This window comes from Saimiri boliviensis, chromosome 19 (assembly GCF_048565385.1).
Source record: "Saimiri boliviensis isolate mSaiBol1 chromosome 19, mSaiBol1.pri, whole genome shotgun sequence".
In the NCBI taxonomy this organism is placed as follows: Eukaryota; Metazoa; Chordata; class Mammalia; order Primates; family Cebidae; genus Saimiri; species Saimiri boliviensis.
Window position 1 is genome coordinate 13,943,813 of NC_133467.1, and position 465,251 is coordinate 14,409,063.

At 43.4% G+C, this 465,251-nt stretch overlaps 3 protein-coding genes, 3 long non-coding RNA genes and 2 pseudogenes across 11 annotated transcripts; 5 read left to right on the forward strand and 3 right to left on the reverse strand.

The window, feature by feature from the left end:
• Positions 1-33,672: 33,672 nt before the first annotated feature.
• On the forward strand, positions 33,673-34,260 carry LOC101046399 (large ribosomal subunit protein eL19-like; annotated as a pseudogene).
• A 54,386-nt stretch (positions 34,261-88,646) lies between these two features.
• On the forward strand, positions 88,647-94,139 carry LOC141582126 (uncharacterized). The gene is made up of 2 exons (XR_012514965.1): positions 88,647-89,011; positions 93,785-94,139. It is a non-coding gene; the product is annotated as an uncharacterized LOC141582126 (long non-coding RNA).
• A 31,651-nt stretch (positions 94,140-125,790) lies between these two features.
• ACBD6 (acyl-CoA binding domain containing 6) lies at positions 125,791-332,780 on the forward strand. 5 transcript variants are annotated; one of them, XR_012514971.1, is made up of 11 exons: positions 125,791-126,633; positions 131,943-132,007; positions 135,073-135,169; positions 156,060-156,113; positions 190,272-190,354; positions 204,782-204,887; positions 217,750-217,839; positions 290,924-290,954; positions 316,352-324,212; positions 332,035-332,138; positions 332,723-332,780. XR_012514971.1 is itself a non-coding variant. In XM_074389563.1 (9 exons), exons 1-9 carry the CDS (start codon positions 126,412-126,414, stop codon positions 316,504-316,506), a joined length of 903 nt encoding a protein of 300 aa, XP_074245664.1. In that variant the 5' UTR covers positions 125,791-126,411; the 3' UTR covers positions 316,507-332,780. The 5 variants fall into 5 exon arrangements, 2 of the variants coding, with proteins under 2 accessions (XP_074245664.1, XP_074245665.1); XR_012514970.1 differs by having other exon boundaries at positions 316,352-332,138; XM_074389563.1 differs by having other exon boundaries at positions 316,352-332,780.
• LOC120360233 (U6 spliceosomal RNA) lies at positions 261,866-261,964 on the forward strand (annotated as a pseudogene).
• LHX4 (LIM homeobox 4) lies at positions 331,569-374,880 on the reverse strand. The gene is made up of 6 exons (XM_003925319.4): positions 374,805-374,880; positions 357,329-357,500; positions 338,775-338,977; positions 334,573-334,727; positions 334,091-334,262; positions 331,569-331,963 (listed from the first exon to the last, which is right to left on the reverse strand). The coding sequence occupies exons 1-6, from the start codon at positions 374,878-374,880 to the stop codon at positions 331,569-331,571; spliced, it is 1,173 nt and encodes a 390-aa protein (XP_003925368.1).
• A 30,017-nt stretch (positions 374,881-404,897) lies between these two features.
• On the reverse strand, positions 404,898-448,429 carry QSOX1 (quiescin sulfhydryl oxidase 1). 2 transcript variants are annotated; one of them, XM_039460266.2, is made up of 13 exons: positions 448,064-448,398; positions 436,234-436,334; positions 427,627-427,672; positions 426,948-427,050; positions 423,572-423,662; positions 420,457-420,602; positions 418,740-418,874; positions 416,588-416,717; positions 413,141-413,263; positions 412,183-412,330; positions 408,673-408,852; positions 406,320-406,657; positions 404,898-405,589 (listed from the first exon to the last, which is right to left on the reverse strand). In XM_039460266.2, exons 1-13 carry the CDS (start codon positions 448,329-448,331, stop codon positions 405,581-405,583), a joined length of 1,818 nt encoding a protein of 605 aa, XP_039316200.1. In that variant the 5' UTR covers positions 448,332-448,398; the 3' UTR covers positions 404,898-405,580. The 2 variants fall into 2 exon arrangements, with proteins under 2 accessions (XP_039316200.1, XP_003925477.2); XM_003925428.4 differs by having other exon boundaries at positions 404,898-406,657; positions 448,064-448,429.
• LOC141582246 (uncharacterized) lies at positions 428,397-430,943 on the forward strand. The gene is made up of 3 exons (XR_012515061.1): positions 428,397-428,960; positions 429,617-429,731; positions 430,415-430,943. It is a non-coding gene; the product is annotated as an uncharacterized LOC141582246 (long non-coding RNA).
• An 8,037-nt stretch (positions 448,430-456,466) lies between the features above and the next one.
• Positions 456,467-461,536, reverse strand: LOC141582245 (uncharacterized). The gene is made up of 3 exons (XR_012515060.1): positions 460,567-461,536; positions 460,222-460,398; positions 456,467-458,426 (listed from the first exon to the last, which is right to left on the reverse strand). It is a non-coding gene; the product is annotated as an uncharacterized LOC141582245 (long non-coding RNA).
• Between the last annotated feature and the right edge of the window lie 3,715 nt (positions 461,537-465,251).

Consider the following 465,251-nt stretch of genomic DNA (forward strand, 5'->3'; position numbering starts at 1 on the left):
TAAAAAGGATATTCAGATAACATATAGCCAAGGACAAAGATTTTAAAAGGGTATTGTTGTTTCCATTGCACAGATGAGAAAACTGAGGATTAGAGGGTATGGTGCACATCTGTCAGGTTTTGCCTATCTGAATTCTTCCTAGATGGAAGGATTTCCCCCAACTCTATGCCTAAAATGAGCATAGATCCCTATCCCAATTCCTTGATAAGAAGCATGTGGCCCAGATGTGGCCAAACAGATGCTCCTGTCAGGGATTTTCCCTCATGTGTAAGTACTCAATGACAGCAATAGGCAGAGAACGTTCTCAGAGGTTACAGCAGATTTAAGAGTCCAGCAGTCGCCAGGTGCGGTGGTTCACGCAGGTAATCCCAGCGCTTTGGGAGGCCAAGGCAGGTGAATCACTTGAAGTCAGGATTTCAAGACCAGCCTGGCCAACACGATGAAACCCTGTGTCTACTAAAAATACAAAAATAGCTGGGCATGGTGGCACACACCTGTAATCCCAGCTACTCGGGAGGCTGAGGCAGGAGAATCGCTTGAACTTGGGAGGTGGAGGTTGCGGTGAGCCAAGCTTGCACCACTGCACTCTAGCCTGGGCAACAGAGTGAGACTCCGTCTCAGAAAAAAAGAATTCAGCAATGAAAATGGCAGTACTGTCCCAAGTTGGACTGTCGAAAGTCAAGGGCCTGACCTGAGTTCCTCTGGCATGTCCTCTGTTCTGTTCTTAACTATAAAACTTCCTCGGGCTTGCCTTTCCCTAGAGTCATTTACCTACCTTCACATTCATACTGAGAGCTACCCAAAGCCATCCAATCGAATCTACTTCTGCTTAAATTAACAGGAGTCACATTTTCCTATTTGTAGCTGAAAACCCTGAATGGGTCTTAGGGACTAAGAATTTTGCCCACAGCTGTTGCCAAAGAGATACCCAATAATCAGATACACAAAATTATTGTCTATAGATGTCAGTTAGCCTCTTACCCCAGCCACCCTGGGGCTTAGTCATGGTTATTGTAGCCATAGTAACAGAGATGGAGGATAAGCAAGGGCTCAAAACTAGTGCCTTCCTTCACCAAGGCTGTGTGGCAACTGCTGATTGTTTAACCTGATGGCGACAAAAACTAACGTTGAGCCCCTAATACAATACCATATTCGAAGTAGAAACACATCAGTCAAATATATGGTGGCAGGTTAATTACATCCATTTCTTTCCATCATGGGGGTGAAGGAAAGAGACAGTAATTTATCGTCACTGGAATAGATACTCATTATAGATGTATATTTGACTTTTCTGCTAGCTCTATTTCTGCCAGCAATACTGACTGTGAACACCTTTATTCACCACCACAGAAACAGCGTCCCATTCAGCATTGCTTCTACCGAAGAAGTGAGAGAAAGAGATGTCTATGGATTTCGCTGGGCTCACCATGTGTCCTATCACCTACAAGCACATGCCCTTACCAAATGGGAGAATAACCTACTGGAGACTCAGTGATGGGTACCAGCTAGTCAACACCAGCCTGATAAATTGGAGTGCTGTGCTATAGAAGAGATAATGCTCTAACCAATAGCCAACACGTAGTGTTGCTTCTCCCAGTAAAACGGCAGGAGTCTAGAAACCAAGGACTGGTAGTATCACCTTCCATTGTTTCATAGAGGGACCCAGCCACAAAGGTTTTGTACCTGTTTCTTGTGGCTCTTGGCTCTCTGCTGACTAAGAAGGCTTAATAATGAGAAAAAGATGGCTTTCACCTAGAGACTCAACAGGCAGGATCAGCAAGGGTTCAGATCCCTTCAAAGTTTGAGTTTCTGCATCAGGTAAAGTGGCATGACTAGCTGAGGTGCTGGCTGAGGGTGAAAAAGGAACATGAGCTGGAAGTAGAAGGAAGTCAAAAATATCAACTATGGTCTTAGGACCAGATGCAGAAATATGGTCTGTCCTAGCTACCCCAGTTTTCCTCCTTGTTTTCTCATGAATATAGTAACGAATTTCCTTTGTTTCGTTTTTCCTCTTTCTCTAGCATTTTATATTACTGTGTTGGAAGTAGTGAACTTTTTAAGTTACACCTCAGGTTACAGGATATAAGAGTGGCATTGTGAGCAAATTGGAATAGGAATGAACATCCCCTGGGATCCAGGAATTTCTCTAGGGTCTTTCTGATTTCTCAGACAGCAGCCCACTCCTCCAGCCCTTCTAACGAATTTGTAAGCACCTCATTCCCCATATTTAGCCCTTCCTGCTTAAAACTGCTAGAGTGGTTTTCTGTTATCTGCACCTAAGCGGCTGACCAAAAAGCAAAATAAACAAAACAATCAAATAATGAAAAGGCATAAGGCATGGCTATTTTGTTATTGAATCAAAATGATTAGGGAATAGTGGTTTAGATTATTTGTTTAAGTTACTTCAAAGAGCTTTTTGCTTTTTATTCAGGCTATAAAAATTGCTGTAGGCCATTATGTAGCTCTGTTTGACATGGCTTTGTCTTTTATGAGTCTCACAGATGTTTTGATCAAAGAAGAGGAATCACGGTTTTCTGCCAACACTTAAATCTTTAAAGTTGGAGAAATAACCTTTCCCAAATTGCAGCTAGCTCCTGAGGGATAGGAATCATGCCTATGTTATTCACTCTTAACAGCACTTAACACAGTAGGATCCACATAGCAACATGAATGGATTCTTTAATATATGCCTTTATTTTTTTCCAGGAGTGATAAGCATGGCGATTTGAGTGTCTATGGCCTCCTAGATTTCTGGGTCTGTGATCTGGGGGTTCCTGAGAGATCTCTGAAATGCCTTTGGGGTCTTTCTCCCATTGTCTTATGAGTAGCCTCTGGCTCCCTTCTAACTGAATCAATTTTTTAGCAAAGGGTCAAGAACACGTTTTTTCACTCTTCACATGGCCGGTCTGCACATTTTCCAAATCTTCCCATTCTCTTTCTCTTTTAATTATAAATTAGGTCTTTAAGTCATATGTTTGGACTCACATCTCACTGTATGCAATTCAAAGCAGCCACACAGCAGCCTGAATGCTTTGCTGCATAGGTATTTCTTCTGCCATATATCTCAGCTCATTGCTTTTCAATTCTGCATTCCATAAAGTCCTGGGTAACGCATACAATTCAGCCAAGGTCACCGCTGCTCCAAAGCAAGGACGGCCTGTACTCCAGCTCCTCATCTCCAACCGAGACCTCATCAGATCATTTCCACCAGAGACCTCATCAGAATGGCTTTTACTGTCCATTTTTCTGCCAACATTCTGGTCACAACCACTTACGTAATCTCTAAGAAGTTCCATACTTTCACTAGTCTTCTTTCTTTTCTTTCTTTTTTTCTTTTTCTTTTTTTTTTTTTTTTTTTTTTTTTGTGGCTTCGTTGTAGGACCTACTCTTCTCTTCTGAGCCCTCACCTGGAACATGCTTAATGCTCTCTGTTCATGACAATCTAGTCTTTTTCTATTCTGCCTCTCTAAAGTCTTCCAGCTTCTACCCATTATCCAGCTTCAAAGCCCTTTCCACATTTTCGGGTGTCCATTGCAGCAGCAACTCCACTCACGGTACCCATTTTCTGTCTTAGTCCATTTTGTGCTGCTATAATGGAATATCACAGTCTGGGTCATGTATAAAGAACAGAAGTTTATCTGGATCATGGTTTTGGAGGCTTGGAAGTCCAAGATCATGCTGCTGGCATCTGGAGAGAGTAACCCCAACGGCAGAAGGTGGCGGTGAGCACATATGAAAGAGAAAGGCAGCAGGAGCGGGACTCATTTTGTAACAACCCATTCTTGTGATAACTAACCTGCTCTGACGATAGTGACATTAATCCATTCATGAAGGCTCTGACCTGATGTCCCAATTACCTCTTTTTAGGTCTCACCTCTCAACACTGTTGCATTGGGGATTAAGTGTTCAACACATGAACTTTTGGGAGACATATTCAAGGCACAGCACTTACCATGGCCACAGAGAATCTGGCTCTTGTTCTCGGTCTCTGTCATCTTTTTTCACCCAACTCCCGTGTTTCCACTGTGCTCCAGTTTCACGGGTCTTTTTTTGAGGCATTAAGCTCTTTTTCATTTTATTGTATTTTATAGAGACAGGGTTCTACTCTGTCATTGGCTGGAGTGCAATGCACGATCATAGCTCACTGTAAGCTCAAACTACTGGGCTCAAGTAATCCTTCTGCCTAAGCCTCCCAAGCAGTTGGGACTATAGGTGCATGCTATCACACTCAGCTAATTTAAATATATATATATATATATATATATATATATATATATATATATATATATTTTTTTTTTTTTTTGGTAGAGACAAGGTCTCACTATGTTGCCCAGGCCGGTCCCAAACTCCTGACTACAAGTGATCCTCCTGCTTCAGCCTCTCAACACACAGGGATTACAGTCACGAGCCACCATGCCCAACTACCAAGCTCTTACCTCTGTCAGGTCTTTTGCAGGTGTTACTGTTCTGCATGAGATGTTCTCCTTCCTTTCTCTTGCACAACCTTCAAACTTCAACTTACCTATTACTGACTATCCATGCCCATTCTAACTCAGGGTCTCCCTATTGTACATAGGACCCTACGCATTTCTTTTCCCGTTCTTACTACAGTTTGTGGATATATATTATTTGTAAGATTGTTAAGGTCCGGGTCCTCCACCTGGATAACAGATTCTTAGAAGGTAGAGATTTTGTTTGTTTTGCTTCTGTTGGCTTCTATTCTACCCCTTAGATGCAGAGCAGGTACTCACTGTTTCTAGAACGGATGACTTAGTAAAGGATTTGAAGAGGTTAAAATAATAATTACCAAAAAGGTAATTTCCTTCGTCTGTTTTCTGCTAATGCAGAACACATAAAAAACACCTAATAAAAATTTGTTGGTTAATTAATTGGTTAATAACTTTAGGTTGATATTTTGAGTGAGAAGAAAGGTATCATACCTAGAGGTAGGTTAGGATCAAAGATACCCAGATATAATGACAGTCGACCCTTTTCTTATTGTGGTGAAAGTGTAAATTATCGTAGTGAGGATTAGGTACAAACATTTATAATTACTTTAATGATAGGAGCTGTCATAAGAAAAAGAGAGCAAGGTGTGCTACAGCTGAATATTACCAAGCATGGTTGTATTACATGCAATGAGAGGCTATCATTGACTAGAAGAGGCTGTGGACTGAAATCAAACATCTCAGTTTATTCAGCAGGCTTGGAAAGAGAAGGAGAGTAGATATTAAATGTGAGGGGCATAGAGAAAGCCCTTTCTACTTGGGCAGAAGATAATCTTTTATATCTTCAGCAACTGTCCCAGTAGATAGCCCAACCCAACAGTTATTGATAATAAGCCTCAGGCTGTGGATAAATATTTTGTGATGTAATTAATTTAAATATAACATAGGAAGCCACAGTCTTGGCTTGAGAAGCTAAGCTGCAGAATTCCCCCTAGGGTTCCTGTTAATATTTCCGGACATGTCTGGGTACAGCAGAAGTTTATTTGTACCAAGAGGCCCCATAATAACCATCAGACCAGGGGAAAGAGAGGTGAGGCTCACGAGTTTGATTCAAGGTCAGTATCAGCAGGAGGGATAATTAAGCCCCAGACAGCATCTGTCATTCTGATTGTCCCCTAGTCCAGTGGGGCTTAGGGACAATCAGAGGAGTGGATGAAAACAAAGCATAATGTAGAGCACTACTCTACAATATATAAAATGACTGGGGACTACAAGAAGGAGGGCAGGCTGGGGTGCGGAGCATGTGAGAACTCAGAACTGACACAGCAGAAAGCTTGGACCACAGAGGGCAAAGGACAGGAGACCAGGCTGCAACAGCATCAAGGAGACCCTGGTACCTTCGGTGGAGGTCGTCCCTCTGATGCTTCTTTGCAGCTTTGGAAGCATTTGCAGTGGTACATTGACCTTGACAGCAGCATGAGAGACAGCGCTGTGACAAACCAAAACAGGAGAGGAGAAGTGCATGCTGAAACAAAGAATACCAGCTCATGACACCCAGGAGCACTCCTGCGCACTTTCAGAACTAACTGGAAGGAATTTATTATGGGTTGAAGTGTGCGCCCTGGAAAGATAGAGGCCTAACTGCTAGTACCTCAGAATGTGACTGTCTTTGAAAATAAGGTCCTTGCAGGTGTAATCAAGTTAAGATGAGGCCATTAAGTTGGGCCCTAGTTCAATACTACTGGTGTCCTTATAAGAAGATGAAAATGGGCTGGGCGCGGTGGCTCACGCCTGTAATCCCAGCACTTTGGGAGGCCAAGGCAGGTGGATCATGAGGTCAAGAGATGGAGACTATCCTGGCCAACATGGTGAAACTCTGTCTCTACTAAAAATACAAAAATTAGCCGGGCGTTTGGCACGTGCCTGTAGTCCAAGCTACTTGGGAGGCTGAGGCGGAAGAAACACTTGAACCCAGGAGGCGGAGGTTGCAGTGAGCCGAGATTGTGCCACTGTACTCCAGCCTGGCAACAGAGCAAGACTCCGTCTCAAAGAAAAAAAGAAGATGAAAATAAAAGGCTGGGCGTGGGGGTGGGTGCCTGTAGTCCCAGCTACTCGGGAGGCTGAGGCAGGAGAATGGCTCAAACCTGGGAGGCGGAGGTTGCAGTGAGCTGAGATCGTGCCACTGCGCTCCAACCTGGGTGACAGAGTGAAACTCCGGCTCAAAGGGAAAAAAAAAAAAGATGATGAAAATGCCATATGAAGACAGAGATGCACAGACAATGCCGCGTGACTACAGAGGCAGAGACTGGAGTGAGGAAGCTTTAAGCCAAGGCGCGCCAAGGATTGGCGACCACCACCAGATGCTAGGAAGACGCAAGGATGGGCCTCCTCTGCAGGTTCCAGAGGGAACGTGGCCCTGCCGACATGTGGATTTCAGACTAGCCTCCAGAACTGTGAGACAATCACTTCCTGTGGGTTTAAGCCACCCGGTTTGTGGTGCTTTGCTCCAGAGGCCCTGGGGAACTAACAGAATTTCAGGAGGAGAGTTTTTCAGAGTGAATAGGACAGAGCCAGGGAGATGTTGTTTCACTCCTGTCATTTTGACCCTAATTTTCCCCCACAGATTTGTGAAGCCACAGAAACACAATTTACATATAAAACCATAAAAATAAACAGGCCAAAGGGCTAAGCTTTTATTTGCTGACTTGAATTTGGTCAATGTGCCACTAACTAGTACATTTCATGTAACTTTTTTTTTTTTTTTTTTTGAGACAGTCTTGCTCTGTTGCCCAGGCTGGAGTACAATGGCGCAATCTCAGCTCACTGTAACCTCTGTCTCCTGGGTTCAAGCGATTATCCTGCCTCAGCCTCCCAAGTAGCTGGGACTGCAGGCACATGCCACCATGCGAGGATAATTTTTTCTATTTTTAGTAGAGACATGGTTTCACCATGTTAGCCAGATGGTCTCAATCTCCTGACCTTGTGATCTACCCACCTTGGCCTCCCGAAGTGCTAGGATTACAGGCATGAGCCACAGCACCTGACCTTCATGCAACTTTAAGACCGGCCTACAACTAATTAAATGAGATATTGTATGTAAAGCTCTTAACAGTAACTGGCACCTAGTAAAGCTTCAATATATGTTGGATAATGTCAGTAATATTATCATCTGATTATCCTGATCCTTGAGCTCTCAGCTGCTCATCTCCTCTGCATCTAAGATCTGCCGAAAACTGCTGAGAAAATCTCACACCTAGGCAGTCTGGTGCCACTAAAAAGTAAATATCGTCAACCCCATCAGAGTTCTTTTTTTTTTTTTTTGTATTTTTAGTAGAGACGGGGTTTCACTATGTTGACCAGGATGGTCTCGATCTCTTGACCTCGTGATCCACCCGCCTCGGCCTCCCAAAGTGCTGGGATTACAGGCTTGAGCCACCGCGCCCGGCTCATCAGAGTTCTTTACCCTGCCCTGGTTTCCCTTGTAAATGCCCTCTCCTGTTCACTAGGATGTATTCCAAATGGTGGTTCCTCAAACCTCCCCCATCCCCATTTCTCAGCTCACCTCCAGCAGGGCATTCCTAGCACTGAACAAAGACAAGACCTTAGAAAAAATATCCCTCAACTCTCACCACTAAACCTGTCAACCCGCGTGTACCCACAGCTCTCCTGGATTTCCCTCTGTTATTTGGACACAGAAGCACTCCGGCCCTTTTCTAGTCCAGGTAGTCATCATTCTTCCTCGTTCACACTTTCAATCCATAAGCAGATTTTGAGTCTACCTCCCAGACAGCTTGCCAAGCCATACACTTTGGCTCCTCTCCATGGCCACCAGCTTGGCCCATACAAGCCTCATTGTGCCACCCACCTGCTTCGATTGTTTCAATGATTTTTTACTGCTGTACCAATCAAGAAAATCCTTCACATGTTTACAAGACCTCTCTCCAGGCTGGGTCCCTCATAGTCCAAGCTCTATGAGCTTTTCTAGCCTCACCTCTTACTCGGCTTTGTGCTTCTGACATGCTACAATCTAGGCTACAGAATAACTCAAAATACTGTCACTTCCTTGTTAAAATAATAACTTTCACGTAATGCTTCCTGTGAACTGGGCATATAACCACTGATTTATCAGGACAATAATGAGATTAGTACTGTTGCTATCCCCATTTGACGATAAGGAAATGGAGGCACAGAAGTTAAGTGATTTACCCAAAGTACAAGGAAAGTAGTGGCAAGCCAGGGTTTGAACCAAGAGTGCTGGCCGTGCAGTCCAGCCCCTGTTCTGTTCTCTAGTCTTGCCTGCATACCTCTAAACTCTTCCCTCAGGCCCAGCATTCACCACCATCCTTTCTATTTGGCTGATTCCTATAATTCCTTCCTGACCAGTGTAAACATCCCTTCCTCAGGGTCAGACCTCCTTGCTCTGTCTCATATCTTCCCATCCTCTGTATTATGATATGATTAAATATCTATCTCCTCTGCTACACTGTCAGTTCCATGAGGACAGGAAACATGTCTGCTCTATTCGTAGCCACACCCTCACTTCTTAGTACACACCTGATAGATAGTAGGTGCTCATTACACATTTTTTGATTGAATAAAAGAATGAATAATAACTAATTGCATTGAAGAACTTTGGTGTATATAGAATGCATAATATCATACCTGGCACATAACATGGACTTGATAAGTATTTATTTGATATTGTGTTCCAGAAATGGCAAGGAATCCAGTTTGACTAGCGTCAAGGGTGTGAAAAGAGATTTTGGCAAATGGTTCGAGTTTGTATTGTGAGCCAAAAGAGGAGGGAGTTACATGATATCAGCAATATATAACTGAGGGGTTATCAGCAGTATATAATCTTGCAAAGGCAAATATTAACATTTCAAAATCCCTCCTTCCCAGCCCAAGATGTTTCTAAAGTTTTCTTTTAAACACACCATCCCACCGTGTTACAGCAGACTTCCGCAAAGTGTAATTGGTATGCTTACAGGGACCTTGGCGTAAGAGAATCACGCACTAATGACCCAGGTGAAAACAAAGGCCTACTTGGATGTATTTCTATAACACAAACAGCTACCTCCTCCCTACTCGAAAGGGTCTGATTATCAAAAAAATCTAACCTCTATAAGCACAATGAAAGATTTCCTATTCCTATCTCCTTCGGAGAAAGTGCATCTATTATCCGCAAAAGGCTTCCTGGAACACTGGGTTAATCCCTTTAAAAAGATACATCTGGATACCGTAACTACATTACAATTCTAGACTTGAATGCTACCAGGTATATTTTTTTCTTCCCCAAACTGAGTGGTGCCAGGGAGTCTAGAGACAGCAGTCAGCAAACCAGGTTCAAATCATTGTCTCTCTGAGGCTGTGTTTTGGCAGCCATAGCGACAGCAGGCTCAGGCTTCGAGGAGGAGTACAATTCTTACCACCCTTGAGTGACCCTCTACGGAAAAACTGGAAACAGAAGAGGATAACTTTCAGGGAAAACAGCTGATTTACCGCCTGTGAAACATGCATCTAACTGGCCTGCCGTGAGAGTCCCTGGGGAAGGGCTTTGGTAAAAGGGCAATTGCCAACGTGTGGAGTCAAGCCGCCGCGCTCTATGCGGGCCAGAACCACAAGAGATTGTGCTATGTGTCAGAAACCACCACCGTTACAAAGCTGCTTTATTCCAAACCATTTCGTTAAATCAAATCCCCACCAGCTAAAGGGTGATGATTGTATAGGACTCTTGTCATAGGATCAGCGTCTTTGGTCCTATTTTCACACCACAGGAGATATTTATCCCTTTACAACATTCTGATCTATGGCTAGTTCTTAATTATATTTGCTGCCAAGAACCCGTTAATGAAGGGATATTTCATGGCCTTTGGCGAAAACCTCAGACTCAGCAACTAAGGAGCTGAAAGCCCTGACCTCAAGGCAATCTCCACACCAGCCTCCTGCCTGATGCATATTTCAAAGGTTTCCAGGTTTTAAAGCATGGATTACCTTTGCAAATGAAAAATTGAATGAGCAGAAGCATTTAGTGACGCGTTATTACAGTTCCGATGATTTTGAAAAGGCTGCTCAGTTTAACCAGAGGTAGAATTTCAAATGAACATAGAAATAATTATCCACTGCTTCTTTCATCATTTTCTGTTTATTCTACTAGGATTTAAAATCTAGTATATATCGATCCCTACCTAAGGTTTCTTGCCATTATGACATGCATATATCAATCTACTGAAAAAATCACACATATTGATAAAATATTTAATGCTTCAGGAGCATTCAGTATTCACCCACCTGACAAATAGGTTGTTTGCTTGTTTTATCTAAATAGGATCTTGCATGGTAATGCAATTTTAAATTCCAGTCAAAAGGTAGAGTTTTATTCTTTCAAATATTTCAAACTTTTCATTTATGAGAAAAATGATTACAACGGAAAGTTTAAAAAGCAGTGTTGTCTTCACCAGTAGATAGCATGCAATCGTTACCTGTCAGGTACATGGCATTTTACTAGACGCCATTTATCAAAATACATTCATTGTGCACCTATGTTCTACCAGAGACTTCCTCAGAGGAAAAGATTATAGACCCATAGTCTCTGTTCCATACAGTTCGAATCTAGAAGGAGAAACAAATAGTTACAACATAATATGGTAAGTATAATGGAAGTACAATACATGCTTGCTGTGTTAGATGTATAGATGTATAAATGAAGAAAGGAATGAATGAATGAGCATGGAAAATTTCAGAGCATAATAAAATCAACATGAAAGGCAGACAATAAATTCATAGTATTCTGGCAGGGCTGGTGGCTTATGCCTGTAATCCCAGCATTTTGGGAGGCCAAGGCAAGCAGATCACCTGCCGTCAGGAGTTCAAAACCAGCCTGGCCAATGTGGTGAAACCCCATTTCTACTAAAAATACAAAAAATTAGCCAGGTGTGGTGGTGGGTGTCTGTAATCCCGGCTACTCCAGAGGCTGGAGCAGGAGAATTGCTTGAACCCGGGAGGCGGAGGTTGTAGTGAACTGGGCACTCCAGCCTGGGTGACAGAAGCAGACTCCGTCCAAAAAAAAAGCCTGTAATTCCAAGCACTTTGGGAGGCTGAGGCAGGCAGGCAGATCACCTGAGGTCAGGAGTTCAAGACCAGCCTGTCCAACATGGTGAAATCCCATCTCTACTAAAAATACAAAATTAGCCAGACATGGTGGTGCAGGCCTGTAATCCCAGCTACTTGGGAGGCTGAGGCTGGAGAATCACCTGGACCCAGGTTACAGTGAGCCGAGATCATGCCACTGAACTCCAGCCTGGGTGACAAGGTGAAACTCCATCTCAAAAAATAAATAATAATAATACAGTATTATAAATACTATACTACTAAAATAAATAGTAACTACAGCAGTAATAGAGGATGAACTATTTTATTTATTTATTTTTTAGATTTTAGCTCCTACTTAGATGAGAGAGCATGAACTATTTCTCCATTTTAGATGGGGAAAGTTTCAAGAGGAGTCTAAAGACTAAAATCTTTTAGATGTAGGATCACAAAAGAAATGAGAAGTCCTACATTCAACTTACTTATGATGTGTTGGTAAAACCACATAAACATGAAACACATATGATAGTAAAGAACTAAACTGGATGATGTAGGAAAAATAAGAGGGATGGAAATCAGATTGTCACACAATGGTATTATTACTCAAGCTCTTATTTTGAAATTATGTATTCAATTATAGATTCAATTATTATGACATTCCCATGTTAATTTCTTCATTGTAACTGCAATTAACCACAGTGTAAGTCATTCCAAGTGAAGGTACTGGAAAGTGATATAAGGCAAAATTGGGCCAATTCACTCCTTTTGCACCTTCAAAGTGCAATATAATATCAATTTTCACCAGAAAGGGAACAAAACCCTCATTTGTCACTCCTTCAGAAGAAAGATTTTAAAAATTATACATCAAACAAAACTTTTCAAAGACTAATGCACTTAAACTCAGTGCCAGGGAAAAGAAAGAAAATGATGATGAGTTTGTGCCTAAAACTATGGTTAATTTTTGGTCTAAAGAAGTGTATTCCAATTTCATTGTTGCTTCGCTATGTGACCTGCATCTTCACTGCCCCCTTAATAAAACAGGAATGATAACCACACGTGCCTACCTGATGATAATGCATGCTTTTCAAGTAAAATTACAGCTTCGAAATGTTTGAAAACATGGTAAAAATATTAAAATCCTATATAAGATTTGCTGTACATTTGAATGATAAAGTTCAAATGGGGGGTATTTTTCATCTATAAAGGATGGGATGCCTTTGTTAGAGGAAAAGGAAAAGCATATTATAATGTTCAAAAAGCTCTAACAATCTGTGCACTAATAGAAATGAAGTAATAAAAATATTCCAATGTTTTCTCTAATAGATGCATCTATGTCTAGTTCCAGGGTACAGTTAGTTTCACATGACTCTTTTTTTTCCTTGCTAACCCTTGCATCATATTTTCATAAACACTGTCAGGGCTATTTCTTGACTTTTCCTTTAAAATATTATTTTGATTATCAAATCTTATGTGAAAACCTGAAGGAAAAAAACCATAAACCTGTTCTTTCCTCTAACAAAACCTGGCCTGGGTTCTGCCAAGAACATCTAGAAGTCATTAAAAATAGCACAGGTCTTTATTTGGACTCAATTGACTTGTACTTTTGTAGACCTGTCAAAACGTTAAATAATAAATTGTTGTCTCTGAATAGATTCATCTTTGCCCAAGATACAGTCGAAAAACATGTTTTAGATGAGTCAGTTAACTGGAATAATCTTCCTTCGGATTACTAGAGTCATTGGGGAAAAAACCACAAAATCATGTGAGTAATTTTCCATTTATCTGGGGTGCGATATCTCAAATGTTTCACAGGCCTCCTGCATCACAAGGCAGTTTATTTAAAAATACAGGCACATCCTCCTTTCTGCTTCTCCATGTCACTTCCTCTTTAGCAGCTGAAGGCAGGCCTATCATCAATGAACAGTGTCAGCCAATGCCCCTTGTGCTTCTGTGTCATCATTCTGAGATAGGAATGAGCATGTTTGAAAGGCTCAAGGCAGAGAGTGCTTTTCCTCTTCTCCATCACCATTTTAACACCACCACCACACCACCAACAACAAACAAGTTATTAACAACAATCAAAACAGCATGGGTGCAATGCAGACAACATCTATAGCCACATAGAGCTGCAGCCAAACAGCCACCCACATATTTGCTGCTGTTGCTGGGGATAAAAGGAAATGTTGCTTTGCTTCAAAGAAGAGGGGAGGGGCTGGGCGTGATGGCTCACGCTTGTAATCCCAGCACTTTGGGAGGCTGAGGCAGGCGGATCGCTTGAGCTCAGGAGTTGGAAACCAGCCTGGGCAACGTGGTGAAAGCCCGTCTCTACAAAGAAAAAAAAAATTTCTAATTAGTTGGGCATGATGGCACCACCTGTAATCCCAGCTACATGAGAGGCAGAGGTGGGAGGATGGCTTGAGCCCGGGAGGTCAAGGCTGCAGTGAGCCATCATCATGCCACTGCATTCCAGCCTGGGTGACACAGTGAAACCATCTAAATAAAAATAAAAATCAAAATGAACTGGGGAGGAACAGGTGGAGGCAAACGAGAGAAAGGGCAGAACACTGTGTTTGACAGGAGTGTTCCAACTGAGAAAATCATTTCTCACCCTCAGTGAGGAGCAGGTGAACCACAGAAACAGACAGGAGAGCATGTTGTTCGTGACCTCTGTCAGAAGTTGCAAGGAAATTAAGACACTCATCAGGAGGGCCAGTGCCCTGCATGGAGATCTCAAGCTTTGTTTTTGTTTGTTTGTTTGTTTCTGTTTTGGGTGAAGGAACTATTTCAGATGAGATCAGGTGCGTTCAGGGTGGTATGGCCGTAGACAAAGGAACTATTTCAAAAGAAATGCATGGCCAACATTCCTACCGTTAGCCTGCCTTGCTATTGTATATTGCATGGTTGTTCTGCTAGGGAAATTTGATCAATATATTAGATTCCTGGCAGAAAGATGCTATCAGACAATGCACATATGCCCTGACATAGCTCAATTTCCACCTATCCAAAGAGGTATTGATTTTTCTCTCCCCGAAGCACACACACACATACTAAGAGTGCCTACAGAGGATGGGGGTTGGGTAGGCACTTAGTCAAGAACAGACAGCTCTGCCATTTCCCAAATGCGTTCAAAATACCCTCTGGCTTGGTGACTTAATATTTGGATGATCTGTATAAACTCCTCACATCAGGATTAAATCAATGGCTGATGAGCAAAAACAACCTTTGCTCACTCTTTAAATGTTAAGAACTCTATCAGCTTCAGAAACATTTCAGAAAATATGGCCCTTGTTGGATTCCTCTTCCAGAGTTACTTCCTATGAATTGCCATCCTGAAGCCACATCTAACACAACTGAAATTAATTCTCTATTACTGATCACAGCCTTCTTGCCTAATATTTGGAGGTAAGTCAACACTTCCGTTACACTCCACCATTTCTTCTCTTGTTTCCATCTGTCTCAAACTGTCCACAGAACATTTCCAGTTTTTCACCTTCTAGGCTCAGGCTAGGATTATACTTCCTGATCCCTGTGTGGTTGGGCGGGGCCGGGTGACCAGTTCTAACCTATGAGTTGTGAGCCGAAGTAATCGGTATCATTTCTAGGTTGAGCTTTTAATGGCCAATAAGAGACCTTCCAGAAGTCTCTTCCTTCCAGAAAGGCAACCAGAAATTCTCAAAATAGCAGTTGCTCCATCAGCCTGAGAGCTTGAGTGACTATGAGAACAAAGTTCATGTCACTGTGATGAACTGTTTCTAAGGGAAAAAGTTAAAAGGTAAGAACCAAACTGTGAGAAAATGGTATCGAAATATATAACAAAAAGTTAGTAACTACATATAGAGCCTACACATCAGTAGAAAAGTGTGCCTGAGATATAAATAGGTATTTCACAGTAGGAGAAATATAAGTAGTCAATAAATATATTAAAACATACTTAACCTCGGTTGTAATTTAGAGAAATGAAAATCATAGGAACAAGATGCCATTCTTACCTATGAGACAGACAAAATTTAAAACTTAAAAAGCTTAATATGGGTAGTCCCAGCTATTCATGAGGCTGAGGCAGGAGGATTGCTTGAATACAAGACTCTGAGCTATTATTGTGCCACTGCAGTCAAGCCTGGAAAATAAAGCAAGCCCTCGTTTCTGAAAAATAACAACAAAAAAAATAAGCTTAATAATTTCCAAAATTGGCCAAGGTGTGGGAAAATTGACATTTTCATTCCTGCTGGTATAACCTTACTGGAGGGCAATTAGCATATGTGTGTATGTGTGTGTGTGTGTTTCGAGACAGAGTCTCACTCTGTCACCCAGGCTGGAGTGTGGTGGCATGATCTCAGCTCACTCATTCTCCCGTCTCAGCCTCCCGAGTAGCTGGAACTACAGGCATGTGCCACCATGCCCGCCTAACTTTGTGTTTTTAATAGTGACAGGGTTTCACCACGTTTGTCAGGCTGGTCTCGAACTCCTGACCTTGTGATCTGCCTGCCTCCACCTCCCAAAGTTCCGGGATTACAGGGGTGAGTCACCACACCCGGCCCAGCAATATTTTTTAAATGTAAATACCTTGTCCTAAACATCTGTTTTAGTGATCTATAGAAACATTTACATATAATATTAACAATATTTACTGAACACATGCCATGTGTCAATACCCCTCCAACTACTTTATTTATATTAATCATTTTCCCTGAGAGTTAAGTTCTATTTCTTTCTCATTTTATAGATGAGGAAACAGAGGGGATAAGCAACTTGCTTAAGTTAACTAGAAAGTTCCTGTGCGGGGATTCAGATAAAGTGTTCTCTTTACACTATAGTGTCTCTCAGAAAACTATGCATGGGGGTTGTCATTGCACCATCATTTATTATTGATAAAAATGAATAAAATGCACGTTTATCCACCGGAGAAATGGTTACAAATGGTAAATTCAGATGATAGAATATTATGCAGTAATTCAAAAGAATGACCCCAAAAGAATTGAAAACATACAGCCACACAAAAACATGTAGAATGTTCATAGTAGCATTATTCATGATAATCAAAAAGTAGAAACAACCCAAAGTCCATCAACTGATGAATTAACAACACAACATGGTATATACATGCAATGGAGATTATTGAGGTATCAAAAGAAATGAAGTACTGTTCAGTGCTATAATAGGGATGAACCCTGAAAATGTTATGTTTAATAAAAGAAGTTGGATACAAAAGTCCACATATTGCATGATTCCATTTATATGAAATGTCCAGAACAGGCAAATCTAGACAGACAGAAAGTAGATTAGTGGTTGCCATGGGATTGAATAGGTGAGGGGAATTGGGAGTGGGGTTCAGGGGTTCAGAGTGCCCTCAGCTCCCCTGAGAGGATGCTTCTCCAGGTTCTTGGTCTCCTGCCCTCTCAAGAATGAGAGAGGGGACCACGGCGCAGTGCGCAGTAAATGCCGGACTCAAAAGTGTTTGTAGAAAGTGATTTATTTAGACAGAGAAACAGGAGAAGGAGAGGGAAAGAATCAGCTAACTCTCACACTGAGTGGGAGAATCCAGAAAGATGGAGTCCAGGAGAGGAAAGCAGCTCCCACCTTGAGTGGAAGGGAGCAGAGAGAGCTGGAGTTTAGGACGGAAGATGGGCTTCCACGGGAGAGTGTGGAAGGGGACTCCAGAGGGGAAATCCAGGAGAAAGAAAGACGGCTTCCCTGAGAGAGTGCTGCAGAAAGGGACCCAAACATGGAGTCGGAAGGGGTGTGGAAGAAGGGGAATTCTAACCTGGGAGGAACCCCCACCTTCTCCGGGACCCCGGGCCAATGAGAGGTGTGCCTTAGAACTTCCGCTGGAGTGATCGACTCCTAGTTTCTTCCCGTGCCCACGAAATTTAAACATATACGTTAAATCTCCCAGATGGGGAGAGATGGAAGGTGGGCATGTCACTAGGAAGTTCTTGCCCTTAAGACTACGCCCCCTTGTGGACCTGGAAAGAGAACACATTCCCTCCCTAATAGGTACAGGATGTGATGGTTAACTTTATTGGCAACTTGACTAAGTTAAGTGATGCCAAGTTCTCTGGTAGTGTGTTATTTTGGGGTGTGTTTGCGAGGGCATTTCCAGAAGAGAGTAGCATTTGGATCAGGAGACTGAGGGAAGAGGATCTGTATTCATCAATGCAGGTGGGCAACATCCAATCCATTGAGAGCCCAGATAGACCAAAAAGACAGAGTAAGAGTGAATTCTCTCTCCACCTCTGAGTTGGGACATCTATCTTTTCCCGTCCTCAGACACTGGTGCTCCTGGTTCTTGGACCTTTAATCTTTAGACTCTGCAACTTACACTAGCAACACCTCTCCAACCCTTCCCTGGTTCTCAAGCGTTTGGCCTCACACTAAATTATGTTACTGGTCTTCCTGGTTCTCTAACTTTCAGATGACATATTATAGGACTTCTTGGCCTCTATGATTCCATGAGCCAACTCTCATTATAAATTTCCTTTTATGCCTATCTATGTATATTTACGCACATCTGCATATATCGACATATCTGTGAATCTGTAGCTACATCTAGATCTATCTTATTGGTTTTGTTTCTCAGAAGAAGCATAACTAATACCAGGGCTTCTTCTGGGCGACGGAAATGTTCTAGAATTAAGGTCATGGTGATGGTTGCAAAACATAGCGAGTATACTAAAAACCGTTGAATTGTACTCTTTAAAATGATTAATTTTATATTATGTAAATTATAGCTCAATTTTTAAAAAGAATGGGATTGGTATCTTTGCAGTGATACAGTAGAATGTAAAATGAAAAAAGCAAGCCTCAACAATGTGAATAATATATTTCCACCTATGAAAAGGAAAACAATATATGTGCTTATAAGTGAATGCAGAAAGTCAGGAGGAATACACACTAGTATATTAACAGAGGTTTCCACTAGAGAGAAAAGGTATCTGCTGAAAGAGAGGAGTTAAAGGGAGACTTATTCTTCTGTTGTACATTTTTTTGCAATAAAAGCAACAAAAATGAAAACAAAAGCATTTAAATATAAATAAGCAAGTAAACGAATATGACCTCTGAAAAGAAACCACAGGTAAAATAGGATGCATTGGAAAAGCCCTGGAAGTACAGCAGTAATGAGCTGGGTGTCTATGGAAAATTTATCCAGCATCTCTGGTCCTCAGTTTCCTTGTCTTTCAAACAAGGGGACTGGACTAAATGACCACCATGCACTGTTAAGCTGTAAAATCTTGGATTCCACAATGCGTCATTCTCCTTACTAGCTCTGTTGCCAAGGTTACTTGCATCGCCAGCATTTCAGGCCACGTTTTAGACAAGGCATCAACTACAGTCATGAATTTACACACATTCCAAGGATCAGCAACCCCAATGCCCAGCTCCTGCTTAATTATGACCCTTTTTGTTTTATCTGATCACAGTTAGTTACATGGACCTTGTGGCTGAATTGAGTAATAAAATAATACTTGGACAAAGAAGATAATTTGCCAGACAGGTCATTTGTTTGTTTGTTTGTTTAATACACTGTAATCTAATTTCAGAAAGCATGCTATCCTGAAATAATTTATTTTCCTTTCATCATGTACATAACCTCTCAGTTGTCTTTTCATTAAATTCCACTGACCCTAGACAAAGAGGAAGTTAAAAGAAAGACAGACAGAATCACAATAGCCCTGGGAAATCAGGAATGCAAGCGAGGAAGTCTCAAGTAAGTAATGTGCATGAATGAACAAATGAATGTACGAGAGAATGAGAGACACTTCTCTTCCCTTCTCCCCTGGCATTTCAGTTCCTCTGCTTAGCAGTCAGGCCACCATGGGGAATAGCGGAGATTAGGAGCATATCTAAGGAGCCTAGAGAGAATCCCCCAGAAACAGAAGCTCACTCTCAAACAGCTGGACCAACTCCATCAAGCACAACGCTGGTACCAGGAGATGCTCTAAAACTGTCCGCATCCTACCCTTTCCCATCTTCCCTGGGGAGAAGATGAAGTCTGGTACAAAGAACCCAGACTTTAGAACCTGTAACACCTGAGCCTGTATCCTGTCTCTACCACTTACCATCTACGTGACCTTGTAGATTCTACTGTAGAAACAACCAGGGTTGTCCTGAGGATCAAACAAGACAGCACGTGTAAAATGCCTCCCACAATGCCCGGCACACAGTAGGCAATTAATGAAAAACATGCTTGCTTTTCATCTCTGAATTCCTGAGGGACTGGGCCTTGCGTTTTGCCCAGGGCCTGCTTCATCAGGATTTGTTTTCAAGAGGAATAGCATGATATTTTTCCTTTCAAATAATGCGGTGTTATTAAGGTCATTTTTTTCCTACTTTCTGAAAAAGGGGCCCCCACATTTGCATTTTGTACTGGGTCTCACAAATTAGTTAGCCAGTCATGACGATGTGTCAGATTAGCCAACTATTTCCTTGACGCCTCTTCCCCTGGGTCTGAGATGAAGAGGGACCCAACTCCATCTCTCAGAGACGAGGCGGGATCCACATCATCCCATCTGCTGTCTCCCAGTCAGTTTCTTTCCCTCCACTCTTACAGAGACAGGTGACCGCTAGGCCGGCAAGGTACTGCATAGGTGGGCTGGCACCTTGTTTTGGAATGTGTGGGTACTTGGCGCTTACTTTTTTTTTTTTTTTTTGTCCTTTACATTTGGAACTTTGAGTCTGTGTCTAAAAGAATACCATTTTATCTTTATTTTGAGACAGGGACTCACTCTCTCACCCAGGCTGGAGTGCAGTGGCATGATTGTAGCTCACTGCAGTCTGGAACTCCTGGGCTCAACTGATCCTCCAGCCTCAGCCTCCTGAGTAGCTAGGACTATAGACACACACCATGACACCTGGCTAATTTTTTTTTTTTTTTTTTTTGAGAGGCAGAGTCTCACTATGTTGTCCAGACTGGTCTCGATCTCTTGGCCTCTAGTGATCCCCGACCTCAACCTCCCAAGGATCCCATTTTAATATCATGTTACTCATCGATGTAGAGAAAGTGCTGGGTGTGTAAGGTCCTGCAGGACTTCAGCTCATTTATGTGTGCCGGAAGTTTTAGGATGCTCCATCTCTATCTCACTCTGTGTGTGTGTGTGTGTGTGTGTGTGTGTGTGTGTGTGTGTGTGTTGTGTACAGGTATATACAAGAATGTGCAGATGAAACCGAGTTCTTTCTGCATATAAAAAGCTAAGTTCCACAGAGTTTCTTATTTCTTCATGTTCTCAATGTACAGTGCAGGCACAAACGTGATTTTTTTCACCTCTACACAATCCTTCTCCTTCCCTGTTACACTTCTAGATTAGATTTTATTCTAAGACGGGTTAATTTTTATACCAAATGGTTAAATAGGTGACACAGGAGATCTGTGTATGTGGCGAGATGAACTTAGTATATCCACGTGGCAGAGTTGTGTGTGTGTCCAGCCCACTTTTAGCTAAGTTTCCTTGGCCTTTTGAGCATAACAGTGCTGTGTTGGCCACTGACTCTGAACCTCATGTGCTTGGAGAATTCATGCAATGCGCAGCTGCCCACCTGGGATGCGGGTTATGGTGAGGTCTTACACTGGTAGGCATGCCAGGCCCTGCATCAGCAAGAATCAGAAGGGACACATTATTAAAAATGTGATCATTACTTTGCAATACCCTGCCCTGACTAGCAGAGGCCGATTTGGGGCATTCAATCATCCGAAGAAGGAAATGATAAACTCTGGTAGACAGGTAGCTGTGTATCCAGATCAGAATACAATAACTAGCAAAGTGAAGCTGACGCACTCACAAGGCCCAGGCTCTAAGGGACCTTTGGCCCCATGCAACCACAAGAGTGTCAGAACATTTCAAGGAAGGTAGATGGACAGGTAAGGAAGGAGGTGGGATCCCTTCAGTCCCGGCTGGCTTCCTTCTCTGCTGAGAGAACATGATATTTCTTCATGGTGGAAGCGGGGTTCCCCAAGCAAGGCACCCTTGTACAGAGTGGTACTTCATTCTGGAGAACCATGGCAGCTGTGCCCTCAGTCCCTGCATAGTCTCAGGCAGCTCATCATGGAGTGTCCAGCCAGGTTGTTAGAAATGAAACTCAGAGCAGCACTTCTCCAGGCAGGTCGCGGGCCAGGATCCAGAGCCCTGTCGCAGAGTGGACGGTAAGGTCTTAACCCTGCTGGAGCTTGTGACTGGCTCAGCCAATACTCTTCACTGGGATCAAACTTCCATACATGAAGCACAGCCTGCGTAAGAATGTGTCACGTTCTGTATGGCAGAGAGACCAGAAAAGCCACATGCTCAGTCCCCACCGGAAAATGGGCAGCCTGGGTCATAAGGGTCATGATAATTTCTAGTTGTAGCAGGAAGCCCAGCAAGCAGACTGGGTCTCCATCAGGCTCAGTCAGGACAGAGCTGGTGTGCAGCAAGTGGGAAGATTGGTCTTGATCACATAAAATAGTAATTCCTTCATACGGTCCCCTATTCTCCTGTCAAATTCATGTATGCTCAGAGAGTGAACAGATGAGTTGAAGAGGTGTTAAGATTCTTCCATTCTGCCAGGCACAGTGGCTTACTGTGATCCCAGCACTTTGGGAGGCCGAGGAAAGCAGATCACTTGAGGTCAGGGGTTTGAGACCAGTCTGGCCGCCATGGTGACCCTATCTCTAATAAAAACAGAAAAATTAACCAGGTGTGGTGGTGCGCACCTGTAATCCTGGCTACTCAGGAGACTGAGATAGGAGACTCGCTTGAATCCGAGAGGCAGAAGTTGCAGTGAGGTGAGATCACACCACTGCACTTCAGCCTGGGGGACAGAGCCAGACTCCACCTCAAAAAAAAGAAACAATTCTTCCATTCCGACTGCTCCAGTGTCCTAAGGACAGTGCATCTGACTCCTGGCCTGGAACCAAGGCAGGTCCTGGGAATGCTGGTCTTAACCACCAGGATTGATGGTCAGCCTGGATAATAAGGGATAGTCCTTACTGGCTGAAGCACTGCTGGAGAAAATCGTACCCTGGTGCAGGAGGTGCTGGTACAAGTGCTGAGTCTTTAGCTTCTATGGGTCTTGCAGTGCTACTCCATGATCCTGTTCCTTGCTTAATTCACTTTACCTTTCCCCTGAGGGGCCACCAAACCTTCGCAAGTCTTCGAGCCTCTTGCCCAACCTCCGTACTCCTAACTCTCAGGGGAATCCTTACCTCCTACAAGCTTAGTATTACTCATCCTTATTTTCATCTCTGTTCCTCTTGCCTTCCAGGGGGACGCCCCTTCCCATGGTCAAGGCCTCCATCTGTCCTTAACCGTTTTCCACTCCGCCCGTGGGAAATGTGTCCCAGCAGTCTTTCCTCCCCTCTTCTACCTTTAACATACGCTACTGGGTTTTCTTCCCCCTCTAACTGGTTTCTCTTAGAGTGAAACTGCTTCTTTGGCTCTATCCTTCTCTATCACTGCCCTGTATCTCTCCTTATCAACCAACTCTGTTCCAAACTTCAGTAAAATGGGAGGCTCAGGGAGGCCAGGAGCCAGGGTCTGGGGGCTCAGATGGGAAGGGAGTAATGAAACAAAAAGGCAACTGAAGATAGCGTTCCAGGTGAGAAAGAGTCAGAACCAAAGAGACAGCCACACACTGTATCCACCTAAAATGAGCTGGGCAAAGAGGGAAAAAATGGATTGGAGTTAGAGGATCGGTAAGTAGGGACAGAAGAAGAGAGCCGAAAGTTTTAGAAAGCTGGATGACAGCCAGAGCAGAAAGATTTCTCGAAATGTGAACAGCTAGAGTCAAACCCGCACTTACAGGATGCCTGCAGCCTTGCCCATGGGTGGAGAGGGAGCATTTAAGGATGCCAAGCCTTCCTGGACATGTCCTCCTCTGCTAATCTCTTTAAAAGGGTTAGCAGCAATCACGGCTCCACTTCCTTAGCTCAGCTTCATTTCAAAACACAACTGCAATCTCAAGTCTCTCTCTACCTCCCCACTGAAACCTCTGGGGAAAGGATTACCAGTTCTCGATACTGGTCTCTTCTCTGAATGTGCCTCCACGAGTTCCTCCTCCTCCTCCTCTGTTGCCCAGTGTTGAAGCATTTATATCTGCAGAATTTGTTCTAGGTTCTTCTAACCACCCTCACAATCACTGGGCAACTTCCTCTACTTCAGCAGTTTTGTTAATTTCCAAAGCCAGATCTCTGGCCCCTACCTCTCTACTGGCCATCAGACTCACCCCTGAATTGTTTGGCTCTGAAGTCCTTCAGATGTTACTGGTGTCTAGATTGCTGTACAGGCATGTTAGGTGGCAAACAGGAGAGGGGGAAGAACTGTAGATTAAGGAAAGGAAAGTAATGGGTGATTAGCTAAAAGCAAGCTGATAGTTCGGCTTATTTCGAAAAGAACAGGGCTTTTAGACTTCTCTGTGAGGTGCTTACACACTCCTAAACCACCTGTGTTGGGTAACTAAGTTAAGAGATCCTTGAGTATATGCTCGGCTTTACGTATTTCCTAACTATGAGACGAAGAGTAGACTTGGGTCACAGAATTGTCGTTCTGGGGCACTCTGAAAGTGGGCTTCTCCCTCCAACTAGCAAATTCTTTTGATTCTGTTAGTTTCAATTACTCTGAAACTAATTACTAATTACTCTGAAAATCTGATGGCCCAGCTCATCTTTTTATGCTAGGATCTCATTCGATGGGCCACCTTGGGTGAGGCACCTATCCCCCAAGTCCAATCCAAAGTTACCTGGATGCTAAGAACATCCCAGCATTAATTCCCTGGTAAGGGGCTGTGAGCAATGCACTTTACGATGAAAGGCAAAGTTGCTCGTGGCTGACACTTCTAGCGCCCAGCTGTGGAGCATGTAAAGGAAGCTCCTACCACTGCCTGGGAAATCAGGAAAGGCCTCATCATGGCAGTGACATTTGAGATGGCCTTAAAGGTTAGTAGGTATTATGTGTGATTTGTGTGGCAATTTCGGAATTTTGCAGCATTATTCCAAACCTAGAACCTTCATTCAATTATTGTTCATTCACTTTTTTCCGTTTCTAAATCCTGAGTCACTTTCATTCTGGGGAAACTCCACACCTGAAAGAACAGGAATTTTCTCCTCTGCTCTCTTCTCTCTATCTTCTCTCTCTCTCTCTCTCTTCACTCTCTCTGTCTCTGTTTTTCTCTCTTTCTCTTGTGTGGACATTAAACAAAGTCTAGAATAATATTCCCCAATTCATTCATCCATTCACTCCATATTCAGTGCCTACTGTATGCTAGAGCATTTTATAGTTTATAAAATGCATTTTATAGATTATTTTGTTCAAGACTTATAACAAGCCTAGTAAGTAGTTATTATTATAAAATACATTTAATTCAGACACCTGAGGCTTAAGGGGGTTAAGTAATTGATCCAAAATCAAATTGGAAGTATAGTAGCAAAGGGGAGATTTGAACCTAAGTGGAATTTCTAAAACCTATGTACTTTTCACTATACCACACTGGAATGACCCACAAATCACAGAAAAATAGGATGTTAGATGTGATATGATTAATTGAACTGTATCAGCAATTTGCCATTAAATGCTACGGATTAACATCGGCCATACTCCTGCTGAACATTTTCTGAAACTGAGGGTTCAGGTTACATAACTAAAACAAGTAGTCTTCCAAAATAAGTCTGTGAGTGTGAAAAAGTTCTCCAAGCAGAGAGCCGGGCACGGTGGCTCAAGCCTGTAATCCCAGCACTTTGGGAGGCTGAGGCGGGTGGATCACGAGGTCAAGAGATCGAGACCATCCTGGTCAACATGGTGAAACCCCGTCTCTACTAAAAATACAAAAAGTTAGCTGGGCATGGTGGTGCGTGCCTGTAAACCCAGCTACTCAGGAGGCTGAGGCAGGAGAATTGCCTGAACCCAGGAGGCGGAGGTTGCGGTGAGGCAGAGGTTGCGGTGAGCCGAGATCGCAGCATTGCACTCCAGCCTGGGTAACAAGAGCGAAACTCCATCACAAAAAAAAAAAAAAAAAAAAAAAAAAAAAAAAAGTTCTCCAAGCAGATTAAATAAGTTTATATTTTAACAAGTTAAATTTTTTTTTTTTTGAGACGGAATTTCACTCTTGTTACCCAGGCTGGAGTGCAATGGCGTGATCTCGGCTCACCGCAACCTCCGCCTCCTGGGTTCAGGCAATTCTCCTGCCTCAGCCTCCTGAGTAGCTGGGATTACAGGCACGTGCCACCATGCCCAGATACTTTTTTGTATTTTTAGTAGAGATGGGGTTTCACCATGTTGACCAGGATGGTCTCGATCTCTTGACCTCGTGATCCACCCGCCTCAGCCTCCCAAAGTGCTGGGATTATAGGCTTGAGCCACTGCGCCCAGCCAACAAGTTAAATTTTAATGAGAAATACCTATAGAAAATTCTTTCTCTCTGGCACTTGTTCTCTGCCTCTGCCCCGAGAAGCCTATACTCTATATGTAATGTTTATTAATATATAACAATGCTGCCTTTACAATATGCACTGTCCACTCCGCATTGGTAGGCTTCTTATGTTTGCATTTGGATAACTCAGCTAGTTTGATTGTAGAACTAAGAAATCAGGTGAATGTTTCGGAGTCCCTTTATTTTTGCGCCCCATTCCCTTTCAGATTGGAAAGTAACAGATGCTTATTGTATAAAAGGCAAAGCATACAGATGTCTTAAAAAGTAAAGAGCCCTGGCAATTCCACCCCCAGACATCACAGCTATTAATAATGTGGTGCATAGTGTTTCAAATTCCTTCTACTCAAATACTAACACATACTATATTTACACATATTTTTACATAAATGGGATCTGCCATACGTACAATTTGGCAATTTCTGTTTGTTTGTTTTTGACTTAACATCTTCACTATCTTTGTCAGTACCTATAGATTGATCTCAGCTCTCAGATGGCCTCTGGCAAAGGAAAACATCCATTTCACAGAAAGAGAATGCATTTCAAATGTTTTGCCAATGCACGCCTTAATTAAAGCAAAGTCAAGGTGAGAAAGTGAGGATACTCCTATGTATTATACCCATTGTCACTCCCCCCAAAAGAGTAGGTTAATAGTTGCTACTATGAAACAGTACATTGCTGTAACTAACTCAGCCCTTGAAAAAGAAAAAAAAACACAAAACTGGACAATTACATCCACTTTTTGAATTGGCAGCCAATGGGCAAGAGGTGAAATGAGGGATGTTTTGGAAAATACCCTCTCATGGAGTTGGCTTCAGGTAGTGAATTGTAAGGCTCTGAGGCATTTTCATCAGCTTGCCGTTTGTTAGAAACACACATCCCAACACCTCAGCGCTGATCTGTTAAAGCCTCTCATTTAGTGAGAAACACAAGACAGATGATTCAGTGTGCTGGGCAATTCATTAACCCATCAAGGGCTTTTTTTTCCCGAGCCTGGGATAACCAGCAGAAAAAGAATATAATCCTTAATAAGCGACAAAGGGCACAGCTGGAGGGAAGGGAACACACACACACACACACACACACAAGACACGAGACGGGCTCTCCTTTTCCATCTGGAACAACCCGTTGTCTCTGAACTCACACAGATTTTTACCATAGATTGATCCTGCCTGGCAACAAAATACGTTTTTTTTCCCCAGCTGTCTTGGAAATGAGAAGTGACATATTTGGTAGACCACACTCACAGAAGGCCATATGTCTGGCATCCCAGGGCTTGGACTGTCCATAAAGAACCCAGGAAGCAGGCCAAGCCCTGAGATTTGGTATTTCACAGGACACCAAAGAGAATATATGTTCTCAAGCTGAGCCACAGAAATCAACATTAGTCCAGGGACTCCCTGAAATTTGGCCTGCTGGAACCCAAGTCATAGACCTCAGAAAAGTGACTCTGTATCTTCTTTTCCATTGCTTTTATGTAACTTCTGGGCTTATCAGAGAATGTTGAGCCTAGATTTACTGAAAACAAATGTTTTGTGATCATGTTCTATACTATTTTTAACACTTTTTTCCTCTCTTCATATTATTTCTTTATTCTATGAGATATTTTGATATCCAACCATGATTCCTGGTTTGGGAATCTCCCCTTTTTCAACTGAAAAGTTGAATAGTGTTAAATATTTTAAAAGCAGATTCTCCCCCTTTCCCTCAAGTTTTGTGTTTGTTATCATTAATACAAGATCCAACAAGCAGACTGCTGGAAGATTCATATATTCTTTCAAGGTGATACTGTGGGAGTAATAAAGTAGGCTTTGGAAGGATGAAAGGAGGATAATTGAAAGTTCTTAGGTTATTTGCAGAACTGTCAACTCTTCAGTGATCTTATTCTCACTAATGATGTTTATATTAATGATTATTAGGGTGACCAATGTTCCAGTTTGCCCAGGACAGTCCTGGTTTATGCCCGTGTTTTCAGCATAATTAATAGCATCCACTTTCTCTCTCAAAAGTGTTCTGGTTTGGCTGCTAAATTATATGGTCACTCTATTAATCATAAAAGACAGCATTCTGCCATCACAGTGGCAGCAGAGTCATATAACAACTGTATATTAAATAATGACAGTTTTCTGTCAAAATTTTAAGTGTACATATAATTCATCCTAGAAATCTCCCTTCTGTGAATCTATTCTACAGAAGTTCTCATGTTATAAACAGAAGACACACAGACAGACACACACACACAGAGAAAGGGGAAAGGAAGGAGAGAGAAAGAGAGAGGAATGCTTAGGGAAAACTGGAAAACATCTAAATGTTTATTAATAGGAGATAAATGCAGTGGAATTCTATATAACTATTATAAAAGAAGGTGGTACATATATATGTATTGGTGACATGGTAAAATGTTCAAGACCCTTTTTTTTTTTTTTTTTTTTTTTTTTGAAACGGAGTTTCGCTCTTGTTACCCAGGCTGGAGTGCAATGGCGCGATCTCGGCTCACCGCAACCTCCGCCTCCTGGGTTCAGGCAATTCTCCTGCCTCAGCCTCCTGAGTAGCTGGGATTACAGGCACGTGCCACCATGCCCAGCTAATTTTTTGTATTTTTAGTAGAGACGGGGTTTCACCGTGTTGACCAGGATGGTCTCGATCTCTTGACCTCGTGATCCACCCGCCTCGGCCTCCCAAAGTGCTGGGATTACGGGCTTGAGCCACCGCGCCCGGCCAACACTTTTAAATTTAAAAAGCAGGTTGTGGAAATTTATGGCAGTGCGTGCCATGGCTGGCTCGGGAAAGCCTTTAGCTCCTCCCATAATTTTCTCCAGCCCCCATCCCAAATCAATTCAATCTAAAATACGAAATGCTTACTATGAAAAGGCAGCTTTAAAAGAAATACACATATAGTCACTTTGCTATATAAAGAATATATTTGACAGGGCGCAGTGGCTCACGCCTGTAATCCCAGCACTTTGGGAGGCTGAGGCGGGTTGATCACCTGAGGTCAGGAGTTTGAGACCAGCCTGACCAACATGGTGAAACTCTGTCTCTACCAAATACAAAAATTAGCCAGGTGTGGTGGTGCATGCCTGTAATCCCAGTTACTCGGGAGGCTGAAGCAAGAGAATCACTTGAAACTCCATCTCAAATATATGTGTGTGTGTGTGTGTGTGTGTGTGTGTGTATATATATATATATTTAGAGAGAGAGAGAGAGAGCGAGAGAGAGAGCATTTGGGCATCTGGAAATGCTTTAGTTAGAGCTAAAGAATAGATAGCCAGACCTCTGGCATTTTTCCTATAAATATGCTTTAGAGTGGATGTGACATGCTCTGTAGTTATCTCCCAATTATCAGGCTAATTGAGGAAAGGAATAGCTTGGGGAAATAAAGTTGAAATGCAGCTTTCGTTTCAAACTTTTTCACAATCGTTTTAACCGGATCCGTTAAACAGATAGATTAATTGTTTCCTCTGAGTCTTTTTTGAAGTAGATTATAAACCATTAACTACTTAAAAATAGTGAATTTCACTTTTTTTCCTTGCATTTCTCTGATCTGTCTTCTAGGACAAATGTAAATCCAAAAGGCTAGGAGCAGAGAACTGAAGATTTGAAGAAGCTTAACTGTGTGAAATGAGCAGGTCATAGTGCACCACTTTCATTTTCAAGGGTTACAAAATGTTGTTTGCACTTAGTTTCGATTTTAGAGTTAAATGAGAAAAGAAAAATAAGCTAATATAAAAAAGTAAAAATCTAGGATTGGAGCTCTCCCAAGCAGAACACATCTCTTTCCTCTGCCGCTGCTCTCCTGTACCTCACTTAGCTACTTGGTTAACTAACTATCTTTGAAGCCTTTCCTCCAGGGTCACCTGCACCTTCCTGCCTCACACCTGCCCTCCTCTCCATCCACCTGATTCCCACCTGTGCCTCAGTCCCCGCAGCAGGACTTCAACACTGAACTTGTCTCTGTTCTCCCATTCTCTCTTACAGGACTTAATTGATTGTATTACTGTTTGTTCCAATATTTGCACCTATCCACTAACTGGATTTTAGCTTTTTTAGAGCAGGGACTGGGCTACATTCATACTAGAAGCCTCAGTGCCTGGCTTAATACTTGGCACATAGTAGGTAATTGTAAATGTTTGTTTAACGCATGAAACCAAGAAACAGAGAGAGAGAAAGAGAGAGAGAGGATGATGAGAATCATATCATCTACTTTATAGAAAGAAAGAAAGCCTCTAAGCCATTTTAAATGTCCCCCAAGGAAGGAATTTCCTTGGACAGGTAAAGCCTTGTTTTGAACTGGCTGGCTGGCTGGAGTTCAGAGCGTTGTCTGCGTTTTTTCCCCTGCTGGGTATTGGTTTGAAGTGTTTTTGTAACTGACACACGTTGCAGTTTCCCTAACCTTTTTACTGGGAAATCAGAGTAGATCTTTAGGACTAATGGGGTGAGATAGTGTGTATTCCATGTACACCTATTGTAAGTTGGCTTAGCTGCCCACAACGTTCTGGATAAGCTGGCTTAGGAGAGGCAGTGACTCATGTCATTTTCTCTGTAACCAGGGGTGACCTAGAGCACTTCAGGCTGGAGGAAATTGGTTTTTTGCGCTCTAGCTTCGTAGCTCCCACTGCAGATGCGCTGAGGCACCAGCCCAGTGTCCATCAACGTGACTGAATTAGTTACTGCTCTATCTGATATTAATGGTGATGGCGCCTGGCTACAGAAACCCTTCCTGCTTGGTTAAAAGAGGTTGCAACCTACTTGCACATAGATTTAATGGGAGTGGGAAAATCTGCATTCGACTATAGTTTTAATAACACCAATTAGAGACACTAACATTAAGTGGGCAACCTCTTTTAAAACTCAGTGAGTATGAAGCTATTAGCTACTCATTCGAATGTTGTGAATGAGTTTAATATTTATTAGCTCTGTTTTAACATCCAACTGAGATCTTCCTGGGAAGTAAGTAGGCATTTCGATGCAGGGTGGGAAATTGGAGAATACAGGAGAGAGAGAAAAGTGATTTGGGAGCACAGATATTGATTGCTAAAGACCACAGCCTTGGCACTGCAGAGAGGACTGGGGAGCTCAGAGAACGAGTTGAGTATTCGAGAAGCGCTCAGGAAAGTATTCTGAAAGGGAGACTCAGAGAGCCCTAAACTGTGTATGAAGTGGTCCCTCACTGCATGGGCAGTCTCCTACTCTAGTAAGACGAGGAGCAGTAAGCTGATCTAAGGTGGAACTGGCAAGAAACACTAGCACTAATATGTAAGAGCCACATGGGTGAAATTGTGAGTGCCTAATACTTCTTAACAGAATGTCGTTTTTTCAAAAATTATTTTCAGAAGTAATCCATCTGCAGAAAATTTGGAAAATGTAAAAAAGCACAAAGGACCCAACACATCAACAAAACCAGAAGTAATTCCAGCCCCCAGAGATAACGAGCCTTACCATTTTTGGCAGCAAGGTCTTTCGTCTGTGTCCATACTTACGCATGTGCAGATCCTCTGTAAAATGCAGCTCTATCTCCAGCACACACTCTCCTGCAGTCTAGGCCTAGCATATCTTGAAACGTGCCGGGAAGCTAGCTGTGAGCAATTTTTTTCTATCTTTCTGTTCTGTACACCCTGTCCTTCTCCCCCTCCTTCACTGCCCTACTGCAGGGAGGTGGATCTCTCAGAGACTGATCACTATAAACTGATCCTGCTCACCCAGGGGCCTCTTTGTTCACTGACAGGGTACAAGGGCTCGGCTTAAAACAATGGCAAGTCTCCGCTTTGTATGTTACTTTGCATATATTTTCTTTCTAAGTATAAGAGGCTTTTAAGTCAGCATGTAAGATAAAATAAAACAGATTAATTAATGTCATCCACAGCCCAACATTCAAGGGATCCCGTTTGTGAAACTAAACCATGTAATCACAGCCTGGGGGAAGAGAGCTGAGTCTGTACACAGAGGAAAAAGCTGAGATATACCAAAGAAGACACAGTAGCAGCACGCACGAGGCCCCTGCTCTGCGCCTTCTTTTCTTAGCCCATCTCTTCTGTTTTGTGCTGTTGATGCTGGCCAGTAGGGCCATAAGCGTTGAGCCTGAATATCTCCCTGTTGGGCTCTGTCTGTCCTTTCCTACTACCACAGCTTAATTCAGCCCCTGTCTCTCATGTGGATTACTGCAAAACCCTCCTACCTCGTCTTTCTGCCTCCAGTCTTGTCCCCTTCAACTCCATCTTCACCATTTGGAGTTCAGTGAACTTTCTAAATAGCTCTGTCTGTTCCTGTTACCTACCACTGTGTAACAAGTCACCCCAAAATTTGGTGGCATAAAACAACCACCATTTCATTATGCCTGCAGATTCTGTGGGTCAGGAATTCAGACTGGGCCTAGCAGGGTTGGTTTTTCTCTGCCTGCCCCATGATATCTAGAGCTGAGATGACGTGAATGGCTGGGAGTGGAACAGCTGGAGTTGGAAGAGGAACTCCTTACATTTTTCTTTATGCTCATGTCCTGCCACGTGGCCTGCAATGCTGAAGGATGGGTTCAGCTGGGACTGACCTATGTGTGGCCTACCCAATATCATGTCCTCGGGATAGTCAGACTTCTTCCATGGTGGCTCGATGCTTCAAATGCTGGTGTCCCCAGGGATCAGGGTAGAAGCTTCATGCCTTTTAGGCCCCTGCTTCATAAGTCACAACCTTCACTTCCACTGTATTCTATTGGTCAAAGCAGTCACAAGCCTGCAGCAATTCAAGGGAAGGAAACATAAACTCCACCTCTTAATCAAAAAAATGTCAGACATTGTATAGCTATGTTTTCTTCATTCATTTATTTTATTTTATTTATACAGGGTTCCTCTCTGTTATCCAGGCTGGAGTGCGGTGGCACAATCACAGCTTACTGCAGCCTTGACCTCCCTGGCTCAAGTGAGCCTCCTTAGTAGCTGGGACTACAGGTGTGTGCCACCACGTCTGGCTAATTTTCAAATTTTTGTAGAGACCGTAGGATCTCTCTATGTTGCCCAAGCTGATCTTGAACTCCTGGGTTTGAGCAATCTTCCTGCCTTGCCCTCCCAAAGTGTTGGGATTACAGGCGTGAGCCACTGCTTCTGGCCATAGCTATGTTTTACAACCACCTATCTATCTTGTGTATTTGTATAAGCATAAAAAATTTTTGAAAGATACACACCAAACTGTTATAGTCGAAAGGTGGAAGAATTTTCTTTCCTTATTCTCTATACTTCCAAAGGAGAAAAGAAAAAAAAAAACCCTAGTGAAATTATGAGTGATTTTTTTTCTTTCTTTCTTTTTCTTTTTCTTTCTTTTTCTTTTTTTTTTTTTTTTTTTTGAGACAGAGTTTCACTCTTGTTGCCTAGGCTGAAGTGCAATGGTAAGATCTCAGCTCACTGCAACCTCTGCCTCCCAGGTTCAAGCGATTCTCCTGCTTCAGCCTCCTGAGTAGCTGGGATTACAGGCATGCGCCACCACGCCTGGCTAACTTTTTTATTTTTAATAGAGATGGGTTTTTCCACATTGGTCAGGCTGGTTTTGAACTCCCGACCTCAGGTGATCTGCCTGGCTTGGCCTTGCAAAGCGCTGGGATTAGAGGCATGAGCCACCATACCTGGCCTGTGATTTTCGTTTTTTAAAGAAAATTGTTTCCTCTATTTTCTCAACCCTTCAAAGACTAAGAATACTATGGTAGGTCCTACCCTGGCGCATTCTAAAAAATTGCTAGACCAGGTGCTCTTCCCTTTCTCTGCTGCGGCCGCAGCCATGAGTATGCTCAGGCTTCAGAAGGGGCTCGCCTCTGGTGTCTTCCGCTGTGGCAAGAAGGTCTGGTTGGACCCGATATGAAATCGCCAATGCTAACTCCCATCAGCAGATCCGGAAACTGATCAAGGATGGGCTGATCATCTACAAGCCTGTGGCGGTCCATTCTCGGGCTGACCGCCAGAAAAACACCTTGGCCCGCCGGCAGGGCAGGCACATGGGCATAGGCAAGCGTAAGGGTACAGCCAATGCCCGAATGCCAGAGAAGGTCACGTGGATGAGGAGGGCGAGGATTCTGCGCCGGCTGCTCAAGTTACCGAGAATCTAAGAAAATTGATCGCCACATGTATCACAGCCTGTACCTGAAGGTGTAGGGGAATGTGTTCAAAAACAAGCCGATTCTCATGCAACACATCCACAAGCGGAAGGCAGACGAGGCCCGCACGCAAGCACCGTGAAGAGCGCCTTCAGGCCAAAAGGGAGGAGATCGTCAAGACTTTGTCCAAGGAGGAAGAGACCAAGAAATAAAAGCTCCCCCTTTGTCTGTACATACTGGCCTCCGTGATTACTTAGATCAGCCATTAAAATGAAGCAAGCCTCTATCTACTTGCCAAAAAATAATAATAATAATAATTGCTAGACCAATTTTTTATTGCTAGACCAATTGCTAGACTCCCTAGCTATATTCAGGGCACACAAAGAGACTGTGAACTGGGTTCTGTCAGTATAAGCGCATTACCACCTTAGGCTATGGAAGAGAGGCTAGAAACCTCCTTTAGGGACTTAAGAAGACCCAGCAAGGGCTTCCTTATAGGCAGTGGTCCCGGTGCACTGTTCCACACCCACCCTACTCCTGCCCCAGGAAACACTGCCTCCCTTTAAGCCAAGTGAGGAGTTGTTACAAGTCATTTAGAGTGAGTCCTTGATCTGTGTGTCCTGGAGTTTGAGAGACACAGGACTGACTTTCACCAGAGGAAGCCTAAAGGTAAAAATCTAAAAGGGCCTTCCCTGCCACAGAATAGAGAGAGAGGGCTCATTGGCAGAGAGCTGTGCTTTGATGGGTGGGCTGTGGAATGAGGGGACTCATTCACTGTCCATGTCAAAGGGGACACTGCCCAAGAAAACCACCTGCAGGCTGAAGCCACCTGGGAGGAGGGCATTCTAGCCAGGGGTCCCTAGTAGAAGGATCTCCAAGGTGCAAATGGCACACCATATGACAACTGTGTAAGTCACATAAATCTGAGTCATTTGCCCAAATCCATCCCCAGAGGCCTAAGGAAAGAGCAGCGAGTGGGTAGAAGAAGAGAGAAAACGCTGACTGTGCACCCCTCCTTCACTTCAAGCTTCCAAGACTAAGCAAGCCTAGCCAGATGGATGAGAAGAGCTTTTCAGTGAATAAAATACTGAAGGTGTAATATTACACTTCACACAACTTTTGCAGTATTCAAACGAGAGCATTTTTGTGACAGAATGGGATCAGAGAAGCAAAGATTTTGTCCTAGAATGGAATTTTCTGAAGCAACAGGAAAAAATAAATTAAAAGGTCATGTCGTGAACGTCTTAGACGTATAATGTGTCCCGGACATTCAAAAACATCTGTTGCACTATTTTTGTGCTTTTCTGATTTTCCAAATTTTGTTTGGAACACATATTGCTTGTTATTATTCAACTGCCCGTCTGATCGTATCACTTCTGTGCTTAAACCTCTCTGATGTCTTTGCATTGCCCTCATGATCAAAGCTAATTTTAAAACCTGGCTTACAAGGCTCTTCGTGATCTAGCCCCTGCCTACCTCTCTGTTTGCCTCTTCCAGCTTCCTGTGAGCCACATACACTCTGTAGTCCAGCTATATGAACGTAAATGTTCTAAATGTGTCATGGTCTCCTGTGTCTCTCCTCAGCTCAGGTTATTCTTTCTTTACCTTCACTTTTTTTTCTTTTTTTTAGAGACAGGATCTCATTCTGTCTCCCAGGCTCAAGTTTAGGGACACCATCATAGCTCACTGCAGCCTCAACCTCCTGGGCACAAGCAGTTCTCCCACTTCAGCCTCCCAAAGTGGTAGGATTACAGGCATGAGCCATGGCACTAAGCCAATACTTTTGGCTTGGAATATCCATCACCCTCATCTCTTACCTGAGGGGCTGGCGTTGATTCACCCTTCAGCTCAAAAACCACCACCTTTGCAGGCCAAACCTCAGTTGGAGCTCCCTTAGCTGAGAGATTGGGCTTTCTAGTTGGCATTTTCAGTGCCTGTAATCAAGTAACACAGCAGGCACTCTGCTTCCAATCCCATAAACAAACCAACACACAAATGATAGGTGGTGCTCAAAGTTCAGTCGCCAAGGAAAGTCAGGAAAGGCCAAGAAGCATTGTCTTCGATCATCTGACCAGAGATGGTCAAAGGTGTTACGTTTTCTGTGTGGAAGCAGGGCTGAGAGCACTAGGGAAGGCTTCAGAGGGAAAAGGATGCCAGAGTGCACCCTGTGCTCAAACAGTGACCACTTTTACTTGAAATCTGAAAGGCTCCATCCTTGGTGTGGATCATTGCTTTGTTCTAATTTGGCCTCAGTAAATCTACTCTTTAGATTTCTGACTTGATCTTTCTTCTGAGCCCTGCGGGGGTTTGATCATATTGAGGTAATAGACATGGCGTGCTGAGGAATCTCCCGGATGTGAGCAAAAGATCCAAAAGTCACGTGTGTTGAGAAAATGGGATTGTACAGAATTTTCATAACTGATAATTTTGTTTAGAAGTTTATGCCACACTTAGATCACAGTCTTCTTTTTTTCGCATTTCAATGTAGTAAAATACATCGGTGTTTCTATGTTTTACTTGTTTTGTTTTACAGCAAGCCATTATTTCCTGATTAAATAGGAGGTTGTTACCTAGTCCACAATCAGATACTGAAGTTGCAGACTTCAGTTTTAACCTAATCTAGACCTGCCTCTTGGAATTTCTTCACTGTTATGATAGGCAGCCATAAGGTTTTCAGATTTTTACATTGAAAGGAGTATAACACTTTATATTTGTGAAATTATAAAAGATTTACAAACATGCTTGAGTTTTAAAGCATATTATATAATCTGAATTTCACAAAAACTTGTAAACTTATTATCATCATTTTAAAGATTTTATATCGGGAGTTCAAGACCAGCCTCACAACATAGCAAGACCACACCTCTACCAAAAAAGAAAAAACAAGAAGAAGAAGATTTTACAGATGAAAGTGAGGTCGGGCTGGTGGCTCATGCCTGTAATCACAGTACTTTAGGAGGTCAAGGCAGGAGAATCACTGCCAGGAGTTCGAGCCTAGTCTGGCCGATATAGTGAGACCACATCTCTTAAAAAAAACAGAAAGAAAAGAAAAAAAAATGAGAGAGGGAATCAGAAAGGTTAGGAAATTTGTCTGAGGTTACAGAGTTAATTAGTGCCAAGTCTAGGACTCTGCTAACTTTGCTAACATCATAGCTTTGTCTATCTTGGTTAGCACATGTCAGTATGATAAGGTCATTAATAACAGACCTCATAATTGCCTGTGGTTGAGAGTTCAGAACAAAATCAACAATAACCATATCTCCTAGATGACTGCTTCAAAACCCTTCTGTAAGGCAGCCAGGCCCATGTGAAGTGTCCGGGAAAGTATAAATTATATCAGTAAGTCACTTAATGTGTTGTTTTTCTTGAAGCCAGCTGACTTATTGGTTCAAATCAGTCAGAAGATAAAGTCAAAAGCATGCCCTCTATCTTTAACAGAGGCACATTCCCTTTCTTTCCCCTGGCAGAAGAACTTCGCTAATGACATATTGGAAAGAGAGTTATATCTTCTTAGAGGGCTTCTTCTAGCCTGTCTCTTAGGGTAAATTTGTAGAGTAAGTTAAGGAGAATTTTCATTATGGAAAATTTGACGTTAATTCATTTACTCTAGCTATGCATTCTTGTACTTATTTAAGGAGAAAAGACATTTCCTCTGAATAAATGGAACAATAAATATGGCTTGTCAAATGTAACTGACAGGATTCCAGCCCCTGCTCTGTCAGTTACCAGCAGGGTACGCCTCCTGAGCTTCAGTTTCCTCCTCTATCAGAGTGGAATGCTAACACTTACAGGGGTTATGACAATATTTTTTGCTTGCTTTGTATCTATTCCCCAGATTTCCATTTTGGGATCCTTCTCCCCTACTCTCTATCCAACTGGTCTAGTTGAGGCTCCTCCACCTCACTCCAGAAATGTAGGCTGGGCACATTACTGGCTCACGCCAGTAATCTCAGCACTGTGGGAAGCTAAGGCAGGAGGACTGCTTGAGCCCGAGAGTTTGAGACCAGCCTGGGAGACCTGACAAAACCCCATCTCTATAATAAATACAAAAATTAGCCAGGCGTGGTGGAGTGCACCTGTAGACCCGCTACCCTGCAGGCTGAGGTGGGTGAATCACTTGATCCCAGGAGGTCAAGCCTGCAGTGAGCTGTGACTGTACCACTGCATTCCAGCCTGGACAACAGAGAAAAAAAAATGCAGGGAAAAAAAAGAATGCAGAACATGACTCAGGACAGACTCTTCAAAGCCCCTGGCCATGAGGCCGATGCAGAGATGAGCATGTGATGCTGTCTAATTAGAGTACATCTGAGCACTCAGGAGGAAGCTGAGTGCTGCTCCTGAGTGCCGCTCTTACTTCCTGCTGAAATAGAGATACTGGAAGACTGTCTGGCTGGAGCAGCTCCAGCCACCTGCCCCCACAGGGAACCTGAGAACAAAGCCAACACATAAAGGAAGGTGGAGCCAAGCCAGGAGATGGAGGGAGTCAAGGTTCTGATAATATTGTTTGAGTCCAGTCATGTATGAAGCCAGCCCTATGCCTGGGCTTCCCAGTTTTGTAAACCAATAAATGCTCTTTGCATTTATACCCACTTGGTTCACATCTATCAAGAGTATCCTAAATGATATTCTACCTAAATTTAATAAAAAGTGCTCAGTAAAGGTTAGCTCAATTGTGCCTGTTGCGGAGTTTAGTTCAGAAAAGAGAGGACTCCATAATTCTTGTGAATATCAAGTGAACTCTTTCAGGCATGGCAAAGAGCTAGTCTTATTGGTAGGTTGAATCCCCCGAGATACGAAATCAGCAATTTCAAGAAGTCTTTCTTATCCTTAACACCTCTCTGCCTCTTTGGCACTGATAGCCCCAGGTGTCAAAAACTATCGTCAATCCCTTTGTTTTCAGACTTTTAAAGAGAAGTTTCTTTCTTTCTTTTTTTTTTTTTTATTGCATTTTAGGTTTTGGGGTACATGTGAAGAACATGCAAGATGGTTGCATAGGTACACACATGGCAGTGTGATGTGCTGCCTTCCTTCCGCTCACCTGTATCTGTCATTTCTCCCCATGCTATCTCTCCCCACCTCCCCACCCCCCCGTCCCTCCCCCATTTCCCCCCAACGGACCCCAGTATTTAGCCATAGCACCTGCATGAATGCGTCCATGAGCTCCACTCCGGAGGGCAGATTTTGAGAGTGGCCTATACTGAGAGCAGAGTCCCCTGGCTGCCCTGAGGAATCAAGAGAGACACAGCTGCTCCCGGAAGAGGTGGCCAATGGAAACTTCTGCCATCTTTCTGTGTAGTTTTGCCCTGGCTGTCCTTGCCAGGCCCAATCAAGAGACTCCAACCTCAGATTTTAAAAGCTGTGTCATTTTTCTGAACTAAAGGAAAAATCTTTGGCTAAAATGGCCCCCCAAAAACCTTTGTTAAACAAGCACAGTATGTAACCCAGTCCTCCTCTTCTGCCCAGGCACCCCCCAGATCCTGCTCTTTGCAGTAGAAACAGCCCAAGGTGGTGGGGCCCGTGACAAGAGGATCAAAACTTTTCTCTTGTCAGGTGTATGTGAAGAGGTACCTTGGTCGTCTGTGATTCTTGCCTGGTCAAGCAGATGGCTGGAGACTAAGAATGGAGAAGCTGCCTGGAGGGAGTACAGGTACATATTTTAAAGTTCTGTTGGAACAAGGTCAGACATACTCCTGGGTAAGGACCTGAGTCATATTTCAAAGAAATGAGGCGGAGCTTCCTGGAAGCCACAGTCTAAACAACTTCAGACATCCAGTTTAACCCAAGAGAGGTTTCAATCCCTTCCTTTCTCTTATCTTTCTTTTTTTCTTTTGTTCAGCTCCAGGCTGGAGTGCAATGGTGCGATCTCAGCTCACTGCAACCTCCGCCTCCCAGGTTCAAGCCATTCTCCTGCCTCATCCTCCCGAGTAGCTGGGATTTCAGGTGCCCGTCACCACACCCAGCTAATTTTTAAATTTTTAGAAGAGACGGGGTTTCACCAGGTTGGCCAGGCTGGTCTTGAACTCCTGACCTTAGGTGATCTGCCCGCCTTGGCCTCCCAAAGTGTTGGGATTACAAGTGTGAGCCACCATTCCCGGCCAGTTTTCTTCTTTTTAATCATGCATTCCACCCCATGCCAAAGTCTCATTCTGTTGATTTGTGTAATTTCCAGCTCAAAGTCCCATTCTGTGGCTACATCGACATTTTTTGTTTCTTTTCATCACTAGCGAATACTGGCAAGGCAGCCAAATGCCAAAGATGTGTGCCACTGGCTTTGCTAAATGGCTCTCAGCCACAGTCAGCTAGGTCAGTCAGCACAGAGCTCCAGAGAAGGCAGAATGCCACTTCCTCAGCCTGATGACTTGCAGAAACGGACCATTTACAGTAATTGAGAAGAATCATAAAGGGAATAAGCTTCTTGTACATTTGTGCTATTTAAGGCTAAATACCTGTACCATCTGAAATTATTTTGAATTCACTTTCCATGCTCTGTGATAAATTATGTTCTCAATATCTTTTCATTTCCTACTTCATATTCTCTCATCCCTTCCCCCTCTGTCTCACTGCTTGTGTTTGAACACATTTTCTGTATGCACCCCCTAAATAGTATTAGCTTCAATACAAATTAGCATTTCTAGATACCTCTATATAGCATGCATAAGATAATTTATCTGACAGCAAGAGAATGTATGCCTGATACACAGCAGTGGAAAAAATTATTCATCACAAATACCATAGAATAAAATACGAGCCTTAACATCAAATTAGGGTATTTTAGCTCCCTCAAAATCACATACTATTAGGCATACATATCAGACCACTTCTTACTTAAGTCGATCAGCAACCCAATCCTACTATTTAGAAATTGTTTTTATATGCTAAGGAATCTGTTAACTGTCTCTATGATGAAAGGAATGATTTTAGCTAAAGTATCAGCAGTGGCAATTCTCAGGGCTCAAAATAGTAGCACATTGGAATGATGAAAAGATTCATTCAACACACATTTATTGTGCAACTACAATGTGCCAGCACTGGCTAGACCAGGAAAGGTTGGGGAGACTGACCCTGCTTTGGAGGATCAGGAAAAGTCTTACAGTTCAGTCAAGCTCTCCAAGAAGAAAGAGAGTTTATAAAATTATCCAGGACAGCAGGATACTCCAGGCAGGGGGAACAGCATATGCAAAGGCACGGAGGACTGCTCTGGGAAATGTGAGCAGTTCCATGCGGCCAGAGCGAAAGGCTGTTTTAAAGGAGAGTGGCAGAGCATGAAGCTGAAGAAGTAGGAAGAGGCCAGCTCACGCAAGCCTTATAGTTTGGGGTGCACACATTACAGGCTGGGCTGTCATCACATTTGCCATTTCGCCTTGCTGCTAACAGCTTTGATTTTGTTCAGGTGGTAGAGTGCCCAGGGACAGAGTATAAACTGCAATCGGCCTGAGCCAATCATCTTAGGTTGTTCTGTGCTGCTGTAACAGAATGTCAGAGATTGAGTAGTTTATAAAGAAAAGAAATTTATTTCTTACAGGTCTGAAGATGGGGAAGTCCAAGATTGAGGGGCCAGCATCTTAAAATGACCTTCTTACTCCATCACCCCTTGGCAGAAGGCTGAAGGGTGAGAGAGAGTGAGAAAAGGGGGCTGCACTCATCTTCTTATAGGGAACCCACTCCCAAGATAACAGCATTAATCTACTCTGGAGACTAATGGTGCCCCCATGACCCAAACACCTTCCATTAGGCCACACCTCCTAGCACCACCACATTAAGGATCAGGTTTTCAACACAAGAACTTTGGAGGGTCCAGTCAAACCACAGCACCAATCATAGCACGCCCCTTTACTTCTGATGATAATGCATGGTTCAGGGCTAGTATGGCATTCAATTCTGGCCTAAAATATAAGAAGTCTGGAGGAAGACATCGAGGAAAGAACTTCCTTTCTAATTAAAAACAGAAGAAAAATTCTGTAACAGAAGCTCTTTGTTCCTTCCCTTCCCTTGTGATTTAGACGCTGTCATATGAGGATGCAATATCCAGAGTTACAGTAGCCGTCTACAACCATAATGAGAATGAGAAGCCTGAGGATGAAAGCCTCACTCTGAGGATGAAAGAGAAAAGACAGGCCAGGCACGGTGGCTCATGCCTGTAATCCTAGCACTTTGGGAGGCCGAGGCAGGCAGATCACTTGAGGTCAGGAGTTCGAGACCAGCCTGGCCAACATGATAAAACCCCGTCTCTACTAAAAATACAAAAATTAGCCAGGCATGGTGGTGCGTGCCTATAATGCCAGCTACTCAGAAGGCTGAGGCAGGAGAATCACTTGAACCCAGAAGGCAGAGGTTGCAGTGAGTGGAGATCACACCACTGTACTCTGGTCTCAGCTAAAGAGCAAGATTCCATCTCAAAAAAAAAAAAAAAAAAAAAAAAAAGAAGAGAAAGGACAGAAAACTATTGGATCTTCAACAATATCACAGAGTTGCTAAAACAATTTTAAGACAGCCTATATTTGAACTTTTAAGTAAGAAAATAATAAATGTCTTCATAGTGAAAGCTGCCATCCGTTGTACAGTCGCATCTGTTGTTGTAACTGCTATCATTCCAAGAATGGAACTTACCATGAAGAGGAATGGGAGCTGTGGAAAGGTTTGGGTAGAAAAATGAGTTGTCAGATCTGTGCTTAGAAATTTTTACACTAAGGCCAGGCACAGTGGCTCATGCCTGTAATCCCAGCACTTTGGGAGGCCAAGCCGGGCGGATCACCTGAGGTTGGGAGTTCGAGACCAGCCTGAACAACATGGAGAAACCCCGTCTCTACTAAAAACATAAAATTAGCCAGGCATAGTGGCACATGCCTGTAACCCCAGCTACTCAGGAGGCTGAGGCAGGAGAATCACTTGAACCCAGGAGGCAGACGTTGCAGTGAGCTGAGATCCTGCCACTGCACTCCAGCCTGGGCAACAAGAGCAAAACTCCATCTCAAAAAAAAGAAAAAGAAATTTTTACACTTGGCTACTGTGTGCACAATGGGCTGGCAATGGAGAAACCAAGGAGAGAGACCAGTTTTGAAGTTACTGCAATTGTCCAAGAGATTAGGTAGAACCTCAGCAAAAACAGAAGAGTGATCATTGGGAAGATGGAGATAAGCCTGAGAGCTATTTTTAAGTCAAAATAACATAACTTAGTGACTCAGTGGATGTGAGAGTGGGAAAGCTAGGATAATCAAGGATTGCTTGGGCTTTCTGGTTTGGCTGAGAGAAGATCTGAGTCTAATTCTGACTTTGCCACAAGCTACTTGAGCAATTCTAGGCTGTTTTCCTCATTTCCAGTGGGTCATATTAAAAGTATGATAGCAGATTGATGATATCTCTCCTGACACTGCCAATGCCCAGGAGCTGTTTTTTTGTTTGTTTGTTTTTTTTTTTTTGTCTGTTTTGTTTTGGTTTTTTTTTTGAGACAGAGTCTAACTGTGTCACCAGGCTGGAGTGCAATGGTGCGATCTTGGCTCACTGCAACCTCCGACTCCCTGGTTCAAGCGATTCTCCTGCCTTGGCCTCCCAAGTAGCTGGCATTACAGGCACTTGCCACCACGTCCAGCTAAATTCTGTATTTTTAGTAGAGACAGGGTTTCACCATGTTGGCCAGGATGGTCTCGATCTCCTGACCTCATGATCTGCCTGCCTCAGCCTCACTATGTTGCCTCAGGCTGGTCTTGAACTTCTGGGTTCAAGCAATCCTCCTGCCTCAGCCTCCAGAATTTCTGGGATTATAGTTGTGAGGCACCGTGCCTGGCCAGGAGCTCTTTTTGGCTGAGAGGACTAAAAGAGGTCAGGAGGGCCACACTGGAGAAGGAAAAACCCCTCTTCTTCTACTGGATTTCTTTGTGCAGAATTGTTTGGTACACAAGGTTGAGCTTTTGTCTGCCTTTCAACTTAGATTGACAATCTGTAATGATTTGAGAAGTGGAGCACAGGGTTCAGTGATGCATGGGTGATGACCAAGTATGTGAATTAAAACCAGCAAGTCATCATTTCCCACATACACTCAAGACTTATTCTTTTTTTTTTTTTTCTGAAGACAAGTCTCACTCTGTTGCCCAGGCCACGTCACAGCTCACTACAGCCCCCAACTCCCAGGCTTAAGCCATCTGCCTGCCTCAGCTTCCTGAGGAGCTAGCGCTACAGGTGTGGACCCAGTTCAAGTTTTTATTTTTATTTTGTAGACATAGGATCTCACTATGTTGCTCAGGCTAGTCTCGACCTTCTGGCCTCAAAGGGTCCTCCTGCCTTGGCCTCTCAAAGTGCTGGGGTTATAAGCATGAGCTACCATAAGAGTTGTTCTTCTTTTTTTTTTTTTTGAGACAGAGTCTCTGTCTCGATTCTCCTGCCTCAGCCTCCTAAGTAACTGGGATTACCATCACCCACCACGAAGCCCAACTAATTTTTGTATTTTTAGTAGAGACGGGGTTTCACCATGTTGGCCAGGCTGGTCTTGAACTCTTCATCTCAGGTGATCCACCCACCTCGGCCTCCCAAAATGCTGGGATTACAGGCATGAGCCACAGGGCCCAGCGAGTTATTCTTTATTAAAGTTATTCTACAAAGCCTCGTCCACATCTCCTTGGATTTGCAACTGAGCATGAGGGTCTTTTCCCTCAACAGTTTCTTTATCACCCAGACCTGCCAGCCTAGAAGGACAGCCATTTACACTCAGTCAAATAGGCATTCCTTTTCTTCTGAGGGTGAGACACAACAGAACAGGTAAAAGTGGTGTGCTCACCGTGGGGGGAGTGAGACAAACCAGGCATAAACCCCAGAGACTGTTGCCAGGATACTGGGTTGCTGGGTGACAGAGGTCACAGAGCCATGGAAAGGGTTTCACAAATGACTAATTCGTTTTGTTTTATTTGTCTTTGTAGAAGGATTGCCTCGCCAAACTCACTACAGTTCAAATAGCTTTTCTCTCTGATTCCTGTACCACATTTTATATTAATTTATCACACGAGCCCCTTCGATGGACAGAGGGAATGAGGGATGCAAGTCCAGACCCTTCCCTCTATTCAGGGCCACTCCGAAGGGACAGCTGAGCTCCAGATCTCCCCATGGGAGCAGCTGAGGCCTCTGCTGCCATAGCGTGGTAATTCATCTTCCTCTTTCAATCCGCTTTCGCCCATACCTTTAAAGGTGTTGTTTCTGGTAGCACCTCCCAACACAATTCCCGAGCAGTAAAGTGGTAAAAACAGGTTTCATTCAGGAACTCTCGTAACAGGGAGAAAGAGGCCTCAGTATGGAACAGGGCTTAGTTTTGAACACGACAAGGACAAGTGGGGAATTTATAGGCCAGGAACAGGGTCAGGGTTCAGTGGGTGGAAAATCACTAAGATGAAAAAAAATCAGGGGTAAGGGAATCTGGCTATACTGACTCAACAAGATTCTTGCTGAAGGCTGACAAGGTGATCAGATACTGCCTGGGAGATGGTGGGGGATGAGGAATCCAATTTGGTGTCAAGGGTGATCAGGTAAGGAGAGTCGTAGATTCTCTCTGAACTGAATTAACAGGATTCTTGCAAAACTGGGTAATGCGACTCTGAAAAGAAAGGACACTGAAGCCCAAGGTCAAAGCCTAGTTGAGGAAAGGGGTTAGAGAAGCCTTACTAAAGTCTAGTCAAAGAGAGAGCATTTGTCACATGTATGTTTCTTGGGGAAACTGACCTATGACACCAACATAGAAACATCGGTCAACTCTGTTTTACTAGGCACAAAAGTGTGTGCATGTACACGCACAAAGAATTCTATCTATTCTTATTGTCATCGTTTGATTATTTTAAAAGATATTTTAAGCCCAATAAAGAATCATAATCTCAAAATAAATTTAAATGCTTTGAATTAAGTAAGCATAGTTTAAAAACAAAATCACTGATTAAAGATTTCTTAGATAGGACACAAAAAGTATGAAGCATAAAAGAAAAATCCGATAAATTGGACTTTATCAAAATTTAAAACTCTACTCATTGAATGTCATTCAAAGACAAGCTAAAGATTAAGAGAAAAATATATGACAAAAATATATCCGATAAAGGACTTGTATCTAGAATATGTAAAGTACTCTCACAAAACAATAATAACACAAACAGCCCAGTTTGTTAAATGAACAAAAGATCCCTTCATTAAAGAAGAGACGTGGGTGGCAAATAAGCCCATAAAAATATGCTAAACATCATTAATTAAGAAAATACAAATTAAAACCACGATAAAATATTGCTACACACCCATTAGAAGGGCAAAACAAACAAACAAACGTTGATAATCTGAGTACTGACACAGATGTGGAATAACTCGGATTGTCCTACATTGCTGATAGGAATACAAAATGGTACAGCAGCTGGAAGAGTTTGGCAGTTTTTTATAAGGTTAAATAGGCATTTACCCTACGACCCAGCAATCCTACTCCTTACTATTCACTCGAGAGAAATAAAAGCATGTGCCCACACAAAGACCTGTACACAAATGTTTATAGCAGCTGTTCTTACATTCTACAAAAGAAATATTTGAGACTGGGTAATTTATAAAGAAAAAAGGTTTCACCAGTTCATGGTTCTGCAGGCTATACAAGCATAGTGCTGGCATCTACTTGGCTCCCAGTGAGGCCTCAGGGAGCTTTTACTCATGGCGGAAGACAAAGGGGCAGCCGGCAGGCAACTCACACGGCAAAAAGGGAAGCAAGATGTGTTGGCTGGTGGGGAGGTGCTATACTTTACAACAACTAGATCTCATGAAAAAACTCACTCACTATCTCAAGGACAGCATCAAGCCAGCAGGGATCTACTCCTGTGACCCAAACACCTCCCCCCATGCCCTACCTCCAACATTGGGGATTACAATTCAACATGAGATTTGGTGGGCTGGCTATGGTGGTTGGCTCACACTTATAATCTCAGCCCTTTGGAAGGCTGAGGACGGAGGATTTGCTTGCAGCCAGGAGTTCAAGACCAGCCCAGGCAACATAGCAAGACTCCTGTCTTTACCAAAAATACATACACACAAAAAAATTAGCTGGGCATGGTGGCGCACATCTGTAGTCCTAACTACTTGGGGGGCTGAGGTGGGAGGATTGCCTGAGGCTAGGAGCTCGGTGCTGCAGTGAGCTAGGATTGTGCCACTGTACTCTAGCCTGGACAACAAAGCAAGACCTTATCTCTAAAAACAAAACAGGCCAAACTCAGTGATTCACGCCTATAATCCAGCACTTTGGGAGGCCGAGGAGGGCTTATCACCTGAGGTCAGGAGTTCAAGACCAGCCTGGTCAACATGGTGAAACCCCATCTCTACTAAAAATACAAAAATTAGCTGGGTGTGGTAGCAGGTGCCTGTAATCTCAGCTCCTCTGGAGGCTGAGGCAGGAGGATGGCTTGAACCTGGGAGGTGGAGGTTGCAGTGAACCGAGATCGTGCCATTGCACTCCAGCCTGGGGAATAAGAGTGAGACTTCATCTCAAAAACAAAAGGAAACAAACAAAAACCACCTCAATGCATTATCCTTATCCTTACTCATTTACTAATTGTATTGATTGTGCCACGGACTAGGGAAAACTTCAACAAATACGGCTCTGGCCTGTAGCTAGGAAGGGAATGAGGGAGAGCAGGGAGAGGTTACAGGACTAAAGGAGGGTTTTCCTAGACAGGCAGAGTCTGGAGCACGTGTTTAGGTGAAGGGAATGAGTCAATTTTGAGCGGAGAGACCAAAGTTACTGGAAAGAGAGGAGAGCTGACTGACAGATAAGAACGCTCATCAGAATTCTTGGTGGCAAACAACAGAAACCCAATTCAAACAACCTTAAGCCCAAAGAGATATTTTTGGCTCACATAACTGAAAACTCCAAGGCTTTAAAAACAATGTTGTCAGTGCTCTAGCTCTGTATTTCTTGGCGTCATTAGCCTCTCCTTGGCTTTGTTCTCAGGCAGGCACACCCTGTATAAGATGGTCAGGCTTATATTGGGCAGAGAGCTGCAATCCCAAAGAAAATAATGCAGCTGGCTCCACCCACCAGGGCCCGTATCCACCCTTGAAACAGACTCTAATTGGCCTTGTTTGGGACATGGGCCAAAGCATGCTATGGAGGCAAAGTCATATTACTGGGAACCCAAAGCACATGGAAAGTGGAAGCGGGAATTAGAAAAAGAAGGAATGCCCTGAAGACAGAAAAGGAAAATGACAGTAGGATAAAATTCAAAGGAAAAATTCAAAGGTCAGATCCTAGGGATCACTTTTATGACAGTAATTTTTTTTTTTTTTTTTTTGAGACAGAGTTTTGTTCTTGTTGCCCAGGCTGAAGTACAATGGCATGATCTCGGCTCACTGCAACCTCTGCATCCCAGGTTCAAGTGATTCTCCTGCCTTAGCCTCCCAAGTAACTGGGATTACAGGCATGTGCCACCACGCCTGGCTAATTTTTTTTGGAAGTTTAGTAGAGACAGGGTTTCTCCATGTTGGTCAGGCTGGTCTTGAACTCCTGACTCTTAGGAGATCCTCCCGGCTCAGTTTCCTAAAGCGCTGGGATTACAGGTGTAAGCCACCTCGCCCAGCTGACAGTGAATTTTTTTTAATTTGACGGAGGTAAGGGTTGGCCAGGTACCTGGTAAAAATGTAATTTCTGGGTGTGTCTGTGAGGACATTTCTGAAATAGGTAAGCATTTCAACTGGTGGACAGAGTGATGAAGACCTTCTCTCCCACTAATGTGTGCAGTCACCATCTGATCCTTTGAGGGTCCAAATAGAACAAAAAGGTGGAGGAAGGGTACATTTACTCTCTCTCTTCTTGAGCTGGGACATCCATGTTCTTCTGCTGTTGGACATCAGTGCTCCTGGTTCTCAGGCCTTTGAAATCTAGCACTTACAGCACTGGCCCCCCGGGGTTCTCCGGCCTTTAGCCTGGGACTGGGAGATGTACCATCGGCTCCCCTGATTCCCAGGCCTTCAGACCCAGAATCAATTAGACTAGACTTGCTTCTCCAGCTTGCAAACAGTGGAAATTCTTGGCCTCCATAATTGTATATATATATATGTATATATATATATATATATATATACACATATATGTGTGTGTGTGTGTGTGTGTGTGTGTGTGTGAATTAGCTCCATAATTGTGTGAGCTAATTCTCATAACAGATATATATATTGGAGGCCAAGATATACAATTGTATATATTGTATATATGTGTATATACAATTGTATATCTTGGCCTCCAACATATATATCTGTTATGAGAATTAGCTCACACAATTATGGAGCTAATTCACACACACACACACACATACACACACACACACAGATATATATAAATTCCAAAAATTATTTTATATATATATCCTATTGGTTCTGTTTCTTTGACAAGTACTAATATACCTTCCCATGATCGCCTTCGAATACAGATAGGAATGAGCTAATGTAACCGTAGTAAATTCATTGCCCACTGTGCACAGCATGTCAGCGCGCTGAGACACCGATTTGCGGCACAGGAAGAGGTTTAATCCTAAGGCCACTGAACAAAGAGAGAGGAGGAAACGTCAACTCCATCTCCCCAGGGAGTTTAGGGCTAGGGTTTTTAAGGGTTTGGGAGTGGACCGAAGTGTGGTCGTTGACTGGTCCAGGAGCGCAGGGTGAAGTCGGGATGTGGAGAGGAAGCAACTCGATTCTCATGTTGAATTGATCCCTCCGTGAGGGCCGTTAAACTCGTTGTTAGCCGGGCGCGGTGGCTCAAGCCTGTAATCCCAGCACTTTGGGAGGCCGAGGCGGGTGGATCACGAGGTCGAGAGATCGAGACCATCCAGGTCAACATGGTGAAACCCCATCTCTACTAAAAATACAAAACATTAGCTGGGCATGGTGGCACGTGCCTGTAATCCCAGCTACTCAGGAGGCTGAGGCAGGAGAATTGCCTGAACCCAGGAGGCGGAGGTTGCGGTGAGCCGAGATCGCGCCATTGCACTCCAGCCTGGGTAACAAGAGCGAAACTCCGTCTCAAAACAAAAAACAAAAAACAAAAAAAACCAAAAAAAAACCTCGTTGTTAGCTGTTCCCCTGGAATTCAGGATCTGCTCAAACAACTCTGAAACGAAAGCCTTATGATTCTAATGTCAGAAATTCTATCTACCAGCCCAATGGAGATATAAACGGTTAGCATCTCGTTATGTGACTTTCAGTTACAAGTAAATGACTCAACGTGCAGCCTGATGAATGCTTAATTATAACTCTATTTCTGTCCAGAGCTCTTGTTAACTCTGGAAGGATGGCTTCAGTAAGGCTGGATGAAATGGAGAAAGGCCAGATGGTTTTACTGGGGAGAGCGAATGTGGTCAGGAAAATGAGGCCATGCAGGGCTCTTAGCCCCTATTTTCTCTACCAAGTAAGAGGTAAGGTCATTTTCTGAGAGTGAATGAGGAAAAGTAGAACGAGGGAACTTGAAAGAGTGGTGAAAGCTTTAGAAGGGGAGGTGCTGGGAAGAGACGCATAGGGGAGAAATAAGATTGCTAGAGGGCACTGAGGTTATCTGTCTATGTAGGAAGATACAAGAAGGCATGAACGTTGGAGTTAACTTCCATGTATACTCTTAGTGCTGTGGTCTTCGACATGTCATGGCATTGAGGTTGGCGATAAAACATTCTACTCACTGCTCAAGGCAAAGGTAAAATATATTCTCCACCAGACTGTACCCCTGCCTCACACACCTCCAAGCTCCGTGGCATTTGGGGCCACTTGAGAGAGCCCTTATCATGTTGACATAGTACTAAACTATCCTACAAGCCACACCAATCAGATTCCTGAATTTGGAGACTGACTTTGTATGGTGAGTCCAAGTACTGATGCCTGGAGCTTCTTTGGAAAGCGAGTAGTAAAAGTTGGGATGGAGATGGATTTATTCTAAAATGTATGTGAATCTATTTAGTTCTTGGGTATGGGCAGCAAAAATTTTAAGATTGAGTTTGATTAGTGAGGACAATATGTGTGTGTGTGTGTGTGTGTGTGTGTGTGTGTGTGTGTGTTCCTATTAACTTGCCTGCAGTATTGTGCTCTCTTGAAGGCAGACTTCTTGTCTGACTAATCATCATGTTTGCACAGGTCCCAACGTGGTGCTTTCCATGTGGTGGGTGCTAAATATTTATTGAATGAATAAATAAAAACTTCCAGGCCAGGCACAGTGGTTCTTTGGGAAGCCAAGGTGGGAGGATCGTTTGAACCCAGGAGTTCCAGAACAGCCTCGGCAACATAGTAACTCCTACTAAAACATACTTTTTAAATTAGTCAGGTGTGGTCGTGCACACCTGTAATCCCAGATACTCAGGAGGCTGAGGCAGGAAGATTGTTTTAGCCTAGGAATTCGAGCTTCAAGTGCTATGATCATGCCATTGCACTCCAACCCGGGTGATAGAGTAAGACCCTGTCTCGAAAGAAAAGAAAAGAAAAGAAAAGAAAAGAAAAGAAAAGAAAGAAAGAAAAAAAGAAAGAAAGAAAGGAGAGAGAAAGAAAAAAGAAAGGAAAGAAAAACTTCCAGGTTTCCTTTTCCCACTTTTCTTTGTTCCTCCTAAACTTTACTGTCCCATTAAGATAATTTAAGGTGAAACCAAAATAATTTTAAAGAACTGCTCTTGTAACTGGGACTGGTTCCAAGTGCAGTTATAATCACGTGCTTTCATTTTCCTTTTCTGCCCCTCCTATCAGAGGAAACCTGAATCAATTTCAAGAGATGAATTCCACTGCTTGTGTAAAACGTTCTGGCTTGCAGTCAAATAGACATTGCTGGAGTATATAAAAATGACTTTGTTTTCCACACACATGAATTCATTTAGGAGTACACAGTTTTCATGTCTTATTACCTTTTGGGAGGGCAGAGGACTAGGGAATTTAAAGGTAGCATTTTTGTATGAAAACTGCTGAATAAGGAATACCTAAGTAGTAAACAACTGGCTGAACCACCTTCGCGCTTCTGAGATAAGGGGCACGTTGTGTATGGTACCTGAAACCTTTTTCCAATACAAGGATTATACCTGCCTTGCTTCAGAAGGAACAATAATAGCATGCAGCCTTGAACATACACGTACAGCTCTGCTCCTTGTCCTTCATTTGTAACTGTATCCTTACATAAGGCTGAACCTCCTCGGCTCTAACAAAAAGACTAAAAGGTTCTGATCATGGCTGAAACATCTTAGTTTCTGCATGTTTATGTGTCCATTAGGCATTAACACTGAGTTGTGTTTAATTAAGATTCATTGAAGGAGTGAAGGAGTAAGGAAACAGACTCCGCTGGTAGAGAACAATAAAACATGTTTTTAGGAGGAAGCAGAGAGACTTTAGACTCTATCCTGCCCAAGCTGGAGTGCACTGGTGCAATCATGGCTCCCTGCAGTCTTGAACTCCTGCATTCAAGCAATCCTCTCTCACAGCTAGGACTACAGGCATTTACCACTAATGTTTGAAAAATTTTTGTAGAGATATTTATGTTGCCCAGGCTGGTCTCAAACTATTGGGAACAGTGATCTTCCCACCTTGGACTCCCAAAGTGCTGGGATTACAAGCATGAGCCACTGTGTCCAACCTAGACTTTTTTATTTTATTTTAATTTTTTTAGATGGAGTTTTTTGCTCTCGTTGCTCGGGCTGGAGTGCTATGGTACAATCTTGGCTCACTGTAACCTCTGCCTTGTGGGTTTAAACAATTCTCCTGCCTCAGCCTCCCAAGTAGCTGGGACTACAGGCATGTGCCACCATGACTAGCTAATTTTGTATTTTTAGTAGAGACGGGGTTTCACCATGATGGTCAGACTGGTCTCGAACTCTCGACCTCAGGTAATAAATCTACCTCGGCTTCCCAGATTGCTGGAATTACAGGCATGAGCCACTGCACCCAGCCAAGACTCTATTGTTTGTAAGTACCCTAGAAATGTGTTCATAGACTCAAGAATTTGGAAGAAGAGAAGAAATACACACCTTCAGTGATAGACTTAGGATGAAGGTTAATCAGCTCCAAAGTGGGTGCATCCACATTTTAATTCAAAACAGCCGTAAGTGTTATCTAAGTAGGAATATACAAGGACGTACGAACATTGGATTTAATTTCAATTTGTACTATTAGTGCTGTGGTCTTTGACATGTCATGCAATTCTCCCGAGCCTGTTTCCCCATATAAATGACATATAAACATGTGTAGGATTGAGCCTGGCATATTTATTTACCCAACAAATATTCATGTGCCAGGCATATGGGATAAAAAAGCAAAAAAAGACAAGATCTCAGCCTTCGAAGAGCTTATAGTATAATGGGAAAGATATAGAAATACTTGAATACTGAGATAATTATGGATGGTGTCCATAATTATCGGGCAGTAAAAGGAAGAATGCCTGAATCAGACTGGGGAACCCAGGAAATCTTCCTTGGGTAGGCAATGCTCACACTGAGAGCTGAAGAAGTAGGAATTAGACAAATATGGGACGGTCATTTCAGACCAAACGGGCAGCTGTGCAGAGGCAGAGTGGCGTACATCAGCTGATTTTTTCAGGAATTGTTACCCATCAGTTCCTGACTTTTTGAGGAACTGATCCAGTTAAGTACCACTGGACTGGGTCAAAGGTTGTGTGGTGGAGAGAGTTAGCTCATGGAGCAGGAGAGGCAGGCAGAGGCCAGAGGCTGACCAGCCTCGGGTGCTATGCTTAAAGACCAGAACTTTACAACCAAAGGTATGGGGAAACCCCTTTACCACCAAAGGTACAGGGAACCCAGGAGTTTGAAGGAGGTATAGGTGAAAATTAGATTTCTCTTCACCAGGAGCACTCTGGGCACAAGGTGGGGAAAAGACTGTAGTGGGAACAGCCCGGAGGTAGGAAGTCCAGTTTAAGGCCCCTAGGATAATCCAGACCAGCAAAAAAAAAAAAAAAAAAATGAGTCTTAGCTGAAGTCATGGGGATGGGGAGGAGGAGATTTGCAGGGGTGGCATTCACAGGGCATGGGGAGAGGACAGGCAGTGAAGGAAGTGAAAGAGTCTAAGATGATTCTCATCCAAGGAGGTAAATGGCATTGCCATTCACAGAGGTGGCGATCACAGGAGGAGGGGCAGGTCTGGGAGGGGAGTGGGTGGGGAAGCACGATGCTTTCCATTCATGGCAGGTGTGGTTTCACTGTGAGTCATCTGTGCAGAGGTGTCCAGGAGACAATCAGCTATATGGGTCTGGACTAGAAGTATGGATAGGAAATAGTAACCAAGACTGCTAGTTGTCTCCCAATATTTGTTTCTTATTTCATGGTAATAGGATTGCTTCCTTCCCTTCCCGTTTTTTTTGTAGGGGGTGCATGACCACCTGGAATTAAAACTACATTTCCCCGCTTCACTTGCAACTGAGTATGGTCCTATGACTAAGGCATGGATGACTAAGACTGAGTACGGTCATATGACTAAGACAATGAGAAGTTCTGGAAACCTTAATTAAGCTTCAGCCCACGTGTACTCTGCGCTCCTTCATCTCCCTCTGTCCCTTCTGCCATTTGCCTTCCCAGAAGAGAAATGCCACCATCTTGGACAATACAGATGAGACCACTGAAAGAAGCTAAGAAGAAGAGTCCTGGGCAGGGTCATCACATTGCTCTACTCCAGAAGGAACCACTCATGCTGTCCATGGGAATCGCGCTTCCTAGAGCTGCTCAGCACTCAGCCCGTGAGGCCGTAAAGGGGAACCCAGAGAGAGGATCTCAGACCTCACAGAGCTTCTGGACCGTTGACACAGACGTTATCTGAGAAAGAAATAACATTCCCAAACTTAGCTTTTGCTTAAGCTTTTCAGCCCCCAGTATTTTAGTTTTCTTTTCTTCCTGCAGCAAAATGTAATCCTAAGGCACACGGAGTCACCAGCCTACGGGAGGAAGTTGAAACCACAGTAAAGGATCAGGCCAGCCGAGGACCCTGCAGAGTGAGAGGGCAAAGGACGACGCCAGAGCGGGGGGGCAGGCACTCGAAGGGGCCTCACACTCCTTTTTTTGGCCATTGGGAAATGTTCCTTTAGCATTTGCTCTTTGCTTTCCCACCCAGCCTCTGGAATGAGAATATCTTCTCTACTCTAAACCATCACCATTAAGTCACAGGCTTCTTTAACCTTAAAGAATCACGGTTGGCTGTGGGGTGAGAAAAGCAGCAGCACTGAGTTTTACGGCTTTCTTGAGATAACATTTACATACTAAATAATTCACCCATTCAAGTGCATGATTCAATGTTTTTGACTATTTTCATGGAGCTATTCAGCCATCACCACAATCTAATTTTAGAGCATTTTTGACTGCAAAAAGAAATGGCATTCAATTATTCACAGCAGCCACTCCCCATTCCACAGCAATGATTTTTAACTATGCTATTGTTGATTCCTTCTAAATCGGAACTAAACCAACTAGTGAAACCAATTGCCTTAGGTGTAGAAAAGCAGAGAATGATAAAGCTGAGGAGACTGAGGTTCAGAGAGGTTAAGTTACCTGCCCAAGGGGACCCACAGAGTGGCAGAACCAGGCACCCTGGCTTTCCCTCCAGTGCCCTTTCACTTTCTGAATGGGAATTCCATAAGTACTTTTTGAATGAAAGTTACAGAATACCATGGTAGAAAAATTATCTTTTTTTCTCTTTAACTTTTCATTTAGAAATAATTTCAGACTTAGAAAAAAATTGCAGTGCTACAAAAAATCTCCCATATGCCCATCACCTAAATTCCTTAATCGTTAACATTTTACCACATTTGTCTTTCAATCTTTCCGCATATTTTTAGGCATTATTGTTCGGAACAATTTGAGGCAGGTGCAGACATAATGTCTCATTATCTCTTAATATTTTAGTGCGCATTTTCTAAAAGCAGGACGTTCTCCTATGTAACTAAGTAGAAACATTGACACAATGTTACCATTTATTCACAAATAACCTTCCAATTTTACTTTCTGTCCTGATAATATCCTTGATGGGTCCAGAGTGCAGTTGAGGGTTGGTTGTTGGAAGCAATTGATTTGGAACAGTTCCTCAGCCTTTCCTTGCCCTGCATGCCTTTGACATTTTCAAAGGGTACAGCCAGTTATCTGTAGAATACTCCCCAGTTCGGGTTTGTCTGATGCTGCCTCATGATTAGCGTTAGGTCACGCATTTTTGGCAGGAACACCATGCACAGTAATGTTTTGTTCTCAGTCTATCGTATCAAGGGTACATGATGTCAATTTGTCCCATTACTGGTGATGTTAAATTAAAAAGGAGTAATAAGAGTTAAGCATTTTGTTGGAAGATAACTGAGATGATGTAAATATCCTGTTTCTCATCAAACTGTCATCCACTAGTTTTTGCATCCATTGATGACTCTTGTCTAAATTAATTTTCATTTTGATGGTTGCCAAATGGTGATATTCTAATTCCATTTCTCTTTCTTTCCTCTCTCTCTCCTTTTTTTTTGAGACAGGATCTTGCTCTGTTGCCCAGGCTGGAGTGCAGTGGCACAATCACAGCTTACTGCAACCTGAACATCTTACGCTCAAGCAATTCTCCAACCTCAGCCTCCTGAATAGCTAGGACTACAGGCACACACTGCCATGCCCAGCTAATTTTGTGGGGTTTTTTTGGATAGAGACAGGGTTTTACCATGTTGGTCAAGTTGAGGTCCAGCTCCTGACTTTGGGTGATCCACCTGCCGTGGCCTCCCAAAGTGCTGGGATTATAGGCACGAGCCACCGCACCCAGCTTTTATTCTTGACATTCCCTTTGCTTCTTTATTGCCCTCACTTTGGCCTGTGGAGGTCCCTTCAAGCTGGTCCCTGTGTCCTCTTCCATCCTGAGCATCACCCACCTTTCTGGCTCAAGAAGATGCTTCAGGCTCATCTTGGACATTCTCTGCCCAACCTGTATATTAGCCTCCTTTGGCTGCCATCTCAAATTACCACAGGTTTGGAAACAACAGAAACTATTCCCTTACAAATTTGGAGGCCAGGAGTTCTGAAACCCAGTGTCGCCGGGCTGAAATTAGGTACTGGAAGGACCACACTCCCTCCAGAGCCTCTGGGGGACGCTCTATCTCCTGCCCCTTCCAGCCTGGGGTAACTGCTAGCAGTCCTAGGTTTGTAACTGAATCCCCGCCTCCATCTTCAAGCTGTCCCCTCTTCTGTCCCTAATCTTCCCTTGTGGCTGTCTTAAAAGGATGCTTGTGATGGCATTTAGGACCCACCTGGCTAATCCAGGATAATCTCCTCATTTAAAAATCTTTAACTTAATTACATCTGCAAAAGTCCTTTTTCCAAATAAGGTGACATTTACAGGTTCCAGGTATTAAGATGGAGATTTCTTCAAGTGGGCCAGTTTTAAGCCTACCACATCCTGGAATCAGCCATTTCTTGATGGACTCCTACTTCCTTTTAATAAAGAAGAATATCTAGAAGCCATGATGTGGATGCTAGGTACACTCATTGCTATTTGAGTGTCTTTACTTTCAGGTACTCTGTGCAGATAGAGCTAGGAAATTAGGTAGGTAGGTAGATAGATATGTCTATGTATATATGTATATGTGTATCTCTATATATGCATATATTTGTATATATACACAGTACACATAAATCTTTGTTATATATTTACATGAAAAACCAGTAGTTCACACCAATACTTTCAGTTCTACCAACACCACAGCTTTTATTCTAGCCTCCTTTCATTCTATATTTGTAACTCAAATATAGATCTCTCCAACAGCGAGAGGCCTGGCCCCCCTCCTTCTCAATATGTTTACTTATTTGTTCAATTCCACTGTAACCAATCTCCTGATCATACCAGCTAAATCTACTCAGCCCTGTTACTGCCAACTGCACCAACTTTAGGGGATGAATCCCATCAGCCCTAGGAAAGGGGGAGGGCAAAGAAACCTTTTAACAGAAAAAGAGGCACAATGTGATTTTATTAGAGAAGTAGAAATGTCAGTGTTGAAGATAAAGCTTTCTTCCACTAAGCTCAAAGCACCTTCATTTGCGATCTCACATTTGTGATGCTCAGAGACATGGCCTTAAGTCCTGGGAATGAGAGAATGACTTTTATAATCCAACATCCTCAATAGCTTCCCTCTTAAAGGCTTCAAGATGACAATGAAAGGTTCAGAAATTCCCCACCACAGCATCCACGCACACATTTCATGCTGCATTTTCTCGTCCTTCAAAAAACGTGCATTGCCAGACATGCTGAATCTCAAATTGCTTATAGACAGATGATTTTTTCATTTGAATGAACACCTTTATGTTTAAAATCCCTGGAAGACTTTGGGGAGAGCAATTTCAATGTCCATGCAGAGACAATCACAGATGATTTTGCCCCTCACTAACTCTCTCTGATGTTATTAATGGGAAGAAGCGTGGAGTTCAGCAATGCCACCTACATTACCCTAGACAAACACCAGATTTCTGTTTCTATTGTGTAGCATCGTTGTCTAACACCTAATGTGGTTTTCCTATGGGAAAGTCGAGGTGAGGCGTGAAGGCTGGGGCGGCAGCAGAGGGCAATCAGCGAATTCAAGGCATTTGGGTGCCTCTTAGGGAACAGAGTTCTCCCTGCTCTCTGGATTTAAGGGCTGCTCTTGGCTCTCTAGTGAGCAACAAAGTTGGGGGTGGGGATCCCTATCTTAGCTCTTGCAATCCCTGGGCTGCTTCACGTTAATAACATTCCAAAAATGCAACAGACTTTGTTTATGCTGCTATCGCGTATGCCAGGCATCTGGGGCGAGAGGAGGAAAATGGAAACCTGAAAGCGTGTGAAACTGTGGAATGATAGAGGTAGCTTTTGGTAACAGGGACTGAGGCTAATTTTTTGGTGTTGATGACAAAGGTTCAGGAATCAAAGGGAAAAAAATTAAAAAGGAAAAAAAAATCTCTGCTTACTACACATTGCTGTTCTAAAAAGACAGATATGTGGACAAAGGAAATGGCGAGGCAGATTTGCAATAATCTTTTACAGGGTCCGTATTTGTGGTGTGACCATAAAACAAAGAGAATTTTAAGCCCTTCAAAGTGGCCACCCAGCCAATCTGTGCACAATTCTAAGGAGAATGTGGTCGTTGAGAACATTTTGGAAACATTTTTTGGAGTGAACTTCAGAGTCACTTAATGAACCACATAAAATTTTAGGATAGTGACAACAGCAACAATTTTTTTCTCACCGAAACTAGAATGGCCAGCCATTTCTTACCGACTTCTCTTCTCTTAATTTGACTATAAAATACGTGAGATTCTAAAAACAAAAAAACAACAAAACAAAAAAACAAAACATCCTAAAAGATCTCTGGGGAAAAGACATATCATTAGTGATAGTTACAATCTTGAAAACTACTTACTCAGCTTTCTGAGATGTGCAGACATTTTGCATTCATTTTTTCATATCTTTTTCCTCCTTTTACCATTGAGGAAACTGAGGCTCAGAAAGAAATTAAACAACTAGGTCAAGGTGGCAAACAGGTGAACTGTGGCAGAACGTGATTTGCATCCCGGTTCACCTGCCTCCAAAGCTTATACTCCTTTCCCTGTGCTCCACTAAATGAGCACCTCCCAATCTTTGGAACCACGATATAAGCCCTAGAAGCACGTGTTGGCCCCTAAAAGTAGCCATTTCAAAGGCACGATGCTCCTTGGCTTGCAAAAATTCTTGTTTGATTTGTTGCAAGTCTATTGTTTAATTGGTCCCATCTCATTTTATTTCACACAGAAAATGTTTACAACTGAAACAATGGAAAGTTATCCATGAACAAACGTGGCAAATGTTAACATTACCATTTAGAACAATGAATCTCAGGAACTGGAGGTGGGAGGGGTGCTTGTGCTCACCCACAAGAATCTCCAGGGCAATGGCTGGGGGCCTGGTCTGCAAACAAAGCAGCACTTTCTTCTCGTGCTTTTGTGTCCCCTGATATTTAATTTATTTTGAATTTCAGAAAATGAAAGAAGGGTGTGAGACGTTTTAAAATTTATTAAAAGGCACAGGTTTTCAAAAGCTTGTAAAATACTCTATAAGAAGACATCCGTTTCAATATTATACATATCTTAGCCTTGGTACAAGAAAACACTGACTGGTAAAAGCTAGAGGTACAGAGGTCAAAGAAAACGGATCTTTCAATGCCCATTGTTTAATAATTCAATGCAAACCGTCCTTATTATGCCTCTAAAAAAAATCACTATTGTTCTGAGAGGAGAGCTGGGAAGAGGTTGCAGCAGCCTCTGGGCACTGAAGACGCAGCTTGTGAAGTTCCAGAAACGGAAGACAGAAGACGTTCAAACCTGTTCTCTGTCCTGACTGCAGCCCTGGTGGTGAGAGAGAGAGAGAGAGACGCTGCTGAGCATCTGCTCGATGGCAGTTGTGGATGGCGGGGGATTCTTTCTGAACAGATTTGTACCTGCTGTGTAAACAGCTGGGTTTAAGAAATAGCTCCATTTGTAGTAGCCTATTGTTTGATTAAAGAATTTGAGCGTGTGGCCTTGCGTCTCAAGGAAGCCAAAGGGGTTGATTATTGGCTGGGTGAAATGCTACTTTTTAAAATGCACTGCAATGTCTTCTCAGCCTTTTGGCTAAGATCAGGAGTAAAGGGTACTATGTGTTCAGGGACTTCAATCTCACCCTCATTCTGCTTGAGTATTTCTGTCCCACTCTTCCTTTGTATTCTTCTTACTTTTTATTACCTGTGGCTAGATGATAAGATTCATAGGCTCCAGGGACCGTGTCTGTTTAATTCACCAGTGTACGCTCTGCACATAGCATAGGACTTGGCACACGGTAGGTACTCAGTGAATGAGCAAAGCAAATTCTCTTGCTGTATTTTGCTCGGGGCTCTGTGCTGGTCGTTGTCCAGAGTTTCTTCGAGTTCATTGGGTCAAATTCCAAACGAAGCAGGAGAGTCTGTTTTTAATGATGCGTGGACAGGGTGCCACTGCCAGGCCCTTCTTTTCACCATTCGGAAAGCAAACCACTGCTACCCCTTTCTGCCGCTGTCAACAGTATCCTCCCCAGCCCGTCAGAAAGAAACTGGCTCTTGGATACATTATTCTTGAGGTCTCCATCAATCCTTCCTATGAAAATGCAAAATCTGGATTATCTCTACGGCTAAACGTCTGGGGCTTGGACTCCTTGGGGTGGAAGCCAGGAAGGGATGAAGCCCTGGCCAGTGGCCAGTATCATCAGTATACAGGCTACAGAGACAGCTCTCCAGAGGGGGTCTTCGGTCCAAGCCAAGAGGACTGCCACTGAATGGGTCTGAAAGGAGACCAGCTGCAAAAGGGAAATGAATGTGTTGCAAGCAGACAAGGAGGGGGCAAGGAAAGCCACAGCTGAAGCGAGGCTGAAGCAGGAGGAGTCGGCACGAGGCAAGGTGGTAGGACAAGGAACCTTTCTGGGCAAATCCCATCCATGCCACCAAACGCAGAACAGGTACTCCAGTCATATTTTCAGGGCTGTAAAATGTCCAGTACTATAAGGAGGGCATTTAAAGGAGAAGATTTAAACAAGAAGAACTGAGGCCACCGAGAACAGAGCGAGGGCATAGGACAACAGTCCTCCTTAGAACCTTAAAATCACCTGGGAACATTTGAGACCCATGGATGCCAGAGCCTACCCCTGGAGATCCTGATTTAATTGGTCTGGAGTGGGGCTGAAACTTCAGTGGGTTTACAAGCTCCCCAGGTGATTCCTTTTTTTTTCTTTCTTTCTTTTTACTACAATCAGAAGAAAATGTATTTTAATTTAATTCAGACTTAAACATTTTTTTTTTTTTTTTGACATGGAGTCTCACTCTGTCACCCAGGCCGGAGTACAGCGGTGGAGTCTTGGCTCACAGCAACCTCCACCTCCTGGGTTCAAGTGATTCTTCTGCCTTAGCCTCCCGAATAGCTGGGATTACAGGTGTCCACCACCACACCCAGCTAATTTTTTGCGTTTTTAGTAGAGACGGGTTTAACCATGTTCACCAGGCTGGTCTCGATCTCCTGACCTTGTGATCCTCCCGCCTTGGCCTCCTAAAGTGCTGGGATTACAGGCGTGAGCCACCTCGCCCGGCCATTCCCCAGGTGATTCTAATATACAGCCAGGTGTGAGAAACACTGGCCTAGGAGATCAAGCAAAGGTGAACATCAAGTGGGGAGAAGATGTTTATCTACTCAGTTCCTTGTGCCACAGCTGAGGATTCTGACCTGCTGGCCTAGCTCACCTCAGACACTGGGACCTACTCCCAGCCTACTCGTAGTTTAGAGACTTTTTTTTTTTTTTTTAGATGGAGTTTCGCTCTTGTTACCCAGGCTGGAGTGCAATGGCACGATCCCAGCTCACTGCAACCTCCGCCTCCTGGGTTCAGGCAATTCCCCTGCCTCAGCCTCCTGAGTAGCTGGGATTACAGGCATGCGCCACCATGCCCAGCTAATTTTTTTGTATTTTTAGTAGAGACGGGGTTTCACCATGTTGACCAGGATGGTCTCGATCTCTTGACCTTGTGATCTGCCCACCTCGGCCTCCCAAAGCGCTGGGATTACAGGCTTGAGCCACCGCGCCTGGCAGAGACATTTTAAAAAGCTGATTTTAGTGGCTCAGGTGACTGGGCCAGTTGGAACAGACGCCTCAGTTTTCTCCTTTTGCTAACCAGACTATGACCTAAATCAACTTGGAGCCTAAAAGCCCTACATGGGTAAGCAGGATGATAGAACTGAATACAACACAGTGGTTTAACTTTAGACTAGTTAAACTAGTCTAGTTAGACTAGGGCTGCCAGCAGCAAATAAGAATACAGACTGCCCGGTTAAATTTTAATTTCAAATAAACCATGATAATTTTTAGTATGTCTTATGAAATATTTAGGACATATTTATACTTAAAAGTATTCATTTATCTGAAATTCAAATTTAACATAGCATCTTGTATTTTATCTGGCAATCCGACTTTAGATTCAAATGCTGTGTTTTAATTTAAGAACATGGCTAGCTTTTTAGAAAAAAATGGAAAGGATTGGGTTACTGTAGATATTGAGTTGGGTGGCTGTAGATATTGATTGTCCAGAGACATCCACATTCACACCTGCTTTGCCAACATAGCTAATAGTACCCCCTTCACTCTCAAAAGTGTCTAGTTATATGGTCATATAATTAAAACAGGACAGAAGAGGGCCCCCACACAGAATGTCATGGGACCATCTGGTGATGGTCAGGCCATTGTTAACTGTCTCTCTACAATAATAACTGGTTGCAGCCAGCTCCAGGAAAAGGCATTCTCCCTCCAGATAGAAGAAGCCTGAAACTGCTGATCATCAGCTTCCTGAAAAGATCCCAGGAGTTGGGCCTTCGGGCTCACACATGCCCACTAAGAGTCAAAATGGCAGAGTTTAACTGGTATGTGATCCTCCAGCGGCATTCCACCAGTAAAGGGAAGAATGCTTCAACTGGGCACAAGTTCAACTCCAGTACACACTCACCTCCCAAGTGCTAGCAGGTCACCACACACACAGACAAACCATCCTCAAGGAAAGAATCAAGGGAGAAGCGATGCAAGACCCCAGAAGTATGCCAGCGTAGAAAACCCTAAGCCAGACCCCACTTGTCCTTCAAGTTGCCCGCTTGGACCTTTTCCAAGTGTCCTTCGTTCCTTTCCATCCTGGTCTAAAGCTTTTTAATAAACTTTCATTCCTGCTCGAAAACGTGCCTGGGTCTCTCCCTCTGCCTGAGGCCCCTCGGTGGAATTCTTTCTTCTGAGGAAACGAGAATTGAGGTTGCTGCCTACCCACGTGGCTTCTCCACTGCTAACGGTTCCACGCGCGGTGACCCAGACAGTGAACATTTGGCTATACTCAGTAAGACAAGGTCATACCTGGTAAGTCCTACATAAGAGATCTCTGGTTTTCTTTCTGGAAGCCTGAGGAAACAGCACGTGACCTCCACCTGCGCTGTTACTGTTAAACCCATTATAACTTGCTGACTCACCATTGCCCTTCTCTGAGTAGACCCCGGCTGCCCTAGGGCCTGCAGGAGGCTGGGACGGCAGCTCCCCTCTCTGCCACCAGCATGCCCTGCACCCTGCTGGGAGTAGCAAGAGCTGTAAACCTTTACCCTCTCTTGGGTTTCAGACTCGTTACTTGCCCACCAGAAGTGAAAACTAAGGGACGTTGCCGTCAAGCTGCTTTCATATTTATCTATAGCTGGTGTCTTTAATCTGCCTGTAAAGGACAACTTGGCTAGAGGAAAAAAACATGTTCTCAGCTTTATCTTTGTGACTGGGAAATAAGTCCAACCAGATGAACACACTCAACACTAAACTGATTTCTGCTGTTGGTTCTATTCTGTCACTCGGTCTGTGTCACTCTAACCACAGTGGCCTGCTCACACATCACGCCTTAGGCATTTCAGAAAATAGCAGCCCTGGGCCATGGCCCTGACTCAGATATTTGCCCAGCCTTCCTCTCTGTGCATACCCCATCCGTTACCGAATAGCGCGTGTCTCTGGACAGCCTCACTGCAGACTCAGTGCCTGGTGGCGTCCTCAGGTTTGTCTCCTTGCTTTGATCACCAGGCTTTCTTCTCTGGGTTATCAGATTTGACCCTTTTTCCACCTGTGCCTCTCCTTGACGTAGGTCTTATAGATCCCTGGGTAACAGCATCCATACAGCTCTAAGAGGCGTGAGAGATACACCTTCTGTTATCTTTGCTTTCATGGGACCCCTCAGGACATTATACCTGAGACCCTCAATACCTTAGTTCCCTGCCTCTCACTTAATTGGGATAATCATGCTGCCTAGGTAACATCATTCACAGCACAGCCATGCTATTCAAGTGTCCCAGACCTCACCATTCTGGGAGGACCACATATAGTCGTAGTTCTTGTTGAGAACAGCAGACTTCTCCTCTTTCTGTACCTCTCCCCAAAAATGCCTGAGTTACTTCCCTTGTCTGCATAGTGGCCTCCACAGAGCTGCCTCCTGAAAAGAAAATAGGAACTCCGATGAGTACTTTCAAGCCAGTCTCCACACCTACTGATGTCTAGACTGACCAGAGAGCCTTGCTGCCACAGCCGAAGTGGATGCTTGGTCTCCTGCTAACACCTGCACAGTCTAGGAAGGCCAAAAAGGAAAAAAGAACTTTTTTTTTTTTTTTTGAGATGGAGTTTCACTCTTGTCACCCAGGTTGGAGTGCCGTCACACAATCTCGGCTCATTGCAGCCTCCATCTCCCCGATTCAAGCAATTCTCCGGCCTCAGCCTCCCGAGTAGCTGGGACTACAGGTGCCTGCCACCACACCCAGCTAATTTTTGTATTATCAGTAGAGATGGAGTTTCACCACGTTGGCCAGGCTGGTCTCCAACTCCTGACCTCAGGTGATCTGCCCACCTTGGTCTCTCAAAGTGCTGGGATTATAGCCATGAGCCACCGTGCCTGGCCAGAACTCTAACTTTTAAAAATTAAATTATTATGACCATATCCACTTGCTGGTCTTTGATTTTTCCAGACCAACTTGTGGTTTTATCTTCCCACTGAGCTGTAGGGACACCTACAGCTTCTCACAGATCAGGATGGACAATGGCAGAGAAAGTTCTCCCAGACAAGCCTTAGCCAGGCTGAGTACCCACCCACTCCAGGCAAAGCAACTGCTCTGAGCTGCCAGATAACCCAGTGTCGAGGGCCGTCAGCACGTCTAGATCTCCATGGATCTCCTGTTCCCCAAATCCCTGCTGTGTACTCCACCCACCTCCTGCAACACCACCTGTTACCCTGGCTGGTTTGTTCCAACAGCAAATGCCATGTCCCTAGTGCCCACTGTATCCTCTGTGGTCATGGAGATTCCCCTCCTTGGCCACTTCTTGCCATATCTGCAGCTGGGGCTGCCACTAAGTATCTGGTCACTACTGTGATTTGGTCTTTCCAAGTACCCTTCAGTCAAATGCTTTCTGAGCACCTTTTCCAACAGTGTGCTGGGGTGAAAAATAGCACAGATGGAAGAGAAGAGCATGCTCTAGCAGGAGCAACCACTGAGAGGTGCCGGGGAGAGCAGAGTAAATATACCAGACAACCCTGGTTCCTGATAACCTTTCTGTGCCCTTTTGTATTATCACTAATTCACTGAGCCTGGAACACAGTGACTCAAGCCCCACGGTGGGACTGAAAATAGAAAGGCCGATTCAGATTTTCCCTACCCTAAAATGACTTACCATACAAAACCTTTTAAAATTGTAAGCATGGGGTTCTTTGATATTCCTAGAACGAGGTGGATTCAGCACATACTTAAAACATAATTTAATTCGCCAAAAACTAGACCGCTTTAAAAGGAGTTTGATTATTAAGTCAGTTGCTAACTATTATTATTTAAAAAGCTGTTAGGTTAGTACTAACCTAATTCGTTGGAGGGCAAAGTTGCCACAGCTTGTAAAATAAGTAAATACTGCTGAACGTTTAGTGAGCTAAACCGAATGTTCCCTCTGCTAACTTAGCCAGTAAAGGTATAGGTTATACCAGGTCATTTTTAATGTGTCAGCTATATAGATCTATAAAACCATTTCAGTAGTTGCTGGGCCAGAGAAGAGACACATCTTTATTTCTTTGGAACTCTGAGGCGTAGACAAAAATCCAAAGGCCAGGTATCTCTAAGTGTAACTTCTAGTGTGTCTTTTCTTTTTCAGACACCCTAGGAGGAACAGCTAAGCAACAGGGCAATGCCACACTGGCCCCTGTGCACTCAAGACTTTGTACGATCCTGGTTCTATGACCTCACGCTCCTGCAGATTCTATCCCTTGCCTGGCACAGTGCCTCCCAGGAACGGCCCCTGCTCTGAAGATATACACGGTTCTTACACTGAGTGCTGTAGGCTTCACCTGACCTCACCCACTTTATCTCTGTACCTCACCCTCATTCTCTTGACCCCTTTCACCACCACCCTGGATGCCCTTACGTTGTTATTTTCTTTTGCTCCTTCAGCTCATATCCTGAGGAGACAAAACAGCGTTTTGATTCCGATTCTGCCGCTTAATAATTCTTGTCAATTTACCCTCTCTCAGCCTCACTTTTTCCCTCTGCAATAATAATAATAATGTGTCTTCTCACATGGTTATTGTGAAGGTGAAAGGGGACAAAGCGAAGCGCCTGGCGTACAGTAGCCACACGGTCGACGTTAGCTAGTGTTGCTCTTAGTTTGCTTTCCTGAGGTGGCTACAGTTTCAGTCATTCTTTCGGTCTCTTTCGTTTAGCTTACATTCACAGATTGCTTTGGTAGACTCTTTCTAGGGAAATGTACAACTGAGTCTTCCTGATCCTGCCTTCCGCACCTTTTCATATCCAGTCTTATCTTTGTAGGTGAGGCCAGACACAGGGCTCCTTACAATAAAGGTAGAAGTCAGAACATGTTCTTGAAATTTCTCATGTACAGATGTGTACTAGTCCATTTTCATGCTGCTGATAAAGACATAGCCGAGATTGGGAAGAAAAAGAGGTTTCACTGGACTTAACAGTCCACATGGCTGGGGAGGCCTCAGAATCACGGCAGCGGGTGAAAGGCACTTCTTACATGGTGGCAGCAAGAGAGAAATGAGGAAGGAGCACAAGTGGAAACCCCTGATAAACCCATCAGATCTCATGAGACTGCTTTGCTATCCCACAAATAGCACGAGAAGACTGGCCCCCATGACTCAGTTACCTCCCCCTGGGTCCCTCCCACAACACGTGGGAATTCTGGGAGATACAATTCAAGTTGAGAGTTAGGTGGAGACACAGCCAAGCATATCATTCCGCCCCTGGCCCCTCCAAATCTCATGTTCTCACATTTCAAAACCAATCCTGCCTTCCCAACAGTCCCCCAAAGTCTGATTTCAGCATTAACCCAAAAGTCCACAGTCCAAAGTCTTATCTGAGACAAGGCAATTCCCTTCCACCTATGAGCCTATAAACCCAAAGGCAAGCTAGTTACTTCCTAGATACAATGAGGGTACAGGCATTCGGTAAATACGGCCATTCCAAATGGGAAAAATTGGCCAAAGCAAAGGGGTTGCAGGGTCCATGCAAGTCCAACATCCACTGGGGCAGCCAAATTTTAAAGCTCCAAAATGACTCCAGGTCTCATATCCAGGTCACGCTGATGCAAGAGGTGGGTTCTCATGGTTTTGGGCAGCTCCGCCCCTGTGGCTTTGCAGGATACACCCTCCCTCCTGGCTGCTTTCACGGGCTGGCACTGAGTGTCTGCAGCTTTGCCAGGTGCACGGTGCAAGCAGTCAGTGGCTCTTACCGTTCCGGGGTCTGGAGGACAGTGGCCCTCTTCTCACAGCTCCATAAGGCAGTGCCCTAGTAGGGACTCTGTGTGCAGGCTCCCACCCCACTTTTCCCTTCTGCACTGCCCTGGCAGAAGTTCTCCATGAGGACCTTGTCCCTGCAGCAAACTTCTGCCTGGGCATCCAGGCATTTCCATACATCTTCTGAAATCTAGATGGAGGTTCCCAATCCTCAGTTCTTGACTTCTTGTATCCACGGGCTCAACACCACATGGAAGTTGCCAAGACTTGGGGCTTCCAGCCTCTGAAGCCACATCCCGAGCTCTGCTTTGACCCCTTTCAGCCGTGGCTGGAATGGCTGGGACACAGGACACCAAGTCCCTAGGCTGCACACAGCGCGGGGACCCCGGGCCCAGCCCATGAAACCACTTTTTCCTTCTGTGCCTCTGGGCCTGTGATGGGAGGGGCTGCCCTGAAGGTCTCTGAAATGGCCTGGAGACACTTTCCCCATGTTCTTGGGGATGAACATTAGGCTCCAGGCTCCTTGCTCCTTATGCAAATTTCTGCAGCCAGTTTGAATTTCTCCTCAGAAAATGGATTTTTCTTTTCTACTGCATAGTCAGGCTGCAAATTTTCTGAAATTTTATGCTGTTTCCCTTTAAAAACAGAATGCTTTTAACAACACCCAAGCCACCTCTTGAATGCTTTGGTGCTTAGAAATTTCTTCCAGCAAATACCTGAAATTGTCTCTCTCAAGTTCAAAGTTCCACAGATGTCTAGGGCAGGGGCAAAATACAGCCAGTCTCTTTGCTCAAACATAACAAGAATCACCTTTGTGCCCGTTCCCAACAAGTTCCTCATCACCATCTGAGGTCACCCCAGCCTTGACCTTATTGTTCATTTTTGTCAGTCACTACCAAGTCTAGGTGGTTCCAAACTTTCCCACATTTTCCCGTCTTCTTCTGAGCCCTCCAAACTGTTCCAACCTCTGCCTGTTACCCAGTTCCAAAGCTGCTTCCACTTTTTGGGGTATCTTTTCAGCAATGCCCCTTTCTACCGGTACCAATTTACTGTATTAGTCCATTTTCACACTGTTGGTAAAGACATACCCGAGACTGGGAAGAAAAAGAAGTTTAATTGGACTTACGAGTCCACATGGCTGGGGAGGCCTCGGAATCACGGCAGCGGGCAGAGGGGGCGAAAGGCACTTCTTATGTGGTAGTGGCAAGAAAAAATGAGGAAAAAGCAATCGTGGAAACCTGTGATAAACCCATCAGATCTCGTGGGACTTATTCATTATCGCGAGAACAGCACAGGAAAGACCAGCCCCCGTGATTCAATTACCTCCCCCTGGGCCCCTCCCACAACACGTGGGAATTCTGGGAGACACAATTCAAGTCGAGATTTAGGTGGGAACACAGCTAAACCACATCGGCATGGAAGGAAGCAGTAGAGATAAATCTTACACAATCACAAATGCCAAATTTTATTAAATCAAGAAACACAGGCCTGGCACAGTAGCTTACAGCTGTAATCCCAGAATTTTGCAAGTCCAAGGTGGGCGAATTACTTGAGCCCAAGTGTTTGAGACTGGCCAGGGTAATATAGTGAAACCCAATCTCTACCAAAAAAAAAAAAAAAAAAAATTAGCCAGGTGTGGTGGCACACATCTGTAGTCCCAGCTATCCTGCTGGAAGCTGAGGTGGATCATCTGAGCCCAGGAGGTCAAGGTTGCAGTGAGCTGTGATTGTGCCACTGCACTCCAGCCTGGGCAACAAAGGGAAACCTTTCTATCTCAAAAACAAAACAAAACAAAAAGCACATTTTAAAAAAAATCATAAATGTCAAATTCAGGATGATCTATGTTGATCTTATCAAGAATAGCACCTAAGAAATTCTCAAAATGGGTACGCTGAAATATTTATTTATTTGCTTGTTTATTTCTTTTTTTGAGATGGAGTCTCATTCTGTCACCCAGGCTGGAGTGCAGTGGCGTGATCTCAGCTGACTGCAACCCGCGCTTCCCAGGTTCAAGGGCTTCACCTGCCTCAGCCTCCCAAGTAGCTGGGATTACAGTTGCACACCAACATGTTGGATAATTTTTTCTATTTTTAGTAGAGGCAGGATTTTGCCATGTTGACCAGGCTGGCCTCGAACTCCTGATCTCAAGTGATCCGCCCACCTCGGCCTCTCCAAGTGCTGGGATTACAGGCGTAAGCCACCATACCCGGCCTGAAATACTTTTATAGGCAGTAATGCTTTCAACTGATTTATGAAAATTTCATAAATTCCATTTATGAAATTTAAATCTAAATAGTAAACCGAAATGCAGAGAAGTATGTGTTCTATAATCCTACAAATTCATCTAATGTTAGTCTAAGTTAAAATGGTAGTTGGGGGAGACTTTACTATGACTTCGGTTTGAGCCACTACAAATTTTTCTGTTTGGAGAATAGCATGGTTTCATTCAGGGCCCATTTGTTCACTTAGAGATAAAATGGAAGCCTCTCTGTATGCCATTTCCAGAAAAATACTGGTATTGGCCACCAAGCATCCGGGTTAAGCATGGGGTCTATGTGACCATTTTAACCTTCTTTGAAATTCCACCTGTTGAGAGGTTGGATCTGTATCCCTTTTACTTGAATCTGGACGGGTATAGACAATAGGGTTTGGTGAAAATATGCAATTTTTTTTTTTTTTGGCAGGATTGGGAGCAGGGTGAATGAAGAGAGGTGCCTAGGGTGTAAAACTGATAGGCACTCACCATTAGGGCCATACAAATGCAGGTAGTAATGTGTAACACAACGGTTTTATGCATGTGCCTATGCGTACATCCAGCCCCACGGCCTTACCCCAGACCTCCTTGTCTTCCGTCATTTAGTCTTTTTTCTGCTTCTAAGCCCCTGATCGGTTCCACCCTCTGGAATCTGTACGTACTCTTACTTTGAATGCCTTCTTCCACACAAACTGGATGAGCAGGTATACTCTTCTCTGGACGACCCATTGGGAAGATTTTCCCTTTTCAACTGTCTTTCAAGGCCACCCCTTAAAACAGCCACAAATAAAACTCACCAGTTTATAAGCTAAACTTGGGCGGGTCTTTTAGCTGGTCCAGTGCGACCTCCCCTATGATCACACATACAACTCATGCAACTGTGGTGGGTGACATGGGGCTCCGGGCTACCTGGTCATGCACTGTCTCATGCCCTCAGGTCCTGCCTGGGCTCCATCCCGAATGTCCCACTGTTGACTTACGACGTTTTGCTGAGACTCTCTGACTTTATGACTTGGCGTATGTTACAAACCCGGCTCATGGTTAACAGTCCCAGAATCATAGTCATGATCTTGATGTTTCATGATCAAGTGCTCTGGCCCTGCTAGTAACACACCAAGAGCTGTTTCTCAAAAGGCCCACCCTTTCTGATGCAGATGGTATGAACTGACTCCAGAATCTTAGAGGTCTGCACTAGGGTGATTCTTTCTGCAGCTTGCCATAAGCTCTTTAGTGCATGTTTCTTTACCTGTGATACCGCCAATAACGTAAGATCTGATGGATGATGTGGCCCAGCTGGCAGGGTTGATTACAGCAAGGCCTGGACTGGCTGCAGAGTCTTTTCCCGCTTTGGGCTCTACTCAAAAAATTGGAAACCTTTGGTGTCACCTTGAATGTCGGCTGGAGCAACATTTCTAGGTGTGAAATGTGTTGCCTCCAAAACCCAAAGTGGGCAGACCAGGAGCTGTGTTTTCTTCCTTTGGGTAGAGAATGCAAAATGAGGCCATTTCTTTTACTTTGGTTTCACTGATTTTCTCTCTTCTTCCTTTGCCTCTCCAGTATTGGAAAGGATTGACTGTAATAAACCCATCACCAGGTGGCTGCTGAGTCCCCCCAGGAACTCTGCATTGGTCCCTGCTATTGGTACATGCGGCACTGAACAATGGCAGTCGCCATATCCACCTTGGTGAGAAGTTTGTGTAGTTGAACGCACAACTACTTTGGGCATGGACCCATTGAATGAGGGCTGGAGTATGTGAGAGCTACAGAATACCTCCCCCACTGCTTTGATTTTTTGATGGCCTTCTCTTGTGTATGCAGTGAGCATACACAAAGGAAACAAATAACCTCATACCCATGCCCGCTTCAAGATGTCTATCCCTACGCCATTTTCCAGTCCTCCAATCGCCAGTCTTCCAATCCTGTTCTTTCCAGTTGTCTGACCATCCATCCGCTCTCTCTGAATGACTGCCTGTTTGCGGTCCTCACAGGGTGGGTACCCAATGTACTTCTTTTTTTTTTGAAACGGAGTTTCACTCTTGTTACCCAGGCTGGAGTGCAATGGCGCGATCTCGGCTCACCGCAACCTCCGCCTCCCGGGTTCAGGCAATTCTCCTGCCTCAGCCTCCTGAGTAGCTGGGATTACAGGCACGTGCCACCATGCCCAGCTAATGTTTTGTATTTTTAGTAGAGACGGGGTTTCACCATGTTGACCAGGATGGTCTCGATCTCTCGACCTCGTGATTCGCCCGCCTCGGCCTCCCAAAGTGCTGGGATTACAGGCTTCAGCCACCGCGCCCGGCCCCAATGTACTTCTTTCAGTTCTGCCCACTGGAAGAATTCATCTTTACCACTCTCACAGGCCCCTGATTTGGGCTGTAATGCTGCAGCAGTCGACTTCTGGAACCATTTGCAAACTAAATATGAGTTTTTCTCCCTCAGTCAGCTGATTAAAAGAAACTCCTGATGACACCATAAGGTTTGTACTGAGGAACCGGAGGCAATGGCCCAGGGCTAGGTGCTGCCTGAGTCTCAGGCACTGCTTATGCAACGTGCTTGTGTCTTTAGGATCTTCCTGAGTCCTATCTCATATATGATTTTCATGTGGTGATGGATTAGTGCTGAGCACACTCGCAACTTAGAACCTGCTGGACCAGATACCGCCAAGTCCATGACAGGCATCTCCGTTTACGTTGTCACCTGTTGCCTCTAGCAGGGCCCAAGAGCAAGTAAGGAATTGTTTCACGGGATGAGAATTGTCATCTGAAGAAGAGAACACAGCTTTGCCCACAAATTCTAGAGTCTGCCCTGTGATTCTCTTGTTGGAAGTTGCCAGAAGTGTCCCCATTTGCCATGGATACTTTGAGTATCACTTGATCTGCCAGGTCATATGACCACAAATTGCTGTAGAACCTTCTCTTGTTTTGACCCCCATTCAAAACTGGCAGCCTTTGGGTTATTCAGTAAACAGCCTGTAGTGGCCCACAAAATTGGGTGCATATTGCCCCTAAGAGCCATAAAAATCCCCTGCATTTTCATGAGGTTTATATCTTGCTACCGCAGAGCACTCGTATGTTTAGCAAATGTCTGTGGTCCTTGCTATCTCCTGCTCCTCGGGCCCAATTAGCAAATTATCAATTAATGGAGCATCATCATGTTACGAGGCATGATAAGATGACTAAGGTATCTTCAGCCTAGATGACTGCAGGAAGCAAAAGAGTTGATATAACCCTGAGGCAAATCCTTGCTAACTGAAAGCAAACCATTGCTGGCGGGTCTTTTAAACTGATTTAGAGAAAAAAACACTCACCAGCTCAATAGCTGTATATTGGGAGCCAAGGTCTGAGATGATTTGCCCCACTGTATATACCAAATTGGGAAAAACAGCTGCAAAAAAAACCCCAATTAATTTATAATAACCAATCGTCATTCTCTAAAATGTATCTACCTCCTCCGCAATCCAAACAGGTGAGTTAAATGGGGAAGTGATAGTGATTACTGCCTTCCTTGGGACCTTTCCAGTTCGGGATGGTATTACTAAAATTGGCAATTGCCTCCAGGGATGCAGTATTGGTTTGGGTTTAGTATTCTGATCAGGAGAGAATTCTCCAAGATGCTCTACTTAGCTGTTCCTACCATGACAGCCACAACTCCATGGGTCAGGAAGCCAACGTGGATATTCTGTCAGTTAACTAGCGTGTCTATTCCAATTATACACTTAGGAACTTGGAAAATGACCATACATGGGCCCATGGACCCGTTGGGCTCACTGTGGGATGGACTTAAGCCGAAATGTCATTTGTTTACTTGATCTCCATATTCCTCCTGGTGGGCTTTGGGGTCCTTGGAGATGAGCATCAAGTTAGAACTTGTATTAATTTCCTAGGGCTGCCATAACAAATTACCACGAATTTGGTGGTTTTTAAACAACAGAAATATATTCTCTCGTAGTTCTGGAGGCCAGAAGTCTAAAATTAAGGTGTTGGCAGGGCTACTCTCGCCACAAATGCTGTAGGGGAGGATCCTTCCGGCTTCTGTTGGCTCCTGGTGGCTCTTGGCAACTCCTGGAAGCTTATGGCTGCATAACTCCAGACTTGGCTCCATGGCCTTCTTCCCTTGCTCTCTATCTCATAAAAGAGTATTTTCATAGATTGGGGTCCTCCTCTAATCTAGTATGATCTCACTTTGATCTCTACTTTACAATAATATCTGTAAAGACTCTATTTCCACACAGGTCACATTCTGAGGCTCCAAGCGGAAATGAATTTGCAGGGACATTATTCAACTATTACAGAGCCAGTATCTTATCATTTCATAAAAGTATGGGTTTTTCCTTTTTCCTGTGTACAAACAGTCTAGTAAATGAATGTAGATCCTTCTTAGAAGGGCTGCAGGAAGACTTAGACTATGTTTTTGTTACAGCACTGTAGTATCCTTCTTCAAAATGGTCCAATCTCCGTTTCACCCAAGGGGCTATGGATAGCTGAATTGGCTTAGACATGGCAACTGACTGAGGAGCACATGAAATTAATTCTGGGGGCAGCAAACCTAAATTACTGCAGCATACATCTAAAAGAACTTCCAAATAATTTGTTTTTTAAAAACTATCTTTAGGTTGCAGAATTTTTCTTTTCTTTTATTTCTTTCTTTTTTTTTTTTTTTTGAGACGGAGTTTCACTCTTGTTGCCCAGGCTGGAGTGCAATGGCGCAATCTCGGCTCACCGCAACCTCCGCCTCCTGGGTTCAGGTAATTCTCCTGCCTCAGCCTCCTGAGTAGCTGGGATTACAGGCACGCACCACCATGCCCAGCTAATTGTTTGTATTTTTGGTAGAGACGGGGCTTCACCATGTTGACCAGGATGGTCTCGATCTCTTGACCTCGTGATTCACCCACCTCGGCCTCCCAAAGTGCTGGGATTACAGGCTTGAGCCACCACGCCCGGCGGAATTTTTCAATATACTTAACAGTGAGCATGGAACTGGCAGCTTTGGTTCAAAAAGGGTATAGTTCCAGCTGGGCGCAGTGGCTCACGCCTGTAATCCCAGCACTTTGGGAGGCTGAGCTGGATGGATCACCTGAGGTCAGAAGTTCGAGAACAGCCTGGCCAACATGGTGAAACTCTGTCTTTACTAAAAATACAAAAATCAGCCAAGCATGGTGGCGAGCTCCTGTAATCCCAGCTACTGGGGAGGCTGAAGCAGGTGAATCACTTGCACCTGCGAGGCAGAGATTGCAGTGAGCCGAGATCACACCATCGCACTCCAGCCTGGGTGACAGAGTGAGACTCCATCTCAAAAAACAAAAATAAATAAAAAATAAAGGGTACAGTTGCAAAACACGTAGCACAGAAGAGTTAAAATAACAAAAAGAATGAAGAAAAAATGAACAGAAACAAAAAACAAGGCAATAGCCCGTAGCCCACCAGGATTTATCATACTCTCTTATCCTGAGCTCCTAATTATTTTTTCCTTTGTCCTGATTAAACTTTGGATTAAGGAGCACACCAGCTGTGCAGATGCCCAGGGCACCTATTAATAAGTAGGCAAGAAAACATCAATAGAATATATTGTCTATATGGTGGCAGTTAGTGCAGGTCTCTACAAAGAATTTTCATACAGCTGGCTAAAATATAATTCAGTCGTGCTCTCATCAAACTAAATAGTAACCTCAAACGGAAATTTAAAAATATTTCTCATGGGCCGGGCACAGTGGCTCAAACCTGTAATCCCAGCACTTTGGGAGGCCTAGGCGGGTGGATCACGAGGTCAAGAGATCGAGACCATCCTGGTCAACATGGTGAAACCCCGTCTCTACTAAAAATACAAAAAATTAGCTGGGCACGGTGGCGCGTGCCTGTAATCCCAGCTACTCAGGAGGCTGAGGCGGGAGAATTGCCTGAACCCAGGAGGCGGAGGTTGCGGTGAGCCGAGATCGCGCCATTGCACTCCAGCCTGGGTAACAAGAGCGAAACTCCGTCTCAAAAAAAAAAAAATAAATAAATAAATAAAAAATATTTCTCTCCCCCTAAATAAATGTTGAATGAACATTCAAAGAGGATTGGCCTGAAAAGGGACTAAATTATCAGCCCTCCTGAGCCGTCTTGGTCTAGTCATGCCTAGCTGTCCTTGCCCACACTATGGCTCTCAACTGGTTTTCTTTATGTCCTAGCTGTTACCAAAATTCCTCTGAGTTAATCTCTTTTCCATTTGCTGTCCTGGTAAATACTCAGGGGGTATTTAAAGTAACGGGCCTTAAAATGTGGAATTTGCTGAACTGAGTTTGCTAGCACCTCCCTCTTTCTCTAGAGGGAAGATGGCAACCCTTTCAGAAGGCAGCAAAGCAACTGGTTAAATTGTTTCCCCTTGTCTTGTGGGATTCATCAATGTGCCTCCTAAGGCTGGAAATTTAGAGCACTTTTTAAAAGGTATCAGGTAGGATTTTGGATATCTTGGCCGCTTCTTAGAGCTTTCAATTATGTCTTCAAAACAAAACAAAACAAAACTTCTATTTTAGCTGACCCATCTGAGAGCAGTAAGAAAACATAGACAGTTTTATTAAAGAGAAGCCCTTTCTGCATGGCCAGAAGAGTCATGTAACTTACAGAATTGTCAAAGCTGAACTTTCTGGTCCAATCTAAAGTTAGTGGGAACAAAGTCAGGCATGCTAGACACAGAGGAATCATAAGACAACGCCCTGGGTAGAGCCAGAGTAACGGGAAGGATGTGGTCCCCAAGCGACTATGGGTAACTATATAACATAGTGCCCAGGCTGTGTTAAAATGTACGGAGCATTGGCACACCAAGGGCAAGGGTGGTTGCAGCAGTTCACCCAGATGCAGACGATAAAAGGATGCATTGTCTGTGGGGAAGATGAAAGTGTAAACATCTACACTAGTACAGTTCATGTCTTCAACCCTGTGGAACACATGTTCCTGTCTTTAAAAAGTAGATTTGAAATTAACTAGGAAAGTATAGCAATTGTAAAAGTAAAAAAAAAAAAAACGAACTGGAGATACTTCAATTCTGTCATTCCATGTGACATTCTGGAACGTTTATGTCTGCTTAAAATTGAAAAATAGTGAACAGAATGAACTGCAAGGTGTCATTTTACTGTTGCTAAATAAAAATTATAGTTCCTACCTGAAACATTTTACCGATTTTGAATATCTTTAAAATAAAAATGTATTTTCCTTTCTTGATTATTATTTTAAAAACTGAAGAATGAATCAAGAAAATAGAATATGACATTTGGGCCAGGCACGATGGCTCACACCTGTAATCCCAGCACTTTGGGAGGCCAAGGCAGGCAGATCACTGGAGCTCAGGAGTTCAAGACCAGCCAGGGAAACATGGCAAAACCCTGTCTCTACCAAAACTACAAAAGTTAGCCAGGCATGACAGTGTGCCTGTAGTCCCAGCTACTTGGGAGGCTGAGGCAGGAGGATCATTTAAGCCAGGGAAGCAGAGGATACTGTGAGCTGAGATTGTACCATTGCACTCCAGCCTGGGTGACAGAGCAAGACTTTGACTCAAAAAAAAACCCATATATATATATATATATATATACACACACACACACACATACATACACATACACATATATACATACACATACACATATATACATACACATATATATATGTCTTATGATTTTGTAGTTGCCTTAGTTGAACCTTTTGTAAACATTGCAGTTTTATTAATATTCACTTATTAGCTAATGGACACTCATGTATATAATATACTATTATATCAGACTGTAGCCAAAGGGTCAAAGTTCAAACTGCTAGGGAAATATAAACATGATTGAATAAATATTGCGCCTTTTCCTTTTTTAGTACTGTATATATATAATTTTAGTGGCATGATTACATCTATGAAGTTGAATAAAATAAAATTTTCACCTGCATTTCTATTCTGATCATTATTCTTGTTTGTTTCATTTCATAAGTATTACCAAAAATAAATTCATCGTATAAAGGAGGGGAGTGTTTAAAATGACCTGCTCTGGGCATCAAATGTGGTTCGGCATCGAGTGAGTTGATGATATGGAGGCTCAGTGATGGGTTCATGGAGGTTTATTATCCTACCTTCTCTACTTCGATATTTTTTTCATAATAAAAAGTTTTCAAAAATTATAGAGATCAAATGCAAGCTATCGAGTGCGTATATCTGGACGCTTCACAAGGTTAGGATTATAAATGTAGCCAACAGTGAGATAAAACAGTAAATAGAGATTGGACCTGAGTGAACTCCTGGATGGACATTATTCAACGTGTCTGCTTGAGTATAGTGAATGCAAAGGTGCAAAGGTAACTACATTCAAAAAAGAATGGAACAGTTTCAGAGAAATTCGTAATTGTTAATATGAGGTTTGAAATTACGAAAGTAGTTCCAAGATTATGACTATTATGCGTACCCTTGGGATTCTAGAGACCCCAGGATGAAAGAATCTAGAATAGATATATAAATTGTTATTTTCCTTTGTGGACTATATCCAAGAAGTTAATTAGGGTAAAGGGAATAGCAATAATTGAGGCCCACCAATAACAGCGGGAACTGAAGAGTTCCAGTGGTAATCTTCCTCTGGAGCCTGCTTTAATTAATTAGATCCTTTATAATCATAGGAGTTATCAAATCCCAGTAAAGTAAAATTCCTGAATGCCTAAAACAAAGAACAAAGGACCAGGGCTGTAGCGTCTATAGTAAAGAAAGGCCAGTCTAGACAACAGTGAAGATTTTGGCTCCTTTGCTTCTTCTCAGTACGGCCATGCCATGTGGAGTAATTTCCAAGAATCTGCATTTGCAGGACTGTTTGCTAAATGCAGGGTCTCCTACTGAGATGTATCGAATTGCAGTTGTTTTGTTTTATGTTCTGAGAAAACAAGCGATTTGTAAACAGATTTCAATTTAGTAGGTTTCTGGGGTGTTTCCTCAGAACTAATTTTTTTTTTTTTTTTTTTTTTTTTTGAGACGGAATTTCGCTCTTGTTACCCAGGCTGGAGTGTAATGGTGCGATCTCGGCTCACCGCAACCTCTGCCTCCTGGGTTCAGGCAATTCTCCCGCCTCAGCCTCCTGAGTAGCTGGGATTACAGGCACCCGCCACCATGCCCAGCTAATTTTTAGTATTTTTAGTAGAGACGGGGTTTCACCATGTTGACCAGGATGGTCTTGATCTCTTGACCTCGTGATCCACCCGCCTAGGCCTCCCAAAGTGCTGGGATTACAGGCTTGAGCCACCGCGCCCGGCCTCCTCAGAACTAATTTTTTACCGTTACCTTTTTTACTTCACGGTAAGCTTTTCTCCATATTGGCCCCAAGGCAGTAGCCCTTTGACCAAACGTTTAGAATGATGGTGGGAAGGGAGTAAAATCACACAAACTCCTTGGAATCCAGTAGCACATACGTCTGTTCTAAACAGCAGTTGGCCAGCCTTCTGACTGCAGATCTTGCCTAGCCCTGGCTTCCGTCTTACTGGGCTTTGTATCTCTCAATCTCTTCCCTCTCTTTCCTATTTTTACTGCCACTTAGCACTGTTACATTGAATCATAGAATTTTAGAGGCTAAAGGTGCTTTAGAGTTAATTTAATCCAAGCCTCTCATTTAATAGACACGGAAACAGAAATCCCGAGAGGTGGGGCAATTTGCCTGAGACAGCTCAGCCAGGCTATGTCGGAGCTGGACCTAAAAATGAGGTTCTGCCTCCTAATCTAGGACTCCTGCACAAAACTGCGCTGTTGCCATGGTTCTGAAACTAGCAAGTCAGACAGATTTGAGGTGCTTATGGATGGATGAATGCGCAGCATCAAACAATAGCTCTGTCAATGAAAAGAAAACCTGGCTGATAATTGAAGCTGCTGAACCACAAGCGGTGAAAGAAGTAAAAGGCTCTGTAGGCTGCTGCCCGACTTGGGGGTGGGGGGAGGGGGGCAGGAGGAGTTGAAAGTGGCTGGACAGAGGCTTGGGTGAGGCCCTGGCTCCACTGTGTCCCAGATGGATCATGTGGGAAGCCCTTTGGTTGCATGACACTGTTGTAGGCACCCTGTGGATTTTACATCACCCAAAGCTATAAATGGTTTGCATGAGGGGGAAAAAAAAAGAATTACAGGTCTCCCACAGCCCACAAAAATATGCTCCATCTAAAAAGAAGCCCATAATTTGGCCGCATCCAGCCGGGTTAAACAAAATTGGAGCCAAGGTTGCCCTGGATTGTCTTGAGAGGTGGCCTAGCATTAGCAGGAATGAAAGAAATGTGAAATTGCTCACAATGAATTAGATTTTCCTCATAGGGAAGGCGCTAACAGTTACACAGCAAGACCTTGGCATCAGCCGGGTTAGGTCTACTAGCTACATTAAAATCACTGCAAGCTATTATTTATAATTTCATACCATCTCACATTCGCAGATTGCCTAGTGACTAATTGAGGCAGTTTCTTATAACAATTTTGAGTGTGAGGTTCAGACTTTAACCCTTCTTTTACTAAGACACAAATAAATTGAGACAAATAATATGCATCAACCATAAAAATACCTGGACAGTCTGTTTATTTTGGCCACGGCCTGAGTTCTGTGACTTGACCTGCTCTAGTGTGACCAAATGTTCCAGTTTGCCTGGGACCAAGGTGTGTCTTGGGATGTGGGACTTACACTGCTAAATCCCAGACAGTACTGGGCAAACTGAGGCAATTGGCCACCTTATACCCTGGGCATGGCACTAATACTTGGCAATTTCTATCTGCATATCTTAAATGAATATGGATCTATTTTTGTAATCATAATCTGTCTTATCTTGCTGTTTTTCAGAAGGCAGAGCCTGAAACTCAGTTTTTTGTTGCCTTAAAATCCCTTGAAAATAGAATTTACTAGTTGATTGCTTGTTGTTGCTGCATTTGAGGGGATTCAGATACCTGCCACTGACCTCTGAAATGCTTTTGGTACTGTGTGTCAAAAAAGTGGCTTAAAGAAAAATGCAAGTCAGAGAATATGTTTCTATTTTTATATTAAGTAATCCAACCTGGATACCATTCTCTGTCTCCCTGGAATACCTTGGCCAAAAGTCACACTTTGTGTCTGAGGTATTTTCTTTGTCAGAAAAATGTTTAAACTTATACAATTCAGATGGCCACCAGGATAGATATAAATAAACAATTTACCTCTGGCCAAGAAACCCCTTGAGTCAAAATCATTTCCAACTGGAATCACAGACTATTTTATCACTAGCCAAGAGGATATGAAAGGGCCATGCATGCCAACATTGTTATCAGTGGGATGCCATCAACTGGATAAAGCTTTCATTAGCATTACACGATTAAAAATCCAAAAGGGTCTCAGTGAGGCAGTCACTGGCGAGGCCTGGTGGCCTGAGGCCTCAGGTCACCGGGCAAGCAGGCTCCAAACACACAGCGGGTTAGGGCGAAAAATACAGATTGGGCTTTATCTGCGGAATCCTGTTCTTAATGCATTCGTTCCATTGCCCTCCGGTGGGAGACAGCATGACCTATTTAAAGAAGGTTGGGGAAGTACAGAGGGTACAAAGCAGCAATGGCGCAGAGGCAGAACTGGGTTGAGGAGCCGGCACGACAGCTGCCTTAGGTGTCAATTTCTAAAGAGCACTTTAAAGAATAAAGTAGATGGACTGGTGTGGTGGCTCGCGCCTGTAATCACAGCACTTTGGGAGGCTGAGGTGGATCACTTGAGGTCAGGAGTTCGAGACTACCCTGGCCAACATGATGAAACCTTGTCTCTACTAAAAATAGAAAAAATTAGCTGAGCATGGTGGTGGCAGCCAGTAATCCCAGCTACATGGGAGGCTGAGGCAGAAGAATCACTTGAACCCGGGAGGTGGAGGTTGCAGTGAGCAGAGATTACGCCACTGCACTCCAGCCTGGGCAACAGAGGGAGATTCTGCCTCAAGAAAAAAAAAAAAAGAATAAAGTAGAAATACATTGCCAGCTAAGTCCAACACAAAACTCCACGTATAACTGGTAAAAATACAAATTGGCCTTACTTCAGTGAAGTTGACCATGTCCTTCAGTGAAAATAAGGCAACAGCTTTCCCCACTGTCACCCCTCAGCAGCACTAAGTCAATTCGAAAGGCACTTAATTCTTAACCCAACTGGGATCCCATATTTCTTGATCTACTCTATAGAAAGGCCTAGAGTATTTCTCATGCCAGGTGCATGCTGGTTAAGAGTGCTCTGCCTCCACCAGGCGTGGTGGCTCAGGCCTGTAATCTCATCACTTTGAGAGGCCGAGGTGAACAGATCACGAAGTTGAGAGATCGAGGCCATCATGGCCAACATGGTGAAACCCCATCTCTACTAAAAATACAAAAATTAACTGGGCGTGGTGGTGCGCACCTGTAGTCCCAGCCACTCAGGAGGCTGAGGCAGGAGAATCACTTGAACCTGGGAGGCGGAGGTTGCAGTGAGCCAAGATTACGCCACTGCGTTCCAGCCGAGTGACAGAGTGAGACTCTGTCTCAAAAAAAAAAAAAAAAAAAAAAGGTGCCTTGCCTCCACTTCTGGGTACCAGGTTGTCAGTCGTGAAACTTGTTCTCTGAAGCATTCAGATGGAAACAGTGTGGTATAACACTGTGGGCCTTGAGAGAGATGCTTAGAAGTTATGACAGCCTATCTGTCATGTGTCTAGAGGTGACTCAGGTCAACCTGCAGCATCTTTTTCTCTCTTGTACAGTCCCCGCCTGGTTAGTCAGCTGTGGCTGTGTACAAGCATCTGTTACCTTGGGGGAAAAGAGCAGTACAGGTCTTTTTATGATCTGCCAAAGCCAAGCAACGATACTTTTCTCAAATATATTTACTTATTTATTTTTGTTTGTTTGGTTTGAAAGAGGGTCTTGCTCAGTCACCCAGGCTGGAGTGCAGCAGTGTGATCACGGTTCACTGCAGCCTCAACCTCCCAGGCTCAAGCCATCCTCCCATCTCATTCTCCCAAGCAGCCGACGCTACAAGCACACACTACCATACTGGGCTAATTTAAAAAATTTTTTGTAGCGATCGGGGTCTCACTATGTTGCCCAGGCTGGTCTCAAACTCCTGCAGTCAAACAATCCTCCTCCCTGGGTCTCCCAAAGCACTGAGATTACAGGCATGAGCCACTGCGGCCCAGCTGAAAAATCTTTAGGTCTTAGCACAAAGCCCAGGTCACCAGTCCCAAATCTTCCTTTTGTCATGGTGAGTCTCCCTTTGGGGGTTATACAGAAAAAATAGACTGCTTTTCTCTATACTCATGCTTACTACAGAGCACTTCTGATGCCGGATGTGTGGGATTCTTTTTCCCAACTCCAATTCCTTATTTCTCAGAAGACACCAACCAGATATCCCACAAGTTAACAATTCTGACACTATCTACCTGAAATTAGCATCTGATCTCACAAACTAAGGGCATGAGTCCATAAAACTGCCTCCTACCCTAGACGTCAACTGCAAGTGGTGAGTCCCTAGTTTACCCACAACTTTGCCTGACTTGGCTCCAGATGGGAGGTTCCCAGGACCCTCTCCACAGGTTGACCATTTGCTAGAGCAGCTCGCAGAACTCAGGAGAACAGTTTCCTTAGTAGATTACCAGTTTATTACCAAGGACCATATTAAAGAACACAAATGAACAGCCACATGAAGAGACACATACGGCAAGGTCTGGAAGAGTCTTGAGCATAGGAAGCTTCTGTCCCCAAGGACAGGTTCTGCCACCTTCTCAGTATGTGAGAACCCCATACTTCAGGGATTTTTATGGAGGCTTCTCATTAGGTAGGCAGGATCGATAATTCACTCAATCTCTAGCTTCTCTCCCCTCCCTGAAGGAGAAGGGATGGGACTGAGAGTTTCCAGTGTCTACTCATGGAGTCCCAGAGGGCAGAGACCAAATATGTATTTCTCTCTCTCTCTCTCTCTCTCTCTCTCTCTGTGTGTGTGTGTGTGTGTGTGTTTTGTTGTGGTTGTTGTTATTGTTTGTTTAGATGGGGTTTTGCTTTGTCACGAGACTGGAGTGCAGTGGCACAATCATGACCCACTGCAACCTCGACCTCCAGGGTTCAATCGATCCTCCCACTTCAGCCTCCTAAGTAGCTGGGACTACAGGTGTGCACCACCACACCCAGCTAGTTTTTGTATTTTTTGTAGAGACAGGTTTTGCCATGTTGCCCAGTCCAGGTCCAGGCATGAACTCCTGGGTTCAAGCAATCCTTCCACCTTAGCTTCCCCAAGTGCTGGGATTACAGGTGTGAGCCACCACGCTCAGCCCAGATATGTATTTCTTATACGTCACAGGAATATTCTTTTTTTTTTTTTTTTTTTTGAGACAGAGTTTTGCTCTTGTTACCCAGGCTGGAGTGCAATGGCATGATCTCGGCTCACTGCAACTTCCATCTCCTGGGTTCAAGCAATTCTCCTGCCTCAGCCTCCCGAGTAGCTGGGACTACAGGCGTGCGCCACCATGCCCAGCTAATTTTTGTATTTTTAGTAGAGACAGGGTTTCACCATGTTGACCGGGATGGTCTCGATCTCTTGACCTCGTGATCCACCCATCTCGGCCTCCCAAAGTGCTGGGATTATAGGCGTGAGCCACCGTGCCCGGCGTCACAGGAATATTCTTTCCTCAGAGGGGCTGGTTCACCCCTCCCACAACAGATCCCAACGTATTGTCCCAGACCTGGCTTTGAGAAACCCAGGCGGTTCCTCTTCCCTGGAACCTTGATCATGCTCCGGTGAACATGTAGCACAGGCAGGAAGCCCCCTCAGCATGCAGCTGTCCTGGCTGGGCATCAGGAGTTCCAACAAACCTCAGAGCCAGGCCTAGAGGCCAGCGCAGCAGGGACCTCAGTTGGCAAGGACGTTGCTGCAGAGTAAACAAGCTCTGTTGGACTGTGCAGTGCCAGCTTTTGACAGCTCTGATTGACCTGCTTGGGTCATTTGCCTGCCCTGAACTAATGACAGCGGTCAGAATGATGGCGTACTCAGATTGGACAGTCTGGGTCAGTATATTTCCCAGTGGAGCCAGAAGAGAGGTGGGGTACTGTGATTGACAACCTCACCAAGGCCTGAGGGGGTGAGGATGGATGCATTCCTAAAGAAAAGAGGGAGGATGTCCTCAAAATAAAAGGTGAACTGCTGGCTGGGCACGGTGGCTCATGCCTGTAATCCCAGCACTCTGGGAGGCTGAGGCGGGCAGATCACCTGAGGATGGGAGTTTCAGACCAGCATGACCAACATGGTGAAACTCCATCTTTACTTAAAATACAAAATTGGCCGGGCGTGGTGGTGCATGCCTGTAATTCCAACGACTTGAGAGGCTGAGGCAGGAGAAGCACTTGAACCCAGGAGGCGGACGTTGCTGTGAACCGAGATCACACCATTGCACTCCAGCTTGGGCTACAGGAGCAAAACTCCATCTCAAAAAAAAGGGCAGGGGGAGGGGACTGCCATTTCTTGGTGAACTATCTTTTCAGTGATCTCTCACTGCCTATGCAAGTCCAGCGTTTCTGCGCGATTCCCGTTTCTTGCAGCAAGTGGAAGGCTGACAAAGGGATGCTGTATTTCTTCGTGCTCCAAGTAAAAGATTAACAGTATCTTACTACAACCCACTTGGAACATTGCTTTGTTGAACTGTTAGTGGGAATACAATCTAGCTCTTCTTTTAAAATACGGTTGAGTCAGAAAATAATACGGTGGACTGAAATAGAAAGGAAATCAAATTCCTTTATGCTTCTCAAAATCAGGTGATTAATAGAAAAGACATGCGAGGAGAATATGGGAAGAAAATGGCATCATTCCCACTGCGCAGAAAGGGGTCTTCTTCCAGGGGCCCAGGTGCACTCACTATTTTATTAATTTTTATAAAATCCCAGAGTAGGGAGGGAAGAGATAAATATAGAAATATGATTCTCCCTCTCCCTTACTCCCTCTCCCCTTCTTTCTCCCCCCTCCTCCTCCCTCCTCCCCTCTCCTTCTCCCTCTCACTTCCTCCCTCTCCCCCGTTATCCCTCCTCCCCTCTTCTTCTCCTCCCCCTCCTCCTCTCCTCTCTCAATCCATTTCAGAAATTCAGGAACTGAGGCCAAGGTGGTACTGAGGAGTGTTCTTGGTTGCTATGGATATGTTCAGCATCTGACATTTTTTCCGAGTGGGGCCTGGGAGAGAAGAGACGTCTCTGGTGCCTGAGTCATTCAGGGAATGTGGGTCCCTTAGTCTTCCTCAGAGTGTCGTCTGGGAACAGGCGTGGCTGCACACTCTTCGTCCACTTCTATTTATCCAGGAGATTCAGGGAAACAGTGCTCAGCCACGTTGTGGGTAATTTAAATTTGTCTTCATCCTCCCTCTGCCCAGGGCCCTCTGCCGTCTCTAGTTTTTGCCAGCAAGGGAAGGAAGAACGTGATCTTACTCCTTTCCACGTTACAGCGAATAAGCTGTAGTCATAGCCCACGAATTTTAACACCGTAAACTGAGCTCTAAATATAAAAAAGAAAGACCTCACCCCTTTGGATAGAATCTTAGGTAAAGAAAGAGGGAGGGGGAATATTTTGGGAGCAGAGACAGCCCTTCCCAAGCCTCCCACAATCACACCATGCCTATTCCTGAAAAGCACTGTTAAGAGAATCTTGTCATTTTAGGGCATGTGAACTCCAGAGAAAACGGTAATTTCTATTTTTTTTTTTTCTCTCTCTCTCTCTCTGTTTCCAGAGGAACTACTAGCCAAAGACTGGCCCTGCTCTGCTGGAGAGAGGCTAGCACATTCCAAGAAGCAGTGGGGGCAGGGGCGGGACCATGCCTGGAAGGATCATAGCGAGCAGAGGTGGAATCCTGCAGCCTGTCTCTGCCGGACTGCTCTCCTCTTCCCCTAGTCCTTGACAGCGCGGGCCTGCCTCACTTCACGTGCCTCTCTCTCTCCCAGTCTCCAGGATACACAATTCGGTTTCACCAAAAACTCTTGCTGTCTCCAGCCCCGGTAATGTTCACCTCTGATCCAGGTTTCAGTGGTCCCTCGCGGCCTCCCGTGCTATCAGTATTCAATCAGTTGCTCATGGACTCCCAACCTTGAGTTTCTACTGCCAAAAACTTTTGGTCAGCAACTTTTTTTTTTGTTTTTGGGTTTTTGGTTTTGGCACGAGAGCTAATTCAGTAGAGAGAAAAACAGGAGAAACTGCCACAGGCCCACCCCCCCCATATCCAATAATTAGCACGTTTTGGTCACATTTATTTGATCTATCCTCCCTTTTTTTGTTCATTTTTATTTGCTGAGCTCCTTTCAAGCAAATTTCGGACACCTTATCATTTCACCTCTGAATCTCTCAAAATACTTTTAAAAAAAGGAGTAACCGCCATGCCATTATCACCCCTAACGAAATTAACCACAGCGGTTTTCTATTACTGCTTCCCGGTCTGTAATTAAGGTTCCCTGATCGTCTCCAAAGTGTCTTCTTACAGTTGTTTGGTTTGACTCCGGACCCAAACAAGGTCCCCACATTAATTTGGCTATCATCTGAGCTTTTAAAATGTATTTTCCCATCCCTGATGTGTTTCATTTGGAACTATATTTTAATTTTTTAAAAAGCAATCTGAAGAGCACCTAGAGGCAGTATTTGATTAGAATGCTTGGTGGGGGTGGGGGGTGGGGGGTGCTGTTGTTATTGCTGTTTGGTTTTCCATGGCTGAGACCTGGTGGGCTGGTGTGGCGGGGATGAAGAGGGTTACTGAGATACCGGCCCTGAGAAGTCAGGAGGCTCTGCGTTCGTCTTCAGACCAGAGGCAAAAATAACAGCTACAGCTAGCACGTAGTCCGTGCTGAATACACGCCAGGCATTGTTCTAAGTGCTTCGTGTGTAACTTTCTCATTTTAAAAAGATAACCTCACTGGGATATTCAGGGGCTGGTGAAAGTGCTGCTTTTTTGGTGAGGGGAGGTTATCTAAATGGGTCAGAGTTTGTGAGTGTGTCAGGCTGGGGAGCATTCGTGGATGCAAAATACTCTATGGGATGGCTGAACTGTCCCCTTGACTCCCAAATGTAAGTCACGTCAATGAAATGTTTTTGCTGTCACCAGGTCTCAGGAGGGGAGTGGAGTCCTGGTGACCTTTGACTTCTTTGCCCTGGATAGATCTGTCTTCTCTTTCTCACCTTCACTCCCATCCTGTGTCTGAAGTCACATGTGCAGAGTCCTAAAATGTCACAGCTCTGGCGGCAGCCTCTGTGATTCATCGCCGGTGGTGGCGGCAGAAGGCGGCCTGGAATTACTTATTCTGGCAAGGTTTTCTCAATGCTCCGGTGAATCAGTGGGGTTATTCTTCGTGGACTATAATAATTTTGGTTTCTTACCCTGAAATGGGATCACAGGGTATATTGCAAAGCTTGGAGGGACATGTGTCACTAAATATTGCATCCTTAAGATACTCTGAGGTTGGACCTTAAAAAAATGAAGAGTAGACAGTGAAGCCAAAACTGCAGCTGAAGGACTCCAGGTAGAGGCACCACAGAAGGTGGGCCTAAGCACAGGGAAACCTCTGAGCACCAGGTGAGTCAGGGGGAGGGGCTCATAGGGGACCCTGACTACTGGGACACTGTCAACGAAAAGTCAGGGCCAGGCCAGGACTGGTGCTGGGAAGGGCTGGGCAGGACACTAGAATCTAGTCCATGAACCTGAAGCAGAGCTGACACAGTCCAAGCTTCGGTACTTGCTTAAATCAGAATCCCAGGTATATGTATAACCTCAGGGCATGTCTGTGAACCAGCAAAATACGTCAGGAAGATAAAGTATAAAATTGGGAGGGCACCAGTCAGCATAGACCAGTTAAAATTCTTTTCTGTCTGGCCCCTGTTGAATACCAGAAGACCTGACGCTGTTAGCAGGCCTATGTCTTTATTTCTTTCTGTCTGTCTCTCTTTCTTTTTTGAGACAGAGTCTTACACTGATACTATTAGCTGGCTTCTTCCCTCCCTCCCTCCGTTCCTCCCTCCCTTCCTTCCTTCCTTTCCTTCATTCCTTCTTTCTTCAGGGTCTTACTCTGTCACCCAGGCTGGAGTGCAGTGGCACGATCTTCGCTCACTGCAACCTCTACCTACTGGGTTCAAGCAATTCTCCTGCCTCAGGCTCCTGAGCGAGTACCTGGGATTGCACCCGGCTGATTTTTGTATTTTTAGTAGAGGCGGGGTCTCACCATGTTGGCCAGGCTGTACGTCTACTTTAAAGACACTGTTCCCCAAGCCCAGTGTCTTCCCATAGCCCTGCCCTGTAGACCCTTTCCTAGCCTGCCTCCTCCTGCTGTGAGTGTCCACGGAGCTGAACATTGCTGCATGGCCAGGTGACTGAGTGTGAGGGAAGAACTGCCTATCCTGGCCAGTCCCTGGTCATTTTTCTTAACTGAGAAATAAAACAAGGAGCCATTGTTCAGGCAAAATATTTGGGTGTAAGCTTCCACCATTTGGTGTAGCCCTAGTTACTTTATCCATTAAAATCGTTGAGAAAAAAAAAATACATTTTAAGATCCATAAATGCCAACATCTTTTCTGCCTTAGGGACACAAATCTATATCGAGACCTACAGCCAAAATAAGTAGGAATTTAAATCGAATGGGCTTGCACACCTAATGACCCCCTTCAAGGGTAGAAATATTTAATGATAGCTTAGTTTATGGAAACCCCAGCGACCAGGTTCCAAACAGTCTCAGCTGGGAAACCCAAGTCTTTCTCGTTTGGAAATTCTCGATGATAGGTTTTCAAAGCAGCTGATAAAACAGTTAATTATAGTGAGGTGTTTGGCTTCTCTGTAACATACACTTTCACCTGGCCTATGATTGGAGCTTCTTGTCATGTACTCTGAGCAAGGCCAGCTAATGCTACCGTACATTTTTTTTTTCCTTTTGGGGAGCGGTTTCTTAAATTACTACGTAAGTAAAACTTGAGATAAAAACTCGATGTCTAGCGTGAGAGCGTTCAATAGAGCCCCCCCGACCTCCTCTACCACTTCTCTTTCTCTGATTCATTGCACTTTAGTTATGCTGGCCTTGTACAAGCCTGGCACAAACCCACTAGATTTTCCTACTGCTCAGTAGCTCTCAAATTTTAGGGAACACCAGAATTCTCCAGTGAAGGACTGCTAGGCCTTCCAGAGTTTCAGAGGGGGCCTGAAAATGTATATTTCCAACAAGGTCCCAGGTTATGTTAATGCTGCTTATATTGATGGGGAATCATATTTTGAGAACTATTACTCTAGCTGTTCCTTCTGCCTGAAGCTCCTTCTCCACACATCTGCTTGACTCACTACTTTACCTCCTTCAAGCCTTTCTTACATGTTACCATCTCAGCGAAGACCAGCTTGACCACCCTATTTTATATTGTCACCTAATATCTCGAACTCCTGGTGCTTTGGATCACCCTACCCTACTGCAGTATTTTTTTTTTCTATTGAACTCATAACCTTCTAACCTTCAATTCTGTATAATTTATTGATTATATTTAGTGGCAGTCTCCCCACTAGCATATAAGCTCTTCAACCTTTTAATTTGTTGAGTGATGCATCCTTAGCACTTAGAGTCGTGCATGCCTGGCACGTAGTAGGTGATCAATGAATATTTTTGCATGCATAATTCAATGCTTAATGTTCCTGTAAATTACAAGGGCAAAAATTCTAATTTCTTCACAGGCTTCAAAGGAGACTTTTTTCTTGCCTGTGTTCCTACTTTCACACCAATTTCTTTATATAAAATGTCTCCTCTCAATTGCTTCACCCTAAATCTAGTTATCCTTTACGTCAGATCATTCTCTTTTAATTCCTTTATTCTTCAACGGTAGTTCAGCTGCTTCTGACCATTCTCATTGGTTCCCTGGGTATCATTTTGGGATCCCTGGTTATAAAGCCTCTGAGCACAGAGGCTTTATATCATGTTCTGAATAAACGGCCAAATAGTAGGATCTGAATAAATGCATGTTGGGTAATTAACATTCTTTTCATAGTAATATCAAGAGAGTTTCATATAAAATAGCTATTATATTCACAAATAAAAATTGATAATTTGCAAGTTCCTTTCACATTAAATTCTTTTCATCTTCATAAAAACTCTTTAGGCGAGGTAGCAAAGGTATTATGTTCATATTATTTCTGGGCTAAGTAAATTTAGGTTAATTTAGATAACAGCCATTCATCAAGATTAAATGACAAAGTCATGGAATTTTCTGGCACAAAGCTGGAACTCAAGATAGGTTAATTTCCCTTCTCTAAGAGATCTTAGAAAAGCCTGTTAGATAAACATGTATGTATTGTGTGTGTTCCTACAATGTCCAAAGAGCTTATGACAAATCTTCAGTTCTGTGTCTCTGAATCTGAAGCTACAATTCTGTGAAGTATTGTTTAGTCTCATTTACTAACAAAGTTAACAGATTTTAAAAAGTTAAGTAACTTGCACAGAGTCACCCAAGCAAGTGATGGAGTCAGAATTTGAACTCAGCTCCAAAATCACGATTTTGTCACTTCTGTAGTGCACAATGCCTCCTTGATGGCATGGAACTCATGTCTTTTGATTCATAGTCTGAGGCTCTTGGGTGTATACCAGCCACTAATTGTTATGCCAACCTTGTGCTAATTGCCTGAAAAATATTAATGTCGATCTCTTGATTCTGCTACAGGGCAGAGAGTCAATAGCTCCTGCCAGATATTTTTTTCTCCTTTGGCTTTTACATACATAGAATCATAAAAAGCTAGAGCTGAAAAGGACATCAGAAGTCATTGGTCCTACCCTTTTGTTTCAAGAATCAGAAAAATAAGGTCCAAAAAGTATAAAAGATTTGCTTAAAATGAAAGCTACAGACAGGGGAAACCAAGGTATGATTTGCTCTCTGTGCAGACTTGATTTTATGGAGTGCCTTTGTGCAGCTTTTGCGTCAAGTCGGACATCAAGGTTGGGGGTTGCATGTAAAGCTGCTGGGCAATGCTGGTGTTGTCAGGTAGCAACCTCCGCCTCCTGGGTTCAGGCAATTCTCCTGTCTCAGCCTCCCGAGTAGCTGGGGATTACAGGCATGAGCCACTGTGCCCAGCCCCCCGCCCCGCTTTTTTTTTTAATCCTGTGAAAGGAAAATAAACTTTGGGACCCCAAAATCGCTAAGCCAAAGGGAAAAGACAAGCTGGGAACTGCTTAGAGCAAACTTGCCTCCCATTCTATTTCTAAAAAAAGATAGCTACTAAGACTTCAAAAAAGCTACATACCTTCCTTACAATTTGTTCACAAGGAAATTCCTTGTAGACAAAGCACAGATAGAACTCAAAGCCATCCCTCTACGCATGTGAGACAAATGCATATCTGATTGTGTTATTTGCCCTACTGTTTCACTAAGCCAGGCTAAGACATAAGTGACTATTCCTGTAAATCACGTATTCCGTGAAATGCTAATCAGAAACTCAAAAAGAATGCAACCATTTGTCTTTTATCTGCCTATGACCTGGAAGCCTCCACCCTGCTTCAAGTTGTCCCGCCTTTCCGGACCAAACCAATATTCATCTGACCTGTGTTGATTGATGTCTCAGGTTCCCTAAAACGTATAAAACCAAGCTGTGTCCCGACCACTTTGGGCACATGTTGTCAGGACCTCCTGAGTCTGTGTCATGGGTGTGTCCTTTTGATTGAGACTTATCTCAGATACTCTCGGCTGACAGTCCTTTACAACTTCATTTCTTGGCTGGGCACAGCCTGTCATCCCAGCACTATGGGAGGCTGAGGCAGGAGTATTGATTGAGCTCAAGAGTTTGAAACCAGCCTGGGGAACATGACAAAACCCTGTCTGTACAAAAGAAATACCAAAATTAGCCAGACATGATGATGCATGCTTATAGTCCCAGCTACTTAGGAGGTTGAGGTGGGAGGGTCACTTGAGCTCAGGAGGTTGAGGCTGCAGTGAGCTGTAGCACTGCACTGTAGCCTGGGCAACAGAGCAAGACTCTGTCTCAAGAAAAAAAAAAAGGTTCGTTTCTTGTGCTCACTTTGCTCAGTGCTGAACATGTAATTGTCAGCACATATTTGATGCCTAAATGAATACATTACAGGAACAGAAGAATTAGGCATGATTTACAGCCCGGTTCTTACGGGTTTGTATTCCCATGCTGTGTTCTCCCTCCCCACCTCAGGAGCTCAAACCACTACACGCATATTCAACACACACCCTCTGCCATCCACCCAGGCCCTGGCACCAGTGAGGGCCACCTGAGTACTTTTTCTGTGTGGATTCACTCAGGAATAGAACTCTGCCAAATAATTACTTTCCAGGAACCATACGACTCTGTTCTGTTTCTGTAATGCAGCCAGCAAGAGTGATGTGCCAGCAAGCTATGTGCAAAGATGGATCTCACTCGTTCATGCCACTGTATCAGAAAAGTCGACCATCGGGGCTGTTTGCCCATTAATTAAATTGCCTGGTGAGCATGGAAGGGTGGAGAAAGGATGGGGGCAAGCTGTTTATTCCCATGTTTAAGTGAATTTTTATTAAACTTTGAAAGGGAATTGTGATTTTTTTTTCTTCCCTGAGTTGAAACCATTTTATGAGCACATACAGGAAAAGAATGTGATTATGTGATTTCCTTTTTCTATTGAATTATTTGTACCGCTATTTGTTGTTTGGTTATCTTCATTAAACAATGACCTTCCTGCAAAATAAAAGCTGGATCCTATTTCAGCATGATTAGAGGAAAGAGTACTGACCAAAGACCCCTTCGGAGCCATCTGAGGTTTAAACGTTGCTTTAACCTTCCCAAGCCAAGGTGTCTGTTCTGAAGCAGGTGATCACCATGGCTGCCCTGCCTGCATCCTTCTGAAACATAGTTCTCCAGAATGCTCCTTGAAAAATGGTATGCGTGCAGTGTAGTATTTTTCAAAATGTTAAGAATGCAACCCTTTGTTTCTTTTTAAAGAAACTGCAGAGATTGGTAATGACCGTTATATTATAAGAGGAAGCAGAAACCAGGTCAACCACCTAAGAGAGAAGGCAGGCGGGAAAAATGGCGATGGGAAGGGACAAAGGCACTAGACTGCCCCCAAGTGGCGACTTGGGCATGATGCCTTGAAAGGAGTGGGAGGGATGACCCCGCTAGGGTGACTGTAATGAACAAAGAAAACAGTCTAAGAAGAGGTCATACTCCTTTCTCCTAAGAGCATTTAAATACCATCGGAAAAAAAAACAGACAATAATAACATATTTCACGCAAATTGTGCTCCAACTCACTGGCTTCCCTTTTAAGGCCTGCCACTTTATATTCAATTCGCTGCTCCAGTGAACACAATGAAGTGTTCAGACTCCATTAAGAAACCTCAAAGAAAACAAACCTTGGGCCTTTCGAGTTAGCAGGACAGCTCTTTAAATGCTTCTCACAAGCTGTCATTTGTGCATTCAGAAAACCATTAGGACCTCCTCCTTTGGAAATACGTGTGATTCTTTAGCTTCCCATTTGAAACGTTAATATTTTCTTACTGTGACCCTTATCCTCCAGAACTAATTTCCTATGCTTCATCAGACAATGCAATGAGTTTCTGAGATGCTGGGATGTGAAGTGGGTTGGTCACAGTGAAGCAGCGTATCTGATGGGAGGAAAATTGGAGTCAGGAGTTGGCAAAGTCGGTAGCATATATATCCTGAATACTTAGAAATGCAGTAGGGTATACCAGGCTTTGGGAGAGCCTTGTGGCTGAGAAGGGTGCTTGCCAATTGTGATGAAGATATCAGGAGACCAGATGGATTCACAGTGGAAAACATCTCCTCTTCCCTCCTAACGCTGTCAAGCAATGGGACTTGGGCAGACCCCTGGAGAGGCATCATGAAGAGGCTGGCAGAATCATGCAAACTCAGTGCAATGTCTTAAGTTTGACCCCCAGTTCTATCTCTAGCTGCATGAGCTGGGGAGCCAGAGAGCGGTGCCTTTAGTAGCCACAAGAACAACATCCCAGGTAATTCCTATCAGATTCCACAATCTCCTATTTAACAAGACGAATATCCCTCTTCTTACTCAACAAACCTGGTTTGACTAAGTTCAGGAATTGGATGTGCCTTCTCAGTTCTCCCTGTAAAGGAAAATGTACGTATGGGTAGCTGTGAAGAGTGTGGGCTTCGGAGCCAGACTGCCAGGGTTCAAATGCCAGCCCCACTACTTAGTAGGTAGCCACTTACTGTCTCAGTTTCTTCATCTGTAAACTGGGAATAACAATAATTTCTAGCCCAGGAGGTTGTTGTGAGGATTAAATGCAATAATACATACATGTATACATACATACATACACACACACACACACACACACATACTTCTTAACACACTACCTGGCACACAGTAATACTGAATAAATTGTAACTATAGTAATAATAATTTTTATTTTTGATATTTGAAACATGATATGATTCCTGGTCAAGTTGAGGAAAATTGGGATGTCAAAGATATCCTTTATATAAATATTTAAGTCAAAAGTTCTTTCATAGAGCATTTGACCTTTGTATCTTCCTTTTAAAAAATGAAATTAGTTGCATTTATTTTTTTAATATCTCCTGGGTTCAAGCAATTCTCTGCCTCAGTCTCCCCAGTGGCTGAGGTTACAGATGCCCGCCACCATGCCCGGCTAAGTTTTTGTATTTTTAGTAGAGATGGGGTTTCATTATCTTAGCCAGGCTGGTCTTGAACTCCTTACCTCATGATCCACCCACCTTGGCCTCCCAAAGTGCTGGGATTACAGGCATGAGCCACCGCAGCTGGCCTCATACTTACAGTTTTACAAGCAGCATTTTTTTCACTCAACAATGTTGTGTGAACATTGTGAAATTCATTCTTTGAAAACATGATGTTGGATTTCTGCACACATTCTACTTATGAATATGTAATCATTTAACCAATGCTGTATTGTTGAACACTTAGATTGTTTCCAGTATTTTCCTATTATAAACTATAATGCATATTTCTTCATCTCAGCAGAGAAAGTTACGAACCTTTTATGACTTTTGGTTCATGTTGCCAGATTTCCCACTAGAGTAATAGTACCAGTTTACATTCCTCTAGTAGTATTTGAGTATTGAGTATCGACATTTTTGAATGTCAATTTCTCTGAATATTATAAAAATGTTTAGCCTGGGCAACACAGAAAGACCCTGTCTCTACAAAATTGTTTTTTAAAATTAGCTGGGCATGGTGATGCACCTGTAGTCCTAGCTACTCAGGGGGCTGAGGGTGGGAGGATTGCTTGAGCCAGAGAGTTTGGGGCTTCAATGAGTCATGATTGCACCACTACACTTCAGCCTGAGTAATAGAAGAAGACCCTCTCTTAAAAAAAAAAAAAAAAAAAGTCGGGCTTGTAACCTCAGCATTTAGGGAGGGTGAGGCGGGCAGCTGGCTTGAGCCCACGAGTTAGAGACCAGCCTGGGCAGCATGGCAAAACCCTGTCTCTACAAAAAATACAAAAATCAGCTAGGCATGGTGGTGTGGGTAGTCCGAGGTAGTTGGAAGGCTGAGGTGGGAGGTTCCATTAAGCACAGGAGGTCAAGGCTGTAATAAGCAGTGATCGTTCCACTACACTCCAGCCTAGACAAAAAAATGGAGACGCTGTTTTGGTTTTTTTTTTTTTTTAAGAATCAAGACTTTAGGTTTCTGGTGGATATGAGATTCCAGAAGCTAAACGTGGGCAATGAGTAGAAAAAGTGGCGTTTTGGTTAAATTTGGCCCTCCTGCTATTGCTACATGGCATTTCCTTACAGTACAGAGTCAGAAGGGAATTTCTGGGATTGCTTTGTCTCTTGGCTTGATAGGAGTGCAGCAAATGGGATCCCACAACTCTGTGAGAAGCAGGCTCCCTGCTAGGGCGTGGTCAGGACTGCCAATCAGGAAACCTGAGTTTCCTGCAAATGGGCAAAGGCATTTATTAAGCAATATTGAAAAGTAGCCAAGAAATAATATTCCATTTAGTCAGATTGAGGTCACAGTTGCCAACGTATTAAGATCAACTATTGTTAATGATTTTGCCTCGAATGAAAATGAGTTAGAAATCCCGCTCTTTGAGGATAAGCTCTAAGTGGGGATTGAGCCATTGGGATTTAGGGTGCCTCACGCTTTAGGTAGCAAAGCCAGTTACTGGGAGATGGTCATATTGACTTTGCCTTGAAGGGTTCTCTCTTTGCCTGAATATCAGAGCATAGCCTTCTTAGAAAAGTGCTCAGTGACGTTTTATTGATCAGCCTTCAAAAAGGAGCGCAGCAGTGGGGAGGAGCCGGGGGGGGCCAGTCTCCCTCCTGTCCTCTGGGCTGGGCTGAAGCGCTGACACCTTCACAGGGTGACGGAGACTTGCCAAAATGCTCCGTTCACCTGGGAGGGCCCTCGTGTACCTGCCTACAATTCCGAACATACTAAGTCTGATTGCCTGAGACTTCTCCTGGTCAACTCCTCTCAGTATTCTTTTCTCCTCCCTCTCTGACACCCTCCCCTCAATACCTCCCCATTCCGCCACCCCCATTTGACTTGCTGAAACACCTATTTCCTTATCTTACATGAAAAAAAAAATTATTATATTGTCAAATAAATCAAACTGTGTTCAGCTGGTGTACTGGAGGGGTAGCAGAAAAAGCCCTTTGTCCCCACACAGAAGGCACTTAGGAAAATCCCACCCCATTATCTTCCAAGTAATTTGTCCTTTAAGTACTTTTCTTTCATGGAGGAAATTCCAAGTGACAGTAAAAAGAGAAATAGATCATTTGGAAGACACAATGTAACAGTATTTTCTTAGGGTATTAAATAGCGATCCTTTAATTGCTGAATTTAAATCACACAGAAATACTAGATACTAAAGTCACCTTTTACTTATGCTTTTTTAAAAAATTTAAAGTCACCTTTTAAAAAGAAACTTTGCACATACCTCATTTTCCCCCAAATAGCCACCCTTATGATTCCTTTGTGTTGGAGAAAAACCTGTTGTTTACAAAGTGCTTTTGTATACATTTTCTCACTTGGTCATGATGTGTTAAGGCAGGCTAGAGTGCAAATCTTGGCTCACTGTAGCCTCAAACTTGTGGGCTCAAGTGATCCTTCCACCTCAGCCTCCCGAGTAGCTGAGACTACAGGTACACACCAGCATGCCCAGCTAATTTTTTATTTTTTGTAGAGACAACGTCTCTCTGTGTTACCCAAGCTGGTCTCAAATGATCCACCTGCCTTGGACTCCCATAGTGCTGGGATTACAGGCATGAGCCCCTCATTTTCGAAGTGAAGATGCTCCGAGAGGTTGGGTGAGTTGCCCAAGGACACCCAGCTTCTGGCAGCTCGGGTCTGCTTGCTCCTAGTTCTGTGCATGTTCACAGCTCCCTGCTACATTTCATTGCTTAAAACAAAACGGAAAACAGCGTATTGCCCTGGGCACTATTTTGCCGCTAGGTTATACTTGGCTTAGCTTTGCACCTAGGCACCCTTTGAAATGTGATTCTGAGCTAGGAAAAAGGCTATTTTAATACATCCAAATGAGGCTTAGTTGAATTTTCCCTCGTATGTGCCTATGACTAAGAGAACATAATGTCTCAAGTAGTTGTTCCTTTAGTACTCTGGTGTTTGTTTTGCTTTTTGTTTTGCTAAAGTCATGAAGTGAGAATTAATTGCCCTTCTAAATGCACTGGAAATGTATAGTAACCATTCAGCAAGGCTAGGTTGGCTAAAAATTATTTTTAAAAGATTAAAAGTATAGAGAACTTCCTGTAGGTTTTGAGTGAGACATAGCTAGTATTCCCCAATATAAAATACCGGAAAACAAAAGTGCATTCCATAGAAAATATCAGAAGAGCAAAAAATTCTTCCTGCTTCTGTCATGGAAGTGAGACTGCCTCAGGGCTGGGGAGCTCCATACAAGCCACTGCCATGAACTCAAACCCAGGAACTCAGAGACAAAGGACCGTGCTCCTCCGAAACAGCACTCTCATCCTCAAGAAGGGCATGTTGCAACACACACCCCACAACAACCGCAGATGTGAAATCACCAAGACATCTGTGTAGCACTCACTAAAGAGGGCAACACTGGACACGGCGGCTCACGCCTGTGGTCCCAGCACTTTAAGAGGCCAAAGTGGGCAGATCACCTGAGGTCAGGAGTTTGAGACCAGCCTGGCCAACATGGCGAAATCCCGTCTCTACTAAAAGTACTAAAATGAGGTGGGCATGGTGGTGCACACCTGTAATCCCAGCTACTCAGGAGGCTGAGGCAGGAGACTCACTTGAACCTGGGAGGCAGAGGTTGCAGTGAGCTGGGATTGCGCCCCTGCACTCCAGCCTCAAAACAACAACAACAACAACAACAACAACAACAACAACAACAAAAACAAAGAAAAGAGGACAATGATGTTTCCCAACAGGATTAGCCTCCTCATATTTCCCATCTCCAAAGAGCTCTGAAGTGTTTTAAAACCGGGGGAAGTTTGTGACCAATTCTGACAAAGTCAAAATCATGAATGATGCCATGCTTACTATTTACGATTTGACCAGGTTATTTGTTAGGTTTTCCAAAGACTAGAGTCCTGAACCATAGCATTAAATCAATGGGGTTTCCAGCAAATGAGGGTGAGAATTTTCTCCAGGTTCGGATTCACTTAGATGTCCTGGGGGTCACTGAGCACTGGGGTCACTGAGCACTAAACTGAGAGTCTGGGTCTCTTGTTTTATTTCTGAGGTCTTTAAAAAAAGGAAAAAAAAAAAAAAAGCAGTTATGTGCCCACTATTATGTGGCAGCTATAAAGAAAGCCAAGTGGATGAGTCACTGTCCCTTGAATACACTGTTGACATTCCTGCCCCCGCACCTTTGCTCATGCCACTCTCCACACCAGACCCTGCGCGCCCTTCCCGCTCTGGCCTACTGAGGAAAGCTACCCACAAGCCTCATCCCTTCTCATTGAAAGTCTCCTCTTCCCTTCCCAGGTCAGCGCTGCCTCCCCTCTCTGAACTCCTGGAGCCCTCGCTGTCTACCTAACACATTTACAACTTGGCACGTCCTCTCCGGAATGGATAATTATTCTTTTATATCCTATCTTTGGAAACAGGCTGTAAATTCCATCAGTGCAGGCATATCTTTCATCCTCTCCTTTTTTTTTTTTTTTTTTAATGTCCCTGATAGCATGCCTCCTATCAAACTAGTTCTCAAAAAAATTCATTAATTGGTTCACGCCTTCATGTAACCAACTGCTGTCATTGTCACCTCTTGGTACCTAGAGGCGGGGCTATGTATTAGTTTGGGTTGTTTCTCGCCATCCTCTGGGTTAAGGTCTGTGTAGGACCGTGGATTTGTGCTGTGACAGTGTAGAGAGCAAGGTCAGGGAGGAGAACCACAGTGTGTACTTTATAACTCCATTTGAGGGTCTGCTCTCTTTTATCTGTGGCTGTTATCCCAACCAGCGGCAAGGACATAGTTAAGAATTATGAGGCTTCAGGAGGGCTGAGAGTCCTGGCTGAATGGAGTGCCAGGCTCAGGAAGAAAATATGGCTTCAGATTGAGGAGGGTCCCGCTTCTCTCCCACGCCACTGGAAAAGGCACCTGAGAAATTCAGGGCAGAGTCCCCTGTCCTGTTGCTTATCTATGGGGCTTGATTCGCCTGCTTCAAGAGGGGAGGGAGGCAAATGGATCCTAGCTGCTGGCATTAAATGAGGCTCTTTCCTTAGAGGAGCTGACAAAGCACTGAAAGGGAAGTGGCGGAAGCAGGGACAGCAGAATGTTATCTAGAAGAGTAAGTGAGGAGAAACACTTCAGCACAAAGGAGATCAGAGTGGATATGAACGTTATCTCGAGAGAGGGAGGGCCATTTTTGCAAGACAGCTCTTGGAGACGGGATTCAATTGCATGGAAGAAAATATTAGCGAAAAATTTTACCTGACTCTACAGAAAGCTTTGCTGAGTTAAGGGGTAAAGTAATAGATTTCAATTCTGATGACCTACGGCGTATGCGAAGATTAGGACTTCACAGGGAGACAGCAAGGGTCGCAGTGAGGAGCGTGGGCGTGGAGTACAGGGAACTGGATTTAAATCTCAGCTGTGGGTTCCTGGCCAGCTTACCTTCTGTGAGACTCAGTTTCCTCATCTGTAAAACAGGAATGTCTACCACAGAGTACTGCTGAGAGGAGTAAGTGAGGTCATCAGACTGTCAGCACAGTCAGCCCCTGGCGTGCACTACCTGGCAGTTCCATTCAGATGGAAGGGTGGGATATTTCTTGATCTTTTTTTTAGGCAATTCTGGCATGAGAGTGCCCTGGGGGTGCCAAGGAGGGACACAGACAGAAAGAAATTCCTCATGGAGGGAATGGCCAACCCATTTCCAGAAGCAGTCATCTCTGATGTTGCATTTGAAATTATTTCCTGCCCCAGGCTGTAATAGCTCTGTCTGTTCTCATTAGTTATGTCATCTTCAGAAAAATCTGTTTCATGCAACTGCTCTGTGTTAGTGGCACCCTGCAACAGAAAGGAGAAAGGCTGTGTCTGTGCTCCGGTACCTCCAGAGGGAGGAAAGCACAAGCAGCAAGGATTGAGCAGGAAGGATGCATGAGAGGGAAACGATGTCTCCACGACCAACAGCAAAGGCAGGAGGCCTCAGAAGCGACCTGGACTTGGTAACATCCAGGTTACAATCACATTCATAAATGAAACAGGAGAAGAAATCGGGAAATACCGTTCGTTGTTGAACAAATCATCCCAGCGCTGAGAATTGGTAACAAGGCTTTCTCAGGCCCTTTGCCTAATGGCAGTTGATCCCTTACTGAGTAAGTTAGGTGACTCACCTGGAGTAGCTCTAGCACATTCTAATTAGTCTGTACCTGCCCAGTTGACAAGGCCAGCATCATTGAGCATCAGTGGCCACTCCATACACTCATATTTCTCCTTTATGTGGCAGGAGGGTTTCCCCAGGTCGCCAGCCTCAGGTCTAGGCAAGGAGACAAATCAATAATAGCACAACAATGAGTTGGCTCAAAACGGGGAAGGATTTCTAGGATGGCTCACAACTGCTGCTGTGTTGTGTCCAGGGCTGCAGTGACTCTTCCTTCACTGGCTGCTCCAGCACCTACCAATAAAATAATTCACAAAGGCCCTCAGATGAGGAACCAGCCACTGTGGCCGCTACCCTCACTATTGATTTTCCTCTGGGGAAGAGCCCTTGCACATACCGGCTCCTTTGCCTGGGGCTGGGGGCAGGGCCCACCCTCATCTACAGGCAGGAGCAGGGCCTTGCTATCCTCAGGCTCTGACCTCATCACGTGGTACTGTTGAGTCACGCTACTCTGCCTGTGATGTCTTCTGGAAGGGAAGCCGCTCTGCCAAGGGCAGGAGTGGACTGCTGTCATTCGGTCTTTCCTACCTCTTTCAATGAATCCAGTCCACCCTCACACGTGGTTTGAAAGCCTTTGCAGGCCTCTGTCCTAAGCTTTGTTTTTGTTTTTGTTTTTTTTTTTTTGGGTCAAAGTGTCACCCTGTCTCCCAGGCTGCAGTGCAGTGGTGCGATCTCAGCTCATTGCAACCTCTGCCTCCTGAGTTCAAACAATTCTTCTGCCTCAGCCTCCTGAGTAGCTGGGACTACAGACGCATGCCAGCATGCCTAGCTAATTTTTGTATTTTTAGTAGAGACAGGGCGTCACCATATTGGCCAGGCTGGCCTTGAAACTCCTGACCTCGTGATCTGCCTGTCTCGGCCTCCCAAAGTGCTGGGATTACAGGCATGAGCCACCACGCCTGGCCTGTACTAAGTCTTTAGAGTCTCTCCAGACCATCTCCCACTTGCTCACGTTGCTACTCATTAGTCATCCTTAGCTTTCCCATCAGCAACCTCTGCTTTCCTACTCATCCTCCTCCCTAGCGATTCCACATGTCAGCCTTCACCTTAGGAATTCATTTCTCGGGCTCCGACTCCAGCACCCGTTTGGACAGGGTCCCAGCTTTCCTCCACCCCAAACATCTAGGGCTGGACTAAAACCTTTAAAACCTCTAAGCCATGAAATATGCAAACTATACATTGTACATTATAAATGAGAAAATAAATATAAACCCCCAAATGAAATGATGACCCTTAAATGCTTTCTTAACTGTCAAAAGCTCCTCCTGCCCAACTATTCTGGAGGCCTGATTTGCTGATGCTGAAAGCCCATGCTTACGCTGCCCACTGGTGAGGGATGTGTCCTCCTCCCTCACTCCGCATGACCACAGGCTCCTGTAAGGACTGACCAGCTGGGCTGTCCCGTTCAGCCTTCCTCGTGGAGCGACAGTCAGCCCAGCTTACAGGCTCACCACATACCTTGCTTCTAGCTCATTTCATTTCCCCAGCAAACCCACCTCTTCTCCTCCCTCCCATCCACCCAAGACAGTGTGACAGTGTGTGCATCTGTTTGGTCCCATCAAGTCTTTCTCATTGACTTGATTGCTACTCACCACTTTTGCCGCAATGAGGACTAAAACCCACAGGGCTAGGCATTGCCTAGAGGTATGTATTGACTCAACAGGGCCTCTCCAGCCAGGCCCAACCCTCCTATGTGACACTAGGGATAGAGAGAGTAATTTGGGCAACAGGCTGAGACAACGGTTCTGAGCCCAAGCAAATTTACATGGGTCCCCAGAACATCCATCATTTCTCACTACAAATACCTGAATGCCAGCGGAGATGGTTATGAATAATTTATTATGTAATTGATTGACTAAAAGGCCAGGAGAGAAAGAGCAGGCATGCCCAGGAGGCTGCTCACTCTCTCCTTCCCTTCCTCCCTCCTTTGTTCTCTCTCTCCCTCTCCCCCACCCTTCTTCTTTTTTCTAATCAAAGTGAATTCAAACATGGGCCTACTTTTTATGCACAACTCAAAATCCCGATCTCATGACCTTATTGTCTGCGGCACAACCCTCCCTAAATGCCTTCCTGCACCTTCCTTTGAACCACGTGGAACAGTTGCTGCCGCTTATGGCTCTGTCTTGACTTTTGGGTAATTGCCATTGCAGGCAGTTTTCTCATGATAGTTTGGAGAGGATTTAGAGATTTCTACCCAAGAAGAGAGACTTTGATTGCATCACAATAAAGGTGGCCCTCAGATGGACTATGGGCGTGGACCAGAGAGAGGAAACAACACATACAGGCGTCAGGAGGGTGTGCCTTCCAGGGCTGCTGTAACAAAGAACCACAGACTCCGTGGCTTAAAACAATGGACATTTATCGTCTTTACAGTTCCAGTGGCTCTACATCCAAAACCAAGGTGTAGGCAGCGCCACGCTCCCGATGAAACACAAAGGAGAGAATGCTTCTTTGCCTCTTCTGGCTCCTGGTGGTTCCCCGGCAGTCCTTAGCATTCCTTGGCTCGCAGCGGCACCACCCCAGTCTCTGCCCGCACCGTCACATGGTATTCTCTCTGTGTATCTCTCTTCACATGCCTATCTTTTTATAAGGACGTCTTATATGGTGGCACCTTCTTAGGGCCCACCGTAATCCAGTAGGAACATTTTTTTTTTTTTTTTTTTTTGAGACGGAGTTTCTCTCGTTGCCCAGGCTGGAGTGCAATGGCGCAATCTTGGCTCACTGCAACCTCCGCCTCCTGGGTTCAGGCAATTCTCCTGCCTCAGCCTCCTGACTAGCTGGGATTACAAGCGTGTGCCACCATGCCCAGCTAATTTTGTATTTGTTTAGTAGAGATAGGATTTCTCTATGTCAGTCAGGCTGGTCTCAAACTCCGGATCTCAGGTGAGCTGCCCACCTCAGCCTCTGGGATTACAAGCATGAGCCACTGCACCTGGCCAGCCTCATCTTAATTAATTACACCTGCCATGACCTTGTTTCTAAAGAAGGTCACATTCTCAGGTACAGGGATTAGGACTTCAACATATATTTTTTTCAGGGGGAACAAAATCCAACCCATACAAGAAACATGCCTATTCTGAGAATGGCCAGTAGCTCCGATTGGCTGGAAATGGGTAGGACCAGAGGGTGGTGAGAGACGAAAACAATCTGGCATCTAAAACCATCGGAAAGCCAAGCTGTGGACTTATCAGCTTAGTTTAATGCGGCGAAGGTCTCTGCACCTCTCCTTCCAGTCCAGTAGCTTACAATTTTTTGCCAGTGGTCAAAAGAAAGATAGAAAACTACCAAGCAGGTGAGCCAATAATATCTTCTTTATCTGTCATTCATTCATGTGTTTATTCAATAATATTTCTTGAGCACCATGTGCCAGGAACCACCCCAGGCAAAGGACTCAGTGGCAAACCAGACAGACATGACTTCTGCTGTCCTATAAAAACAGCTCAAAGTGTGGTGTGACTCGTCATCAGTCATGACCTTCCTTATCAACACATAACGATGTCTAGAAGGAATTCCAAAGTAGATGAATTAAAAATAGATGGTGGCAAAGTTGTGAAACAAAACAGGAAATCATTTTAAAAGCAGAAAATAAGTAGATCTGTCCCCTGGCGAATGACAAGCCTGTGCAAAGCTCTTTCTATGTCAAAGCCAGTGTCCTTTATGGTATCAGATAACTAACTCCTCCAAATTGCTAATGCATGCTGTCATTCCCATCATTCCCGTAATGCAAATAGAAAACCCTCAAGTAACCCTGCTGGAAGGTAACAATGGAACACATTGCCCGGTCCTCAACCAGTAGCGGAACATCAACGGACACGGTGGGTAACTTCTTCTCCAAGGCACGAGGGGTAAGTGACCGTGCCTGGACAAGCACAATGGATTAGAAGCAAGCCTTCAACTCGAATCTGGTCAGTACACTTGTTGATAAATTGCAAAACGTCTCATGTTTCTGTGGAAAACAGGGCACTACTCACATGTGGCTCAATGTAATTATAATCACTGAAGTTAATATTTTCCATAAACTATCACTAGTCTCTGAATTGGGCTATATTTGCAGAAATTGTGCTGTAGTCCTTGAAAACACTGCAGGGAATTACCTTTCAAAGTAATAATGTGCATGAGGTGTCTCACCTCTTATCATTCAGCAAGTGATCCTATCCTGGCAGGGCGTTTTCCATTAAATGATATTATATGTTTTCACAAAAAGTAGGGAAGAAGGAAGGGAAAAGAAAAAGAACGTTCCTAATGACTTTCACAAATAATCTGGCTTTCTTCTCTTCCCAGGAATGTAGTAGGACTGCATGTCACTACCCCCTTTGAAGTTAGGTTTAACCATGTGACTCACTTTGGCTGATGAAATGTGTGCCAAAGTGACCTAAGTCCTTTCTGAGTGAAAGCTTTAAGAGCCACAGTTTGGCTGGGCATGGTGGCTCATGCCTGTAATCCCAGCACTTTGGGAGGCCGAGGTGGGCGGATCACCTGAAGTCAGGAGTTTGACATCAGCCTGGCCAACATGGTGAAACCCCGTCTCTACTAAAAATACAAAAATTAACTGGGCATGGTGGCGCATGCCTGTAATCCCAGCTACTCAGGAGACTGAGGCAGGAGAATAGCTTGAACCCGGGAGGTGGAGGTTGCAGTGAGCTGAGATGGCGCCACTCCACTCCAGCCTGGGCGACAGAGTGAGGATCTGCCTCAAAAAAGAAAAAAAAAAAGAGCCACAATTTGCTACATTCTCCTTCCCGCTGCCCTCGAGATTGTGGAAGCCGGTGTCAAGATGGGTCTTGTCAGCGTGCGTCCCCGGGCGATGCTGATGAGCAGAGCACCAGAGCGTGAGCGAGAATAAAAGATTTGTGGGGTTAAGCAAGTGAAGTTTGGGGTTTGTTGTTGTTGTTGTTGTTACTGCCACATAACCTGTCCCGTCCTGACTAAAACTGACAGTGAATTCTGCACGTGAACTCCTGTGGACCACCTAACCCACATCTTCCATGTTAATGAGACAGAGTTCTCAGATGGATGAAAGGGGCTTCCCAGAGCAGATTCTCCTGGGTATTCACCTGCCAGGGCAGATCTGTCAGAAAGGCCAAGGTCGGGCTCTAGAGACGCTATACAGGTTTTAGCAGGAAGTACCAGAATACATTTATTTTAACTACTCAGTTCCAATAGATGCATTGGATAACTGTGAAATACTTTGATATGATAAAGGTTAATACAACTTCATTCTAGCCAATACTGATAAAGTACCAAGAATATTACGAAGAGCAAAGGGATAAAGGAAGAAGGAAGGAAAACATGTCAGCTGAATGCCATTTTAATAGATGGATTGTAGTCATCAAATTAAATTAATGTCAAAGTCATCCAATTCTCCTGTTCGCAATTCTTTTAACTAAGCCAAAATTCTACTCTTAACACTTCACCGATCACTTACATAGAGCTACCTAAAATTACTTCCAGGGGGCCAGGAGTGCTGATGTATACCTATAATTTTAGTTATTTGGGAGGCTGAGACAGGAGGATTGCTTGAGCACAGGGGTTCAAGGCTCCAGTGAGCTCTAACAGTGACACTGCACTCCAGTCTGGGTGACAGAGTGAGACTCTATCTCAGTAAATAGATAAATAACTTCCAGGGGAAGGAAGGGTATAATGAAAGACCAGAATAAAACTATTCCTTTATCCTGGGAAATTGGAGCTTTCCTCTACCATGGCTTTATCACTTCATGGCTCATTTTCCCATTGCCCTCCCAGTGTCCCAATCAATTCCTTTCACCCTAAACCGCTGTCCTGCAGGTGTGCCTAATGGGCTTTCCCACCACTCGCCTGCCAAATGCCCCATCTCCCTCACTTTTTTCTATTTAAATCTGACCATCCCTCTAGGCTCAGATCCCAACTCCAGGAAGCACTGGCTCCTCTCTCATCCTGAGGCAGCAACAATTCTGAGCGCACGATTCAGTGCTGACTTACAGAACGCTCACTCTCCTTCATGTGAGGCAGTCCTGTCTCCCAGTCACTCTATGGCAGGGCTCCCAACCCTGAGCTCAGCCTCCTGTCAGATCAGCAGTGGTATTAGATTCTCACGGGAGCACAAACCCTACTGTCAAGTGCAGGGGATCTAGGCTGCACACTCCTTATGAGAATCGCATGCCTGATGGTCTGAGGTGGAACCGTTCATCTTGAAACCACTTCTCCTCTTGTCTTCCACGAAATCCATCCCTGGTGCCAAAAAGGTTGGGGACTATTGCTACACGCATCTGTGCACACCTCAAGAATTTTATTCCTTTTCCTCCTCTTCTTTCTCAGTCTTCTCTCTTCAAAAACAACTCACCCTGTACCATGCATTGAAATGCAACAGGAAACAGACTCTTACTATTAAAAAGAGCATGACTGCTGGGCGCGGTGGCTCGCCCCTGTAATCCCAGCACTTTGGGAGGCTGAGGCAGGTGGATCACGAGGTCAAGAGATCAAGACGATCCTGGTCAACATGGTGAAACCCCATCTCTACTAAAAATACAAAAATTAGCTGGGTATGGTGATGAGCATCTGTAGTCCCGGCTACTCAGGAGCCTGAGGCAGGAGAATCACCTGGACCCAGGAGGTGGAGGTTGCAGTGAGCCCAGATTGCGCTACTGCACTCCAGCCTGGGAGACAGAGCGAGACTCCATTTCAAAAATAAATAAATAAATAAATAAATAAATAAATAAATGAAAGAGAGAGCATGACAACTTAATGTACTCAAAACAATTCAAATATTACCTTTACTTATGATAGATAACATGCCCTTTCATAAAAGTATGATCTATGTAAGATGACTATCACGTGGAAGCTATTCTACTGTTCAAAAGCAAGGAAGGGGCTGGTCCGCGTGCAGCGGTGTTTACACTAACAGATCACACAGTCAGGGACAGGTGTATTGCTCCTTCCCACTCCCACTGCTTCACCTGACTAGGCTTAAAAATAACAAAAATGAAAGCAAGAAAGGAACAAGCTACTTATTTAGGGTAAAATATCACAAATACACTTCCTTTCTATCTTTTGGATATCTTATATGAAATTATGTCTCTTTGAAACATTTTTAAAACATGCCAGTTAAAAAGAAATCTGGGGAGTCTTTCATTGATATAGTATGCTATTATTATATTAAGTACAAATATAGGCTTAATATAATAGTTATATTAAGTACAAACATAGATTCAATGCCTTTGATGCTTTTACATACTCATAGAGTCAGAAGTGGTAATTAGCATGTGGGCAAGTGTCAATAAATTTTTGCTGATTACTCACCTTCCATACAAAGTGATTTTTCTGACCAAGCCTTTTCAAAAAGCTCTGGCTTTCATATGCTAGCTTTTACTGAAGCTGTATATGTGTGTGTATATATACAGATATATGTTCATATATTTTAGTCATGCGTAATTTGTGTTTGTCTTTATTTAGTCATTTAGAGACAGGGTCTTGCTCTATCACCCAGGCTGAAGTGGCACAATCACAGCTCACTGCAGCCTCACCCTCCTGGGACTTAAGCAATCCTCCCACCTCAGCCTCCTGAGTAGCTAGAACCACAGGTGTGGGCCACCACACCTGGCTAAATTTTTGGATTTTTTGTAGAGATAGGGTCTTGCCATATTTCCCAGGCTATTCTCAGTGTCTGGGCTCAAGCAATCCGCCTACTTCAACCTCCCAAAGTGCTACAATTACAGGCATGAGCCACTGTATCTGGCCATTTATTTATTTATTTAAATAGTTTTTTTTTTTTTATTTTGAGACAGGGTCTTGCTCTGTCACCCAGGCCCAAGTGTAGTGGTTCAATCATGGCTCACTGTAGCCTGAACCTCCTGGGCTCAGGTGATCCTCCCATCTCAGCCTCTCAAGTAGCTGAGATGGGAGGATCAGGTGTCAGCCACCACGCTCTGCTGCTTTTTGTATTTTTCTTTTCTTATTTTTCATTTTTTTAATATATAGATTGGTTTTTGTCATGTTGCCCAGGCCGGACTCGAACTCCTAGCCTCAAGAAATTCTCCTACCCTGGCCCTGCATGGTGCTAAGATTACAGGCATGAGCCACCATGTCTGGCCTGTGTATTTAAAAGCTTTCTTTGAAAAATGGGAAATTTGATCGGCCGGGCGCAGTGGCTCACGCCTGTAATCCAGCACTTTGGGAGGCTGAGACGGGTGGATCACGAGGTCAAGAGATTGAGACCATCCTGGTCAACAAGGTGAAACCCCGTCTCTACTAAAAATACAAAAAATTAGCTGGGCACGGTGGCGCGTGCCTGTAATCCCAGCTACTCCAGAGGCTGAGGCAGGAGAATTGCCTGAACACAGGAGGCGGAGGTTGCGGTGAGCCAAGATCGCACCATTGCACTCCAGCCTGGGTAACAAGAGTGAAACTCCGTCTCAAAAAAAAAAAAAGAAAGAAAGAAAGAAAGAAAAATGGGAAATCTGAATACAGAGGACTGCATTCGAGACGATATTTGTCAATTTTCTTAGGTACGATAATGTCATTACGGCTCTACAATAGGATTTATTCTTAGACGATACATACTACAGTGCTAAGGATTGAAAGACCATAATGTCTGCAACTTATTTTCAAGTAATTTATCAAAATGATAAAGCAAATATGGTAAAATGTTCACAATTGTTGAATTCAGGAGGTAGATCTGTGAGTGACCATTTACTATTCTGTCAAATTTTCTGTTTGAAAATTTTCATAATTAATAGTTTATTTAAAAAAGAAGTTATCAGGCCGGGCATGGTGCCTCATGCCTATAATCCCAGCACTTTGGGAGGTCGAGACGGGTGGATCACGAGGTCAAGAGATCGAGACCATCCTGGTCAACATGGTGAAACCCCGTCTTTACTAAAAATACAAAAAATTAGCTGGGCATAGTGGCGCGTGCCTGTAATCCCAGCTACTCAGGAGGCTGAGGCAGGAGAATTGCCTGAACCCAGGAGGCGGAGGTTGCGGTGAGCCGAGATCGCGCCATTGCACTCCAGCCTGGGTAACAAGAGCGAAACTCCGTCTCAAAAAAAAAAAAAAAAAAAGAAGTTATCATGAAATAAACATCAGAAGCAGGAACATCAATATTCAGACCAATTAAAAGAACCAGTGTTCTCTCTCTCTCTCTCTCTCTCTGTGTGTGTGTGTGTGTGTGTGTGTGATGGTATCTCTGCCTGTGAGGTTTACAATGCTGTCATTTCGAAGCCATATTTGATGCACTCAAATAAATGTTACTATTTTCTTGACTCATCTGGGGGGATGAGGGAGGAGAGGTTTAATTCTGCAGCCAAAATAATGGTCGAAAGATATTCATGGTCATATGACATTTGAAGCAACAGAAATTTAAAATTTATAATCAGACTTCAACCAGAAAAGTAAATGCGTAATTTTATTTTTAATCTAAAGACATTTTTTGAATGTCTCCAAAACCATTTGAATGTTATTTCCTGTTTTTAAGGTAATATAAATGAAATTGTTTATATCTGATTACGTTGCCTGATCAGATTTTCTTGATGATAAAAACCATTCCCGGCTTTTGAAGACTAATGTCTGATTAACCTTCCAAACATAAATGCCACAAAATTCATCAGAGTTGTGGGTTTTTTCCAGGATGATACTCAGCTGTGGACATTAGTATTACCAAAGAAGGGATATTTTCACGAATGCAAACTTAAAGAAAATTCAGCATATGAAAAATTTTAGTTTTCAGCACATTTTCATTTGCATTTAAACTTTAGTAAACTTGTGTCAAAATACATGCTAAACTTTTCCTCTTCTTGTGTGTATTTTAGAATGTCAATTGGAAATTTAAATTCCCCAAAATATCTGGGAGAAGAAGGCGAGGCACAGGAACTGCGGGATAGTAAAAATGTTAATTTATGCATAAGGAAACAAAATCCAAACAAAAGCGAAAACGGCAATCAAAAGGGGCTAATGACGTGGATTCAGAGCCAAGCGGATCTCAGCCTACCCTCTATGACCTTTATTTCTCATTGTTACAACATTCAGGATAGTAGGCAGACTTGTCGGAACGTTTGTTTTAAAACGAAGCACATCTTAACAAAGCCTATTTTCCTCTTTCAGTTCTTGGGTTCTAAGTCTAAAGAAGAAACAAAATTAGGATCTGGCTGCTGTTTAAAATAAAGATATAATGACATGAACAATTGTTCCATTTACTATGCCATACAACGTGCCAAGGCCTCTGCCCTTCCTAAGCCTAAGGACCCAAAAGACAAAGACAATTCAGCTAGCTGGTCACACTGGCAGAAGCCAAACCTAGCTCCATGGCGCCACCATCTGGTCAATATGTATATTCCACTTGCACTCTGGGAGTGCCCAGAAGACGATGGATATCTGGACTCCTGAACCACCTAGAGTGGAATTCGAACTCACAGGACTCATGTATATATTTTGTATGATGGCACAATATAAAATCATATTTTATGTTATGGCTTATTGAGACCCTTTATTCTTCACACCAGTAACTGGAACCAGAAAAATATTGCAGAAATGGATAAAAAAGTTTCAGTTTCTTAGCTTCGAGTTCAGGGATACTTTCCTTAAACATCTTTACTTCAGGTCGGCATCAGAGGCTCATGCCTGCAATCCCAGTGCTTTGGTGGCTGAGGGGGAGGCGCATCGTTTGAGGCCAGGAGTTCAAAGTTACACTGAACTATGATCACGTCACTACACTCCAGCCTGGATGAGAGTATGAGACCCCGTCTTTACTTCAAATCCACCTGCAAACAGTCCAATAGAACCTCTGCCAATTGAGCAGAGCGTGTTTTAATAGATGTAAATTGCCCGCACTGCATAAAGGCCTGGGAATCAGATCCATTTGGTCACCCACCTAAATGTAAGGCCGAAGGCAAGTCACCTAATATTTAAGTGGCCTCTTTTGGAAAATAAAGGGGCTCAACCAAGAACTTTTATGGAGAGGCTATCCAGCTTTAAAAATCCTATTATTGTTTAACTTCAGCATGTCCCACAAAATGTAGTAGTTAATTTTACTGTCGGATTTTCAAATTGTTTCATGAACACTAATTTTGTTTCTCTGACTAAAATTTACTTAATGGCAAGGATGATATCAGACTCCCCAGTCTGTGTACTTTTTACTGTATCACATTACCTGAAACATTAGTGTCAGCATTTAATAAGGGTTATTGTTGATCAATTTTTACAAAGACAAAATGAGTTGGGCGCAGTGGCTCATGCCTGTAATCCCAGCACTTTGGGAGGCCAAGGCAGGTGGATCACCTGAAGTTGGGAGTTCGAGACCAGCCTGACCAACACTGAGAAACCCTGTCTCTACCAAAAACACAAAATTAGCCGGGCGTGGTGGGGCAAGCCTGTAATCCCAGCTACTCGGGAGGCTGAGGCAGGAGAATCGCTTGAGCCTGGGAGGCAGAGGTTGCAGTGTGAGACTGCGCCATTGCACTCCAGCCTGGGCAACAAGAGCAAAATTCCGTCTCAAAAAAAAAAAAAAAAAAAAAAGAGTACGCTAGGCTTTTATGATTGAATCCTATTTTGCTTTGTGGCATTTTATTTACCCCATATTTGTATCATGTAATGATGAACAAAATCTCTAAAGTCAGTTCGTAAACCCACAAACATGTCCCCCAGACGTCCTTCTTATTCTGGGTTAAGTTGTTCATCATCATCAAACGTCCTCTGTCAGGGGCTTTCAAAGTTAATGACATCTCCTCCTCCTCCTCCTCCTCTTCTTAATTTTTAGTAGGAAATATCTGTTTTTGAAAACTTGAAGATGAATGTTTTTCATTAAATTTTGCTCACTATACAGTTTTCACAAAGAGTCCAACGTCAAGACTCCGGTTTTCTTGTTGTGATTTCTTTTTTAAAATTTAATAAAATTCTGTAATTATTTTATTTGAAGGTTGTCAAATGAACTTCCAGATTATGCAAATTAGATAATGCTGTCTAATCTCTACCTGCTTATCTGCCTGTATGTTGGAGTCCTACTAATGTGCTTAAAGGGTTGCATTAGAGGTCGTGGATTTCCTAAGAGATTATGTCTTAAGTAAATACTGCCAATTTGACTTAGTGCAGTAAAAATATAAGACTTTATTTCAGTGAACAGTTTGTAAACCAGGAATATTCAGCTTTTAGCATGAAACCAAGGTGGCTTTCAGAGAATAAAGTGAGAGTTTGGCTTTTATAAAGTTCCTGCCCGGTTCCCAATCAGGTCTGTTTGTGCAAATGAATGATTCAAATTTGCTTTGAATTTGCTTTGAAGTTCCGATTGATTGATAGCTGAACCCTAATTAGCAGAGGTAGGTGGGCCCTAATTTGTCTGTTTGAGTGAGCTCTGATTGGTTGGTTCAGCTGAGCTCTGAAACTGCTTGAATTGAACAGAGGTGTGGGTTTCTGGGGAACTGATGTATGACTGGGAACTCATGTATGTTTCTGCGAGTTCATGTATGACTTAAGAGTCAGCAAATGACTGCTTGGCTCTAATTTTGGTTTTTGTGGTTTTTTTGAGTGGGTGGTTTGAGACGGAGTCTTGCTCTGTTGCCCAGGCTGGAGTGAAGTGGCATGATCTCAGCTCACTGCAACCTCTGCATCCCCGGTTCAAATGATTCTCCTGCCTCAGCCTCCCGAGTAGCTGGGATTACAGGCATCCGCCACCACACCGGGTACTGTTTTTGTATTTTTAGCAGAGATGGGGTTTCACCGTGTTAGCCAGGCTGGTCTTGATCTTCTGACCTTGTGATCTGCCTGCCCAGGCCTCCCAAAGTGCTGGGATTACAGGCGTGAGCCACCGCAGCTTGGCTCTAATTTTAAATCTCGGCCCAGTTAGCCACTCCGGATCTATCTTGAAGGACTGGCTCTTTCAGGTTCACATTTGTTTACACTTATAACAACTCTCTTAAATATTTGCAAAATAAGGCAGCCTTTGTTAGGCAAGTTTTAACCTGTTAAGAATATAACACACATTCCAATTTTAAGTACATGCTAGGTAAGAGAGGAAAACAGCTAACCACATTTCTGCTGTTTGCGTATTGAATCTCAGTTATTTTCAAGTGAAAACAAGCAACGCTGGTTGCTGGTTTTGCACTACTATGTCTTTGCCCATGCAATTCCTGCCTGGCATGCCCTTTTCTGCATCACTTGCAGTATTTTATTGAACCTTATTCATTTACTACCTATAAACCCTTAAAGAGCAACGACTGTGTCTTTTATACATTCATTCATTTATTCAATAAAGATTTAGCTGGCTGGGTGAGGTGGCTCACACCTGTAATCGCAGCACTTTGGGAGGCCAAGGCAGGCAGATCACTTGAGGTCAGGAGTTGGAGACCAGCCTTGGCAACATGGCAAAACCCCATCTCTACCAAAATACAAAAGTTAGGTAGGCGTGATACTGCGTGCTTGTAGGCCCAGCTATGTGGGAGGCTGAGGTGGGAGGATTGCTTGAGTCCAGCACAGGGAGATTGCAGTGTTATAGGGAGTTATTAAGAAATTGTGTTAGGCAGATAGAGAGAAAAGGAGTCATTGGTAAGTTACTTCTTTTAAATCAGCTCCAGAAAGGTTTCTTGTCTAGCAGGAAAACCCCGAGTCTTAGAGCCAGGCCAGCAACCTCTGATAGGCAAATGTCATCCATTTGAAACTGGGTCCACCCAAACATGGCGATTCCTTCCCTCTTTTCCTTGCCCTTGCTCTGACATGTGCCCAGCAACATGCCCCCCACGTATCTCCACATGTGTAGAATATCATGACACCCTGCATTTGCATATTAAAAGGCTAGGGTAGGAGGGCCAGTTTTTTCCAGGGTTACAGTGAATGACATGCCTGGTCAAACCAATTCCCTGAGCCCTATACAAATCAGACACCACCTCCTCTGGCCTACTGATATAAGCAGCCACTTTTCCCTGGCACATGGGGTTTCCTCTCTCGACTTTTGAGCCCCCCTCCCTCTGTCTCTGTACAGGGAAGCTTCTTCTTTCTTGTCTATTAAACTCTCCATTGTTTAAAACCACTCCACATGTGTCCCTGTCGTTTTATATAATTCAACTTGAGATGAAGAGCCCTGGTGTTCCTCCACTCATTGGAGCAGCATCAGCAGCAAGGTGAGATTGTGCCACTACACTCCAGCCTGGGTGACAGAGTGAGACCCCATCACAAAAGATTTAGCTATGTGTCAACTCTGGAGAGTACAGCAGCAATAAACACAGAACCAAATCCCTCCCCTCATGAAATTTGTATAGATTAGATGTAATAAATGAGTTAAAGATGTCATGTATTAGATAGCAACAAACTACTAAAGGAGTAGAGTAGAGAGTGTTGGTGGGAGTGGAGTTGCACGTTTTTTTTTTTTTTTTTTTTTTTTTGAGACGGAGTTTCGCTCTTGTTACCCAGGCTGGAGTGCAATGGCGCGATCTCGCCTCACCGCAACCTCTGCCTCCTGGGTTCAGGCAATTCTCCTACCTCAGCCTCCTGAGTAGCTGGGATTACAGGCACGTGCCACCATGCCCAGCTAATTTTTTGTATTTTAGTAGAGACGGAGTTTCACCATGTTGACCTGGATGGTCTCGATCTCTTGACCTCGTGATCCACCCGCCTCGGCCTCCCAATGTGCTGGGATTACAGGCTTGAGCCACCGCGCCCGGCTAAGTTGCACGTTTTTAATAGGGTTGTCAAGGAAGTTTTTACTAATGTGACATTTGAGCAAAGACCTGAAAGAGATGAGGGCAAACTGTGGCTATCTGGGGGTAGTGTATTCCAGAAAGAGGGAATAACAAGTGCAAGGGCACTAAAATAATAGTATGTTGGATTGTGCCTGACTTGTGGAAGGGCCACAGGGAGGTTCACGTGGCTGGAGTAGAGAGAAGGAAAGAATAATTTGTTCATTTTGGTATTCTTAGGAGTTAGCACTGTGTCTGAATCATATCAGGAATTAATATAATTTTAATGCATCTATCAGTATTTTGGTGCTAATGTAAAAAAAAGTTATAAAATACCAACATTATTTTTCACAGAATTAGAAAAAACAATCTTAAAATTCATATGGAACAACAACAACAAAAAGAGCCCCAATAGCCAAAGCAATCCTAAGCAAAAAGAACAAATCTGGAAGCATCACATTACCGAACTTCAAATTATACTACAAAACTATGATTACCAAAACAGCATGATACTGGTAGAAAAGCAGGCACACAGACCAATGAAACCAGAAATAAACCCAAATACAGGCAGCCAACTGATCTTTGACAAAGCATACAGAAACATCAATTGGGAAATGGACACCCTATTTAATAAACGATGCTGGGGAAACTGGCAAGCTACATGTAGAAGAATGAAAATGGATCCCTATCTCATACAAAGATCAACTCAAGATGAATCAAAGACTTAAATATAAGACCTGAAACTATAAAAATTCTAGAAGACAACATTGTAAAAACTCTTCGAGACATCAGCCTTGGCAAAGAATTAATGACTAAGACCCCAAAAGCAAATGCAACAAAAATAAAAATAAATAAATGGGCCCCAATTGAACTAAAAAGCTTCTGCATAGCAAAACAAAGAATAATCAGAGTAAATATAGACCACCCACAGAGTAGGAGAAAGTATTTGCAAACTATGCATCCCACAAAGGACTAGTGTCTCGAGAATCTACAAGGAAATCAAACAAATGAACAAGAAAAAAAAATCTTTTCAAAATGTGGGCAAAGGACATGCATAGGCATTTCTCAGAAGAAGATATACAAATGGCCAAAAACATACGCAAAATGCTCAACATTACTAATCATCAGGGAAATGCAAATTAAAACCACAGTGAGATACTACCTCACTCCTATAAGAATGGCCATTATTAGAAAGTCGAAAAAAAAAAACAGATGTTGGCATAGATGTGGGGAAAAGGAAATGCTTATACACTGCTGGTGGGAATGTAAATTAGCACAACCTCTATAGAAACCAGTATGGAGAGTCCTTAAAAAACTAAAAGTTCTATCATTTAATCCAGAAATCCCACTACGGATGTACCCAAAGGAAAAGAAGTCATTATACGAAAAAGACACCGGCACACACATGTTTATAGCAGCACAATTCACAACTGCAAAGAGGTAAAAACAACCTAAGTGCCCACACAGCGATGAGTAGATAAAGAAAATGTGCTATATATACACGATGGAAAAAAATCATCCATTAAAAGGAACAACACAATGTCTTTTGCAGCAACTTCGAAGGAGATGGAGGCCATTATTCTAAGTGAAGTAATTCAGGAGTGAGAAACCAAAAGCTGTATGTTCACACTTATAAGTGGGAGCTAAGCTTTCGGTACACTAAGAAATACAGAGTGGCATAATGGAATTCAGAGGTTTAGAAGGGGGAGGATGGAAATGGGGTTAGAGGTAAATAACTACATATTAGGTACAATGTACACTGCTTGGGTGACAGGTGCACTAAAATCTCAGAAGTCACCACTACATTATTCATCCGTGTAACAAAAAAACATTTAGACCTCAAAAGCTACTGATATAAAAAAAAATTTTTTTTTTTTGAGACAGAGTTTCGCTCTTGTTGACCAGGCTGGAGTGCAATGGCGCGATCTTGGCTCACCGCAACCTCCGCCTCCTGGGTTCTGGCAATTCTCCTGCCTCGGCCTCCGGAGTAGCTGGGATTACAGGCATGCACCACTATGCCCAGATAATTCTTGTATTTTTAGTAGAGACGGGGTTTCACCATGTTGACCAGGATGGTCTTGATCTCTTGACCTCGTGATCCACCCGCCTCGGCCTCCCAAAGTGCTGGGATTACAGACGTGAGCCACCGCGCCTGGCTGATATAAAAATTTTAAGATGTTGCCAGTATTTCACGAAAACCTAAATTGTACTAAATCCAGTCCAGTTACTTTTGTAACAATGAAAATATTTTGTCTGGTTGCCCTGACTTTGATTATGCTATTGAAGGTTATGACTAGTTAATTCAGATTTTTAGATCAGTTCAGATGTTATGTTGGAAGTATTTTACAACAATCCCAGATTTTTCTCTTTGCATTTCTTCTGTTGCAATACCTAGAACTGTAGCTTATAATGAATATAAACACTAGAAAATGCCACAACATTGTTGCGTAGTACTCTAATATGACATTCAGATCTAGCAAGGTTAATAGCACTACTCAACATCACTTAAACAAATTGTCAGTTTGAGGACTTATTTTGCTTCTAAAACTGATTTCTTAGAACATCACTCACAGAATTTTATTAACTATGCATATCATATCATCAATATTTACTTTACTTGCTAGAATGACTCATCGTTACCAGAAGATGGGGCCGTGAACACCATGTACAACATGGCCACTATCACGAGCCAGACTGATTAGAGCTTCACTGCTTCTCTCCTGCCTGCTCCTTTTTCTACTCACTTTAGACTCCATTTGTTAGTGTTTCCTGACATTGCTTTTGACTTGTTAGCGGGTTTGTTTGAATCAGTGTATGATGACTGCTAAACTTTAATTCCAGCAGAATCGTAATACTTTCGACTTCCTCATTTCTTGGCTGATTTTTCTTGGGATTCGAAGAAACATAAACCGTTAAGCAGCTAGGTGCGGTGGCTCACACCTGTAATCCCAGCACTTTGGGAGGCCAAGGTCAACGGACCACCTGAGGTTGGGAGTTGGAGACCAGCCTGACCAACATGGAGAAGCCCCCTCTTTACTAAAAATACAAAATTAGCTGGGCGTGGTGGTGCTTGCTGTAATCCCAGCTACTCTGGAGGCTGAGGCAGGAGAAATCACTTGAACCTGGGAGATGGAGGCTGTGGTGAGCCAAGATCGTGCCATTGCACTCCAACCTGGGCAACAGGAACAAAACTCCGTCTTATAAAAAAAAACCAGTTACGCTTTCAACAACTCCGAAGTAAGGGGACCAACCCCTGAGCAGATGACTGTTGAGTGCAAGCCGTGCCAATAACAGAAACAGCTGAATAACATATATTTTGTATGTTATATGTATTACGTACTGTCTTCTTGAAATAAAGGAAGCTAGAGAAAAGAAACTGTCGTTAAGAAAACCATCATAAGGACGAGAAAATACATTTAAAGTACTGAACTTATTTACCAATACTATAAGTTTATTTCTTTTGCTTACAAGGTGAATCCCTGTCTGAAGTGGTAGCAACCGCCGCTGCAGACCTCAATCTACTGTACTTATTAAGCAATTCCACTTTTTCTTGTAATGTCATGACTTTTCTCTGCTTCTTGGGAGCACTTACAGCATCACTAGTGGCACTTTACGTACCACAGTGTTATTCAAGGTTTACGGTAGTGCACTCAACACAACTAAAAATACACGGAACCCTGATGGATCACTTTTTACTATGATACACAATTTACTGGAGAGACAACTGCTCTTGTGGCGATGATCAACAACACAAAGTGTTTTAAGTGGATACTCTCTTTTCTTTTTTTTTTTTTTTTTGAGACAGAGTTTTTCTCTGTCACCCAGGCTGAAGTGCTGTGGCACCATCTTGGCTCACTGCAACCTCCGCCTCCCAGGCTCAAGCAATTCTCATTCTTCAGCCTCCTGAGTAGCTGGGATTACAGGCATGTACCACCATGCCCAGCTAATTTTTGTATTTTTAGTAGAGACAGGGTTTCACCATGTTGTTCAGGTTGGTCTTGAACTCCTGACCTCAGGTGATCCACCTGCCTCAGTCTCCCAAAATGCTGGGATTACAAGCGTGAGCCACAGTGACTGGCCCTTAAGTGGGTACTCTCAAAACACTTGAACTCACTGCAATAGCAGTGAGAGGTGCCAGGAAATTAGTACAGCAGTACAGTGTGTATGAGTTACACACAGTTATGCTTTAATGCTGTATTTTTATGTTTGTTTCAGTTTCTCTCAACTGTGAATGGTGCCATGGTCTGTGTTTTTGTGTGTTTTGATAAATTTTAACTTTTTATAATACATTTGTGGGTTGGGCGCAGTGGCTCACACCTGTAATCCCAGCACTTTGGGAGGCTGAGGATCACCTGAGGTCAGGAGTTCAAGCCCAGCCTGACCAACATGGTGAAACCCTGTCTCTACTAAAAATACAAAAATTAGCTGGGTGTGGTGACAGGTGCCTGTGATTCTAGCTACTCAGGAGTCTGAGAGAGGAGAATCGCTTGAACCCAGGAGGCGGAGGTTGCAGTAAGCTGAGATCATGCCATTGCACTCCAGCCTGAGCCACAAGAGCAAGGCTCCATCTCAAAAAAAAAAAAAATTATAATACATTTGTGTATATTTCATGTTATTAAATGAGAAAATAGATTAGTATCTACAGATTTTACGCATTCAGCATGCCTTTTTCTTAATTTCCTAGTATTTCTAGGCTATACAGTTTATCTGTGTTTGTTAAATTATCGCAAATCTCCAAAACATTTTCCAATCCAATATGTAGAGAAAAAAAACCCATGTATAAGTGTATGCACAGAGTTCAAACTTGTGTTGTTCTGGGCTCAAGTGTACTATCTTTTCCAAGAAATACCTGAATGGAAACACTATTGGTAAAAGGTCTATCTTCTCAGTGTCACCAGATAGACTCTTCAAGGAATAAAACCTTCTCAGGTGTCAATGTCTTTTGGGCAGAGATCTCCAGGAACACATCTGTAGTTAACCAAGTTGGAATTATTTCTGGTTGCTGTGAGGAGGAACACACATCTCGAGGAAGCATGGGCTGCCTTGGTAAGAGGGTGTTAAGAAGGAACATATTATAGGATTTGGGCTTTGCGGTGATTTGGGGGAGAGTCTAAGGAAGCGGTAATATACTCTAGATTGGATGCAGTCAGAAAGCTGGGCCAAGTCTATGACTGTGTCAGCAGGGAAATGTATCCGAGACACACAATATCTGTGTCATATCAAAATATGTTACCAGTGGCAAATCCCTATGGGTTTGCATCAACCTCAATTCTGGCCTCCTCAGAATAAAGTATTCAACTGAGGGGCATAAGGCGGAAGGAGAGACCAAGGGAAGTTTTAAAGCAGGAGTAACAGTTTATTAAATAAAGTTTTAGAGCAGGAAGGAAAAGAAGGAAAGTATACCTGGAAGAGAGCCAAACAGACAACTTGAAAGGCAAATATGCAGCCTGATATTTTGACTTGGGTTTTGTTTTGTTTTGAGACAGACGCTTGCTCTGTTGCCCAGGCTGGAGAGCAGTAGCGAGATCTTGGCTTGCAACCTGCACCTCCCAGGTTCAAGCAATTCTCGTGCCTCAGCCTCCTGAGTAGCTGATTTTTTTTTTTTTTTTTTTTTGTATTTTCAGTAGAGATACGGTTTCACCACATTGGCCAGGCTCGTCTCAAACTCCTGACCTCAAGTGATCCGTCCGTCTTGGCCCCCCAGAGTGGCTGAGATTACAGGCGTGAGCCACTGTGTGCCTGGCCTTGGGGTTTTATACATTGGCTTACTTTCGGGGTCTTGCATTACTTCTTTCCTGATCCTTTCCTTCAGGTGGGCTGTCTGCATTTGCACGCTTGAGCTCACTCACCCAACTCTCCTGAGACCTCACTGGGAAGCTGCTGATCACTAGTTTCTGGTGTTTTCTATCTGGAGACGGCTGGTCCCTGGTGCCAGCTGTGACCAATTAGTATTTTAGTGAGACAGTTAACAACCGCTTGACCGTCACCTGATGGTTGCCTGACTAGCTACTGACTATAACAAGATTCCGATCTTGGGCATCTCAATTTTATCTATGTAGAAAGAAGAGACTAGCATGAGAATAGAGTTGTAATTTGTAAAGAAGTCGTTATTTGTTTTGGTCAAGAAAAAGGTGTTGTATTTTGCAGTCGGTAAAGTGACCTTTTTTGTCTGTAGTTAGAAAAGCTTAATAAAGTGCTTTTCTTTTGTCATTATATTGTGATTTCAGAGTGACCTTGTCTGAGGTTGCTATTTTGGGAGATTATTTCCATCCAATAGGAGAATAACAAGACCTAGCTCTGAGTGCTGGGCCAGCTTCTGAATGCAAAGGACTCTTTCCTTTTTATTTCTTACATGTTATTTTTATAATAAATTTTTCATTCAAATATAAGATACATACAGAAAAGTACGTAAATTATAACAGCAGTTTGAGACCAGCCTGGCCAACGTGGTGAAACCCCATCTTTACTAAAAATACAAAAATTAGCCAGGAGTGGTGGCAGGCACCTGTAATCCCAACTACTCGGGAGGCTGAGGCAGGAGAATCGCTTGAACCTGGGAGGTGGAGGTTGCAGTGAGCTGAGATCTCGTCATTGCACTCCAGCCTGGGCAACAAAGAGTGAGACTTCGTCTCAACAACAACAACAAACAAACAACATATCCAACTTTTAAAAGTCCCCTTCATGCAGATCACCAACCTTAAGGTCACCCACTCTCCTGACCCTAACACCGCAGATTAGTTTTACCTGATTTTGAACTTTTATGACTAGAAACATATAATATATACTTTTTGGAGTATAGGCTTCGTGGATTCAACATGATGTTTGAGATTCATTCATGTTGTTCTGTGTCACTGTAATAAGTTCATTCTCACTGATGAGTAGTATTCCATCGTGTAAACACACCACAGTTTATCCATTCTCGTGTTGATGGACATTTGAGAGCTTCCAGTTTGGAGCAATTAGAAATTAGTTCATAGTGCTGCTAGGAATGTTTTTGTACATGTTTTGGTGAATGCCAGGTGTATATTCCCACTGGGGAGGAGTCAAATTGCTGTATACTTATGTTCAGCTTTAGTAGACAGTGCTAAACATTTTCCACAGTGGTCGTACCAATTTATGCTTACACCAGCAGTGTAAGAGAACATGGGAAACCATGTTACGTAAACTCTTCCAGAATACAGGAAAAGATGAAAACTTCTAAATGCGTTCTACAAGGATTCTATTACTTGATACAGAATTGAGAAAGTATAGAACAAAATAAAAAATATAGGTTAATGACATCTTTAAATGGAGATGTAAAGTTACTAAACTATTAGCAAACTGAACCTACAAATAATTAAAAAAAAAAAAAAACCAAACCAGGACCAGAATGGGTTTATCCCAGTAACAGAAGTTATGCTCAAAAACTAGGAGGATTTTTGAATTGATGCATATTAATTTACCAATGTTAGTTACTATATAATTCATTAAATCCCAAATTTATTTTTCGTTAATATAGTTCATTAAAATAGAAACTCTTAGGCCGGGCACGGTGGCTCAAGCCTGTAATCCCAGCACTTTGGGAGGCCGAGGCGGGTGGATCACGAGGTCAAGAGATCGAGACCATCCTGGTCAACATGGTGAAACCCTGTCTCTACTAAAAATACAGAAAATTAGCTGGGCATGGTGGCGCGTGCCTGTAATCCCAGCTACTCAGGAGACTGAGGCAGGAGAATTGCCTGAACCCAGGAGGCAGAGGTTGCGGTGAGCCGAGACTGAGCCATTGCACTCCAGCCTGGGTAACAAGAGCGAAACTCCGTCTCAAAAAAAAAAAAAAAAAAAAAAAATAGAAACTCTTGTTAATATAATTCCTTTCGAAGACTACAGAAAAGCAGATAATCTCCAAAGCTGCCAAAAAAGCAGCTGACAATAATCAATTCTCACTTTAATAAAAATTCTAGAAAGCAGACATAAAAGTCCATGCATCCCTCCTTCAGTCTACTTTTCGAGTTCATCGTCCATTATTACCTCACACGCAGGCTAACTTCTTTTTCCGTGCTCCTCCACTTACTAGCTGTGCAGCCTTTGACAGGTTACTTCACCACTCTGTGCTGATTTCCTACGGGTAAAATAAGACTACCTACCCTATGTAGTAAAGATCAAGTCCTCAATACACTATTGTTAATCACCTTTTAATGTCCAGAATTTGGTCATTAAACATACCTTTGACTATGAGCACCCTGACAGCAGGGACTAACAGTGGAAATTTCTGGAGACTTAAGAATGTTTGTTGAATCCTGATCCAAGGTTTCTCGCCTTCCTGTGTTCTCGCCTTACTTCCTCATCCTGTCAAGCCGTCTGTCCACCTCTTGCAAGCCTAACCCGGGTCAATAACCATTCTTTACAACACTTTCTTTGCACTCTTCTTACGGTGCTCATGACATTGTTTTGAGTACTAAATGAATATATAGTGTGTTGTTGTGTTTAACATCTAGGTCATAACCCCTCTTAATGGAGTTTAAAAAGTTTCGTACGTTCCTCTAGGGCAGAACCGTGACGTATGTCTGGTTTCACATATTTATAGTGTCTACAAAGCACAGTGGCAAAGGCAGAGCTCGGGATGAGAACTGGGCTAAGAAAGGCGCGCCCCGCACCCCCCAAACCCTACTCTGAGAGCCCGGAGACGTGCGGGCTCCGAAGGTGTGGACAGCAAAATATGTAAAGCAGTGATTCCACTCACCAGTGACACAGTGGGGCGGGACAGCCCCATCTCGCTCGCAGTTTCTCATTATTCAACACAGAAGCCAACGCGCTGGCAACAGATGCGTGTGCAAGCCTGGGGGCGTTTGCGCGCTTAACGTGGGGCAGGCGGAACCTTAGTCGTCATCCCTGAGTTTCCCGCGACGCCGCTCTAACCGCTACACCACCCCACGGACGACCTCCTTCCTCCCACCCCCGGGACCCATCCCCGTGGCGGGCTCCGGAGTTCGAGACTGCTCATTTCAGCGAAACGATTAACAGACGCCGCAGCGGCTGACGGCACCGCCTCTCCTCCGGTAGGGAAGGGCGTGCGGCGTACCGTCACCCACGCTTGCCCGCCGGCGCAGAGCAGGCCCCACCGAGGCGCGCGCCGCCGGCACGCACGCCGCCCCGCCCCCTCGGCCCGTCGCCACCCGCGCGTTGCGCGCGCTCGCATCCCCCGCCCTCGACCCCCGTGCCGTTGGCGGGGCCCGAGGCGAGCCAGAGAGCGCTGTTGGCCGGAGGGAAGCCGGAGGAGACCGGGTCGGCGGGGCGGAGCGGCAGAGGGTCGGGGAGACTGCCCTCAACGCCCAGGAGTAGAAGTGGACGGGGGCAGGGTTGCGTGAGGGAGCGCGCCGCCACTGAGCTTGGGTCGGACTGGCGCTCGGGGGGTCGGGACCCAGACTGGTGGGCCGGGTCCCCGGGCCGGCCTTACACCCGAGTCGAGGAGGAGAGACCGGACACAGAGGGAGCGAGCGAGCAGGGAGACATGGCTTCATCATTCCTGCCCGCGGGGGCCACTACCGGCGACAGCGGTGGAGAGCTGAGCTCAGGGGACGACTCCGGGGAGGTGGAGTTCCCCCATAGCCCTGAGACCGAGGAGTCCAGTGGCCTGGCCGAGCTGTTTGAGAAGGCTGCCGCGCACCTGCAAGGCCTGATTCAGGTGGCCAGCAGGGAGCAGCTCCTGTACCTGTATGCCAGGTACAAACAGGTAAAGTAGCAGGGAAAGGGTGGATGGGGGAGAAAGACGCGGGGCCTTCTTCCTCAAAAGCTGGTAGCAAACGTGTGGTTCATAGCGAGATGTCATGAAGCCTGTGTGTCTGCGTTTTGTTTGTTTCGTTTTTGGACCATCTCCTCGAGATGAGCATCATCCTTGATGATGGAAAAAACGTGTTTGCTTTCCTAGGCGTGATATTTATTTAGCTGGACGCTGAATGACAGTTTTTCTGTTTCTTCTTTGACCTATTCAGTGATCTTGCACTTTACCAGCCTCAGAACCTTTACAAAATGAGGATGATAAAATAAAATTTATCATTTACTCTTTCCAAAGGGCCACATGGAAGTAAGTATGGTAAAGTTAATAAAAATAAATTGAGATCCCAGAAGATAATAGGATGGTAACAAATAATGTGATGCAATGCAAAATACAGTATTACAACTTTTATTGTGATTTTTATAAAATCCTAAGTATCTTTGACTTATGTTTTGGTTGAATATGCCTTCCTTTCTGTTTAATACAATCCTGAAAATTTTAGAGCTATGCACGCCAGATGAAAGAATCCCCTCCTTTTACAGCAAAGGAAACTGAAGGTCATAGAGAGTAAGTAACTTGCGCAGGGTCATACAGATTCATCAGTCAGAACTGGATTATAGCTCCTGACTCAGTCTAATGCTGTGAACTATACCTGGAAATAGGGAGATGTATAGACATGTTTAATTTATAATTCAGAGTGACATTGGCTAGGTACCAGAAGGAAAATAATTGCTTTATCATAATCAACGTATATTTGTTCAGCAGCTTTTATGTGCAAGACACTTGGTTATAATGCCTACAGAGAATGCAGAGAAGCAAAAACATGACACTTTTTTTTTTTTTTTTTTTTTTTTAAGAAGAGAGTCTGGGTTGCCCAGGCTGGTCTTGAACTCCTAAGCTCAGGTGACCCACCTGCCCGAAGAGCTGGGATTACGCGCATGAGCCACTGCACCTGGCTGACACTTAACTTTTTTTCTTGACGCAGTTTCGCCCATTGCCCAGGCTGGAGTGCAGTGGCTCCGTCTTGGCTCACTACCATCTCCACCTTCCAGATGCAAGTGATTTTTCTGCTTCAGCCTCCTAAGTAGCAGGAATTACAGGCGCGTGCCACTACACCTGGCTAATTCTTGTATTAGTAGAGATGGGTTTCGCCATGTTGATGAGGCTGGTCGCAAACTCCTGACCTCAGGTGATCTGCCTCCTAAAGATAACTAATTGACAGCTGTGAAAACTGGAGAGTGATGAAAATTTGTGAATTCCTGTTGACTTCATGAGATACTATTTAATACTTTTTTTTTTTTTTTGAGATGGAGTCTTGCTCTGTCACCCAGGCTGGAGTGCAGTGGTGTGATCTTGGCTCACTGCAACCTTTGCTTCCCAGGTTCAAGCGATTCTCCTGCCTCAGCTTCCCGAGTAGGTGGGATTACAGGTATCTGCCACTGCGCCCAACTAATTTTGGTATTTTTAGTAGAGATGGGGTTTCACCATGTTGGCCATAGTTGACCAGGCTGGACTTAACCCGACCTCAGGTGATCTGCCTACGTTGGCCTCCCAAAGTGCTGGGGATTACAGGCATGAGCCACCACACGTTAATAATACTTTATTAAATTTTAACTGTTGTTTCAGGTCTTAAATTTTGTGTGATGAGATGGGAAGTACACAGTACTTCTGCTGCATGCAGAATTATGTTGACTGTTTTGAGGAAAAGCACTTGTGTGATTTCTGAGTTGCAAAATGAACTGTATTTCCATGGAAATCATTTTTACTTAACAACTCACAGATAATCACACCTACTCAAATTTGGGTATTTGGCAGGTAGTTTTTTGAAAATGAATGAAATAAGCCTGTTATTTCAAGGAAAACAACTCAAAGTATTTGTTACCAGTAATAACATTTGAGCCTTCAAAGTGAAAATGAGAAATTTGGAAAATCTGTATCTGTCACCATGAACTTGAAGCTTCCCAGTACTTAAAAACTTTTTTTTGATGAGATAAGTGGTGACAGTCATGAATGTGAACGTTTGCTATTATATCATGAAATGTGTCAACATTTGAAAAGTCTGTGTAACTCAGTAAACCATATTTTCTAAATATTTCATGGATTGATGTTACAAATTATGTGTTGGTAAAAGATGCCTTTCAAAGTGCAAGTCAGACCAATGGATTTCAGTGTTAACAGTATGAAAAATTCATTGATCTGAGTTCAGATTTCTCATTGCAACTGACCTTAAAGAAACAACCATCTGTTAGATTTTGGCATAGTATCAAAGAAGAATATCTACAATTATCTGAAAATACTGCTAAAATACTTCTCTTTTCTAACAACATATCTGTGTGAAGCCGAATTTTCTTCATACTCTTCAACCAAAACAACATATTGCAGTAGATTGGATGCAGCAGTAGATATGCAAATGCAACTGGCTTCTACTAAGCCAGACATTGAGGAAATTAAAAAATGTAAAACGTTGCTACTTTTCTCACTAATTGTTTTTAGACTAGATAGTTATTTTGCATGAAATGTTATTTATGTTAACATCTAATGGGTTTATTATTTTTAAATGAACTAATTCACATTTTTTAAATGTCTCAGTTTTAATTTCTAATATGATAAGTATTGATAGATACGACCCATGTAAATGATGGCTCATTAGGATCCTTAATTTCTGAGGATATAAAGGGATTACAAGACTAAAAAATTTGAAAACTTACTTCCCTAAGTTCCATTTTCATGGTCAGAGATGGCTTACCTTCACCACATGTATATTCTATCCAGAACAAAGGGAAAGAGGAAGACAAGCTCCGTTTCTTTTTAAGGAAGGTATTTTTATCACTCTTGTACACATCCAGTCCCCAGAACCCAGGCAGAAGTTGGACGGCCGTGTGTAACGTTGAGCTGGATGATCCTGTGTCCAGCCTTCTGTTATCGTAGGAGAAATGGAGAAGAACTATTGGCATTTGTTTGTACCACTGGGTGGTGTCTGGATAAAAAATAAAAACAATTATAACTGCTATTTTTATGATGTCTTAAAGTTTGTATAATTATCTCATATTTATTTTTTATTTTTTATTTTTTTTAAGATGGAGTCTCACCAGGCTGGAGTGCAATGGCATGATCTTGGCTCACTGCAACCTCTGCCTCCCAGGATCAATTGATTCTCCTGCCTCTGCCTCCCGAGTAGCTGGGATTACAGGCACGCACCACCATGCCCAGCTAATTTTTTTGTATTTTTAGTAGAGAGGGGGTTTCACTATGTTGGCCAGACTGGTCTGGAACTCCCGAACGCAGGTGATTCACCCACCTCAGTCTCCCAAAGTGCTGGGATTACAGGCTAACAATCTGGTAGTTAATGTGATTTTAGACAGTGCAGAATGGAAGCCCAGACTCTATTTAGGATTTTTTTTTTTTTTTTTTTTTTTAACCTCAGGTAATTCACCTGCCTTGGCCTCCCAAAGTGCTGGGATTACAGGGTGAGCCACTGTGCCCAGCCTATACTTTATTCTTTTTTTATTTTTTGAGAAAGAAAGAATAATAAGAAAAGTAGAAGAAGAAAGAGAAAGAGGAAGAGGGAGAGAGAATGGCGGTATTGCTTTATTGCCCAGGCTAGAATGCAGTCTAAATATGGGTATGCCTATAATTGTCCTTAATCATGGAGACATGAAAGAAAATGAGGGAAGAGAATAACAAACAAGGAGCCAACCAACATTTCGTTTAAACTTCTAAGTTGATATGATGTGGTACTGATAAGAGTGTATATTTTATGTATTTAAAGTGGAGAGTTCTATAAATGTTAATTACATTTACTTGTTTTACAAGGAGGCTCACACTTGTAATCCCAGCACTTTGGGAGACCAAGGCAGGTGGATCACTTGAGGTCATGAGTTTGAGACCAGCCTGAGCAATATGGAGAAACCCCCATCTCTACTAAAAAGTACAAAAAATTAGACAAGTGTAAGAGGTCATGAGTTTGAGACCAGCCTGAGCAATATGGAGAAACCCCCATCTCTACTAAAAAGTACAAAAAATTAGACAAGTGTGGTGGCGTGTGCCTGTAATCCCAACTACTTGGGAAGCTGAGGCAGAAGAATTGCTTGAACCTGGGAGGCGAGGTTTCGGTGAGCTGAGATCGCACCGTTGCACTCTAGCCTGGGCATCAAGAGTGAAACTCCCTCTGGGTGGGGGGTGGGGAGGGGAAGAAAAGCTGACGAATAAAGAAAAGCCATTTTAGGTGAGTGGAGTAACAAGCAAAACCCTGACTAGGAATCCCTAAGGGAGTGAGTAGATCCTTCTGGTTAGATGAAGTCCTCAGTTAGATTGTAGCAGAAATCAGGTGTGTAAAAATAATGGGTGACAGTGGGAAAATCGCTGAGAAGTAGATAGGTGCTGTGGATAAGTTAAGAACAGTTACTGGCTCTGTTCTAATAGAAAGATGAGACTTTACAGAAAACTTTCTAACACATGGTACAAAAAGTGAAAAGTACCATAAAAGATATATAGAGTAAATGCTATAAGAGTTCATGAGGAAGGAAGATTACTTCTGTCAGTGGGAATTGGGGGCTGTATAGTGAATTCTGCACTTGTTTGAATTTCACTTATGCTTATTCTCAATGAAAATACTAACTATACAGTTTAACTACAAATGTCATGTGAGGATTAAAATTAATGAAAATTAAGTATTGACCACAAACAAGATAAGACTATTGTAGAAAAATGGAATTTTATTGTTGAAAACCCCTGAAATTTTTTTGCATGTCTTTTGGCATCCAAATTTATATTGATGAGTTTTCATAATAGGGCACTTTCAAAGTATTACACTTATTTCCTGGAATTTTGGAGAGAGGAAATGCTAATAGAGTTATAAGAATCAGCATGAAAAAATTATATTATGAATTCTGATAAACACCTCTGAAGCTTATTGTTACAACATTCTTTTATAAATGATAAAGAGTATATAATCTATATTGATAACTTATCTTACATATAATTAGGCTAGGAAATGTAATCATTTATCCCAGTTTTTCTCTATTACAGTATTAGATAATAGTTCTTTTATGCAGTATACCAAAGTAGCCTGTATGTAAAGTTTGATTCTGGTTGGTTTTTTGGTTGTTGTTGTTTACTTTTGCAAAGAATGTTAAATTTTACTGTTCATATAGATGCAAATATTTTCCAACCTATAGTTACTAAATATACATAATACATTTGAAAAGGAAAAGTTTCCCAGACAGTTCTTTGAAAAATAAGTTCTTGATTTTCCCTCCCTCATTTAGGTCAAAGTTGGAAATTGCAATACTCCTAAACCAAGCTTCTTTGATTTTGAAGGAAAGCAAAAATGGTAAGAAATTCTTGGAATTTTTAATGAGGTTGTTGGAAATGGTTTAGGTGTTGAGGAATTAGAAAGCAGTGAGCTGATTAAAGAATTATTTTTATATTAATCTCTTTCTGCCGTAGACTGTACTAGTGACAGGTAATTGCGAGAGAGATTAAAGAAATCTACTTTTAGCTAAGTCTCCTGAAGGATTCTTATGCTCACATGTTGGAATATAAGTGGTTCACAGCAGACCTACAGACATGCCTTACATTTTAATACATGAGAGAGTAACTGTGAGAGCTCTTGCTTGAGATTTTCCTTTGCTATCATTGAGCCGCTAATGGATCACCACTTCTGCCCCCTGGAGGGATCTTTGGAAGAAGGCCAGAACGATAGGAAGGGCAGGAGAGCAGGATAAATCCCCATTTTTTACCCTTCTCCCCTGTCTCAATTTTATCTCCTTGTCCCTTGCTACTCTTCTGTTCCTTGCCTGACCCATGCCACGGTAAATAAGTGCACATAGTACTCTTGGGAAGAAGGGGGAAAAATACAGTGAGAAACCAAAACTAGATACTAACTTTGCTTTTTCTTTGAAAACATTTAAAAAAAGATTAATCTTCTGCAAACTTTTAAAACTTACAATTCAGAAATTTCCTCCTGTCATTTATGAGACCTTATCTTCTCTTACCTTGTCTAAGTGAAAAAAGAGAAATTGCATAGAACTGGGAATCTTAGTTATAGAAGGGAAGGCTTTGGAGCATCAGCCCTGGAATTAAAAGAAGGTTAGAAGGTAGAGTTAAAAAAGTAAAAAGATAAAATATGGTTTTGGAGAGAGGAAGTGCTAAAATACGGGTTCTGACCTTACATTCTAGAACAGTCCCACACAAAATCTGGTCCCCTTGATACATTTCCTGCCTACCAACAGTTTGTTACCCAAATGTAAGGAGATACAGGGCTTGAACCCATATATAAATCAGTTATGTCACTAACCATACTGTTAAATTCAGCTGATGTATTTTTGTATAGGACTGTCTCAGTGCAGGAAGCAGTGCATTGATTATATTCTTGCAAAGTTTTTTGATTGATGATAACCAGCAGTTCTCTGGCATTTTATTACTATTCTAAATACCTGATGTTAACTTTTACTGTGAATTTTGTTATAATTTATGAAATTTTATGGCTTCATTTTTTTCCTATACTTTACCTGTTTCTCCATTGTTTTTAGCAATGAAGAACATTAGATTTTATAGCCATCATAATAATAGTTTAGGCAAGAACATCAACAAATACTAAAACGGTAGATGGCAAAATACTGGGGGAAAATATTGGGGAAAAACTATTGAGGAAATCTGTTGTTAAAATCCCAGGTGAAAAACTACTGGGGAGCAAAACTGTAGGTTACAGGCTGACCCACAGTTTACTTTTTAATTATGAGGGAGAAACCTGACACATACTGCCTTTACCAAGCCATGAATCTTATTGATGATGGGACAGACTGACCAATGCATCAGATTACAGTGCATCAGACCAGTGAGGTGCATCATAAAGGGCTTGTCACCTATATATGGCTCTGCTGAAATAATTAACCTGGTTCTAATTATGATTAATCATTTTTGGCAAGAACACTGTGTAGATGGGGAAACAATTAGAAAATTCAAATTGAGGGATATTTTATAAAACAGTTGGACTCTTAATACCAACAATATGGAAGACAAAAAAGCTAAAGATACATGAAAGTCAGTGCTGTGTGTGGATCTTGATTGGTTCCTGGTGTGGGAGAAGAAAGCCGTAAAGGACATTATTGGGACAATCAGGAAAGTCTGAATGTCTTAGCCTCTATAATAGTATTGATGGGAAATTTTTTGAGTTTGTGTAAGCTGATCTCTTTAGGGATGAAGTGTTATGATGCATATAAGTAACTTGCAAGGAATTTAGTAAAATTCAGAAGACCTTAGAAAAATGTATTCATTATAGAAGGAGGAAGGTAATGAAAAAGTGGGACTGAGTTCTGTTTGACGGTGAATCAAGGAAATAGAGAAACCCTGGTGGAATTAGAAATAATTGGCAGGCAAAAACCAAGAAGGAGGCCTGTCCTAGCAGCCTGCAGGAAAAAAAAAGAAAAAAAGAGTGACCCAAAAGGGAGCTCACGACTAAAATGTCGCTTTTAACATTTATACTGTAGGAAGTCCCTAACTTGTTAATTAGTATTCTTTTGTTGTTGTTGTTGTTGTTGTTGTTTTGAGACAGAGTCTTGCTCTGTTGCCCAAGCTGGAGTACAGTGGTGCCATCCCGGCATACTGCACCCTCCACCTCCCAGGTTCAAGCAATTCTCCTGCCTCGGCCTCCCGAGTAGCTGGACTACAGGTGTGCACCACCATGCCCAGCTAATTTCTGTATTTTTAGTAGAGATGGGGTTTCACCATGTTGACCAGGCTGGTCTCGAACTCCTGATTTCAGGTGATCCACCGACCTCAGCCTTCCAAAGTGCTGGTATTACAGGTGTGAGTCATTCCTTACTTTCGAAGTCCCAAACTAAGTCCTCAGGATCAGTTGATTGTAGCTTATAGATGAGACAACAGCAGAAAGGGAAGGTAGATTTCTTGTATCTTAAGTAAGAAGTTTGATCCATTTTCCTCAGGAATATGTTTTTTATGTGATATTTAGTTTCTATACGACCAAATGCCATAAGCACAGTTAATTTATAAGATGAGAACAATCTCTATTAGCCTATAGACCATCATTCTCAATAGGTGTGAAAATTGGTTTGAGGGAGTGACAAAATCTTAGATGACAGTGGTTTGTAGTCTTTCAAAATTTAATAGATAGGCAGTGTATCTGTGTTGTTAAAATTTAATAGGGGAGGGTGATTAGGGAAAAAAGTTTGAAAAGACTTCTTAGGTAGGGCAATAAAATCTGTATAGCTCTAGACCAATGTACATGCAGAAAGACAGAACTCTATCCAATAGCTTATTATCTCTGTATCCCAAGTCCCTTGAAATGTGCATACAATTTTTTTAATAATAAGAAAAATGCTGTTTGTGTTATTTGCATAGTTAATGACAGGCCATTTTGGATATTCCATATTGTAGGGAAGCATGGAAAGCACTTGGTGATTCAAGCCCCAGCCAAGCAATGCAGGAATATATCGCAGTAGTTAGAAAACTAGATCCAGGTTGGAATCCTCAGGTAAGACTTAATGATTGTAAATAATACTTTCCAAAAACTTAGGATCTTTCTCTGAAATAAATGTTTAAACCTAAGCTTCGTTTTAAGTAACATGCTTTAAGTTTTACTTTCTTGAAAGAATATAAGGTTATTATAATATTTATCTAATAAAATAATTGCTGGCTGGGTGTGGTGGTTCGCTGGCTGGGTGTGGGGGTTCAGCACTTTGGAAGGCCAAGCCGGGTGGATCACCTGAGGTAAGAGTTCAAGACCAGCCAGGCCAACATGGCAAAACCTTGTCTCTATTAAAAATACAAACATCAGCCGGATGTGATGGTATACACCTGTCATCCCAGCTACTCGTGAAGCTGAGGCAAGAGACTCTCTTAAACCTGGGAGGCTGAGGCTGCAGTGAGCCAAGATCTGACTACTGCAGTCCAGCCTGGACAACAGTGTGAGACTCCATCTCAGAAAAATTAAAAACATTAATAATAATTATTTAAATAGTAACATAACCAGCTACTAATGCTGAGAACTTTTCTGAGTTGCAGAGTTTTTGAAAGCAGAAAAATGTGAATTATGTAAGAATTAGAAAAAGTTTAACTTGAGATTATCATTATGCTGGAAATTATGTAAGAATTGGAAAAAATGTAACTTGAGATGATCATTATGCTGGAAAAAAGTTACTCTTGGATTTCTTTTTTATGATCACCTTCTATGTAAGGACAAAATGCTTCTTATTAGGGATAAAAGATGAATAAGACATGATTTCCACCATTATGTAGTTTAAAGTATAGAGAAGATAAAACATATCAAAAATATATCTTTAATACTATAAAACAATAATCATGTAAATGCTAGGGAATCCAGCAGGAGAAGAGATTGCTTTGGACTTTGGAAGCATTGGATGTTGTTTACTTAAATGTACCCTGTTTTTCTGATACACTTATTGGAGAACATCTAGAAAGAATTTAATAAAGGAGGGGTTACTATTTAAGAATATTGTTATATGATCAACAGGTATTTCAGTGAGATAGAGGCTGCATTATACCATGTAAAAAATACAAATTGAATTTTTTCTTTTTTTTTTTCAGCCTCCCAAAGTGCTGGGATTACAGGCGTGAGCCACCACGCCCGGCCAAATTGAATTTTTTCAGTAAAAATAGTTAGGCCAGGTCGGGGTGGTGGCTCATGCCTGTAGTCCCAGCACTCTGGGAGGCCGAGATGGGTGGATCACGAGACCATCCTGGCCAACATGGTGAAACCCTGTCTCTCCTAAAATACAAAAATTAGCTGGGTGTGGTGGTGCACGCCTCTAGTCCCAGCTACTCAGGAGGCTGAGGCAGGAGAATCACTTGAACCCAGGAGGCGGAGATTGCAGTGAGCTGAGATCACACCATAGCGCTCCATCCTGGGCAACAGAGCGAGACTCTTTCCCCCCCAAAAGAATGTAGGCCAAACAGTTTGCAGTTAATGAATTTAACAAGTTTTAATGTTTTTGTAATAATTACATGATTGCATGAGTGCATAGTTGTTACCGGTATGAAGGAATTATTCCATTAATCCTGGAATCTTAAAAATCTCAGACTTGTTAGGAACTTTAAAAGATTATACATTATTACATGTTAAAAATGTATCTTAAGAGCACAAAGTGGGAGAGATAACCAACTTTGGATATCTTTAATGATATGACTGCCTTTTAAAAGTCATTGAAAAATTTCCCTTTTTTTGGTGACAGGGTCTTACTACTCTGTCACCCAGATTGGAGCACAGTGGCGGGATCTTTGCTCACTGTATCCTCTACCTCCCAGGTTCAAGTGATTCTCCCACTTTAACCTTTGGGACTACAGGTGTGCACCACTATACCTGGCTAATTTTTGTATTTTGTGTGTGTGTGTGTGTGTGTGTGTGTGTGTGTGTGTATACACAAACTATATATATACAAAAATACCAAAATGGCTAATTTGTGTGTGTGTATGTGTGTATGCACACAAATATATAAATATATATTTTTTTTTAGTAGAGAGAGGGTTTTGCTGTGTTGGCGAGGCTGGTCTTGAACGCCTGACCTCACCTGATCCACCTGCCTCAACCTCCCAAAGTGCTGGGATTACAGGTGTGAGAAATTTCCCTATGTGTTTGATATGCATGAGTGTTCATTTTCAGAAATTTTCTATTTTATAAGACGCCAAATATACATAGAAATATATATCTCAAGGTTCTGAGGGCTTAAAATCTGAAAATTAGTGGTCAAAACAGGTGCCCCCTGAGCTGAACTCAGCCTGAACATTTGTGGCACAATGTTTAAAAACGAAACAAAACTCGAATGTGAATGCCTTTAGGCAGAGTAATTTTCAGGTCCACTCATTGTGGTCTCATTCTTCCCTACCCTATTGCTGATACTTGGCCTGTGAAGGCATTTGAGTTTATAAATTCTGATACATGACAGAATTTATGATTTCTTACCTTAAGTACTTTAATAAAATTTTGCTATTACTCTTAAAAATGTTTGCAGGCTGGGCATGGTGGCTCATGCCTGTAATCCCGGCACTTTGGGAGGCCTAGGTGGGTGGATCACCTGAGGTCAGGAGTTTGAGTCAGCCTACCCAACATGGTGAAATCTCATCTCTACTAAAAAATGCAAAAATTAGCTGGGCATGGTGGCAGGTGCCTGTAGTCCCAGCTACTTGGGAGGCTGAGGCAGGAGAATCGCTTGAACCCAGGAGGCGGAGGTTGCAGTTGGCGCAGGTTGCAGTGAACTGAGGTCACACCATTGCACTCCAGCCTGGACGATAGAGCAAGACTTAGTCTCAAAAAAAAAAAAAAAAAAAAAAAAAAAGTGCTTGCAGATTCCATGCAGTTAAGTAGTTCTTCTTTACTGAAATCCAGACAGGTGTTAAGGATGTTTTTTAAAAATGTCTAAATCTCACCTATTGAACATAATATACTTGAGTAAACCAAGCAGAACCAAAGGTACGTATTCTTTAATGAATTATTTAATACATTAATAAACTTTAAAAAATTAATACATTAACATTAAAAGAATACGTAACATACTATTGTAAAAGTATTTTAACATTGGAATCTAGTTGAAGGGGCAATTTTACGTTTTATTTACATTTTAACTTTTAAACACTGAGCTGGTCCCCTTTGACTCAGCTTTTTTTTGTCTTTACTTTTAGAAAGAGGCAGATCATAGCCTCCATATCAGAAGAGATTCGGCATTTAGTTCATTATCTTTTAGGTTAAATAATACTTTTGATACTCTGAAAAAAATAAGAACAACACTCATTCTGAATGTGCTGAGTTTTTTTTGTTTGTTTTTGAGATGGAGTCTCTCTCTGTCACCCAGGCTGAAGTACAGTGGCACAGTCTTGGCTCACTGCAACCTCCACCTCCCAGATTCAAGCATTTCTCCAGCCTCAGCTTCCTGAGCAGCTGGGATTACAGGCATGAGCCACCAGACCTAGCCTGAATGTGCTGAGTTCTTTTCATGTATTGTTCTTTGATATCTTCACAAAAAGTCTTCACAGTTAGAAACTATAATGATATGTGTTTTTTTTAAACGAGGAAATTCAGGCTCAGAGAGATTTAGTAACTTGCCTGAAATTAGCCAGTGAAGGTGAGTGGTGACTCACTCCTGTAATTCCAGCACTTTGGGAGGCTGAGGCAGGAGAATGACTTGAGGCCAGGAGTTTGAGAGCCCCTTGGGCAAGAAAGCAAGACCCTATCTCTGTTTAAAACAAAATAAATTAGCCAGACACAGTGTTGTGCACCTGTAATTGCAGCTACCTGGGAGGCTGAGATGGGAGGATCCATTGAGCCCAGGAGTTCAAGGTTGCAGTCAGCTGTGATTGCACCACTGCACTCCAGCCTGGGTGACAGAGGGAGACCTGAGCGAGACCCCATCTCAAAAAAAAAAAAAAAAAAAAAGACCAGGCGTGGTGGCTCACACCTGTAATCCCAGCTCTTTGGGAGGCCGAGGTGGGTGGATCACGAAGTCAGGAGATCAAGACCATCCTGGCCAACATAGTGAAACCCCATCTCCACTAAAATAAAAAAATTAGCTGGGCATGGTCGCACTTGTCTCTAGTCCCAGCTACCGAGGAGGCTGAGGCAGGAGAATTGCTTGAAGCCAGGAGGCGGAGGTTGCAGAGAGCCGAGACTGTGCCACTGTACTCTAGCCCAGTGAGTACCTGAAACTGGCTGGTACTAACCTGACTGCTGTCAGTTGGAAAACATTTCTGTTCATGTCTTCAGTCCCCAAAGCAAATGTTTTTTTCTTCCTAAGTAGTTATGTTGCATTATGGCTGTAACTTTTTATAGTTGCAGGTATGACAGGAAAACTAGCACAGCTTTCTTTCCTTCACAATTTCATGGATAGGAGATTTGTTCTTGCTATAGATCTTAGCAACCTCAGCATACTATTTTTTTCTTGAGAACTTTCCACATTTCACCTAAAAGAAGCAAGTTAGGGCTTCTCTCTGGCACACTGAATTGCCAGTATCACTACTCTTGTACTTTGGGGCCATTATTAAGTAAAATCATGGTTACTTGAACACAAACTTGATACTCTGACGGCGGCCAGTCAATCTGATAACCTTGAAGGGAACTAAGTGACTAATGGACGGGTAGCGTAGACAGTGTGACTACACTGGCTAAACAAAGGGATGATTTCTGTCCTAGGCAGGATGGAGTGGCTTGGGGTGGAGGGCATGAGATGGTGTGAAATTTAATCACACTGCCCAGAATGGTGCACAGTATAAAACTTGGGAATGGTTTATTTCTGGAATTCTCCATTTAATATTTTGGGTTGGTAGTGGGTAACTGAAACCATGGAAAATTGCAACTGTGGATAAAGGGGGGCTACTGTTAAAAGTATACTCTAATGATCAAAATCAGGAATTTTAACACTGATTTAGTATTGTCAACTCTATAGTCCATATTCACATTTATCATTATAATGATAATGTCCTTAATAATGCCTTTCATGGTTATTGTTAAAATTCTGATTTAACTTCTAATGCAGTGTCCTGTATCATATTTAGTTGTCATGTCTCTTTAGTCTCCTTTAATGGAGCAGTTTCTCAGCCTTTTTTTCCCTTTCTTGCCCATGATACTTTTGAATATTATGGGCCAGTTTTGTAGAATGTCCCTTATTTTGGGTTTGCCTGATGTTTCCTTACAATTAGATTTAGATTATACATGTTTAGGAAGAATACCACACAGTTGTGTGCTTCTCAACACATACCAGAAGGTACATGTTACCTTTGTCCCAGTATTGGGATGTTAACTTCGATCACTGGGATAAAGCGGTGTCTGCCGGATTTCTCTGCTGTGAAGTTCCTGTTTTTCCCTTTGTAATTAATGGGAAGTTGATTCCTTTTGTAATTAATTAATTAATACTTTGTGGGGAGACAGTTTGAGACTATGTAAATATCCATTTCCTAGTCAGATTTCACCCACTAGTTTTAATATTTGTGAATTATTTTTTACCTCCATAATTTTGTCCTCATTTATTATTTAGCATTCCTCTGTAGGGACGGACTTTCCCTTTGCACCCATTTTTAATTTATTTATTGTTGAGAACTTTCCTCCCATTTATTTATTTATTCATTGTCAAGAACTGTGAAAGGTCTGAGATTTTACGCTACCTGCAAGCTGGTAAGTTAGGCTGTTACTGTTTCTTAGATGCTGGCAGAATGCACAAGACCCTTGGGTCAGAGCCAAAGGACTTTATTATTCATGGCATGGCAAACTGTTTGAGCTTCATTTGGTTTGCATTGATTTTTTTGTGTCCCTCAAGTCCCACAGGGATGACGCAGGTGGTCCTAGCTGGATTCTTACATATGTTGGATTGTGCTATAGGGAAGGAACACTGAGCTATGGGGATTGATCACTTTTTTAGCAGGTGGAAGCAGCTTGATTGTTGTCAGGGGATGGAGAGATGTTACCTTATCCTTGTAGATGGCTTCCTGCACACACAATCCTGAGAAATGGCCCAGGTAAAGAATGGTCAGGGCCTGGTCTATTGAACAAGAATGTGTAGGGACACTCAGGGCTTATGGTAGATTGCCTCTCTCAACATTCATGTATTTATTATCAGTTTAGATTCATGGATTTTAATTTTATTCAGTGGGGTATAATCCATTAAAAATCATTATTTTTTTGGCTACTGGGAGTCCCTTCAAGATGGCTCCTGTATTTGTATTGGTATAAACTCATGGATTTCTATTTTATTCAGTGGGATATAATTCATTAGAAGTATTTATTTGGCTACTTGGAACTTTTTCAAGATGGCTTCTATGTCCTTTTTTGTATGTCTCTTAGAAATAAGGCTTGGAGTTGTAAGGAAAATTGAGCACTTGGACAAAGGACTTCTTAGCAAAGCAAATTTACTTTTGTGAAGAAGGATGCCTCCTGTATGGCTGGCTGTTACGAGAGCATTTTGAATAAAGGAGAGTTTTTATTCCTAATGCGACTCCTGCCTTTGTGTCTTGTCTTTATTGGCTAGGTTTGGACTGCACAATTTAAACTAGACTTGATTGGCTAAACATTTAAACTTTCTTAGATGAGGTGGATGCATGATGGGAGAGGGGAGAGGAGGAAGGGGTCATCTGCTGCGATCTGGAACTACAGAGCTAGTCTTTTTTTAAATAAAGAAAGGAATGTGAGCTGGTGCTGATAATGCTGCTGGTGCTGTGGCATGCCTGGGCATGTAGTAAAGTCAGAAACGAGAAAAGGAGGAGAACAGGGGATGGGGGGAGGACTGGGAATTAAAGAATAAAAGGTTGAATAGGCTGTTTGAAGAGGAACTTTGCCATATCTCACAGTCCTCATCATTCTTGAGCATTTTCTTACTTCTTGGCACAAGATGTTTAAAGCAGTATTAGTTTCCTAGGGGTGCCGTAGTAAGGTACCACAGATGAGTACTTTGTTAAAACAACAGAAAATTATTCTCTTAAAGTTGTGGAGGCGTTGGAAAGAAGGTGTTAGCAGAGCCATGCTCCCTGTGAAGGTTGTAGGGAAGAATCATTTCTTGCCTCTTCCAGCTTATGGTGGCCCCAGGCATTGTTTGGCTTGTGGCAGCTTAGCTCCATTCTTAGCCTCCGTCTTCACATGGCCGCCTTCCCTACGTTTCTGTGTCCAAATCTCCCTCTTTTTTTTTTTTTTTTTTTCTTGTAGACATCGGTAATTGAATTTAGGGCCCACCCCAATCCAGTATGACCTCATTTTAACTTACATCTGCAAAGATCCTATTTCCAGTTAAGGTCTCATTGACAGGTACTTGGGATTAAGATTTGGGCATACCTTTTTGGGAGACACAATTCAACCCACTACACAGACTTACCTGATGTTTTCCCTCCTCTGTCCTCCGCATCGGCTGCTTCTCTTTAGTTCTTTAGTGGAGGATAGTATTTAGAAACCCAGGTCTAGTTGCTAGGGTATGTTCATTGCTGCTGGAGTGTTATTGCTTCTAGGCCCTCTCAGAAGTCAGACCTAAAATTACATACCCTCAAATACATGTATCTATAGATACACACACTTTTGTATATATATGCATATATACGTATGTATATATATGCATAGATACACATATTGAATACGTATAGACACAGACATGTATATATGTGTATTAATACGTAACTCTCACACATATCCTGTATCAGTATTTATCTATTTAATACTGAAAACCATAAGTTTATATTCATACCTCTGATTCCAACCCAACACTACAGAGTACATGCTAGCCTTCCCTGTTTCATAGTTAAAACTCCTTTCTCCAACAGAAGAACCCTGGCTCCCAGTACCCTCAACACAGTTACTCATTTGCTTAAGTCTAGAATATGCAGAAAGTAGTTTCAGAATTTCTAACCTATACTACTGTGAAAAGAAAATATACCAGTAAAGTTCTCTATAGGAGTCTTTGTGTTTTTGGCAAAATTTATGTATAATGAAATGTACAAACATTAAGTATGTAATTCAATTAGTTTTGACAAATAATAGGCAGTTTTGTAAAAACTTAGGTAAAATTGGAAAATAACTGCATCCCAGTCACCTTGTTTCATTGACTACTTAAGTGACTCACTGGTCACATGGAAGGGTAACATTTTCTTTAATGTGAATGCCCTGAGCCATGAAGTAACCCTGTTCTGAAGTGGCTTCCTTGCTTGTAAATAAATACTGTTACCATGTAAAGCAGGACGACCAAACTGTAAGTCTAGTAGTAATTTTAATGTATTTTCCACTCTGGACAAAAAGGTATGTTTTTATCCCTGATAGATATTAATAGTTCTAGAAGAGGACATTTTCCAAATTACAGAATTAGGTATTTTTTCATAATTCCCAGATAATACCTGATATTTTCCATAGCTCTTTAGAGAAGATTCTTGTTCCAAGATGCATGGGTACTGTTTCTTTTGAGTCCTATTATACATGGTTTTTAAGTACTAATAGTAGAATGATTAAATTTTGAGTGTGTTTGGTATTTTAGTCACATACATGAGACAAAAACAAAAGCACCCATTAATGACATTAATGATCTCTCTCCACATTTCACTGATTAAAAGATTAATAGTATGTATTTTATATATATAATTAAAATTTATCCTAATCTATAATAGATTACCATTTTATATTGAACCAAATATAAAATGGGCATTTTTTTCTTTTTTCTACCATATATTAAAGTATTATTTACACTAGACAGTCATTTATTTCACACATTAATTTTATACTTGCTGTGTGCAAGTTTTAGTTCCAGGGGTTGGGGATTTAGCACTGAACACAGTAGAACAACCCCTACTCTTAGGAAACTTACAGTCGAAGAGAGATAAGTAATAAAGTACGTAAATATTATAGTTTTTAGTGAACGTAGTATCTTAGAAAGTGATTAATACTATGGAGAGAAAGCAGGGCACACAGGAGATAGGAGTACCTTCTTAATTTAAAATAAGATGGTCAGGGGAGGTTCACTGAAAAAGCGACACTGAGCATAGATTTAAATTAAGTGAAAGAAGAAGGGGGAAGAACGTTGCGTGTTGAGGAAACAGCCAGTGCACGTCTCTAAAGTAGGATCATGCCTGGTGTGCTCTGGAAACTACAACAAGGACTGAACGTATATAAGAATGAGGGGCAGAGAAATAGAAAATGAGGCAGAGTTGGGCACATGGTGTAGCCTGTTGTAAGGATTGTGGCCTTTACTCTCAATTCAGAGAAGCAAAATATGCTGACTTGTAAAAAGACATAGGTATTTCTCCACATTGTCCACTAAATAGTATTTTAATGAAAATGATAGAGACCTATGGAAACAAAAATTCAAACTGTGTGGAAGAGTATAAAATGAAACTTTTAAAACAAGTACCTTGCCCCACACATTCATACACTCATTCAGTCCTATTCCCTGGAAGTATCTTTTCACTTGTGATTATTTCTGTAATCCTGCGGAGCTACCGCCATAACAGCAAGCTCTAAATTCTTCTTTTAAAAAATTTCTTTGAAAATTGAACGTTTGTCTGATACATAGATGAAGGTTAACTTTATTTCTGCAATTCCACTGCTCTTTGTCCTCTACCTCCATTTCTAGTCACACCTAGTAAAACCTTTAGTGGCCACCAGAGGGAGCAAAGTTCATTATAAATAAATGCAGTGCTATTCTTAGGAATTTCTAGTGCTTTCTGTGTATTTCAGTGGTATTATTAATACCTTGGCTCACTCTCTTGCTTTTTTTTTTTTTTTTTAAACCTCTTAGATCTTTAAAACTTCAATATTTACTCAGAATCTTATTAATTTCATTTCTCTTCATCTCACTGTTCTGATGATATTTAGTCCAGCATCCATTGTTACTGTATCTGTGTGTTGTCTGTGGAGATAAATAGCATAGATGGGAAAACTGACACTCTTTTCTTTTGTTCCAGCAGCTAAATAGGTGATTATCTAGCTGTCCAGTATCCATCTAGCCTTTTGCAAAATTTGCTACTATTCATCTGTGGTTTTTGTAACATCATCTAGTTATCTGTTACTTACAAAAATTATTGAAAGAGTAGATAAATTTATACCTGTTGTATATACTTAACCTGTGAAGACAGTCGTAACTTTTAGAATTTGTTTTAAAAGATAGCTAGACAGATATGTTTATTTTTGACAAAAATTTTCCTTTGACTTTTTTCTTGTTACTCATATTTAATTTTTGCAGACTATAGGGTATTAAATTGCGGTTCTCTAACTGCCTTATGCTAGAGAGTAATTCTTACGTTATGTTTTCTCATGTCTTAAAACTCTCATCTCAGAAAGAAATTCACCTGACTGTTGAACTTGATAGTACCCCATCGAGCCCATAGGCTCTTCAAGGCAAGGACTCTGTCAGATTTGCCTTTGTATTACTATTTACCACCTACAAAATTTAGCACAGGGCCATGCTATAGAGGGTACCTAGATTATTCTAATTTCCTTCTAATTCTCTTTTCCAGGGTAAATAACATTAATACATTTCTCTCATAGGGTGTATTTCCAACCTTCTTCTGGTTCTTTTGTTTCTTCAAGTTCTAGGGCACAATTTATGCTCAGTATAAGGAGAATACTTTGTTCAATGCAATTTGCATTTTTAGAGCATATAGATATATAGGATACTATTAGCAATTTCTGAAAAAAACTACCTGGAAATAAATAGAAAACTCAGCATATATGTTAAAGACTAACAGTGTTGCTGAAGAGATTAAAATATATGCAGGGAAAGTGACTTTTGAATTAAGATTTGAATATGGTAAAGGCAACTTTTAAGGTGATAGGAATATTATAAAGCACAAAGTCTGCATCATTAAATATCGTTTTGCCTGAAGATTGAGACTGTGTTGATGGTTTTCAAAACTGTGTCTCTCCCTATCATTCTTGCAGTTTTAACACAGCCTATATTGATTCTAAATTTATTTTTTAGCCCTGATCTTTCCTGTGACCCTGATCAGGGCTTATGGTTTTTAGACCAGAGTCACAAAAAAAGATAAAAAACAAACAAGTGCCTTCATGGGCCAGGCCATTAACGTAAGTGAATGAAGTGGGTTTTGATTTATATAGAGAGAATCCTGAGGCTGTGGTTTGAAGTGAAGTGCATGCCCTAATTAAAGAGGGGGATCGGACCTTAGCTCCAGCCAGTTATGGCCATGAATGCTCAGTTGCCAGATCTAATATGAAATCTCAATTTTTAAGTGAAATCTTCTGTTTTTGTTTGTTTGTTTGTTTTTAGTTAAACATAATATGAACCTAATCAAATACATCTACAAGCTACATTTGATTTGAAGAACTCTGCCTTTCTGGCTTTTAGTTTTATGTGCTAAAATGCTTACTGAACATTTCTGTTTAGTGTTGCATTGGCACTTCAAACTCAACAAGCCTAAAATAGAATTCATCAGCTCTCTATCCCCTTACCCTGCCTTCAGATGCTTCTCCTTCATTCCTTATTTAATGGTACTACCTTATTCTGAGATTATTCAAGTGAGAAACCTAGTAGTGATCCCTGAATCTCTTCTTACTGCTTTTTCCTGTTTTTTTGTTTTTGGTTTTTTTTTTGTTTTTTTTTTTTTTTTTTTAGTTCGTGTCTTTCATTAACTCATACAGGTTTGTTGAAACAGTAAATCAGACAACATTTGCCACAATAATGTCTGTCAAAGTGGCTTGCCATAAACACTCCAGCACCAGTCATCAGAGGGGCACGCTCAACGAAGGCGACTAATTTTGCCATTATCATCCAGCTTATACTATTTCAGGACAGCCAGCTTAACCTTCTTTTGTGTCTGTTCTTCTTGGGAGTGGCGTAAGACTTCTTCCTTTTCTTAGCACCACCATGAAGTCTCGACACAAGATGAAGACTAGACTCCTTTTGAATGTTGTAGTCAAAGTATGTCTATCTTCCAGTTGCTTGCCAGCAAAGATCAGTCTTTCCTGATCAGGAGGAATTCCTTCCTTATCCTGGATCTTGGCCTTTACATTTTCTGTCGTGTCGGAGGGTTCAACCTCAAGGGTGATGATCTTCCCCATGAGGGTTTTCACAAAAATCTGCATTTTGGTGGCGGTTCCACTGCAGATGGCAGTTGGAAAAGGAAGAACTCTTACTGCTTTTTCTTAGTGACCTATTTAATTAGTTAGCAGGTGTCACTAATGTTATCTTCTAATTACTCTACATCTCTCTCTCTTTCTACCCCTACTGCCTCTATCTTAGTATAGCATCATCTCTCGCCTAGGCTGTTGCAGTTTCTCCTGTATTCTCCTTGTTTTGAATGAGGTCCCTCTCAATTCTGTCCTCCACATTGCTTCAGAAATGACTTATCTAAATATATATCTGACCATGTTTTCCCCATTTAAAAGTGGTTCCCCTTTACTTATAGGCTAAATTGAATTAGCATCACATACAAAGTCCAGTACAATCTGGTTTATACTCACTTGAGGTTCACCTTTTATCCCTCTTCATCTTTTATTTTAGATTCCACTACTATCAGCCTGCTTGTGTTTTCTTTTTTCTTTGGTTTTAAGACAGGGTCTGGCTCTGTCATCCAGGCTGGACTGCAGTGGTGTGATCTCAGCTCACTGCACCCTCTGCCTCCCAGGCTCAAGCCATCCTCCCACCTCAGCCTCCTGAATACCTGGGACTACAGGTGTGTGTCACTACACTTGGCTAGTTTTTTGTATTTTTAGTGGAGACAGGGTTTCGCCATGTTGCCCAGGCTGGTCTCGAACTCCTGGACTCAAGTAATCCACCTGCCTCAGCCTCAGATGCACCTGCCAGACTGCTTGTATTTTCTTACAAATATATGGAGTACATGTGAAATTTTGTTACATGTATATTATACATACTAATCAAGTCAGGCAGGAGTATCTGTACCTTTTTAAGTGTAGTCACTCTGCTCTGCTATCAAACATTGGATTGATTTCTTCTTTCTTACTGTATGTTTGTACCCATTAACCCACTTCATTTTCCGCTCTTTCCCCTATTCGCCCCTCCCACTCTGTTATCTATCTTTCCACTCTCTACCTGCATGTGATCAAAGTTTTTAGCTCATACATATAAATGAGAACATGTGATATTTGTATCTGGCTTATTTCACTTAACGACCTGCAGTTCCATCCAGGTTTCTGCAAAAAACGTGATTTCATTCTTTTTTATAGCCAAGTAATATTTTATTGTGTAATATTTTATTGTGTATGTATACCACGTTTTCTTTATCCTTTCATCTGTGATAGACATTAAGGTTGACTTTTCATTGTTGCTATTGTGAATAGTGCTGCAATAAGCATGCAGGTATGGATTTTTTTTATAGCAGATACTTTAAAAGAGATTGCTGAGTATTTTGTTTGTTTTTAGAGACAAGGTCTTGCTGTGTTGCTCAGGCTATAGTGCAGTGACACAATCCTTGCTCATTGCAGCGTCAAATTCCTGGGCTCAAGTGATCCTCCCACCTTGGCCTCCTGAGTGACTGGGCCTACAGTTACCAACTGGGACTACAGTTGCCATCACACCAGCTAATTTTCTTTTTCTTTTTCTTTGGTGGAAATGAGGTCTTGCTTGTTGCCCAGGCTGGTCTTGGAACACCTGGGCTCAAGTGATCCTCTCACCTTGGCCTCTCAAAGTGCTGGTGTTACAGGCGTGAGCCACTGTGCCCAGCTGAATAGATAACTGAAATAGGCACTTCTCTAGTATAAAATTCTTTTTAAAAAAGAGATTTATAGAGCAGAAATGTTTTGCTTCAGGAACAAGGCAGAAAGTCCGAAATTTCTCGTCTAGATTATATTGTTCTGATTTGTTTTATAAATTGAATTGTTGTTTAAGTCAGTGGACTATAGAGGGCAGTGTTTTACAATTTAAAGTTACTGCGATTTTTCTCTGAAACTAAATACACTTGAATTGTCCTTATTTTGTGTGTTTGTTTCCCTAATAGACATACAATAAGAACTAAAAGGTTTTGTTTTTAACTGTACTTAATAAATAAAATATATTTTAATGAAAATTAAAATTTCAATAAAGATCATCTTATTATCTTTACATCCCAAAATGTACTATTGGGATAATAGATTAGAACTAAAAATGATTTTGTTTTCCTATTCAATCCACGTAAGTTAAGAAAAATAAGCATCATATGGTGACATAAATTTATTAGAAAACTTAGAGAACATTAGTATCCTGTGCAACTAAAATTTTCTTTTGCAAAAGAGTTCTTTTTTCCAAAGAGATGTAGTCTCACTGTGTTGCCTAGGCTACATCTGAACTCCTGGACACAAGTGATCCTCCTGCCTCATTCTTCCGAGTAGCCAGGATTGCAGATGCACACTGCTTCAACCAGCTTGCAGACATCTTAAGACTTCTTATTTCTGCAAGAGAAAATACTTTATCTGTGCATTAGAGCAGGATAAGCTTTTTGCAAATAAAACAGTTACACAGTAGATTAATTGAATTATGATGTTAAAGCGGTAGCTAAATAAATAATCTAGAAGTAGCTTCTTTCTTGATTTTAATAAAATATTTCTGTTGGGAATTAATAATTAGAACTACATTTTATCTGTTTTTTAAATTATAAGGAGATTATTTTTTCTACTGAAAATACATTTGTTCTAATGATAAACTCTATTATGACGTGCTTTGTTACTAGGAAAGCAGAAAGAGATTGAATATATTTTGGGCTAAATTTATTAACCTTCATATAGAGGTAGTTTTCAATATAAAAATGCACGATGTATTAGTAAAAACATTAAAATGATCTACCCTTCTGACTTTATGAAGAGTTAAGCAATGTTTAGGAACTAGGTTTCTTAATGCTTATGTGTGTGCTGTTATATGCGTGTATGTGTTAATCAGTGGTCCCTGTTTGTGGTTTAAAAATGCAAGACAATCCTCCCTGATCTGTAGTTTAGCTTTCTGAGGGGTTTTGGTCGCCTGAGGTCAACAATGGTCCAAAAATATTGTGGAAAATTCCAGAAGTAAACAATTCATTTAGTTTTAAATTGCACACCATATTGTGATGAAATATCTCCTGTCCCACTCTGTACATTCCTTTGTCAAGCTGTATCCATGACCTGTTCCTATATAGGAAAAAACCTAGTACATATAGGGCTCTGTAGTGTCTACAGTTGCAGACATCTATTAGGGATCTTAAAATGCATACCCTGTGGATAAGGGGGCATAATGTTATATAAAACATTATATTGTATAATGGTTTGCTTAGCTTCAGAGGGAACTGGTGAATAGATATATAATCTGATAAATTCATTGAATTCTTTGACATTTCTGCCATCCATTTACTTGAGTTTTTGAGTTTTCATGTGTGTGGGGGGGGGTTGTTTGTTGTTGTTGTTGTTTGAGACAGAGTCTCTGTCCCCTAGGCTGGAGCACAATGGCAAAATCTCAGCAATCTCCGTCTCCTGGGTTCAAGCAATTCTCCTGTGTCAGCCTTCCAAGTAGCTGGGATTACAGACACTTGCCACCACACCTGACTAATTTTTGTAGTTTTCATTCAGATGGGGTTTCACCGTGTTGGCTAGGATGGTCTCCAACTCCTGATCTCAGGTAATCCTACCGCCTTGGCCACCCAAAGTGCTGGGATTATAGGCATGAGCCACTGTACCTGGCTGAGTTTTCTTGTTTTATTTGCCAAGTATACTTTTAAATTTTCTTTTGTGATACTTGTCTGTTGAGAAAAGAAGCACTACATTAGCCTGTACGTGTGCATAGGCAAAAACCTTTGAGTGACAACTTCATTCTTGTTTTTAAAAAAATTTAACCCATTTATGCCTAGTGTTCTATTATTGGAATGCAAAGCTTGTGGGAGTTATTTATGTCCTACTGCTCAAGGTCATTGCCAAGGTTTGATTTTTCACACACAGAAAAATTTTCAAACTCTGGCATAAATGAGTTAATGATAAAACTTAAACGAATTTGTGAATGCTTTTTGGCCTCACATTCTATCTTTAAATAACAACAGAGTTTGCATCAGAGATCTCAAATGATTTTACCTGGGAATAAACTTCTAGTCTTTTCCTTGATATTGGTGGGTTGGGTTGCATTGGAAACAGATTCTGATTTTGGTATTGAATACTACTTTATTTCCCTATTTTCCGTAGCCATAATATATACCTGAGTACCTAGACATAAAAAATGTTATCTTCCAGTTAGCCTGTTTTTCCTTAGGCTGAATTTTAATATAGTTGATAAAAAAATTCGTGAAACTCTTAATAATCTGTGATGTTGATTTAAGTCAAAGAGAAAATGAAAAATGCCCCACCCACTCTTTCTAGGTGTTACAGCATTTTTCTATCATATGGTAAACACTAGGTCATTTTACTTTATTTTTTTACATGAATGTTCATAGCAACCTTATTTATAACAACACCAAACTGGAAACCAAATGTTCATCAGCAGGAGAATGGCTAAACAAATTATGGTATATCTATACAGTTGAATACTAAATAGGACCAAACTATTCGTGCGGATAACATGGTGACTCATGCCTGTAATCCTAGCACCTTGGGAGGCTGGGATAGGAGGATTGCTTGAGCCTAAGAGTTCAAGACCAGCCTGGGCAATATAGCAGGACCTCATCTCTACAAAAAAATAGAAAATTAGCTGAGTGTGGTGGTGTATGTCTGTGGTTGTATGTCTCCCAGTTGCTCGGGAGGTTGAGATGGGAGGATTGCTTGAGCCCAGGATGTTGAGGATACAGTGAACTGTGATTATGTCACTGCACTACAGCCTGGGCCACAGAGTGAGACCCCATGTCAAAAATAAATAAATAAACAAAATTCTAGAAAATGCAAACTGCATTAACAGAAACCAGATCAGGGACTGCCTGGGGATATGAAGTGGGAATGAACAGGAGGGATTACAAAGGGGCACAAGGAAACTTTCTGAGATGATGGCTGTATATGTTCATCATCTTGACTGTGGCAGTGGCTTCACCAGTATATGTCAAAACTCATCAAACCACACAATTTAAATATGCACACTTATTAAATGTCAGTCATATCTCATTTAGGCTGTTAAAATAGTGCCACCTTTTACTCTCAAAACCAACTCAGTTGGAATGCTGGTAATACTGTACTTCTTGATCTGGCTGCTGGCTCAATTGATTTTTAAGTCTGGGTGTGGTTTCATATTCAGTTTATGAAAATCCACTTAAAATATGTGCATTTTTCTATATACATGTTAACGTCAACTCCTGTCCTTCCCACAAAAAGCCTGAAAGGGCTGGACATGGTGGCTCATGCCTATAATCCCAGCATTTTGGGAAGTCGAGGTGGGTGGATCGCAGTCAGGAGTTTGAGACCAGACTGACCAACATGATAAAACCCCATCTCTACTAAAAATACAAAAAATTAGCTGGGTGTGGTGACATGTGCCCGTAATCCCAGCTACTCGGGAGGCTGAAGCAGGAGAATCGCTTGAACCCAGGAGGTGGAGGTTGCAGTGAGCTGAGATTGTGCCATTCACTGCACTGCAGCCTGGGTGGCAGGCAAAAAAAAAAAAAAAAAAACCCCAGAATCCCTGAAAGGGACATGTAGAAAATGTCACAACTGGACAGTAAATTACGGGGAGACAACACTAGATCATTTTAAATGTAGATCCTGGAAATCTGTTGATTTGAATTTGAAATCCAGTGAAGGAAGGTAATTTTTTATTCTCCGTTTATTTTAAAAATACGCTAGTACAGAAGTAGGTTAAATTATGTAACATAGACTTAATGAATGTATTATTTCTATTCTAATACATTCAGTAGCTAAAAAGTTTGTAGGTAAAAAGCTAGAAAGATTCTGTTAGTCTCAGTTAGTCCTTTTAACAATCTTGGAGAGAAAATAATCCCCCTCTTACAAACAAGGAAACTAAGTAAGGTTCAGAGAGGTTAAGTAACCCAGCCCATAGCCAGAATGTCCAAAAGCAAAATTTGAGGCCTACGCTTGCTTAACATAGATACTTAAAGTATTTTCTCCACACCACTTTGCACAACACATTTTAGATTTTTTTAAACTTCTTACATATATTTTGTTTTATGTTATGTTTCTTTACATATCAGCTATTTGGCCATATTTTATTGGTGCCTGGTGCTCTTTTCTAGGACTGCCTACTCCTTTAAAAACAAGTGTAAATTTCAACTATATTTAAGCTATTCTAATATACCTCTCATTTTATAACATTTTAAGGAGAAATGCACTCCAGATGTGTTTCAGGATGGCTTTATAGCTTTGTGTGCTACTTTGACAACATAGTGCTATCTCTTCTTGTATTTCTCTCTGAATATAAGTGAATATTAGCAGAATTATGAATAAATTGGAAATTGTAAATGAATAGAAAAGTGGTCTTTCCAGTTTTTCTTTATTTTTTTATTTTTATTTTTGTTTTTATTTTTTTTTTGAGGCAGAGTCTCACTCTGTCGCCCAGGCTAGAGTGCAGTGACATGATCTCAGCTCACTGCAACCTCTGCCTCCCGGGTAGCTGGGACTACAGGCGCCCACCACCATGCCCTGCTAACTTTTTGTATTTTTAGTAGAGACAGGGTTTCAGCATGTTAGCTAGGCTGGTCTCGATCTTCTGACCTCGTGATCTGCCCGCCTCATCATCCCAAAGTGCTGGGATTACAGGCATGAGCCACTGCGCCCGGCCTCTTGTTTATTCTTTATTTTGAAACCAAAATCTCTAATGAATTTAATAAGAATTTGTAGTCTCTGGAAGTATTTTGAAATACTTCTTTTAGATTTACAGGGAAGCAATATCTCAACATGGAATGAATATTATAATTTCATAGTTTTAACCCTATATACATATATGTATACACAGATATTAATATGGACATTATGTTTTAATACAAGTAAAAGGTTATAAGAAATATTTTAATCAGGTGAATCCAGACCTTTTTTTGGTGCTGGTGATGGTTTGTTAATTTGTATGTTTATGTGTGTGTGTACATGTGCATAAGTGTAGGTTTATTCTTCCTGTGCTACTGTTGTTAGGTGCCATTCAATATCAGTAACTATAGTAAAGGGAGTTTGATGGTATTAGCAAGAAATTAGACACATTATAAACCTGAAAAACAGCAAAGTTGTATATACATATATTACTGACTTGCATTTCAAATAATCCTATTTGTGTTGCTTCAATTTTTTTGAAATGAAAAAGTGGACAATTTATCTCTTTTTAAGTTTTTAAAATTCTTAACATTTTAGGATATTAAAATTTTGTATTACAAAGTTAGAAATGTTTTAAAGTTGATTTCTCTCCCCCTCTGCCCTCCCCTCCACTCCTGCCAAATTTCACTCGTATAAAAGTTTTACATATTGAGAGACTAAATGTTTAAAATATCTAATATTTATACAATAGTTGATTAAACTATTTTTACCACTATCTTAATCTTTGTGCTTTTTCTTCATAGAAATGTTTATAGTCCATGGAACATTCACTCCATAGAATAAAACAGTATATGTTTTATTCTATGGAGTTGTTCTGTACTTTTTTTCAGTAGCTTTCTACTAGATTCCTATATTTCCAAGTATTGTATAGTCTTTGTTTTCGTATCTATTTGTGTTGTAAAACCAGGGGGTGACTACGTTAATTTGTCCTTTGAGATTCAGTTCAGCTAAGATTTATTGAGCCTCTTCAGGCTGTATTACTTAGCATAAACTAATGCTGTATTCTTGCTGAAGTCTTATAATAATAATAATGATTAATTGTATGTCATCTTTTAAATTTTTAAAGAATTAAAGTACTATAGAATGTGTTTTTCCTAGTAAACTCAACATACCAAATTACTCAGCTTTAAGCTTCTTTCTTTAGAATTCTTGCTGATCAGTGTAACATGAAATCAGCCAGTTCAATTGTTGTATTATTGGACTATGACTCTGAAAAACTGAATTAGGTTTTGTGATTTTTTTTTTATAGTTATTGATGATATAGACCCCCGCACTCCCCCCCACACAGCCACCGAGCCTACCTTTGTGTTTGTGGTGTCTTCCATGGAAATTTAAATTGGGGAAATTTCTATTTAGAACAACTACCCTCCTTTGGCTTTATCATTTAGAGTTTCCAGGAATGCCTGATGGGGTACTTCAGCTAAGTCTCCCCTAAATCACAATGCTGTTGTTCTCTGATACTCTGAGCCGTTCTTGTTTACCAAGAAAGTTGATTTCTCTCCCCTCCACCCTGCATTCATTCATAGTATAGTGTTTTGCCCTGTGTCACCTAAACATTATAAATCAGCTCTTGAATTGTGAAGTAATGGAGAGTTAATATATTTGGTATCTAAATGGGCCCAGCAGAGGATGCCTTAACTTAAAGGAAGAGTTTGACACTGCAGTGGGACTGACCAAGATAGAGCAAAGATACTTTGGAGCTCTTCAGGTCTGGCTTTGCCCTATATATACATACCTACGTACCTAAAAATTTCAGCACATTAGAAATAATATCGTTAAACACATAACTTTAGTCATTAGAGATAGAAACATATTTCTTTGTTTATAAACATCTGTGCATGCATGTATGGGAAAGACATTTTTGAGGAAACTCATTGTTATAAATCTCTGCTGAGGCTGAAGACTATGTATCTTGAATAATTTGCTATACCAACCAAACTTGGTTTTTGTTTGATCATTTTTATGTTTAAATATGGAGTTTTAAAATTTATTAACTTATGCCTATTAGGAAAGAGTGAAGTGCCAGTTACCATGATATGGTTTGGCTGTGTCCCCACCCAAATCTCAAGTTGAATTCTATCTCCCAGAATTCCCATGTGTTGTGGGAGAGACCCAGGGAGAGGTAATTGAATCATGGGAGCCAGTTTTTCCTGTGCTAGTCTCAAAATAGTGAATAAGTCTCACGAGATGTGATGAGCTTATCAGAGGTTTTCGATTTTGCTTCTTCATTTTTCTCTTGCTGCTGCCATGTAAGAAGTGCCTTTCGCACCCTGCCAGGATTTTGAGGCCTCCCCAGCCATGTGGAACTGTAAGTCAAATTAAACCTCTTTTTCTTCCCAGTCGCAGGTGTATTTTTATCAGCAGCATGAGCACATACTATCTCCTTCAAAGTTGACATATAAACTCTTTTTTTCTTAAGAGTCTCATTCTGGCTGGGCACAGTGGCTCACGCCTATAATCCCAGCACTTTGGGAGGCTGAGACAGGTGGATCACAAGGTCAAGAGATCAAGACCATCCTGGTCAACATGGCCAAACCCCGTCTCTACTAAAAATACAAAAATTAGCTGGGCATGGTGGTGCACGCCTGTAGTCCCAGCTACTCAGGAGGCTGAGGCAGGAGAATTGCTTGAACCCAGGAGACGGAGGTTGCAGTGAGCAGAGATTGTTCCATTGCACGCCAGCCTGGGTAACAAGAGCAAAACTCCATCTCAAAAAAAAAAAAAAAAGTCTCACTCTGTGTGCCCAGGCTGGGGTGCAGTGACGCAATGACAGCTCACTGCAGCCTTGACCTCCCCAGGCTCAGGTGATCCTCCCACCTCAGCCTCTCGAGTAGCTGGTGCTGCAGCTGCACACCACCACGCTCAGCTAACTTTTGTACTTTTTTGTAGAGATGTGGTTTTGTGATGTTTTCCAGGCTGGCCTTGAATTCCTGAGCTCAAGAGATCTGCCCATCTCAGCCTCCCAAAGTGCTGGGATTGCAAGAGTGAGCCACTACACCTGATCAACAGATAAACTTTTAATTATTTGCATCACTTAGGAACAAGGAAATAATAATAATTGTAAAATGAACAGAACAAAAAATTCTTAAGTTGCAAATTTCTATTTAAGTTATATTCACAGGGTAATACAAAAAGTTCTGAAACTTTACAAACCAGAGTATTTTTCTATTAAGGGATGGCTTTATTTCATCAATGAAATTCAGCAATTAAGTATTTTTACACATCTTCACACAGTGGAATTTGGTCTTAAATACATTTTAATTATGTGCTTTAAAAATCAATTCAACTTTGTATATTAAAAAAATACTTTTTGTGAGCACAAGCAAAGTGACCTCTTAATGCACGGATATGATGAAATATAGATGTAGCACTTGTTTATATGCAAACTGTTAGAACTGTTGTCTTTTCTAGGTGTTTAGCAAAAATTTTTCTGTATTCTAGAGTTTCTTGTCAACTGTGTGATCATAGAATCGTGGGAGGCTTGAGATGTTCCAGGCACTATTTGAAATATTGTAATTTATGCCCTAGTTTAAGTGTGTGCTGTTTTGCAGATAGCCTTCATTTCATGCAGAGTCCTGTATTTAAATTACTCAGATCATTGCTATTCTAAGTATTGCTTTTGCAGTCAAACATCTGAAAGGTGATTGACTTTTTTCCCATAGCGCCATAATTTATAAGAAAACATAAAATGAAAAGACTAGACCAAGATGATTCTGGTACATGGTTGTAATCTTAATATCAGTTTAGAGAGTAAAGAGTAAGTCTGTTCAGAATAGACTGTTTAACTAACTGATCAGCTGGAATTTCATGTAACTCTTTTCATGGTTTGTGGGGTGTTTTTGGTTGGTTGTTTTTTGCTTTTTTAAAAATCTTTATTTTTAGGTGTTGGGCGTCTTTGATTTTATGTCTTTTTAGAAATTTATGATCATTTGCTTTATGTATTACACTAGTCTCAGCTTAGGCAATTGATTGAAATACAATACAGGGAAATTTAGTATGCATTTTTTAACAGCTTAAATTGGAAGAGTGAACCAAAAATGTTAATGTGGAATTGTTTTGGAGCAAGGTAAGAAGGGAACAGAAGGTTAATTTCTTTCTATTTCTTTTAGTATTTTATTGTTAAAATCTTATAATATTTGACATAATTTGCTTTTGGAGATTAGTAGTATATTATGGTTTAAAGTTGTGAAGGAAGATTATAATTCATTGAAATTATATATGTAGAAAACAAATTGTAAGCTCTAGAGTGCAATGCAAATATAAATTTTTATTATACCAAATATAATACTTAACTGAGGCAAGTATTTTATTAATATGCTACCAAAAAATAAATGGGATGCAATGTTAGTGTTGCTGAAGATATTAGTGAATGATAACCTGCACATGGTAGGCTTTGCTGAATAAATGACCAGATTGAAATTGTGGAGAAATTATTCAAAGGGAAACATTAATACGTTTCCCTTATGTGCCTATACCATGGCAAACCTTGATTCTTACGGGATCAATTTAGTTGTCTAACTCATATTCCTTTAACTTAGAGTTGGGAAATTATTTTCTTCATCTATATTGAATCTGTCAGCTGCATGAATTAGATTTTATTAACCAAGTTGAAAATTCAGTTTCAAAAATGTTTTTAAAGGTCTGGATTTAAAACACTTGCAGAATTACTGTATTGTTTTAGTCTCACTATACAGTACCCTTCTTCTTGAGGCAGTGCGATTTTATTTTCTTTACAAAGCATGTCAAATAGGGCTTCTGGTTATTTGACACAATTTCTAATTCAAGACCAAAAATATTATTAACTTTACAGCTTTACTTTCAAAACTACCAGTCAGTGTTTGTTGGACTTTGAATTCTTGGAGCCTGGCAAAGATGAAAAGGGGGAGAGAGTTAGGTGATGGGTTGACCTTTGAGTATAATCCCGAATGAAATCTAAAAAAAAAAAATCAGGCTAATTCTTGACAGGTAAAAGGAGCCTAAGAGGAAAAAGAGATGTTATTACAAATTTGGGTCTGAATTTCTCAATGTGTATCCTTTTATGGAAAAAGACTGTGTATTGTTAAGCATAATTATCTTATGGCCAAAACCCTGTAGTAATAAAATAAATTTGAATGAGCATTGGCAACATACCTTGGTTGGTGTATAGATAGAGGTGATGGCAAGCAGGTGTTGTTCTGTTTGATACTGAAGCATTCTGTGTACAAGTTGAAGACACATGGAAAACTGGGTGGAATTGCAAATTTTTCTTAAATGTCAAAGTTTCCCTGACCCTACAAAATGTAATCCTGGAAACTATGGCAAGGCAGTTGTCATGTTTTTGCCTTATAACTATGGAAAGAATAACCATCAAAGTTTTTTTATGATACTATATTTAAGCTAACTGATAGCCTTAAACATCTGATTTAGGGGCAACCTGAAGTGATTTTTGGGAATAGGTCAGAACTGAGATTAACAGAATCTTGTAGTTGATAGATTCATAATAGAAGGGTGAGAAATTTGTAAAAATAATCTGTCTCTAGGAGAAATAACAAGTGCCAGTAAATGGGAAGATGTTCAACCTCATTAATAATCAAGAAATGTCAGATAAATAGTATATACTTCTTCTTGTCTGAAAGACAGAATTAGAAGGCTTGTTAGCAGAGCATGAGAAAATAAGCCCAGTCACGCATTTTTAGTAGAGTGTAAATTGGCTGCAGTCTTCTAGGCTATAGTTTCTTTGCCTCCTTAAATCAGCGGCCGCCTTAGTCTCCTTTGGTGTGAGGACCCACTTCACTTCAGTAGGACCTCCTGTCCAACCAGACTCATGGAGGCTTTGACTCTTCCTGCTTCTGGGCTCAGGAGATGAAGGACAAATGTGGCGGAAGCTCTATCCTCAGCATCTGCTTGAAGGAATTAGGTAGCAAGCCCAGAAGTTCAAGAGGCAAACTTTGCCCAAGGATAGGCAGGAGATAGGAAAATACTGGCAGATGATTCCTTTTTTCTTTCTTCCTTTTCTTCTGGTTCTGAGGTACACTGAACTGTAACCTGACTGGAAAACATTCCATGTGTCTTAGGTCAGTCAAGCTAGTACCATCTTTTGTCTGGTTTTCCTCCTCTCCCGCCACACCTTCCTTTTACTCTCATCATTCATATACTGGGATCTTACTTCCCAAGAATTCCTCTTGGGAGATTTGCCTCAGGTTTTGTTCTTTAAGGCTAAGAAGCTAACAATCCCATTTCTGAGACTCTGAAAATATCTGCAGATTTTAGAAGATACATGTACACGTGGTGGCTCACATCTGTAATCTCAGCACTTTGGGAAGCCGAGGTGGGTGGATCACGAGGTGAGGAGTTCAAGGCAAGCCTGGCCAAGATGATGAAACCCCATCTCTACTAAAAATACAAAAATTAGGTGGGCATGGTGGTGGGAGCCTGAATTCCCAACTACTCGGGAGGCTAAGGCAAAGAATTGCTTAAACTCAGGAAGCAGAGGTTGCAGTGAGCCGAGATCGCAGCACTCTGCACTCCAGCCTGGGTGACAGAGCGAGACTCCGTCTCAAAAAAAAAAAAAAAAAAAAAAAAAGATACATGTACATGTTTACACATTTATACGTTGTAGCGTTATTTGCTTTACTGAAAAATTAGAAACAATCTAAATGAATAGGGAAATGGTTAAATAATGATACCTCATACAGTGAAATATTATCCAGCAATAAAATGAATGATACAGAAGGTTGTTCCTGGTGCATTTAGATGAAGTGCAGGCCAGCATGTTTAGATTGGTCATTTTGGGAAATTAAGCCCTGTATTTTATTTTTTTAGAGACAGGGTCTTGCTTTTACCCAGGCTGCAATGCGGTAGTGTGATCATAGCTCACTGCAGCCTCAAACTCCTGGGCTGAAGTGGTCCTCCTGCCTCAGCTTCTTGAGTAGCTAGGGACTGCCAGCACATATCACCATGCCCAGCTAATTTAAAATTTTTTTTGCAGAGATGGTGTCTAACCGTATTGCCCAGTTTGGTCTTGAGTTTCTGGGCTCAAGTGATCTCCCACCTCAGCCTCCCAAAGTCCTGGGATTACAGACATGAACCACCATGCCTGGCCTACTTTTCACTTTATGTACTTATGTAAGATTAAATTTTTTTGCATGTTGAATATCGATAAAACAATGGAAAAAGAATTTTCTACATGCTGCGTGTGGTAGCGTGTGTCTGTAGTCCCAGCTACTCAGAAGGCTGAGACATGAGGATCACTTGAATACAGGAATATTAATGCAGCCTCGGAAACATAGTGAGACCTTGGGTCTAAAAAAATAAAAGCTGTAAAAAAAGAATTTGCTACTTAAATGATATAGGCACTGAAATGATTTTTAAAAATGGAGAACAAATACATTCAAGAGACAGAGTGCTATGCTAGAGTCCTTAGACCTTAGTCTAGTGTTAATCTTCAGGGATCATATAGGAACTAAAATTTAAACTTTATTGTATATGTTTTTACATCTACATATGTACACATACATATAGATATATATGGGTTTACCTTAAACTGGGGCATTATTCTAAGTGCTTTGTATGTATTATCTTGTTTGCTGGTCATAATAACTCTTTGAGGCAGGTGCTGTTGTTATTTCTGTTTCACAAACAAGGAACCAAGGCCTAGAAAACTTTAAGAAAGAAAAAAACAAAACCATGCCTCATGTTGTATTTACTTAACATGACAGCAACAAAGTTTTTGATATCCATGAGCTATGTAATGGGCATTTTGTGCATAGGCAAACTATTAAAGGTAAATTTTAATGAAGTTTATAATTGTTTTAATAATAAAACCAACTATTAAAAAAATACAAACACACCCAATAAGAAGTCATTAATTTCATTCTCCAGCAAGTCAAAGAAACAAGCAAGTGTTGGGAAAGTGTCAAGCTCTGATTGAATAAGCAGTATAATCAAACTGCCAGACCACCTACCAAATAGTACATATTAGTTTGGTGCAAAAGTAGTAGGCAAACCCACAATTACTTTTGTACCAACCTAATATCTAGTAAATATTTTAATAGAAACTTGTCCATGAATAGTCTCAGGAAATTCCTTTGAATATGTTATTTTTACATTTCAGTGTTATGTTGTTGGTTTGTTGCTTTAACACTGAATGATTAGAATAGAAATATGCTAATGCTTTTTATATTTTTAGTCATAGCTTACTAAACTAAACCTTTACTCCCAAAATAGTATCTGAATACATGTAGTTACCCACTTTAATGGGTGAAATACATGCGGTTTACCCACTATATTTTTTCTTTTAAAAAATTTTGATTTTAGGTTTAGCGTTACATAGATAAACACATACCACAGGGATTTGTTGTGCATATTATTACATCACCCAGGCATTATCTTTTCTGCTCCTCTCCGTCTTCCCACCCTCATCCCTCAAATAGACTCCAGTGTCTGTTGCCTCCTTCTTTGTGTTCATAAGTTCTTACCATGTAGCTCCCATTTCAAATGGAACATGCAGTATTTGGTTTTCTGTTACTACATGTGTTGGCTAAGGATCATAGCCTCCAGCTCTATCCATGTTCCCATAAAAGGTATCTCATTCTTTTTAATGGCTGCATAACATTCTGTGACGTATATGTACGTCATTTTCTTTACCCAATCTATCATTGATAGGCATTTAGTTAATTCCATGTCTTTGCTATTATGAACAGTGTTGCAATGAACGTTCACATGCATGTGTCTATATGGTAAAATGCTTTATATTCCTTTTGGAATATACCCAGTAATGGGATTGCTGGGTTGAATGGTTGTTCTGCTTTTAGCTCTTTGAGGAATCGCCATCCTGCTTTCCTCAGTGGTTGAACTAATTTACACTCCCACCAACAGTGTATAAGGGTTTCCTTTTCTCTAAAACCTTGCCAGCATCTGGTATTTTTTAGAGTTTTTCATAATGGCCATGTTGACTGGTGTGAGATGGTATCATTGTGGTTTTGATTTGCATTTCTCTAATGATCAGTGATGTTGAGCTTTTCTTCTATACTTCTTGGCCACATATATGTCTTCTTTTGAAAAGTGTCTGTTCATGTCCTTTGACTACTTCTTAATTGAGTTGTTTTTCACTTGTAAATTTGTTTTAAGTTCCCTATAGATGCTGGATATTAGAGCTTCATCAGATGTATACTTTTCAGATATTTTCTCTCATTCTGTAGATGGTCTGTTGGTAGTTTCTTTTGCTGTGCAGAAGCTCTTAAGTTTAATTAGATCCCATTTGTCAATTTTTGCTTTTGTTGCAATTGCTTTTGGTTTCTTTGTCATGAAATCTTTGCCCGTTTCTGTGTTCAGGATGGCATTGCTGAGGTTGTCTTCTAGGGTTTTTATAGTTTTGAATTTTACATTTAAGACTTTATTTTTTTTGTAAACTGTCTGTTCATATCCTTTGCCCACTTTTGAATGGGCTTGTTTGTTTTTTTCTTGTAGATCTGTTTTAGTTCTTTGTAAATTCTGGATATCAGCCCCTTGTCAGATGGGTAGACTGCAAAAAATTTTTCCCGTTCTGTTGGTTGTCAATTCACTCTACTGACTGTTTCTTTTGCCGTGCAGAAGCTGTGGAGTTTGATTAGGTCCCATTTGTCTATTTTGGCTTTTGTTGCCAATGCTTTTGGCGTTTTGGTCCTGAAGTCCTTGCCTACGCCTATGACATACAGGAGGCCAAGAAACATATGAAAAAATGCTCATCATCACTGGTCATTAGAGAAATGCAAATCAAAACTACATTGAGATACCATCTCACACCAGTTAGAATGGCGATCATTAAAAAATCTGGAGACAACAGATGCTGCAGAGGGTGTGGAGAAATAGAGGAACACTTTTACACTGTTGGTGGGAGTGTAAATTAGTTCAACCATTGTGGAAGACAGTGTGGCGATTCCTCAAGGACCTAAAAATAGAAATCCCATTTGACCCAGAGATCCCATTACTGGGTATATATCCAAAGGATTATAAATCATTATACTATAAGGACACATGCACACGAATGTTCATTGCAGCACTGTTTACAGTAGCAAAGACCTGGAACCAACCCAAATGCCTATCGATGATAGACTGGACAGGGAAAATGTGGTACATACACACCATGGAGTATTACACAGCCATCAAAAACGATGAGTTCGTGTCCTTTGTAGGGACATAGATGAACCTGGAAACCATCATTCTCAGCAAACTGACACAAGAACAGAAAATCAAACACCGCATGTTCTCACTCATAGGTGGGTGTTGAACAATAAGAACGTATGGACATGGGGAGGGGAGCACTACACACTGGGGTCCGTTGTGGGGAAATGGGGGAGGGACGAGGGGCTGGGGAGGTGGGGAGAGATAGCATGGGGAGAAATGACAGATATAACTGAGGGGAAGGAAGGCAGCAAATCACACTGCCATGTGTGTACTTATGCAACAATCTTGCATGTTCTTCACATGTACCCCAAAACCTAAAAGGCAATTAAAAAAAAAAAAGACTTTAATCCATCTTGACTTCATTTTTGTATATGGTGTAAGGAAGCAATTCAGCTTCAATCCTATATATGGCTAGCCGGTTATCCCAGCTCCATTTACTGGATAGGGAGTCTTTTCCTCATTGCTTGTTTTTGTCAGCTTTGTCAAAGATGGTCATAGATGCGAGGCCTTATTTCTGGGCTTTCTATTCAGTTCTATCACTCTATATGCCTTTTTGAGTACCAGTTACATGCTGTTTTGGTCACTGTAGCCTTGTAGTATAGTTTGAAGTTGGGTAATGTGATTTCTGCAGCTTTGTTCTTTTTGCTTAGGATTACCCTGGCTATTAGGGCCTCTTTTTTGGTTCCATATAACATTTAAAATAATTTTTTCTACTTCTGTGAAGAATGTCCTTGGTAGTTTGATAGGAATAGCATTGCAATGGCGCGATCTCGGCTCACCGCAACCTCCGCCTCCTGAGTTCAGGCAATTCTCCTGCCTCAGCCTCCTGAGTAGCTGGGATTACAGGCACGTGCCACCATGCCCAGCTAATGTTTTGTATTTTTAGTAGAGATGGGGTTTCACCATGTTGACCAGGATGATCTCGATTTCTTGACCTCGTGATCCACCTGCCTCGGCCTCCCAAAGTGCTGGGATTACAGGCTTGAGCCACCACACCCAGCCCTTGTTTGTGTTTATTTCTTTGAGTAGTGTTTTCTGAGTTTCATTATGGAGCTCTTTTACCTCCTTGGTTAGCTGTTCCCTAGGTACATAATTTCTTTTTTTGTGACAGTTGTGAGTGGAATTGTCTTTCTCATTTGGCTTTTCATTTTGTTGGTGATGGTGTATAGGAATGCTAGTGATTTTTGTACATTGATTTTGTATCCTGCAACTTTGCTCAAGTTCTTTATCAGCTGAAGGAGCTTTGGGGCTGAGACTTGAGGTTTTCTAGGTACAGAATCATGTTGTCTGCAAACAGAGATAGTTTGACTTCCTCTTGTTCTGTTTGAATGCCTTTTCATTCTTTTTCTTGCCTGATTTCTCTGGCCAGGACTTCTGATACTATGTTGAATAGAAGTGGTGAGAGTTGTGCTGATTTTCAAGGGGGGTGCTTCCAGCTTTTGCCCACTCAGTATAATGTTGGCTGTGAGTTTGTCATAGATGACTCATACTATTTTGAGATCTGTTTCTTCAACACCTAGCTAATCGAGAGTTTTTAACATGAAGGGGTGTTGAGTTTTATCAAAACCCTTTTCTGCATCTATTGAAATAATCATATGGTTTTTGTTTTTAGTTCTGTTTATGTGATGAATCACATTTATTGATTTGCATACATTGAATTAACATTGCATCCCAGGGATGAAGCCTGTTTGATCATGATGGATAAGCTTTTTGATGTGCTGCTGGATTCATTTTGCCAGTATTTTGTTGAGGATTTTGTACTGATATTCATCAAGGATATGGGCCTGAAATTTTCTCGTTTTGTCATGTCTCTGCTGTGTTTTGGTATCAGGATGATGTTGGCCTCATAGAATGAGTTAGGGAGGAGTTCCTCCTTTTTAGTTTTTTGAAATAGTTTCAGTAGAAATGGTACCAGCTCTTCTTTGTACATCTGATAGGATTCAGCTGTGCATCTGTCTGGTCCTGGGCTTTTATTGGTTGGTAGGCTGCTTATTACTGCCTCAGCTTCAGAGCTCATTATTGGACTATTCAGGGATTCAGTTTCTTCCTTGGGAGCGGTTCAGTCTTGGGAGCGTGTATGTGTTCAGGAATTTATTCTTTCTAGATTTTTTTAGTTGATATGCATAGGGATATTGGTAATATTCTCTGATGGTTGTTTCTATTTCTGTGGGGGCAGTGGTAATGTCTTATTTCTGTTGTGTTTATTTGAATCTTTTTCTTTTTTATTAGTCTAGCTAGTGGTCTATTTTATCTTTTCAAAAAACAGGCTTCTGAATTTGTTGCTCTTTTGAATGAATCTTTTCATGTCTCTATATGCTTCAGTTCAGCTCTGATTTTACCTATTTCTTGACTTCTAGCTTTGGGATTTGTTTTTTCTTGGTTCTTTATTTCTTTTAGTTGTTAGATCGTTAACTTGAGATTCTTCCAGCTTTTTGATGTGAGCATTTTATTGTTACAAGTTTTCCTCTTAACACTGCTGTAGCTGTGTCACAGAGATTCTGGTATATTGTATCTTTCTTCTCATTAGTTTCAAAGAACTTCTTGATTTCTGCCTTAATTTCATTATTTACCCAAAAGTTATTCAGGAGCAGGTTATTTAATTTCCATCTAATTATATGGTTTTGAGTGAATTTCTTAGTCTTGAGTTCTAATTTGATTGTGCTGTGGTCCAAGAGACTTTGCTGTGATTTCAGTTCTTTGGCATTTGCTGAGGAGTGTTTTACTTCTGATTATGTGATTGATTTCAGAGTAAGTGCCATGTAGCATTGAGAAGAATGCATATTCTGTTGTTTTGGAATGGGGAGTTCTCTAGATACCTATCGGGTCCATTTGATTCAGAGCTGAGTTCAGGTCCTGAATTTCTTTGCTAATTTTTCATTTCAGTGATCTGTCTAATGTTGTCAATGGATGTTAAAGTCTCCCACTATTACTGTGTGTAGGTCTAAGTCTCTTTGAAAGTTTCCAAAAACTTGATTTATGAAAATGGGTGCTCCTGTGTTGGGTGCATATATATTTAGGATAGTTAGATTATGTCAAGCCATTCATCGTTTTTGATTTAAAGTCTGTTGGAAACTAAGATTGCAACTCCTGTTCTTTTCTATTTTCCATTTGCTTGGTAAATTTTCCTCCATCCCTTTATTTTGAGCCTACGTGGGTCATTGCATGTGAGATGAGTCTCTGACAGACAGCATACCAGTGGGTCTTGGTTCTCTATCCAGCTTGCCAGAAACTGTGTCTTTTAATTGAGGCATTTAGCCTGTTTACATTTTTTTGTTGTTGTTTGAGATGGAGTCTCGCTCCCTTGTCCAGGCTGGAGTGCAGTGGCATAATCTCAGGTCACTGCAACCTCTCCCTCCTGGGTTCAAGTGATTCTCCTGCCTCAGCCTCCCAAGTAGCTGGGACTACAGGACTACACCACCATGCCTGGCTAATTTTTGTATATTTGTAGAGATGGGGTTTCACTGTGTTGGCCAGGCTGGTCTCAAACTCATGACCTCAAGTGATCTGCCTGCCTCGGCCTCCCAAAGGGATTACAGGTGTGAGCCACTGGGCTTGGCCTACCCCATTTACATTTAAAGTTACTATTGTTATGTGTGGATTTGATCATGTCATCATGATGCTACCTGGTTATTTTGGAGACTCGTTTTTGTGGTTGCTTCTTAGTGTCACTGGTCTGTGTACTTCAGTGTGTTTTTGTAGCGGCTGGTAGTGGTTTTTCCTTTTCATATTTAGTGCTTCCTTCAGAAGCTCTTATAAGGCAGGTCTGTTGGTAACAATGTCCCTCAGCATTTGCTTTTCTGAAAAGGATCTTTATTTCTCCTTTGCTTAGGAAACTTAGTTTGGTTAGATATGAAATTCTAGGTTGGAATTGCTTTTAAGAATGTTAAATATTGGCCCCCGATCTCTTCTGGCTTGTAGGGTTTCCGTTGAGAGGCACACTGCTGGTGTGCTGGGCTTCCCTTTGTAGATTACCTGGTCTTTCTATCTGGCTGCCATTAACATTTTTCTGGCATTTCAACCTTGGAGAATCTGATGATTATGTGTTTTGGAGATGATCTTCTCATGGAGTGTCTTAATGGGGTTCTCTGCATTTCCTGAATTTGAGTGTTGGTCTGTCTAGCACGGTTGGGGAAGTTCTCATGGATGATATCTTGAAATATGTTTTCCAAATTGGTTTCCTTCTTCCTAGCTCTTTCAGATACACCGGTCAGTCATTTGGTCTTTTTATATAATCCCATACTTTTTGAAGGTTTTGTTCATTACTTTTTAATTTTTCCCCCTATTTTTGTCTGCTTGTCTTACTTCAGAAAGATAGTCTTCAAGCTCTGAAATTGTTTCTCCTGTTTGGTCTATTCTGCTATTAATACTTGTGATTATAATATTAAGTTCTTGTGTTATGTTTCTTTCCAGCTCTATCAGATTGGTTATTTTCTTCCTATCCTTGATGTTTTGTTTGTCAGCTCTTGCAATGTTTTATTACGGTTTTTATGAGGAGTCAGAATATGCTCCTTTAGCTCAGTGGAGTTCATTTTTATTCGCATGGTGAGGTGTGTTTCGGTTGTTTCAGCCATGTCAGCCTCAGCCGCATTCCAAACCCTTGCTGGAGCAGTGATATAGTCATTTAGAGGAGAGAGGCCACTCTGGCTTTTTGAGTTTTCAGTGTTTTCAGTGTGCTGATTCTTTCTCATGGGCTTACTACCTCAGTCTTTGAGGTCACTGACCTTCAGATGGGGTGTTTGGTTTTTTGTTTTGTTTTGTTTTTTAACAGTCTGGCCACTTTTTCATAGGGCTGCCGTGGTTTGCTAGGCATCCACTCCAGTCCCTAGTTGCCTCGGATTTTCCAGTACCTGGAGGTATCACCAGTGAAGGAGAGATGGCAGCCTGCGCCTTCCTCTGGGAGCTCCATTCCAGGGAGGGTACAGACCTGTTGCTGGCTGAATGCATCTGTAGGACGTGGCTGGAGACCCTGGTTGGGAGGTCTCACCTAGCCAGGAGGAACGGGATCAAGGACTTGCTTAAAGAAGCAGCCTAGCTCATAGAGCAGCCGTGCTGTGCTGTGGTACTACTTCCGCCACCTGTTGGGTTGAGCTCTCCAAAGCCTGGAGGCTAGAATGGCTAAGTTGCTGAAACAGCAAAGATGGCAGCCCACCCCTCCCTCTAGGAACTTAGTCCCAGGAAGTTTTCAAACTTCTGTCAGCCAGAGAATGTTGGTGGGAGTGGAGTCGCTCAAGGCCTCCGTTGGTAAGTTCCATCCAGTGAGGACAAACAGACCCGCTTAAGGAAGCAGTCTGGTCATGCTTTCACAGATTAGCAGTGCTGTGCTGGGGTACTGCTTCCATCCCTGGGTGGATGAACTCTCCTAAGCCCACAGGCTGAATCAGTTTATCAGCTTTAAATGTTTTCTTGAGGTCATATGTGTTTGATTTTTCCCTTTGTCAAATTTTTTTTTTTTTTTTTTTTTTTTTTTTTGAGACGGAGTTTTGCTCTTATTACCCAGGCTGGAGTGCAATGGCGTGATCTCGGTTCACCGCAACCTCTGCCTCCTGGGTTCAGGCAATTCTCCTGCCTCAGCCTCCTAAGTAGCTGGGATTACAGGCACGCGCCGCTAGTTTTTGGTATTTTTAGTAGAGACGGGGTTTCACCATGTTGACCAGGATGGTCTCGATCTCTCTACCTCGTGATCCACCCACCTCGGCCTCCCAAAGTGCTAGGATTACAGGCTTGAGCCACCGCGCCCAGCCCCTTTGTCAAATTTAAGAGTATGTATCTAGATGTGTCATAATCCTTTCCCTGTATAAGTATCACTCATTTAATAGAAGATAAATTTATGAATTAAATAACAAATTAACTTTAATTTTTTTCTCATCTTCATGGAACTTGAGAAACTTGACTCTGCACATATATTGCCAGAGACTACCACACCCTTTTTACTGTGTGTGTGTTACAAACTAAAATGAATGTGGGAGAACATTTTAAAATGTATTAACAACTATTAGTGAGAGCCCTTATCCTGGTAAAGAGACCCTATGCTGGGACTATAATAGTCACAAAGGCCCAGTTTTCTTATTTGCCTGTCATCATCAGGATATTCATTAGCTGTGTGTGAGTTGCAAGACCTAGCTAACTGGAGCTCAGTGTCCTTGGCTATGCTAAAATTGAATCTTTCAGTCTTTGGCTTTTTGAACTGCTATTCCCATGCAAGGATACCTTTAACAAACTGGTTAATTAAATAGAACAGCAGTTAGGCCGGGCACGGTGGCTCAAGCCTGTAATCCCAGCACTTTGGGAGGCCGAGGCGGGTGGATCACGAGGTCAAGAGATTGAGACCATCCTGGTCAACATGGTGAAACCCCATCTCTACTAAAAATACAAAAAATTAGCTGGACATGGTGGCACGTGCCTGTAATCCCAGCTACTCAGGAGGCTGAGGCAGGAGAATTGCCTGAACTCAGGAGGCGGAGGTTGCGGTGAGCCGAGATCGCGCCATTGCACTCCAGCCTGGGTAACAAGAGCGAAACTCCGTCTCAAAAAAAAAAAAAAAGAAAAAAGAACAGCAATTATAATTATGGAGAAAGTGTAAAAAGAGTTAATTAGTGACCACTGCTTCAAATTCAGAAACGTTAAGGTGAACTGGAGCCAAAGTACTAAAATATTAGAGATTCTCTTGAATAACTGGAGTATCTGTTAGACTACCAGATTGTCTAATGAACGTATCACTTTCAGCGTCTTAATCTTACGAATAATTTCAGTGTTTTATAATATGAATTATTTTTAGTGTTTTACACTACTGAGATCTTGAAAAAAAAATCATTACTTTGATTAGAATTTTGAGGTTCTAATAAAACCTTTAAAAAATTTGTTACATTCTAAGTGTGATTGTACTGCATATGGAGATAAACAGTTTTATACTGGAACATATGCTTTTGTTTTATAATGAAGGTTAACAGGAAAATGACAAAAAGATTTTATGCCAGACTTTCTAGGAATTATTGTTTAAATCTAAGTTTTTAGTTCTTTGAAGGTCCTTTGTAGTATGTACTTCTCTTCCCCATATTATGGATGCAGACTTACCTCTCATTTTACACACTGTAAATTTGATTGCCATTTGATATACCTTTTCATTGCTCCTCAACTATGGTGGGTTTATTATTATGCCTTTTTTTTTTTTTTAACTCACACTTTTTCTGAAGTGCCTTCATTAACTGTTCCTAAGTTTTTTTTTAAGCCCTGGTTAATTCCTGTTTATTCCATGAAGCCTTCAGTTCACAAGAACTTTTCCCTTTCTACAAATCATTCACATCTATTGTTTATGGCAAATGTTTTAATATTTAATCTTATTTGACTTACATTGTTTCTTATCTGTATTATATGGCTACATACCTAAATTCCTGGTAATACTAAATGTCTTGATAGCAGGTGCCTTGATTAATATACCTTTCAGTGATGAGCTCAGTGTTTAAGACAGTAGGTTCTTAAAAGTACTTAAGAGGTTGAATTGAGTTGAATTGAAATAGGTTAGAGATATTTCTTAATATAAATTATACCTCATAATATGGCATGTGTGCTTTTTGAATGTGGTTCTAACAATGATGTATATTTTTTGTTGTCTCTTTTAAAACATTCCAGTTGCTGAATCATGCTTATTGTAGGACTATTTTGAGCCATGCTGTACAAAAGACATATTAGGATTATATTATCAACATTGGTAAAAAGTTATTTTTTGGCCAGGCACAGTGGCTCATGCCTGTAATCTCAGCACTTTGGGAGGCCAAGATGGGTGGATCACCTGAGGTCAGGAGTTCAAGACCAGCCTGGGCAACATGGTGAAACCCCGTCTCTACTAAAAAATAAAATAAAATAAAAATTAGCTGAGCATGGTGGCGGGCACCTGTAATCCCAGCTACTTGGGAGGCTGAAGTAGGAGAATCACTTGAACCCAGGAGGTAGAGGTTGCAGGGAGCTGAGATCGCGCCATTGGACTCTAGCCTGGCCAAGAATGGAACTCCGTCTCAAGAAAAAAAAAATTAATTTTTGTGGTACAGTAGACTTTTGGAACAATGTAGTGTTTGTGGATGCCTATGTCTTTAATTCTCTGGTTTCTTCTATTACTTTTGGTTTCCTCAAAAGAAGCCACTCATTTCTGATTCATGTTAGCATCTTGCTCTCCTTAAATTGTTGTAATTTTTCTCTGTCCATTGATTGTAAAATTCCTTAGTATTAGGTCTGGATTTTGAGGTCTTTTGAGAAGAACTCAGGTCTGACAGGTTAAGGGAGATCTAATTTTTTCCTAGTCTTATAGGCCAGTGAGCTAGCAACCTCTGATCGCTACTGAGACAAGATGAGATGGATTAAGAGAGACCTTTCCTTAGGACTCCGTAGGTGAATGCTGAGTAAAGGTAGTTCACTCTGCAACAAAGAGATTGAGTACAGTTCAACCTACCAGGATAGTTAGGGACTGCCAGAGTAAGCAGGATTCACCATATGTAGAGATTATATGTAGCAGATATCACCCCTTTCTGCTTACTAAGGGAATCTATCTTCACCAGGTGGTTGGACCCCTATGAAGGTTCAGGTTTTACTGCCTGAGTAAATTTCTCTTCTTACCTTTGGGCCTGTGCATCTCTTGCCCCTACATGCTTTCCTTTCAGGTACACCTGTAATTCCATCCAGGCTCGTTTTAGCTTTTGATATGCCATACTGGGGAGAGGGAGCCAAGGATATGTGTTTACATCTTCCTTTTATTGTTTTTAGGAAAAGTTTGCTGTTTCTACTGGTTTTCTGATGTTTCAAGGTTTTTAAGACTTTTTAGCCAATATAGTTTTCTTAATACTTGTTATAGTGTGATATAATAAAATAAAGTTATTTGAACTCTTGCCAAAGATGAATACTCTAAGGGAGACGCTAGCGCTATAAAAAAATTTAAAAAATAGCCAGGCATGGTGGCACACACCTGTAGTCCCTAGCTTCTTGGGAGGGTGAGGCAGGAAGATCACGTGAGCCCAGGAGGCTGAGGGTGAGTCTGCAGTGAGACCTGATCATGCCACTGTACTCCAACCTGGGCAACAGAGTGAGATCCTGTTAAAAAAAAAAAAGAAAAAAGAAAAAAACTTTAAAGATCAACGGTTAGTCATATTCATTGTGTGAATTTTTCTGATATTCTTCATAGTTAATATAGGTGGAAATACCTTTCAGAATTGCGTGTTTGTTGTTTTTGTTTCGTGATTTATCAGTCTCTCATCAAAGAAGTGTTCTGTATACCTATAACCATCGTGTTTACAATTTTCATGTGTTTTCTTAGGGTGGAATTCCTTGACCAGTGGCAATCTGGGTGAGGTTTGCTATGGATCCTCTTTGAGCTGATCCTCAGTAGTAACAAAATACCAGAGCAAGTACTGTACCCACATGAATGGTCTTCTCATCTCCAGCCTTGCATGTAATTGCTACTGTCACCTACAATTACTGTCTGCCCAAGTTTCTTTCCTTGGGGTCACTTGTGCTATGCCTTGATATAGAGTTAGAAAATGAGAATTTTTGAAACTTTTTGAGGGTTTGGCTTCTAAATCTGTCTACTTTCAAAATTTAAAACTATGAAATTAAATCACCTTTTAAAATTTTTATTTTATTTTTATTTATTTATTTATTTTTTTTTTTTGAGACGGAGTCTCTCTGTTGCCTAGGCCGGAATGCAGTGGTGCAATCTCGACTCACTGCAACTTCCGCCTCCCAGGTTCACGTGATTTTTCTGCCTCAGCCTCCTGGGTCACTGAGACTACAGGCATCTGCCACCACACCCAGTTAATTTTTTGTGTTTTTAGTAGCGACAGGATTTTGCCATGTTAGCCAGGCTGATCTCAAACTCCTGACCTCGGGATGCGCCTGCCTCAGCCTCAACTTTTTAATTTTTTTGTGGGACTGACCCCAATAAGTCTAACATTAATAAAAGAATAACAAAAAAGATTTGAAGGTTCATTGATTGTAATTATATTTCTGAAGAATTAATTATGAATTCATTTCCTTCATGAGTTAGGACCATATTGGTCACAGTTCAAGAAATATAATTCTAAGGTGTTGTTAGTTTTTTGAAAGTGTATATATAGTTGATTCCCCCTGCATAATCTAGAATCAATTCAATTTTGTGGTTGTGGTAATAGGACAAGATCTTGATCTAGTGGTTCTAGATTGGGGATTACCTGTAAAGGTAAAACCTTCTTTACCCCAGATGTGGAGAATGAATTATTCTTCACAGTTAGTTTTTCAGCAAATCAAACCTACCTTTTTCAGTATCCAAACTTTTCTTCATTTTTAGGTGATCACTCTTTTTAATGTGACCATAAGTTTCCTAGTTTCTTTTCTTTTTTTTAAATTATACTTTAATTTCTGGGATACATGTACGGAACATGCCAGTTTGTCACATAGGTCTGCCTGTGCCATGGTAGTTTGCGGCACTCAACCTGTCATCTACGTTAGGTGTTTCTCCTAATGCTCTCCCTCTGCCAGCCCTCCACCCACCGGCAGGCCCCCAGTGTGTGATGTTCCCCTCCCTGTGTCCCATGTGTTCTCATTGTTCAGCTCCCACTTATGAATGAGAACATGCGGTGTTTGGTTTTTCTGTTCCTACGTTAGTTTGGTGAGAATGATGGTTTCCAGTTTCATCCATGTCCTTGCAAAGGACATGAACTCATCCTTTTTTATAGCTGCATAGTATTCTGTGGTATCTGTGTACCACATTTTCTTTTGTCTATCATTGATGGGCATTTGGGTTGGTTCCAAGTCTTTGCTATTGCGAATAGTGTTGCAATAAACATGTGTGCATGGGCCTTTATAGTAAAGTGATTTGTAATCCTTTGGGTATATATCCAGTAATGGGATTGCTAGTATTTCTGGTTCTAGATCCTTGAGGAATCACCATACTGTCTTCCACAATGGTTGAACTAATTTACACTCCCACCAAGAGTGTAAAAGTGTTCCTTTTTCTCCACATCCTCTCCAGCATCTGTTTCCTGACTTTTTTTTTTTTTTTTGAGACAGAGTTTCACTCTTGTTACCCAGGCTGGAGTGCAATGGCACGATCTCAGCTCACCACAACCTCTGCCTCCTGGGTTCAGGCAATTCTCCTGCCTCAGCCTCCTGAGTAGCTGGGATTACAGGCATGTGCCACCATGCCCAGCTACTTTTTTGTATTTTTAGTATAGACGGGGTTTCACCATATTGACCAGGATGGTCTCGATCTCTTGACCTCGTGATCCACCCGCCTCGGCCTCCCAAAGTGCTGGGATTACAGGCTTGAGCCACCGCGCCCGGCCTGTTTCCTGACTTTTTAATGATGACCATTCTAACTGGTGTGTCATGGTATCTCATCGTGGTTTTGATTTGCGTTTCTCTAATGACCAGTGATGAGGCACTTTTTTTTCATGAGTTTATTGGGCACATAACTGTCTTCTTTTGAGAAGTGTCTGTTTATATCCTTCGCCCACTTTTTGATGTTTTTTTTTTCCTTGTATATTTGTTTAAGTTCCTTTTAGATTCTGGATATTAGCCCTTCGCCAGATGGATAGATTGCAGAATTTTTCTCCCATTCTGTAGGTTGCCTGTTCACTCTGATGGTAGTTTCTTTTGCTGTGCAGAAGCTCTTTAGTTTAATTAAATCCCATTAGTCAATTTTGGCTTTTGTTGCCATTGCTTTTGGTGTTTTAGTCATGAAGTCTTTGCCCATGCCTATGTCCTGAATGGTATTGCCTATGTTTTCTTTCTAGGGTTTTATGGTTTTAGGTCTTACATTTAAATCTTTAATCCATCTTGAATTAATTTTTGTATAAGGTGTAAGGAAGGGGTCCGGTTTCAGTTTTCTGCATGTGGCTATCCAGTATTCCCAACACCATTATTAAATAGGGAATCCTTTTCCCATTGGTTTTTTTGTCAGGTTTGTGAAAGATCAGATGGTTGTAGATTTCTGGCATTATTTCTGAGGCCTCTGCTCTGTTCCTTTTGGTCTATGTATTTGTTTTGGTACCAGTACCATGCTGTTTTGGTTACTGTAGCCTTGTAGTATAGTTGGAAGTCAGGTAGCGTAATGCCTCTAGCTTTGTTCTTTTTGCTTAGGATTGTCTTGGCTATATAGGCTCTTTTTGTTCCATATGAAATTTAAGGTAGTTTTTTCTAATTCTGTGAAGAAAGTCAATGGTAGCTTGATGGGGATAGCATTGAATTTATAAATTACTTTGGGCAGTGTGGCTGTTTTCATGATATTGATTCTTCCCATCCATGAGCATGGAATGTTTTTCCATTCGTTCGTGTCCTCTCTTATTTTCTCAGGCAGTGGTTTGTAGTTCTCCTTGAAGGAGTCCTTCACATCCCTTGTAAGTTACATTCCTAGGTATTTTATTCTCTTTGTAGCAGTTGTGAATGGGAGTTCACTCATGATTTGGCTATTATTGGTGTATGGGAATGCTTGTGATTTTTATACATTAACTTTGTATCCCGAGACTTTGCAGAAATTGTTTATCAGCTTAAGGAGGTTTTGGGCTGAGATGATGGGGTTTTTTAAATATACAACAATGTCATCTGCAAACAGAGACAATTTGACTTCCTCTCTTTCTATTTGAATACCATTTATTACTTCTCTTGCCTGATTGCCTTGGCTAGAATTTCCAATACTAGGTGAGAGAGGGCATCCTTGTCTCGTGCCAGTTTTCAAAGGGAATGCTTCCAGCTCTTGCCCATTCAGTATGATATTGGCTGTTGGTTTGTCATAAATAGCTCTTACTTTTTTGAGATACAGTCTGTCAATATCTAGTTTATTGAGAGGTTTTAGCATGAAGGATTGTTGCATTTTATCAAAGACCTTTTCTGCATTTACTGAGTTAATCATGTGATTTTTGTCATTGGTTCTGTTTATGTGATGGAGTACGTTTATTGATTTGTGTTTGTTGAACCAGCATAGCATCCCAGGGATGAAGCCAACTTGATCGTGTTGTATAAACTTTTTGATGTGCTCCTGGATTAGGTTTGCCAGTGTTTTATTGAGGATTTTCGAATTGATGCTTTTTTGTTGTGTCTCTGCCAGGTTTTGGTATCAGGATGATTCTGGCCTCATAAAATGAGTTAGGGAGGATTCCCTCTTCTTCTGTTGTTTGGAATGGTTTCAGAAGGAATGGTACCAGCTCCTCTTTGGAGCTGAATTCACAGAATTCTGCTGTGAATCCATCTAGTCCTGGGCTTTTTTTGGTTGGTAGGCTATTAAATGCCTCAATTTCAGAACTTGTTATTGGTCTGTTCAAGGATTCGACTTCTTCCTGGTTTAGTCTTGAGAGTATATATGTGTCTAGGAACATATGCATTTCTGCAAGATTTTCTAGTTTATTTGCTTATTCTCTGATGGTAGTTTGTATTCCTGTGGGATCACTGGTGATATCCCCTTTATCATTTTTTATTGTGTCGATTTGATTCTTCTCTCTTTCCGTCTTTATTAGTCTGGCTTAGTGGTCTGTTTTGTTTGTCTTTTCAAAAAACCAGCTCCTGGATTCATTGATTTTTTTTTTTTTTAAGGGTCTGTCTCCTTTAGTTCTTCTCCAAAGGGTCTATGTCCTTCAGTTCTGTTCTGATGTTTGTTATTTCTTGTCTTCTGCTAGCTTTTGAATTTGTTTTCTCTTGCTTCTCTAGTTGTTTTAATTGTGATGTTAGGGTGTTGATTTTAGATCTTTCCTGCTTACTCCTGTGAGCATTTGGTGCTATAAATTTCCCTCTAAACACTGCTTTAGCTGTGTCCTAGAGATTCGGGCACATTGTCTCTTTGTTCTCACTGGTTTCAAAGAACTTATTTATTTCTGCTTTAATTTCGTTATTTACCCAGTAGTCATTCAGGAGCAGGTTGTTCAGATAGAAATGATCCCTAAAAGTATAGTTTTTCCTAGTTTCTTTAAATGTAGTTTACTGAACACTTTTTTTTTTTCATTTTTCTCTCCTTTTTAAATTGAGACACTAAAATTCACCCACTGTGTTCATTCATTTAAGTGTACAATTCAGTGGTTTTTAGCATATTCATGAAGTTGTACAACATGATTACAATTCACCTTAGAACATTTTCATCTCCTCTAAAAGAAGCTCCATATCCTTTAGCTCTTAGTTTCAATCTTCTCTTTTTTCTGAGCCTTAAGCAACCATTAATCAAGTTTCTGTTTCTATAGATTTGTCTATTCTGGTTTCAAATGGAATCATATAACATTTAGTCTTTTATGACTGACTTATTTTCATTAGTATGTTTTCAGGGTATTCTTTCACATTGTAGCGTGTATCAATACTTCATTCCTTTTTATGGATGAATAATCTGTCATGGCTTTGCCACATTTTGTTCATCCATTCATCTTTTTTTGGACATTTGGGTTCTTCCCACGTTTTGGCTATTTTGAATAGTGTTGCTGTAATCATTTGTGTGCAAGTTTTTGTGTGTATATATATCTTTCTTTCTTTCTTTCTTTTTTTTTTTTGAGACAGAGTTTTGCTCTTGTTACCCAGGCTGGAGCTCAATGGAACGATCTCGGCTCACTGCAACCTCCGCCTCCTGGGTTCAGGCAATTCTCCTGCCTCAGCCTCCTGAGTCGCTGGGATTACAGGCACGTGCCACCATGCCCAGCTAATTTTTATTTTTAGTAGAGACGGGGTTTCACCATGTTGACCAGGATGGGCTCAATCTCTTGACCTCGTGATCCACCCACCTCGGCCTCCCAACATGCTGGGATTACAGGGTTGAACCACTGCGCCCGGCCTATATATCTTTATTTCTAATGGATATATACCCAGCAGTAGAATTGCTGGATCAAATGGTAACTCTGTTTAACTTTGAAGAACCATTGGACTGTCTTCTAAAATGGCTACAACATTTTACAGTCTTGTCAAAAGTGTATGAGGGAGGGTTCTGATTTATTTTCTTTTTGATTATAGCCATCCGAGTAGGTCTGAAGTGCTGTCTTACTGTGATTTCAATTTGCGTTTCCCTTGATGACTGATTATATTGACCACCTTTTAATGTACACATTGGCCATTTGTATGTATCTTTTTTTCACTTATATTTCCCTTTATTCTCTTGTTGTAAGATTGTAATCTTATTATTAGAATGACTTTATTGGTTGTTTAGATTAATTTTCTGTCTCCAGATTATTCTAGCATACAATCTTTTGGCTTCTATTGGAAGACTCCTAATGGTGGGGAATTTACTATTTGTGAAGAAATTGGTGATATTTTTGAAGAATTCCAGTTGTTAGAGGCTTCTTTTTGTATTGGGCCAAAATTTATTTCACTGTTTTGGTATTGTTATTGTTTTTTAATCTGTTATGTTTTTTGTTTTTAGGCCCACATAGACTAAGTTTAATTCTTTATATCCTTCAGAAGTTTTTTTTTTTTTTTTTTTTTTGAGACGGAGTTTCGCTCTTGTTACCCAGGCTGGAGTGCAATGGCGCGATCTTGGCTCAATGCAACCTCCGCCTCCTGGGTTCAGGCAATTCTCCTGCCTCAGCCTCCTGAGTAGCTGGGATTACAGGCACGTGCCACGATGCCCAGCTAATGTTTTGTGTTTTTAGTAGAGATGGGGTTTCACCATGTTGACCAGGATGGTCTCGATCTCTTGACCTCGTGATCCGCCCGCCTCAGCCTCCCAAAGTACTGGGATTACAGGCTTGAGCCACCGCGCCCGGCCCCTTCAGAAGTTTTAAGACAGCTTTTAAGTCTCCTTGTCTTCAGACCGAATATTTCCGATTTCTAAAATTGTTCATCTTCTTCACCATCAAGTCCCAGTGCCTTTCCAGTCATTCTGTTTAAACAAATTTTAGTTTCTCAACACCTCTTTTAGAGTATGGCCTTTGGAATTGAACAAACTATTTGAAGTATAGTGTGACCACTGCAGAATAGAACTTTTATCTCTTTTGAACACTATACTTGTACTGATTGTGGCTTAACATTACCTGAACACCTCCTGCACCCACATTGCAATGTTAATTCTTCTTTAACTTTCAGTGAACTAAGATCCTGTCTTTTTTATACATTCTGTCAATGTCTGTTCTATACTAAGTTCAGTACTTTATGTGTACCCATTTTAAATTTCATTTTATTTTATTCAACATCTTACTCGCACATTTAGATTTTTGAGGGGTGTTCTGAATGTGATATCTGGTGTGTGAACTGTCTTTCAGTGACCCTGTCATCAGGAAATTTGATTAGCAGGCTTTTTTATACCTTGAGTCAGCCATAATGAAAGTAGTCCATAGAACAGTGTCAGAGACTGACATTGCCACTAGAAACTTTAGTGGAGATTGACATGGATTCATTTATACGTGGCTTTAACTAAGGCACTTAGTAATAATAAAAATAATCATTAGGTTATATACAGCATTCTTACTGTGTGCCGTGCACTGTGCTAAGTATGTGAGACACCTTATTCTATTTAGTCCTCACCATGACCCTATAAAGCAGGTACTATAATTATCTGCAATTTCTGCATGAGAAAACCAAACCTTAGGAAGTCAGTAATTTGGTCTGAAGTAATACAGCTAATAAGTGGCAGGGCAAGGTTTGAACACAATCTGTCTTATTCTAAAATTCATTCTTAAACTTTACTTTTATATGAAAACCCACCTTATTTGAAGTTATGCCTTATTTTTCTTACCTGTTTATTCATACATTAAGCAAATAACGTAATTATTAAGTTCTTACTATGTGCCAGGCACTGTTCTGCCTCCAGGATACATCAGTGAGCAAAAACAGACACTTCTTGCTCTGACGGAATTTATTCTGCCACTGGCAGATTTAGGAAATTGTGAGCATAGAATGAAGGGGTATTATTGGTTTATAATTTTAAATAGAGTGGCAAGGGTAGGCTGTATTGAGAAGATAAACATTTGAATAAGCACTTTAAGTTGGCAAGGGAATGAATTACTCAGATAACTGGAAGAAAAGATTCCTGTTCGTTCCTCCTTAAGGTTATTCTGCAGTGTTTAAAAGGCCAGAGATCATTCCTTAAGATGCTTTTCGGTTGTTTTAGGGACTCTAACGTATACTGTCTGGGAAAATACTTCTTCATCTCTTCATGTCCTACATATTGCAGCCTTAAGATAAACTGTTGTTAGCTTATACTTAAATAAGAGGAAAAAACCTAATACAGGCTAAAGGAAGTTTTATTTGGAACCTTTCTTTCCCATTTGGTAACTTCTTTGATGAAATAACACATTTCTCCTTTTTTCAAGTGGGGAGCTGGAGAATCCATGAAAAGAATATTTCTGGTTATTTGTCCTCAATAAGTTTCTTGAATAGTTTGGAATTCCCTAGAGGACATAATGTGTTGAGTTCATTTTCAGAAGCTATATATATATATATATATATATACACATATATATATTTAAAAAGTCGAACTTAAAGGAGATAGAAGAAAAGCCAATGAAATAGTAAACAAATGTATACTGGAGAAAAATCAGCAAAGCCAAAAGTTGGCTCTTTGAAAAGATTAGTAAAATCCTAGCAAGATAAAAAAAGTAGAGAAAAAAGACAAACCAGTTACAAGAATGAAAAAGGGACATCACCATGTATCTTAAAGAATCAAAAAATTAATAAGTAGATCTGATGACTAGCCAAGTAAATGGATTATTTGGAACAAATGGAAAATTTTCTCAAAAAAATACAATATGCAAAAGCTGACAGAATAGGAAACAAAATCTAAATAGTCCTGTATCTGTTAAAGAAATTGAATCTTTAATTAAAAACATTTGTGCCTGGAAAATATCAATTCCAGATAGCTTCACTGGTACATTCTTCCATTTGTTTGAAGAAGAAATAACACTAATCATGTACAGACTCTTCTGGAAGATGGAAAAAGAGGAAACACTTCCCAGTTCTTCTTTAAGGACAGAATAATCTTGACACTAAAGTCTGGCAAGAATGATAAGGAAAAAGAGACTTATGAACTGGACCAACTGAGATCAGTTCAGTCTGGCCCAGATCAGCTAGACCCCCACAGACTGATGAGCTAAATAAATGTTAATGTTTTGTGTCACTGAAGTTTGTGGGGTATTTGTTATGTAGCACTATCCTATCAATAGATAACTGATACAAATTATAATACTCACTTCATAGAAGTTGCTTTGAAAAATAAATGAGAAAAAAATGATACAAAAAAGGTCAGTTGTTCAGAATTAATAATATTCGTTAAAAAAAGGGGGGGAGGGAGAAAAGCCCTTAGCAAATCCAATTTAGCAATATAAAAAAAAATAGTATGTCATGATGAAGTAGGATTAATTCCAGGAATGTAAGGATGGTTTAATTTTGGAAAAGCAGTGTAATTTGCCATATTAACAGAGAAAAGGAAGACAAAAATAATTATTTTAACAGAGGGGAAAAATATTTGACAAAATTTAGTAGTCAGTCATGATATAAACCTCTGAACAGCTTTTAATAGGAGACAACTTTCTTAATCTGTTACAGAATGCCTACAAAAAGCCTTTGGCAAATATCAAACTGAAATATTTTTAATCTTTGCATATTTGTTCAATGTTTTCAGCCCATAAGTTTGTACATGAGTTCATAAATAATGTGTTTTTAAAAGTAGTAATCACAAAGCAATAGATACTACATTTCATGTGCTATCCTTCACTATGATAACATTGATTTCTACATGTGAATTTCTGATGGCATTAGTTAATACTCTCCTGTGTACCTAAAATATACATTCATACAAGTTTGATTTAATTACTTAAATCTTGCTTATAACTAACACTACTTTTGTTGATGGAACCATATCAACCAAATTTTGGACTGTGAATTAAGAAGTGTAAGTTGGGCCGGGTGCAGTGTCTCATGCTGTAATCCCAGCACTTTGGGAGGATGAGGCAGGCAGATCACTTGAGGTCAGGAGTTCAAGACTACCCTGGCCAACATGATGAAGCCCCATCTCTACCAAAAATACAAAAATTAACCAGATGTGGTGGCAGGCACCTGTAATCCCAGCCACTCGGGAGGCTGAGGCAGGTGAATCACTTGAACATGTGGCGGAGGTTACAGTGAGCTGAGATCACGCCGCTGAACCTCCAGCCTGGGCGACAGAGCGAGACTCATCTCCAAAAAAAAAAAAAAAAAAAAAAAGGTATGAGTTGTAGATCAGTGATATGTTCTCCATTTTATATCCATTTAGTCAATGGAATGTAGATAGTGGGCCTGCACATCATAGCTTCAAGGAAGTCTAAGAAATAAGGTATTGAGAATTCTGCTTTTAGAAATTGGGATTCACAATTTGGGGAACGATTAAAATGTTGAGATAGTATTCATGCTTTCGTAGGCCACAAATAACTGATGTTTACTAAATTGTCTTATCAGTCTTTAAGTCTCTCTCTCATGAAATCATGCAACTAAGGTGGAGGCAAAAATAATGGAAAAGAGAATGGAATGGAAACATACCTACTTTAGCAATACTAATCTATTTCTTTGTGTATTCCTGTTAATGTGTTACATTAACATTTATGGTATTTGGAATTCTGGGAAGATGGTAGTTGCTGTAGCATAATTTTTGAATAGTCCTGCTTCCTTAACGGAGTAACTAGGATAGCATAACCAAAAGCTCTCGAGCAACATCTGCAACAAAATTATTTGATTAGAGAAAATAGAGACAAACCCCTAACAGCTACCAGATTTGTATTCTTAAAAAATGAAAGAAAAAAATTGCATGGCATTGGCATCTCTTTGAAGGAAGCAGAAGGAAGCAGTAGAGTACCTTACTTTTCTGAGAATGACAGATTTCTAAAATATCCAACAGGTAAAGCTTAAAGGGGTTTTTATGCACTTCAGTTCATGGCCGAGTACAAGAGGTTCACGGTAAGGTTCTCTAGAGCTGTCTGCGCTCTAAGCTTCTAAAATTAACTAGCCAAAACTTTCTTCCAGTGTAAAGCTTTGTACTAGAGCAGTCTACCGGGAATTTAATCAAAATCAAGTAGGACAGCAAGGACAATAAAGATTAAAGGAAAAAGAAGAACCAGAGGGGCAAGAGCTAAGTATCCCAGGGGCCAAAATTTTTACCACCTCATGACACAGTAAAAAAGGAGATAGAAACCCAAAAATCTATCCTGACCTATGTTTCTGTCTTTAAAATTTGAGAATATAAAATTTAGGTAAAGATGACCAACAAAAAGGATTGTAGTTGAATCTCATACCAAGTTGCAATAGTTAAGGATTGTATGTTTTTCTTATACTATCCAGAAGTTGTATTATTGGTGAAAATAATTAAAGTGTGCTTAATATTTTTATGGGTCTTGGTAGGATTGCCATATGCTTTACAAGACGATTAGGGCCGTTAACTTTTTAGTACCGAGTTCTCTGTAATTTTACTACCTTATTTATCCTAATGTAGTTAAAAATTCATTGCTCATTGTTGCTTTAATTTGCATTTTGTAAATTATTCAGGGATGTCAGACATTTCCCCAAGTATTGGTGTAACATTATTGGTGTATGTGAATAGAACCTTAAACCTGTGGGTAACTTCAAGCGTCTAATTGTTGCTTACTTATAATCATGGTCTGTTTATCTGTTGAGTCTTAATTTTTTTTTTTAACAAATGAGATCATTTGGATATATTATAGAAATAGTAACCATTTGTTTTGCTTGCTTAAAATACAGTTTCTTCTTTTCCTGTTTATTTTTGAGACATTACAGAAATGCTAGTTTAAATATTTGAATCTTTTGATGTTTTATTGTTTCTTTTAGTGTTTAAAATCTAACAAAAGTTGTAATTTCTGAACAGCTATGATAAATACTATATTTAGAATAATTTTCTTTCTTTCCTTTTTTTTTTTTTTTTGAGACGGAGTTTCGCTCTTGTTACCCAGGCTGGAGTGCAATGGCGCAATCTCGGCTCACCGCAACCTCCGCCTCCTGGGTTCAGGCAATTCTTCTGCCTCAGCCTCCTGAGTAGCTGGGATTACAGGCACGTGCCACCATGCCCAGCTAATTTTTTGTATTTTTAGTAGAGACGGGGTTTCACCGTGTTGACCAGGATGGTCTTGATCTCTTGACCTCGTGATCCACCCGCCTCGGCCTCCCAAAGTGCTGAGATTACAGGCTTGAGCCACCGCGCCCGGCCTAGAATAATTTTCTAAAGAAAATCTAAATTGTGATCAGGGTTACATTCTAGAAAATTAGTTATTATAACCTGAAGGTAATTTTCCATGATAGCCATTTAAAAAGCGTTAAATTGAGTAAAAATACTAACAAATGTAAGTGACTTACATATTGCATCTTAGTTTTAAAGTACTCTAGAACCAAGACAATTGACAAAAGCCAGGAAATAGACAAGAGTAATAGAACATTTATTCTTAAACTCCATTGTGGGGTGGTAGAAAGCAATTTACCATTTTTCTTTTGTTACAAAGTAATATTTACTTGGTGGATAATGAGGGAATCTTTGGAGTTCTGTTGATTATATTAATTACATGTAAAAACTGTATTTTTGTGGTATAAAGTGGTTAAAAAAAAGCGTTCTTTAGTCCTTTCATCTTTTAAAAATGTGTTAGCTAGTGTACGTAGTATATATATAAAAATGTTAGGAAAAGCTGAAATTTGGAGGATTCCATAAGACACTTGCACGTATAATATCTGTTCTCATTGCTTTTATTTAAAAATTATTTTCCAATGCCAATTTAAGCATTTATGCAGTGTTTCTAGACAATTGACATTTTTATAAATGTCTGTGGTTTTTTTTGTTAGTTTGTTTTTGAGATGAGAGTCTCATTCTACCACTCAGGCTGGAGTTCCATGGGTGATCTCAGCTCACTGCAACTTCTGCCTCCCAGGTTCGAGCAATTCTCCTGCCTCAGCCTCCCTAGTAGCTGGGATTACAGGTGTGTACCACCATGCTTGGCTAATTTTTGTATTTTTAGTAGAGACGAGGTTTCACCACGTTGGCCAGGCTGGTCTCAAACTCCTAACCTCAGGTGATCCACCCGCCTCAGCCTTCCAAGTGCTAGGATCATAGGCGTGAGATTGCACCTGGCTAAATGTCTGTTTTCTTAAAGGTTTTAGGAGATGACTTTTTAAAATACTGCTGTGTGTTTGTGATTTTTTTGTTTTTGAAACGGAGTTTTGCTTTTGTCTCCCAGGCTGGAGTGCAATGGCCCGATCTTGGCTGACTGCAACCTCTACCTCCCGGCTTCAAGTGATTCTCCTACCTCAGCCTCCCGAGTAGCTGGGACTACAGGCGTCCGCCCCCAAGCCCGGCTAATTTTTGAATTTTTTTTTTTTTCAATAGAGACGGGGTTTCACTGTGTTGGCCAGACTGGTTTCCAACTCCTGACCTCAGGTGATTCACCCGTCTTGGCCTCCCAAAGTACTGGGATTAAGACATGAGCCACTATGCCCGACCTTGTGTGTTTGTAATTTTAAGAGAAACAGGTTAAAAATGTGCATTTACGGAGCTTCCCTTTCTTGAAAATTTTATAAACGTTACTAAATAGCCAACAATATTTTCATGGTAAAGTTTTCTTTTTAATGCTGCTAGTGACAAATGGTAGGTGAGATGAAATCAATATTCTTACTTTTCTATGTTGAAATGAATAGCTATTCATGTTTCAGGAAAACAATTGCATATTTTAAAAGATTATTAGAAAATTGTTCTTTTTTTAAGGGTTTAGAATTGTATTAGTCTGTCAACTAAATTATGCATAATTTATCAGAATAATTTGGCTTCAGAGTTTTTATTTTAAAGTTTTCTCTTTGAACTAATGAAGTACTTTAAACATTTAAAAAGTACACTTAAGGCTAGGCATGGTGGCTCACATCTATAATCCCAGCACTTACGGAAGATGGAGGTAGATCGCTTGAGCCCAAGAGTTTAAGACCAGCTTGGGCAACATGGTAAAACCCCGTCTCTACCAAACAAACAAACAAAATTATCCGGCTGTGGTGGTGCTTGCCTGTCATCCCAGCTACTGGTGGGGCTGAGGTGGAAGGGGATTGCTTAAGCCTGGGAGGCAGAAGTCGAATGAGCCGAGATTACCCACCACACTCCAGCCTGGGTGACAGAGTGAGACCCCATCTCAAAAAAAAAAAAAAAAAAAAACACTTAGGAAACAGACAACATTTTAATTTAGAATATTGTCATTGTTTAATAATGGTTTCCAAAATAGCTTGGAGAAGTGGTATAATTTAATAGAACACAGGCTTGGAATATCAAAGGATCTTGGTGTGAATCCCAATTCTGCCACTTAAGTCGCATACTTCATCTCTTTTCAGTTTTTGAATCTGTAAAATGAATATGTATTTATGTTTCATCGAATCTTTTTTGTTTTTTGTTTTCTTCTTTTGTAGACACAGGGTCTCCCCAAAAGTTTTGAACTTTTGGTTTTGAACTCCTTAGTTTAAGTGATCCTCCTGCCTCAGCTTTTCAAAGTGCTGGAATTAAAGGCATGAGCTACCATGCCTGGCCAAGTCTAAGGCGGATATTTATTCAGTTTTCAATATTTTTGAAATCTACATGAATCTGAAAATAGTGTATTATATTTAATTGGCTATGTTTTTTTCTTTCTGCACATTACAGAAAATAATGGTGCTTCTTATAATTGAGGATATCTTAAATAAAATATAGTGATAAAACCAACTTTATAGACTCATTTTGAAGTGGAAATTAGATAATATAAGCACATGGAAGATACTCCTTAAGTACTAGTTTTCTTTCTCTTTTTCTTATAATGAGGTATGTTAGTTTTTATGATAGTTTGTTTGGGGGATTTGTTGTTTTATCAGGAGAATCAGAAGTTGAGAGCTATTAGGTAAAGACTCATGGGTCAATATTTTAAGTTCTCACATCACAACATCTTGTATCTATATTGCTGAAACACTTTTACTTTGGAGAAATGGCCATGTTTTGGGCAATAATAATTATTGTATTAGCTAACACTTACGTAATGGTCACTTTGCACTGATTACTGTTCTATTTATGTATAAATTAAAGTCCTTAAAACAACCGTATGAAATAGGTACTGTTACTCCCATTTTTACAAATGAGGAAACTCAGGAAAAGAAAGTTGATTAATTTTCCCAGAGTTCAACAGTTGTACTACAAATGAATTAAACCAGTAAAACAAATCCAAAAAAGAGCACACAGAACCAAGAAACCTAATAGGTTAGCCTAATAATCTTAGGAATACTTTTTCAAACAGAAGAAAAAGTTTCACATGGTTTTAAATATTGACTCTAAAACACTGACTAACGTGGAGTCTGAATCAAGTGATAAAGATTTAGCCAACAACTTATCCTTTCCCTTTTGAGTAAAGGAGCATTTTAGTGTTTCAACTAATAGAGTCTCAGGCAATGTAAGAACTGGCAAATTTTATCCTGTTGGCTGCCAAATTGGACTCTATTTAATTGCTGATGCAACATAAAAGTGACTTAATGGATTTTGAGTAGAAAGAAATGGAATAAACTACTAAGCCTCTATGAGAGAAATTTCACTGGAGTAGAAGAGGGTAAAGTAGCCAGAGTTTACCCGCTCTGGTAGATGAAGTGGATGGAACGGAAAACTAACAAATCTTTAGCATCCTTATTCTGGATTCAATCTGATAATGGCAGATTATTTTTAAAATATTATTTCTGCCTAAGATATAGTCCTTCCCACCAACAAAATATTCTGACCAGCATTCTGACATTTGTATTTGCGGAGTTGCTTTAGAAAGAGGAACTAGTCCCAGGAATGTATTTAGAATATATCATAATCAAATTATGGGGACAGGTTTTTTTCCCTAAACATTTTAATTAAAAGTACTTTATTTCTTGTTTTTGTTGTTGTTGTTGTTGTTATTGTTTGTTTTGTTTAAGAGATGGAATCTTGCTCTGTCACCCAGTTTGGAGTACAGTGGTGCAATCTCAGCTCACTGCAACCTCTGCCTCTGGGTTCAAGCAATTCTTCTGCCTCAGCCTTCCAAGTAGCTGGGATTACAGGTGCCTGCCACCATGCACGAATAATTTTTGTATTTTTAGTAGAGCTAGGGTTTCACCATGTTGGCCAGGCTGGTCTTGAACTCCTGACCTCAGGTGATCTGCCCACCTCAGCCTCTAAAAGTGCTGGGATTACAGGTGTGAGCCACTGTGCCTGGCTTTATTTCTTAGACTTAAAGATATTCATTATGTCTGTTTATGAGTGAAAAAGTGAAAATAGCTTAATATACAACTGTCAGATAATACTTGAGTAAATCATATTACATTACTACAAAGACTGTTATGCTGGGTTTAAAGTTAATGTTTACAGGACTTCTGTTCCTGGGATTGTGGAGTAATAGGGACAGGATTTACCCTTTTGCCAAAAACAAGAAGAAAACCAGATGCATGGCTAAAATCACTGGATAAAACAGTAATTTTCAGAGATTATATTATAAGCAGTGTAAAGTTACAAAATCAGGGAAACAAACAGGCTGTGCCTTACAGGTGCCTCTGTTTATTACCTGGCACCATTTTCCAAGCTGCAAGGAGGAGGAACCCAAAATGCAGTCTCAACAATTTGAACTAGAATTTGCAGGGCTGAATACCAGAGAGGATGATCCTTTATTAACAGTTTCAGAGATTTGCAGAGGGGTCCTTTGGTTGAATACTAATCTATGCATGTATAAGAGGAAACTATTAATAACAGGGAGTTTTGACTTTTGCGGGGTGTCCTGGCCTAAAAGCTGTCAATACATGGGATTTTGCAGAGGTTGCACTTTGATCCCTACAGACAGTATTATCCAGGTTCATTGCTTCCACATTACATGTTTTATAAGAATCTTATTACTAAATTAATGTTATTCTTGTGTTTTGAGACCAACATACAGGGGCAGGACCCATTGAATCCTTGAGTTTGGAAAGTATTTCTGTGCAATTTGCTTCTTTTTTTCTTTTATTTGCGATCTAAACCTCCTTTTTATCCATCTTCTACCTTTTCTCCTTCCTTTTTTTAAACCTAAAAACATTTTCTTTATAATTCAGTTTGAACTTTTACTATAATGTAGCTTATTTCTTATTTGGGAACTTTAATTTTATAAATCTAGATATGATTTTGCTAACAGAATTGCTTTTTCTGGTGGCTCCTGAAGGTTGTACTGGAGTATCTTAGATTGCCAGCAGGTACCCATTCCCCTCCTGTGTTGACCTGAGAGACCTTTTGCCTTTCTGTTACCACAGTAAAATTTTTACTAGGGTTTGAAGAAACAGTTGAGGGTAAAATTCTTAGTCTTTCTTGGCAAAATAACATTTTGTAACTGATTTAAATACACATTGTTTTAACCCATTTGTCTTTTTTTTTCACGTTTTTTTTTTTTTTCCCTTCCCACAGGTACCAGAGAAGAAAGGAAAAGAAACAAATACTGGTTTTGGTGGGCCAGTTATTAGTTCTCTATATCATGAAGAAACCATCAGGTAATTTGTCTTCTGATCTTCGATAATTGGAATATATATGCGTGTGTGTGTGTGTGTGTGTGTGTTTGCATTTGCTTATGTATATATGTACTATATGTTTTTAATTTTGAAATCTTCCATTTGTGAAGCATTCTTTCTTAACATGAAACTGATTTGGTGATGTTTGCAGCAGGACATTAAATGACAGGAAATAATTTTTTAGGTGTATAATCTTTAAAATCAATTAAATGTCTGAATAAGTGCCAGATAAGTATGTGAATAAGTGATAATAATTGCTTTTCATCATTGTCTAATAATAACTGTCTCATTCAGCAACTTTTCCCTACATAAGTAGTTGGCGGGGCAAGACCTTGTGTGTCAATCTAAAGCTAAGAATTTTTGTATTAATTTTCCTCAAAATACTATTTCTTTTACAGATGTTAATTTTTATAATTTAATTAAAAGTTAATTTAATTTGCTCCAAATTAAAAGTCATTTTGGAATATAAAATGATACAGCCACTGTGGAAAATGAAGTTTCCTTGGAAAGTTAAAATAGAATTATGATATGATCCACCAATTCTGCTTCTGGGAATGTATCCAAAACAAAGCAGAATCTCAAAGACATATTTGCACACCCATGTTCATAGCAGCACTCTGTACAGTAGCCAATAGGTGGAATCATCTGTTGACAGATGAATGTATAAACAAAATGTAGTATATACAATGGAATATTATTCAGCCTTAAAAAGGAAGGAAATTTTGGACCTTGAGGACATTATGCTAAGTGAAATAAGGAGTCACAAGAACACACTTTGTGATTATACTTACGTGAGATATTTAGAGTAGTCAAACTCACAGAAACAGAAAGTAGTCAAAAATCAGAGAAGAGAGTAAAATGGTGGTTGCCAGGAGCTAGCGGGTAGGGGAAATGGGAAGTTGTTTAATAGGGACAGAGTTTCAGTTTTGCAAGATGATAAAGTTATGGAGATTACACAACAGTGTGAATATACTTAACACTGCTGAACTGTACACTTAGAAATGTTTTAGCTTTTAGTTTTTGAGAGGGAGGATCATATTTTACCCGTCTCTGCGTTCTCACTATCTGAGGAAAACCCCCAAACTTAGTAGATGTTCAGTGAAAGTGCTCAGAACTTGGGAGGTAGCTACAGCTGCTTCTTTTAAAGAGCTGATAGTTTAGTGCTTATATAGAATTAGCCTAAAACCCTGTGGTAAAACAGAGAGCTACTGGTTTGGTTCCTCTGTGATATGCCCATCTTCACCTTTCTCTTAAGCAATAAAAAATGTATAGGCTATTTTTCTTTCCTAGCTAGATAAGTAAGTTGAGATAGTTTCTTGACTTTCCTTAAAAAAAAAAAAAAAAATCACTAAGCTTAAGTTTCTAACAATATCAATCACTTATCTATAAATAATAATGATCTTTATGTTGTATGCTATTTTCCTTACAGGCACCCAGACTCTAGTATTTTTCAAAATGAATACTGAATACAGTTTCTTTTAGAATGGCTGATGACATGACTGATCATAGTAGCTTTACAGAACATGAAGCAAATCAAATGTACTCCAGTTGTAGTGAGAGCAGAAATCCTGACATAGAGTTAAAGAGTTAAACTGTGTTGGAAGGGTTAATCTTCTTTCCTTTATCCCCCACCCAATTGCTAGTGAAGTGACTCTTACATTTAAATCAATATTTAGAATTTTGACTGTGATAAACAATGACAAAGAATAATATAGTTTATTTTTTTAGAGATTTTAATTCAGCTCAACACACTTTTATTGAATCTGTAATGACATAATACATTGTGAATATTTGTGCTTCTCAGCGTCTTCACTTTTGACTAACATTTTCTTACTATTGGCATTTTTATGAAAGTATATTTAGTAAATATTAAGTGAAATATGAACATTCACTGTGGGCAAAACTGGTTAGACTTGGCCTTTTTTTCATGAAGTCTTCATTAAGTATTAGTCTTAACGATATCTGAATCTTCATATTCTGAACATACTGTTGAGAAACAGTACGAAACAATGTGAACAAGCCACTGAAAGCCTTTTAAGTATTACAAACACAGTAATTTTGTTACTGCTACAGCAGATCAGGAATTACAGCAACTAATTGTAATCTTGTATTGAGAGAGTTCTTTTTATATGTAATAGAATTCCATTGTAACAAATTAGGCCATAATGAACATGTACTGAAATGTTGGATTATTCCAGTGAAGGGCCAGATCTAGCCCCTGTGGTTTCTTAAGTATCAGAATGCAGTTGCAACAATGAAAATGGTCTATTTCTTGAAGTTATGTAGTCAAATCATGCTTGTATTTTGGTGAAATATAATGTCTGGTGTCTTACTTTTTTAAGAGAAAGTTGTGCTTTAATTGATGTTAATTGCAATTTCTTGGGAGAATTATGTTCAGCTGAGGTGAAAGTAACAGTAGGTTTTAGAATTTTAGAAGCATCAAATGGCAGACTTGGATAAAAGCAAAAATTTTTTTCTATAGTACCATCGTTTTTAAAAAGGACATAAAATAGTGTATTTTGAAGGTTTGTTTTGATACTTATAAACTCCAGAATTTTTACATTTGTAAAGATTAGACAATTCAGTATCTAATAAATCCATTTGGTTAAGTTTGGGTTCTATTGTTGTGGCAGCTTTTCTGATGAGTGTGTATTATATAATAGATGATAAGTTATGCGCTTTAGTTTTAAGGTAAATGTTCTTGAGCCAAGGGCCACTGGGGCCAATTCTGAGCTTGCTTTCTGCTTTTCACTCTGTCATAGAAAGTATCAATATAAGGTCAGCGGTTCAGATCTCTCTGTTAATATCGCAGAGCTCTGACATCAGTTTCTCATTCTGAAGGTAGTTAATTGTTTTGTAATATAACTGAGAGGGTGTAGTAGGCTGATTAGAGTTAAGTACAAAAAATTATGGATCCAAACCGCTGACATTCAAATGCTAGTTCCATCACTTACCAGCTGTGTGATATTGGGCAGTTACTTACCTGTAAAATGGGGATAATTATAGTACTTGTCTCACTTGGTACTTGGTACACAGGCATCCTAGAGGAGGATCTGGTATAAAATAAGCTACTGTGTGACTGTTAGTTTTTATAATATTTTTACTCAGCAGAGGAAGTCCCTACAGAGGAGCAAGGAGCTAATGCTAGGAGCTAAAATATCATGGCATTCTGGTTATATAATTAAATACAAGTTGTTTGCTTTTGCAAAAGAAAATGGAATACAAGGAAGGGAGAGCCAGTGCTTTTAGAACTGTGGAAACAGAGTAACAAATCTTAAAACAGGGAGTTACCTCTAGTTTTGACATCAGCTGTGTTTTTCATTTATACTGCAGATGGGCAGAAAAAGCACTGGTTAATAAGCATAGGAGTTTGTAGAGTGAAATGGTTCTGCACTACATAGACAAGAAATTGCTTCTGGTTACTTGTATGCTTCAAAGGTTTGATCTAGAAGTTTGCACATAAACTGAGAAATTAGAGCAAGAATTAAAAATACAGTAAATGAAGATTGAACAGTACCCACACCACCCTTCAATAAGATTTGGTCCTCCCTGTTATATTTTATAGTTTGATGTCATGTAATCTATTAGAATTTTATTAATTCCACTTACACACACAGCCATCTGGACCTTCTCTAAGCAAGACCAGACCTAGTATACAACTGAAATGATTGATGGGCTCTGGAATTGATTAGTTGTTCTGTGAGACAAATGAAGTGTTTTGGCAGAAAATACCAGAGGTCGCTGCTTGTGGTCAGACACAAAAGCCTGTAGAATTTCAAAGAGGTGCTTTCATCATTGACTTATAAAGTTTCCATTTTTAAACAATAATGGATTTTGAAAATATTTCCCAAATATCTTTTCATTGGCTGCTCTCTAGTCCTGATTATAAATGGAAGAATATAAGTATAAAAAATTAGAATGAAAGTGATTTTTTATGCTTTAATTTTGTATTCTTGGTGAAATATGAACTAGCTTGGAAGTAGCATAAAAGCCTGTCACACATAAATTATACTCTAAAATTTTCCTGAAGGAGATATGATTGGAGAAAAAGCTGTAACTTACATAGTTTTGTTGTAAATTACTTCTAAAATCAGATGGTATAAAATTCTATTTATTTATTCAAAACTTCACATTGTTAGATTGCAGCCGGTTTTTAACAAATCTGCTTAAAGATTCTTAAACTTCCAGAGTATGTGTTACACATATTTGTGTTTTAAAAAATGAATATTCAGCTTTTTATGCATTTAACAGGCCAAGTCATTCTGGGACACCACTATCCTAATGACACTAGTGCCTTTAGCACCAAAAAGCTTCCCCCCATCTGTTTGGCTGCTGGTGGTGTAATACTTGCCTATTTCACCATGTTGCCTGTGATCAACATTGTGTTAACACCTTGATGATGGGTGATAAATTGGATGACATATGTCTTGTTACATTCTGGTTATTCTTTGAGGACTACACAAGTGTGTATAGGCAAGTGGGCAACTCCCCCTGGAGAATCTGACTGCTCAGAATGAACTTGAGTTATGGATTTATTCAGCCTGTAAAACCTCAGCTGGCATAAATAATTGAGAAAGCAAAGGTTTGTCTTTGGTGCATACCTCAGGGACTCACGGCTGCCTTCCTCCTCTCTACCTCCCTTTCTTATGAAAATGATTCCAGTTGCACTCCTAGATAATAACACACCAAGCAATTAAAAGCCATGGGTGGCTGGAGAGAGGAGAAAAGGTTTAGTTAATGAGCTTTTCCTCTTCCAGTGCCCATGAGAGCCTCAGGAATGACAAGGCGATTAAAGCGAAGAGATAATTATAGATTATGTGAAAATGGGTCCCCTGGGACACGTGGGTCTTGACATAAGCAGTAACTGTTGTAAAAGTCTCCTGGCTCTCATATTCACCCTTTTCTGGTGTGCTTCATTTACCTCCAGTGTGCTCAGTGTCATCATGCCAACCAAGCATATACACAAATCTAGCCCCTTCTGAACCAAGGGTCATTCATCAACTAAAGAAACTTCCTCTTTCTTTTCATTCTTCTTTTTTCTTCTCCTCTTTCATTTTCCTGCTTTACTCTCTTTCCTGTCTAGCCCATCTAATTTTTCTTTCTCTTTCCTATATCCTTTATGTAGTACCTATGAAATTCTTATTTACAAAGTTTGGTGTATGTATGTTTGCATATATAAAGATATATAGAGGTTATGAGTATACTGTATCCATTACAGTAATAAGCAGAATATGTATTACAAATAATATGAACAGGGCCCCTTACCATCTCATCTCATGCCAGTTTTCCACTCCGTGTTTGCTCTGTTCCGACCACATTGGCTTATTTTTTTTCCTTGAAGTCCCAATTAATATTTATTAGATTAATTGACACTTAGGTAGGGTATGAAGAATGATCCCCAGCTTACAACGTATGCTAAATTCTTAATAATGATGATAGTTAATATTCATTGACCATTTATTATATGCTAGTATAGTATCCATACTATATCTATTCTCTTAATCTTTAGGATGACCATATTAAATATAGATGCTATTAGTATTCTTGTTTTACAGAAAAAGAAACTGAAATTCAGAGAAGTTAGCTTACTTGCCCAGGGTCACATAGTAACTCTGCTCTTAATTACTGTGCTATACTGGCTCTGGAAATGTTTGAGGAATTATTATAATCTCTAATTAATGAAATGAATCTGATAGTTGTTACTATTTAATTTGGTAAGTATTTTCAGTTAAAATTTTTAAAATAAAATTTTTTTCCATTTAATGTTTTAAAAAATGTACTTCACTGGTAAATTCTGAGACTTTTGGTCTTTCATTTATCAATATACAGATGATGATACTTCCTTTGGATCAGTTGTCTTACTGATTTTAGAATTATCTTAATGGTTGAGAATGTAACTCAGTTCTGTAGAGACTTTTAGGAAAGTGAATCTGTGCTTTTTCTGATATGGCCACTGATTTTCCAGAGATTGATCAGAACTGAACTACATTTTATCTTACTGGCATTTAAATAAAGTATCAGAAATTTTTAATCAACTTTGTTTAAAGTTAAGCAGCTTTTAAGGGGTGAAAATGCATTTTTAGTAAATGGTGATTCTTTGACAACTTAAAGCAAAAGGAAAGTAAAGGATCTATACCTGGAAAATGCAATGCCAGCAAAGGATGGTTTGATAAGTTTAGAAGGAGGTTTGACTTTAGAAAGGTCATGATAATAGGAGAAACAGCTTCTTCTCACCAACAGGCAACAGATGAGTTCTTAGATGCCATAAAAATATTACTGAAGTGGCAGAAGAAAATTTAGGCAGTACTATTCAGGACATAGGCATGGGCAAAGATTTCATGACAAAAATGCCAAAGCAATTACAAAAAAGCCAAAATTTGCAAATGGTATCTAATTAAACCAAAGAGCTTCTGTACAGCAAAAGAATCTATCATCAGAGTGAACAGAGAGCTTACAGAATGGGAGAAAATGTTTGCAATCTACCATCTGACAAAGGTCTAATATCCAGAGTCTACAGGAACTTAAGCAAATTTATAAGAAAAAAAAACATTAAAAAGTGGGCAAAGGACATGAACACTGTGCAAAAGAAGATACACGTGCAGCCAACAAGCATGAAACAAAGCTCAACATCAGTGGATCATTAGAGAAATGCAAATCAAAACCACAATGAGATACCATTTCATATCTTTTAATAGAATGACTGTTATTAAAAAGGCAAAAACAGATTCTGGTGAGATTATGGAAAAAAAGGAATACTTTATACATTGTTGGTGGGAGTGCAAATTGGTTCAACCATTGTGGAAGACAGTGTGGCAATTCCTCCAAGATCTAGAGGCAGAAATACCATTTGTCTCAGCAGTCCCATTACTGGGTATATACCCAGAGGTATATAACTCATTCTGTTACAAAGCTATGTGTGTGCATATGTTCATTGCAGCACTATTCACAATAGCAAAGACATGGGATCAACCTAAATACCCACCAGTGATAGACGGGATAAAGAAAATGTGGTACATGTACACCATGGAATACTATGAAGCCATAAAAAGGAACAAGATTATGTCCTTTGCAGGGACATGGATGGAGCTGAAAGTCATTATCCTCAGCAAACTAATGCAGGAACAGAAAACCAAATCCCACATGTTCTTGCTTGTAAGTGAAAGCGAATGATGAGAACACGTGGACATGTGGAGGGAAACAACACATGCTAGGTCCCTTGGTGGGGCGGGGCGAGGGAGAGCATGAGGAAGAACAGCTAGCTAATGGATGCTGGACTTAATACCTAGGTAATGGGATGATTTTGCAGCAAACCACCATGGCACACATTTACCAATGTAGCAAACCTGCACATCCTGTACATGTACCCTGAATTTAAAAGTTGAAGAAAAAAAATCATTGAGGAGAAAGGATATCTATTTGCATGAACAGGTTTTTAATATAGACAGAAGTGCCCTATTCTGAGAGAAGAAAAAATACCACAAAGGACGTTTATTAGTAAGGAAGAGAAACAGGCACCAGGATTTAAGGCAGGAAGGGATAAGCTAACTCTGTTGTTTGCTGCAAATTCAGGCAGGGTTATGATCAACACTACGCTTATCTATAAAGCTGCTAACCCCTGTGCCTTGAAGGGAAATGTTAAACACCAGCTTCTGGTCTTTCAGTTGTACGGGAAGAAGAACTGGACAGTGAGAACTCTTTTTCTGGATTAGTTCCATTGATGCTTTTTCCTTGAAGTCAAGAAGTACCTTCTAGTTAGAGGACTGCCTTTTAAAGTTCTTTCAACATCAGACAATTCTCCAGCCACTCAGAAACTCGTGCATTCGACACCGAAGGCATCAAAGCAATATGTTTGCTCCCAAACACATCTCTGATTTGGCCTTTAGATCAGGGGTTTATAAGGACCTTTAAGGCTCATTACACATGGTACTCTGTGGAAAGGACTGTCAATACTATGAAAGAGAACCTAATAGAACATCATGAAGGTCAGGAAGGATCCATTGGAGATGCCATCATTATAGAAAGAGCCATGAAAACCATCATGCCTGAAGAAATTAATTTCTGCTGGAGAAAACTGTCTACATGTTGTATATGAGTTCACAGGATTTATGACAGAACCAAGCAAGGAAATCTTGAAAGATTGTGAGCATGGCAAAAATGTGTGGCAGGGCAGGGGCAGAGAGTTGGTTTTAAGATATGGATCTTGAAGAAATTCAAGAGCAAATAGACACCACACCAGAGGAATTAACAGAAGACGACTTGATAGAACTCAGTACTTCCAAACCAGATGGATATGATGAGGTACAAGATGTGGAATAAACAGTGCCAGAAAACAGATTGACATTAGACAGTCTTGCAGAAGCGTTCTGATTATTTAAGACTGCTTTTGACTTTTAGGACCCTTCTATGTTATGGGCACCCAAACTAAAGCAAATGGTAGAAGGAGGATTGGTACTATGAGAAAAACTTTTAGAGAAATGAAGAAACAAGTCAGGCAGAAATCAGGGTGTATTTTTACAAAGCTACACTGAGTGTGCCTGCCTCACCTGCCACCTCTTCTGCCTCTGCCAACCCTGAGACAGCAAGACCATCCCCTCTTCAGCCTATTCACTGTGAAGACAGCAAGGTTGAAGACCTTTATGATCTACTTCCACTTAATGAATATATATTTTCTTTTTCTTATGATTTTCTTAGTAACATTTTCTTTTGTCTAGCTTACTTTAAGAATATACTGTATAACGCATATACAAAATTTGTGTTAATCATTTACATTATCGGTAGGGCTTCAGGTCAACAGTAGGCTACTAGTAGTTAAGTTTTTGGGGAGTCAAGTTACATGCAGATTTTTACTGCAGGGGGTCGGTACTGCCCACCCTCCATGTTGATTAAGGGTCAACTTAGATAAATTCCTTTGGTCATTCACTACATTGGGTATTGTGTATTTTGAACCTACCTTATTACCGTGTCGACTCCTGAACACCGTTATTTAAATAGCACTAAGAAAAAAAATGCCATCATTTAATTGTGAGTTGCTGCAAATAAGATTCATAAGAGATGTTAACATGAAAAAATTTCCATTTAGAATAAGTGAAATATGACAAGGTAATTAATAGTTTCCAAATGTCTCTCTGTCATCCAGGGTTTCAAGAACAATTTTAAGAACAGTGCAACACACAACAAAACACTTTATTAAGCACTTGGATATGAAGGCTAGATTTCTTGAACATGGTTACTGCCCAAGAAATGTTTTGCCTTTTCCAGGGATTAAACCAAGGTTTTTCAGAAAAGGGTACTATTTGCAAGGTTTTACCTGAGCATCACAGTGTAGATTCTCATTTGTTGTCTTTGGTAAGATTGAGAGTCAAAAACAGTATCCTACAACATAAAATCCACATCTGTAATTTTAATTAGATATTAATTAGAAGTGGGGGTTTTCAGTGTGCTAAGTATGGCAGCCATGACTGTTTAGTCCTTGAGTTAGAAGTTGATTTTACCTATTTTGCTCCTTCCAGATAAGTCTTTTTCTTTTTTCCTTTTCTTTTTTCTTTTGTAAGAGACAGGGTCTTGCTCTGTTGCCTAGACTGGAGTGTAAGGGTATAATCATAGCTCCTTGTAACCTGAAACTCCTGTGCTCAATTGATCCTGTCACCTTGGCTTCCCAAATAGTTAGGACTATAGGCACACACCACCACACCCAGCTGATTTGAAAATAGTTTTGTAGAGGCAGGGTCTTGCTATGTTGCCTAGGCTGGTCTCAAAATCCTAGGTTCAAGTGATCCTCCCTCCTCAAACTCCCAAAGTGCTGGGATTATAGGTGCGAGCCACCACACCCAACTCCTTATAAGTCTTAAACCAGCTTCAACACCTTTGAATAAGAATTTTTTTTTTTCCAGGGATAGAAACATCTGTAAGTAAATTAATATATGCCCGTATGATTATTTTATATTTATAAATTAAAACATTTTAAAATCTCAACTTATAAAATATTGATGGTTTCACCATATCAAAGATTATATAAAATTGTATTATTTATAAAATGAAGATTATATATGTGAAAAATTATAATTAAAAGAATCAACATTAGACTTTGAGTTTTGTGTTTGGCATACACAGAATGTTGAAAAACAGTTGAAATCAGTGAGATGGCAGCATTATTTTCTAACATTATATTTGAACAGAATACATTCCTTTGCCTTTCAGATCAATAATGTCTGGCTGTACATCCACCAAGTAAATTAGGAACTTAAATTCCTACAAAGAAGTAATATTTACTAGCTGAATTTTGGAAGATAGTGTGCAATGCAGTCTTTTATCCCGGAAAGACTTCCTCCAAAGGACTGTCACAGAGTGGCATTTTTGGTGAATTACCATTGATCAGGGTCCATTTTTCAACTTCAAAGATGTAGAAAAAAGATCCATAGATGGAGCAGACCTTTAGGGACAAAGTTAGAATAATAAAATTGGCCCAAAACTGAGATGTAAACTAAAATGCTTATTTGTTTACCAAAGGGACTATGTCTTTATAGTGAAGTGCTAGATCCCTCCTTTCTGAGAATTGAATAGTCCAGAAAAACAGATTGATAGTTAAATGATCATTTATGAACATAAAAATAGAGCCAGGGAAAGTGTATTATTTTGAGGATTGCCTTAGCCATGGTCCTGATGAGACCTCATGAACGAACTGTCTTCCACCAGAGAAATCCCTCAGAATGCTGTTGGGCGTCAGTCTTTTGATTATACCTCCTAGAAGTATACTAACTGTAGTAAGGAGAGAGCTGTAATGCCTCTCCTTTACAAACTAGGAGAAGAGTGTTTGAGCAGAGGGAATGTGGAAGAGAAGAATGGTAATGAAATACTTGGCACAGGAGCCCTTTCCGGTAGATCAGTTTAATAAAGAATGCATTTATCTCAAGTTCAGGAGCTGGAAATTGAGTCACTTAAAATGATCTATACCTCCATATCCTTTTAAAGGTGTTTGTGTATCCTAGAGCCCACATATATACATTCCTTAGTTTGAGGAATTATGGCATTTGTTTGTATCTTTGTAGATACTGGCTTACTTTCTTTGAATTTTCATTCATGCAATAAATACTTATTCAATTGCCTACTAGAATACTTTGTTTTATATCTGATTTCCAGTTGCTTGATAAATATATGAATTGAATTGAATATTTATTGAACGTGCCTGTTAAATAGATTTCCAAGCTAGTTTTCTTCCATAATTTTTGTAGTTAAATGGACTTTATATGTCTTGCCATGAGACCTATTTGAAATATTCTTTTGGCAAGAAGATGCCATCTGAGTAGAAATTGGTACAGATAACATTTTTAGAAATGGGCAAGGATCTTCCTGTTATTGGGTGAAAAAGATAACCATATTTAAACACTATTCCTCTTTCCCATAAAGAGTGCTCTTATGTTTCAAAAGAATTTCAAAGAAACCAGTGATTATTCCTTCAGGTATATAAATATATTTTCTGTCAACTTCAGAAAAAAACTATAGTAATCTAAAGAAGAGACTTTCTGTTTTGTGCTAGAGATTACATGGGACGTCCTTTAGGGTAGCATCATAAAGATAACTCACAGTCATCTATAGGTAATTAAATATGATAATTTTTAGATGCACATTCAACAAAGAGGGAAAAAGATAACAGTAAAAAATCAAGAAAGGAAAATAAAGATGTGAAAAGACACTTGTTTATTAAAGGCTCTACTGTATTTCATAATGGTTGGATTCATTTGCACGTTATTTCAGATAAGCATGGATACAATGGGCAATATAGACTATGGAAGACTGTATTGAGCTCTTAGAGAACTGTAGAGAGAGAATTTAATTCACACATTGTACATGATTTTGTTGGGGTGGAAATATGGAATGATGTTGCTCCAGCTGTTTCTTCATTTTGGCCACTAGGTGGTGACATTGTGTAAAGACAGCTTGGTTGTGGAGGGTAAGATACTCAAAATTTGGTGTGGGACTGGATATCTATAATTTTAATATTCATCATTCAGCCTTGTGACACATTTTTGGTGATTTTATTGGACTTCTCTTTTTAATATTTATATGTGTACACTATCCTGAAGTATTTTGTTAATATCTCTGTGCCTAGCATATTTAGTGATGATAAACTATATATGATAAACAGATACTTAAGCAAATGCCACCTGCCCTCCAAAGAATTCACATAGCAAAACAAACTAATCGATACATTTGATGTGTCTAAGAAACATATTTAAGATATAGTAAATGAAACAAATTTATGTGTTTTTATACTGTGTTTACCTTTTTTTTTTTTTTTTTGAGTTGGAATCTTGCTCTGTCACCTGGCTGAAGTGCAGTGCCAAGATCTTGGCTCACTGCAACCTCTGCCTTCTGGTTTCAAGCAATTTGCCTTTCTCAGCCTCCTGAGTAGCTGGGCTTACAGGTGCTTGTCACCACTCCCAGCTAACTTTTAGTAGAGTCAGGATTTCACCATGTTGGCCAGGATGGTCTCGATCTCCTGACCTCATGATCCACCTGCCTCAGCCTCCCAAAGTGCTGGGATTACAGGCGTGAACCACTGTGTGCGGCCTATGTTTGCTTTTTTTTTTTTTTTTTTTTTTTTAACTGCTTATAGCATAGGTATACATGAAGAGGGGCCACTCCAAAAGTCTTTTCATCTGTGAATAACCCTTATATGTTGCTGCATGTGGGTAACCCGCATGTCAAGGATCCTTCTGTGTCCTACCACCAACTTCCCATTATTTTCTAATTCAAAAACAATTGGTGACTAGCATTGTAGTATTCCCATGATTTAAAAAGACTCAGTCCCTTCTGTAATGGTTGAGGTTGGTACCTCTTGAATTGGTGGGTTCTCTGTTACTGGATTAGAAGAAAGTAGGTCCCTGTTACCCTTAAATTGAGTCTCTGAAGGCATTCTTTCATAGACATGGTGTTTTTAATGGTGGTTAAATATGCCTAAAGTGGTATTATATGCAGCCCTACTTTTTAAAATCAGAATTCTCTTTTCTGGGGTTTGGCCTCACTTCTTATTTTCTTTACAGAATAAGTGAAAAAGCATTTTCTCTTCTGTACAACAGGACCTTTTCAAGTGACCATATAGTCCTATTAAACATGATTTCTTACTTAAAACCTACCTCATTTTCTCTAACATGAAGCAAGTTATTTCTGCTCTGTTCTCTTATAGTCCTTTCTAAGGATCCAACTTTTACCTTAAGTTAATCATGTGTAAATTTTTGTTGTCCCAGCTATACTGTTTGTGTCTTAAAGGCAAACTTTCTGGCTTAGCCTTGTATCTGTTATCAGTAAATTCTTGTCCAATGCCTTACATGTAGTAGGTGAGCTCAATAAAATACTTCAAATGCTTAAGGAACACTTAGATGGCTGATGCCAAAGTTGTGTGTTTTAAGATAATTAGCTATGACTGGAAATAACTTTCTTTATGGCACAAGATGTTTAGATTGGCTTTTAAGATTGAAGAACTCCTGTGGCCAGGTGTTTTGCTTTCTGATGAATGAATGCTATGGCATTGCAGTTTATAAAACACATTAGTTTGATTTTTGGAACTCAAAATGCATTCCTTTATACTTTATAAAATTCAGTCCACATATGGGGCAGTTTTGTTGTTAGTATTCTAAATTAGTGATCTTTATGGGAGTCACTGATTGTTCTAAGACTCTGATTGAAACAGTTCTTCCCCCAATGCATGCAACACCCAGAAAAATGGGCATGCCTTACAAAGATAATTCTGTACATTATTTAGAGAGCTCATAGATTTCATGTTAAGAACTTCTGCTTCAGATTTTGGAATAGACTGCAGCTGATTAGTCAAAAGGCAGCATAATATAATAGAAAAATGTACTATATACAAAATCAGTTGATCTAAGTGAGTTCTAGCTCTTTTTCTACCTTTGATAAATGTAGTACCATTTGGCAGGTCATTTAACCTCTCCTTTTTGCCTGTTTCTTCATTTGTAAAGTGAAATTGTTGGATGAAAGATTAAGTGAATTAGCACATGCAATATACTTAGACGAGTGCTGGGTGTGCTTCCCAGTTTTTCCTTCTAGTCTTTGATTCTACTATCTTATAAAGGATTTCTGAATTTTAATGCCCCTCCCCCTCTTTGTCCAATTAATTTTCTTTCCTTTAAGAGAATTACTTTCATATGTATTTTTAAAACTTGAGTAACAATTAATTCTCTTATCCTGTAAGGCAAGTAGGAAACTAAGAACTTTAGCCTTTTCAGGAGTTAGATATATTACATCTACTGAAAAATTATTACTGTTAATGTAAAATTTTTTTATAAACAGATTCCGTTAACACCTATGTCAGCAGCAAACAGATGGTGTTAAAAATATGTAACTTTTACGTATTACCCAGTAAGAAAACACCTTTCTTTTTTTTTATTCTAGGGAAGAAGACAAAAATATATTTGATTACTGCAGGGAAAACAACATTGACCATATAACCAAAGCCATCAAATCGAAAAATGTGGATGTGAATGTGAAAGATGAAGAGGTATGAAAAACATGCCCCATTAATTATTTTCCTGTGCATTATTAATTACTATCCTGTGCATTGTTCTGCCCCAGTGCCTTTTCCTAAATGGTAAGCCAGTGAACTACAACTCAAAGTACAGTATGGTTAAGAGTCCATCAGAATATTTAAATCAGATGGTGTTAGCTAGTTAAGATACTGTCTTTGATTATGTCCAACATATTTTTTATCTACGTTTTAGAAGTTAGTACCTGAAATTTGTAGGGGTCTAATAGCTTCCATTTGTTTATGCTAAAGGGAGGGGTTATTAGCGTACTAAGTGAAATCTGTAGGTAATAGGAAAATCTCATTTATAAATAGTTTCATGTCTTCTGTTATACCTTGAACAGCTAGGTATATTGCTCGATAAATATCTCTCTAAAAAACTGTCAGAATTTAGGTAAATCAATAATTTAAATGCTGACCTACTTATTAAAGGAGTCCTATAGTAAATTACTTTATAAAATGTATTACCTCTTCTTTTTTTTTAAAGAGAGATAGGGTCTCACTCTGTAGCCCAGGCTGGAGTGCATGGTGCACTCATAGCTCACTGCATCCTCAACCTCATGGGCTTAAGTAGTCCCCTTGCCTCAGCTTCCCAAGTAGCCAGGACTATACACATGTACTATTACTCCTGGCTATTTTTTAATTTTTTTTTTGTAGAGATGGCCGTCCAGGTCGGTTTTGGCTCTTTTTTATTTTTGTATGCTATGGCCGTCCAGGTTGGTCTTGACCTCCTGGCCTCAAATGATTCTCCTGCCTTGGCTTCCCAAAGTGTTGGGATTATAGGCATGAGCCACTGTGCCTTGCCTATTACTTCTTAATTTATTTGTATTGTGAATAATACTATTCACATACTGAGTTTTGACTGAATTATAGTTGTTAACAAAGGAGCAAAATTTACTAATTGACTTCTAATCATTTTCTCATTCTTTAGAGGTCTAGTTTTTGGACTGATTCTCACTGTCATACTTTGGTGATGCAAGGTGGTAATTGTTAGGAAGAAATCATTAAGTGATCACAGATAATCTGTAGAATAGACAATAATCAACTTATATGTAATTCAGAGCTCCCTATACAAGTTAGCCCTTAATATTATCTCACCTTTAAGCAATATCTTTCCTGTGATAATATTGTCAATGGCATCTGGAATTGAAAATGTAAGACTATGATACTGCACAAATGGACTAGTATTACTGTGTGTTTTTCACTGAGTAGTGAAACAAACAGAGCTAAAAGATGTGGCTAGAGAAAAACCAGAAGTCAAATTGTGAAAAAAAAATAATACCAGGTGTTCTTCTTACTCTAATTAGGGTTCTTTTTTTTCCTTTTCCTTTTCCTTTTATTTTTTTTCTTTTTTTGGCCTTTCAGGGTCAGAATACAAGCATACCTCTGAAATAATGCGTATTCAGTTCCAGACCACTGCAGTAAAGTGACTGTCACAATAAAGCAACTCACATGAAATTTTTGGTTTTCCAAAGCATATAAAAGTTACACTGTACTATAGTCTATGAAGTGTAGAGTAGCATTATATCTTTTTTAAAGTACATACCTTAATTTAAAATAGTTTGTTAATAAAAAATTCTGACAGTCATCTGACTTGCCTTCAGCAAGTTGTAGTTTTTTTTTGCTGGTGAAAGGTCCTGCCTCAATGTTGATGGCTGCTGACTGATCACAGTCGTGGTCACTTAAGACTGGGGTGGCTGTGGCAATGTCTTAAAATAAGTCAGCAGTGAAGATAGCTACAATGATTAAGTTTTCCTTCATAAAAGATTACTCTGTACATACAATTACCCACTGTAGAACTTCTTTCAAAATTGTAGCCAATCCTTTCAAACCGTGCCACTGCTTTATCACTGAGTTTATGTTATATTTTAAATTTTTTGTTATTTCAGCAATGTACACAACATCTTAGCTGGAGTAGAATCTGTCTTAAGGAACCACTTTCTTTGCTTACCCATAAGAAGCAGCTCCTCATCTGCTCAAGGAACTAGGATTATAGGCACCCACCACCATATCTAGCTAATTTTTTTTGTATTTTTAGTACAGATGGGATTTCGCTATGTTGGTCAGGCTGATCTTGAACTCCTGACCTCGGGATCTGCCCACCTTGACCTCCCTAAGTGCTGGGATTGCAGGTGTGAGCCACTGTGCCAGGCCCTCAGCCTATCTTTAGAAGCTTTGAGGCCAGCTATTGACTTCTCTCCAGCTGTGTAAGTCCTGGATGGCATCTTCTTTCAATAGTAAGAGTAGTCTGTTTTCTCTACATTGAAGGTTGTTGTTGACTGCAGTCACCTTTATCAGTTACTTTAGCATGGTCTTCTAGATAACTTGCTGCAGCTTCTACATCAGCACTTGGTGCTTTACCTTGTACTTTTATGTTATGGAAATGACCTCTTTCCTTTAACCGCATGAACTAGCCTCTGCTAGCTTCAGACTTTTCTTCTGAAGCTCCCTTACCTTTCTCAACCTTCATAGACTTGAAGAGAACTAGGGCCTTTCCCTGGATCAGGCTTTGGCTTAAGGGAATGTTGTGGCTGGTTGATCTTCTATCCAGACCACTCATTTTTTCCACATAAACAATAAGGCTGTTTTACTTTATCATTTGTATGCTCACTAGAATAGCACTTTTAATTAAAAGTGCTCAAGAATTTTTCACTGGCATCCACAAGTTGGCTTTTTGCACAGGAGGCCTAGTTTTCGGACTGATTCTCACTGTCACTCAAGCTGGAGTGTTAGTGGAATGATCAGGGCTCACTGTAGCCTCTGCCTCCTGGGCTCAAGCGATTCTCCCACCTCAGCCCCTCAGGTAGCTCAGTCCACAGGTATGCACTATCACACCTTGCTGATTTTTGTATTTTTTGTAGAGATGGTGTTTTGCCATGTTGCTCAGACTGGTCATGAACTCCTGGGCTTAAGTAATCTGCCTGCCTTGGCCTCCCAAAGTGCTCGGATTACAGATATGAGCCATTGCACCCAGCCAAACTTCCAATTATTTTAATGTGTCTTTTGCACCTTACCTACATAATTCTAAATAATATACTTATATTTCTTGATTTTTCAACTTTAGACATTATTAATAGATTTCCTTCTGTGTTATATTTAGATATAACTGTTTTACTCATCTTCCCCCCCACTGACCCTCCTGATATAATTATGTCACAACTTTTAATTTCAGTTTTCTGATTGAATCTCTTTTGAATCTATGACTATGTAAATATGCATTGCTAAGCTGTGGATTCTACTTATATGTATCAGTCAGCTTTTGCTGCAGCACAAACAGCCCCCAAATTTCAGTTGCTTACAGCAACAAACATTTGTTTTTTTGCATATATCACTGTCTCATGAGATGAGTGACACCATCTCATTTATATATTCTTACAATGCTCTGACTTGATTTCTTGCTTTGTAGTAATTTGATATTTCAAAAGGATTTTGGATCAGTTGAGACAGTACATATATTTTAGCTGCTTTTATTGTTCTTAATAGTATGAGTGAAGACTGATGATAATATAACAAAGAAATGAATGAGCCACTTTTCAAAGTCACAGTTTTTTCACTGGAGGTATCTTGTGTGTACAATATGATGCCTGTTAATATTTATCTTTCAAATAACACATACTTTATAGAATGCATGTGATAATTTACAGAGTACTGTCATTTACTACTTTATTATCTTTACAACAGTTCTCTAAGGCAGATATTGTCATCATTTTACAGACAGGAATTGAAGTTCAGAGACCAGTATTTGCTTGCTCAAATGCATATAACTGCTACGTAGATGCCTGGTCTGGGGGAGTGTTCTTCCTACCACTAGATTTTATAAGGATAAATTAAAAGAAGGAAAAGAAGTATAAGTAGTTGTCCTTTGGCCTTCCTTGTGTTATGCTCTGATTTGCAATAATTTCTTTTATAAAATGTTACTGAAAGGCAAATCCACATGTGATGTTCACAAAGATCATTGGATGGACAACAGTGATGGGGTGAAATAAGTGCCTGGAATACAGATAGCTTACACTAAATAACACATATTTTGTGTTTGAAAAGGAAACGTATTGCTTCTGCCATTTCGGTACTTTGATGTAGTGCTGCTTTCCAGGTCTTCCAGTTTGTTACCCATGCAGCTACCTTTACTCTCAGCCTGCCAGAACGTTGTGTTTCATGAACAGATGAAGTGCTTACACATTCATAGACTGAGACGCTAAGAATTCAGTTGGGTTCTCTCACTGCTCCAAGCAGATTTCTGCCTTCTCAGCCATGACAACTCAGGCTGGGCTTTGAATATTGATGGCAAACCCTTTTATTATTAATCAGGGATTTGTATGAATTAATTTAAGAACATAAGGGAGGTGGGAGCTTAAAATGAAAATCACAGTTAACATCCCAAAATAAATAGTACTGCTTCATCACATTTAAAACTCTAGCAAATAAAACAATTCGGTAAGCCTTGATGATGGACTAAAAATGTGTATCCTCAAAATTAAAGTTCTAGTTAAATATTTTCAACCCTTTTTGTCCTTTTGACATTTTCTTCTTATAAGTTGGGTAACAATTATAGTTTTGAAAGGACATTCAGTTCTTTTTTCTATTTATCTGATATTTGAACTGGAGGTATTTCCCTATTGATTCCCTAGGATTCTCTGAGATAGTATACATTTTTGCTGAAAATGTTGATTCAGCAGATTCAACCTAATTTTATGACTGAAAAATCATATTTATTGCATTTAAAATTTGCGGTGAGCACATAAAGAAATTTAATTATAATAAAATGATAAGCTACGTTTGTATTCCCACACATTGAAATAAATACATATATTATTAACTGATAACTATGAATTTATAATTTATAAATTGTTACACTACCTGAAAAACATACATTTGGATCTAAATATTGTAGTATATGAACAAATATATATGAAATACCTTTTAAATAAAATGTATTTCATAGTGAAGTTATTTTCTTATGCATTAGTCTAATTCCTAGTGTACCTCTTTTATTCATTTAAGCTGCAGTTACTGCAGGTTGAATATTCCTCATCTGAAAATCCAAAATCTGGAATGATTCAAAATCTGAAACTTTTTAACAACAGCATGATGCTCCAAGGAAATGTTCTTTGGAGCACTTTGGATTTCAGACTTTTGGATTAAGGATGGGCAGTCAATAAATATATAATGTAAATATTCCAACTTATTTTAATCGAAAATTTGAAACACTTCTGGTCCCTAGCATTTGGCATAGGGGATCATCAACCTATGTATTTGTATTTCATAATGAAGTAGTATACCAATATAGTAAGGCATATATTTCTAATTTGAGAAAATTGCCTGGTATTTTGTACTGATAAATTAATTAGGGGACATTGTCTATATTTTTGCATAATAGAAAAAAGTTTTATAGTTATGCTTAGATGTTTCAAGGTCCAAGTTTATAGCACCATGTTATCATATGTACTTTAAAAAAATAAATTAAATGAGGCCAGGTGCAGTGGCTCACACCTGTAATCCCAGCACTTTGGGAGGCTGGTGGATCATGAGGTCAGGAGTTCAAGACCAGCCTGACCTAGATGGTGAAACCTCATCTCTACTAAAAATACAGAAATTAGCCGGGTGTGGTGGTGGGTTCCTGTAATCCCAGCTACTTGGGAGGCTGAGGCAGAGAATTGCCTGAACCCGGGAGGCAGAGGTTGCAGCGAGCTGAGATCATGCAACTGCACTCCTGCCTGGGCGACAGAGCGAGACTCTGTCTCAAAAAAATTTTTTTTTAATTAAATTAAATTACAACTTTTATTTTACTTTAAATCATTTGAGAAATGCTTGAAAATTACGTTCAAAATATGAAGGGAAAAGTTAAAGAGAAGATCTTAAAGGCTATTTATTTTTTTAAATGATGGTTCAGTTTTTATTTTTGACCCACTATTAGCACAGCTCTTCACACATACCATATATTTATGGTTTTTCCAAGAAAATATCTTTTAAGGGGAAAGGATGATTTCAGTAATTTTTACAGTATATTTAAAGTATGGGCAGAGTATTTGCTATCAAACATCAGGGTCAAATTATGTTTATATAATTCTAGTCACACGTTATTTCTCAGATCAGTGTACTATATAGTCAACACTAAATACATGCTTATTGATAGTATTTAAATAGTATTTTAAATCTTTGAAGTAATTTAAATGTTTCAGATCAAATGTAACAATGCAGTCTTTTAGCAAAATAGATGACATTATTCCAGTGCCACTGTTTATCATCAGTCCTCTCAAAAGCATTCATACATAGTTTATTGGTTTTCCATAGATTCTTATCTAATGGACTCCCAAATCCCACTTTTATTGGGCTGCTTCTTTAGTTATATTCTTTCCTTTCTGTCCTTTTGACAGTATAATTGTTGTCATTAGCCATTTTCCATAGTCTATTGATTCTTTCAGATACTTTGAAGAAGGTCACCTTTCTTTTGACTACCATTTCTTTCCTTTCTTACTTTGTTTTAAATCCACGGCTCATAACAGAATACAGTTTGCATGCTTTTGGCTTGATAAACTGCTGCAAACTCTGGCAAAACTGTGACAGTACTAATGTAACAGAAAAGCAAAGGATTAAGAGGCAGGGTCAGTATACTGAGGCTAAATTTATGCAGTTATATGAGATTTGAGGAAGGAAGAAAAAATGCATCCTCTTACTTTCTCTATCAGACTGTATGTTATTTTGGTTTTATAGTTGATTAAGATGTTAATTTGAAGGAACTTTGTTTATTCACACTAATGACTGAAAAATGCATTACAAATTGTGTATTAGGCTTATTTGCATTAATGTAGGCAGTGCTGTTTAAAAATCCAGCCTATGGTCATGCTTTACATCAGGAATTCAGATTTAACACAAAATCAGAAAATAGTGAAAACAGTTTAAATCAGGCTTCCCCAAGCTACGGCCCATTTATCCGGCCCCCCGCCGCACTTCAGGAAGGGGCACCTCTTTCATTGGTGGTCAGTGAGAGGAGCACAGTATGTGGCGGCCCTCCAATGGTCTGAGGGACAGTGAACTGGCTCCCTGTGTAAAAAGTTTGGGGATGCCTGGTTTAAATCCTGTGAGCCTTGGCAAATTATTTTTGGTATTTTTTCATTGTGGCAAAATATACATAAAGTGTAATCATTTTTAAATCTACAGTTCTGTGACATTAAATATGCTCACATGAGGCCAGGCATCGTGACTCACACCTTTAATCCAAGCACTTTGGGAGGCCCGAGGCTGGTGGATCACCTGAGGTCAGGAGTTCAAGACCAGCCTGACCAAACATGGTGAAACACTGTCTCTACTACAAAAATAAAAATTAGCCAGGCATGGTGGCACATGCCTGTAGTGTCAGCTACTCGAGAGACTTAGGCAGGAGAATCACTTGAACCTGGGAGGCATAGGTTGCAGTGAGCCGAGATCATGCCACTGGCGCTCCAGACTGGGCGACAGAGTGAGTGAGACTCCATCTCAAATATATATATGTGTATGTTCACATAAGCTAAAGTGTGGTGGCTCACACCTGTAATCCCAAGTACTTGGGAGGTCAAGGCATGAGGAACTCTTAAGCCTGAGAGTTTAAGACTAGGCTGAGCGCCAGGCGCAGTGGCTCACGCCTGTAATCCCAGCACTTTGGGAGGCAGAGGCAGGTGGATCACGAGGTCAAGAGATCGAGACCATCCTGGTCAACATGCTGAAACCCCGTCTCTACTAAAAATACAAAAAAATAGCTGGGCATGGTGGTGTGTGCCTGTAATCCCAGCTACTCAGGAGGCTGAGGCAGGAGAATTGCCTGAACCCAGAAGGCGGAGGTTGCGGTGAGCCGAGATCGCACCATTGCACTCCAGCCTGGATAACAAGAGTGAAACTCCATCTCAAAAAAAAAAAAAAGACTAGGCTGAGCAACACAATGAGATCCCATCTCATAATTAAAAAATGAATAAATAAAATAATAAATTTATGTGTGTAAGCACCACCACCATACAACTTTTTTATCTTCCCCAGTTGAAACTGTGTACCAAGCCAGGTGTTGTAGCTGATGCCTTAATCCCAGCACTTTGGGAGACTGAGGTGGGTCGATCACCTGAAATCGGGAGTTCGAAACCAGCTTGGCTAACATGGTGAAACCCCGTCTCTACTAAAAATATAAAAATTAGCCAGCCATAGTGGTGCACATCTGTACTCCCAGCTACTCCAGAGGCTGAGGCAAGAGAATCTCTTGAACCTGGGAGGCGGAGGTTGCGGTAAGCTGAGATCGCACCACTGCATTCCAGCCTGGGTGACAGAGTGAGAGTTCGTCTCAAAAAAAAAAAAAGAGAGAGAGAAAGAGTCTCAGTACCTATGAAACACTACCCATTCCTCCCTTCCCCTGCCCCCTGGCAACTACCATTCCATTTTCTATCTGAATTTGACTACTGCAGGTGCTTCATTAAGTGGAGTCATAACAATATCTGTCCCTTTTGACTGGCTTATTTCGCTCAGCGTAACATCTTCAAGGTTTGTCCATGTTGTGGCATGTGTCAGTTTCCTTTGGTAAGACAAATAATACTCCATTGTGTGCATACACCACATTTTATTTATTCACATGCCCATTGATGGACGCTTGTTTTGCTCTTACCTTTTGACTGTTGTAAATGATGCTATGAACAAATTTTTGTTTCTTTTTTCTCCCAATAATTTATTATGAAAAATGTTAAACATACAGAGAAGTTGAGTTTTACAATGAACATCTGTATTTCTACCATCTGGATTCTACCATTAGTATTTTACTATTCTTGGTTTATCTAGCCAGTCATCAAATATATTTTATTTTTTGATACATTTTAGAGTACACAGATAATAGTACACTTCCTTCTAAATAACTTAACTTGCATATAATTAACTAAATTCAGTATTAGTTTAGTTTTTCTTTTAAAATAATACTTATATACAATGAAATGCACAAGTCTTGAGTGCACTTTTGATGTACTTTGACAAACGCGTATACTTGAATAACTGAAGCTCTTATCAAGATATAGAACATTGCTGTCACCCCAGAAAATTTCCTCATGTTCCTTCCCAGCCACTCTTTTAATCCCAGAAAAGTAACCACTGTTTTGATATCATTCTACCATAGATTAGTTCTGCTTGTTCTAGAACTTTATATACATGGGATTATACATATATATACACTCTGTGTAGGGCGTGTTTCATTCAGCATAATGTTTTTGACTCATTCATATTGCTATAGTTCAGTACTTCCTTCTTTTATACTGCTGAATATATTCCATCATGTGAATATGCTATTGTCTTATGATGGATACCTGGCCAGAATCTCTTCTCTTTTCTTTAATTTTGTGAAATTGAGGGGGAAGATCTAATTTTAAAATTCTACATGGTTTAAGGACAAGTTACTAAGGAAATCAAAGAAGCATTTCATATATTAAGATGTGCTCTCTGTATTTTCCAGAAGGTGTGAAAGTAATACCACTTAATAGGTTAGCTGCTACCCTGCACTTTGAAAGCACTTTAGAGTCATTCATCTGTCTGAGGTAGGACAGTGTTAGCATCCTTGGTTAATAGATGAGAACTCTTTTCCCCCTTGTATTTTACTGTATTTGAGTTCCAGAATTTATTCAGAGCTCTCCAGTGTTTGTGGCTTCTGGTGGCCTAACAAAGATTCCTTTTAATAATGGCTCTCCCTCACCAATCTCCTGAATACCTCTGGGATATTTTTCCAGAAGAGTTTTAAAAATTAGAAACAAAAAATTGTCACTTTTTGTGATAGCAATAAAAATAAATTTAACTTGAAAATTTATAAGAGACATTATCACTCATGGAAAAAGATAATTATATAGACAAATAGGTAAAATATTTCATAAACTTAGATAAAGTTTTAGCAGATATAGCTTTAATGAACATCTAGTTCATGGTTTTCCTTCTGGAAGAGAGATTGTGGAATCCTTTACCTAAAATAATTTAATAATTGTATTTTGTTGGTTTAGGTGTGTTTGTGGTTAACAAAGAGGAAAGAAACTACAGATATTTATTTCCTGATATTATCATAATTATAAAGATAGCATCTCTGCAAATTACTGGTTGTGTTAGTGAATAATCTTAAATTGGAGCATGCTTAGAGGAACTCTATAATTTGAAGAAGTAGAAGATATCACACACACCTCATTTTGCTGGTTTTTGTTCACTTAAGTATAGAGCATCTTGAAGGTTAAAATTCCAGATCCTGATTTGTCTGTGTTTATTTACATGTATGTTTAATCCTGCCCTTGTTTTTATGCTTTTTAATAGTGCATGGAATATTAATCATTAGGTGATCTTAATGTAGATCTCTTCAGTGCTTCTACAGAAAGTCATTGTCAGAGAATTCATTCTAATTCAAGGTTAATTAGTGTACCATTAAAATAATGTGTTACAAGAATTAATTGCATTGTGGGTCACAAAACGTGTTAAAAAGCATGGTGTAAATGTCTGAGAGCACACCATCCTTCTTAAAACGTTGCTATATATGTGCTACCCTTCTGAAAAATATATCCAAAGTGGAAATCACTACGGAGGTCCAGTCATAGGTATTTCCCCTAAAGTAAATTTTTGGCACCACATGGAAAATTTAAAATATAACTCCCATTAACAGTAAAATGTGTTGCTTGTCAGCTTTACCATTGTGAAACAGCTCAGATTTATATTATAGCTTTAGCTGATGTTACCCTGTTGGGTCAAACCTAAGGAAAATTCAGGAACGTGGTCGAGAGATGGAAATTATCTATACATTTTAGGGTAAAAAAAAGTACAAAACATAGTATGTTGTCCTACTTAAGTAGTATGTAGTTTTTGTAAGTACCCTGTGTAAATATATCATACATCATCTTGACGGTGTAGTAACTCGTCAGTAGCTTAACCTAGTAGCCTTAAAATGCACACTTAAAATTAGAACTAAAAATGATAGACTTTGAAATTTTATCTGATTCTTTTAATGTATTAATAAATGTTGTGAAACAGTGGTGTGGACCTGTAGAATATTTTATTCATTAGTATTTTTTGAGAGTCATTAAAATATCTAATTGTTCATATGGAGGGCTTTTGAATTAGAGCCCTAGTAACAGCAGGTTACATTAGAGCTACAAAAATTTTAACATAGGAAACTGTGCTCTAGTACTCAACTATACATTTTCACCTGTACTCTTAGAATTGTCTCCACTAAAAACTAACTGCTAGTGGGCTCTGAACACAGTAAAATAAAATAGTCTCGATACTACAACTAATTGTGAATGATTTGCCCACATTTTTAAATTCTCTGCTTCCCTCCCTCTCAGGATTTTGCTTAAGTCTATTAGAAAACAGATATTCACAGGTAAATAATAGTAAATCAAGCAAATGAAAGCAAAAGAAGACAATTTGTCGGGAAGAAGTTTTCCTACTCTGTTTTTTGTTTGAAGAATAGATCCTACTTTAATTAGTTGAACTAATAGGTGTGTGAAGAGAGTCTGAATGATAAAAAACAATGTAGGCAGTTTTAGAAAAGCTTTCTTGAAAGGTGCTTTGTGCTTTAAAGCAATCCTTGCCCCAGCTTGTATCTATTTAAAATCTTTTCTAAAAGGACATGAAGCAGGAATTTCAACTTAATGTGGAAAAACATCCCATTCTTTATAAATCACAAACATCATTTCCACCTTCAGAAAGTAGTAAGCCATACATCACTCATTTAGTCAGAAAAGCCCTTAGCTTTGGGGGTTTTGTTTATTCTTCTGAACAAAGTAGGCTTTTTTTTTTTTTTTTTTTTTTTTTTTCATTAACTAGAACAAGATTTTCTGGCAGTAGGGAATAGAAATAATGCATGTAGTAACTGTGAGTCCTTGGTAGACAAGTGTTAAAATTAATATTTCATATTGAACAGTTTATCTCCTAATAGTTAATCATCCATTCCCTTTTGCAAGTGGCTTTCACAGTCAACTGTTTGATAATAGACACTAATAGATTGTGCTAGTGTTTTTGAGGTATTTCAGAGTGCAAACTTGGCAATAATAAGGAGAAATGCTTATTTTCAAACTGTTTAATCTTTTTAAGGGATAAATTTGAGGAAATTTAGATATAGTACATTTAGATTATAATTTCTATCTAGGTTTAAGTGCTTGCTTTTTTATTCATATGATTATTTTCCAGAAGAAAGAAGAAATGGACATAATACTTAAGAAAACCATATATTTTAAAAATACAGTTTACAAAGCATTTTCTTATAGTTCATTCAGCAGATATTAATGATATTGTTGTTGTTACTACTATCATTATCTCCACTCTGTAAGTGATTGAGTTGAAAGCAATTGAGCTAGTACATAATAGACCCAGAAGTAGATCTTGAGGCTTCCCATTAATTGATTGATTGTTGTTGTTGATTTGAGATGGAGTTTTGCTCTGTCTCCCAGGCTGGAATGCAATGGCATGATCTCAGCTCACTGCAACCTCTGCCTTCCAGGTTCAGGCAATTCTCCTGCCTCAGCCCCCCAAGTAGAGAGGATTACAAGCAGCCACCACCGTGCCCGACTAATTTTTGTATTTTTAGCAGAAACAGGATTTCACCATGTTGGCCAGGCTGGTCTTTAACTCCTGACCTCAGGTGATCCACCCACCTCAGCCTCCCAAAGTGCTGGGGTTACAGGAATGAGACACTGTGCCTGGCCCCATTAATTGTTTATTGCTTTTCCCATAGTACATTTTTATATCACTCATTCTTAGAATAATTAACCCATAATTTTACATATTTCCTTGTCTTTCTTAAAACACTGTATCTTTTACATGACCCTACAACTGATACAACAAATTCATTTATCTTATTCTATCTTTTTAGGGTAGGGCTCTGCTTCATTGGGCCTGTGATCGAGGACATAAGGATCTAGTCACAGTCTTGCTACAACATAGAGCTGACATTAACTGTCAGGTAAGAGTGATAAAGAAGAGCTTTTATTTTTTTAATTGAAGCATAATTCACTTAACATAAAATTTACCAGATTAACTGTTCTGAAATGTGCAATTCAGTGGTATTTAGTGCATTTCACAGTGTTGTGTAATCATTGCTACTATATAGTTCTGTAATACTGTCATCATCACAAAAGAAAACCCTGTTCCCATTAAGCAGTCACTTTGTATTTCTCCCCTCACCCCAGACCTTGGCAACCACTAATCTGCTTTTTGTTTCTGTAGATTTGCCTATTCTGGATATTTTATCTAAATGGAATCATAAAATTTATGGTTTTTTTGTGTTTGACTTCTTTTACTTAGCATCATGTTTTGAAGGTGTATCCATACTGTAGCATTTAACGGCACCTCATTCCTTTTTATGGTTGAATGTTTTGGGTATCCCACATGTTGTTTATCCAGTCATCAATTGATGGGCAGTTTGGATTGTTTCCGTCTTTTGGCAGTTGTGAATAATCCTGCTTGGAACATTTGTGTACTTGAATTTTTGTTTAAATACCTGTTGTCCTTTTGGTTGTATACATAGGAGTGGAATTACTGGGTCATATGGTAATTTGATATTTAACTTTTTGAGCAACTGACAAACTGTTTTCCATATGAGCTACACTATTTTTCATGCCCAGCTGCTGTGTATGATGCTTCCAGTTTCACCACATCCTCACCAATGGTTGTTATTTTCCCTTTTTAAAAAACAACTATCTTAGTGGCTATGAGGTGATAACCTCATCATGGTATGATTTTGATTTGCATTTCCCTAATGACTAATGATACAGAGTATCTTTTCCTATACTTGTTGACTATTTTCATGTCTTTTTTGGAGAAATGTCTGTTTCAGTCTTTGCCCGTTTTAAAGTGATTTGTTTGTCTTTTTGTTGTTGAGTTGTAGGAGTGCTTTATATATTCTGGATACTAGACCCTTATCAGATACAGTGCATGATTTACAAGTGTCTTCTCCCTTTTTATGGGTTTTCTCTTCATTTTCTTGATAGTGTCTTTGGATGCACATGGAAATTTTGATGAAATCTAATTTATCATTTGTTTTCTCTTTTGTTTATGGTTTCTTTAGAAACCGTTGCCAAATCCAAGGTCATTAAAATTTACCCCTTTGTTTTCCTTCTCTTTTTTATTGTGGTAAAATATTCATGACATAAAATTTATTATTTTAACCATTTTAAGTGTATAGTTTTGTGGCACTATGTGCACACATTCATATTGTGTGTACCCATGGCCACCACCCATCTCCAGAACTTTTTCATCTCCACCAACTGAAACTCTGTAACTGTTAAAACACTAATTTCCCATTCCTCCCTTCCCTATGCCCCTGGCAACTACCATTCTACTTTCTATTTCTGTGAATTTGACTATCCTGGGTACCTTATAGAAGTGGAATCATACGCCGGGCGTGGTGGCTCAAGCCTGTAATCCCAGCACTTTGGGAGGCCGAGGCGGGTGGATCACGAGGTCAAGAGATCGAGACCATCCTGGTCAACATGGTGAAACCCCGTCTCTACTAAAAGTGCAAAAAATTAGCTGGGCATGGTGGCACGTGCCTGTAATCACAGCTACTCAGGAGGCTGAGGCAGGAGAATTGCCTGAGCCCAGGAGGCGGAGGTTGCAGTGAGCCGAGATTGCGCCATTGCACTCCAGCCTGGGTAACAAGGGCGAAACTCCGTCTCAAAAAAAAAAAAAAGAAAAAGAAAAAAAAAAAAGAAGTGGAATCATACAATATTTGTCCCTTTTTGACTAGCTTATTTCACTTAGCGTAACATCATCAAGGTTCATCAGTGTGGTTGCATGTGTCAGAATTGTCTTCCCTTTTAAAACTCATTATTATTTTTATGTATTTGCCATATTTTGTCTGTTTCAGTATCCATGGGCACTTGGTTTGCTTTGACCTTTTGGCGATTATGAATAATGATACTGTGAACATGGATGTACAAATGTCTGTTCAAGTCCCCGCTTTCATTTCTTTTGAGTATATACCCCCAAAATAGAACTGCTGGATCATACGATAATTCCATGTTTAATTTTTTTGAGGAATCGCCCTATTATTTCCCACAGTAGCTGTACCATTTTACATTCCTACCACTAATACACAAATGTTTGAATTTCTCGATATCCTTGCCCACAGTTGTTATTTTCTGTGTTTTTGACAATAGACATCCTGATGACTGATTTGGGTGCCTTTTATTTCATTTTCTTGGCTAATTGTTCTGGCTGGACCTTCAAGTACTATATTGAATAGAAGTGGTAGCATAAGTATCCTTGTCTTTTTATGCTTGGGTTCTGGAAAAAGCTAAAAATAATAATAAAATCACACAACACTGTTGTTAACATAAATCATGGTAATATCATTAAATTTGACTACCAAGTCTTCTGGTCTTTGTCTTCAGAATACCTCTTTATTTCACAGAAAAAGTAGAATAAATCTTTATCACCAATGCATAACTCAGCCAGTAGCTCCAGACACACATCTCTCTTCTTTGATGTCCCTCAGATACTTCAAACTCCCAATATCTAACACCAAACACCAGCCTCCCTCAACAGCCCACCCTTCCCCACCTGCCACTCACCGTAATTGGCACTGACATCCCACCAGTTCCCAGGAGTTCTCCTTGATTCTTCCTTCACCTTCATACTTATTCAAGTCCTGTAGGTTCTGTTTCCTAAGTAATCTTAGTCTCTTAAATAAACTCACTTCTCTCTTTCAACATTACTTCAGGCTTCTTAGATTATTTCAGCACTCTGAACTATATCCCTACTTCTAATCTTGACATCCTGGAATATATTCCCCACATTTAATTGAGAGGTTTTCTAAAATTCAAGTTTACCAATGTTTTCCTGTTTACTTTTATTTTTCTAAGATACAATTTAAATATAATTTGCCCTGTAAAGCACTTCATGATCTCGGCCTTGCTTATGTCTCCGCTAATTTCTCAGCACACTCCTGCTTATGTACTATTCCTGGTATACTAAACTCCACTTGTTCTGAAGAACCTGACATGCTGCTCACTTCTTGGCTTTTAAATAATACTGTTTTCCTTTCTCCTTTGTTCACTTCGTGGGTCTCAGCTTATATATTATTTCCTCCTGGAAGCCTTCCTTTACTGTAACCAGTTAGACATCCCTGCTTCTTATCATGGTACAATTACTTTGTGTTACATTTGGCTGTTTACGTGTCTGTATCCTCGACACCACCATATGCAAGTACCAGAATTTGGTTATATCACTGGTGCTTAGCGTAATATCTGACACATAGTATTGCTCAGTAATTAAATGTTGAATAAATAAGATCAGCTCATAAAGCAACTGGTAAGATGTTAGAACAATAGAACATGCGAACCAGAAAGGACCTAAACAACTGCCTAAACCTTTGGGATAAATCATTGTTGTTTCATCAGAAGAAGTACTTCTTTCCCCACTAGAAATGTATGCCGCCTTCTTCTTAGGCTGATTGCCTCACTTAGGACCAAACCTTACTTTGAAATGTGTGTAGTTCACTGTAAGTAAGTAAGTGTACGTACACAAAGGAGACAACGAACAACAACAAAAGCTGTACTTAAAAAAAAAATCTCTTCTTTCCGACTTTGTTTCCCAGCCACCCAGAGGCAGCACCTATTGCCAGTTTTATATATATCCTTTTAGAATGTTGTATATGCAAGAATATAAAGTAGCAGTATGAATAGCAAACTGTACACGCTGTTCTATAACTTGTTTTTTTAATAATTTATCTTGGAGGCTGTTCTATGTTTGTACATATAGTCCTGTGTTACTTACTCTTTTTAATGGCCATATAATATTCCTTTTAGAGAATTTAATCCATAATGTAGTTAACTAATACCATATAAATTGACTGTAACAATTTATACTTCCACCAGCAATGTATAAGAGAATTCCTGTTTCTCTAGCCATACGAAATAGTGCATCATAACACTTTTTGTTCTCTGTTTGATGAATGGTATATCATATTTTTAATCTATCTTTTCCTCAGTTTCCCATTGTGTTGATGGTATTTTTCTTCTTAACTTACAGGAACTTTTTATATAGTAAGGAAAATTTCTCCTTTGTGATATAGTTGTTAAGATTTCCCCCCATATTTTCTTCTAATGCTTTTATCATTTCATGGTTTTAATAAACTCATCTAGAATTTCTTTATCATATGTATGTAACAGGAATTTTACTTTTGTCCAGATGGTGCCAACTTTGTTTTTGTCCAAATGACTATCCAATTCCAGTAATGTTTATTGAATAAATAATCGGTATCTTTTCTCTAGTAATTTGAACTGTCTTATCATAGTCTCAATTCTTTTATGCATTTCAGTCAATTTTGGGGGCTTGTTCCTCCATTCCGTTGCTCTGGTTTTCTGTTCATTTATTTGTGCTACACTGTTTTAAGTATTACAGCTTCAAAATATATTGTAAAATCTGGTTGGGCAAATTCCTTCATTACTCATTCAAAATCTTTTCTACTGTTTTTGCTTATTTAGCTCATGCCTATAATCCTAGCACTTTGGGAGGTTGAGTCAGGAGGATCATTTGAGGCCTGTTTGAGACCAGCCTGGGCAACATAGTGAGATCCCATCTCCACAACATTTTTTAAAAAATTAGTTGTAGTGGTGGGTGCCTGTAATCCTAGCTACTCTGGAGGCTGAGGTGGGAGGATCACTTGAGCACAGGAGTTTGAGGTTATAGTGAACTGTGATGAGGCCACTGCATTTTAGTCTGGGTGACAGAGCCCAAGACCCTATCTCTAAAAAACAACAAAACATCTTTTTAACCAAACAATTTTTTGGAGGTGTTGTGTAGGGTAATTTCCTCAAGTTAGGCATTGCCTGAGGTTTTTGCCTTACGGATTTCTTATGTTCTGTTTATTTGGATAGTATGAGACATATAAGCCAAAAACTACCTTATGTGGCTTTATAGAACATTCTTTACTAAACACTACCTTTAATGCAAAGTATAAGTTGGATGTAGGTTTTTAGGATGGATCTGTTAGAATTATATGCCTGGCATAATGTTTTCCTTGCGCCCTTTGTATTCACATGCCCATTGTGTGTAGCCACTAGCTTTGATTTTCTTTTACTATTGACAGTCATAATCTGTACAATCTAACTTTAGTTAATGGGATGTTTTTGGCTTTTCCAGTTTGAGTTGCTAACATGCTTCCAAGTCAGAGGGCTTCTGGAGATTAGCTCTCAGAATAGCTCTTTCCCTTGTAATATCTTCTTTGGCTTCTTTATTGAAAACTCTTTTCAAATATAGACAATACAAACATAATAAATGGAAGGAAAGGTTCATCTCCCTCATGACTCAATATTTCTTAAACAACATTATTATCGACTGGCCTATTGGTTGCCAAAAAGGAAAATCAATTTTATTAGAAGTATTTGCTTGGCCACAGATCTTGGTACTAACTCAGCACAGACAGTCTGATGTTATCAACTATCTGAAGACTAATTTTTACCATTAGTCTGAAACGAAGCAGTAATTAGAGATATGTCAAAGTCTACTCTGTGTTTTCTTGTCATCTTTTACCCTTTGGTCTGTCTCCTACATTTTTTTTATTGCACTGCAGCTTCTATGTTCTGTGATTGTGATGGAATTGAAACTTGAAATTTTATTTCTAAGAAAGATGCTTTATAGATTTTATTCATTATCTGACAGTATTATGGATGCAGTTTTGTCTCTTCCACTGCTCGGTATTGATTTTTAGTTCCACTCTGGAAGGTAGGTTCTTACCACATTTGGGATTAGGATATGGCTTACACGCACACGCGTGTGTGTGTGTACACACACACACACACACACACACACACATAAACACACACCTGTCTCTGACTTCTTGAGTAACTTTGATTTTTCAAGCCCTGAAGAAAGATTAAAACTACCCCGCAAAGCACATTAAAAGATATTTGAATGCTGAACATTTATTGGCAGGAGGAGTAGGAGCATCTCTGGTGTATGTGTCAATACTGTGTACTGGTGTTACACAGTTTAAAAGAAAAACATTTTGTTTAAGTGGTACAGAAATGTATAAGGGCTTTATGATGTATAAATTATATAAGCTTATGGTTTATAGACTACCGTAGAGCAATGTGCCCTCTCAATGAATACCTTGTGCCTATCTGTGTCTCATGAAAGATTTCAAAAATGTGAGAAAAGTACAAAGCAATAAATAAAATCATCTGTAATCCCATTACATAGTGTGTATCTGTGTGGGGTGGGTAGGATATAACAAGTGTTTAGTGTTTACTATGTGCCAAGAATTTTATGTACATTGTCTCTTTTAGTCATTGTATCAATAGCGTAATGTGCATATATTATGCCTTACCTTTTACTGGTGAAGAAACAGGAGCTTAAAGAAGTCATAGAGCTAGTGAAGGCCAAAGCCTAGATTTGAATATTCTGACTCCAAAGCCCAAGCTCTTAACCTCTTCACTGTAAAATTCAAATATATTTTATTTTCCTCTTTCTTTTTTCTACTTACGTGTATATATTTTAAAGCTATTTAGTATAATATTGTACATAAAGTATTTTTCTTTGTTAGTTAAAATTATTAAGGTATAAAATAAATTTAGTGAGATAAATGTGCACAAATAAGGATAAAGCTCAGTGCATTTTACACACACACACCCCATTGTGTAACTACCACGTATTTCAAATTAGAACATTCCTGGAACCCCTAGAAAATTTGTTCCCCTACAGCTACTTTCTGTCAATATCTGTCCTTCACTTTCACCCTGAGGTGAGTATTATTCTGAACTTCTGTCACCCCTGATTAGTTCTAACTCTTCTTAAAATTCAAATATATGGAATAGTAAAGTATATATACTTTTGGATTAAGCTTATTATGTTCAACATAACATTTGTGAGAGTCATCCATGTTACGTGTATCGGTTGTTTCCTTATCGCTGTATAACATTTCGTTATATATATACCACAATTTTATCTGTTCTTCTGTTGGTGGACATTTAGGTGTCCCCCCCACCCCCCGCATTCAGTGTTTGGCTATTATGAATAAAGGGGCTGTGAGCTTTCTTTAATGTGGACATATACACATGTATTTTCATTCCTCTTAGGTATATACCTCGGAGTAGAATTGCTGGGCCATAGCATAACTCTGTGTTTAACCTTTTGAGAAACTGCCTGTTGTTTTTCAAAGAGGCTGCATCATTTTACATTCTCAGCAGCAATGTATGAGAGTTCTAGCTTCTCCACACCCTTGCCAATACTTGTTATCATCTGTCTTTTTGATTATAGTCATCCTGAAGTATGGGAAGTAGCATCTCACTGTGGTTTTTATTTGCATTTCCTTGATGGTTAATGATGTTGAGCATCTTTTCACGTACTCATTGGTCATTTGTATATGTTCATTGTGGAAATTTATATTCAGATCTTGTGCTCATTTAAAAAATTGTGTTATTATTGAGTTTTAAGAGTTACATATTTTGAGTACAAGTCTGTCTTCGGATGTATGATTTGCAGATACTTTAGTTCATTGAATTGTCATTTTACTTGCTTGATAATATCCTTTAAAACATAAAAGTTTTAAATTTTTATGGTCTTGTTTATTTTTTATGTTTGTAGTTTTAAGAAATCATTGTGTAATCAAAGATGATGATGATTAAGCCTTTTTCAATTTTACGGTGTTATCTCTTTAAGTCTTTGATTCGTTTTGAGTTAATTGGGTAGAATGTGAAGTAGGGGTCTAACTTCATTCTTTTACATATGGATATCCAGTTGTTTCATCATTATTGCAGACTTCTTTCTCCCATTAAATCGTTGTAGTACTCTTGTCAAAAATAAATTTGTTTATAATATGAGGGTTTATTTCTAGATTCTTAATTTTATTCCATTGATCAATATATCTTTCCTTATATTAATACCACACAGTCTTGGTTACTGTGGCTTTGTAGGAAGTTTTGAAATTGAGAAGTGTGATTCCTCCACCTTTTTTCAAGGTTGTTTTGGCTATTCTGGGCCCCATGAATTTCCATCTGAATTTTAGGATCAGTTTGTTCATTTTTGCAAAAAAGGCAGCCAAGATTTTAATAAGGATTGCATTGAATTTGTAGAATAGTACCATCTTAAAACATTAAGTCCATGAGTATATGATGTCTTCCCATTTGTTTATGTCTTATTTAATTTCTTTCAGTGATGTTTTATAGTTTTCAGTGTACAAGTCTTGCACTTCTTTTGTTAAATTGATTGCTAAGTATTTTATCTTTTTGATGTTATAAATCAAATTCTTTTCTTTATTTCCTTTTCTGATTGTTCATTGTTTTTTGCTTTTTGTTTTTTGTTTTTTGAGACAAGAGTCTCATTCTGTCGCCAGGCGCCAGGCTGGAGTGCAGTGGCGCTCTACACCACTGGGTTCAAGCAATTTTCCTGCCTCAGCCTCCCGAGTAGCTGGGACTACAGGCGCGTACCACCACACCCAGCTAATTTTTGTATTTTTAGTAAAGATGGGGTTTCACCATGTTGGCCAGGATGGTCTTGATCTATTGACCCTCGTGATCTGCCCACCTTGGCCTCCCAAAGTGCTGGGATTACAGGCGAGAGCCACTGTGCCGGCCGTTCATTGTTAATGTATAGAAATACAGTTGATTTTGGGCCAGTCATGATAGGTCACACCTGTAATCCCAGCACTTTGGAAGGCCAAAGCAGGAAGATGACTTGAGGCCAGGAGTTTGAGACCAGCCTGGGCAGCACAGTGATACTCTGTTGCTACAAAAATTTTTTAAAAAAAGATTTGTGTTTATTGATCTGTATCTTGCATTCTTTCTGAATACTTCTACTAGTTCTAGTAGTTTTAGTGGAGTCCTTATAATTTTTATATACAAGATTATATCATTTGGACAGGAAAAGGGACAATCTAACAGAACAGAACTTTTCAACAATACCCACCCTACCCCAGCCAAATACATGGAGAAAGAATATCCCACCCCCTTGCTTGGAGGCTGAAAGGGAAGCCTAAACATCACTTGGATGGTGGTAGCAAGCAGTGCTTCTCTTCCCCATCAGGGTATTATCAACAGAGGCTGAGTGAGAACCTTGGGCTTTCATTTCCTGCCCAGTGGTAGCAGGGAATGATTTCCTTTGCTAACCAGGGTGATGCTAGAAGAGGCCAAATGGGATACGTAGACTTCATCTCCTGCCCAGAGGTAGCAGGTGATACTCCCCTTTTGTCATAAGTGTAGTGACAGTGGAGACCAAGTGGTAAGCTTGGTTATTTACCACCTCCCCAACCCTGGAAATAAAGGCAATAAGGAGGTAGTACTTCTACCCTTCCCAAATAGGGAGTGATAACACGGGGAAGGATTTTTAGAGAGGAGGGAGCTGGAGAAGGAGATCCTTTAAACTTGTATGTGGAGTCCTGGAAAGATCCCAGAGTGACTCATACATTATACTGACCAAAATTAACATGACAAAAGGGTTGAGAACTGAACTACAGTGTGGAATAGTGCCTACATTTTCACACAAGCAAGGCAGAACCAAATAGTACTAAGGACTCTGAAAATGAAATTATCATTGTAACCACAACTCATGAAAGCAGATCAGGACCTGCACAAGAAACCCAAATAGGGAAACTGCTTACTAAACTGAAAGATTTAAATAGAATGCAGATTCACATACTCAAAATTGAAAATTACTTATCATACCAAGAACCTGGAAAATCACAACTTGAATGGTAAAAGGACATCAACATGCATCAAACAGTGAGATGTTGAAATTATCTGACAAAGATTTTAAAACAATAATCATAAATACGTTTCAATGAGTAGTTACAAACATTCTTGAAACAAATGGGAAAAAAAATCTCAGCAAAGGAATAGGATATCTAAAAAGGAACTAAATGGAAATTATAGAATTGAAAATATAATAGCTGAAGTAAAAATTCACTGGATGCACTCAATACTAGATGGAAGTGATAAAGAAAAGGGTCAGTGAACTTGAAGATAAATCAATAGAAAGTATATCACTTGAACAACAGAAGTAAATGGAAAAGACATTAACAGAGCCTCCAGGACTGTAGGACAATTGTAAAGATGTAAAATTTTTTGTCATCAGAGTGCTAGAAGGAAAGGAGAAAGAGTGTGGAGCTACAAAAAAAAATTCAAAAAGATACTGACTGAAAACTTCCCAAATTTGTTAAAAGGCATAAACCTAAGAAGCTGAGAGAACCATAGACAAATATACCTGGAAAAATCCACACCAAGACACATTAAAATCAAGCTTTGGAAGATAAATTAGAAAAAAAAATTGAAAGCAGTTAAGAGGGGAAAAAGTACACTGCAGATGCTCCTTGGCTTATGATGGACGTATATCCTGAAAAACCCATCATAAGTTGAAAATAACAAGATGAAAATGCACTTAATGTACCTAAGCTATCTCACAGCTACTGAATGTGTATTGCTTTTTTTTTTGAGACAGTCTCTAGGTCTGCTGCTCATTGGAGTGCAGTGGTGCAATCTCAGTTCACCACAACCTCTGCCTCCTGGGTTCAAGCCGTTCTCCAGCCTCAGCTTCCCAAGTAGCTGGGACTACAGGTGTGTACCACCACACCCAGCTAATTTTTGTTTTTTTTTTTTAGTAGGGACATCGTTTCACCATGTTGGCCAGGCTGGTCTCGAACTCCTGACCTCAAGTGATCCACCCACTTAAAGTGCTGGGACAAGGGTGAGCCACTGCACTCAGCCTTTTTTATCCTTTTGCTTGTACCCTATGTGTATATGTTAGTCTATTTGGTCTGCTATAACAAAATACACAAACTAAATAGCATAAACAACAGGCATGTATTTTCTCACAGTTCTGGAGGTTCTAAATCAAAGAGTGAGATGCCAGCATGGTTGGTTTCTGTTGAGGCCTCTCACCTTGGCTTGTAGATAGCCACCTTCTAGCTGTGTCCTCACGGGCCTTTCCTCTGTGCTTATATATGGAGAAGTCTCTAGTGTCTCTTTCTTTTCTTGTAAGGGCACCAGCCCTATCAGTTTAAGACCCCAACTTCATGACCTAATTTAACCTTAATTACCTCTTTAAAGACGCTATTTCTAAATATAGTCAAATTGAGGAATTGGGTGTAGATAGCACAATTCAGTCCATAGCACTGTTATCTTTATATTTAAGGCATGTATCTTATAACCAGCGTGTAGTTGGGTTTTGGTCTTTATCTACTGTGATAATCTTTGTCTTTTAATTGCAGTGTTTAATTTATTTATGTTTAATATAATTGCTGGTATAGTTGTGTTTAAGTCTACCAGCTTGCTATTTGCTTGCTGTTTGTCCCACCTGCTCTTTGTTTCTCTAGTTTTTCTTTACTGACTTCTTTTGTGTTGTAAGTATTTTATTGCATGCATAGAATGTGTAATGATCAGTTCAGGTACTTGGGGTATCCATTACCTGGAGTTTATTTTATCATTTCTATGTATTGAGAACATTTCAAGTTCTCTCTTCTAACTGCTTTTGAAATATACAATGCATTGTTGCTAACTGTAGTAACCCTACTCTGCTACAAAACATTCTACCTTCTATCTAACTGTATGTTTATTGATCAGCCTCTTCATCACTGCCTCCCACCAGCATACCTTTTCCAGCCTCTGAAAGGTACCAGTCCATCCACCCACTGCCTTCATGAGATCCACTTTAGCTCCTACATATGAGTGAGAACATGTAAAATTCGTCTTTCTGTGTCTGGCTTATTTCACTTGACATAAGGGCCTCCAGTTCTAGCCACATTGCTTCAAATGACGTGATTTCATTCTTTTTCTTAGCTGACTAGTATTCTGTTGTGTATGCATACCACATTTTCTTTATTCATCTTTAGATGGACACTGCAGTTCATTCCGTGTATCTTTGCTATTGTGAATAGTACTGCAGTGAACATCAAAGTGCAGGTGTACCTTGATACACTTTCTTTTTTTTCTTTTTTTTTTTTTTTTTTTTTGGCATAAATACCCAGTAGTGGGATTGCTAAAATGTATGGTAGTTCTGTTTTTAGTTTTTTATGAACTCTTCATACTGTTGCCCCATAGTGGCTGTACTAATGTACATTCTCACTGGCCACGTATAAGAGTTGCTTTTTCCCTGCTTTCTTGCCACATCTGTTACTTTTTAATCTTTTTAATAATAACCATTCTAACTGGGATAAAATGATACCTGTGGTTTTGATTTACATTTCTCTGATGATTAGTGATATTAAGCGTTTTTTTAATGTAGCTGTTAGCTATTTGTCTGCTTTTGAGAAATGTCTATTCACATCCTTTGCCCTTTTTAATAGGATGATGATGATTATTATTTTTAATATTGAATGGTTTGAGTTTCTTGTATATTCTGGATATTAGTCCCTTGTCAGATAGTTTGCAGATATTTTCTCACATTCTACAGGTTGACTCTCTACGCTTTTGATTGCTGTGCAGAAGCTTTGTAGTTTAGTAAAGTCTCATTTAGCTATTTTTGTTTTTTTTTTAATCTGTGCTTTCAAAGTCTTAACCACAAAATCTTTGTCTAGACCAAGATCCTTATGTTTTCATCTGGTAGTTTTATAGTTTCAGGCCTTACATTTAAGTATGTAATCCATCTTAAATTGAGTTTTATATGTGGTGAGAGATGGGAATCCAATTTGTTCCCCTGCATGTGGAAACCCAGTTTTTCCAATACCATTTATTGAAAAGGATGTCCTTTCCTCAATGTATATTCTTGGCATCTCTGTTGAAAATCAGTTGACTCTGAATACGTAGATTTACTTCTGGATTCTCTGTTCTGTTCCATTGGTCTGTGTGTCTATTTTTATACCAATACCATGCTTTTATGGTTACTGTAACAGTATAATATATTTTGAAGTCAAATAGTATGATGCTTCCAGCTTCATTCTTTTTGCTCAGGATTGCTTTGGCTATTTGGGCTCTTTTCTGGTTCCATACATATTTCATAATTATTTTTTCTATTTCTGTGAAAAATGACATCAGTATTTTGTTAGGAAGGATTGCATTGAATCTGTAGATTAATTTAAGCAGTATGGTCATTTAAACAATATTCTTCTAATTCGTGAGCATGGAATGTCTTTCTGTTTTTGTATGTGTGTGTATCCTCTTCAATTTCTTTCATCAGTTGTGTAGTTTTCCTTATAGAGATCTTACACCTCCTTGGACAAATTTATTCCCACGTATTTTTTTATAGTTATTGTAAATGGGACTGCCTTCTTGATTTCTTTCTCAGCTAGTTCATTACTGGAGTATAGGAACATTACTCATTTTTTATAAGTTGATTTCGTATCCAGCAACTTGACTAAATTTGTTTATTAGATCTCAGAGATTTTTTTGTGGGGCCTCTAGGTTTTTCTAGATGTAAGATGATATCCTTGTCAAAGAATAGTTTGACTTCAGCTTTTCCAGTTTGGATGCCTTTTATTTCTTTCTCTTGCCTAATTGCTCTTGCTAACCCTTCCAGTACTGTGTTGAATAGGAGTGGTGAAAGTGGGCATTCTTGGCTTGTTCTAGTTCTTAGGAGAAAGCCTTTCCACTTTTTCCCTATTTGGTATGATGTTAGCTGCGGGTTTGTCATATGGCATTTATATCTTAAGGTATGTTCCTTCTGTGCCTAGTTTGTTGAGAGTTTTTATTATGAAGAGATGTCAAATTCTATCAAATGCTTTTTCTGTGTCTGTGGACATAGTGATATGGTTTTGTCCTTTATTCTACTGATGTGATATATCATGTTTATTAATTTGTATATGTTGAACCATCCTTGCATCCCTGGGATAAGTCCCACTTGATCATGACGTATTCTGTACAACAAAATACTTTTTGTTGAGAATTTTTGCATTTATGTTCATCAGGCCTGTAGTTTTCTTTTTTTATTGCATCCTTATCTGATTTTGGTATCAGGTAATGTAGAAGAAGTTAGGGAGAATTCCTTGCTCTTTAGTTTTTTTATGTAAGAATAATTTGAGGAGAATTGGTGTTAGTTCTTCTTTGAAAGTTTTGTAGAATTCAGCAGTGAAGCCATCCAGTCCTAGACTTGTCTTTGTTGAGAGATTTTTTATCACTGATTCATTCTTATTACTCACTGTTGATCTGTTCATGTTTTCTTTTTCTTCCAGATTCAATCTTGGCAGTTTGTATTGTCCAGGAAGTTATCCATTGTCTCTAGGTTTTCTAGTTTCTCAATGTATAATTGTTCATAATTGTCTCTGATGATCCTTTTTATTTCTGTGATATCAGTTTTAATGTCTCCTTTTTCATTTCTGATTTTGTTTATTTAGGTCTTCTCTTTTTTTTTTCTTGGTTAGTCTAGCAAGTGGTGTATTAATTTGTTTATCTTTTCAAAAAAACAATTTTTCATTTTGATTTTTTTTTTTTTAGTCTCATTTAGTTTTGTGATTTATTATTTCTTATACTAATTTGGGGTTTGGTTTGTTCTTGTTTCTCTTTTTCTTTTCTTTCCTTTTTTTTTTTTTTTTTTTTTTTTTTTTTTGAAAAAGTCTTACTCTGTCACCCAGGCTGGAGGGCAGTGGTGGTGCAATCTCAGCTCACTGCTACCTCTGCCTCCTGGGTTCAAGCTATTTTCCTGCCTCAGCCTCCTGAGTACTTGGGATTATGGGCGTGTACCACCACACTCAGCTATTTTTTGTATTTTTTAGTAGAGGTGGAATTTCATCACGTCAGCCGGGTGGGTCTCGAATTCTTAACCTCAGATTATCTGCCTGCCTTGGCCTCCCAAAGTGTTGGGATTACAGGCGAGAGCCATTGCACCCTGCTGTTCTTATTTTTCTAGTTCCTTGAGGTGAATTGTTAGATTGTTGATCTGAAATATTTTTACTTTTTTGATGAAGGTATATATTGCTATAAACTTCCCTCTTAACACTGCTTTTACTGTATCCCATAGGTTTTGGTACCTCGTGTTTTGAATTTCATTTGGTTCAAGTAATTTTTTTATTTCCTCCTTTATATTTTCCTTGACCCCAGTGGTGATTCAGGAGCATGTTGTCTAATTTCCATGTATTTATACAGTTTCTGAAGTTCTTGTTGTTATTGATTTATAGTTTTATTTCATTGTGGACTGAGAAGATAATTGATATGATTTCAATTTATTAAAATTTGTTGAGACTTTTTTTTGTTTCCTAACATAGGGTCTATCTTGGAGAATTTTCTGCATACTGATGAGAAGAATGTGTATTCTGTAATTGTTGGATGAAATGTTCTGTAATATCTCTTAAGTCCTTTTGGTCTAATGTGCAGTTTAAATCCAGTATTTCTTTGTTGATTTTCTGTCCAGATGATTTCTGTCCAGTGGTGAGGATGTTATATTAAAGTTCCCGATTGTTATTGTATTGGAGTCTCTCTCTCCCTTTATATATTTCAGGGCTATTTTTATATCCTGGTTTTGGTGAACTATCTGTTCACATTTTTTCTCATTTTTCTATCAGGTTTTTGGCCTTTCATGACTCAGTGTTTTCAGAGTTCTTTATATATCATGGATATTAACCCTTTGTGTGTGGTATATCTTGTAGATATTTTCTCCCATTTTTTTTCATTTCTCTGTTGATTTTGTTTATCTTTCATCATGCAAGAACTTTTTATTTTATTTATTTATTTTTTGAGACAGAGTCTCACTCTGTCACTCGGGCTGGAGTGCAGTGGTACAATCTCAGCTCACTGTAACCTCCACCTCCTGGGTTCAAGAGATTCTTCTGCCTCAGCCTCCCGAATAGCTGGGACTACAGGCACATGCCACCACACCTGGCTAATTTTTGTATTTTTAGTAGAGATGGGGTTTCACCATATTCGCCAAGCTGATCTCAAACTCCTGACATCGTCATCCGCCCACCTCAGCCTCCCATGGTGCTGGGATTACAGGTGTGAGCCACCATGCCCTGCTAGAACTTCTTATTTTTTTATAGTCAAATTTATTAGTCTTTTTATTGCCTCTGGATTTTAAGACATAATTAAAAGCATTTTCTTACACCAAAGTTAAAGAGGGATTCTATATTTTATTCTAGTACTTGTATGGTTTCATATTTTACATTTAGATTCCAAAATGTGTGATTGGAGATGTGGATCTGATTTTGTCTTTTTCCAAACAGCTTACCTGTTGCCCTGGCACCATTTATTTAAAAGTCTATCCCAGCTGGGCACAGGGGCTCACACCTATAATCACAGCACTTTGGGAGATCTAGGCAGGATGATCCCTTGAGCCTAGGAGTTCGAGAAAAGCCTGGACAACAAAGTGAGACCCCGTTTCTACAGATAACAAAAAAATATTAGCCAAACATGGTGGTGTGCATCTCTGATCCCAGCTACTCATGAGGCTGAGGCAGGAGGATCACCTGAGCCTAGGAGATCGAGACTGCATTTGGTTGTGGTTGTGCCGCTATACTCCAGCCTGGGTGACAGAGACCTTGTCTCAAAAAATGAAAAGATCTGTTCCCCCCATGATTTGAAATGCCACCTTTGTCTTACATTGTATTTCCGTATGTTTTGGGGTTTAATTTTGGACTTCGTAACTTCTTCTACTGGTCCCTTTCTCTGTTCATGTACATTATTTTAATTAAAAGTCTGTATAGTAGGTATTAATGTATAGAATAGGTATTTCTCTTTCATAGTTTTTCTAAGTGTTTTCCTGGCTATTGCACTTTTTGAAATGTAAACTTTCATATTAATTTGTATAACTCCATAAAATAGCTTATTGATATTTTTATTGGAATTGCATTGAATTTATAAGTTAGGGAGAACTGACATCTTTATAATATTGAGTCACCAATACAAGAGAGCAGTGTCTTTCCATTTGATCTAGTCTAATATGCATCTTTCAGGAGTTTCAAATTTTTTTCTCATATAGATTTTACACATTTCTTATTAAATTCCTTAATATTTTGCTATAAAATGTTTACTATTTATATTGTTTGGGAATTTAAGATCTCTGATTTTTGTACTTTAATGTAATTCTTATACCATTGTCAAATACAGACAGTGACTTAACATCGTATTGATGTTAAGTCACTGTCTGTATTTCAAATATTTTATCTGTAAATGAAGATGTAAATATGCTTTCTGTTTTCCGTCACATAGTGTCCTTGTGATTTTAATTAAAGAGTCCCTTGAAAAGTCTGGGCTAATGTGTTAAGTCACCTGTTAATTTTCTAAAGAATTGCTTTAATTTCACTTAAGAATAGGCAAGTCAACAAAAGTCAGGTGTGAAAACAGAACCTCTTTGCCAAAAACACAATACATTTTGTCAGTTGATCTTTTTCTGCTGAGTAGATAATTGTGAAAACACTCTTAACCTTCAAATTATTTTTTTAATCCTTTATTCTCTAACACATTGTAAAGCGTCTCTCTTCATATCAGTTTTACTTCCTTCCTAGATTACTAATAATGTTTCAAGTACTGAGGAAGAAATGTTTACTAGCACTTGAGTCTAGCACCTTTCCATAGGACAATGTAAAACTCTTCTCTAAAATGAGTGAAAGTTTTACATACTCTACAGAACCCAAACGAGTGTTCATGTGGGAGTAAACAGGGAGAGGGGCATATGGAATTGAAATCCAATAGCTGTACTTAAAATATATATATATGTATATGTGTGTGTGTGTGTGTGTGTGTGTGTGTGTGTGTGTATATATATATTTTAAGTACAGCTATTGGATTTAAGTTCCATATATACATATACATATATATATGTATATGTATATATATGTTTATTTTCATTATAGGAATCACTTTCATGCATGCCAGTTTCCTTTGTACAAGATTATTTGATGAGAAAACTTCCATTTTTAACGGTTTGATAAAACACTGATTTATTGTGTTGTGGAATATCTTTTTGCACTAAGGATGTGCTTTCCAAATATACTTGTAATTCTTGGCAGTGTAAGAGCAGAGTTTATGCTTTAGTTGTCCATTGCTTTTAATACTGAAATTACTACCTGGGCATTCTTTATTTATTTATTTATTTATTTATTTTTGACACTGAGTTTCACTCTTGTTACCCAGGATGGAATGCAATGGCGTGATCTCAGCTCACTGCAACCTCTGCCTCCTGGGTTCAAGCAATTCTCCCGCCTCAGCCTCCCGAGTAGCTGGAACTACAGGCACACACCACCATGCCCAGCTAATTTTTGTATTTTTAGTAGAGACTGGGTTTCAGCATGTTGACCAGGATGGTCTCGATCTCTTGACCTCGTGAGCCACCCGCCTCAGCCTCCCAAAGTGCTGGGATTATAGGCATGAGCCACTGCACCTGGCATACCTGGGCATTCTAATTAAATCTTTTCTTTATGTTCCCTAGAGCCAATCAAAAATCAGAATTTCAATAAATAAAGAAGTAAAAGGGTTTTTACTACATCAGAAATATCAATTGATAATATATATGGCTTTAGGATTCTCTTTATACTTTCTAAAAATTTTATCATTTCATTATCAAATACCAAAAACTGTGTCCCAGAATGTGAAGATTCTTAAATAATAGTCTTTACATTTTCAAATAAATTTTTTTATTGTTCAGAGATTAAGTCATAAAATTAGGACCATATAGTATATTTAGCAATTTCTGATCCCACTAGTCATTGTTGGTATCAACATGATTTGAAATCCCACTGGCCAATATGTTATCTTTCCCAATGGATTATGGGCTAAACATAGATGTATTTTACACATTCTTATTCTTCGTAAGCTTGGATATTGCCTTTACAGTGACATTCTGTTTGTCTGCTTTTTATGCATTAGCCAGCTATAGGAAAAGTGCATTTAGGTAAAGATTAGTACTCTTTTTCCCTAGATGATGATATGTTTTTTTCTTGATGCTCTTGGATATTAAATGTTTTAAGTTACATTTTGCAAATGATTCCTTTGATGAGTTACTCTCTAATGAAACTCTGAAATAGCAAAGTGCTAAAATGGCAAGTACTTTGATTTCTGTATGCAAAGAACGTGTTTGGAAAGCTGAAATTAGGGGAAATTTCAATGAATGAAAAGAAATAAAAAATAAATGAGGTAATCAAAGTCAGAGAAATTGATATTGGCAGGTTCTGAATGATGTTTCTAGATGAGCAATATTTCAAAATACTTCTTGTACGTTGCTGCTATTCCTTTATTTATTATTAAAATAACATGATCCATGAGGAGCTCGGGGTGACTCTCGGCCTAGCTAATTCTAATTAATCCAGTCAGGGAGAGCAGTAGGGTAAGTGGAGCAGTCTATCGGATTGAAATTCATAACTTAATTGAGGTCAAAGTCCCGGTCTGGGAGAACAAAAGTCTTTTGCTAGGACCAGGCAGATCAATAGCAATAAATATCTGGCTTGGATACAAGTAGCTTATAGTGACAGATTATCTGACACTGGCCAGAGGTCTTGGTTCTGTTAAGGGCAAAGTCTTGAGCATGCCATGGTTCTTGCTGATATTCAGTCCATACCCGTGACACATGGAAAGAAGTAAGTGAATCTCCGAAGAACACTGGAAAATCTTAAGGAAGCACTATGTATGAAATTCCAAGTGACTTCTACTTGCTATCACATGAACATTCTCTAAGGATGCATTTTTTACATGACGGAGGAGTTTCTCTCACATTACCAGTAAAAGCCAAAGGATTTGCAAAGTTGATTAATCTTAGGGACTAACTTTCCCACTAATAATTCAAAAATAATGTATAGAATTGTTTTGAGGGAGGAAAATAACAAGCCTCTGTTATCGTGATTTATACATAACCGTAAAAGTTAAGAGATCATGAAACATTAATATCAAGGAGTTAGTATTAAGTCTTTTAGGTGTAACAATGATATTGTGGTTATCCAGGAATATGTTCTTTTTATTTTTAGGTGCATACTGATATATTTAGAGACAAGATGTCATGATGTCGGTAACTTATTTACTCTATTTCAGCAAAGATAGATAGGACAGAATGCTAATTGTTGAATCTGTGTAATAAGTGTCTACTTTTCTGTATATATAAATGTTTATATAATAAAAAGTAGCAACAAAAGAACCATGTGTATTAAAACCATTAGGCTAGTATGTTACTAGGAAAGTTTTCCCCCTGTCTCATTATTTTCATAAGCTGAACTTCCTGTTGAGTTATCAAAATCTTTGTTGTTCTTTTATGTGGCATATTGTTGTTTATCCATCATCATCACCATCATAATTACTTAATTAGAATAACACTTTGGTATTCTGTTTATCATTTGATAACATTATTGCCACTCAGGTTCAACTACCACCTGACTGTGGGGAAAGGAATTCTTGTGATCTACAGTTGACCTTGTAAGGTGTGAATAACTTCATACTATATATTCTACTCCTGTTGATACTTCACTAGTCCAAACTATCGTTTCTTCGTGTGTGAATTATTGTGGCAACTTCTTATGTGACTTTTTTTTAATCCTAAACATTTTGACAGATTAGTCTTCCTTAAACTTCCTTGTCTAAATTCCACTTTATAGCTAAACGATTCTTTGATCGAAAACCTCTAGTGGTTTTCTTATCTGTGAATCATTTCTCAATTTTTATGATTGACTTTCAAGGCCCTATCTCTTATGACCAAGCATTTTTATCCAGTGTTCCTCACTTTAGTGAAATTGATGAGCTTACTTTGTGTATCTCAGAAGTTCTGAAACCTAGATCACCAGAGTCAACTATACATCTTTTAAAAAATAGGCCCCCAACTCCAGAAGTTAGGACTCAGTGGGTAGGTTAGGGAAGAGGTGTCAGGAAGGTGAGAATTTCAAAATTATAAAATATTCACATCTAATTTTATAACAGGTTTATAATTCTAAACCCTGTTTCTACCTACCAGTTGTTCAGTGCTTCCTTTCTCAAGTAGGAGTTAGGGTAAAAACAGTCAGGTTAAACCGACTCATTCCTGTGATGAATCACTAACAACTGTCTAGAATCCCCATATACAGTGTGTTTTTAAAGAAAGGATGCAAATTTAGATATAATTCTATTGGCTGAGCATTTGCTATTTTACAAAGAATTGTGCAAGATATGTCTAGATATTTGGTCTCTTTTTTTCTTTATAATCATCTATGAAATGGTTTTTTTCTTTATAAAGTAACCCAAAGTCACAGAGCTACTATACAGTCAGGATTCAAATCCAAGTATTCCAATACCGAATGATCTATGGTAAGTTTTCAGTTTATCAATTTTCAGTTAGTTTGTCAAAATAAAGTGAAAAAAATTAAGGCATTTTAAAGAATGTATTTTTAAACAGAACTAAAAAAAAGCAGTTCAACATCAGATTGTTTTTCAGCATGTTTTCTTTTTAAACAGTTTCTGCCCTTTATCTGTTTTGGAACGCACATATTTTCCATAAGTTCACATACACATTAAAATAATAATAAAAGAACTCTCTGTTGGCAAATTGGAGAACAAAGGTGAAATTTTTCTAATGGGTCATTTAGCAGCCAAATGTAGTCAGATTACATTTGTATACCCAGAGTTTGAGAAAGTATAGTAGAAAAATGTATAACTAAGTTAAAATTTAGAGGAGCAACCTCAGCTCTCAGAAAAACTTACACTCACACACACACACACACACGCGATCGTTCTATAATCTAGAACTGCTGGAGAATGATGTATATGAATATACTTTATATGTATATAATACTTGTATAAATGTGTATATATATAAAAATGTAAAATCTGTATTTAATGTTACTATACTATATTTACTTTATTGTCCACTTTTTGTTGTCTTTCCAGTGGATTCTAAGTTCATTGAGTTCAGGGACCATGTTTTCTCTTGCTTCAATATTCCCAGTGGTCTCTTGTGTAATGTTTGACATACAGTAATATGAAAAATGATTGTTCCTTTGTAGATAAATATTCCCTCAGCCTAAAACACATATACATTTGCATATGCACACACATATGAACAGAATTCTTTTCTCTATACCTTCTTCACTAAAGTTATCACCTTTTTGAGGAAGACCCTGACCTAGCTACACTCCTTTTCCTCTAACTTCAGCCTCCCTTTAAACACCCTCTTTTGTACTCCTGTCATATTCTTTGTTGAATCCATTGCGTAATCTATCATTCTTTATCCTAGTTGTCTCCATCTGTTAGACTTTGGGGTCCTTGAGAGTAGGGACTTTGGTATTTTTCCTTTACTTAACTCCTAGCACACTACTTGGCATATCAATATGTTTGATATAAACTAAGAATAAAGACTTAGAGTAGAAGTAATATTCCCTCAAAGAAATGATGCATCTTAGTAATTTATGGAAAAGAAAAAAAAGAATTCAGATTATGAACACTCGATCTTAACTTACTTGAGTGCTTCATGACTTTCTTGATATATCTGATCAATATGCCTATTTGTTCTTTAGAAAATTGAGTGTGGCAGGAATAAATATGTTGTAACATATATCAGATACACATTCTTGAGTGGTGGATGCTAAATACTTTGTTCTAAAGATAAATTTTATGTACTTTTAGATGAATGTTATGCATTAGAGATGACAGTGCCCACATTAACATGACTTACTGCTCAGAAATCTCTGCAATGGACTGATTTTGTTGCATGCAGCAGTTACTTTTTCTAATTGTTTTTTAGTTTTTGGAAATGATTTTTTTTATTTTAACATTGTAAAAATGAGCAAGTTGAAGGAAAATATAGAGAATCTCCTTAAACTGTGGTAGAAGGTAATAGTTTATGAGTAGAGAAGGAAGAAGAAAGTTGAGGTATACAACAATCGTCTCTCTCTTTTATTTCCCCCTTCCCAAAATATAAAACGTGTAGCTACTCAGTTTAGTACTTTTTAAATCATGCAGTGGACTTTATATTGAGACCAGTCCAAACGACCCAGCTCACTCTGAGGATCAACCATTGGCAGATCTTGCTGTTGATTTGTGTGCCCCTAGGCCTGAAGGGTGGCCAAAAGGGGCAAGTGACTGAAAAGTGAAAGTGTATTGCATTTGGACGTGTAAACCGAAGTGTCTGTACTCACATCTTTGAGGCGCTCTGTGATGTGGGATGGAGGCTGCTCCGTTTATTGTCTGGCCCCAGGCCCACACAGATGTTGGGGGAGGCCTAGCTACCAGTGTGGTAGTTTCAAGCTGTGCTGTGAATTCCTGCAGAGATGCCTAAAGGTTTACTTTCCCAGTTAAACTTTTACTTATTTTTAGATTGGACTTCTGAATAAGATTTGTTTTAAAAAATGAGTTCCCTATAAAGGATTATAAACTCCTTTTTTAAGGATTGAGATTATGAAGGTAGCTACTAAATCTAGTCCTGACTATACAGTAGCCTTTCTTATCCATTGTTTCATACTCTGCAATTTCAGTTACCTATGATATAGCACAATAAGATATTTTGAGAGAAAGGGATATCACATACACATAACTTTTATGACAGTATGTTGTTATAATTATTCTATTTTGGCCGGGTGCAGTGGCTCATGCCTGTAATCCCAGCATTTTGGGAGGCTGAGGTGGGCAGGTCACGGAGTCAGGAGTTCAAGACCAGCCTGGCCAATATGGTGAAACCCTGTCTCTACTAAAAATACAAAAATTAGCCGATGTGGTGGCGCTTGCCTGTAGTCCCAGCTACTCAGGAGGCTGAGACAGAAGATTTGCTCAAACCTAGGAGGCGGAGGTTGCAGTGAGCTGAGATCGCACCACTGCACTCCAGCCTGGGTGACAGAGCAAGACTCTGTCTCGAAAAAAAAAAAAAAAGTTCTGTTTTTTTATTAGTGATTGTTGTTAATCTCTTATTGTGCCTATTTATAATTTAAACTCATACAGAAACACACACATATAGAAAAAATAGTATATATAATGTTTACTACTATCCACGATTCAGGCATCCCCTGGGGATCTTGAAATGCATCCCCCTGAAAAGACTTCCTGTTCAGTAAATGGTGCTGGGATAACTGGCTAGCCATATGCAGAAGATTGAAGTTGGACCCCTTCCTTACACCATATACAAAAATCAACTCAAGATGCATTAAAGACTTAAATGTAAAACCCAAAACAATTGTAACCCTGGAAGACAACCTAGGCAGTACCATCCTGGACATAGAAACTGGCAAAGATTTCATGAGAAAGACATCAAAGCAGTCGCAACAGAAGCAAAAATTGACAAATGGGGTCAAATTAACGTAAGAGTCTCTGCACAGCAAAAGATACTATCAACAGAGTAAACAGACAACTACAAAATAGGAGAAAATATATGCAAACTATGCATCTAACAAAGGTCTAATACCCAGCATCTGTAAAAAACTTAAATTTACAAGGGAAAAACACCCCCATTAAAAAGTGGACAAAAGACAGGGACAGACACTATTCAAAAGACATACAGCCAACAAACATGGGAAAAAAAAATCTTAATATCACCAATAATTAGAGAAACGCAAATCAAAACCATGAGATACCATCTCACACAAGTCAGAATAGCTATTATTAAAAAGTCAAAAAATAACTGATGCTGGCAAGGTTGTGGAGAAAAGGGAACACCTATTCACCATGGGAGTGTAAATTAGTTCAACCATTGTGGAAAGCAGTATGATGATTCCTCAGAGGGCTAAAAGCAGAATTACCATTCAACCCAGCAATCCCATTACTGGGTATATACTCAGAGGTATATAAATTATATTACCATAAAGACACATGCCTGTGAATGTTCACTGCAGCACTGTTCACAACAGCAAAGACATGGAATCAGCCTAAATGCCCATCATTGACAGACTGGATAAAGAAAATGTAGTACATATACATCATAGAATACTATGCAGCCATATAAAGGAACAAGATGTATTTTGCAGAAACATGGATGGAGCTGGAGGTTATTATCCCTAGCATACTAATGCAGGAACAGAAAACCAAATACTACCACTTTTAAGTGGGAGCTAAATGCTGAGAATTCATGAACACAAGGAAGGAAACAACAGACACTGACGGGGATATGCTTGAGTGTGGACAGTGAAGGGTGGGAGAAGGAAGAGGAGAAAAGATAACTGTTGAGAACTGGGCTTAATAGCTGATGAAATAATTTGTACGACAAACCTCTATGACACAAATTTCCCTATGTAGCAAACCTTTACATGCACCTCCAAACCTAAAGTATAAAAGATTTTAAAGAAAAGAAATGTATCCCCCCTTGAAGAAGAGGGGACTACTGTACCAAGACTTTAGTATTATTTAAGTCCTGGAACTTGGAGTCATTTTATATAAGCATTTGCTTACTAATGAAACAGATTTATTCATTTCCTTATGCAAAGAAATCCTACATCTACGAAAACATAGAGTGTCTTGATTAATAAAGACTAATGTCAATGAAAAACAAGTGTGAAAATTGTGAACAAAGATGATTAAACCAGTATTTACAGATCAAACATTTTAATCATTTTTTCTATTCTGCAAAGTATGCTTTTATATATTAGCTCCTTTTATCCTTATAGGAATCTGTGTAGCATTATCCTCATTTTACAGCTGAGGAAACTAAAGTTCAGAGAAGTTATGTGAATTGCTTGAGGACACAAAGCTAGGAAGTGGTGTAACCAGGATTCCCAGTCCCCTGCTGTTTTAACTGCAGATGCAACCCTTTTTTTTTCCTGTGTTAGGTTGCCATCATACTTTATTATACGACTCAGTGCTTCTAGAATTCACAGCTATTCTGATGCATTTTATGAGGATATAGTAATAAGTTCCTCATATCTTCTGTATTTTCTTATATGTAATGAAATTCATATATGTAGATGACATTTTATTCATCAGGCTTTTCCTTTTGATGTAACTTTTAATCCATGCTCCTATTCACAATTTTCTTTAATCAGTTTTTTCTGTTATTTTTATATTGAATAGTCATTTCTTTTACCAAGTTTATATCTGAGAATGAACAGCTAGCTACAGTACAGTGTGAATCAAGTTCAAATTACTTTGAGTTCAGAGAACACCCAGTGTCATCTTATTTTTACATCTAACTGAATTATAGGACACTGTCAAAGTGTTATGACCTGCTATAGTAAATTGCTCCTTCTTAATGGTTCCCTGGCTACATTCTGTCTTGGTATTGCTATTAACCAGAAATTGTTGACATTTTACGCTATTGTAAGCTTGAAAACAAAAGAATTAGTTTTTACTCCCAGAAAAATCGACCTTCGTCGCTATAAAGGTTTCTAAATGTCTTAGCTACCTGCAACTGAATCATAACATTTTGTAGTCTAGAGTTGATTGTACCCTCAGAATTAATTGTATAATTCTGTACATTTTTAAAATGTCAGGCAGTTCTTCCTCATTTAATTCAGGAAATGGATTAATCATCTGCTTTAAAAGAACTAACTTGTTTGAATATTGAAATGGTGGCTCATTGAAGGTTTCTGAGATGTTGGTGGCTCATTGAAGGTTTCTGAGTTGTATTATTTAAATATGTGCATGTTATAAAATATAGTTGGCTATGCCTAGTGTTGCCAAGTTTTAAATACTCTTCTAAATGTCACATTATAAGAACCAATTAATGATGAAGGAATTACACAAAATAACAAAATGCTTGCAAATGAGATCAAGCAGTTTGCTTAGTTATACTGAGTAAACAGTAAGTTCTAGAAATGGTCTGTGTTGCTTTTCATCTAACTGATAAACTCAGAGTGATTAATGCCTGAAAGGTGGGAAAAAGATAATTAAGAAAAGTAACTCTTCAAAGAAAAGTTGGTTTTTCTCCATAAAATAATTACTATAGATATGGGGCATATTTAAATATGTTTATGGACCATATGCATGTATAGATGTACAGAGATTGGTTCTGCACAGATATCATCAGTAGAGAATTTGATGACTCTTGGGGATCATAGATAAACAATGAGATGGCAACGTAGTGTTGCTCTTACAAAGCCAATTTAATGCTGCCGTTATGGTAACAGGAATATAATCTATAAAGACCAGGGCAAAGTACTATTATATACATAGCGATTATTAAGATGTGATTAATATAACACATAAAGCTTAGATTTTTGTAACAGATTTTTTATTTCAAAAAGGATGTTGAATTTGAAGAATCCAGAGAAGTTTTTAAAATTAGTAGTTTGGAAATGGAATTTTTTTTTTTTTTTTTTTTTTTTTTTGAGACAAGACTCTCACTTTGTCGCCAGGTGCCAGGCTGGAGTGCAGTGGCGCAATCTCGGCTCACTGCAACCTCCGCCTCCCGGGTTCAAGCACCTGCCTCAGCCTCCCGAGTAGCTGGGACTACAGGGGCACACCACCACGCCCAGCTAATTTTTTGTATTTTTTTTGGTAGAGACGGGGTTTCACCATCTTGGCCAGGATGGTCTCGATCTCTTGACTTCATGATCCGCCCGCCTCGGCCTCCCAAAATGCTGGGATTACAGGCTTGAGCCACCGTGCCCAGCCGGAAATGTAATTTTTGAGGAAAGTCTCATGGTCAGAAAACAGTATAGGTCATGTGCAGCCCATAAATCTATTTTTGTTTTGCACCTGTAGTGTTAGTCCACAATTTATTTGTAATTAACTGTCAGTTAATTTCACATAAAAGTACAGGGTGTAGGCTTCTCTCGAAAAGTCTACAAATAGGGCAATCGTGGGCACATTCTTCTGTCAACTAGAGCTGAGTACCTACTGCCTTCTGTTGACAGGCTTTGAGTTCTTCAATTTCTCTGACCCAGTTGACCTCAGTCTTTCATATTTTTGCCTGAAGATTTTTGAGGAGTTTATAACCTTGTGTTTGGAAAGACTATGTTTGGAGTCATGTTACCTGAATTCCAGTTTCTATTTTGCCCTAACTGTATGACCTTGAATAAATAATAATTGTAAAATCTTAAAAATACAAAGGAATTTAAAGATCATCTGGTTCAACTCTCACCTAATGCAGGAGTCCTCTCCACAAAATTTCCAAAAGGTGGTTAAGCCAGCTAGCCTGTCTGAACATTTCTGTTTACTTCACAAAATAATCTGTTTTAGAAAGCGCTAATTATTAGAAATTTATTCTACCTGTTAAATCTATGTCTGCCTACCTATAACTCACTCTGGTTTTAGTTCTGACTTAAAACTATGAAGAAAAGTCATATCTCCCTTCCAGGTGACAACCATTCTGTTATTTGAAGACAGTAGTCATTTTCTGCCTCAGTCTTCTCCAAATGGGTTTCACCAACCTAGTGGTTCATTACTGAATCAGTACATGTAGCACTAAAAATGTAAATTATATAAGATGTCTTATCACTGGTAGGGAACAGAGTAGAGCTATAACTTAATAGATGTGACATCAAAAGCAAGGTATCTGTCTTTACTCTTCCTCTTATTTGAAAGTGTAGTTTATTTGTAAAATGTGCTAGGCCATCAATGAGTGAATGGTTTTGTAGCAGATCACTGTATAGATAGAGATATTATATTTAACCCGATTTTAGCCAGACAAGTTACAGAGTTTCATTGTAGATTTAGTTTCCAGTCTCTATTGTAGCATTGTTTTAGATATTTGCCATCCTTCCCCCACTTTTTTTTAAAGGTAAAGAATAAGAAGAAAAAAAGGCTTAGACACATCTTGTATTGTTGTTGGCATTATGGCATTTGTCAGTGTGTTTATAGTTTTTAATTTTCCAGTACTTGCAGACTTAATCCCATGAGCTCGCTTCTAATATCAGTAAAGGGTATGAGCTGTCTGTGTGGTTCAAGCTGCCACTTGAGGGTTTCTCCGTCTTGTGGAGCTTTCTAATGGAATTCAAGGTTCTCTCTAAGGGTGAGCATTACGAAGCCTTCCCAGGCGGCTGTGGGAGGAGGAAGTGCACCACAGGTTCAAGGACACATGTGAAGTTTAATGTGCACAAGCATGCTCCGGCTCCCGCTCCCGCTCCCGCTCCTGCTCCTGCTTCTGCTTACTCTGATTGGCAAGGTTAACTCTGAGAAGCTGCTGCTTTTTAAAGTGATTTGATTAGACCCACCACTTCATTCATTTCACTCCTCCCTCCCAGGCACCAAACCACCACCTTCTTTGTCTTTGCAGTCTTTGCAGTCTTTGCTTTGCCAGTTACCTTTTCTATCCTTTTTTTCCTGTTTTTGCATCAACTTTTAACATTTGTAAAACAAAATAAGGAATTCAAAAGTAAAGTAACTTGCCTCACTGAACGCTTTGATGTGAAAGATTTCCATACTTTTGTTTTCTACACTGAGAAATTTCTTATTTTGTTTTGACTTAGCTCACAACATAAGGAAAAACAGAATTAAATTTACATTAGTTCACTTAGACAAGTATCATTCCACGGTCCTCTGTCAAGATTTTTCTTGTACATAATGAATTCTTTTCACACCAATGGCTTTAAATCTTTTATTTTAAATCTTTTAATTACAAAAACTTGAACAAGGTGCAAAAATAAAGAGAATAGGATCGTTAACTTCCATGTATCTGTCATCTAGTTTCAGCAATTATCAATTTATGGCCAATCCTGTTTAATCTGTACTGCTGTCTTACAACAGTCGTCTTTGACCATGTTAGGAAGCATATGAGGAAAGCTATGAACACCGGAGAAAAAGGACATACATGTTAAATTTTTGTGAAAAATGTTAATAAGTGAATACATTCGCCACAACCCTTTCATAGATATCCTAGCAATGCAAGAATTCGGAATAAGAATCCCTGCTTCCCAGCAAAGAGAACGTTCAAGTTTCTCAACTTTTCTAGTCACCTGAGTGTTGGGATTTGGGGTTAGCGTAGGTTCTTTGCCAACAGTGATGAAGTTAAGCAAGTGGCAGGACCTTTGCAGTGATTAAATAGTCATTATGTAATGCCTTTTCTAATTGTACTCCCTTACTGCCATGTTTAGTGTCTTTTCCCTTTGGTTGCTTATTGGTTTGTCCTTTTTTAACCAGTAGTATTTTTACCAATATTGATAGATTTGGTGGAGACTTTGAACTGTCTCAACTTTTAAGGCCTTACAACTCAGAATTGTATCTGGAGCTTCTCAGTTATCATTGCCAACAGCTGAGAAGAAAAACTACATCTCCCTACAGATGAAGGCTAGAATGATTAATAGTGAATGCATTTTTGAATATGAATTCTTACTAAAGCATATTTAAGGTACAGGGATAGCTGATTGCAAACGGTCATCTTTCTTTTTCCCATCCTGTTTGACCTCCTTTTGTCAGTGGGTATTTGGTCTCCCTCTGAAGCAGCTGTTGTCATAAGGTAGACTCAAAACACAGCAGCCAGTAAAGTGGCACTAGCAGCCTGAGGAGTTCCCTGTAGAACTATCTCATTGCTGAATCTCATGCCATCTGGCCCTGATGTGAGCTAAAAGTATTTTTTAAGTGCACGTAATAGAAGAATACTTGATATAACTTAATAATTAATTATTCCATTTGAGAATACTAAGTATTTTGCCTTTGGCAGAGTTTCTTTTCTCTCTTTCTCTCTCTCTCTATTTGATGTGGGGAGCCAAGGAATAGATAAAGGTACATTTCACTCGTTTGAGTATGATTAAAAATATTTCTATTAAAGCTGTGGTTCAGGATTCAGTAAAGAAACCACCTTCGTTTGTAGATAGTCCTGTGTGTATCTTAGAGTAGATTCTCATTTCTTAAAAGTTCCCCATTGTGGTATTTCTTCTATAACATTTTGTGGTTGGCAGTACTTTTAATATTTTATTGAATGTGGGTGGAGAGAATCAACAGCAACAACATAAAACCTAGGGTGTTCAACAAATACAGCAAAATAAATGTATGTTCAGAAAACGTAAGCATAGACCACCTCTTTATTATATTTCTAAGGATATATGTAATCCATATAACCTATAAATAATCCTGGTTTTATTGATGTTTCTGTAGTATTTTGAAAGTTGTAAAATGTGGGGTTTTACCCGATTATAGGCATTTGTCTACATGGCATGGGAATACACAGGATCTGTTTTTGCTAGATAGTATCTCTGTTGGAAGGCTGTTGAATGCCTAATCTCTGTGCTTTCCTTTGGGGATTGGCTTTCTTCAAGGCCAGATCCCTTAAGAAATTGTTCAAGAAGCTCAACACAGGGACATCATTTATGGAAGTACTAATCATTACTTTTAATACATTTTAAAACATTGTCTTTTTAAAAAGTATCTATAAAATTTATTTAAAATATTTTACGGATTCCACTATGTGTTTACAGATTTTACGAATATTATACATGTTCCATTATTTGTTTGTTATTTGGGCTGAGGTCTAGTTCTCCGTTCTTTGAGGTAGTGCCCCGACATCCTCTCAATATAAAGAAGCCTAAGCATGTCTAAGCACCTGTTCAAAAAAGAGAGGAAAAAAAAAGTTGCTTGTAACAAAAACTATCCCCACCTACAATTTATTAAACCTTGACATACTGCATTACTTAAGAGTTCTCAGAGAAAATTAAAACCCTTTTGACTGGGTTTTGCAATGCAGGGAAATTTTTAGTGACATTTAAAAGGTTTCTCTTGTGTTCCCCTAATGGGATAAATAAAAAAGGCTTGTTTTAGCCCAGCAAATGGGGGGACAATCCAATTTCCTTGATTCCATCAAGACACTCTTAAAGCATTAGCCTGTGCCGTAAAAAAAAAAAAAAAATTCAACTGACCCCCATTGCCTGATGGCTTTGAAAAGTGTCCTGATGTGTAGGTATTTGCCCAGTACAGCATACTTGGTTATTGTTCTTCCAACACATCCATTGATGGAAAAACCTTATATGAAGCTCCAATAAATGTCAGTTTATGTTATAGAACTATAAAAACCATGTACCAGACTATAATGCTGTCCTTGATGGGTAGCCTTTCACTTGAAGATGAAAAGAAATTCTGCCAAATATGTTTAAATTTTAAAATTAACAAATAAGATATTAATTAAAATAATATTTTAGTAAACTTTTTGTCACATTTAATTACTTCACAAAGGTTGACATCTACTTCTATCTGTCCAAAACGTAGTGCTCCTTTACAGAGAATTTACTAGCATAGGGCAGTGGTTCTGGAATGTTAGATTGCATTAGAATTACATAGAGCTTGTTAAAACAAATTGCTGGACCCCACCCCAGAGTTTCTGATTCTTTAGGTCTCTGGTGGAGCCTGAGAATTTCCATTTTTAACAAGTCTTCCAAGACGAAATTGATAACTGCTGGCCTGGGACCCACAGATGGAGAACCACTGGCCAAGGGGATATGTGAAAAGAGATGCCTCTGGATTAGTGGTTCAGATTTTGAATCAGATCATAATCTCAGCACTTTGGGAGGCCAAGGCAGGCAGATCACCTGAGGTTGGGAGTTCAAGACCAGCCTAACCCTGTCTCTACTAAAAATTCAAAAATTAGCTGGGCATGGTGGCACATGTCTGTAATCCCAACTACTTGGGAGGCTGAGGCAGGAGAATTTCTTGAACCTGGGAGGCAGAGGTTGCAGTGAGCTAGGATTGCACTGTTGTACTCCAGCCTAGGCAACAAGAGCAAAACTCTGTTGCAAAAACAAAAATAAGAAAATAAAAATCATTTAGTTCTAAAAGTCATTAGCATCCTGTTGGGTGGAAAAATGAGAGCATCCTGTTGGGTGAAAAATGTGCCGTTGGATACCAATACAGTCTTGAGTGGATGGGCATTTTTGGACGTTGGGCTCCTTAATTGGCAGTTTTTAAAACCCAGCCTGAAGGGGGAAAATAACGTGAAGATAGAACGTTCATATTAGAGAAGATACATAAGAGAAAACTTGGGTCCCTATGCATTCTTTCAAAGAACAGAAACTGAAGGTGTTTTCTATAACAATTGGGATAGTAATGCTATTGTTTATATCCTATTTTTAAATTTCCTTTTATCAAAACTTCTGCCTTTAATCATGTAAAAACTCAAAGTACCTTGTTATTCAATAAAAAATTAAGTATGTTTGATACTTGAATTTTTGAAAGTTGATTATTTTGTGTAGGAAGTAATTTTGTTATCCAGAATCTCTCACTATGTCTGCAGTATTTTACTTTAAAATATTTAGAATTGATGTAATGGCCTACCCTAGAGTGTAGAGAGTTACATGCTATTTATTCATCTGTTCTTAAGCACTTTAGCAATAAATAGGAGACCCCAAAAAAAAAAAAATCACCATTATTTAACAAGAAGAAATTTGGAGAGAGAGATTTGTTGACTTATCCAAAAGTCATGGCAGTGAAACAAGAGTAAAAGAGACTTAGGAACCTAGGATGGACCTTACTAAAAGAAGATAGTCCAGCAACCAGTCTCATTTTCTTCTGGTGGAAAAATACATATGATGAGAAATACATGTATATCTTCTAAATGTCTGAGTGCTTGGTAGTAATTCATAATTTTCTTTGGTTTCATACTTGTTTTCTCCCATCAGCCCAAGTAAATTCCATCCTAACAAATCCTTTTCATAAAATAATACGGGCATCTTATATTTGCGTAACTCTTGATATTTTTACAGGGAGGTTTTACGTACATTGATTTCATGTCATCCTCAAAGCAATTTTTTTAATGGTTTCCTTCTAAAGTCCTGGAAATATTGTATAATAGCAATAGAAGGTAGCCAAAAAAATCCATCTCACTCGGTATTATAAATATTTTTGTTTTATTTGTTGGCACTGTCACCTTTTAAAAAATATATGTTGAATTTGTGGCTAGCTTTCAAGTAAAATAAATGTTATTTTAAAAGAGTTATCAGTCACTTTGTGCTTCCTTTGGGATTAAGGGTACTATCTCCATTACTTAAAACTCAGTTTGAAAATAATTAAAGGTGACTTTGAAATTGCCGTGGGTTAAATGAATGAAATCAGGTACTCAGCACTTTTCTGGAGCCCTTCTGCATTTCCCCAGAGTCCTCGGAGCCCTGTATTTTGTGATTCCCTTCCAGCACCACCTTTCTTCTTTCTTTTTTCCTCAGCAGAGGATGGGTAAATCAAGTCATACGATAATCTTCCACATTGTACTGGTATTATTACGCTAAACTTTACCTCTGGTGCGGTGAGTACTGAATATGGAGTCCAGAGAAGACTGCATAGAGGAGGTCAGTGCAGAAGTGGTAGCAGTTAATCTCTCCACTGCTCTGATATCCGACAGCTGGTCTGACATGGGCCTGGTGCCAGCAGTGTCTTTACAGGCTTTGTGGCAGAGATTATTCAAAGGAGATTAATCTCTCTAAACCCCTTATATTTTAATTATTTCTGTATGTATTTATAAAACCTGCAGTCTGCTAGTTTGAGGACACAACTGTTCAAGCCCTCATCTTTAACCTGGTTTCCAGAATCGGACAAAATATATTTCTCTTACCACAAAGAGTACATCACTGATGTGATTTTGTTATTAAAATTTTTTTATTTGGGGTATTTTGTTGGTTGGGGTTTTTTTGGTTTCTGTATGATATTACTAATGTTTTTTGAAAGGATAACCAAAGTTCATATGACTTAGAACTATCTGCTGAAATGCTCGGAGGCTTTTTGTTTGTTTTTGAGACCAAGTCTCACTCTGTTACCCAGGCTGGAAATGGCATGTTCTTGGCTCACTGCAACCTCTGCCTTCCAGGTTCAAGCGATTCGCCTACCTCAGTCTCCTGAGTAGCTGGGATTACAGGCACATGCCACTATGCCCGGCTCATTTTTGTATTTTTAGTAGAGATGGGGTTTCACCATGTTGGTCAGGCTGGTTTCAAACTCCTGACCTTGTAATCCACCTGCCTCCGCCTTTCAGAGTGCTGGGATTACAGGCTTCAGCCACCATACCTGGCCCTAAAATGCTGTTGTTGTATTACGTGATAGAAGTCTAAAGTTGCAAAGATATAGAATGTGAAACCCCCGCCAGTTAAAAACAACATGCCTTTTAAGGAATTACTATTTTTTTTAATGGCTGCCATACTTTCCAGCATTGTTAAGTAACTTTATCCCTCACCAGGGTATCCAGAACAATTATTTCTGCATGCCCAATTTATGTTATTGAGGGCTATAAAATTTTACTCCAAATTCAAGAGTTAACACAATATGAACAACCAAAGAATTACAAGATCTTTCAGATACTGAGAAGAGGAAGACTTTGAGGATTCTCTTCCTGAAGATCTTCCAGCTTCTAGGGGACCTCTAGTGAGACCTGTCTGGATTCAGAATGTGTTTGTGATATTCGTATCTTCAAAACACTTGTTTTAGATCATTTAATCTTAGTATAAATTTACCGTTTTTGATTGTTGAGGCTGTCCTCTCTCCTTTTAGTTGAATTTCTTCATGCTCATCTGAATGAATGTTAGCAGCATATGAATTGGGGCAAGGTTGCAGAGGGATCTTGGCTAGCCAGAATATTAGTAGCTTATGTTTTATTATCCAAATTGAACAATAACTTTTGCTTGTGCTCTAGAAATGGAAATTGGACATTAATATCTCAAAACGTGCCATTTCTTCACTTATTCCATTCGTATCGAGGAACATAAGTTTAAGCCCTAACTACTGTTTGGCTTGCTGTCATTTGGGGCAGGTCATTTAATCTTGTCGAACTTGAGTTTTTTTTATCCACAAAATATTGCTACTAATACCTACCTTACTTATTTCAGGATGTGAGTTTCAAATAAGTTGGCATACGTAAAGTGTTCTGTAAAATGATATATAAATATGTTTTAATTTTCTTAAAGAACAGCATGTCTGAATCAAGAAAGATCTGTGGAAAGCTCAGTAGTATGGTTAAAAATCTTTTATGCTGTCAATATCTTGTGAATTATTTTTTAAATTGGTGTTAGTTGAGCTTTTTCCTTGTCTCTTTCCAATTAATGTAATCTTTTTCTTCCTGTCAGTCATTGTTAGTTTTCAAAAATGTCTTTTACTCTATTGGCTATGATAGAAGTGTAATCATAAGGAATTAGATTATAATCTAATATAATATCTAATATAAACAATCTTTTTTTGTTGTTGTTTTTTGGGTTTTTTGTTTTTTTGTTTTGAGACAAGGACTGACTCTATTGCCCAGGCTGGAGTGCAGTGAGTAGCTCAACTTTTGCTCACTGCAACCTCCACCTCCTAGGCTCAAGCCATCCTCCCACCTCAGCCTCTCAAGTAACTAAGACTACAGGCACACACCACCACACCCAGCTAATTTTTCTTTTTTTTTTTTTTTTGTAGAGACGAGGTTTCTTCATATTGCCCAGATTGGTCTTGAACTTATGAACTCAGCAAATCAACCCTCCTCGGCCTCTCAAAGTGCTGGGATTACAGGTGTGAACGGCCTCTCAAAGTGCTGGGATTACAGGTGTGAACCAGCATACCTGGCCAACAATCTGTTTTTCTTACATAATATATTATCATATTTGAACTAATCTAAACTTCCTGTATATACAATGTTAATTTATATAACAGTAGACTGGTTGCAGTGGTTCACATCTGTAATCCCAGAACTTTGTGAGGCTAAGGCAGGTGGATAGCTTGAGCCCAGGTGTTCAAGACCATGGTAAAATCCTATCTCTACAAAAAATAGCCAGGCTTTGTGGCACACACCTGTAGTCTCCGTTACTTGGGAGCCTGAGGTGGAAGGATCTCCTGAGCCCAGGGAGGCCAAGGCTACAGTGAGTCTTGATCACTCCACTATACTCCAGCCTGGGCGACAAAGCAAGACCCTGTCTTAAAAATTATAACAATAGGCCAGGCATGCTGGCTCACGCCTGTAATCCCAGCACTTTGGGAGGCCAAGATGGGTGGATCACCTGAGGTCAGAAGTTCGAGACCAGCCTGACCGATATGGTGAAACCCTGTCTCTACTGAAAATACAAAAAAAAATTAGCTGGGCATGGTGGCATGTGCCTGTAGTCCCAGCTACTCGGGAGGCTAAGACAGGAGAATTGCTTGAACCTGAGAGGCAGAGGTGGCAGAGAACTGAAATCCCACCACTACACTCCAACCTGGGCAACAGAGCAAGACTCCATCTCAAAAAAAAAAAAAATTATAGCAATATGATGGATTCTGTTCAACACTAGGGAAATACATAGTTAGAAATTCTTGTATGACTTGAAGACAATTGGAATATCCTTCAAAGTTTGAAACAGAGTAGTGGCATGCGTAACACAATGCTTACAAAAGGGACAGGAGACTAGATAAATTATTAAGAAAGCTCTTATAAGAGTTAGCAGATTAGGAAGTTAGGGCCTGGGTAGAGTTCATTACCATGGAAAAAGAAAACCAGAGATACATAGTACAGAAGGAGAATTCAATCAACCTGACTTGATGAAAGATAATATAAAAAATAAAAGAGAAGTTGAACATGACTTCAAAGCCATGGGCAAAAAAGTAATGAGCTCTGGTTTTGACATGGGTAATTTTAGTGAGCTGTTATGACATCCTTGCTGAAATGTCCTAAAGAAAAAGATAAGTCAGTACAGGACATGGACATCAAGATGTTTTCCCTAAAGAATGGTAACATACTCAAAGAGAAGAATGAATCTTAAGATTAGAGTATTGAAATATCTCCATATACATATGAAGGAACACAGAGAAATACATGAAATCCCAGTCATATTTAAGAGCATACGGTTGGGAGCCAGAGACCTTCTAAGTTCTGATTCTGCCACTTACAAATCATGTGACTTTGGACAAGTTACTTAACCTAAGCATTGGTTTCTTCATTTGTGAAATTAGATAACTTAGTACCTGTTTAACAAGGTGGTTGGATGGGATTAATAAAAGAACTCATGTAAAAATTGCCTAGTGCAGTAAGCAGCGTAAGCCACTACTGTCATTGTTTTTACTCACAATTGAGTAGATCTTTTTTGTTGTTACATTGACAGTATAGAGCATGCAGAAAGGTATACGAAATAAGGTATTATTAAACTGCCTGGAATACTGCATCTTTGTGTGCTTTGCTATTCAGAGAAGATGTCGCATGTGTCTTTATTACAGAATTCTAATTCATAGGTGACTTGGATGATGTGTTTTGTTCTTATTTTTTAAAGACTATATCAGAAATAAGACCTTATTTGGTTTAGTTGTACAGCCATACACAAAAGTTATTAAATTACAGAAGGGCTGCCAGATAGAGGTGCAGCAGGGGAATAAACTAAAGCTAACATTTACTGAGAATCTATTCCCCTTAATACAGTCATTCATTCTCCTTAAAATCAGATACTTATATTAGAAAAAATCGCTCAAAATAGTTTTCTCTTTGAATTCATGGGTTTTGTTCCCTTTCTTTCATCGGCAGTCCTGCTTTATTGTGGCCCTAAATAAAGCAGCTTATTTAACATTTCTTTAGGAAACTCAGGAAAGAATTTATTGGGCAAGACTAATGTGTACAATAAAAATTGAAGTAAAAATCTTTCCATGTATTTGTTTTTTTGTTTTTTTTTGTTTTTTTTTTTGAGATGGAGTCTTGCTGTGTCTCCCAGGCTGGAGTGCTGTGGCATGATCTTGGCTCACTGCAGCCTCCACCTCCCAGGTTCAGATGATTCTCCTGCCTTAGCCTCCCAAGTAGCTGAGACTACAGGTGTGCACCACTACGCCCAGCTAATTTTTTGTATTTTTAGTAGAGACTGGGTTCACCATATTGGCCAGCCTGGAAATCTTTCCATGTCTTTAAACATTTTTTTAAATTACCATATCCCCTAGTCCATAGCAGGTATTTTTAAAAAAATGCCATAGTCGGGGATGAAAGCTTGTGGGTGGTGGTGATGAAACCACATTTGATAATATATATAGGCAAATAGTTATGAATAAATTACAGTATTCAAAACTGACATTGTAGCTTCAGGGTAAATAGAGGGTTAAATCTCTGAGCTGTAGAAGCAGATTGTGTTTTCCTTTTGTGATCTGGGCTGACAAGACATCAGTATTCTATTCATCTGTTGGGAATTAGGCTGTTAATCCAATCAATGACTCTTGAGTGAGCTGTGGCCTACCTCCCCCACTGGGGAACAATCGGATCAAACTGCAGATTGTTTAAGAGCACAGTGCTGTCCTCCTGTCAGGTGGAATTCTCAAATGTTCCCTGGTGAATTGGGGATAGGGAAAGCTGTCTTAGCCCATTTATCCTGCTCCTTAAATAACCAGGTATCTTCCTCATCGATACGAAAGCATTTGGCAGTAGTGACAACAGGAATGCAATAGAAATCCATTAACTTTAACTCACAAAAGTGTGGGTGAAAGGGAAGAAATGTTTTCAAACACCCACAAACCAATCTATATTAAAAGGTTTTTTTGCTTTATTAATATTTTTTCTGTTCCTTAAACCTTAAATCATTTTCTTTGCTGGGCTTTGTTGTTGTTCACTGTCTTATATCATTGAATTTTTTTAGCTACCACATTTTTTATGTCAGCAGGGTCCAAATAAATTTTTAATATAGATTATGGGAACACTAATTAAATAAAATTTTAGTTTTAAAATATCTTTTGCTGAAGAATGCTAATTAAATACAATTTTAATTTTAAAATATCTTAGTCTGAGCATACATAATTCTGACATCTTTTGCAGCCTAGCAAAATTTGATTTCTAATTACTGATTTAATAGGCCATTAAGTACATTTGGAAATTATTATTGAACTGATTGGATAGATGTTCATAGTTGCAGTTGTCTTCTATGAAATGCTACCCAAATTTTTTCTGTTAACTAGTAAGGTGACGTGGGCTGTCAAAGAGTAAGATATTTAAAATGGCAAAAAGAAATTCTCAAGGAAATACTTACTAACTGATCTTGGTGAAGACAAGCTTAAAGAATAATTTTATTATTTTTCTATCTATATTACATAAGAATATTGCAAAAAGAATTTCCTTAGTCTGCCAAATTTATCCATTCATTCTGTGAATATTTAGTGTCTCCCTTTTATGTATCCACCCCTCTTCTAGGCATTGGAATTACCACAGTAAACAAGACAAGATCCATGTTCTTTTGGAGCATACATTCTAATGAGGAAAACATGCCAAAAAGAATTAAGTAAATAAGATAGTATCAGTTAAGTTCTAAGATATAAAATAGTGATGGTTACTTTAAACAGTGATCAGGTACGACTTCACTGAGAAAGTGACAGACTGAGAGTTCAGTGAAGAGAAGTTGCTGTAAGTCAAGATAAAAAAATCCCTGAAGTGGAATGAGCTTGACATACCAAGAACAAGCTACCTACAGGTACACTCTTCTCTGGGCCAGTAAGTTTCAGACCTGGAAAAGTATTGAATTTTCTTGGGAACTTTGTAAAAATAAAGGTATCTGGGCCTCCATGCCTAGAAATGCTGATTTAGCAGGGCTGAACGGGATGCACCCTGTGTATAAAGTGCAGTGAACAGTATTGAAAATCTTAACTCTAGTTAATGTAGTTTCTGCCCTTGAATGTATCACATACTTCCTCCATTCATGCCTTTCCTCATGTTTGTTCTTTACCTGTAATGTTTACCCTCACTGTCTCTCACAGACTTCCGTCTACATTCTCTCAAATACCATCTGCCTTTTACGGCCCCCTCTCAGTAGGAAGCAGAGTAATACTTGTATTCTTCCAAAAAAAGTTTAACCCAAATCTAAAAAAACCTATAAAAAATATGGCTGGGTGCTGTGGCTCACAGCTGTAATCCCAGCTTTTGGGAGGCTAAGGTGGATGGATCAACTTAGGTTAGGAGTTCAAGACCAGCCTGGCCGACACGATGAAACCCCATATCTACTAAAAGTACAAAAAAATAGTAGCCAGGCATGGTAGCAGGTGCCTGTAATCCCAGCTACTCAGTAGGCTGAGGCAGGAAAATCACTTGAACCTGGGAGGCAGAGGTTGGTGAAGGGGTCAGCTATAGATGGAAAATTACTTAAGAGATTTAACAACCAAATGTAATGTGTAGACCTTGTTTGGATCCTCATTCTTACAAATGAACTCTTTATAAACCACTCTTAAAACATAATGAGTACATTTTGGTGTTGTGGTTATTTAAGTTAATTCCCATGTTTTAGAGTTTCATACCGAGATACGTTGGGGGAGATGACATAATGTCTGGAATTTGCTTTAATAAAATACTTCAGTAAGAAAAAAGGAATAAAGAAATAAATAGCAAAGTCTTTACAGTTGTTGTATCTGAGAGAGTTGGTTACATGGAAGTGCATAGTCTCCATTTTTGTGTATGCATGGAATTTTTCATATAAAATGTTGGAAGGGCATGAGATTTTTTTTTGTTTACCTGAAGGGAGCATAAACATGTAAAGGTTGAGACACAGTGCTGTGCCATTTTGCCTTAACAAACTTATAAAGGATCATTATTACCACTATAAAAAGATACTGCTTTTTTTAAAAAGAAAAAAAAGGATTTATCAGTAATTTTTGTAATTCCCCAGTGTATTTAGGGTACAAATTGATATGCAGCTGAATCTTGAGGAATAAATATTTTGTGTAAAATGATGCAAACCTCTAATTTCCCAATATACCATTTCACCATTTCCGGTGAAACGCTAAACACTGTGCTTCATTGAAGGAAGTCTACTTACTAGGATTTATCTATCACATAGAATATTAACATTTTTAGAAAAGTACTGATGAATCCAGCCTCTTAATAAAATGAAGTTTCAAGCAACAAAACTATGGGGCTTTCTATTTTTGTGATAAAATATACATTAAAAATTTATCATTTTAACCATTTTTAAGTGAACAGTTTAGTAGCATTAAGAATATTCACATTGTTAGCTGGGCACAGTGGCACATGCCTATAGTCCCAGCTTCTCAGGAGCCTGAGACAGGAGGATCACTTGAGCCCAGGAGTTTGAGGCCAGCCTGGACAGCATAGAAAGACCTCATCTCTTAAAAAAATAATAACATTACTAATTAATAAAGCATTCATTTATTCATCCATTCATATTGTTGTGCAGTTATCACCACCATCTGTCTCCAGAACTTTTTTATCCTCCCAAACTGAAAGTCTGTGCTCATTAAACAATAACTGCCCATTACTCCCACTCCTCCTCCTGGCCACCATCATTCTACTTTCTGTCTCTGTCAATTTGAGGACTCTGTGTACTTCATGTAAGTAGAATTGTAGCATATTTATCCTTTTGCGTCTGCCTTATTTTACTTAGCATAATGTCATCAAGGTTCATGTTCTAGAATATGTCAGAATTGCATTCTTTCTGAGGCTGAATAATACTCAGTTGTGTGTATGTATATACTATATTTTGTTTATCCTTTCATCTGCTGATGGATATTCTAATTGTTCCCACATTTTGGTTATTGTATGTGATGGTACTATGAACATGGGTAGACAAATACCTGTTCAAGTCCCTGCTTTCAATTCTGGAAAGTGGAATTGCTGGATCATAAGATAATTCTCTGTTTAATTTTTTGAGGAATTGCCAAGCCATTTTCACAGGAGGTGAACAATGTTATATTCTCACTAGCAATACTTGAAGGTTCCACTTTCCCCAAATCCTAGTCAACATGTTATTTTCTGTGTTTTTGGTACTAGCCATCTTAATAGAGTTGTGAAGTGGTATCTCATTGCCCTATGAAAAAAAACTTAGTATCTGGCAGGTAACTGATGGATTAAAGGGATACCTGACAAGTAATACAAGCTACAGAACGACATAAAGCTGTCTAGATTGAGACTAAACCTATATACTATCAGTTTTCTTTGGAAATAGATATCTACAATTCATTTATATTATATTTCATAGGATTATCTATTATGGTTAAGAGAGTAATTGCTAGAAATTCTGCATACAAATTACGGCAAGAATAAAATCAGCAGTATAAACATAGGAAAAGTGACAGCCCTGAAATTATTAAATTGAACTCAAGTTTTACTAAATACTCCGTGACCTGGATGCAGTAAGACACTAGGAGACACAAGAGGTATAACCTGTGGTTCCTGCCCTGAGGTCGCTTACTGTCTTAATTCAGAGAGTAGAAAACTCTTTAAATTATTAAAGAACAATTATAAGCCAGACTGTAATCAAATGCCATAATGAGAAGTCATATGCAGGTTTATTGGGAGAGGTAATAAGAAAAAAAGAGAGAGATTATTAAGGGGCACAGTAGTTAGAGACATCTTGAGTTGTGAATTGTGGCCTATCTTGTACTGTAAAGGCGAGGTGATACTTGAAGGATGCTGAGGTGTGGAAAGGGATGGGTAGCAGAAACCACTTGGCAGACTATGGAAGCCGTAAATACTCAGATTAAGGAATTTGGGTGAGTGTGGGTGTAGGTGTGTTTTAAATGAGCAGGGCAGGAATTCTTTAGAGTGATCAGTAATAGTGTACTATTACTAGGGAGAAAGGGAATAGGAAGGAATACCAGTGAAGATACCCTTGTATTAGCTTTGTTATCGATGTTGAATTGACCAAGGATTTGTGTTTCAGTAGCAACAACAGAAAATATAGATTGATTTCTCAGATACCTGAACTAGGGTCTCTTAACAGATTGAGTTAAATGTTGGGAAGAAATCAAAATTAGGAGTCAGCCAGGCATGGTGGCTCACACCTGTAATCCAAGCACTTTGGGTTGCCAAAGTGGAAGGATTACTTGAGCTGAGAAGTTGGAGACCAGCCTGAGCAACATAGTGAGACCTCATCTCTTATATTAATACAAGTAAAAAAAAATTTAGCCAGGCATAATGGCCTGTGCTTATTGTCCCAGCTACTTTGGAGGCTGAGGCAGGGAGATTGCTTGAGCCCAGGAGATCAAGATTGCAGTGAGCTATGATGGCACCACCATATACTCCAGCCTGGGTAACAGAGCAAGACCCTGCTCGAAAAAAACAAGTCACTGGAGAGGACTGAAACATCTTTAGTTGTACTGTTATTGTGTAGCCTGATTGAGTATATCAAAATTATGCAGTTGTTAGGGGAAGGAAATTAGGAGATACAAATAGAAAAAAATACATGATTTTATAATAGCTTAAAGATTTCAAGACTTGAGAAGTAAAATCAGTTTTACAGAGACATTTACAGAAAAAACTGAAGAGAATTTGAAACATTAATAAAACTCTCTGCAGGATAGAAACAGAAGCTAACAACAATAGGAAGTGCTTTATTTCAGGAGAAAACAATTTTAAAGAGAAAGACCCACCAATAAACAAGGGTGTATCAATCTAACAGAGCCCATCTTTAAGAGAAAAATTAAACCCATTTTTAAAAGCTAACTTTAGTGCTTGCTTTGGCAACACATATACTGAAAACATAGGACGATACAGAGAAGATTAGCATGGCACCTGACATGCAAATTAGTGAAGCATTCTGTTTTTAAAATAAATAAATAAATGCTGACTTTATAAGAAGAATTAAGTAAAGGATACAAAGTTATGATATTAAACAAGTCATATTGCTCTTGAAACATCCTAAAACGGGTAATAAAAAATCTTAGGAAAGATCGTACTATTCACCTATAAATGCTATGAATAACATTCTTAGTGAAAAGGGTAATATTCAATTTTTTTTTGATTCCTAATGATATTTTGTCCTATTAACCTGAGAGAAAAAAATCGTAAGAGGAAAAAGAAAGCTTATTTGGATTTTATTTGTTGATACGTTGCCTAATAAGTTTGTCGTAAGTTCTTAGTAAACACAGTTGAATAAGTAGAAAATAAAGGTTTAGAAGGCTATGGAATATAGCAGACAAGAAATAAGGAACATTTGTATATCAAAAAAATGAATTAGGCTGTTTAAAAATTGATAGCTTTTTGGGCTGGATTTTTAATTAATGGAGGAGCAGGCTTACAGTTTACTTCTCCATTCCATCTAAAGCCATCCTATTCAGACACTTCAACATTCATGCTGGGCCGGGCGCAGTGGCTCAAGCCTGTAATCCCAGCACTTTGGGAGGCCGAGGCAGGTGGATCACAAGGTCAAGAGATCGAGACCATCCTGGTCAACATGGTGAAACCCCGTCTCTACTAAAAATACGAAAAATTAGCTGGGCATGGTGGTGCATGCCTGTAATCCCAGCTACTCAGGAGGCTGAGGCAGGAGAATTGCCTGGACTCAGGAGGCGGAGGTTGCGGTGAGCCGAGATCGCGCCATTGCACTCCAGCCTGGGTAACAAGAGCGAAACTCCGTCTCAAAAACAAAACAAAACAAAACAAAATGAAAAGACATTCATACTGACACCTACCAGTCTTGGTCTGTGAAAACCCCTCAACCCTGGCTATATTCATTTATATTCCATTTTAACTTACTTGCACACTTAACATCTTTGAGCTTGCTTCCTCTCACAACCTCAAATTCTGAAACTTCTCTAGATCCTAATACTCTTAATATCGCCCATTTCCTCAGTTCTCCTGATCCTACACTTCTTCCTGCCTTAACATGCCTTCCCACTCAGCTTGAACCACAGGATTAATCATTTAAGTTCATTTTTTGGACCAAAAGTGGTCGTACAAGACTAAAACTCACAGTCCAGAACTCTTGTCACTTCTCTGTATTAATTTATTCACTAGAAAAAGACATATTTCTCCCAGAGATAGCCACTGCTTTTTTCATTCCCATCAAAGTTCTAATTTACCCAAAAGGAACATTAAAAGACAATTAGATCCTAGGTTATTAATATCTTCACTTTTTCTTTCATTATATTTTTCTTTTGTGCATTTATTCATTCAATAAATATTTATTGGTTGCCTGTAGTAAATGTTTATACTGTAAATAGAAAGTACCTCTTCATACACATACAGTATTTTAAGATGCAGATACGTAGGAGACAGTCTGAAGATTATTAATCAGGTCATCTAGAAATGCTTAGAACCTCTTTATATATGCCTACTAATCAGTCATCCATCTAAGCTTGAAAACTTTCAAGGATAGAGAATTGGAGGAATATTAAGGTAGCCATTTTATGTTGGAAAATATCTTTCTACCAACTAGGCCAATATGGTGAACCGGTGTCTCTACTAAATTAGCTGGGCACAATGGTAGGCACCTGTAATCCCAGCTTTGGAGGGATGAGGCAGGAAAATTGCTTGAACGTCCCAGGATGGGGAGGCTGCAGTGAGCCGAGATCCTGCCACTCTACTCCAGCCTAGGCAACAAAGCATGACTCTATCTCAAAAAAAAAAAAGAAGAAAGAAAAGGTCTTTCTGTTGGAAAATTAAGTATTTGACTCCCTGTAATTTTCTCATACTCTTCCTACTTCTAAAATGTGTAGCTCTATAGAAACAAACGGTTTAATTGTTTTCATATGTTTTGTCTTTCATCCTAAGGTAACATGATTTAAAGTTACTTTACCATCCAGCCAAAGCCTGTTTCAGGTATTTTTCACCCACAACTCATTACTACTAACACTGCAGGAATCATCTGACCCAAAAAGAGAATAGCTCTGTATTAATTTTGGGTTTTTTTATTTTTTGTCTGCGCAGGTTTTTGGTATGTTTTGTTTTTGGGATTTTTTTGTTTGTTTGTTTTGGTTTTTGGTTTGTTTTTGAAACAGGGTCTTACTCTGTCACCCCAGGTGGAGTGCGGTCACAGCTCACTGCAGCCTCAACTTCCTAGGCTCAAGCAATCCTTCCACCTCAGTTGCCTTGGTTGCTGGGACTACAGCCAGGTACATACCACTATGCCTGGCTAACTTTTGTATTTTTTTGTAGATGGGGTTTTGCCATATTGTCCAGGCTAGTCTTGAACTCCAGGGCTCAAGTGATTCCCCTGCCTTGGCCTCCCAAAGTGCTGGGATTACAGGCATGAGCCACCATGCCTGGCCTGTATTAGTTTTCTATTGCTGCATAATAAATTACCAGAAATTAGCAGCTTAAAACAACACACATTTGTTTTCTCACAGTCTCCATGGGTCAAGCATTATGACATGGCTTATCTGGGTCCTCTGCTCAAGGCTTCATAAGTCTTCATTCTCATCTGGAATTTGCAGTCCTCTTAGTTACTTGAGGCCCTCGTTCCTAGACACCATCCCTCTCCTTATGCAGTTCACAAAATAGAGTCTACATGGTTATTTGCTTCTTTGAGACCCGCTCTCTCTATTCCATCTCTGCCTTACATCATGAGAGTGGTTTCCTGTCACATTCACTGGTCCCACCCTCACTAAAGGCAAGGGGATTATATGAGGGCCTGGGTCATTGTGGCTTACTTTGGATTTCTGCCTACCATAAGCACTATCACTTTCCTCATTCTAACAGTATTCAACTATTATATTTCTAAAACTTAATTTGCTTTTGAGTAGCTATGTCAAAGTTTCACTGCGCTCACACTCCACTAAAGCCCCTGAATTTTCTATTTATGTTTCTCCCAAGATAACTCCACGATGTAGTTTGTGACTATTTGGTCCTTGGTGCAAGATCTTTTATCTGTGTTAAATTCCATCTTGTTAGATCTAACCAATCTAGCCTGTCAACACTTGCTACCTACGTCTTTCATCCAATATGCTTACCGTATCTCTCAACCTGGATTGGATTTCTAAAGTTTTAGCTTCAGAATTTCAGATGTCCAGCACATGCTGCTGGCTTTCAGGAAGTCACTACAGGCCAGATTTTGCTACATTGCAAAACAATAGAACTTTAAAATGTCAAAGTTTTAAAATTTTTCATTACAAAGATAGTACTTGCACATAACAGAAATATTAGAATATACAGAAAAGTTAAAAAAAAAAAAAAAAAACGAAAAACAACCACACACAGACCTGTTTACATGTGGTAGGTTTTTAAAACATTTTTAAATATACAATGTTTTGTTGTTTCTTTGCTTGCTTTATATAGTTTAGATTTTAATATAGAAACATTTTTTATTCCATTTTGCATTGATAAGATTGTAATGATGTTCTAATTTATAAATATTTTATGACCATCATTTAAAATTGCTGCATAATCCACTCAACTTTCCCTATGTTGTTGGACACTTCAATTGTTTCTAAATCCTTGCTATTTAAGATAATACTGGAATAAACTCTTCTTAATAAGATTTTTTTTAATATTTGAATTTTTTTTTTTTAAGACAGAGTCTCTCTCTGTTGCCAAACTGGAGTACAGTGATGTGATCTCAGCTTACTGCAACCTCTGCCTCCTGGGTTCAAGTGATTCTCCTTGCCTCAGCCTCCCCCGTAGCTGGGACTACAGGCGTGCACCACCATACTCAGCTAATTTTTATATTTTTAGTAGAGACTGGATTTCACTGTGTTGGCCAGGAAGGTCTCAATCTCTTGACCTCGTGATCCACCCACCTTGGCCTCCCAAAGTGCTGGGATCACAGGTGTGAACCACCACTCCCGGCCAATATTTGACGTATTTTTAGGATGTATTTCTAGAAATGCTAAGTCAAAGGAAATGAACATTTTCTAAAAGATTTATACTAATGTATGCTCCTAACAACAACTAATGAAAGTGCCTGTTTCATAGCACCCTCTATAAAGAAGGAACTGTTTTGTGGACCTAACAGACTATGAAAATTTTCACTGTAAAAGTGAAAGATGAATGAGAATGTGAATGAAAATAACTATTTCCTGGATTTCTCTTCTGTACTTCTGGTCATTCACCATCAAGGGATTTAGAATAGAGTGGATTAAGTTATATTGAGTTTTTACTGAATAGTGTTACCAAAACAGTATGCAGTAAGCAAGACACCCTTCAAAGAGTTTGGCTTTGTTCCTAATTACCTAACTTTGAATGCTAGAACAGCTCAGTAAGTTAATAAAAATATAGAGAGACTAAGCTCCAACTTCTCAAAATATGTATAACTTGGAAAAGTATAGCAATCAACTGAGGCAGATGTAAAGAAGAGTGTATAGTCTTGAAGAGTAAGATTACTCACTCTCTTGACGATAGGTCAATTTTGAGGTTTTGTTAATAGGAATTACACAAGCATGCTGTGTGTGATACCATAACTTAGGCCACCTGTTTTCTTTAACCTGAAAAAACAAAAAATTTTAACTGCATTTCTTTTTATTTGTATTATTTGTGTTGATTCTCCTTTCTGTTTTCTAGTAGTATAATTGAGAAAACATGGATTTTGTTGTTAGAAGGGCCTGGGACCTTGGGCAAATTTTGTAATGTCTTTGGGCCTCATTTTACTCAGCTTGAAAATGGGAATAATAGTATTTACATAATAGGGTTGTTGTGAGAATGAAAGGAAATGACGTTTCTAAAACTTCCAGCACACAATGGATATTCAGTCAATGTTTGCTCCTCCTCCCTTCCTTACAGCAGTGAAGTCTCAACTGTCTAGCACTGGAAGGTTAAACATTCTAGATAAGTGTTCATTTCAGATAGTTGAACAGTTACATTCTGCCTTTTATTTTTTAACTTTTTCTATAAAATACCTTTTCTAAAATACATTCTGTATTTCATTGCTTCCTCCTTAAATCATTTTACTATACCGTGAGTATTTATAGCTGATGTGAGACATAAGGCCAAAGCTTCTCTTTCTCTCTTGAGATTGCTAAAATCTACTGGTTGGCATGCAGCCCAGTCCTTTTTATGGCTGGCTATTCTCTGTGGTCTAAAATGTCTACAACTTCTGTCACAGCTTCTAATTTCTGCTGCCTGCTACTGTTGCTGTCCTATTCCTTCTAATTACCATTAGGCTCTGCTGGCCTCTTACCCATTTGTGCTCTTTACTTCTTGCTGTTTTTTAACTTTTCGCTTTTCAGTCTCTTTTGTCTCTGTGGCATCTCTTATTTCATAGGCAAAGACTGGCCTTTCATTGCTTTCTCAAACCAGCTAGAAGAATTCTTTTAGACAGAGAGCGGCCTGGTCACAACATGCTAATATGGTCCTCATCAGCATTTTTTCCCCCTGCTCTGAGCCCTATTCCAGGTATTTGAAAATGCCAAAAATCAAGAAAATCAACTATATTTACTTTTCTTGCAAGCAGTTTATTTTTCTTTTGAGACAGGGTATCTTTCTGTCACCCAGGCTGGAGTGCAGTGATGCGAACACAGCTCACTTCAGCCTCGACCTCCTGGGCTCAAGCAGCCATCCCCCTTAGCTCCCGGAGTAGCTGTGGGACTACAGGCACGCTTCACCACACCTGGCTAGAGATGGGGTTTTTGCTATATTACCCAGAATGGTCTCTAACTCCTGGGCTCAAGCAGTTCACCTGCGTCGGCCTCCCAAAGTGCTGGATTATAGACGTGAACCACTACACCTGGACTGTTTCTGTTGTTGTTATTGTCTTTTTACACTTACTTAACTTTTACTATATGCAAAGTTTTGTGCTATATACAAAGGATAAAAGAAATCATAGTCTATAAAGTTAAATTATACATGATCCTTACCTTCAAGGAAGCAGAACACAAACATAGTACAGTTAAAAGATGAAGAAGGTTGTGGGAGACAAAGTTTTATGTAAGAATTGTGAAGGCTCATGTGAAGGTTCTGCTTAAACTTATAAAGAGGTGTAGCTGTTTTTGAGTCTAATCTCAAAGTAGTGGGTGATTATTTAGAATCCTGTAAGAATCAGAACAGAGAAAAACAGGCCGAATGGCCAAATTGAGCTTCCGTGATCTTCTGCCATTTTAAAGGTGATAGTAAAGAATCATTTAGGAGGATTATGGGTACTTTTTGCCTTTCCTTATTTGAGAATCTAGGTCTTTGTATATTATCATTCATGTATATTCCTTTTAGGTTTTTAGTATTTCTTTGGAAACAGGATGTGGAGGTGTAACATAGAGGTTGTGTGTTTTTATGCTTTTGTAGTTTGGATTTTAAGCATGCTTCAATTTTTTTACATTTTAACTCTATTATGTAATTTTATTTTTAATTCAGCTGGGTATTTTTACTTTTCCCTAATGTTTCATCCACTAAAAAAGATTTTAAGCATAAAACCTATTTTAATTTATTAGAATAGTTTTTGCTGCTGTTTATAACAACTTCATATTTATTAAATTTGAACATTTCCTTTAAGATAAAACAGAAGAGAAAAGCATAAATAATCATGACAAACAACCCTTTTCTGGTGTGGTCATTTGAAATGAAACAACAAAAAAATTTAATCAATTTAAATCTAGAAAAATTAGCTGATATAAGTTGTAAACCAGATGAGTAAAAGCTTTCACTTACTCATTCTTGACATTCAATTCCATTTATTCTTTTTAATATATTTTAAAATAGAATGTCTGCAAAGACTAAGGTTTTGGTTCCTATATCCTATTCTGAGGTTATTGAGAAAAAATGTTTGGGTATATACTCATGCTTTAATATAAATTCCATTTTAACACACAAAGAAGACTAACAATAAAGATTTTATAGAGACATAGTGATATGGTTTATTAAGGCATCATAATAGTAAGTGTATTATAGTAGATTTAAGATAATTATTAATAATGATTTAAAACTGACCAGGCTTTATATTAGTGAGTCATAATCATTCCAAATAATTGTGTTCATGATTGAATACTTTTTAAGTGCCTATTATATGCTAGGCAGGCAAAAAATGAGTAGGGGAAGAATCTCTAAACACTACAATTGATTAGAGAATAATTTAAAGTAATAGTGGTTTGTTTCACTCAAATACCTGTCCTTTACCAAGGTCCTTAGGTGTATACAAACAATTCAGAGTTTAAAATTCTTGATATTTTTTTTAAAGACTTCTCCTTAAAGGCAGACTAGGTAATCGAATTAGAGGACAGCCTAGTTGTCCTCCTGTCTTTCTATTCCCCACTTGCCAGTCGATTCTGTAATTGGAGTCACGGTTCTTATGTTCATGTCCTTGCTCTAATTGATTTCTAGGTGGACATTCCCTAAATCGAAAGATCAAAAATCTCAACATTTTACATTAAACAGTAGAACACTTCAGCCCACACCATCTGAACACAAAAGCTCCAAATTAGGCATGGTGATCTGAGGAACATAGCAAACAAGAAATAGATTGGGAAGTGGTAGGTGAGCCTATCATGCTTACAATTGTAAAGAGCTACTTATAAGTAACCATGATTTTAGTTGGTTTGATGAGTTTGTCCCTGGAACAACTAAGTAAGAATTAAATCATTGAATAAGTTTATAAGTGTGTAGATGGTATTCCAGTTCAGAGTGTACAAATAATACTTACCTGGCAGGGGAGATGCCATGACCGTGGAGAGCATACAAATCAATTTTAATTGTAACTATTTCTTATTACAGAGTAATAATATACTTTAGAAATTTTTACAAAAACCAAATAAGTCATTAGTTTTCCTGACAATAATAGGAAGAATAGTGGAAGTGAGTATCTGAGTCAAGTGAGGTCAAGAGATAATGGGAAAGGAGGAATTAGAGTATAGGCAGCACTTTTGTGAATTTTGTTGCAAGAGGAGAGAAATGGGGCATTAGATGGTTGGTTAAGGTCTGGAGAGATAGCAGCATATTTATATCCTGATGGAACCTCTACAGAAAAGAGGGAAAACTGATAATGCAAAAAAAAAAGAAAAAATGTTATCATCCATAATCTTATCCTTAAGATAATTCCTGTTTTCATTCTCATGTTTTAAAATCTTTTTTTCTGTAGGTAGACAATTTTAAAACAAAAATGGGACCATGCTTTACATAGTTTTATAACCTTTATTAGGAATATTTTCTCATATCCATATTCTTTTTAAAATAATTTCTAATGACTATCTAGTATCAGGTAATATGCCCGCCCTATACTATACTTGTAACCATCCCACTGTTAAAATATGTAGGTTGGTTCTGTTTTGCAATATGTAAACTAGATTGTAAACTCCATAAAGGCAAAGACTGTAACTTGCTTGTTGCTGTGACCCTCGTATATAGTAGGCTTTCGGAAAGCAGATATTTAAGTGAATTCTACTCTTCCATACCTCCACCCAATGCAGCTAAATATGGTTGGAAAAAAATACACAACCATGCTCTCTCCATGTTTATTACCACTAATCTCAGCAGTCACACTAACTGATAGAGTTCCCTATTCCATGAACTCTACCAGTTAGATTACTTTTTCATACTTTCTCTTCTCTCCTCAAAATCTAGGTATTTCCATCCTCATCATCATTCTGTGCTGATGACCTTCCTTCCTGTTTAACTGACGAAACAGGAGTCATTAAAAAAGAACTTCCACAAATTCTCACTGCCATGTCTACTGACTTATCTGCATCTGTCCTTTTATAATTCACCTTCCTTTGTGTACATGAATGATCTGTGCTTCTGGTTAAGGCCAGCCCCTCTGCTTGTGTACTATATCTCATCCTGCTCAAGGATCTTACTCCATACATTTGCCGCGCACCACCCTCGCCCCCCATTTTTCGTTTTTGGTTTTTGAGTTTTTTGGCATTAACAGTTTTCTCTCTCTTCTGTGTACATTTCCATCAGGATACAGATATACTGCTGTCCTCCACCCCCAGACCCATCTGTATAATACCCCATTTCTTTCCTTCTCTTTACAACAAAATTCAATGAAAGAGTTTTTTACACTCCAATTCCTTCTTTCCCATATTCTCTTGAACCCACTTGAAATCAGTTGTTCACTTCCACCATTCTTCCTTTTCTTATCAGGAAGACCAGTGACTGTTAGTCCCTGTCAGCAGCATGTGGCACAGTTGATCACTCCTTCTATTTTCAACCTAGCAGCCAGAGTGATCCTCTTAACCCATAAGTGAAGTCAAGCTATTCCTCTCCTCACAACCCTTCAGTGGCCTCTCATTGAATTAAACATAAAAGCCAAAATCCTTAGAATGGCTTATAAGGCCCTATGCCATCTGGCCCTTTATTACCTCTTCCCGGCTCATCTCCTATTACTAATCTAACTTGCTTTCATTGCTTCAGTAACACACTGGCCTCCTCTCAGTTCCTCAGACATGCTGGGGACATAACCATTTCAGGGTCTTTGCACTTGGCTCATCTTGTTCCCGCTATTGCTTTTCCCCCAGCTATTGAGACAGCTTATCCCTTACCATCTTTAGGTTTTTCTCCCCTGGTTATCTCCGTAAGGTCTGCTCTGCCTACCTTAGTTGAAGTTGATACCCTTTATACCCTACCTCCCAGCATTCTGTACCTTTCTTTTCTGCTTTATTTTTCTATGTAGCACTTACCATCATCTAGCATACTATATTTTCCTTAGCTTATTTCTATTCCCTGTCTCCCAATTAGGGCGAGATTTTTTGTCTGTTTACTGTCCTTAGAACAGTACTTAACACATAGTTGATACTAAGTATTTGTTGAATGAATGAATTTAAGCAATGAACATCCTTTCCATAAATATTTATATAAATCTGTGAATCATTTCTTTATTTACTAAGCGAAAGTTTTTGAGTGCAGCAGGTCTGTGAGGTCAGAATTATTTTATAATTCCAAGACATTAATTGCCTTTTTCATACTGATTCTCATGAGCATGCATTAGCATATTCCAGAAGTTGTATCACTTGTCACAACACATTAAATGCAGAACTAGATATGCATATCCAATTATTTAGCCAGATATTAAAGAGATTTGCAAAAATGTAAAATAATAGGACTCTCTACTCATTGTGGTTTTTTTTAATTTGGAAAAATACTTTTATTTTTAAAATTATGTTACATATAATTTACGTTGTGTAAAATGTAACGTTTTTGTTATATGTAAAACATATGGTAACAATGGTTTTTAAATTGCCTGGCTTTAATTTCTAATATGGTAAATATTGATAAACAACATAAACGAAAGTTCTTTGAGGTCCTCAGTAATTCTGAAGAATAACTCTGAAGAGTTACTGTAAAGGGATCCTGAAACCAAAATGTTTTAAGAACTGCTATTTTAGGCCATGGTAAGAGTTTGGAAGTTTATTCTAAGAACAGTGGGAAGCTGTTGAAGGATTTAAAAGCAAGGTTGTGACATAATCTGACTTAACTTTTGAAAATGTCATTTATCTAACTCAGCGGTCCCCAACCTTTTTGGCACCAGGGACAGATTTTGCAGAAGACAGTTTTTCCATGGACCAGGGTTGGGAGGATGGTTTGGGGATGATTCAAATGCATTACATTTATTGTGCACTTTATTTCTGTTATTATTACATTGTAATGTATCATGAAATAATGATACAACTCACGATAATGTAGAATCAGTGGGAGCCCTGAGCTTGTTTGCCGCCAACTAGATGGTCCCATCTAGGGGTGATGGGAGGCAGTGTCATATCATCAGGCATTAGATTCTCATAAGCACCATACAACCTAGATCCCTCACATGTGCAGTCACAATAGGGGTTGTGTTCCTATGAGGATCTAATGCTGCCACTGATCTGACAAAAGACGGAACCCAGACCGTAATGTGAGTGACGGGGAGCAGCTGTAAATACAGATGAAGCTTTGCTCACTTGCCCGCTATGCAGTCCAGTTCCTAACAGGCCACAGACTGGTACCAGGTGTTGGGGACCCTGGTTCTAATTGCTGTCTGAAGAATAGATTGTAGTGGGGAAGGGGAACAAATGTGAAGTGACCGTCTTTGTCTAGGTAGGAAATGATGGAGGTTTGTACTGATACGGGGTATTAGTTTCCTAGGACAGCTGTAACAAACTAGGTGCCTTAAAATGACAGAAATTTATTGTGAATAGGACCGTTCTTCCTCTGAAACCTGTAATGGGGAATCCTTCTTTGCCTCTTCGGGCATCTGGTGTTTGTTGGCAATTCTTGGCATTCCTTGGCATTCTTTGGCTTGTGGATGCATTATTCCAATCTATTTCCAAATAAGGTACCCATTCTGAGGTACAAGGAGTTAAAACTTTAGCATATTTTTAGGAGACACAATTAACAATGTAGTAACAATGAGGTAAAGAGAAATGGATAATTAGACATTAGATATCAGATATTATATTTTAGAATATACTCCCCACTAGGAGTTGTTTGTAGATTCAGTACAAAGAGTGAAGAAAATAGAAGTCAAGGATAGACCCCACATTCTTGGCTTGAGCAGCTGGGTAATAGTAGAGCCAAATGACATGCCATTTATTGACATGAAGGCTTAGGGTTGAGACCATTTTTCTTGGGGGACAAATTTCCAGAAGTGGAATTATGGAAGTCGTTTTCTTCAATATCCTCATGCATCTCTTTGTCCAGATACGCTGTAGCATTGTTATATTGTTTTAGTGTTATTGTATCAAAATCACCTGGTTGAAACAATCAGATGTAGCAAAATATATTGTAGCATTTTTATATTGTTTTAGTGTTATTGTATCAAAATCACCTGGTTGAAACAATCAGATGTAGCAAAATATATTGTAACCCAATTCACCTAGGTATACTTATGTAAAAAGAAAATTAAAAAGGAACAAGGAGCATGTGTTGTGGGAGAAATTCTTAGAGTCGAAGTGGAACAGACAAAGAATTGGCAAAGTCCTATGATATCCCCAAAGTATTTCAAATTAAACATCTATATGGAAATTCTGATTATGTAAGTTTGATATCATAGGAAATTGACTGCATTTTCCCTTGATGAATGAAAATCTGACTTTAGATTAAAATGGCTATTTGGTAACTGGATGAGGTTAAGGGTGTCAGTTGTATTACCAAGTAACATGTCAAAAATTACCCCTTGATTGGTAAAATAATTTGGACTGGGAGGAACTGCAAAGGAATGATAAACACCTGATGGGGACACTGTACTTTGGAATGTCCTGAGTTACTTGTAATTGGCATATCCCTGTTCAACCCCAGAAGCTACTGTTACATTGTTGCACTTGGAAAGTACCAGGGCTTCTAAGCCAAGATAGACCCCACATCTGCTGATATGGATCTCTTCCCCCTCGTATCGGAATTATATCTCCTGGAGGGAAGAAACCTCCTGGGTGGCTGAATGAGGTGTCATATGAGTTTACCTCAAGGACTCCAGTCTGACATTGCCCTGATGACAAACTCAGAATGGTTTCTCTATGAAATCTTTCTGAATAAATTGATGCTAATTGTACCCTACAGTATTTTGTGAGTCTGAATGATTAGATGAACCTAAGAAGACCACTTTGTGGATAGAGCACATATATTATCCATTCTTTAGTTTGAACTGCTTGTTTACACTGTACATTCTTCTCTCTCTCCAGCAATTTTAATATGATATTAAAGTAAATGCAGTTGTTTTAGCTGCAGTTCCCAAAGCAAACTTGCTTTTAAGAACATTTGTGAGCCAGGCGCGGTGGCTCAAGCCTGTAATCCCAGCACTTTGGGAGGCCGAGGCGGGTGGATCACAAGGTCAGGATATCGAGACCATCCTGGTCAACATGGTGAAACTCCGTCTCTACTAAAAATACAAAAAATTAGCTGGGCATGGTGGCGCGTGCCTGTAAGCCCAGCCACTCAGCACTCAGGAGGCTGAGGCAGGAGAATTGCCTGAACCTGGGAGGTGGAGGTTGTGATGAGCCGAGATCGCGCCATTGCACTCCAGCCTGGGTAACAAGAGGGAAACTCCGCCTCAAAAAAAAAAAAGGAACATTTGTGTAGATCTGCTCAGTTGCCTTAAAAGGGATGAATAGTCAGTAATACTACCTTTGATTGTTTTGCTTTTAGTTGTTTGCTTGTAATGTTTACAGTAGTTAATTTATCAATTTGGCTATCATCTATTTAAGTTAGCTTTTACTGTTGTAGCCCATGTGGAAAAAGAGTTTGAAATGCCCATTTCTATTTGATCACAGATGTATGGTTTTTCAAATGAAGTTTTTTTGTGGTCTTGGTTTTTGTTTTTTTTGTTTTTGAGATAGAGTATCACTCTGTTGCCCAGACTCGAGTGCAGTGGTACAATCATGGCTTACCACAGCCTCAATCTCCTGGGCTAAGGTGATCCTCCCACCTCAGCCTCTCAAATAGTTGTGACCACAGGTGTGCACCACCATGCCTGGCTTAAAAAAAAAAAAAAAAATTCTTATAGAGACAAGGTCTCCCTATGTTGCCCAGGCTGGTCTCAAACTCCTAGACTCAAGTAATCCTCCCAACTCAGCCTTTCAAAGTACTGGAATTATAGTCATGAGCCACCAGGCCTAGCCTTCCAGTGAAGTTTAGATCCTTAATTATTGCTTACACCCAATGAGAAAGACCTCCAGACAATCAAGTCCTTGTATTTTGCTGTATTTTTTCAACTTTTTGGAATATATAGTGTTACTTTCTATTTTTTACCCAGAAACATTAGGAAAACTGAGGAGTGGGCTGGTCAGAAAGTTATCTTGTAACTATTAATTAGTAAGTAAATTCCATTATTTTGTGGAAGATTAGACAAATGTCCGGAAACAGAAAGGCAACCAGTAAAACAAGTTACCTCTACCTTATCCAAAGACATGTTGGCCATTTGTGGTGACACTGATGGCAACTGGTAGAGAGGCAAAAAGGCCAAGTGTGCAAGGTCTCCAGGTCACCACCCAGAGCAGTGCCACTTTTATGTTTGCTTCATTTACTTGTCATTCCAGATTCTATTTGAATACAAGCTTTCATGGCATGTTACAAAAAATTGAAAATCACTGATCAAGAATACAGTCTGCTTAGAAGTGCTCCCCAAAAGTTAAAAAAAAAAAAAAGAATATGGCCTAAAACCAATGTAAGAATAAAATACATAGAGATATAATAAAGCTTTCTACAAATTATGTTGTCAGACCATTCACAGACCATCATCACTCAGAGACTGTTTCCCAGTTTTAGACACAACTTTGAGGAACTTGCTTGTCTGATTTCCAGTCCTCAGCCGATAAGGAGTAGAAAATTTAAAGAATTCAGGTACACTGATAATAATAAAGGATAAATGATAATCCTATGACCAAGGAAAAGCTGCTTAAAAAAGAAAAAGACAAAAATCAAACATACAAAAAGCAAAAGTAATCTGGGACCATTTTGTGAAAGGCCAAATAGCCTTATATTCCTTAATTCACTGTAAAGGCATCTTTTTGTTCAGTCATATTCCCGGACATTTACTTAGTGCCAGAAATTGAGGGATATAATCAGTTTATGATGTTGACTGTGAATCATCAGGAAAAGGTTAAATCATTGTCCATGTTCTCCATATAGAGTAGTGAGAAGTAAGATGTGTTAGAAATAATTATATGCAAAAGTTTACAGGGATGGTGTTTTTAATTTTTGGATGCTTAAATGTTAATGTTCCAATTATTTGAAAAATCTGCTGACATAAACTCCCTCATTCCGTAAAGGTGCCAGTTAAATAACTTAAATAAGATGTTACTGTATCTGCATTGTTTTCTAGAAAGAAAGGAATCTGCCTATATAAATTAAGCTGAAAGTTTAATTTATATATCTAGAAAAATAATCATAAAATGTATTTGCAATCTTCTTAATTGTCAGATTTGTTTAATCATCTATTATAGAGTCACAGATCTCATAAAGAGAGACAATACATTTCAGGCTTAGAAATAATAATAAAATTTACCTAAAACTATATTACTAATTCAAAATTTTTTTATTACTACTTCGAATTTCTCACAGCCAATTTGCTTGAGTGCCTCACTTATCATACATTCACTTGAAACACTATTTTTTAAATAAAATGTATATTTTAAGTAAATTACCGGATATAAAAAAAATGTTCTTTTTAGCCATATGGGAAAATCCAGTCCGTCTATGAAGCTCTATTATTACTCATGTATCTTTAGCGCTCACTTAGTAGAGATGGTAGATCAAGTGTGAATGGAATTAGAGCATCAGAATCATTTATGGTCCAAAAAAAAAAAAAAATCCAGTTACACTGCAAAGAATTTTCCACTCATAGAGAACAGCTGGGAATATATATGTGTGTGTGTATGTATGTATGTATACATAGATGCACACACGCAAATATACGTGTATATCTACAGGAATATGTATATATGTATATATGTATGTATCCTGACCTAGAAATATGGCTCTTGACTCAGTTTGATAAAATGTATTTAGCAGTTTAAAAAAATTAGGGGCTACATAATTTTATGCACAAGAAACACTAGTGTTGTCAGTGGCTTAGTGCTAAAAGGATAAAATAAATGATAGTTTCCTTGTACCATTTCTGAGCTATATATTTAATATTTTCATCAACACCTCATTTGGTAGAATAAAAATATACTATATTTGATGAGGCACCCAATTTGGAGATAGAAGAAAACTAAGTCCTTAAAATAATTATTCATAAAATGGAGACATGATCAAAAATAATACAGAATTGCTGCAGAGTACATATGGGGAAATAATCTGTTTAACTTCAGGAGTACATGTGGAAGAAAAAAGAATCCAGATGTCAAACAGAATATAGTAGTGAGTTTGCAGCTAGTAACTGTAAGTTAAATACCCTGTTCATCCTTGTTTAGACCCTCAGTTGAGTATCATGTCTGTCATTGCACTCCACAATAGCCAACAGTAATGCCCAGTTAGTATGCTGTGGGCCGTGGGTGATACTCTGAGATATACTGGCTTCAAGTGAGACCCAGCTGTGGCCTCTGGAAAAAGTAGAGGGAAAACTAAAGGGGCCTTTACCTTGCACCTTAGGTACTAGCTCAGCCACAGTGGGCTGGAACACCAGTCATGGACTCAGGCCTAGGCTCTTGGACAGCTTTGAGCCAGGCAAACCTTGGATAGCCTTCTGCACTTGTTGTGGGCCAGAGGGGAGCCCACTGCCCTGAAGGGTGAGTTCCATGGTTGTCAGCATTCACCAGAGCTGACTGAAGAGCACTTGAGCTTTAAGTGAATATTGACAGTGGCCTGGCAGAACTCTCCACGGGCTAGTAGTGGTAGTGGCAACTGCAAGAGGCTCCTCTGCCTGTGGAAAGGGAGGGAACAACTTGTCTTGTGGTTTTAGGGCCAGCTTAGCCACAGTAAAAGAGAACACTAGGTAGATTTCTAAGGTTTTTACTGCCAATCCCTAGCTTTCAGACAGCAACTCTGGGCCCACCCAGGGCTTGGGGAACCTGTTCGCCTGAAGGGAAGGACAAAAGCTGGCTGGCTTCTCCACTTACTGACTGTAGACCCCTAGGGCCTTGAGTAAACACAGGTGGTGGCCAGGTAGTGATTACAGTGGGCCTTGGGCAAGACTCAGTGGTGCGCTGGCTCCAGATACAACCCAGTGCAGTCCCAGTGGTGGTGGCCACAGGGTGTTTGCATCACTCCACCCCAAGCTCCAAGTGGCTCAGCACAGAAGAGACTCCATTTGTTTGTGAGAAATAACGGAAGAGAACAAGAGTCTCTGTCTGATAATCCAGAGAAATCTTCCGGATCTTATCCAAGACCACCATGGCACTACCTCTATGAGTCTTCAAGACCCACAGTGTTATGGGGCTTGGGACCCAATGCCCTTTGAATACCTGGAAAACTTTACCAAGAAAAACAGGCACAAGCAAGCCCAAATTGCGAAGACTGCAGTAAATTCTAACCCTTCAGTGCTTATACACCAATGACTATCCACAAGCATTGAGACCATCCAGTAAAACACGACCTCACCAGATGAACTAAATAAGGCATGAGGGACCGATCCTGAAGAAAGAGATGTGTGACCTTTTAGACAGAGAATTCAAAGTAACTGTTTTGAGGAAACTTAAGATAACACAGAAAACTGATTCAGAATTCTATCATATAAATATAACAAAGAGATTGAAATAATTAAAAAGAACCAAGCAGAAATTCTGGAGCTGAGAAATGGAATTGACACAGTGAAGAATGCGTCAGTCTCTTAATAGCAGAATTGATCAAGCAGAAGAATTGGTGATCGTGAAGACAGACTACTTAAAAATAGAGGAAATGAATAAAAAAGAATGAAACACACTTAAAAGATCTAGAAAACAGCCTCAAAGGGGCAAATCTAAGAGTTTTGGGCCTTAAGGGGGAGATAAAGAGACAGAGATAGAAAGTTTATTCAGAGGGATAATATCAGAGAACTTCCCAAATCTAGGAAAAGATAATCAGTATTCAAGGACGAGAAGGTTATAGAACAAGTTTAACCTAAAGAAGACTACCTGAAGGCATTTAGTAATCAAGTTCCCAGAGGTCAAGAATGAAGAAAGGATCCTATGGATGAAGTGAAAATACAGTTTGTATTTGTTTTGATTTTGCCTATTTGTTTATGCAGTCAGTCTTAAGTTGTCATCAGCTTAAAATAATGAATTATATTATTTGCAAGCCTCATGGTAACCTCAAATTGAAAAACATATACACAAAAATAAAAAGCAAGAAATTAAAATATACCACCAGAGAAAATTACGTTCACTAAAGGAAGACAGGAAAGAAGGAAGAGAACACCAGAAAACAAATAACAGAACGACAGGAGCAAGTCGTTTCCTAATCGGTAATGACATTGAATGTTAATGGACTAAACTCTCCTATCAAAGGACGTAATAGAAGTAGCTGAGTGTATTAAAAAATCAAGACACAACGATCTGTTGCCTACAAGAAACACACTTCCTCTATAAAGATATAGACTGAAAATAAAGGTATGGGAAAAGATATTCCATGCCAATGGAAACAAAAAAAAAGAGCAGGAGTAGCTATAGTTATATCAGACAAAATAGATTTCAAGGCAAAGGCTGTGAGAAGAGACAAAGAAGATAAGGGGTCACTTCAGCAAAAGGATATAATAATTATAAATAGATATGCATCCAATACTGAAGCACCCGGATACATAAAGGAAATATTATTAGAGGTAAAGAGAGAGAGATGGACCCCAATACAGTAGTAGCTGGAGACTTCAACACACAACTTTCGGCATTGGACAGATCTTCCGGACAGAAAATCAACAAAGACGCATCAGACTTAGTCTGCAGTGTACAACAGTGCATCTAATAGATATTTACAGAACATTTCATCAAATTGCTGCACAGTACACATTCTTCCCAGCACATAAATCATTCTCAAGGACAGACCATATGTTAGGCCACAAAATAAGTCTTAAAACATTCAAAAATTGCAGTAATATTAGGCATCTTCTCTGACAACAATTGAATAAAACTGGAAATAAATAACAAGAATTTTGGAAACTAAACAGACACATGGAAATTAAAAAGCATCCTCCTAACTGACCAGAGGGTCAATTAAGAAATTAAGAAAATTGAAAAATGTGTTGAAACAATGGTAGAAACACAGCACACCAAAACCTGTAAGATACAGTGAAAGCAATACTAAGAGAGAAGTTTATAGCACCTACATCAAAAAAGAAGAAAAACTTTAAATAACCTAATGATGCATCCTAAAGAACGAGAAAAGCAAGAGTAAACAAACCCCAAGATTAGTAGAAGAAAATAAATAATAAAATAATAAAAACCAGAGAAGAAATAAATAAATCAAATTGAAATGAAGAAAACAATACAGTCATCAAAATGAAAACTTGGTGTTTTGAAAAGACAAAATTGACAGACTTTTAGCCAGACTAAAATAAAATCAGAGATGAAAAGGGAGACATTACAGCCAATACCACTGAAATTCAAAGAATCATTCAGTGACTACTATGAGTAACTGTCAATAAATTAGAAAATCTAGATAAAATGGGGAAATTTGAAGCCATGTACAATCTACCAAGATTGAACCATGAAGAAATCCAAAATCTGAACAAACCAATAACACATAACAAGATAGAAGCTGAAATAAAAAGTCTTCCAGTAAAGAAAAGCCTGGGACCAGATGCAGTGGCTCACGCCTGTAATCCTAGCACTTTGGGAAATCAGGCGTTCAAGACCAGCCTGGCCAAGATGGTGAAACCCCATCTCTACTAAATATACAAAAATTAGCTGGGCATGGTAGTAGCCTGTAATCTCAGCTACTGCTGAGACTGAAGCAGTAGAATCACTTGAACCCCAGGGGATGGAGGTTACAGTGAGCTGAAATCATGCCGCTGCACTCCAGCCTGGGCAATAGAGTGAGACTCCATTTCAGAAAAAAAAGAAAAGCCTGGGACTTCATGGCTTCACTGCTGAATTCTACCACACGTTTTTTTTTAAAAAAAAAAAAAGAAAGAAAAAAAGAACTAATACCAGTCCTTCTCAAACTATTCCAAAAAATAGAGGGAAGACTTCCAAACTCATTTTATAAGACTAGTATTATAATGGTACCAAAACCAGACAAAGACACATCAAAAAAAAGAAAACTACAGGCCAGTATCTCTGATGAATATTGATGTAGAAATTGTCAACAAAATAGTAGCAAACTGAATTCAGCAATACATTAAAAAGATCACTCATCATGACCAAGTGAGATTTATTACAGGGATGCAAGATTTATTACAGGGAGGCTGAGGCAGTGAATCACTTAAACAGAGAGTCGGTTCAACATATGCAAGGATGGCTCAACATATGCCAATAAATCAGTGTGATATGTTATATCATCAGAATGAAGGACAAAAACCATATGATCATTTCACTTGATGCTGAAAAGTATTTGATAAAATTCAATATTCTTTCATGATAAAAAACCCTAAAAAACTGGATATAAAAAGAACATCTTTCCTGAATATATTAAAAGTCTTATATGACAGACCCACAGCTAGTGTCATACTGAATGGGGAAGAACAGCCTTTCCTCTAAGCTCTGGAACATGACAAGGATAACCATTTTCACCGCTGTTACTTAACATAGTATTGGAAGTCCTAGCTAGAGCAAACAAACAAGAAAAAGAAATAAAGGGCATCCAATTTGGAAAGGAAGAAGTCAAATTGTCTTTAATTTGTTTATCATAAGATGATAGGATCTTATATTTGGGAAAACCTAAAGACTCCACCATAAAACAGTTAGAACCAATAAACAAATTCAGTAAAGTTCCAGGATACAAATTGACATACAAAAATCAGTAGCATTTCTATATGCTAACAGCAAACAATCTGAAAAAGAAATGTTAAAAGTAATCCCAGCTGGGCATGGTGGCTCATGCCCGTAATCCCAACACTTTGGGAGGCCGAGGCACACAGACGACGAGGTCAGAAAATCAAGACCATCCTGGCCAACATGGTGAAAAATACAAAAATTACTAAAAATTACTAAATACTAAAAATACAAAAAATTAGCCAGGCATGGTGCCATGTGCCTGTAATCCCAGCTGCTGGGAGGCTGAGGCAGTGAATCACTTGAACAGAGAGTCAGAGGTTGCAGTGAGCTGAGATTACGGCACTGCCCTCCAGCCTGGCGACAGAGGGAGACTCCGTCTCAAAAAAAAAAAAAAAAAAAAAAAAAAGTAATCCCATTTGCAGTAGCCACAGATAAAACTAAATACCCAGGAACTAACCAAAGAAGTGAAAGATCTCTACAGTGAAAACTACAAAACACTGGTACAAGAAATTGAAGAGAATTCACACAAAAAAAGGTGAAAAGATACTCCATATTCATAGATTGGAAGAATCAGTATTGTTAAAATGACCATACTACCTAATCTACAAATTCAGTGCAATTCCTATTAAAATACCAATGACATTCTTCACAGAAATAGAAAAAACAATCCTAAAATTTATATGGAACCACGAAAGACCCAGAATAGCCAAAGCTATCTTAAACAAAAAGGACAAAACTGGAGGAATCACATTATCTGACTTCAAATTATACTACAAAGCTATAGTAACCAAAACTGCTTGCAAAATAGATAGAGATATATGGAACAGAATAGAGAACCCAGAAACAAATCTATACACCTACAGTGAATCCTTTTTCAACAAAAGTACCAAAAACATACATTGGGGAAAAGACAGTCTCCTCAATAAATGGTGCTGGGAAAACTGGATACCCATATGCAGAAAAATGAAACTAGACCCCTGTCTCTCACCATGTACAATAATCAAATCAAAATGGATTAAAGACTTTGATCTGAGACCTCAAACTATGAAACTACTACACGAAAACATTGGAGAAACTCTATAGGACTTTGGTCTGCATAAGAATTTCTTGTACCCCACAAACACAAGCAACCGAAGCAAAAATGAACAAATGAGATGACATCAAGTTAAAAAGCTGCACAGCAAAGGAAACAATCAACAAAGTGAAGAAGACAACCCACAGAATGGGAGAAAATATATAAGAGATTAATAACCAGAAGGAGCAAAAAAAAAAAAAAAAAAAAAAGTAATCTGGTTTTATTTCATTTTCTTGTTTTTTTTTTTTTTTAATTTTTATTTTTTGAGATAGTATCTTGCTGTGTCACGGAGGCTGGAGTGCAGTGGCGTGATCTCAGCTCACTACAACCTCTGCCTCCCAGATTCAAACAATTCTCCCACCTCATCTTCCTGAGTAGCTGGGATTACAAGTGTGAGCCACTGTGCCTGGCTAAGTTTTTTGTATTTTTTAGTAGAGATGGGGTTTTGCCATGTTGGTCAGGCTGCTCATGAACTCCTGGCCTCAAGTGATCAACCCACCTCAGCCTCCCAAAGTGCTAGAGTTCCAGGCATGACTCACCACACCTGGCTTAATCAGATTTTAAAATAGGCAAACGATTTGAATAGATCAAAAGAAGACATACAGATAGCAAACAAGTATATGAAAAGGTGGTCAATGTCAATGATCATCAGAGAAATGCAAATCAGAACTACAATGAAATATCTCACCTAAGTGAGAATGGCTTATATCCAAAAGACAGGCAATAACAAATACTGGTGAAGATGTGGAGATAGGGGAAGGCCCATACACTGTTGTGGGAATGTAAATTAGTACAACCACTACGGAGAACAGTTTGGAGGTTTCTCAAACAACTGAAAATAGAGCTCTCATATGATCCAGCAATCCCACTGCTGGGTATACCCCAAAGGAAGGAAGTCAGTATATTGAAGGGATATGATATATGTACTCCCATGTTTGTTGCAGCGCTGTTCACAATAGCCAAGATTTGGAGGCAACCTGAGTGTCCATCAGCAAAAAAATAGATAAAGAAAATGTGGTACTTGTGCACAATGGAGTAGTAGTATTCAGCCATTAAAAAGATTGAGATACTGTCATTTGCAACAACATGGATAGAACCTGGAGGTTATTATGTTAAGTGAAATAAGCCAGGCACAGAAACACAAACTTTGCATGTTGTCATTTCTTTGCAGGAGCTAAAAATTGAAATAGTTGAACTCATGAAGATAGAAAGTAGGAGGATGGTGGCCACTGGAGTCTGGGAGGGGTTGGCAGGGAGTGGGGGAGAAGTTGGGATGGTTAATGGGTATGAAAAGTAGTTAGAATGACTAAGACCTAATATTTGATGGCACAAAGGGTGACTATAGTCAATAATGATTTAATTGTACATTTAAAAATGAGTACAAACTAAAAGCACAACTGGATTGTTTATAATTCAAAGGATAAATGCTTGAGGGGATGGATACCCCATTTATCATGATGTGGTTATTACACATTGCATGCCTGTATCAGAGTATCTCATGTACCCCAAATATATATACCTACTATGTACCCACAAAAATTTTTTAAATTTAAGTTTAAGGAAAAAAAATCAGTGAGGAAAAATTAATGTATTCATTCTCTCATTTCATGAACATTTATTGAGTATACACTATATGCAAGACACTGAGCTAGGCACTGGATGAAAGACTAGTACTTACTTACAGGAAGTCTATAGTCTCAGTGGAAGAGATAGATAAGAACGTAAAGTATGTACTGTGCCACAGTAATAGAAAAGAGGAGCACCTAACCCTACTTGAAGAGTCAGGGGAGATTTCCTGAAGAAGGTGAACTGAGTCTTAAAGGTTGGGGGATTTCATTTTCCTGCAAGATTCCAGACTAATAATAATCTCAAAATTCTCCCACCAAAAAACACTCAGAAGTGCAATGTAAAATAGAATAAGCATCCCTTTAAACGCATAGACAAGCTTACAGAAAATCACCCTAACTCTCCAAGGGCCACAATAAGCATAGCTAAAAACAAAATAGGAGCTGGCGTGGTGGCTTACGCCTGTAATCCCAGCATTTTGGGAGGCCGAGGCAGGGGGATCATGAGGTCAAGAGATCGAGACCATCCTGGCCAACACGGTAAAACCCATCTCTACTAAAAACAAAAATTAGCTGGGTATGGTGGTGTGTACTTGTATTCCCAGCTACTCTGGAGGCTGAGGCAGGAAAATCGCTTCAACCCGGGAGGTGGAGGTTGCAGTGAGCAGAGATTGCACCATGTACTCCAGCCTGACGACAGAGCGAGACTCCATCCCCCCGCCCAAAAAAAGGAAGCTTTAAAACGGTTTTTTAAATAAAGCTTTAAAAACAAAGTAGTAAGTTTAAACCAACACTGGACTGCCCTGAAAGGTTTTGCTAGTCTCAATACCTGTGGGGTAGAGATCTCAACTAATACCAGCCACCCTCAGAGTAGACTGAAAAATTCTGCCCACTAACAGAATTGACATAGAGAGTTTGTCAGACTGTGCTCCAAGTCCGGGGCTAGGGGTGGGAGTGAAGGTGGGTTTGCTCTTTTTAAATTTGCACTTCTTGAGTGTTCAGAAATCCCTAAACCAAGAAATCAACTAAGTGATCCCAAGCTGATAATATATCTGGGCTGCTTGAAGAAACAAAAGCACAATCATTCTGGAGGGACAGACCCTCAATCTAGGGAGCACAGCACAGGTTTTTTCATAGATAAAACCCCACTTAAAATAAACTCATAGTCCAAAATCAAAAAGCACATAGGAAGCAATAAGTAGGTATCAGCCAACACAACAAACGTCACCCTGCTTCCCCTCCCTGAACTCAAATAAAAGAAATACAGTGATTATGAAATAAGTCAATTTAATTTTTAAAATTTATTTATTATACTTTTAAGTTCTGGGGTACATGTGCAGATCATGCAGGTTTGTTACATAGGTATACATGTGCCATGGTGGTGATTTGCTGCATCCATCACCCTGTCACCTACACTAGATATTTCTCCTAATACTAACTCTCTCCGATCCCCCCACCCCCTGCTACTCCTCCCCCACCTTCCAGGCCCCAGTGTGTGATGTTCCCCTCTCTGTGTCCTTGTGTTCTCATTGTTCAACACCCACTTATGAGTGAGAACATGCAGTGTTTGGTTTTCTGTTCTTGTCAGTTTGCTGAGAATGATGGTTTCCACATTCATCCATGTCCCTGCAAAGGACGTAAACTCATCCTTTTTATGGCTGCATAGTATTCCATGGTGTATATATGCCACATTTTCTTTATCTAGTCTATCATTGATGGGCATTTGGGTTGGTTCCAAGTCTTTGCTGTTGTGAACAACACCACAAGAAACACGTGTGCACGTGTCTTTATAACAGAATGATTTGTAATCCTTTGGGTATATACCCAGTAATGGGATTGCTGGGTCAAATGGTATTTCTGTTTCTAGATCCTTGAGGAATTGCCACACTGTCTTCCACAATGGTTGAATTAATTTACACTCCCACCAACAGTGTAAAAGCGTTCCTGTCTCTCCACATCCTCTCCAGCATCTTTTGTCTCCTGATTTTTTAATGATCACCATTCTAACTGGCATGAGGTGGTATCTCAATGTGGTTTTGATTTGTATTTCTCTAATGATCAGTGATGATGAGCTTTTTCATGTTTGTTGGCTGCATAAATGTCTTCTTTTGAAAAGTGTTCATATCCTTTGTCCACTTTTTGATGGGGTTGTTTTTTGTTTTTTGGGCTTTTTTGTAAATTTGTTTAAGTTCTCCATAGATTCTGGATATTAGCCCTTTGTCAGATGGGTAGATTGCAAAAATTGTTTCACATTCTGTTGGTTGCCGGTTCACTCTATTGATAGTTTCTTTTGCTGTGTAGAAGCTCTTAAGTTTAATTAGATCCCATTTGTCTATGTTGGCTTTTGTTACTATTGCTTTTGGTGTTTTAGTCATGAAGTCTCGTGCTCAGATATATCGAAGAGATTTTCAAACATGAGAAAAGGGTGCGATTCTATCTTTAAAATGTTGAGGGACAGTTTCCAAGTAGAGCAAGGAGAGTTTACAGCTACAGGAGTTCAGATAAGTTTTTTGTCTATATGTTTTGTGTGTGTGTTTTGTTTTGTTTTGTTTTTGAGATGGCGTTGCTCTGTCACCCAGGCTTAAGTGTAGTGGTACTATCTCGACTCACTGCAACCTCCACCTCTCGAGTTTAAGCAATTCTGCCCCAGCCTCCCAAGTAGCTGGGACTACAGGTGCACACTACCATGCCTGGCTAATTTTTTTGTGTTTTAGTAGAGACAGGGTTTCACCTTTCACCATGTTGCCCAGGCTGGTCTTGAACTGTTGAACTCAAGCAATCCACCCACCTTGGCCTCGCAAAGTGCTAGGATTACAGGTGGGAGCCACCGCTCGAGGCCCCAGATAAGGGAATTGACAGTCACAAAATTGGGAATAGAAGGAGTTGGGAGACAGATGAGCAAGAATTGGTTCATAAAATGCCTTACATTCTGTGTTAGTCAGGACTCTTGTTTGCAAGTGACAAAAACATCACATTTGTCTAGGGAGTATTTTGCTGTTACTGGCTTACCTGACCAAGAAAAATATTGTTTAAATGACAAGATCCAGAAAACCTCATTCTCTCCCCATCTCTCATTACTTTTTTCTTTGTGAATACTTATTTCCTTCTACTGCAGGTTGATTTTCCCCCAAAAGTACAGAACATTGCCACTTGCAATTTTTGGCTCATACCCTTTTCTAATTTTCTTTTTTTATTGTGGTAAAATATATGTGGAATTTACCATTTTAACCATTTTTTACGTGTACAGTTCAGTGGCATTAAGTATGTTCACATTATTATGCAGTTATTACCCCTATTTATCTCCAGAACTTTGCCAGCATCCCAAACTGAAACTCTGTACCCATTAGACAAGAACTCCCCATGCTCCCCTCCTCCCAGCCCCTGGGAGGTAACTGCTATTCTATTTCATGTGCCTATGAATTTGGCTACTCTAGGTATCTTATAAATGGAATTATGCAATATTTGTCCTTCTGTGTCTAGCTTCTTTGACCACACTCTCTTTTTTTTAAATTGACATATAATATTTGTACATATTTATGGGGTTGCAGCCTTTAGTTTTGATCAGAGAGGAAAGAACCTTCTGTGTGCACACACTTCTATCCCCTTAGCTCCATTCTGAAAAATTTTGAAAGAAAACTAATTGGCTTGGCTTCAGTAATAGGCTTACTTTCAGACAAGGAAGATGACAAGTGTTGTGATTTGCCCATTTGGGGTTGCATGACCACCTTAGTGTCTTCCCCAGCTCTCTGAAAACATACCGTCTTACAGAGTCCTCTGTCCTTTCTATCTAAAACAGCACCCCACACCAATCTCAGCTCTTACTCTGCTTTGATTCTTTTCCAACATACTTATCACTGCCTATTATTAAATGTATTAATTTGCTTGTTGATTTCCTAGCCACTACAATAAAAGATTTATAACATTAGAGACATTCTCTGTCTTATTTATCTCTGTGTTTCCAGTGCCTAGAACAGTGACTGGAACATAATTATAACTATATTTAATTAATTAGAAATTGAGCTAGAGATATAGATTTAGTATTCACTGGCAAAAGTGATTTAAAGAAATTACTTTCTTCCACCTCCTTCGTGAAAACAAAAAATTGGAAATTGAAAGGAAATTAACTTTGAGTATGTATGAGCAGAGTAATTAAACATGAGAGTTACGCACAAATAGTGAAAGAACAATGCTGTCTAAAGATGGATATCTGTGGAAAATACAACCTTGCATGATGGATGCCTAAGTAGAATCCTGAAATTGCAGTAGATTAAGCTCTTTCAGAAATTACTTCCTAATGCTGGATATTCACATTTAAACTATAAATGTGAATGTATAAACCCATCAGGTGTTTGCATATGTGTGTGTGTGTGTGTGTGTGTGTGTGTGTGTGTGTGTGTGTACACACACTTTTATTGATTAACATTGGAAACTGGCAAATACAGATATGAGTCTTAAGCCACAATGGTCAGTACTCCTCTTTCAAAATTGCCCTTAGCTTTGCCAAGCAAGACAGCATTCTCTGGAGCAGAACTTCACATTGTCAGGTTGCCCTACATAAGGATCACTCAGATACTATTCACTATAGCTGCCTTACCTCTCTTCCCCGACCTGTCCTTAACCTCAAGGGCAGGGCAAGTCAAAGGGGAACAAGATAAAGGTTATATCTAAAAAGACCAAAAAAAGTAGGTAAAAATGATCTTCTGGGCTTCCTGACTTTCGCATGCTGCTTTCCATCTTTTACTTTTCTTAGAGTTTATTATCTTTATGATGCTTCCTGGACATCCCAAACTTAACCATAGTTGTACCTTAGCCAGGTGTACTCTACCCTGACTCCCTGCCAAAATTACTTCTTTCATATCTCTTCTCACCCATGTAATAAGCACCTTACCTCCAAGTCCAATCAGGACTTCATTCCATAGTAGGAAAATGAACTGTATTGTCTCAAGGTTGTCCCCCTCCCATGACCTTTTTCTTACTACCTATCTGAACCATAAAATAAGTTATCTATGGCAACTTCCTGCTTTTCTTTCTAGGAGATTAATAGGGAGACCCACTGCCAAAAAGTTTTGGTGCTCCAGCCCTACATTCACCTGTTAGGAAGTGGGAAAAGCAGATATGGGTGCCCAAGAATAGTCTGACTGGGATAACATCACCCTTTCCAAGTTATTCATAGTAACAGTTTCACATTTATTCTTAATTATCAGGGACATATTGGCCATGCATATTACAAAGGGCTTATGAAATTAATTACTGAATTCTACTTTTCACTTGTGTACATTAACTGATTGTTACGCATGTAATGTGACTAGCTGCTCTTAATTTAAGAGGTGGCATTGCTAAAAAGTACTCAACTGTGCTACAATTAGTAGTATATATAGTTTTCTTGATTTTAAAGGAAAATAATTAACTGAAATGTTGAAATATCCTAAGTATTCTATGGTAATTTTTGACCTCCTTAAAAACTTCTGGGATTTTGTATGCTTTGAAATCACATTACTTTATCATACTCGATCTGGTTAGGAAACCTAATGTTATTAGCCTGGAATTTGTGAGTCTTTAAAAGGGGATAAAAAGCTATCCACTATAAATCACAGATTCACTAGATAGATTTGGAGACAAGCTTAAGAAAAAAAAAAATTTCTAATACTGGCCAAGATAAATGAGACACAGTGTCAATTTTTCTGTCACTAACTAGGTAACCAGACTGCCTCACTTTAAGGATTTCCCTTTGGTTTATTATCTGTAGGTATCTGGAGTAACTGGTTATCCTGTTACTCCATTGTAGCTGCCACAGTGCACATTTATCATTATTTTTCAGGGTGGTGAGCTTGGTCAAAAGTTACGATAAGGCTCAAATAACTAAGTCTGATAAACCTATGGAACTGGGTATATTAGATAAATTTGCTATAGTTTATGTACTTTCATACTTTTGCAATTACTTAGACTTCTAAAATGTATTATTTGTTTCTTTTATAGGATAATGAAGGCCAAACAGCTCTACATTATGGTAAGAAGTTTCTAAGTTACTAAATTATCATATTTGAACATCTTCTGTATTTGTTTTCAACTTTATTTTTCCATAGTGCTTAGAAAAGTATCTGGCAGCTAGCAGAAATACAATAATTTTTTGTTTAAAAAATGTATTGGGCCGGGCACGGTGGCTCACGCCTGTAATTCCAGCACTTTAGGAGGCCGAGATGGGTGGATCACTTGAGGTCAGTAGTTCTAGACCAGCCTGGCCAACAAAACCTGTCTCTACTAAAAGTATAAAAATTAGCCAGGTGTGGTAGCAGGCGCCTGTAATTCCAGCTATTCAGGAGGCTGAGGCAGTAGAATCACTTGAATCTAGGAGGTGGGGGTTGCAGTGAGCCAAGATCACACCAGTGCCCTCCAGCCTGGGCAACAAACTGAGACTTCGTCTAAAAAAAAAAAAAAAAAAAAAAAAGAAACCCTGTCTCTACTAAAAATATAAAAATTAGCCAGGCATGGTAGCAGGCGCCTGTAACCCCAGCTACTCATGAGGCTGAGGCAGTAGAATCACTTGAATCTGGGAGGTGGAGGTTGCAGTGAGCCAAGATCACTCCACTGCACTCCAACCTGGGCGACAAACTGAGACTCCATCTAAAATATATATGTAAATAACTTAGTAAGTTGAAGATATATTAAAATTCTTATGATCACATTTAAAATTGTTTCTATACTATCAACAGAAATGGAGACCCCTCCAGACCACCTTTGAAAATGCATTATTTCATTCTTGGTTCTATTCATGAGTGACAAGAAAGATGTTAATTATTGCCACTGTAGACTTTAGCATCTCTCCTACAAGAAATATTTTGTTGATCTAATTGAAGAAAAATAAATATGATTTTTAACTAATTTCTCTTACAAAGGGATTAGGTTAAGAAATCTGTAAAATAGGGAAAAAAATCAAAGATGGAAATTATAATATGGCAGCTCTGCTTAGTAAATTCAATGAGATAAAAGATATTTAAGTATTTTGTAAAACGTAAAGTACTAGTAAACATAATTAAAATAATCTGGGCACAGTGGTGCATGTCTATAGTCCCAGCTACTCAGGAGACTGAGGCAGGAGGATGACTCAAATCCAGGAGTTTGAGGTCAGCCTGAGCAACACAGACCCCATCTTAAAAAAAAAAAAAAAGATTCTATTTGGGTGTGAACGTGGTTGAATGAAAGACAGCCATCAATATTCAAACCAGATTATGGACCAGCCACCTTCTGACCTTTTGGGAGGGAATGTCCGTTTGGGAGGGAATCCATTTGCCAGTCTTGGCCGTCTTAGACTGCTGTTCAGTGACAAGTGGTTCAGATGACCCTGGACACTTTATTCACTGCTTGGACTTTAAATTTCCACTTCTTAAGTGTTCAAAAATCCCAAGCTTAGAAATCAGCTAAGGGATTTCAAGCTGATAGTGTCTCTGGGATGCTTGGCAGAAACACAAGCAAAATCATTCTGGAGGGATGATTCTGGAGAAACCTCGCTTTGCTATCTAGGAGTTTTAAACTATTGGACTGGCTATTATACTACCTATATATGTCAGCCTAATAATTGAGGTTGAAATGTCTGTCACCAACTGCCAGCCCTAACTCACTTATGAGTTTATCTAGCATAACCTGGGTACCAAAACCAGCAGGAGAAAAAAAAAATTGTGAATCAGTCTCACTTTTGAGCATATGCAAAAATCCTAAATAAAATACTAGCAAATGAAATCCATCAGTGTTTTTTTTTAAAGGAAAGAAAGATATACGTGCTAACCATATTGAGCTTATCCCAGGAATTCAAGGATGACTTAACATTTTAAAAAATCTATTAATGTAGCCTTCTATATCAGCAAATCAGGTTAAAAAAATCAAATGCAGAAAACAGCCTTGGAGGACATTCAACCCTCAAAAAGCTGTAGAGAAAAGTAGTTAAGACTCTGTGCTCTTAAGCCAGACTTCTGGGTTCAAGTTCTAGTTCTACCACTGATCCGGGACAAAATACTTAACTCACACTGTACATCAGTTTACTCATGATGAAATAGGGAATAATAACCTCAGAGATTTGTTATGAGTTAATCTTTGTAAAGTGCTTAGAACAATGTCTGATACCTGGTATATACTCAGGGAGTGTTAGTTAATTCTTTTTATGATAAAAGCTCTTAAACTAGGAATAGAAGGAGACTTCTGTGGCCTGATTAACTTTCTTATCAAAAACCCAGAGCAAACACTATTATTAAAGATGGAATGTTTGGGGCACATTCTTTAAAATCAGAAACAAGAAAAGCATGCATACCATAACTATTTTTCTTCAATACTGTATTAGAATTATAGATATCACAAAATGAAAAAATAAATAAAAGGTACATGAGATGGATAAAACAATCATCATCATTCTCAGTACAATTAGCTACATAGAAATCCAAGAAACTCTACAAATTATTAAAACTAATTATACAATTTAGCAAGGATGGTGAATGCATTAGTTTCTTAAAGTTCACTCTTAAACATTAGTATAAAAAGGTAAAAAAAAAATTTTAAATTGTTTTAAATATTATTTGCAACAGCAACAAAGTCCTAGGACTTAACCTAACAAAAGGCATGTAAAACCTTCATAGAAAAAAAATGTGATTTTTTAAAAAGACATCTTTAAAGGAACTAAGTAAAAAGAGAAATAATCCATGTTAATGAATGGGAAGACTCAATTTCATAATGATCATTTCTGCCAACACAAAGTACAAATTCACAGAATTTGCATAAGAATTTTCAGCAAATACTTTGTGGGATTTAACAAGCTTGTCCTAAACTTCATATGGAAGACAAAGGAGCCAGGAGTATCTAAGGCAGTTTGAAGAAAAACAAGAAAGAAGGACTTGCTCTTCCAAATATCACGATGTTATTTTACAGCTATCATAATGAAGGCAGAGAACTGAATTCCAACATGACAACATCAGAAGCTTCACTGACACGCTCCCTTGTCAAACTGGTGAAAATTAGTTTTAAAACTGTAGACATTTATAGCTTCTGGAAATGGTATTAAGGACAAAAAGCAAATGAAGAGACATCTATTCAAGAGAATCTACAAAAATTTGGTAAGAAGGAAAACTTAGTGGTATTTGAGGCAAGGTCACTTCCTCCTTTCCCTCTTGTCAGCTCAGCAGTGTGGAGACTCCACTCCACAATGCTGTAGCCAGGAATGCAGAGCTCCTGCTCCTCCCAGCTCCCAGTCAGAGGGCTTTCTTCCTGGTAGAAGCAGGACAAACATTTTCCACCTTGCCTTCAGCTACCTTTTGCTAAGGCTGTCCTGGACAAATGTGGTCCCAAATACTTGGGAGGCTGAAGCAGGATAATCACTTGAATCCAGGAATTGAAGGCTGCAGTGTCATGATCATGCCGCTGCACTCCAGCCTGGTTGACAGAGTAAGACCCTATCTCAAAAAAAAAAAAAAAAAAAAAAAAAAAAGAACTATAAGTAGTCTGAAATTGTACCCTACTTACAAGCTAACAAGTTTTCCCTGACACAGTTTCATGGTTGCTGGCAAAAGACAAAACTTTTGGATCAGAGACAAAAGACTTTATTATCCATGGCATAGCAAGTAGCCTGAGCTTCATGTTTTCTTCATTTCTTCTTGCCTCCAAAGTCCCACCAGAGCAATACAGAGAGGCCTAGGTAGATACTGCACACACCGTGTGTCATGGCTTAGGAATCCTGATCTTACAGAGCTCTAGTCTTTTATAATGGGCCACAAGCAAACCTTTGCTCAGGAGGAGGTATTATGTTTATTATTCTGGATGGTAATCATACCTGCCCTCCACTCTGGAAAGAAACACTATCTCTGTTGTCAAATCTTTTCTTTACACAAACATCCTTGAAACTTAGTCTAGAACAGAAGCTGTCTTATGTCTTGGGCACATCTTATGTACCTTTGTTCCTTATGTACCTTTGTACATAAGACGTGCAGAAATGCAAGAGACCTTTCAAGAACTCTCCCAACAACAATTAATTCAGGAATGCAGATTAAAACATTTAGATACAACTTCATATTCATCAGATTGGCAACATGTAAACATCTACAAATATTAGTATTAGAATGTAGAACAACAAGAATTCTCATACGTTTCTGAGGAGAGTGTCAACTGTTATAGCCATTTTGATATCAGTTTAAGAAGATTTAGTAAAGTTGAAGGTATACATACTCTACAACCCAGTAATTTCAGTTCTAGACATATACCAGAGAAAAACTCCTGAACATGTGTATAATAAAATATGATTTAGAACATTTATTGCAGCATATTTGTAGTAGTTAACAACTTGTTTTATTAGCCTTTATATTCCTCTGTATGCCATGCTTATAATATTTGTTAATTAAAATTGCACATAAATGCATCTGTGCACATACACACACATATGGTACCAAGTCCCTTTGAAAGAACGATTAAAATGAGCATAGAAAATAGTAAAATAATAAACTGTATTTAATCTGTAAGCTCCTGTCTATAAATAGCCCTCTAGAAGAGTTTTTTGTTTGTTTGTTTGTGAGTCGGTGTCTCACTCTTGTCACCCAGGCTAGAGTGTAGTGGCCAAGTCATGGCTCACTGCAGCCTTGAACTTCTGGGCTTGAGCAGTCCTCCCACCTCAGCCTCCCAAGTAATTGGGACTATAGGAACGCACCACCACACCTGGCTAAGTTATTTTATTTTTGTTGAGACAGGATCTAGTACAGGCTGTTGTCAAACTTTAGGCCTCCAGCAATTTTCCCATGTCAGCCTCCCAAAGTATATATAGTAGTTATTGTTTTCGCCACTTTATAAACGAGGAAACTAAAACTTGAAGAGATTAACAAGCTTGCCTAAGGGAACTGGAAAATCAAATCCATGTCTCTATATTTACTAGGAAAGGACAGAAAAATGAGTGCTTTCCCATACCTCCTTCCACAGCATTCACATCACTTACTCCTCAAACATGTTTATAAACTATTTCTATCATATGACTCCTCCTGTATTATCAGAGCTAGCTGTTCTAAACCCTAATTTTCCACCCAGAAAAAATTTGTCTCAACCACCCCATGGCTGTGATGGCAATCTGGGATAATCAGGCCTAAATCAAACCGCAGATTCAAAAAAGGAAAAATAAACTCTTCACGGGGGTTGTAAGGCCTTCAGCAGAAAATTCAAGGCTACTCCTTTTTCCTGATAGCTTGCTTCAAGAGGCCAGCTTTCTTTTTCTCTAAAATATTTGCCCTACGGTCTAGAGTTCACTGCTCTGCTTAAAAAGACAACCACTCCCAATGCACCCACATTCTCTGCTGAATCAACTTTTATTTCCATCCCCTTATTCCTTCTTTCATTCCCTCATTCAGATGTTTTTCAGTGCCTTCTTTGTGGCATGTGCTGTGTTTTCATTTTATTTCTCCCTTCCAGAAACTGTAGCAATGGCTAAAACAGATTGAATGTGCCCTTGAGAGTTGAGATGAGTCACTCTGTCATCCCTAGTTAACCTGCCTTTAGGGATGTAGGAATGTGTCTGTTTAAGTTTGATATATTTAAAATGCATTTTTAGATAGCAACAGGGTAGGGATTTTTCAAAAGGCATTTCTGACTGCTTCAAATAAGCTCTGTTTTCTTTATGTACTGGCACAGAAAAATCTCAACATCTATTGTTGAACAAAAAGATTAAGGTGTAGTGCAGTGTATATAGTGTGCTGTCATGAATATATCTATTCATGCTTGCTAGTAAATATGTATCTCTGGGAGGATACATAAAAAGCTAATAATGTTAATTGCCTTAGGGAAGAGGAGGTAGGGGACTAGAATACAAGAATAAGATGAAAACCTTTTTCTGTAAACCCTCTTATAACTTCTGTATTGGACCTATATGCATATATTCCCTGTTCAAAAATTATTTTAAATTTTAGTATCATAGGATCTGTTAGTACTATGAATATGATACACCTTCTTAATTCTATTTCATTCATTCAACAAATAGTGTAATGCCTACTATTTGCTGGATAAAATAAATATTCTTTTTAAGATAAGAGATGACCCCAGATTTCTTTACTTCCCACCCAATAAATAAGAACCCAGTATCTATAGTGATAAGTGGGTGAGCAAACACTGTATCTGGGAGAACTCTGAGCTTGGGTTTTAATGCCAGTGCAACCTGGAAATAAGGCCTCTTGAACTAGAAGGAATCAGGAGTCAAAACTGAGATCCTGCACATGAGCTAGGACCTTCAAAAGGATAGATCCACAGCTTAAAAGAGAAGGCAGAAGGGTGGAGATTAGAACAAGTTGGCCTACTGGTAAAAAGACAAAGAAGCTTCTCTGCCTCAGACTAGCATTTGGGTGGGAACAAAAGCCCTATAAGTTTAAAGTTCACATTTATATTCTCATTATTTCAGGAATCCTCAAGTCAAGAAATTAACATAAGTGTACTGGGCTCGTGAATGCTAAACTTCTCTTGAGAAACACATCTTCAACTATACAGTACAAAATCCCTCCAGAATGAAGCCCTAATGAAAATCAGTTCACAATCCAGAATTACAAAATACACTTGAATGAATGTCAGCCGACACAGAAAACCACAGTATTAGACTTTGAGGAACTTAAGTAAAACTATTGAAATGATCAGAGTAAGTCTGTATAAAACCAAGGAATCAAAAACACAAGAGCAAGACATTCTAAAAAACAACAGGCAGATATGGAAGAGAACCACATAGAACTTATGTAAATGAAAAAACACAGAAATTTTACAATGGATAGGTTAAAGTGAAGAATTGACACAAGTTAAAAAAAAAGTTGGTGAAAAGATTTGTCTCAAGCAGTTGCCAAAAAGTCAGCACAGAAAGGTAAAGAAATGATAAATATAAAAGAGGCATTAAGAGTAGAACAAGAAAGTTCAGCATTTATTTATTTTATTTTATTTTATTTTATTTTATTTTATTTATTTATTTTTTAAGACAGAATCTCACTCTGTCACCCAGGCTGGAGTGCAGTGGTGTGATCTTGAGTCACTGTAACCTCCACCTCCTGGATTCTCCTTTCTCAGCCTCCAGAGTAGCTGGGACTACAGACATGTGCCACCACACTCAGCTAGTTTTTAGATTTTTACACACCTGGCTAGTTTTTGTATTTTTAGTAGAGATGGGGTTTTACCATGTTGACCAGGCTGTGTCAAACTCCTAGCCTCAAGTGATCCACCTGTGTCAGCTTCCCAAAGTGCTGGGATTATAGGCATGAGCCACTGTCCACAGCCTAATTTTTTTGTTTTTAATTTTTGTGGGTACATAGTAGATATATATTTATGGGGTACATGAGATACTTTGATACAGGCATGCAATGTATAATAATCACATTATGATAACTAAGGTATCCGTTCCCTCTAGCATTTATCCTTTGTTTTACAAACAGTCTAATTATATTCTTTTAGTTATTTTGAAGTATACAATTCAGTTATTATTAACTATAGTCATCCTGTTGTGCTGTCAAATACTGGGTCTTATTCATTGTTTGTAATGATATTTTGTACCCATTAACCATCCCACTTCCCTCCCATGTCCCTACAACCCTTCCCAACCTCTAGTAATCATCCCTCTACTCTCTCTCTCTACACAGTTTTAATTGTTTTAATTTTTAGCTTCCACAAATAAGTGAGAACATACGAAGTTTGCCTTTCTGTGCCTGGCTTATTTCACTTAACATGATGACCTCCAGTCCATCCATGTTGTTGCAGATGACAGGATCTCACTCTTTTAATGGCTGAATAGTACTCTATTGTGCATACATGCCGCATTTCGTTTACCCATTCCTCTGTTGATGGACATTTAGGTTGTTTCCAAGTCTTGGCTGTTGGGAACAGTGCTGCAACAAACATGGCAGTGCAGGTATCTCATTGATATGCTGATTTGTTTTCTTTTGGGTATATACCCAGGATTGTGATTGCTGAATCGTACGGTAGCTGTATTTTCAGTTTTTTGAGGAACCTCCAAACTGTTCTCCAAAGTGACTGTACTAATTTACATTCCCACCAATAGTATACAAGGGTTCCCTTTTCTCCACATCCTTGCCGGCATGTTATTGCTGGTGTTTTGGATAAAAGTCAAGTTCATTATTTTTAATATGAGTTCCAGAAGGAGAGACTGGAGAAAAATCAATATTTGAAGATGCATTCACTAATAATTCCTAGAATTGATTTAAACATTGGGATCTTCAGATTCAGGGATTATGAGCTCTGGTTGGTAATAATCTGTGCTTTTCATCTGGTAGAATACTATACAGCAATGCAAATGAGCTGCATCTACATGCAGTAACCTAAATGAATCTTACACATGCTATTGAGCTGAGATGCCAGACAAAAAAGACTACATACAGTATGCTTTCCATTTATATAAAGATCAAAAATGGGAAAAACATCTCTACCGTTAGTAAAGGGGATAATGATTACCTTGGAAGTAGGCAGGTAGCAAACAACTGGAAAGGGTTAACAGGGCAGGAGTGCTTCTCAGAGTCTCATAATGATCTTATTGTTGATATATACTAGTTACATGGATAAATTTTCTTAAGAAAATTTATATGTAGTCGACCAATGAACAACATAGGTGTGAACTGTGTGGGTCCACTTACTACATGCAGAATTTTAAAAAAATAAGTCCATTGGAAAATATTTTGAAGATTTGCAACAGTTTGAAAAAACTCAATTTTGCAGCTTAGAAATATCAAGAAAAAATAAGAAAAAGTTACATATGTCATGAATGCATAAAACACATATAGATGCTAGTCTATTTCATCATTTACCATCATAAAATGTACACAAATCTATTATAAAAGTTAAAATTTATCAAAACTTGTGCACACAAACACAGACCATTCATGGTACCATTCACAGTTGAGAAAAATGTAAACAAATGTAAAGATGCAGTATTAAATTATAACTGCATAAAATTAAGTATAGTACATACTGTTCTGTAATAATTTTGTATACACCTCCTATTGCTATTGCAGTGAGCTGAAGTATTGCCAGTCTGTGCTTGAAGTGCCAGGTGATGCCGGTCATCTCTACATGAGCAGTTTGTCTCTCCAGTAAATTGCATCTCACAGTAAAAAAGTGACCTCACAGTTCTTGTTTTCCTTGCTTAGTACCCTACCATAAACCTTGAAATAACACAAGGGGGCCCTTGTGTTATTTCAAAATACCACTAGTGATGCTGGAAGTGTTCCCAAGAAGGAAAGTCATGACATTTACAAGAAAAAGTTAAGCTGCTTGATACTGATATGTACCGTAGCTTGAGGTCTGCCAGCACAGTTGCCATCATTTCAGACAGATGATTGATCTTGGAAACAGGCAACGTAAAAGTACAGCATCAATAAATACAGTACAGTACTATACATGTATTTTAGGATGTTCTTAACATTTTCTTTTCCATGGCTTATTACATTAAGAAGACGTATACAAAGTATGTGTTAATTGACAGTTTCTGTTACTGGTAAGGCTTCTAGTCAGCCATAGAATATTAGTAGTTAAGTTTTTGAAGAGTCAGCAGTTATATGTGGCTTTTCTAATTCATGTGGAGCTGGCACACCTAACCCTCATGTTGTTCAAGCTCAGCTGTATATGATTTTGGTACCCTTCTGTATGCATTTTATACTCTTTAAAAAGTATACAGACACCAAAAAAGTCTAAACCTAGGCAGATGTACAGTAGTGGTGGTGGTGTTTCTATGTAAAATCCCATTTAGTCTTTTCTACAAATGTTTGAGCTCAGTGTTACCTTTCCCCATTTTTAGATGAAAAACTACAGTTCAGAGATGTGACCTTGACAGGTCATCCAAGCTGTAGGTAGCAGAGCCGAGACACTTGCACAGGTCTTCCGATTCCACATCCAAACCTCTTTTTGTAATTTTACAAATAATTACAGTCCTCCTGTCTTTTTAAGGAAGACATTATTTTGTGGAAGACAGTCTTTTGTAGAAACAAAATTAAAGAAAATCTTTTCTTATTGGCCACCTTGGTCAGTGATTCAGGCTAGTTTTCAAGACTCTACTTGGCAGTAAATGTATGTCAGTATCTCTGTCTGTGTGCTTTTATCTTCTTATTTCTGTTCACAGAGAGTTTAGACATTAATAAAAACTATCCCTGATTCAGAAATCTTGCCTAAAATTGATCCAGAACTTCTATTTCTCTCAGGTTATATTAATCATCATGGAAAGAACAACAACAAAAAAAAAATGCCTTATATGTTGAAATCAAGATTATCAAATACTAAATATCCTTAGAAGTTCTGGCATTACAAATATATAAAACTAAAATATTCTGACAATTCAGAACTTAATAAAAATTATTTTTTTGTTTAAAATAATTTTAAATATTTTAAATATTTAAAAATTATAAATTAAAAATAACCCACTCCTAAAAGCAATTACGAATTATTTAAGCAATTCGTAATTGCTTATAGGAGTGGGTTATTTTTACTTTATAATTTTTCACTAGGTCACCAGATTCTTGCCAGTTTTTAAGATAGTCAAAACAGTCTTGTGTGTAATAATAATAATAATAATTACCATTTATTAAGCACCTATTACATGCCAGAGAATCTGCTGGGCATATTTGTTATTCATTTCATCACTTAATATTATTTAACCCTTTTTATTTAGTAGGCAGTCACTTACTATTTGTTGATTTTATTTTATTTCAGGACTCTTAACCTGCTCTTGGAACTTTCATTAAACTATAAGTATCGTTAAATCCAGTGAGTGCAGTCAGTGTTGGGGATGTCTTTGGGGGCTTAGCTATTATTTTTTATGAATTACGGTTGGGCTTGACAGCTGTCCTTGTGTTGACAGCTCTTCTGATTATAGCAGTTGTCAAACTCCATCTTTAAGCAGGTTGTAAATCCTGGCTTCTTCCGATTAAAACTGGGTCAGAGCCAATCGCAGGTTAACTAGAGGCCAGTATTCTACTACTGTACGTCCTTACTAGTTCATTCTAAATGGGCTTTGTGTGGCAGCATACTAAAATCCTTATATGCCTATATTTTACCTGGTTTTTTTTTTTGAATCTTCAGATATTGGTCCCCCGGATATTTTGTGATTAAACATGGTCCTTGCTGAAGAGTATATTGGTATGAGTGTGGTCTTCCTTATAAATGGACTGTAAGCCTTCCCCTCCTGTTCCTCCACTGGGAATACTAATATCATTGCATCTGTGTCTCCCAGGGGAAATCAAGGCTTTTCCTTGCACGTGCAGTCATGTGATTTCAGAGTGGGCAGGCTTTGTATCCTCATGAGCCCTCGGTCTTCCACGCAAAGCACCATCTGTTCTGTTACCTCCACTCTGTTACAGGGCAGTGGGAGGAGGCATTAGAGTGAAAATAAATAAAATAAAAAAGAAAGAAATTCATCATCAAAACCCTGAGGATTAATGGAGTCAGAGGCTCACTGCTCTGAATGAAAATTCATCTTCACCTGTGCCAATGTCAGGGCTGCCTCTATGGCACTTGACAAATAGAGGTTCCCAGGGTACCATAAATTCAGCAACTGTTCTAATCCCTATAGACTTGCTCAAGCTTTTCCAAGATGGGCTTATGCCTGTTTTTGTATTTCCCAGCACATTGTGGGCACCAGTATATCCTCTCATTAATTTAGTAAAAAGTTAGCACCCTTTCCTCCTCATTTCTCTCTCATGTTCTTTGCCTTTGTCTGTTTTGAAAGGGTGGGCAGCATACACATTTCTGAAAGACGACTCTACGTTGTGACTTGTGTTTCACTGAAGATGCCAAAGGCAGAGAAATCAATTAACTAATGAATTTTGAGCAAATAGTAAGTGCCCAGCATTATGCTAGATGGAGAGGAGAATACAAAAAGGCATATACTCAAGTAGTTCACCATCTAATTGGGGGATCCAAAGCATATTTTTTCAACAGCTATTTGTTGGACAACTATATGTGCAAGTAGGCTCTGTACTAACATAAACATAATGGATGCCTCTCAACAGTGAATCTCCAAGAGATACTCTAAGTGGCCTCCTCATAGCAGGATAAGATGCACCCATGTGGTTTAAAAGGACCTCTATCCTTTTAAGTTACTAGGTCTCATTCTTTTTTTTTTTTTTTGAGACAGAGTCTCACTCAGTCACCAGGCAGCAGGCTGGAGTGCAGTGGTGCAATCTTGGCTCACTGCAACCTCCGCCTCCCGGGTTCAAGCAGTTCTCCTGCCTCAGCCTCCGGAGTAGCTGGCACTACAGGCATCATTCTTTTTCTCTCTCTACAACTTCCTTGTTATTTATGCTGTCATGTGAGTCTGTCTTTGCATAAATCCCAGGAATTTGTTAGTAAAACTCCTTTTATGTGAATGCCATATTTCTTGCTCCGAGTCACTGTTTTGCAACCTTAAATTCCAAATTTTTATCTCACCTTAGACCTGAGCTAAAATTTCATTCACATCTGTAAAGGTAGGGAATTACTTTAACCTCAGTTAGCATTTTCATAGCTGGTTGACTAGAGTTCTCTTGATGTGGAACTTAAATTTTTTTTTTTTTTTTGAGACGGAGTTTCGCTCTTGTTACCCAGGCTGGAGTGCAAAGGCGCAATCTCGGCTCACCGCAACCTCTGCCTCCTGGGCTCAGGCAGTTCTCCTGCCTCAGCCTCCTAAGTAGCTGGGATTACAGGCATGCGCCACCACGCCCAGCTAGTTTTTTGTATTTTTAGTAGAGACGGGGTTTCACCATGTTGACCAGGATGGTCTCGATCTCTTGACCTCGTGATCCACCCGCCTCGGCCTCCCAAAGTGCTGGGATTACAGGCTTGAGCCACCGCGCCTGGCCGGAACTTAAATTCTTAAGCTCCATTCCTGGGTTGGTGCTCATAGATTGTATCTCACCTCTGGGATGTTCACATCATCATACAGCATAAATGTAATTAATGTCCCTTTGTCTGAGATGGCCATCTTTTGTGTCTTCAGCCATAGCACACATCTACTTCACCCTGATCTTCTTGTGTAGCTCTTGGGTTAGTTTTGAGCTTAGCATGATATGACAGATTATGTTGGTTATTATTGTGTATTACATATTTGTATAATGGGAAGTTTATTCCTGTGATACTGCTAAAGGTCCTATTTTAAAACCTGTAACTGCAGTGTAAAGGTTAAATCATTATTGTTCAAAATATAAATGTCTTATAGCCAGTTCTGTGTAGGATAAATAGCCTCTTTTCATAGCTACTTGATATGAGGCAATGTGTCTTTAATTTTTTATTTTATGAGATTGTCTTTCATTTTAATCTAATTTGGTATACAGTGATTCATGATCAAACCCTTTAGAAATTTAAAATTAAAATGTTAACTAAAATTATTTTGGGGCTGAGCACAGTGGCTTATGCCTGTATTCTCAGCACTTTGGGAGGCCAAGGCAGGTGGATCACCTTAGGGCAGGAGTTTGAGACCAGCCTGGCCAACATGGTGAAATCCCATCTCTAGTAAAAATACAAAAAAAAAAAAAAAAAATAGCCAAGCTTGGTGGTAGGTGCCTGTAATCCCAGCTACTCAAGAGGCTGAGGCAAGAGAATCTCTCAAATAGAGGAGGTGGAGGTTGCAGTGAGCCAAGTTCGTGCCATTGCACTCCAGCTTGGGTGACAAGAGTGAGACTTCATCTCCAAAAAAATTAAATTATTTTGGGAGGCAATTTTAAATTCTCAAAAAGATACTATAATCCTAAACACTCTCTTGAATCCTCAGCCTTGGTAAAGATGATACTGTCTCTTCCTCCCTGTCTGTGGCATCCTTCAAGATGCAGAATAGCTCTTGCGTCTCATAAGCTACCCCAAACTATGATCTCAGCCAATCAGCAGTGCCCCTGGGGTTGGATTAGGCAATTTTAGCCACCCTTTACATTTTCTTCTATTCTCCATTCATCAAATATTAATATCTATACCTTGGTAGCCTTCTAAGAAACCCCACACCACTGAAGGCAGAGATAGAGTTCACAAATGGTCTGATTTTAGTGCAGAAAAAAAATCTACCCTCTACTTTGGTTCACTTAGAACCGTTTTTGAGTTTATGTGGTTATGAATTCGAGTTTGGTACCTAAGTTTATCAAGTAATGTAAAGGGTCACAAAATCTATCCCAAGTCTGTAACCTGTCACAATCTGGTTTTGGCTGTTTACTCTGTGCCCACTTCACAGCACATAGCCATGAAGCCCTGAGCTGGAAGCATCTACTTAGGGAGAAAAGATGGTCATTGGAACCAGAGAAACTACTTTATCTTTACTTAAGTACCAATAGAGAACAAAAGAAGAAATATTGCTGCTAAATCATCTAAAACAAACTCCTGGGGAGTTCTGCTTCCACTATTAAGATGTAGACAACTGCAAAAGAACTTCATTCTCACCCTGACAAAAGCAAAAGATAATCTACAAAATCACAACTTTTGTGAACACATGGGAGAGCAGAGGTTCCATGGCAGCCAAATAAACTGGATTTCAAAGAGTGGCAAGGCTCTATAGGACACACAGACTGTTTTACCTTTGGCAGACCGCCTGAAGAAGAGGCAGCCACCGTAAAAATAGGTGGGAAGCAAACAGCTAAGATGAACAAATTGTTAAAGTGAGCTAGCATGACATTTTAGAGTAACTTGGTGGTTGAGACACGAAAGGAGTCCTCGGTTACATTCTTTTTTCATTAACTGGGTGCTCATGAGAAAAATTTAGAAGAAAGAAAGCCCTCTTCGGTGGCATACAGGCATGAAACACTTCCACTTCCCTGTATCCTTTTTTAATTAAATTTTTGACACATTAAAAATTGTATATATCATGTACAACATGATGTTTTGAAATATGTATATATATACATTGTGGAATGGCTGAATTGAGCTGATTAATACATGCATTTTTTTGTGGTGAGAACACTTAAAATTACTCTCAACAATTTTCAAGAATACAGTAAATTATTAGTTGTAGCCACCATGTTGTACAATCCTACACTCTTATTTCATTCAAAGATAAATCCTTAAGCCATAGAGGAGGAGCTGAAAGCCCTTCTGGCCTCCTCTCCTGCTGCTCCTGGGCTCAAGCAGATATCCACTGCTTTTGAAGTGAGAGTAAAAGCAAAGTCTGCCTTCAGGGAGGACAGGAAAACCCTGGGCTTAGGACCCCACAGTGATACAAAGCAGAGATTCCCTCGCCAGTGAAGGCAGGGCAGGAAAGTCTCTCCCTCTCAAGACACCCACCACTACCAACACCACATACACACACACCACAGTGTTTGCCTGACATTTTGGGGAGGGGTGTGTAGGAACAATGAGAAATCGCCCTCCCTGAGGTCCAGCCCAAAAGGACAAAGAACTCCTCCTTATTCCCACCGTGAGCCAAGCCCTGAGTAATAAGCAAGAGGAGTCCATTAGTGGAGGAGAGACAGGAATGTAGAAAGAGACTCCCTCTGTGGTACAGACATGCAGAGACTGCTGAAAGCTAAGGGTGGAGCAAGAATAGTGGGGGAAAAAAAAAACCCTAACATCCTAGCCCAGGCGTCCCCAAACTACGCCCCCCCCCGCCGTACTTCAGGAAGGGGCACCTCTTTCATTGGTGGTCAGTGAGAGGAGCACAGTATGTGGCGGCCCTCCAGTGGTCTGAGGGACAGTGAACTGGCCCCCTGTGTAAAAAGTTTGGGGACGCCTGCACCTAGCCTCACACTAAGCATAAGGTAGCAGCATCCTATTACTGGAGGAGTTTGACAGCAGTGCTGCACTGGACTTATTATCTATCACAACAACAAACTCAAACCCATTTCAGCTACCGACATTCATCTCTACATCTTCATCAGAGCTCTTGGGTGAACAGGTGCATTGTCAGTGAGCAGTGATACCTTGAAGGGATTCTGTTTTCCTGAGCAGTAGGTCTCAACAGTGAGCTTAAATATTTAGTAAACCATGTTGTAAACAGATATGCCATCATCCAGGCTTTGTTGTTGCATTTATAGAGCATAGACAGAGTAGATTTAGCATCATTCTTAAGGGCCCTAGGATTTTTGGAATGGTTAATGAGCATTGTGTCTAACTTAGCAGTTGCATTAGCCCCTAACCAGAGAGTTCACCCATTCTTTGAAGCCAGGCATTGTTTTCTGCTTTCTAGTTATGAAAATCCTAGATGGGATCTTTTTCCAATATGAGGCTGGTTCGTCTACATTGAAAATCTGTTGGCTGGACACGGTGGCCCATGTCTGTAATCCTAGCATTTTGGGAGGCCCAAGTGGGTGGATCACTTGAGGTCAGGAGTTCGAGACAAGCCTGGCCAACATGGCAAAACCCCAACTCTACCAAAAATACAAAAATTAACCCTGGTGGCACATGGCCTGTAATCCCAGCTACTCGGAAGGCTGAGGCAGGAGAATCGCTTGAACCCGGGAGGCAGAAGTTGCAGTGAGCCAAGATCAGGCCACTGTACTCCAGCCTGGTCAAGAGTTAGGCTCTAATAAAAAAGAAAAAAGGAAAATCTGTCGTGTAGTATGGCTATCCTCATCAGTTATCTTTTTCTTAGTTAGAGCTTCTGGATAACTTGCCACCACTTCTACATCAGCACTTGCTGCTTTACCTTGCTTTTTTTTTTTTTTTTTTTTTTTTTGGAGACAGAGTCTCACTTTGTCACCAGGCTGGAGTGCAGTGGCAGGATCTCAGCTCACTGCAACCTCTGCCTCCTGGGTTCTCCTGCCTTAGCCTCCCAAGTAGCTGGGACTACAGGCATGCGCTACCACGTCCAGCTGATTTTTGTATTTTTATTAGGGACAGGATTTCACCATGTTGGCCAGGATGCAACCTTGCACTTTTATTTTATGGAGATAACTTCTTTCCTTCAGCCTCATGAATCGGCCTCTGCCAACTGCCAACTTTTCTTCTGCAGTTTCTTCATCTCTTTCAGTCTTCATAGAATGAAAGAGTTAGAACCTTGGTGTGGATTAGACTTTGGCTTCAGGGGATGCTGTGGCTGGTTTGGTCTTCTATCCAGACCACTCAAACCTTTTCTAAATCAGGAGTAAGGTTGTTTTGCTTTCTTATCCTTTGTGTGTTCACTGGAATAACGCCTCTAATTTTCTTCAAGAACTTTTACTTGGCATTCACAAGTTGGCTGACTGGCACAAAAAGCCTACTTTTGGCCCACCTTTTGACCTGGCTTTGTCACTAAGCTTAATCATTTCTAGCTTTTGATTGAAAATGAGAGATGTGTGACTCTTCCTTTTACTTGAACACTTAGAATTCATTGTAGGGCTATTAATTGGCCTAATATCAATATTATTGTGTCTCAGGGAATAGGGAGACCCAAAGAGAGGGATAGATGAGGGATTGACTACTCTATGGTACAGTCAGAACACATACAGCATTGGTCAGTGAAGTTCATATTATATGGGTGCAGTTTGTAGCACCCCACAACAATTACAATAGAAACATCAAAGATCATTTATCACAGATTCCCACAACAGAAATACTAATAAGGAAAAGTTTGAAGTATTGTGAGAGTCCCTGCGGTGTGACACAGAGACACAAAATGAACAAATGCTGTTGGGAAAATGGCATCAGTAGACTTGCTTAATATAGGGTTGCCACAGATCTTTGATTTACTAAAGAAATGCCGTATCTGTGGTGCACAGTAAAGTGAAGCACAATAAAATAAGTTATGCTTATATAAAATATTTTGAACTGAATGAAAATGAAAACACTCCTGTCAAAATGTGTAGGATGCACGAGAGGCTGAGGCAGGAGAATCACTTCAGCCGGGGAGGCAGAGGTTGCAGTGAGCCAAGACCGCACCACTGCACTCCAGCCTGGGCAACAGAGCAAGACTCCACCTCAAAAAAAAAAAAAAAATTGTAGGATGCAGCCAAAACAGTCTTTAAAGGAAATTAAATACTATTATTAGAAGAGAAGAAAGATTTCATGTCAAGGATCCAAGCATGTACCTCAAAAAAAGAAGGGCAAACTAAAAGTAAGTGTGAGATGATAATAAAGATCAGAGCAGAAATCACCGAAATAGAAAACTGGAAAACAGAAGATCAGTGAAATCCAAAGCTGGTTGTTTGTAAAGAACAAACAAACTGATAGTCCTCTAGCCAGACCAATCAAGGCAGAAAAAAAGAAAAGAAATAGGCGGGTGCTGTGGCTCACACCTGTAATCCCAGCACTTTGGGAGACCAGTGCGAGAGGATCACTTGAGACTAAGAGTTTGAGACCAGCCTTGGCAACATAGCAAGACCCTATCTCTACAAAACAATTTTTTAAAAACATGCCAGGCACAATGGTTTGAGCCTGTAAATCCCAGCTGCTCAGGAGGCTGTGGCAGGAGGATCACGTGAGCCCAGGAGTTCCAGGATGCAGTGAGTTATGATTGTGCTACTGCACTCCAGCCTGAGTGACAAACTGAGATGCTGTCTCCAAAAATAAAAAGCAAATTAGCAATTTCAGAAATGAAAGGATATCAGTACATACCCTGAAGATATTAAAAAGCAAATAGGGAAACATTATGCACAATTTTGTACCAGTGAAATAGATAACTTAGATGAAATGGACAAATTATAATTCTTTTTTTGAGACAGGGTCTCTGTCACTCAGACTGGAGTGTAGTGGTGTGATTTCAGCTCACTGCAGGCTTCACCTCCAGGGCTCAGGTGATTCTCCTGCCTCATCCTCTCTGGTAGCTGGTATTACAGGTATGCACCACTACACCTGGCTAATTTTTGTATTTTTAGTAGAGATAGGGTTTCACCATGTTGCCCAGGCTGGTCTCAAACTCCTGACCTCAAGCAATCTGCCTGCCTTGGCCTCCCAAAGTGCTACTGCTAGGATTATAAATATGAGCCACCACACCTGGCCAGGACAATTTTTTTTTTTTTTTTTTTTTTTTTTTTGAGACACAGTCTTGCTCTGTCACCCGGCTGGAGTGCGGTGGCACAATCTCAGCTCACTGCAACCTCCACCTCCTGGGTTGAAACGATTCTCCTGCCTCAGCCTCCCAAGTAGCTGGGACTACAGGCGCATGCCGCCACACCCAGGTAATTTTTGTATTTTTAATAGAGAGGGTTTCACCACGTTGGCCAGAATAGTCTTGACCACTTGATCTCATGATCCGCCCACCTTGGCCTCCCACAGTGTTGGGATTACAGGTGTGAGCCACTGCATCTGGCCTCAGGACAAAGTTTTTTTAGAGATACAAACTACTAAAGTTTTCTCAAAAGAGAAATAGAAAGCCAGGCATGGTGGCCGACAACTGTAATATCAGCACTTTGGGAGGCTGTGAGGCAGGTGGATGACCTGAGGTCAGGAGTTCAGTATCAGCCTGGCCAACATGGTAAAACCCTATCTCTACTAAATATGCAAAAATTAGCCACATGTGGTGGTGCGCACCTATAATCCCAGCTACTTGGGAGCCTGAGGCAGGAGAATTGCTTGAACCTGGGAAGCTAAGATTGCAGTGAGCCAAGATCTTGCCACTGCACTCCAGCCTGGACAACAGAGCCAGGCTCCATCTCAGAAAAACAGAAAAGAAATAGAAGTGCACACCTTTAATCCCAGCTACTTGAGAGGCTGGGGGAAGAGGATCACTTGGAGCCAAGAGTTCAAGGCTACACAGCACTATAATCATGCCTGTGAATAGCCACTGCACTCTAGCCTGGGGGCAACATAACCTGACCACGTCTTAAAAAAAAAAAAAAAGGAAAGAAAATCTGGATAGCCTTATATCTATTAAAGAGATTGAATTTGTAGCTAAAAACTTTCCTACAACAAAATTTCTAGGCCTTGATTACTTCACTGGTGAATGCTACTGAGGGTTTAAGGAAGAAATTGGCTGGGCATGGTGGCTCATGCCTGTAATCCCAACACTTTGGGAGGCTGAGGTGGGCAGATCACCTGAGGTCAGGAGTTCAAGACAAGCCTGGCCAACATGGCGAAACCCCATCTCTACTAAAAATACAAAAATTAGGCATGGTGGTGGGCACCTATAATCCCAGCTACCCGGGAGGCAGAGGTTGCAGTAAGCCAAGATCACGCCATTTGCACCATTGCACTCCAGCCTGGGAACAGTGTGAGACCCCGTCTTAAAAAAAAAAAAATTTTTTTAATGCAATTCTACACAGAAACTTTTCCAGAAAATAGAAGGGGAGGGAGCACTCATTCTGTGAAGCCAGAATTACCGTGATACCAAATCCAGACAAGAGCCTTTGAGGAAAAGAAAACTACAGGCCAGTATTCCTTATGAACATAGATGCAAAAATCTTTAATAAGATGTTACCAAGTTGAACCTAGTAAATACAAAAAGGATGATAAATTATACCCAGGTGTGTTTATACGAGGCATGCAAGGTTGATTTGGCAATTGAGAACCATAATATTTCACCATATCAACAGATCAAAAAAATAAAATGTGATTGTACCAATGTCTGTAGAAAAAGCTTAGAAAATTCAGCTTTCCTTCATGATTAAAACAACAACAACAAAAATTCTTAGTAAAGTAGAAATGGGAAATAGTAGGAAATTTCCTTAGCCTGAGAAAATCGACAGTTAGTATCATCCTTCATGAAAGGCTGAATGCTTTCCTCTGAGACTGAACAAGACAAAGATATCCACTCTCTCCACTTTGATCCAGCATTATATTGAAAGTTCTAGCCAGTGCATTAAGGCAAGGAAAAGAAATGAAAGCCATGTAGATTTAAAAAGAAGAAATAAAGCTTTCTTTTTTCATAGGTGATATGTCCATCTGTGTATAAGACCACAATAATCGATTTTTAAAAACTAGAATAAGTGAGTTCAGCAAGTTCACAGGGTAAAAAATCACTATACAGAAATGAAGAGTATTCCTATATACTAGTAATGAACAGTTGAAAATTAAAATGCAAAAACACCAAGGCTGGTATACAAATCTTGTTTTTCTTTATGCTTGCAGTGGACCAATTGAATACTGAAATTTTAAAAGACATTATTTGCAGAAGCCTCAAAAATGTGAAATTCTTAGGGATATATCAAACAAAATAAGTGTAAGATTTGTGTGCATAGAATTCCTAAATATTATGATCAAAATTAAGAAAAATCGAAGTAAATGGAGACAGATGCAATTTTTTGTTAATCAGAAGACTCAACATTGTTAAGCTGTCCATTCTTCCAAACTGATCCATAGATTCAGTGGGGTCTCAATTGGAATTCCAGCAGGATTTTTGTAAAAACTTATAATTTGATTCTAAAATTTATATGGAAAAGCAAAGGACCGAGAATATGCAGAACACCCTTGGAAGAGAGCACAGTCGTAGGCCCCGCACGGGTTTCAGGACTTACTGTGAAGCCACAGAAATCAAGGCAATGTTGTATTGGTATAAGAACAGGTATATAGATCAAAGGAATGTGATAGATAACCTAGAAAGAGATCCAATCACAAATGGTCAGCTGATTTTTAACAAAAATGTCAAGATGAAATTCAGTGGAGAGAAGGATAGCCTTTTCAACATGTAGAGCTGTAACAGACATCCACATGCAAAATAAAACAAAAGGTGAGCCTGAACCCTACTCAAAAATTAGCTGGGAAGGTAAGATCTTAGACCTATATGTAAGAGGAATAATGATAAAGAACTAGAAGAATATCTTTGTGATCTTGGTGTAAGCAAAGGTTTTTTTTTTTTTTTTAGATGGAACACAAAAAGCGCAAACTATAAAAGAAAGAAATTGCACTTTATCAAAATTCAAATCTTCTCTTTAAGACGCGCTTGAGAAAAATGACAAATCACATACTGGGAGAAAATATTTATAAAACATATTTGGGAACAAAATTTTGTATCCACAACATATAAAGACTTCTTATAAGAAAATGACAACTGGCCAGGTGCAGTGGCTCATGCCTGTAATCCCAACACTTTGGGAGGCCAGGACGGGCAGATCATGAGGTCAGGAGATCGAGACCATCCTGGCCAACATGGTAAAACCCTGTCTCTACTAAAATACAAAAAAAAAAAAAAAAAAAAAAAATTAGCTAGGCGTGGTGGTGCACACCTGTGGTCCTAGCTACTCAGTAGGTTGAGGCAGGGGCATCACTGGAATCCAGGAGGCGGAGGTTGCAGTGAGCCAAGATCGCACCACTGCATTGCAGCCTGGCAGCAAAGCAAGACTCCATCTCAAAAAAAAAAAAAAAAGAAAAAATGACAACCTTATTAATAAATGAGCAAAAGATTTGAACAGATAAATTACCAAAGATAAATAGTTGGCAAGTAAGCACGTGAAAAATGTTCATTGTTAGACATTAGGGAAGTACAGATAAGAAATCACATGAAAGGCCCCTAACTAGAATGGCTAAAAAATATTTTTAATAATAGGAAAGTGCTGGCAAGGATGCAAAGCAACTGGAATTCATACTTATTGGTGGGAGTGCAAACTTTAGGAAAGTTTGGCAGTTTCTTATAAAATTAAACATTCACTTGCCATATGACTCAGCAATTCTCCTAGATATTTAACAGGACCACACAATGACCTTTACCCAAGTGTTCATAAGGCCCCTATTTAATGCCAAAAATTGGAGCAGCCCAGATGACTGCACACATCCATATAATGGAATACTACTCAGCAATCAAAAGGAAAAAACTACTGATAATTGAGGCAATGTGGATGGATCTCAAAGGCAACATGCTAAGTGAAAGAGATCAGATACAAAAGACTATATGCTCTATGATTTCTATTTCTAGAAAAGAAAACTATAGGGACAGAAATCAGATGAGTGTTTGCCAAATTGTGCCACTCCACTCCTCATAAATGCCTGTGGATCACTTGACAAAACCCAAACTTCTTAGTGTGAGAGATTCAAGGCCCTAGTAATTTGACTTCAGTCTAGCCTCTCTACTTTCAACTCTTTGTATTGCTTCCCTGAGCCAGCAGACAGTTCTCCCAGCGTTCCCTGTCATGCTTCTGCTAGTGGTATTTTTGCATTCTGCAGTACCTTTCCTTCTCAGGAATTGTGCTCGATCCTTCAGAGCTTATCTTACATCTTACTACCAATTTGTAGTGTTTCCTGATCCCTCAGTCTCCTTCTTCCACCCTGCCTTTGCAGTGTACGTGTTTCTGCCACAGTACTTGTTCATTCTTTTGTGTTAGAATTGGTTATTTACATATTTACAGTACGTTCTCAAGAACAGGAATCTTACCTGTGTTCCTGCTGGGACTGGTACAGTATGTGCTCAATAAAATGGCTATAGGGCCAGCTGCAGAGGTGCATGCCTGTAATCCCAGCACTTTGGGAGGCCAAGGCAGGAGGATTGCCTAAGCCTAATAGTTTGAGACCAGCCTGAGCAACAGAGTGAGACTCCCAAAGTGAGAGTCATGCATAGTGGCACACACCCATGGTTATAACTACTCAGGAAACTGGGGTGGGAGGATTGCTTGAGTCCAGAAGGTCAAGGCTGCAGTGAGCCATGATCTCGCCACTGCACCAGGTTGGGAGACGGAGCCAGACCCTGTCTGAAAAAAAAAGGGGGGCGGGGGGGGCATGGAATTCAGCTGCATACCCTTTCTTTCTCTTAAAACAAACAAAAGACAACACACTTTGTTGTGTGATAATCATGCTACAAAAGGGTATATAAAATATATATATATGAAGAATTTAAATATAGCTTTTTAAAAATTCACCACTACTTAGCTTAAGAAATAGAATATCACCATTATCGCTGAAGCCTCCTGTGCATATCTCTCGAATCATACGGTCCTCCCTAGTGGTAATCTTTTAGAGAGCTCTAGATTTTATATTAATGATTTACTTCATAGTTGCAGTACATATTTGTATGTCTGAACAATATTCTTTAGTTTTACCTGTTTTCAAAATTTTGTTTAAGTGAAATCATATAATATGTATTATTCTCACTTGTTTTTTACCCTTCAACATTATGTTTTGGAGGTAAACCCATGCTTTGTGAAGCTATAGTTCATTAGTTTTCAGTGTTCTATAGGATTTTATTGTATAAATGAAGGATACTTTATTTACATGTTACCGTTAATGAGCATTTAGGCTGTTTACATTTGGGGTCTGTTATGAACAGTGCTGCTGTTTACATCCTTGCAAATACCTCTTGGAGAATGCATGCAAAAGTAGATAACTAGAAGCTGGGTTGGAGGGTATCTGTGTGTTTAGGTTTAACCTGTAATGCCATAGTTTTGTCTAACGTAGCAACACCAGTGTATATTCTGACATCTAAAGGGAGTTTCTCTGCTCCAGTCCTTCTTAGTGCTTGGAATTATCAAAGTTAATTTTCACCATTCTAGTGGGTATGAAATGATATCTCCTGGTTTTAATTTTCATTTCCCTGATTATGTGGAATGCTCATCTTTTTATGTTTATTGCCATTAATGTCTCATCTGGTGCCTCTTTTTGCCTTTAGTGAGTATAGTTGTCTCAACACCATCTAATCACTGGATCTTTATTTCCCCACTGATCTGCCAACTTTGTCATGAATTAAGTTTTCATATGTGTGCAGAAGAATAGATCACACTCTTAGCTCTAAGCTTCTGGTCTGTTTGTCCATTTTGAGGCAATACTTTACCATATTTATAAATCTTGGTATCTCTATGCCCCTTTTTCCCCTTCCTATACCTTGGACTTATCAGTAACACCCATTGATGCCTTTTTTTTTTTTTTTTAATTTATAAATTGTAAAGTTCAGTTACCCACTTACTCCCCTCTTTAAAAACAAAACATTTTGACATTTACAGTATTTTTAGTCTTTCGACGTATCCTGCACACCTATCATTATTCTGAAATGAAGATCAAAATAAAATAGATACTTAAACACTATTTTTTATTCTTTTCCTTAATCCCATTCTTTTTTTTTTTTTGAGACGGAGTTTCGCTTGTTACCCAGGCTGGAGTGCAATGGCACAATCTCGGCTCACTGCAACCTCCGCCTCCTGGGTTCAGGCAATTCTCCTGCCTCAGCCTCCTGAGTAGCTGGGATTATAGGCACACACCACCATGCCCAGCCAACTTTTTGTATTTTTAGTAGAGACGGGGTTTCACCATGTTGACCAGGATGGTCTCGATCTCTTGACCTCGTGATCCACCCGCCTTGGCCTCCCAAAGTGCTGGGATTACAGGTGTGAGCCACTGCGCCCAGACTCCTTAATCCAATTCTTAAAGACTAGAGCCCAAAAGCCTCATAATTAGGAATATATATTTGTTTGTGTGTGTGTTTCTAGGCAACCAAAAGGTAAATTTTATTTTTCCTAAGGCTTGAAAAGCCAGCGTAATAGCACAGTTCTCATTTACCAGGTCTGATCATCCTTCAGCCACTGTAACATTGTTCACTGTTCAGTATTCCTTATTGCTCAGCACTTTCCTTTCCTGCTGATGTGAAGGAGTTTCTCTGTCTTGTGGTAAATTTGTTTTCATATTTGTCAATTTTCCTTTCAGCCTCTGCGTGTGAGTTTCTGGATATTGTAGAGCTGCTGCTCCAGTGTGGTGCTGACCCCACTCTCCGAGACCAGGATGGCTGCCTGCCGGAGGAGGTGACAGGTTGTAAAACAGTTTCCTTGGTGCTGCAGCGGCATACAACTGGCAAGGCTTAATCAAAAGACTGGAAAACTGCAGTCTGTAATAGCATAAGGCTTCCATTATGAAAGAAAACTACAAAAATAATACTTCTTTTATCATCCATCTTTGGTATGTATTGGCTAATAAAATCAGTTCTATGGAACTGGGATTTTGAAGTCTCAGCAATTCATTCTTCTTGCATACATTCTAGGCAGTACAGTTTTGGTGATGAACATGTATACCGTGCATAATATAATCCAATTCTGCTGAGCATGCTCTGAAATTTATCACTGCTTTAGAGGGTGGGCAGAGGAGGAGACAGATCATATTTCACAGTATTAAACATGGCTGCTCTTTTAAAAAACATACAGAAGCAAATGTACCATTAGGGAAAGTTTCTTGATATCCCAGTATGATAGAGATAAAATTATCTTTTGTAGCATTTTGTACACCTGGTCCAAATAGGCAGCTAAAATGTCTATTCTTTTGGCAGACAGAATTGGGAAAATAGGAACGAAGAGGAGGGTTAAGAAAAAGAAAGCAGAATTTTGTCACATAAGGGGTATAGAAGTCAGGAACAACCAGATTTATTGAAAATCTCAAAACCCTGGGGCATTTTAGAATAATACTTAGTGTTTTCACTCTAGGATTGAAACAGGTTATAGAGGATTCAGCAGGGTTAGGTCATACTAAATTCACCTTCACTAAACAGGAAAGGAATTTCTTTAGGGCTCTTTTAATTGGCTGTAGTGACCATGTCATATGTAGCAGCAGTCTCTGTAAAAAAAAAAAAAAAAAAAAAAAAAAACAACACTTAGGTCTGAACTGTTAAGTCTATTTGGGTCTATCTAATATGTTAATGTGAAGTTATTTCTGGATACCAGAAGAACTTTTGTTTTTTGTTAAAAATGTAGACAGGTATGCCATCATTTTAATTTAAAGGATAGACCAGTATGCCACCTTTTTTTTTTTTTTTTTTTTTTTTTTTTTTTGAGACAGGGTCTCACTGTTTCACTCAGGCTGAAGTGCAGTGGTGGGATCATAGCACACTACAGCCTCAACCTCCTGGGCTCAAGGGATCCTCCCGACTCAGCCTCCTGAGTAGCTGAAATAGCTGGCATGGTGCATGCCACCATACCTTGTTAATTTTTGTATCTTTTATACCGATAGGGTCTCCCTATGTTGTTTAGGCTGATCTCAAACTCCTGGCCTCAAGCAGTTTTCAGGTCTCTTAATGTAGTCTCTGCTGAGATTACAGGTGTGAGCCACTGTGCTCAGCCAGGTATGCCACTCTTGAAACTGCCTCCCAATATTTTCCCCCTGTAAGCCCCAAAAGCTCCATCTGAGGAATTCACTGTCTTTTCCTATTATATCGGGAAAGTAGATAGTTGTCATAGGAAGAAAAATGAAATAAAAAGTGAGTTGAGATGCAAAGATAACTACTTAATTTTTCTAACAGGTGTTACTATTAAAATACTGAGTAATAAACTTGCTTAGTATAGTCCTCATTGGTGAAGATTTTCATTAGCGTGAGCTAACCTGTTCTTTGGAACAAGCCCCTCTATAACAGAAACAAGGCATATTAATGCTGTTTATTTTGTGATTTTTCTCTTAACTTCTTATTTTCTGAGATATAAACCCAAAATCATTTACCAAGATGGTTCATATTTGAAGTAATTTAATCTCTGGAAGTGATACGCATATTAATACATGACTGAAATACTGTAATCCTAGTAGAGCATTCTCTTCGTTGTCTGTTATTTCACCACAGTCCTAGCTACATTGCAACCTACTGTTTAGCTTAACTCATATTCCACACTAATTGAATGTGTTTTAAGAAACTTAACACTGGTTATAGTGAAGTGACCAGGATGTTGCATGCAGTTTTTAATTGATATTACTTTGTGCATTTTTAAGACATTAGCAAATCAAAAACAATTTATTGATTTTTAATTTACAGGGTATTTGAGCAAGAAGCTATTAAGGAACTCCTATTTTCAACTCTCTTTTGCAATTTGAACTTGATATTTCTTAGACAAGTTTTTTATTACCTGTTTTGCCACAACTCAAACTGTATAGATTTGTTTTTAAGTAAAGAATAAAACTTTTAGAGCTGGGCGCGGTGGCTCAAGCCTGTAATCCCAGCACTTTGGGAGGCTGAGGCGGGTGGATCACGAGGTCAAGAGATCGAGACCATCCCGGTCAACAGGGTGAAACCCCGCCTCTACTAAAAATACAAAAAATTAGCTGGGCATGGTGGCGCGTGCCTGTAATCCCAGCTACTCAGGAGGCTGAGGCAGGAGAATTGCCTGAACCCAGGAGGCGGAGGTTGCGGTGAGCCGAGATCGCGCCATTACACTCCAGCCTGGGCAACAAGAGCAAAACTCTGTCTCAAAAAAAAAAAAAAAAAAAAAGAATAAAACTTTTATTTTAAAGATTTCAAATGTATATTCAAAGCTGTCACTAAAAACAGCTGTTAACATTTTCAAGTACATTCTAAAACCAATTTCCAAAATGTCTATTCTTCGGTCATCAGTATCTGCATTTTCAGCACCCTTCCTATCGTATCATAAACTATAGATCATCTCCCTGTGCCTTAAAACACTGTTATAAGCCCATGGTATTACCTTTTCTCAGTATTATGTATATGTAGAATTAATTATATGGTATCTCAAGATATTACATGAGATATCTTGAAAAGGCTCATAGAAAGTAGTGAATTACCAACCAGAAACTACCTAAATTCTTTTAAACCTATTATAACTGTGTTTCTAATAAAGATGTAAGAAGTCAGCCAACTGGCCACATATTATCTCTTATGCTTGTCAGGTAGAAGGGTAACAACCAGTGTATAATATCTGGAATTATATCTAGTATATCTTTTTTTAATATTTCAGCATTTTCCAGCTAAAAGGTTGCTATAATCCAGGGAACCTTTCTATTAAGTAGGTATTTCTTAGCTTCCTGCCAGGTTTAACTCACTTGGCTATGGGTTATTATTCCCTGTTCATTATAGCATCTCTGAGATTAATGAATAATGTGTGTGACTCTAGCAGAGCTGAGCTTGGGTTGCAGAAGAGCTGAGTGTCCAGACAAATATATGCTTCAGTTGAATATGAAAGCTTTTTTTCAAGCCCTTAAAAGTCCCCCTTCATAAATAAATATTTATCATAGAATAGGTATGTAACCCATCAGCTACAATTAGTAATGAAAATAGAAGATACTAAGTTTAAATATTTATGAGTGAATTTCAAATCCTCAGTTCCTAAGGTGATTTGGGTCGAATGTTTTCATCGTAGTTACGATATTATATTTGATCAGTTCTGAGATGCACCTATTTTCACTTTTTTTTTTTTTTTTTTTTTTTTTGAGACAAGGGCTTACTCTGTTGCCCAGACTGAAGTGCAGTTCACATTTTAACATATCCAAAATTGGATGGCTTTTATAAACAGTGGCCTATCGTAGTTCAGTTACCAGTCTTTTTTTCTTAGTGATACATAAACTTATGCTTCTTACAATCAATTATATCTTAGCTTCAGTGAAATAACAGCAGTACACCATTTTTTGTTTGTTGGTCTTTTTGAGACAGGGTCTCACTCTTGTCATCCTGGCTGGAGTACAGTAGCACCATTATAGCTCACTGCAGCTTTGACTTGCCTAGCTCAAGCAATCCTCCCATCTCAGCCTTCCAAGTAACTGGGACCACAGGTGCACACCATGAGGCTCAACTAATTTCTTTTTTTCTTTTGTAGAGATGGTCTCCCTGTATTGCTCAGGCTGGTCTAGAACTCTTGGGCTTCAGTGATCTGCCCGCCTTGGCCTCCCAAAATGCTGGGATTACAGGCAAGAGCCACCACGCCTGGCCACATGATCTTATTTATTCAAAGTCAGTGTGATTATCCAAGCCTTTCCTATCAACTCCAAAAATTTCTGTGAACAATATTATCAGGATAAGCAAAAGCAGCCATACTCAAAGGTGCATTATCAGCCTCTTGGTGGATTTTATATACACACATTGAGCTTTCGTTTTATACCATAAAGACCATAATAGCAGCTGGGCTCAGTGGCTCATGCCTGTAATCCCAGCACTTTGGGAGGCCAGGGTGGGCAGATCACCTGAGATGAGGAGTTTGAGACCAGCCTGGCCAACATACAGTGAAACTCCATCTCTACCAAAAAACACAAAAATTAGCTGGGTGTGGTGGTGTGTGCCTGTAGTCCCAGCTGCTTGGGAGGCTAAATCAGGAGAACCACTTGAACCCAGGAGGCAGAGGTTGCAGTGAGCCAAGATGGTGCCACTGCACTCCAGCCTGGGTGACAAAGCAAGACTCCATCTCTCAAAAAAAAAAAAAAAAAAGACCTTATTACCATCTTTCATAATTATATGATTTGAAAAATTATGATGATTATTGGAACTTTATCTTGAGTATCTTTAATTACTTCAGTAATCATTCACAGTTGCTTCACCAGAGAGATGTTGGATTAAAGTATAGTGACTATCAGACTCAAGAAAAAGTATGCTTCCTTCTGATGCTCATCAGCTAGTGCTTATTATGTACCAAGTATGGTCACTTTTTCAAATATGCATTAATCGGCATTACACTAGAAGATTGAACAGGTAAAGCTATTTAACCGAATCTTTATTTGCTTGTCCTTGAAATATTCCTGTCATGATCTTTGTATGGATCACTTCACATGAATCATGCATAGTTATTGGGAATTCAAGGCTTATTTCTTAGTTCAGGGATACTATTCCTTACCCGAAGTGCTTGGGACCAGAAATGTTTCAGATTTCTGATTTTAAAAAAAAATTTGGAATATTTGCATTATATGCATACCAGTTGAACGTCCCTAATCTAAAAAGCCAAAATCCAAAATGCTTCAATGAGAATTTCCTTTGACATGTAAGCACTGAAAAAGTTTTGGGTTTTGGAGCATTTAGGATTTTGATTTTCAGATCAGGGATACTCGGCCTGTATTTTTGTTTTATACTTGAATTCTTCAAAATTTTCTTTCCTGTGTTTTGTTGTGTCACTTTTTCTTAGCACAATTACAAAACAAATTATTTCACATTTTCACTGTCTTAACGGGATCCCGGTACTGGAATCACTTCCGGGGGCACTATTCCTTCCTTTGTATTCCTAGTTCTAAAAACCAGGTCGGGGTGTTCACAAATTACAGACTGATTTGTTTGCAGGACAGAATCTTTCTTGCTGATTTTATTCCTAAACAATAGAACACCGAAGTTAAATACCAGGTGAGAAAACGTAGTAGGAGCTGCCCTACAACAGGCACTTATCTCATGCTGGAGCTCTAGGCACTCAGGGGGGCTTTCTTTCATGGGTGGGAAATGATCTCGTGCTGGAGCTCTAGGCACTCAGGGGGGCTTTCTCTCAGGGGTGGGAAATGATCTCGTGCTGGAGCTCTAGGCACTCAGGGGGGCTTTCTCTCAGGGGTGGGAAATGATCTCGTGCTGGAGCTCTAGGCACTCAGGGTGGCTTTCTCTCACGGGTGGGAAATGATCTCGTGCTGGAGCTCTAGGCACTCAGGGCGGTTTTCTCTCAGAGGTGGAAAAGTGACCGTTTGAACCTAATGCTACTGGATGCAGGGGTTGAACATGTGGGACGATGAGGGCATTCAGGAGTCAAGAGGTGACTTCCAATGAACTGCTAGGCAGCAGCCACAAATTCATCATTGGCACTACAGGTAGGATTTATTTTTCCTCTCACTTGTGTAGCAATCCCAGTTTCCATTTTAATATTTAGAAGGTAAGTTCAATTGATGGACACTTTGTATAATAAAAGTCTCTTTTAAAGTACGTGCTCATGCACACACGCAAGATAGAAAGTGGCACTCCCAGTGCCCATGGCTTTCATGGAGTACATTTGTGGAGCCCAAAGCTGAGTCCTGGATATGTTTATAGCACTTTAACTCCGTTTGCGAGTTTGGAACCCTTCCAAAAAAAAAAAAAACAAAAAGACATATATTATTGTTTATAATCTGCTTTATTCCGCCAAACCTTGACTGAACAGACTTGTGGATTGCTCTTTAAATCCCTCAGTGCCTTTAACTACTGATACAGAAAGTGGTTAATGCGCATTCTAAATGAAGCTTGGCAGCCACTCCAGGAAATCACTTTAATTGAGAAGCATTAAATGTTAAAATCATTTTTTTTAAAGCCAGCACACACATACTGAGTATAGAAGTTCTGGCCCACCAGTAATAATAGTTTCTTGGTTATCATATTCCTCCAGCTTTGCAGTTGACAGGTGTCAAAAAAGTGACTTTCAGTTCCCTGGGTCACTATCTACAGACAGCTGGCCAGTGAGGAGGCAACCTTCAAGGATCCCAGTTCAGAGGAGGGGGAAGGGGCTGCCAACTTTATGGATGTTTGTTTTTCTGAAATAATAAACTAGTCCCAGGTGACTAAAATATGAGATTTAACCCCAAAGCCCTCGCCTGGGCTCTCCGTTGCTGTGCAGAAGCCATCTGTTGAAATCTATTTACCATTTTAAAGATCTCTTTTTTTATTTCCAACTCCAAGTGTGTGCCAAGACCACTTTTCGGGGTCTATATCTTTCAGAAAGCAGTTTCCAGCCTTTCCCAAATCCCCACCCCCCCTGCCAACCAACAGGAGATCCTGGTCTAGGACTGGCAAGCAAGAGAAAGATAAATTACTAAATTTTTTTAAAAGGCCTCTGCTACAACTCTAGAGGCACTTTGGCCTCTGTGAACCATGTAAGCTCTGACCAGTTCAGGGACTCCCTATAACTTGCCCAGTTTAGTTACAGGATAACGTATCAGTTTGTGTTACTTAAATTCATTTTTTTTGTTTTTGTTTTTGGAGATGGCCAAAGGAAAAATCACCAAAAACAAAGAGTTCTAAAGGAAAATCCTAAAATCACAATGGCAAAAATGACAGAAGAAAACAAATTAAAAGATCATAAAGAGACAAATGTTACATGCAAAAGCCCATGCCTGCTTTCTTGAAAGGATGTGATATACTCTTCCCAGGGCAGGAGCTGATCATTTAAAAGACCTTTATTTAATAGTTTTGGATGGTTTATATTTACTACTCCTTTTAGGAGGATGATTAAAAAATTTCCCTTTTCCTAATGATGTGGCCCCATTTTATAAACATCGATTTTTTTTTTTCTGCCTCCTAACTCAGTACTTCTCCACAGTTGTGGCTGAACTATTTAATTCCCTGTGGCAGTCATGAGCCAAATAATCAGCCAGACTGAGTTTGATCAGTGCTCCCTGCACAGCCAGGCAAAGAGACTTTATGAAGAAAGGCACCAGGAATTCTGAATAACTGAATAAAACTGAAATAGCATTCTTCTAAGCAAGTGTGGCAAAAGACGCTTTCAAACTGTAAAGGACTATTTTTTTTTTTCAGTTGATGAGCGCTCGCTCTGTTGCCCAGGCTGGCCTCCAACGCATAGCTTTGCCTCCTAAAGTGCCACAACAACTGGCCTGAGCCACGGTGGCTCTCAAGGACAATTTTTAAACTTTAAAATTTTTAAATTTTCAAATCTAAGGAAATACATGCAGATACACTGAGATCACCTCTCAAGATTTTACTTCTAGTTTAGTTAGTTAAAATATACAACACACTGACTAACCTTTCATTTCTTTTTTTCCTTTTGTGATTTTAGCTGAGTAGAGAATCCTGGGCCCAAGGAGAAAGGATAGGAAAGCAATGGAATGCTGACTGTGGAGCCTCCACGTGTTCTCCTGAGTGAGTCTTCTTTCTGGCTAGTGATTTCAGCCCACCACAACCTCTGCCTCCTGGTTCAAGCAATTCTCCTGCCTCAGCCTCCCAAGTAGCTGGGATTACAGGCATGCGCCACCATGCCCAGCTAGGTTTGTATTTTTAGTAGAGATGGGGTTTTTCCGTGTTGGTCAGGCTGGTCTCAAACTCCCAACCTCAGGTGATCCTCCCACCTTGGCCTCCCAAAGTGCTAGGGTTATAGGCGTGAGCTACCGCATCCCGCCCCTTTCCTTTATTCTTTAGGCAGCTGTCTTTTTGGAAAGCCACTGTCAGAAATAAAATCAGACTGCTCCAGAGCCAGTCTCCAGTGAGCAAACCACCAAAATACGGGGGTAGGAGGAAGGGCCAGATCTTCTGTCCTTTGTGAGCTGGACACGTTTTATAGTCCCTGAAAGTTATTACTAGGTTAGCATTGTGGTGGGAGCTGTGTACACCACAGCATAAGTGGAAACAGTTCGATGAACCTGCTGTACTCAAAACAATTGACAGTATGTTGAAAACAAAGATGCAGCATAGGCTGGTGATGAAGGGCTAAGAAGGGAAGACAAATTAGGGTACCCTAAAACATGGTATTGACTTCATAAACTGGCCAAAATTATCATGCCCGTTACCAGTGCCTCAGGAATGAGTAACCAAGTTTAGGAGCAACAGAGCCCTTCCTGCCCGCACTGTGAACTTCCTTAACCACCACCCAAGGGACTGGGCTAGTGAAGAAAAAAGTCCTTAGATTCAGCACCTTTTGTATTCCCCTGCCAGTATCCTTACTCCCATTTGAAGCTCTCATCTTCTCCGCCCTTCCCTGGTATATAACCCAGTAAGATCTCTTGCCTTTCTCGGCCTGATAAAGCACTTACCACAGGAGATGATTTTGGCAAAGGATTATGACTCTCCTTGATAGCAGAGCTTTGAGTCTCCACTAAAAGACCTTTAATCCCTCCAAGAATCTCACTGGGCATTCTGCCTTGGAGGTACTAACTTTCTGTTTTAAGTGGGTAGACTTCAGCACACAAAGCAGGTCTAGGACTTAAGTTAAGTCACAACAACCTGGTGGCAGCATTAGAGAACTCAAGAGGTCCAGAGCCTAACCTCCTTTTTTGTACCTAACCAAGTTGTTCTGTTTAGTGCTTTTTTTTTTTTTTTTTTTTAATAAGTTTTATCTGTCCAGGAAAGGAGAACAAACCAAGGAGGAGAGGGAAACATCACATACGTGACAAGCTGGTAGAGAAGTTGGCACTGCCACTGTCTAAGGAGTCTCAGAAGATTTCCTTGCTCCATGGCCCCAAGTATTCCAGGATAACTAGTAGCTAAACATATGAGTAATAAGATTTCCTGACGAGACTCTTATCAGCACCATCCAATAGAGCCATCTGCAATGATAGAGATGTTTTCTATCACTCTTGCCCAAATACCGTAGCCACTAGTCACATGAAAACTGTTGAGCACTTAAAATGTGTCTAGTGTAAGGAACTAAACTTTTAGTTTTATTATTATTGTTTTTTTTTTTGAAACGGAGTTTCGCTCTTGTTACCCAGGCTGGAGTGCAATGGCGCGATCTCGGCTCACCGCAACCTCCGCCTCCTGGGTTCAGGCAATTCTCCTGCCTCAGCCTCCTGAGTAGCTGGGATTACAGGCACGCGCCACCATGCCCAGCTAATTTTTTGTATTTTTAGTAGAGACGGGGTTTCACCATGTTGACCAGCATGGTCTCGATCTCTTGACCTCGTGATCCACCCGCCTCAGCCTCCCAAAGTGCTGGGATTACAGGCTTGAGCCACCACGCCGGGCCACAACTTTTAGTTTTATTAATCAATTTAAATAGCCATGTGTGGCTAGTAGCTACCCTACTGGACAGCGCCACTGCTTTGGATCTTCTCAGCCAAACAGAACTGATGACTAATGGGGAAAAGAAGTACCCTGCAGCTTTTCCACAGTGGAATCCCCGCTGTAAAGAAATGCTATGACTTTTTTTTTTTTTTTTATGTAATGAAAAAGTCTCTGTTGCTGTTTCCATTCTAGCTAAACTTAGGGTCTGCACCCTGATAAAGCCCCCTGCTGAGAAAAAAAACGTAAATGGAGATTTTCCTAGAAAATGTTTGTCCAGGAGCCCTGATGACTCTGATGAGGTGTTTCTGTTCCTCTGTAAATATAGACACTTGCATGTACTTTCTCTAGAAAGAAAAATGTATAGGTGTGAAAGACTTTTAAAATGCTACTGGACAGGCCAGGCCCGGTGGCTCACACCTGTAATTCCAGCACTTTGGGAGGTCCAGGTGGGTGGATCACTTGAAGTCAGGAGTTAAACCAGCGTGGCCAATATGGCGAAACCCCCTGCCTACTAAAAATACAAAAAGTTAGCCAGACATGGTGGCGCACGCCTGTAATCCCACCTACTCTGGAGGCTGAGGGACAAAAATCACTTGAACTCAGGAAGCAGAGGTTGCAGTGAGCTGAGATCACACCACTGCACTCTGGCCTGGGCAACAGAGCAAGACTCTGTCTCAAAAAGTAAGATAAAATGCCACTAAACAAACAGTAACTAAAAATTATATGGTCAGCATTTGTTCAGCTCATTTACTAAGCTGAAATGTTTGGCTCCAGTCACTCATTTGGGGACAGAGGACTGTGCCCAGGAAATGGCTACTAGAAAAACCAGGGAACTTCTCCTCATCAATCCTTTATTGAGTGGTTCTGCTATTTCATGGCTGTAAGTATAATAGTTCTGGCATTCAGAGTTGTACTTTTGGTTTCCTTCTGATGATAAAAAAGACCCCATATCACTCAGTTTTTATTCTATTTATGTCAAGAGAACAAATTTCCAGCAAACCAAATGAAAAGCAAGACACATCAGCATCTAAAGAATTTCCATATTTATTTTACATAATTTTACCGTGTACATCTCATGCCAACACACAGGAGGCGTATACAAACAAACGCACCAGCTTCTGTTTTCCAAAGTCACATGGCAATAAATAAGGATAAGTGGGTCCTTTTATTTTTTTTTTTTCCGTTTTTTTGTTTTTTTTTTTTTTTTCCTCCAGGAAATGAGATTTCATTTCTCTTCAACTGTACAAAATTTACACTGTGAAGGATGAGGGCAACAATCCAGAGCTGAGGGGATCTGGGGCTTTGAGGTCTGACTGCAAGCTCAGAGCAACTTCTGGAATCCCACATCCCTGAACCTGCTTGTTTGGCTGAACACAGTCCTCAAGTGGGAAAGTTGGTGTGATTCTTGCCTCTTGGTGAGCAACAGATGAGAGAGGGGGTGTCCTTCCTCTGTTCACCTGTGCTCCGCCTCCCTAAGCAAAGGAATGCTTGGTGTACCTCCCAAACCTGCAGCTTTCTCCTCACCAGAGCTAGCAGCATGAAACTGTGCTTTTAGTGTGGTCCTACCAAGCAGAGTGTGGATGGGATGACTTTGCTGAGCTCTCTCTTTTTGGCTCCAGTCACTGTGTTTAGAGCAGTTGGAGCAACTACTGCAAAAAGGGCCAATTGACCAATCCAAGAAAGAGAGAGCCAGTGATGTGCTTTTTATTTAGCTTTCGGCATGCCCAGAGCCCTTCAGCAGCAGGCAATAAAATAAAACTCATTTCCACTTAATTGAATTTTTCTTCATCTCACGGTTTCCAATTTTTAAAGTGCAATGTTTAAAAATGAGCCTCCTCAGGCCCTCCAGACCCTGCTGGCTACGGTCATTATTTTCACGGTTATGACCGAGTTGTCAGTCGTGGCATGTGAGAGCGTAGGTTCCAGAGGGTGGACGGTCATACAGCACACAGCTTTTCTAATTGGACGCCTTGAATCCCTCCCATAAGGAGGCAGTTCGCAATCACCAGCTTGAGCTTCAGAGATAGGAGTGTCTTTTGTTTACAGACTTCTTACACTTCCTTGCAAAGTTAACTTAATGATGAAGACCTAAGGGCCAGATGACCTTACTAGGTTTCCTGTTTTACACTGGCCAAGGAAAAAAATTTTAAGGACACTGCTAAATGCTTTTCTCGAGTCTTAATTTTTTCTTCTTTCCCTGATGTTTCACAGTATTCATTTGCAGGAACAATGTTAGCAATATGATAGTTGATCTTTATTTTACATTATATTCATAACTGTCAGATGAGACAAGAAAGAGAAAGCACAAAGACTGAAAGGAATTTGCCTGAGGTTGCACAGCAAGTCCTTGAAAGGCCAAGAACCCTACTCCCAACAATGTGATTTACCCAATGGGCCAGCTTAGCCCTTAAACCTGGTATTTCCTCCTTGGTTTCATTACCTTTCAACAAATGTAGATTCCTCCAATGCCCCTCAGTTTCCATATTTGCTTATACCAGTTACCACTGGAACTTGAGGTTTTAAATAATTTGCTCCTGGATTCAAGAGCATCCTACTCTAAAACTGGCAAGCCACGCTCTGCAGATAATGATGGTTAGTTAACTGCTGTCTTAGAGCCAAAAACAGGGCAAAATATTGTGAATGCCTCTAGAAGGTCTCATTTCATTTTTAAAATTCATCCATACATTTTAGCAAGGGGAAAACAGCTACCATGTAGCACGTTATACCCCATAATAGAACTTCCATGCAACAGAGGAGTGCTTCCAAGAGAAGCTAAAGGTAATGAATGCCCTGCTCTTCTCCATTTGCAAACTCCAGAAGAGCCAAGGAACAGTCTTGTCATGCAGAGGCTCGTTAGTGGAACCTGCCCACCCATAATGCTAACTCCACCTGCAAAAATCTTAGACCTACCATGACTGTGCTTCTAAACAGGCAACAATGTTTGCTGCATTCTGGGGAGGTGGCTCTGGAAAACATAAAGCTCTCCTGGTTTTCAGGCCAGTGCTCTCAAGGGTTCTTCGAGCTACCAAGCCCTACTGATGCCAAAGAACTCTTGATCTCGTTACCTGTTGACTGAGTTCCTCAAGAGGTTTATTATATTAGTACAAATGAGTAAGGCCTCTCCTTCTTCCACTATTGAACTGGGAATTAGTATGATTAACTTACAGAAACAAAAACTCATAAACTTACACAGTGATCTTAAACAGTGCTACACAGAGGATGCCCCCTCTCTAAAGAGTCTGCTGTCCCCCACACTGTACTCACCAAAAACATCAAGGGCCCCTGAAATCCATGAGTTGGTCAGCCAAATAGTCAACCTGCAACATTGATCTGAGGGTAGCTTTTCAACTGGCTCACTGCCCAGCAGAGCCTTTTCTCCTGTGTATTTTGAGCAGCCTCCTAAGACATGTATATTTAAAAAGCCATCCTCCAAGAGACAATTGCATTTTCTTTTCCTCACATGGCTTGTTGTCTTGCATTTGTGTCTTCCTCCCCACCCCAATGTTCACATGATTGCCGAATTTCCAATAACACAGAATTGGCTAGGCTTAACACACCATCATCCATAAACACGGAACCTCAAGAAAAGCATCTACGTTTGCAGACTCCTCAAGCAAAAATCGTGACCACTGCAGCTCACCAAAAAACAAGGGTACGCTATAAAATTGGTCAGAGAAGAGGTGGCCTGAAGGCTGATCCCAGAATTTACTGTTTGAAAGAAGCTTAAATAAGAACTCAGTTTCGTCCTGGAAGGGGGCTTAGAAAAGATGCAGCAGCCCAAGAGGAACTGTGTATTCTTCCTTTAGTCTGCCTACGACAGGCCTGAATCTGTGAAGTCCTCAAAAGGTGACCAACCATTCACAGAAGGAAGGGTCCATAGGGTCTCTGGCCCCATCACTTCATGTGATAGAAAGGCAGTGCCTTTTCACCCTTTTCCACTCTGCTGATCTCATTTAAGAGAATGGGAGGCCAGAAGAAGCAAACCACAGCTTTCCATAGGGACAGGAATCAATTCCAGCTGGCTAAATTCCAGTTTGCAAATGGAGAGCTTCCTGATGGCAGATGGGTGCACACAGTGGGAGCTGAAGCACCATTCAGAACAGTGTTTCCCACAGCAGTGCACTGTCACAGAAGTGGCAACTGGTAAAGCAGGGGTTGGCCTTGTCCTGGCCTTAGGCTTAGTGACGTGCTACTACAAATCCATACAACAGGGAGTCCCTGCACCACCGCTGGCTAGAGAGCTCTGGCTTTCTGACCATGGAACTGCAGCCCAAAGCATGGCAGGTGTCCAGCCAGCAATCAAGAGAGATGCAGCCCAAGGACCACTTAGAACCCTTCGGACAATTTTAGGGCTGCTCCCCGAATTATTCTTCCCAACCAACATAGGCCAAAAAACCATCGCTGGTTCCTGGAAACGACCAAAACTGTCCTCCAATTGAGTCAGACAGGACAGCAGAGAAAGCTTTCATTAAGGAGACAGGGGTAGACTTGCAAGCTCATCTAAACCAACTCCCTCAAAACGGACTCCAAATATTTCACCCCAGTAGGATGGGGGACTCTGGAAGATTGGCATTTGCTGATACGGCTGAACAGACTGCAGGTGTGGAATCCAAATGTGTCTACAGATGTTCACTGATTGTCATCCTGTTCTCCCTGCGTTTTAGTTTTGCTCATTGTGTAGCCCACAGCCTATCTTGTGGAAGAAATAATACAAGCAAGTGAAGAAGGCACACTGTGCACCAAGGGGACTCATCAGGCAGTCTGCAGTGGTGCCCCAGGGCTACTCAGCTCAGCCTCAGTCACCTGCAGTGAAAACCACCTCTTGCCATCAGAGTCAGCGATACATAAGGGACTTAAAAACCAAAACAAACTCATATTCTCTGCTTTGTAGGAGAGAATTCATATTTTCACAGCAAAAAAAAAAAAAAGAGGGACATGTTTTTAATATCAAACTGTGGCCATGAAAGTGTTCACTGACCTTTAATAACTGACCTTTTTATTTTGAGATATAGGGTTCAATAAGGGTAGTCCAGAAATCACTTCTATTTTACTCAAGGGCTGGGAGGCCTCTACCTCAGGAATCTCAGTTCTGGTGAAGCAGTGTTTTGGGAGGCATTGCGTGAAACACACCAGTTGGAGCAAAGTTCCCAAAGGCCAGGGGGGCCTATCACAGTCACCTTGTGCTACCAAAGCACTGGGCAGCCAAGCCCATAAGCAGAACAGGAGGGGAGAGACCCAACAAGCCAGCGTCCCTAGAGCTCTAGGCCATTACCCGCTGTGCTGTGTTCTGAGATAAGGCTGCTCTCCCGCTGCTTCCCCAGGAAAACAGTGCCCTAGCGTGATCTCACAGCCTTCTAGGAATCAGCGGAGGACTTCCATTGAAAATAATGGAAATTCACATTGGCGTACTTTTGATCCTTAAAAGGCAAGTCTCTTTTGATCCTTGAAGATACTCTCTCAAGCCAGGAGGACAGATGATAGGGTGGGGAGGACAGAAGTTTAAAAAGGAGGAGGATCCATTTCATCGAGCCAAGAGGCTGGGCTTGTTGGAAAGTCAGGATAGCCTACACTGCTTCCTGTGGAGATGTCAGAGGTGGGTCCCCCAGCCATGGTTCTCAGCGTCTGGCTTACTCCCTGCCCTGCATGCGTAATGATGCCCAAATTACTGTCCACCGTGTAATCCAGCCCATTGAGCAAAGGAGCGTGGGATGGCAGGGACGATATGGAGGATGGAGACTGGGGGATTCCATAGGGGCTCCCATCCCTCAAGTCCTGATAGGATTGTCCTGTCCCGTCCATGGAGAAGCTCCCATTCATTAACTGTCCGCCTGTAACGTCCCCCACGTTGCCATACATCCTATTGGTGTGGCCAAGTTCTGAGAGAATCTGATCCTCTGTGGACAAAAGAACGGAGATTTATTGTCAGCTACCAGGACTCCGATGGTCCCTGCTCTTCACAACCTAGGAATACACGTGACCAGGAAGATGCCCAAGGACGGCAGCAGCCTTGCAGCCAAGCACGGATCAGACACACCGATGTGGCAGCCTGACATCCGGAGGCCAGCCCAGGTAAGACAGCTACAAAGACTAAACCCCCAGGTCCCAGAGGGATGGACAAATGTTTGCTGAGCTTGTCGGTCCCAAGTGGCTCATGTGCTAATTTCCCTGAGGAGGATGCCTAAGACTGGGTGGGGCAGGTGTTCTCCATGTCACAAATGGAAACTACACGTGGGTAAGATTTACTTTGAAAGCTTTCAAGCTGAGAAAGGGCTTGGTTAGTTGGTTGGGAAGCAAGTAGGCCCGTATGGTCAGGGCAGCTGAGGATGACTCTTAGACATCTGTACAAAATCCTTCTGGCCCTGTCTGGAAGAGACGTTCAGCATCAGAGGACTTTCTGTCTGTATTCAATAAGCTCTTCATTAGGGACAAAGAATTGACTTGATTAAGGCAAATGGACCTTCTTGAAGAATTTCATTAAAGGGATCTAATGGAGTCTTTGCCATTTGAAAGAATTCATCTCTCCAACAGAGGTGAGCAGTTTTAGTCTTAGGAAATAAACGATTATATAATTACCCAGAGAGACCAATGATAGGTCAGCTCAGGGACCCGCCTGCATCCAACAGAAATGAGCTTAACAATCCTGTATGTTCTAGGTGGTGACTTCAACAGCCCAGATGAGATTGAGTGGCTTTTCACATCCGGCCTAGAAGGTGAGCATTCGACCCATGAGCTTGCCCCCGGGCCCCACAGCTCTGTGTTCCGAGAGGAGGAGGACCTCTGGGCCTCAGCTGACCTCTGGGCTCAATTCCAGTCCTCCGAGGACATCGTGGTCCTAGCAAGCAACTCGTTCTATCCTCTCTCCCACAAATTTCTTTTTCTATTTCCACCTGGGCCTATGCACCAATCCCTAAATAAGGCCTCCCCAGACTAGGCTTCAACACCCTATCCCTTCTGAGACCTGCCCCTGTTCCCCTCATGAAAAAGAATGGTCGGGGGGAGCTCATGCTCTATAAAGGAAACAGGAAGCTAAAGGCTCCGCTGTCCAAGGGCCATGAGTCAGCCTTTTGCCCATACCTGTCATATGACCAGGCCTCTGCGGGACCCACAGGCTCCCTGCAGGAACAATCAGGCCTTCCAGGTATACAGATGTGCCAAGCTTTCCCCAAGCACATCCACAGTCGGTTGTGTTCATCGATCCCCGCTACACGGTGAGATGGGCAAACATGTGGTATTCCCCATGGGAATGGGGCTCAAGAGAAGTGATTGATTTGACAGAGCCGCACTGGAAAGCAGGTCTCTGATTGCCAGTTCGGTACTATTGCCTCCCCGCGCCCCACCCCCACCCCGACCCCAGCAGAAGACCTTCCACATCTGAGAACTCAGTAACTGAGAACGCTTACTCTTTGCAAACAACCTGAGGATTCACAACATGCAGTAATTTGTAATTTTGCTGATGCACGAATTTGAATATAGCGCATGCTGCAAAGCTTGTGTGCGGGGACAGATGAAGTGAGTGGTGGGGGAAGGGATTTCCGAAGTGAAGCCAGTTCCCCCTCTCACATGCACTCACAACTCTGATTTCCCAGGAAAAAGGGCCTGTGGAGCGTGTCCTCCCACCACCCGGACTGGAGGAACGGCTGGCTCTAGGGGACCTTGGGAGTAGGCCAGTGTCCCAGCAAAGGGTAAGAAGAGGCAGGAGAGGGGCTAGGGGCACAAGGCTGGGACCGGGTCATCTGTTCACAGCTGTGTGGGCTGCTTAGGGGGAGGTCATGGGGCCACAGAACAGGGCCTGGCCCAGTCCCAGCTTCCAGTCCAGACCTGAGCAATCTTGTTTTCTACTCCTGTCACGTGGTAAAGGGCCACTACCATTCCCCCGCCCTTCACTGCAATCCTTGAGGAAAAGCCTGTGTTCAGGAGGGAGTTGCCAAGGCCTTAAGAAAGATCCCTCCTGAATGCCAGGGATGACGGATTCCCAGGGGACTTTCCTAAGGCCTCAGCCTGGCCCCTCCAGCCCTGCTCACCTCGGAAGCTCAGCTCACTGTCACTAACCCCACAGTCCTCTGCAGAGCTCTCCTTCTCCTGCTTGCTGCCGCCCCGGCTCCTCTTGACGCTCTTATAGAACTGCCCCCAGCGGTGCCGCCCCGCGTCCTTCTTCAGGCGTTTCTCTTTGGCCCTTCTGTTCTGAAACCAAACCTGCCACACAAGCATAAGGGACATGCTCAGCGGGGGTCCACCATGAATCCAAAGCCCCCAGGACCCCCAAGGTGGGCGGCTGGAAGCCGACTGAAGCCGGAACGGAGCACCGGTCTGGTAGCACAGTGTGTCCCTGCCCCTTCTCCCTGGCCTCAGAACTCTGCCTTCAGTTCTGGCAAAAGCCCTGGGTTTGTGGCCCTGAGCCCAACCACCAGTGAGGTGATGTCACTCATGCTTCCTGCTCAGGACACCTTCCACCCCTGTCCCAGGCCTGGGATCCCCCAAGGGCACTGGAGTGCTGGCATCTCACCTGTACGACCCTCATGTCCAGGCCTGTCTCTGAGGACAGCTGCTCCCTCACGTGCCGGGCAGGCTTGGGGGAGTTTTTGTATGCATTCTTTAATGTCTCCAGCTGCTTGGCGGTGATGGTGGTCCGCGGCCGCTTAGCTCCAGCCTCTGAGTCATCTGCATGGAAAAACCACTGCTTACTAGGTTTGGCCTAGCTGCAGCAGCTACGCCTCCTTCCCCACCCTCCTTCCTTCCTTTCTGCACCTACGCCTGCCTGCTGTAGGCAGGGCAGTGGGAGGCACAGGGGAGAGTGAAGAGGTTCCCCACTCCCGCGGCACCGACTGCTGCACCACAGGCCTTCCCAAGCCACTGAAAAGGGAAGACCACAGTCCTTTCTCTGCTCAGCTCCCTGCCTCTCCCCTCCCATGCCAGCCTAGTTGCACAGAAGTCCCATTAGATTGAATGAATGTACCCAGTTCCACACATGTCCCTGTCATGACAAACACTCTGCTCACACGTCCTTGTGAGATACTGCCAGAGCTGTGAAGGTGAACAGCCAGGGTGAAATCCGCGTTCAAAGCCACCCCGGAAGCCCTCCCCTCTCTCTCAACAGGAGTCTCCCATTTCCCCACAGCCGCGTTGCCTTTGCCCTGGTGTCGCTGGGCTCACAGCCAGGGGTGAGTTCACACACCTAGTAGTGTCTAAGCAGGTTTCTAAACTATGGGTGAGAACCCACTCGTGGGCTGTAAAGTCAACTTAGTGGATCAGAACTGAAAGAGGAAATCAGATAAAGAGAATGGAACAAAATAATAGAATAGCAGGATTGCTTCATGAACTTGTTTACTTTTTAGTGTATGAATGTGTATACCAAGATGAAATGTAAAGTGAGTGTTTTTACTGTGAATTGTCAAAATTTTTTGAAAAACACTGATCTAAGGTACGTGCGGGACAACACATTGACTGATGAACACAAAGTCCTCTACAGATTTGGAGCGAAAAGCTCAAGTTCCTGTTAAAGTCTCGTTGGTTCCATTTAGCGTCAGGCAGAGGCGCGGGTGCGTCCGGTGGCACAGGTAAGTGGGAAGGTGTGTTTCTTCTCCCAGCACCCAGCTCTCTCCCCTTCTCTGCACAGTGCCCCTGGAGCACACAAAGAATAAAGTCGGCAGCTGGCCTGGGCCGCTCTCTGCTTGCTCACCTGTGCGCCCCTTAGTGTCTCTGTGACATTCCTGACTTCCTCTCTGTCTCTGCTCTGTTCTTTCCATTCAAGAAATCCCTCTCTGAGGATCAATAATAACCGACATGTTAGCACATATCATGTACTGGTGTTGACTGAGGACTTTCTATGCATTTGGCCCTCGCCATCGACAGGGCTCTCCCTGGCGTCAGCAGACCTGGCTTCAATGTTCTTGTTGAGTGAGTAACTTGGGCCAGTATCTCACCTCCCCTTGGAAGCCCAGGGTACAACACGGCCTGCCCTGGTCTTGGCAGGCCCGAGAGGAGTGAAGCAGCTGTGTGCCCAGGACATGCATGCACACAGTGAGGGGACGCGCCCCGTGCCTTCCCTTCTCGGGCTGTTTTCTTCTCTCGTGTGGCCACTCATCCTGGAACTGCTGTGGCCCAACTCCCTCCCTGAAGCCCTGGACCTGAAGGGAAGGGATTCTGGAGCCCCTGCCACAGAGACTGCACTACTCAGAGTCAGTCCAAAAGACAGAGGGAAACCTCCAAAACTCCTTCCTCTTCATTCTGAGGAGTCAGTCCCTTCTGTGCATATTGGTAGAGTCTAGACAGGAGTGCCTGATGCAGCTTTGAATTATGCAAATGAGAAATCGCGCACAAGTCCCCATATAGAAAATGTGAAATAATGCAGTCACCAAAAATGTCTTCATTCCTTGAGAATCAATTTCAAAATAGCTTGGCCTGGGGAATTTCCAATTTTTTTGCCACGGCCAAATGACAGCGCCACTGGGACATACCCATCATCCTGGGTGGTGGCCTGTTGGTTCTGCACTGCTGCTCACACGCACGGGACTTTCTTCTTGCAATGATGGGGACTAATATGCTGTTATTTTAACATTCACTGTTATTATAATTTAAAATCTTTTTTATATCCTATAACAATGTCATCCAAGTATTCATTAAGTAGCAGTGGCAGTGCTCGTGCTGAAAAATGTACCCAAAAATCAATAACTTTGGTACGGAAGTTAAATGTGATAAAACGCTTTGAGGAAGGCCAGGCGAGACCATGATACCCGGGGCTGTTAATTTAGGAGAGAGCGTTCTGCAAGGTATTCAAGATAATGCTGAGAAAATAAAAAGTAGCATTAAGGTAAAGATACACTTCACTGGTTATAGATTTATGTGCTCTCAGAATATACCACCCCCCACACACACACACTCTACATTAATTCCTATGGGAAAATTAGTCTTAAAATATGTTAGTTTTGAATGATGCAGGGTCTCCTAGAACTTGTCCCTGGCATAAAACACAACCTCATTATATTGCAAATGCAAATATCCAGGGAGACGGAACAAGTGAACAAAATCATTCACACTAAGGTGCAACTAACTGCCATTAGATCCTTTGGCTAATGGGAGGGAACTGTAAGCCTGGAGGGTGGAAAGTAGCAAGGAGGAATTAAAACCACCTGAAAAGACAGCCAGACATTCTGCAGTGGACAGATCCCCTGCTGCTCCAAGGATCACTGATTGCCGAGGACTGAGAGCCCCGCCTCGCTGACCTGGGGAACAGGCCAGAGACACTGCGTAACCTTCATCTGCTTTAAAACCTCAAACGCACCTCGCTTTCCTGTTTGCACTTCTCTTCCACGTTGGTCCTACTCTTACTTGACATCCCATTTCACAAGCCTCATCCTATATAAACCTCAGGAAACAGCCCTATTTGGCAGGCGCTATGATTTCTCCCACAGAGCTGAGAAGCCGAGGCTCAGCCAGTTCAACAGCTTGCCAGGAGACCTTCCTGTGTGGGGGGATGCCTAGCTGGCTTGTGACAGCCAGTCCAGCATCTTCCCGTCGTCCTGCAGAGGGCTACTATGGTGCAAATATTCCTCAATAAAATTATGAGCCCCACAATGTCATTCCCACGTCCCCAGCCGGATTCTGACCAATCTACATTTTTCTCTATCATCTCTTGAACCACCCACAACATCAGGAGATGCTGATTTGAGAGTGGGCAGAGTCCAAATGAGGCCTATGATGGGAAGAACCAGCTGCAGGCCAGGGAGAGTCATGCCATCTTAGTATCTCTTCCAAAGGTGTCTCGGTATCTCAGAGTCCACCTACTGTGGTGGTTCATCCCTGACAAACCACCCTAATCTTCAGTGACATCACAGCTGACTCCAAGGCACTAGCATGGAGTGAGTTTTAAGACACCAGAGCAGATTCGTACATTCAGGCAAAGAGCCTTGGGATGGGTCTGCAGAGGCCCCAGGTCTCTGGAGGAAGGAGGTCAAAGGCCTCTCTACCCTGAAAGCCCAGAGCTGTAAGGGCGGGGGTAGGGGAGGTCCTCACAGAGACAGGAAGCCCTACAACCTCCTGCCATGGACAGAAGCCAAGCCCAGCTCCAGCTGGCTCACCTAAAGGGCCCTTAGGAGTTCCCTCTGCTTCCTTACTACCACAGCCCCCTTGTATTTTATACTGTGTTCATTGAACAAAAAACTAATTTCTCCATGTGATCAGATCTCTGTAATACACGTGTATGGGTCCAGAAAAGATCTAGAAGGAGATACATGAAATTGTTGCTGACTTTTTTTCTCTCATCAAGCCCAGAGCTACCAAGAGCCATTTTGCACAGTAACACCCTGAGTTGATCAAAATTCTAGTCAAAGGCAAAGGACCTTGATATTTTGTGTGTTCATGCGTCAGATTATCAGGTTAGGTTTGGCCAAATCCAAATTCAGAGCCAGGGCCTGACCCCCCAGGCCTGTGGGCACAGCTCGAAGTGAGAAGCCAGAGGTAGGGCTGCAGAACTAAGTGTTGGGCTTGGCCTTGTAAGGGGAGCGTGGGGAATGTGTCGGTCTGGGCCCTATCCTGGAAAGCTCCCGGGCTGCCCAAAAACATGGTGTGCAGGGTGAGAGCTGCTGCTGCTGGGCCAAGCCAGGCCTTTCCAGGTATGGCTGCTAAACATGGGGCCTGACTTCAGCCACCACCGTGCAGAGCTCCTGCTGCCATCACGGATGGGGCCCTGGAGTGGGGGGCCCTGCTTACCGTTCTGCTTGGCCGTCTCGTAGTCTTCCTTGCACACCAACCGCCCGTCCTCCATGAGGTAGAACTCGTCCCCCGTGGCCAGCTGCCGGGTGCAGATGATGCAAGCGAAGCAGTGCAGGTGGTAGACAAAGTCCTGGGCCTTGCGGACCACCTGGGTCGGGGGGATGCCCTGCTGGCAGGCCGTGCATTTCGTGCCGAAACGCCTGTCAGGGCAGCAAGAAAGGGTTAGGGCACATGAGGCAGGGGATCTGGCTTCCCCCCACTTCCTGGAGCAGCCTCCCTCCTACCTTGCCACTCTGAGAATCAGTGGGCATAACCCCCCAGCCACCCAGAGCTTACTGTCTGGTCCACTCTGCCTCCCTCTAGCTTCACTGCTTTGTGCCCAGGTCTCTCAACCACCAAAGAAGGAGCTGATGAGAACTAGAGACTCCCTTCGGTACCTTTTCCAAAGCTGATACCCCCAGGTTCCAGCTGCCCAATTAACACCCCTAAATTCGCAGGGGCAGCAGGTGGACTTTCTAAGCCCCTCAAAGCAGGCTCTCTTCCCCTCCACCTCCTGGCTTCCTCACCCTTATGGTTGATCCCAGATGACATCCTCACAGGGAACTGTGTGTGCCACAGACTGATGTGTAGAAAGCACCCCGCAAGACTTCACACACTCCCAGGGAGGAAGCCCTGCCTGACCAGGGAACAGCATGCTCCAGAGAAAACATTCTGTCAGCATAGCGAGGCTCCCTTAGCAGCTGTTCTCTCTCCTTTGCCTCCATCTCTCCCCTCACCTCTATCCTGCACACACAAAAGCCCTCCGTGTCTGCCTCCCTCCCCTTATGCACAGTCCTGGGGCATGGTGGTTTGGGGAAGATCCCAGAAGCTGCACTTGTCAGCCCCTACAGCATTCAGGGCAAGGAGTCTACAGACTGCAGTTTGGAAAATGTTTCAGACCTCTCCTTGCAGACCTCTGCACCTTTCCAGAACAGCACCAAGGCAAGAGGAAGCCACCAGCTGCCACCAAGGCAGCTTCTCCCAAAGAAGCCACCCACTGCCAAGGCCAGGAAGGAAGGAGAAATTGACATACTGAAAGTATCGTCCAGTGGGGTTGTTTCTACTCCCTTTCCCCATGCTGGTCATAGAAACAGGCACACCAGCGGTCATAGGAGACGAGGGAAATTTGGGGGCTAGCACAGACAGGGACAGTGACAGTGACGGAGGGTGCCTGGCTACAGGTGAGCCTTCCCCGCTTCAGGAGGGAGGCGGGAGGCATTGGGGAAGCAAGGGCAGAGTTTAAAACAGCAATCAACCTAATTATTCATGACATTTCACACAGCAGAACTTTATCTTCTTCAGGATGAAAGACTTCGCCTAATGGATCTGGGGAAGGTTTGATTTTAATGGTCCTTTTAACTAATGCTTATAAGGCAGCCTGATTTCCCCTGAAAGGACAGTACATATTTCATCCACATTAATACCAAATAAATTAATTATGGTCATGGCTATCATGATGAATCCCAGATTAATGCAGAATGATGGGTCTCTTATGCAGTAATGATACCTGCCGAGGGGGCTACAGGGGCCTGTAACAGGCATGGCCAGCTGCGGCCTGATATACCCCCCCCAACCAGGAACATGGCATCCCAGAGAGAAGTGGGGTTCTCTTAAGTCTGCATGGGTAACCCTGAAAGTGCCTAGAGTGTAGTTCAGGGGATGCTTTTCTGATAGATACAAGAAGGGTATTGGGGTATCCGGGGTCGAGACATGGCTTAGGAGGACCCCAGGCTTCTGAATTCCTGGAATGCTTATCAGTTTTCAGTTCTTTGGAGTTCTCTGCCTGAGGGTCGGGATGAAGCTGTAAACCACCTGCTAAGCTGTTCAAAATTGTGCCTCAGGAGGGGATCTGGGCTTTCGTCAGATTCTCAAAGGGATCCAGGACCCAGGAAAGTAGAGTTAGTATTTGTTGAATAAATAAATTAGGAGGTAAAGCACCATACTTTGAAAGGATGTGCACAGAGAGGGCTGAATCTGAGGACACAGAACAAAGCACGAAGTTGGCTGTGGATGGTTCTGGACGTCCCAGAACACGGGTGAGAACCAGATCCTCCACGACCGCTGTGTAACCATGTCACCTGGATCAAAGAGGAAGGCTGCCAGGCGCCCAGCTCTACAGTGTGCGCGTGTGTGTGTGTAACAAAGAGAGCCTACATGTGTGTTACTAGAGAGTGTTTTCCAATAGGCCTATACATTTAATATCAAATCCTGGCCAATTTGCAAAGCAGGTACTAAAATGAAACAAGACTCCGGGTATGGTGGCTCACTCCTGTAATCCCAGCACTTTGGGAGGCTGAGGCAGGAGGATCACTTGAGCCCAGCCTGAGCAATACGGTGAAACCCTGCCTCTACAAAACAAAACAAAACACAAAACAAACAAAAAAACATTAGCTGGGTGTGGTGGTATGCATCTGTAGTCCCAGCTACCCAGGAGGCTGAGATGAGAGGATCACCTGAGCCCAGGGAGGTTGAGGCTGCAGTGAGCCGAGATCGTGTCACGGCATTCCAGCCTGGGCAACAGAGCGAGACCCTGTCTCTAAATTAATTAATTAATTAAAATGAAACAAGGCCTTCATCATGCTTGTTGCAGACCCTCCCCATAAACCACCTAAATCTAGAGGATGTGTCTTAATCAGAGATCCAAGGAGAGGAGGGCAAGGGGAGGCCCCGGAACAGAGGGAAGATGCTTCAGCAGCCTCCTCCACAGGAGCCACCCTCTCTCCCACTAAAAAGCAGGCAGAGGCTTTCAGTCACCGGAGGCCCAGTTGACACCAGCGCACCAGAGACATGAAAGATAACGGGGGTATAAATTTAATCTACATACCGACAGTGATTCATGCACGAGGGTGGCAAGTGCATGAGAAAAATGAAAAATAAATGGACTTCCCCACCAGCGTTTTTTAGCAATTGAAGCAATTTTCCTGATTGTGGGATTTATACCAAAGGGAAGTGGAAGTGCCTCCTCATTACCTTTTCCCCTGGAGCACAGCCAGCAGGACCCTCACCGAGGGAGCCATATGCACCCCCTTGGCCCACAGGGCTCCCCCGGCCAGCCCAGCCCTGCAGGACACCCTCCACCCCATCTCCAGTCAGAGCCAGTGGATCTAGAATAAAGGGCATTCTACAGGCATGTGTCTGTGATGGAGACACTGTCCTCATTCCCAGATCTTAGAACAGCCACAGTCACAGGTGAGAAGGCAGAGGCCTGGCAGGTCACATGACTTGTCCTGCGACAGGCAATAATGAGACACACGGTCATGACTAGAATTCCCTGGCCCCACACGAGGTCAAACTGTGAACCTGGCTGCTACACGGAGAACCAGCAGTCTAACCAACTGGACCAAATGTGAAGGATGCCGGGGTGAAGCGGGAAGCGCTGGACTCCAGCCAAGAAGAGGGCTCCCAAGGACTTTTCCAGGCAGCACCCCTTAACACTGATCACCAGGCACCCATGCAGGGGCGTCAAGGGCACTGCACTCACTCCTCAGAAAGACAAGCCTGCTGCCCAGTCCTGCCTGGCCAGGCCTCTGGGGAAAACCAGTCCCCTTGGGAGAGCGGCTGGAGCTGATCCAAAACCACAGAGAAAATGCAAGGAAGGACTTGCTAATGGCTCATCTCATTTTCCTCCTCTGACCAGCACCACTGGAAATTCTCTTATCCCTGCCCAGCACATAGTAGGCAAGCCACAAAAACCCAATGAATGAATGAATGAATGAATGAATGAACAAACGAACTGCTGCTTAAAAGCTGCCTGAGTAGTCGGGAGAAGCTTGGCTCTCCATGATGGCAGACCCCCCACTTTTTTTCCCCCTAGTTTGGTATTAACCTTATTCTATTTTCTGTGTAACTTTAAGTACATAAAGGTTTGTTTCCACGGGCCTCAGGAAATGGGTAGAAATCACAGGCTATTTTCTGGTGTTTGTCCTAGAGGGAAAAAAACTGAAATTTACATTAGCAGTGCTGCACAAGATTCTTTCATAAATCAAGACCTACAACCAGCCTGCAGGAGGTTTCAGTCCTCTGTTCAGGTGCTTGGACAGGAGCCAGAGCTGACGAGCACGACTGGGAAAAGGCGGCAGTGAGGACAGGTGACACCCAGCAGGGAAGGAGGGCTCAGGAGTGCCAGACTCCTTGGAATGGCGTGTTGCTCTTCCTCCCCCCCCCCCACCCCCCTTTTAAAGTCATCTCTGTAGGAAGGTGCTGGGCAGGGATCCCAGAGAAAGAAAGGGTCCAAGACTCCTTCAGCCGCCCTGGATGAAGGGCACTGCCACAGCAGCTAGCACCGGAGACTCTCCTCCCTCACGGTCGAGGCAGACCCAGGACAGAACAGAGAAAAGGAACGCTCACAGGATACTTTTGCATGGGATGCGAGATGGCCCCGCCTCGGCCTTTGGTCCAGTGCAACCCTTGCCTCACTTGTCAACAGTGAAAAATTAGTTTGGTTAGAAGAACCATCTGGAAACACACCAGCTTCGGCTACCTGCATGCTCATTGTTAGAAAAAGATCAACCAGTGTGAGCGTTCTGATCTTTTCATTCCTGGGACTGTTTTCTTCCCAATAGACTGTTTGTTGGTAGAAGAACCCCCAAAAGCTCAAAGCTAAAATGCATCATCAGTCCTGGTCAGCAGTTCCTTCAGAATGGACTGGAGGTGGCCAGGCGTGGTGGCTCACACCTGTAATCCCAGCACTTTGGGAGGCTGAGGTGAGCAGATCACCTGAGGTCGGAAGTTCAAGACCAGCCTGACCAACATGGAGAAAACCTGTCTCTACTAAAAATATACAATTAGCCGGGCATGGAGGTGCATGCCTGGAATCCCAGCTACTCGGGAAGCTGAGCCAGGAGGATCACCTGAACCCAGGAGGCGGAGGTTACAGTGAGCAGAGATTGCAACACTGCATTCCTGCCTGGGGGACAGAGTGTGACTCCACCTCAAAAAATAAATAAATAAAATGGACTGGCAGCGTGGTTAGGCTGATAATGGAAAAGCTCCACCTTCCTGCAGGAGATCAACTGACCTGCTATCCCAGCCCAGCTCTCAGCCTGAGGTGTATTTCAGTCCAGGCCGGTAGCTGTGCATCTCAGAGCAGAGACGCGGGTTTCAGCTGTTTTCTTTTTCAGGGCTGAGGGGATCTCACTCAGTCGCGCAGGCTGGAGTGCGGTGCCACAGTCATTGCTCACTGCACTGGAACTCCCACAGTCTTCCCACCTCGGCCTCCGGAGCAGCTAGGATCACAGGCACACATCGCCATGCCCAGCTCATTTTTAAAAACATTTTTTGCAGTGATTGGGTTTTGCTATGTTGCTGAGGCTGGCCTCGAATTCCTGGTCTCAAGCGATCCTCCCACCTTGGCCCCCAAAGCACTGGAATTACAGGTGTGAGCCACTGGGCCTGGCCAGAAGCTTTTCTAAGAAGCGTATTAAGTCCTGGGTTGAAATGAGGCCCATGGTTCACTCAAGCACGAGAATTTCTATCCCACTTGCTGTCGCCATCAAACTGCTTCCGTGACTGTCTCCCGAGCTCCCAGCCTGAAAGGTGGGCACTGTGACACCTTTTAACAGATGAGAACCAGGGCTCAGAGAGGCAAGGTGCCACCTCTCAGCTCCCATGGGCAACAAGCAAGAGAACTGGGGTTTTGCAGTCGGTGCTTCTGACACAACACAGCCGGCATCTGTTGAGCATCAAGGGGGCAAACTCGGCCTTGGTGACCTGACCTAGACTGAAGCTCGAGGAGAGGGCCTGTCCCCCTCACGCAGCTCTAAGCTCCCGAGCATGAGGCTCCCAGCCCTGCGGTGCTGGGGTGGCCGGGGCAGCCCTTGCCCCCTGGCATGTTAACCCCTACACGCCTAACTGGCCCGCTGCCCACCAGCCACATCCACCAGCTGGCTCGGGTGTGGGCAGGGAAGAACTGGGACTTCTTGGCCGACTCTCAGGGGCCACTCTTGGCCCCAGGAGGGGACCAGGCCTTGTGTGCTGGGTCCCAGCCTCTGCACCTGAGCTCCACCTGAGCTCCTGCTGCTGTTGGTCTGTCCACCCCTGCTGCTCCCGACAGCCTGGCTGGGCTGCTCATCGGGGCAGGACACGCTTGAGGGTCTGGACCCTGTAGAAAGGCGGCAGCAGGCAGGCCCTGCAGGCACCGAGCCTTCTAGAACCAGGTGCCCATAAATCCTATACCCTGGCTTTCTGGCACATTCCTGGTAAGTTCCGACCTCTGAGCAAACCCACATGCCGTACCACAAGTGGGTCACTGAGACGCTGGTGATAAAGGCAGCTGCCATCCTCTTAGCACCGGCCTGGGTCCTGCGCAGAGCGAGCCCTGTACCCGTGATCTCGTCTGACCCTCACCCCTAGCCCTCAGCCCACTGCCCCGGCACCTGCCCCATGGCCACACTGCCACCCTCCCCGACGCTGTCCATCCGCTCCTCCCACAGCTCCTCCCATCTCAGACATTCTTTCCACGCCTCAGGCCAAAACCCCCCTCTGATCTGTCAGCAAAACCTGTTGACTCTACTTAAAATAATAGCAATAGTTATTGTTACTATTATTATTATTATTTGGAGACAGGGTGTTGCTCTGTTGCCTGGGCTAGAGTGCAGTGGTGCAATCACAGCTCACTGCAAGCTCCAATTCCTGGACTCAAGAGATCCTCCCGCTTAAGCCTCTGCGCAGCTGGGACAACAGAAGTGAACTGCCACACTCGGCTTCTATTCAAAATTCTATCATGTCGGGCCACTTCTCACACCCACACCACCCTCCCTAGCTCAGGCTGCCGTCACCTGGCACCTACAGCCTCCTCCTAACAGTCTCCTGGCTTCCGCCCGTGCCCCCACAGGGCGTCTGTATGGGGTTGCCACAGTGGCTCTAATTCACACCCTCTCCCTCCCCCTCCCCTGGTCAAACCTGCCTCACTCAGTTTCAAAGCCACAGGCCCCCCAAGGGCCTCCACGGCACTGTGGCTCCCAGCCCCATCACCTTTCCCCCCTCCCCACTCCACTGCTCACTCCACTCCGCCTCCTCCTGGCCCCCTGGCACTGCTTCCCTGCTGGCACACTCTCTCCCCAGGAACCTGCATTTCCTGCAGTGGTCCCCTGAAATGTCACCTGCTCAGGAGGACACCCCCGGACCCCTTCCCTCAGCTTTTTCGTCCCTGCCTCACAGCACTCATCTCAGTAGACGCGCTGGGCATTAATCGCTTGCTGACCATCTTTCCCCCATCTACAGGGCAAGTTCCACAACAGCAGGATCTTTATCCGTCTTGTTCACTGCCGAATCCAGCGCCCGGAGCAGGGCCTGGCCCGGGAGACGTGCTCAGTGCATGTCTGATGAATGAGTCACTGAGTGGCCCATTCCTGCGGAACGCATGAAGACCTGTTCTTCATCTAGGTGTGAGGATACTGACGTTCAGAGAGGGTTAGTGACCGCCCAGACCTCACAGACGGACGGTGGGGCTGGGATTTGAACTCAGTGCCTCTCCTCTGGGATGGCTCCCTTACTTTTGGCTATTGAAGGCAGTCGGTGGGGACCAGCCCAGGCCCCACGTCAGCCTCCCGCGTGTGGAGCAGCCACTGAACAGCGCACCGCCCTGAGGACAAAATACTGCGCGACTTGATTTTCTGCTTTAATTGCTTGGTGGTGATTTACTGCTGGCCGTATATTTTTTTCCCAGCTGACACTTCCCTACATGTATTTCTTTTATCTATCACCACACTTGACAGGAAAGTTGCTGATATTTACTGTTACTGTATGTACCAATATTTCCAACATATATCACCGCCCACTCTAAGGCCACAGCCGTGTCGCAGGCACATCAAGTTCTGCCCCAGAATGGGCAGCCTTCTGCAGACACAGATGGGGGTCCTATTTGGAGAAGGCCTGACACCAGAGAATCTTAGAGCCTCAGGGGGCTGGGGACACGGGCCCATGTCACATGCACACAATCACACATAGGCCTCCCTAGCCCACCAGAGCAGCCCCCCAGCAAGCTGCTTTTTACTGGGGGTTTAATCTAATGTTTTTAAGGAGTATTCAGTATTATCATGTGCAGATGAATGCTGCTGGAAAAGCTTTAAAACCAGGAACCCATTCCAAGGCCCTCATTTCACAGAGTACGAATCGGGGCCCCAGAAGTGAGCAGTGGCTTGCCCAAGGTCACACAGCTCTATCCAGGGCAGGAAGGGGCCAGAGCCCAGCTCTCCCTTTCATTTGGCCTCAAGGCCTCTCCCTCCCTGCTGGGGACAGATTTGCTTCTGAAGAAGCAGCGGGACTTGCAGGACCTGAATCCTTTCTAGAAGAAGCATCAAGCATTTCATATGCACCAGGCAACTCCGAGCAAGGCATCTCATCCACACCACACACCTATCCTTGCAGGTAGGAATGATTATTCCCTTCTCTCTGACGGCCACAGGCTTGGAGCAGTCAGCTGCCTGGACCAAGGTCACTCTTCCCGCTGTCTGTCACTTCTCCCGGCCCCTCATCTGCCCTTCTCACTACAGGCCAACCAGACTCTGCCACACTGCGAGCTCAGCTGTGACCAAACTCGGCTGTGTTGGAGACGCACCGGGGGTGCTGACAGAGAAGAGCAACTCCTGACTCCCACTTCTGGGCTCAGAACCCACACTTTCCACTCCACAGATGGCCCAGTGCAGTGGTGGCATGGACCACACCTACAGAAACCCTGTCACCTATGCTCTTAGCCCCCCTGGGCACCTGCAGTCGCTCATCCATTGTCTGAGTCCCAAAGTCCCTCTAGACTGAGGGCCTCATTCTCCAAACGGGGCATGGCAGATCCCCGCAGGCAGCGGAGTGGGTATTCGGGAGAGAGGGCCCCAGGCTGACCTGTCTCCACATGCCCACAGAAAGCCCAGCAGCCCGTGGCTTCTCCTCAGAGCGGGGCTTCCAGAGACATAAAGGTCTCCGGGGACTGGAGTGACAAACTAGACACTGGCTCTGATGAGACCTGGGTGTGACCTTGGCCAGAGGACCAGCAGGGAATAAGGGTGAGCCAGGTCATCGGCCCTTGAATGCCGAGCCAGGAGGCACCAGGGGCAATGTGACCAGACAGGTGGCAGGAAGGGACAGACGGGCTGAGGGTGGGAGGGGAAGGACCGCAGTTAGAGAAGCTTCCAGTGGTGCAGAGGCCCAAAGACCGGGGCCTAAGGCACAGAGCCTGCAGGAATGGCCGGAGAGGGCCTTCTGGAGTGGGGAAACCCCATGGCTTAACACCTGCATGGCCAGGGTAGGGGTGAGGAGAGGAGGGTAAGGGGAGGAGGCCGAGCTTCAGCAACGGAGGGAAGGCAGCTGCCACTGGCTGCTGTGCTGTGGCTGGGCCAAGACAGGGCTGCCCACAGCGTCCACTCCCACATCACCCAGATCCCACCGGGGACCCCATTTCCACAGCCCAGGTGCATATGATCCCCAGACTAATTTGCAGCTACGTGATTCCAAACAGATTCCTCTAAGCCAGAAAGTCCCTGAGATGCGGCTTCCACAGCTGCCAGGAAGCCCTCTCCCCAGGCCTCGCGTGGGGAAGGTGGCCCAGCGATTGCAACTGAACTGCGGGCTCCGGGGCGGGCAGACGATCCTCCCCCAGCTCATCACCTCCTGATTTACGGCCTCGGTCCCTGGGGGAGCTGCGGGGCTAAGTAATTGCTTCTGCCTTGATTACAAGCCGGCACAAATGACTGCGGGCCTGGGCCCACCAGTGTGTTTGAATCTTACAAATGTCCACACGCACAGCCACTATCCGGACCGTCTGATCGTTACCTTCAAAGGTTTAATTTGCTTAGAGAGGAAATTAGACTACAGACTATTCAGAAATTATGAAAAGTCACACATCAAAGAGACCCACCCATGTATTCCTCAAGCATTCTGCTAGAGCATAGTGTGCAGGTGTGCATGCATGTGCGTATGCATGTGTGTGCATACGTGTGTGCGTGTGCATGCGTGTGTGCGCGCGTGTGTGTGCATGTGCATATGTGTGCATGTGCACAGGTGTGCATGTGCATGCATGCGAGTGCATGCATGTGTGCATGTGTGTGACTGCGTGCATGTGTGCACACGTGTGTGTGTGCATAAGCGTGCCTGCATGGCCTGGCAGGTGTGTGGTTATCAGAAATAACAAGTGTCTCGGCAAAAGTCCGGCTCCATAAGGACTCTACGACCAACCCCAGAACTGAAGCTGCTTCTTCCTGTGTAATGGGGCACGGGAAAGCTCGAGGCAGCAGAAAGCCACCCACGTGTGAGCTGGCCCCTCCTGCCAGGGCTGGCCCCACTCTGTCACGCGAGTGCCGAGGGCTATGGTTTCTGCCCACAGCTCTGGACCACGCCGGGAGGGGTAGCATCCCATGAGGAAAATGCAGCCGGCTCCTCACTGAGGGGTGGGCCCCTGTTCAGTCCCCTGGCCACCACTACCACTGACACGGCCTGGCAAGTGACCCCAGGACCCCAGCCGTGCCAGCCTGGCCCCAGGCCCTCCTGCTGCCTTCCTTTCTCCTCCCTATGTGGGGACACCGTCCAGATGACCCTCACCACCTTCCTAAGAGTGGCCTCAGCCCTTCCTTGCTGCCTCTGACTCAGTCCTCAGTCACTTGGTATTTTTATTCACCCTTTAGACATGGGAAAGTGAGGCCTGGTGAGATCTATCGCCCAAGTTCACACCAAGCCTAGACTCAAACCCCGCACCTGCTCTCCATGAAGCCCACCCGCAGAGAGATTGCGCCTGCTTTTTCCCCTATTGGCCGATGTGCTGTAGGCAGCTGCCCCCTGCCAGATGAGGAGCAGAGGCCCTGGTCACCAGAGGGACTGGGCCGAGGTCACCTGTGAAGCCCTGTCCGCAGCCAGCACAACCACCCTGCAGCCAGGCCGGACGGAAATGCGCTGGACTGCGGGGATATTGGGAGCAGTGCCCGGGTTCCAATGACGCTGCCTACCTGCCCTTGGCAGACCGCCCACCCATGGCCCGCAGGCTGGCGGTGGGGGGAAGGGTCACCGCAGGGAACAGAGGCAGCTCTTGGCCTGGCCCGGCAGCCACATAGCTCTGCGATACAGCAGCCTCCATCCCGCCGCCGGAGGGTCCTGGGGGGCACCCATCCCTGCCTGCCTGCCTCATGAGGGCCTCAGGGGCAGGGAGACCCGAGAAGCATGGCGTTTTAGACGGGAACCTTCTGGAGTGGCAGCACCCTCAGAGCACCCGAGAGTCGCCCCACCTGCCCTCTGACAGGCAGATGGAAGTATGGAGCCCAGTGGCTGGGGGTACAGCTCGAAGCCCCCTACAAGCTTGGATTGTCCTTGAAGGCTTGCCCTTGACCTTGCAATCGTGGAGGAGGACTGCCGTCCCTTCAGTGTCACAGCTGTTTCTTTTCACTCCGTAATGGTTTGTTTCTCAAATCTCCGCGGAGCTCCGCATGGCCGGGCTGCCCCACCTCTATCTGAGGAGCTCCAGGCAGCGGAGAGCCATCTCCATGGGTAGCTCTCAAGGCTGGTACAGGGGACACCGGGAGAGGCCGGCACAGGCCCTGCCCTGAGGGAACTCTGACAGCCTGGCCCCACCGGGCCACGGGTCAAGGGGCCACGCGGCAGGGCCTGAAACCCCGGCAGTTCAGCAAGCAGCAGCGTCCTGCCGCGGCCGGTCACACACGCCGCCTTCCGAGCTCGGTGGGTTAGTGGCAGCTGCTCTCCACAGACGAGGGACAGAGGCTGAGACAGACCTAGTTACCGGGGCTGGCGGACAGCTAGTGAAGGACAGCGCAGGGCTCAACCACGCTCCTGCTGGGTTCACCAGACCCCTCTGCTGATAAAACCACTCCCTTTGAGAAACGCTCCTGGGTGCCAGGTCTCTTAGACAGGCGCTGTGAAGAGGACATGGACGCCCAGAGATCCCAGGAGACTGGGCTAGGAGCCCCCAGCCGGCTGCCCACAGCAGCACTGGAACGCAGCTCCATGGGCAGAGGACCTGGCTGGTCTGTGCTGTGCTCCAAAGGAAAGCAGCCCCCTGAGCTCCTTCCAGGACCCGCCCGTGACAGCAAGGGGATCCATAAGCCCCGCTCCCAGACCCCTACTCTCTCCGGGCTCTCAACCCTTTTTTCTTTCTTTCTTTCTTTTTTTTTTCTTTTCGGAGACAGAGTCAGTCTGTCGCCAGGCTGGAGTGCAGCGGTGCGATCTCGGCTCACCACAACCTCCGCCTCCTGGGTTCAAGCAATTCTCCTGCCTCAGCCTGTCAGGTAGCTGGGACTACAGGCACGCACCACCACGCCGGGCTGATTTTTATATTTTTAGTAGAGATGGGGTTTCACCATATTGGCCAGGCTGGTCCCGAACTCCTGACCTCATGATCATCTGTCCGCCTTGGCCTCCAAAGTGCTGGGATGATAGGCATGAGCCCCTACACCTGGCCTCCTCGTGTCTTTTTGAGGAGATGTGGGAGGGACCCGTGACATGCTGGACACAGGGTCTGGAGAGGACCTGCTTAGCAAATGTGACACGAGGAGTCACGGCCCCACAGCTTGGGATTCAATTTATAACAGGCCTTGGGACACCCTCGGCACCAGGGGTGGGCTCTCCTGATGCCTGAAGCCCCTCACTGAACTCAGAACGAATCGCAGCCCCACTGTGCTCAGTCAACTCCGTGCCTTTCTTCCTGGCCTCAGAATGTTATTTCGTTTGGAGAAAGGAGAGCCAAGGACACAAGAAGCAGACACAGCAACCAACAGCAACAATCAGTCAATGTTACTGAGCAAGATCGACCTCAACAGCCACAAAAGAAAAATGCCACGAACACAGTACAACTTCCACACAGTCCTTCTGCCTCGTCTGTGTCCACAGCAACATCGCCCTCTGCTGCCAGTTACCAGGATCGCCACATGCCCCAGCAGAAGGCGGGGGACGTCCTGACCTCCAGCCTCCCTCCACTTCTGAGCTCTTACAAGGTACTACCCATCTCCACGGGGTCCTCTCCTCATCGCCATCTTGATCTGCAGAACTTCACGTAGAGTATGGCAGGAGGATGCCCCTGGAGTGGTGCCAAGTGGCCCTCTACCCTGGTTATGGGCAGAGATTAATGTATTGATCCAGGAAGGTAGCAGGACAGTGCTGATCAGGGAAGCCGTGAGCCCTGCCCCTGCCTCTGAACAGGGCGAGGAGGACGTACCAGAAAAGGGCGGTGCTTTTTCTTTTTTCTTTTCTTCAAAGACCACGGAAAAGGGACTCTCGTAGCTCTCACTAGGTGTCTTCCGAACCCTACAGCTGAGAGCATCCTGAGGTCTGACGGGCGAATTCCAGTATGTGGCACCTGCTGTCCCTCTCACAAGGTGGCTGCAGATGTGACTTCCATAGCCAGGGGGAGACCAGGGAGGGACTGGGGTTCCAGGGACGGTTCGTCCCCTCCTGCCCTAGCACGTTCTGTCCTTGCCGGACCTCTACCATGTGCATTCCTCCATGTGCCCCCTGAAAGAGGTGCCTGCTGACATGTAATGACACAGGATGAGGAACGGGCTGTCGGAGCCTCAGGTGGCCAGCCAGTCCCAAGACCCCTGGGGATGGGAGGTGGAGCCACGCAGATGCTGGACAGCTTGCTGCCTCCCTGTCTGTACCTTGGACGGAGACTGCAGCTGTGCCTGACTGTACCAAACAGCCCTGGTCCCCAAGAGCTTGGTGGGGCTGCGAACCCACCCACGGGGGACTCGGAGCCGCCTGCTCTTCATCTTTGGTTGGCCCACCAGCGACAATCACTTCTGCTTCAGACTCCCCTCCTCACAGCACCCCATCACAGAGTCAATTGGCCCAAACTCAGCACTGAATCTGCGGACGCAGCCCTCAGAGTGGGGCATTTCATGAAGCAGAGCAGTGCCGGGAACAAGGGACATCACAGTGGCTAAACGATGGGTCTGAGCATTCGCAAGCAGCCTGGGCCTCCCTCACAAAAGACGCCTTGCAAGGTACAGAACAAACTGGTCACCAAAGCTCATGGGAATTCACTGGGTAACTTACTTGTTGCATCAAACCCAGCAATGGCCAATGGGCAAGGCTCAGAGCCAGGGGCTTACACAGGGGGACAGAAAAATGCGTAGCAGGCCTTTTCCTCAAGCCAACAAGGAAGATAAAGCAGGCAAAGGAGAAATGAGCGAACCCAAGCAGCCCTCGCTGGGTCACCTGGGAGAGGGGTGGGACAGGAGGCGATGGCTTCGCCGGGCTGGGGCTCCCCCTGCTGCGGAGCTGGACCCTGAGGATCCTGGAAGGACGGGAGCCCTGGACGGTGGGCACCGTCCCGGGAGGATGAAACAGCCTACACCGACGGGCAGAGGCAGCAGCCCCCCAAGCATGCCTGGGAATGGGGGGCACCCGGCTTGCTAGGCGTCAGGTGTCCGAGGAAGGCAGCAGGCCAGGACTGTGGCATATACAGGGCAGGGGCAGGCCCACCTGGCAGGGAGGCTTGCAGACTACAGGGAAGTGACTAGAGGGACCAGCCAGGAGGTTTCTGCTGAGTAAGGCCCCAAAAGGATCAAAAAGAGGGCCAGGGCGTGGGGCAGCAGCCCAGGTGAGGAACTGCTCTTGTTATTTCTGGTCTTGGGCTTTTAGCTCTTGGGCCTGTGGCGCTCCGTCCTCAGCACACACTGTGGGCGCTTCTTGGATCTAGGGAGACCCTCTTTCCTGGCCTTTACTTCTCCCGAACCCAACGCCACGCCTGCGCTGTCGCCACCTTCCTCTCCATCCTCCCTTTCCAAACTCAGAGCCGGCCATACGGGGTCCCAAAATCAGACAGGGCCCCCGAGGAAACGCTGGGGTGCAAGGGGGCCCTCTGGCGACGAAGCCTGGGTCAGTGGTCCCGACGGGCTTTGCTCATACCCCACGGGCTTCCCTGAGGTGCCACGCTGGACCAGCCAGAAACCCTGTGGGTCCCGAGGTCTGACTCAGGGACATCCAGCACCTACCCTGCGCCAAGATGGGCAAGCGAGGGCATGGCCTCTCGGCCACCCAAAGGTGCAGGCACACACACCTGCACACACCTCATCACAGAAACAGGGCAGCTCACCCGCCCCAAAACCAGGCCCTGCCACCCTCTTCACACACACATTATATTCACACGTGCACCAGGTACACAATGCACTTGTGCGTGAGCGCACGCACACACACACAGTGAAATTCACTCCACCCAGGGGCCCATAACACACACACACACACACACACACACACAGTGAAATTTACCCCACCCAGGGGCCCGTAACACACACACACACACACACACAGAAATTCACTCCACCCAGGGGCCCGTAACACACACACACACACACACACACACACACACAGAGTGAAATTCACTCCACCCAGGGGCCCATAACACACACACACACACACACACACACACAGTGAAATTCACTCCACCCAGGGGCCCGTAACACACACACACACACACACACACACACACACACTGAAATTCACTCCACCCAGGGGCCCGTAACACACACACACACACACACACACACACACACAGAGTGAAATTCACTCCACCCAGGGGGCCATAACACACACACACACACACACACACACACACACTGAAATTCACTCCACCCAGGGGCCCGTAACACACGCACACACAGTGAAATTCACCCCACTCAGGGGCCCGTAACACACACACACACACACACACACACACACATACAGTGAAATTCACCCACCCAGGGGCCTGTCTCTCTCTCTCTCTCTCTCACACACACACACACACACACACAGTGAAATTCACCCACCCAGGGGCCTGTCTCTCTCACACACACACACACAGTGAAAATTCACCCCACCCAGTCGCCTGTCACACACACACACACACACACACACACACAGTGAAATTCACCCACCCAGGGGCCTGTCTCACACACACACACACACACACATGCACAGTGAAAATTCACCCCACCCAGGTGCCTGTCACACACACACACACACACACACACAGTGAAATTCACCCCACCCAGGGGCCTGTAACACACACACACACACAGTGAAATTCACCCACCCAGGAGCCCGTCTCTCTCTCTCTCTCTCTCTCTCTCTCTCTCTCTCACACACACACACACACACATATAGAGTGAAAATTCACCCACCCAGGGGCCTGTCTCTCACACACACACACACACACGCACACAGAGTGAAATTCACCCACCCAGGGGCCTGTCTCTCACACACACACACACACACACACGCACACAGAGTGAAATTCACCCACCCAGGGGCCCGTCTCTCTCTCACACACACACACACACACACGCACACAGAGTGAAATTCACCCACCCAGGGGCCCGTCTCTCTCTCACACACACACACACAGTGAAATTCACCCACCCAGGGGCCCGTCTCTCTCTCACACACACACACACACACAGTGAAATTCACCCACCCAGGGGCCCCTAACAGTTGCTGTGGTGTCCTTTGCCAGGACTTCACAGAGGGAGGAAAACAGAGGCAAACTTGCTGCCTGCCTGAGAAAGGATGTGGCTAGAGGGAGTGGAACTGCAGGAATGCCAGAGAAAAGGACGTAGAGGAGGGTCTGAGGTGGGAAAGCAACAGGAAGACTGTGAGAAAGAAGAGCACTGCACCAAAAGCTCAGCGAGGGCCAGCGGCCTGTCCCTCCACCTGACATCCAGGACTTGCTGGGTGCACCCATGTCAGCGGCTGCCTCCACCTTCCTGTAATAGACACACATATTCACACACACACACACTCACACACACACATACACGTGCTCACACCACACACCACTCACGCTCACACACCACTCACACATGCTCACACTCAAACACACACCACTCACACTCAGACTCACACATACACATGCTCACACATACACACATTCACACACAACACACAAACACACATAAACACACACCCACACTCACACACACACGTAGGGAGCAGCACATACAGGTATTGATCGACTTACGACCTATGCAACTTACGACCATTCGACTTTTGGACCACAATCGCTAGCCACGACTGCTCCGCGTCTGGCAGCACAAACGTTGCCCAGCTGGGCGTACGACAGTGCGGACCAGCTTCTGGCAGCACAACCATCTCCGTGTGCACCATTTCGACTGCACATATAGCCTACTCAACTTACGACCAAATCGTGTTACGACCGTTCCACAGTCCCGACTGCAGTCGTAAGTCTGTATTTGACCAAAGTACAGTGGTGCCAGCGAGTGCATCCTCTGCACACAGCCAGGGAGGCAGCCTCACCCAGTCACTACCAAAATCTTTAATGTGTTCTTCGACTCACCTTGCACTAAAGAAATATGAGAATCCTCATTGAAATCACCTATTCTCTGTAGTTAAACCTCTGGGAAGATGTGGGAGAAATGGTGTTCTGTATCCGGGACCCATCTCTCTCCCCATTACGCCCCCCTCAACCCCCATCTCTCGAATACACAGCTTCAGCGGGAGGTGCCTCTCTGGGGCTTGGTGATCTGGGCTGGGTGTGTTCACGCCTCGGTGAGGCTCCCCCACTGGGCCACCCAGGCTGGTGCGACTGAACACGGGGCTCAGTGTCACTGACCCCTGACCCCACCTCCTGCTCCTGGCTTTGCTTGTTGCCAGCTGGTCCACACTGGCTAAGCCATCAGCATCAGTGCCTTGGGTAACAGATTCTGGGAGAGAAGTCTCAGACTAAACGCCATGGAAAACACATTCCAGGAAGTCTTCTAACCCTGACCCACAGCGTCAACAGCAAGTTTTTGATGGACCCCACCCCAGAATGGAATATCTGTCTCAAGAGCTAACACTCAAGTGTCAGGCACTGTCCCGAGGACGTGAGGCATACTGACTTATCTAAAGCTAATAGAAACTTCATGAGGTAGGGACTATTGCTATCAGCCCCATTTTACAGCTAAACAAACTGAGGTACAGAGAAGTTAAGTAACCTGCCCCGGAGCACACCACCAATAAGCGGGTTCAAATCCAGGTGGAGTCTGGACTCTTCACCGTCACACAAAACTGCCCCTTCTTCATCATGTTTCCATAGCAAGGGACAACACCGACTGAGCCGGGCCTCCCTCCTGCCAGAAGCCGCTCTGGCCAGCCTCTAAGGCCCTTGAAGCAGGCTGTGAAACACGCCACAGAGACGCCTCGAGATGTGACACAAACCTAAAAGCACCTGCTGGGGAAGTCACGGGACTGTTACGACCCCATGGCCGGAAGCATGACCCACCAGCACAGAAAGAGCAGCTCCTTTGAGGATTTGGAGAATTCCTTTGTCACCACCGTGGAGAAATCTGGCCCGAGGCCTCCGCCCCTCACCCCTGCCCCACACAGAGCTCAAGTGAGGCCCAGACGCTGGAGCTCCGGCAGTGATGGGCCAGTGATCAGAAGGGCAACCTCAGCATGGGCCTCCTCCCGGCTCCAGGATTTACCTGCCCCTCCCGGAGTGGACTCTCCTCCCTCCCTGGCCTGCCGCACCGCAAACCTCCCCCTCGCTGCATGGAGACAGGCAGAGACAGGCCGGGCCCACGAGAGGGGCCGCGCTGACTTACTTGAAGAAGTCCTCCTTGCAGTAGACGCTCCCGGCCCTGGAGAAGCACCTGTCCGCCAGCTGCATCTGACAGTCTGCACACTTGAGGCAGGAGCTGTGCCAGTGTCTGTCCAGGACCTTCAGGATGAACTTGTCCAGGATGTGCTGGTTGCAGCCAGCGCACTGGGGGATCTCTGTGAGGAAGAGAAGACAGAGGCCCTGTGAGCCTTCCACATAGCCCTGCTAACAGGCCAGGCCCCGGGCGGGCGCCGTCCCTTTCTGCTGGTGGTGGAAACAGACATGGCCCAAAGCGCGGGGCTGTCGCATCAAGTTCCGAGGGTTATACGCGGCACACAAAGGCGTGTGGTCAAGGGACAAGGGGGGACCGAAAGCCAACCCTTGCTTTGCTGGCCAGGCTGTGTATTCAGGCTTGGGGTGACTGGTCCAGAGGAGTCACCTGCTTCTAAGGGCACCACAAGGCTAGTGGCAGCGGCTAACCCATTCGGGCTGCTGCAGTCCCACAGCCAGCAGGCCAGGAAGCCTCAGCAACAACCACCTCTGTTTCCACGGCATTTTCATGAGTGATTGGAAGCTCTGCTAAAAACACCAGTCCCCAAAGTCACACCTGCACTGGAAGGCCATCTGGCCTGAAAAGCAGATGATAAAGACGGTGTCGGGGAGGGGGGTGGGGGGTTCGGCAGCGATTGAGGTCCAGGCCTGAGGGTGCTCTTGCAGAGACAATCTCAGTATTTTAATGAACTGCGACGAATACCATAGATTGGCTGGATCAATACCTCATCCTAATGCGCCTTCCTGCGCTGCAGATAGGAAAGCTAGAAACTGCTTTTCCAGATGCCCAGCGGCCCAGGTTCTGAAGATGATTGAGTCTTCCAATCAAACGCACTCAGGAGAGACTTGAATTCAGAACTGACCTAAATGTTGGGACAGCTGAGAGGCAGGCTCCCATCGTGCCTGTGTGGGCATTCAGAGGCAATGAAGTGCCCTGTTGGGTGTTGTACTGTCCTGATCCGTCACCGCAGAGACAACGAAACTCTGAGGGCTGACAGTTATCCTGGAAGCTCCACCCAGCTGGCTCCACTGAGCTGAAAGCCACCTGCCACCTGATGATTAATCACTTTTCACTTAAATAGTGAAAGTGGATTCTGTTGTCTGCAATGAAACCTTAACCACTGCCCCATCCGGTTCCTGTCCTGGGTGACTTCCTAACTGAGGTCTGTTTCTCTGCCTTCCCATCTTTCCAAGGGATTGCTTGGGCATCTGATAGTATTTTGAGTCACTGACTGTTTCAAAATCTACAAAATGGTGAGTCTTCACAGTTGAATAAGCAAACAGTGCTAAGACCTCGAGCCATTTTCCCCCTGTGGTTTTTTTTTTTTTTTAAAGAAGGTAACAAATCAGCAAGTATTAAGAATGAAAAGATAAAAGTGTAACTGTCTGGCTGTCTAGAGTATCCTCCCGATACAGCACTCACAGCTCGCAACCCCAGGGTTTCCCACGCCTATTATAGAAGACACCTTTGCTTGTTGTCTAAACACTCACTGCCTAGCACAGTGCCTGGCACACAAGGGTAACACCACAGATGTTTATCACTAAATAATAAATTGATCAAATCCTGTCTGAGACGCTCACCTTGAAACAGTTTTTCACTACTTTCTCCTGTACACTCCAAATGTCAACAGCAGTAAAACCAAATCTCTCAAGAATCATACATTTTTTTTTTTTTTTGAGACAGAGTCTCGCTCTGTTGCCCAGGCTGGAGTGCAGTGGCACAATCTCGGCTCACCGCAACCTCCGCCTCCCGGGTTCAAGCCATTCTCCTGCCTCAGCCTCCTGAGTAGCTGGGATTACAGCCACACGCCACTACGCCTGGCTAACTTTTTTATTTTTAGTAGAGATGGGATTTCACCATGTTGGCCAGGCTGGTCTCAAACTCCTGGCTTCAGATGATCTGCCCTCCTCAGCCTCCCAAAGTGCTGGGATTACAGGCATGAGCCACTGTGCCCAGCTTCACACATGTTTTTGATTCACCTCATGTATGCTGGTTGTGATATAAAAGTGTTAACAAAGGAATTAGCCTCAATGTACTAACAACAATTTTAAACATACTTTTAAGACATTTGTACTTAAAACCTCTAAATAGGCTATTGGGACAATCACTAAATGCCACCACTAGCCCTGTACACACAAGTGCCAACCTTGGGCCCAATTAAACCCCAGCCCCAGCCTATTCCCTTCATGGCCCCAGCACCACCAGTATTTGTGTGAAAGTCAGACTTGATATACATGCCTTACCTGCTGACCCCTTTCTCAGACCAAAATACCCATGAAAGTGATCAGGTGTCCCACCTGTAACTGTCCCAGTACATACAGGATTCGTTTTCTTCCTGTCTCCAGTTTTCCTCCTTGAGAAATACATTGTCCAGCCAATCAGTACTTGCCCAGAATGTCCAATTGGTCCAGCAAAGTGCTGAGCACATGACAGCCCCGGGGGTCTCCACCCAGTGAGGGGTGGGCATGACCCAGGGTGGGAGTGTGGACTCTGGAGCTCAGCTGCCTGGGTTTGGATCCTGGCTCTGCTTTTTAAACCCAGACAAATGACTCAGCCTCTCTCTGCCTCAGTTTCCTCACCTCTAAAAGGAGGTGACGGTGACAATAATGGCTGTAGGATTGTTGTGAACAGCAAATGGATTGACACAAGTACAATTCTTAGGGCAGGCCCCGGTATACAGTAGGTGCTCAAGACAGGCCTGCTATTAGTAGGAGATAACTGTCATGCACATGGAAAGGCAGGTTGGGCACCAGGTTCATGGGCATTTTCTCATTGAGCCCTCACAAGAATCCCTGCAGAGATGTTACGACTCTCCCGGGGAGGCCAAGTGGCCTCCTCACCCAGCAACTGTGCCACCGGCTCGGGGCCATGCCTGTCTGCCCCAGGCGGTACTCACTCAGCCACACCTCCGGCCTCTCTCCAGAGGCCATTGGGGCCTGGCTGGCATCCCTGCTGGGCCCTGGAAGGTCTTGGTGAGGAGGTGACACATGAGCCCGCTAGTCTATGAGGGTTGGATAGCCAGGAATTCCTTTTGTGTGATGCCCCTCGTCTCAAGCAGGAAAAAAATAGGGGGCAACTCAGGTCAGGAGGGCTACGAAGGGCAAGGGGACACAGGTTTCTCCAGCATGAGCCGAGTTCAGTGCCCCTGCAGTCTGCTGAGCAGCAGAGAGTCTGAAGGAGGAAGCGCTCAGGAAGACCGCCCTGGCTTCCTATTGCAGGGGAAAGGAGGGGAGACCCAGCCAGGAAGCCCTCCCAGCTCAGGGAAGTGAGTTAAGGACAAAGGGCACGTAGAGCCAGCAGAAACGTGTGAACAAGGCCTGCCGTGTGCCACAGGGCAGCATCGTGTGCCCACAGAGCCCCGATGGTGAGACACAGCCATGACAGGAGGCTGCTAGGCACATCTGTTCCGGGCCTTATGCCCCATGGCACAGCTGCACCTCGGCCCTGGGAGTCAGATCAGGGGCTTTTTTGTGTGAGGAGGATTTCCAGGAGCTGGACCCCCGCCCTGGGGTTGGGTGGGGGGACATTAACCCTTTGAGAACCCAGATGAAGCACCATCCTTGCTGGCCCTTGGGCATGCAGGCCGAGACATAGCCCAGCTCCCCACACCTTCCTTGGCCCCTGGGCAAGAGGGGCCGCCGATTCCTACGTAATTGTTGTTTGGCCTGCCTCAGAGGAGAGATTTGGCTCTATTTCTCCTCCCGGCCACAAATGCAGGGGATGGGGGTGAGGATGTATGCCCATAAAATTTATTTCGAGCAGGGTATCTAGTGGGAGCCTTAATCTGATGAGTATTCAAGAGAGAATACATTAGGGCTAATGTATGCAGGGAACAGCGGGCAGGGGAGTTTTAGAGGCTTGTAAGCAGAGACGGCATCACGATGAGGAACAACACTAGAAGCAGACAGACAAGCAGCTTCAGCCTCGAGCTTCGAGGAGAGGATCGACGCTGGCTCAGTCTGGGCTGCCAAACCCAGAGGTCCTCACAGAGGGGCCCTGGGATCAAACCAGGGCCCTCCAGCTTGGCAAAAATGGAAGGGGCCTACCAAGGGTGCCCTTTAAGTTAAAAATTAAAACCCTTTTTTATTCCACTGTAGATTTGGACAAGGGGATTAAACAAAGATAATTTGGAAATGTTTTAAAAGATCCACAATATATCAATCACGGTAGTAAAACCAGACATCAGAAACCTGCTATGAGCCATGTGAGGGCTTGAGTGTGTATTACCTCAGCGAACTGCTCTCAGTGACGAAGGAATTATCATCCCATTTTACAGATGAGGAAACTGAGCCTTTGGGAGATCAGGGTGATGTGCCCAAGGCCCCACAGTTGAGGAGGCAGAATTTCAACTAATTGCCTGCGCTGCTGCTTTCCTGAAGATGGACTAACCCAGCCGGAGAGCTCAAGGGGCCTGAGCCGCCCCCTTATTTGGCTTCAGCCTGTCATTTTTTAGATAGGAAATGGTGGCAGAGAGAGAGTCTCAACATGATCCCACGTACAGTGACAACAGACTATGAGACCACTGGCCTCTGAGCTCCCTAACAACTGGGCAAATGGAAATGTCTGAGGCACAGACTGAGATGACACAGGCATTTAGTGTGCATGTGTCATATGGGACAGACACCTCATGTCCAGGGCAGGGCGAGAAGCAGCAGCCTCTGTCCACGATCTCCTCCCCCAGCTACAAGGCGCCTGCTTGCTGATGGCATCTGTCAAGTTCAGACCCATCCCTGCTGTGAGGATGCGGAGACCTGTGAATTCAGACCCCACAGTCCAGGCAGCATGGCCCCCACATCATTACACAGATTAGTAAAAAACATAAACTACCTGGAAAGTTTTCAAAGAGCAATAGCATAAGCCTTTCAATTAAACCTCTAATAATTTAATCTCTACAGTTTAGAAAAACTTGACAGGACAGAGTTTACCTAGGTTTCACACAAGAAATAAAGTTTGGGTGCATGAGCTGGACCTCCTTGCCCTGAGGGAGGAGACACCAAGGAGGACCGCCTTGGCCTCCTCTTGCAGGGGGGAGGAGGGGAGAGCTCCTCACCTGCCCTCCCCTTACAGAGGTACAGTGGCTCACGTCTGTAATCCTGGCACTTTGGGAGGCTGAGGTGGCTGGATCACTTGAGGCCAGGGGTTTGAGACAAGCCTGGCCAACATGCTGAAACCCCATCTCTACCTCCCCCCCCCAAAAAAAAGAGCCAGGTTGCAATGAGCCCAGATTGCGCCCCTGCGCTCCAGCCTGGGTGACAGAGCAAGACCCTTTCTCTCAAAAAAAAAAAGGAAAGAAAGTTGTAACCAAAATTTCCAAGGGGTAAGACAATTTCCAAATCCCCAATGCTCCACATATTTCATGCAGTATTTAGTATCACAAAATTCCACTTTAAAACTGGAATTTAAGCAGACGCTTGGAGTCACTGAAGACAAAATTTGATCTATCCATATAAACTCAGCTGCCAATATGAGTCGTTGTTTCACTTAAAATGAAAGTTTTTATCTTATCTACCCATAAGTTTTCGTGACAATGCTCTCTGCTGGGCTTTGCAGAAGGTAAAGAAACAAAAAGCAATGTCCCTGGAACAGCCAGAGAGCCTTTGGAAATGCTGGACCACACAGAACAGTATACTCCCCATCTGCAAGGCCCATCCACCAGAACACTCCCAGTCCTGCAGCGTGACATAGTCCAGGCACAGACTAAGCCCATATGTACCTGCATGAACACATACAGACATCCTCACACACACTCACATACACACTCAATATACACCCAGAAATATATACACACCCACCCTATACATATATACACAGACATGCATATAACACAGACACGTACATACATACACGGAGAAACAGTCACAAATAAAGATACACCTTGAGACACATACATTCCTACATATACAAAGGCACACACATGTACCAGTCACATATAGATACAAATGCACATGCATATTCACATATACTCAAAGACACATACTCGCATGTACACAGAAACACATGCACATACACATCGTCATACATGGGATAAGGCATTGCCACGCTGGGACAAAAAGCTGATTCTGAAATGAAGCTCTGTCTACGGAAAGGAAGCCTTAGCTGAGTGAGGGAGCTGTCCAATCCTGAAGCAGTGGGAAGAGTGGGCAATGAGTGAACTAGAAAAGCAGAGAGAGGGAAGTAGAAACGTTTCAAATACTTTTTTAGAGAGGGCTCAAAAATACTGGGAGATCAGCCTGGGCTACATAGTGAGACCCTGTCTCTACCAAAATAATAAACAAACAAACAAACAAACAAATAAAAGAATCGCCAGGCATGGGAGGGTATACCTGTAGTCCCAGCTACTTGGGAGGCCAAGGCAGGAGGATCACTGATTACAACACTGCACTCCAGTCTGGGCAAAAGAGAAAGCCTCTATCTCAAAAACAGAAACAAAACAAAACCAAAACCCATTAAAAAAAAAAACAAATAAATAAATATTGGGAGGCTTTCACAGTTTTCAGTTCTGGGCAGAGTTTAGATCTCCAAATCTTCCAAATGGCCAATAAATTCCAAATCCAGTCAGACCTGAACTCAGATCCTCTTTCCACCCTGTATGTGATTTTGGGCAAATTACTTCACTTCTCTGAGCCTTGATTTTCATATCTATAAAATGGAAATCATCAGAGCACCCTTTTGGGGTAGCTGTTATGTATGGTCGACTCAGGTAATGCACGCACAACACCCAGCCCCCACAGCACCCACGTCCAAGGTCAGCTGTTCGCTGGCTCCTTCACTGCTTCACAGCCGGTTGCCAACGAGATGCACGTCTGTATTTAAAGTGTGTCAAAATTACTTCATGCTTCACTATTTCCCAATATACCTTTTTTCCCTCGGTCAACCCCCTCCCAAACACTCAGAACTCTCCTCCACTCCCTTAATTCTAAAGCATTCAGAAGACACACTCTTCTCTAATCAACATAATCCTGGAGTATAAACAGCAGACAAAGCAGTATTACAAGGGCTCAGTCTTTCTGGAATAAAGAAATCTGGCAGACTCTTTCCTCTGCAGAGTGAGGACAACTTTGCCAGACCTTGATCTCCCCCAACATGCGGATGGTAAAAATGAGAAGGCTGGGGCCATGACTGCCTGATCTTACTTCACTGTTGCTGTAATGTATCCAGGTGAGGGCAGATTGGGTTCCAATTAACGTCTGGGGCTTCTAGCATTTTTTCTTAGAGACATCTAAACACCCAAAGGAAAAGAGACTATTTTTTACTTGTTAAGAAATGGCTACAGACCCTTCCCCAGTAGCCAGAACCTACTTCTTCATCGAGGAAGCTTCTAAAACTCACAACGTGATGGCCAGCCCTCAAACCACCTGACACGTCATGGTAGGGGCACACTGGGCTTTTTTTCAGAGTGGCCCATCAGAAACTGGATTCCGTTTTAAAATCCCCAAATTCATCCATGAGTGGTTTCTGAACGCTGGGAAGGGGAAGAGATCAAAAGGTCTGATGTGATCTGTGCAGACCAAACTGCCCACGCCCCTCTGGCGAGGATAATAAATACTGTGCATTTGTATTCCCCACTCACGTTTCTTTCATTTCCAAGAAACTGCTCTCAAGGAACCAGGGGCCACCATGAAACATTTCATGGAGGGTTTGTGTTTGTTTGATCGATTTTAATTATTTGAAAAATTGTGTTTTCTATCCCCTTGGTCACGGAAGATCAAAAGGATAAAGGAAAAAAAAATTCCACTAAAGAGACTAAAATGAGAGCCAACATATCTGACAATGACATCTCAAATGTATCTAAAAAAAAAAAAAAAGGCATCTTTCTGGGGAAAGGAGTCAGAATTTCAGATATTTCCATTGGAATCATAATGCTATGCACTAACTATTTTTAAGAAACCAAATTACTTCGTACTGTTTAGGTAATGTTTAGGCCAGGCATGGTGGCTCACACCTGTAATCACAGCACTTTGGGAGGCCGAGGTGGGAGGATCACTTGAACCCAGAAGTTCAAGACCAGTCTGGGCAAAATAGTGAGACCTTATCTCTGTTGTAATAGTTTTTAAAGGGAATGTTTATTTAACTATGCTCTGAGACCAGATTAACATTCTGCAAAATTTGTGCTTTGATGTGCCACCTTGCCTCCTGCAAAGCTTTTGCTTTTTAACTCCCTTTTGGATGCAGGGTTCTTTTTGTTTCATGCTTTGACTTGACAGCCTAATGCTCAGGACACAGCTTTTCTTGCTCCTTTCAAGAAAGGGAGCTGGGTCCACGGGAGTCTCTTCCAGGGCTCCCTGTTTGCACACCCCACAATATTCTTGCTCTGGTAACCATCCTCTTGGGACAGCCACCTGTGCTCCAGGGGGGGCTCTGTCTGTGAAAGGGGAGCTGTGGTCCCAGTCTCTGGGTCCCTCAAAGATCACCAGCACTCCGAACTTGGTCAGGTGCTTTCACATCGGCACGCTCACTCCCTCCTCCCAGACATCCTGTGAAGCAGAAATTGTCTTCTCTTCCTTTAAAAGGTTCTGAGAATAAGGGTACACAACTGGGGGCCGAATTAGGCCTAAACCTTTTTCCCTGGGTCTGATGGCTTCCACCTGTGCTCAACCAAAGCCACCTCCATCTGGGATCCCGAAACCTTTTTGCTGATTTCCCTCCAGAAGTAAGTAGTTTTTGGAGCTCTGTCTCAGATAACATTTGGCCAATACACATTTCCAAAAACATTTAATTGGATTTATTTGTTAAGTTTCTTTACTGACTACTAACTGAAAGCAGACAGCAAATGGGGCTTTAAGGAATCACATATGCAGCTGAAAAAGTATGCCAATGCTTTTCTTGAAATTTTCCATTCCTTTCCCACAGGTAAGGAAGAGTAAACAACAGTCACATTGCGGACATTGCTGGTCTGTTGCCTCAGGTTCCCTGAGAAAGAAGGAAGATGGTTTTCTAAAGGCAGGCTTGGGACATACTGTCAGTGGGGGGAAGGGGAGTCATTGATTTAGTCTGGGAATGACTAATTCTAAAATACATCGACAAGGTGAAACCACAGGACATTCCAAGTTATGGCACGCCTGCCTAAACACACACCTGAGTTCTGAAACACGCAAGTCAAAGATTTATAACGGAGGTGTAGCTAAATTAAAATCAAGAGATTACTGGATATTTCAAAATTAAACTTTCCAATTCAAAGTAGCCACCATCACTGCTTACGATAAAATCCTGTTTTCTGCTCCTAACTCCCCTTTTAAATCACCTGGCAATTGTGACCAAAGGAACCAAGGCCTGAGGCCCACGACTCAGTTTGCCATGACAAATCTTGTGTGCAACCCTTCACCAACCCTGGCTCTTTGTCATTAAAGAATATTCATTTTTTGTTGAACAATTTATATTTCCTGTTCTGATATTTTCACTTATTCTAAATCAGCGTATGTTGAAGAGATAACAATTTGCCAAATGTTTTTAAAAAATTCCTCTTAAGGGATTTTCACAACCTAGTAATAATATTCTCATAAACGACACAGCTAAAGCACAAAATTCCAACATTAATTCTTTAAAACATAAAGAGAAAAGGCACATTGAACATCAAGGTATTTTATGATGGTGACAGCAGTATTAAACAGAGAGCCGGGCCAGCTCCAAAAATATTGGAAAAATTCTAATTTTAAAAACTGGCATTGCATTTAAGGTAAATCATAGTCTCTATCATCATATCCACTGGCATGTTTTAAAATGCATCAATGTACTCAAGTCTGTTTTTCTAATTTCTTGGTATCTGTTTGTCTTGACAAATGACTAGCAACTAGAAAAAAAGTCAGAAAATCCTTCTCGCATCACAAACAATCACACCGAAAGCCATCCTTTCCCTCGCTTGCTTTCCGGAATTCTTCCCACAGTTAGTTTTATTTCATGGTGTGGGGGTGCCTTTGAAAATCTCCTTTGTTCTTTTTCGGCTTAGACAGTCAAAAATAGTGACCTCTTCAATAAAAGAGCAAATTAAAGAGTAAACTGGAGATAATTTCGATGTTATCATTTTAAGGCTGTAATTTGGGTAATATTTTAAGAGACGGAGTCCACTAACACGTGAAACATACAATGTAAATATGTATTTGCAGGGATAAGATTATCTTCTAGGTGGTATATTGTCATGTAATTCATATTCTTCAGTAGGATATCAAATGTTCTCAGTAATTGCAAATAAAACAGAAAATTGCATTAGATAAGTCCATGTTCGTATATGGAAATGTTGTACACATATCTATTTCCACTCATTTTCCCATCTAATCACTGCTCCATCTCTACAATGTATTTTTCTAATGTCTCTCTCTGTAACAATATTCCATATGTTTGGCACTCTTTCCCTCATAACAAGAAACTTTCAATTAATTTGGCTGCAAGCTTTGTCTCTATTAAGCTATTCCCAGAACCAATCCCTTAACCCCCTAACATTATAATCAAAGCAAATTATACTTTAAAGACATTTGGGGGTGAGGTACTGCAGTAAAACATCTGTGGCTAGACCCAGACTGACAGAGGGAAAGGGGTGGGAGATCTGAGAAAGAAATCCACCAAAATTACAGCAGGAGGCAGGACTCGCCTCCCAGCTCGACTTTCCAGTCAGCCACTCATACAGTTAACCCCAAAGTACATTTTCCAAGAGTGAGTCCAATTCATTTTCACCAATGAAATCCAACCTGTCCACCTACCGCCAAGAGCAGTGCCTCAAAACGGTTGATTTGTGCTCCGCTTTGATCAGGGATCCTGTGAAACTGAGGACTAAACAAGGTAAAACCTCACAGTGGCATCTAATTTCAGCTGATTTCTTCTACCACAGACAATAAGAGCCCAGCTCTAGGGCAGCTTCTCGCCTATACACAGCACCTGTGCTTCCCACCCAGGGCTCCTAGAAAGAGACGGATGCACCACTGGGCAGCCCGCAGGACCCACGACCCCCCAATAAAACCCCTGTGCCACCAATTCCTGCACAATCCCTTGTTTCTACCTGCAGTTATTTTGCAAAGGAAGGACGCGATAGACAGAAGTGGGGTGAGGGGGAAGAGGGGGTGGAGGAGGGAGGGAGAAAGAAATTCAAGCCCCCAGACTGCCATGGAATTTTACTAAAAGCATTGGACCCTATTCACCCACATCTCTTACGGGCTTGTTAACACTCATTCCAGGAAGGGAGAAAGGCAAATCACTGCTACAAAGTAAACCCCCTCAAGGGCACCCCAGCCCACCCTCTCCAAGTCCAGCCGTCTATGCGGTAATGTATTTGGTGCTGCAACAGCAAACTGCTGCTTCAGTCTGTCTCCAACCTTGGATTTCTCAAAGTGGGTAATACTCCTTTTGTCCTCTCTTCAGCTACACTGATTCCCAGTCCCTATCCGTTCCAAAGCTTCTCAGCTCTATTCCAGAAAAATTTCCCCAATTGAAAGAAGAGGCGCAAGGTCCCTTCATCCAGTTCTGCCCACCCTCCCCCATCCACAACTCTTCAACAGGAAGAGGACACAAGTTTCCCAGCCAGAGAAATCCACCAAATACCTACCATTCCTGCCCAAAACAAGAGGCTCAAAGCAGACTTCACAAAAAGGCAATAGAAATTACGGTTAATTCCTGTTAACTAATTTTCCATCCCTGCAGCACTGCAAGCCCCAGCCTCCTTCCCCCGGCTCCTTCCTCTCCTCCCAGCAGTGGGGTCTCTGGCTTCAGCCTGCTAATGCCGGTGCTAAGTAATCACTAATTGACTGTAACACAGAGTGAAAGGGCATTAAAATCCGAGACAACTAGGAAGTTAGGACAATGCAAATATTTAGGACTTGAGGCTGTCTACACCTGGCCAGTGGGGTCATCGGGTCACTGTTCAAAATACAAGATGCCCCTGTGGCCCGAGTTTTTGTCTACTCAATGGAAAGAAATTGCTTTGCCGGTTGCCCGGCTCTCCCACCCCCACCCCACCTCTAGGAGTCTGTAAAAATGGACCCTGGTATTTGCAGACCTGCAGGCGGTCTCCAAGACGTCTCGAGGGCTCGCGCAGCCCTAATCCTCACAGCATTTAGTCTGCATTCTTGCCTTAACCCCCTTTGTTTTTGGCGTGTCAAGGGGCAGGTGCAGATACACCTAGCTTCGGTCGTCCTTCCTTCGACTTCCTGCAGCTCCCGGTTTTATCCCTCCACGGCTTTTCTAGTAATTAATTTCCTTCTTCATTAGTTTCACCCTTCAGATCCCTTTAAAAGACACTTTGGTCCCGCCCTCTAATAATAATAATAATAATAATAATAATAATAATGGGCCTATCCTGCACAAAGCCAACCACCTGAGCCACAGTGATGTGCCTGGTCCCAGTCCAGCCGCGGCCTCTCGTGCGGTGGGTGCACCCGGTGGCCCGCACCGCCTCGCCTTCCCCGGCGACCCACAGTGCCACCAACTCCCTCCACTGGTCGATTTTAATCGACATCTTCGGCCGCCTAGGTAGAGACTCTATCTCATGAGCCTGACATGTTTCTGGCGCTCGTCAAGGTCCGCTAAGCTGGGGAACCGGGCGGGGAGCCGAGGCTCGAACACCCGCAGAACGCGCGGGCCGGGTACACCCGCCGGCAGCCTCCCCGCTCCCAGGAGGAGGAACCCCTTCAAAAATGGGAGCATCGCTCTCCCAGGGTTAAACAGTCACAGAAGCCTCAAGCCGCCGGAATTGGGGTTTAATTTTGTCCTTCCAAGGGCTTGGAACGAAATGGGCCTGGAGAGGGAAAGAGGTTTCCACCCGGCCTCCTCTTAATGGGCGTCCCGTCCGCACTCGAGCGCGCGTCGCGCCTATCCTTGCGGGAAAAGTCCCTGCCACCACTCTAAAGGGCGACGAAGGGGTCGCAGACCGGGCTAATTCCAGCTCAGTCGGACCTAGGAGCTACCTGAGAGAATAAGCTCCTAAAACCGGCGCAAACCCCTGGGCGGATGGAGGGAAAGGGCCAAGGCGCAGGAACGCCTATTGCGCGGTGCGTCGGATAGAGAGGTGGTCCCTCCTTTGGCCCCTTCTTGGCTGCGACCTTTACCCATGGCTGCGGGACGTGGTGCGCGGAAAGCCGACTCCCCGCGGAGGGCAGCCCTGTCCATATCTGTCGCCACCGGCAAGCCCGGCAAAACCCAGAGCACGCCCGGGATTCCCCGGCAAGTGCCGAGGATCGTGCGCGGCGCGCGGGTGCGCAGCAAACGCTCATTTAAATAATCCGTCGGCTGTTCCCCGGGCTACCCAGGCCTCCGTCTGCCTGCGAGGCGAGGAGCCCTGCCCCGGTCGCAGCGAGGTCGTGCGGGTCGCACTCTCAGACCCTAGGACGCCATTCCCGCCCAGCCCTGCGCAGCCCCGCCTAGCTCTGGTTTGCCGTGAGCCCGGACCTCCGCCAAGCACGGAAATCAACTCAAGTTAGGATCTGCTTCTTCTCAGTCCCGACTTTACGACTTCATGGACACTGGGGACCGCTCATTATAGACCTTTGCCCCTCACCTGCTGCACCTGCGTGCTCCGTGTCCGGCTTTAACAGTTAGTTCTGCATGCTGAGCGCCCTGGGATCGCGGCTTCCCAAACTTCCCTCGGTGCTCACGACCCTCTCCGATCTCAAGGCCATGGAAAAGAGGAGGCTGGAGCCCTCTCGCCCCTTGGGAGTCCTCGGCCATCCGCTGTCCCAAGCGGGGCGCTGCCGCGCACACCCGACTTTCTCCAAATTCCCTTCTACGTGGTACTCAGCTCAGATCGGGGGCTGAGACGGGATCCTAGCAGTTAGGACATCGGAACCCCCAACTTATCAGGCCCAAATCGGCCGGCGGGGACAGTCGGCCTCGTCTGTAAAAACTGTCTTGCGCCTGAGAATATTCTTGTGATGGTCTATGGTGCCCACGGCTGTTGTATCCGAATGTTGGGAATATGATAGAATCTCAATCGATTTCGTGTGTGTGTGTGTGTGTGTGTGTGTGTGTGTGTGTGTGTTTCTAGAACAAGGAGACAAAGCCAGAAAGGAAAGAAGAGCGAACAGCACGAGCGTCTGAGCGGGCTCCTGGCTTGGGCAGTGAATCCATCCCACTCCCTTAAGGAATTGCCTGCAAAAAGGACAGTCAACAACCCCAGGGGCTCGGATCCATGAGGCAACCTGCGCTGGGACATTTACGCCCAAGCACCCAGGAGTAGCCCCAGGAGGGGAAGTTCCAGAGAAGTCCTTCACCCGACCCTACCAAACACAAAATAAAATACCCTCTTCCTACAGCCTCGGGGTTCGCCAGAGCTTGTCGGAAGCATTTTAGAAGACAAGGAAGGGGACAGAGACCCCTGGGCCTGCATTTCATTTTCCACCCCCAGCCGATACCCCACGAGGCTCCTCCTCCTCCCATGGGGGCTGCCCTCTCCCCCACCAGCGAGCCGGGCCACGGGCGTCCTTTCCCTCGGTGCTTGGGGAGACTACGTGGCCGATGGGTCAAAAATCAAAGCACATAAAACACCCCACCTTCCTATAAGCCCCACGCTTTTCGTTTTTCGGCGTCTCCTCAGCGGGCACGGCCGGTCAGCAGGGCCCGGACAAGGGGAGGAGACTGCTGAGGTCCAGGGGGAGAGTTTTGGAAGGGTTTCAAGGCGGCTCTCACCACAACCCCAGCGGCCCCGGGTCAGGCACTCGGATCTTGATGTCCCTACAGCCCGGAAGGCAGCGGGGACGTGCTGTCGGTGTTGGCTGTAGGGACAGCTGTAGGGCTGTCGGAGTAACGAGGCCCGCACTTCGAGCCATCACGCGCCCAAGGTGCGGTAAAACACCAGGAGGGCAAAGCGCAAATGGCGAGTCGGCACGGGAGCCTGCGGAGCGGGAGGCGGGGACAGAGTGGCAAGGAAAAGGCCAAGTCTGGAACAAGACTAGCGAAGAGAAAAAAATTATTACATCAGTTTTCCTAAAGAGGATGCACCTCACCCATCCCTAGATAAGCATGAGAATAGTCCAGCTGCCACCAAAATAAGCTGAATTTAAATCGCTTCTTCTAAAATGCCCCTCGAGGGGAGGGCACGAGAGGCACGGAGCTTGGAGACACCTAGACCTGCGCCCCCAGGCGCTCCATTCGTGGTGACTCCGCGTGATGAAGAAGCCAACATGTCGGTGTTGAGGAGAAAACCCGAAGCCTTCTAGGTGGGGACTGCAGGGCCCCTGTGGGAGAGCCTTTGTCTCCCCTCTCCTAGGGTTTAAGAGCCTACTGTTCCGGGAGGCCCAAGGGTGCGCCCCACAACCCCTCCTGCTCCCCCCCTTCTTAGGCCACTGGGCCTAATCCCAAGATAGCTAATGGTTGTGTATATGTGGGTGAGGGGACCATGCTCCACCTACCCCCTGGTCCCAGCACCTACAGCAACAGCCAGTGGCCAGATCTGCTGCAAGGGAAGGTACAACCCACTCACATTCCAAGAGGAAATAAAAGGTGGATCCGGAAATCTTCAGGGAACAGTCCCCTCAATTTTGGCCGATGCCTCCTCCGACCAAGGCCACAAAGCCCGGACAAAAGAGAGGACTGACCACCCCCCTAGGTCAGGCTTTGCCTCAATGGGCCATGCATACCTCAAGTTCCTTTGTGTGCCTCAAGTTTTCCACAGTGTGACCTAGACTCAGCCTTGGCAAACTGCAGCTCTGAGTTCTGGGCATTTTGGGAAAGCGACTCCCTGACAGGGAACATCAAAGTTCTCTCTAAACAACAGAAGCCAAGTGTCACTCATCAGGTCACTCATCACAAGAAAGGCCGTCAGAGCAGAGACCATCGTTCTTCATCTCGGTCCCAACAGGTCACCTACGGACCACAGCCACAAGAGCACAAGCCTACTGGGTACGAAAGACACTAGTAACACACACACACTTCCCCCTCTCACGCAAGCTCCTCACTCTCGAGGAGCTACAAGCAGCTTAAGGACTCAGTGCACCTTTGCCAGGGTTTCTGTTTGTGCAAGGACTGAGAACCCACTCTGTCCCTACCTGTGTGCGGGGATGCCTTCTATAGAAACCTCTTAGTAAACTCCCTAAGGCTCAGCACAGACGTGGAACTGTTTGCCAGCAGTTGACACAAACACACACAAAGAATAACTATAGAATACAGCCAAGAAACGATCTAAATAGGCTTGGATCAAGCTATCCTTTTCTAGTCCCTTCTCAAAAACTTCCCAGGGAAGCCCAGGATACGCGCTCTTCAGCCTGCCCTCCGAGGTCTCGCCGGACAGAAATCCTGCCATGGAGAGCGGAGGCGCAGGAGGGCGCGCTCGTGCGTCCTAGTTTGTAGGTAGTTACCATCCCTGGGTGAGCCGGCCCTTACTTAAAAGTAAACCCCGAAGACCTAGCTACCGCACCACAAAAGAAGTCGACGGCAGAGCGAGGGACTCTTTGGTCTCTCCGGGGTGCCCGGGGCGCCCTGCTGAGCGTGCGAGCCACCGGGCAGGACTCTCCCGGTGCTTGGCGCTCGCCTTGCGCGCGAGACAATTTGGCACCTGTTCTGGCCTCCGCACATATTCTCTCTCGCGGACTCTCGGCTCAGGAGTGAGGGACAGAGACGGATTCCCTCCGGAAAATCTCTGCGCGCGCATACCCATACACATAGACTTGGGGATAAACACACTCCGAGCTCCCGCCGCCTAGCTAATTTCGGGCGAGGGAAGAAAGCAGGAGGGCAGACCAGCAAAGCGCGCACACACTCCCATCTCTACCCCTCCAAACCAGAACCATCCTGAGCACCTGCCCTCGAGGGCGCAAAGGCAGAACCCGGAATTGACAACTTCGCGCGGGTGCTTCTCCCTCCCCTGCATTCCTCGGCTAGCTGGAATGCAACGAGCAGATTCCCTCGTGAGCAGATTCCCTCATCAGGAGCAGTCCGTCCCCGGCGGCGCACACGGCGGGTGCCGCCGGCACTAGCGGCTGGGGATGCACCGGCGTGCACGCCCGGGGCGCGGGCCGCAGGGACTAAGAGTGTGGCTGGGGCTTCTCTGCCGCCAGCCTCGGGGGCGAGAGACACACTCTCCAACTTCCGCCAGCTAGGGTGAAGTTGCACTAGCGGTCCCGCGAGAGTTAACCATCCAGATGGGGAAAGAAGATTTGGGGGGACCACCCTCGCTCTCAGGCCTGGCCTACAGCTCGTACCCCTGGGTGTCCCCAAACAGCACTCTCCCCAGTGTTCCAAGGAAAGCCACAGGCTGGAGATGCAGGGTTCCGTACTCGGTACCCAGCTCGCCTCAAGCATGATCCAGGAGGCAATTACATTCGGCCCCAAAAAGCCAAGAGCCTGGCCCCTCAAACGCACTCTGGCCGGCGCCCCAGCCCTGTGACCGCCTCTGCGCCCCGGCTGCCGGCCCCTCCCGGCCAGGGCCACCAGCGGCGTCCGGCCCGCCCCGCAGCTGCTGAGGCTGCTACCTGTCTTGTTAGAATTAAATCAGCGAGAAAGGTGGGTGTCTTACGTTGCATCGGCACACCTAGCATCTCCGGGAGCCCCTTGACAGCCCCCTCCGCGGGGGCAGTCGCACTCTGCATCATCTCGGAGCGAGAGCCAGCGAGTCGCAGTCTACGGAGATCTCTCACTCTCTCGCTCTAGCTCGATTCAGAAATTTCAAAATAATAATGAAAACCCCAAGCAGGCCGCCGGAGTCGCGGTGGAATCCGGGCCCTCCGCCTCTCCGGGAGGACTCCACAGGCTGGCTGGCCGGCCCCCTCCCCCCGTCAGTCCCCAGTCTGTTTCCAGTCCCTTTGATCTCGCTCTCCGGGGTTGGTGCACATCCCAGGTTGAGACGCTGTTGCTGCAGCTCTGGCTTTTTTCCTCTCGTCCCTCCCCCGCCCGCTCCTTCCCCCTCCCCCTCCACCCTTCGCGTGCCGGCCGCCCAGGAGGCCGCGGTCACCCGGGCGTTTTGATTCATTCACACTGCAGGAGCGGCCGTGACGTCGCTTTCCGCAGGGAGGCCCGCCCTTCGGCACATCCCCCTACCCGGCGGCGGGCCGCCGACCCCGGCGGAACTGGGGGTCCCGGTGCCCCAAGTGAGGCCGGGGGGCGGGACGGCAGGGAGCGGGGCGGGGCCTCGCAGGCCTGCACCCCCGCCTCCGCTCAGCCGTGCGGGCTCGCGCCCCGGGTATAAATCCTGCGGCTGGCCCGCCGCGGCAGCAGGTGGTCGGAGACGGCGGCGCCCGGGGCTTGCGGGTCTCCGCGGGTTCCAAACTCGCGCGGCTCGTGTCCTCCTTACTCCTCCGTTCGGTCCCGTGGTGGGGCGGGGCAGTGGCCGGGGCCGGGCGGGGCAGGCGGTCGGGAGGCCGGGAGGCCGGGGCCGCGTCTCCCTGTCTTCCTCTTGCGCGCTCTCGGGCCCCGGCTTCTCTCCGCCGGACGGAGCGCGCTCCGTAACCGGATGACTACAGCCATCTTCCTCCTCCTCTTCTTCCCTGGCCAATTCCTTACCCGCCGGCACTTCCCAGCCCCTACTCTCTCCCCCGCGTCTGGCTGAGGCTGGGCCAGGGACAACCCGTACTCGGCTCGGAACGCGCGAGTCACGCGGCTGGCTGCGGCGGCCCGGGCAGGGACAGGCGGCCAGGGGCCGTGCGCGGAGGTGGCGGGGCGCAGGCCCCCCGCGCGCCCCCGCGGACTGCAGCCGGAGTCCGCGCTTGCCTCGCGCTCTGCCGGGCAGGGGCCCCAAGCCAAACGGCGGCGGGGTCTCCCCGGCAGCCCCGCCACCAGCCGCCCAGCTCGGCCCTTTCCTGCGTCCCCACATCCCGCTCTGCCTCTCTGGCTGCCACCGCGGGCGCTTTGAACCGTCCCCGACCTCGTGCGTGCAGGGCGGCAGCTTGCACACGGCCGCCCGGGCTGACCTGCGGCAGGGCTTGCGATGCTTACCGTGTTTACGAGATGCAAGTAGAGAGAGAAACGCTTAAGACAAATTCTCAAAGCGAGTTTCTGGCGGAAATACAACAGAGGGCCCAACGCTGGGACGAGGCTCCTCTGACGCCCCATCAGGCGCTCGACGCCTCCGGGCTGCAGGCGCCGGAAGCCCACCCGGCCTGCCCCAGACCCCACGGCATTTCCTTCCAGAAATGCAGAACAGACGCGTCCTTCCAGCCTAGTGGAGTTCAGCTTAGTCGGGAAGGGGGACTGTGCGCCCTCCCCAGCCTTCCAGAACCTTCCCTACTCTTTCCCCTGGCATCATCTCTAAACGAGGGACACCTGCTCACCTTTAAGGGTTGGTGAGGCAGGAGCCTGGGGCGGGGGAGAATGGCCTGGTCGTCCGCGCTGCTTAGCACGTGTCTCCAGTGAGGTCACGGTGACCCGTGTGTCCTGGTACGGGGTTGGCCTCATCTCTTCCCCTGTTTACCTGCGAGGTGACTCCAGTGCGCGAGACAATATACGACGCAAGAAGAAAAAAGCAAAAGAACCCAGTCACACTTTTACTGTTTACCAAAATGTGTTCTGTAGAAATGTAAGCAAACACCGGAAAATGCCAGCCTCATTTACAGTGAACGACACGCAAGACAAAACCACCCGTGCACACCTCTTTCTGTTTGTGAGATGACCGACTCAGAGGGGCGGGGGGCGTCCTAGAGTTTAGGGCTGGCGAAGGGGCTTGGGCACTGGTACTCTCACCAATACTGCTGGATGCTCATAAACTTAACCTCCGTTATTTTTTGATACCTTTAGTTCATGTAGTACTACTTTTGAATGTCTATTCCGTGGAAATAATCTAGCGTATTTTTAATAAAAGTTTCATGCATGAAGACGTTTATTATGGCATTATGTTTTGTAGAAAAATAACCTAAATAGCCAACAAAAGAACAATGGCTTAGGGAAGTAGATGAAATTGTTTGGTAGTATGTTAGGGAATCATTGAAACCAATTATGAAACCCAATAACATGGGGATCCTTGTGAAATACTTTTTTTTTTTAAGCACAATGCAATAGCGTAGGATTATAAGTATGTAAAAATGTTAGTCAAATGTAAGGGCAATAATAATACCCATTGTTGGTTAGGCTGTGGGGAAATTAGAAAAGTTTCCTCGCGGGAATTGCAAAGAGGGGAAATATCTTCTGAGGGCATTTTGGCTACAGATGTGATGGATTTGACCCAATCCCTGTAGAAGTTTATCCAAGGAAAATAAGAACGTTTGTAAACATGTAGTCACGAGGATGTTTATAATGTTTTTAAAAGGGAAAACCTAAAAATCCAAGAATAGGGGATAGTAAATATACATTAAATTATTAAGTAAAATGGATTGTTACGAAGTCTTAGAAATACAACAGAATATTGAGTAATATAAAGAAGAGTTTGAGATTTAGGAAATGTAAAAAAATATGAAGCCGTATGAACTTTAGGAACTTTTTTTTTTTAAAAGTATAAACACTATACACTTAAAATGGTAAAGATGGTAAATTATATGTATATTTTAGCTCAACAAAAAATGGTTTAAAGGAGCAAGAGTAAAAAAATGCTCAAGTGTACAAGTGGTTATCTGTCAGTGGATGTTTTATTTCATTCTCTTTGCTTTTTTCTGTTTTCTCAATGAGCACATTATTTTATAAAGCAAAATAATAAAATGCTTTAAGAAATATTAGGAAAAGGTAAGGAAAGGTATCAAAATGCTATTCAAAAGAATATTAGGAAAAAGGTACATTAGGGAGATCCATTATGGAACTTTTTTTCTCCTTTCCAGATTTTCTGTAAAATGATTATTTTTTCAGTAATATTAATAAAAGGTAACATTCATATGCAGTGAAATGTAAACCATATTGGTAACTACTTTTATCATTTGAAATTGTGTTTTTAAAATGCTCTCTGCAGCTCCTGCTTCCCTGATGTGAAACTGCTGGGGGCATGCCCTTTTCCCGATGCATGTCACTAGCCTGTCACTAGGTGAGGGACAGCCTTACTGTGGTGGGGACTTTTCTCTGCCAGGGGCTGATTCAGGGAACAGTAGTATGTTAGAGAATCGTTGAAACGAATTATGAAACCCGGTAACATAGGGATGCTTGTGAAATACTAATTTTTTTTAAAGCACAATGCAATAGCAATGACTTTCACCGGGGCTGATTCAGGGACTACCACTTTCACCTGTATCCCTTGGCAGATAAGCACTGGGAAGTCAGCGTGGCTCTCGGTTCTTGCCTCTGTAAGCAGCAGCACCAACATACCTTGCACCTGCATGCGCGCACACGCAGTGCAGCTCAGCCAATAAATGCCCTTTCCACATTGTGAGGCTTTTCTAAAAGCATTTGCTTCTTGTATGAGCTAGGTCCTATTCCTAAGATGCTCCAATAACATCTATACCACCCAAGGCACTTCACTTCCCTTGGGACCTCAGCTTTCCCATCTGCAAATGAGGAATCCCTAGCAAAAAACTTTCCTTCAACAGATTTTGTTTTTAGTGCCTACCACTGTTGATGGTAATAATAACCTAACAGCATATGGTAGTAATGATAACAACTAACATTTACTGAAAGTCTGCAACTGACCAGGAGCGGTGGCTCACACCTGTAATCCCAGCACTTTGGGAGGCCGAGGCAGGTGGATCACCTGAGGTTAGGAGTCCAAGACCAGCCTGGGCAAGATGGTAAAACCCCGTCTCTAGTAAAAATACAAAAATTAGCTGGGCACGTTGGTGTGTGCCTGTAGTCCCAGCTACTCAGGAGGCTGATGCCAGAGAATCACTTGAGCCCAGGAGGCGGAGGTTGAAGTGAGCTGAGATTGTGCCACTGCACTCCAGCCTGGGCGACAGAGCAAGACTCCATCTCAAAAAAAAAAAAAAAGTTTGCAACTGTACCAGGCACCAAGGCAAGTGTTTCTACCTGCATAATTCTATCTATTCTTCATGATGATCTGATGCGTGCTATTATTACACCTACGTGGTGGAAGACAAACCCGAGGCTAACAGGGGCTAAGCTGGTCTCCACCCCCAGAGAATGGGAGACTGGCTGAATCCTACAGAAGTCAAATAATCTGTACTGTGGAATGATCCAGAAAGACCCTTGGGGTGAGACTCAGTTTGGATTAAAATCCCTGAGCTGACTCAGTAGGGCTTTGCTCACCACAGTGCACCCAGGTGACCTCCTAGGAATGTTCCTCGGAGCCAGCCATGTGCCTCTGGGCCAGGCCCTGGTTGGCGGGTGAGCACTAGAGCAGGCGTCCCCAAACTACGCCCAGCCCTCGGGCAGCACGCGGCCCCTTGAGGCCATTTATCCGGCCCCCCGCCGCACTTCAGGAAGGGGCACCTCTTTCATTGGTGGTCAGTGAGAGGAGCACAGTATGTGGCGGCCCTCCAACGGTCTCAGGGACAGTGAACTGGCCCCCTGTGTAAAAAGTTTGGGGACGCCTGCACTAGAGGATGGACCAGTGGGAAGGTGACGTGGCTTTCTTCAGGTCTAAGCTCCAGCAGAGAAGTTGAACAATAACCAATACAAAGTATCCAGTACCATCTAGACGTTTATACGTTACATTTCTGGAAACCAAACCCAACATGTCAGTGGATCCAATTCAGAGGCAAGACAGTTTAGGAAAATGATTATAGCATAGACTTGTCTAGCATTTTACATTTTACAAAGTTCCTCCACATAGTTTATCTCATTTTATCTTCATAATTATGCCAAGGCTTGGATATGATTATCAGGAAACAGAGAGGTTAAGTGGTTTGCCCAAGGTCACACAGCTAATAAATTACAATGCCAACCGGTAATTAAATCCAGTCTTTTGACTCCCGATCTGGTGCTCTTTCCACTCGGCACGGCAGTCTAGTGTCTTCTAACCCTTCCATTTTAAGAGCATCACAGAGTAGGCAAGCTCTCAGATGCCAGGAACCCTGAGCCCCAGGCTCTTTCTCCACGGAGGGACGCATCTTACTGCCTCTGCTCCCCTCCCCGTGAGCCCAGCTCTAATCACCTCCTCCTCATCCTCATGCCTCTCAAAACCCCCTTCATCATTTGCATTTTGAAACTGTTGCCTTAATTATTCTCCTGCTGTTGGAAACCTGCTCTCCCCGGGCTCCATGGCATCCTTTGATTTATCTCTGTCTGGATAACAGCTCCCCGATTCTCCTTGGGGAATTCAATTTTCATTCATTTTTCTGCTGGGCTAGATTGATATAGACCCTCTGCCCTGGTCCATATTACTCATCCCAGCAGAGAGAACCAGGGAGACCAACCCTTAGCCCGGCCCCTGGGGAGCCACTGTCTTGTTCGGGGAACCACAAGGAGTTCTCCAATAAAAGGACAGGGGCCTTTGCTCTTCTCCATCTGTCCACCCAGTCCTTCCAGTCATTTGTCATAGGGCCTTTCAGGGGCCCACCAGTTTGTCATTTGTCTCCTTCTCTTCCCAGAACCTCGCAGGGATCTTTCCCCGCTGATCAGAAGTCCGTCACTGCTCATCTTAAACCTGCCCTGTGTCCTTGACACAGGAATTTAAGGGATATGGAAAAGAGATGGTCCCTGTACTTGGGCATCTAAAATTCTGTCTCAGTTAGTGGCGAAGAAACAGGACAAGAAAAGAGCACTGGGATCCTGAGAGGCAGAAGGAAAGTAGCGACGGCTCACACTGACGTTGCCGGGCCTGTTGTAATGCTGCATATGTATTCCTCACGTAACTCCAGAAATCCAAGACAGGTACTACCATTATCCCCATTCTACAGATGAGAACAATGAGGCACAGAGAGGTCAAGTAATGCGCCCAAGGTTGCACAGGTGGTAAGCAGAAGAGCCGGAATCTGGTCACAGGTAGTTCAGCTCTATCCTCGCCAGCATCATCAGCATCACTGAATCATTCTTATTCAAGGGTTCCTGGGCATGGCCAGGTAAGCCGACCATGCAGAGTACATGACCAGCAAGGTCAAGTCCTGTGAGGCCCGTCTATGTTGCCGTCGCATCCCATGGCTCTGTGCATGGCGGAGCTGGGGTGTTTAGTCTTGTTCCAACTTCAGAGTTAACTATCTTTCTCTCTCAAAAGTCGACAGTACTGGCCGGGCATGGTGGCTCACGCCTGTAATCCCAGCACTTTGGGAGGCTGAGGTGGGCAGATTGCCTGAGGTCAGGAGTTCAAGACCAGCCTGGCCAACATAGTGAAACCCCATCTCTACTAAAAATATAAAAATGAGCTGATGGCTGCCTGTAGTCCCAGCTACCCAGGAGGCTGATGCATGAGAATTGCTTGAACCCAGGAGGCAGAGGTAGCAAGGAGCCGAGGTCGCGCCACTGCACTCCAGCTTGGAGACAGAGTGGGACCCTGTCTCAAAAAAAAAGTCTACAGTACCAAGATCATTCCTTAATTTGTGCATTCATTAGGCATCTATTGTATACCAGCTCCATGACAAGCCCTGGAAGGCAAGGACCTGGAGAGCCAAGCGCAGACTGCCCACAGCTCACTTTGCTCCAGGACTGGCAACGTCCTCATAAAATGATGTCAGCAAAGTTCTCCAGATGCCTCTGTCTTCCTTCAGTTGGGAAAGGGGTTGGAGAACTGGGTCAGCAAATGTTTGAGTTCTGGGCTCAGATGGCCTTTTATTCGAATCTCAACTTTGATACACTCTGGCAAGTTCCTTTTCTGCTTTCCGTAAGGTCACACAACTAGTAAGTTGCAGTGCCAACTGGAAATTAAACCCAGTCTTTTGACTACATGGGGTTAACAATAGTACTCTACCCACAGACGGTCACCCACGGCACCTAGTAAGCATCATGACTATACCCTCTGCAGTATTTTGCTTTTTTTTTTTTTTTTTTTTTTTCTTTTCCTTGTTTTGTATTTATAGGGGAAATCAAGGGACGAGAAACTCTCTCAGGTGTTTTGAGGTGAAGACTGGACTTCAGGAGCTCTCCTGTCCTGAGCATGCAGTTGGGAGAGAGAGGGGCCCGTGGCATGGACTTTTCTTGGTTTTCTCCTTTTTGCAGATGGAGGAAACCTGCTCTGTCAATTCCGTCACAAGCAGGGAACCACGTGCCAGAACTGCTTCTTGGGTGAAAATGCAGCGATCGTGTGAAAAGCTCCACTCCGGCATGGCAACAGACACCTGGCCTGTACCAAGGAAAGGGGAAAGGGAGGTGGAGCTGGGCCGATTCTGGACCTTTTCTTCGGAAGCTATTCTGCCCACACTGCCTTGCACCTATGTTCTCTTCCTTTTTAGAGTGCCTGGCAGTTTAGTAGGTGGCCTTCCATACCCCTTCTCACCTAAGCCTCACGAGGCAGGTAGGTCATGTCATGCGCCAACCACTTTTTTTTTTTTTTTTTTTTTTTGAGGTGGAGTATCACTCTGTTGCCCAGGTTGGAGTGCAGTGGCGCGATCTCATCTCACTACAACCTCCGCCTCCCGGGTTCAAGCAATTCTCCTGCCTCAGCCTCCCGAGTAGTCAGGACTACAGGCACCGGCCACCACACCCAGCTAATTTTTGTGTTTTTAGTAGAGACGGGGTTTCACTACGTTGGCCAGGCAGGTCTCGAACTCCTGACCTCGTGATCCACCCACCTCAGCCTCCCAAAGTGCTGGGATTACAGGTGTGAGCCACTGCGCCCAGCCCCAACCACTCTCTAGATGAGGAAACGGACGTGCAGAAAGGTCGAGCTGTCTGGGCTTGACCTAGAGTTCTGTCTCAGAGCTTCTAATGAGATGGTCCATTTTTGAGCTCTCGAAGAGGACGCTAGAAATGGTGAGGAGAAGGGGTGGAAAGTCCAGCCTGGCTCCATTTTCAATAGCTGCAGGTGTCAACGCTAATCTATAAAATAACTCTGTCATCGTCTTGGCGAAAGACTTTTACCGGAGAAGCTTAACTCAGCAGTTTGCCCTCAGGAACTGACTTACAACCTGAACATGTAAGTGTGCTGGATGTGGGCAGAGGGAACAGGAGAAAGGCCCAGGAGATGTGTGTGAGGACAGGCGGTGAGGCCCGGGCCAGACTCCCGATTCTGGAACCAGACAGACTTCAGTGTGGGGTCTAGCCATGCTGCCTGCCGGGTGTGACCCCCGAGAGCCTCCACTTACTTGTTTAATGGGATAGTGGCAGTACCTACCTAATAGCATTGGCAAAGGATGGATGAAGCCTTTAGCACAAGGCCTGGTGCAAGCAAAGCCCCCTAAATGTGAACGCTCTTTATCGGCCCAGGACGGGGGTTCCCCGCTTGGCCTTCTCTTCTCACATCCTGGCTCACTATGAAGAGCTCAACACTGGTCACCAAACCTTTCTGCTTGAACACACTGACCTGCAGAAAAGGGACCAGGTCACTAGATCTGTGGCCACTTTTGGTGGTCAAGGAGGAAATACTGAGAACTATGGGGGCAAAGGATTCCCTCGGCCCTCACCTGAGGAGGTGTTCCACAGAGAACGTCGACCCTGGCGCTATTCTACACCTGAGCTTCATGTCTGTGGGAAGTTACACCTGGCAGCCTCTTGTTTCCTGGGTTTCAGTGGGGGTGATGCTCACATGATCATCCTGAGAAGAGGCTGTTGGGGGATCAGGAGATTCCACAGGCAAAGCTCCTAAGGCAAATGCTCCGTGAATGTTCCTTCTACTCGCTGGCCTTCACCAAGCTCCTCAGGCTCAGATGCAAGCTCTGACTCCATGGGTCTGGGGTCTAGGATGCTGCATTTCTAAGGAGTTTCCCAGGAATGCTGATGCAGCTGGCTGTGGACCTCAGGGTGTGTGGAAACACTCTAGAACTCCACTGCCCAAAAGGCAGCCACTGGCCGCGTGTGGCTGCTGAGCCCCGAAATGTGGCTGTCGGAATTCAGATGTGCTGCAAATTAAATTATCTATTAGATTTTGAAGGCTTAATACAAAGAAAAGAACGTAAAATATCTCATTAAGATATTTTTAAATTGTATTCTATGTAGAAATAACAATTTAAATATATTGGGTTAAACCTATTGCTCACATTAATTTCACTTGCTTCTTCCTTGTATGTGGCTACTAGAATATTTAAAATTACATGTGGCTGACATTATATGTCCATGGGGCAGTGCTGTTCTAAGGTGCTGCTCTGACTTGGATGGTACTTTTTAGGGAAACGGATTTAGGGGGTACCTGTGTGTGTGCATTCCATGGGTGTATTGTGTAATGCTGGGGTTTGGGCTTCTAATGAACCTAAATAGTGAGTATGGTATCCAGTAGGTAGTTTTTCCACTGTTGTGCCCTCCCTCCCACCCCTTTTGGAGTCCCCGCTCAAGTGTATGGTGTCGTCCACACACACACACACACACACACACGCGCACACACATACACATGCGCACACACGCACGCGCACACACACACATACACATGCACACCCATACACACACACACACACACACACACACATACACAGAGCAGTCCCCTTTCCTCCTAGCTCCTAGCACTGTTGCCGGTACCAAGTAAGGGTCCATCTAGTAAGCACTGCCGGGTGGAGGAACAGAAGGCAGACTGCCCACAGATTAGCCACATGTGCAACGGGCCCACCTCACATGGAGGAGGGGACGTCGGCTGCACAGGTGGAAGCTGAGAGGTGGCTGGGCCTGAAGCGTGACCGTCTCCCGTGGCAGTGGACCTGACCTGCCACCCACCCATTCTCTGCCATCGTCCGCCCCACACTCTGCTTTTTTCAAGACTTGGGTGGCAGAGAGAAAGGAATTCCAGTGCTCCCGCCCCAGGTCTTGCCATGTAAGAGGACACTGCTGGAGAGGGATGGGTCACGGGATTGCCTGAAGTCCTGGAACATGCGTCCCGCAGGCCTCCTGCTAGCCGGGAAAGCCACCTGGGCTGGCCCCACGGGCCCCACCCCTTTCCCCTGCTCCCCTCCCACAGAGTTCACATCAGCTCCTCAGCGTCTCTTGGTGGTCCTCGCCCCACCTCTGCCTGTGGGAAGCTCATGCTCACAGGGCACAGCCCAGGCATGAACCTGCAGAGACCTCGCTGAGCTGCTGTCACCCCGAGAAGCAGCCTCCGGCAGCCCCGGGGAGTTTCACAGAAAGAGATGGAGTGTCTGAGGAGGCACCGCCTCCCGCCCCAGAGAATGAATGAACCTGCCCGGGAGCCTGGCTCCCCATGGCTTTCCGGTCGGGTTTCAGGGCCCGCGGTCTGAGGTTTGGGGTGGGGGGGTCACCTGCAGGGAAATCCAGCCCGGGACAGGCGCTGGTGAGCCAGGAGGGGCCCAGGGCGCTCAGGAGCTGGGCTGCGTCCCAAACCCCAGGGCTCTGAGCGGTCTCTGCCCCTCCACAGAGGCCCCTGCTTGTGTGTCCACGTGGCCCACACCCTCCCACCTCAGCATCGCCCACCCCTCCTCCTGACTAGTCCCCCTCAGTAAGCGCCGGGCGCTAAGCAGGACAAAGAGAATTCTCGAAGCCCGTGCACTTACCAGAGGTCACGGGAAGAATCTGCCTTCACGGTGAGGGTTTGGAGGAGGAACAGCCCAGCCCTGCAGCGGAGATCCTGGTGGGGCCCAGGTGGCTCTAGAGAAATCGGGCGTCCCTGGGTGGGGGTAGCCTCCCTAAGGGGAGGAAGCTGGAGAAACGGTGCCCTGGGTGGGCCGGGGTGTTCCCCGGGAGGAGGCCGAACCTGAGCCAGAGCCCTGAGGACGCCCCGCTCCTCTTTCTCTAAGAGAAGGTGCTCCGCTCCCCCTCGGAAGCCCGGGAAATGAGGGTCTGCCTAGGGGGAGGGGAGAGAGGGGCTGGAGACCGCCTCGGAGAAAATTAAATTGCACTTGAGGGCAAATTCTATTAGGGAATAGAGCCTGTCTCTCAACAGCCTGCGTCCATTTAGGTGATTAGCTGGGCCCAACACCTCCACCCAGAGCCTGGTGAGCTCTGTCCCTCGGCTGGGGGAGCCAGGCCAGTGGCCTCTGTGGGGTGCAGCTGCCCCTGCCCCCCATCATTCCCCCTCTCAGCACTCACAGTCCCCAAGCTCTTCGACAGTGGCCCGGAGGGACGAGCTCCTCAAGTGTCTCCTGGAGGACAGTCAGGGGTGGGACACACGGGGAAAAGGACAAGCAGTGCCCCAGGGACAGAGACCGATTTCCCCTGCTTCAGTCTGGAGCGGGGACGAGGGAGGTCAGAGGTCAGGTGACGGAGATCACTGGGCACTGGGGGGGGGTCAGGGGGCTGGACTTTAGCGGCTGGGAGGCAGGAAGGATGGGGACAGGTGGAGGAGACGACAGGGGAGCAAGAGGCCAGGAACACGAGGGTGGAGACGGACAACAGGCAGCGTCCAAGTCCGCAGGTTTTGGACTCAGAAGAGCGGACAGAGAAGAGACAGCGGCTGGCGGCTGACGATGCCATGTAATGGCAAACTAATGGAACATAATGTACATGGTCAGATAAACCCACCTGTGAGTGAGCCTCATCATAATGACATCACCGTGGGCTACTGTGCCTCGGTAGCGCACGTTCTAAGGGTTCAACAAATGTTGGCCGGGGCGGTGCCTCACGCCTGTAATTCCAGAAGTTTGGGAGGCCATGATGGGCAAACCAGTTGAGCCCAGGAGTTTGAGACCAGCCTGGCCAGCATGATGAATCCCTATGTCTTCCAAAAATACAAAACTTAGTGGGGTGTGGTGGTGTGTGCCCGGAGGCTGAGGCAGGAGAACCACTTGAACCCGGGAGGTGAAGGTTGCAGTGAGCCGTGCTGGTGCCACTGCACTCCAGCCTGGGCAACAGAGAGAGACTCTAACTCAAAAAAAAAAAAACCACTCAACAAAACAAAACCAAAACGCCACAAATGTCGGGGCCACCACGAGCTGTTGGCAGTGTTCATACATGTGTGACACTGTCTCCACCCTTTGGCAGAAGGGTCTAGATCTGAGGCCCTTCCAGGGCCCACTTGCCAATCTCTTATTTCCTGGCACCAGTGGCACCTGCAGGCCCGTGCCCCACAGGCCCGTCCCAGCTGACTGGGCCCTCCTCTGGTCCCTGCTGGCCATCTGTCCACGAGGAGACGCCCCCTCCTCTCCATGTTGATCAGCGAAAGAGTTTGCTTGTTTTCTCTCAATTTCTGGCTATAAAATTATTTCATTTGCTTAACAAACTTTATGATGCACCCACAATGTGTTCTGAGGAGAGCAAGTGCTGTTTCTAGAACATGGAGAAATGCAGGCACAGGCAATTTAGAATGAGCTCTGAGCAGGAGCATGGATGGAGCCGGAGACCATCATCCTACACAAACTAACTCAGGAATAGAAAACCAAATACCACATCCTGTCACTTAGAAGTGGGAGCTGAACGATGAGAACACATGGACACACAGAGGGGAACAACACACACCTATCAGAAAACGAAGGGTGTGGGCCAGGCACGGTGGCTCGTGCCTGTAATTCCAGCACTTTGGGAGGCTAAGGCAGGAGGATCATGAGGTCAAGAGATTGAGACCATCTTGGCCAACAGGGTAAAACCCTGTCTCTACTAAAAATTACCAGGGGGTGGTGGCAGGCGCTTGTGGTCCCAGCTACTCAGGAGGCTAAGGCAGGAGAATTGCTTGAACCCAAGAGGCGGAGGTTGCAGTGAGCTGACATAATGCCACTGTACTCCATCCTGGTGACAAAGCAAGACTCTGTCTCAAAAAAAAAAAAAAAAAAAAAAAAAGAAAGAAAGAAAGAAAGAAAAATGAAAGAAAATGGAGGGTGGCAGGAGGGAGAGCATCAGGAAGAATCAGTACTGGGTATTAGGCTTAGTACCTTGGTGACAAAATAATCTATACAACGAACCCCTGTAACACAAGTTTACTTATGTAACAAACCTGCACATGTGCCCTGAACTGAAAATAAAAGTGAAATAAAAAATAGGCCGGGTGCAGTGGCTCATGCCTGTAATCCCAGCGTTTTGGGAGGCCAAGGTGAATGGATCACAAGGTCAGGAGTTTGAGACCAGCCTGACCAACATGGTGAAACCCCGTCTCTACTAAAAATACAAAAATTAGTTGGACGTGGTGGCATGTGCCTGTAATCCCAGCTACTTAGGAGCTGAAGTATAAGAATTGCTTGAACCTGGGAGTCGGAGGTTGTGGTGAGCCAAGATAGTGCCATTGCACTCCAGTCTGGGTAACAAAGCAAGACTGTCTCAAAATAAATAAATAAATAAATAAATAAATCGAATGAGCTCTGAGAACATGTAGTGGTATACAAAGTATTTTCTCTCTCCGGTGGCATGAGTTATTCCAGTTTAGGGTACCCTCTCTCACAAGTGAGCTTCATCCTTAAACCAAGGGTTAAACCACATGCTTAACGTTGCTGGGATGGTTGCACTCCCCCAGAGAGCAACGAATTTGTATTCTTTGGGGGAGCAAAGGGGAGGCGCTCAGAAAGGGAAGACCCCTGAGGGAGGGAAAGAGTATGCGGATGTCCCCCAGCTGCGTTAGCTGTGTTGCGGTTGTGGCCGGTTCTGCCGATACCCTCCAGCCCAGGGTCTTCCTTGGTGGGGTGGCTCCTGCCCAGAGATGGGTTCCAATGAGCCCTACCCAACCCCTGATGCTTGCCCAATTTCCAGGATGCAGACTTAGCGTCTGAAGGCACGTGGGGAGTCCGGGAAGCTGGCTGGGGTCGCAGACAGCCTGGCACCCTCCCAGTGGAGGCTGCTCAAGTTTCCCAGCCTCCAGGCTTTCTGGTTTGGACATACCAAATAGCATCGACAATTGACAAGGCCCCTGTCCCAACCCTGGTTAGCATAGGGGTCAGTTCCCTCTTTGGGATTCCAGTCATCTTCATGACAAGAACACCCCTGATAAAACACGCTCCCGTCCTTTATGGGGCTCTCGAACGTCCACCGTGTCCCAGCCACCCACTCCTGGGGACCCCAGTGGCTCTCAGAAGGCATTCCAGGACCGCTGATTCTCATTGGCTTCACTCTCCAAGGACAATCAGTGCCTCAGTGCCGGGTAGACACCCCCCACCAGCTTGGAGACCTTGAGCAAATTACTTAACCACATAGATGGCTTCCTTGTAGGAAAACAGAGGAGTCCCTCCCTGTCGGGGACAGACGTGAATCACTGTGCCAAGACGTTTCTGTGAAGTCCTCAGGCCCTCTACTCCCTTACTCTCCTCTACTGATAGCCAAGAAATGGTCATGTGCACTGTTGTATTTCCAGATTGCAAGTACAGTGCCTGGCATATTATGGCTCTTTAGTAAATATCTGTTACATGAATGAAGTGAGTAAAAGAATTTCTAAGTGATCCAAAGCACTGGTCAGTCCTAAGAATAGAAGAAACCCGAGCTCATCTTCCCTGGGTCTGCAGGGCTGCAGAGGCAGCATCCACTCTCGGGAGCAGTGGAGTAGCCTGTGGTGGCTCTGTCAGGCCTGGTTAGATGACGGGGCCTGTGATCGGTGTGGGCAGCTGGCTAGATGCTCACAGTTATGCTGCTGTCAGGGCGCCTCTTACCTCTCATCTGTAATGGTTCCCGGCTTTTTATGTACTTCCTGCTCTCCCACAGCAGTCTACAGACTCTATTACATTCGCCACGTGGTCTCCTGTGATGAACGCTTGAGCCTGGGAAAATGATCCAGAAACCGAGGCACCAGCCATCGGCTGCAGCCACTGGCGGCTGCAAAAAGGTTGAGGTTCTGGCCTATGCACTTTGTGTGTGATTCTCCATGTGCCGTTCTTGCCACATTTACAAGTCCTGGCTGTTCCTCCAGCCAGCTCAGGAATCAAGTCACATGCACCTCTTAGCATCCCAGAATCATACCATCAGATTGGAAGGCATCTCAGAGGTCTACCAGCCCAACTGCTCACCCCCTGCCGAATGATGTCTGTGGCATCCCTGGATGATAGCCATCTGGCCTCCTTGTGAACGCAGCAGGTGTTGGGGGCTGTCTGTTTTCAGAGGCAGCCAGGATCACTGCTAGGCAGTTCTACAGCAGGCCCACTACTTCCCACAAAGTTCTGCTTTTGAATAAAGTAACTTGAAAGTTTGATTTTCCTGGGTTGTGTATGTGTGCTATTTAAGTGCTAATTTAGTTAGCACTGAAATTACTGTAAATAAGTACTTTCAAAACGACTTTAACATCTGGAGTTACTTGTTTTTTCCATTTTCCACCCTTTTTTTTTTTTTTTTTTTTTTTAATCTCGTTTTGTTGCCCAGGCTAGAGTGCAATGGCCTGATCTCGGCAACCTCTACCTCCCAGGTTCAAGTGGTTCTCCTGCCTCAGCCTCCCAAGTAGCTGGGATTACAGGCATGTGCCACCATCCCTAGCTAATTTTTGTATTTTTAGTAGACGAGGTTTCACTATGTTGGCCACGCTGGTCTTGAACTCCTGACCTTGTGATCTGCCCGCTTTGGCCTCCCAAAGTGCCGGGATTACAGGTGTGAACCACCACCCGGCCTCCACTATTTCTTTAACCCACAATAATAAGAGTAAGAGTTGATCTCCAAACTTCCACATTGGATATTTGCTTTTTCAAAGTGGGCAACTGATTCTTAACTACCTTTTAAATTGTTAACTCTTTTCTTTTCTGAGACAGGGTCTTATTACACTGTGGCCCTAGCTGGGCCTCACTCATAGCTCACTGCAGCCTCAACCTCCCAGCCTCAAGCGATCCTCCCACCCTCAGCCCCCTGAGTAGCCGGGACTACAGGCACAAAGGCACACACCACCATGCTGGGCTAATTTTCATATTTTTTGTAGAGATAGGGTTTCACCATGTTGCCCAGGCTGGTCTCAAACTCCTAGGCTCAAGGGATTCACCTGTCTCGGCCTCCCAAAGCACTGGGATTGCAGGTGGGAGTCACTGTGCCCGGCCCATTATTTTCTTAAAATACAAAAAAGAGGGGGTGTTTCCACAGTGGACTGGGTTTCCCTTTCACGTAACACGCGGAAGGTCCCTGATTCGAAATCAGGTGGAAACAAGCAGTTATTTTTCCTTCTGGCTGGGTGTGGTGTCTCCTGCCTGTAATCTCAGCACTTAAAAAACTGCTCTAAAACATTTTGTTGCCACTTATGTGATCACGCCCTTAAAGATTACACACCATTATGTGTGCCACACAGCATTCTCCCACGTGGAGTAGGCCCCTGGTGTTTATGCTGCTCAGAAGATCCCATGGTACTGTGCTGCACGAGTGGCCCTGATGAGCCGCATCTCTGATATTCCAGTGTTCTTGTGGAGTCCCTTCCTCTCGAGTCTGGCCTGGACCTGCGATTTGCTGTAACCGACAGAATGTACCAGAAATGGCACTGTCCCCGTTCTGGGACTAAGTGTGGCACTTTGCTTAGCACTCTGGGGAGTTTTGAGTTCCCATCTGAGGAAGAAGTTCAACTACTCTGCCAGAGAGACCTTGTGCCTTGTGGAGACAGTATATGGAAGGAGGTGGGGAGAGAAGCGGCGTGAGGAGCAAGGAGCGGGGTGGGGAGGGAGAGGCCCAGCTGTCCCATGAGTTCTGCGGAGCCCAGACTTGAGCCTGCCCGCCAGCTGAATGCAGCCACATTAATGACCCTGGCAAGACCTGCGGAAGAGCTGCCCAGCTGAAACTAGCCCAGACTGCAGAGTCATGAGCAAAGAAAATGTGTGTTGTTTGAAGCTAAGACATTTTGGAGTGGTTTGCCAGAGAGCAGTAGAGAATTGAAACAGGCCAGAATACAGTGCTGCATCAGATTAACCCGCAAATCTCAGTGGCATAACAAAAGGACAGTGTTTAGCAGAAGACTCTAACATTTTACACCTGGAATGTGTGGTTTCCTTTGTGGCCAAGACAGACGAAGGCACACTGGAGAGTTGAGCTGAGCACCTTAGCCCTGCGCTAAGTGACAGGCATCACTTCCCTTCCGAGGGGTGGAGGGGGTGGCCCTCGCTTCCATCTCATTGGCTAGAACTAGTCACGCGGCCCTGCCTTTAGGGGGGCCGAAAATCCGGGGAGCGAATAGGATAGACTGACATGGGAGCATGGTTGCCTCTGCCCGTGTTCTTGGACTTGACATTCAAATGTTCAAACATGTGTGAGTGACTTGGAAATGCTCTGATAAGTAGTAGATAGTTTTGCTGAAGTAGAAATTTTCCCCATTTTTATTATAGAAGTAATATGCATGCTTTGCATATAATTCAGACACCTAAGTGTCTATAGTAGCAAATGAATATCCCCCCACTACTGTAAAATTCTACTCTGCAGAGGTAACTCCCAGTAGGAATTTGATGGATGTTTCAAGCTCTTCTCCTAAGTTCCTAACAGGTAGAAACGCGCGTGTAAAGCAGTATCTTTTTAATTCAAACGCGTTTACTGTTTTCGGTTTATCCATACTGCTCCGTAATCCATACTGTTCTTTGGTTTGCTTTTATTATTGAATAATCTATTATGTGTCATGTCAGTGCATATAGGTTTATTTCATTTGTTTTGCTTTGCTTTGCTGTTTTGTTTTTGAGCCAGGGTCTCACTCTGTCTCCCAGGCTGGAGTGCCGTCATGGCTAACTGCAGCCTTGAACTCTTGGCCTCAAAGCATCTTCCCACCTCAGCCTCCTGAGTAGCTAGGAGTATGGGTGTGCACCACCATGCCAAGCTAACTTAAAAAAAAAAAATTTAAGATGGGGTTTCACCATGATGGCCAGGCTGGTCTTGAACTCCTGACCTCAGGTGATCCACCCACTTTGGCCTCCCAAAGTGCTAGGATTACAGGCTTGAGCCACCGTGCCCAGCCTTAAAATTTTTTTAATGGAGATGGGGGTCTTGATATTTTGCCCAGGCTGGTCTTGAACTCCCGGCCTCAAGTGATCCTACCACCTTAGCCTTCCAAAGTCCTGGGATTATAGGCGTGACCCCCCTATCCTGCCATTTTTCAATGGTTGTTAGATGCTCCACAATGTTACTATAAAATAATTTTGTCACCTGTTGATGGGGCAGACTAATTTTTGCTACTTCAGATACTGCCATGAACATTCTTGTACTTATATTTTTCCATACATACCCACATATTCCTCCAGGTTAGATCCTGGAAATGGATTTCCTGGGGAAGAGCAGGCACCTCTACCATTCTGATAGGTTACTGCCAGGAAGCAGCATATTCGGTGTACTCCAGAAAGCGTTTACCATGTACAGATCTAATACTGTTTCTGAGAACCTAAATATCCTTTCAAAAGCACTTTTTGGTATCTCTCATCTTCCCAGGATGCTGAGTGAAACCAGGTGAGAGGGAGTCTAGTCGGCCTGGGGCAGTGAGCAGTTGAGTCGTAGCAAAATCAGGAAGTGTTTTACTTAGCGGTGGGAACTGGAGGCTGTGTGTTCATTTGTCAGCCATTAACTGAGCAGCCAGCGTGACAAGCAGAGAGTTACAGGACAAACAGGATGAGCTCCTGCCTTCCTGGAGTTCACAGTCAGCACACGACTTTAGCACTGAAAGAGGGGACATCGATGGTGCTCGCTGTGGCCTACCCACCGGAAGGAGAGCCTGGCTGCAGCGAGGGTGAGGTGCCCAGGGAAGGCTTCCAGACGAGGTGGCACGTGAACCCAGGCAGGAGTTTGGTGGGGAAGAATTTTGGGGAGAAGAGCACATGCAAAGGCCCAGCAGTGAGAGAGCCTGAGACCTGGGAAACCCACAGATCCTACAGTCCTGCCTGGGGTTGGGGGCAGAGCCCTGGCAGCGAGCTCTCACACTACGGGATATAAAAACCTGGTCCTGAGGCCTAGGCTTCTTCACCAGTACATCTTCCTAAAAAATACCCACGGCAGCGCCCTCTCCTGCTGAAACACCCCAGTGGCCCCGCTGCCCACAGGGTCCAGCTGTTCCTTCGCGCCCACATCCCGCCTACTCACTCTTAGTCCCTTCCCGACTGTCTTCACCCTTGCCACTCATGCTGACCTCCTGGCAAGCCTCCTGCTCTTCCTGCATGAGCCCCACGCCCCCACCTCTCCTGGACCCCACCGCCAAGAGGAGGAGGCAGCTGCAGGGCCCCCACAGCCCCTGGCCGCCCGTGTGTCCACTCTGCTCTGGCCTCCACACTCCCTGAGAGCAGAGCACCGCATCACTATTTGCTGTGAATATTACCATTCCTCCCCCGATTCTTCTTCCTCAGGAGAAGCCCACCCAAAGCTCTCCTCTGAAGGGGGACAGTTTCAGGAGCAGCACTTCCGTAGGAGACTTCGTCCCACGGTTGGAAGCATCTGTGACTGTGGCCTCCAGTACTGAGCTTTTAAAACATGTTCTAGATGGGCTGGGTCATCCCAGCACTTTGGGAGGCCAAGGTGGGAGCATCACTTGAGTCCAGGAGTTTGATATCAGCTTGGGCAAAATAGCAAGACCTCATCTCTCCAAAAAAAAAAAAAAAAATTGTTTTAATTAGCTGGACCTGGTGATGCACACCTGTAGTCTCGGCTACCTAGGAGGCTGGGGCTGGAGGATCCCTTGAGCCCAGGAGTTTGAGGCTGCAGTGAGCCATGATCACACGCCTGCACTCCAGCCTGGGTGACAGAGCGAGACCCCCCATCTCAAGAAAAAAAATACACATCCAGAAATTCTTGATACCTCCCTCCCCTAGCCCCCAGCACACACACAACATTGATTTATTCTTTTCAGTCACAGGAATGAGACAATGGTGACAAGGAGTGTTGCTGGAGCCACGGGCTGGACACAGAAAGGAATTCTTTCAGAGAGAAACAATCAGCCCAACTCTGTCTCTTAGGCCTGGGAGGTGGCAGCTTCCTTTAGGCTAGTAATCCACCATGAAAGCCGCATTTCACACTTGTGCCCTGGAATAGGCCAGCAGGGAATTGTTTCTGGAAGTGAAAATTGGAACTCATCAGGGTAATTTGTTCATTTTACCACACACATTTCAGGGTTGGTGCTCAGCCTCTGAACTGTGGCAGCCGTGACTGAAGCTAGTATCAGAGGGACGGAGGGCGGAACCTCTTTTATTGGAGAGCCTTGGCCAGCTGACCACAAATCTGGCTGCAGGCCCTGGCATGTCATTCACCTGCAGTGTCATCTGGGTTAGTCATCTTAGCACCTGGACCCTCCTGATGGGAGGTGGAGGGGAAATAATCTCCTGCCAGGCTTACTGGGCAGTCTTGTCCTGGGGTCTACAGGATGATGGTAGCAGCAGCCTTGGACACTGCAAAAATCTTCTCCCAGATAGGAGGATCACTTGAGGTCAGGAGTTCAAGACCAGCCTGGGCAACATACAGAGACTCCATCTTTACAAAAAAAAAAAAAAAGAAAGAAAGAAACAATTTAGCTGGGTGGGGTCATGCATGACTGTAGTCCCAGCATCTTGGGAGGCTGAGACAGGAGGATCGCTGGGGCCCAGGAGTTCCAGGCTGCAGTGAGCCATGATCAGACCACTGCAATCCAGCCTGGATAGCAGAGTGAGACCCTGTCTTAAAAAAAAAAATTCAGAATAAGGTTGAGTTCTATTTTTAAAAAAATCCTTGTGGACTTTTGATTAATGTTACATTGGATGTTAGATTATTTGGTAAACTTTGATCTTTACAATCTTAAGCTGTCCATCCATAAATGTAGACTCTCTGTTTAGTGAGATCTTTGTGTCCTTTGTAAGAATGTCTTCTCACTATGAGAGATCGTTGTTCATTTCTTCACCAGATTATAATCTCTTTGTATTAGTCTGTTCTCATGCTGCTATGAAGAAATATCTGAGACTGGATAATTAATAAGGGCAAGAGGTTTAATTGACTCACAGTTCTGCATGGCTGGAGAGGCCTCAGGAAACTTACAATCATGGCAGAAGTCACCTCTTCATGGGGTGGCAAGAGAGATTAAGTGTCGAGCAAAGCAGGAGAAGCCCCTTGTAAAACCATCAGCTCTCATGAGAACTCTCTGTGATGAAAACAGCGTGGCGGAAACCGCCTCTGTGATTCAATTATCTTCACCTGGTCCTGCCCTTCACCCATGCATATGATTACAATTCAAAGTGAGATTTGGGTGGGGACACAGAGCCAAACCAAATCACGCCTCCTATCATCTTGCCACAGAAATGAAATCAGAGACCTCTATTTTATTTGCCCCTATTCCCCCGAGTGCCTGGACGTTACTCACTCTACCTTACTAATGGAAAAAACTCAGATTGAGAGAAGTTGGGCCAGGCACAGTGGCTCAGGCCTGTAATCCCAGCACTTTGAGAGACTGAGAGGGGTGGATCACCTGAGGTCAGGAGTTCAAAAGCAGCCTGGCTAACATGGTGAAACCCCATCTCTACTAAAAATACAAATATTAGCTGGGCATGGTGGCACACACCAGTAGTCCAGCTACTCAGGAGGCTGAGGCAGGAGAATCACTTGAACCTGGGGGGCAGAGGTTGCAGTGAGCTGAGATTGCGCCACTGCACTCCAGCTTGGGTGACGGAGTGAGACTCCATCTCAGAAAAAAAAAAAAAAAAAAAAAAAACAGGCCGGGCACGGTGGCTCAAGCCTGTAATCCCAGCACTTTGGGAGGCCGAGGTGGGTGGATCACGAGGTCAAGAGATTAACAAGGTGAAACCCCGTCTCTACTAAAAATACAAAAAGTTAGCTGGGCATGGTGGCGCGTGCCTGTAATCCCAGCTACTCAGGAGGCTGAGGCAGGAGAATTGCCTGAACCCAGGAGGCGGAGGTTGTGGTGAGCCGAGATCGCGCCATTGCACTCCAGCCTGGGTAACAAGAGCGAAACTCCGTCTTAAAAAATAAAAATAATAAAAAAAAAGAAGTTGGACTTCCTGCTGTGGCACAGGTCATCAGCCACAGGGCTATGGTTTGTAGTGAAACAGGCAGGATGTGGTTTGTAGTGAAAGAGTTTGTGGGGGCCAGCTGGTGGAAGGCATGGTGCTACACTGAGATTTGGCCTTTACCCCACGGGTGAAAGGGTGAGAGATTCTGAAAGATTGTGAGCAGGGGCCAGATGATAGGAAAGAGGAGATTTAGCGGAGCTCCACAGGCTGTGAGCTCGAGGAGGCGGGGTGGAGTACAGGAGGCAGGGCGGAGGCTTAGCGAAAAGAGGAAGAGAAGCGGAGAGGCCTCAGAGCAAACGGAGCCCATCAGGAAGATGGGAAGAGGCGCTCGCTAGTCCTGGGGAGACAGAAAGAAACCATGGGGGCCAAGAGAGGAAAGGGGCTTTGAGGGGGGGGGACAGGGAGCTTTCCGTCACCCCAGCTGGAGTGCAGTGGCATCCATGCATTCAATATCCACAAATATATATGTATTTTCTTTTTTAAAAATAAGATCATACTATACAGAACTGGTTTTGTAACAATACTTTCAATTAACAGTGTGGTGTGTAAATAATTTCAGGTTAAAAAATATATACTTTCAAATCATTTGTATTTGCTTTTTATTGTTTAGAGACAGAGTCTCGCTCTGTGAAGTGCTGCGATCATAGCTCACTGCAGTCTTGAACTTCCCGGCCCAAGCGGGCTTCCCACCTCGGCCTCCAAGAGTGCTGAGATTACAGGCATGAGCCAACACGCCCAGCCCTCAAATCATTTTTAGATGTTACATTGTATTCCACGGTAAATCTGTATACCAGAATTTACTCAACATCCCATTTTGAACTTTAGGTTAATCTTGTTTTGATATTATAAATATTTATCCTGTAGCGACGCTTAGTAAATATTCTCAATGACTTTCTTAGAATAAATTCCAGAAATAGAATTGTTGGAGCAAAGGTTATATCCTTTCTTAAGGCTTTAAAAAATATGTTACCAATTACATTACATTATGATCTATTTCCCAAAGCTTGTGTCAGTTTATACTACCACTAGCAGTACATGGGAGGACTGGGCAGGGGAGACTGTATTCTCTGAACATGGCAGCAACCGTATCTCCCATGTCACACGGTGTTCCAGAACTCAGTCACGCCCCTGTCAAAGGTGGAGCTCAAGGTTCCTCCGCTTGAACAAGCCTTTCTATCTGCATCCTGGGTGAGCTGTTACATCAGCCTCAACCAACAGAGAATCACAAAAGTCATGCTAGGTGGCTTCTGAGGCTAGGACATGAAGTGCCAGCCTGAAGAGCCCGGCCACCATGCTGTGAGGAAGGCTGAACAGCCCATGAAGAGGACCATGGAGAGAGGACTGGAGGCCCCTCCCACAGCCCGAGCTGGGCTTCCGGGCAAGAGCCAACACCAACTTGCCCAGTGAGCTGCGTCCAGATACACTGCACCCAGCAGCCGGGAGCTGTTCTGTGCTGAGCTCTGATCATGTTCCCAGTTTAGGAGCAAAATGAGTGACTGTTGTTTCAAACCATTAAGTATGGGAGTGGCTGTTACACAGCAATAGATAACTGATACATCTCATTTCCCCTCTCTCCAGCAACACTAGGTATCATCATCATCATTAAAATGATTTCTTTGCCAACAGGTTAGTCAAAAAATTGCATCTCTCAGTGTTAAGTAGGCCCTTTATTTTCAATAGGGATTTAGTGCTTTTATTTACAATAGACGCTGTTAAAAACCAAAATGATAACAAATTTGAAAATCTTAATTGGCTGTATGATTCAAGAATTGGACAGCCCTCGGAACCCAGAACAGGTTCAAGGAACTTCAGGGCTGCAATGGACTCAGAATTCATGGACAGAAATCAGAAGGGGGATACAGAGTTTAATTGGATTGCCTTATATGAATCTGTTGGCTACTTACAATTGACTAAAGCTCAGCTGCTGTAAATAACTGACACTTAGCCACTTCTTAGATGAATATACTTCTCACTAGTTTCATTGAGCATAAATAACTCTATATTGGTTTGGTCTGTTGGCTACAGCATAGGAGCCTAGGCCAGATCAGTGGCCTCCTACAAATTTTATTTAACAGACTTTAGTACCCTTTAATCCTATTTATTTTCCTTGCTGTTTTTGCCTTCCAACAGAAATATTTTATTGCAAACATTCAAAAACATATTTAAGTCAAAGCGAGGCCTAGGGCGAGGCTATCGAGGCACTCGATGTCGGGAGGGGTGGGGGGCCGGGCGCTGTACTTGCGGGCCCCTGAGGTCAGGTGTCTTCACTTTTGCATCCTGGCACCTCACTTGCCTTGCCCTAGTCCCAGCCCTGACTTAAGTTCATCCTAATCTCACTTTCTTTCTTTTTTTTTTTTTTAGACGGAGTTTCGCTCTTGTTACCCAGGCTGGAGTGCAATGGCGCGATCTCGGCTCACCGCAACCTCCGCCTCCTGGGTTCAGGCAATTCTCCTGCCTCAGCCTCCTGAGTAGCTGGGATTACAGGCACGCACCACCATGCCCAGCTGTTTTTTTTTGTATTTTTAGTAGAGACGGGGTTTCACCATGTTGACCAGGATGGTCTCGATCTCTAGACCTCGTGATCCACCCGCCTCGGCCTCCCAAAGTGCTGGGATTACAGGCTTGAGCCACCGCGCCTGGCCTTACCTAATCTCACTTTCTAAATATAACTGCTATTCACAGTTTGGTGTGTATTCTAGCCTCTTTCTAGACAAATATTAGCATATCTATAAACAATAGTGACTTCTGTTTATAGAAATGTATCCTTCTTGGACATTTTATCAGGTCAATAAATGCAGACCTAGCTCATTCTTAAGAAGGTATGTTGCTTAAGAGTCATAGCCCTTTGCCATATTTACAGCATGTATTTTCCCAACTTTTTAATACGCAGCTTGATTTTGCTTTTTTATTTCTGAGATGGATTCTCGTTCTGTCGCCCAGGCTGGAGTGCAATGGCACTATCTCGGCTCACTGCAACCTCCACCTCCCAGGTTCAAGGGATTCTCCTGCTTCAGCCTTCCTGAGTAGCTGGGATTAGAGGTGTGTGCCACCACACCCGGCTAATTTATATATTTTTAGTAGAGATGGGGTTTCACCACGTTGGCCAAGCTAGTCTCAAACTCCTAACCTCACGATCCACCCACCTCAGCCTCCCAAAGTGCTGGGATTACAGGCTTGAGCCACCGCGCCCGGGACTTACTTCTTAAAAGTGATGTTAAGTAGATTGATTTCTCACATTAGTTGCATTTTTCATTGTTTTCATGGTTTCAAAAACAATGAAGTATTCAATTATATTGCCCTCGTATTTTTTGGCATTAGTTTATTAACCTACCGAGATGTATTTTGGTGTATGGTGTGAATTTTCTTACCTGAATTTTCTCCCAAGTAATCACTATTCTCAACGTCATCTGCTAAGCAATTCCTCTCTCCCCAGAGCAGAACTCTGTGACCACTGGAAGCTGGATGGTGAAGAACTCGATGGGGACAATGCAGAGCAGATTCAAACTAGGTAAGATTTGTAGCCCCTTCCAAATACGAGCTGCTCTTCCGTGGCGGGCAGAGGCTCCCAGGCAGACACAGGTGGAAGGCGTCAAACCGCTGCAGCAGGGGAGGCAGGGCGTTTAACAGGCAGCACCTGAGGCCCATTTTCCTTCCTAAGAATGTGCAGCCCCGGGAAAAGAGCTTTTGCTCTCTCAGTAAAAAGATGACCAAGTCTTACCAAAGCAGCAGCTGGAGCTGCCAGCACCATCAGGTGGCTCTCACCCTGGCCCTAGAGTGGAGAGATGCTCCCTGAGTCCCCACCTACTAAGGTCAATGCCCCCCAGGGACCGTCCCTTCGCTTTGTCCTCTCACATTGACAGAGGTCTCCTCCTCTGCCTTGTGACTTACAAACTCTCTTCCACTGTGACCCAGGCCTGGCACAAACCCCCTGGGCAGCAGTGAAACTTGGAGTGACGGGGCCAGTGAGGGTAGCCGGAGAGAATTAGCTGGCAGCCATGCAGTCCGCCGGACCCTCGCTGAGGCCACCGGCGCCCAAGGCCATTGGTGAGTGAGTTGTGGGGAATTCTTCTGCAGGGCAGGGGCCAAGGCTGTGAGAGGGGGCCTCCTCTGCAGCAAACAGTGAACTGTGTCACCGAGACCCCCGTAACTGGGGACCCCATGGTCTGGCCTCTGTCTATGGAGAAGATTGTGCTTCTAGGGCCAGGCAGAGGCAGAGGCAGAGACCCAGGGTGGGAGAGGGCGGGCTCAGAGGGCAGCTGCTTGCCCTCTTGGGTGTGAATGATCCTCCAGGGCAGCAGAAAAAAGGAAAGCAAGGGTCAGGGCCAGGTGAGGCCAGGTGTGACACCCGGATGCCAGGGCTCTGTCCTGCACAACAGCAGGCCTGAGGAGGGACCAGGAGTCGGGTATGAAGATTCAATTGCTTTTCTTGGAGTTTGGTTTCGTTCTTAAAGCTAGGGGTGGGAATCCTATCGCTTTGCCCAAGGAGCAGCCTTTCCTTTCAGAGGAGGGGGGAACGGGTGAGAGGGGTGTTGACAGGGAAGAGGAGGGATGCTGTGGAAGGATGCTGGGTCCACCCTGGAGCTTTCCTGGCACTTGGGGGAGAACGAGGCAGTGATGGGCTGCGGGGGCCTATGGGACGCTCTGCCCCAAGGCTGTCAGGCTGGTGTGTGCTCTTCCCTTTCACAGCTGGCCCGGGATTCTACCAGGACACTGATCATATAGGCTGTGATTTCCTTTGGCCAAGAATCCTTTCTCTGGAAGGCCCTGCAGGGAAAACCTCTCCCCAGCGCTCTGCATGGAGCTGCCAATACATGGATGGGAATCCCAGGAAGAGGGAGAAGAACGTAGCGGGGACCTGCAAGCTAAATCTGCGGCCCCCCCTTTCACAGACAGACGAGCTGAGCCAGGGTCATGCCCAGCTGGTTAGCGGCAGGAGCAGGAACCTGGTCTCCTCCCTTCCTTCAACAACCAGGCCGAAAAACAAGGACCCCAGGCGGCACTTCGGCCTCAATGCAGGGAATTGGGGGAGAGCTCTAGAAAAGGTGGATTCCTTCAGGGTTTCCCCACTCCCTGCCACCAACACACAACAGATACCCTCCAGAAATCACCCCATATGGCCTTCTAGTCATGGCAGCAGTCACCAGACATACAATCCGGAAGACAAAAAGGGTGGTTAGTGCCACTGCGGGAGGGAAGAAGGGCTGGCCCCCAGCACACCACATAAAGTCTGGGGAAAGTCTGATTCTTCCAGTGGAACGGGACACAAAGCAGAACCATGTGTGTTAGAAGGCGTGGAGATTGCAGCTCCGGGGTTGAGCGGGATGGAATCTGGGGTCAGGTCCTAGATGTACCTCTCACCATTTGGCAGAATAAGGCAAATGTATTTATTTCGCTGGGGGTGAAGGGGATGGGATGTTTCCTACTCTAAGGCTCTGCTGCTTCATCTAGTGTTGGAGGATTAAATGAGATTTAAATGAGCGCCAAGTTCAATAAATTGTAAACATCAATCCTCCGACAGCATACACAGTTCAGGCATTTTAGGAGCCCATCTCATGGCGTAGATCATAACTACTGTGGCAGATGGGGGTGGGGAGACATTTTCCACTCCACACCTCAGTTTGGCTGTGGATGGTGGCACCTGCCGGGTGGCTTGGGGCTTGCCACTTAGACACCCTTCGCAGAATATCCTGTGGGAATGGCACCCCCTAAGCAAAATGGAGCCCCTTGAGTTTTCGGATATTAAGACAGGAGATGACACGACCTGAGCAGTGGGCTACCATTAAGCACTTACTGTTTACCCAGCGTGGTACAAGAGTCTGGTAGGTGGGTAATTTATCTCCAATGCCGTAGGGACAGGGGAATGAGAAGTAAGTTAACTTGCTCAAAGTCACACAACCAGTGAGTGTTGGAAGCTGGACTCAAACCAGATGTCAGATTTCAGAGTCCATTCTCTTCAGGGCTGGATTTGACCCCCCCACCGACCCAGGGCCCAGATTTGAGGGCTCCCTCTGAGCCCTTCCTCCAGGGTAAAGGCTGGCTGGGTCCCCTGGAGCCCTCTCCTCTACCCCCACACCTAGAGGACAGGCTGTGCCAGGGGTCCTCCCACCCCCACCCCCTACCAAGGCCCCTCCTGGACCTCCAAGAATGCCGCAAGGAGCATCCCTCAGGGCTGTGGTCCCTCCACCCTCAGCCCCGCTCCTCCCACTCCCTGGCTTCCCATCCTTCAGGTCTGGGAGAAGCCTCCCCAGCAGCCTCCCTGCTTGGCCTCTGTCCTTCAGAGCCCTCAGCACACCTGTCCTTGCCTCTAGAATGGAAGCTCCACACCGGCAGGGCCCCATCTGTTTTATCTTCAGTTTCCAGCCACTGCAGCATTGCGGAAATCCTTAATAACACTTGTTGAAAGTTTTTCTTAGAATTTAATTCATTCTTTTTCTTTGCAGACTTAGCACATGCTTTCTCCTCTGCCTGTAACCCCCCCCCACCCACCGGCCTTCCTTATTTTCCTTCTTTTTGCTAACACCTACTGGTCTTTCAAAGCTCCACGCTGTCTCCTTGAGGAAATCGTTCCTGAGCTCCCAGCAGGTAACACGCCAGACAGAGGTGCGATTCTCTGTCCTGCCCCAGACAAGGAGCCTTTGTTTTGCAGGGCTCCCCTGGGGACCCTCTCTTGCCGTGGGGGCCTCTAGAGAAGCCATCAGAAGGGCACTGAAGATTCGGCGAGCCCCAGCTCCCAGCCTGGCAGACTGGGTGGGGGAGGGCCCAGCTGGTGGCCGAGGCCGGTTTATCGATGCTGCTGAGAGCCCTGGGGAAATCAAGGTGAAAGGCAGCCGCACTGCCGAGGAGGCCCACCCGTTTATCAACCAGAGGGGCTGGGGCTGGGCGAAAGAGGCTCGGCTGCCAGAGGCAGCTGCGAGGTGGGACGTCCACAGCACTCCGTGGGCCTGGAGGCTGAGCCACACACTGGGGAGCCCGGGCTGCCGCGACAGCGTTTCCAACGCAGCCCTCATTCTAGGTAACTGAGTTTGGCTTTAGAAATCTGGTGACAGAGGTCCCCTGCACTTGGCACTGGGCGAGGAGCCCTTGGAGGTTGAGGGGCAGGCACATTCAGTGGCCTTGGTCCAGTGGACACGGTGGTTGCCGGCCCTGGGAGTCTGTCACCCTCCTGCAGGCCAGGGTTGCCTTCTGACCGTGGACTCCTGCCTGTCCCCCAGGCCCCCAGCCAGGGCCAGCCCAAGGGGAGCAGGGGGTGAGGTGCAGAGCCCAACCAGGATGATGGAGCCGCTGGGTGCCTGGAGCAGGGCACAGAGAGGGAATCCCCCCAGGAGCTCAGCAAAGCACAGCAGCTAAAGAGGTCGCGAAACACTGAGGGAGACTGCCGTCCCTCCCCCGCCCCAGCTGTCCCATAGCGGGAGCGGCCTTGGCATCCCACCTGCTCCACACAGCACCCAGGCCATCTGAGCAGAGTGAAGATGTCAAAGAGAAAACCCCAAATCGGATTGAAGCTCCTGCTCCCCCTTAATGAGGTTCATTATCAGCGGCTCTGATCCTTGTAAAACCCAGCAGGCCGGATTAGGGGCAGGCTCTCTAATCCTGGCTGACTCCTCCCCACCGAGTGGCCAGCCCCGCAGCTCAGACAAGCCCTTCCTTCCTGGAGGAGGAGCTGCAAGCAGGCAGGTGCAGACCGGCTCCCTCGCCAGCCGGCCCAGCCGGGAGCACAGAGGCAGGGGCTCTCAGGGAGGGTGGGGGCAGGGGGTGGCAAGGCGCACCTCCAGTGGCCTGTCCCAGTGCAGGAGGCCGCTGTGGGGTTTGGGGTGCAGAGAGCTCTACAGGCATCTGCGGCCAGGAGCTGCGTGGGCTGGGGAAATTGAGTCTGGCTGCAGGTGGGGCTGGTCTCTGTGCATTCTGTCCAGACCTGGACACCAGGTCTCCAAGCAGTAAGTTAAAGAACACACCGATGCCTGCCTTAACAAAAACAGTTTATTCCACACGCCTCCCAAGCAGGGAGTCGTGTGCAATCAAGCACATGTGCGGCTCTGCCCCTCCCTCAGACCTTCTAACCTCTGCACGCTGGAAGGGGAAACCTGGAGAAGAGAAGACACTCTGCTCCCTAACTTCTACCCAGTACCCTCCAAAGATGAGCATTTATCTTGGAGACCAAAACAAGAAAGGACAAGAGACCAGACTCAGAGGGGGCAGAGCTCAACGGGGAGAAGCGAAAGCAGCCACCTCCTGCAGCGAAGCCAGGGCCAAGGCACTAGAGACCCCCCTCCTTCCCATGCCACCACCTCAGCAGGCCCCGCCAAGCAAGCCACTCACACCCTACCGCCCAGCAACCATGGCCTGCCTCACCTGGGAGACCAGCACGACTTCCAGAAGCTTCTACACCCCACCCTGAAACCAGACCCCACCCATGAGGTCTGAGGAGCTGGAGGCTGGCCCGGGGTGGTCCTTCCTCCCAGGGTGCCAAGGCTTCTTCATTGTCCGGAAGGGAGCGGGGTGGGCGGAGCCCCAGCAGGCAATGAGGGGTTCCATTCCAGCCCACCCGGCTCAGGGGACCCTCCTCTGGCTTCATTTGCCCCAACTTAGGGCCAAGACCAAGCAGGAGAGATTGAGGCTCCAGTGAGAATGAGGCAGGACTTCAGATAAGCTGAAAAACAGGAATGCGGAGCTGAGAGACCAGGGACTGCGCCGCCCACACCCGCTGTCTAGGACTGCCCTCTCTGCGCAGCAGGGGAACCTGGACCCTGCTCCTGTCTTTTGTGCCAAAGGAGCTCTCCGTCCTAGCAGCCCTAAGAAGCTTCACTGGAGCAACTGGTTTTCTTGAATATCCCCCACTTCTAAGCCAGACAAGGAGCAAGGGGTGGGAGGGGAGGGAACGGGGTTGTGGGCTGGGGGAGCTACGGATGCCAGCTCCCTCTCCCGCTGCCTCCCCAGGTGGTTCAGGCTACAGGGTAGCCAGCATGGCCCTTCAGAGCCCTTATCTTGGCCCGGAAGTAGGTGTACATGGCCAGCAGGCCCACGAAGGACAGGGAGTAGAGTCCCACACAGAGACTGATGTCCAGGTGCGAGAAGCCCCCTCCCAGGACCTGCAGCCACTGGCCTCGGCCCTGCCTGGCTCCAGCCTCCAGCTGGCCCTCAGGGATGTGCACCAGCTGCTTGGAGCTGCGGCCCACGTGCCTGACCTCCAAAGGGCCCCAGAGGCGGTTCTTCTCAGCCTGGGACTCGGCCAGTAACGCAGCCCCCGTGTCTCGCTTGTTCAAGTGCCATTGCCCACGTGGCTGCTCCCGCTCATTCCTCTGAAGCTCTGCCATGTGCTCAGGAGGCCCCTGGCCTGGTGTAGCTCCGAGGCCAGGGCGCAGCTTCGGGGGGTGACTTGCCTTGGGTCTCTCAGCTGGCACATCTGGGGTGGTATTTGCAGGGGGTATCATTATCTCAGGCTTCTCAGGATCCAGGGTTGAATTTCGGCTTTCCAGCTCCAGGCCTTCCATCGCCAGCTTTGGGGCAGCTGCCATACGCTGTGCGTCCCACCGGGGGGCTGAGCCCGCTGCAGGGAAGCCCAGGACGATGTTGCTTGGGGAGAAGTGGGCCTTGAGGAAGGTGAGGGTGGCTTCCACGTCCCACACGGGCACATCCAGGCGTTCGTTGTGGCAGGCAGAACACAGTTCACGTGGCGGCCACTGCACCTTGGGGAACTGTGGGTCCTCGCTGGGGGCACCTGCAGAGGGAAGCGTACACGGGCTGGCGGTGACCCTGGTCCCACCCAAAAGCCCAGACCACACTCTTCCACTCAGAACGCCAGCTTCCTTGTCTGCAAAAAGGGCTTGCCACTGCCCTTCCAGAGGAGGGGAAAGGACAAAATCCAGATCGCAAACACTAGCCCACACTGGGAGCTCAGCAGGTGGCAGCCCGGAGGAGGCGGCAGACCCGCCCTACCCCTCAGCCCTGGCCCTCTGCGGTTTCCCAGGGAAGCGTGAAGAGCGCCCACCGTCTCGGTCACTTTCCAGTGTTGGCCAGACCCACTGTCCCGCCTCGTGGACTTTACAAAGTTTGCACCCGGAGGCAGACATGGGGAAGGGCGAGAATACTCATTGTGATCTGTTTTGCAGTCTCGTTGGTCTGCTTGTGTTTGTCTTTTTTTGCGTTTTTCTGAAAATTTCCAAATCACAAACTGTGCAGATAAATGTTACTCTGTCAATTCAAAGTAAAAATTTTGTGTGTGTGTCTTTTTGGGTTTTTTTTTTTTTTTTTTTTTTTTTTCGTGGAGAACAGGTTCTCTTTATATTGCCTAGGCAGGTCTTGAACTCCTGGGCTCAAGCTATCCTTCCGTCTCTGCCTCCCTAAGAGCTGGGATTACAGGTGTGAGCCACCTTGCCCAATGGAAAGATGTGTTTTAAAGCGAGAGTCGGCTGCTCATGGCAATCCCCAGGTGCTCGCCTATACCCAGCAACAGCCCTCTGGGGCAGGGGCAGGCTCCAAAGGGTAGGCTGGTGGGGGGGAACTGGGTGTCACTTGGAAGGGTCAGGATGCTGCTGGGGCTGCAGGTGTCGGTACACCAGGTGGGGCCAGCCCTCTCAGCACCCTCTGGATGAGTCCCAGAGGGTGAGCCACAGCCGCCAGCCCGTCACCCAGTGTTGCCCAGGGAATACATCAGCCCATCCCTTCTGTAGAAGCACCTCTCCGAAAGGATTTAATAGAGGGACAAGCTGTTGGCTGCAAGGAGGCAGGAGCAACAGCGAGTGGCATGCAAGTCAGAACGGTTACTTTGAGGAGGGGGCAACAAGCAGAGTCCAGGGTCCAGCCATGAGTCACAGTGACCAGGCCTGGCGGAGGGGCTCTCAGCTTGTGCCTGCTAATTACTGGTTTGTTCTGAAAGGACCCCACCGTAGAGGGGAGGGGAGGGCTCTGCATCTGGCCCCTCAGGGAGAAGCCCCAGCTACTGGCCTTCCAGCGGCAGCTGGGAACCCGCCTAGGTCAAGGGGCTAAAGGGTCAAATGGAGCATTTGGTGGCAGGGGAGGAGCAGGGCCGGGGAGGGGAAGGGAGAAGTCAGGCATGTGTCTTCCTTTCAAAGTTCACAAGGAGGCCCCAGGAGACCACGACCAAGTGCAGGCGCCTGCACCACCACCTGCTCCGTCCAGCTCCTTTAACCTCGGCTCCGCCCCGTCTCCCACCCCTGGGAGGCCGTCACAGCCACGAGAGAGACCCCTCCCCACACGCAGGCTGCCTCCTGTCCACAGATGGCTCCCTCCCCACCCCGCGCCCTGGAGTTTAATGCGTTTGCCCGCTGGAGCCATCAGACTCCTGCGCGTGAGGAAAAGGAAGCACCGAAATGAGGGGATGCGGAGGGCAAGGCCCCCTCCTGGGAACCGGTGCCTGGTGTTCTCAGGAAGGACCTGGTCTCCTCCAGCCCCTTCTCTGATCAGACCCTTCCCAGGGAGGGAGAACCCCAGCTCCCTCCGCCCTGGCAGTTTGAGTAAGCGGCCAACAGCCAGAAGGCGGAGCAGGAGAGGGACCCCAGTAGGCCAGAGAGGGGCCCAGAGCAGGGAAGGGTCAGTAATGGCATGGGAAGACCAGGGTCTTACAGTGCCAAAGCCTCGGTTTCCTCATCCCCAAAATGGGGCTGGGCTGTGACTGAGGGGACAATGAGTGTCCCTTCACCAACTTTTGGCCTAAGACTCCAAAGTATCCTCACCCCTCATCCCCCACAGGTGACTCTGGCCACCCCTCCTCACCTGCGAGGCGAGCGTTGACCTTGTTGTGGCTAGACCAGAGCCAGAGGACAGCAGCGTCGGGACTCCCGACCTGGTCCATGGAGGCGGCTGCCATCTGCTCAAAGTGGCCGGCGCAGTCTCGGCAGCCAAAGAAGAACCGCACGTAGCCTCGGACGGCTTGGAGGACCTCCTGGGCCGTGGCTGCAGGGGAGACAAGATGCCATGCCCCGGCCCTTCAGGCTGCCAGCCCCACTGCCGGTGCCTCCCCAGGCCGCCCTGCTTCCCCCGCCCTGTGCGGCCACCCCTGCACACGCACTCCAGCCTACGTTAGGAGAGGCGCAATGTCCCCTTGCCTACTTCTCTACCTGCCAGGTCACTTTACAGGAGGCCCCATCCCCCCCAAACTCCCAAACCCAGATGCCTTTCCCTGCCACTCAACTGGGTGCCAAAGTCCACCCTCTTTGGCAGGGCACTCAGGCTCTTTGTGACACGGTGGGACCGGGCAGGGGCCCCAGGGCCACCGCCCTAGCTGCAGGCCCCTCCCCTGCCCACTCAGGCTGCCTCACCTTCCTCGGCCTGCAGCTCGCCTGCACATGCCCCAATCTGCCTCCGTCTCTCCTGGCTCTCCCCGTCCATTCCCTCCACCCCGGCCCACTGGGCCCTCTGGACTGGCATCAGCAAAGGCCTGTCAATCAGCCTCACGTTCCTAACTGACACCAGGCTCCCTGTGAGGACACCACTCCTCCCCAAACGCGCCCCCGCAAGCCCTTCACCCCGGGCTCCAGCACTGCTGGCGCGGGACTCCAAACCTCTCCCTACTGCAAAGCTCCCGGGCCTTCAGAAGCCAATCTCCTGCTTTTACCCCTCCATGCGGCAGGATGTTAGCGCCCTACTCTCTGTCACTCCTGGCAAGGTGAGACCCACAGCAGCCCATGCCTGTCCCTCTCTCTCTCTCCTCTGCCTTCTCAGCTTGGTCTTCTGCACCCCGCACAGGCGCAGCCTCCCCACCACCAAGCCTCACCACACCGGCCCTGGCTGTGCTCAGCCTCTGTCTCCGCTGCTGCTGGGCCGCCCCACTCCTCACCTCCTCCAGGATCTCACTTCTGTTAATGTTTCTTTACTGCATCCTCCATTTCTCCCCTGATAAGGGATCATTCCAACTGGGGAAAATGGTGATCATACAGAAGTCCCCTCAAACCCAGTCATGCCCCAGTTCCTGCTCATTATCTCCAGCATCTTGCCTCCTGGTCTCTCGTCCGGCAAATTCAACCAGGCCATCACCTCCACTACGCCACAGACACAGCCTTGCTACAGATGTCCTCATCCTGGGCCGCCTCCAGCGGCATGGGTCTGAACACTGCACCTCCATCTTGAAACACTGCATTCTGGGGCCCCCTTGAAATCGCCACAGCCTGCCTTGTCCCTTTCAGCCTCCTTGGCTGGTGATTTGATGCTGCATGCCCCAGGGCCCAGTCCTCAGCACTCTCCTCTACTTCCCCACCAGGGAGCTCATCCGGTCCCACAGCTTGAGCTATGATGCTGCTAACAATGACAAAGCTGATCTCTATCCTGCACCTCTCCGGGAGCTCCAGACCTAACCGTGCACGCCTCCACTGGGAGGTCTATGGACACAAAGCAGACCGTTGATTCTACCCTCCCACCCTGCGCCCCCAACGCCTTGGCTCACAGGACCACCATCCGCCAGGGACTCAGGCCCCACAACCCTGGAGTCCACCCGAGTCCTGCTTCCCACACCGCCTTCCTCCAATCTCTCATTAAGTCCCTCAGCTCCGCCTTTAACATATCCCCAAATCTGACTGCTTCCTCCAGGGGCACTGACACCCTAGTCCCCCGGGCACTGCTGGACGAGCTCTGCAGTTTCCTCCTCGGCTGGCCTGCCCCCACCGCCCCACAGCAGCCCACCCTCTGCCTTTCTAGAATCTCTCTAGAAAGCAGGTGTCACTCCCGTTAGACTCTCCGGTGGTTTCTCAAAATGCCAACACCAACATCCAAACCGTGCCCTCGCCAAGGCCTCCCAGCCCACGAGTGCCCACCTCCGCCCCTGGCCTCTCTCTGCGGCTTCACCTCTCTCCCTCCGGCCACAGCGCCCTCTTCTCGCTGCTGCCCACACACCAGGCTTGTCCTCTGCACCTGCTGGTCCCAGGCCTGTGCTATGGACCGAATTATGTCCCCCCATATTCCTGTGTTGAACTCCTAATCCTAATCCCCAGCCTCTCAGAATGCGACCATCTTTGGAGACAGGGACTTTGAAGAGGTGATGAAGGTAAATGAGGTCAGGTGGGTGGGCCCTAATCAGCAGGACTGTGTCCCTGCAGGAAGGACAGGGAGAGGGACAAGTGCTGGGAGACACAGGGTAAAGACGACCAGCTCCCAGCCAAGGAGAGAGGCTCAGAGACACCAGCCCCAACACCTCCGCCTTGCACTGCAGCCTGCAGAACGGAGACGACAGATGTCGACTGTCTGAGCCCCCAGCCTACACACTCGTCACTGCGGCCCGAGGACACTAATACAGCCTGGGAGGCTCCCTTCCCAGATGCCCCACACTGCCTCCTCCTCTCCACGTGGGTCCCAGCACCGGGCCCTCCATAGGGAAGCCTCCCCGAGTCCCCGCTCCAGACAGCACCCGCTCCAGCACTGCTTTGCTTTGTCTTCCTCACAGCGTTCGCCACTGTGGCTGAAACCATCTCTCGGTGTCTGTCCCCTGCCACTCAGATACTGGCCTTGGGAGGGCAGAGACCTGTCCCACATGCTGCTGTGTCCCCGGCACCTGCAGCACTAGCTGGCATGGTGGAGATGCTCCATCCACACCGGCTTCCCACACTGAGTGGCAGTTCCTCTGACACACGAGGTCTCTGCACAGGCTGCCCCCTCTGCTGGGATGCTCCTCTGCTGGCAGAATCCCACCCACCCATCACCCCTCAGCCCCACCCCATGAGGCCTTGGGCCCCTTCCCCATGGCATCGAGCACGCCCTTTCTCCACCCCGCATCCTTCTCTCCGCCATGCAGTTTGTGGACGATACAAGGCAGCAGGGAAATGTCTTTCCCTAACTTCCCCCAGGAAATTGTTTCTCAGTGGGAAGTGCAATAAAATCACTCCAAGTGCCCGCCATGTGTCAGCTATGCAAACTGAAATACACATGATTTTTTCTTCATTATGAGTATACAAAAATAGAATCACAAATTTTTCATGAAGACTGAAAGCAAAGCAAGCTATAAACCCTAAGAAAGCCAGGGAGAGGCCTTAGCCCCAAAGCTTCAGGGGCTGGGGAGAGGACTGGGTGAATTCCCAAAGCCTGCTCCCGCCTGGGATGGGTTCCATTCTGGCCAGTGGGGCTACCTGCAGAAACAGCGATCCTGATCCTGCCGGAGCCCCAAGGCTGACTCTCCCCATCCTCTGGGAGCTGGCAGCCAGTGGGGCAGTTCAAGGGAGCGGCCGTGCTCCCTCCCCGCTTGCAGGGCCAAACAGGGCAGGGTTGGAGGCACAGTGGGTGAATGGGCCCCGGACGTACCCGCTTCCTGTGAGTGGTCTACAGGTTGCCGCGCTGCCTGCACAGTCAGGAAGTGGAAGAGGACCCACAGGGAGCAGGGAAAGCCCCGGAAATGTGGCTCACTCCCCTGGCAGCCAATCCAGTTCACCTTCTTGGCAAGAACGTCACCCTAAGGGACACACATGAGTGTGAGCGCACATCTGGAGAAGGAAAAGGATGGGAGGAGAGGCGGCAAGGGAAGCTTGTGGGGGACACGGCCCTAAGACAGGTGAGGTCCCTCGGTCTATCGCCTCGAAGGCGGCATTCCCCTTCCACCAGCTCCACCCACCGAAGCAGCAGATCTGAAAAGCTGTGACACACACACACACACACACACACACACACACACACACGAAGCTGTGACACAGATCAAGTTGCATCCTGTTCTAGCCTCAACTTCCCCCACTATAAAACAAGGGGGTTATCTCTAAGGTCCCTTTGCAGTTCGACAGCCTGTAAATCTATAAGGTTTCACACCTTCGCTGGCTGCAGTGACCCACATTTGCAAACAGCAGCATGAGCAGGAGCCCAGAAGGAGCCTGGAGAGGACCAGGGAGGCCGTGCTGAGCAGCACCACATTGTGCCAAGAGGCAGCACAGGGCAGCTGTTCAAAACTCTAGTGTCTCACCAAGTTTTCATCCCAGCCCAAACACTTACTGGCTGTATGATCCCAGACAAGTTGCCGAACCTCTTCAAAGCACTGTTTCTTCATCTGCTAAATGGGGAGAGTATCTACCTTCCACTAACATTATGAGGATTAAATGAGCACATAGAGAGCTCAATCAATAGTAATTTACTGATTATTAATGGAAGGACCCAGCCAAGATCCCTGACTCCCTGAGTGCAAACTGGTGAAGGAGGTCGGGGAGCACAGGGTTAACCTCTTGCACTCTCACAAATAGGAAGGACGGAGAGATCTTCCTTTGCTTCTCGGACTCACCTCTTTCCTGTCGTCCAGGGCAGTTTTAAAGAAACTGTACGGAATTTTCCTTCTCTTCTGCCTCTTGAGCCATTCATTCACAGAGTGCAGGAAGTTCTGGACTAAGGGCTGGCCCCGGAAGTACTGTGGGGAGGAACAAGCGGAAGCTGGCGAGTGAAAAGCAATTCCCAAGTTCCCTGTCCTGCATTGGTAGGAAGCCACGCAGACACTGGCCAGGGCAGTTTCATGGAAAGTTCCAAAACCACCAGGGAAACATTCTACCTGAGACACAGATGTGACTTCTGCACTACCTTTGCTCTGGGGCACCCGGTAAGGCTAGAAGATGGGGTAGGGAAGGCGCTAGCTCTAAGTGGGGCTGGGTGCTGGGGGTCTCTCTCTCTCAGACCTCAGGCTCCTGTGCAGCCCCCTACCCCCGACCACCACTAGGAGGAAGGCGGGAGCACTTGTCCCTCTTGCCAGGGCTGCTGGGAGCCCTGGGCCACACGCTCCTGTCTTTGGGTGGTCCTTAGAGCTGACTTGCCGACTGACTGGCCAGCTGGGCTAGGCGGGCACAAGACCTTTCATTTGGAGTCCATGGGCTGCCAGTGAGGACCAGCCAGGCCAGGGGCTCCCAGCCAAGATCCAGATCTTGATGGTAACTCCCGGTGGTCTCTGAGGAGCATGAAAAGCTACTCTGACAATAAGTCAACTCAAATCTGATTAGTATCAGCACTTGAAAACCACAGGACTCCAGGGAGGAGGATGTATGCGTGGGTGCGTGGGTGCGCGTGCGCGTGCGCATGCACAGCACGCGGGGCGGAGGGCGGGGGAGGGAGGGGCGCAGCAGCAAGCTGGTCGGATAAAACCACAAAGCCGCCGGCCGAGGGGACTTGGACCCAGAGAAACTCACAGCAAAGAAAGCAAAGACGGACATTTGAGAGGAGAAGGATGCCGGAGACACGAATAGTAATGAAATAGGAAAGCCTGCTAACAGAGCCAGTCCTCTGAGAAAGCCAATAAATATTCCTATCAAACCTTCGGCTGGACACCTTCCCCCAGGGCGAGAAGTGGCTGAAAAGACCACGTTTTGACATGGGCCCTCATGGTGAGCCCACGGGGGCCTCTGGGACTCACACACAGATTTACAGCTTGGAGTCAGCACTTCTCACTGACCTTCGCCATCATCCCGACTTGGAAACTTCCGCCCTCTAAGGTGATGGTGCCAGAGGAAGGATGAATTAAGGCGCTCTGGACAACCGGGAGCAAGGAAACCCTGGTGCCTATACGCCACCCAGTGGCCGGTCCTGCCAGCTGCTCTTGAGAGGGAGCACCGGCTGGGAGAGGCAGGTGGGGGAGCACCGGCAGGACTTGCAGAGGGCCTCCCCACTGACAGGGCACCCGCGGGGCTGGCAGCTTGCCAGGGGGAGCCAGCAGAGAGTGCGCTTGCACCCTTGGGCGCCCGGGCCCACGAGCACCATGCACTTGGTGATAATGGGCATGGGCTGGATGAGAGTGGGTGTGGTCCCATGCCCAGCCCCTCACTAGCTGGAGAACCCTGGCAAGCTGCTTAGTTCTCTAGGCCTTCGTTTCATCGTCAGTGATACGGAGATCATACTAGAAGCCGTGCTGTGGAGTCTGTTCTGAGAAACACAATTACTGTATGAGCTAATAGACAAAGAACGCCGCAGGTACCGGCGGGGCTGAAGAAACAGTAGCCGCTAGACATAAACCCGATCCTGATAGTACTGTTCAGGAAGCAGCCACCGAGGCAAGGCGAGGACTAGAATACTCTGCAGCCCCCAGGGGCTGTGCAGGCAAAACCCAGAGTGTCTCTGGGCCCGTGCCCCAGGTGCCTCTGCTGCTACTGCTGGGCACCCCTGGCTTCCCTCTGTCCTCCCTGCTGCTGCCAGCCCTGTCCTCTCTGACAGCCCTAGCTCTGCAGGGCAGGCACCTTCCTCTCAAGCCCATTCCCAGTCCCTGCTGAAGGCGGAGGCTCAGCAGGCATAGACAGGGTGAGGCTTAGGCCTCTGCCAGCTCAGGGACGTTCTCAATCTCATTCTTTCCCCATATACTGACTGTAAACAGCCCCACTGGGGCCAAAGAAAATGGCGGGTTTGCGCACAGCTGAGATTTGCGAGTGCCACACAAGCCGATCTCCCTGGACTGACCCCTCTGGAGGGCACTGGACTAGGTTGGTGAGGTGTCTGAGGCATGCCGGAAAGCATGCTGGGGGATCTCCTTCATGGGTCAGGACAATGGACTGTACACGGGACCGTTCTGGACTTCGTCCCTCTGCATCTCTAGGTTGTCGACCTCAGGCTTCTGTACTGTGAGGATCAAGCAGCTCTCAGCCTTGGAGGAAAGGTCTCTAGTATGGCAATGGACTGAAGAACAAGGGTTCATTCTGCTTGGGACTTCTGTGAGGGGCCAGCAACTGTCCAGCCTTCGGCTGAAACGTCCCCGTCAGGCCCTCTCAATGTCACCACGCATGCATGTGACCAAGCCAAGGGGCCAGAACAGGGAGGTGGGAAAGAGGATATCAGGCTGGCAGGAAGTTCCCAAGGAGAGGCGCAAATCACCCCGAGGGCAGCCCCAGCTTCCTGCAGGCCCACATAGCGCACTGCACGGGGAGGGCAGGCTCAGATCCGGGCCCCAGGGCCAAGGGAGGCTGAGCCTGCGGCCAACCCTGAAGCGCCCAGAGCCACGTCTGACTCAGCAGTACTGAGCAGCAGAGTCCCGGGTTTCCAGCGGGGCTGCACTGGCCAGGATCTGGAACCAGAGGGAAGGGCGCAGAGAGGGAGTGGCAGCCACCTCTCACCTTCAGAGAGGAAGGAGCGCAGGCTCAAGGCTTGAGCAGAACAAAGGCATCCCACTTGAGCTCCCTGGGCCTCTTAAATGGGGATGGACAAAATAAACCATCCACCTCGCAGAGTAGTTAAGACGACGAAATCCTATACAGACATCAGGTCCTCAATAAATAGGAGCTACTCTTCGCAGAGTAGCCACCTTCCCGGGGAAACGATCAAGGAGTAAGGAAGGCAAGGTCAGGACCAGGGATCGTAGTGAGACTGGGCGGGAAGCAAGGAGCAGCAGAAGGACCCTCAGAGGTCCTGTATCCCAGTGACCATGGCAAGCGGTGGGAAGCCACACTGGGGCTCTGACTGAGGACGCAGACAGGCAGAGCCACGGTCACCAAATCAGCTGGAAATATCCCCAGGTGGGGGGCACCCTGTTTCCCACCCACCCCGCTGCATGGGGCAGGGCTGTCCCCGGCAGTGCGGGGCTGGTATGGGGTATGGCTGAGGCCGGAAGGCAGCACCTATGGTGGACAGGGAGAGCTGCAGATTCAGGTGTCCAGCCAGACCATGGGCTTCTGGAGGGAGGGGCTGACGGGGTGCCCAGCTTACAGGAACACACTCGGACCATCCATGGAATTGCACAGACAAGGGCGCCTATGGCCCTGCTCACCTTGGCCAGCACTGCCACAAACTTTTTCAGGGCCACCAGGCGCTGCCCCTCCAGGACTGAGAACCTGCCCACTTCTATCCGCAGGATGTAGTGCAGTGCAGACTCCAGGTCAGCCATGTAGATCTTGGAGCTGAGGACCCAGAGGGAGTAGAGAGAGAAAGGGCTATTAACCGTGGGGCAGGGGCTGGGGGGAGCAGGGCTAAAGGGAGAGAAGAGGAAGGGCACTGCTGATGGTCACAGAGTCTTGTAAGTTACCACTTGCTTCTGCCAGAAACGTGCTGTGTGACCTTGGGTAAATTACTTAACATCTCTGAGCCTCAATTCCTCATCTGTAAGATGTGAACAATACTTTGCTCAAGGGTAAGTTGCTGAGAGGATCAAACAAAAGCACAAACGTAAAACTCTCAGCAGCTCCTGGCAGAGAGGAGTTTTCTCTCTCCAGGCCCAGAGCCAGCCCCTCCTACAACTCAGTAATCAAGCCAGCTCTGAGCCAAGACTCCCAGACACAATCAGACCAGCAGGTGCATACACACACGACATGTCTCTGGGAAAACTGGGCCCTCTCTGAAAGACCAGGGTTTAGCTGCCCACCAAGGCTGGGAAATGGGGGGTGGGGGCAGGACGGGAAGCAGGGCTCATATTTCTTTCAGGGCTGACGTGCTCACAGCTGCCGGACTCGGGTCTCAGGTGGGCCCATCTCACACCTCTCTGTAGCCCTCAGGGAAGGGCCGGGGACTCCACACTGGCTGCTCCACCCCAAGCCCATCATGCTGGGGTCCAGGCTCAGGGTTCTGGTGGCAGGGGCCGGGAATTGGCTGCCTCTTCCCTTGTCTCTTGAGACCTGGGTTCTGGCCTCAGTTTGACCATGAGCTAGTTCTGTGAGCTTGGACAACTCCATTGACTTCCCTGGGCCCCAGTCACCTCACCTGTAAAACACACGAACGGCTCCCGCCCCCGCTACATCCTGAGGTTGGAAAGAGCCCATATGGGCAACTAACGGGGTGAGCACTGTGGCTGCCTGTGCTTCCCCCTCAGGGCAAGGTCTCCTCTGTGCTCCACTTTGGCGTCCTTGGGCCTTGGTTTACCTCTCCATTCCAGTGCTCTGCCTCCAGAAGTGGCCCCATGACCGAACGAGGTAACACAGGGAAGGCGCCCAGCACAGAGCCAGGCACGTACACCAGCCCGAGCTATCACAAGAACGTCAACAGTGTGCATGACCGTAATGATCACATGACCATTACGATGATCATTCATCATGATGGAATGACCACAATGATCACACTCCCTCTCATTCGTTCTTTCTCCCCTGATCTACTAAACGTCTCTCCATTTGGTACTTTCCACCCTTGAAGTCCCTCATACTAGGATGCAAAGTCCTTCTTGCGGTGACCTTTCCCCCAACTGTCTCATGCATTCCCCTTGTGAGGGCCACCATCCGGACCAGCTCTGAGCTCCCTGGTCAGCTATTTCCACCCGGTATGCAGCTGGCGCCAGTGCAAGAGGTCTACAGGTTTGTCTCACTCCCAACCACAACAGAAGAGCCAAGGAGCCTCAGAGAGAAGAGCAGCTCTCTCATGCTTACGACTGTGGGCACACATACAGGTGAGCTGAAAAGACAATGCGCTTGTTGACACCACAGGCGTTCAGGTGAGGCCGAGTGCCTTCCTAGAAGGGATGCCGTAAACGGGACCGCAGGGTCTGCACATGCAGGGACTGCATCTGCCTGGACATCTCATGTAGTGAATACTCAAAAATATTTACTGCAGAGATAACTGCTTGGGTGGGAAGTTGGTCTGGAAGCCTGAGAGTGTCCTTCCACATGGATTCCCCGTTTGTGAGTAGAGTTAAGCTGAAGGGGCATGGAAGGTGTTCATTCCTCGTGAAGGACAACTGGTAGTGCCAGCCAGCACTCCCCACAGTCAGCCCGGCCCCGTAACAGACACTGGAGGGACTGCAGCTAACTGCCACTCGCACACACTGAAGGCCCCTGAGCATGGCCAGCCCTTGAGGTAGGGGACAGCCTTGGCTCAGAATGGTACACCCTAAGCATATGACAAGGAAGAAGAATGAGCAAGAGGGCGTGAGTGTGAAAGGGTGGCGGACTGTGATCAGGGGAGGGGGAAGCCGTGAGGAGAACCAGCCGCGGCCTTACCGATCTGCAAATTTCCAAACGGTGGGGGCTATCTTTTTCACAGTGGTTGGTGCAACAGTGGTCTGGGAAGCCTCCCTGGGGAGCCCAGAGAGCCTCTGCAGGTAAGCGGTATAGAAGGACCTGGATTCCATGAGCCTGTAAGGGCACAGAACCAAGGAGGAGGGGCAGTGAATGCAGAGAACAAGATCAGCGCTAATCAGTGTCCGAAGAGGAAGCAGCGTGGCTCATCAGACAGAAGGCTTATTAAATATTTGAACGAGATTCCATCTTGTCCTCTGGGAGGCCAGAAGAGGCACCCAGGCCTCGCTTTAACCTTTCTAGTCACTGTGCATGCCGTAAAAGGTCCCTTTGATACCAACCTCATCTGGTAAGGCAACTGGGCCCAAGAATTCCCCCACTGGCCCTCCGGCTCTGGGCAGGGCATGGAGAGGTGCGGGACAGCCCAGTACCCACGAACAGGAACGGCAGGGTGTGACTCCCTTCCCCGGGACCCTGAAGTTGAAAATGGCAGCTGCCCATCTGCAAGCTCGCCCCGAGGTACCTCGAGTGACATCACCCCCAAGAAGTCCAGGGAGTTTGTTAATGGATTAAAAAAAAAAAAAAAAAAATCAGGTAGTGACAACAACAAAGGGCCTCCAGAATTCTCTAAATATTTGTACAGTCCTTTTGATTTCTCTTTTCTGACAGGGAGGAGTCCTCCAGGGCACGAGATACCTCCTGAGCACAGACATACTCCCCCTCGTCCGCGGCCCCTGCAGAGAGAGATGTTGCGCCCAGCAGCAGCGTGAGGGCTGTCCCGGGGGAGCTGGCAGGGGACGCACGGCTTCTTTCCACTCCACCATCCTGGCCCGGGGTTTCTTGGTGAGCAGATGGCTCAGGAGGCAGCATCGTCACAAACAATTTTCCCCTTCACCAACTCCGAGAGAGGAAACAATGCCTCTCTCCCCACCAGCACTGGCACTTTCTGGGCCTGCCCGGAAAACGAGCGCCTCCCTGTCCTCGGTGACATCGTGCCTCTTGGGTCCCCTAGCAGGTGATCTCGGCCAGGGCGAAGGCGAGTGGCCGCCCTGCCCAGCGCAGTGTGGGTGGGCACTGAGGGCCCCGAGGAGCAGCTCACCAGGCACCACAGGCGAGCCTTGCCTCCCTGGCCCACGCTCCTGCCTGCAGGGCCTGGCTGACATCAATCATCTGCCCAGGGAGGGCACCGAGGCACCATCTGGTGCCATTAAGGGGCCATTCAGCAGCAGGAGCCTGGCAGAGGGGCTGAGGCTGGCCTGATTGTTTTCTCTCGGCATTTTGGAACTGGCTATTGTCTGGCTCCTAATGAACTTTTCTGCAATTAGAAAATCAAAGAGAGGGAGGGTCAGGCTATTTGAGTCCTTGCCAGGCCTGCAGCCTGCCAATGAGTCTGCCTGCAAACAGGAGAGGGTGGGGAAGAGGGGCAGGGCAGTGGTGGGGATGGAGTGGGGGTGGAGGTGACGCCGGGTGTGGGGGCTGAGGCAGGTCCCTGAGCTGCAGCGCAGGGATGGCATTCCAGGCCCAGGCTCCTGACTGTGGAGGTGCGGGCCCCGCGGAGAGCAGACCCCAGCTTCTCCTGCAGGGGGCCCCTCAGAAAGAACGTGCCGGCCACTGTGAGAGGCGGGCAGCCCCTCTGGGCAAGCAGGAAGGATGAGCACAGGGAGGGAGGAGAGGGGACGCCAGGGGACAGCATACTCACACGGGCACTCGGGAGACAGAGCCGTTCCGGAACAGCAGGTAGCAAGAGGGGAAGTTGGTGACACCAAACTTTCTCACCACGTCGGCCTCTGTGTTCAGCACCCTGCGCACCGCCACACCTTTGTGCTGGGACAGGTCCAGAGCCACCTGCAGGGACAGCAGGATATCTGGGGGCCAGGCCACCGGGTGGAGGGGCCAGGGCAGAGTCCCAGCTCGGTGCCCTGTGAAGGCACCCGGATGGCAGCTGTACTCCCTCCAGACTCTAAACCTGACAAACAGTGGAGCAACGTGATACACGAGAGACCCTGGCTGCCAGCAGCACCAACCGCAGGAAACAAGCGCCATCACCGCCCCAGAGGGGAGGCCCCCGGAGCTGTGCACAATACACACACCTTCATTCCAGTGACAGTCCCAACTGGATGCCATTTTCTTTCTCATGAAAGCAATTTGTCAAAGGCATAACAAAATATGGTTTCATTTTAACTCGTTTGTTTTTTGCACCGAGCCGGCACATTCTTGTCCTTAAGACCATCACAACCCAAGATCTGACTGTGCTCTGATGCCCAGGATTCCCCAGGGCCTGCTCCTAACACTTTCTAAAGGGAATATATCCCTTTAGAAATTACTAATAATTGTTTGTTTGAAATATCAATTGTTGGGGGCAAGAGCAGTCTTCCTTATGGAAGCTCAAGTCACAGAAGATATTTAAAGAACTGTGATTTTCTTGTGTTCAAATACATATGGTAACAAATTTCATGAGCGGGATACAGACAAAATTAACCTTTGGAACTGAGTAAACTTCTAAACGGCAGGCTAACTCTGAGCCTACCTATGTGCAGTAGTCAGAGTGGCCCTTTGATCAGCATGTATAGTTATAAGAAGATCTGAAATGATTTCTTAACACGGGGCTCTCTGAAGGCAACAAGAGGACTTGTTAGAATGACAATGTCCCCAGATCAGGAATGGGAAGAAAAGTTCTGAGCATAATCGGTCAGGCCAACTGCAAATGCAGGCACCAGCCTCTGACTGACGTCTCATTCCTCCTCACTAGGGAGCAAGTGGCGCCCCCTAGCCTTCAGTCTTAGATTTACAAAGCTTCCACTCTAGACTCCAAATCGGAGAAACAGACTTACCAGACATCCGTTTTTTTAGAAAGAAATAAGAGAGAACATGAGCTAACACGTATTGCGTAGGTGTTATGTAGTGGCCACACAGATTGCCTGATTTATCTTCGGCGTAACACCGAAACAGCAGCTATTCTCAGGAGACTAAGAGATGCGGCACCATACACTATGGCTGCCTGCATTGGAATCCTGGCCCCACTACACTAAACCCCTCCCTGATTCAATTTCTTTACTTGCAAAATAATAACAACAACAATAATAATACCACCAACTCTGGGGGTGGGGGCTGTTCTGAGAACCGAAGGGGTTAATTTTATTAAAATGCTGTAACAGTGACTAGCACATAGTAGGTACATAAGCATTTATTTAAAAATACAGCTCCTGGTCAGGCACAGTAGCTCACACCTGTAATCCTAGCACTTTGGGAGGCTGAGGTGAGCAGATCACCTAAGGTCAGGAGTTTGAGACCAACCTGACCAAAATGGTGAAACCACATCTCTACTGAAAATACAAAATCAGCCAGCGTGGTGGTGCATGCCTGTAACCCCAGTTACTTGGGAGGCTGAGGCAGGAGAATCGCTTGAACCCAGGGTGCAGAGGTTGCAGTGAGCCGAGACCATGCCATTGCACTCCAGCCTGGGCAACAAGAGCAAAACTCCAACTTGAAAACATAAAAATCAATAAATAAAGCTCCTATCTTATAGCTGGAGAAACTGAGGCTTAGAAGTGAAACCATGCCTCCAGGTCACACAGCTTGCACATGGCTGAATTGTGCTACAAATCCCAGCTTAGTGTGGCTCCAGAACCCGGGCCCTTAGCCACTTGTCCCACGCTGAGCAACCCTACATGGGCACCCCACTTGGCTGCAACTACTGGGACCCCTGCTCCTAGTTACTCAGGGGACTGTGGGGGGAGGGGAGAAGAAGAGCCCATTCCAATCCCCATTTATCACCTCTGTGACAGGTATGACCCCAGGCATGAACTGGGACCCCAGAGGGTCCGGCACTCCTTCAGCCAAGCTGTCTGCCTCCTCCCCAGCACCTGTGCAACCCCCCTCAGGGCTGAGAGGCCTGGAGACAGCATCCAGTTTCAGCACAGACTCTCAGCTGCGCTTGATGACTTTCAGCAGGAAAATCACTCAGGCCAACAGCGCAGTTTAATTTCATGCCGACTCTCGTGCCTGTCGCCACGCACTGCCCTGGAGCATCTCCTGTGCACTGGCACATCCCGCCTTTGCAGCTGGGAAAAGCTCACACGTGGTCTACGTAGAAGTCCATGAGCCAATGGCAGGATGGTGAGCTCTCTGTGTTAGGCCAGGGGAATGGATCTTTATAAACTACCTAATGTGTCAGCTGCAATCCAGGCTCTTTACCTGAACTGCTGCATTTGACTTTCCCAACAATACTATGGAGAAACATAATCATCCCTGCTCTCTAGACAGGGCGCTGCAGCCTGAAGCACTGAGCAGCTGGCTCACGGACACCCCACGCAAGAGATGGAGTGGCACCTGGGAAAAGGACCCCGTTTCCTGCAGTGGGGCTGGGGTGCCTCAATGTTCCCTCTGTCCCAAGTATTTTACTCCAATCCCATGGGGTGGGAAATTGTGGAAAACACACTGGCTTTGAAGTCAGATGGACCTGGTTCAAAGCCCTCTTCTACCAAATTAGCCGTGTGATCTTGGGTATGCTATTTCACCACCTTCGTTAATTTGGGGGATTGGCAGCTACGTGTGCCAGAAATCTGGTCCAATGCTCAGTAACAGCAGGTGTAATATTTGGTTTCAGTGAAGGAGATAAGAATAAACAGAAAGGTTTTTAAATGCAGAGGTCCAGCTCCTGCACTTCCCATGACTCCCAGCAGGGGTCAGGCCAGTGCCAGGCTAAAAGACCCGGACTGCCAAAACCTCGGATTGGCAGGAAAAGCCCTGCTCCCAAACTGGGGCTGTCTCTCAAAGGCTATCCAGGAGTTGCCGGGAACTTCAGCGTGGCTCACCTCTCTCCCCAGGTAGGAGCCTCCCTTTTCAAAGATCAGGGCCAGGTACTCTTCCTTGTTTCTCGCAAAGAATCCATCAATCTCCTTCAGCCTGCAAGAGACAACTCCGGCAGTCACTCTGCACAGCCAGCAGAAATAGGACAAAGCCGCTGGCAATGCCAGGCACTGGCGACTCGGTGCTGCAGGTGCGGCCAGCCCACCCTCCTCTGCCTCCACACAGGGCCCTCCAGGAAGTCAACCAAATCTTGAGTCTCAAAGGATGTTGCCCTTGTTATCTAACCCTGGCTCTTCACCTGACCTACCTGGGGTGCTTGGTTTTGTGTTTGCTTCCTGTCTCTTTCAAGAGTCAGGAGTGGGACAGGGACAGTGGCTCACGCCTGTAATCCCAGTACTTTGGGAGGCCAAGGCGGGCACATCGCTGGAGGTCAGGAGTTCGAGACCAGCCTGGCTAACATGGGGAAACCCTGTCTCTTACTAAAAATACAAAAATTAACCAGTTGTAGTGGCGGGCAACTGTAATCCCAGCTACTTGGGAGGCTGAGGCAGGAGAATCACTTGAACCCTGGGGATGGAGGTTGCAGTGAAATGAGATTGTGCTATTGCACTCCTGCCTAGGCTACAAGGGTGAAACTCCTTCTCAAAAAAAAAAAAAAAAAAAAAAGGAGGCAGGAGTGGGTAAAAAGGGCAGACTGGGGCAGGGGACTGGGAAGAGATGCTTTGAGACCAGTTGTCTCCATGTGCTGGGGCAAACCCAGGCTGACTGGACATGGTTTTTACTGGTCCCCTGAAAGCTGCTGGGGGATTAGAACCCAACAGCTTTAAGTCTGGAGCTGTGACAAGTCACGACCAAGTGGGAGATGTGTTCTTTCCTCTCTAGAGCAGGCATTAACAAGGAATGAAAGAATCAGAAAGTCTTGGGTGCGGGAGACCTCAGAAGCCATGTATAACTCTAACCCAACCTCCTTATCTTAAGATGAGGAAACTGAGGCCCAGTTTCCTCAGTTGAAGATGAAGGTGGAAATGAATAAGGCAAATTTTATTATCTTCTCAAATCAGAGAATCAACCTGCAAGTTGTTTTTAAAACTCAGTTTCAACAGAAAATCATACAAAAATGATTTCTGATTCCAATTAAAAACTGAATATCCTCACACATGCTTAAGAGATTAGCAGGTGAGAAGAAATAGGGGAAAGGGGAGACTTGCTTCTTCTTTTCATCCTCCACCTGGTGACCTTACTTTCCTCTACCGGATCCAGTGACATGGCAGTGACCACCTCTAAACAGAAGTTGCAGCAGGCACGGTGGCTCATGCCTGTAATCCCAGCACTTCGGTAGGCTGAGGCAGGTGGATTGCCTGAGGTCAGGAGTTCGAGACCAGCCTGTTCACCAACATGGTGAAACCACAGCTCTACTAAAAATACAAAAAGTAGCTGGGCATAGTGGCACACACCAGTCGTCCCAGCTACTCAGGAGGCTGAGACACAAGAATCACTTTAACATGGGAGGCAGGGGTTGCAGTGAGCCAAGATGGCACCACTGTGCTGTAGCCTGGGCGACAGAGGGAGAGTCCATCTCAAAAACAAAACAAAACCAAACACAACAAAAACAGAAGCTGCAACATGGCGCTGTTGCTGGAGCCCAGCCGCCCAGCCAGTGACAGTCCAAATGGATGTGCCAGGGAGGCGAGGGCCGGAGTGCACCCCGCTGAAGTGGAGGAAAAGAGGTGCTGAGCCTTTAGAGTGGCATTAGGTGGCCGGCCCCTCAGCCCTCTTCCCTGGCTCTTCCCTAGGCTGGCAGAGGAACAGGACCTATATGGGAGCCAGTACCCCTTTCCCCACGCCCACCCTCGGACTTCCGAAGGGGCAGCTCACCTTTTATCACACACCTCTGCCTCCTTCCTAAAGTTCTATAAAAGGATCACTTTGAGCTGGGCGTGGTGGCTGACGCCTGTAATCCCAGTACTTTGGGAGGCTGAGGCAGGCGGATTGCCTGAGTTCAGGAGTGTGAGACCACCCTGGGCAACATGGTGAAACCACACCTCTATTAAAAATACAAAAAATTAGCCAGGCTTGGTGGCAGGTACCTGCAGTCCCAGCTACTCGGAAGGCTGAGGCAGGAGAATCACTTGAACCCAGGAGGTGGGGGTTGCAGTGCCAATCTGGGTGACAGAGTGAGACTCTGTCTCCAAAAAAAAAAAAAAAAGGATCACTGTGAAAGAGCTTGGCGGGTTTGCCTGATTTGCTGCTCTTGAGATGCTCCAGGGTGAAAATGTGCCATGAGGAATGTACATGTGTGTGTAAGGAGGGAGACAGAGACAGGATCATTGAGAAATGGAAGAAGCAAGGACCAGGTCACAGGCTGGCATGGGTGTTTTCCGGAGAGACAGGGTCTGGTTGTGGACCCCCAAACCACAAAGACTATGCTCCGTCCAGGGTCTCCTGGAGGCCCCTCTGGAGGATGGAAAATTGGGAAAGGTGACAAAGGAGTCATTGTGAGTTGGCCTCAACCCCAACTGACACCTGGAAACACAATCTCTCGGCAGGGCCGGGTCTCTGAGAGCACCCGCACACAAACGTAAGACCGCCTCTGCGCTCCAGCAGCGGCCTTGCGAGGCCCTCAGCACCTGGGGCCTCCACTGTGCTCACGGCTGGGCTGCCGGCACATGGATTTGTTCCTTCTTGGGAACAGTCCCCCGAGGTGGGCACTATCCTGAGCTCTCATACAGAAGTGGGGGACCCAGTGTTTTTAATCTACTTGCTCCTTCTTTGGGAGAGTATGGGCAAGACCCCATGCAAAACCTCACTGTCCTCATTTTTCTGGAAAAGAGGCAAGCTTCGGGGTGGATATAGAGCACCTGCCACCACACCTGACGCTCCGCAGCACAGAGACCCAGGGCCACCCCCATGCCCCAAGCATGACCACCTTCTCTCCACCTCCCCGATATTTCCCTCGAAATAATCCGTCTTCTTTTTCCTCCTCATGCCATTCTGACCCAGTGGCCTTCCCAGGGACACAGTATGTAAAGTCCTGCTGTGTCCCCCAAACATTCTGGGGGCAGGTAGCAAGAAACAGCAGCAGGTACAACCTGGAGAAGCCCCACCCATCTTTTCCTTCCCAGCTGTTGGGATGAAGCCTTGCACCCATCCGTCAGCCCCAGGAAGATAGGGCTCTTCAGCAGGACCTGTGTAATACAAAGCCCACCCCAGCTATCAGCTGCCACCTGGTTCTGCAGTAGCTCCAGCCAACTGGGGCGTCAGCCCCACAGGCAAAGGCAGCAAGGAGAATAAACTGGAGTCTCCGCCCTGCTGCTCCCTCCCTCTCACTCCAGGCCTGGGCCCTGGCCCACGATGCACTAAGCCTGCCCTAGCCCTAAATACTTGGCAGGCTGCAGTGGGGGACAGGCTGGCGGCCATGTGTCATGATGGGACTCCAGGGCGTCAATGAGCCTCTCCCGCAGCGTCCGCACGTCAGCACCAGCCACTGTAAATGAAAACAGGCACGGGGTGGGGGGTTGTCAGGAGAGCGGCTTCCACTGCACACTCGCCAGCTTCACTCCCAGAAACAAAGGGCCTGGGGCACGGCCAGCCCGAGACAGACAGGCGAGGCATCCATCAGTCCTTCCCTGCGCTAGGGGAAGGAGGCTTGATGGTCCTCCTGTGGCCCCAGGCAGTACAAGGACGCCCGTCCCTGGGACAGGAAAGAGTCCCTCAGAACTGGGCCCCATCAGGACTTTCCCCGGGGGACCGTTGGTCTGCTCTCCGGATGCCAACCCCACTGTGAGAGGAAAGGTCTTCTGGGAACACGGTGTCCCTGCCCCTACCCCAGGGCCCTGGGTAGGTCCAAGCTGAAGGGCGTCTTCAGCCTGGCTTTCCCGAAGGCTCACTGGGAGGACAGTTTCAGGAAAACACAAGTGAGGCTTCCTGTAGGGACCGCCTCCCCCTCAACCCTGCCAAAAATGCCAGGGCTTTCTCCACCCCAATAGAAACCCAGGCCAAGGGAGGCAGCGGGAGGAAGACGCTCACAGGACAACAGCACAGCCGGGGCCGGGATACCCACCTGGAAATGCTGCTCCCGAGCTGTTCTTGGAGAAGGACTTGAAGAACTGGAAGCAAAACACAGGTGCGTGTCAGTGACAGAAAGTGGGTAACAGTGCAGCCACGCAGGCCTGCTCTTAAAATCTGCCTGCTTAACTCCCCGCGGCGCCTGGGCAAACCACTTAGCCCGGCTGAGCCTGCTTCTTCATCTGTAAAACGGAGAGCTGTGGGGGGTGCTCTAGGAGCTGGACCCTGGCTCCCTCCGATACCCTCACATCCACCCTCCCACACCCCTCGGAAGCATCCAGGGATCCTGTGGGCAGCCGCTCATAGGCTTTCCCTCACACGGGCCATTTCTGTTCAGCACAGCACCCCGCATGTAATCACTCACAAACACCGTGCAGTGAGTGATGAGGTACCCCTGCTGTTCTCCTGTGCAGGCCCGTCTGAAAAAACGAGGCGCAGGCACTTCCTACATCCCTTGGGAAAGGTCACTCTGCTTCTACGTCAAAGTGCCCTTGCTCCTGACTCGGGAAAAGGGGTTTAGAGGCTGGTGTCTCTGTCCACCGAGAACTCCCAGCTCAGCACAGCAGACACAAGGAAGAGGGTCTCCAGAACAGGTCCTCTGGAAGTGGGGGCCTGAGTCCCCGGAGCAACATGCTTTGCTACAGACTAGCTGACTTAACTCACCACTCTGTCTTCTTTTCACACGTACGTGACACCCCAAGCCTAGTCTGTCATACCTCCTTGGGGCAAGAGGACAGACAGAACAGAGCCTGACTCCTGGCAAGCTGGGCGTCTGCCCAGGTGGCGAGACGGCTGCCAAGGCTTTTGCCTGCGCTCTTCCGGCTCAGGAGGGAACACGCTTGAGTTATCCTAGAATCGGCCACTGAACCGCCTGGGGCAGTGCCTGCAGGCTGGGAAGAGGCTTCTTCCTGTGGGCCCCTAGCCAAGGGGCCCCTTTTCGCTACCTTGGGCCTCGGCCTCCAACAGCCAAACACTGGCTTCCTTCTCCCTTCTTGGACAGAGCTGTTTGGCCTTATCCCAAGCTGGTGGTTGAGTACAGGTGCCGGGCTCTGGCAGACCTGGTTCAAGGACCAGCTCTGCTTTGCTCTTGCTGGGTGACCTTGGGCAACGCATCAACAGCTCCGAACCTTCGCATTCTCATCTTTGAAATGAGGATGACACCATCTACCTTGAAGACTTTGAGGATTTCATGATCACACACCTGAAGTGCTTAGCACAGTACCTAGTGCCTACCACAAGGACCCGGTAAATGTTAATGGCGTCATCATCACCCACCACCAGCATCCCCTTCCCTCCTTCGTACCTTTTCAACACCAGGAACCAGGATTGGTGAGGACCTGTTTGTTCCAGCCATTTGTAGGCAGAAAATCTGGAAGCCACCTGCCACCCTCTCCCACATGAGGAGTAAAGGCTGCAGAGAAGCCACCTGTTTCTCCCCACCTGCAAGCTTCTGCTCCCTGGGACCTCCCCTGGGCCCTTATTCCTGCTCACTGCTTTACTCTTTTTAAAACATTAATATAAACTTTTACTGTGGATGAAAACCATCCACTTATACATGCCACACACTTAGTGTTCTTTATCATTATTTAACTTTTATTGGCCTAATAAAATGATGTTATCCTAATACTTACGAAAATGATCATAACTTTCCTCGATTATGAGATCATATTGATAATGTATGTCACGGCATTTATGGACTGACACTGTTTTTCAGAAACAAAACTGATGATACATCTATTTGGGGTTTGGTTTGCCGACAAATAATCAGCCAGGCCAGGTGCAGGGGCTCACACCTGTAATCCCAGCACTTTGGGAGGCCTAGGAGGGAGGATCACTTGAACTCAGGAATTCGGGACTAACTAGGCAACACAGTGAGGCCCATCCCTACTAAAGTTAAAAATTAAAAACAAATTCTAAAAAAAGCAGCCCGAGGGTGATGTTGTGCTGTGGTTATTCACAGTGACGGTGCTCTTGTCTATGTACAGGCAGAATAGACTCTGACTGGTTTCTACAGATAGGAGAACACATGAAGCCTGACCTCATGAAGCCTTGAACTGGGTGACTTTCCCACAGCGAGAGCTGTTATTTTCACTTTGAAAAGTAAGTATCGTCATTTTTTTGTTATCAACCATGAGGTCACCCACATCCGAGCAGGCGCTCACATTAAAAGGGGCTGGCATTACTTCCATCTGGGCTGGGCGCAGAGGCTCACACCTATAATCCCAGCACTTTGGGAGGCCGAGGGGGGAGGATTATTTGAGGTAAGGAGTTTGAGACCAGCCTGGCCAACATGGTGAAACCCCATCTCCACTGAAACTACAAAAATCAGCCAAGTGTGGGAGTGCACACCTGTAATTCCAGCTACTTGGGAGGCTGAGGCAGAAGAATTGCTCAAACCCAGGAGGCAGAGATTGCAGTGAGCTGAGATCACACCACTGCACTCCAGTCTGGGCCTGAGAGAAAGACTCTGTCTCAAAAAATAAAAATAAAAAATTCAAAAAAAGGCAGCCTCTCAAGATCCCAGCAGTCACAGGCAGCTTGGAGTCTCACCAGAAGCCTGGGTCAGCCAGGGCGGTCCAGGGGGATGCAGGCACCCCAAAATCCTCTCCCGCAAGGTGCAGGCCAAAGGGAAGGCCCGGTGACACCCCCAGCTGTTCCCTTGTCCTGGGAAGCTTCCCGCCCACCTCCCAGGGCAACGTATCCACCAAGCTCTGGCTCCCACGCTTCACGCTCTTCATTCTTCCTAGCCATCTCTCATCATTCATTCCCCTTTTCTACCACAGCCTCCCCTAGGCCTACAAATAGATTCGAATTCTCCAAATCTAAACCTTAAAAAAGGAGAGGACGGGAAGGGGAGCATCGGGACGAAGAGAGGCCATCCTGCCTCCTCCAGCGACTGTATTTCCCTCCCGTGTCCCTGTGCTGTCAACTTCTCCGAAGCGTCTGCTCTCGCTCCTCGACTGCCCGCTCGCCATCCCCGTGACCCTCAGTTGAAGCCACTCCAGGGCAGCCCCATGGTGACCTTCTCTTCAGCCACTCCAGCGATCTCTCCCCACCCCCCGGCCTCTCTGCGGTACAGATGTTACTCCTGCCGACTTTGTCCTCCCAGGGCAGGCATCTGTCATTTGTCGTGCCACATTTTGTTGATGCTTTCCTTCGTCACCTTCACGTTGCCGTCCTCCCCCGGTTGGCCGGATACTGGCCAGCCCTACTTGGCCACCCCTGCCCGGTCCCAGCTTCACCTTTGACTGCTCTCCTGCGCCCGCTGCCCTCACACCTCAGTCTCTCCTACAGCCACACGTCAGGTCCTGACACTCTTCTGTTTAAAAAGCTGTGGAAGGCACTGTCGCAAAGAAGTTGCTCAATCTGGCTTCTAAATGAATGAGTGGATAAAGGGATCAATGAACCAATCTATCGTTTCTCCCTCGTTGCCAAAGCCAACGACTCCGGCCAAATGATTTGTCATCTAAACCCTCTGCATCTCAGGCCCTCACCTGTCCTAGACTCCCGGTGCTTCCTGGTGACCTCCACCCCAGTGTCAGTATATGTCCCCTTCCCCCCATCTCCAAGGCTGAGTCACTCCTCTCCCAACCTGCTTTGCCGCCTGTTTTTATCTCACCCAGCGACCAGTCCTCCTCCCTGCCACCCACACCCTTCTCCTCTCCAAAAGACCGCCATCCAGTTAGTTGACAAGTTCTGTGCACTTGACCCTCTGTGACACCTCTTTAACAGTCCTCTCCTTCTCCACCTGCCTTGTCGAGACAAGGGCTGACAGGGGATGAGGTATTTCTGGGTCACTGCATCAGTCCCCACCTTTCATGCTTGATCTTAGAAGTTGTAGGGTGCTCAATCTTTTCATTCTCCAGCCACCTTCCTCACTGCTACTAACGTTAGCTTTCTAAGGCACAGTTCTGGTCTGAACATTGTGCTCCTCCTCACGTCTCTTCCATGACTCCCCACTGTTAATGAATAATGTCCAAGCTCAATGCATTCAAGGCCTGCCAGGATCCAAACTCAAACTCACCTTGCCCTGCTCTCCACTCCCTCCACTCCAGCTGCAATGGACTTCGACCTGAATCCACCACCCACCCACGCACCCACCTTTGACCAGGAGGCACCTCTTCATAGACATCTGTTCAGCTCAACAGAGAATCGCTGCCCTTCGATCACCCTGGAAGCTCATGTGGAAATCGAGTCAGGGCACATTTTTGTCCTCTGATTAACACGTATCCTTATTCAGTCAACCACTGGGGGCGTGTGCCCTGCCCAAGGGAAACCACCACAGTTCCCTGGAGGCAGGCAACGGAGACTTCAGGAGTGTGTTTCTTTTCTCCAGGAGCAGTCAGCACCCATCACTTTTCTTTCATCACTTTACACAGGAGCTTCTGGAAGGCCTCCAGCCACTCTCTAATGGCAGAAAACCAGGTAACACCAGGCTGGTCTTCACAAACTGTGGAGTGCCAACAGCCTTCTTGGGGCCAAAAGAGCTCAAGAGAAAGCACACTTCCCAGGGTGACACCGACGGCATTGAATTCCAGCTTTCACAACACGTTCTAAGGAAAATGGTCCAGCCTCCAAGTATTTTATGGTAAGCCCATGAGGATCCACAACCTTCACCACTTCCCACACCGTGGACCATCTGTGAAGAAGACACCCCAAACAGCAGCTGACTGCTGAGAAAGGGGCCCACCTCCTTTGCCAGAGAGAGGCAGGAGACATCCTGGAGTCCTGTCTTCACCCCAACATCTCACCTTCTAGCAAAAGCCACAGAAGGTAATGGCCCAGACTCTGTACCCCCACAGGGCATCCACGCTCCCAAACCTGCATTCAAGGACCTGCCATTCCTGGGCTCCCTCCTCCCCAGCGCTGCCTCATCCTTCAGCATGAGCCCACACAGGGCCTTGCCACTTGCCTTCCCGCCTGTCTGTGAGGCCCACCCACACCCCTCCTCTCTCCCAGCCCGCCCCATCTGTCCTTCAACATCAAGTGGAAGTCCCCTCCTACACGAACTCCTCTCGAGACAAAGAGCTCCGTGAGTCCAGCAAACTCCCATGGCATTCGCTGGGTACCTGTGGCTGGCCGCCTCTCACTGGCACTCCGGGGATCCCGGGCTCCGGGCCTCGCCCGCAGTGGTGAGCGCAGTGCTGGGCACCCAGCGGGCATGCCTGCAAAATGGGCTGTCCAAAACGCAGCGGCCACACAGCAGCTACCAGTAGCCCTATGGGTGGCCCATGAGGAAGACGGGACAACGGAAAGGAAGCAAACCACTTTGACTGAAGCCCAAATGGCACGAGCATGGCGGCGCTTTCACACGGAAGACCTCACTTCGCATTTGGCAACAGTCCTCATAGGCAGATGTTATCATCCCACGTTTACAGACGAGGAAACCGGGGCCCACAGCTGGGGCACTGCTAAGTGGCTTTCCAAGCCATACGCTGTTAAGCAGTGAGGCCAGGGTTGGAAGCCACATCACTCATCTCCTCAGAGCCTTGAAAAGGGAAGCCTCACCCTTTCCCACCCCCATGCTGCTGCTCGTTCCAGCCAGGCCTTTGGCCATAAAGGGGCGACCCATTCCATTCCCACTGAAGGGTACTCCTGAGACCCACGGAGAAGCCCCTTGACCCAGAAGTTCCAGCCTCTAGGTCCCCCAAGCTCCAGCCAGAACCTGCGGCCAACCAGCCCCTCCCTCTCCCACGCCTGTTTTCCTGCAGCTGGGCTCTGGCTCCAGCCTGATGGGGACCTGCCACAGCCCGCCTGCCCTTCAGGGCCCAGGTGTTTGCTAAACAGGCTGGGCTGGTAGAAGCTCACTGTTTGCTCAAGGTGACAAGGGGGTGGAGGCAGAGGGAAAGGACGGTGACACATGCCACCGGGGGAGGCTAGACTCTTGTGTGTGGGCCTGTCCCCATCACACCAAAAACACTCTCCTCCCTGTGCTTCGCGTGGGTCTTCACCTTGCAGCTCTTCATGGGCAGAGCGCAAGCTCAGGCTCCAGCCTCAGGGAGCAGCAGGTAGGGCAACAGAGCTCCGTCTCTGGCCCACCAGCAGTCCCCAGGTCGGCTCTGCCAGTTAGGGATCTGGCCACGATGCCCACAGCACACAGGCTCTTCATGGGCCAGAGTCTCTGGAGATTGGAATCTGTTTGAGTAGTGTTTTCCAAACACTGGAAACAACCTTGTATTAAGCTGTCAAATCAATGTATTTACTCATAGCCAGTTTTTTTTTTTTTTTCTTTTTTTTTTTTGAGATGGAGTCTTGCTCTGTCGCCAGGCTGGACTGCAGTGGTGCGATCTCGGCTCACTGCAGCCTCCACCTCCCAGGTTGAAGTGATTCTCCTGCCTCAGCCTCCCGAGTAGCTGGGACTATAGGCATGTGCCACCACACCCGGCTAATTTTCATATTTTTAGTACAGATGGGGTTTCACCATATTGGTCAGGCTGGTCTTGAATTCCCGACCTCATGATCCGCCCGTCTCAGCCTCCCAAAGTGCTAGAATTACAGGCATGAGCTACTGCGCCCAGCCCACAGCCAATATTAAAAAAAAAAAAAAAAAATAGAACAGAACATATCACAGTGTAACTGTATTTAGTAAAAATCTTGTTTTATGAAACTTTTGTTTTAGTGATAATAGATATATGCTGACTTTGAGATCACAATGTCAAAATGTGTATTGCTTACAGTTGGTCACAGTAAAAAAGTATCCGAGAGCCGCTGCATAGGACCTCAGAGCAGAGACCTGCCAACAGCTTGAGCCACCCGGCCTATGGACTGGAGTCCAAAGGACAGGGCACTGTGTGCCTCCCCCTGGCCAAAGATGAGTCGAAGGTTCCTCTCGAGAGGCAGAAAAGGCTTTGCCGGGGGAGGCCACCCGCCGGTCTATGGACAGATGACTACCAGACTGGCCCTGCCAGGTGCTGCCTTGTCTGAAGGCAAGGGAGGGCCGGGAAGCCCATCATCGAGAGCCTCCCAGCGCCCCTCCCACAGCCAGCCGCACAGTTCAGGAGAGGTGACTCCCCTGAGGCATCCAGGCTACGTGCGCTGCTGGCGAGGGGAGGCTGAGGAGCCTCTGACCTCCTGGGCCCGGCCTGCCTCCTTCACTCCTGCTGCGCGCAGCCCCTCCCAGGCAGAGTCAGAAAGCCCAGGTGTCAGGCCCTACAGAACTCCAACAGGTCGTCCTGCCCTGGCTGCCGGACCCAGGTCAATCCCTCCCCTGGGGGCTGGGCAGTGGCTGGACCCCTGTGCTCACGGGGAGAAAAATGTCAGCCTGTGAATGACGGTTCCTGCTGCCACACTAATTTGCCCACAGCTTCCCACTCAGGGCCACTCACCTTGGTTCAGCCGAAGGAACAGAGTGCCCTGTTTGAATATTTTCAATCACACACTTTAGGGCCAAGGATAGCACCATGTGTCTGCCAGGAAGGCCTTTTATTTCAAAGGGATGATTGACAAGAGTCTCTCCGCTGCCACTTTTCAATGACACGGCACTATCTATTAGCTCGCCACACTGTCCCCAGACCAACCTGGTCTCAGCTAAACCTGGGCCTGGGCCCAGACCCTACGTGGTAACAGTTTCGGAAAGGCCTTCTTTCACTGGGCTCCAGGAACAGAAGAGTCCATGGAGTTAAGAGTTGGATGTTCCTGGTGGAACTGCAGCGTTACTTCTCAGACAGACGCCGCCGGGGTCATTAGGCTGAGTTCTGGCTCACGGTTCTGCTTGAAACTTGACTGCCCCCACCCCTGGCTCAGAGGTATCTTGTTCCAGGGACAATGCCTGGCCATTTCAGCTTTCAAAGGCACTCCCTAATTATTGTTAATGGCTACAGAGGAAACTGCTTTTCTAGATGCCATTCTGGTGGGAGGGTGTGTATTATTTATAGCTGGAGAAACAGAGACAGAGACTTGAATTTGGCTTCTCCCATCTGGAAGAAAACTAATTGGATTTGAGCCAGGCCTGAGCTCAGGAGAGGGCCCTCACCATAACTACAGCAGCCTTGCTGCCCTGGGCTATCCAGGGCCTCCTATTTGAAAGCTTGGAAGCTGTTCAGACATTAATTAAGCTGTTGATGCCCTGTGGTGGGCAGGCTGGCAGGCAAGGCATCATCAGAGATCTCGTGCTACTTTCTGCCAGAGCTGGGGTGACGGAGCCCTCGTGCCTTGGATGTGATAACTCCCGTGCCAGGGATCCCTGCTGCCTGAGGCACTGGCATTCTGACAGTGGGGTGAGGCTACCCTGACAGGTCCCTTCTTAGCTACCTGTGGTTGAAGGTACTTGCCTGATGAGGTTGAGGCTTGCCAGAGTGTCTGGGGTCCCTTTGTGGGGGACCACTAGGCTCCTAGAGTCTGACCCTGCCCACAGATGGGTCAGAGCCTAAACCCTGATTTTGTAGAGTTAGATCAGACCTCTAAGGCCGGAAGGTCAGGAGGGAGAGCAATTAAAGAGGATTGGGGGAGCTGGGAGCTCTCACCAGCCCAAGTGATGATTACCTCCCAGCTCAAATCAGAGCAGCCGAAATCTGCCTATCCCAGCATATCCCAGTGGCCCCTTTCCCTTATAAAGGGAAACAAATCAGGCCCAGCCCGCCTTCCCCTCCTGTCAGTCACGCACCCTCACAGTTGGGAAGCCAGGGATGTTGAAGTCTCTGCAGACTGCACTATTGGTCTCCTCAGCACAGTCCAGGGCAGCGAGATTCAGGGCCGGCCTCCAGGCTGAAAGGACAAAAAACCCAGCAGTAAGTAAGAGGGGCCAGCACCCCCTCTGCCTACTCATCTCTCCCCATGCAATGCCCCGCCCCGACAACCCCTCAGCACCTGATCCCAAAGCTCTTATGACAAAGGTCACACCTTCCTCCGAAAAGGACCCTGCGATATTCCGATATTCCGTTTGGTCTGCATTTAGCTAGCGCCTCACAAAAGGGAACCTGTGCTTAGGATGATTAGCATAAGTAACTGCCTCATAATGGTATCTGTTTCCCCATCACTATGTGGGGCCGGGGATGGGGCTGAGAGATGTTGAAGGAGTCTGCCCTCCTCCGCACCCCCAGGGGAAGAGCCTTGGTATTGCCTCTGTCCTTGGGGCCCCAAATGGCATCCGTTCCAGAAGGATGGAGAACATGCCTTAGGGGATTTGGAATTCCCCAGGGGACCCTTGGGGAAGGTTCCTGGGGCCAGAGGTACTAGTACGCAGCAGAACTTGACTGGTTGGGGCACAGAGTATTGGGAGCTTGGTTCCCCAGCCAGGAAAGGGGCATCTGGAATCCAGGAATTGTAGGGAAAGAAGTCTTGAGGCCACAATCTGGCAGATTAACCCAGTCCCTCCAACAGGCCCCAGGCCACAAGGCCTCCAGCTGCTGAAACATGGGGAGACAGAATAATGGCACCATCCTGGGCCACGGTCCAGGATCCAGGAAGAAGAAACAAACTTATCTAACAGGCAGCTCTCCTGAGCTCAGATTCCTGGTCAGTCCAGTGGGCAAGGAGCTGCCTGAGCAAGGGGAGGAGGAGAGGACTGGCAGAGACCAGGCTGCCTGGAGAGGAGGATTTTTGGGAGGCGTGGGAGCTAGAATAGAAGGGCGCAAGAAGGGGCCAGACTGGGAGTGTTTGCCTGAAGGGCTCAGGATGACCTCCACCGCAGCTGGGGCCACATGTATCTCTGGGGCATGTGAGAGGAGGACCAGGCCTGCCTGGTGGCCCCCACAACTCCCATTTGAAGCTCATGCCCCAGGGACAGGGAGTGGAATTTACACGGGCAGCCCACCCAGCACCCATTAACCACAGAACACTAATATCTGAATAACATCCCTGACAGTCACAGTTTTACCAGGACCTCTGACCCCACCTGGAATGTTTTGGATCTGTGTCCTCTTCAAATCTGATGTTGAAATGTGATCTCCGGTGTTAGACTAGGTGGGGTGTAGTGAAAGGTATTAGACCATGGGGTCAGATCCCTCATGAACAGCTCAGCACTGTCTCCTTGGTAATGAGTGAGTTCTCACTCTGAGTTCTCGTAAGATCTGATTGTTTAAAATAGGGTGGCACTTCCCAACCCCTTCCTGCTTCCTTTCCTGCTTTGCCCTCTGCCATGAGACCTCCCCACTGTGGACAGCCTGTAGAACCATGAGCCAGTTAAACCTCTTTTCCTTATAAATTACCCAGCCTGGGGTATTTCTTTTTAGCAATGCAAAAATAGCCTAATACTCTACCCTAGAACTTATTCCTTATGATGTCTGGGAAGAACACAATTTCAGAAGATATCAGAGCTCCTAAGAACACTTTATGCCTGAGAAAGGAGCGTTACCCTCACCTCCATGAGATGGAGGTAGGAAGAGCCTAGCACACCCTGACGCATCCCTTGAAAGAAGGCAACTCAGCTGACCTTCCTGGGTCTGATACGAGCTAGGGGCTCTGGGAGCTGGGAGGAAGGCCTCTGGCCATACTCGCTCCCCCCCACCCCCGCCCCCATTCCCTAGTCTGCTCTTGGCATTGTAGCTTCTGGACTCCTCGAAGGAGGGAGTGGGTCGGGGGTTGGGGAGAGGAAGTAGATGGAGGTATTTACCAGAGACAGACTTCAAAAGTAGTAGAGTCAGAGCCACATCTTATGATGCCATTTCCCCAATCTCCTCAATACCCTGTCATCAAACACTTTTTGGGGAGCTTTCCTGACTCCCTTAGCACACAAGAATAGCAGCTTGGGCTTATCAAGTGTCTGCAAGTTGGGGTGCATCCTTTGACTTTAAATCTCACCTGCAGGGCAGCCAGCACAAAGGCAGGTATGGTCAGGGCCTGTTGCATTCCAGGCTCAGGATGTAAGCCTTCTGCCTCTACCACGGGATTGCTGGTCCCAACCTGCCTCCACATACTGTCGGCTCTCCTTCTGAAGTCTCTTTCCCCACCCAAACCTCCACCTCCTCATGCCTGTCCTAGGTTGGCGTGAACCCGCAATCTGATTTTTCACTGACCTCACCTCCAACCAACCCTCCGTGTCCCATGAACTAGTACAGGTTCTCACGGCAGGTCTTCTGGAGAACAGCAACATCTTAGTTCTCTCCTGGTGAGGCTCTAAAATGCTCTACCCATCACCGGCCTCTCTAGCCACCAAATGATGTTCTCATTCTGCGGATCTAATGATGTCATTCTCTATCCAACATTCTTTGGGGGCGCTCACTGAAAACCTACAACCAGAAGGCAGATCTCCATTTGGCCCCTGTCCACACATCCAGCCTCCTCTTAACAGTTATTTTATGTTAAATTAAGTAATCTATATTCATAAAATATCATTTCTAAGTCAATTAAAATACTGAAACATTAATTGCTGAACATAAGTTTAAAGTATATATGCTTTGGCATCTTGCTTTTGTGTGCCACAGAAAATACAAACATATTTGGGTCCATAATAAGCATGAAAAATTGAGGAAACTCAGTTCTAAAAAAAAACAAAAACACCAATTCTAAAAAAATAAATTGCGGAAACATGTTTCTAGAAATTATGAAATGGTGAGTGTTGATGGAAGACAGTTCACAACGCTTGCTAGTTTTCACTAGAAATTAAGATTACTAAGGAGTGAAAACTAATTAATACAAGGCAACTAAAACTAGAAATAATAAGGGATGCAACCCTGTATGCAAGGCAAGTATGGCAGGGTTTATAAAGGAAGTCATAAAATATGAGGATGTATTTCGGGTAAGGGAAAAAGAGTCACTGTTCTAAAGCAGAGTGACTGATTATTTCACAATGAGAAAGAGGAAGAGGACAGGGCAAACTGAGGCATACAAGGAAGTTGTGAAGACAAAAGAACTTCAAGTGTGGTCAAACGGGGATTGTTTTTGTGTTTTTTAAACATTAGCCTTAATATCAAAAGTGCACTGACGTAAAACCAGAATTTAGTCCTCTCTGTTAAAATAAGGTTTTCTTGAAGTAGTGATCTGTTCTTAAAAAGAAACAGTGAAAGGTATTTCTGTACCTTTTAGGTAATTATCCTAAGAAAGCAAGATCCTTTGTTTTATCAAGATGATTCCCTGTGTTTCATGTGGTCTTTATTAGGTCTTTGATTACTTAAATGGAGGCCTCTCTATAAAAGAGCTAAGGTTTTTCCCTGCAACAATGTAACATTCTATATTTTCCTTTTGAAGTCTTTTAATTATCATTCTGGTTAGATGAATGACTGTGAATTAACAGTGATCTGTGATCCAATTTTGATCAAGTCATACTTTTGTTTTGCTTTTTTGTTTTTGTTTTGAGATAAGATCCCACTATGTCAGGCAGGCTGCAGTGCAGTGGTGCAACTGTGACTCACTTGTCCTTGACCTCCTGGGCTCAAGGAATTCTCCCACCTCAGCTGCTTAAGTCGCTGGGACCACAGGTGCACACCACCACACCTGGCTAATTTTTAAAAATTCTTCTAAAGAAATGGGGTCTCCCTGTGTTGCCCAGGCTGGTCTTGAACCCCAGGGCTCAAGGTATCCTCCTGCCTTGGCCTCCCAAAGTGTTGGGATTATTGGCATGAGCCATCATGCCCAGCCTGATTACATGTTTTAAACCTTTGATTTTTTTTTTTTTTAACAAACTTCCCAAAATCGAATTCTAAATTAAGTCTTTTTGAACTTGAACTAGTTTTGGAACATTCCAGGGGCTCCTGGAACATCTCAAAGATTCTGCAAAGGAGAGATATTAAACTAGTTATGCTCATTTGATATATTAATTATACAGGAAGCATTGTCAGATAAGACACAATGTTTAACTTTGACTTATATTTATTAATGGAAATGTATACTTGTTATTAATGTGTATCCCCAAAATTATATGATATTCCTAGAAATATGATGTATTATCGGTCATAATTTTGGTTATTAGGTTAAAATGTTTTATCCCTCAGCAATAACCAAATTTCCTTGACAACTGTGTCATTATTATGAACTTTCATCAGACCTTTAACCATGGCCATTTTAAGTCTTATTGTCCATAATTAATTGCTTTATTCTGAGGCTTTTCTAAAAGCTTTTGTCTAAGAAACTATAATCCTAAAGTGCTTCACCTTCAAGGAGATCCATGGAAAAGTCTCTGATAAGTACCATTTCTAATAACTTCGAGATAATATAATTGGACTGGGAAAGAATTTCCAGAACTCTAATGAAAAACTGATGGGTCTGCACAACTGATAACCAAGATCGAGCAGAACAATAATTACATGAAACTAAATGAACTAATGAAGAATTATGGGTTTCTATAGTTTTTAAACTTGAAACATTGCTGGTACTTTTTAATGTTTTATTGTCCAGATTTAAGAAAACTTTTTTCTTTTAAGCTATCTACAGTTTATAGCAATTTGGTAACATATACTCTTATAAAGAAAAGTGGAGACATTTTCTCCCTATATGACCTCTCTGGAATTCAGAAACTATTTGTGAATATTCTTATTTTTATGGCAATATTGTTATTTACACAAGTTCCATAAGCATCTTCTCTCTTTATAACAGGATACACCTGGAAACACTGGTCATATTACCAAGGTTTTGAGTGCGATGCCATACTTCAGAATGTCGTACAATGAATCTATAGGTGCTGCAGGGGAAATCTAAAGTTGGGCTGGGTTTGGCTTCCTAGCCTTGAGAGGTTGTTCAAAGTCCAAGCTGAGATTCCTTAATCGATAAGTTCCTGCAAAGCAAACTTAAAAAGAGCCTACGGGGTCAATCACTATTCTTGCCACACTTATGTAAATAATCAGGCCAAGTTTGATGAGACTAACCATATTATGCAAGCAAATTAGTCTTACCCTGATTATCTTTATTTTATTTTACTTCATTTCATGTGAGATGGAGTCTTGCTCTGTCATCCAGGCTGGAGTGCAGTAGCGCAATCTCGGCTCACTGCAACCTCCGTCTCCCGCTTACCCTGATTATCTTTGGTAGAAACGGGTTGACTATAGACAGAAAAATTAAGTTTCTAAAGAAAAACTACAGGATACCTCTTATTAGACTGCAGCCTTGTTGATCCTTCTCAAGTTTTTATCATCTACCTACAAGCTGGACTAGATCCTGAATTCTTCCAGTTTCTTCCAAGAACTAGCTACCGTTCTCCAACTAAGAACAAGAATTGTTCAGTGCCTAAAGCCCTAGAAGCAGAAGCTGAACAACGCAACGTACATTTCAAGAAATAAGTCTCATGTCGGATGTGTATGCCACCACACTGAGACTCCTTATTGGTAAGTTCCAGCGAAGCAGACTTAACAAGAACCTTACGTGGTCAGAGTTCACCAGTGCCATAACCAGAGACAGTCAAACTATAAATCAGGATGAGGAGCTGATGGCTTCATGCTTTCCCAAAACATCTGAACAAGAGTCTCATTGGAATAAGAATTCCAATTTGGAACTGGAAGTCTCTTGGAATGTATCCTTGGAATTTATCCTGGTTTATAGTTTGATTATGTCTACCTTTTATCCTGGTTGACAGTTCGATTTATCCCGGTTTATAGTTTGATTATGTCTACCTTTTTTTGTCTGGCAGGATAATGCTGTAGCTAGAATTCTATAGTCAGTGGCTTCTGTGGGTAACTTTACAAAATGATGGATTTGTCATGCTAAACCCAGGTCTTTACATGACCAAAGGGATCCTTTAGTCTACTCAGCGGGTAACTTCAGCAACATCCCTGACACAACTGTTGTTCAAACTGTACTAGTGGTCCCTTTTACAGAGTCAGACTTTTAGACCCATGTGTTCTCACTCCCTGCTTTAATTTAACCCAGTCATGGGATACTAGATATAGAACTGCTACCTACTAGTGGAACAGGGAATCTGTGCAATTGCTGACACTTTTTGCTGCACATGGATAGATACGTAAGGTATTGAGACTCAGTTGCAAAAAATGAACAAACCGTACTTGGTTAAAAAGGGTAAATTCCCCATCTGGCTCATTCTTTGATCTCTTTGATTTCAGTTGGTTTGGTTCATGGGTCCCTGGCTAAGGGTCATATTCTAAACTCAGTATTATCCTCGGGAGAGTCATGATAGTCTCAATGTTACACTGGACCCTCTCAAAAAGTCTTAGATAGCCATATGTGGCCATCTGCTGAATGCTAAATGGCCCCTCTCCAGCTGGAATGATCAAAACTCCAAGAAATGTATGATAACGAGGACCCCTTAACCTATAAATGATGTGTTAAGGCCAAAATGATGATGAATGAGCATAGTGCTGATACCCTGTTTTGGTAACATTCGCACCCAGGTGAGAGCCTGACCAGAAGGGGAGAATTGTTAAATAATATTTATAGGAGGCCATTGGTTGGGACTGAGCTCCTGCACAAGGCCCAAGAGACCAAACCAAGATGGAGTCCCTCAGGCTGAAGTTCCAGGCCACCAAGCCAAATCTAAGCTGTCGATCTGATCTTCGAGGAAATCAGGAGAGAGTGAGATAACAATCAAATCTCAACCAACCAGTTGGAGCCAACAGAAGGAAGTCTCCTCTGCTTTGACCTTTAAAAGGGACTGAAATAACCAATCTGGGTTTTGATCGGTTTCTGCTTTCTTTAGCCTTTTCCGTCTAAAAAGCCAAACTCCTCCGCTCAGCTCATCAGAATACTCATTCTGTAAGGCAGAATGTGGTGCTGCCCAATTCTAGAATCACAAGCCAGTTAAGATTTCTGGCCGGGCGCAGTGGCTCAAGTCTGTAATCCCAGCACTTTGGGAGGCCGAGGCGGGTGGATCACAAGGTCAAGAGATCGAGACCGTCCTGGTCAACATGGTGAAACCCCCTCTCTACTAAAAATACAAAAAATTAGCTGGGCACGGTGGCGCGTGCCTGTAATCCCAGCTACTCAGGAGGCTGAGGCAGGAGAATTGCCTGAACCCAGGAGGCGGAGGTTGCGGTGAGCCGAGATCGCGCCATTGCACTCCAGCCTGGGTAACAAGAGCGAAACTCCGTCTCAAAAAAAAAAAAAAAAAAAAAAAAAAAGACTTCTGAATGTGTTATAATTTTGTCTTTTGACAAGTAACAGGAGATGGAATAGGAAAGGTCCTTATCTGAATGCTCCATTGTTAAAGCTGCATTTAAGCTTCACTGTCAAAGTAATGCAGAGTTGGGTGACGAGGCTTTTCGAAGCGGCGGATGACTTAAATGCCTGACACCCAAATGATTCAGTAGCATCAATCTAGCTCTACTACTGGAGAGAAAACATTTTCCTGGTGCAATGATTGCTATGAACAGAGTAGTTTTGCTACCAACAACAGAATGAATGGACTAATGGAGAGGGGAAGGGTGGGGAGGCAAGAAAAGCTGGCAGTCGTAAATTTTGGAGTGATGAGTGAGGGGATGCTCCGTGGTGAGGGTGTTGTGGGGATTCTGCTGAGTCCCCACTGGGGGCTCTGTCTGGAGTCAAGGGCAGCGTCCCCTCCCCCACACACAAGTACAGGGAGGGCACTGGGTCGAGTAGGAAGCCTTGCTTGGAGTTTCACCAGTTTGCACTGTGAGCGCCACATGTCTCCTCTCTGGATCTCAGCCTCCTCGTGGATCCACGAGGGCCAGGATGAATGATCTCTAACACCCCTTCCAGCTCTGACAACCGTTCAGGTACCAGACAGCAAACAACTCTTAGCAAGAAACATACAGCCTCCGAGTGTCAAGCGAGTCTGGGCTTCCATTAAGGCAGAGGCACAGATTTACCCAAACCACCAAGAGCCAGTCAGACCTGGGGCTCTAGTGACTTGAACCTACCTACCCTCAGCTCTGGACGCCACACCGAAGTCTCCAGGGTTCTCCTGACACAGAGAGTTAGTTGATGCCATGTCCAGCTAGTCAGCACTATGCAGTCACCACCTCATGCCTTCCTTGTTGCTGACAGCTTCTGGGCAGTGATGTCATGGGATGGACAAAATGCCTTCCCTACCCCTCACACCTGGCTGACACCCCTAGTCTGAGTCAAGGGGAACCACGACACCAGCAGAAGGTTCTACAACTCACACTGTCATTTGGAATCCTGTGAGGCTCAGGCCACTGGCCACCGTGAGTGTGCACTGGGCTCCTCCTACTCTGTACCCGGCTCTGTACCGGGAATCACAGGTACAAGGAGCAGATGTGGCCTGTGCCCTGGCAGAGAAGAGGGCAAAACCAACATGGCTCACTGTCATTCAAACACACGCCTTACGAACCTCACCTCCACGGCTCAGCACATGCTGTTTTCCCACCTGGAGGCTCCTTCCTCCGCCACCCACTTCTCTACCTGCCCAGGCTCCAGAGAGTCAAAAAGATCTGGGGTCAACGACCTCCTCCAGCATCTGTGTAAACCTGGCAAGTTACTTAAGTTACTTACATGTTTAAACAAAACAAAACAAAACAAAACAAAACGGGAAGACAATACCTATAGATCAGATATTTTCCCAGGTAAGGACTGTACATACTAATGGCCTGTGAAGGCCCTTAGCAAAGTGCTGGCATAAGGCAAGTGTGTAATAAATAACTACTGGCACAAAGGTCTTTGGTGAGCAGATTAGCCCTCTGTGACTTTCCCTTACCCTGGATTCCTACAAGAAATGGTTGAACCACACGTTTGGCCTTTTTCAAACACAGCTTCTTAACAGCTGCCAATTTTCCTTCTGTGAGTAGCTCATTTCCCCAGCTGCAATACCAACAGTGCTTTATCACTCAGCAAATATTTGCAGATTGATTAGTCAGTGAATAGCAATGAAGGTCTAAAATGAATACAATCAATTTTCCAAACATACGGTGAGACAACAAGAGCTGCTCTGGAATAGAAAGGGGTGAACCAGATTCTCAGAAACGCATGCTCTGCCCCCCGGGCAGCAGCTGCCCTAGAGAATCTACTGTCCTAGTCATTGAAGAAATGAACCCTCTTCAGTCAGATTAAATGCCTGAAGCCAGATAAGCATGGCTGCAAAATTCTTATCTCTCCCTGTGACCTCCATTCTGTCTCTGTTCCTGCCCTAAGATACAGGTATCCTGAGCAGACGGCATGTGCTATACTCACATGGCCCAGGGTGGGACGAGAGCAGCCTTGTGAAAGCTCACAACCAAACTCTCTAAAGAAACCTCAGGACACAGAGATGATGCCAGACCAACCCTAGCTTCTCAGCGGGGCTTCGCCAAGGAACACCCCTTTGAGCTGGAGTGAAGGATGTTCTTCCTTGCAGGCTGACAGCAGATTCCGCCAGTGCCCTCCTCCTACCTGATCTGGCTCAGGGGCTAACTCACACTAATGGCTCACAGCATACCTCCGGTTTCCACCAAAAGCTTGCACCTCCCATTTACCCTGGCTCATCCCCAGAGACGCTGATGCTTCCATTTCCTTTTTCAGAGGTTAAATTCTGATTTCACTTTCTTGTTTTAGGGAAAGGCTCCATGCACTGGGGGCTCCCTTTTAGAAGTGGTAACCCTCACCCAGGAGCAGACTGGATCAGTATCTAGATACGTAACTCATAGGAAAACTAACACGCCACATTGCAAGAGGCCAAACATGTGAGTTAGCTGAAAGCTAATCTTTGCTCCTAGCACCCTCGAGAAGGAAGAAATTCTTAAATAAATCCATCTGCGACCAACGAACACTTCTTACAGCCTCAAAGTAGAAAGAGATGGGGGAATTTTGACGATGTTCAGTCCACAGTGTCCCCTGAGATCACCTTGTCTTAGGTGTTCAATTCCATATCCGTGTTCTCCCTCTGTCCTCCCATGAGCAGATGTGCGGACACCACTCCTCCCCGACCAAACGTGTTGAAACGGTGGGAAGCACGTTCAGAAAGGCATATTCAGGAACTGGGACCAGTGAGGCACGTGGGCAAGTGTAAACCAGAGGTCAAAACAGCTTCTAATTAGCTGGGCATGGTGGCGCGTGCCTGTAATCCCAGCTACTCCGGAGGCTGAGGCAGGAGAATTGCCTGAACCCAGGAGGCGGAGGTTGCGGTGAGCCGAGATCGCGCCATTGCACTCCAGCCTGGGTAACAAGAGCGAAACTCCGTCTCAAAAAAAAAAAAAATTAAATAAATAAATAAATAAATAAAAAATTAAAAAAAAAAAAAAAACAGCTTCTAAGTTTCCTTTAAAACTAATTTTCCAGGACCATACAGCTAAAAGATGTACACGCGCTTCCACCTAGCCACCTCAGAACCCAATCTGGAAGCTGCTCGGGAAAAAGGGAAGGGTGAGTCTAAGAAGTGACATCTACGAAGGCACCATTCGACCCCCGAGTTGAGTTTATGAAGAAATACCAACAGCAGAGAAGGAGAACTATGGTTCCAGTTCCCCCTTCTCTAGAAAGAGTCCTGTTTTCAAAGATGCCCACAGTTCGCATTCAAAGACCATTTCAGGGCAGGAGCCTGTGCCCGCGACCTACTACCAGAATCAGGAAGCAGCTCCATTCAGAGGCGGCAAGTCAGGAGCACATCACTATCACTACGCTACTCCTGCCCATCGAATCCCCACTACCTGAGTTAGCTGGATGTGTCACTCCCCAGGAATCTTTAAATTGTGGAAAGGAAACTATGAGACAGTGTATACCCAGTACCGAAATGATACGTAAGGTGTCTGAAATGCCAGGCGCTCTGTAAATATTAATTACTATTATTACCATATTTCTTCGACTCTAAGCCTTAAGTGTTTCAAAATTTTAGCATTTCTGTAACAGAGTTCACCTTAAAATCTCTATACATGTAGTGGTTTTTCCTATCCTTCCAAACCCCTTGGGCTGTCATAAAATGAACAGTGAGTCTCACAGTTGATGGTGTCTTGGAATCCGGGAAACACAGTTTTGGTGCCCCAACCAGTGAATGGGAACACGGAGCAAGAGCCAAACACGCACCAAAGGCCTCTGGGTGCATGGGGTTAAAACATAAGGGTTCGGGCGGAGGAAGAGAGAGAAGGATGTGGCGGAGGCGGCAGGCCAGGAGAGGGCCAGAACCGAGACAGGAAAATGCCAGGTGGCCATACCCACATCAAAGACAAAACTGAGAAGGGAGTCTAGGTACCACCCGGATCAACCAGTCGAGGGAGTGGAGAAAGGAGGAGGGGAGCCAAAAAACAAAGTCTGTTCCCTTCTCTCCCCAGCACTGCCTCACAGCAGCTAGGGAACCTGCCAGGAGGGCGACACGGGTCCCTGGGCGAGAGGAGGCGGACCGGCACCAGGCTGGACTAGGAAGCCGTAAGGTGTCAGCGGAGCCTGCGGAGGATGGAACAAAGGAGACCCCTCGCGGCGGAGGACACAGTCACCTGGCGGAGGACGAACGCGGGGAGCACGGCAGGTCTGGGGGCCCAGGCCGCGGAGCGGGGAGAGAAGCGCGGGATGCGGGCCAAGAGGAAGAGGCCAAGGGAGCGGGAGCCCAAAACGGAGCTAAGAGGTGTGAAGGTGGAGGGCGTGGGATGGGCGCAGGAGGGGCCGTGCACCCGCAGGTGGAGGGGTCGGGGAGGCGGGGCACGGGGGAGCAGGCCGCCCCCGCTTCTCACCTTTGACGTCTTCGGCCAGCGCCTTCCACGTCGGGGCGAAGGCGATGCAGTGGCCGCACCAGGAGGCGAAGAACTCCACGGCCCAGGCGCTGCGGGAGCCCAGCACCGCGCCGCGCACCGTGTCCGCCTGCAGCAGCGTCAGCGGGTCGGAGGCCGAGTACAGCGCCGAGCGCGGAGCCGCGACAGCGCCTGGCACCGCGAGCAGCAGCAGCAGCAGCAGCAGCAGCAGCGTCGGCGGCGGCCCGGAGCCGCGGCCGCCCCTCTCCATCCTCGGCGCTGCGCTCACCACCGCGCGCCAGCGTCGGATGAGTAGGGTCCCGGCGCCGCGGCACCGCCCGCCTCGGGCCGCGAGGAGGAGCCACGTGGCCCCGCCCCCGAGGCCCCGCCCCCGAGGCGGTGGCTGGGCCGGGGAGCGGGCGGGGCTGAGCTCGTCGCCGGGGCTGGCCCGGGCTGCGCGGTGAGCCGTCCTTTCGCTGTCCGCCGAGGCCTCAGAGCTGCGCCAACCGGATTTCCGCCCTAGGCCCAAGGAGGCGAGGAGTAAAGTCTGGTCCCTGGAGCTCCATCTCCAAGGAAAGGAGTGGGGCGCTCGCTGAGCAGTCGCTGCGGGGGCCTCGCGGAGGTTTGGCCCCTCGCGGCCCCCGTATCCAACGGAAGCGTTGTCCGTTGGAATAGGTGACCCGGATTTCTGCTGTTGCCGGGATGTTCCTGGGCTCCCGTAAAGTGATGAGACGCTGTGAATTCGAAGTCGCGGGGAGAGAAGAGGAACGCGTGGTCTGCAACCACCAAGACGCCACCGGATCAGATGCACCCACGCCTGCTGAGGCCCGTGACCGTCTAAAGGGGAACGACATTCGAGAGGCCCTGCTCACGGATGAGAAGCCCGCTCTCCGCTGTGGGCTGTGCTGGGTCGGCGGGGCGTTGCCGTGGAGTCGGGGTTTCCTCAGCACCCACATCTGGCCACCCTCATGAGATGGGGCGATTCCAACATTCGCGGTTCCCAGCAGCCCAGATGCCCCACATCCCACTCCTGAGCCCACTCGGAGCTCTCCATGCTCGCTCACGTGTCCCTCTCGCAAGTAGCCCGATCCGCTGACCTGGTGTTCATGGACACTGAGATGTTAATGGATTTTCCCTGGTCACCTTTGCAGCCCCACTGTTCTGAGTGGGTTATTTTAAGGGGAGAAGGTGCTCCTCAGAGGGTTGTCACAAGCGATAGTTTTCCTTTGTGTCTGCCGGGTTAGCCTCCTTCACCTGTAAGAGCTGTGAGCCTAGATTTGTTAATTCATTTATTCAAGTTTTACTGAGTGATGTCGTGCCAGGCACTTCTTTAGGTACTAAGGACGAGGCAGTAAACACAATATAGACTCTAGGGATGTGGAACTTAACATTCCAGTGGGGATCAAGAGAGGATAAATGAGTAAATGTAGATGAGATGGTGACCCATGTTACGAAGAAATGTAGGCTAAGGTAAGAATAGAGTGGTGGAGGACGTGCTGCCTTATACATGATGGTCAGGGACAGGTCTACCCTGAATATTTGCAAGAACTGAGTCAGTAGCACAAATGGAGGCCCACATATGCTGTCTCCGGAGTTTAAAACTACAAACCAAATTAAACCATGATATAAAATTCCTGTCCTTTTTTCTTGACATCTATACCTTCATCATAATCTGGAAGGCCACATTTACATTTAGGATTCTTGGACCCTTCTGAGATATGCCCTTGAATGCAGTGCTTTGGAGGGGGCACTGGTCCTTGGCCCTCAGCCTGCCTTCTCTTGGCACCTTAGCTCTGTCCCATACTTCAAATGGCCTTGTGCCCACACCTATAACAACTCTCTGCACATCAGAGTTTTGTCCACACCTCCTACGAAGAGCCTCTCCTTGACCACCACTTGCTCGTCAGGAGGATAGACCTTGGGAAAGGGCTGATGTAGGCTGTAGCTGGTAACCTGCTGCTATTGGAGCAGTAGGTTCTAGGGTCCCAGGTACTCACAGTGTGCACTAAAAAGGGGAGAGGGACAGGCCGGGCGCGGTGGCTCAAGCCTGTAATCCCAGCACTTTGGAAGGCCGAGGCGGGTGGATCTCAAGGTCAAGAGATCGAGACCATCCTGGTCAACATGGTGAAACCCCGTCTCTACTAAGAATACAAAAAAGTAGCTGGGCATGGTGGCACATGCCTGTAATCTGAGCTACTCAGGAGGCTGAGGCAGGAGAATTGCCTGAACCCAGGAGGTGGAGGTTGCGGTGAGCCGAGATCGCGCCATTGCACTCCAGCCTGGGTAACAAGAGCGAAACTCTGTCTCAAAAAAAAAAAAAAAAAAAAAAAAAAAAAAGGGAGAGGGGCAAGAGCTTTGGGTACATCACACTGGGCTTCTTGCTCTGTGGAAAAGAACATTGATGGAAGAGGATCAGGTGCTCAGAGCCCTAGATTGGGTCACCTCTTGCCGCTGTCTTAAGGCAGTTTTAAAGAGGTAACTTTAGCCAAAGACCTAAATGAAGTATGGGAGGAAGGCTTGTAGCAATCTGGGTTAGGAGCATTCCAGGAAGAAGTCCAGAGGTTGGAGTTTTTTACTCCCTTCATGTGTTCATATTCTCTCTGCCCCATGTCTTAAACTGTATAAAGAAATTATGTCTTAAGCAATTGGGGTGTCAGTACCTTACTAACTCTCCACCCCCACGACGCAGCCAATGCCGTTTGCTGGGTACTCCCCCAGGACTCACTCCCTGTACAGCTTCTGCTCTCCAACTCTTCTCACTACTAATAGCTTCTGGGACCAGAATGGATGGTCCTCTAGCAACCTTGGATTCCAGGGGTTGGAAGTACTCCAGCGGCTAGCTCAGGTTCCAATAAAGTTTGGTACCTTCGGATGTCTCTGTTGTTAAACAGTGTTGTAGTTCTCATCCCAGACAATGTCTACTGAACGTACTGAGTGCCCGAGAAAGTCACCCCAGATAAATACAGAAAGATTTGCTTGTTTGCATATCTGTTTCAGAGCATCAGAAATGGAAAAGAATACAAACTATTTGAATGGAGTAGGGAAAAGTTTCTTGCCGGTGGGGCCAAAGAGGTTTAGGACTGAGTTTTAAAGTCTGGTGTTTCTGTATCTCATCCGAAGAGGGGTTTTCAACTTTTTAAAGTCTTGGAAGCCTTTGTTCAAACAGAATCTTGAAAGGGAACTTAAACAGATAAGAGCAAGAACAAAAATATAACCTAGAGTAAAACTCACTTTCGGTGGTCAATGGGGACCCTAGGCCTCTATTTGACAATCACTGGTTTAGAATCAAGAACAGAAATCACAACTTGCCCTTCCTGGAACTTCGGGAATGAAAAGGTTACAGAAAAGGAAATTTACTCAGGAATGGGTGTTGAGAGAGGAAGGGGTGCTGAGGAAAGCCCTGGAGGCTGGAGGGGGCACTTAGAAATTCCTACCCAAGTTCCGTGTTCCCCGCTTCCACATAGAAGTTTGAGGAAAGGGGGCCGAGATGAATCAGATGAGCAAATAATCATCGTAGGAGCTAGCACTTTGCACCTGCTGCTCTACACATTTGCAGACTGTACTCATTGAGTTCCCACACCAACCCTCAATATGAGGTTGATATTATAGCAACTCTCAACCTCAATATGAGGTTGATAAACCATTTTTATAGATGGGACTGAAGTGGAAGGGGTTCTGTTGACTTTCCCACTTGTGAATCATTCATGTGTTAGGCATGAAAAAAAAAAGGAATTTGGAAGTCTGCCACTCAAAAATGAAATAGATTGTGAGAGGAACTTCAGCTTATACACAAATACACATAATTATAGTGAGCAACAGAAGAGTGGTAACATATGTCACCTGGTAGCATTAGATGACTTTCCCCTCACTCATTCATACCAGGGATCAGAGAAGGTGTATGCAGCTGGAGGCAGGTGCCCAGCAACAGAAAAGAGACCCTTGCTTTGTCCCTTCAAAACTCTAGGTCTTCCAGATGAACCTTTCCATAGCTGGGAGCAGTTAGAACCCTAATTCTGAAAGTTGGAAGAGAAATAGTCTGTATCAGGTATGGCAGGAAAGAGAACGTACATTTCAAGGATCTACTTAAAATGGTTTACTGGAAGGACTATTCACAGGGGTGTGTGCAGGGCAAAGGGAGCTAATCTAGGGACTGGCAACAGCAAAAAAACCTTTTTAGCACAACTGGACCAAAGCAGAGAAAGGGAGAGAACTTTAGGATGAAAACCAGTGACAGCAGGAAGTGAGGGAGGGGGGCTGCCCCACCGGTGTGGCAACCACGTGATCCCACCACTGCTGGACACACAGGGAGGCGCAGGGAGAGTGTGACTTCCACTTGTTTCTCCTCCAGTCCTCCAGTTTCTTGCCATTGCCTTCCATTGGCCAAACCCAATCAAAGCCAGAGGGTGAACATGCCCCAATAATATAGTCCATAGAAATTGGCTTCCAAGACAAAAGGCAGGACAGAGGAGGGTGGAGAATGGAGAATAATGTACCTAGTACAGGGTCCCCAAATTTTGGCCCTTCAAGGCCTTAGAAATAAGAACGGAAGGGCCGGGCGCAGTGGCTCATACCTGTAATCCCAGCACTTGCGAGGCTGAGGCAGGTGGATCATCTGAGGTTGGGATTTCAAGACCAGCTTCACTAACATGAAGAAACCCTATCTCTACTAAAAATACAAAATTAACCAGGCATGGTAGTGCATGCCTGTAATCCCAGCTACTCAGGAGACTGAGGCAGGAGAATCGCTTGAACCCAGGAGGCGGGGGTTGTGGTGAGCCGAGACTGTGCTCTTGCACTCCAGCCTGGGCAACAAGAGTGAAACTCCATCTCAAAAAAAAAAAAAAAAAAAAAGAAAAGAAAGGAAAACACAAAAATCCCTCAACATCCTTCTGTGAGTCTTGTGAGTAAGAGTAAGGGGCTAGAAATCTATCTGATCACTGGAGAAAGCTAACTGGAAGAAGAGGGTAACAGAGATTCCTTCCCAGCCGCTCATCCTTTCCCATTCACCCTTAGTCTAAATGCCCTATTCTGTTTCTGGAGGAAACTGAGGCCCAGAATAGTGGAGTGTCTTGTTCAAGGCCACACAGCAAGGTAACGGTAGACCCATTTTTGCCAGGTTTTCCAATATAGCCATAGAAGTATTGAGAAGTGGACATCTGTGAAAGGGTTATGTCAGGCAGACATCCGTGTTCGGGTCAACCTTCCCTGGTCCCCAGGTCGCATGATAGCAATTCAAAGGGCATAGGCACCTACCCCCCCAACACACACACACACACACACACACACACCCCTAATTATTTAAAGCAGAAGATATAAGACTGTAGATTCGAGAAGACCTTCTTTGGCCTTTGAGGAATCTGCGAGTCATCAAACATGGCCTGAAGTCAGAGGCAGGAAGTCCACACTGCTGAGTTGCTGGGCTACAGGGGGCCAGCATTCACCTCGCTTTTTCATTCGTTCTCACAAGCTCTGCCTTTTCATTGGAGTAGCCAATTAACAAACAATGCAACATCGATATGGTTGGATGATGTCCTGCTTTATTATCTTCTGTTTTCCTCTTCTGTTGCTTGTTTTTCCCTTCTTTTGGACGATGTGAATGTTTTCTAGAATCCCACTGTAATTTATCTATTGGCTTTTTGGTTATGCCCTGCAATTTTTAGTGGTTACCTTAGGGCATTGGTTCTTATGAGGGGGGCAGTGGAAATTTGCCCCTGCAGAGAATAGTTGGCAATGTCTGGAGGCATTTTTGGTTGACACAACCGGGGAGAGTGGCATTTACTGACATTTAGTGGGTAGGAGTAGAAGCCAGAGATGCTGATAAACATCCTTCATGCTCAGAACAGCTCCTCACCGCAAAGAATTATCTGGCCAAAGTGTGAATAATGCTGTTGTTGAGAGACACTAACTTCCCGCAGCCCACTTAGAGTTAATATTATACTTTACGTCAACTCTTCACAGCCTATTTAGAGCTAATATTGTACTGCACATAAAATGCAGAAACTTCACAATTGTGTAAGTCCCTCTGCCACCCTGCAGCCTCTGTACTTTAGAATGGTGGGTGCCAAACTTTATTAGCAGGCCAATTCCTATGTGCCGCCTGTTTTTGTACATAAAGTTTTATTGGAACACAGCCAGGCCCATTATTTATGTTTTTTATATGACTACAAGTGGCAGAGTACTTTTGACAGAGATTCTATGGCCCCAATCCAAATAGTTACCATCTTGCCCTTTACAGAAAACATTTGCCAACTCCTGCTTTATTACTGTAGTTGTCATATCTATTAATTATGTGGACTTATAAAACCACTCACAAAACATTAGTTTTTAAAATTCAAATTGTAGTCATATATTTTAAAGCTATTAAGAGGAAAAAGAGTCTTTTCTATTTATTTAGATAGTAACTATTTTCAATACCCTTTATTCTTTCATGAAGATCCGAGTGTTGATGTGCTATTACTTTCCTTTAGCATGAAGAAAAACTTTATCATTTTGTGAAGAGCTTTGATGGCAATAAGTTTTCTCAATTTTGTTTTATCTGAAAATGTCTTTATTTGCCCTCATTCTTGAAGGATATTTTCATTAGCTATAGAATTGAATGTATTTTTTCCTTTCAGCATTTTAAGGATGTTTTAATGACTACGGATGAGAAATTAGCAGTCATTCACATATTTATTCCTTGCATGTAGTATGTTGTTTTTCTCTGACTGCTATATCATTCATTTTGCTTTTCAACAGTTTGACTATGATGTCCTTAGACACGATTCTGTTCATAATTATTCCGCCTCAGATCCAGCGATTATTTCTTCAAATATTTTTTGTTACTTTCTTTCGTTCTTCTTCTGTGACTCCAACCATAAGTATGTTAGACACATGTTCTACAGGTTCCACAGGTCTCTGAAACTCTTTTCAGATTTTTTTTCAATTTTGTTATTCTCTCTGTTCTCCATTTCTATTGAACTGATTAATTTCTATTGACCTATTCTCAGGTTAACTTTTCTTGATTCGTCATCCTTCTGCTAAGCCCATTCCATAATTTTTTCTTTTAGATATTATAATTTTTAGTTCTAGAATTTTAATTGCTTTTGTGATGTCTATTCTTCTGAGACTCCCTACTTTTCCATTTATTGCAGGTATGTTTCTCTTTACATCATCAATCATACCTGTATAGCTGCTTTAAAGTCATGTTTCCTGATTCCAGGATCTGAGTCATTTTGTGATTCTTTTTCCTTGAGAATAGACTACAGTTTCCTGGTTCTTTATACGTTACATATTCTTGGATTTTTTTCCTAGACATTGTCAGTGTTATGCTATGGAGACTCTAGCTTCTCTTGTATTGCTTCAGAGATGTGTTTTTGGTTTGGTTTGGTTTTAGGAAACAATCAACTTAATTTGGCTAGATGTTAGCTACAAATGCTGGATCTTGGGCAGCAGCTCAAAATCAGTTCATGTCTTCTAGCTCAAGCTGGGCTGGTCTGAATCTGCACCAGATCTGTCTGATCTAGGGGCAGCCAGTGATTTGGGCAGAACTTGAGACTTCCCTTCTCTGACTCTCACTTCTGGGATCCCCTCCTCATTTTCCAAATTGCTTTAGGTGTCCTAAACTGTGTCCCCAGGTCTTCAGGCTAGAAAATATTGCTAATTCCCCACCAAAGTTTCAGCTGCTCTACACACAGTACCAACTGCAGCCTGCCTTCAAACTGTTATAAAAATGGGGCACTTCATTTTATATTGTTTCCCTCTTCCAAATGTTGACTCTGCCCCAGAATCTGCCTGCCTTTTTCACTCTCCAGTGTCTGTATGCAGTGTGTGTGTGTATGTGTGTGTGTGTGTTTTCCAGATGTTATAGTTTGTGTATGTGAGAGGATGAGTTCACAGGAAATTATCTGGTCACAGTGAAAACAGAAGACCAACTTTAAACATTTAAAAAATTTGTTTATATAAATAAGACTATACCAATAAACAGAGCTTGAAACAAACAAACAAAATTATCCACAGTCTTTTTTCAGCTCTAGTCCCTTCTATGTCTTATCTTTATACACCCTTTTTTTTTTTTTTTTTTTTTTTTTTTTTTGAGACTGAGTTTCGCTCTTGTTACCCAGGCTGGAGTGCAATGGCGCGATCTCGGCTCACCGCAACCTCCGCCTCCTGGATTCGGGCAATTCTCCTGCCTCAGCCTCCTGAGTAGCTGGGATTACAGGCACACGCCACCATGCCCAGCTAATTTTTATTTTTGGTAGAGACGGGGTTTCATCATGTTGACCAGGATGGTCTCGATCTCTTGACCTCGTGATCCACCCGCCTCGGCCTCCCAAAGTGCTGGGATTACAGGCTTGAGCCACCGTGCCTGGCCCTTTATACCCATTTTTAACATTGTTATGACAATAGTACTTATAACTTTGTATATTTTTTATATATACCACTGTACCAAAGGGGTGCTGGGAAATGTTTAACAACTTGCTCTCTGGGGATGGGGGTGAGCCCTAATTCGTAGTGTTTGCCAGTTTCTCTGGTGTAAATACTCCCACTATGGCTGATTTCATGCTACTGACATGACATCACGGAATGGAGAGTCGGGAATAATGCACATAGTTGGCTCTCAAGCCAATATGGGCTGGCTCCAGCACACCAACTGCAGTGGTTGTAAAATATTCCGTCATATGAGTGGCTAACGATTTACTCTATTATTCCTACAACATTGAACATTATGGTTCTTTTTAATGTATAGGCATAAACACTTACGCATATCTTTGGTGTTTATCTCTCTTTCCTCAAAAAATTCATTAGGTTAAAATATATATGAACAATTTTGTGGCTCATGGGACACATTGCTGTGGACAAGAGTGACTTTTTTGTTTTTGTATACAGGGTTTTGTTCTGTCACCCAAGCTGGAGGGCAGTGACATGATCTTAGCTCACTGCTGCAACCTCAACTTCCTGGACTCACACGATCCTCCTGCCTCAGCTTCCGGAATACCTGGGACTGCAGATGTGCATCACCATGCCCAAGCTACTTTTTTTTTTTTTTTTTTAAATAAAGTCTTGCTATATTGCCTAGGGTGGTTTCACATGCCTTTGCTCAAATGATCCTTCCACCTCAGCCTCCCAAAGTGCTGGGATTCACAGGCATGAGTCACTGTGCCTAGCCAAGAGTGACTTTATTTTCAATGCTAATCCACCTGACTAACTTCAAGTCCAGGAACAAAATGTCTAGTTGATGTATTACTCTTTATGTAGGAATACCTATTCATTGTTAAGTTTTGCTTTTCCTCTAAAGCAACCCTTGATGCTGCTGCAGAAATAGGCTGTGATGCTGGTGGCCACCTACACTTCTCAGAGCACACACACTTCCAGATACAGTATATTCCACATTTACTGTCAGAGCACATATACTTTTTCCCCAAGATAGAGGCCCTGGGTTTCAGGGGTTGCAGTACAGAGACCTACATATATTGTGGCTGCCCAAGAGCATGCTTCTGTCTCTAAGTTGCCCTAATAAGTGACCTAAAATCAAGAAATTGGATTTGACAGCCGCCTCCTTCGGTTTCTAGGCTGCTTTGCCATTTGGGCATCACTTTGCATGTATGGCCTTTTCATGGAACAATTGTAATTTCCAAAAGTATTGTGCCAATTTATATGACCACAGCTCTGTACAAATGTACCAGCAAGTTTTTAAAGGGGTACCAACACTTTTTACCAGGATCCCACTGTAAATATAAAATAAATATTATCAGTGTATTCCTTCTCTTCCCTTTTCTTTTAAGATTCTGACATAACACTGTGCCAGAGTAAAATTCTAGGCTCAACATTATGTTCCTCACCAGCTTCTTTTGGGGAACTTGGCCTTGAGCAAGGCAGCAGCCAGTCCGCGGAGCTGCCACATAACCAGCTGAGGTCATCTGGAAATAGCACAAGCGGATAAAGAGCAGAAGTGAAGGGTTTGGCAAGATCCCTTCGAGGGGATATCTGCTTGGCTCTCTTTATTTACCATATCCAGCTTCTTTCATATGCTTTTCTCCTCCACCATTTGACTGTTTCTGTGAGACCTGAAGGAGTTCCATTTCACTTTCATCTCCCTGAGAGCTTTATCTCCTACTCTCCATTTCAAGGGAAAATGACATCAGGGGACTGAGAGGAGGAGGAGAGACGGTATTTGGAGAGGAGTCTGTAGTGTCTACTTACGTTGTTATTTTCCTCATCCTTTTGTCTTTGGTGACCCAGGATGACATGTGGAACTCAGCATGGCTTTCAGCCAGAGCAACCTGCTTCCCACAGACCTCTGACTGGCAGGGGTGAATCATGAAACAGCCTCTGTCGTTATTACACTGAAAGGCTCTTGCCCATCTAGAGGTGCTCCTCCCAACGTGTCCTGCAAAGAGCATGACCCTTGGTAAGCAAGCACTCAGGAAATGCTGCCTCCTTCCCTCCTCTTCCCTTTCCTGGGAAGCAGACAGGCTGGATGGATCCAGGGAAGCGGTTTTGCATGGTAGAATAAACAGGAGCTTGGAGCCGGGTAGAACTCATTGGATCCTTAGGTCCTCAGCGGACCTGTGTTTGATCCTGGACAACATCCTTGAGCTCTCTGACTCCTGCCTCTCCTTGGTCACAATGAGGCTTATTGATCTATTTGTTTTGTTTTGTTTATGTTTTTTTCTAGACAGGGTCTTGCTCTGTTGCCCAGGCTGGAGTGTAGTGGCACAGTGACAGCTCACTGCAGCCTTGACCTCCCAGACTCAAGAGATCCTTCCACCTCGGCCTCTTGAGTACCTGGAACCACAGGAACAGGCAACCAGGCCTGGCTAATTTTTTAATTTTTTTGTAGAGAGGGGGTCTTGTTATGTTGCTCAGGCTGGTCTTGAACTCCTGGGCTCAGGTAATCCCCCACCTTGGCCGTCCAGAGTACTGGAATTACGGGCATGAACCACCGTGTGCATTACCTAATTTTGGTAAAGTTGTGCCTTCCCAAATCACCTACACAAAAAGCCCTATGTCACAAGAGAGCTTTTGCAGGGAACTCATGTTGGAAGACTTACTGCTGCTTCTGGGGCTACCCTGGAGGGTGACATTCAGCAAGCGGCAGGACAGCATCAGGCCCTCTCCTCTCCCTTCCTTCATCGAGCCAGATGACAGCTGCAGAGACTGTGGCTGGAGGGGCACCCCATCGAGACCCAGCCTCCATATGGATTCATGTCACTATTGCTCCAGGAGAGCAAAGCCCGGCCGGGAGTCTCTCAGGCCTCTTGGGAGCCAAGCGGCGGTGGAAGTCACTGCTCGTACTCAGGAATGAAGCGATCTCAGAAGGCAGAGGCCGCCGCTGCGAACTAGACAGCCACTGTCCCTCTGTGCTCATATCCAGCCTGCTGGCCAGGTATTACAGGATGGACCCATCCGTAAGGAAAAAACAGCGACTCCCACTCAGACAGCACCCGACTGTCCATGCAGCGCTCGCTGCCTGCTTTGATGGAAGTAGGTGGGGCAAGCACAACTAAGATGAGGGTGCTGAAGGGACCAGGGCTAAAAAGCTGCTCAGGTGACCTGCCTAGTAAGTAACAACATACGCCACAGCCCATCCTGAACCCAGCAGACCACCCCCAGCCCGTGCCAGGAAGCAGGAAGCGACAGCAGAGGCCTGTTCCTCCTGGGGCAGCGCTGCTCACTGTCACCCGGCTGCTTCCCAGGCTCCGAGGTAAGCCAGTCCAGCCCCTTTTCTCACCCCTTAAGCCTCCAGTATGACTTCTTCCCCTTTGTACCTTCACACAAGACCGCACTCCCGTCCCTCTGATGACAAAGTAGAAGCCATCAGCCTAGAAGCCCATTTCCACCCACCATCAAGCTGGAAGCCACCTTGCGCCCTGACTCCTCTTCTGCCTCCCTTCCTGCCCTTCCTCCCATCAACACCGGCCCCTCCACCTGCACTCTGGGTCCCACTTTGCTCCTGACCCCCCCAACCCCATTCACAAATCCCACTTTTTCTCCTTCAGCAAACAACCCACTGTTTGGTCTGTCACCAAAACAAAGCAGAACCCTTATATGACATCCACCCTTCTCCAGATACTGCCCCCTTTCCTGCCCTCTCCAAAGCCTGACAAGAGTTGGTTGCCTTCACGGCTTCCTCACCCTGCCCTCCAGGGCCTGCCCCACTCCCGTCTGTGTTCTGAACTCACCATTCCACTGAAACTGCTGGGCAAGGTCAGCGACCGTCTCTGTGCTCCTCATTCGAAGGTTAGGCCTGTCTTCCTCTGACTCAGCCTCTCAGCAGCTTGTGACACAGCTGATGGCCCCGTCCTTCTTGAAACACGATCTTCTTTCAGCTTTCAGTTTAAGCCAGTTTCATTGGCTTGCTGCGGTAACACATTAACACAAATGTTGCGGCTTACGACAACGCAAAGGTATTATTTTACAAGTTCTGCAGTGCAGAAATCCAGCATGGGGCTCCCTGGGCTAACGTCAGCATGTTGGCTGAGTTGGATTCTTTGTCAGGGGTTCTAGGGGTGAATCCATTTCCTTACTCATTGAGCTTATTAGAAGAATTCAGTCCTTGTGGCTGAAAGACTGAGGTCCTATGTCTGGGCGGGCTGTCTGCTGAGGGCTGGTCCCAGTTTCCAGAGGCCAGCTGAATTTTTGGCTTCTCCATCCTCAGAGCTAGCAGTGGTGGGTCAAGTCTTCCGCATGTTTCAAATCCCCTGTGCCCCTTCCAAGGTCACATCTCTCTGAGCCCCACGTCTGCCTTGTCTATTTGTAAAGAATCGGGTAGTTAGATTGGGCCCACTGAGGTAATCCAGGACAACGTCCCCATCCCAAACTCCTTAACCTCAATTGCATCTGCAAGGTCCCTCTTGTCACGTAAGGTGACATATTCACACATTCCTCAGATCAGGGTCTGGACACCTTGGTGCCCACTGTGGGGCTACCATACCATCTCCTTATTCTCTTCCTACTTCCCCAGCAAGCAGCGCCTTCTCAGTCTCCTTTACTGACTCTTAATGACCCCACGGCTCTAAATGTGAGAGGCCCTCAGACTTCAGCCATCAGCCCTCTTACCTCCTACCCATTCTCTGGAAGCAATCCCATTCAATTTTGTTCCTTGAAAATAATCTGCGGGCCAGCATGGTGGCTCATGCCTATAATCCCAGTACTTTGGAGGCTGAGGTGGATGGATTGCTTAAGCTCAGACGTTTGAGATCAGCCTGGGCAACATGGAGAAACCCTGCCTCTACTAAAAAATACAAAAAATCAGCCAGGTATGGTGGTGCACTCCTGTGGTCCAGCTACTCAGGAGGCTGAGGTGTGAGGATGACGGCTTGAGCCCAGAAGATACCACTGCACTCCAGCCTGGGTGACAGCGAAACTCTGTCTCAAAAATAAATAAATTTGGCCGGGCGTGGTGGCTCACACCTGTAATCCCAGCACTTTGGGAGGCCAAAGTGGGTGAATCATAAGGTCAGGAGATCGAGACCATGCTGGCTAACACAGTGAAACCCTGTCTCTCCTAAAAATACAAAAAATTAGCCAGATGTGGTAGCCTGCACCTGTAATCCCAGCTACTGGGAGGCTGAGGCAGGACAATCACTTGAATCTGGGAGGCAGAGGTGGCAGTGAGCCGAGATTGAGCCACTGCACGCCAGTCTGGACAACAGAACAAGACTCTGTCTCAAAAAAGTAAAATAAATTTTAAAAAAATACATCTGTGAACCAGTGCTCCTAAATTTATATTTTTAGCCCCAATTCACTCTTGAGTTCAAAATTCATACAGCTGACTCAATATTGCCACTGGAATAAATGACTGCCATCTTGATCCTGACATGTCCTGACTGAATCTGTGGGTTTCTTTACAGACTCTGTTTCTCTCCTAGTCTTGACCCATTCAGTAAAGACCTCAAGCCAGCTTGCTACTCAGGCCCCAGACCTAGGAGTTGCACTGGACCCGTTTCTAACACATTTCCTCCATCCAAGCCATTGCGCGGGCACCTGACTAGCCACTTACCCACTTCCCTCCGCCCTCACGCCACCAGCCCGATACAGGCCTCTCCGCCTTTCACCCGGACCGGACCGCTATCACCCACAGGCACCTCCCAGCTGGTGTCCAGCCCCTACTGTTGCCCCTAGTCCATTCTCCACACTGCAGCCCAAGTGAGTTTTAAAAAATACCACCAGACCAAGTCACGTCCTTCTCTAAGTTATCCAAAGTCTCCTGGATATAGTTACCACAAAGTCTTGCCTACAGCTGCGACACTTGAGGTGCAGTCCGTCTCAGGTCCCACCTCGGCCCCATTAGTCCGAATCTGCACTTTAATGAGACCCCCGTGACAGGCAGGCGCACGAAATCCTGAGAAGTGCTTGATCTGGTCCCTCCCACCCTTCTGCTGCCTGCCTCCTCTCCCTCCTCCTCCGATCACTGCCTTAGATCTGCTCACCTTTTCTCATCCTACCACTGAGCGCCACCTCAGGGCCCTTGCACCAGCTGATTTTTTTTTTTTTTTTTTTTTTTTTTTTGAGACAGTCTTGCTCTGTCACCCAGGGTGGTGTGCAGTCACGTGATCTCGACTCACTCCAACCTCCGCCCCACAGGCTCAAGCGGTTCTGCCTCGGCACCCCCCACCCCGAGGAGCTGGGATTATGGGCACACGCCACCACACCTGGCTATTTTAGTAGAGATGGGGTTTTGCCTTGTTGGCCAGGCTGGTCTCAAACTCCTGACCTCAAGCGATCTGCCCGCCTTGGCCTCTCAAAGTGCTGAGATTATAGGCGCGCGCCACCGCGCCCAGCCACATCAGCCACTTCCTTGAACATCCTTCTCCTGAGTCAATTACGCCACATTATTCGGGCCTCAGGTTTTCTGTTTTTTGTTGTTTTTCCTCCTCAAGTCTCAGTTTTACTGTCCCTCCTGAGAGAGGGCTTGGCCATCATCTTCCCGTCGCCTGGCCCTGCCACACCCTGCCTTCCCGAAGTCACTCTCTTGATTTTCCCTGTTTGATTTCCTTCAGATGGGGACTATCTCCATCTGGAATAATAATGCTTATTTCTTTACTTCCTTGTTAAACATCTTCCTTCTCATCTCCCACCCTGACTTCTGCGCCAAGAAGGTGAATGAAGGCAAGAATCCCCGTCTGGCTTTCTCACTCCTGCCTCCCCGGTGCATGTGTTCTGAGTGGGTTTGCAGCGAACGCCCTGCCCTCCCCCATCCCGCTCCCTTCTGCTCCCCACCTTCCCACACCTCCTCTTCCTTTTACGAGCTCTGGCCGGAGAACAGATCAGGCCGCCAGAGCCTGGTCCTTAGCATTCTCCAGGTCTCCAGGACTGGCTCTTGCCCATCACCAGTCAAGAAATGAGTTTTGGTTTTTGTTTCCAGCACTCAATCTGTTAACTTTGAGGATGGATGACTAAAACCAAATGATAATTACACTAATTACACTTAATTGTGAGCATTTATATCACACTTACTATTTCCGAGCACCTCCGTAAGCACCTGACTCATCCTGCATAAGCACGTTATTCTTCACCGCCATCACCTCCACTCCCAGGGGACGAACGTGAGGCACAGGCACACGAACCAGCCCAGAGTCCCACAGTCAGGAAACAATGGCAGCGATGCCCGAGAACCAGGCCGGAGGGATCTCCGCCAGGGCCCCACGCTCTGGCCCCCGTCTGGTGGTGCCCTCCCCGCAGGGCAAGGAACCCTCAGAGCCAAGGGAAAGACGCAAGTCCCTTGGGGACCACACTCGGGGACTGCGCACTGTGGGATTCCAGCCCAGCCAGCCATAAGCCTGTGGCCAGGGCCTCCCTCCCATCCTGCCTTCCTGGGGGTGCGTGGCACCACCTGAGTGGGCCCAAATGGTGGCCACAGGGCAGCTGTTTAAGAAAAATATGGACAGACCTTGAACCGGCAGCCTCGGCGTCCACTGTCGTGCCCCTGCGAAGGTACAACGGGGCAGGGCGTGGGAAGAGAAGGGCAAGCCGTGGGCCCCCCCAACACTTCCTCTTCCAGACACAGAATTCGGTGGAGTCCCAGAATTCTACATTCAAACCTGGCCTTCCAGGTCAGCAGGAAGGTTTGTGCGTCAAGGTAGGAGGGCGGAACGTCTTCACCTTATGAGTCTGTCGGCTTGACTGACAGCTCTCAAGTATTGGAAATATTGAGACATGTGGTCCGCGGCCTCCTTTCGTCCTCCCCCCGGGCCCACACATGCCGGGGTGGGTCCGAGCAGCAGAGCTAGGTGTGGACCCGAGACGCCCGGCTCAGGCTCCCCTCCCATCCTGCACCCGGGAAGCGTTTCTGTTCGAGCCACGCGCCTTCCCAGAGGACTCTGCACAGCCGCTGTCCAGCCCTGCCCCTCACTCGCGTCTCCCCTGGGAGCTCAGATACTGGTCATTTCCACCATATCCAGCAAACTCCACGAGGCTCTCTCACGGGAGGCCTGCTCTCGCTGGCGTCCTGAGCTGGTCACCAGTGACCCATAGAGTGGCTCGAAGCCTATGTTTTGGATTTGAATGCCAGTTCCACCACTTACTCACTGTGACATCAGGCAACTTATGTAACCTCTTAGCCTATTTTGGGTTCTGTTTTCAAGGCTTAAATGGGAACGTCTACACGCTCAGTAAATGTCTGTCCCCGTCGTGGCACTCCATTTGCTCCGCGGTCTGGGGACAATGCTCTGTGGCTCAGCCATCTCTCCGGGAAGCTGCCTCAGGGGATGCCAAGCACAGAGCCAGCAGGAACAGGGACTAACATAAAGAGCCACAGAGCCCCCAGTGGGAAGCCCTGGGCCCTGGGCACAGCTGAGCTGGAAGGGATGGAGTGACCCGGTTTCCCTGCAGTGCTCAGAGTGGGATTCTTATGGGCTGCTGGGAGTCAGTGCAGCCCCAAACATGGCAGGCCCGTCACCCCCTTCAGGATTCTGTGCCCTTTCTGCAAAATTCTTCTCCCTGTGAAGCATACCATCTGCCACCTTCCCCTTTGGTAATAATGATTGCACCACACACTCAGACAGAAACACACATTCACAGACATGCACATTGTTCTCGATTCTTCTTCATGGCTAAATATAAAGCATCCCTTGACAAGGGTTTGTCATATCGAGAAATAAAGGCTGCCTTTCAACTCACTATGCAACCTACCTCTCGCAAGGCATTACAGTGGGTGGAGCTGAGGAAGAAAGCCCCAGGGACTTCTGAAGAGCAGGACGTTGGGACTGAC

Bases quoted from the DNA above. Each gene is read 5' to 3' on its own strand.
- ACBD6 (XM_074389563.1), top strand. From the start codon at position 126,412: ATGGCTTCATCATTCCTGCCCGCGGGGGCCACTACCGGCGACAGCGGT. The intron at 190,355-204,781 runs GTAATTTGTCTT...TTTTTATTCTAG, and splicing joins TATCATGAAGAAACCATCAG to GGAAGAAGACAAAAATATAT. The intron at 290,955-316,351 runs GTAAGAAGTTTC...TTTTCCTTTCAG, and splicing joins CCAAACAGCTCTACATTATG to CCTCTGCGTGTGAGTTTCTG.
- QSOX1 (XM_003925428.4), bottom strand. From the start codon at position 448,331: ATGGAGAGGGGCGGCCGCGGCTCCGGGCCGCCGCCGACGCTGCTGCTG. The intron at 427,051-427,626 runs GTGGGTATCCCG...TTTCATTTACAG, and splicing joins CTCGGGAGCAGCATTTCCAG to TGGCTGGTGCTGACGTGCGG. The intron at 413,264-416,587 runs GTGAGCAGGGCC...TCCTCCCCACAG, and splicing joins TTGTGGCAGTGCTGGCCAAG to TACTTCCGGGGCCAGCCCTT.
- LHX4 (XM_003925319.4), bottom strand. From the start codon at position 374,880: ATGATGCAGAGTGCGACTGCCCCCGCGGAGGGGGCTGTCAAGGGGCTC. The intron at 357,501-374,804 runs GTAAGACACCCA...TCTTCCTCACAG, and splicing joins GCTAGGTGTGCCGATGCAAC to AGATCCCCCAGTGCGCTGGC. The intron at 331,964-334,090 runs GTGAGCAGGGCT...TTTTGTCCACAG, and splicing joins CAGTGAGCTGAGCTTCCGAG to AGGATCAGATTCTCTCAGAA.